We start from the raw sequence: 481,461 nt of genomic DNA, 5'->3' as shown, positions 1-481,461 counted from the left end.
CATAACTTTCATATGACTATAATCCACCAGTGGTCACCCAGTTTCACTAATAATTTTTTTGTTTAACTTAACTTACACAAAAAATGGGATCAGAATGTAAGTCTTCTTAGCCCTCAGGCTGGTCATGTTTGAGGAAATGATGCACAGAAGTGGATGTGAACACAGCCCCCAGTAGAGCATTGCTTTGTCATAATGACATTTATTCACCCATGAAGAGTCTCCTACCATAAAATTATGAAAATGGTGAATTTTTAGCTGATTATTTATCAATAATATTTGATATTATTTCTCAGATGGTAAGTCTGTAAAGGGGGGAAATTTTAAGTCTTACGTAAAGCATAAAAGAAAGTATGGTGCCCAGTGGGGACATGCAAAAGAGAAATTAAATGAAAATTCAGCCTAAATTCTAAGCATGAATTGTGTCCAAATTAGTCATTTTGAGGTCTCTGCTACATTCCCATCTTGCTTCGGGCAATCAGAAATTGTGTCATCCTCCTCCCACACTGTGAAAGCTCTTGAGGTCTCTCTGTTTCATGATTCTGTGGTTTCAAATGAAGTTTCTGGTTATTCTACAAACAAGTTGCATTAGCTAAGTCTATGTAGACAGAAAACTTTCCTTGTGGAAGCTCTCAGAGTTACACTGAGCTAAATCTGTATTACCTACATATATTGAAGATTCAAGCTTTACTGACTGGGATTAAGTAAAGTACCTTTCAAAACCTGTCCTTCCAATTCTATTTTCCTCCTCCTGAAAAAGGAATCATGTTCTGCAGCCCTTATTCTTTCTTGCTCAAGAAAAAAATTAATTTTGCCATTTTTTCCTCCGTGAAGTTTTGAAGGACAAAATAAACAGGAACGTAGCTTTGCTGTCTTAACTGAAGAGAAATGCTTGGAAAAGATAAAATGTAGATTAATAAACAGTTCTTCATTACATAGTTCTGCTTCTGTAATGACTTGCACACTAGTAGCTTTACTCAAAAGAATTGCATGGTGTGCATATTGGTGTGTCCATGTTTTCAGGGCATAGTCCTGAGGATGTGAGCCATGGAGGTAGCATGACTCACCATTGTAGAAATCATACGAAGGTCAATTCTCCCAAGACCCATTTCACCAGGCACAAATTCTTCCCTCACAGCAGCAACAGAGGTCCCTCTCCTGTGCCCTTTGGTGTGGGACAAATGGAACAGACGAAGTGGTGGAGCATGAAAGACTGGGCATAAAACAGAATCTTTTAAATAAACTGTTCTACATAATGTCTAAAATACACATATATTTAAATTATTTCTTACATAACACAATGGTCAGGTCATGTCATGAAACCAACTTCCATATCTGATACTAGTGTTCACATATGTCATTTCAATGTATTGTAGAAGGCTAGGCTGCTATACTTTCTAGTTTAAGAATATTTTCTGCTAGCTTCAGACATAATTCCTAGTTTTCACATTTGGCTGGCCTGAAGTTTCAGTGAAATTCTATGCCAATGATTTGTTGACTTTTAGCCATCCCTAAAATCAGCCAATAGATGGTAGGAAGCCAGGCGGGAGCCAGTAAGCTCAGAGACAATTATTGTGCAGTTCAGTTTACACCTGTGTATGACAGATAATTTTCATCAGACCAATCCCACTCCTGGTAAATAGCAATACTTCTTTTCACTTCAGCAGATGCCTAGTAAATAAAGTGTACTTACACTTCTGATAAACACATTTGCCTGTGAATTGCAATATTTAGTAAGAATTTAGGCTATGTTTAGGACCCCAGGATCACAACTCACACCCTAATGAGGGTGCATTCTGGACAACTTTAAGCTGTATATGAAATCCTAGTAAATACAGGAGCTGTAGTAATCACCACTTAGAATTTACGCTATAAAAAACTAGCAACACATTTACTTAATTCAGCTGTCAGCAACAACACCACATTATGAAACCATCTCTGCAAGATCAGGTTGTTTTTTAAGAGACAGAAGTTCAACACCTTATTGCATACCAACATTTTTGTATTTTACATCTCCAATAAATATACTTTGGTTTAACAAATGGGTGTAGCCAAGGTTCTGAAATGAATTCTGCATTATCATGATGAAAACAGAGACAGGGGCTGGGAAAAGAGAAACTAGAGCTAATGCATGAAAAATAAACAGCTGGAAAATAGTAGTTGGAGCCCAGGATTTGCAAAACAGAAGTTTCCACGATCCCTGTCATTTAAGCCGTTGCTTAAAAAAAACTTGATGTTTGGAAAGTTGTATTTTCACAGTTAAAGTGATAGCTCTTCACAGTTCAAGGATGATAATGTAGGAACTTTGGGCGATAGATATAAACACCTAAGTTGGGTGTCCACTTTAGGAGCACTGTCTCTTTACATAAATAGTGAAGAGAAAGAGGCTTCTTCAACATACAGTTAGGAGCTTTTAGACTAGGTCTTCATTCTTCATTAATAATACAAATCTGGAATGAAATTAAATAATGCAAACAGCCCTCATGGATGAAATGGGTTTTTCAAAAATGGGTTAGTACATTTGGTTTTCAGTAACTGTAGTTGTTAACATGGTAGACTTTTGAAATTGGAAAAAAAATAACTCCTTGGACTTGAAAGATTTTACACAAATCTCACAGATTTCTGTTCACACACACACAAAAAAAAGTAAATAAGAGCTAGGGTCCCCTCTTTTCATTGTGTAGTGTTATATTAATTCAATAGGTTCACCTAACCCATTAGACCTTCTCAGAGTCCCACACTCAGCATGCCTCTGGGTAGAGTATCTGGTTCTATATCTAAAATTTTCATGTAGTCAGCTTGTACAGAAAGTTCCCCCAGATAAAATCATTCGGATTTTCCATGAGAAAAAAGAAGAAAAGAACAAAACTAGGATTTATAACAGATAGAAGGCTGCATGTAATGAACTCCATTTCTCTAGTGTATGGGTTAGGGAACTTCCAGATTCAATAGCTGTCCTGTAACTCAGGCACCTTGTAAACTGCTCAATGAGCTATTTTCTTCTCTCGTCTGAATTAATGTAATCCATACTGATCAGAAGAAGCTCAGAACTGAATTTAGATGTGCTGTGGGCAAAAATTGTTTCTAATATATTTGCACTGGCTAACACTCAAGATTTTTTCTGTGATGTGATCATTATCTTACAGCAGCTTAATAACACGTATGTCCCAAAAGCTGACTTTGACCTTCTAAGTTATGTAAGAATCATCCTAGGAAACATCTCTGTGGAGAAGTGCTTCATTTTACCAGTGGTTTCCCTGTTTGCTGCTTTGGATACAAGGGGAGCAAGAAGAAAGTAGTCCTGCTTCAAAATGCTGCCCTGCCATTCACAACAGTTAAAGCTGGTGACTTCTGCACAAAAAAAGGAGCAAACATGTAAATCAGGTCAGCTAAGACTTTTCTGATCTAGCATATTCAAGAAGAACTAAATAAGCATTTAGAAAGTACTGTATATAAAGAGTATGTTTAAATATTAGTCCTTTTTAATCTTAATTTATAGACAATCCTCAATATGGAAAGGTTGTAACTCTGATAATTGCCTAGCTTGCCATTGTTACTGCAAGTAGAAGACAGGATGAACAGGAAGGCAACTGATCGATTGAGCAATTTGTGTAACAGTCTGCAGTTCCTGTATCAGTAACTGATGGACTCTGAAGCCTCAGTGAAAATGGCTCCTGGTGAAGAAAGAAAACACAGCGCATAAAACTATAATCCGGAGTTGCAAGCAATGAGCAGAAATTGTCATTGAAACTTCAGGGAAAGAGGTAAAACACGAGTGTTGGTCAGTTTAACTGGAAAATACTGAAGGACTTCAAGGTGCAGAACAAAAACCCACTAGCCGGATAAATGGGAAAATTTGTTTATCTGGCTCCAAGCCAAGGTGCAGCAGACTTCAGATGACAGAGCAGCCTATGCTGAGGAGCGCCACTTTACAGAAGAAGAAAATCTGGTGTTACTGGAGGGCTGGCAGCAGTTTTTGAAAGGACCTGGGCAACCCCAGAGCCTCTCGCTTTCCTGTAGTGCTTCTCTACAGACACTCATGGTATGGAAGTGGCAGAACTGTTGGACTGGTTGCTGACCTGCAAAAAAGAAGCAGTGCTCAGGTGGCTGAGCTGAAGAAATTGTGTTTAATACTAATCCTTTGCCACTACAGACAGAAAGTGTGGCTTATATTGTGTGCTTTCTTTCACAGTAAATTTTTTTATGCTGTTATAGTATTAACATTTCTAATCAGGGTGCTTTGGTGAGGGATTTGATACAAGTCATCCTCAAGTCACCAATAAAATAAGATCGTTTCTGCGTAATGTTTGCAACAGCCTTGCATGCAGGGTGGCAAGGAGGACCTTGCCACCTCTCATTCTGAGCAAGGGCTCATAACAGAGTTAGGACGATGAGAAATCATCATAAAGTACATCTGAAAGGTTAAGAAGTGCTCTTTGAAACTCAGACTGCTGTTTTGCAGAAATTTGATTGACGCTAGATGAACGGTTAAGCTCTGGAGGAAAGGGATGATTAGGGGAAAGCGCAGCTAAATGAAAAAGCCAGGCACATGCTGGTGGTTCAGAGCTTTTTAGAAAGACAGAACTCAAAAGCAGTGGAGAAACACAAGAATCCAAAATTCTAGAGATTTTTCAATAAATTTATAGATCCAACAGAAATGTTCATGGAAAACAGCGAAAATAAGTGAATAGAGTAATTATTTTGTACCTTGTGTTCTCCAAATGTAATGAAGAGCTGGGCATATACGATGAAGAGTGACAGTGAAGTATAATGCATGGAATTTTTCTGGGATACGGAGGCCCTTCTCCCGTTGGATTTCCTAGCATATCACACAGTAGTTAAAAAGAAATTGGATTTCATGCTAGATGATGGCTTGAAGTGCAATCACCATGATCTTTCACACTTGTAATTGCGTCAAACATCTGATGGAGGAATGAGGGGACATAAAGCTTTGTGTTTACAAGAGCCTTCATTCACAGAAACGCCAAGACCATCCACCTTATTATGCAAGAGACGCTTGAGAAAAAAGGTAAGGAGCAGAATATATTAACAGTTTTAATTAATCCAATACATGATATCCTTCAAGTTGAATTATCATTCAGAACTGGAGGGGGGAATAAAAACAGCTGCTGTGATAACCTATGGATTGCTTCAGTGATGCAGAATTCCTTTTAGACTCTTGAATGCACCAGGGACATTTCAGATGTTTGTGAAGAGTACAACCCAAGTTCTGAGGATCAAAAAACACCCTCACATCCTTAAATGACTTCATCTGTTCCCATAAAACATGGGTGGAACATCTGGTAGAAGTGGAAAGTACTCCAAAGCTTTTTAAGAGCCAGGGTTTAAATTTGTAAGAAATAATGCTCATTTACAAAGGATCACACAATTTTCCTGGGACAAAAAGTCAGTGATGGTCGGCTGGAACCTTGTGTCCAAAAACATGGAGATTAAAATAATGGAAAGTTCCTACATATGTGAGGAGAGCACAGTGACTTCTGCAGCAGCTTTGTACAAAAATTTTACAAAGCAGAAAATACAAGCTACTCTTCTGGACTGAGAAATGGTCAAAAGATTAATCCTGAAGAAGGGAAGGACTTCTAAATTACACTGTGCCTGAATCATCCCAAGTACTTGCCATAGACCTGTGATAAGTCAAAGTTTTCTCTTATGCCTGTACTTTGAAAAAAAAAAAAAAAAAAAAAAAGTCAAATTCAACAGACCCAGAACAAAAATTGCCAATGGCCAAAAATCAGAGACCCACAAAAGTTCATTTAGTCAATTGCTATGGAGAACCCCCTTTATTATCACAAATTTACATAATGTAGAACTCACAGGTACATAGACCACAGACTCTGGAGTGATTCCAAGGATGTTTGTGAATTCACAAGCTGCCTAAACATGCATTCAAATAACACCACAATGCTGAAAAGCGAAAGACATTTATTTAGATTCAGCTACAGACCTAGTGAGAGTAAATTCATACCTAGATTTGGATGACTTCTAAGAATGGCAGTCGCTTTGTAAAGTGGTTTTCAGCAGCACTGGAGAAGGCTTTCAGCTGACCAAGTCAGACATGCTACCCAAGCAGCTGTACTCTGTACCCTCTAGAGAAAAGTCTGCAAATCAAAAGGAAACATTCAAAGAATTTCAAGCTAGATCACATCAGTCTGAGTCCAGATACAGGCTAAACCTATAATCAAATGCTAAACCTGACTGCGCAAATGACCGTGGGTGCATGTGCCAGTTGGCAAACTATGTAGATTCCTAAGGGTTTAAAAGAAAGATCAGTTTGAAAAATGAATTTCTGTTAATCACTAAAATGGTCAGTGAAAGTCAATTAACAATTCATCCATTACTGTTTATTCTTAAAAAATGATAGCTTAAGGCAAGCTGCTGGCATTGAAGCCAATGAATCATAAAGAGGGGAAAGAAAAAAAAGAAAAAACAGACTGTCAGAAGCATCAAGAAATCACAGTCCCCGTCCTACATCGTTACCATAAATTCTTTGCCTAATTTAATCTTAAAGATGTCCAGCAATAAAGAATTCCCACTTTACCCAAGTGATGTCTTATCAACTTTATTTACTGGTGTTGTTAAAATCTTTTCTTCCTTCAAATATCTGTAAGTTGTGAGTGAGAAAATAATGTTAAGCATCATGACATTGCTACCTAAGTAAACTTCCTAGTTCATGTCCTAGCCTTCCATATAAAACTTTTATAATTACTAGAGTATAAGTTTGTGAAAAATACTCCCATCATATTGCAAAATCCATCAGATTAAGATATTATATATTTACTTTTTACTGAAAAATCATATATATCATTAAGTTTATATCAAATAGAGTACAATTCATTATTTTCAGTACAATAGATAATAGTGCTTGGAATTATTCAAGGTTTTCATTGTTTTCCAGTAGAAGATTTTATAACTGATGTACAGGCTTTTTGTTCTTATTCCATTATTCTAATACTACATATTTAAGCACCCAGTTTTTATCAGGATTCTCTTGACAGCTCCAAGAATCAGCCACTGTAAGTTAATTTTATGCAGAACACTTCTATTCCTAACAGTTTGTTAACCATTCACTTAATGTAATTTAATGATCTTAAAGATATCTGTCAAAAGGCATTAAACAGGGGAATAACTATATTGCAGAAATTAGATAATGGAGATTTTTGTCAAAGGATGTTATAAATTTAAGTTAATTAGCAACACTCAAGGGAAGTCTAAGATTCAATGGGTATTTTTAACACAGATAACTGGAATAATTCCATGACATCAGACGACAGCACCTCCAAAATGACAATTTTTCCCTCTCAGCCTGCCTAGCACACAGATTCCCACTAAGTAAGTGGATTATTCTCCCTTCTCCTTCAAGAGCTGAAATGTGAATACAGAGCCAGGAAAATATGGAAAGCAAGAGGGAGAAAGTAGGGGAGGAAAAATCAGGAAAGAATACATAAAATTGAATTGCATTTGAGGAAATACAGACTCCTGAAATTACATGTTGACTTGGTGCTGCAGGGCGTGCTTGGCTCCCCAATGGCTCACTGCAATGTCACAACGATTTTTCTGACTCCTTTTCAAGTCTGCTGGGCCCCAGGTAGTCCAGAGAGCAGGAACAAATTTTCTTTCCAGTTCTGTAATTTCGAGTGCTACTGCTCAAAGTATAATCAAGTCCATCCTGTTATTACACAAGGTTCAGCAATAAAATAGTGCAATAAAATTGTGACTCTAGCAGTGTCTTTGGGAACTTGATTTCTGGAAACTTAGGAAGTGAAGCAACAATAATACTTTCCTTGAACAGATATTAAAATTCTTGTCATCATCACTGGTTACTGCCCTTTGGTGTATGAGAAAAAGATGACAGATTATATTTTATGTGACACTGAGATGTTTTTCCTTGGTAGTAACATGCATCATGGTAAACTGGCATCAAATAATTAAAAGGATGTTAGTTGAGAAGTCAGAACTCAGTTAAAAAACTTCAAAAAAATGAACCTTTGAGAAAAAGTTTTGAGAATGAGCTTCTTTCTTGGTGCAATTTCGGGGGAAAACACTCATTCTAATTAACGCAAGGAAAGGGAAAGGATGATTTTGCATAGGAGCTGAAAAAAAACCAAAAAAATACCCAAACACTAAAATGCTGCCATGGATGAGCCAAGTGAAGGTGACTGCCATTGCAACCTCTCAGCAGTCCCAAAGGGAGAGAGGGCAGATACCATGCCAAGGTGGGACTGCAGGCTGAGTCATCCCTGAGTTTATTTACTGAAAGGTCAGTGGGGAACAGGACAGGGACCAACCAGCATTACTCAATTGCTCTGTGAGTTAACATTTCCCACACCGTGGCTTTTTTCTCTGATTCCAGCATGCCCTTCCACTCAACATTTTTTATCTGGAAAATCTGGACTATTTCCTTGGAAAATGTATATGCTCAAATTACTAGAAGTTTTGTAAACCACTGCATGTCCAAAGCCCATGTCAACGTGTCAGCATCATACAATGTCATTTAGACCATAAACTCTCCTCAGCATTAGCATTAGCTCATGAGTACTCTGTACAATTTCTGTATAAGGCAATGACATTCGAATTTGGCTAATTTGTGTCTTAAGTTTCTGCTGTTTCTTTAAATAGTGAAATGAACAAAAGGAGGATAATAAAGATAATTCTGTGTGTTCCATGAATAAAAAACATTTCCATTTCAGTAACTGAGTGTGGTCTGTCTCGTATTATAATTTTCCTTACTACAGAAGGCAAAGGTAAAAAATAATCATATCTGACCATGTGGCATTTAAATACAGTAGGGCACTTTGAGTACCCCAGCTATATGTTAAGAATTAAAAAAAAAAAACAAATAAAGCAAAACAACAAACCAAACTACAATACCAATGCCCTCTTCTTATATAATATCTTCAAGGGTCTTTAGTATGTTTTTAAGCCTGAAAATTGGCATGCTCCTTTTACTTCCAGCAAGTTTTGTGATGAGTATTTTACATCATCAAAATTAAATATTGCCAAGATGTGCTTATTAATATTCCAATTTCCATTCAGATTTTAAACTGGGCATTATCTAAGTGATATCCAAGAAATATGGTGACCTGATAAATGAACCTAGCATTTATGTATGGAGGGAATAGATTAAAGTTACATCTAAAGCTATTTAATACATCTAGTAAGATACATATTAATATTTTAATACATACATGGACAGTGGGATTGGATGTGCCGTCAGCAAGTTTGCTGATGACACCAAGCTGTGTGGTTCGGTTGATACGCTGGAGGGAAGGAATGCCATCCAGAGGGACCTTGACACGCTTGTGAGATGGGGTGATGCCAACCTTATGAAGTTTAACCATGCCAAGTGCAAGGTCCTACACCTGGGTCGGAGCAATCCCAGGCACAACTACAGGTTGGGCAGAGAAGAGATTCAGAGCAGCCCTGCAGAGAAGCACTTGGGGGTTTTGGTTGATGAGAAAATGAACATGAGCCAGCTTCAGAGTGTGCTCGCAGTCCAGAAAGCCAACCGTATCCTGGGCTGCGTCAGAAGGAGCGTGACCAGCAGGTAGAAGGAGGTGATCCTGCCCCTCTACTCTGCTCTCGGGAGACCTCACTTGGAGTATTGTGTGCAGTTCTGGTATCCTCAACATAAAAAGGACATGGAACTGTTGGAACAAGTCCAGAGGAGGGCCACGAGGATGATCAGGGGACTGGAGCACTTTGCATATGAAGACAGGCTGAGAAAGTTGGGGCTGTTCAGCCTGGAGAAGAGAAGGCTGCGTGGAGACCTCATAGCAGCCTTCCAGTATCTGAAGGGGAGCTATAGGGATGATGGGGAGGGACTCTTCATTAGGGACTGCAGTGATAGGACAAGGGGTAATGGGTTAAAACTTAATCAGGGGAAGTTTAGATTGGATATAAGGAAGAAGTTCTTTACTGTGAGGTTGGTGAGGCACTGGAATGGGTTGCCCAGGGAGGTTGTGAATGCTCCACCCCTGGCGGTGTTCAAGCCTGGGTTGGACAGAGCCTTGGGTGGCATGGTTTAGTGTGAGGTGTCCCTGCCCATTGGGGGGGGGGGGTGGTGGAACTGGATGACTGGATGATCTCAAGGTCCTTTCCAATCCTAACTATTCTATAGTTCTATGATTTTCAGGTTATGTTACCTTTGAACAATTGTGGTCTCGCCAGCCATGCCACATCTCCCAGAACTGAGACTGGCTGGGAGAACTTACTCCTATAGGTAAATTTGGACCTGACTAATGTGCAAGGCTTCAATGAGTGTGTTCAGCAGACTTCTTTTCTTATTTTACATCTAGCATATAAATATACAGACAATTGGAAAACATCATCGTTTCCCCAACTACACTTTCCTGTTTGTACCAGGGTTATTACTATTCAGTAAGAAAACCTCAACATAAGAAACATGTTATTTGCACATATCACATCTGTTTGCAGAGTGCTTACTTTTATTTAGAAACTTTACCAATCTTCAAACACAGATAAAGCAAGTTATATATAAGATTTGTTTATGATACAGAATTTTGTGTATTTCACCATGCGTGTTCTGTGGTATCATAACTTCATATTTTAACTCAAATGTAGCTATAAGCAGTTTTGTTTAAAAATCTATACCACGTGGGTCAGAAAAACCATGTAAACTTCCATAGTGCTGTGTACATCTAGCCGTGGCATTCAAAGTGAAATGAAACTGCCACAATTAGTTGTTTTAAAAAGGATGTAAGAGTCATGCCAGAACAAGATTCAGCAGTTCGTTTCTTTCATCCAATTTATTGCAGAGATTTCAAAGTGTGCTGTCAAATAGCTTGGGCCTGATACAGCTGACCTCATTTTAGTCGTTACAACTTGGCATTCATTGTCCTCTAAAGAAAGAATGCCAGATATATGCTATTGGAAGCTACCCTTGTAAATTAAAAGCATTCCAGATCAATCGCCCTCCACACAGTTGGAAGTAATCGTCCAAATGCTGAGCTTAACTCATCCCACCACATGCTCTGTCCACCTGCTAGGCAGTACATCTTTCAAAGAGCCACAGTTCTCACAGCCTCAGAATAGTAAAACACATAATAGACGTTCTTGGACATTGAGTTTAATAGGACAGAAATATCCCTGTCGACTAACCATACTGGTTACTGCATCTTTCCCCTGATCAAGCAGTGGAAGAAACCAGGAGTGCCAGAAAGAGTAGAGAAGGGTGAACAGAGGGAGTTTTGAAGCAGAACTGTTGAGAGGGCAGAGAAACTAGTGGATGTAAAGGACAAATTTTGGTAAAAAGGACAAATCCCCTATAAAAAATCCTAAGCAGTGCCAGCATTAGTTACATTCCTTTCTCTCACATTTGCAGAGAAGTAATTTTAAAAAAAAGCAAAAATAACTCCCAACAAAATAGGAAGTGAACCACAATAGCACACTCTTATAAACAGGATCTCTTAGGTCAGCCTTAGGATTTGGGAGCTTTACAGTAGGCAAATTATTTATACCAAATTATTTTGCAAAGAGGAATAATATTCAGTTATTGTAACAGGATGTGCACACACATAGAAATCGTACTGGATCACAATCTTAACTTAGGCAGATCTGCTTCTGACAGAATTACATATACAAAAGGAAACATATAGACTGTGGTTTAGATTTATTTTTATCATGAAAAATTTCAAGGACAAAACTTACCTATTGATTCTCAGCTGCCTTCAAAGCCAACTAATACATAACCTCAGGCCCCTTCACCTCCATTTTCATCAGGCTTACCTAAAACTGGTGCAGTATTAACTGTACTGGGGTAAATGTGCTAATCATCATTAATTTATCAGCTTCTCTCTAAGTCTCTTTACTAGTCACCTACTATTTTACAGCTCTTTCAACTCCTCCCTTAAGTTGGCAAATCTGGCTTGAGTTACAAACGCAGGCAAGACAAAGGGACAGCTACTGGCAAAAGCGATCAGCTCAAGGACCTGTATCACCATAGAAGCATGTACCTTGGGAAAGGATCTTCATAGCTTCAATACTAACAATTTCTTTTAGCTATGGTAACACTGGCATAGGTGAAGGCTTACAACATCTCCTCTTACCATTTTTCCAAAGCAGAAAGTTCTGCTCAAGGAGGGAGCAAATAAACCCTAAGGGAAGTTCTCATATGAGCAGCAGCATCCTCCAAGAAAAGGGGAGGGAAGAAAAAGATGAGAAGGCAGGACAGCCCAGGCCTCTTCCCCTCTAAAAATGCTGTCCTGCAGGTGGTAAGGAAAAAAACAAAAATGAGATGAGAATGCAAGCATTCAGTAGTCCACTTCTGTATACATACAGAAAGGGGAAAAGAATTTAAAAAGCCTTTCCAGTAAATTATTTCATTAGATACATTATTTTCAAATATGTCCAGCTTAGGTGGAAGATTCATATACTGCTGTTAGGAAATAGTTTAAATGGTGGCTAGATTTCTGTCCCTCTTGCGTTCTTTCATTTTTTTCTGATCTTCTTCTGCCACCCAGTGGATCGCTCATATGAAAACTTCCCTTAGGGTTTATTTAAAAGGCATCCTAGAAAACATGTCCTTGTCTGTGCGATTCTAACTCTTCTATGATTCTGAGCAGGTAGCTAATACTAGGGTCTCAGTGAACAGCCACGAAGTGTGAGCTTCCTAGTGTGAGTATAAGATGAGATATCTGATCAGCAGAACAAGGAGAATGGGTTGTATAAAGGTTAAGTTCTCTGGAACATAAATTTCAGGGGTGTTGGTGTGTTTTTATTACCATAGCAGTTGCTTTTTTTTTCCTCACCACAGTCTTTTTATTCCTCAAATTCACATTTTTGAAGATGAAAATACTCCTCTTCCATTCAATGTATTGTCAAATAAAACTAACTCACCTTTGTAAAACTGAGAAGACACTCCAGTAACAGCTGCCTGATAAAAGCCCTTCAGAAACCAAACAATTTTCTTTTCTAACAGCAGCTCAAATGTCATGAAGTGAGAACAACTACAGCCACATACTGAAGTCAACAAACGATCTAAAATCTGTTCCTAAGGCAGCATTACCTATTCCGTGCTTTGAATGATTAACTGAAGCAAAGCTGTGTTATAATAAATACAATTAGGCTTGAACTGAGCTTTTTCTAACACTGGTAAATTTCACTTTCCAACATAGAAAATATTGTTATGAAGGACATTTTGCATTTAAATAGAAATTAAATCAATCTTCCATCAAAAAGGCTCTTTATAAAACTCAAATAAATCAATGGAACAATCCTAGCTGTTACTCTATCTTCCACCACACTTACCAGATGTAAAAAGGGAAGGCATTACAAAAGACTTTGAACAAGTTCAGGTTCTGAAATCACCACTTAGCTCAGCAAATCTTTATGTGTGACTAGCCATAACAGTTGTGTGAACAATTTAGTGTTTACAGGACAGAGGCCAGTCTATGGGCTGAACTTCACTAAGATTGGGAAAATGAAGATGTTAACACTGCTGTCAAATTGAAACTTAAATGAATAGCGCTCTCACTCCCATTCTCCAAAATGAGTAATAAAGTACAGCCTTTATAGGAGAAATCACTGATAAAGCTCTGATCAAATTGTATATCCTTCATTTTGTTTATATATTTATATATTCATACAAAAGCTGAATCACTTAATGCAGCTTTATTTTCACTAGCTGTTTATCATCATTCAGTTGAACAGGTTGCAATAGTTTTGTAGAAGCTCATGGTTATACTTCAAGGTGTGTGGTGCATCCACACTGACAAATAATTTTTCATCTTATTTTCTTCAGCCTACCATCACATCAGTCAGTTTGATTCAGCTGTAACTTTTGCCTCCAAAATGGAAGAAATTACTCCTGCAACATTGCTGAAGTGAGGTTAAGATAATGAAATACATTATTTCTGGTATAAGTGGCATTCAGTTCTAGGCAGTGCTAGCACACACACACTGGTTCTGAGCACACTATGCCTTTCTTACTTCCTGCTCCGACTTCTGCTTCACCCAGAAATACAGATCTTCAAAACAGATAACTTCAAGAAACATTGAAATATGCTCATCTGCCTCATTAAAGCAATTTTTAAACCCCTGTGCTCACCAATAGTTCATCCCCTCCTGTACCTTCCTGAACCAGCTAAGCCTTCCTGTTCATTTGCTCTCATAACTCAGTCTCATGTCATTTAACAGACATGTGTCTCCAGTTTGCCTTGCATCTCCAAGGGGAAAGTCTGGGGAATGGTTGTTATTCTCAGCTTTCCCTCTCCCTTGATAGTCTTGCTGAGGAGAGGGATGTTGAGAAGACCAGAACAGAAGAATGTCTGCTAGCAGCTAAAAGGATTAAACTCCTATTTCTCTTTGTCCAGTAGCTTCAAGTTTATGGTTCATCAGGGAAAACCTTAACTCAAGTTGGAAGATAGATCTAAAAGATGCAGTATCACAGCCATCATTTCCATAGCAATAGGTCTGGCAGGCAAAGCAGCAAACAAAGTAGCCTCTTGGCTGTATGAACTTAACCCTTCCTGACCCCTGTGGCCTTGTTTTTCCAGATCTTGTATGCCGTGTTACGCTAACAATCATGAACTGTGACTTGTTCTGCTGTTACGTAGCAGGAGATCCTGGGGGGAGTGCAGGAAGTTTGGTGAACTTTGCAGCCAAGGAATGGCCTTTTCTTTTGTGTTTTCTGGTTTGTTCTACACCAGGATCAAGACAATTGGGCTGTGTGTGGTTTCAAAGACAACAGAGCAGCTTTGATATACTATACGTGATAAACAGCAAGGAAAAGAATGAGAGTCAGAAATAGATAATTCAAATAAGAAAGAACTACAACTGAGGAATACAAAGTGGAGACAGAAGTAGATTGGTCCTTCCGGAGATACAAGAATATTACATTGCATATGTACATATTCGCTTGTATATAACTACTTTCCTCACAGCTGTAACTGAGAGTAAAAAGATTACTTTATAGAAGAGCTGGAGGAAAGTAATCATTCTGCACTTTTGTGTTCTACCACCTGTGAAGAGAGGTAGGTATCATATAAACTTCATCTTACAAGGTAAGTAAAGGGAGGCCGAGAATTGAGAACAACCTAAAGCCGCAATTGACTGGACTGTACGTGGTGCACGATAAACAGGAATGTTAACAGATTTTCTGCTTTGCAATCCCATGTTCTAGACTATACGGCTTCCCAGAATATCTCCCTCCCTACCCCAATACATATTGTGTTCCCCTTGCAGCCACCCAGCCCCATGAGGGGCTGCTGGGGTCAGGGTCCTGTGAACAGCTTGGCAACTGTGATCTTTCCAAGGGCTTGCAGGAGGAGTTAGCAGCCCACAGCTGCTATGGAGAACTGAAAAATGAACAGAGCTGTAATCAAACACCTTCTTTGAGGATGCAGGGGTACAAAAACTAACAATTCATGTAGGCATATTCATTTAAAATGCTCCAACCCAGTGCAAAAACTGCTTATTTTGCTGTTACTGGAATACACTAGAGAGAAAATATGTTCTTATAGGAAATATGTCACCAGGCAGACAAATGGAACCAGCCTTGTGAGGTGACAATGCAGTAAATGTTAGGGTATGCCTGTTGTAGACCTGTCTCCTGGTATGCCCTCTGGCATACTTAGAGCATGGCAAGCAGCCTAAGTGATATAGTCCCATGGAATAAACACTACAAGCAACACAAAACATTTCTGTCCTAGGGTTTCAGAAAGCAAAATTTGCAAACGGTCATCCAAACAGTCAATTTTGCAGTTGATTTCTCCACAGTATCCCAGAAAAAGAAATACGAAGGATAATGCGGGAAGCTCAGAACAAACAATGACAAGGTAAACACATTTAGCACATTTAGACTTTCTCCCTGTACTGGTAAGACTGCACCCAGACCTTGTGTTCATTTTTGTGCCCCTCACTACAAGAAAGACATGGAGTTGCTGGAGTCTGTCTAAAGAAGGGGAAAGAAGCTGGTGGAGGGCCTGGAGCACAAGTCTGATGAGGAATGGCTGAGGGAACCGGGATTATTCAGTCTGGAGAAGAGAAGCCTCAGGGGGTACATGGTTTAGTGGTAGATTGGGCAGTGCTAGGTTAATGTTTGGACTCTAGGTCTTTATCAACCTAAATGATTCTATGTTTTCAGTTTTGCACTGTGGTCTGTAAATACTGAAATATGTGCAAGAGAATAGAAGGGTTAAAGGTATATGGTGACTTTCAGTCTGATTAAATTACATGTAGTACAGTTAGTTTATTAACATGTTAGGTCTCTATGAGGTGATAACCTAAAATCTGAGAAGTGAAATAAGGTTATTTTTGCCTATTTTCCAGCTTGGCACACAATCTATCACCATTTCATTCCACTCTCAAAATAGTATTTTGCCTGCCTTTGGAAAGCATCACTAAAAATAACTTATTACCAGAGTACTTAACTCTAGATTTGGAAAATAAACCTTACTTGTTTATAGTTAATGAAGCTGTAAGCAATGATCAGCAACAAAGACACATGAAGAACATATATGAAGATATACGAAGCCAAAAAGAAATAGCCCAAATATTTTTGCTGATATCTTTTTAAACCCTCCTACTTCTTTTAGATCATGAGGTTTTGGCTGCAGAACATTAATGAACATAAAAACTCCAATAAAATATTTTCTTTGGAATTTACTCTTGTGCTGTATTCTTTGCTGTAGGTACTAGACAATGCTAATCAACTATATATGAAATCATGATCCCTCAAAGGTCCCTCAAGAAAGGGACAGGTAAATCATGGTCCCTCGAGGCCTTTTAGATCAGTTGCAGATGTATACTCTGGTTATGAGCCACAGGTTTCTTTTAGAGTTTTTGAAAACAGGGATACTTTTTAAAACATACATTTTTAAAACTGTCGTGCATCATTTGGGTGCAGTTTTTTAGAGGTTATCCCATAGGCACTACCACCATCTCTGATGGGCTTGGCATTGGCCAGTGGCAGATCCATCCTGGCTAGCTGGCACTGGCTCTATCAGACATTGGGGAAGCTTCTCACAGTTTCTCACAGAAGCCACCTCTGTAGCCCCAAGCTACCATGCTTGCCATGCAAATCCAAAATGTCTGCATTTGTTTTCCGCACAGGAAAACAAAATCTCCTGGCTCCTATTGAAGGAAATGGAATACTCACTCCGGCTTTAGTTCAGTGAGAGCAAAGTCAAGAATAACTACACCAAAGAAAGTCTTTCCCCATTCCGTGTCACTCAGTGTTTCAGCTACATTTAGATTTGAGAAATGACACTAATTTTCTCTCACACTCCACTTACCTTTTGCCCTGCAAATCCAAGAATATCCTTAAGTCCTGAAGAACCCATTGGCACATTTCTGCAGAGGGGGCAGTGGCTTGCACATTTCTTCCTCATGCTGTCTTCAAAAGTTGAAGTTTGCACTAAAAGCATTCTTTCACAAACTTCTAATTACATGAGTTTTTGAAAAAGGTAGTCCCTGTAGTTAAAGAGCTTCAGAAACATTAATAAAATAAAGTAGAAACAGTTCCATCAGAAAATCCCACCAAAATGCCTCCTAAATTTCCTGTAATTATCTGCTTTAATATATTTGGCTGTACTGCCCTCTTCTAATATCCAGCTAAGGCTAAAATGATGTTTATAGCCCAAATACTCAAGTGAGATTATTTTTAAATGTGGCTTTTACAAAAATAAGGAAAACTTTTACAAGAAAATGCCTGAGATCTTATCATTTTGGATTAATTTCCTTGTAAAGTTAAATTCAGATTCATTGAGCCAGAAGTCTTCTCTAATGATTTTCACTTTCTGCCAGTTTTATTCCCATTCTGAGCCTTTTGACATGTTTGTTATAATGATTTCCTGCTGTGTCAGCTCCATTTCATATATCTTCTCCTCACCCTAACTATTTGGTACTTTTTATGATATTTTAGCTCAGAAAAAGCAGTGAGTCCCACAAGTGGTCCCATGGATGGAGCAGTGCCAGGCAGACCACTGGCTCCAAGAGCTCAACACCTTTTTCTCCCTTTAAAATAAAAAGTAAATGTTGATATTGCATCTAATTTCAAACCCCAACTATTTCCCACTAGTTTACATACCAGCTTTCAGTCTGTGCAATTGCTATTTTACAGTTTATTAGCATCTTCACTGAGATTCAGCAACCTAAAAATACCGATCATGATGATGAAGGTAGTGGAAGATCGCTGATGTTTTATTCAGAATTCTTGGCTGTACAAGATGAAAAATAGAATAAATATATACAATTGACAAAAACAAAAAAACACAGGAGAAAGACAAGAGTAAAAAGCTGGTAAAAAATCTAAACACATGCATCGAAAACTATTCCTCTCTTTTAGCATATATACCTGGAAGACCAAATTCTCCCTAAAGGTGGAAGAGAACTTCTTCTATAGAAAATATTTAGAAGTCTCCGTAAGTGCTCATTTCTTATTTTTTAAAAAAATCTTTATTATTCCAATAATTTCCACTTCAAATGATGTGTACTTCTCTCTGGTATTTATTACTATAACTATCCTGATGGCTTTTATTCACTAAGATTTTCGAAAACAGTACATTTTTCTTAACATCTTAATAAACAAAGTATCTAGCTCTTAATTGCCAAGTTTAATTTGGAGATGTCATAGAATATTATCATGTGCTATATTTATTTATATATTTATTCCTATTATTCAATATATCTTTTTACATTTGTTTTAAAGTTTGCATAACCCAGCAGCTGGGCACCACTCTGTGACTATCTGCACAGGTCAAGGGCACCCATCCTACCTGACCCTCACAGCAGAATGGTGGGCACCCATCTGAGAGCAAAGGCTGCAGCTCTGACTAGGGGGTCTGCACCATCTAACCCAGTGGTGGCCAATCCCTCTGCCCAGACAGAGCTACTGAAAGGAGAGGCTGCAGTGCAGTGCAGTGAAGACCCCTGGCCACAGGAAGTGCAGGAAGCATGGCACAAGTGTCCAGTGCCAACAGCACGCTACTCGCACAATTACAAAGTTTTATGGAGGAATAAAAAATAGGCATTTTTGAACTGCACAGAACTGAAGCTCTCTGACCTCTGTTCGTATCTCTTCGTGTAAGGCAAATAAGTTTTTCAGTGACTTCCAGCCAGGTTCTGCTTGATTCCTATATATATATATATCTGTCCAGCAGTGAGAGGAGTCAAAATGTTTCACTTTGACAGGAGGAGAATTAAACAGCCAGGAAGAGCCCTGGTGTATGTGTACCATTTCTGCTACACAGAAACATTTAACACCCAAACAGAGGTGAGAATGACTAATGGTGGGTGTAGGAGCTCTGTAGGAGCTCAGACCCAGCCAGCAGTGCTGCCCTGCTCTTTGCCAGACACCATTATAAACAGTAGCAGTGAGCACACCCAGCTTTTCCATGCTTCAGGGAATACCATGTTTGCAGTGAATATATGCCACAGCACATGCATTGTGGTACGGGTTATTCATCAACAGTACAAAATAATCATGGCAGCACTGAAAGATTTCTCTTTAAGAAGGGAGAATTCAAAGGAAAAAATCTTCAGTAATATTTTCTGTATTTTGTGTTGTGTTTCTTTCCTACAGTCACACGCAATTGGACATGTGTCCAACTACCTGCTCATTTGCTTTCCGCATCTGTTTAACCTCTGAAACATTTTTCCTCTCCACTTTCACCTTAATTGCCCTGTGCTCACTATACTATCTCTCTCAGTACCTCCTGTCCACGGCGTCCTGGTAGCTCTGCATAACTCGCAGAAAGCAGGAAATGAAAATTATGCTAGCTATATTACTTAGCTGCTTAATGGCTATCGGTGTCCAACGAAATCCCAAATCTCACATCCATTCATGTTGATCCAAAACTGACTGACTTGATTCCATGTAATAGGTAACAATTTAAACTCACAGCTGCCCCAAGGAGACTTGTAATTCGAGAAATTCCTGGAATCTCAGGAATTGCTGCTGTTCCTTTTAAACCAGCTGCTCCCTGTTCAGGTTCATATTTGGGGATTTTCTGCAACCACCAGAAGAAAATGAGAAAGTTTCAGTGAAGTACCTTTTCTTGTGCATTTTTTTAGTGGCTTTGGTGGTCCAGCTCATGTTGCCAGCCAGCATGCAAACAGTTAGCATTTGCTTCTCTCCATTTGTCTCTCCATTTGTCCTAGAGCATATACAGCTCTAAGAAGAGCTGTCCCCAAGAGCTCTTTCAGGTCCACAAATATCCCAGCCAGACAATTAGTTCTTCTGTATCTGTTAATATGCATACACATATGCTAAGATCCACTGAAAATCCAAACCTAGATTAAAAGAAGAAGTATACACCAATGCATGCCTTCTGTGACAATAAACCAGACTATTTCAGAAGGGACAATCCCAAACAGATAACAGAATGAACCATCTTGAAGTTACGTCTGCCACTTTTGTTATGTTTAAAAACACTAAGGAAATGTGACCATCTGTTCAAGAAAAATGAGCAACAAAGAGATGACAAGTGAAAATTAGCTCTTCCTCAAGCTGCCACAGGAGCTGAATCTATCCAAAGGATTTGCAGATCTGCAGCCCTCTGCGTGAGCAACAAGAAAGGGCTCCCTGGTGTGGTGTACAGTGGCAAATTTCAGCTTGTAAAGACAAGGGTAATAGCAACCAGAACTTACTGGCTAATGAGAAGGATGCATAGCTTGCTTATGATCCTGTTTATGATCTTGAAAAGTAAGGTGGAAGCAAAGATACAGTTACTCCTGGATTTTTCATCACTATGAATGAGAGTTTCAGTGGGAAGAACTGTTGGTCTTCTGTCATGGAGTTTGTAGACTCAGTTAAAATGATAGACATGTTCTGAATTGCTTTACAATTTACATTAGTGACAGAGAATTCTTTGGCTTCTTTTCCTGCTCTTCCACAATCTTTCAAAATAATTTTTCTTTAACAGTTTTTTAAAGACAACAGTCTTTAAGTATTTAATCCATAATCAAATATGGAAAAGTTTCCTCTCAGAAAAAAGCCTCAAAGACTGTGCAAAGCTATGGTTAGTCATTGAAAGAAGCTGTTTCCAGGCATCCTTAGCATTTTCACATCCTTAGCATGGATATGCACCCTAACCTAGTCACCCAGAGCTCTGTGAGTGCATACCAATTTCTATTTCCACTATTTCATAAGTAATTTTCAGCCATCCACAAGAGAAGATGCTGCCAGTAGGCCAGTGAAACCTTCTTTTGTGTGCTTCTGACAGGCAAGAAATCCTCTTTCCACAGGCACGGTTCCTGAGTTGCAGGTGCCAAAAAGTCCCAGAAAAATATTTTTTAAAAGTCCTAATTCTGACTACAGGAAATGTGGTGTTGAAAAAGGAGGAAATGTCTCGATACACTTGGATATTATTTGCTCTAATAAGGAATTATTCTTTGTGTATGGACTTAACAATACCTACTTTAGGTATTAAAATACTTAAGAGTATTGCTGGAAGGATGCAATCAAATTTTAGCATACAAATTGCTTTGTAGTGAACATTATACACTTTGCTATAAATTTTCAGACATTATAGCTTGGGATCCTCAAACTCCTATAAATTCAACTTCTCCTTGATCTCCCTAACACATTGAATAACAGCTATCAGTATTAGACACTGATGTGTTACTTTCTGCCAGGAGCCTACGCCAGTAATGTAGCAAGCTGCTGCAGAGACTTCAATGCAATTCACGTATCTTTACCTTCCTACCTTACTTCTCTGGAGTTTTCAAATTCACACACACACACACAAAAAAAAAATACAGACATGGTTGGAGTGACCAGCAATACACTACAGCAGTTTCGGGGAAGGAATGAGATGCTTCCATATCCAAAGAAAGTTTTTGTCTCTTTTTTTCTGGCAGAGAAGAGCAGAAGATAATTAAAAAAAAAAGTGAGTAACCAGAAACAGGTTTCTAGAGGTCATCAGGAAAAGAGCATTGCTAGAAAGGCTTCATTCTATAAAATCCTACACTACCACCAATTCAGTATTAACTCAGTGATAAGAAAGCAGCCTTTGGAGTCATTGGTACGACTGCTTGCGTACCAAGGCTTTTCCTACCATGGGACTAGTGCTTTCAAATTTATTTCTCATTTTTGAAACTATAATTAGTGATCCCTACAGTGGCAGGGCAATGCTGCAAAACAAATGAAGGGTGTTTTATTATATTTTGTGACCTCTGATCCTTGCATGTCCCCACCATAATAAACCATTCAGCCCTTACTTCGTTCCGTATCTTCTACCAACGTTCACATAGTTTGGCATGTGAGAAAAAGTGACATAAGCTGCAGCTGGTCCAGATCTCTGATGGGCCATTTGCTGCCTGACCAGCCTGCTGCTGCCAAGAAGAGAGGCTGAGTTCTGTTTGTCTTGAATAAAACAGGGAGCACTTAGCATCAGCCCTTCTTAGTACTTTGTCATCCCATCTCACAAAGCTTTTTAAGACCTTGTTTATTCTGAGTCACATTTTTTTGCAATTAGCCAATTAGACATGGAAAGACATGAGTAAGAGTGATACAAATATTCATGTAGGAGAGAAGCCGTAAGATCAACCTTCTCTCCTTTCGCTTTGGGTTGTCCTGTTTGCAAGTCTACTAGATACTCCCTAAAGGAGGGAAAGTAATTCTTACTAACAGCTGCTTTCAGTGATAACAGTTTCATGGCTCTGTTGTAGCTGAAGATGTTGACATTGTGTTACATGCATTTCAACTCTAGACTCTAATAATACACTTAAACTACAGGAGACACACAAAGGTATTGCTGGGAGCATTTATACCAGTCAAAGAGCTGTCCCCCACCTTGGAAGATTCATAATATAGAAAATAATGCAGCATTAATCAGCCTGTCAACCAAATTATTACTTTTTATTTTACTGATTTAATCTAATTTTCCAAGCAGTTATATAACTTCAAGTCATAAGGAAATTGTACAGTCTGAGTTTCTTAGCCTAAGGTATATTGGATAGTTCTGTGGCTTTTAACAGAGTTATACAAAGGAAGCACCTAAGGATGTAGCTTTATTTTATTGGTTAAAGAAGTCCATTCTCCTCCCACATGCTTTTTTATATTTACCATTTACAGATAAGGTACAGAAAAGATTTTGATGAAAAAGTGACATAGCTCCTTGTTAATGTATTCATTTTCTCTTTGAAAGTTAATGTAAAAAAAGTACAAAACCAACATTTAGCTTGCTTGGTTTTCCCATATGTCAAAAGTACACAGAACAGAAAACAAATACTATTCCATCTAACATGTAACCTTCTCAGACCTTCCTCATCTTAAACAACAACTATTTCCTGAAGAAAAATAATGTTGTCTTTATTAAGAAAATGGAAAGAAAAATTAATCTGAGACCTATGAAAACAAAAATCTACTAAAATCATACAATTGTGCCAGAACGCTGAGAATTCCACTCTTCCCTTCGTCACCTAACAAGAGATAACTGCGTTGTTTCATGTTTCATGAATTTATTGTTGTTGAATATTTTTAAATGCCCGGAAATGCAGCATTTTCCATTCACCTCCTAGTATCACGCTGAGGCAGAAGATGCTTCAATTTTACCCTGTTGATCAGCACAATCCTAGAGGACATGGAGGTATGTATAAGGAGAAGATGCTGCTGTTACCAACCTCAGTAGTGATCCCCACAACAGCCTATATCCAAAGTAACACTCAGGGCTGAGAAACCAGCATTCCTAGTTCAGGCATTTGGAAAGAGTGACAGATAAGCATGAGAAACCTTCCCATCTCACATGTGCAAAATGCAATGGCGCAGCACATATGAGGTTATGTAACAAGACTGCAGTGATTAGAACCTCTCAGCTTCCTCCATGTACTTCAGCTTCAGCTTGGGGCTTTGTTTTCTCTCTTTCCCCAGAGAATCTTTAGTGCATGTTGTCTTAATGAATGGTTAAAACCTCAAATGCCACAGCGGCAGTCCTCAACAGGCCACGGCCCGTGCTTGTTCCCCATGGAGAGATGCTAAACAAGTCCTACAGAAGACCAAGTTTCTAGAGTCTGGGTGCTTTTCCACAATCAGAGGGGAGAGGTGTGAGATGCTGTCTGTAGTTTGTTGTGGGATCACAGAGTGCAGGCAACCCAGAAATCGTGCTGACCACCAGATTTTCACTCTTAAAGGATGCAGAAAAACTGTACTGTTACAGGAGCACAGCAAAAATGAAGGAAAGTGCCCGCACCCTTGCGTTGCTGCTCTGCTTCCCACCCTACTCACTTCAAAGCAGTCTTGATAACAGAAGGATGATACTAAAACAGAGCTTTTAGTATCAAAACTGAAGTATAAGGATACTGCATTTATAACTCTTTCAGACTGTCCTTTTTGCCCTTGATAGTTGTTAAAAGAAAATAGGGTACAGAGGGGAATCAGCAGCACTTCTATGTGGTCATGAAAAGCTCCTCAGGGACAGCAAGTTGTGTCAAAAGGTTAGCTGGTGGCCTTGTGCTCCATGTCTTCACACAGCACCCTGGCATGATGGTTTCCAGTGACACTGAGTTCAACAATTCCTCCATGCTGGCAATGAAGACGTGTGATGTATTATCTGAGTCCTGATTTCTGTCCAAAGACAAATTTGCTGGCAAATGAGTTTCAGGCACTCTGCAGGCGGGGGAGGAACAAGCAGTGGAGAGCTGGCAGGACTTTCCTTTCCTTGCCTCTGGGAAGAAGATTTCCAGGACAAAGCCTGGGCAGGCAGGGAGGAGACAGAGGGAGGTGAAGAGAAAAGCAGTCCCAGCTGTGCCAAGTGTAGGCAGCCAGCTGGGATTTCAACTAGCAGCTCTTGAGAATGGGACTTTGTCCTGGCTTTGGTTATGATTTCAATGTGTGAGGAACTGCAATGTTTCTTCTCAGAGTGGGTTAGAAAGGCTGTAAAGTCCTATGGCAGAGCTGCCTTTTGGCAGACACTGCAAGTGCAACCACATAAATGTTATGGGGCTCCTGTAGTTTCCACATCAAGCAGGACCTCCTCCATGACTGCTGGCTGGGCACCATGCACATCCCCTAGGAGGGGATCTATGCAGCACCAGGCTAGCTCAGAGGCAGAGCAGCTCTGATCTGTCCCTTACTAATGATCCCCTTCCGAACCCCCTCCACAGGCAGCACGCACTATGAACATCAGCCTCTTCATTTTGACAAAAACCATCTCAGTTTCCAAATGCTGTTGCTTCATATGCTGGGTGGAGCCTGAAGTTTGCTCTTTGTGCCTATAATCTCATTTCAGCTGTATGGTCAATAAAGAAGCTGCATGTTCTTAACACAGAGAATTAGGGGAACCAGAAAGCTAATATTAAGTAATCATCAGTGAAAGCAATTATGAGAGGAAGCTCACAGTGCCGGGAAGAAGGCACAGCCTGGCTGTATCAGGAAGCCCCTGGCAGTCTTCCAAGCAGGATTTATAGCATTACAGTATATTTAAAGTTACTGTAAGACTACCTAAGAGACACAGAAAATAATTGCTTTTAACTGCACACAGTACGACACTAATTAGTAAACAAATACACCAATCAAGCAAACCACCATGTCCTGTGAAGAAGCTGCAGAGTCTTCTAAGCAGATAGTGACTTGGAGGCAATTACATCTCTGCCAATTGCCTTTTTTTCATCAATAAATTCATTTTCTTTTACAGTTGAAAGTTTTAGGTCAAATATTCACCATCTGCAGCTTTATCAGCAGTAACACTCTCTGCATTACAAGTACAGCACAGCACCTATCATTTCATCTGTTTTCTCTCTTATTTTCTTCCATTTAGGATCTACAAAAAATATGGATACAGTTAACTCTCACAAATGCTAGGCTTGGTTAGTAACCACACTTGGTTAGTAACAACACTGCACTCACGTACAGAAAGCATGCCACTACTACACAGGGTAGTGCGGCCGGTCACGCAAGCAGGAAAACTTCCCTCCTTAGCCCCATGGTCACCACTAGAGGGAGGTGTTGGTTAAATAATACTGTTCAATTCCATTTGAGAGAAAAAATACCGGCTAGTAAATGGCTCTTAAGGGAGATAATGACATAATAAGAAAGAAGAAAAACAAGTTAGCCACAGTTAAAAGCTCAATTCTTCTGCCTTTAAAAAGCAGGGTTTCGTGTGGTTTTTTTATTTCTGTAAGATGCATAAGGGAGAATTAAAAAAAAAAAAAAGAAATCTGCCTGAAGAGTGTTTAAAGTCCCCAGTAAAAGAGAAAAACATAAATGTAAAGAATGCTTTTGGCAGACTTAAAAACAACACACCTCCCTATCCCCCCAGAAGTATACTGACTGTAATGGGAAGACATTCCTTAAGCGATTACACAATGAGCAGTTCACATCAGGATGAGAGAAAAACATGCATTTGTAAAAAGCTTATTTAGCAAAAAAAAGGTGAAAAAACTCTCAGAAAAAATAACTCACTAATGTGTCCCATCAGTGAGGATCACTGGTCAAGCCAACATCGTGCTCAACACTGCGTACCAGGAGGCAACAAAGAGAGACCCATCTGACTGAGACACTGGCCAAACCAGAAGACTCATGAGCTGATGGTTTCAGTGGCAAAATATTCATTTCTGAAACTGTTGTCCTCCTCACTGGGATAGAATGACCCTTCTAACAAGCAATGATTTTGCATTTTCTTTCTTGCTCAGCACTATCTTGTGCCAAGAACAATCAAAAGCTTTCCCTGTGTTCTTGACTATCCTGAGCATAAACATTTAATCTGGTGCGGTATAGGAAAGACCCAGAGATTGCCTGTCTGTCAGGACATGAATGCTGACATGATCTTCTCTGTAAGAATTGCTGACTGGCCATATATCCCACCCAAGCTGTGGATTGCCTTTCACAACCTCAAAGGCTGCATTGACAGAGTACTCAGATAGGAAGCCATTTGGGTAAGCCACACTGTAAGAGAAATACACTGCCTGTTAGAGTCTGCCTGCTGCAAATACAGAAAAGAACCATTCAATAAATCACATTTCTAATGGTTTTCACATAGCTATTTTAATGGCCCTGTAATGCAGCAGAGATACCACATCAAGAGATACTGAGGAATACTTTTTAAGATCAGTATTTAGAGGATTTGGCTGCATGAGGCTTCCTGTATTAGCATGAGGCTAATACTAATTAACCATGCGTCTGGGGACTTCAAAGAAAAAAAGGTCACTATCTACATTTTTATCTCAGGCAAACTTCTGCTGAAGACATCAGGGCTGCTCTTCCTGTGGGTTTGATAGCACCCAGCAGCGCTCCACCAGCCGTGCAGCAGGGCAGGCTGGGACTACCAAGAGCAGGTTGTCCGTTTACCTGATCTTTTAAGATAGGTTGCCTTCCAGCACACCCAAAGCAAGTGATTTCAAGGTGCTTTTATGCATGTTGATTGCAATTAACATAATGATTTGATTGTCTTTTGAGACAAGCAGTGCCTTGTCTCAAAAAAACCCGAACCTCAGAGAGCTTAATTTATTGCTTTCATAGAGCTTTTCCTGTGCCATGTGGTAGGATTTTTATAATGGCCTGGATTTTTCAGCAATCCTTCTCTCACTTTCTTCAAACAATCTGAACCCCTGAAGAAGCTCAAACACCGCAATTTGGAAATATTTTTACCTCCATTTCTTTGACACGGATCCACACAAAGTCACACTTGGTAGAATTTTCTGATCATCTGTTTTAATCATGAAATCATAGAATAGTTAGGGTTGGAAAGGACCTTAAGATCATTTAGTTCCAACCCCCCTGCCATGGGCAAGGACACCTCACGCTAAACCACGTCACCCAAGGCTTCGTCCAACCCAGGCTTGAACACTGCCAGGGATGGAGCATTCACAGCTTCCCAGGCAACCCATTCCAGTGCCTCACCACCCTAACAGGAAAGAACTTCTTCCTTATATCCAATCTAAACTTCCCCTGTTTAAGTTTGAACCCATTAACCCTTGTCCTATCACTACTGTCCCCAGTGAAGAGTCCCTCTCCAGCAACCTTAGAGGCCCCCTTCAGATACTGGAAGGCTGCTATGAGGTCTCCACGCAGCCTTCTCTTCTCCAGGCTGAACAGCCCCAACTTTCTCAGCCTGTCTTCATACGGGAAGTGCTCCAGTCCCCTGATCATCCTCGTGGCCCTCCTCTGGACTTGTTCCAACAGTTCCATGTCCTTTTTATGTTGAGGACACCAGAACTGCACACAATACTCCAGGTGAGGTCTCCCGAGAGCAGAGTAGAGGGGCAGGATCACCTCCTTGTACCTGCTGGTCACGCTCCTTTTGATGCAGCCCAGGATACGGTTGGCTTTCTGGACTGCGAGCACACACTGAAGCCGGCTCATGTTCATTTTCTCATCAACCAAAACCCCCAAGTGCTTCTCTGCAGGGCTGCTCTGAATCTCTTCTCTGCCCAACCTGTAGCTGTGCCTGGGATTGCTCTGACCCAGGTGTAGGACCTTGCACTTGTCATGGTTAAATTTCATGAGACTGGCATCACCCCACCTCACAAACATGTCAAGGTCCCTCTGAATGGCATCCCTTCCCTCCAGCGTATCAATCAAACCACACAGCTTGGTGGAATTGCTGTTCAGAGGTAGTTGCTTATCTAGAAACCCTGGCCTTGTGAATGCTGCCAATAGCAAGTGTAATCATTGTGGCTATTTCCCAGCCTAAACTTTAAAATTGTCAGGTTTGGCAACACAAAGGAGCAAGAAGATACTGCCCTTCTTTCAAAGAAGGTCTGTATGCCAAGGGCATGCACAGCCTGGGAGATGGCAATTCCCAAAGGAGTTTGCTGCCCTGGAGGAAGTCAAAACCAAAGACAAAATTATGAACCTGCTTCCTCATCATCTATTAAAACTGGAAGTTTACTATGGTTTGGACTGGAGAACACACAATCCGAGCTCTGCACAACTTCTAAATCTTCACCTAAATTGATCCCTTGATTTCTCCTTTAAAAAGCTCAATGAAGTTTTTATTTATAACCTTGTTTTGACTACCTAGTGCATTCTACAGTAAATGCACTTTCAAACCATCAGGCTAGTTGGAAGGTATGAGACATTTCCTTCCCCAGCTCTAACAATGACTTCTTGCCTGGGAAAAAATATCTGCTCTTCACAATTGCTTATTTCATAGGTAATTAGAAATAAAAAGGGAGTATTTGTCAGGAAATGTGTTTCTTATCCAGCTGCATGAAACAATTTCATCCGCTTGATTAATTTACATGTGCGCTTCAGTTTTGTAAGCTTAGCTCCAGTGCCTCAGACTTGCAGACTATGGGCTGCGTAGCAGTAGTATTAGCTAATTCTGATCACTGTTAATGATAGTTCACTGCTAAAATATATATATATGAACATTAAAAAATTAGTCAATAACCTTATAGGTGCTCTTATTTCATGTGTTCTGAGTCTCTCTCCAAAGATTCTCTACCTCTACACTAAACAAAAAAATGCGTATGTGCTGGGAATATAAGTATCCCTTCACTATGTAAATTCATGGTCTAGAAATATGCACTGCTATTCTTCTGAAAACTAGACTGAAGAATCATCCACAAGAAGAAAGCAGAAAGCAGCATCTTCCAAAGCTAGATTATTAATATAGCAACCCCTCACATTTGTTGGGAAACTAATAGAATTTTAACTAATGTGTATTAACAACATTCCAGACATAGCACACAGAAGTAGTACAGTTGGACCCTCTTTTGCCAAGAAGCAAAATTAAATATTGAATGTGCCACTTAGAGTTTACCAGGACTTACTCTAAGAATTCCGTTTTCTGCACTTCCACAGACTCTCACTAGATGATTAAGGCAGCTTTTTTTTTTTTTCCACATGGTTTTTGTTTTTCTCTTTCCTGTTTCCTGAAGTTAATTAGCCAGACATGGATTGTGTTTTCCACATAGGAAAGGTATGATATTAACAACAGACTCACAGTGTTGTGTTTGCAAGGACGAGATCCTCACCACAGAGGGCTAGTGAACATATATATAGGTACATAACATATATGTACATACATACATAACATGTAAGTATCATAGAATGGTTTAGGGTTGGAAAGGACCTTAAAGATCATGTAGTTCAACACTCCTGCCATGGGCAGGGACACATTGCACTAGATCAGGTTTCTCAAAGCCCCATCCAACCTGGTCTTGAACACTCCCAGGGAGGAAGTATCCACAACTTCTCAGGGCAGCCTGTTCAAGTGCCTCACCACCTTCACAGTAAAGAATTTCTTTCTAATATCTAATCTAAATCTGTCTGTTGGAAAGGATATGAATGGCTGATCCATGAGTTCCAGGAATATCCTCCAAGTCTCCCTGGAGACAACACAGAGACAAGAACCTTCTCCTGATACTGAGGCATTTTGGAGGGCTTCCAGCTGGTAACTCAAACTGGCTGGGCATTTAAGCCCAGCCATACCCTGCTCAGCATCAAGCCTGCAATTGCTGGGCTTTGTAGCAGCCAGCCTACGCTGTCACCTTCTCCATCAGCCTGTCTCTGGCTATAAACAGAAAAGAGGCAGAGGAGTAAAGAGATATGTGCATACTGACACACACAGATGTTTATCAAAACAAGTTTAACAGCATTAATATGCCATTAAGAAGTTGCAGCAACAATAACAACATGTGTTTGGAGCACAGTGCTTTAAATACTGATATTTGGATAAATAACAACACATAGAGATCACTTCCTGAAATAAAGATCAAAGGACATTGCAAATGCCATCTTGCTTAAAAAGTTCTATTAGTATGCCCAGTTACTTTTATATGTCTGTATATTTAACATCAGGAAATGTTTATTATATCACTTCACAGCTATTAAAAAGATTTATTTGTTAAAGTGTGTGTGTATATTTACCTTAAAAGACAGCCTGCACATTTTGTACTTGATTGGCAAAAAAATGCTTTTAACATCCCTGCAATACAGCATTAAAACATTCTTCTATGAGCTGCAGTTTAACCGTTTGATCCTTTTTTGTATTCCAATTACTGTGGATAAAATCATGCATTGTTATAAAGAAAAGGGAGAGAAATCAAATGTGGAAATTCCTCTAACACAGTTAACCGTATGCTGCCTTTGCACAGCAGAAAGGAAGAACAGTAAAGCAACTTTATAAAAACAAGCAAGAAAAAGCAGACATTTGAGAGGGGAGAAGCAAAGCTGTTGTGGGAAGTCTATGAGCACATGTGGCACACACAGGAAAGCAGAAGGAAATATGTAAAAGCTACAGATGAAAACAGACTCACAAGGATGCCTCTCACTTTTTTCAGACCCCTGTTAACCTCTGGTCACCTTTATGCTTCCCATCGCAGTGCCTATAAATTCTGCTTTCTTGTAGAAGAGTGGAACTCCTAGGTGTTTATTGCTCTTGGAAGGTCCCCTCCCCAGTGGAGTTGCCTGGGAAGTCTTGCCAAGGGTGAAAGATATTTCTGGATTGCTTTTCTCCCATCTGCCCAAGAGCTTTCACATATCTGACACCTTATTAGCAGGGCAACTTTTGTTAGCTACTCAACTGTCCTTGAGGCTCCAGATTTCTCAGTTACTAAGCCTTCCTTAGATTTTTTCTTTTCTTTGATTTATCTGAGGGTGGGTTTGTAATATTTCAGCACAATACTTACAGTTCAGCAGTAAGGAATATCTGTTGAACTAAAAATATATTAAAACTTTCCTAGCTGCTACTCATATCTACTATAGAATTTTTGGCTGCCTGTTTATTACAGAACACAAGAGTTAAGAAACATTGTAATTCGCTAGTGCAAAACAGATTTTTGTTGATAATTGGAAGTCATAGGGAAACACTTCTTAATGATTCTCCCTCTTTGAGTTAATTCTATTCATACATGCTGGAGCTTGTATAGTAATAAGATGCTGTATTTTACAAGGACCTGGTAGATCCAAAAGAAATATGTCAGCTGCAGTTAGAATGGATTTTGGAGGTTATCTCCAAATGATACTACTTGACTCTTAGAGACACCACACGCAAAAGGAAACAATCAGTGTTATAGCTGAGCAGTCCATCAGTAGCCATTTATTTATTTCTCCCTCTCACACCAAGTTAAGGAGACTCCAGGGTGATGTTCACCTTAGGCTATCCTGAAGCATCAGGGCAAAGGAATGGGAGACTCCATGGCTGACACTGGAATGAACCAAAAATAAGCCATTTGTGCCCTTTTGTTGCGTCCCAGCCACACCACCAAATTATCCTTGAAAAAATATGTGAAAACCAAACAATTGCCAGTAATCCAAAACATCAGTTTTGAGTGTTTCTGGAGTTTATTGTGTCCAGCTGCGTAACTGGCAGCAGCACCAGAGAACCAGGTAACTCATTGGTACTTGGGTATATCTCCTCACCCAGCACTATAAGTTCCGAGGAATACATGTGGTAGCAATTTCTGTCATCACCCACTGAGACCTAAAATGCTGAAAAACTCCTTTTAGTCCATACTTTCTCTTACTGGTAGACTAGGTACTTAAGCATATGATGACCAAGCCTGTGCCTTCTGTGCTGGCTGCTCCTTCCAAACAAAGCAATAGCATTTGACCATGTAATTCAGAAGAAGCAGCTCCTCACATTCAGAGCAGAAATTTCCCTCCTACCCTAAGCAAATCTAGTGCTAATGAACTTGTATTATACACCACTTATATCAAAAACAAAATCTTTAGAGAAAACAGAGAATTATTATGTTTAAAAACATTAATGCCACATTGAGAGTCCTGATTTACAAGTTTGAATGGAGTGCTTGCCTGCATATTGTAAACTTTGCCTTTGCACAACCACAATGTAACTTCCAGTAATTTCTTGACTTAAAACACTACAACGTTTTTTTTTCCAGAGTAGTGTATTTGTCCATAGGTTTGAGGACTGTAATTTCATCTCCTATCATTCTTTCAAGAAAAAAAAATAGAGATTTCTTCTATTCCTCTTAAAATGATCAGAAAATACTCACCTTTGGTCTGCATATCTAAGCTTGCTTTAGATTTTATGAAACCTTTGTTGCAGAAGTGAGTACAGGACATTTTCAATATCATTCTTGGTATCTCAAGGAAAATTCCTTGCAAAAACTTACCATTTGGAGAATAGTGAAGTACAGCTTGAATCAAGAGAGCAGATCAACTGGCCTAAAATAAATCCAGCATGGTAGCCATTAAGTAGCTTTCAAACAAAGACTTCAGCTGAAACCTGTTCTGTAGTAACCCTTCCAGCTATAATGCTGAGATGGTAACTGCAAATTACATGAATATTTGAAAAAAACACAGCCCATCCTCATACAAATATCTGCCACCAATTTTCAGGCTCTTCAGGCTTTGATTATCATGTGGTTCACTTTTGTCATCTGATAAGGATCACGCCTAGTTTCTTGGACTGAAAACAAACAGATTAATGTTTCTTATTCTTGCTTCCACTTCCTCTGTTTCATACTGAAATGTCAGAACAAAATCAGTGAAAAATACTCAGAGCCAAACCCAGCAACTGTCCCTTGCAGCGGTGGCTTATCAGTGTCTGTGCTCTGCATTACAAGGATGGAAAACTAATGAGTTCCACAGGAAGTCCTCTGCATCATCATGAACCAACTCTATGGTCATCAAAATGCTCCTTTACATGGGAAAATTCCCAGCCATAGGTGCACAGTGAATATCTCTTCCAGCCATCTTAGCAACCCTCACAAATTCTGATCCCAGTGTTCATGCTAGCCCGCTACTTCTTTCATTTCTTTGCAAATACCCACCCCTTCAATAGCTGTCCTTTCTCCACTTTCACATGAAATCTTTCCTCTTTAGCTCCAGTGACTGCTTCTGTCTCCTGTTTTCATAAAGTGATTCTTCAAGGCTAGTAACTGAAATATGATTCAACCTAGAAAATGTTTTAATTGTAAATGCTTCTAGATAAAATGCTGATATTAGTCGTCTGCCAAAGACTACAACTGGTACAAAGTTGCTAATGAATAAATTGCAAGGTCATCATGTTCCCATTGGTATAAAAGATGGAATTACATACAATAGTTAAGCACAAAATCCGCAAGTGTAGCTTCTGGAAGATTTCTCATATTCATAGATCATAATATTAAAGGAATATGGAAAGAAGAAAATGTTTCTTATTTTCAAGTATCTATTTATAAAACCCCACTTGTGTATTGTTCTTCTGTTTGTGTTAGAAATTGCAAATCCTTCTATAGATGAGCACATAACTTTAGGTGCACACCTTCCTGGGTAGTAGACAGGTCACTAGTCTACCAGGCAGAGCTTTAACATTTTGCAGTGTAAAATCAAAACTATCTAATTTTCACTTCAGGTACGACAGACACAGTGCCTCAATTACTTCTGAAGGAAAAGGTCTTGGTGGCACGTGTTAGCAAAGGATTTTCTCCTGCTGGTCCAGTGGAGGGCAGCAAAATATTTGCTAAAGAGATTCCTCTTGAAATATCTCTGAGCGGTCTCTACTGTTGACTTCGTAAAAACCTTGCAAGAGTTCAGTACTTCTTTGTTTGGTTTACAATAGCTTACGTATTTGTTTATTTTTGTTAGAAATAAGTTTTTAGAATATATGAGACAATTTTTCACTTCAGAGATCATGCCTTAAAACAAACGCTTCCTGTATAAATAACTCTGTGGTGTTCCCATTCTTTCCAGAGCTAATGACATCCGTATCAAGAGGAGGAGGGTTACTAATGCTCTGCCTTGAAGCCAGCTAGTCCGTTCTCTGGAAAGCTTGTGTAAATTTACCAGTAGTTTAAATCCAACTGCATATCTCCAGCACAGCTGTACTGGCATACCAATCATCTTGCATCATTCATTTGCTATGAGCACACATTATCTTAGCTTTTAGTTTAATATAAAGGGGAGTCAGCAGTACTAATGGAATAGTTTGGAGACTGTCCTAAGCTGGAAGCCAAATTAAACAGTAAAATATTTTAATGCATCTGTTAATGGATTTTGTATGATTCTCTTTAGTAGAATCTGAATATCAAATACATTAATTTTATATTAATTTTTCATGAAAAGCTCCTTGATAACAACCTTCCATGTAAGGACAGACTGACTGCAGAAAGACTGCAGAGAATAAAACAAGCATGTCTAAAAGTCTTCAGTCTCAGTCACAGCAGCTGTAAAAGGCCTTTAACTAAGGAGTGTGCCTTTATCTTATAGCCTGAAAAAAACCTCAGTCTCTTCATTAAATATTTGGGTCATCCACGTGGAAATGAGCTTTCCTACTGATTTTTGTAATGACAACAAGGCAGAAGGCAGAACAAAGAGGCACCACAGAATGGTTTGGAGTCAGGAAGGGGCCGCATTAGGCCTCCGGCATCTGCTCACACTTCACACCAAGCTGGCAATACCTGTGCTGCAGAGCAGCTCCAGCACTGGACTTCACCCTGCAGGAGTGGGGAACAGATGTGTCATCCCAAGGGTGACAGCTGTTGTGCTTCTGGTGTTGGCTTTAAGCAGTCAGTTCAGGAGCTCAGGCTAAAATATTGAGGAGCACACACTGGGAATGATGCACACACTATGAACAGAAATTTTATTCCTGCAGGTGATTTTTCCTGCTGAATACTGGCAAAATCCAGTATTTAAAATTGTAACTGAAGCAAAGAGCTATTAGGTAGCTGGATGCAGGTACATAAATGCTTAGATAACACACTGGGCAATCTTTCTGACCCTGCAAAATGGGTTGTGGTGGAAAACACAATTAAATTATTCCCAATTATACACCTGGAAATTCAGGACAGAGTAGCCAGTGAAAATGTAACAATCTTCAGAAACAGAAAGGGGTTTGCTATGTTTCTCACAAAGATGTTGGCAGCTGCTGATACTGCAGATACTTGACTACAGACAATGAAAGCAAAGAAAATCGTAATGCAATGGAACTGCTGAACTGCAAAGAGCAAGGACTACAGCTGGAGGATGCAACAAATGTCTGGAGCTTTCCTGTAGCATTGCCATACAGCTGGCAGCTGATTCTTTGGAGAAGGTAAAATTCTTGATAGCTCAGTGAAGATACGAAAGAGACAGGAGATCTCTCAGTGAGAAGTGGGATTTAAACCAGGAAAGGGGAAAACACTGACTTGGAGAAGACAGAATTTTATGCAGCATTTTTCCTAATTTAATAAACTCCTCGAGTAGGATATTTCCACATAAAAAAATTGCCAACTTCCTCTTGGAGCTGGATGAACTATCTGTAAGAAATTTTCACACAGATAGGATGTAACTATATGTAATACATCTTGACTAGTTACAATGCACAAAGTACTTGTACATACATATAAATTCTGCTTCATGCTCACGCTTGGCTCTGGCAAATTATTTTCACTGGCACATGCCGTAGTAAATGTAATTACAGAATACACAGTGCTCATAGAGCAAGTGCTGGCACCAGAATGGAAATCTTGCAAAACAGAACTGCTCTGCTTTACAGTATGCAAGGATTGACTGGATAACTGTCCTGGATTGTTTGTAGGCCCACCAGGGTCTGCTGAAGAGCAGGAGGACAATCCATGCAAGTTTCATCCAACGCAGTTGTTCTCAACTGGAAAACATTGATATTATTTCCAAAGCGTATGGAGCTGTCTTAAGTGGTTGTTTACAGTGGTATTAATTGCTATGAAACCTGATCAGACAGAGATGTTGAAAGGAACAAAGCCGGAAAAGTGAAACAATAGGAAAGAGAAGGAGTGGCCTAGTGCACACAATAACCAGGTTCACAGATGCTAAAAACATATCTCATGGACCCAGCTCTCTGGGGCTGTGCTGCCTGGCCAAGGTTGTCCAAGAGACACCCATGCAAACACTTGAGCTGCTCTTTCCTTTCCAGGTTTGCTGCTTTCCTGTCAGGTCTAGCGGAAACGCCCTGTCCTGCTCACTATTCCCTCTGGCTTTTGCTGTGAGTCTCCTCTGAGTTCCCACTGGCCCATCTCTGCCTACTTAACTCCAGCCCTTTTATAGCACCAGGTGCCACTAAAGATCCAGGAGCTCCTTCTCAACCTTGACAAAACACACAGCATTTATACCACCAGGATGAATGGTATACACACTTTCTGCACAGTCAGAAGCCTGGCTATTGCTTATTGAGGTGTCCCTTGTCTTGGCTGTTGCCTAACCATAATATCTTCCCTGCCTTAAACTGCTAGAGTATCTCCACTATATGAAAAAACACAGGCAAAAGAGATAACGCCTTTTTCTCTTCTCCCAGCTCCTTGCCCCATCTCTGCAACTGACTCATTGCTTTCCTCTCATATTTCTCAGTTTTAGTTTAATATTTTTGCCAGGGCAGCATGCGGCTCGCTTGGAGCAACAGCTCTGACCTGGCATATACCAAATTGACTGCGTACCTGAATTAAAGTTCATCTGGGAGCACGCAGCAAGTCTGTAGGCCCAGAACACACAAAGCAAAGTCTAAATGCACTAGCTATTACATATAATAGCTCTGACATCACAGACTTACCTATATTCCTACCTGGGATTTTCCAGGTACAAGTGTAGAATTATTCGCCAGGTCTGTCAGTTGTAATTATCCCTGTAACTGTGTTGTAGAAAACCAAACCAGAAGTATTATCAAAGGTAGCACAAGGATGGTTTATACTTTTTTCATGCAGTGAGAGATTAAGCCCACTGGAAAAAACCAACCAAGCAAAAATCCCTAAAACCCCTAGGTACAACTCTATCTTCATAAACAGCTCATGCAGAGCTCAGAAACAAGCAATAAATAAGGCAGAAATAAGACACAACTTGCATTTGCTGGATGCTTGGGCAGCATAGCATGGTTCTGTTCAGAAAAAAAGGAGTTTGTCTGTACAGCAAGGGGAGGGGTCCAGCAGGCAAGGACAGGCAGGGAGGCAGCCAGGGCTCCTGCCTGGTACAGCCAGGGTCTTCCTGCCCTGGGCTCCATTTCCTGAGTTACACACAGCAGTGGCAAAAGCTGCAGCTGCGAACAGAAAAGCAGCTTGCCAAGCAAGGGAGTGAGCAATGGCTGGGAGAGAAGCACCTTGCAGCTGGGACAAATAATGCAGGAGATCAAGAAGGCAGAGGGCCCACAGAATGCCTCGGAGTGGCGAGAGGAGAGACAGGACACAATGCCAGCTCCATAGGGGGCTCCTGTGCTAAACGATGGCCCAGGTCTCCAGGAGGGAGGGAGATGAAGATGCCTATCTAGCTGCTTTTGTGTGGGCTCCGAGTCTGAACTGCAAAATGGTTCCTTTGTCTCGGCCCCTTGCTGGGGCTAAAAGCCATGAGGCATGCAGCCAGATGGCCAGGGCGGGCTCTGAGGGCCGGGAGGGAGGAAAAGAAGGAAAGCTTCATTCCTCAAGTTCGTACTGATCCCTGAGGCTTAGGGAACAAAACTCCAGGGAGCACACACAGCCTCAGGGGGGGATTTAGAGACTGAGGTTCTCAGACAGCTAGAAGGCACTTGCGAGGAAGGAGTGGAGCTGTGGATGCACCCACCGTATGTGTCATATTCTTAACTGCTGTGTGTGAATGGGATGTCCATTCACTTACCATGCGATGGGCATGCCAGGAACAAACCTAGGTTTAAAAGAAAACCCTTATGGTCCCCCAAGAGCCATCACTCAGGGAGCTTCCTGAAATAGAAACTGTGTAGTGGGTGCCAGAGGCAGTGAGGCAGCATAACTAAGAAAATGGATGCAAAACAAGTGCTGAGAAACAGAAAGGTATTTTTATATTAACCCTGCCAAATGGATTATTTATACCGTAATCTCTGCTGAGCTTTTTGAAGGAAAGTTGCAGCCAGCTTCTCCTGGCTATTTAATGAGGCAGATAAGTCCACACTTTAAAGTCTCACCAACCTCTGGCTGCCATCCCATGCACATGGATTTCAGGATAGTTCTTAAGCAAGGCAGAAAGTGGCAGTTTACAGGGAGATATTCTGGGGACAATGGAACATCAGGCCGTAAACCGACCTTAGCCAACAAAACTACACCAAGCACGGAAAGTGTTTAGATTCAAGAAAAAACATCCGTGGCATGAAATGTGATTAGAGGACCTGGAGTCTGGAAAGAGGTGGAGATGGCATGAGAGGTCTTTGCTGCCCAAGGGATGTCAGTGGAAGCTGAAAGAGAGGCAGGCAAATACAAATAAGCAGGAGAGGGTTCTCCAGTTTGCAGGAGCCAGGTGCCTTGGTGTGAGCACACACAAGCACCTAGAAAACAGAGGAAAAGAGAAAGAAGCTGGACTCCAGCAACCACCTGGAAAGCTTCAAGGCAAGGTCATTTCTGTCTTGAACATCAGTATCTGAGGAGCAGCACCCACAGAGCTGACACCTACCTGTGGCCCCAGGCCTGCCTTCAGGTGCCTGCTGTGCAAAACCCAAGAGCTTCTCTTCTGCATTACCAAAATCCAGGTGTCACTCCCTGAGTGACTGAAATCACCTACGTTGGAACAAGCAGCAGCTTCTACATTTTCCACAGCTCTGTTTACATCATGTTGAAAGAATGGTCATCCTCAAGTGTCCATAAGGGACTATAAAGCTCACCACTGAACTAAATCCTTCCAATCAAACTTTGGATTTGTATATATTCACAGGCACAGTATGTATGTATGTATGTATGTATAGACATTTATTTTACAGAATTCTAATAATGGGCTTCTACTACCTCACACTTCTTTCAAGAACCTCCAGTGCTTGGCTATCTTTACCATTAGAACAGTTTACTTTTCCTTGAAATTTAACAGAAATCTCCCCTACTGCTACTTAAGACCATCGCTCCTTGCACTTTCCCCACTGGAACAAGTCATTTATTCCCTTTCTCCTTGGAGCATCCCTTAAAATATTTTAACAAACACTGTTATCACATCTCCCCTCAGTCTTCTTTTCTCTAGACTAAACAACCCCAGTGCCTCCAACTCATAGGGCATGATATTTTTAAACCTGTCATTCTTTTAGTTTTCTTCTGGACTCTGCCCAGCTGGTCCACATCTTTCTTCAGAGTGGAGTGTCCACAGAACCACATCTGAAACTTCACTAATTCATTAAATACTAAAACAGTTCCTTCAGAGCTCTCATTACACAGGGATCTCAGTCCTGGACTTGTAGTTCTTTTGGTTTTTTTTTCCTTCAGGCTTGCACCAATGAAAAATACAACTTGGGATGTTACAAGACAATTGGGGAGTGTAGCACAGACTCCCAAGGCAGGAATCTAATGGCTCTGTGTAGGAAACAAAGCCAGATGCCAGGTTAGACTTGAGAGAAGAAGTGTTACCTCTTATTACTTGATAAAAACTTTTGTCAGGGCAGTATCTGACTTGTACAATCTGGCATCATCATTCCCCCAGGACCGTGTGTTTTTCTCAACCAGCCCAGTTCTGTAATAAATGATTTTAAGGTTTTTCCCTTTCTTGGTTCTTCTTCTCCTGACCCATCTCCAAATTTTCCTTCCTTCTGGGGATGTAAGCACATGCACAATCTGCAGAGCAATACTGAATAACCAGTTTGCTCTTCCTCACAATGTGTAGGCCATTAAAGATATTACTTGCTACTAATTCTGCAACACTCAGAAAAATACTTACATTTCACATCCTAAAGTATCTTCATTTGCCTTTATAAAGAGGCAGATCTCTCCCTTGACCTGCTTCCACCTGTCAGCCGCATTTTTTGACACTTTGCATAAAACCATCGGCTTCTCCATTTTCTCACTCACCATATGTCTCTTTTCCTCTTGGTTCCTTCAGTATCTCTGCTATTTTCTTTGTGGTCTGGTCCCCATTTATGGTCACTTTTCTAAGTAGGGATTAATGAGGAGCCTGAGTGAGTGTTTAGAATTAGCAAACAGGTGGGTTAACGGATGCTGAGGAAAGATCCTTGTGGGAGGGAGAAGCACGTGCCTGCATTGGTCACACCATTAACATCAACACTCTTTAACAACTGGTTTGTACCAGACTACTCCAGGAGTGGGTTAGATTTCTGATTTTAAATGGTTGCGTACCTTCACACTCCAGACTTAAAAACTGGCTCATTTACAAGCCAGTAACTTTTCTTCTAATATTAGCTGTTTCTTCCATGTTCTAGAGGAATAATGTGAAGTTTGTGCAAAACATGCAAAGATCTTCCAAAATCATCAGCAGCAGGGAAGCACTGCAGTAAGGAACCTAGCCAGGTCTTGCACCTAACTCAGGAGACTTGCAGTCATCTGGAGGTTGACACAAAGATAGTGTTTTAAATTCTCATCTGAACCCAACCTATTTTAATCTAGTAAGCAACAAGATCAATGAAAGAAAATAAAACCAAGCAAGCAGAACAAAAAGAGAAGACCCTTTTCCTTCAAATTTAATTTGCATTGCTTACCATGCATAGAGGAAGGTATCTATGTTGAATAGGCTGCAGATCAAGCTTCCTGTTGTCAGCACATAGCACGAAGTCACCTCTGAGATTTCATGTAATTTAGATAAATTTCATCAAAGGAAATGAGCGACTGCTTAGATGAATTAAAAGCCTAGATAGTGTATGTCTGGATAGAAGGAAGAGGGAAAAGGAATGTGTTGCGTAAAGACCAAAACGTCTTGTGGAGCTGGCAGGGCTCAGCACGACAGTGCTGAGCTAGAGCAGACTCCTCCAGCAGCATGTATGTGTGTGTGTGGCCAGCCTAAGTCTGGCATTGCCCCCAGAATAATATGCCCAGAGTGCTAAAAATGTGTTACTGGAAAAATCTCTGCCTCTGTAGGCAGCAGCTGAAGTGTGGACAGGGTGATCCACCTGCAGAGAAGAGGGTTTGGTGCACACCTCAGCAGATTTGCAGCCAGGGATGGGAAGCAGTGCCCAGGAAGCTCTGGCACATAGCCTGTTCAGGGGTTGTTATCTTGTGTGGGCATAACACACAGATAACTGATCCCCTTCTGGGCCAAAAGAGATCCTGACTGCTGATGGTGGTGGCACTCTACCTGTGCTAGCAAGCTTCTTCAAAGGCAGTAAGTGTATCAATAGCAAAAATGGAAACCACTCAAACACAGAACTACCTAGATAACCAAGGATGCCAACAGCACCTTAGGATACACAGCCAGGCCATTCCCCAGCCTGTAATTTAACATTGCTATCCAGCTCCTAGGCAGCAGGGCAGCCAGCACAACCCAGGAGCATTCAGTGGTTTATCACCAAACAGCACTGCACTTCATCCTGTCATCCACATTCTTCGTTGTTCTTGGAAAACACACCAGCATACCATGGGAGCAGCTGGTCTAATTGCTTCCTTTCATTACCATCTATGGATGCTTCTGTCAAGCTAACCTACTTTACTGACTAGGCTTCTTTTCTCTCTTGACCTTCAGCCTCGTGCGAGGGTTTGAGACACCAGCTACATTGTCCGCTTCCCCCATACCCTATTTTTTAACCATTCTCTGCCCTTCATAGTCATCTATAGCAGTTACTTTTTTCCACAACTCACCCTCTTGCGCAGCCTAAATTACAGTTGTTCTGAAGAACAGTCTGGACAATGTATTTTTTGTGCTTCAAACAGGCTACTGGCCTTAGTTTTTGTATTTATTTTTAAGCTTGCCAGATACTTTTTTGCTTCGTGACTTAGTTTCATTCTGCTTACTTTTAGGTAAAGGGAATAATTCTTCTTTGGTGTGAGGTAAAAAAGGCAGAGAAATCTCCAAAGTCCTTTGAGCATCCCACCTCCTTCCTCATTGCCAGTACTTTGCATTGTTTTTACAAGTAATCAGCATCTAAATAACAGCAGAATATCTGTTATACCTGTGGTAGAAAATCACTTCCCATGAATTATCATTAGAAACAGCAGCAGAATTACTGCAGAAATAGCACAGTGTTAGGTTATTTACTGAGCACAGAGCAGAGTTAAACAGGTACTGTTGTTCTAGAGAATAATTAACAATCAGTCATTGAAATTTATATGGTACAAATTTTGTTTCCTCTGAGCTCTATTTTTCTTTTTTAACCCCAAGAGTAGATTTGTTTCAGATCCTCAGACCACAACACCGTGATCTGATTCCAGCAAAGAGGATGTAGCAGTCCCTTCAGCCACTGATGGTGCCCCTTTGCCATCACAAGTCTGTTTTCTTGTTGCAGTATCCCTTAGTCTTGGCAAGTTTATCTCTGCCACTTTTCTCTTGACATCCGAAAGACTAAGTCTGTCAAGGGTGCAGATTCCTCAGCTTTGTCTGAATGAACAGCACATTTGTGCTTAGAAGATGCTTCTGACAGGAAGGTTGGATTGCCCTCCAGCTGTGACATCTACATATACAAACCAGCATTTCATTGGAAACTCTGTGGAACAATTGCAGTGTATCCAGGCAGGACATAAAGGATTCCCTTTAGCATCTTTGAATGAAGACAATATAAATAACAGAAGAGAACTGAAGCCATTCTAGACTGCTTGAGGACTAGTTAGAGGACTTGCATCTGCACTTACCACATAAAAGCTATAGCAATTAATTTTTGTAATATTGGAGCTTTTTAGCTGTTCCTTTAGACAGGAGCTGCACCAGAACAAGGCAAGTTGGTACAGAGTGAAGGCGTGAACTTGAAAAAAATAATCACAGGTGTGAAGAAAATTCCCAGTTTTCCCCCCAAAAGTCCCACAGTGGGTTATAGATCCCATGAAACTCTCCAGCATCACATTTTTCAGCTAGAAAGCAGATTGCAAACGAAAGCAGAATTCCTCTCATGAGGCAAACCAGAAAAGTGAACCATAGGGTAGAAGTTGCATTTGAATCAAAAGGCAATAACCCCCAAAAGCAAAAGCGTAAGTTTCCTTCAGACAAGTATTTTCATTGCTTAGCTTGTGGAAAATTGCGCTATACTTTGAAAAAGAATGAATTGGGGTTTTAATATTTATGTAGTAATGGGTTTTTTTTTTGTTTGTTTTTTTTTTTCTGGTAAGAAAATTTGAGAGCCCTGGAAGTGTTTTTGTCTATATTTATCATAATTTTACTTCCAGAGTAAGGTAGCCTGACCAGCAAAAAAGTATTACAACACTAGGGGATTTTGAAACAGTAAAAATATGCCCAAAGCTGCAAAACCAGTCCTTCTTTAGAGTTTACACACTACCTGACAGCTTGAGGTGAGAGGTGAATTGAGAGATCCATGCAGAGGACTCTAAGGGCACGATGCAGACAATCCTTGAGGGCAAAAGAAATTAAATAATTTGCAATAAATGTCAGCTTGAAATAATTTGTGTTATAGCAGTACCCAGAAGTTTCTTACACTCTCTTTTGTGTAATATATAGTGGGTTTTTTTTCCATGGATCTTAATTTTAAGGTCATATATGTACTGCAAAGTGGATTATCATTTTAGCAATATCAAGGGTGACTCTCAGCAAGATGGTCTGGGTATAAACATCATTAGCCAAAGCATCTGCTGTTGGCCAATGTCAGAGACAGGATATGAAAACAGAACAGCTTTTGATTTCATATTGCAAGGCCAGTGGGCTGCACAGAGATATTAGTTTGGGTCTTAGCGGCAGCTTAATGCTGCCAGCTCAAGTAAATTAATCTTCCTTTTGGGCTGTACAAGCTGGCAAGGCACAGCCAGAGCCCCAGCGCTGCTCTGCTGGGACATCACCCTGGATTTTAAATCTCAGTCACTTTAGGCAAGTAGGCTGGGAGGAAAGGACCAGCTGCAGAGGCCTATAAAGGTGGCTGTTGCTTTCTCTTTTATAAATGTTGCTACAGACCCCGTTGTAGGAAGGAGTAGGAGTTCACTTGCTGGGTGACTGTGCAGAGGGCACTGCAAGGAAGACAGTGTGTGAAGAGCATGAGTCAGTGTATCTCCAAAGACTTTTTTCTACTTTAAATACATGAAAATCTTGTGAAAATAAGGATTCTTACTATGAAATACATGCTCTTTAAAGCATTACTAGAAATTTAAATCCATTGGTGTAATGAAATAGTAACACCATGAATGTGAGTAGCACTTACTGTCAGAAAAATGAACAATATCCAAAAGATGGGATGGGGAGAACCCCATCTGTGATGGCTGTGCGCAGGTACTGCGTGAGAATGGGAGCAATCAGGGCAGTGCAGCAGGGCAGAACCAAGAGCTTTGTGCTGAGACTGAACAAAGTGAAAGAGACCAATTTGCAAATCCAAACCACATGTGAACCCTGGCTAAGAAGGGCACACATGCAGCCAGTGCTGCCAGAGGAACACAGGGCACCTTATATGGGATAGGAGAAGCTGTGCCAGTGAGCCATGGGAGCCACTACACGTGCAGATGAGCACTGCCCCACAGCAGGTTTTCAGGAGAAACCAGCGCACAGAGATGGAAAAAAGCCACCGCAGGTCTCCAGATGGAATGTAAGTAAGGCTGTGCTCACTTAGCTCCTCACAGGAGCTCTGTTGGGATCTTCTGAGATGTTCATCTGAAGGAAAATTAACAAGTAAATAAAACACTTCACTTGAGAGCAGTTGTACTGCTGGTACCTAGCAGAGCCCCTGGCATGGCACGCTGAGCACCACGGTAACAGCTCACATCCCTACCACTCTCCAAAACGGGGCTGCATCCAAAACAGCCATTAGCATGGGATAAGAACTTCTCCCAGCTCTCAAACTGTGACCAGGAATTGCCTGAGAGAGTGAACGTTGGTTCAGGCCAAAACCATGCCAGAGGCCTTTCCAACAGCTTAACGCTATGGGTATGACTGGGTGTCAGTGCTCAGGCACTGTGTAATTCACTGCCATAAACACAGCTCATGACTCTCAGAAGAAGTCTAATTCACGCTGTGCACTGTATATGCTACAGTCCATCTATATACTCAGCTATATGCAAAGACTGTGTAAATCTTTACTGAGAGATGCTCTATACCCAAACTGTTCCTTGGTAGTAACACCCAACTCCAGCTGATGTTACAAATTAGAGACAGCAGCAGAAAAATGTGAAAAGGCAAATTCAGGGTTAATTTCTTTTAAGAAGTCTGTGTGACTTGAAGAGTTACTAACAAACACATTTGACCTCTGGGCTTCAGAAATTGTTAGAAACAGTAGCAAGATACAGAAGCAGCAGGCACTGCCCGACAGGATAGCCTGAGGAGGAGTGTTCCTAGGAAACAGGGAGGTCGCATCTCACCAAACTAGTGGAGTTACTGCAAGGGTAAATGAAGTCCTGAAGTATATTTCTTGGAATTCCAAAAATCTTTGAATAAGATCCTTCCCAAAGACCCCTAATAAAGTAAGGCTAGTCATAAGGAAAAGGGAAGATCCGTTATAAAATAATGTTTTTAAGGGTTGGAGGAGAAAAAAAAAAAACAGCTTTCACAGTGGAGGTTATATTCCTGCAGGGAACTGTGCCTTTTAAGGTACTCATAAATGGTATAGGAAAAGAGGCAGTTTACTACAAATGAAAGGAGAGTAGTGAGGATATCACGTAACTCGGTGATGGGGCAGTACAAGGAAAGATGAGGTTCAAGGATGAGCTACAGGAGGATGCCAGGAAGACAGTTTCCCAGGAGGCAAAAAGCTTACAATCAGCAAGTAATGTTAAGCAGTATAATGAGGCTGGTAAAAGGCCCAGATAAGTGCTCTTCTTATTTCTACCATTCCTGAGAGTGCAGCAGAAGAAGGCAACAGCGGAGACCAGACCTCAAATCAACAACACTTTTCTGGGTAACTCTAAGAATACAGCTGGAAAAAATAAAACAGAAGTCTGGCAACGTAGCTAATTTTATTTTTAGACTGTTGTCAAAATACACTGCTTAAAAACATCAGTGGTAATGGAAATTTCTTTATGAGACCCACCTCTGGCCTTATTCATTAGCTGTGTCAATGGCTAGAATAAAATCGTTTTTAATGGTTTTAGTCCATTAAATTGACCTAGGATAGCATGATTTTAATCTCTACTCTTCCCTGGTAACATCTACAACACATCACATGGTCTTATCTTCTTATCTCCAATTATGCTTTTGATCCTACTTTTCCAAACTTTTCCAAGAGAGTGTTTCCCCACTCCGCTTCCTGCAGCAACCAACATTGCTGTTCTTTCTGTATCATCTCTATGGGAAGGGAAGGATTTCATATGCACAGAAGACATGGCTTCCTAATGGAATATGGTTTTCCCAGCCATGCTTAGGTAACTGATGTGCAGCACCCTGTCAGGCAAAATACGTTCTCTTCCATCTTCAGGCTATGTGGATATACAAAAGTGCTAAACATAGGATCTAAACACAGAACTTCAGTTCCTGTATTATTTCTGAACTCTGTTGGAATTCAGAACTTCATTGCCAGAAAACACCATTGCTCACATCTTAACAGCAGAACTGGAGCAGCCCAAGTCTTGAATGATTTGCAGCTGGATCACCTTGTTTTTATGAACAGCTGGATCCTTGTACCCCTTGAACTTTGGAGACTTAAATTGCACCTAAGAAACATGCTTAATATAAAGCCCACAGAACCTGGCAGGGATATAAAATGCCACCTGCAGCATTTACCCAATTTATTTGCTTTAATCCCATATTACTCAGTGCAAGGAGAGATGTGTTAGTTATCCAAGATTCCCTCTGGTATCAGAAAACAGGAGTGTACACAAGTCACATTAAAGTGTGAAAAAACATTTTCCGTTAGTAAATCTGAAAACAAGAGCATCTTTTGTTTTCTGGTGGAACAGCATCCAGATAGGCTAGTTTATGTTCCATTTCTTCAGGGAGCACGCTGTTGCAGCATGTCATGTATCAGATCTAGGCTTGAACCCCTGAAAACTAACACTTGCCACAGGTGTTGTGAGTTCTCTGTGTTCCAAGGGATTTTCTTCTAGTTTGCTGATAAATTTTATGGCAGTGCCTGAAATCTGAAGTCCTCCACCTGTAGAGGAATGACATCAACAGTGGCTACATGAGCCTCAGCAATGTGGAGACATCTCCCCTCCAGAATCTGGTGCTGTGTCCGGTGGGTTCCTGTTCTGGTGGCTAACCAGGCTGCTGAACAACACTAATTGGCATTTAGGGTTTTGCCCTGCAAGAGCTCTGAACTGAGAGCATTCAGCAAGGAAGCACTGTCCCAGTAACCACCTCACCTAGTCTGCATTGAAACCACTCCACACAAGCTGAGGGACAATTTAATCAGGACTCACTTCCAGAGCAATCCAGTTAGCCCAATTAAGTCTTCAGCATCCCAAGGAAAACAAACTGTCAGAAGGAGAGCAATTCTGCAACCTGGGGAAAGAACCATCTTACCTCAGCCTGGCCCTCCAAAAGAACAGATCAAAGATTACAAAATGCCTCTGCATGCAGCAGCAAGACATGAGGTGTGTGTCAAGCACAAGAAAAATCATCATCAAAATATGACATGACAGATAAACATAGGAGGCATTAACAATAGCCAGTTTTTTTTCATAGCCTGCTCAGATCCCTTGGATAAGAGCAGGCACACGATTAACCAAAAATTCCAGCCAATAGCTGATGTTATTTCAGCATTTTTCAAATGCTTTAACTAGAACCTTGTCAAAATAAATGGTGGATTTGTGCTGTATGTGCTTATATGGCAAGGTTGATCCACGCTGATACTATTACAGTGTTGTAAAGCATAAAATCTAGTTAATGGTTTCTGCCAAACCATGAATCAGTTGCAAAATAATGACCTGAGCTATGTTCTTTTTTCCATTCTCTAATATTTCTTCACAGCACAACCCAAACAATTGCTCATAATTAAACTGATTGGAGGAGCAGACACTGGCAGGAAATACACTGCTGGCACTGGTCCGATAGCACTTCATTGTCCTGAATTTAGAACAATTACATCAGTTCCTTTCATTTTGCAGAAAAAGAGGAGGGGGGCTGCTTTTTTATCTTTTGCTCTCTACGAGCAAAATCAATGTTTATCAAATCTCCCGAAGCAGATCTGCGTATTCTTAATGAATGGCGTAAGTGCATCCCTGGGTACCCATCTTGTTTCTGCTTCTTTATGGATGTTTTGTGTTATTAGTTGTGATCCATCAGGGTTTTTTCTAGGAAAGCATGAGTAGATTAGCTTTTCATAATGGAAAGACAGAAAATAAAACATGTTATACAGCAAGCAAGCAAAGGTACCAAGTGAAATTGCAGTCCACAGTCACAATACATGACATGTGCCTTCTTCCACAACTATGGAGCAAGAGTCATGTATATGTATTATAGAGTCAAAGAACATCACACAGCACTGTAGGGAAGCTAAAGCCAAAATTTGCTCTTGAGTGGAAATGTCCAGTTCAGACAAAATTCAAGCAGAGAGAAGGTATGCTGGTACCTATAGAGACAAATAGTCAAAAGAATGCTACATAAACCCATGAAACTCTCCCTTCCCTTTCACAGTAGTTTTGTACCCCAGACTAGCCTTTATTTCCAGCACTCCAGAAACACAAATATAAAAAACTTTCAACTCTATCTGAGTACAGCTCACAACTCTGTACATAGACAGAAGCCATGTTTAGGGTGTCCCTTATCTAAATTAATGCTCTATATTGCATAGAGCCTTGTTTTCAGCTATCATGTGGCTACTTTAACAGAGCAGGCAAGATTTGTCTTCATTCTGCGGTGCCTGGTCATAGAGCAAGAGGATGGGGTTAGCAGTGGTTTCTTGCTCCCGGCAGCATATGTTCAACTTTGGGCTTGTACAGAGGCCAGTCACAATCTGGCAGTCAGTTAGACACTCCTGCGTTCAATTAAAGTGCTTTTTCTCTCACACATGCCCAGAGATGTAGCACTTGCCATGAGTGGCTGTGAATAGATCTTTGAAGAGGTTCTCACAGAATGAATGTACCTCTGTTTCCCCAAAGTGCTGAATAGAGGGCAAACTTGGTTCAGAAATATAATCCAAATTAGTATATTTATAACAAGTGAGATCTGTGCATTCAGATCTCATTCGTTGCCCAGGCAGAATTTGAAACAAAATCCAGAGTATTTTGGGGGAAAGGAAAAAAATAAAAAAGGACTTGTGAATAGAGCACTGTGCAAGGAATGAGGAAGGAGGCTTGAAGCTTGCCTTCAGCAAGTCACTTTCTTTCTTTGACCTTCTCTTTCATGGTCCTAATTCTTGTCGACCTGTATTGGCAGTTCCTTGAGAGCCATTAGCTGTGGCTGATGCTCCTAGATTTAGTAGTACTATACATACAAATATCATTAAGGAAATGATTTTGTATGATCTAAAGATGAGGGTGTAAGTCACAGATTTAGAGAGTTGTTGAGGTTGGAAGGGATCATTTAGTCTAACCCCCTACTCAGAGGGTAGCCAGCTAAAGAGAGGCACTATGCCCAGTCAGGTTATTAACGTCTCAAAGGATGGCAACTCCACAGCTTGTCTAGTCAACATGCTCTAGCACCAATCACCTTCACAACAAAAAATCTCTTCTAAGTATTCTTCCTGTATTTCAACTTGTGCCCACTGCCTTTTGTCCTTTCACAGTATAGCACTGAGAAGAGTCTACCTCCATCTTCTATACTCCCATCTCTCCCCCAGTCTGATAAACAGCTCCTTTCCTCTCAGTCTCTCTTTTAATGTGAAATGCGCCAATCCCTTCATCACTGTGACTCTGCTGGGCTCCCTCCAGTATGTCCATGTCTTATACTGGGGAGCCTGGAACTGGACACGGCACCCCAGGTTCTGTGCACCAGCAGTGCACAAAATCCTAATGCTGTTCTGACACAGCACAAGGGCTAAGCAGAGCAGAAATGTCCCCTCCTGTGACCTGCTGGCAATTCTCTGGCTAACACAGCTCAGGACATGCTTGCCACAAGGCCATACTGCTGGCTCATGATCAGCTTTGTATCCACCAGGAGCCCCAGGGCCTTTTCCACAAAGCTGCTTCCCAAGCAGGTCAGCCCCCAGCCTGTCCTGCGCTCGGGGTTATTCCTCCCCAGGTCAGAACTTCATACTTCCTTTTGGTGAACATCATGAGGTTCCTGCCTGCCACTTCTCCAGCCTGTTGAGATCACTCCAAATGGCACCACAACACTCTGGTGACTCCCCTCAGTTTTTTATCATCTCTAGAGCAAGTTCCATATCCAAATAAACATGATGTGGATTATAACAGAAGCAGAAGTATATTTCGACCTATCTTCCTACTGGATTCTGGTTGCATGGTCTGCACAGATCCCAGGCTGCTGAGGCCACCTAGATTTTAAACTCCCCATCAGCTCACCCATCAGAGGCACTGCGCAGAAAGGCCATTTGTCTTGTTCTTGCTGCATCATGCCATTCTCAGTCATGAGAATGAATCAATTACACGGGAAAATGAGGGAGAAATAACAGCTGCTTATTACAGCAGTGCAGCAGCTCTGAAATACAAGCAAAATGTCAGCATTTTTAATTGGACTTTTTCCATTTTGTGAACAATATCCTTTTGCAGTTTCTCTCTCTGTATAAGAAGGAGGGTGCCTACTTCCTATTTATAGCTTTGCTGGGAAAGAGTCAATGTTTTGATTTTATTAGAACACTATTAAAACAGAAACATTCCAGAGCCCCAAACTGAAAGATAAATTCATATTCGTGTTTGTGTTTCCCTTGAGCCTGTGTTCCCTAGCAGAAACACTCGATAGGCACAGTGTAGTGTAACTGCTTGACTTGTACATTTGTACCTAGCACATCCGATGCCTTCTCTACCAGATAATCCTCTTTGAGCAAACATTTAACTGACATTTAACTATTTTTAAAATGAATCATAATTTAGATTTCCAGATAACCCAGGATGTCTTTTCAGACAAGGAGGATTAAATTTAGGTTTCTAAACAGTCACAATTAAATAATGACGTGATTGAAAAAGAGGGATGTGCATTTCAGGTTGAGGACTTGCTGAAGATTAGTGTGTGCCAAAACAGTTTCCTGATTTGCCAGCAAATTTCCTGACTATTCCCAGACAAATTGCTTAATCTGCTTCTCTGCTTCCTATCTGGAAAGGCAGCATATTCCTGCTTGCCTTCTTTCTGCTTGTTAACTGCCTTAGTCATAAATGGTAAGAGCAGAGAAGTATTCTGCAGAGGTCACAGATACTACAATAAGGGACCAGCAGTGCCACAGTAATCGTAAGTTTGGGTTTAGGACAGCTTCTACAAGGACTGAACACTTCTATCCTATAGACAGTTTTGGTACATCTTGCCTTTAGAAACAAGATGCATTTGAGCATTTGCTGTTTGGGCCATGTTGTTCAGAGCAGTTCTAACTTTACTTCACAAAGAGGTGTTTTTCCGCTCTCTCATCTCATCTGTTTCTTAATGTTAAACTTCTCTTTGGAGCGAAATTTAGATAGCACGTTATCTTTAACATAAGAGAAAGTTTGAAAGTACGTAGAAATACTTATCCCATTCTAAATCAAGCACCTATTGGCCTCAGAAAAAAAAGAAAAAGGAAAAAAAAGTAGAAATAAAATAAAAAAGAGAAATGTTTCAGTACATTTTGAATTCCATTCTCTAGGTGAACTTTGTGATATGTTAGGAAGATATATGTATGAACAAGAAAAAATATCCTAAGGCAAACCATCGAAGATTAAAGCTAGGCCTGCATTTATTTGGGATTTTTCAAAGTACTTGCAAATATTGACTTTTGCATTCTCACATTGCACTTTACTTCTTGGTTTCATTCACCATAGGGAACAAAAGTACCAAACAGTCATTGTAATTTTTCCATTCAGAACCATGAAATCCAAGAACAAGAAAACCAATCCCTTAAGAGCAAGACATGCCACCTCTGCTTTGCCAACTCTGCTAGTCATCACTGTCGATACAGCCTTCAGTTTAGCGAGGGAGGAAAAGTCCTGGCACGGTGCCGTAACCACTTCACCAGACCAGGCAACAAAGACTTTGAGATTTGAGAGGAGAGTCACCGTCAGAAGTGCTGAAAAGAGAATGTGTTTTGCTATATTAATGCTCAGTGGAAGCACAGCATCAGCGAAGCATTTCTGAGACAAACCAAGACTAGCCAGGAAACAATCACATATGGTATTTTTTTTTCATATTTCCAGTAATTTGATCACACAAGTGCTTTATTCTGGTGTCTTACAGAACTGCATCAAGAAATACCAGCTCAAGAAATGCCCAATATCACCCAGCCTGAAGCTAGCTTTCTTCTTTACAACACTTTGCAATGTCTTTGTGTAAAGAGTCTCCTGATGTTGTATCAGCTTGAAGAAGCATTGCTGATCTTCTGCTTTACTGCCAGAACAGAGCCCTGCCAAAGAATAGCTGTTACAAGATATGCCACTAAATCTGAGACTCCCTGTTTTCTCTTGGACTGCCTCCCTTCCTGAAAGACCGATTGAAGAAAAATGTTGACAGAAAACAAAAGTAAATACTGACTTAAGAAATATAACTGGAACTTGGGTTTTAGCCATCTTTCTCCAGGCTTGATCAAGTCAATCCCAAACTCATCCCCCACCCACCCCAATGCTCAGAGCCAGGAAAACAGCTTTGTGCTACAAGACACTCTGCTCGTGCTCTAATTGACAAGTCTGTCAGTTATTTCTACTTGAATTGCACAATTATTTCAAACTTTAATTAGCAACTATGCTTTAATTTGCTTTTTCCTTTGTAGTCCATCACAATGGCATTTTATCACTGTGATATAGCATCCTTGGGCAGAGTAGGAACTAGGACAAAACCTTTTGTCTTCAGGCACATGGATTTCAGCCTTATTACTGCAATTCTAAGAGGTATAAATAAATTATGCCTAATTTTCTCTGGCGTACATTGCTAACTAGATCTCTCCAGTGATAGACACAGCTTGTGTTCCAGTCTTGAGATTACACATGAGTGTACACACTACAATTTACAGAAAATACTTCCTTGCAAGTTAATATCACAACAAAAAAATGATGTCTTCTCCTCTTGGGTTTTAATCCAACTGATTTTTGTCTCTACCTCTACCTTCCAAGCCACTCATACATCCTTGTGTTGGACTGCAAATGGCCTCATGCTGCTAAGCTCATGCACAGGCACTTAACCCACAGAAAACCACCGCAAACCCCCAAACCAGAACTCTCTAAATCATCACTTGATGTTATCACAGCTGCCTAAAATATTGCCCATCCAATGGGCGCTTCTGAACATTTTTGGTAAATCAACAATCCTGCAAAATCATTGCACAATTGGGTATTTATTCAGTTGGGGGGGGGAGGGGGGGTGTTAATGCTCACATGACATCACCATGCCTGAACTCAAGCTCCCTCAACATCCAACACCATTTGAATACTCAGTCAAAAATATTTCCCTTTATTTATGAGAACAAACCATAACTTGTAAGTCTGAGTTGCACTACTCAGTTACTCCTATGAGGCATTCACACACAAGTAGCATAAATCCTGGTCCACCTCTGTTGACTAGCAGGACATGCAAGGTGATGTAGAGTTGGAGACCACATCTTGTACCTTAGAGTTTAATAACACAGCATTCAGGGCCAAAGTCTGGCTACTAATATATAAAGACATAACATGAAAAGACGTTCCTGTATACAGCATGCTATATAGCTAAGCCTATCAAGGTCCCACTTTCACCTTGCATGCATGTACTTGGAGCTACATACTCAATACACATTAACATGTGTGCACCTTCAGGAAAGGCGATCAGGTTTCCCAAATTCCCACCTGCCATGCTTGCAGATTAACCCTGTGGAGGACACAGAGAGAAGATTCTCAGATTTCTGCCAAAGAAGAAACACAAGAGCAGCTAAGAGGCAATGCTGTTATCAATAATTATTCCTGACCAAGTAAAGAGCTATTCAGTTGCAGACTTTGGAAGTCACTGAGGTAATTCTTGCTCTGTACATAGCCATCACTTTGTGATACAGCAACTAACTGAAAGAAGCAGCCAGCGCTGAGCCCAGTGAAGCCACCTGAAGTAGAAAGAGGATGGGTCCAGCTTGTGAAGAACCTTCCCAGCACCAGCATGGTCTGGCTGGGGGAAACAAGGTGTCTGGCTGCTGGGGGTGAGCATGCCCAGCTATCATAGAAGTCTTGTTCTGTTGAAACTGGACCACCAAGCAGCTGCCTGCCACCCGCCCCAGCCACCAGCTCTGCCCATAGACAGACCACTGACCTCAAGGCATTGCTCCTGCAATGGGGAGAGAGGTTTGTGGCCCTGTAACCACCACAGCCGGAAGGATGATTTGGGCTAGTACTGACTGGGGTTGTTTTATTGGATGAGATCATGGCAACATTTTTGGAGAGTCATAGACACATCACTGGAAACAGAGTGGGAGCTTGGAGGGGAGGAGGAGTTGTCTCACACAGAAAGCTTTAAAGACCAAATACAAAACGCTCACTCAGGGGCTGAAGTTTCCATCAGTAATTAACAAGAGCTTTTCCATTAGCAAGAGCTATATTAAAATTCTTTTGCATCATTAAGAACAAAACCCTCCTCAAAAATCTGGAAACATTTAATAAGTCCTCATAAGCTGGGAGTAGAAAAAGAGAGAGGGAGGAAATAAACCCCTGAGTTGTGCTGGGGTAAGAGATTACCAAACACTATTTCTTTGTTATTTAATCTCCCAAGTAAACGCAGCATGTGTATAAAAAAAGAAATCACATGGAGAAGTCTGCGCTGGCTGAGCGACCACAGCATTGGGTTTACGAAGGCTTTCCAGTGCCTGAGCGAGCTGCGGTCAGACAAACTATCTTCCCGAGCATCGGCAGGAATAATGAGGCATGGCCTCCCGACAGGCTGCTACCCTCCAGCCGCTGCCAGGTCTCCCGGGCGAGGAGGCAGCTGTGCGGGCAGGGACCTCAGGCGGGAGGTTCAGCCCGAGTTCAGGAGCTGCGGCTCACACTCCCACACCCTCCTCGCCATCTGGCCGCCCAAAGCATCGCTTCGGCCTTTGTTACAGAGCCACGCACTGGCTGGGAAATGCAGCTCGCTCGGCTTAATAGGAAGTGCTGCAGAGCTGCTCTCATTTCAGAACAACTGCACCGAGTACTTGCAAACACACTGCAAGGGAAAACCAACAATGTGTGGAAAGAGTATTCACTGCTAGTGATTTGCCTTCCTTTTGGAAAAGTGACAGGCTTGCCTGATTTATTTGTGGCTTGTTTACCACTTCTCATTGTATTTCTATAGAACAAATTAAACTTGTTTTAAAATGAATGGCTATGTTTTGTCCTTGAGTTCCACTGTAGTAAACTGTGCTCTGGATTCATTTTTGACTGAATGGAGAGCTATTCAAAGAAACAGTCTTCAGTAAGCATTCATTGAACCCAGAACTTAAAACTTACATTTTTTAATTCCAGAAAGATCTATTTATCCACAGCCACACTCAATTATGATTATTTAGAATGCAAATAGAGGAAAAAAAAAACAAAAACAAAAACCAAAGACGCAGCCAAACACAGCAACCCCACCAAAGTAATGAATATTTCATGTCTTTTAGGAAACCCCCTTTCTGGTATCTTCCTCTTATCCATAGGACACTTGAAAGGAATAGAAACATGTCAGTGTGGTATCTTTTCAATTACTTAAGTTTTTAAATGCTTTGGGTCTTAAGGATGTGCAAGGCCTGCCAGAGCACCCCATGGAAGATGTGTTCATTTACACGGATGCCACTGTGTCCCAGTAGGGTGAATGACCAGAGAACCCAAAGGAAACAGGATTTGCAGGTGCCTTGCAAGGTGTATGTGACTGGAAGCAGCACAGGGGGGAACACATTTGTATCTGGGTTTGCTGCTGAAGGATCCAGGAATGCTCAAGAGGTCCTAAAGTCTTTTGAGAACAGTAATGTGACTGGACTCTCCACCCATCTTATATGGTTTACATCTCCTGAATGGGACTAGAAATCATGCTAAATTCTATGATGGTCCATGCTTTGCATATCCCTAAAATACTCTTAGTGCACCAAAAGGGTGTGTAAGTGATAAAATCCAGCAGCAGCAGAACTTCCAAACCATTCACGATAATCCCATCCCATGGCACCCTTAGCTAGAAATAGACTCATTAATTTGGGGTGAGATTTGTTCCACTTGAATGGGCCATCTAAAGGTTAGTTGGCTGGGGCTGAGCTAGTCACTGAGGGATCCTCAGTGTCAGCCCAAAGCAATGCACACTTCCCAGGAGGCAGCATGAATCAACACAGCAATGCTTTTTTCCAGAGCACCCTTCCAACAGCGTGCACTTCAGTCACTTCTGAGCCAGTGTCTGCATCTTTGTGTTAAGACCTGCCAAGAGCTCCACTGCAGACCTCTTTCTGTTAAAAATGACCACCTTCTCCTATGCTGTCTTTCCTAGCTTTCAGTGTGCTATTTACCCTCATGAAGACCTTTCTTCTGATCCCGTAAGTGCTTACTTCTTTGAGAACCTGTTGAATGTTTTGGCAAAGCCATGTGGTCTATCTCAACCTTTGCCCACACTGAGACCTTCGAGGGTTTCCAGCAGCTTGTAAGGCGTGAGTTCCCTCCAGAAGCTAAGCCAACTTTTCTGTAGCGTACTTACTGTTTTCCACTAACGCATCATTGTTACAGTGTTACAATGCTTTTGTCACTTTTTCAAGTCCAAACTGGTCAGCAGTTTTCCGGAGTTTGTCAGCTTAAGAAAAAGCTTGCATTATGTGTTAGACACTTTTCAGCCATCTCACATTCAATGAGAGGACTCCAGTTAGCAGCTCAGCTACTTTCCTGTAGCAGACACTTTCAGTTCCTGCAGCAGCCACTACAGACTCCTCATGACACTGATTTGTTGATTTGGTCTGTAAAGCTTCAAATCAGTGTTGCTAGAAGTGAAGCTGTCCCCCTCTTCTGCAAATGTGGAGTTGATCAGTATTTGCAGCATCTACAAGCCTTTTCTTTTCATCTTTAGCTTGAACTGACTTGTTTCCTGTCTCTACACTTTGATTGTAGACTTTTAGAGAGATATTTCTTTATCATATGAACTCATTGCCTGTAAAAACTGCCCACACAGTGCAGTCTTCCATAGGTCCCCAGGTCCCCCTTATTCTGACAATAAAAGAGGATTTGGAAGAGCCATGATCAAGACACAGAAGGACAAAATAAATACTAATGATGTTGGATATTTTTCTGAATGTTGGAAAGACCATCGTGATTCCCACAAAAAGCTTCAAGTCAGCCTTTCCTGTCAGGACAGAGCTATCATCACTCTGGCTGCCTCCTCCTGGAGGAACAAAAAACACTGTAGATGCTGACAGGGCTTGATTTATGGCTTGGGGCTCTTATATTCAATCATCCAAGTTCTAAGAACACATCTATTAACTTTCTCCTACTGACTCATCCAAGATGCCAGATAAGTTACACAATTCACCTTCATCACTCTTTCCTTTAGCCTTCAAATACAGAAATGCAGTTAGAGCACCTCAAGCTGCAATTCACACTATTTAAACAATTTCAGTTCAGAAGAATTACTTAATTATGAAAAGACAACCCCAAAGACTCTTTTAGCTTCAGGCCAGATACCACTTCATTTGCAACAGCCAAACTCTGAGCAAGTCTTAACAGAAGGACTTCAATCTGCATAAAATCCCCCTCAATAGTATCAGCCACTAAGCATTTTCATGCAAGTTACATGCTGTTTCATCCATTATTTCTGAAGATCTCCCTTTTCCTCTGCAACATTCCCCTTTTTAACAAGTACATCTTTCTTCTACAGAGATGAGTAACCTACCTGCATTTAATCTGCCAACGTTATTGAAAAAGGAGCAAGCAACCAAGCCAACCATCTCTCCCACCTCCACATCTGCAAACAGGTTATTCAAATTCAGCAGAGAGAACAATTTTAATTAGGAAAGCACCTTTTCTTTGTTCTGCAAAATTCCACTCACCCTGCGTGAAGGTAACATCACCACTCCCGACTATGGTCAGCGTTTAGAGCAGCCATCAAGCTCAATACCACTAGCCTAGGATGAACTCAAATACTGCCATACAGCCCAGGAACTGGAAACACCTGGAAGCTCTTAGGGCAGCTGTACTGGGATGCAGCAAACCAGGGAACGATTATTTTCCATCCCTATGGTTATTTACAGAATATTACAGCAAGTGCTCAGCAATGTGTTCTCTGGTCACATATCACGACCAATGTCGTAAGTCCTACGGCCCCTCTCTCATGCGCAAGCTGTGGGGTGTAGACAGTCTCACTGGTCCCATCTCAAGACATCAGCAGAGGCAGCTACAGTTTCAAACATTGCTGCTGACTATAGCATGGCATAGCTGCTTGCATCAGAGTTTATTTTCATGAAATGCATTAATTTTTAAATAAGGATTGCACATAACCTCATCCTTATGCTTTTGTGAAGAGATGTGCTGTAGGCAAAGCCTGAATTACCATCATTTATTATATTAGCATGTAATTAATGGTCTCCCGATATACCTCAACTGAAGAAGCTGAGGATGCCTGGGCCACAAGACATCACTAGCTCTTCTAATGGTGTATTTTTTACAGATTTCAGTTTTCAGAATATTCCATGAACACTTTCCCATTTTGAAGGCAGCAAAACAGAAATGCAGAAAGCTGAAAATGACTGAAAAAGGAATCTAGAACTGAGCCAGTTCTTCCACGTGCTAAACATACACTGAAAGATACGGGTTTCATTACCATCAGCTTTCCAAGCCTTCTTCCCTTGCCATCACCTCTGCTCCTGCCGTGCACAGGCGAATCACGGTGTATTTTCCATCCAAAGAGTATCGACCATACAGAAAGGTTGTCTCTACTCAGTCATCCAGCAGACTGGGTGAATTCATGATCATCTCCTGTTGTTAGAAGGAAGATAACAGAAGGGAGAAAATGCATCTCTGATAATGAGGTTAGGTAAAAACTCACATGACTAAACAAGGTGGAGACGTGGCCATGGGGCTGATCCTTCCTCTCTCATTTATGCTTGCACCAAAGAGGAAGTATTTTTGAATAACAGGGAGATGGAAATTGAACACCACCTCTCTCTTTAAAAAAAACATTCACTAAAACTGAGCTACCCATCAGTTACTGGCAAAGCCACAAGATGCCTTGTTCATCAAATTCTGCAGTTTGGTCCTTGGGTCACAGACGTGCAGAAGATCTGATGTTCATTTTCAGATTTTTGCCATTATTATTTTTGTAACGCAGGGAACAGAGTTTTGGAAAGCCTCAGTTTTGGGAGTTCTTAGCATCTATCTAAAGCAGTTAGATAGTTTTTGGAAGAAGGAAAATGAGGTAAGGAGACAGATTTGGGTTTTCAAACAGAATTCATAGTCCTATTTAATTTACTATTAATTGGGTTTCCAATACTGGATGATTCTCTCCAGTTGATAACTGAACTTCCCTCCTTTGCCAGTCCCAGCCTCTTCTGTTCTGCAGTAGCCAATGAGCCACAGAAATCCACTTAGTCCCTGGGCTCTTTCAGCTGACATCAAGTTTCTCAGAGGCTGGTCACAGCTCTAATATTTCTGTGAAGTTACAATACAAAATCCAGCAAGTTGCATAATTAATGAAGCATTACACATATTTAAGCTAAGAGTAACATTTACATAGAAGGTGCTTCAGGGTAAGTTACAACACTGCCTCATGTGGAGTGAGCTGCTTCGTCCATTTGGAACACAAGGAACTGAACTACAGAATTGTTCTTGCAAAGGAGTTGTTCAGATCTGCCATCCCTACGTTCTTCACCTTCAGCCCTGTGGCTATAAAATGCACCAGGAATGCCATGTTGAGCACCACCTCCTCCTACAGCCAAGTTACCAGGACAAGTGCCCAAATTCTACCCTTTTGCTTTCTCCTGCTGCCAAGTAGAGATGCTCCCGTGACCATCTGTACATGTAGAGCACTTCTTTATCCAAGGGTGGTTCCAAAAAGCACTGCGTCATCCTGATGTATGTTAGTGTTCGAGGAAAGCAATCACTGGACAAATAGCAGCAATGAGAGAGGGGAAACACAGAAAGACAAAGCATTGCAGCAGAGGCTGATACTTTAGTACTCAGTAAATACATGTGCTGATTCCCAAACCAGCTGCAGTAGGACTGGTCACTGCCTGCTTCCCACAAACACACAAAGCTCTGTGTTGGAGGAAATCCTGACACAAGTGGATTTGCATTGATTCAATTATCTTTTGGGGTATTGTTTTGTTTTCCTGGTTTTTATAAACAGATTGTGTGAGTCAACTTGTGTGTCTGCAGGAAGCTCTTGTGAAAACATCGCCTACAGTAATACCGCCAAGACGTGCTAGTAACAAATGCAGATATCACCAGTATCTGAATGTAATCAACTGAGCTTCTGCTTCATTTTCAGCATGCTAAGGGACCAACCAAAACCCAGCCTTCCCCTAAAATTGCTGTAATAAAGCTACAGCAGTTTCTGGTATACAAATGGTCAGGTTTTGACTATTTGGTCTGTCATGCTGGCTAAATTCTACCCAAATCGTCCTGATACTATCAAAGATAAATTTGAATTTCTAGGGATTCTGTCACTACAGCATCTATCCAGCTGTTCTACAGCACTCCCATTTCAAGCTGCATCCTTCTTCCACTGAGAATTAACTATTACTAATACTTTCAAAGAATAAATCATAGAATCATAGAATCATTAGGGTTGGAAAGGACCTTAAGATCATCAAGTTCCAACCCCCCTGCCGTGGGCAGAGACACCTTACACTAAATCATATCACCCAAGGCCTCGTCCAATCTGGTCTTGAACACTGCCAGGGATGGAGCATTCACAAGCTCCCTGGGCAACCTATTCCAGTGCCTCACCATCCTAACAGGAAAGAATTTCCTTCTTATATCCAACCTAAACTTCCCCTGTTTAAGTTTTAACCCTTTACAGTCTCTAAAGAAGAGTCCCTCCCCAGCACCCCTGTAGGCCCCCTTCAGATACTTGAAGGCTGCTATGAGGTCTCCACGCAGCCTTCTCTTCTCCAGGCTGAACAGCCCCAACTTCCTCAGCCTCTCTTCATACAGGAGGTGCTCCAGTCCCCTGATCATCCTCATGGCCCTCCTCTGGGCTTGTTCCAACAGTTCCATGTCCTTTTTATGTTGAGAACACCAGAACTGCACACAACACTCCAGGTGAGGTCTCCCGAGAGCAGAGTAGAGGGGCAGGATCACCTCCTTCGACCTGCTGGTCACGCTCCTTTTGATGCAGCCCAGGATACAGTTGGCTTTCTGGGCTGCGAGTGCACACTGAAGCTGGCTCATGTTCATTTTCTCATCAACCAACACCCCCAAGTCCTTCTCCGCAGGGCTGCTCTGAATCTCTTCTCTGCCCAACCTGTAGCTGTGCCTGGGATTGCTCCAACCCAGGTGTAGGACCTTGCACTTGGCATGGTTAAACTTCATGAGGTTGGCATCAGCCCACCTCACAAGCGTGTCAAGGTCCCTCTGGATGGCATTCCTTCCCTCCAGTGTATCAACCGAACCACACAGCTTGGTGTCATCGGCAAACTTGCTGAGGGCGCACTCAATCCCACTGTCCATGTCACGGACAAAGATGTTAAACGAGACCGGTCCCAACACCGATCCCTGAGGGACACCACTCGTTACTGGTCTCCAGCTGGACATTGAGCCATGGACGACAACTCTGCGTGCGGCCATCCAGCCAAATCAACAGCAAAAATATATCTCTGACATAAAGAGCAACTGAACTGGTCTTCAGGCCTTTCATACATGGTATAGAAATGTCACAGTTTAATATGGACAAAATAACTTTCAACACACAATAATTACATATAATGTCATATGATCTGGTATGTGCAATTTAGTGTTTTATTAAACAAATACAGTAGCTAACCAAAATCTGATTGCTGACAATGGGAAATTACATTAAAGCGTATGTTCCTATGGCAATTACTGGTCATCTGAAATTATATATGCCCTAAAACATAATGCAGAAAATTATCTTCCTGTGAAATAAGAAATACAATAGAAATAAAGTTAAGGGACATGTTTATTTTGGAGCTTTCTGCAAGCAAAATTGCTTTGATACAAAATGAGTTCAATGATACAGTGCTACCATCCACTCAAGCAAAAGAAAACCTCACATTTACATGAATGCACTTTATATTGATATTCTTACAGAATAATAGTTCAGATATCCAGAATGTGTCTGGCCTCATTGAAAGCAATGGCACAGAAATGCTGCAAGGTATTGGAGTATCATATTACTGGCAAGTGCTTAATTAACTCTGTGAGTTCTCTGAGAGATGCTGTATAAATAAGGGTACTGTGAAAGTGGGTTTGTATTCCTTAGTATCTTTGCCGTACATCCTTTAGTGTTTGTTTAGTTAGCTCAAAATGTGTAATTGTGTCTTTTGGCTTTTTAGTATTCTCTTTTTCTTTTTTAAAGAAAAATCATGAGGTATCCTTTACTGTTAACTAATGACATAGTGATAGGCCTATTTTATTGAGGTTGCAGAAACTTACTGTACATTCGGTACACTGTACATTCGGCAATTATTTTTAGTGTACTTTCTACACATTACTGTGTACAACTGTTAGTTTACATTAAAACTCTTCCCCCTTCTCACAGGATATGGCAAAACCAAAACCAAAATCTGACAAAAATTATACACATAAAATAAGAAGACAAATACACAAATAAGGCCATCTGCAGAATTAAAAATCCACCTCTTGCGATATTTCACAATATTTTCTACATAATATTTTACATCTTATGAACTTAAATACTTAATGCAAAAAGAAAAGACCTTTATGGAACCAATCATATTATCTCTTCAAGGACTTGTCTAGTTTGCTGGCTAGTGGCCTTCTCTGGGGAGTTGGAATTTTGGAAGGCTTGGCTGATCCTGGCCGAGAACCTGCTCGGGGTGTCGGTCTGCTTGTGGCAGGAACAGTCTCTGACATATCTGAGCACACAGACTGGATTTCTGAAATGTCAAAGTCAGATGCGTCACTGCCGCGGCGGCTGCTTGACCTGCTGCCAGCCTTGCTTCCTGCTCGGCTTCCAGGTCTGCTTGGAGTTCTTCTGGTTTCTAGAGAGAGAGAATATATCCATCAGTATTGAAGGTAAGGATGGAAAGGGTGTGCAGGTCTTTGCTGGGTCTCTGGCAACCCTGAACGTTCCTCATTGCATAAACTAAACTTCTCTGCCAGGCAAGCTAGATGATGCCATACCTCCCACTAAAGAGAAGGAAATGTGAGATCAAATGCGGAGCCATAGTTAATTTGTCACTAGCACATCTCATTAAAAATGTATTATCCTGGCAACTTTTCTTTGCTCACTAAAAACACATTGTATATTCACTCAACAGCCAGAGCCTTTCTTTCCACTGCCATTTTCTCAGCTATGAATTGAAAGAATTCAGTATCTGGCCTCTTCATGCATTCAGGATTTCTTAACGTATGTACCCTTTTTAAAAAAGGTCAAACCCGTACAGTTGAGAGCTGTAAGTAAACAAAGGCAGAGTTTACATTCTCCCAAAGAAAGGGCTGAGTAAATGAGCTCTCAGCAATCCTGCTAAAGTGAATGCCTGCCCAGACAATGTGCCATGAAGAAAAAACCACAACAAAAAATCTGTAACAGAAGATCATTAATGTGTTTTTTCATAGTTTTCCCACTACTTATTGAATATTTCTGATCTTAACAAATCTTGTTCCCTGTATGTGTGAGCAACATAAAAGTTGAAACTGGAATCTTAGGTGGCTCTTGTTTCAGATCACATATAGAAGACATGTACTCTTTGAACAGGATTTTCCAGTACTGCTCAGTATGGTTTACAGAGCTTAAGATGTGAGGGAAAGCCAGTAAAGCTATCTTCTGTTCTAACCATCTAGCCCTTTCCCTTATACAGAGCTGCTCTGAGGATCCTGAAAGAGCACAGCTTCATTGCTTTCTATTTTCATATACTCTTTCTAAAATCTCTATGGGATAGATAGGCTGAGAAAGTTGGGGCTGTTCAGCCTGGAGAAGAGAAGGCTGCGTGAAGACCTCATAGAAGCCTTCCAGTATATGAAGGGGGCCTATAGGGATGCTGGGGAGGGACTCTTTATTAGGAACTGTAGTGACAGGACAAGGGGTAACGGGTTAAAACTTAAACAAGGGAAGTTTAGACTGGATATAAGAAGGAAATTCTTTCCTGTTAGGGTGGTGAGGCACTGGAATGGGTTGCCCAGGGAGGTTGTGAATGCTCCATCCCTGGCAGTGTTCAAGGCCAGGTTGGACGAGGCCTTGGGTGATATGATTTAGCATAAGGTGTCCCTGCCCATGGCAGGGGGGTTGGAACTTGATGATCTTAAGGTCCTTTCCAACCCTAACGATTCTATGATTCCATTAATAAGGTCATCTACAGCTGCTCCCCACAGTTCTTCTTTCACAAGGAATGGACAAGTCATGATTAAGGGACCACCTTATTCCATCATAGTGAACACTGTGAAGAACCGAACCTTTTAAGCAAATGCTTCTTCCCTAGCTCCTTAGGCAGATACACTGGAGATACCATTGTCAAGAAGGCTGCAGTCATGAATTTACATAACCAGAGCTGAATGTACTGGCTGTGCAACCATGTAAACAGAGGACCATTACCCTGATTATGTGCACCCTTAGCCAAACTAAGGTAGGACTTTCACTCCTTCCCACTCACCGGACATCTCTCTCACAAGCTAACATGACCCTAAGCATTCAGGTGGAAAACAAAGCAAGTGGCACATCAAGCTCTGAAGTAAAGACACTCACCTGCAAACTGAGCTCTAACTCTGGTAGCTGCTGTTGACAGGATGCCACTGTCTTCTCCAGAGTGGAAACCCTTCCCTGATAGATATCCTGGCAGTCTGAGCTTACTTCCTTGAATTGGTGTTCCCTATGCAAAATGAAAAAAAAGGAAAAAAAAAAAAAGAAAAAGGTTTTTTTTTGGTTGCCACTACTGAAGACAAGGTCTGGCTGGTATCAGGTAGCTCACAGTGTAGAAGATGATCATCATAACAACATTCACTGCAAATCTGAAATACTGATTTGAGTCACTACAACATTTTTCATGATGTGAAATTTTAGCAGTTAATATTTGATGTAGTCCAAATGTCAAACAACAAAATCACTTTAACAGTCTGCTTGATATTAACCCTTTAGCATTCTTTATGCATATTTCAATGCATATGAAGAAAGAAAAATACTACCTTCTTGTAATTAGTAAAGCATTTAAGATTAGTTGATGGTACATGACTTAAACAGAGATAAGTAGTGGAGGTTTTATGTCTGCATAGCTTCACTTTCCACCATTCTGACACTGGTTATAGGTCATGAAAATATTTGTTTCAATTTCACAAATATTTTGAAGGCAAAATAAAACTACTGAATTTCAAAGCCTCTTGCAGAAAAAAAAGACATAAGACTAATTTAGAAAGTTTTCTTGTTCTCAATATATTGTCTGAAATGTCTCTACTCCACAAGCTGACCCCTGCCTGCTTTCGCAGTTTTGAAATAAAATGAGTCTCGACTTACAATCTATCTGTCCCAAATGGGACAATTTCTTTCAAAGCCACAAGAATTAAATCCTCAAATCTCAAAACGCACGCAGAATGTAAGATAGGAGGTGCATTCATATAAAACCACAGTATCCACATATTAATGAACACAAAAATACTAAGTAAGTATCCAAAACAATGAATAAACATTGCAGTGATGAATGCGGCATGGTGAGTGGCCTGTATACTGGCATTGTGTGTTCTGTGCCTTTGATCTCCGTAAAATGTGGGGTAGAATTAATTACTGAAGGAAGGATCCCAATTACTTCCACTTCTGCACTTTGGGCAAGGCACTGGTATAGAATCTGGTGCAATCTTGCACCAGTGCAAGAAGAGATTAAGTTTATTCTTAACATTTGCCCTAAACTTAAATGCAGTCTACATGTAAAATGAATAACCATTCTCTTCAGCAGAAAATGCTGCAGAACGCCCCAGAAATTCACTGCAACCTACCCTACCCTACTTGTTCCATTTATAATCTTAAACCACGGTGGTTTACATAAAAGAAACTCACTGGCAGCTGTAAGAGCAGGAAATAAATACAGTGCCTCCATTTGAAATCAATACCAACTGCTTTCACCTCATCATAATCTGATGAAAACACCACCTTTTAAGTACCATCAATTAATCTTACAATCAGCTAAGAGATGAAAGAAATAGAGATATTAGAAACTGAAACTGACTCAACTCTGTGCTACTGTTACTTATTCTAAGCAACAGCCCCATGTGCTTGAAGTGCTGTATACATACACAAGCCTGCAGTGTGCACAGTTAAGGCACCCACCGTCACAGAAGGAGGGAGTGAAAAGTTCGTTATGCATCTTTGAGCAAAGCCACACCGAGGTCATGTAAACCCAGCACCAGAAGGTGTCACATGAATAGCAACAGGCATCAAAGTGCAGATTGGTGAAAAGCAGATACAAGAGAGGTGATGGTGGCACAAGCTTCCCCTTGCCGAGCCCTACGTCTAACCCAAGGCAAGAGTAATTCCTACAAGTGACAAGTCAGTCTGCAGCCTCATCCAGCTGCAATCTTTTCACTGACTAATGACATGAGAGGAGACACTCTGGCTTCAGGCCCATTCAAATTTTTGTCATAGAACTTAAATGCTGGCACAATCCTAATTGTTACAGCAGCAATTTCTAAGCAAGTCCTGGGCTGGAAATAAGACCAAAGCTCATTTCCTGTTAAGTCATCAAATAGTTATCTTATTAGAGCAACGATTGGTCACTACCCCCCTAAACAAAACTTCCAGTTGTTGGAAACATTTATGTATCACAGTCAGTCTTTTGTACCATCTTCTTCACAGTGACTGGGTATTTCTTTATTTACTGGTTTTGCACTGGAGATCGTGATTTTTCCTACTTTTCCACATTTGCTCAATCAATTCATTGCACACTGATTTATTAACCATTTGCACTTTAAACATGAATGCACTGAGGCTGAGTTTTCCTGAAAGTCAAAAACCATAAGAAACAGAATATAAAAAAAAACCAAACAAAAAACCCAAACAAAAACCAAACAAAAAACTTGCGAAGAAAAAAATAAGGAAAGAAATAATTTGACAAAGCTCTAAAACAAACACAATGCATTAATATGCCAAAGATGTTGCAGCTCTGAAGCACTGAAATTCTAGTGGCTGTTAGTGAGGTGACAGTTTTAGTGAAGGAAGGTCATTAGACTAGAATCTCTGTCCTTACTGTACCTCTGCAGATGACCCTTGATAGTCTGAGGATTCTGGTGGCTTAGAAGGAGTTGACGTTTTGCTGTTTGTCAACCATGGTTTACCATAGTTGCGTGTTAAATGATGGGGTGTCTGTATGAAACAATGGTAAATCAAAATATGAAGAACAGTAGATGGAAAACAATGTCATGGAGAAGGATACCCAGGTTGTCACAGGGAGATCAAATCTTATAGTAGTAGTAAAAACTAAGCAGAAAGAAAAGCTGATGACAAACCTTCTGAAACAAAGCGATGGAAGAACTTATTTCTAAATTAAATGGAGAGCTTCACTGGTCTTTCAGAGCAACTCCCAAATTGCCAGTTAGCTCATGTGGTGCCTTATATGTAAAGAATTCTTCTATTCCTGTGCCATAAATAAGCAGTAGAGGAAATACACTGAAAAGACTTCTCAGATCCTCCCCAGACTATGAAATAAAATGGAGATAGTTCTTCCTATGGAAACACCATGGAGAAGCACCAGTATTGTTGGAGCAAGTGAGAAAAAAAAATAACCAATCTGTTAACCCAGATCTGTTTCTGTTTGTTTCTCCTTACCTTCGGTGTACTTGTAGCAACTGCTTGTGGAGCAGCTGCCTGGCCAGCCTGACTTGACAGAGAAGTAGATCTGTTGGGAGAGGCACCCCTTGAAGAAGGTCGTGACCTACGGCCCCTTGGTCGGAAAGCTGCCATGCTCTGACTGGCACCATCTGCCAAAATGAACTTTTCACGCAGTTCCACGTTTGTCCTCCCTTTAGCTGCAGCAAAGAGAGGTGTTCATTTAGTCAGACAGGAAAATTGTCACAAGGCAGTTTAGAGTCATTTTCGCCATGCCAACTCCAACACATTTTAACAATAAATAAAATGCATTACTGTGTAATGCATTTATTTTGGACACAGAAGAGTTATGTGCAGAACTCGCTTATTCTAATACTTTATGCCAGCAGGAATGAACCACTGTCAAAGGAAGTCAGCATGATAATGGAATGCTCAACGTGCTATATCATTGTTAATCAATCAACTATTAATACATAGACACAGCCTGATGAGCAGTTTTGCTAACTCTACAGCTACTCATAATAAATAATACTTGCTTGGATGTTCCAGAAGAAATTGCTAAGTACAAATTACAGGAAAGCAGCAAATATATTTATCCAAAACTATGTAGTTACGTAGTTTGGCAACATGCAATGAGGAACATAAAATCCAAACTATGATGAGGTAATTGGTGGCTAAGCACTCACACATACAAACACACATATGAGAGAATGTTCTGCAAGAATAGATGCAAGACATGTTAGGATTTAACTGTGTCAGTGTGAATGACAATCGTTTTTGAAACACTCTTAAAGCGTGTCAAAAAAATTCAGCTTGCAAAGCACCAGCCCATGTAGGAACACATTAAGCTAAATGTGATGGGTGAAGCATATTGTTAAAAGTATCTATATTTAAAAAGTGGGAAGGAAATGAAGAGAGAGGAGAAGAGGAGAAGAGGGAGACAAAGAGAGGGGTTTGCCAACCTATAGTAGGCTGAGTGGTAATTGAAGAGTTTGATTCCGAACGTAACATTTTACTCCCGTGATGATGAACTAGAAAAAATGACACAGGACATGGGTCACATTAAAGAAAACCGTTAGCAAGAGAAGAAATCAAGTACAGCAGCTGCATATGCAAGAGACTCGGAGCACCAGGCCAAAGACAGGACTCAGAGCAAAAGCTGCCCCTAAGTGCTCTGAGGTGAGTTCTCAAAGGTCTCCTAGGCAAAGAGGAAATAGCTCTTGGACAGACTTGGCTGCAGTCCCAAGTATATGTCTGTAACAATGGTATTTATCTGCTGACATAAAGAAGTAATAAAAGCTTTCTATTGATATTGTATATAACTAGGTCAAACAATTTTAAAGCTGTTTACGACAACACTCCTTTGAAATGTGATTTAACTGAATAGACAAGAAGCCCTTAGTGCAAATGCAGATTTTCTAGGTGAAGCACTTAAGGAAAAGTCTGAAACTGCACCACTGACATTAATGACTACTTTGCACCACTAACTTCAACAAGACCAGGATTAGGTACCAATGCACAATGTCCAGTGTCCAGATGTTTTTGCAGAGATTAGCATTCCTTTAGACCCACTGTGGTGACTTTCTCATCTGCTCAGGTATTTCCATGAAAAAGGGATAAAGTACTATAGAAAATACTATACAGATACATAGAATACAAGGTTTATTTAAAAAAGAGTTCCAAACAATAAAGTTCCACAGAACTCTTAATCTGAGGACAGTAATACGGAATTATAATTAGTGAGACGGTTAAGGACTGTATCTCTCGGTGTCAACCCAAATGGGAATTACACCAGTCTACCTGTCAATAGGCCTGACAAAATGTTTAGGATACATCAAAACTAATGAATGAAGTCAGATATTCTGGGGCACATTTCATTTCCCACTACCCTCCACTTTTGAGAAACAAGAGTAGAAAGCTCGAAAGGATGCAGGCATAAATCACTTTCCTGTAGCAGTAGGTGCAGAATCAGGTGCTAAACTTCAGTTATATACGTGGCCCGTTGCCAATGAATGTAGTATTACCATTATATTTCTTTAATAAACAATGTATATAGTATGTTGGTAAGCAAAAGGACTATTTCTATTACTGCTTAAGAACTCAGATGTCATCATAAGGCTATGCCAGCTCTTTTATGATACTATGATAATAAATTTTATGGTTACCTTTTAAGCCTGTAGATAAAGGTTTCTAGGCCTTAGGGGCATACTGTCAGCCCTTAAGAGGTTTTCTGGTTGCTTCTTTTTGGATTTAATGAGAGAATGCAGTAGCTTCTTTTTGGATGTAACATCCTTGGACTTAGTATAACAATTGCTACAAATACAAGTTCTCACCCTCTCAAGGTTTCTATCATACTGTTTGGAAACCTTGGTCCCAGATCAGAAGCTCTGTGGGATAGCTTCACAAATGGCTTCTTTCATATCTCAAACTGCTTCTCAAAGAACAGTGTCAGACAGAGTCTACTTTCCCACTACAGAAGTAGGCTTTCTTAAACTAAGATGTCATTACATTGCTGTGTACTGATAAAACAATGCACTGGATACAATACCCTGGAAGGCATGGTGACAGAGCGCTCCCTGCTTCTCCAGAGCCCAAAGTCATCCTGACCAGAGAATTTTCCACTTGCTATATACAAGGCTCAGGGCTCTGCAAAGTGGTTCTGGGGAGGATGCCAATGAAAAGACAGGGCCACAGAGGCAGAGCCTGAAAGCCTGGGTGCAACCACTGGCCAGAGAAGATTTTATTGTTATTGATGTTACTCTTTGATTCAACTGCCTTATTTTGAATTACTGCCTTAAAATTTCTCTCTTGTGGAGGAGGTTTTATTGGACATTTCTCTGTGCTATTTCTGCCAAAGTCATACAAGCAGCTTATGTGCCATAAACTTTATCTGGGTCAAGATCAGTTCTTATTTACAATACTCTAATGCTCGAGGAACTGTGCACAAGACACCACAATTGTTCTAGACATACATCAGTGTAACTGAACAGGATCTAAATCATGAGATTTAAAGTTTACAAAAAACAGATCATTATGTGACATCTGGTGAGATGATGTTTACAGAACTGCCATTTTATACAATTCAATCTTCACCTCGAGACAATGAATGGTGATTGCATCCAAATAATTGCCTGCAGGTCCATTTTAACAGTTGTGTTACATACCCCTGCAAGGATCGTTTTTCACTAAGAACTCATCGAGTGCCATCCAGCCACCTCCAACACGAACCATGACTGTACTTCTTAGGATACGAACAAGGCGCAATTGTTGAGAGTCTCCAAACTGCAACAAAAATCAAACAATAATCTGAGGTTCTCAGTCATTCAGATGTAGTTCAGCACTGACAGGTTAAGAATTAAACACTTTAAAAAGTTTATTTTGATATTTAATGATTAGTAAATGCTAAATATTAGATTTATTTATGCAGGTTATTAAAGCTGTTAAGATTTCAAATCAGATGCTGCTGCATTAATCCAAAGAAGATGGCAGGATGGTAAGAAAGAATCTCAGGTTTAATTTTATGCTTGATTCTCAAATGTCTGAGCTCATAAAGGAAGTGAAATTAGTAACACATTATTTAATTGGTTATGATTGGTGTTTGTGTAAATTAATGAAGACTTATTTTCATTATCTCACTGTTAAGATCATAAGCAAACTCTCTTCTGCAACAGTCTAGAATTTAACGTCAGCTCAAAGGAAAGCAGCTTTACTTTAAACAATCAATATGTAGGCTGGAAATTCAATGCATTACAAGTGTTGCACAGTTCTATCAATTGATTCACTTATAGGAATATTTTCATGTATAGCATTGATGCTGGTCACCTATAGTGAGGTGCACAGAGAGAAGGGAACTTCAAAGAAGCAATGAATGATCGATAGCTATCACTACTGTTCTTTGTTATTATTATTATCCTTTGTTATAAACCGTTTGTCACTCTTCTACCCATCAAGGTTCTTCACAGTTCAGAGATGCACAAAAACCTGTTTCATAGTAGCTCTAGTACTAGCCCATTCCTCTTTAGGGCTGATAGCCAGGCCTAACATATGTTTTGCTCTTGAAACCTGCATAACAAAACCTATGCAGTACCTGTGTCCAAATCCAGATCAAATAAAACATGACCAAAATGATGACCCCATAATTTCATGAAAACTAACCAGAAGAATTCAGTACTTTTTAGCCAATGCCACTAACACATTCATTTTTGTATCGGATCATTGGGCCAACTCTCACACCATCATACAGAGCGCTTACTGAAACCAAAAGAAGTCAAATACAACTCCTTGGGATAATCTTTGACCTCTGGAGAAGGCTGGCTATAGTTCAACTGTACCTACTTGCTCCCATGAGGGGACTGAAATGCTTTAAATGCAAACCACACAAACATGCTCCCTGCTTGTAAAATAGCTTTAGTTGTTTGGTACTACTTAAACCAAGAAGAGAGAGTAAGTTTAAAGGAATATTACTTTTAGGAACCAAACAAAAGCAAAGCTGGCACTTAATAATGAATTTTGTGCTATAAGAACATTCACATGAGCATTATTCATAAGGGCTTTTTAATAATGCATTCAATATGTGCTGAAGAAAGAACCGTTTTATATATGTAGATCAAAGTCTAAAAAAAACATATCTAAACTGACGTTGTTTATTTTCATTGCCTTGTTTCTAGAGCATTTTTTCTAGAGGTTCTAAAGATACTTTTTTCTTGCCTGTATTTTACCCCATCCTAGCTTAATTCTGCAGTTAGACCCCATCAGACAACTATATAAAGGATCAGATACAGTGGGGCTCCTGGAAAGTAACACAGGTATCTATCAAAAGCATTTTTCCTAATGGTAACTCAGTCCATTTTCTTCTTAAAATAGCCTGGATACCAACTTCCCTTGAACGGGAAAAATTATTGTTTCAAATAATCAGAGGTAAAAACATAAAAGAAGTCCAGTTTAATCTACAAAAACGCCTGTTCTTCACAACAGCCATAAAACTTTACTCTCACTAGAGAAGCCTCAGCTAACTTGCTATAGGTTCTTTTTGCCCATTTCAAAAATATGTATTTAATGATTCACCATGTTAGTGCATAAAATGCCAACAATCAGCTAGGCTCCTGATCAATCTGCTTAATTCGCATGCTGATGAAAACGAAAGGACCTTTTGCCTAATGGGCAATAAATAAGTGATATGACACTGGGATCTGATTACTGTTATTAACCTTTAAAAAATACAACGGAGTTTTGAAGCATTGTACTATAAACCTGAAAACTGATAAAATAATAGTCATTCTAAAATTGCAGTTTAATGCAATTGCTCAAGATTTTTTACTATTTGAGTTGCTGCTGACCATTATCTGGTTCCTTTAAAAGTAATTTCCTTAATGAGGAAAATGGCCAAAGAAAGTGTATGAGAAATTAAAGAGAAAGGATCCTGAGACAAGGAATTCTCCATAGCATATAAAGAAATACCACAGCTGACCAGCAGTGAATTAGCTGAAGATGAAAGGATGGCAAGACAACTGATCACTGCAAGCTTAAACCACTATGCGTTAGGAAACATAAAAAGAAAGAAAGAAAAAAAAGAAACTTCATAACACATTCCACTGGTTTATACCTGATTTCCCAGGAAGAACTGATAAGAAATGAAAAATGGAAGAAAGACACGATTAGTTTACAGGAAATTCTCTATGTGATTCTAGAACACATGCAAACTAACACATTAGACATTCTAAATAAAGAATCTGCTTCAGAGATGAGCAGGTAGCTAGCCATCCAGAGACTGAATACTAGAAAATATTCAAGGCCTTTGTTGCCTTCCCATTGCTGTTTCTGTGGTCTTTCAAATTAATCTACAAGTATTTAGTAATCTCTCTTAGCCAAATATTGAATATTTCATCTGAAATTGTTCTGGTTATTGAATCTAGGGGCGGCAGATCTTCTTCTACAATGTGATATTTATTTTCCCATGATCTAATTTTTTTTCTGCAGATTTCTAATGCATTTCTTACACTTCAGAAGGAACAGTGTGCTCCAATAAAACAAGGAAGGATAAAAGTGATTAAATGTGCTTTGGTAAAAGATCTTTGAAGTATAACAGAGTACCACAGGAAAATATCAGTCACTGTTTTTATAGAAATAATAGAAAATCAGCTATGGTTTAAACACTTTGGGTATCCAGGCAGAAAGATTGGTTTTTAAGGAGCTGCTGTATGTATGTATGCAAGTGTGTGTGCGGCTAGCTTTAAAAAAATTCCTGTACGCTGAAAGCAAGCATCAGTAATTTCAGCGAAAATAAATACAAGCAGCAGTATTTTCCCATATTTTTCACCTATGTTCTCTAACAAAAAAAAACCCATAATATTTAGAAAAGCTTAAAGAAATCTGTAATTATCATACAAAAATCCTGTAAATTAATATAGTATCATTTGTTGCATAAAACATGTCTTATGAAGAATCTTTAAGCTTAAAGAACTAAGAAGGTCCTTAGAAGACTTACCCTGTACTTGTTATCCCCAATCTGCTCCACTTGAAACCGTTTTGCACATTTACATTTAGCTACCTGTCTCGTAACCTGCAAAAAAAACAGAACTGGAGAATTACTTTACTGCAAATATCACATTTCTAAAGATCTGTGTAGATGGTAAACTTCAAATTATATAGGAGTGAAAATAAAATTAATTATTAGAAAACAGGACCCCCATAGATCAGAGTATGATCTAAGAAAGCAGAGAATATACCTCATCTTCAATTTTGTCAGCATCTGTGAGAGGTTTGTATGCATCCTTGTTTGGATGAAGAGCTGCTACAAATTCATAATAGTCAATATATCCATCACCATCTCTATCAAAAATATCTGCAACAGCACTCATTTCAAGTCGGCTTGTTGGGAATTCTGTAAGGGAAAGACAGCAACAAAAGCTAAGGTTTTTGGCTTTCCAATCCCACTACAATGAAAGGCTTTAACACACATATTATAAGGCTTTTAGACACTAGGTGACAAATAATGCTTATAAAAAACCAAGGACATTCAAGAAAGTGAAGCAATCTTTCTGGAAAAAAAATTGTATTAACAGTGTTATCTAGATATTGGATTAAAATAAGTATCACAGAGTGGCTTGAAGAGAGACACAGCAAGGGCACATATTAAACTGTAAGATGTATATGTATTTTTTTCTTTAACATTTTGACCTTCAAAGTGCATAAAATGCTACAAATTAACAAGACAAATTATTAGCAAGGAAAGGTCAAGTAAGACTTTCACTGTAAATTTGGAATGCAAGGCATTTCCACTGCAGAAACATGCACGGTGTTTTGTGAAATTCTTCTTTAGATGGAGCTCACAGCAGCAGAATGTTAACCCACACAGAGATTCTCTACAAAATGGTTAAAGAAAATTTCAACATGGTGAACAGGGATTATATCCTGAGTATTCAGCAGTTATAAACTGATACCGAGTTAAATGAGTAACTTGGTGGTATCAGGGGTTTTTTACCAAATTCTGTCAATTCATGCTAAACAGTAGTGACTATGTACAGTGACAATATTATTGTATTTCCTAAAGCAGGGGGAAAATAAACACACTACAATATTCTCAAACAGAATAACATGAGATGCTAAAGCAGCCTAATTCTGAATCTTCACTGCTCAAAGCAGAAGTCTCCATGATCTGAAGATAAAGGACTATTTTAAGTAATAGGCTCTTATCTGTCACTTGCTAAAGGGTAATACGATCACACAAAGACATGATGTGGAAGGACTACATTAAACCAACTGTGCATACCTAAGGAATATCAATCCACCAGAAAAACTATGAAAAGTCCCTTCCCAGTTTGATTGCTTGACATTTTGATCCTCATTATGCAGGCATATGAATACGGTCATGGTACATGGAAACACTAGTTTCAGAAATTACATGATTTCCTTCTATTATCAAAACTACTCCATGTAAGTTCTTTAATCAAAATCATATGAACATACAAACTGACTTTGAAAATTACAGGTTTTATATAAGGTACATTTTACAATTTGGTTAGTCAATGAAAAGTAATTGCTGAAGTGGCTAGTATACTGTAGGAATGATAGTCTAAGCCCAGCAAACTATTAATTAGCCAATAATATAAATATGACATTTGTAATCTGATTCAGAATGTAAAAGAACAAGAAAGAGGTTCTAGAATGTAGAAATATTTAGAACAACCATAATTAATGACTTTAAAATGGTAATCTGTGACTAACACACGAAACTGCATAGGGTCCACTATATACAGTAAGACTTCATGAGAGGTTTGTTCCAAATTCAACATTAATTTTAAAACTTACTTGAAGAAAGAATTCCATCAATAAATTCTTGCCTTGTTATCTTTCCATCCTGATCTTTATCAATCCTTCTAAAGAAGTCCATCACACGAGACTTCTTATGGTTCATCCACCGCATGTATTTTTTCCTCCAAATATCAAAATCAAAGTTGGCAAATTCTCTCAGCTTAATAAAAAAGAGAAAGAACTTCTTTCAGTTGAAATTAATCAGTCTAGAAAAAAATCATTGACGCAGCTATCAATTGCATTCTTTTGAATAACTGGTTCTTTGGGGGCCTATATAAACATTGTAAACATCTTCACTTCTCACATGTAAAATGAGAATGACAGCTTTTAAAGCATGTTAAATCACGTGTATCAGTGTTTTCAGTTAAGTGTATTGTACAGTATAAAACAACAAATATGGAGGTAGTTTACAATATTCACAGTACTGATAATCTAATTAGAGTAATGATTTTGTTTACACTAAACCAGGGTAAACAAAATTAGGCAAAAATATTATGTATATTCTGTACAGTCCTTTTCTGACCTCTTCAAGTCTGTCCAAGGCATCATTAAGTTTTCTTCTTCTTTCCAAGGCCAGAAGCCAGACTTGCTGCCATTTGCTGACTAGAAGGTTTACCCGTGGATTCTTGGTTTCGATTTGTGCCTGGGCTGCCGATGGATATATGCCTGGTGTTGGGGAACGCTTTCCTATTAAAACATGACAAAATGTGTATTTTCACCCAGTTCAAACAAAACAAACATTCACACAAAAGGTACTTGACCTTCCTAAAACTACTCCTTCCTGTCCCAAATCATGCGTCCACATCCTGATGATTCCATCTAATGGGACTTTTTTTTAACCATTGCTGGGGAAGGACCGCATTGCAGTTAAAGTACCTTTTGTCTAGCCAGAAGCAGCTAGTAGTGGTTGTACGAGTGAAACTGAAGGTTAAATTAAATATCTGCAAACCTCTCAGAGAGTTGTGAAGTAAATAACCTGATTTTAGAAGCAGGTTCAATGTATGGGTAAGTACAAAACATAACGGATAAGCATATGTAAAAACACAAAAAGCAATTTCCTTACTTGATTCACTTTCCATTCAATTTCACTGAACACACTTTCTAATTGAATACATAAAATTTCCATAGACAGTAAGAGCAAAAATTTTGTCTCTGCATCTTTATGTAAAAGAGTTGTTTGCAGTTTCAGATAATGGTATATTTGCAAAGACTTAGCAAGTGCACACTCTTGGAAGCTTAAGAACACATGAAAGCTGCATGCATTAAAAATAGGTACTCAAGAGGTATAGCACAAAATTTAAAAATACAAGTCTGCTATGAGAAATTTCCTCACAATTAAAAATGAGAATTAGAAAAGTCAGTCAGAAGAATTTCACCCTGTTTCACTAAAAGCCAATCAAACCTATCAGATTATTAGCAATCTGCTATCTTTATAGACAGAGCTATGTCCCAGAATACTTCATTACTTACTTCCTGCTCTCCCCTTATCAAGGACAGGAATATGAGATTGTACTGGAGTGGGTTCAAGTGCCTTTCTTTTGTAGGTCTTTGTAACTTTATCCACATCAGGTTGCTTTCTGGTCATTTCTTCCATGAATGTCTGCAATAGACAGAGGTGGTTTTAATTAATAATACACAAAAGTGACCACAGGAATGAAAACCACATACAACAGCAAAACACCAAAGTTACAAGAATGGCACAAAAAGTCTCTTAAAATGTCAGCTTCACAAAAAATACAGATAGCCTTTGCAGGCAAGAAAAATTGTCAGTATAAGCTTTTAAGACCACTATAGGCTGGCTGTTGAAAGAAGGCTAAATCTGAAAGAAGTCTGTCATACTCCTTTATTAACTGTGTACGGTGAGGTGATGTATAAAGGATTTCTAACTCTGAATACTCAGGTGTTCCCTGCTGTCCATACTGCAGTTCATACAAGTGAGACAGCTCTAATGGGGTAAGTCTATGAGTATTCACTGCACCAGCAGCTCCCTCTGGCACTTCATAAACCTATTTTGGAAATCCAACCACTCAAGCCCCATTGCAACACCAGTTCTTAAGGCAGCAGCATTATCATATATTTCACGTGGGTTTTTTTATTACTACGCTTGTTTTTATGGAGAGTTGTAGGTTTGCTTTTAGAATAATATGGCACTGAATTTTTGTTTGGTTGTTTTTTTACCTCTGTTGAATAAACTACATACAAACCACACAACTGAGTATCTGAAAAGGGATTTGATTACTAGGAGAGAAAATAGCTAAGGAGAGATTCAAACTTAATCAGGAAGCCTAGCTGAAATGTGAGCAGCATTTGTGGAATGTGTAAGACAAGTGTCATTTACTATGCCTTACCTGATGTTCAGCTATAAGTGCTTTAACTTCCTCAATCTCCTGGGGGATAACCTCTTTATCTTTTTCGGTAAGGGTAGTCTCTGCCCACTGCAACCAGGACAGCAAGGCTTCCAGCAATTCCTGGTTAGCAATAAGCCCAGCCAGAGCTCCTGCCAGTCTCTGTTGATGCTGTTTTGCCCATGCTAAGACCTTGATAAAAGAACCAATGTATGAGTATGTGCACATCTGAAATTTTTTCAAATGTATTCAAAATTGCTTTGTTAACTGTAAATCCAGAGCTTCCCCCCAGGCCTACTGATTATCAAAGGTGCTAGATGTAGTGGCTCATCTAGGCAACAAGAATTCCCAGTTCAATCATTTCTTCCCCCAGATATTCAGTATTAGGTGCTGTTAAATGCAATAAATAGCATGTTCGGGCAACATATTGAGAAAGTTATTAAACAATATGAGTAAGTTAGTGAATCATAGAGGATTTGCTGTTGCTCCTGGGCACTCCTGAAGCCATACCTTGCTTACAACAGTATTTTGGTTTTCTTCAAACATAATATACACAGAAAATACCACCTTAGCAGCTGAGAGTATGGTACACCCTCTGAGACCTACTTGTAGCCACTCATGTAATTTGGAAATCATCTAGATTAGGTTGGACTGAAATCCTCTCTAATACAATTAGAAAATGCTTCAGATTTGCCTGTATTATCTTTCCTTTGCAATTTCCACATTTCTCGTGCCGAAACTATTGGCTTTCTTCACATGGGAAGTGTCAGGCAGTATTTCCTTTAATACATACAAAGAAGATTGACCATCTGCTTTAGTTCTTAAAGCCCTGTAAGTTTTGAAATAAAACCTAAGGAAGCATGGTATTCACATCCATCATTGTGGGTATTTTAAATGTTTAGCTCTCAACAGCTGGATCATTTCCTCCCAGTGCAACTACCATGTCAGTTGTCAGCTATGTTCCAAAACCAGACTGTTGCAATAAAGATTGCTTGATATATACTGACCTCTTCAAACCTGGCTCTGATGATTGTTATCCAGTGCTTAATGGTGGTGATGGAGTCTGGGTGGCAGATAGCTAGGATAGCTTCTCCCATACCTGTTGCTCTATTCAGTTCTGTCTTTTTCTCTTCCAGGTTCTTCATGAATTCCTAAACCAGAGGTAACAATTTCAATTAGATTTTGACAAAATTTGCAAAAGAAAAGTTAAAAATGTTTAAAAAGCCTATTCCACATAAAGTATAAATGAAGCCCTAAAATGTTTACCCCAGCTTGCCACTCCTTAGAAGTCCACCATACTGTAAGTACTGAAAAGACACATGTTGTTATTAAAAGCAGAAGGAAAAGCACAGCATTTCAGAAGTGCTGTAAATCGACTGTATGAATGTTAGAATCATTATTGGCAGCATTTCAGATTACTTGCTCTGTCAATTACCATAATTCTTCATAATAAACTATCAAGCTCCTAGCAGAGGCTGGAAATGACCAACTGTAATTACATGCTCAGACAAGAAAATAGAGGACTTCAGGAACAGCTATATTAAACTAAACACAAGTAACTCAGCAGCTGAGAGGGAGAGACACAGCAAGAACAGGGACAGAGGCTATTTTCAGGGCCTCTACTATGTGGGAAAAATCTTGTAGAAGCAAAAGGATGTTTACAGCTTTAGACGTCCAAGCTCATAGGCATTGATGTTCTTAGGGAGTCCAGCAGAGGAAAGGGTGGCAGGACCAGAAATGGATGTGGAGGGGTAGGAAACAGCAAAAAAACCTGAAGGACTTTTCTCATCCTTTCTGTAGCTTGCATTTCCTGTTTGGTTTCTTTTAATTTATTTAATTATTACTACTATAATGACTTTACTAGTCTGCCCATTTTGTTCTGCCTAAATGTTGTTTAAGTGCTTAGTGGAATTTTGTGTTATATTTTAACAACAATAATTGGGCTACAAAATGGGACCATGTCTCTGAAAACGTAACTCTACTTCTCTGCATCCATGAAGGACTATTTTGGATTCCACAAACTGAAGATCAGCCAAGTCAGAGCCTAGAAAATTCACAGTCACCTAAGCATTGTAAAACCAGATTCTACAACTCATAATGACACTACCCTGGGCCTTTACAAAATAAATATAAAGTTATTATGAAAGAAAAGTGTAAAAGAAATAACCTCTTCTACCTTGTTCTAAAAGCCTGGAATAGATAGGCTGTATATTTAAAGAGATTTTTTACTAACTGACTTAAGCTTAAATTAATGTCAGAGTTTAAGACCCAATCATAATAGCAGTCCCTCTCTCAAAAACATAGGAGTTCTTACAGTATTTCCATTCAAAATGGTTTTGAAAAGTCAAGATGGGTTTTAGTGAGATTTTCAAAATGAGTTGGGGCAAGAAAAAAAAAAAGCCGCAACGACAACATTGTTTTCCCTGAACAACTGTACTATAACAACTCAAACTGTAAATCTATGACACACTCCATACAGTCTATTAAGATTTCTTTCAGTAAAGGATATTAACTGTATTGAACTCTGGCAGTCCAGTGATACAGATGCATTTACGAGACAGGTGATGCGACGCTTCTCATTAACTAATGCAGTGCATTAACCTACTATACCTCTCAGTCCATAGAGAATTTGGCAAGTGATAGAAATTTTTCTGCCCGAGATAGAATTCATTAAATCATGTGCAGTATTCAAGAAAAGAAAATCAGTAATGGGCATAAAGATGGACTATTTGGATAAAATACCATCCCAAAGAAACCTTTCAAAATGTAGCTGGATACAAATGCATTAAAACTATTTTACAAGAATCACAGTGATAAAAGGAAAATACATTTCATATTTACTTAAATAATGTCAGTCATAGCTTTCTGGTATTAGTACTGCGGCATAATAATACAGACGTTATATTTAAAGCTCATATATTACATTTTCCTTTATTTTCCTTCTATTTTTTTTCTTTTTTCTTGAAAGCTGATGGTATAAGCTTAAGAGGAGAGACCACTTACTCAAGGGAGATTTTGCTGTATGTGCTTATTGAGTGGTAAAGCAGAAGTGCCACAATCTTTCTTAGCTTGAAAATTTCCGTATCACTATTATTTGGCCTTTAAGAACAAAATGTGGTTGGGAACATCAAAAGTCTCCTAAGAAACTTTGAGTACAGTATGGCCACATCTAACACTGAGTCTGGTTGTGTTGTGCTAGCAATTACTCTCTCCACCTGGACAGGGTTTCTCAGAGACAAACTTTGCTTTAGTTTGAAGTTCCAAGTTATGCTTTAGCTTTGGCAGCACAATTCTGAGCTTGTGTGCAGAAATATTTTGTTAGTCAACCTACATGGCAGAAGGAGAATTTAAAAATGGTTTTTTTTTCTAATTTTTTTCAGTGGACCTAAGATTTAATTTAGACAATTCTTTCTTCTGTATTCCCAAGACAAAAAAATTAAATAAAAGGGAACTAATGCACATGTGGAGGAAAGGCAGCTGAAAGACAAATTTCACTGCATCAGAGACAGCAGGTTGCTACTGCCAACATTACTCAGCAGACACTGATGCATACATACATTTGCCAGCTAAAGAACAGCACCCAGTTTCCAGGGCCCCAAATTAAATCTGAAAACTTCTTCAAAACATTGCAGTCTGCAGTCCTTAGTTATGAACCATTATAGTCGTACCTTGCACACACTCCTCTGCATAATAATATTCCCAAACTCAATCTAAACAGGATGCTTTTCCACTCTCCGTAAGTTTTGTTATAACTATCTTCAGAGCAATGATGAAAAAATCCATTATTCTTATAACTTATTATAGAATATTGTGGGCACTACATCCTTGGTACTATTACTACTGCATTTACAAAAAGAGTTTTGTAGGGGCTCAAAAATGTGTATGTTTGTATCCTCCTGTTTGAAGAGTAAATGACCTCCATGTTCCTTACTTAGCCATTTTTCATTACTGCAAAGCTAGTTTGATGTCCTATAATCTAGTATCTGCAGTACCTATGGCACTGTAGTATTTCAGTACCTGAGGAACATGAAGTATGACAGCGTGCTGTTTCATTATGACAGCAGGTTAATGGATGGTAACATCATTCTGCTGACATTTACAGATGACCTTGAGAGAAAAGTATATGCTGTTTTGCTCAGTGGTGCTAAGGTGACAGACAAACTTTTGCTATGCTAGAAGACTGTGTTATAACTGACAGGCACAATATATTCCAGAGAGGTTTGTATATGTCTCTAAATGCTTACAGCAACTTTCTAAAGGCCCATGATTTTCTTAGTAAGCCAAGATGACTCAAACAACAGCTGACCAGTACAGGCACCATACTCTCAACTCCATTTTATTTCTAGCTTCTCTATAGAGACAGTTGCAAAAATGAACCCTGGATGCTGTATAGGACTGTATAGAACAGACTTTGCCTCCTTTCCTTTATTCTACCCTCTACAGACCTATTAAAATTAAGAGCACCCTCTTCATTTTCTTGCTTACCCTGTGCTGGTCTATCAGTGTACGCAAGGCCTCTTCATCATCTGGAAGGTTCCCATGGAAACGAAGAGCCTGCTCTGCCTCTGCCAACCACTCCAAAAGGACATGGACAACAGAGTGGAATTCTTCTGCCTGTTAAAATGCAAGAAGTCATGGTCACTCAGAAGGGGATCTGACAGGCATCCTGAAGCTTATACAAGGAGACTAATCCCACATTTGGAGTCATTAATCAAGCAGCAGTACTGGCACATTAACTTTCCATTAAAAAGTCAGTGATATACAGTACTCATTTTCATAACTGTAAAAATATCTCATGCTTCCCAAAAAATTATAGGAAGCCTAAAAGCCTGTTCATGCTTTTAGCCATCTGATGTATAGTATATTTGCGGCTCAGCTGAGAATGTCATGCCTTCATGCTGACAAATTGCACGGGAGGTGCTTTCATGGACCAGCTGGAGAGATGAGAACAGTATTTTTTCCATAGCCTAAATCACCAGTTAAGCAAAATAAATTGACATCCGCTGGTGACTAACCCTTTTACATCTGGGAAAAACAAGAGAGTTCCACCTTCAGGTGCAGCCATATTCAGACACTAGTGTTTGAGGTAGCTTAAGATTGTGCCTGCTGAGACTGGATAGCTGGGGAAACACACTACCCTAGAAAAAGTAGGGCAGGAATTTTGTGCACAATGGATACATCACTATGGCAGGAGTCCAAACCCAGCATCAGCCCAACCTAATGTATCTTTGCAGAGCTGTACATCCATATTGTCTCAGGTTTGGAAATATAGACAGACCTATCTGTTTGGGACTGGTACCAGCCAGTAGTGACACACACAGACTGTTCTAGCTCCTGAGTGCACAACTCCTTTTTACTACAATGTACTTCACTGTGCACTGTAATTGTGCCAATGTAAACAAGTTTTCAGCACACAAACTTACTTCTTTCCAATAAGGCACAAAGGGCGTAAATACGATTGCAATCTCCAGCTTCCTGTGAAGGGGACATAGTTCTTAATCACCCTTCGTGCCTGACTGTATCTTTGGTGACTTCCTTAGATGGTAAGGTTTTTGAAACATTTGCTTTGCATTTGTGGTACAGACTATTAATAACAGTAATAAATGCTAATAGGCATTACTTATGTGCTGTGGTAAGGGGATAGAGACAAGGTAAGCAATAGATGAGCAAGAAAATGCATATTTTCAAATAAATGAAATTAAATTGAATGACATTGAGTGAAAATGAAATTAAATTTTTGGCAAGTAGACTGCAAGGTATTTTCACTACTTCTCATAAAGTATATGTAGCATCATTAGTAGTTCTCTACCTGCCGAAGAGCCTGCTCCAGTCGTGTTTGCTTAGATACTGACAGAGCACAAACTGTCTCCCATCTAGTGCTCAGCTCCTGCATTTGGACTTTGACCCAGGAAGAGTCATCACGACTGCCTTCTATCAGCTCCCTTGCAGAGCGCTTCAGAGCCTGGACACTGCTTGTTCTTTTCCCCAGCTCCTTCTGGAAAACCTAGGCATCACCAAATATATTTGAAATGTTTAACTCATTAAGGCATAATTATGTAAAGAATAAGAAAAAACTACTGGTTATAAAAATAAATTGAAATACAGATTTAGTTTAGTTAAGAGCAATTCCATCTAAGTGACGCAAACCACACAAGTTCATCTTATCAGATTCCGTATATTTACACTCTACCCTATCCTAATACAACAGGAATATGGTAGGGAAATGTCAGGCAGATCATGAGAATCCACCCTGACACAATGCATGGGTAATCTAGCCTCCTTACCACGCTGTCTTTATCCTCTTCACCAAAGCAACTGATCTGACACGCTGACTAATGCACAAGATTGCCATGTCAGGAAAACATCAGATAAAACACTAATAATCAAGAAGGTTTAAAATCAGAAAATCAGAAATAGATCCCCATTTGGGATTTGACTGTAAGGCTGCAGATCTCACCACATAGTCATATATTTATGTGAGAGTATGCTCACAGTTGAAGATTGAACAAGCTCCAGGTACATAAAGGAAGCTCTTAAAAGATACGACAATTGCGGTATACCATACTACTGACTATGACTTACTTGTGATATACAATGGCATTTCAGAAGCAATTCCAGATATTCCAGGTTAGCTATTATAAACAACCCGTGTTTCAAAACACTTGTTTTCATAAGGGACAAAACCTCCTCCCCACTAAACAGTGTTTGGATACTGCAAGTCACTGGTAGATGAACAGAGGGACCATCAGCTAATAATCCTCCCAGGTTCCAGAGCTCCAACTGTGTTTAGCTTTTGCAATACCAGTAACATCAACAGCTTTTTCTTTGAACATATTGAACTGCAGAACTGGGATTCAGAAGCACAATTCTGCACCTCCTACTTGCTCCCATCTTCAAAACCACTTGAGAACCAAAATACTGCGGCTTGCCAATGTAGGCTTCCTGGGCCATAGTATAATTGTATACTTCCATGCATAACTCAAGCATTGCAACCGCTTTTCTCAATGAATATACAGCAGCCCCAGAGGTCTGTTGCCTTGACGAGTTTACTGGACATTTGTTTAGCAGATGTACTAAATAAAAAGCCCGGCCTCCCCAAAGATTTCCAGTAAAATAATTTTGCTAACTGGTGTCAGTGTCACTAACAGTTGTCTTCTTCCATGTATGTTTTACAATATCTTCCATTGTTGATGATGTTTGTGTTCCAAAACTGTTTCTAAAAATCACTGAATAGCCAAATAAAAATAGTATTAAAATGGTATGCTTATGCCCAATCTAGTTAAATGTATTCTTTAAAAAAAGAATATGTTTGAAATTACCTTGTGATTGTCAATCAGGTTCATCACTAAATCAATGTCTCCATGTACTGGTTGATCTTCCGCTAGCTGAGGTTCAATTTTGTATAACCAGTCAATGAGAGCTTGCAGAGCATCAGTAAATTGTCCAGAAAATAACAGGGCTTCCTCCAGTTTATTTTGTCTGAGGAAAAAAGAAATAATTAAAATTAAAATGAACACACACTAACCATTCACCTTAAGAAAACATTTTCACCGTAAAATAATGACAACTGACAGCTTTAAAGCAGTGTTTCCTTTTTTAAATAGTGGGCCCACCCCATCCTTCACCCAGTCCGCTTCTATACCATCAAGAAAGTATGCGTTTCTAGTATTTTATTGCTTTGGCACTCCTAATTATCAAAGAAGCTAGCCACTCTGGTTTTATTTTATACAACAAAAGCCGAAACAGGAGCCAAAAGAATTCTCTTAAGCCATTTTCTTATCTGCTGAATAATTAAACTGGTTTTCAATTACCTTTCCACTGATTTTCCACAAATTGTATCCCACTTATCCCTTAGTTCACTCAACATATCATCAAGTTTCAAGTTGTCATCAGCCAAGGTGCTTTTCTCTTTCAAGGAGCGTCCAGTCCTATTTGTGGTATCATACACAGAATGTTTGGCACCGAGAGATTTCTGGAATTCCTATACACATAAAGGAAAAAGAAAACACCCATATAGCATTAACTGCTTACAGGCCATAGTTAACTAATCGATCTTTGACATATTATTTGCAATGGAAATTGTAGATGTTGCTGCAAGAAAATTTTAAACTGATTGCAATATTTCTAGTCTGCTAGTCCTGCAGCGCACCTGAAATTATACGGGGCTTGACACTAACAGAGTCCCTGCCTTTTGTCCCTCTCTGGGAATGCAGTTCTACAGCCACTGGAACAACTTCTGGAAAATCCCTCCTCCAGTGACAGCAGTGATTCTCATCCTGCCATAATATTCCTAAATTTCAGCAAGGAGCTGCCTGTTAGTCAGAAGAATGTGGAAGAACTGCTACTTTAGAAGCCATTAATGAGTAGTCATCACACTATATTTTTATATACTAAGATGTTAAGCCAGTGTAGAGCACCCCAATGCTCACAAAACTCATAATGGTCAAGCTGGGAAACCTCCAACCACAAGCATTCAACCCTCCTAAAACTGAAACATATTATAACTGGGAAGAACTGCATGCCAAACGTGTGCAGATCCAGGCACAAGAAGCAGGCAGGTGACATCCAGTAACTCAATTTGGGCTGGAAGTCATGATCAGAAGCAGGTTCCTGTGATCCAGGGACTTTGGAATATGACAGTGACACAGCGGTTGCATCTGCCAACTCTGACAGCTCCTTCTGCAAAAAGCCTCTGAAGGCTTTCCACAGGCACAGAGAAACACATAGAAACCATAGCTCATCTGGTACTGCAGAGGAGTTCACTGACTGACAGAGTAAATAATTAAATAAAGGATCACTACCAAGAGATAAAACCAGCCCAACACAGCACCTTTTAAATGGTAGCAATACTTGAAGTATTTTATTTCACCCCCTTGTGAACTGCTAGCAGAGTTTAAAAGAAAAGAAAAATCACAAACACACTTTAGGAAAGTCATATCTACGGAATCAAATACATAATCCTGTTCTTTTGGGGTTTTTTTCCCTCCACAAAAAGCAGAAAGAATTTTTTCTCAATGTTTGCTGAAGCAGATTTTCACCTAATTCAGAGCAACATTCAGTATCACCACATCCAGCAAGGAAACAGTTACCACTTATATCTCACAGTAATTCCTCAGGCATGTAAAGACTGCAAGGATGCCTCATCATCACTGCCAGCATGTGCACAGCTGCTCACCTCGGACTGGCAAGCTGTTCCCAGCTGGTCTGCACCAACCTGTATGTACAACAGCAATTTCCAATTCTTCCACCAACTTTCCCATGCATCCACACAGCCATCTTCTCTTTTTAGATGTGAATGTGTGTCAGGAACAGCATAGGTGGAATGTAGGTGTCTTAAGTAGGAGGCAGAGACTGGGTCATGCCATGCGGACAGTGTAACCACTTTACATAGGGGGATCCAAGATTCCTTTTCTAAAACTTGCTTGGTATTTTGCACTGTACTGTCCTTACTTTAAGGTTATTTCAGGATCCTGAGGATCAGAATTCATCAGGGGGAAAAAAAAAAAAGGCAACATTTGTTTTGTAATTTAGTATTTCCTTACCGTCCTTTTATTTTCCTCATATAAAACAAGGAAACACACTTTGAAAGAATATAAACACCACTGTCAAGCTTAAACTACAGTAAAAATAAAAACAATTTTCAAAATTAAAATAACCCTCTTTTTATAAAGTTCCTTCAATACTAACAGTATGTCTGTACTCCTTTTATTCGATCGGGTATGTTAACTGCTTAACAATACCTGCACAGTGTGACTTGGTTTGCATGAGGAAACACAAATTGCTGTCAGAGAAGGATCATACAGAAAAAACAGATGTAAAGGTGAAAAAAAGGGTTGTAGTCAATTCATTCTTTGAGAGACTACACACACTATACCACATCTACTTCCATTTTCATAGAATCATAGAATAGTTAGGGCTGGAAAGGACCTTAAGATCATCTAGTTCCAACCCCCCTGCTGTGGGCAGGGACACCTTATGCTAAATCATATCACCCAAGGCCTCGTCCAACCTGGTCTTGAACACTGCCAGGGATGGAGCATTCACAAGCTCCCTGGGCAACCTATTCCAGTGCCTCACCACCCTAACAGGAAAGAATTTCCTCCTTATATCCAACCTAAACTTCCCCTGTTTAAGTTTGAACCCATTACCCCTTGTCCTACCACTACAGTCCCTAATGAAGAGTCCCTCTCCAGCATCCCTATAGGCCCCCTTCAGATACTGGAAGGCTGCTAGGAAATCTCCACGCAGCCTTCTCTTCTCCAGGCTGAACAGCCCCAACTTCCTCAGCCTGTCTTCATAAGGGAGGTGCTCCAGTTCCCTGATCATCCTCATGGCCCTCCTCTGGACTTGTTCCAACAGTTCCATGTCCTTTTTATGTTGAGGACACCAGAACTGCACACAATACTCCAGGTGAGGTCTCACAAGAGCAGAGTAGAGGGGCAGGATCACCTCCTTCGACCTGCTGGTCACGCTCCTTTTGATGCAGCCCAGGATACGGTTGGCTTTCTGGGCTGCGAGCGCACACTGAAACTGGCTCATGTTCATTTTCTCATCAAGCAACATCCCCAAGTCCTTCTCCACAGGGCTGCTCTGAATCTCTTCTCTGCCCAACCTGTAGCTGTGCCTGGGATTGCTCCAACCCAGGTGTAGGACCTTGCACTTGTCATGGTTAAACGTCATGAGGTCGGCATCAGCCCACCTCACAAGTGTGCTGAGGTCCCTCTGGATGGCATTCCTTCCCTCCAGCGTATCAACCAAACCACACAGCTTGGTGTCATCAGCAAACTTGCTGAGGGTGCACTCAATCCCACTGTCCATGTCAGCGACAAAGATGTTGAACAAGACCAGTCCCAACACCGATCCCTGAAGGACAACAATCGTTACTGGTCTCCAGCTGGACATTGAGCCATTGACCACAAATCTTTGCGTGCGGCCATCCAGCCAGTTCTTTATCCACCGAGTGGTCCATCCATCAAATTGATGTTGCTCCAATTTAGAGACAAGGATGTCATGTGGGACAGTGCTGAACGCTTTGCACAAGTCCAGGTAGATGACATCAACTGCTCTATCCCTGTCCATCAGTTCTGTAGCCCCATCACAGAAGGCCACCAAATTGGTCAGGCAGGATTTCCCCTTAGTGAAGCCATGCTGGCTGTCACCAAGCACCTTGTTGATTTTCATGCGCCTTAGCATGCCATCCAGGGGAATCTGCTCCAAGATTTTGCCAGGCACAGAGGTGAGACTGACTGGTCTGTAATTCCCAGGGTCATCCATTTTCCCCTTCTTGAAAATGGGGGTTATATTTCCCTTTTTCCAGTCATCGGGAACTTCACCTGACTGCCATGATTTCTCAAATATGATGGACAGCAGCTTCACAACTTCATTTGCCAGCTCCTTCAGGACCCATGGATGGATTTCATCAGGACCCATGGACTTGCGCACGTTCAGATTTTTAAGATGGTCTCGAACCAGTTCCTCCCCTACAGTGGGCACAAGGTCTTCATTCTCACAGTCCCTGCGTCTGCCTTCTAAGGCTTGGGTGGTGCAGTCAGAGCCTTTGCCAGTGAAGACCAAGGCAAAGAAGTCATTCAGAACCTCAGCCTTCTCCAAATCCTGTGTAGCCAGTTCTCCCGAGAGCTTCCTGAGGGGGCCTACATTCTCCCTAGTCTGTTTTTTATTTGCTATGTACTTGTAGAATCCCTTCCTGTTATCTTTAATACCTCTAGCCATGTTTAATTCTAACTGGGCCTTATCTTTCCTAACCTGGTCCCTAGCTTCCCGGACAACATCCCTGTACTCTTCCCAGGCTGCCTGTCCTTGCTTCCACTTATTATAAGCCTCTTTTTTCAATTGCATTTTCCTCAGGAGCTCCTTATCCATCCAAGGAGGTCTCCTGGCCCTCCTGCTGCACTTCCTTCTGTTTGGGATGCAACACTCCTGAGCTTGTAGCAGGTCATCCTTGAATATCAACCCACAGTCTTGGGCCCCTCTGCCTTCAAGGGCTGTATCCCATGGAACCTTACTAAGCAGGCTCCTGAAGAGGCCAAAGTCTGCTCTTTTGAAGTCCAGGGCAGTGAGCTTGCTGCACGCTCTTCTCACTGTCCTGAGCATCTCAAATTCGAGCATCTCGTGATCGCTGCATCCAAGGCTGCCCTGGAGAGTCACATTTCCAGCGAGCCCTTCCCTGTTGGTGAGCACGAGGTCAAGCATGGCACCTCTCCTTGTCGGCTCCTCTATTACTTGCAGAAGGAAGTTGTCTTCCACACAATCGAGGAACCTCTTGGATTGCTTGTGCCAGGCTGTACCGTCCTTCCAACAGATGTCAGGGTGGTTGAAGTCCCCCATGAGAACAAGGGCCTGCGAGCATGAGGCTTTACCTATCTGTCTATAGAGTGCTTCATCCGCAGGTTCTCCTTGATCAGGCGGTCTGTAACAGATCCCCACAGTAATGTCTCCCATCACCGTTTTCCCTTTAACCCTGACCCACAAACTCTCTGTGGACTGCTCACCTGTCCCCAGACAGAGTTCCATACTCTCCAGCCTATCCCTAACATAAAGGGCAACTCCCCCTCCCCGCCTGCCAGGCCTGTCTTTCCTAAAGAGCCCGTAACCTTCCATTCCAACACTCCAGTCATAGGAGCCATCCCACCATGTTTCTGTGATGCCTATTATATCATACCCATGTAGACATGCACACATCTCTAATTCCCCTTGTTTGTTTCCGAGAGATGAAACTCTGTAACTGGGAGTAGATTTTGATTTAAGCTGCCCAGAGCAGATAGGTAAGCTAATTACTGAGACTGTTCATCTATCTTCCTTTCCTTTAAGGAAGATAGAACATACAGATAAAATTAGCCAGGTTCCTATAAATGTACTGTAAGAAACACTGAGCATTAGCACAGGAAAGGATTGGATGACCTAGTATGGGTTTTTCCATTCCTGATTTCTAAAAATGAGAAAAAATTGCTGATAAACAGACTATGAATAACCCCCGAAAGTCCCTGGGAAGACACTAGATATAAGCAAGAGAGAAAATATATTATCTTGGCTTTTCTCTTTCAGGGACTTTTTTTGTTGCTTTGGCAGTAACAACTGGCAAAGAGTGAGTCCAAATTATTGCTTACAGCACACATTGAGTTCAGATAGCAAAATCGTTCACTAAATGAAGCAAGGAAACCGTCAAGGCTGGACAGAAAGACAAAGACAGATACAGAGGGTGTATGCGGGAGTAGAAGGAAAAGACTCAAAATACAAGGAAGGACATTACAGTGTTTAGAGTTTTGCCAGCTCATTAAAAAACAATCGAGTTGATTCCTTGAGGGGGTGAACTGTTTGAAGTTTAAAGACACAAAGTTCACAGTATTCTTTCTCTCACACACATTCATCTTTCTCCTCCAAACTGCCAGTTTCAATCCTACTGTCCCATCCCAATCCCTAATGAGATTCAAGCAACTCAAGTAGCTATTCTTTGCAGCATTTTATAGGAAAAGAAGCTGGAGAAAAGATATCACTGAGAGAAGCAATGAGTCTGCCAATCCATGTGAGGAAGGGGGAGTTCACAAAACATACTGCTGTAGGTATAAAGAACAAGTGGGATCATCACATTTAATGTTTCAGAAGGGGGAAGAAGAATGCAGGCAAAGTCCTAAAAAGACCTCAAAGCAAAGTCACAGTGTGTTGACTGTACTTATGAGGAGTTTGAGCTTAAAAGACAGGAGTGAAATGATTAAAAGACTAATATAGTCAGAGAAGACAAGAAAGACTATCTTAACAGCAAGGTTTTTTCCTCAATTCTCACTGCTGACTTCAAATTCCGGCAACAACAGCAACCCCATAACAAACTGAAATTGAAGCATTTGCATAACAGAATGTTAATGTAGGTTTGCTCTAGAAGCTTTAACAGCAAACATAGGTAAAACTATTTTTTGCTTGACCCACAGCCAACTTTAGCCATTTTAAAGGAGAATGCTTTCCCGGTTCATAAATAATACTTATGTCATAATGTAAACTGAGTGATGATAAAAATATAAAGCAGTCTGATGCAGTAACCAATTGTTAATGAACATGGCAAAACTTGTTGGAGGTAAAAGCAATCATCAGAAGCTACACTGAGAAGGAGAAAATTAGATATGCAAACCATTGGGAATATTGTGCATAATGAAAAAATATTAAATGGAGAACAGTAAAACTCACAAGAAAAGTAGAAGAAAATACATTCCAAAATGCAGAAAAATTAATGATCTCTCAGTATTCTGTCTCTAATGAAACTACTCCAAGATAAATCTTGAGACAGTCTGTCTCTGAGGAGTCTACCACTTACCTACTTGATCCTCAGTAATATATTATCCTAGGCTCTTTTCAAAAGTAAAAATGAAGTAAAGACTTCTCAGGTCTTTCCTTTTGCTCTGTTTCTGATGAAACTAAAGAGCAGTTACATTATTTGTTTGCACAGCCAAGTCAATCAGGGGGATTTTTACATTTTCATCTACAGTAGCTGGGTTTGTGGAAAGCTGTTCCTGGAATTTTGAATCCCATGAAGAAAAACTAGCTTTGCTACTAATGGTGTCACTGTATTTTCTAGATGAAAACCAGTAAATTTCTGGTTTAAGGACTGAAAAAAAAACCCTGCAATAAAACCTCTTCAGAGATTCCAAAATTTCCATGGTCCTTTATTATTATTCTGCCGCAGACCAAGTACTGTGAAAAGTTTTTTTTCACTCCCCACCAGTAACACACCACCACTTAATTTGATGCGAATAAGCACTCCACTGTAATGAGGTCACAAATCTACTTCGTTTGCTGACTGAACAACACAAGGCTGACAGGCTTACCTCCACCTCACTGCGCACTTTGCATGTCATCACTCACAACTCACCTTATGCTGTGCGAGCTGCATCTTTATTTTGTCAGGGTCATTTGCAATTTCAAGATCCGAGTCCAAAGATTTCTCTGACTCTTCCAGCCACTCCATAAGTTTGTGCCAGGCTTCATGGAACTGCAGGGAAGTGAGATTTGCATGGAATTTAAAATTCACTGGTTCATAAAATAGCCTGAAAACATTAAATCCCAACCAGTTCTCTACAGGCCAACCAAGTATTTGGCAGACTTTGGAAAGATTTGGTGTACTTTTTCTCCCTGGTCTCTCAAACAGGACTAGCCCAACCACATGCCCACTGGACTTAGCCTCCCTTCTCCCAGGTGAATTAGCAACCTTTAAAGTACATGACCTACATACACAGTATGTATCTTTCAGAAACATAGTGGTAACTTCTGTTGATGCTTTGCTTATTTAGCTTCCTATATTCTTAGTAATGAATTGTAAATACAACAAGAATGGGGATTAGCTATTGCCTACATGGGACAACATATCGGCATGTCCCATAATAGTAGTAAAACACTAGGGAAAACTCCTGTCTGGATGAATGCCCAAGATTTTCCCTGGGACACACATAAATGCTCTCATTATATCAAATGCTATCTTGACGGGCAAGGAACATATTCTTGATCTTCCTTCCTGTCTAAAGAAAAAGAGTGCTTCAGGGAAGGAAACAGGGAAAGACTAAAGATTCAGCCAGCTTTCACAAAGTGGCATCCCTCTGGGATTCAATTTTTCTAAGCTGGTTGTTTCTCTCTCTCTGTCTCTTTTGAAGATTCTTCTTGCCTAGGATGCCTACAGATGAAAGCACAGAAACTAGTTCAGAAATCTTTCAAGGCTCCTGGACCCTGTTGTTTAAGGACTGTGGCTCAGGCCTTGACATCTGTATCCTTCAGTACTCCTTCCCTGCTCTGCAGAGATAGGTGTCATCCTAAATTAGCAACTTATTGTATTCAGCTCTGTAAATGAATATAGAGATGAAATCCATCTCATTGCAGAACTGCTGTGTGTGCGAATCCACAAGAGAAACTGCTGGAAAACAAATATCATTTGATTGGTTTACGGGCTAATTTATTGCTCAGAGTAGTTCTTACCCTATGAGCTGAGTGGTGGTAGCAGTAAACATGGCTATGTGGTTTGGCTGTGAACACTACCAAATCTTGAATAGTCATGTTCACTTGAACAAAAAGAAGCTAGAACTTCCTATTGATAGTTAAACAAATTATACTCCTCTCACACATCCTGCATCTTAAAATTTTCGTTCCTCAGTGAGGGGAACTTGAATCTAGCAAAAAAAATGGATGTTCCCTGGTGAGGAAAACAGTATGAAAATGAAAAACAAAAAAGAAACCCGCCCAAACCCCAACAACTTTCTAGATTTTTAAGAAAATAAATGGAGATATCTTACCACACAGAAAATATTGGTCTAGTAACTAACATAGGAGATTGAGGAAGTGATGAGCATCAATTGGAGCACAGGACAAACCCAAAAAGAAAACATTAAGGGATACTCCCACAGATTACTTAAAAGGGGTTCACCACAGTCTTTAAAATATAAGGGGTTGATTGTGAAACTTCTTTTTGAGAATAGATGGCATTAATATACATCTGGAAGCCATAATGTAACTTTCTTCTTTCAGACTATACTGTACTGCAGACAGAAGTCACCGCCTGGGTTGAAAATGTCACTTTCGCCTCCCAAATGAAGTGCTCTATGATTGAATCACAGAAATTGCTCCACTAACTCAACACTGTCTGTTACACTAAACTCAAGACTTACTTGAAAGTGCTTTAACGCACCATATTCTTCAAGTCTGGATGTAATTACAGCTAAGTTCAAAGAAGTGTACAACAGCTGTTGTCCAATTACCTGTTTGGCTCTTTTCCTTGCATCATCCAAAGCTCTTCCCCTTTCAACTAAGCGTTGAACTACTTTTTCCCATCGACTCTGTACACTAATCAGCAGATTCTTAATAAGGACAACATCCTGTTTCTGGCTGAAATATTTCAAGTGGGTTCCAGTTTTGTCCAGCTCTATGATCTGATCTCGATGAGAATTCACTTCTGTGGCAAAAACCTTGGAAAAAAGGGAGGAAATTACTCTCAATATTATGTTGCTCAAGCACTGGGTAAACAGTGAAAAAAAACAGTCTGATAAAAGTATGACATAGCAACAAAGACTACAAAATCCAATTCTAAACAAATGTTTCTTCGAGTGCCGGTATTACAGGGTTCATTTGGACATTGCTGAAGTATCTACACAAAGTGGGAGAAAAATATTACAAATCTGTTTCTTTACATACCTTGTGCTCATCAATTTGAAACAGGACAGTGTCCAAGATAAGACTTGGCCGAGAAGCTGCAGTTAGAGTTTGCTCAGCCTGAGTAAGCCAATTGATGAAATCTTGAAGTGAGTTGTGGAACTCCATTGCTAAACTGAGGGCTTCTTCCAGTTTGGTCTGTAAAGATAGATCATACTTTAATAGCAGTTGATATTGTGCAGAGCTTCAGCAAAGTAAACCATTTTAGTTCCGCATTTTGGAGTAAACCATTTTAGTTTAGCATTTTAAAACATTTTTCCAACTCAAAGTTTCCGAGTTCTAAACTAACAGCCTACATTTGAGCATATTAAAGGAGAGAGATAAAAGAATAACAGCAAAATTATGCATGATAGATGAACAGAAAATACAGCACCTAGTATCAAGATAAAATTTTCCACATTAGAATATTACATCTTCTACTACTTAATCTTAACAGGACATACAGATTTACCAATTTCAAACCAAAACCAGTAGAACAAAGAACAAGTTTGCCTACACCACTTCTTTCTAATGAAGTCCAACTGCCATTTAGGTTGCCTGAATTTTGAATACAGAATTTCTATTGATCATGAGACAGCAGTCAGTGATTTTCAAACAACTGCACTGCTGGCATAGCTGAGCGCTATAACCTTACAGCTTCCTGCAAGAAGGTGCTCATATTGGGTGTTAATTAGTTTGATGTTCTTACATTATACAGTTACCTTAAGAGACACCGGCATTCTTACATTAAAATAAGACTGTATTAAAATCAGGACTGTACAGAGAGTAACCCTGTTTGTAATTATTGATATTCTTCATTGTTTGATTGAGGTAGAACAAATGGACTATAGTTCGTGAAGGAATGAAAGCAAAATGAAATGAATAATAAAAAAACGTGTGTTGCATATCGGTGAAATCATACCATTGATCTATGTTAGAACAGAAGGCAGTCACTCGAAGTACATGGCAAAAGGCCAAGCATTTGGGGAATTTAAGAAAAAACAAATGGATAAAAGCTAGGTAAATTAATGCGGCAATTCTGTACTGAGAAGGAGAGAAATCTGAATGATCAAATAATTTTATTCACTTTCTCCTGTCTACGATTACTGTAATAAAAACCAGAAAAGCCCTGAGCATTATCAGTACCGTTTAACATATTTCTACAGAACATATGGAACAGACTTGTGCCATTCTCAAACATCCTCCCCTCAAATTATAGATAATCATCTTCCTCAGTCCCATTTTTCCCCAGCACTCTCTAAATATACCACTGCATTTTGCATAACAGTCTCTACAACTGAATTTAAGCTTAAAGATCAAGCAAGTATGTATGCATAACACACTGAACATAACATTCTTACATACATGATTTACACTTCAATTTTTTTTGTAAAAACACATACTTTTCTTTCACTGAGCTTTGTTTGTACTGATTCCCATTTTTCTTTTAAGTTATTTATGTCCTGCTCAACGTTTGTTTCAGCAGACTCTGGGCATCTTGCGAGCATCTGCTGGCCTTTCTGCATTAGACACTTATATGTCTCTTCTTTGGCTTCAAAGGCAGCACAAAGTTCCTAAATAAAGCAAGCACCAAAAGGTAAGTCAGGTAGAAACTCAATACTCTTTACAAATGCTAGTATAACATTTATTCCTCCCTCAACATTTCGGGCATATTATTAAGACTAATAAAGGAAATATATGTAATTCATAAAAAGCCAAATGAGCAAAGAAAGGGCTCGTTTCTTCAGGAAATGAGAACTTGTATTTTCTGTCAGATGTTTTCTCTGAGATCCAAAGCTTGGCAAAGAAAGTACTATGCGCTTATTGCACAAGATTTACTACAACTTGGTTGGTTTAAAGTCCATCTGAAACACAAAAAGCATCTCCATTATATAGTGCACTGAAAGCCCAGACCTATTCAATACACCTTCAAAAGTGGGTGGGACAACCTGGGGGGGCTGCTTTATTGTACATTGTCTCTTTTGTTTCCTACCTTCATTCACCAGGGAGGGGCACTGAAGACATTTTACACATACAAAGAATAATGGTAACAACTGTTTTACTTGCTAACTATTCTACTAATGACTCTTTTTTAACCATGTAAAAAATGAGGTGTACTGCATTCCTATGATTCAGAAGGCTATGTTCAATATTTGTAACAGACCATACTAAATGTGGTAATGAAGCTGCTGCAGACTCCAAAATGAGGAACACCTTCCAGAGGATGAGCAGTAAGTGGCTTGCAAATAGGAGGAAAAAGCTTTTTCCTCTGATTCCCAGGACAAGAGCCCAAACCCAACATTTTCTTTAGGTTAAGAGAGAGCTGTACATAGGGTTGTACCTGATCACAGAGAAGGGCAAAACAAAGCAGGAAGCAGGTTCAGCTATGAGCTGAGATTTTAACAGCCTTTTGCTTTCTTTCTGAGGACTATGAACAGTGGTGTCATCTAGCCTGCTTCCTCCCAAACTCCCTACAGAATTTCTGGTTTCCATAACTCCCCAGAGCATCTTATTTTACTGCAGCACAAGAACCCCTCAAAAGTAAACATAAGGAGCACAGCACAGGTCAGACATAGCAAGGAGTGTGCGGCAGGACTGGCCCCAAACACTGTGTCTGGACTCAGCCTAAGACAGGGGCTCATCACAGTGATTATATCTGCAGTACAGTCACACTCTTAACAGGGCAGAAACAAAGTTCTTTTTAAAGGAGGAACTAAAAAAAATTGTTATAAGAGCTTAGAACATCAGCACTAAGAGCCAAAGTACTCTCTTTTTAAGCCCCTTTCCTGCTGGTGTCCTGTAATGTCTCCTCATATCTTTTGTTTTCCTGGAGTTGCCTTAGCTAGAAATGCTGCTCAATCCCAACTCCATTTGTGAACTGATTATGGTTGAGTGCTCTTTTATTCTTATCTGAAGAAACAGACTTTATAACTCAAGAAGATGGCTCATAACATTATTTCCAGTGAGAATCAAATCTCACTCAAAATAAACATATTTCAAATTACAGTGCAAAACTTTCTTCTTCAGTTTCATGTCACAAATTAACATGGTTTATATCACTTAGGAGCAAGTTTAAATGTGGAACTCATGGTAAGTAGCACTCAAGATGACAAGTGGCTTCAACATTTCAGTTGCCACAAAACAAAAAACAGAGAGGGAAAGGGAGAGGGGGAGAGAGAATTTGCACAGATGCACTGGGCTTTAAGTAACTGAAATACTGAAATCAAGCCGTATTTTTTAAGGGTTATATATATTAAAGGATAGGAATTTCATGCCTGCAGTTATATAATAGTAACAATCTTTGAAATGTACATGTACAGTTAGGAAATGATTGTACACATGAAGTACATATTACTGGCACACATTTTATATTTGTTCCAACTATAACACTACATTCAGTTTAAAGATTCCTTAACTAATCTATCTGTAAGAATAAGTATAGAAAATCTATGTATTAGAAGAATGTACCAAAGAAAACCCTGACATTTTCCAGGCAATTTTTTTTGCCTTAATCTGACTTTTAGTCCAGGATAAAAAAGACAAAATGAGAAGGACTGGAGGGGTTCAAAAGTTCAAGGTTATTTCTGTGGTGTCATTTCCTATCATAACTGATTTTAAAACTTTAAATTAATTTCCTTCTCAAAAATAGTTATTGGTAAATTTTGGAGGAAAAAAAAAAAACAAAACAGAAGAGAAAACGAGTGCCCTACATTAGTGGGCAAGGATTTTCAGCATCGTTCCAAAATAAATCTGATTTTTAAAGCTTTGACAATGCAGCATTCTAATGGAAATGGTGTCAGGCGTATTCGAGTTCAAGGACAGTTCAGTAAATATCACTTGTTATATCTGAGCCAGGAGGTCAGGAGTTTAGATCACTTGGTTTGAGTTTACATCCTGGCCTAACAGCACAGCATGATCTTACATGAATGGAACACTATAAAACACCTTCCTCTGAGGTAAGATATCAAGTTTAAGTGTCTTTTTTTAAGCCCTATGGTTCTGTATGGCAGAGAACTCCATAGAATGTTTCTTAAAGAGAAAGGAAGGGCAGGAAGGGAATAACACAGGCATCTTGATCAACTTGCCATTTCTAAAGCCGAGTGTTTATATGAGTCCTTATTACATTTTGCTAATGATGACTTTAATGTCAGCTTTGGTTAGACTGAGAATAAAGGATCGAGTCTCTTAATTCAAAGCCCAATGAATGTGAACCACTTTTAGATTCATCTTCATACCTTAGAAAAGTATAAATGTAGTTATGAGGACAGAAGGAAAAGAATAAGAATTACTGAAAAATTTATAAACATTTCTGTTTTTCTTTCTAAGAATAAAGATGGAAAAATTCTTTTTTTTCTGTCTCCACACTATTAATGGCTCAGCTTTGGGCATCTCCCAAGCAGCTACTTTTCCTACACTGAAAATAACAGTGTTGTTTTGAAGGCTATTAAAATTTTTAGGTTATTGTACAGACATTGTGATATATAGAACATGCTCTGTATTTATCATAAACACTCTTGAAAGATAGTTAGTCCTGAAATGCAATTTGCAAAACATTCTAATACTGATACTTACCATATGGGTATTAAGCTGCTCTCTTGCTGTTTCTGGTAAACCTCCAACAGGTTTTGATGCCAACAGCTGACGTTCTGTGTCTGTCAGCCATTGCTGCATATCTTCAACTTCACCATGGAAACCTTGGGCCTAAATTACACCACACCATTTTAGACCTTACTTATCATTTTAGACCTTACTTAAATGTTCTCCATTCTAATACCAGCTCAGGTGCAGAAGTATACTGGCAACAGATTTAACCAGATATTTGCAATAATCAAAGGAAATTAAATAAACCAAAGAAAACAAAAAAAAAAACAAAACCCACCAAACAAAAAGAAACAAAATAAACCAAAACCTAAAGAAAAAGACAACCCAAAATTTAAACTAACTCAATCCAATCTAATAGATAAAAACAAAAACAAACCCCATGGAAATCTTGAAAGCAGGCGAAATGAACAACTCTGAGATCAATCTTTTCCCTGAATAACATACCTATACAGGAATTTCACCCTTTAAAAATATGTAGGCCAAAAGCTGAAATCTTGATTCAGCAATATAAGCTGTGGGGAAGATACAGCTGCATTGAAACTTTCTCCAAATTCAGGAGGGTCTGCATTATGGTTTTGATTTAGGCCAACTTCTAATACATTTATCTCTGTATTTCATGTAAAAAGACACTTTTCCTGACTTATCTCTTTATTTGATCATTTCCTTTTCACCTGGATCAAGGCACTGTCCAGCTGCTGTTTCCTTTGTTCTGTTTTTTCCAACAAGTTTTGCCAGCGCTGATTCAGAAGTTCCAGCTTTCTCCGTAAATTACTTGCTTCTTCAACAGCACTTGATTCTATCAAGTCATTTCCTGCTTTCTTAACTGCTTCCACTGTAGACTGATGAGCTAAAACATCATTTTGTAGTACCTACGATTGTAACAGAGCATGTAAGACTGGCCATGTTGATAAATTATTGAATGAAAGCAACCACAGTGACTGAGCTAGTCTTTATCCAGTGACAAGACAACAGTTTAACATCAGCACAGGTTATTAGGAAATTAAAGCTAATAACTAAGGTCTCTTCAATCAAAAGCCGCAACAGACCTTTCTGCAATACTACATTTTATTTTTAGATCTTGGCAAAAACTATATATTATAAAAGAATATATTCTAATAATATATATTTCTGAAATAATGAAAAGTTTTTAGTACTGCTAGTGAAGAATTATTTCTTCACTTTCCTTAATTTGCTATATACTTTTATTGAATAGGATTTTTCTTTGGTTTTGAGGGTAAGGTGTAAAAAAGTTACATATAGCAGTGCCAACTACTTGTTTGAAAAGAGAAAATTAGAGAAAGAGGGACAAGAATACTATGTGCCTACCATGCCATACTGTGACAAAAAAAAAAAAAAGAGAATATGCAAAATGTTTGGGAAGAGAATGGTAAACTCCATCCAAGAAACTCAAGTTTATGACTGTTGTCTTCCATGGGACAGGTTCAAACTTACCTCCCACAAAATGCTGGCATAGAGAATAAAATACAAAGCTAAACACAAAGGAACTTTAGAATAAACTATACAGAGAAATTGATGAAACATGAAGTCACAAATAGCCTATGTATACAAAATTCACATCATATTTGCTTTAATTCTTCTACGTAAGGCACTGGAAGATACTTGTTATTTTCTGAACAGGTAAAAAAAAAAGGGATATTCAGAGAAACAGATTCATTTTACCCCTTCCTTCCTGCTGAGGTGCACTAAGAACAAGGTCTATTCTTTCCCAAGTTATTCAAGAAATGGATGTTTTTACAGCCTACCATAGCAGGATGCACTTCTGTGTGAACTTTTTAACCTATAAACTCTGTTTTATGAAAAGGAAGCAGATTAGTTCACGTGTTTGCTGAACTCCTTCAGCACAGACATAAATGACACTTGGATGCTTCTTCAGTAGTAAGACACTTCCATTGAATAAGAATATAAAAGGTTCATAGAGCAGAATCTAGGCCTGTAACTTTTTTTTTTTTTTAGGGTCCTGTTTCTAACATTAGTCATATAGAGCACGTAGGTATCACACTGGGCTCAAATTCCAGCTGATCACACAAAGGGCTTCAGAAGCTGCCATTAAAATGCACAATGAAAATACCTTAATTATCTGTGTATTATCAATTTTAATCATTCTCTCTAAATCCACAATGGATTCTGAATACTCTTCACATCATATACAGGCCAAATATCACATGGCAGATTTAAAAGAAAGGAGAGTATTAATGAGATGACATTGAAACCTTCAGTCCTAGAAAGAATACATTGTCATGAACAGCACAGAGTCACATAGAGGTAGTGAAATTCTCTTGCTCTCGGGAGATATTCTTCAAAATAAAGGCACAATAGAAGCATTCTTCTGTGGGCTCCAAAGTCACAATAAAGTTTGCCAGGACTTTGGAAGTACTGTTCGTCATGTTAAGTTGGATTCAATTGAGATACAATTTTCCAAAATTGAGAACAACAGATCTCTATTTTCTTAGAAAGAACAAAGAAAAAAGGATGTGAAACAGTCACGTGCATTTTGTGAGACCTGGCTTTAACAGAACTTGATTAAGTTGTTTATTGATTCAGCGAGAGTAGTAGCTTCAATAACTTTTGAGTTCTCTGGGTCAGATGAAGATGAATTAATTAATGCAGAGACTAGGGTGAGCTGCTCTTTCTTTGGCTAAAACCTATGTCACTTGCATGGCATATGCAAGGAATGAAAGAATACGGAGGAGTAAGAGGAAAGATTTCAGTTATTCCAAGCCTGCGCTTTAGCTATAATCTGCATCTTGAAAATCTCTATTAGAGAATTGTTTATCAAGTGTTAAATTTTACTACAAGACTCACCATTAAGATAAATATCAAAAGAACATTTCAGTTAATATTCATTATAATTACATACATGATGTTTGGCAAGTTCAATTTCAATGGCCTTGGGGTCTCCACCCACAGGTTTCTGTTCATTCAGCAAGTCTTCTGTATGTGTCAGCCATGTCAGTAACTCATCCAGGGCATGCTGGAACTGCCCCAAGGCTAACAAGGCACCTTCCAGCTTGTGCTACAGTAAAAATAAAATTAACAATAAAATGGTTTCACAATGCTATTGAATTGGCTTATATTACCATTAGTCACTGTAATCCAGAGCAGAGTACATGCATATGATAGCATAAAACCTGGGAGAAACAGTTACCCAAACCAAGCAACTGCTTTACAGTTAGAGCTGAGTTAGCAATTCCCCTGTAAAGCTTACATTCCAGGCTTAAATTCCTGACGTTCATAGAACCCATGTAACCAGAGCCAAGTTAAGTTTGAAGGTTCTCTTGTCAGAGATATGACAGTAGTTTTTCATTGCTGAAAACATAATTCCAATATAAATGCAATCTGGTGCATAATCTTTTAAAAACCTTTTCTTTGTTGTGAAATGATTCTGTTTATTAAAAATCATACACTTCAAAGCACTGCATCTTTAAATCTCTCTTTCGTTTCTGTAATTTAAGGAAAGAGCACTGAAACAGTTTAATACTAAGTTGTTGGTTTGTTATTTTTTTTCCAAAGTGCTCAGTTCAGCTGCTAATATTACTTCTACACATATAAGCATGTTTTCAACTGCTACTTAAGATGTCACCAAATAACCAAAATAGAATAATAATGATTTGACATGGCATTGCTGACAGAGGAAGTAACAAAATTACTGCTAAGGGTTTAAAAACCATAAAACCAACTCAATAAATTGCAAAATTCAAATTCTATTACATATAGTTCTGTAATTTCCAAGCAAAAAGTAATAATTGTGTAAATTGATAAAAACATCATCTATAATAAAAAGCTTTTCTCAAAAATCTAAGTCACGAATAAAGCGCCCATGTTCAAGTTTATTTACCTGTCTGCTTATAATTTTTTCTTCTAGGCTGTCCCACAATAGTTTAAGCTCTGAGAGAGGGTCTTGAACAGTGTGCTTGTCACTCTCCTCTGTTACCTTCTTCAGCAATAGTTCTGCCTGATGGTTCAGCCTTTCCATTTCAATCTGCTGCTGATAAGCTTCTGTCTTAAATTGCTATGGCAATAGAAAAAGAATACAAATAGATATATCACAAGTAATGATCTTTTTAAATACAGCATAGTACAGCAATATTTGCACTATTTATGCATCACTGCCAACTTTCATAAATCTGGGGGGTTGTTTTCCAGGGTCAGAATGCGTCTGGTAAACCAGACAGTCCCAGATAACGGAAAATATGCAACAATGTCTTACTATTCTAGCACTTACTGCTAACTATGACCTGAGCATGACATTTTTTCCCAACAGGAAAGTATTCTCTAGTGATCTCCCTGGTCTTTAAACAGAACATATCTTCAGTAAGTTCTAGCTCTTGTGCTTGTGATAATATACTTTAAACAGAATTATTTTTCAGAAGAGCTGAAAGCAATTTTTCTTTAGTAGGACACCCTCTTGTATGTGCAATTTGGGCAGCAGTCTGAATACAACTAGCAAATGTGTGCTCTTCTGAACTATGTGAGATTGTGGTTCACTTGAAGTTACATCATAATACAGACAGATTAAACAACCTGCCCATAGCCAAAAAAAAAAGAAGTACCAGTGAGCAACAAAACCAAGGACATTCCTGATCATTATCTACCCTTTTATTTTTTTTTTTTTTTATATACAGCATAATAGCCTACCAATGTCAGGAGCACACTCGGTCACAGATCCATACAGACAGGTTTCTAATATAGACTGAAACTTCTATTTTTGCCTTACTCATGTATTGGGAATGTTGTGATCTCTGTAAGCATTTAGACAGAAGCCTATAATGGCAGAAATGAAGCTTTGGAGACTTACTCTCAGAGCCTCAAGAAAGCTGTTCATGGCAGAAATCAGAAAACATAAAGGTCATGGCAAAACAACCCTGCACACAATAACCTTAGAGCCTTTAAAAGAGAATGAATGCTGTTACTAGTATTTCTGGGCTATCAGAACATATTCATAAAGTAAAAAGTGGTCTCAACAAAATTTGGAAGAGATTTTAAAATTAAACACATTTGTAAAGGAATAGTTTGCAAATACATGTTATTTGAAATTTTCATACAGATTCTTTTCACTAGATATTGAAAATTACTTTGGACTCTTGAAAAATACAGAAGAATACTGAATAACACAGGAAAATGCAGACAGATAAAAATATATGTGAAATAAGTTACTCGTTCATACCTTAAGCTCCTCAGTTTGTTGCTTCACTGTCTCTAGATCTGTTCCAACTGGGGACATGGATGCTAACTTGCTGCCAGCAATGTCTACCCAGTCAAATATTGCCTGAAAATCACAGTATGAAATTCAAGTGTGAGCAGAGAAATAGCCATGTTTAAAAGTTTTATTAAGTAAAATATCAGGGTTTTTTTTACTCCAGAGAAAAATACTTCTGTACTCTTTGAAAGAAAACAGCTCTCTTCAGAAAACCTAGGTTTCTTCATAATACAATGGATCAAATATTAACAAAAGTATTTCATGTAGTGGTTACAAGAACGTACATGCTGCAAGACTGAGTTTCTATTAGCAGAAATATTCTGCCAGTACTATTCATGCTGTGTGGCAATCTACTTCTTGAGTAAACCCAGCAATTTTTACGAATAGCCTGAAAGGTAAATACAAGACAAACGCTATTGTGTATTCCTTTGAGGAGAAAACAGAAGACAGTAGCTGAGTGGTAACACACTTCAAATGACGATTACAAACTTCTTTTGAAAGACAGTGCTTCGAGCAACCTGATCTAGTGTAAGGTGTCCCTGCGCATGGCAGAGGTGTTGGAATTGTGTGATCATGAAGATCCCTTCCAACCCAAACCATTCTGTGGTTTTGTGATGATGTGCAAGCAACATGGAACACAACCCCCATTCATTACATACTATATAGTAAAGGTCCGTGGTGAATCTCCATAGGATAAAAGGGCTTGACTGAATCTCCATAGGATAATGCAGTTATAACTTTAAAAAACACACGAAGCCTCCGCAGTTCTGAGGCTTTGTAGATACTTCTTTTGCTCCTGATATAATGCAAAACCACCTCAAGAATACTCGCAGAATAAGAACAGCTTATCAACCTGGGTAATTGCATAAGTGAAGAAACACCTCTGCTAGCCCCTTTTCCTCCTGCTTGTTATCTGTAATTCATTACAGAGGAAAGCTTAGGACAGCTTGCCAGAGCTGCCTACTGCTTCACAGCTCCCCGAAAAAAGCAGAACTACCCTAAACATGCTCAACAGGAGGAGGCAGCTGCAGCTAACAATCTGCCCATGATACTCTTCATGTCTACTGAAATAAGCATAAGAAGGCACTCAAATACAGTTCTTTCACAAACTTTGTAGAATGAATGATGTACAGCCACAGGAACTACAAAGCACTTAAACCAATGTCAGTGCTCCTAATGTAACCCTACAAGTCAACCTCCATGCAGTCTGAACATAGAAGAACTTGGAGAAAAATACATAGTGAGGGTGCACTGTAAAGTAGGCACGCTGTCTTACTATTAAGGAGTATTCTGCTGCTTGAGCTGCACTGAACAGAAAAGCAACTGCCCTCAGTGTCATGTGAAACTGATTTTGAAGATTTAATGAAGCAAGAAAGCCAATCATTCCACCAAGCAAAAAACAGGTTTTGCAAAATCTGACCATGTTTGGAAACTTTTCAAACATTTCAATCTTCTAGCCACTCAGTGACAAAAGATAAGAGGCTTGCCACTCAGCCAAAATGTACAAAGAACATGCAAAAAAAACCCCACCCAGCACACAGAGGGAAAAGATCACATAATTTTAGAATAGTTTGGGTTGGAGCGGAACTTTGAAGGTCATCAAGTCCCATCCCTTTGCTTTTTTTTTTCTTGGTGGTGGTGTTTTTTGTTTGGGGTTTTTTTGAAACTTTGTCAATTGTAGGATGTACAATGTACAAGGTATCTTAAAAAATTGCTGGAAAACTCACCTACAGATTTAAAAAGCAAATAATCTTTTAAAGGATCATGACAGGATAAATTATACTGAGAATTGGTATAATAGAAGAATTAGTATAATGGTCCAGCAACATTATGTTAATAATATTTTTTGCTTAAAATATTAAAACTTAAATATTTGATTTATTTAAAAGGTGGAATAAAACTGAAGTCCTCTGACTGTCCTCCACAGAAATAAAATAGCAGCAAGGGAGTCTACGGACTATTCTGTTTCTTTCAGATCATGTAAATGTGCCACAACTTCAACTCACCTACCATATGAAGTACTATCACAAGAAAATATGAGCAGGATTACCATGAATGTGTATTCTCAAAAAACCTCTGCTCTTATCAATAAACAAGAGGACATTAATCTTGAATTTAAATACAGTGCAATGTATGAACTACATGAAGAAAACAATGCAATGGATTTATTCTTTAATGCAAAAAAAAAAACCAACCCAAAACAAAAAAAAAAACACACCAACCCTGAGAAAAATTTGCTTATGAAGAAAACGGTCACTATAATCAGAGTGATGTATCACTTGTCACTTACCAAATCACATGGCATTTTTTATTACAACCATGTTATCCTGTTGACTCAGGAATGGGTTAGGTACACAACATCATCTTACCTGCAGTCCATCTTGGTACTGAACAGCTGCCTGCATAGCTTCAGCAAGCTTATCCACCCTTTCTTTCCATGTTTTGTTTAAGGCATCCCAAGCAGAATTCAGCTGCAAGTAAGCACAATATACTCCAACGAACAAAAGAATTTTACTGCTGTATAATGTGCATTCACTAATTATTCACTGATTGATAACATAAATAAACTAAACATGACTAGTCCATATTCATTCCATATTAACACACTTGTTCTCCCCATCACTGCATAGTTTCCCTCAGAATACACTAGAGGTTCTGGATTAACTTCAGTAACTTCTGTAAACTTCCAATACTGCTTACTGAATATTTTTATAAATATAGGGATTATAGTTAACATGGGAAATAGTATTATTAAATAATTTGGAGTTACATCGTTATAATAAAGGTAACTTCAAATAAATGTACAATGTTGAGTCTTAGAGAAATTCAAGTATTTTGTAATCATCCCAAACAGGATTGTCTCAGTAAAGATGTCTCGCTTGGCATAAACCAGATCAGCTGAAATTTATTCTAGCATTACTTATGCAAAGAAATAGCCATCTACTTTAAGTCAGTGAGGATTTAAAAAAAATAAAATCTTTCTTTTACAAAAATTTTAACTCATAAATCAATAAAATAAAATTGTCTGTACATTCTAATCTGAGTCAAGATTCATGTACCCAAAAGGCAAATCTTACTTTGCATCAAAGGCTTCAGGGGTGTCTCACTTTTGCCACAAAATTTTTATTTTCAGACTTTGTTGGGGGCAGGTGGGATATATCAATTTCAGCTGAAGAAGCACCTAACATAACAGATTTAAGCACCAGTATTTCCCATACCTCATCTATACTCTTGTTGACAATAGGTTTGTCAGGCTCTCCACAAGCAGCTCTAAGTTCAGAGCCAAGGTTCACAACTGTTTCTAGCTCTTCCTGCAGTCCGTCGATTTCTTCTTTAACAGCCTACAAAGCGAAGAACATACAACACTAAATTTAATAATCTACGTACAGTTTGCTTTCAAGATAGAACACAGCAGGATTACACCTTTGTTTTCTTTAAGGTCACCTGGACTTACAATTGGATGCTGAAAATATAAGCATCCCTTTGCAGTGTGAGAGAGAAACCAACTGACATCAGTCTAAATTATAACATGAGATGGAAAAAATAAACAAGAAGTTTAATCAGAGTGTTTTCTTTTCCAGAGGTTATCATTTAACTTTCAAATCTTTAACTATAAATAATTACAGGCTTAGAGCATAATACATCTGCACACCTTTCATTTATATGTTACGTATTACTCAGGGAATCTAAAGCATGTGTAACTTTCAAAAGTCTTAGTGACATGCTTATTATATACATGTTTATAAGCAGGTATGTAAATATAATGACAGGCACATGTTGCATGCTCACTGCAATTAAGCACTCATACATGTTATTTACCATAAACTCTTGAGATATCATTATAGTAAATTTCTATACAATTATCCTTCTTGGTCCCTAAGCCAAATTAAATATTCTCCTGTAATTCTGTATATTCTGTATACATAAATTTTCTCCACAGTAATTCTGTCTTTTCTCTGCATGCTGCAAATAAATAGTTCACGTCAACAAAATACCTTCTACTAACCTCAGCAGCTTCTTGCTGTTGCTTGACTACAGATGGGTCAACTCCAGGTCCCTCCAGTTCTCGAATAAAGTCCTGAGTATCTTTAATAGTAGCTACAACAGCCATGTGATCGCACCAAAACTTTTCAGCTAGTTCCATTACATCCAACAATTTGGCTTCCCTTTCCTCAGTCAGGGTCTGGATGTCTTCCCAAATGAGGACCATTTGGTCTAGTTTATCTTGAACAGCTAAACAACAAAGGAACTAGATTACTACCTTGGCAAACAATTCTGGGCCATAAATCTCTCTACAGTTCTACAGCAGAAACATATGTGTACATTTGAAAATTTAGACTCTAAAATTGTTCCTTTACGTGGCTCCTTATAATGTTACGTGGGAACAATCAAAATGGCCTTTAAAAATAAAGGTCAAATCCATGATGAATTATTTTAAACAAATGCTTTGCTTTTATAAATTAGCAGCTTCTCCAGCAGAACACAATCCACAGATCAGTGGTCATCAGAAATTAAGATTTTTTATATAATGCAGCTTGCTGCATTTCCACTATATGAAACTTTCCTCAGTCTATTACCTTTAGCAGATATATCCTTATCAGCTCCTTCTGAGCGAGCAATCATTTCCTCCCCTCTCTGTTTAAGCGTCTCATACACTGGCTGAAGTTTTTCCAGATCCACGGACACATTCTTATTTTCACTGATTTGCTCTTTAATCTTCTCAACCTCTGCTGATATCGAAGGTGGCTGCCTCAGACGTTCAACTATGCGTTTCAGACTCTCAAGAGTTGGATCTATCTTGTCATGAAACTGGGAGAGTGGCAAAGGACAGAAAGAAGTGGCAGAGAAATTAGAGAGAAAAAAAAATCCAACAAATGAAAAATGGCATGTGAAATTTTCTTGGAAAAAGGAACAGCAAAATTATCATATTTAACATCTCTATTCAACATATATATGTGTAACTTGCAACAAATACCCTCCTCATGGTTCTTCCTCTCTTTTTATATTTAAATTACAAAAATGACCTTACAAATGGTACTTCCTCTCCAATTTAAGAATTTTACTATTAAGTCCTGAGACACTCCATCTGAAGGTACTATAAATATGTCAGAATCCACTTGGATTTAGTCCTGTGTAATTCATACAGTAGTTTGTATCCTATTTTGAAGAGCCACAGCTTTCTGATTTCATTCTTTTAGAAAGATATTTACTTTAATATCAAATACATACATTTTCATATCAGGACCAACATACTGGCATATAACCACGATTAGATCTGATATGTAAGGTCATTCAAAAAGACATTTGTTACTGTCCAGGTGGTGCTTGTTAGTGCAGTAAAGGTACATTATTTCTGCACCTAAAAGGGCACACCAGTGTGTATTTTATGTTCACCCATGTTTGACTGAGCCCAGAAGCTCAATGACAGCTATGTTAACATGGTACATGGTCTTTGGTACAGGTCCAACATTAGTCTTTACAACATGGTTTGGATTCAGCAAGATTCCTAAAAATATCTCACCATCATGCCCCTTTCAAATTAAAGAGATTAATAAACTGTGGGTGCATCTGATGATCCTCCAAGATCTACAAAACCCACTCCTGGCTACACCTGGGAAAGGTGCTAGAAAAAGCACAAGATTACCTTATGCGAACAAATAGCTACACATCCTTTCTATTCAAAGGAATATAGGCAATACAAGTGTAATTACTTTTACCACCATACAACCCACTTCAATCAGACTCTGTGACTAATGTTATAGACTCACTGTTTTTGTTAGAAGTGTGAATATCATACAAGCCAGGAAAATGCAAAGTGTGCTATGAAAGATAAGTAGATGTCCCACATTCAAGACTTCTGAAAAACTGATTGTGGCAACAAAACCTTACATAAGTGATAACAACTGACATATAAATTACATTTTAAAGTTGTCAGTACACTCAGTAGGCCTCCCTGTACTCGCACTTCAATGAATGAGACAAGGTGTTTGAGAACTTAAAAGGAAGAAATGCAAGTTGTTACAGCCTCTCATTCTGGCTCCATATGTTGTGTCCTGCCTTTGATATATAATGCAATTTAATATAATTTAAAACCTGAAGAGTTAAATAATTATTCTTCCAGGACTGTCTAGACAAACACTGACATAGTCATCACAGTATAGAGCTCTGAAAATATATATCTATGTATCTTAATAAAAAAAGATGATATAAAATTACATTCTGGGCATTACAATGTTTTGCTTTGGCATCTGCATATACATTTAGGTAAATAAAATTAACATCAAAGTATTGCATAACTCATTAAGTATTTTCTCAACATCTGATTATACTCTAGTTGTTACTAAAGAATGCATTTTTATTCTTGCTTTCTGTACTTAGCCAGTATAACACATTAATGTCTATCACATACAAAGCAGGGACTTGAATACTAAATAAATACCTTCAATTTTCTGATGTGCAGCTGCAAATAGGGGGAGGCCTGAGCATTTATGATAAACACTGAATCTAAATAATCAGGCATCTTTCCGAGGTGTGAATAAGGAAGGTGTTATATAATGTCTGTAACCAGTTCAAAAGCAGGATGTTATCTGATGTCATTTTTTGCCTCAGGTTCTTAAACTCAGTCTGCAGGGGCTACAAATATGACATCAAGTGCAATGACCTATGAGACTTGATGAGAACTTTAAGGTCTATGTCTTTATTATTTTAGATCTAAGCAGAATATAGCACTTAATTGCCAGTGAATAGAAAAAATTTGGAATTTCCTATAAAACCCAGCAGTATAGAACAAACTATTCAGGGTTTTGAGTGGGCTCATGTACACAGTTATACTGGGTTCTTTTCTGAATTTGGGGTTGAGTAAAAGAATTTCAGTTTGGGTTTCATGACAATTAACTCAATATTTAAAAGTCTTTAGAATGTGACACTTAATACGCTATCAAAGTTCGTTGCATAGGGTGATGAACCTAAGATATGCAGCTTTTGTGGATTTGATCTGAATTTTATGCTTATGATGACATTTTGTGAGGTCTAACTTCACTCACAATACTTTTACATAACAGTTCATGCATGTGTTGCATTAAGTTCTTGTGCGTGTGCAAAGAAGAAAATCACTATTACTACTGCTAAACCACCCACTGGTTCCACTGGTAAGAGATCATAAGCAAAGCTGCCAAGCTCCAGATATAACCACACTTAAGTTAACTGATCAACAGTGACATCCATATGTAAACAAAGCATCAGCTAGCAACAGACCAGCAAGAGAAAATGGAAGTAAAGACAAAATCCCATGTTTCTAGACCAAATGTGGTGGGGTTTTCTTGCTTCAAAATTTTTCAGCTGCAGCAGAGTTGCAATACTGACCAATATATAACATCCTAAGCCCTCGAGAAATAGACAAATCAGTGCCATAGGCAGTGATATGAACATTCACAGGCCATTAGGTTGAAAAATCCAGATAAAATGGTGGTTTAGTCTTGATGTATACATGTAGGATGACAATGTCTGTGTGTTTTTCCATCTGAATGAATCCAATTATACTTTAAACTTAAACTGATACCTGGGTACACTGAGAGATGGCTTCATCCAGTGCCAGTGCTCGCTTTTTAACATCTTCCTTAATTTTACTGTAAAGGGTGTCAGCTGCCACATACTTCTCTTGGATAGAAAAACCTTCTCCTGGGCTCAGCTCCAGCAACTGAGGGCCAGTTTTGTTCATCTTATCTATATGAGGCTTGTGCTCAGCAATTAGCTCACGCAGTTGCTGTAACAAACGAAACAACTTATCAGTTTCTTATGCTTACACCACCACATTACAGCTGTCCACACTTCTAACACATCCAGCTGGCAAGAAATTCCAAACAAATACACTTCATCCTAATGTAAAGCACAAATAACATCAAATAAAGGTAATGACTGTTTTGCCAGTGATCGCTCCCATTCCAACACAGAGCTATCCAGGCATGAAACGGCACAATTAGAGATGCACTGGAAAGGTCTGTACAACATTCTTATAGGACATACGATTACAGGTAAAATATAAGATGTTAACTACGCATATGAAGCTGGCAACAGACATTCTCCATGATATTTAGTACACATAATGACAGAAATGGTGACAATATTAAAGATGGGTGTAACACCACCACTTTTCATGTTGATATCTGTCACTTGCTGCAAAGCCTTTAATTGTAGAACATCACAGAAAGAGGCACTGGCACTGCAAGATTAGTAATTCAAATTATCCTTGATTTAAGAAGAGGAAACTAGCACAAAGAAGGGTCAAAGAAATCAGTGAAAATGACAAAAGGACAAGGAAGACTGATCAGTAGAGACCTCTCAACTTAGTTCAGCAGTCTCCCCTCTGCCCACCGGACCTCTCTGTCTTCACAGCAGAACTATTACTTAACCTAAGTTTAACAAGTAATTAGTAGGGAAATTAAATCTCATCTCAGCTGTCTACTCCCTCTCATCATTCCCCCGCAAAGTAAGTCAAAACTGTGAAAAAGACTGTGCAGAAGCTTATGGAAGTAGCCAGGTCACAAAGTGTCTTCCAACTTGCCTAAGGATTTTGCTTTTGTTTACTTGTACCCATAGATCTGATAAAGGGAAAGGGGCTTTTTCTTTTTTTCAGGAGTAGCCCCATCCTTCCCTCCACTTTTATTTATTTTCTCTGCTCATCCCTCCCTTTTCAGAATAATACCACTGTCTTGTGAGGCACTGTCCTTCTTGGTGCTGTGAACTCTTGTGAAGCCCTTGTGCAGGAATATGAAAGGCACATGCTCTGCTCCTCCCAGCTAAGAGTTTGTTTAAATTAATGAAGACTCACAAAAGGGACTACACCAGTCTCAGTGTAAATAAACCCTCTTCTCTTCAACTAAGGTCCTTCCCTTAAAAAGAAATCCTGATACTGCTTTGCTTACTCACTCCTTCCCAGAAGAGGAGATGCTGAGAGGATTAAAATGACAGTGACCATGATTCTCCACAGTCCCCTGACGACAAACAGCAATGAAAATACAAACCCCCCTGACTCTAGCTACTTACTGAGAATCTATTTGTATGCCTTGCAACAGGAAAAATTATGTTGACTAGCAGACATGAGGAAAAGGGAAAGCTAAAAGCAGGTTGAAAGCTTTTAGAAAATAATTTTGTGTGATCTATTTTTGTGCGCAAAAAGTTACACAAGGCCACAACAGTGCACATTTCTGGGTCCAAACCTTATGTTACACATAACCACAACTCAGTTCAAACCAAAGTGACTGCATGCTACTCTCACAGAATCAAATCTATGAATTCCATGACTTGGAACAAAGACAGTCACCAGTAAACACATCAGAACAGAAATGTAAGTGAATACAAAAAACTGTTTTCAATTCACATTCAGAACTTTTTTTTTTAGCTTTCCTTTTCTTTTACTAGAACAATAAATGGTTTGGTCTTCTCCATGATCTACTATTGGGTAAACGATTCCAGTATTTCAGATCAGATCATGTGTTAAAATTGCCTGACATTAATCTTCTACTTAAACAAATCTCAGCTAATGGCATAGCCCAGGGAAAATGCAAAAATAGAAGCTTATCTGAAGGGCCTCTCATGCAAGCAGAATGATTAAAGTAGATGAGGAACAATCCTGTAAGTAAAGCAAGCATGATTTGGTTTACGGTGACTAATGAAGATAGTTTGTAAAGCACATGTTATATAGCCAGCCTTAATAGAACATGGTTGTTCATTCCAGAAATAATAGGAAGACAAATGAGTGAACCCAGTATTTACCAGTACATAAGAGTGGCACATCTTCATTAAGTGGTCTCACAGTAAACAAGATATTGAAGACAGGGTTCATCCTATCTAACCTCAGTCACTTAACTGAGGCAGCTAAAATAAAAAAATCCTGGTTATTCTGTGCTTAGTATGGAGAGACAGGTACCTCCAATAGCCATATGGGCTTTGCATGTGCCAGCTATGCAGGTTTTTAACCTCAGTGAGATACACCTCATTCCAGGTAATACTAGTAGCCACAGATGAAACATACTAATTTTTACCCCAGCTGATTATTCCTCCATGTAAGAAAGTCCATATGGTGGCCAGTCTACAAAACTGATGCCTCTATTTTGTGATGTTACGGTAAACATTTATTTCTTTTAATTGTTATATAACATATATACTTGACATGAGAAATTACTACGGAATTGGCTGGAACCCAAGCAATCAATTCTTGGCCCTTTAATTATGCATCTTCCTGGCTCAGCTAAATTTAGCTCCAATGTTACCAACAAAACAAAAGCCAAGGTTTTTACATGTATGCAAGATCCGCATATTTGTACACAGGCTGTAGACAAACATACATTTCACTTTCAGCAGGCTGACAGCAGGTACTCTAGTTCTTTAGATAGTCATGTTTTACCCTCTTTTGTTTCTTGGTAAACCATCCCATATCTGTTCTTTCTATTTATAGGTCTGGATTGTTCTAATACTGACATTAATTTGTACTTTCATGTTTACTTAACTATCAACTTGTGTGTGCTCAGTTCTCACTTCAATGGCAATTTTTCCCCCTTTCACCCTCTTTTATGCTTATACATTGTTTGCTGCCTTCCACAGAGAATCTTGTTTGCATGCACAGTTTGGGAAGTGGTAAATGCACAATTGAAAATGCATTTATTTTCTATTACTGATTTAAAGATTTATTTTTCAACAGAAGTATAACTGTCTGGGTTATAAACATTTAGCAGAGTACTCCACAGCTCTAAGCAGAATACTACTTGGCTTTTGACCCTTTGTTTTTCAAAATTGGCAAAATGCTTACCCTATGCTCTTCTTGTTGTTGCTTTAAAGTTTCGTATTCAAGGGCTGGTGCAGGAAGCTGAGAGATGATCATTTCTGTTTCAGTTAACCATGGCCAAAGCTCTTCATAAGTCTCCCAGAACTGGTTAACCAGGGACTGAGCCCGTTCCAGCTGGAGGTTTCTCTCAGAGTTCATTTGACAGACTCTATCATATTTCTTTAAGAGGCTTTCCATTTTTTTCTGTAAAATAATAATATTAACAAAAAATAGCAATGTGTGTTTTTCCATGTCTATTAACCTTCATTTCTAAACAGTCTTTGATAATTATAGAGCCAAACCACAGTGAACCACATTTTACTTTTGATAATGTTTCTATCAGCATCAGTGTTCAAGATGGACAGAATCAGTACTGTGGGAGATCATACTTTGGCTGAGTATTTTCAAAGTAATTAGAACATATTTAATAATATTGATATTTACAAATAACACTTTATCCATAGGGCTTCCAGTCAAGCTGCAAATTATTTGACTGCAGATCTTAGCCCCACTTCCTTACTGAAGAGGCTTATCTTCAGTGACACTTGGCAGAAGCTTAGCATTTCTGAATCAAGGCATCATGAACAATACACAAAAAAACTGTTGTTTGGGTTTGTTTTGTTTTTAAATCTGGCAAGAAAATAGGGTGCAATGTTGTGCTTGTAGCTTACAAACTCGCAACACAAACCACAAAGCATTATTTTCCAGGTTAGCATACTTTAAGTGATGAGGATACATTATCATTAATAATATGATAAAATTATAAAGCCTAAACATTGTAAGTCTACTGCATTTGGGCATATGATAATAAAATAAAGTATCAACTAGCTATGCATTTTTCCGGTGGAAGACTGCCCATGTTATCATCTTTGTGAAATATTATATGTGACAAAGCACATAAATACTTAGCCTTGGAAAAACTAGACATATAAGCAAGCCATTGAATACGTGAAGAATCTTTTTTTGCCAGAACAAGCTATCCTTTCATTTGTTATGTCTTGCATGTAAATTAAGTATAAAGATATTATCCAAAGGACAAAACATAGCCTAACACACATATATACAGTATTTTTGACAAATACAAATATTTAATAGAGTCTCACATAATACTGTGGTCTCTTATGACAACATTTTCATAGACAGAACTTCTCATCTATTTGAAATTCACTCAAGAGCAAATCAGATTTCTTCAGAGATCCTCCAGCAGAGCACGATTAGTGCTGTGGTTCAAGGAGGGCAGTGATTGGAAAGACTAAATTTACACTATATATCCAGCCTTACCATAACTCAGCAAAAAAAAAAAACAACAAACCCAACCCCATAACTAACCCATTCTTAAATGCTAACATGAAAATTCTGTCTGTATATATATGCAGCCCCAACATTAGGCTTTCTCTGTGTGTGTAATAAATAAAGGCATAAAAATGTCTTTCATGGACTGTGTTAGTCAACAGTATGGAACAATTTTGGCAAGTAAAGTCCACGCTGAAATCACCAGAAATGAAAGATTCACACTGAGGTGCATAGCCATTGAATCCAACACAGAAATACACACAGAGTGTCACTGACCCAAGAGAACTTAGGAAGATGAACCACCAGATTCCATACAGGCTACCCCAGATGACTAACACCTATTCACTCAATTGTCCATTGGCTAAAATACTATTTACCATGGATGAAGATGATAAATGTGGCTACACATTAGTGTCTGGCAATGAAGCAAGTACACAGTGCTTGATCTCTGACCATCCTGAAGGAACAAGAGCGATACACAACAGCATTTCTTCCAGTACTACAATCCTTAGACTAGAAGTGGCTGTAATTAATGGTTTTTCATTAGTATTTCAAGACATACACTATAGGAATCCTTCTATTTATATGTTGTCTGCATATCTACTGCTGTAGCTGCAATTTAAGAAACTTTACCTTCATGGCCTGTTTTTCTTCTTCAGTGCATGTGTTCATAATCTTATCCCCAGATTTAACAAGTTCATCTATAGTATCTTTGTGCCTCAAAATCTCCATGGTAAAAGCCTTGGAACAGAATAAAAATTGGGAAAAAAAAAAAAGAGTACATTGAGCAAAAACTATTTTTGAAGTGCATTATGATGGACTGAAAATTAAATCATGCCAGTACATTTTCTAGATGGAGAGTGTGCCGGCCAATAATTAATGTGACATTTGGAAATGCATTTCTTTTACCTTTTGAACTTGTAGCTGAGCCATGGTCTGGTCTTGCTCAAGCCTAATATCACCCAGAGACATCAGTTTCTTTTCTGTTTCTGCAATCCAGGCAAATTCAGCATCAGCTGCTTGATCAAACTAAATGAGGGAGACATGAATTAGTTCAGCAGTTCTATAGATGTGAAATTAGAATGACTGTTTCAAAAAATTTAGAGAAGATTAAAAAGCATACTCTGGAATTGTTAGAAAGATAGCAGCTCACTTTCCATATGAGATTTTTATATAAATGAAATATGAAGCACAAAATGATTCTGAAGGATTGTAACACAGCAGCTTAATTCATAAGCATGACAAAGCAAATAGATTTTTTCCAAAGCCTACAGCTCTCCAACAGACATAAGAAAATAAAAAGGGTTATAATTTCAGAATTTTAACTCGAGTCATTGTTTTCATTTCAGTCTACTTCCACAAGTCTTTTCCATCTCTATGTTTATTATTACTGCTAGTGCTGCAATTATCCTAAGAAAGAGTTGTTTGATGTTATCCTTTTAATCTTAAGAGATGCTTTGGTATTAAATGATAAAGGCAAAAAAATCACAATTTGACTAAATCAGTGGAAAAACCTCACTGAACTCAGACAAGGCAGGATTTCATCCAAAACTAGACCTTGGATTAAATGCAAAAACTTTTTGGGGCATTTGGGTACAGCCAGTCCTTTTCCTAAAAGATTAACTTTTGACCACCATTAATCAACATATCAGTGTTTCAGGAATTAACTCAAAGCACTAAAGTAATGTGAGGATTTAAAGGATCTGTTTCTTACTAATTTGTGATGGAGATCCTGAAGTTTGTGGGGATCCAATTCCCCTGGAAAGTAAGATCAAATTAAAGAAAAAAAAATAAATCATATATTCTCTCTTCAGCTCAAGTTTATGGGCATGTATCTTAGTACCCGCATGGTGCAGTTCTCTGCAGAGGCAGCTTTGAGCTTAAGCCATAGAGACATATTAATGGGATGATGAGGTGTACAAAACAGTAACTATAGAAACTACTAAGAACTAATTTATTCCTTTACTTATTTTAAACTCTGACCTCCACTGCAATTAGCTGAATATTATTATGGCTCCGAGTTATTGTGACAGTCTATCAGGATGCTTTAGGTCAGAACCTGATCCTTGTGTTGTTGATAACCATGCTTTCCTCAGAAGTATCTTTCTGTCCACAAGAGTCTGTCCCTCTTGTCCCTCAAATATGTTGGTCTGTGCCTGCAGACCATGACAACCCTGCTCCTGTAACATAGCTGGAGCTCACTTTAGGCACTAAACAGGCCTATCTTAGTGATTAATCATGAGTCACACAAAACCAAAAGATGCAGTTCTGAGATTTCATTCTTTACAAGTCAGTCTTTTTCAGCCCTTATAATCCATGTTACATGAAAGAGCACATTCTTTTTCACAGTATGTCACTTCTCATTTAAAGTAACAGAAAGTTTTGTCCTAAATATTGTGACTTCCTAATAGAAAGGTACTTTCTGAAACAAGCAGGACTGTAAATATCAGCACAAAGCACATACACCAGTGATAGTTAATTCCTGGCTTTAGAAACTGACAAGCTTTTCAGAAGCCCACCTATTTATGATCCAGATGAAGGAAATTAAGAAAGTGATTCCCAATGTGTTAGATGTACAAATTAACTGCCAAATTAACTGCACTGTGGCTTCCTGATACCAAATAACCATGGATATGTAAGTAATAATGAGCAAATATTTAATGGAAATAACAAAATCAAGGCATGGTAGTGGAATTTCTAGGTTACATAGCACTGAGGAAGGACAGGATTCTAAATTCCATTTGCTGAGAGTATAGGACTTCCAATTTCAAATTCAAATTTCAAATACAACACAAAAAAAAAAAAAAGCACAAAACTGGTACTCTCTGCATCCAAATTTTGAAGTGTTTTCTTCCCATTATGCAGGACACTTATTTATGAGCACTGAACTTCACCTGAGTCACTATAAAATCATTTATTTTATCCCCACCCAGTTTAACCAAGCATAGTTCATTGTGGCACTTTTACTTCTAACCAGGAATGATTGACTTCCAAATACAATGACATTGTGATTTGCTTCATGAATGCTTTCTAAAGTACTCTTTATGGCTGCTTTATAGTGAAGAACAACAAGTAAGCCAGAAGTAGAATATGACCTATTCTATGTAGCATGCCTTTACTAGGGTAAGACACCATCCAATGCTTTCAGTATTGAGAAATGAAAATTACAACATGCAGCCAAATTTATCCCTAAGATAATTCTATGCATCTGGGAGCATTTTGCTCAGGTAGTTAAAAACCAGGACATTGCATTAGTCTATTAAGCCTCCCAGTTTCCACTGAATAAACAGCTTCCATATGAAACAATATGCTTACATGTTCATATAGCTTGCTGCATTTCTCACCTTGCCCTGGTGATGTCTAGTCTGAATCCTACACTACTCCCATTGAGCCTTTGTCTTCGTAGTGGCTTTGCCCTCCACCTAAAACTTCTTAATAGCACAGGCACTTGGAACAAGTTGCCACAGGATAAGCTTACAGAGCACTAACTTTTCCAAAAGCATTTTTTATTTTGCATTGTCTTTCTCTGAGCTAAATGGAAAGTACCTTATCCTTTACTGGAAGTGTGTTAAGCCTCTTGATATTTATCATAGGATATAGTGTATAGGAGTACACTGTGGTGATATGAGTTGGGCTGAAGTGGAGGTTAGGGATATGCAGGTCTGGGCTGCAAATGTGCCTTTGCCACATTAGCTAGTGGAGCTAGCTCTGGACTTTTTATGTCTGGACCTGAATTTGCTGAACTCGTGCTAGGAGATGCAACACACTCACAGAATTCAGAAAAGTTTAAGGAGAGCCAACATACACTCTCCTATCTTACATTATCACTCACTGAAAAAAATTACCCTTCATTTCTAGGGATTTGATTAATGAGACAAGATAATATTCATAGCAAACCTCTTAAAAAGAAATATGAAGTTACTTTAACCTCAGTTACAAGACCTGAGTTATTGCCAGCCTCCTTCAGTCAACTTTCAGCAAACTGAAAGTATCACACATGCCTTCTCCTTGTTCTCTTACAACTGTTTACAGGAACTATTAGCAGAAACAGAAATCTGCACCAATATTTCTATGCCTGAACCGTAGCCAGACATTGCCAAATTGTGTTTCCACAATGCATTATAAGCAAACTTAAATATGGGACCATTTAGTGATGACATTAAGAGTGCCAGTTCTCAAAGTGTACTCATATATACAGCTCTGTGAATGTATAGAAACTTCCACATATTAAAGAACTCAAATTTTTGAGCACCAAGAAGAAAAGCATTGTGGATATGAATAATAGTAATTGTTATTTAAATCCTCTACTACAGCCTGAACAAGATGATCCACCTTTTAATTGTGAAAAGTACAGAGCAGCAGGACAACCAGCTGATGCTAAAAGGTGTGGCAACCCTTGCGATTCCAGCGTGGCATCCAGTGAAACTGGCTGGGGATCTGAAGCATATTTTACTTAACATAATAAACATGACCTACAGAAGACATGGTCCATTCAGTTCTTACTTAAGCAAACTCTCATTTGAAGAGCCACAGAATAGTTACAGCAATTGCAGCTACAAGCCTGATGTTTGTGTCAACAAAAGGCAGAAAACTGTAACAGTGTACAGATTAGCCAAGTTCCAGCATTCGTATCTTAACAGTAGAGTCCCATTTCATTCAAATAGGCCTTTTGCTAATCAAGCACAACAAAGATTTGGCAACATTATTAAATGACATCTTTTATTCAGGTACACATGGCCAGAAACTGTTATTGCAAAAAGAACAGTTTTCAGTACCTGCTGGGATCTCAGGATGGCAGCATCAATCTCATCCACCTTCTGAGAGATCATGTCACTCACTAATCTGTAACGTTCGTTGTCCTCTGTTATCATCCTGTCAAGCCCCTCTCTGGCCCTCCATGGCACCAGCTCCAGGAAGGCACTGCCAACTTCATTGAGAGTGTCCAGTAAGCCTTTGTTGTTCTTTGCTTCTTTTTTCAGCTCCTATAAAAGGTCATTTAAAGTAAACATGTCAGCATATGAGCTGAACACACACAGCCTGCACATGCTTTTTTTATTCTTTCAACCACTCCATAAGTCAAGAACTGAAATGTCCGCACAGACCAAAGGGATAAATTAGCACACTTCATTTTCATCTCTGTTGTATTAGGATTTTGACATTGTAAGCTGTTTGACAGGAAGGTGGGTGATTCTTGAAGAGAATTTTCTACAGAATGTATCTTACATATATTTCTCCAGTCAGTATGGCAGTCTGAACTCTTTGTAATTTTATGAGTTGTATACAATTAATTCAGGTGATTTCCTAAATGTGCAATGACTAGATTAAATTTCACAGCATCACACAATGTTTCAGGAATGAGTTTTTACCCATTTAGAAACTCCCACTGCTGTTTCACTTCTTTTTAGGTAAGAAATTTAGTGGAAAGATTATTTTTTTAATTTCCTCTCTCCACATCATCTGCACCATCCAGATTTTACTACAAATTTTCTTTTGAAATAAATTTTGTTAAACAAGATTAGTAATACATATATTTAAATGCCAACTCTTTTTACACTTTACAGAATTTTATCCATGTCGCAACTAAAGGACCAAAACAACTTTGTTTGATAATTTAAGAGTTTTCCCAGGATTAGGTAGCTGCTTGAATAAAAAGGAAATGTTGTGCTTCTCTTGTGCTAAAAATAAACCTCAGTCTGATTTCATAAGTGATTATAACAGATGACTCTGGAAAGTGAGTTGGATTCTTAACTACTGTTACATTTAGTCAAATGATGCGATGCCAAAATTTCTTATTCACAAACCACTTCATGCCAAACATAAGTTAACACAAAGCCTACTGCATCATACAGCAATAAGTAATTCACAGGTTCTAAAACCTACTTTTTGTCTTTCTTGTACTTGGCTTAATTCTTCACCCTTTGGTATTTGACTTTCATATGAGAGTAACTCCATCTCCACTTCATCAAGCCATTTGCAGAGTTCCTCGTGAGTTGAGTGCAGTTGACCTGCAAGCTGCAGAGCCTGCTCTAAGGTCTTGTATACATCAGAACTCAATTTTGTAATGTCTTTATATCTTGCTTTAATGCCTTCCAGTTTATCTTGAATTATTACAACTTCATCACCTAAAATAGAGGGATGTTATTTCCTATGATCGCAAATATTTAAAACAAAACGAAACCTAACCCAAATCACAACCTTCACCTATAACAGAGATCTCAGTATTTAACTTGTAGAAAACAAGATGACAAGGTCAATCTTCAACTATTGTAAAGTATCCTACCATCACTAAAGTTAACACAGCTATTAAGTTTACCTCAGCTCAGGATCTGTCCTTCTGTCTTTTTTCTGCTTTACTAAACTATTAGAAAGGAAAAACTTAAGATAAAATATTTAATTCAAATGTTCTTTTTAAAAAAAATATCCAACCTTAAATTCAAAATACTTCTTACAATGGCAAAAAAAAAAAGTAAAAAAAGTGTTATTGAAAATGTGAAGGAAAAATATCAACAAAATACTAATTAGATTTTCAATTACAGCAATATTTAACATTGCTGTGCACCCTCATTACTATTCATTTGAAACACAACTCAAAAGGCTAAACCAAAACCAACGTACTGAAGTTTATCAGTGCATATTCAGATTTCATTATATAATGTTTGAAACAGAAAAGGACATCCCTCCACCCCCAACCATGTCTGTGCCTTAAAGAGTTCAAGAATGCTAGAAGTACTGGGAAGCCTGGACAGATATTGATCTACAGACCAGACACGTGTGCAACTGGAATGTAATTTTTCCCACAGTATTAGCTCCAATGGACAAAGCTTTCCTCTTGCAGTAAAAGGTAGTCTAAAATCTTGTTCATCTGTGGATGCCTGCAGGGAACTGACTGCATCCACTGCCAAACAGCCCTCCATTATGAGTAATGTCCATAACTTGCTATTAGGAATGGAATGCAGGTTCGCTAAAATAATTTTCCACTGAAAATAATAAAAGATTCAAGGGCTAAACTCTCTACAGTCAAAAAAGGACTTTTGCTTACTTACATTAACAGCAAAACTGATGCCAAAACATATCTTGACCTCAAACCTTTATTAAAATAAGCAACTACAACTGCTTTAACTAGCAAATATGGACTAATATTTAAAAATTCTACTTAATTTCTCATGAGCACTTGCAAGTACAAGATAAAAAGCCTGATGAATCATAGTTTTCTATAAGCTCTCACCTGTTGTTTGCTTGAGAAGCTCTAAGCCATTTTGTATAGCTAAATCAACATTCTGTTTTCTAAGAAGAATCTCTTCCTGAAGATCCTAAGAGAAAAGGCCATTTCAGACACAACAAATTATAATATTTTTATTTGGAATTAGCATATTAACACTTCAAAGGAAATATAATAATGAAAAATAAATGAAGTATGGAAATACAAATAAAATTTTTAAAATGAACTAAATAATAAATGAACAGAAATAAAAATACCAGTAGTTCAGAGTGCTGTTTCTCAAGCAATTCTCTGTTGCAATCTTGGACTGACAATTTGCTCAGTTTATCATGGATTTCATTCAGCCAGTTCATCAATTCAACTTCGTCCTCCCCAAAAATCTGAGCATTGCTGTAAGCTTGCTGGAGAAGTTCAGACCTGCTGTTCATCTTCTCTTGAATCTCAATGTATCGGGCCTGAGAAGAATCTAGCTTTTCCTGCACCATATCTTTATCTTCCCTGGAGCTCATAGTCTTTAGAGACTGACCAGTGCTAATGGCCTGATGTAAACTCTTATTGTGAGCTAGGACATCATCTTCTAGGGCCTATATTTTTTTAAATAATGAAGAATAATGGAAAAGAAAAGCAGAAAAACATAAAAGAAACATAAGTTGAACTCAATGAAAACTGAATGAAAAAGGACATATTGCCAACATAAATATAAAAATCAAATTACAGGGAAAAAAAGAAAAAAGAACAAAAAACCGAGCCTGGTAGAACAGACATTCACCGCAACACCTTTGCCAATTGAGTTGCACTTTACAGAAGCATCTGAAAAGAATGAAACAAGCAAGCATGTGGTTTGTATCTTACTTTATGCTGAGAAATTTGCTGCTGCAGTTTGGAGGCCTGCGTTCCAATGGGTTCTGCATTTGCAAGCCTCTTCTCTGTGGCAGTCAGCCACTCCACTAGTGGCTCGAGAGCTTCATGGAACTGTTGTGCTACCACTGAGATGCCTTCCAACTGACGGTTCCTATCAACACGCCAAGAGAAAGGTTATTTTTTGTGATGAAGTAAGTGTGAAATAGCTAAAAAAAAAATATGAAAGGCCCTTGAATCCTTTGCAAAATAAAGGATATAATTGTCTTGTTGTAGGAACCACTCATCAAATGAAATAGAAATATATCTATGATACTCATGAAAACCAAGGTAAAGTTAAAATAAAATAAAATATTGAAAAAACACCTCTGAAGCTGTTTGAAACTCTCTGAGCTAATATGGAACTTTGGCAAATAAACAGAATATCACTTTATTCATATACCTACTGCTAAAAGTAATCTAGCACAAAATTCAGCATAGCATTGTTTTATACCCAACAGGACAATTCTCAAGTTTCTTGCTGTCTTTAAGCATAAAGTTACATTCCCTTCACTAGTAAACATTTTAAAGTTAGACAAAAGATCTACTGAACCAGAACAAAATGTCATGCTTCCTCAGCACTGCAAATATCTTTAAAGATTTGTTCAATGATGTGAACAAAACTATTTGGCTCTACCGCATCTCTTGCTCTTGGTAAAAGCTCTCAACAAAGTTAGTGAGACAATGTTAATACAGCAGAGAGACTTGACCTCCAAACTAAAAAAGCAGTATCTAAAACATTTTTGTTTCAGATTATTACATTTCAGAGAAGGCTCTTGATTGCAAGAACTGCCTTCTCTACAAACCACTGTTGAACAAATCTCATTCAAGCAGACTTTTAAAGAGAGATCTGCCCTACATGAAAAACATCACAGTATTTCAAATGGGGCTCTCATTCCAGATAAAAGCTATGTTTATATGTGCTTCCCAAGGCTAATAAACAATGTAGACTTCACACACTTAGCCACAGAACACTCAGTGAAGTACTCTACATAGTTTTCAAAATCATCCTCAAATCTCCATTTCTAGAGACTGACCTAAGCAAAACAGATACAAGCTTTCAGGTAATAAATAGCTTTAGAAAAGCTGAAATTCAATTTTTAATCAAATATCTTTAGACTAGAAGAATAATATCAAATCAAACATGACATTTACCATGGCTAATGACTCAGATGCCTTCAATTAAAAAAAAAATAAAAAGAAAGAAGGAAATAATGGTCTATTAGTGGTTGACTCTGCTAATTAATCAATCATATTAGTAGCATGAGGTAACAAAAAAGGTTCAGCGTAAATGAACTAAAGAGGCCAGAAGCAGTAGGACACAACAAGCTGAATTCAATGCTATTCTAGCACCCAAATCCTAATACCCATTTGCTCTTCATTGCAAAGCTTCACTGTTCACTTAAATTCATTTTTCTTCAACTTTCCAAGTCATTTCTTGTTCTTAATTATATGCCTATTCAGGTCCCCATGTTATGCATACTCTTCCTCTCTCTACTCTGAACAAGGTTGTCCTTTTTCAGATCCCCACCCAGAAAACACGATTAGCAAACCTTTCAACACAGATTTCTTCAAAGACAATTCACAGTTCACAACGTTCCAGGTATTTTATACACCAACAACAATTCATAAACCTAAGTGTGTGTATACATAGATACCATGAGTATGCTTTTGGCGGTTTTATTTTTTCGGGGGGGTTGGTTGGTTCTTTTGGGTTTTGTGTGTGGTTTTTTGTGTTTCCTCCCCAGCATAAGTACATCAGCAAGCAACAGTATGAGGATCAAGTTGTAGAAACTAACTATATGGACAACACCAAACAGAAACATGGAAGAACTGAGTGCTTCCTCCATAGCAACATGTCAAGATTTTGAAGTTCCAAGAGAGTGTTATTATTTAAATGTAAAATTTGCACTTGATCCAATGCAAAACAGGTTCTTGCATCAAGAAATCTGCATTCTAATCAACTAATGGAGATAAAATATTGAGAAGACACATATGAAATTAATCTTAGCAGACTGTAGCATCTTAGGCTAAAATTTTTAAAAGCTTTCGGTCTGTTCAAGTTACTTTGTGTTTCCTTCAGAGGTTCTATTATATCAACATCGAGAATGGCAGTACTTACAAGATTTCACACCCGGGAGTTCCACATGCTGCTTCTAATCATCTATCACATCCTATGTCTACATTTTTCAAATATATGAAAGAATTTCAAATACCTTGTTTCAGCTTTACTGAGCAGTGCATCCCATCGACTATCCAGGAAACTCAACTGTTTCAAGATTTTCACCTTATCAGCAGGTTCTGCTGACTCTGCAATTTTCTCCCCTTCACGCTTGATTACCTCAACGGTAGGCTTGCGGTCATCCAGCAACCTCTGGAGAAGCTACAAAGAAAGCAATCAGGCACCAGGTTATTAGAAACGTTGTAATAACACAATTGCAAAAACAGAAGGAACTAGACTTCTTGAAACCGTGTTAGAGCGATATATTGCCTATATTGTGATGAAACTGAATAATGCTACAGTGCACAGTGCAATACAATGTGCACTTCACGTCCAACACAGGTTCATTTCAGTTTCTCAATTGTTTTGCTATGAACAGCAGAGTTTCACGAAGCCCAAACAATCTCCTTGGTTTCTATGTGGCAAAGATGTGCGCAGGCCAACGAGTGAACATGTAGAGGAAAAAGTTCCATTTAATACCACTGAGGAAAACAAGATATTCAGAGTATCTGATACATTTTATAGGAACATTTCTGAGAAAGTTACATGCCCTTCTAGATCTGGAAACACAAAGGTAATTCTGACATATAGGCAGGAAAACACAATAAATAATACTAAACAAAAACTATTGTACAATCAACTCTCTACTTATCTGAGATACGATCTAGTCCAGTAAATTCATTTCTCCGCAAAGAATAAAACACACCTTTGTCTACAATCCTCCCTTCCTCCTTTCTCTAGCTGCCTTTGGTAATAGTAACATTTTGCCTTTGTAGATATCCCAACATGACAATCCCCTGGCACTACTCACCATAACTTCATATTAAATCTCTGGGTGGCAGTGGGCCACACAGTACAACTGCATGGAATGTATGTTTCATAAGCTACATTTTAGTTCTTTTTGGTATAATCATTATGAATATTTGCAAGAGTTGACAACACTGATAGTGCTTCTACATTAGCACAGACCATTTCCCAACAGCATTCCAACTAATTGCCAGCAATGATCAGGTCAGAATCAGGATCAAGAGCCAAGTATTTAAGTCTGTAATCTGCAATATTACCTTGGAATTATTACAATGAAACTTACTAGTTTTTATTTCCTACTTTTCAAATGACCAAACACTTGATTTCATGCTTTCTCTTTTTCCAATAGATCTTTAACAATCCTTTCCACATAGTATTAAGAATTCTAACCAAAGCTCAAATTGCAGTGTCATAGAAAATGAGCCCTTCTCCCAACCCTAGACAGATTCTTGAGTATTGAACAGATGGCTGCTTTATACAACTTGGCACCCTTCAATGTCATATAATACTCTTGACCAGATTTTATGTTTTGCCAAAGCCTAAGAATTTATTCTCATTGATCCAGTGGAAGGAGAGATATTCTGAACTTATTTCACTTACTTTCTGTTCTTGTATTTGGGCCTTTACAACTTTGAATTCAGCAGATGGTGGTTTCTGATTAGCCACAAGGTCTTCTGTATCAATGAGCCAGCTAAGAAGAGATTCAAGGGCATCCTGAAATCTCCCACAGTGAAGAAGGGCTTCCTGCAATTGTGCAGCACGCTGGGCAACCTGAAAAAAAAAGTAGAAGATCAGACTCTACTCACCTTTTCTTTTCATGTCTGTGAAATTACTAGCCAAAATCTGTAGAACACCTGGCAATATCACAAACACTCTCGTTTTCATATCTATTCATAAGAGCACTATGGCACAATTTAGCATTCATCTCTCAGAGCTACAGACATCAAATGAAACGAGGTTGACTGCCAGAAAATCAGTAGTAGTTCCTTATTACAAGAGATGTAAGCCTGTTTTGTATAGCTATAGTATTATGAAGTATATTGACAGGATGTTTGTGTACCAGATCATCTTTATTTTCCTTATAAAAAGACTGAGCCAGAACCCAAAGTAGCAACTCTTAATACAGGGCAATAATCCATCCAATGGGAAGAAGACATAAGAGAGGAGAAGGCAAATAGGTGAACCACAGGTATCTGTTGTTCTGCTGCATCACTCCTTCAGGAAAACAGAGTGGAGAAAAATGAGTGCCATTTCTACTTCCCACCCTTTCCATTTTCCAAGAGCATCTACTGCTGGAAGAGGACTCTTCAAAAGCAGAGAAAATAATCTACAGCCACTTTTCCAAAGCAGTGGTACCATCTCATGTCTTAAGCAATATAATCCTATACAGTATAAAACAATTATAAAGGAAATGTGCCACTAGTCAGACAAAGCTGAGCTGTCTCATTGCTCTGTGCACTGCACAGGCACAACAGTGTACATGAACCAATATAATACAGAATGAAAAAACATCTGAACAAAGCCTGAAAAACAACTACTTGAAAGTGGCTGGCGACAAACGACATAGCTACCTTTCCCATTAAAGTGTCACAACTCTAACCTCTTTGATTGGGTTATCAAACTTCCCTGGTCTGCTTAAGCAGGAAGGAACACCTCGTCCTAGAGGAGTCTTTCCTGAATAAAAATCCAGGACAGACCTACAGAAAGTTTGACAAAACCTTATAGATGACAGTAATAGCTCTGGCTACTAGTGATACAAATCTTATCCTCAGAACTACCAACGAGTAATATAATTCCTATTCTTAGAGAGTATTTAATTTCCTGTATTTTGAAAGACGTCAGCAAGCAAATAATCAAAAAGCAGAGCACAACAGAAGCAGAACAGTGTACAAAACAATAACCTTCTTATTAAGAGTCTTCCATCGGGTGTTGACATCTTCAAGGTCATGTTCAAGGTTTTCTGTGGTGGAACTTTTAGCAGCACTTTGAATAAGGCCTTGACCCAACCAATTTACCTCCTGTTGTTTTACTTGTAAGGGTTCAATTTCTTCTTTCTGAAATACCTGCAGTTGAAATACAAAACACACATGAAGTATTGTATCTTCTGACATGGTAGTTACATCATGGTATGCAACAATAACAACATGAAAAGCTGAAAATTGGTGTTTGGAAGAAAGGAAACCATGCCTCATCAGCACCTTCCTAAGAAAAAAATCATTAATGTAAACAGAAAGGACTCAATCTAAACAGAGTAAATGCAATACACCACAGGGAAAATGACACTCATTTCCATGAGTAGTTTTAGAGAGGAAGGAAAGGGATTGAGAGAGAGTAGTGACAAAAAATTAGGACAAAAGCAGAAGTTAAAAAAGCAGCAAAGAAAGAGCTATTTTAAAGTAGCTTTTAGAAGAATATAATGGTAATAAGTGAGGAGGAGGCATTACAGATGCTGCTGAAACAGTATCCCAGCAGACGCCCAGGAGAATGGGTTTTCATTCAGAGGGATTTCTTGCAAATTACCAGGGCTTTGAACCTACCCAAAAGGGCAGTTTGAGCAGTTCTCTGTTTGCTTTATTCTACTCTTGCAGGTATTTAAACTTTTTCAGAGCCAGATTATTACCATTAGCAACAGCAATGTAAATCTCCATTTGTATTCAGCTGCATTAGGCTGCACTGACACCAGTGTCAATGAGATCAGAAAATGGCCTGAAGCCCCTGAATTAATTACACAGGCCAGTGAAAAATAACCAATGAATAAACAATGCTAAAGAATGCTCAACTTTTGACCCTAAATCCTTCTATTTCTATAGCAGCATTCAGTAACAGTTTTAGTGTACACTTAGTGCATTCAAAGCAACCTTTCTCAGCATCCTGAAAAGCAGGAATAGCTTTGAGCGTACCAGTGATTCTCCTCTTTTGCACCAAACACAGCGTGCCAAGAGATTGCTTTTAAACCACCAGACCTCAGGTGGCTGAGCATGCTTCCACCAGCTTGACAAGTCAATCTAGAAGCTAGAGCACTTACACTAAACAGGAGGGGTCAAATAAATGAAGCAGCCCTCAGAACTTTGTTTCTACTGACAAAAAAAAAAAACAAAAACCAACCCTGAAAACTGTAAGACTGCAGTTACATGAAAACAGAGTGCAAGCAGCTGGCTGCTCCCAGAAAAAAGGAAAACACTTGTGTTTTTCTTGACTGTAGGGTAGGGAGGAGGCAGAATAATATTTCCACACAGAATCAAAAACAAATTCTTTTTTTATGTGCCATAAAGCCTCATCTTTCTGAGAGCAATGTCCTACCACAGAGAGGACTGATCTCCATAATCTGTCCTTTAAAGACACATGCATTCCTTGCAGAGAGAAGCTTAAAATAAATTACAATTATTGCTGAGGCCAAAGTTTACTAGAACAACTTAGCAACAAAGCCTGAAGTATCTCAGATTTCAACCAGAGTGGGAAGAAAAAAATTACAGACCCGACAAACACCCTTTCCTTATTACAAAGCTTCACTTCTTACTCTCTTACTTCATCCACCACTTTCAAAGCACTGCAAGATCCTGTGCTTGTAAAATACTACCGTAATGTCAGAGCTGCTCTCTGGCAAAAGGCAGCCTTCAGAAGAGGCGGTGAGCCTTTAATCTGCCTGCTTTGGAAACCACAACCACTCTTGCTTATACCTTGATGAGTAAGGCTGTTCAGGCTGAACACATGGCCTGTAGCTGCCCTTGAATGGCATTGCCCGTAACAAAGCTCTGTACAAACAGCCAGCGCCAACACGGGTGCAGAGGATGCACACTGCATCGGGACTAACAGCACCAGCTGGTGATAAATAAGCCTGCCCCACAGAGCTGGGAGTAAACACCCCCTTCAGAATTTGTCCCCAGTTCATGTGCTGTACTGACCATCTCACTATTGTGGACATGCCACGTGTGCTACGCAAATGACACTGATTACTGCCTCTGCCAAGTTAATAAAAAAACCCCACATTTTTGCAACAACAAAATCTGAAGAAAGCTTTAAACAAATATCTTTAAGGCTGCATTACAACTATTCAAAATCTATGGGGATTTTGGTTTTCGATTTGTTTTTTAATTACCTTGTTAGACAATAGGCCATTGCAGACTGTATCCAAGGTTTCTTGGATGTCAGTGGTCCAGATACTTCTCCCTGGGAAAGCTTTTGGACAGTTTACAGTACTACCTAATTCAAGCTGTTGAACAGAAAATGCCATTTCATTTGAGCCTGCATGTCCAGTACTGGATTCCTCTGCATCAGGTAAAATCTCATATTTTGCTAAATCCAAGTCACTAGTATTTACAGCAACATTCATGTAATAAACATCTACGTGAGGAAGTGCCTCATCCGTGTGATCCTCCTCTACTGTTGTGTCTTGTGTTTTAATTTTTTCATGAACTTCATATCCATTTTCCACTTCTTTTTTGTCAAGGGAAATACTTCCATTACCTTGAAGAGGATCTTCATGTGACAGAGTTTTCTCTTTGAAACCTTGTAAGTGAGAGTATTCCCCCTCCAACTCTTCCTGATCACTTTCACATGTCTGAGCATTGCTTTGTTTTACTTTTCCAGCAGGTAAAACATCATGCAAAGCCAATCTGCAGCTTTCTTTGACAGGGAGGCTAGTAGTTGCAAGCAGTGGGGTGTGCTGCTCTCTGCAAATTGCTGGAAAATATGGTCTGAACTGACCTACTGCATGGATATCTTCTGCAGAAGATAAACTTCGGGTCTGAGCTTGCTCCCCTGCTAACAGTGTATCTTGTTTTTCTTCCCTTTCTGTTGGAGGGCTGCATAAACCAGAATCATCCTCTTCTGAGGTAAGAGAATTAGTACCCCATTTGCATTTGCCCAATCTAGCTGTATCTGACATATCAGCAGTTTCATTAAAGGAGCTTTCACTTTTATTTGTGTAATCTGAAAAGTTGGGCGGAACAAGCATTCTCCATGATCTCCTATGCTCCTTCTTTTCTGTGTGAGACTTTGCTTTAGGTAATGCAGCTGTCCGAATTATATCACTGTTCAGTTTGAGTGCATCAAAGATCATTTTTTCATCTAACTTGTTAGCTTCACGGCTTCGGAGCTCAAAAACACTGGAAGAAGTAAGGGCACCATTGGAGCACAAAGTGCTGATGTCCAGTGTTCTATGACTGTAGGGTAAAGTCCGGTCAGTGAAATGCCTCGAGGTGAGGCTGCCCTTGGAGCCCGAATCAATCTGTTCATTCAGCCGCACAGTGTCATAGATGGACCTCTGGGGAACGTAGCAGTCCTCGATATTTAGATCTTCATCTTCTTCCCCTTTGCCAACACATGGGGGATTCTGACGTAGACAGTCTGGCCTGCTAAGTGGCTTCCCCATCCTGAGAGTACACCACTATACCTCTGTTTTCATGGATACACGGGAAACATTCAAAAGACACTAGCACTCTACAGAATTACAGTAAACTTGTCCTTAGCATAAGATGCATAGATACTAAATATACACTGTAACTTATGAGGTGGCTGAGGTCGTTCATAATCACTGCATCAGTTTAAATGCAACTTTACCTGGATGTGAGGTTCCTCCACCCCCCCACCGCCCCCCCCCTAAAATATAAAGTGCTTCAGTAAGAAAGTAACATAAATCTTCCAATGTCACAGAAAAACAAGGTATAGAAAAACTCAGCAGTGGCTCAAATATTGCAAACACTCCATGGAAGGCTTCATTTATTTTTCCGGGTCAGAATCCATATCTGAAATCTCCCGAATAAGCCTTCTAAATGAACAAGCGTTACAGAAGGCAACGCGTTATCTTCTGTAGGTGACGGCTTAACTGTAATCCATTTAACTGGTTTGCAGAGTCCCATCTCCTTTATAAATAAAACATGGTGCGGCAGCTTAACAGGACAGAATCCACAGTAGCTGTGTACGGTCCAGAAAAAGGCATGGAGAAAATCTTTGGGGGGATGGGGGGAGAAATAAGTTAAATCCAGAACAGTAAGAATAATAGACCAGCCCTTTACTTTTTTGGCAGTAGCTATAAATAACCTTGATCCGAAAGGCAGCTTATCCTCCTCTTGTACCAGGCTTGTCCGTGGTGCCCCAGTAATGTGCTGCCCCACAGGAAAACATCACTTTCTAGCAGCCAAGCCAACGCGTCCGTCGAGTAGGCAGTCGGAAATCAAACGTTTTACACCGATTCTCCCAATGCCCTCCCGGTGAGCCGTTTAAGGCAGCTGCAGAGCAGAGCAAGCGTGGCGGGTGTTTCCCGAAGGCACGGCAGGTTTGCGTTCGGCAGGTCCCGACTACAAGCCGCAGCCAGCGGTCTGTCCGCGCTCCTTCCCCCTCATTTCTGAAGCGCGGCTGCCAAGGAGGAGAGGCTGGAGGTTCGCCCCGTCCTCCCCCAGCGAGCCGCCCAGCTCTGCGGTTCGCCCGCTCCCTGCGGGCCGGCAGCGCCCGCCCAGCGCCGCGCTGCGAGAAACGCCCCGTTTCGCTCTTGAGGCAACATCTGCTCCCGGCCCGCCCGCTCCCGCAGCGCCGCTCCGGGGGCTGCCCCCGGCCGCCAGCCCGTCCTCCTCCTCCTTTGCCTCAGCCCCCCGCGCCCTCGCTGCTCACACCTCCACTTCAGGCGGCTCTGCCGGCGCCGTGCCGCGGGGCCGGGCGGGGCACAGGCGGCCGGCCAGCCTCAGTCCACTGCTGAGCGCCGCCGCGGCCCGCAGCTCCCAGCCCGCACAGCACCGCACCGTTCAGGCCGGCACGCGTCCCTGAGACAAAGTCTGGTAACAACACAAAGCGCTGCTCTGGGCCACGCTTTGCACCCCATTTCCCCACCTCATAAAGCTGTCATCTAAAAGAGATGCTTCCACTCGGAAATTAAAAGTTTATCTGTGCATCATTTTAAAAACATCCCTCAAACTCATCTTTAGTGATCAGAATGGCTACATATTACTCCACTCGACATGCAAAGAGAGTCATTCAGCCCAGTTGTGATTCTCTCCAATGTGGTTCCTGGCCCCTTGGCAACAGCTTAGGGTGGCGTTGTCTGACGGGCCAGCCAACATCTCAGTGCCAAGCCAACCCCTAGATCCCACCGAAAGAAACATTAAAATGTTGGAAACAAGTATTTACATTTGGAAAGCATCTTTTTCATGGAACCTGGAGCAGCACAAAATCAGCCTAACAGCACAAAGGTTCGGGTTTTGGACATTCGCATCTTTTAAATACAGTTCAACACTTTGCACCTACAACTCTTGCTCATAATCCTGCAGGTGAAAGGCTGGGTAACTCACAGGTAACTCACCAACAGTACAGAAGGTGTCATGACCAAGCTGCTCTGCTCCAGCAGAAACCATACCCCTAACCACCAAAGACCTGCACTACCTGTGTGACAGTGGCTATCAGTTGTAGTGGCAATTCAGACCTCAGCCTAAGGACAGCATATGGCACTTAGAGCTAAAACTTAACATGGCATTAACTACAATCAGCTGAAGCTTTCCCCATTAAGCAACCAGCAGGATACACTGTATGCAAGAAATACAAACATACCACACTTCATGTTTATTGATTTATGTGATACACAGCCACCTACATATCCAAATACTTAAGCCTAAATACTGAAAGTGCAGGAGACAAATTATCTTTTCCTCTTCTCTGGTAAGCAGATATTACATAAAAATTATGCCCAAATGATACTCACCTCTGGATTCTGTAGTTCAGAATATATACTATAATGGTAAAGGTGAAAAAACACATTTTTTGAGGTGCTGTCACCTGTGGTTCTTCTCACCCAAAACACCCACAAACAGATCCTTACTGAATTCAAGGAATGCTGCACCACGTACAGGGCAAGTACATAACCAAAAGTGGTCTGTATTTGTTCAACAGCAAAATTATTTTATTAACATTTAAAAAGTATTTTACCATTTTCACCGTATCTACTGAAGGCTTCCGTATGGCGCATCAGGGACTTTCAGATACAACACTTCAAAAAAAGGTTGAAACAGTTGCTTATTTCACTTTTGCTTTTCAACACAGACTCTTAACTGCATTAAATCCCAAGGCAGGTTAGTATCTTATTCCAGGATTTGTAAATCAGTGCATGGGAAATGCAACACTTTTCGTTTCTGATTGATCATAAAGATTATTCTTTCAATATTATCTGCCTTCAAAGTTAAAATCAGAGGACAGACACACTCTACATAACTAACATAAGACATTTAGATGTGGTACTTAGGAACACGGGTTACTGCTGGACTTGGCAGTGCCAGGTTAACGGTTGGACTTGATGATATTAAAGGTCTTTTCCAACTTGAACAATTCTATGATTCCATAACATAAGCCAATTAAAATCTTTGCTCAAGCTCATTGGCAGGAATACTCAGGCTAGCTAAAAATTCCCATAAAGTCCAATTAGAAGGCAAACTCTAATGACTACATCTCCTTTTGTTCCAAAAATAAAAGCAAAATCAAATGAACCATACCCTGATGTAAGCTGTAACAGTGCCATCCTGGTTTTACTAAGAATGCCTTGTAATAGCAGTACAAAGAATTGTGCAAAGTTTGAAGCAACATAATTCAACTTCTGGGGGTTTTCTTTCTCCATTTCAGACAGAAACTAGCTGTAGATACTACTCCTACTGCAAACATCCCAAGCACCGTGTGGCTACCCATACCCAAGGCATTTGGTTCAGCCCATCTGCACAATCCTTGTGTTTTGCTTTTGAAGAATGGTGGCAAACTCAGTGTACCTTAATACTAATTTACCTAATTTACTGAAGCTTCCTTTTAGTACCAATCTATGCCTTGCATACAGACTTGGGGGGGGGGAGGGGAGTCAAAACATCTGAGTTAATTAGTGATTAATTTATATTAATTGAGACAAATTCTCAAGTTGATTATTCTCTTCCTGGAGTACTTTGTGAAGTAAGAGTCATGGTTGTACCTTTTCAAATGGATTCTGCTGCAGATTTTCATCTACAGAAAGCACCTTTTATATCTGCATTGTAAATAAGTATAGTTTAACACTGACAGTACTTTCAATTTAACACTCTATACAGAGCAGAGTAAGTAGATTACAAAGAAGGAATATAAATAAAACAAGTATATATATGTATATATATTTTGATAAATATATATAAAATACAACTCAAAGCCTGTTTTGGGTTTGTTTTGTGTTTTTTTTTTAAATAACTATACATTTTTATGTCATGCCAAGAAGACTCACAAAGCTCTAACTCTTTGTACATAAAAATTGGTCAAACCACAAAACCCACCTTTGGCCCATTACACAAGATTCTTTCCTGAAGAGAATGAAGATTTCATGTGAATAAATCTATCTACCAAGGAACAATTCTTTTGCTTTACTCGTGAGGAACAGAAGTTGATTGTACTTGACCGCAGAGCCTAAAGCTGTAAGGAGCCAGACTGTGGTTTTGTGGCCACAGCCACATTTTCAGGTTGTGTTTGCGTACGTGCACAAACATGCGAGCAAATACACCGCGAGTGGAGCAGGATTTGTGGGAGCCAGACTCCCTACAGTTTGCTGCCTCAGGTGAAATTGCTCTCTGGGAGGGTAAGGAATATGAAGAGGTACATTACCAACTGTAATTTTCCTGTGCCCCAGCAGCACTCACACTGAATATTAGGAGAGTAATCATTGACCCTTATCCTCCTGCTCTAAGTATCCCTTTGCTACCTAATCACCTTCACATAGTAAAATTTTCCATTCTTGGTCTTCCTATTTCATTTCTTCAAAGGCTCGCCTTTTGCTTCTTTATTCCTCCATTTGCTCATCGCTTATTCAAACAACCCCTTCACCTTTTCATCATTTTTCACCTCCTGTTTAATGGTATTGTGTTTTCACTCATAAGCAAAAGCATGGCCTAAAATAGTCGCTTCAAGCAAAACATATTTCTAAGCTCATAAATATCTAATATAAATAAAATCCTGGAGTAGCCTTCTGGATATAAACATGCCAGTACCACTGTTCTCCTTTACATTTCTTCAGATTTTGGGGGTTTAACATACAAGCTCTTTGGTTCTATGTTTTGGACACTGTCTCCCCACAGGTCTGCACAGACCAGAGAAGGCTCTCACTCCTGAACTGTGGAATTACTGCATCTTTTCCAATGCCCCAATGAAGTACAACACTCAGACAATGCACAGGGAACTGGTTGGTGCTTTGGATTGCTTCCCCCTAAAAGCATTGTTCTTTGTAGCCAAAAAAAAAGATAGCTATATATATACAAACACACTCATAGACACTCAAAGACCTGAGGCTGCAACTAATGTTTGAAAATGCAGTGAATGTGGTAAGAGATCACAAACTGGTGACAACTGAAATCCTGTATGGTCAGTGTAAGCAAGAGCAACCACAGAAGGAGCTTTTGCTCTTTTCCAATATCCAAAGTATTTTACTAACCATGCGTATATATATATATATATATATATATAAAAGCCATTTGTTTCTCTTTTAAATTGAGATAGACTTGTTAGGACAGACTGGCACACAATTTTAATCCTCCCAGTCTAATGGAATCTTCTCATAGTGTAACTATTTGTTCAAGATTTTTTGGTCTCCATTTATGCATTCTGAAAGATCACAGCAACCCACAGTAACTTGCACTGGAAATTCACAGATTAAACTTTCTTCTTTCTAATGTGGTTTAATTTACCCAAGCAAAATGCACCCTCTGTTGGGCGAAGCATGTAATGACATTTGTCAAGGATCATCTTTTAAACAGCACGGTTTATCAAATCCTGTTATGAATGTTTGCTTTTATGATTAATTGTGAACTAACGTACAAGTCTTACAAACATTTAAATCAATATTAGACTGAAACAAAACTAAAGCAGTGCAAAATATTCAGTGCTACTATATAGCCATTAGAAGATTTATGATCTTTTTTAAACACTGCTTACAACTGCAGGATTTATAAATCTTTCCAGTGAGCACTGGAAATTCATTTATTGCAACCTAAACTAAACAAGTATCTATTTCATTACAGTACCAAAACACAATTAACACACTATCACTGCAATGGATTTTTCTGATCTGGACAAAGACTGCTAACTGGCATATTAAAAAAGCTACAAACAGAAGCTCCAAAGTGTATTTTGGGTAAGCTACGGTAAACTCCCAATATAAAAGGGGGCTTATTTTACCTGATTTCTTATTAAGGTATTTCTAGGTAAGGGTGGGATTCAGGGAGGTAAGACTGGCCAGTCTATTAGAACAGAAAAGGACAAAAGGTCTTAAACTTACAAATGCTGAAGCCTATACCCATGGGGGGAAAAAAAAAATATACTACTCAGATGAGAAAAGTGAATACAGGCTGGTATGTGAACACTGGAGTCTAGAACTCACACCACGGTGAAGAAGAAAGTTTGTGTAATACATGGACTTCAAAACAGACACAATATGCAGTTCTCAAAAACAATAATGGCAGATGGATTGCATAAGGAAACAAGATAGTGAGGGGAGATTAAGAGGGAACTGGAGGCAGGACCTGTGAGCTGGGATGCAAGGTTTCCAATGTCTGCTAAGCCATAGTGAAGGAAGGCTTTGGAGCACAAGAAGATACCCCATTTAAAACAGATTAAAAACATACGGGTAGAACTGACTGCTGTGAAACAAGACTCCTTCAAGGTCTGCACTTAACCAATTCCTTTCACAATGATATTTAATAAAATTGCATTGTGGTAGAATACTTTGTAGCAGTGAGAAAGAAATTTTCCTACCTTGAATGTATTCAATTGCTGATTGATAGTCTCTGTTTCCATTCCAACAGGACCTTGTGACTCTTCATGCTCTTCAGCTCTCCGAAGCAGACTGGAAAATTCTTTTAGCTTACTGTAAAACTCCTCCACACGGCCAATAGTACCCTCCACTTGATTTTCCCTGGCTTTTGCTCTGTCTAGTAACTTGTTGCACTGTTTATTTAAAGCTTCCAAGTCTCTTTTTATACCAACAAGATCAGGAGAAGCTTCAGCTTCTGTGGCTAGCATAATTTTACAGTTTTTATTAGCATTTTCAGTACTCAAGATAAGATCTTCCAGCTTTTTCAGGAAACATTTTATGTCCTCTCTCTGTGATTGCAGTACCTTGAGATCTCTCCCCACTGCAGCCATGCTATCAAGTTCATCATCAAACTCTGCAAACTGAGAGAACATCTCTCGGATGCTGTTTTGAAAATGGCCAATTCCCTGAAGTTTTGTCTCTAAGAACGAGCACCTATCTTCAACCTGCTGGTTCACAGCTGTGTATTCTCGTTCCAAAGATTCAGCCTGGAGCAAAAGGTCAGTAACACCAGCTGAATCAGATGCTTCGACCACCAGGTCCTGGGCAAGCTTTTTTGCTAAATCAACATGAGGCTTTAAAGCCTGCAGGGCTTTCTGCTGGGCCTGCATCATTGTCAGGTGTTTGTTACTGAATGACTGAGGTCCAAGTGAGTCGTGAGCTTCCAGATGTTCTTTGGCACTTTTAAGCTGTTTTTCAGTTTCCCTGGATGATTCCTGAAATTCTTTCAGCCTTTGTGCCATGTTTTCCAAGCACTCTCTCTTCTTATGCAACTGTTCTGTGACCACATTCACTTTCTGATTCAGCACCTTAGTTTCCTCCTGAACAATTTCTTTATCTGTTTCACTTGCACTGAGCAAATTTTCAGCAGTATTATTTAATAGCTCCACTGTCCCATGGTGTTTATCCAGGTCTTTCTGCCAGGCCCTCACCTGAACAACAGAATTCTCTATTTCAACAAGGTTTATGCCAACTTTTAATTCACACAGGTTGCTTTGACACTTCTCTATCCATGGCTGCAGAGTTTCTACATGGTGCTTGTATTTCAGGGCTTTCTCCAAACAATCTGTTAATTTATCTTGTCTTTCTTTTACCTGCTTATTAATTTCATCCCAGTTACTTCTGAGTGTAGCAATTTGGGATTGTAATGCTGCTTTGTCAGCTCCTTGAGTCTTCTGTAAGATACGTTCTCCTTCTGCAACAATTCTTTCATATGAACTAATCTGATTGGTCATGGTCTTCTTAAAATCTTTCTGCTCTTCAATTAGTGATTGCAAGGTATCAAATTTGGCAGACACAGGACGAGCCTGGGTCAGCTCTTCTTTCTTTTTGCCTAACCAAGCCTGAAAGTCCTTAGACATTTGCTGGAACTGATGAGAAGTCGCATATGCCGACTGAAGCTGCTGAACATGGTTATCTACAAAAAAGAAGACAGCACAGAGGTTCATTCTCAGAACCTGCTAATATTCAGTGAAGAAAGAATAATGAATATTGATTCTATCATGAATGATCATTAATGTAAGGAAAGCTGGTCCTTAGTATGTGGTGTTCAACTGGAAGACAACCAAGTCAACCAAGTTTCTTGCAAGGGACAGACTTGTGCCTGTACTACAGCAGAGCAGTGAAGGCATTTGGACATGCATCCAATGAGATGAGTTTAGCTAGTCTGTGCCTAAACAAATTGTGCCCAGGCAGACTTTAGGGGTAAAAAGCAGAGTCACGTTTCATGGTCTTATGAAGTGCAAGCACAGGGAATATGATGTCATCTAGCCTAACAGTGTCTAATTCATGGCCTGCAGGCAATACATGTTCTTAGGGAGATCCTTTGAAGTTCCTTGTGACCAGAGGAAATTGAAAAGCTAAAACTGAGGCTGTTAGGGAGAACAAAGTACAATACTGCTTGCAGTGTATTGCTTGCTCAGTTCTTCTCTTCACAGGGAAGGGTTTCTATTACTAGTCGTCTTCTGTCACAGGCAGTTTTATACAATCACCACTGCATTTCACTAAGCCTTTAACTGGTCCTTGCCCCAAAATTGTGATTTTGGCTTACACTCTGCACCTACGCAGCTAGGTAGTTCAATGAACAGAATCCTCGTTTGGTATTCTAATTCAGTGAAGAATGAAGGAAGAGATGAGAAAAGCAGCACTGCTACTGTGCTTCAGATTCTCTTCCAAACTGTTCACTAGAGATCCCAAGTATTGCTTTTACCTTTTTAAGATAACGGCACTCTCCTAAATTCTAACATACAACTGCTTGGGGGTTGACAAAGAACTGACATTAGACACAGCTCACTCAGCATCTGTGTAAAGTGATGCTCTAGTTTATGCCTTAGATACTATTTCTATTTAAATAAATACTAACCTGCTTTTTGCTCAATATCCTTAAATGATTTTAAGAGGCCATCTAGCTGTCTTGTAAGTTCCGCTTTCAAATACTCTTCTCCAACCAGTGTTGACAGCTCTTCACAAAGAGCTTGAGCTGCATTTATATTCTTCATTTCCTGCTCTATTTCCTCCTTCATTTCTCTAGCAACTTCCAGCTGTTGTTTCACAGCATCAGGTTGTGTACTCACAGCCAGGCTGCTGCTTAGTTTGCTATCCAAGGCCCTTAGTTTATCAGATAGACTTCTGAGTAGACTTTGATACTCTGTACTTTTCACAATGGCTTGGTCAATTAGGTCACATCTGCTCCTCAGTTGGCCAGTCAGGCTGTCCCATTTTTGTGCCACAGCTGTCAGTTGCTCTTTTACAATTTCATGGGAGGGTGGATGTTCACCAGGTCTCTTCAGAATCCCTTCACCAGCCATAGTTAATTGCTCGTATTGTGGCTTTCTGGTGTCAAACTCTTTGAGCAGAATCTGGTAAAAAAGAAAAATTTAAAAAAGCATTTAACTTCATGAAAAAAAGAAGCCAAGTGCTCCTGACAAAAATCTTCTGGAATCTGAAGAAGCTAGGCTGTCTTATTGAGTAATCGATCCCCAAGTTTAAAAGCCAGTGAAATAATTGCATCTCCTACACATAAACTTTTGTTTCCAAGCATTCACATCAAAGAATCAGGTTCATTTACATATTATCTAATGGAAATTCAATCAGTAGATACAGGTAAACAATTCTGTTAAGACTACAGTAATTAAGTTACCGTACCAAGTAAAATATTGCTGTTTAGTTTCAAGCACTGCCTTCCTTCCCAGACAGTTTCAATATTTGTCTTCAGATAGAACTTCAAAGAAAGCATATTCTAACGTTATGTTGCAATATATTATTATAGCACAGAGGATATTTGAATAATTCACAAAATGAGTGAATGTGCACTGTAAGAACTTTAAAGTTGATGTCACTGCTTCCCAGTATTTTTTATTTTTAGTCAGTAAGTCACAGTGCTTGAAGAAGGAGGGACAAGTATCATGCCTTTATTTTACACAACATTCCAAACCCTTTATTTCTAAGTCAGTTAGATTTAACTGTCAAGGACTGTTACGTGATACACAAAAGTTTTATGCCAGCTGTCTAGATTTTTGAAGCACTCAGAAACCAATATTAAGTCATTTTCACACAGTATTAGTTCATTTCACATGCACAGTTCATGTTTTAAACACTTCATTTTAATCAATATTGATATGCCAGCTTTAATAATATTTTTGCAAAATACAGATGTTATTTCTTATCACAGTTTAAAATAATTGACAGCAATATAAATGTTTGAAATTAACATTTCTAGTTTCTGCAACTTTGTCCACCTTTCTTTTGTCTGCAGTTGGCTGTATTTCTGTAAGTAAACTATTCCACTTTTTCATTATACTTTTAGTCTTTCGTGTTCTTGGCTCCATATCTACTCACAGTACTGCATTTCACTCACCTTCATTGTTTTGTTAGCTACTGCTGCAATCAAGTGAGTAAAGTCTCAAGAAGCTAGTTCTACAATGTCAACTGTATATGAAGACTGACCATAAAACGTAGCATACACAATCAAATTAATAAAACTTCAAAGGAACATTTACATCTGACTACAGAGAAACTACAGTATGGGCAAAACAAAAAAATTTTATCAGAAGATCAGTATCTCCTTTAGCTGTTCTGATCTCTACTCTTACGATAATTTTTTCATGTCATTACTGTAGTCAAGTAGGACTTAAGCTGGTTATTTGCTGATAAAAAAAAAGTAATGTCTCACACTAACTTCACTGTACTCTATCCAGATGCAAATCAGTACTTTGCTAGGAGCAAAAAAGCAGAAGAAACTTAAATCAAAAATGAATGCTGGGACTACTCACCTGAACCTGTTGCTTTTGTGTATTGAGCATATTAGGATCAATTGATAGCGGTCCCAGCACACTGACCATTAGCTCCTTTTCCACAAGCCAGTGTTTTAGCTGAGTTTCTGCTGTCTGGAACTGGGTCAGGTAATTTGAAGACTCCTCCAGTTTTTGTTGTCTTTCAGATGCAACTTGATTGAGTTCTTTCCATTTGGAATCTAACAACAATAATGTTAACATATTGCATGCACATTCTAGCAGATGGGTTGTCAGACAGCAGACTAGATATGAAACATAAACGGAGCTCTCTAATAAGGCTTCTTGATGATTAACTCCAGATGGCTTATTGCAGTGACTCGGCAAATACATCTTTTAACAGTCAGATCCATATACACTTGGATGAAGGTCTGCAGTTTAGCACAGCCACATATGGAACTTTTAGAGCAATGAATATACAATGTGTAATAAATGGGGATTAGAATATTACAAAATGAAATACCACCAAATTCAGGTGTTGGTATCAAATGATGTAAAAGCCAAAGGCTGTACTCAGTTAAAACTTAGCTGCCTGATTTAGATAGACAAATCTTTCTGCTTATTCAGTAAAAAGAAGCAGACACCTTTACAAGGGTGAGCAGAAGCCCAAATTTAAGCTTCTACTCTGAGCAGCCCTCTGAAAGCACACACCTCTTTTAAATGTCTGTATTAGGAGCCGGTAGAGATTAACTGCCTCATTTAGACATCTAAACCAGGTACCTAGTGACAGGCCATGAGAATACTTCTGTGCACACCTATTTCAAAAGTGCTGTGTCAGTTTAGGTTCACACCTAGGCCAATCTATGGTCTTGTAACCTCCCCATTGCCTCTGCGATACTGTCAGTGCTTGCTCATTCAGCTTTGATCTTTTGGGAAGTCTCACTGTCCCTGAATTTCACCCCTGTTTTTTCAGGGCTTTTTTTTGCCACTTCACTGTCTTTGAACTCTGCTCATTCCATAATAATTCTCTTTCAACACTACTCAAGTTCTGTTTGAGACCTTACCTGCTACTTAAACTTTTCAGAGTTTCACTTACAAACAGGAGAGGTCGGAAAAATTCTCAGCTTTAAAATTATTCTTCTTGCAGCTATAGAAATGCTTTTCAGTATGAAACAAGACTGACCTATGATTTATTTAAAATATTACAAACCTAAGAAGAATTTTTAGAAGATCATGATGATTATGCACAGCAGTATCTCAAAATCTATTGTCCAAAAATGGTAATTTCCATTTTTTAGGGCAAAATTTATGGAATCAATTTTAGAAAATGGCAAGAAGCCACCAAAATCACAAAATGACAAAAGCCACCAGTGCATGGGAAAAAAAGCATGAAAAAGAGCATTACCAAGAACTCAAACTGTTCTTTACATGAAACATGTATCTCGAGCAGAAACTGACCAGTTGAGTTTTAGCTGCACACTATTCAAAAAAGATAAAGCTCTCTCAAACAGGGCGTCAACCTATAGCTTTTCACAATTGCAGTATAAATTCAAAATCATGGACACATGTGTAATTACTCCAGATCTACACTCTTGTAAAGGGAGTTATTTCCCAAAAAATTAAGGAGAGAGTAAGACATTAAAAATAGTAGTGATTGCTAATACATTAAAAAACTCAGAATAAACCAACTTCTAAATCAGTCTGAGCTATAATACAGCTTTACTGAAGTACCTATTTTATCCAATGTTTGTCTCCACTTGGGCGCCTCAGGAGAGTCAGGGTTCTTCTCCAACAGCTCTGTCACTTTGTCCTTCAGTTCCTGCACTTTATTCACACTTTGCTTTAATTCAGTTTCAAAAAGCTGAAAATTCAAGTGATAAAATATGCAAATAAATAAAAGACTAAAGAAGAGTAAAGCCTAAAGTTTGAAGTCCATAATACTGAGATGCTAAGCATGAAGATAATAACTATCTAACACTTCCACATTTTCCACTTTTCTGCTATGACTCTCAAAACACTTTATAATAGCATATGTTGCTGGTCAGGGTTTTCTGGGGAGAGAAAATCTGACAGATTTAAACTACAGTAATAATAACAATTATTGTTTAATTTGAACAAATAACAGAACTAGAAGAATTCAAATAAATAAGATCTACTAGGTCTCATCATATTCACATATACTTGGATTCCCTTCTTGTACAAAAGACAAACTGACAAACACACAGTACAGTTCACAGCAGAAATAACTCAGCTAGCACCAGCAGAGAGGAGCATGGTGTGGCCTCATTTACCTCAGTGGAAATCCTGCTACCACAGACATACTGCTTCTTGTAGCTCACCTAGAACCATAGTTAATGACCACCACAGCTTAAAGTGACTGAGATGCCCCAGCAATTCCTAATTCATGCTGTTCTTGAAGAAAGAAATGAACAGTCCTTACATGCCTTGCAAAGGGCTCTTACATGAATATTTTCAAGTAACAAAGCTTGCCCTATGGAGCTGCATTTTAATTATCTAAAAACTACTAAAAGAAACATTGAACAAACTGTGCTTGATTTAGAAATTAGTAAAAGGTCCAGCTGCTTCAGAAAGATGACCTTTGCCTGAGCACTCACTCAGTTTTCCAACTGTGAACACTTCTCTACTACTACACCAGGGGTAAGATGGTTATGTTAGCCTTGCGCATTCTCTGTTGAAAAATTAGGAGCTAGCTTTCTTCCACATCTAGTCTGAGTTTTAGGCCTGAAAGTAATCTAAGTCTGAGGAAAGTTGGTAGCTGTTCAGCTTACTTTTTAAGGGTGACCCCCCCCCCAAATATAAAAGAAGAACCTCAGCTGAAGCAAATTCTGTCCTTGTCTATGCACAATCACAGGCAAGGAAAAATTTTCTCTATGCCTCACATTACCCTTTACAGACCAGTCTTTATATGTGTAAACATTGCCCTTCGTTGCTAGAAAAGCAAGTCTCCAATGCTGAAACAGGACAGAAGCTTACTGCTGATTCAGTGCTTTTCTTCTATCAATTAAAAAACAGGGAGGAGACTATTGTGCAGCTATATAACTTAACAAGCATAACATGGCTGCTGAAGAGAAACACTGCCTTGGAACAGACATAAGCCACTACAGCTGCAGCGACTGGGAGGTCTGTGGAGTGTCAGTGAACCAGCAGCAGCTGCAGAAATAGCTTTCGGATAGATACAGCTCTTCAGATCTTACAAGCAACCTGGTATATATCTCTAAACCAGTAAGGAGACCAAAGAAGTTTATTGCATAATCAATACAGCCTCACCTATTTAAATTGGCCTCCAAAATTATTATTTTCTGACCTGCATGACTCCTCTCTGACACAGTGCTCCTTTTACTCCACTGACAGTTTGCCAGATTTGCTCTAAGCATGACTGGCATGCTTACTAGGATCATTTAAATACCCTCTGCAACATTAAGCTAGGCTGAGATGCAAGTTATTCAAATACAATTTGCCCATTAACTGCAAGAAAGAGTATTTTTTAAAGGCACAAAGCACCTTATGTTGCTCAACTTGGGCTTTAACCGTTTCACTATCAGTTGGAGCAGCTTCCCAATCTGATGCAGTTTTGTCCATTTTTTGCAACCATTGCATCATTGACGTGGACTCTTCCTGAATATTCTGCATTTTTGAAAGCATACTTTCTAGTTCTGAAATCTTCTCCTTCAATAAAACTCCCAAATCTTCATAACTGTGATTTACATCAGACATGGCTTGTTGAACAGTTGTCAGTTCTGTAAAAGGAAAGATGCACAAAGACTGTGTTAGAGGTTACAAGCCCTTCAAACAAAACTTAGACTTCAAGAACTTTTAAACAGTGCTCTAAGTTACAATAGCTAATAGTCCCCAAGTAAGAAGTTACTGAACATTTTAAAAGTTATTTCCAATTCACTCTAAAAGTGGTAACACTACATCTGAATGACCTAATATAAGTTCCTAGTTGTAAGAGCTTCAGGTAAATTAATACTTTTCAATCTTTCTATCCATTATTATTTTAGTATTTTAAGCAACAATTCCATGACAAAAAGTTGAACATACCAGACTGCAGTTTAGTTAGTTACACAACAGCCTAACACTGCTGCAATTATTTTTTGCTCACCATTCATATATCATTAGAAATGTGTTTTATCACTGAGAGAGCACAACAGGCAGATGGTGTATTAAGTAGACTATAGTTTAGGAGAGCAGACACTGCAGACTTGGGACGTGGCATGCATAAGCACATATAAAGTGCCTGTGTCAGTTCCTTTGTTTCTGTAAAAGGGTTGGTCACACACAGTGATAAAAATGTAAGTAAAATGGGTGTCTTTGTATGTCTGTGTATGTGAGTGTTGTGAACACTGGTGGGTGTTAAGAAGTTTCAAGCCACATACACACATACTAGAATTTTCTCCAAAGCCATGTGCTACATTAAAACAACTATCCCTGTATACATTTACAGAAGTGCATATTGATTCAGAAAACACAGCCAAATTTGATCTGTCTTCAAAGAAAATACTGAAGGTATTTATACAATTCATTTTAGTATCATGCCCTAGTCAATATAGTTGCCTTACATTATGATAATGTGAATTTTCAGTCTGCTAGTGACTGCTACAAGCAGACTGATGTACAATATTAAAAAAATATATTTAAACGTTTAAAAGTAATTGGCAAGTACATTTTTTTATCACATCCTGAAATTTTTACTGACCTTTATTTTTCAGGAAATCCTGAGCTCCTGGAGCTCCTGCATCACCGTTTAACATTGTGCCACCTGTGGATTAAGAGATGAAATCCCATGCTTACTTGGACCTTTTCCCACCAAAACCCCAGCACTGCATTTCCTCTTCAAAACAGTGTGACACATAGCTGTCATTATAATTTTAAAGAAATATCTGAATGCTAACCTTGTAATAACCTTTTTTTTTTTTAGTCTTTAAATATTTTAAGGTTGTTCTATGTTTAAAGCTGCTCCAGTCATCTAGTAATGTAAGTGGGACCACATATGCACAGCATATGCATAGCAGATGGGTGTGCACATGGATGCACATGCAAGTATGCACATATGCATGATATATTAGCAGTCTTAGCTCTCACAATACTCTGCTGAATAAATTACTGTAGTAGACAAAGGTCTATGCCCTAACTATGATGCCTAATCACATCCATATGGATAACATCACTTCCTTCTTCTCTCCAAAAGGAACCTCTTCCCTACTGCCTATTGAGAATAAGATTTTATCCAGAATCTTTGGATATGGCCTTTGGTATGGGTATGGCCTGTGAAAGGGCTAGCTGGCAAACACTGAGACTCTGAGGAGAACACTAAACATTACACAGCAAAGCAGCATAAAAATGGTCATTGCATACACCACATCCAAAGGCACTGCTTACTCAGGATACCTGTACCCACCAGGGAAGTGGCTGAGTCACCACCCCGGAAGTATTTTGAAGACATGTAGATGTGGCGTGCAGGGACATGAGGTGGACAAATATCTCCCTATTTTGTCATAAGCACTTGACAGGCATTGTAATGTGGCATCATTACTATCACTTGGAGGCAGCTACTCACCCAGGTAAGCCCTACTAGTTAAACATAGTTTCAAAGCCTCTAGACCCAAGGCTACATGGGCTTTGTAAAACGCTATCAGACCACAGAGCTGGGCAAATGGTCAAGCTACAGAGAACTGCAAGGAGAATCACTTCCTGCTCCCCTGCATATATGTATTCCCCGATGAGCAACTGACAGAGAAAGATTAATGTTTGCCTTGGAAAAGGCATCCACCCCACAGTACCAGCTGGACAGTGAGGACCACATTAGTGGCAGCTGGAGGATGGCAAGAGAAAACAAACCAGATAAGAGAAGTCACAGGCCCCAGCCAGAGCCTTGTAAATCTTCATGCTCTCTTAGCTGGAGTCCAATATTTATAACTGTGATTAAGTGATACACAGTACAACTCTTGTCCAGGAGGGCAAATACTCTCTTATCTGGAGGATTACAGCTCCTCTCATATGCTAGTTATTCCATTATTTTTCTATCTGGATATGAAGGAGTAGAGAAAGGGGCCAAGGAAGGAGGCCAAATATCCCATGTAAGATTCCAAAATGTTCTTCAAATGTTTTTTACTTAAAATTCAAACAAGAATGAAACCAGAGACAGTTACCACAAAGAGATCTGAGAAAGCATTCTACTCTTGCCAAATAGGTATCCTCCAGCAGTCCCTACCGTCCCAATCTTTTGCAGATGACCAGTGAAGGCCAACATACTTGAATTTGTTTCCAGACCTGACTGAAAATGTGCTTATGGCCATTAAAACACCTTAGGTAGCACATGCCTTGAACTATGGCTTGAATGATACTTGGCAGAATTACTGGATTATGTAAAATAAATTAACATTTAAACAGTAGAGTACAGAAAATCATGGAAATGGATTTGCTGCCTATAAAATCAGATTACCAGTAAAAAGCTCCAGACTGGAAATACATTTTGGCCCAGAAAAGTCACGCTGAGATACGGAGCTGATTCCCTTTCATGCTTTTGTTTCCACTAAATCATTAACTGGCATTAATTATGCTATTGTATCAGGATGAGTAGGCTCACTTTTTGGATAAAACATGTCCTCATCACCCTTCTAACAAAAAGTCCATGACTCTGTAAACCTTTATATGCTTCTTTGGTGTCACACGAATAGCCTTGTGGCCATTAAGGAGGTACCTCTGTGGCAGCAATGGTGTGCAGTGTTTACAAAAGGAGGGTTTGTATTTCTTCTACTTGTGGGTAAGTGAAGCACTGAACACTACTCACAGTAAGTCCATTTCTCACCATCAGAAGTTTTCTGGAATGAGGTGAAGGTGCATACCTGACTTTGCAACTGCTCTCAGTTTGGCAGGAGAAGTCACAGCAGTAATTAGATTACACAGCAATGTTCCTCTGCTGTTCATTTTCTGCAGTTCAGGGGCTTTTGATGTCCATTCATCTTTTAAATTCTGGTTAAGAAAGACAGTAATTTGCTCATTACAAAACTGATTTCAGACTTAGAAGATTTACTATAGAGAAAGAAACAACCTTGCTACTAGGGAATCCCCTGAAGTATATCCAAACATGCGAAGGAAATGGGAATGTAAATGCAGACAGCAAGCTCCCTTGTCCCAGTCACTGTGACTGCTTACAACTGAAGTCTGTACTTTTCTGTTAGTAATAGATGCCCTATTTCCTTCAGCTGTATCTCACTTTCCCTCTACAATGTCTTACCAATGTATCTTCCAAAGGTTTCTTTAATTCCTCTGTATTCAGAGAGGGTTGTGCTGCTGGAATTCGTTCTGTCGTCTCTTTTATCCATTTCTTTAATGATTCTACAAGGAGCTCAAAAGCATCCATTTGCTTCTGACAAGATGATACATCCTCTTCTCTAGACAATTAAAGACAATTAAAGGAATGACAGTGTTCCTTCTGATAATCAACCCAACAGATATTATCAATTTGCTATTGCTATTCCCAAATTCAAAGAGTCACAAAAGCCAATTTTATGGATATGAGCAGAATGTGGAAAATCTAGTCTTGCTGTACAAGAAGTTTGTAAGGAAGCTCTAATAATTTATCCAGCAGCCTGATTCCAAACAGTACTCTAAAGCACTTTGCACAAGCAGCAATTTATTTTCTATCAGAGAAGAGGGGAAGTAGAGTTTTCTTGGAACTGACAGGACTCCAGTCAATATCACAAAATTTAAACAGCACTTGTCTTTACAGCCCACATTAGAGCTCTTGAACCAGAGAGACTAACTACAGAGGCATTTCCGAATAGAATCTTGTTTTGTTTTTAAATTAGAAAGCTCTCTTACTACATGGTTAACTGCAATCTCTTGAGATTGCATGTGAGAAGACAGCAGTCATCACAACATGCACCGTATTATTAGCCAAAGTGGAAACACTTTCATTGTTCAACTTACTTTTCCTTTACAGTCTCCTCTACCTCCCTGAACTTCTTTGACAAAGCATTTACTTTTTCTAATACCAATGCTTTATCTCCAGGAAGAGCACGTAATGAAAGTTCTTCAAGAAGCTGTTGCAAAACTTCTAGATCCTTCTTATGTTGTGCCAATTCTACACTAGCTTCCTGCAAAATAGAATTACATTCTTCATATTAGACTTTACAATCACTTGTTCAAAACTGAATTCTTGATTTTAGCTAACCAACCGAAGCTGGGATACAAGCATGCCTTATTTGTTATTCAATCACTTAGATGAGTTAAACTAGAAATGCACAACATATTCAAATGGAATGTTATAGTACCTGCATATATTGAGACACTTCACTAACATCCTTTCTTGGTGCCTCTGTCTCACTGAGTGCCTGGTTTTTCTCATCTATAAATGACTGAAGTTTCTCTGACAGACCTTCAAATAACTCCACTTTAGTCTTCAACTCCTCCATTTTTATAAGCTTCTCTTTATGCCTGCTACTTGCTTCAGAAAATCGTCCTGAAAGTTCACTCATTTTAGCTTGCAGTGTGGATGCAGTGGATGGATCTGATGTTTCTGTGAACTTCTTAACTTTTTCATTCATGGTGTTTATACTGCTTTGGCGGCCCGCAATGTCTTGTTCTAGCATCTGAAACAAACAAGAACTACTTTGTATTGCTTATAACTAAATTTTAAGATTTGAAACTGGTCCACCATAGGAAGCAACAAATCAGTACGCTAGATAATCAGTGTAGATCTATTTCAGGTACAAAAAACCTTATGTGCAGTTTCGCTTCACAAAACAGTCCTCTTTATTAAGTATTTGGAATCTGCTATAGGTGTTAAACTAGGATTTTAATTATCTCTTGAATTCTGATTTATCAAATGTTTCTTTTTTCAAAGAATGCTACTTACAATGCTTTTACTAATAATATCCTGAATAGCAGCAGAATTCAAAGGCACTTGGTCTTGTTCTTCAAGACTCTTTTCAACTCCTTCCATCCAGTCCAGCATTTCATCCAAGCCATCCTGCACACTTAGAGATCGTGTCAGTGTTATTTGGAGCTTCTCATTCCTTTCATTCACTGATTTGGATAAATTGTCATACCTCTCCACAATATCATCTGATAAAGAGAAAATATATTCAAATGTTTTCCTTTAGTAAAACTAAGCTTTTAATTCATTTTACAAGTTCTTATGAGGTGCGAGTCAAATATTGCCAATATCAGGATGAAGCAAAAGCACCAGCTTTATTCAGAAAAAAAACACACAAGCAAAGATCAAAATCTTCAAATAGAGCCAAGAAGCCCACAGGAGAAGGGAAATGAAGAAGCAGCTTACAGCTGTACTTCCCAGCTTTTAGAAACTGGTTCCCATGCAGATCTAGGTTTTGACAGCTATTGACTGTTCCCAAGAAATACAATAGTATAAGACAGCTCTTTTACGATTATGTCTCTTATGTTATTGTTAGAGCTGCAAGGTTCTTCCAGATGGTTCTTCATTAGACCTTCAACACTTTGGGATAAACCTCTGAAAGTTACAAATTCCATGTATCTCCCATGGAATTTCATCACCAGCCCCAAAGAGGCAAGCCCATGCTTGTTTTATTTTGTTGCTTTGCAATTTACTTACGGGATTCCAGTAAGAGACAAGTTGTGTGACACACATAAAGTCTTCAAACTTCAGACAGTGGTGAATGTCATGCTGTGCTACTTCTCACAACTGACAGGAAAGAGTATTGGGTGTAGGTGGCAAGGTTTTGGGCCAGAAGAGGCATGGGGCTGCCCTATGATAGACACAAGTGGTTCCAGACAGCTCCAAATGACCCACCACAGAGCAGGGCGGAGCTCCTCAGCCAAGCTGGTGGTGTCTCTGAGAAAATGTATTCAAGAAAGAGGAAAGTGCTGCCTGGGACTGAGAATTAAGGGAAAAGAAAGTGTGAAAAGCAGCCCTGCAGACATCAAGGTTAGACAAGAAAATGAGGGAAAATGTGTTCCAGGAGCAGAGATTCCCCTGAAGCCTGCGGATGACCATGCTGAAGCATATAACCCCACTGCAGCACATGGAGGACCCTGTGCTGGAGAAGGTGGATATTCCCTGAAGAAACTGCAGCACATAGAGAGCCCAAACTGGGGCATGATTATCCTGAAAGATTTCAGCCCATAGAGAAGACCTACGGTAGAGCAGGTGAAAAGTGTGAGGAGCTGTTACTGGGCTGACCACAATGACCCATTCCTCACTCACCTTGCACTGTTTGGCAGGGAGGAGATATGAGTAGCTGGGAAAAAACGAGTGATGGTGAGCGTGGAAAAAAAGGTGTTGCTTCAATGGGTCATTGCTTCTCACTATTGAAATATATCTTATTTGGCAATAAATGAAATTTAATTTTCCTCAAGTCAAGTCTGTTTTGCCCATGACTTGTAATTGGTAAGTGATCCCCCTGCCTTCATCTCAACCTATGGGCTTTTCCATCTTATTTTCTACCCCCATCCTGTTGGGCAACAGGAGTGAGAGAGCAGCTGGCTGGGCATCTGACAGCCAGCCAAGGTCAACCCCATCGCAGACAGCTTCTTGAAGTCAGAAGGAAATAGTTCCTTGGCTAAGCAAACTTCAAATAATTACTTGGAAACATAAAATTGGAGTCAGTTCCTTGAACCTTACCATGCTCCTTCCCACAGGAGAATTTACGATCCTCAGCAAATAACTACCTCTGTTTGGCATGCCCATCAGTAACATGAGAATTAAACATAATCCCAATTTTGGAGGTGGTGGGTGGAGGTGGGAGGGTGTAAGAATAAAATGACAGCTTTTAAGTGGAAATCACATGGATCAATGTAGCAGACAGACCAACAATGAAGTTACTGTGTTGAAATAGCTTATGACTCAGCAAAACATGGACTTGAACAATGACACAAGAATGTTAAAATGCTGTATTTTGTCACTTCCAGTACCTGCATGCAGACACAAGTGATAAAAAGAGGTATTAAGAAAAGTAAACATTTTACCCAGTGTTTTCTGAATCTCATCTTTGTCTGGCATCAACTCTCCCCTTGTATCCAATAACACTTCAGCAGCTTTTTTCAGTTTTTCTACAGCAATTTGGTGGTTTGAAACTTGTCCCTGAAGAACCTGTAAAATTCCACAATTATCAGTTATACTTTTCAGTACAGCCAGTAGTTACGTTTGCAAGGCTTAAGTTACAGCATACAATTTACACTTAGCGCTGGGAATAAACTAACTCAACTTATGAGCTCTTCTAAGAAGAATCTTCACCAGTGGCTATGATTGCTGTTGACTATCTGGCCTTTGTTTTAGTTTATTCACCATCTTTTTCATCTTCTGTTGTACAGTACTTCTCTGACTCAACTGATTTCTTGCACGTAACTTTGAAATGTGTTTTTTGATTAATTGTTTTTAAAGATCACTTGTATAGACTCATGTACTATCCAGAAGAAAAATAAATGTATTTTTCAACTCAGCATTAGACTACAGCTGGTGGGGGAGGTGGAACACACAGTCATCTGCAGTAGTCGCATGTTCAATGTCACTTGCATTGAAAAAGGATCAGGCTGGTATCGCAGCGTAAACAGCAACATACTGAAACAAAACGATTGACTTCACAGTTTATGAGTCTCCTGAGGCCAGTGCCATTGGATTATGCCTAGGTTTGTCCATCTAACCAAGGAACACAGGTTTAGAGACTAGGCCAACAGTCACTTGCTCCAGAGTCAACAGAGAAAGACAGGAAGGCTGAAACAACTTCTGAAAGTGTCTTTCTCTCCCCAGTGTATAAAAGTACTTTAGGATCAATAGTCTTTATTTCAGGCATCTGTGCTAGTGTATATGATGTATTTTTGTTTTGATTTCTTACTTTATACAAGTCCAAAATGAAGGGACTTCTCATTTATCTTTTGATACATACTAATTCAATGAACATATGACTCAGAAGGTAAACCTATTTGCCCTGCCAGGACAAAGAAGTCATGTCAGTGCATTCAGCACTGTTATCCAGAGCACAGCAGTGTGCCAGAACATAGCATAGTGGGTCTTATTGACCCACTTGACACAATAAAACTCAGACAGACCTGAGAATATTTTTTCCTTATACTAGACAAATACAGTGTACTTGCGGAGGTAGAAAACAAAAAGTACCAGAAAACCTTGTATGCTGTTAGAAAGCAAGCAAGCTGATGCTAGGAGCACTGAAGAACAGTTAATCCCTATAAAAAGATTAGACCCCACCATGGTGCCAAGGTCTGTGTCTAGCTGGATTATCAGCTGCATGTGCTGCCTATCAGCGACAGCTCTTAGTTGCAACACCTGACTTCGTCAAAAATACTCTTTGTTCTGCTTTCATTAACTGGCTTGCTTTCTTCCGCCTCCTGTTTTTTCTGATGCTTTGGATCTTTTGACACATTGTACCCTCTCCCTTCTTCCAAGCTCATATTCATTAAGTATTCTTTTGTGTGGCAAGTAATCCATGTAGGTGTCTCATAAAGATCCCCAGTACTCACTCCTTTTGTATTACTTGCATGAAAATTGGCATTATATAGGATATAATTCTCTTTGGCATAAGAAACAAAGCTTCAAATCGTAATTGGTGTTATTACTACTTTTCTAGCCCTTGGAAGCACAAATGTGTCCCACTGTCAGGAGTTCAAAATTTACACTTTCAATTTTGACATCTTAAAACATCACTAGGATTTGTCTCCTTTGATGTGTCATGCACCAAAGTGTTTGGCAATACCAATGGCAGGTTTGAAAGATACTGTGTGGTAAAGGTAACTACTTCTCAGGCAGATGCATGGGAAATTGGTTAAAGCATGTACCTTCCAAGAGCCACTGACTATCATTTGTCAATAGTAAACATATCAGACCTTCACTGATACTCCACATATCATAGACAAAACCAGTGAGGAAATGCTCAACTAACAGCCTTGCCCACTGAAAAATAATCTTGCATTTTTTTATAGTATAGATGAATGAATGTGTTCATGACCATGATCAAGATTCAGTCCAAAGATGACAGACTGTATGAAACTTTATGTAGCTCACCTTATACCTGGGTTCCTAAAGCCTTCTGTAAACCTACATTTTACGCAGCTAGCTGGAGTTTTACCTTAAGTCTCCATCATCAACCTGTCTTGCCTCCACTAGGATATACATAAAGTTGTGAGGATGAGGGTTAGTGCAGAAAAAAAAAACCAAAATACTGTTTTTTTGTGCAGTTCAAATTATGTTACAGTCACTCTCTGCAAGGCATATAGCCCTGGATACAACGGGGGCAGGCAAACAGGCTGGTCACAGCACACTGCTTATTCAGTAAGATCCCTTGCATAATGCAGTAATGCACAAATGTGAACATAGAAAAGCAGGTCACAGACAACAAACATCAAATAGTTTTTCCTATCAGGAAGTCTGTCCCAAGCCCTACTCTATTGCAAACTATAATCATTAAATCCTTTTTTAGTTCAAAAACTTCCCAGGTTTCACCCTATCTTTTGCTAAGTGATATGAAAAACATCTTGCTTTCATCACTCCTAATGGCACCTTGGGCCCACATTTTTTTTCACCCTAGTGCTTTTCAGGTAACACTCTGAACAGCTGAATTTCAGAACTATGATAGCTGCATGCCCATGTGCAAGGCAAGAATTTGGCCTGCAGCCACTTGGATTACATTAGATTAGCCTACTTTTCAGACAAAAAGCAGTTCCTTATAAGACAGAAGTACTTCTGGTTTTTAAAGCTTTTCACCTTGGTTTCTTCTAGTTGTCTCTGGAGATTTTTGGGATCCGCTGCAATTGGCTCTGAGAGTTGTTTGTTCACAGTGATTTCAGAGGCTTGGAGAGCAGATGAAAGTCCAGATGATGCATCTTCATAATGCTGGTATTTATCCACCAGGTCTTTAAGGTTATTTCCAAGGATGCTACACTAAAAGAGTAGAAAACAAACAAGCTAATACCCAAGCGTTAAAATGTGTGCTGCATTTCATAGCAATCTCAAGGTCATACTTTCCTTCCTGAAATACTACATGATTTTTTTTCCTATCATCATTCCACTGTCTAAGTGATTTCTGAACTTAAGCATGACAGCTGGACAGGCTATGCAGGTCATCCCAGTTTGTGCTCCTCAAGTGTGAGTTAGGCTGAATTCACTGATGCAGGTGGGAAACTGGAATCTAACCCATTATACTGGAATAAAAAAAGCATTAGCAATACTTTTTGATCCATCAATGTAAAAGATTCTTTATCAGCGCTCTGACACCAAAAATGCAGCCAGTGGAAACTAGAATTTTTCTTCAAAAACAGAAGATACATGTATGTTCACTGAACTACAGGCAGCAGAATATTGCTCTCGTAAATACTTTACCTGCATAACAAATCCAAAGTGATATGGCTCAGTATTGCAGATACACTTTGTTCTGGTCACTTAAGAATGTCATCTGACCAAGATCCTACTAGTCCTATATGTTATCATGCCCCAAAATATAAACAGTGAATAATCACATAAAAAGGTCAGTGGAACTCTTTCAGACTTTTCTGGAGATATTTAACAAGCAAATCTGATTGTATCAAATCATAATATTTATAAACAGTTACTTTCAAAATTTATAGTCTGAACTTTCCATACACTGTATTTTCATACTTATATATGGCACTTGTTCTCCATCTGCTGGGCAAACATAGAATGCACTCATTTTCATAACCAGTTAACTGACTTTAAGATTCCTTCAACATATAAGCCTATAAAGTCATACGCCTGTGTGTGAATACAGATCTATAAAAATGAAATCAACATAAATATTTACTGAAAGCAAGAAGCTTTTACAAAAGGCAAAACAATTACTACAAACCCATTTTCAACTTGGAAGATCTCACAAATTGCAGATCTCACTTTTTAGAAAGTCTTTCAAGACTCAATTTAATAAGAAAAGTCTACTTGCTGTCCTTATTTATGGTGAAATGTTTAAAGTATGTCTATTATGTCTGTGCTAGATGTATGTACGGAAGGGATAGAATTTGGTGAGTTGACAAATCTGAGACCACAAATCAAGCTGTTGGCATAGGATTGTTATGCACATCAAAATAAGCTCTCTGAAAAGTTTGTGATGAAATCTTCAGATTCACACTCAAAACTAATCCAGTAAATCATCTGAAGGAGATCTAACATGTTAATACAAGCTTTTAGCTTCCCTGTTCGTCTAAGTGAAAAGTGAAAATGAGTTTCTGTAAATGGAGATCCTGCTTCACAGACTGTTTGAGAGAACAGCGTTTACATAGTTTTTGTAATCAAGTGATCAAATCCATGTCTTTATAGAATTTACATTTCTCAGAATAACGTTGAAGTGATGAAAATTCCCATACAAAGATGGCAACTGCTGTGGACCAGCACTGTATCAGTGAACACTGAAGCCCTACTAAGGAGTCTGAACCTATGATCTTAGAAAATTACGAAATGGCATAGTCAAAGGATATTGACAGCAACTCCCTCTTAAATGGTTTAATTCATCATTATCTCAAAAGTTTAAAATTGCAAAATATTATCAGTATCAAACAACACTTTGTTTCCCTTAAAACAGCAGGAAATTTGGCACGTGAGACCAGTTGGTGATGTTTGTCTAGTTCTATCAGATAGATTCCATATGTGCACCTGGCACAAACAGCTGGATTATCTTCCTTCGCTAAGGTACATAAAGGATTTTGCACTGCTAGTTTCCCATTAGTTAGAGACTAAGCTCAGACTGTTAAGGATAAAATGCTTATCTGACAGAAGAGTGGAAAAGAATCGCTATCCTCAAATCACTATGCTCTTGCAAGCCAAATGCTGACAACAAAGGTCACATTGGGACAAACTATTTCAGGATAAAAAACTGAAATTCTGAATGTTAATCTTGGCATAGTCTAGCTCTCTACTGATTTTATTAGGAAGAAGCCAAGTAAATAAACAGTTGTGGGAAATTTCACAAGGAAGTTGTTAAAGAAATATTATCCATCTAGAAGTATCACAATTTATTTCCACAGGAAAATGCTACTCGGGTCTCCTGTCATAAACTCAAAGAGTTTGTTTAAGGCTGAAAAGTACAATGGAGAAATCTAATCTCATTTCTCCCTTGCAATACATTTTAGAAAATTTCATCCATTCAGACCTTAGACAGTTCAGCACTTGACTAAAGCAACCTTCTAGAAAAGTATCTTGTCCTGTCACCTAACTTTACAAATCAAAGAATTTACAAATTCTCACAGTACTTGTTCCATCAGCTAAACCCTTTCAACACAAAATTCCAAATTATAGTACTCTTTCCGACTCAGTATAAATAAATCTTACCTTAGTATAGAGAGATTTGAAACGATCTGAAGCACTATCCAATTTATTTTGCACTTCAGTATATGTAGCCGAAGTATCAATACCATCTTTGTCAACCTTCACGCCATCTCTTTTGCTACATGACCTTGCAGCATCTAAAACTCTTTGTCCAGAAATTGTAATATACCGTAAATCACCTTTGTGAGATATAACATCTTCTGAGAAACTCTTTTGCCGTTTCAATTTGACCATAATACCACTGAAGTCAGAAGCACCTGCCTCCAAATTGTCAAGTTCTTGTTCTGCCTGCTGCAGCCATGTTTCAAATTCACTATAGTCTGCATCAAATTTCTCAAGTTCTTCTCTTAAAGAACGAGTCAATTTCATTTTCCGTTCTGATTCAGCCAAAGCAGTCTCATACTGAGCCTTCAGCTCTTTCATGTTCCTTTGCATCTTGTCTTTTTCTTCAGGGGAAAGGTAATGCCCTTGTTTTTCAAGCAGTGCCTGAGCAGACTGAGTTGCTATTATGATAGCCTGCTGCTGGGAAATAATTTTCTCATGTTGAGCCTACAAGAAAAGAAAGAATAAATAATGACCAGCACCTTCCGGATAGTTCTTTGGAAACAATGAGTAAAATAAAGTCCATCAAAATGACAAAAAAGCTTTCTTTATTTTCCTCTTATTTATTTATAAAAGCATTTTGAAATTTAAATGAAAGAGTGACTCCTGGTCACCATATTGCTGTGCAGTTTCAAAATGTCATGAAACATTCAATGGCGATTTTAGTCAGGTACACAGCCTATGACTTAGTGGGAATCTTCAAATATCACTGGAACTCAAAAATACTAGGACATATATACACCACACAAACACTTTCCCCTATACTCTGTCTAGTACAGTTAAAGTAGGTGTTATCAATCTTTCCCATTTTTTCCTAGTAAAAATTGTGTATTACTGAACACTTACTGTGCTTATTGTGATCAGACTTTCCCTAATTCCCTGTCTCAAAATAGGATTTATCAAAGAAAGCAGTCAAAGGTAGGCAACTTCCAAATCAAAACTGTTCTGTTTCGTGTTACACACATTGTAGCTATCATTTCAGGCAAACAGATCAAAAGGAATGAAAGCACTAAACAGTAAAGAAAATACAGACACTTTCTTCTTATACTGAGTGAACAAACATTATTATTTAATTATTTTAACTTGATCTTTCAGTTTCAAGAGCAGTGATTCTTATCAAATATATTCAATCCTTCTGACATCGGAAACCAAGACACATTCTGTGCATGGAAATGGTTTCAATCTCATAAAAAAATAAAGTCATAGGAACTAGAACTGTCTGCCACATAAAAACCCTATTTCAAATACATTAAAACAAACAAACAAACAAAACAAAAAAACCTAAAAAGCAAAACAAAACAAAAAAATTAAAACTCCATTCTTGAAGGTCTTCTACTTCCATGTAAAATAGCTATGTAAAATAGATTGGTATGCTTTTCATCTATGAGTACAGTGAGCAAGTATCCCATAGGCATCAGGTGCAGAAAAGAACTATTTGAAAAAGTGGAAGTAAAAGCCTAATGTACACAAAAACAAATGCTGTTATTTTCTTAGGTTTCTGTACCCCCCCCCCCTTTTTTTTCATAAGAAAGAAAATCCAAGTATCAGCTACCAGCATAACTGTTTTCATCAACATAGCCATCAAACCACACCTAAAAGTTCTTGGCTGCTCAACTGTAAGTCAACAAAACCCATAAAACTGAGCTTTTATTATTTTAAATGCTTCCAATTACCTTACCTGGAAAACCCGTTTTTAAAATGCTGCACTGTGGTTTTATATAATTCATCCTTCTGAGGCCTGCAAATAGTGCTCTGCTCATATGTTAAAGTTACAGGGAATGTAATTTCAGCAAACCTTTATTTGCAGCTACTGGCAACCAGTGTTCCCAGGGTTTGAATCTGTGGCTATTACAAAGATTTTTTAAGAAGTCACATAAAGGTTATGAATTTATGTTGCTGCTTTTCTCATTTCATTTACCTGCATTCATTTCTCACTATAAAAATTAAAAATGGACTCACCATTACAATTCTAAACATTTACCTTGCAGAATATGTCCTTTTTGTTATTTTGCAGGAAACAACATAGTTAACAGCAAAAAAAAGTGACAAATTCCAATACATTCTAACTACTGAAATTCCTACCACTGTATGTCACAAACTTCCTAGTGCCTGTCCCAAAGTCTATGACAGAAAGGATGAGACTGAATTCACTCATGTTAAATGGAGACTGAAACGCTTAGCACCTAAGCATTGCATAAACCCAGTAACAGTACCTTGACTTTCTGATACTGCTGGTTCAGATTATCTTCTGTGCTTTTTAGTAGTCCATCCACCTGAGTTTCAATGTCTTGCTGAATTTCCAGCAGATTACCATTGACGTCATCCTCCTCTCCTTCCAAAGCCCTCACATCTCCCTCTTCATAGTGTGTTCCATTCTGTTCTATTGCCTGCTTGAACTTCTGGCCATACTCTGCTTCTTTATCCACATTTGATAACCAATCCAAGAGATTTTCTATTGTATTTTTACTTTCTTCCAGCTGTTCTATGGCTGCAACCTACATTGAAATTTCACACTTTCAGTTTAGAAATCTTCTTTATGCACTACAAACTATCATATGCAAATACACCATTTAAAATACATTAATATTAAATAAAAATTTTGATTGTCATATATGTTGCTGTTTATTTTATAAAGAAAATAAACCAGCAAACAGTTTATAAAGTCATAATTCGTTTGGGTGACTAAATCTCTCCAGAGTATATCAATATGTATTGGGTTTGCAAAGCAAGGTTTCGGTAGCAGGAGGGCTACAGGTTTGGCTTCTGTGAGAAGCTTCCCCCATGCCCAATAGAGCCAATGACAGCCAGTTCCAAGATGGACCCACCACCATCTATGGCTGAGCCCATTAGTAATGGTGGTAGTGCCTCTGTGTTTAAGAAGAGAGGACAAAAAAATGAGCAACTGCAGCTGGAGAGAGAAGTGAGAACATGAGAGGAACAGCTCTGCAGACACCAAGGTCAGTGCAGAAGGAGGACAGGAGGTGCTCCATGCACCAGAGCAGATATTCCCCTGCAGCCCATGGTGCAGCCCATAGTGAGGCAGCTGTGCCCCTGCAGCCCATGGAAGCCCATGGTGGAGCAGATCTCCACCTGCAGCCCATGGAGGACCCCACACCAGAGCAGAGAGATGCCCAAAGGAGGCTGTGACCCCATGGGAAGCCTGTGCTGGAACAGGCTCCTGGCAGGACCTGTGGCCCCATGGAGAGAGGAGCCCACACTGGAGCAGGTTTGCAGGCAGCACTTGCGACCCCACGGGGGACTGACACTGGAGCAAGTGAAGAGCATGAGGGGTCCTCTCCTGAGGAGGAAAGAGCCATAGAGTCAGTGTATGATGAACTGACCACAACCCCCATTTCTATTTTGCCTGTGCTACTGGGAGGGAGGAGGTAGAGAATCTGGAAGTAAAGTTAAGCCCAGGAAGATGAGAGGGATGGGGTGAAGGTGGTTTTTATTTCTCATTATCCTCCTCTGATTTTATTGGTAATTAATTAATTTCCCCAAGTCAAGTCTATTTTGCCCATAACAGTAATTGCTCAGTGAACTCTCCTTGTCCTTATCTCGACCCATAAGCCTTTTGTTATATTCTCTCTCCAGCTGAGAAGGGGAGTGATAGAGCAGCTTTGGTGGGTACCTGGTGACCAGCCAGGGTGAACCCACCACACGATAGTAAGTTGCAAGACGAATTCTGTAAGAAACATAGAAAGCTTGAATAAAGGTATAAAATGGTTGCCTAAAAACCTTTTCTGTTTCCTGCTTAATTGCTGTTGTCATCGCTTTATCCAGTTCTTTTTTGGACTCTTCTGCTTTCTGGCTAAGGAGCAAACACTTTGTCTTAGCTTCATTTAGTTTCTGTTCCAGAATAGTCTTGTCTTCTTGTGACAACCTTTCTCCGTTCTCTTTCAAGAAGGATTCAGTATTTTTCACGATCTCTGCCAATGTCTGGGCACTCATTCTCATGTCTTTTTGTATCTCCTTTTGAGAAAAAAAGAAAGAAAATAAGAGTAAATAAATTATTGACTAGACCTTTCCAATTACCTTTATTTGAACTATCTCTGTTCTAGGGATAAGCACCACAATGGTCTTTTCTTACCTGGGAGAGCACATGATACATTACACATGATACAAAATTGCAGATAAGATTATTACAAAAATAAAATCAATTCAACATCTGACAATGTTGCTGCAGCTCAATCTTTTTCTTAAATTTCAAACCTGCTGGCTTACACTCCTATTCAGAATGAGGCCACATTTTTCCTTTGTTTAGCAGCTCAAATATTGTATATCCATGTATACAGAAGAAAATATATACTACTTTTTAGGTATCAAGAGATAAAGTAAATCTGTTATACTGTATTTAGTGAGTCTGCTGACAAATTCCATCCCATTACCATCTCAACAGAAGGCTGAAGACAATAAGGGGACTGAACAGAAGTCAGAAACTTGTGGTCATCTTTCCCAGGTGGAATTTTTCAGGTTTTGTTCAGGCCAGAAATGCTGTCAGAATATTTTTCTTTACTTTTAAAATCATAATATTTCAATTTCTAAAGAATGCTTAATTCAATTAAATTCCACAGAGGACAGATGTTTAGTTTTAGTTTATCCAAAGCAGTTTGCCTAGTCCTATAAGAGTCAGATGAAAAACCCCTGCCTCTCAGTTATCTGAGGAGAGCTTTAATTTTAACAGTAATTATGCTACTGAATACAGTCACTCAGTTACTGAAATAATGAAGGGTTTTTCTTTATATGCTGTGTAACACTCTTGAAGCTGCAAGACCAAACATTTGATTCCCATCCTACACTACATATTTTGTAGCAATTATAGAATATAGCTTGGCAGCTAAATCTGCAGCTTATTTTAGCACTTCAGAAAGTATGTTAGATTTTTTCCTGAGGACACTATACCAAGACATGATTCTTCTTCTCTGACAAAGATCTCTGCGCTCCCTTTCAAACAGCTCACTGAAGATGCAAGCTCTGTAAAATCTATAAAATACCTTTTTTAAGCCCTCATTTCATTCCCGAGACACTCTTCTACAATGGTGCCTCCACAAAATCAGTCAGCAAATAACAACTGGTCTGCTAGGCTGTCACAAACAGCTGATGGAAAAAGATTTAACCAAATCCTATACCAGGTCTTCACTCCCATGGGTACCCCACTGTCCTGGGTTCAGCAGTAGCAGTCATTTTTCCCCTTCTTGGTAGCTGGTGCAGTGCAGTGTTTTGACTTTCAGCTTGGGAACAGAGCTGATAGGTGATGTTTTGGTTTGGCCAAGGACTTTGTGAGCCTCATGCTCTGCCAGGGAGGAAGGGGAGCCAGGAGGAAGCAGAGACAGGACACCTGACCCAAACTGACCAAAGAGGTATTCCATACCACAGCACGTCATGCCCAGGATGTAACTGGGAGTTAGCTGGAAGGGCTGGGAGACGGCAGGGTTGGAGGAGGTATCGGTCAGAGCTTGGTTGGGCCTGGGGGGCGAGTTATCGGTCGGCTGGTGGTGAGATGATGTATTCTCTTCCCTTGTTATTTCCTTTATCATTATTATCATTGGTGGTAGCAGTAGTGATTTGTGTTATACCTTAGTTACTAAACTGTTCTTATCTCAACCTGTGGGAGTTGCATTCTTTTCGATTCTCCTCTCCGTCCCTCCGAGAGCAGGGGGAGGGCAAGAAAGGGGGGGGGGAAGTGAGTGAACGAGTTACCTGACTGGGTTTAAACCTCGACAGTTCATTTTTGGCGCCCAACGTGGGGCACGAAGGGTTGAGATAACGACAGATCTGACCAGATTAATAGTCGCTCGTCACAATGCTGATTTATTGGCTCTCAGAGTTGTTCTTGTTGATCTCACAGCTTCAGAATGTTGTAACTTACGTAGAGCCAGTATTTGCTGTGATAGTGTTTATCAAGTATGGGGCTTGGGCTAAGGTTCTTGTCTCACTGTGCTTTACGGCAATGGCTTGTAATACGGGCGGGCTCCAGCAGCAGGGCGGGACGGACGTGGCCGTGGACTTGTGCCTGGCCGTCCGGCTGCTCTTCACCGTCCTGGCCCTCACCCTACTCTCCATCTTCGTGAGGCTGCGGGGAGCCGAGGGGGAGCGGCCCCGGGAGCCGGCGGCAGCTGAAGCGGCCCGGGAGAGCGGCCCCGGGGACCAAGCGGCGGCGGGAGCGGGGCCGGAGGCCGCGAGGGGACGGCTGCCGGTGGGGGAGGCCGGAGCGCTCGAGGAGCGGAAGGAGAGCCGGCAAGCACAGCAGCTGCACCGGCCCCAGTGACAAGTACAGCAGCATCAACTGAGAGTTCTGAAGGTTTTGAATGGCCTTTGGGTATCCCTGGGACCTGCCTGCTGATTGTGGTGGGGATCAGCATGTTGGCACACACACAGGCTGTGTTCTACCCACAACCATTTTGTCTGATCTCAAAAGTTAAGCAGAGTCAGGTTTGGGTCTTGTCTGGGGTTAGACGAGGATATGGGGGGACCAAGAGGTTTTCCCCAAGGCTGGACAGCCAGGAGTGGCAGGGTGTGTGGGACAGTATGGGCAAGTATCTAGTCCACTGGGCCCCTCCAGTGCTTTGGAAGCATTGGAGATGGAAGGCAGCTGTATGGAGTCCCCAGCAACAAGCTGCAGAAACTGCTTAAGGGGACAGTGAATTATTTTGAGCCTGGTGGGCCCATGGCACTTCAGGCCATCAGAGCAGAGGTGCAACATAGAGATGGACTCATGATCGAGGGGTGGACTTAGCAATGGACACTGTTGCCCAGGTTATTCACGAGTGTGAACACTGCACACAGTCTCTCCTGCTCTGGAAGACTGTTACAAGAGATGGAGCCTGACGTCATGGACCAGATGGACTCAGCAGCTTTATAGGGACTGGTCCATGCACTAAGATAAGAGTATATTGAAAATGTGGGATCTGAGCATGACGTGAATGGTATGGAATAAGGGGTGGATAATGTCCTGGGTTCAGCAGTAGCAGTCATTTTTCCCCTTCTTGGTAGCTGGTGCAGTGCAGTGTTTTGACTTTCAGCTTGGGAACAGAGCTGATAGGTGATGTTTTGGTTTGGCCAAGGACTTTGTGAGCCTCATGCTCTGCCAGGGAGGAAGGGGAGCCAGGAGGAAGCAGAGACAGGACACCTGACCCAAACTGACCAAAGAGGTATTCCATACCACAGCACGTCATGCCCAGGATGTAACTGGGAGTTAGCTGGAAGGGCTGGGAGACGGCAGGGTTGGAGGAGGTATCGGTCAGAGCTTGGTTGGGCCTGGGGGGCGAGTTATCGGTCGGCTGGTGGTGAGATGATGTATTCTCTTCCCTTGTTATTTCCTTTATCATTATTATCATTGGTGGTAGCAGTAGTGATCTGTGTTATACCTTAGTTACTAAACTGTTCTTATCTCAACCTGTGGGAGTTGCATTCTTTTCGATTCTCCTCTCCGTCCCTCCGAGAGCAGGGGGAGGGCAAGAAAGGGGGGGGAAGTGAGTGAACGAGTTACCTGACTGGGTTTAAACCTCGACACCCACATAGGCCATAAATTCTTAAGACAGGTAAGTGGTATTAAAAGTTACCTCAGGGGCGTCTGTATCTTTCTACTGACTATAAGAACTTCAACAAATTAGATTTGTTACGCTGGAGATAAGTAAAGTGAGGCAAAATGAATAAGGAGATTTCTGCCTTTATAGATTACTAAACCTGACCTGGAGCTCTAGGGTACAGTAAACTACTATTAGGAGAAGGAAGAAGAGTACCAGGTCCTTCAGTCCTTTGACTATCATAAACTCAATTCATACTAATCAAGACAGAGTAAAAGCTGAGAGGCAAGGTCTTAACAGGAAAACAAGCAAACTGAGAGGGCTCTCTTACACCAAGGAGACTGCAAGCAACACTAGAAAAAAAAAATCAAACCAAAATAAGAATGTGGCAAAGGAAAGCCTCAGGCAAGAGACAGCGTCCAGCAAATTTCTTCAAAATACTGCGAACAGGAATAAGCACCGCCTGATAACCAGTTAAAAAGCTGGTTACATTATTTTAGCATAATAAATGACTGTGATTTTATCACATCTGACAGGAACAATCTTGGGTAATGCATTACAAATTTCATGCCTGCACCAAGAGTACTTCTGGAAATGCCTAGTACATACTCCCTATTCTAGGGTCTCCTAGGTTGAAAATTTCTTTTTTCCCACTGGCACATACTAGAGTGTATTCATGGAGAGCAGGCTAAATGCATGCCATTAAGCCTTTACTTTTGGTAGGTCAAACAAATCTATTTTACTCTCCCATGACAAGTCTTGTTATTCAACAAAAGAGTGTAGTCACTCTCCTCTGCACTCAGGTTTCCTTAACTTATCTAACTAGAATTGCACATACCTCCTGTTTGGTCTGGTACTGTTCCAGCTCAGCCTTGCTGTCTCCAATAACAAGAGACACTCGCTGTCCAATGAGTCGATTTTCAGTCTGTGTAAGCAAATCACAGATTTCCTGCAGTTTCTCTTTGCATTCCTGCTGCCGTTCAGCCACATCCTATATTAGAGCCAAGTACAATTGAACAATAAAACAAAAACATCCTCACTTCAGGAACCAAAAGACACTCTAATTGGAATTACCTTTGAACATCAATATTGCAAAGCAATCATTTTAAAAGTATGCTGTAAACATGATAGCAGTGGTACAAAGAGCAAGATGAACATACAGAAGTTATGAATAATAAACCTCAAGTATGTTGTAAGTAAAAGAGACCATGTTTGATGGAATTGCCCAGTAGAAGTCTGGCCATGCACATATGTGAAAGATGAAATCTCCAAACGACAGGAGTGAAAATCCAGTCTCTTAACTGCTTGAAGCCTGTGACAAATACTATTAATTCTGAAAAAAGGATACCAAAACAGAGGTTAGTTGTGATTGTGAGTTAGTGTTTGTTGGTATGTATAATATGTTACCTGAATAGAAACATTGACTTTTTAAGCAGCAGAAAAGATCAAAACATGCAAGCTCATTATTGCTACTATGTCCTAGAAGTTATCTGTGCTTTTTCTTTACTCAGTTTCACATTTCTTTCACAAAGTATGGTGGAAACAAATGTTCTTAGAATGGCAAACTAATACAAAGTCTTCAGAATGCTAAAACACCTTTCACTATGCATAAACTGGAGGCTGAGGTGGTTATTCTGAGTCTTAAGAAGGCTTTTATGAGAGGAGATGCAGCATCTTATCAGCATCCTTGACTCTACAAAAGCTGCTTATGCTTGCCAACTGCAGCCATGCCAGCTGAAGACGTAACTGTCCTAACTGGACTCCTAGCTTTCCCAGTGCCCATGCCTAGAACTGCAAAGATCAGAGCTGGTTTACTCATATGTTTGTCCCTCTAACCTGTCTCAGTCAAAATAAGCCATGGTAGCAAATCTGGTTCTTTGACTACAAAGACCTAGAAAAAAGGTCAAGACCTGGCAAATTAAAGGAAAATAACATCAGCAGGACAGAAGTGATGAGCAACGGTGCGATAGTAAATTCACTGCTCAATACAGCTGCAGCTGGAAGAGTTCACTGCTTTAACTACTGATACAGCTGCTAAACAAACAACACCTGTGAGAAACCTCAAGTAAATTTCTCCACCTGCTAGGAAGAGCAGACCTGGTCACCTCAGGCTCTACAGATGCTTGTGTCCAAAACTGTGTCTGTCCATAATCTAACATGCTGTTTCTGTGACTGTACCAAGGAAAGACTAAAATGAAAATTCACCAAGTTAATCAATATCATCTCTATAGAATCATCAATAGTAAAACTTAAGATAGGAACACAATACTACATGCTGGTATTAAAATTCCTCATCCATAGACAGAAACACTCAGCACACATTCACACACAAAGGCAAACCTTCTGATCACCCAGCTCTTGTGCTGCCTGTAACCGAGTCTCTAAACTTTCCACTTGAGATGTTATTGCCTCCTGTACTTCCTGAAAAGATTTCTGGGTGGTATTTAAGAGCCTCAGCAGTTGTTTGCTCTGATTAGGAGAAAGATCTTGAGCATGTTCAGAAATGAAGAACTGAACATCAAATGCAGTGGAGTCCAGTTGAGTTTTTTTACAGCCAAGCTCTGCAGCACTGCCCTGTGAATGAACAGAAGGAAATGACTAGCAATGAAGACAAATTCAGCACAAATAAAACACAAGTATCAGTACCCTCTTTTCTTAGCCCCTGTCCCAAGATACTTTTGAAAGACAGTTTGGCCACAGTAAATCGAAACTCCATGTCAGAATCATTCTAACACATTCAGAGACAGCATGTGAATTTATGCATGGTTTGCCTCTGGGACAGTCCATGTCCAAGTAACAAATAAGATGACCTTGAACATCTCTATTTGCTTTCTCATGGATGCCTGAAAACTGGCTGACCTTCAACTCTGGAAGATTTATGGCATGCTAGGTTTAACAATTCTAGGTTCTAGGTCTGAAGATCCAGTAATGTTAAAATATTTCCTTGAAAGCATTCTTATTCTTGACTCCACAACGAGAAGCCCCATTTCCAACAGTATGGCAAATTCTGCCCACGGTTACGCACAAGACATTACCATGCATACTGGAATCCTATTAAAGCACCATAAAATAATGTAATTTGTATCATTCATACATACAGAGGTGTATGAACATTATTAAAAGTTTATCTGATTTGGTTTTTGTGGCTCATTTCGTAGTGTGTAATGAAGATATATTCCCTCATCTTCCATTCTCACATATAATTGATTTGAAAGCTAACTGAAATTCAGTAGAGTTCCTGGACCTCAGATATAAAGACCCAATTTTAACCACTAAAGTACCTGTATTATAAATTAGATTTCCAAAAAAGGGTCAGATTTATTGCCACAAATGTAAGCAGAACCTGTAGCTTTCTCAGTAAGCCAAACTATACCAAAAGTTTCTTCAAGACATAAAGCAAATCAGCAAGATTTTATTACTGGATTAGAAAGTAGTTGTCATCTTAATGAATTATTTCTAGCTATCTGTTTCAGTAAGAGAGATTAATAACCAGGTATAAAAAACCTAGGTAACAATTCATAGTAAGTAGCAACATTTAATAAGCGCCAACACCTGTTATAAAGAATACCTACTTTAAATAGCTGTAAACTTTGCTTCATCTCTTCCATATCATTAGTATTCACTGTGAAGTCATTCATGGTTTTCCTGTTTTCTGTGATCCAGTCTGAAAATCTCTGCAGTTTGTTTAAAAGTTCCTGGTGTGATACTGCAATCTTAGACTAGAAAGGGAAGTTGTACGTTTATTTATGTTTCTGGAGTCTAGTCACATTTTCTATCATATGAAATAGAATCATAGATGTATTTTTATATTAAGATAAAACAAAACAAAGAAAAACAAACTCATTCTTAGCCAAATTATCTTTAAGAAGGTAAAGATACCTTCTTCAAAAAGGTTAAAATGTACACTGATAGAAACATACCATTTCCAAGTCAACTGCAGAGACTATTTGTTTTGCTTGTTTTGAAGATGTATCACAGACCACCAAAAATGCTTCCTGCACATAGTTGTAACTTATCTTCAGCTCTTTAAGTTTCTCTTCAGGAATATCCCTGTTACAAAGCTTCAAAAAGTCCTCTGTCAACTTCATGTCCTTTTTTAAGATAATTGCAAAAGTAGCCAGTCCTGACTCAAATGACTACAAAGAGAATATATGTAAGATGCATTAAGTTACTAAGGAAGAAAGGCATTTAAATCTGAATAACTGTAATGGTATTTGAAATCTCTTTTTTTAATCCAAGGGCTTTTCCTAGCACCCAACACTGAAGTACAAGCACAAAGAACATTTTATTTACCTCTAGTTGTTGCAGTTCGCCTTTCAATATTTCCAGGTTGTTACTAATAGGCTGCTGGATATCCAGGTGGCTTTTCATATCTTGAAGCACTGCCAAATGTCCTCTCATTTTCTCTATTAACTGCTGTATTCCATTGATCTGAAAATGAGTTTTAACAGTAAGAAAAGGTTCTCCAAATGGACAAATTTTAAAATAAGCCATAAAAGTCCTTGTTATAATCATAATTTATTTCAAATTTATAATTCATTTTTTCAACTATTTTTCCAATTTAATTATTCTCTCCAGCACTTGGAAGGATTCATGCAGTTACTTTCACACAGGACACAAACCATGTTATCAGTTACGGTTACTTACTGTGCAAGTGGAAGTGTCTTCCTGGACCACTCCTTTTGCTTTGAAAACAGGCTCAGTAAAGCCTTTGGACAGGCTGCCCATATTCCCATGCTCCTGGTCATTTTTCCAAGCAACAGCTGGGTCATCTGCCAAAGCTTTCTCCTTAGCAAATTCTGATCCAAACCCCGATTGTTCTGTTGAGAAAAGAGTACAAAGCCCAGCTACTTTGCCTTTACCCTCACGTTCTGTGGTGATACCAGCAACCTGTGAGCTTGTAAGCAAACCACTTATCAGCTCCTCTAACTTGCTTGTACTTTCATCTCCTGGTGAAATTGGAAAAATCTCCAGAAGTTCAGAAGCAGTAAGTTTTGAAACAGGAGCTTTAATGTCTGTTTCACTCTTCCTTTTGTTTGGATCAGCCATCTTTTGCTTGCAGGATTCCTGCTTGAGTATATCATGAAGAAGATCAGGACTTCTGCAGTCAGGCCAAGGCAATGAAAGAGCATCACTGTCCTTTGGCTCTGTACGTGGTGTGCTAACCATAAATGCAGTTCTGATAGTATTGCTTATTTGCTTGAGATTTGACTCACTAGATGTGTCATGCCGAAGGTGGGTGCTTCTAACCATTGCAAGTAAATTCTGCATTAAAATTTTGGTATCAGAGTAACTTAGGGGTTCACCCTCCTGCTTGCAGTAAACATGTCCCATTTTCAATTTCTTCTGTAACATATTCTTTAAGTCTTCCATTAGTTCATCACACATTTCTGGTGATTGTGAAATACCATCCTTTACTTGAAAATCTTTGTGGGGTCCTGTTTCCTTTTGCAATGACTCCACGGACATTTGTTTTTTGAAACCATTTTCAAGGGAAGAAGTCTCACTGATCATGCAACTTTCTCCCTTTGTGTTTTGCAATGTCTCATGTTCATTCTGAACACCATAATTCAATTCAACCCCTGCGCTGCTCAGAATTGCAGAATAAACATCACCAGTATAGGTATAACTCCCAGAAGGTAGCAATTCACTCCCACCCCTTGATCCTTTGGCATCCTCAATACTTCTTGGAGCACCTGCTATTCCACCTATTGTGGAAAATTCACTACCACTGTTTTCTGAAAAGTCCATAAGAACACTGTCAGTATTTTGACAGATAACTCTCCCAGTTTCTTTGGTTATGCTAATTTCCTTTGATTTCACTGTATCAGTTGGGGGAAAAGAGCAAGTGGTAAATTCACTTGAATACTTTTCCTCCACATTTAGCAGAAAATCCTTTTCATTCTCTAAACCCTTTTTCCTTTCTTCCTCATCCTCAAAGCAACAGGATTCAGTTTTATCCAATTCTGAATGGCCACCTTCTCTTATGTCTGTTGTGTGTTGTATTAAAGAAGCAGAAATATTAAAATCTCTCTTAAATTCATCTGATTTCAGGCCATCTCCAACATCAAGCAAAACTTGATCAGCATTTATTTTTCGTTTACTTGAAACAGGAGTTTCTCTATCAGCTCTAATTACTGATGCATCAAATATTTCCCCAAGGCTTTCCATCTGAATGGGACTTTTACTTGGCCCCATGATATCACATTCCTCCATAACATTTACTCTATTTTCTGTAAGAATTTCAAAACCTCTTCCCATCTGGCCATGCTTCCAACCAGTGACTGGATGTACTTGGTCACTAACTGAACTATCACCATCGCTTACGTAAGGCACTTCCGTAAGAAATTTAATGTCCATTCGGGATGAAATTTCCTTTAGTTGTTCCATCCCGGTCATATCATTTAATATTTTTTCCTCTGCAAATACTGCTTTGCTCTGTCTTCGCCCATTATCTGAATGTAACGTTGGCACGGTATTACTGTTTTCATTCATGCCATCAATAAAGGATTCTGAGAGAATCAAATCTGTCTGAGTACTTTCATCACCATCAGTAGCATGCTTTGCAATTAGGAAGGCTGTTACACTAACATCAGGTGTCACAGTATCATCAGACTCAGGACTTGGAGCCTTAAGCTGTCTTTTATCATTTGCTTCACTCTTACTGAATAGCAACTTAGTGTCAAAGGTATTTTCAGACTGTATAGGCTCAGTAGTGTCTTGTGACATGTGTTTATTTTTAACATAAGTCCCATATTCATCTTCTGTTTCTTGCTGTCTGTCTTCTTCACTTGTACATGTAAGACCAACACATCTTTCCTCAGAAACATCTGATGCAGGTTCACATTTTCCTGAGGACAGTCTTCCATTTTCATGGCTAGACTGGAATTGAAAAGTATATCCTGCCTTGTGGCCTGAAGAATAGCAAGTGTCATCAACATTCTGATTATTTTCATCAGTATTTTCTATGTCACCTAAGGAAATTAACAGCTGGTCACCTTTGCTTATGTATTGATGATGTGAATGAAAAATATCTTTTTCATCACTGTCAGAATCAGTGTCAGAGTCATCATAACCGTCATCATCTTCCTCATAGCCTTCCTCATCCTGTGAACCTTCAGATTCATCCTCGTAAGAGTCACTTTCCGCTTTCAGTTCATCTTCCTCATTTCTGTCTTGTATTTCTGATTCATACATCTTCCGTAAAGAACTAAGGCCTCCCTCATTGCTTCCTTCACTTTGCAGAATAACTGGTAATTTTTGTTCCTTCCCTCCAAAGCTCCCTGTTAGCATTCTTTCCTCCTCAGGAATTCTTTCCATAGTGTCAGCACTTGCAGAAGCTGTATTTACATTCTCAGGTAGCCCCATAAGATTTACATAGACACTCTCTCCAGCATCAGCTGCAAGTTCTTGAAAAGAGTTAGTCTCTCCCTTAAGGGTTATCAGACCACCCCTCTCCTCTAGCATACCTAATGGAACTGATGTTCCAGACAATTCTGGCTCTTGTGTTTTATCATCCCTCAACCTCAATGTATCAAAACCATCATCACCTTGGGGACTTTCATAGGAATCATCATCATCAATTTGTGGAGTATCATAGACATCACTGTCATCATCATCAACCTGAGGTGTTTCATAGGCATCATCATCATCATCATCAAGCTGAGAGCTGTCATCTGCAGCAGCTACCTCACCACATTCATGCTCAAAGCAGTTACTTTCAAACTGTGTGAGGCCATCACTCTCTTCTATGGATGAATCAGAACTACTGTCACATAGCAGTAACTTTTCAAATTTAAGATTGCTTTCTTCTACTGTTAGCCTTAGTGCTGTGCTGTTACTGTCCTCCACAGGTGGTCCATCATGTGTAACAGTGTCACGAGCCAATGAAGTCCTGCCGTGCATTTCTCCACTGTCTTCTAGAAACAGCTTACTCTGCAAATCAGTACAATTCTCCAAGGACGGCCTGTCATGTGCACAAAGACAGTCTGCTAGGGATAGTCTGTTATGTACATCAGCATAGTCTTGTAGAGGTTGCTTACTGTATCCATTATCTCCAAACTGTAGTATGTCACCACACTGCATAACCAATTCCTCTGGAAGTCTGTATTCAGTATTTGCACTGATGGATGGACCAAAACTTCTCTGAAAATCATCTTTATTGCTGTTATCCAGTACCATTCTGGTATCGTCAGCTTGCAGTATGCAAGGCTTGTATTTGGTGCATCTTCGCAGTTCTACCCAGGTTTCATTATCTGACAAATCATTCACACTCAAGGAATCCCGTGAGGTTTTATCATTCTTGTTTTCATTATGCAAACTGTATGCCATAGAATTATCTCCTTTCTCTGTTTGTGAAATGAGATTTGGATTTGAGTTATTTGAAAGATATTCTTCAATATTTCCTGAATCTGCATTCTGACTACTATGCTTGCACTCAGAAACCTCCGGAAGACCTCTGAGTACATTCCTGTTAATGGAGTTTTGAGTGCTACTTACTACATTTCTAAGTCCTGCAGAGTTAGTTAACAGTGTCTCCTGCGTATATTCTGATTGCTCGGTACCAACAGCATCACAAACATCTGGTCCACACACATGAAGATCTCCTTGTGAAGATGCATAATCCCTACAGCCTTCAAACTGAATTAACTTCCCATTACTAGAAGTATTCTCAGCACCCAAAAGATCACCCTGAACACTGCCTGCAACATTATTAAAGTGGGCACTACCAGCTAAATTCAGTTTAATTCCTTTCTGGCTTATGTATTTATTATGAAACTCCACTTCTGACACACCATCATTGTACGCAACACCATCACCACCTTCCAGCAACATATTTATGGCTTCTTGCAGTTGTCCATCATATAACAAAAGTCTTTCGCCAGTGTTTGCATCCATATAACTATTCACCATTAGATAAGACATGAATAGTTTCTTAGCCTGATCTAAATTATGACATATAGGGCCTTCTGCGCCAGAACGTTCATGTTCCTCCTCACAGTCATGCAAAACAGACGGCAGGAATTCATATGTTGATAACCATTTTGCAGCATTTTTACAAGGGGACTCTAATTCTTCTACATTAGGCATTTTATCTGGTAAAGTCACATTGGTCAAAACAGATACAGTATTCATGTCTATTATCCCTGACTGTGCAGCCTTATCTAGACTGATTATTTCACAAGTTTCTGGAATGTAAAGTGCAGCTATTTTCTGTCTATTATTTAGTATTTTGATTGCCAGCTCATTTGTTATCATCTCTTGATGCAAAGAAGTTGATACAGGGAATATTTCACCCGTGTGAGGCCAAATTAGGCCAACAAAGCCTCTCTGTGCTTCTAATACCAGCAGTGCACTGGTAGATGATATTAAGTTGCACTGTACAGCTTCATCAACAGTCAAGCGTTGTCCTGAATTTTGAAAAAGGATTCCACCACTCTGAACCTGATGTGTGAGGATCCCACAAGCAGTGTCCTGATCTATCATCCCTTGTTTCATGGCCTCTTCCACAGTCATTCGCTTCCCTGAGTCAGGGTCAATTATACCTCCAGACACTAGCTGAGCACCCAGCAGCCTGAACATTGTTTCCCGATCAATGATTCCTTCATGGGCTGCCCTCAAAACAGCTATCCTCCTTCCACATTTGAACATGATTCTACCTTTTTCTTGTGGTTTCACAGGTAGAAGTCTTAGCCCTGTTTCTTTGTGTATTATGCTTCTATGAAACATCTGTTGAAGGGAAATCTTCTCAGCACAGTTGGGGTCTATGAGATCTTTACAAGTGTCTTGTCTTTCCAGAAGTTCTGCATATAATGTTGGATACACCAGGTTTCTCTGAAAAGCATTCTGCAAAGTTAGGTTTTCTCCCGTAGATGGCAAAATCAAGTGCCCACTTGAAAGCTCATGCTCTAGAATTTTAATAGCCAAAGGTTCTGAAATTAGACCTTGTTCTAAAGCTGAAACAACTGGAAGATTTGGTAATGATGACTCTGATATAAGCTTCTTTGCATAACTTAATTCCTGCAAATGCAACAGAGTCTGCTCATCAATTAAGGCATGAGCTTTAGCTTCTTCCAAATCATAACATACTCCTAATTCTGGAGAAACTATTCCACAAAGGATCAGCTGATTCTCAAGCAATCTAATCCCAGTGTCATAGTCAATAAAACCTTTTAAAATAGACTGAAAGACTGACAGGACTTCTCCAGTCGTTTGGTCAATGACACCAGCAATGACTTTATTCACCTAAAAAGGAATACAAAAGAAAAACTATCACTATTTTCAGACTGCATGTTTTAAATTTTTTGATTTTGAATTCATGATAAGCATAAAAACATGTACTTACCAGGCCTGGAGGAATGCTGTGAATGTTAGCAGCTCAAATGTGCAAGTGATCTATGTCAGTCATTCAACAGCACACGATGTGATAAAAGATTTAAACACAACATGCATCTGTGAATTGAAAACCTATGCTTTGCGTACATAAACAGGGTTAGTGAAAGACAATAGAAGAAATGATTGCGGAGTGAGCAAAGAGAATATATACCTGAAAGGCAAATGTTCATGCTTTAAACGTCTGTGAAAGGTTAGAATATTCAGCAACAGTATGTGATTCAAAACCATCATGCTATTCATGTTTACAGCATACAGCATTTCTGTATATACACTCAACAATATGGAATCAGATACCCTGGCACCAAATATCGCATTTAGTTTGCATGGAAAGCATGAAGTCAGTCTAGCCACATTATTTGGACTCATTACACAGACACTGCCTCTACATTTGTATGAGAATACTTGTTTGTAACATAATTTTTGAGAATTCCATATTTAAGATCCATTAAAAGACGTATTTGTAGTGTCTCAGAGCTAATCACATGAGGTGCTCTCATTAACATATCCAGATAAATTTCAAGAAAAACTGAAAGTAGATGTCTTCTAAGACATTTCGAGTGATATATGGGAGAGATTAACAGGTTATTTTATGATGTCATTTTTGCAGCAGAAACAGACTTATCTAGCAGTCAAAGAATGGCTTTTAAGAGAAGAGTTAAGAGATGAATGATTTGTTTATCTTTCTTCATGCAAGGCACACATTATTAAGACTCTTCACAAAAAATCTGATGAGCAGAATGTTCATATGCACAGGTAAGACCACACACAGTATGCCATAGCAAATACATAAAATCTTCAGTGAATTAAATCTCAAGTTCCTTCACACACTGTTAACTGCAGAGCTTCTTTTGCTGACCATGTGTAGCTTCAAAACCATGCAGTAAACCTCAAAGAAGACTGAAATGTAAGTTTCAGTCTTATTACCTTTTCTTCCATCTTTTCATCACCCAAACACTGTGCTTCCGGCAGCTGCTTCAAAGCTTCATTGGATAACAAGCTGTAGCTCTCCTGGAGGGATCTGACTTGCTTTTCCATTTCACTTCTCTCTTCATCTGTCATTCTATTAAGAAAAAAAAAAAAAAAAAAGAAGAAGATGATCTCCGAGTAATTTGTAACCTTGCTGGAGTGATCTGCATGTGGAATTGGTAAAAGTAGTCTGAACAAAATATAGCCTAATTTCAAAGATGCTTAGGAAAGCTACAATGTGCTTGTAGTTACTGAGGAAAAGGAACTACATCAATCTAGAATTTATGTTGAATTATCACTAAAGCATCTAACCTTTGCATGTCCCTTTGTCTACTGATTACTAGTCAAGATAGGGAACAGCTAGCAAGGAGTCATGAGGTACCTCAGCAATTTAGTATCTTAAACACTCTGATTTCAGACACGGATGAAACAAACTTGTGACATACAGTTCAAGTACTAATTTACTATTAATCTGTTAATAGACTCCAGATGAAAATTTTTGTTTAATGTTTTGGGGTTTTTTTAAGAGGACAGGAGGCATATAAACCTAGCCAAAGTCTGGAAATAAACAGAACTGCATGAAGTTTTCCCAAATGGGAAGACAAAATTATAAAACTATGGAAAAAAACTAGCTTATTTGTACATGAAAAGTAATTGGAACTGTAAGATAAGGATATAATTTCTTTCTAAGCAAACTGATTCAATTAGTTTACGTTATTTGAACAATAAAAAAATGGCATACTTGTCACTGTGCTTAGCTAAAAATGACTGTGTAGTCTGCAAAGCTTCAGCTATTTGTTCTTTCTTGGTTGACACTTCATGCAGGGAAATCTGAAAAATAAACAATCCGTGTTCAAGACTTAATTTCGCACAAATATAACAAGAAAACCAAACAAACAACATAGTATTTCTACCCAGGACTAAACTCAATTTATTAAGAACTTGATTTTTTTTAAATACCAGCTATTCTTAGAGCAATATTATTAAGTAATTGCACCATTTACATACAGATAAGTCATTGTGTTAATGTCTTGTGGTTAAATAAGCTGTTTGTATTAGAAAACTATTGAGTGAAACAGATTTTAACATGTTATTTGCTTGAAATTAGCAAATCATTTAAATCCACTTATTATAGTCTGCACAGCTTAAAGCAGCTTTATATATATGTCCTCAAGATGTTGCTCACCAAAATGAGAGATAATAACCTGAAAATAAAAATCATACCAGCCAGCTATAAACCTTCACGAAATCCAATGACAAACACAGTATCAAACACTTGGAAAAAATGAATTATTTATTAATATTCTCTCTGCTATTATTTCTGTGTCATCCCCACTAAAGCACTTGTTCTGGCAGTGGAACTTGCAAGAATTTAATCTTCTGATTTTTCTGAGAAACTGTCTAGAGTCTTTTCAAAGAAAAGCATTAATTTCAGCTGAACAGGGACAAATTATTAAAGGGGAGTCTACAACTTCTACACTTATTAGCAAGCCCAAGATATATTCACCATTGGTGCTAAGAAAATTCTAGCAAGGTTCTTGGGCCCTATGCTCATGTGGGTCTGGACACAACCAATTTTGTCTCCATGTGCATTGCGTCAAAGGTCCTGAACACGGTCTTGAACAGTCTCCCTCTGCAATCACCACTAGAAAGACACAATCTCACCACTTGTGCTGCTTGGACAGAAACCAAGAGAGCAAGCACAGTGTGCACTACACTAGAAGACAATGTGAGCAGATGAGGTAGCACATGGAGCCATGTGTCACTTGAGGAACTGTTGTCACTGCTGCTGCTTGCTGTGTGAACGAACCCTGCTGTTACTGGCACCAGCTTCACCCAGTCTGTGATTACAACCTACAGCAACCCCAGTCCTCCATGTGAAATGTATTTCAGCTATCATTAGCTACAAAACGTACATGCTTCTACAAAACATGTCACAGCACCTGTGCTAGCCACTGGAGACACAAAACTAAGACACCTCTAGAAGGTACTGCTATCTTGCAGGGCTGTTTCACAAAGGAATGGAACACCCTCAGCAAACACCCATTTCCTGTAGGCCAGAGGAAGCCAAGACAGATTAACTCCCAGGTTACTCACTGAGGGCTCAGGCTGGGCAGGGAAGATGCCACCCATAGCTCCTGTGGTAAACTGAGATGCTCTAAGGAGTTGAGCACTGGCCCAACACTGACAAAGACTTGCAATGTTGTCATTAACAAGGACAGAAAATGACCAGTGTCAAATGTTTTTGCAAATCCTACCCTAACTATTAGCGATTTACCAATCAACATGTTCAACCACAGGCTTACTTCCTCCTACAGATACAGGAACAAACTAAGTAACAGAACTAGCACTGGTCCCCTATGAATGATGTGATGGGACCAGTGGCCATTAAGACTGCAGGACCTGCCCGACAACAAGCTTTATTTATGCGCATGCTGCTCCAGTGGCTCTAATCAGTACCAGCATGCGTGACCAGAATAAAACAACAAAACAGGCTTCCAGGAGGGCCAAAGTCATGTCTGCATGACCACACATTTGGCCCTATAGTGAGGGATGTGGACAAGCCGCTGCTCCATCCCTCTGCTGCTCAGTGTACGGGTAGACTTTCACCTACTGAATTCCTTTTATGTGTCACAAATCTGTTTTGTGGGACAAGCCTAGCAGGGGAGCTGTTAGAAATTATATAAAACTTCACAGACGGAAATCTATGGTCAGAGTTGCAACTGCACACAACAATGTATGTGTTAAACACAAAGGTGTCAAGATGAGCCACAGCAGCAGCCTGTCGACAACTGTGATAGTAGACAGAGGGCTCTCAGTCAACACCTGCTGAATTCCTTAAACCAGCAGTTTTAACAATCCTGTAAGAGACTCCCCAGAATAACTTTTTAAATGCAAATAGAGAAACCTGGCCCTCAGACCGTTCCTGCCCACTTTCTCCTTCCTGGTGCCAGGGTACAAGTTACCAGACTTATTCACTGAACTATTTCAGGACAAGTGGGAAGACATACAAAGCACCATGCTACCAGGATGCACTGTCCCTCTAACAAAGGTGGAATTATGGGGTGCAGCATCAAGTTTTGAACTGACATTGTGTGGTGTCACACACGAGGCCTGTAAAAAGCAGCTTGTGCTTCTTCCTGAGTACCATGTTTGCGCTCCTAAACACTGATGTTCATTGAGAAGTTCAGGTTAGATATAAGGAGGAAGTTATTTACTGTGAGGGTGGTGAGGCACTGAACAGGTTGCCTAAAGTGGTAAATGCTCCATCCCTGGCAGTGTTCAAGGCCAGGCTGAACAGTCTTGGTTTAGTGTGAGGTGTCCCTGCCCATGGCAGGGGCGTTGGAACTAGATGATCTTAAGCTCCTTTCCAACCCTAACTCTTCTATGATGCACCCAACCCCCACTCACAGCTATGTGAAATTACATCTTTAGTAAGATGTGGAGAGTGATTTGGTATTTATGGAGTATTTTGTTATTTTAATCAACACAAAAAACCTAAAAAGAGGAAGTGGTATTTTACTAGAAGACATGTGTGTACCTGCTGCTTAGGCAAATCTGTCTTTTCAGCCTTTTCTCCTTCTTCCTTGCTGAGTTTCTTGCTGAGGTTTGACACCCATTTCAGTAAATCCCCAGCTTTCTCAACATGTTCCTTCTTTTCTTCTTCCATTGATTTCTGATGAGCATCATGAATTGTAAAAAACATGTAAATGTAAATTGTTGGAATATTTAACAGTAATGTCCATAGAAACACAATTCTACCACAATGGCAATATTATAACATAAGCATCAAGTGATTTCTTTTTATTTATCACTACATGCATCACTATGACACTTTGATGTATGAACAAAACTGCCACATAATAATAGACATGAACAAAATAATTCCTTAAATGATTTGTAATTATGATTATGGTGCTTATTCATACACACATACATTCATTTAAAAATGATGATATTAAGAAAAAGTATAGCTTCCCAGCCATTACACAGCAGATAAAATCTAAACATCTGCATATAAAGCATATTTGAATTGCTGCCTTTGCATTACCCTCAGGTGTGAATATGTACAGAGAGCACAGGATATCAGAATTTTGCAGTTTATGCACATGTATTACTAAATTACAATTAAGAGGAATACATCGCTTTTATGTCTACAGAAAAAAAGAACAATAAAAGTAAAATACTGAGACATTTACTCTCTTTCTGCATAGGAAAGTACATTTCTTTTTACAGTAGTACAATCTGTTAGTAGTTTGAAATTCATCAATACCTAGAAAACATGCTTAAGCCCTTCCACGTATCGGAAGGAAAAATGAAGTTATTTTAATGGATTTTTTTTTACTTTGATAAGTAATTGTAATTCATTTGCCTGCTAGAACATGAAAACAACCTAAATAAAAAAGTTACCTGAAGTGAGAAAAAATTAGGATATTTAACTTTATGATGTAAGTAGCCCACTAAAATTAATAGAATATCAACGTGAGAAAATTTACTTCTGTGTACATATTTACTGCACTGCAGATTTAACCCTTATATGCTTTACTGTCACTTTTGCAAAATAAATGATGCCAACAAACTGATCTGTAATATTAAATTAAGTATCAGGTCACATGAAATACTGCACTGTGATCATTCGCAAAGTGAGAAATCCCATTCCATTTTTAACATAAAGATCTGATTTCTTGTCTCACCTAAATCTACCCATTTTGCAATAACTTTAACTTCACCAGCCTCAGTATAACTTCTCATTTACGCTACCTACATGTCAGACAAGGCCTCGGGTAAAGACTGAACACATAATCTGCATTTTGAAATTATGAATCTCCCTAAGTTTATCTATATATCTCAACTTTCTAACAAGTAATAGCCAATTCCAGTTTTAGCGGTTTATACTAATTAGTGGTTTGTATTAATTAGTTTTACAGTAACTTATGATTGCTTTAGAAAACACCATTTATGGTTTTCCATAAAGGCCACCATAGATCTTTTTTACGACTTGAATGGTTTAAAAGCAGGCTCCAAAATGAGTACTAATATCTTTATTCCATTATGAATTATAATAGAGACTGGAAATTCCTGTCTTCATGGGCTGAGCTGCTTCTAACAATCGCAGCCCAGTGTGGCAATCAAAAACAGCTCTCTCTAAAGCTTCTTTGTAGGTTACCTTCTTCTTGGTTTTGGGGCATGTTAAAGCTTTAACATGCAATTTTTCATCTTTCATCTTTGTAGCTGTGACAGCATCAATAACACCATTCTTGATTGCATTTTCCATTGTTAATCTGGAGTGAGACTTTGGATCTATCAACCCACCAGTCAAGTACTGATACTCCAGGCAGCGCATGCCCAATTCTTTGTCTACGGCATTTAAGTTCATAGCTTCAACAGCTGACATAACTGTGTTCTTTACAGGGTGAATGATCCCAGTGAAGATCAGTTCACACTGCTGCATGTGCTTGGCACATCCATCATCAATTAACTCCCTTTGCAAAGCTTCTGAAACGCTGTACTTTTTCCCAGTGAACGGATCAATTATGCCCCCAGTACTAACCTGAGCTTCAAGACATCGGAGGGCAGTAACTCTATCTACCAAGTTTTTGCGTGAGGCTTTTAAGACTGGAATTCTTTCATTGGTTTCAGAAAGCCAGAATCCTGCAACAGGACTGTTTAAGTCTTTATTTGGCTGTGAACTGCTAGCTAAAATATCACCAAACTCATTAGCTGTGATTAAACCCTCCTTATATTTATTGACTAATGCTCTGCCAATTCTACCCTGATTTAAGGTCTCCTCGATATTAAACTGTACACCAGTTTTAAGATCTGTAAGCAAAAGAAAAGAATTCCCATCAGAGTCAAAACATGTGGACTCCTTCCAATCAAATTCCTGTTTTGAAAGCTCAATATAAGTAGCTTTATCAACACAATTTTTTTTATAAGCCTCATATGAAGTCATTTCAGCTCCTGTTTCAACATCTACTACAGAAATTTTGTGACTTTTCTCTGCTGACAAGCTGCTTATTTTCCTTTCACCAACTGGAAGCAGAAAACATTTACTGCTTACACTGAACACACACATTTTCAGGAGATCACAGTAGTACATCGCTTTCCTGTTGTTTGGATTGTGAAAACATTTTGCATTACTAGAAGGTTCATGCAGAAATTTTAAAGTTGTGTTATTTAGCAAGCCGAGCTGCACTGCGGTTTCTGGCAGCACACGGACACTTCTGACAGGATCAATGACCCCCCCACTTGCAATCTGAGTCTCAAGGATATTTTTGCCTTTTTGTCTTTCTAAGAGTCTAGCTTCCATAGCCTGATACACAGACATTACTTTCCCAGAACAGCAATAGCCCAAAACAGCTTTCTCTGCCTCATGCAGTCTACTCTTGAACTCAGTATCTGCAAGCCCTCTAACAATCGAATCATCAACAGAGAATTTCTGACCTGTTGTAGGCTCAATGATAAAACCAGTAGCTGCTTGGGCCTCTAATAATGCTAATGCCAATGCTTTTCCTACGATTCTTCTTTTTGCTGCTGCAGCAAAAGAAAGTATCTCTTTGCTGGATTCAAGGTACAGCCCAGCTATAGCTGTAGGTTTAGTTAAAAATTTTTCAAGACTTTTCTGAACCTCATCAATAGTTTTCTGCCCTGAAAGAAGCTGCTCAACTGTGACCCTGTCTAAAAGTTTAACTTCTGCCAACTGTCTGGCAGTGACATCACGCCGGAGACCTTGAAATTTAATATTATCATATTCCTCTGTGAAATACTCCAACTGAGTAGCATCATCATCAGTTTTCAAACTCTCTCCCCCTAAGAAAGAGCTCATCTTTGCAAAGTCTTCTTTCCTAAACCCTTCGGATGTTTTGTATCCCTCAAGCATTCTCTCTTCAGTACCAAAAGTCTTGTCATTTTCTTGGTTTAATGTTGTGACTTCAACATGCATGTCATACTGCTTGTTCTTCGCTATCTGTAAATAGGAATTTTTTGACACAGTGAGAATCTGCAGAACTATGCAGTACATAATATACTCCTAAACCCACCACCAAAGAAACAAAAAGGAGAATCTGAATGTAAATCATGAAGGAGAATTGCTAATATCATTGGAGAGCAGAGAAATATAGACAGCTAGATTTTTAAAGTGCATTTGCCATTTCAAACACTTATTCAATAACAGGAATATGATTAGACTAAGCAACAACTGTTGTTACTACATGAACTTCACGCTGTTAATCAAAGCTTATTTAGACAAAAAAGGATACATGGTGTATGTGAATTCCTATTTCCAACACAAACTTTTAAAATAATGTGTATCTTAGATATTAACAAACCTGCCATAAATGTAAAATAAAAAGGTTTTTATGTCATGTAAGAATGAAGGGGTTCCCTTCACCAAGGGAAGAACATAAGAAACATTAGAGAGAATACAGAATAGTAATAAAGTATAACTAAAACAAAGAAACAGACTAGTAAAAACCAGCACCACTGAAAGGCAAACCCTCACAAAATGTAGTGTGTACCTCCAAGGGATGCAGTTTTACCACTCCTAATTCATGTTTCATGTCTTCTCCATGTCTAATAGTTTGTCTGGAACTGTGTAGGTTCCTGCTCCTCAATGTATCCCATTCAGATGTCCCAGAGATTTGGCTTCCCTTATCAAAAGTTATCTCAAACTGTGTACTCGTTTGAGAAATGAACTCTGTAAATTGTGGGCTTGAATTTTCTTCTCCCGATTGGTTAATCCTTGACACATGGAACTGCACCTCTCCGGGTGTCATATCATCAGCACTCACGTACAATGTATTTTCTTCCACCTGATCAGATTTAAAACCTGCTCTCTCCTGCTTCTGATTTAAAACCTGATCTCTCCGTCTTAACAAAGGTGAGCTAGGTTTTGAATGTGGAGGAAGCTGCTCAAATTCTCGAGCCGTGGTGCCACTCAGGTAATCGAAATCATTTCCTCTTCTCTCACAGCTAAATTTAAATCCACAGTCTTGGAGTTTATTATTTTGCTGAACTTCATTCTGAAACAAAAGAAACCTCTGTTCGCTCTCCCTGAGCTGCAGATCCATTTTGTGTTTCAAGCTCTCAACTGTGCGCTTCTGTGCTTCCAATTCTTCCTCAAGTCTCCTGCATTTCTGGTGATAGTCCATTTCAGCCTGCTTCCCTTGCTGCAGCTGTTCCTGACATCTTTTAAGCCTTTCTTGCAGATCTTCCATCTGTACCTTGTACAGCATGATGTTTTCCTCAGCCATATGCTTTTCCTGCTGAAGAGCAACACATTCTAGCTTTATGTCAGAAATGTCCTTTTCTGTGATGCTATGGGATTCCAGTAATTTTTCAACTTTCTTCCTAAATTCCTCTGCAGAGTGTTTAAATTTAATGGATTCTTCCTGAAACAGAATCATCTTCTTGCGTGCCATTTGTTCATCCAGAGTCTTTTGATGGAGTTCATCCTGTAGTTTTTTTAATTTACTACTTAGCTCTTGTATATGAGCTTGTTGTAGTTGTATCTTCTGCTCACTCATTCTCTTTTCCATAGTTAGAGCATTTATTTGCACATTTAGATTTTTAACTTCCCGGTCAGTGGTTAGGGTGGAAGCACTTTGTTTATCACATTTTTGTTTATATTCATTAGCCAAATCTTTTGCTTTTGCTAGATCAACTTCTAGGCTTTTTATTTTACATATGAATTCTTGTTCAATTATTGTTTGCTTGTGCAATTGTTCATTTGTTGTATGCAGTTGTTCTTTGAAACCATCTGCTAGGGATTTTAATGCATCATTTTTCCTCTGAATACTTTGTTTTTCCAAAGTCATCCTCTCCGATTCAGACTGAATTTGCTTCATTAGTAGTTTTGTGTCAGTATTCCATTTATTAAGGTCTTCTATCTTTCGTTTCAATGTTTCTGACACATGATTACTTTCGGCTAATTCATTCTTCAGCATCTGAATTTCCTGCTGGTTTTCTTTCTCTACTTTTATTTTTTGAATCAATTGTTCTTGAATTTTCTCATATTGGTCTTGAAGATTATTTGCTTCTCCTCTGCATGACTGTGTTTTCTGTTCAGCTGCCAGCTTCTCTTTTTGAAGAGAACTGATTTGTGAATTTAAATGTTTGATAGTGATTTCACTTTTTGCCTTTGATCTAGTTAGTTCCTCTACTTCTCTTTTTAATTGTGCCTTTTCTTGCTGAACAGATTTCAACTCCTCCTCATAGTTCATCTTAACTTTCTTGAGATCTACAGCTTCTTGCATCACCTCTTCAGCTTTATCTGTGGTTCTGTGTAGCTGCCTGTCCAGTTCTTTCAGTCGCTGCAAATATCCCTGCTCTACTTGGTCTTTTTCCTCTAACTTAATTTTTAGGCATTTAAGTTCACTATTGACTTTGTCTAGTTTTTCTTTTAATAACCGAGACTTTTCTTCTGTTGATGATTTCTGAAGCTCAATTTCATTCAGATCATATTTCAGGTCTTTAATAGTTTTATCAGCTTTTCTGTTAGCAAGAATTAGTTCATCTATCTTTTGTCTAAGCTCTTCTACCTTTCTGGCTTCTTGCTTCTTCTGGAAACTTGCAATTTCGGAGTTAGTTCTACACTGGCTGCCTTGCCCAGCTGCCGAAGTTGGCAGAGAAGTTTCTCTAGTTACAGAGTACCTGCCTTCAACAACTTTCCCTCTGGCTTCAGTTTTCTCTCTCTCTTGCAGCTTTATTTCTAATAGGCTCCCTTTAAATTCAAGGTCTTGTTCCATTTGCTTTATCAGTTTCATAAGTTTCTCCTCGCCTTCTGTTTTTTTCTTCAGCTCCTCCATTAAGTTTCTTTTTTGTTGCTCTAAATCATGAAGATTAGTATCTTTTCTTCTTAGATGCTCTTCAAGGTTTCTTCTGGTAAAGGTGCTTTCTTCTATTTGATTTTGAAAAGCACGAAGGTTTTCTTCCAACATACTTCTTTGAGTCTCTGCCTGCAAAATGAGCTGCCTTACACGCTCCAACTCCTCCTCTGCATCTGCTTTCTCTTTCTCAATGTTCTCTAGATCCCTACGACACTGCTTTGCCTCTTGCTCAGCCTTGGTCTTCTGAAGACAGATCTCTTCCATGTCCTGTTGTTGCTTCTTCCGCTCTTTTTCTGCGGCTGCCTTAACTTTAGGGAGCTCCTGTTCCACTTGGAATTTTTGTTTCTTCACATCCTCCAACATCTCCTCAAGGTTTTTTACCTTTCCCATGAGTCTTCTGTTCTCATCAATTGTGCTATTTTGCTGTGCCTTTAGATCTGAGTATGCCTCACGCACCGATGCTTCTTTATTCTTTAAAATCTGTGGAAGAATGAGATACATTGATATACACTTTTTGTAATACAGCATATGAAATGTTAGGCTCTTTGAAGAGCAGAATGGAAAATACTTACTCGTGTATATACGGTATGTCCAGAAAGTAGGATGAGCAGTTCCCACCACCATCAGCCTTCAGGAAGTTACCACTAGCCAAATATGAAACCCTTCATAAAGATCCACAAAGCGAGGAAGTCCTGAAGCCTTTCACTGCAGTCAGGTGCCTCCTAGCGGTAAGCAGCACCAAACAACAGCTTGCATATGCTTTGTCTCCAAACAAGTAGGTAGAGCAAACACTGAGCCAAACACTATGCACAAGAATTCCCAAAGCAAAAGTGGCCTACCATTTCTGCATCAGTTCAGCAGGAATTAGGAGGATTTTATGCTTGTAAGCAAAAATCACACAAGAGAAGTTTGGAAATCCCATCCAAGAAGCAAAGCAATATAGAGAGATACAGCCAAGATGCACCAGCTCCAGAAACAGAAGTATTTAAACTGCAGTACACCTATGCTTTGTAGCGTGCTCCACAGTCCCACTGCGTCAGCTGGGGGACTGGTAGGAGCACAGTTACTCTGCAGTGTAGACACAGTTAGAAGTATAAACATGGTATTTTGGAAAATCCTAGTGAAAACCAGTCAGCCAGTATTCTCCATATGCTGGCAGATCAAGGGAAACTCATACAAGTATTCACCAGTAATAATACAGTTGACATTATACATACCTTGTCTTCATTAGCACTGTTACAGTGTTGGTTACCAAATGTGAGCTAACATGAGCTAAGAACACACATTCCTATGATCATACAAACATGGCATGAAGGGTAAATATAGCAACATTTCCATATAAACAAAATGTTGGGTTAGGTCAAATTTTACCATATTTACTTATTTTTCATACAATACACAAAATATTTCCTAAAAGGCTAATGCAAAGGCAGCTTCTTCAGTTCCTCTCCATATTTCCATGTCAGAATTTTGAATAGACCCAACAGATAAAAACATTTAAATTGGTTTCTTATAAATCTTCTTTATGCTCCCATACATACAAAATTTAAGGTATTATGCTTGAAAATCAAGAACTAAAATAAAGATACAGTCAAAACCTGTATCTTGTTAGCTTTCATTATCTCTAATGAACATGGCTGAGAATCAGCTGGGTGGAGAAAAGATGGTAATTAAATAGTAATACAAAATAAACAAAAACAATTTCTAAGAACTTAAAAAATTTAAGGATCACAAAATGCATAGTAATTAATATATCATTTGTATATTCATTGTTTAAATTCTGTCCAATCAATTTTAAATCACTCGACCTTGACATATTATCAGATTAAGATGTTGATTTGTGTTGGTTTAGAATCATTGTTAAATTAACTGTTTCATTTGCATTGCATAAAAACTGTGATACCTTAATATAAGTTGTACTCCTTTTTTCTTCATTGCCACCGTCTCTTTTTTTTTGCTTTTCTTTTTTTTCAAGTGAGGCTTTTTGCCCTGCTTTTTCACAGGATGTTTTCTGGACTTCAGGGTTTTTCCCAAGTCCCTCTGTGCTATGACCCTTATCTCTATTGTGCCTTTCTGCAACCAGCAATAAATCTTTGTATTTCCGACTCTGTTCTAACCTGTGTTCTCCACTCAGCTTATTCCCACTCATACTGATGTTGTCCAAACCATAAATGTTACCCTGTGATATCTTCTTCTCACTTCCTTTCTCATTGCGACTCAAAAGCTTTTTTGCTAATCCATGTTCTGATAATGGAAAATAATCCTCTCCTTTAGAAATTATTTTTGAGAAGGCTATATTTGTATTTAAATCACCAGCGCTTCCTAACAATTCTGTCCCTAAACTTGGACCATCCTGCACCGGTGATACTTCAAAATCTAACTGATACAACTCAGAGACTTCTGCTGCATACTGATTCTCCACAGTATTTCCTGAAGAAACAAGCAAAATTTCTTGCATTGCACTCTTGGCTTCATTTGGATTTAAATTTGATTTTTGCAGGATTTTGTTTTCTGCTATGAAGTAACTTTTATCCAGAGATGCTCTGTGCAGTTTGTTTGTATCCCTTTCAACATCACCAGAAATGCCTGCATTGATCATCAATTGCAAATTTAACTTTGTTTTTTCACTCCTCTTGCATGCTGCCAGCTCTCTGAAAGAGGATGTAACTTTTTCTAAAGGTATTGCATCCCTTACACCTGAGTCACCTCTTTCACCACGTACTTGAAACCCTCTGTCTTCAGAGTTTAAAGTGTTACAACTATTAGTTTCTGTAAAGCAATGTTCTTTATGTTGACTTTCAAAATTAATTCTTGGTGAAAGATCTTGCTGCTTGTCCAGAACATGCTTTCCAGTTTCTGGAGTAACTTCACCTCTCTTCACTGTTAGCTCAAAGTTAGTTTCTGACTGCATCTCACACTCTGCCTTTGTCAAAACGCCACTCCCTGCCTTTCCTGAAAATTTTTTTCCTGTGGTTTTGTGCATCATGACCACTTCAGGCAACTTTGATACTCCCTCTGTTTTGTGTCTCTCTCCACTGAGAATTTTCTCATTTAACATTTCACCAGGATTGCTACTCGCACAAATCGCAGCTGAAACAAAACAACCTTTTCTATAATTTTCTTCTTTGATTTGATTACTAAAAGCCATTAAATTCTCTTGCTCTATATGCAACTTGTATTCACTATTGCCACTAATGCTACTTTCTTGACCACTGGAAGTTAAAACTTGCTTTGATGTTCTATCAGTTTTGATTTCATCATATCCATTTACATCTAATTTTCTTCTGTCCACTTCCCATTTATTTTCTGTGCGTTCAGGTATACTGGAAGAGTTATCTTTTTGCAAATATTCCCCATCCATCATGCTTTCATTAGATGCATTTTCCTCTCCGAATTCAACAGCTTCACTACATCCAAAACGTTGAAAGACTTCAGCTGACTTCACAGATGTCTGGAGTTCACTCCTCTGGTAAGCTCCGAGCATGACAGCACATGGAATAAACTGAGAGATCACGGAAACCATCTTATTTTTTCCTTATTCTGTGCATTGTTAATGCTATTACTGAGAGTTAGGAAGAAAGACTGGTGTGGAAGAAAAATCTTGGAACAATCACAGACTTCAGAGGTCATCCCAGAAGAAAAAAAGTATCATTCCTCCTTTGAAAAGGACTAATCATTTTCTGATTTGCTTAAAGAATGGCTATATAACCGCTTTTGGAGAGAAACATTTCAAGAGAAAGTGAAGATTTTAAAAGTGTTTTCTTCTCAACTATTTGGAAGGTTGACTCTGCAGCAAGCGTGCATTCTGAATAATTTTTCTGCTCTATTTCAGAAACCTATTCTTGTTACAAAGATTCTACCTTAAGCTTAAATAAGGGATTCCTAGGGGTCAGCTGTCTGACCCCAGGGAATCAATACAGTAGAAAGCTAGAAGGAAGAAAATATATAAACATGTCAAAGAAACTTCAGAAAATAGTTCAGATGGCATCACACCTCCCTGTTTAAAAACTTTCTTACATGTTGTTAAGTGGACCAGAATGCATACTATGGAGTATTAAAGCCTGCGTAGGATATAAACAGTACATGCACGCTAAGGCTGCCCTCATCTTAATGTCAGCTTTTATCCAAAAGATCAAGCACTAAAATATTTAAGTATTAAAATGTACTATATGCAACTACATCTCCATCAGAATTTAGTGAATCATATGACCCTTCTAGCTGGAAGAACTGGTAAAATGCATGGATGGTATAGGATTTGCTAATCTGAATGTTAATGGTGTAATTTAACACTCCTATCCTCCTGTATAAAGAATTCTAGTCTTTCATATCTGCTGCTAACTTTGTGAGTAATTCCAACAGGTATATTTCTCTTCATATGCCTGGCTGTTATTTTTGCTTAGTTAGCTGCCAGGGGATGACCTACCTCTTCCTCTTCCAGTCTTTTCAAAGAGTCACCTGCAAACTTAATGTACTGTGTCATCAAGGTCACTAAGGCAGTGTAACGAGTCCTTAAATCCATGAACTGTAGAGAAACAAAGAGGTGGGGAGAAAAGAGGGAAACACATTATCCTTCAAAGTGATAAACACTACTCTAGAACCCATCCCGATTTTGGTTCCAAAATCATGACTGTACAATCCGAAGTTCTACTCTTGATTCCAAAGTTGAATGCAATCAACAGGGTGCACTTGCATAAGTAAATCCTAAGAATCTATGAGGATAGCCATAAGGAGAAGAAACAGAAAACAGTGTTTTGACTTCACAGACACTTGATTTTTAGCTTCTTGTAAGAACAGGGTATAAGGAGACTAAACAGTGCTGGTCACTATTCTTTTCTCTAACAACAGGGAGACAGATTCACCTTTGTCAAGATCCAGCTCAGATATAGTTCTAAACACTTACTGAGGTACATTTCTCATATAGCTTTTTTGTAATTCAACAGCAATACACTGTCTCATTATCCAGGTACTCCATAATGACCATTAGAATATTTATTGCATCACATACCTATAGAGAAAAAAAATAATCTGCTTGGGCTACCCTACTTAATCACTCATAAATCCTAAATCTCATTCTTGTGTTTATTTTGTTTTAAACAAAAAAACTCAAAATCCCCACACATTTTCCTGTAATAAGAAACCCATTTACCTCTTGAATAATGACATCTGATGAGCTTTGCATTCTTCTGCGTTTTACTGGAGATTTTTGCTGAGAGTCAACCATAGCTCTGTAGGTCATAGTCTGCAACTCATAGTCCTGCAAAAAGAGAAAACAAGCACAGTGACTGGCATTCCACATGCTACTGACACGTAAAAGAAAAGGACTCTAAGTATGACTTTATTTATTACCTTCACAGCAGCTGAGTATTGCTCTGAATACTTCTGACATTCATCTATTTTGCTTTGTTTCATTTCAATCTCAGAAACCAGCATCTGTAAAATATGAATCCACATCATCTGAAATTACTATTATTATTAGCATTTCTATTTTATCTGACATAAAATTTACATAATACGCTCATTTCCATGTGTGTACATATGGTGAAACCTATGTCCTGGGCTTTGTCAGGCTTACAGTACAGAAGCAGTGAAAAAAAACTGCCAGGTTTAATAGCTGGTGAGAGAATTTAAAATTAAATCAGGAATATATACATTAAATGCATATAATTTGTTATTCTGTCTCTTATTTAAGCTGCATTTCCTTCTTGCAGGAGACAGCCACTGAGTCTAGCTCTGCTTCCATGAAAATATTTCTACAACCATAAATACCAAGAGCAATATTGAATAAAAAATTATGTGATAAGTAGAGTCCAGAATTTTAGTTACTCTGCAAGGTTTTAACTCTTTTCACAGATCACAGGACCAAAACAATCTCATCTATAAAAAGGCAATAGTCAGTGAGTGACATATACATGACACTATCTACGTTATAAATACGAAAACATAAAAGCTGGCAATGACTTAGAATTTTTACAGTTTAAGGGCTGAGGGATATAAAGATCCCATATCAAGAAATATGACTGACAGCACTGTGTTAAACTGATGTTTTAATTATCCGGTCATCCTTTGTTGCTTTTCTACAATGAAATCTCTTTCATACCTTATGCTGGTTCAACTGTTTAGCCAATGCTTTGCTATTTTCAGGATGGATTTCTTGAATCTTTCGCTGAGTATCTTCCACTTGTTGAATCCAAGTGTCCAAAGAATTGTAAGTATCTTTGTAATACTTCAGAGATTTATTAATACCTTCTAAGTCACGCAACCTGATTTTATTTTAGAAAATAAGACAAAGGGGGGAAGATGAGTATTAAAGACAAAAAGTGCAACACTAAACCAAACAGAGCTTTAAAGGCTTTGGATGCTTTAGGTCTGCTATAGATCACAGTATAAGGATACTAAAATAATGCTAACTAAACAGTAATTTAACTTCTCACACACCAAGATTCTCAGCAGAGATCCTACTACAGAAGAAACTCTGCATATATCCCTTATTAGTGAGCTGAACTGCTTGAAACTCCATGAGCACAGGAAACCCCAAGCAAGAGAGAAAGCTCTGCAAAAGCCATTAATTCTGTTCTAAGAAGTAAGAGTATTTCAAATGTGACCTATGTGAATCAGAGAAGAGTGCGCTGTGCTGAAGTTAAGTAGTTGTTCACCATACTCTGTGCCTCCCACAAAACCAAAGGAGTTACTCCAAAACTAAAGCCTTTCAATATTCTAAAACGTAAAAGCAACTGATCCTGCAAGTCCATTTTAAAATCTATTTTTGACCTGAGAGTGGTGTGGTTTTTTTGAAAGTTGCTTCCATACTGATGAGAAGACTGACAGTTTTTCTTTCCTTACACCATACTTCAAAGATCATATAAACATGACCACTTCAAAACGCTGCAGGGTAAACATACTTATTAAACAATTTCTTATAGCTTAACTTGGAATCAATACTTGTCATCGCTCTAGCACTGTTCTAAAGAAGCCACAAAGAGACTGAAAAAGAGCAGAGGAAACTCAGATTTCGTACTTCAGCACGTTTTAAAGCTAATAACCATGGAAAAGAGAAAGGATCATGGTAACTGCAGCCAATATTTGTACACATGTTTTATATAATGATCATCAGTGTCAAACTGTTAGGAAGCAGCAGAGCAAACACTTGCAGAAAGCAGCTTGTTTACAGCTCCATGATGCAACTACTGCAATCTGTCCTATTGACACTAGAAGCCACTATGTATTAACAGTAATTTTTTGTCATGTTCTATTCAGTATATAGTCCTGTGAGGAAAGCATGTGGTTCACATTTGGACTGTGAGGAAATAAGGACATTTCAGTACCTTATAGATGATAAAACTACTGTTTTATCATTTAAATTATGTCATGCTATCAAACAATGAAAAATCTGAGGTGTATTTAAAGCTAGCCATTCTGCAGTCAGCTTTAAATGAGTCAGCTTTTACCCATCTTCTTTTCAACTTCCAGCACTGTTAAACTGACGCAATTAAATTAGTTAATTACAAGTGAACAACTTCAGTATTGCACCTGAGTGGCCATTCATGTCTTAGAAAACAAGGGCAAAAATGCAAAACTTTGTATGAACTTTTTAATCAACAGCACTATCTTTAATTCTCTTGTCAGCAACATCTCAACTGGATATTGAAGCTGCATGGAAACAGTTGCACACCAGAAGAAAATACTGGCACTTCACCAAAAGTTATTGTGACAAAATGATCACAGAAGTCAATGGAAGCTAAGGACTTAGAGACGTAGAACTTGAGTTATTAAAAGCAAGTTAACATGAATCCCATCATAACCGATGAGTAAGCTCATCAGTTTAGCCTATCAGAACTGGGGAAAACAGATGGTATTTCCACAGAACAGCACACCATTTCTGAGGGCTTTTTTTTGGAAAGAAGAAAAAAAAGGCAGCTTCTCTCTACTGTGTCTCATTAAGTTGTAAGTAAATAAAGTTTCTATATCTTGCTGTCCTGGGTTCAGCAGTAGCAGTCATTTTTCCCCTTCTTGGTAGCTGGTGCAGTGCAGTGTTTTGACTTTCAGCTTGGGAACAGAGCTGATAACAATGATGTTTTGGTTTGGCCAAGGACTTTGTGAGCCTCATGCTCTGCCACAGAGGAGGGGAAGCCAGGAGGAAGCAGAGACAGGACACCTGACCCAAACTGACCAAAGAGGTATTCCATACCACAGCACGTCATGCCCAGGAGGTAACTGGGAGTTAGCCGGAAGGGCTGGGAGACGGCAGGGTTGGAGGAGGTATCGGTCGGAGCTTGGTCGGGGGGCGAGTTATCGGTCAGCTGGTGCTGAGGTGTTGTATTCTCTTCCCTTGTTATTTCCTTTATCATTGTTATTACTGGTAGTAGCAGTAGTGATTTGTGTTATACCTTAGTTACTAAACTGTTCTTATCTCAACCCGTGGGAGTTGCATTCTTTTGATTCTCCTCTCCATCCCTCCGAGAGCAGGGGGAGGGCAAGAAAGGGGGGGGAAGTCTTACCTGACTGGGTTTAAACTACAACACTTGCCAATCTTTTGGTGCTCAAGAGTCACAGACATTTCCTGTGGAAATGTAAGACAGCAGGGGCAACAGCACAGAAAAGGTAAGAATCCTTTACCTTAGTACATTTCACAAGCAGTTCAGAAAACTCTTCTGACCTATTTCAACATCCAATTCAGATCATTCTTCCTCAGAAACAACAAAACCAGCATAAAACATGAACAGATTATAACAGAAAGTTATACAAACCTATTTTCAATTTGAGAATGAATGTTTTGCCACCTCTCGGCTAACTGATCAACTTTTTCCTTATGCCAGTCAAAGTCAAGATCACGTTCCTTGTGCATTTTAAACATCTGATCACTGATCATCTTTGCCTTCTGCAGTTCATCCTCTAAGGAATGGAACACTTGTCTTTTCTCATCTACTTCAGATCTCCATTGCTAGTATGTGATAAATGATAAACTGTAAATATCTCCTAAATTAGGACACTACTTCATAAATTAGTATTTTGCATGAGTAAAATGTACAAATGAATAAACAAAAAAATGCTTCAATGAGTATTTTACTTCTGGTTGCTCATACAGTGGTCTGAAGCAATCAATTAGCAATTACGAACTGACATAATAATTCTAAGTAGCAGCATCCCCCACAGCACATAGATCAAAACACAGACAGCAAATCACCATGCTTATCTTCTACTCTACAGCTTTCACAAAATCAATAGCTAGATGCCAATCATTCTATGTAACAAAAAAGCATTACTCATTATTTGCAATATTAAAATGAGGCATATGCAGCACACAAAAAATGATGAATTTCAATCTCATCCTTTCTGAAAGATGTCTGCCAAACCTCCTAGGAAACCCTGATCAGCATACCATAGCAGCAGCAGGAATGTTATTGTGGCACATTTACATAACAATATATTTATGTTACCTTAAGCATACTTCTGAAGAGTCAAAAAATAAGCCTTGCGGCAGCATTAAGTACCATAAGTGAACTCCCGTTAAGTGAACTCATGGGAGTTCAGATACTCCAAAGCATTTCCAAATAGCAGGAATGCACATGCAAACTACTCAATTCCTACTGTTCCAAAGCTCTCATTTTTTTCTGAAGTGTCAATCCTAATACAGACTTTTCCCCAAATACATAAGCCAAGTTTTGATAAAAGTACAGCTTAACTAAAACAGGTGTTATAAGACATATCATTTTCCTATCTTTTTTTAATTTGCCCATGAAAAGGTACCAGCCAACTCTTACCTTCAATGTACCCATCAGATTTTCAATATTTTTCTTGTCAGCTGTTACAGCCTCTTCTTCACACAACTTAGTTTCGTAGCGTTTTACTAACAATTCTGCTTCTTGGGTGTTCTTCAGCACCAATTTTATAGTTTTTAATCTAAAAAACAGTAATCTCCTGTTAACTGAACCATAAATAACAACATTCAATGCACTTGTTTTTCAGCCCTTCCATATCACTTTATACAATATTAAAACGTTAACTCCCTTTTCCTTGATCAGTAGTATCATACCAATAACTTTAATTGATTTTGAAGACTAAACTAAACTAAAACATACGTGAAGATGGCCTACTACATACTTATCTATGTAAATGGAAGACATGGAATAAACTTGGTTCATGTTCTGAATAACAACACTGAGCTCAGAGCGCAGAGCAGGGACTGAAGGTGAACCAGCAGCTTGACTGAAAAACTCTTCACATTTATCTGTGATGACTCCCAAGTCATCCTTCAGTCGATCCAGTTCTTTCTTCAGTTCCTGTAAAACGAAAGGTGATTGACAGTGCTTTTATCCTACATCAACCCGATGGATACTCTATCTATCATAATCAGTACAGGTCTGGTCTCCTTTACTTGTTTTATGTGGACACCATTAATTTTTTTAAAAAGGGAACATATGCATAAGAGAGAAACTAACAGCTGCCATTTACTGGCATCTCTTTTCTCACAAACACAAGCTTAATCTTTGACTCTTATCTTTCCAAGGCATAGCCAGGAATGTCTGTGGCACACTCAAAACATCTGGATACATCTCTCCTAAAATAAAACTCTTTTCCTAGGTAAAACAGCCTTTCTCAGGAGCTCACCTCTTGCTCTGAAATCCTAACCAAGTTTTCATGTACATCATCCCTTTCCACTGGGGTTCGGATCTGCTGTATTAACCGCTCCTCACAACTCTCCAGCCGTAGTCTGATATTTCTGACTTCAGAGATGTACAGATTGTAAATAGATTCTTCCTGCTCCTCTGATGAAAGAAACACACACATTAGCAAACAAAGACATTATGTCATTTTCACCATGTTTTCTAATGAAATGCTTTATAAAGTCACTGTTCTACAGGTGTTTTCATAATTGGCTGAAATCCCATCAGTTTCAATTGGAATTCTGTCTATAAGGCAAACTTTAAGGAACCCTTAAATATTAACTATTATTAGATCACCTCCTCAGACATGAAAAATTAGCATACATCTTTGACCATTCATCCCAGGCACAGGCACCACCCCTACGCAGACAACTGCTGAACTCAGTGACTGATTCTTTCAGTCAGATGGTATCAGGCACAATACTACAATAAACCTCCAGGGCTTTTTCCTTTATTTTTAAATCCTCTCTCTCAGATGAACATCTTTCCTTAAGTGTAGTGAATTATGTTGATGCATTAATCAGCTTTGCACTACTGTTATTTCTTTAAGTCATAAGCTACTTGACAGTAAATCAGAACACATATTTGAGGCTTTCTGTTGTTACTGTACTTAAGAGTCAAGACAGTAGTAACTACAGGTATTCTGTGGAGCAACAAAAATATCTTGGACATTTTCCTTGCCATAATAGTGTGAAAAAGGTTTCAATTCCATTATGAACTCAACAAAGTAAGCAAGGTGCATTTCCAGCATTCAAAAACAAGGAAGGCATGACTAAACAGTGAGCTGTAATGCACAGAATAGATTCTTTGATATAATTTTTTTTGTAGCATTCTGTATATTAAGTAACACATCAGTATTTTCACATAGCTCTATATACAAAGTTAAGAAAACTTAAGAGATTCTGTACTATGTAATTGTGCATACTGTTAAAATTGTGCACAGGCTCTCTAGTTGTTCAGAAGAACTAGGGCATTAACGATACAAATGTAAAACAAGTGATTCACTAGAGCTTGTATGCAGAGAGAAGTTGTATCAAGAACTACAATCTCTTTTCTGAGGACATTTTTCTACTGTTCTCAGCTAAGTTTTACCTCTTTCTGCAGACTTCAAAAGCTCTTGATAGTATTGCTTGCAAACATTAACTTCCCTTTCCAGCTGTGCTGTATCGGAGCTTGTAAAGATCTTTGACTCCTGGCTATCTTCCATAAAATCATTAAAGCGGGACTGCAAATTGCTTAGAACCTGCTGATGTTCACCTGGCAGCATCGTCTTTATCTGCAACAAATTATAAAACCCAAGGCAGGATTAGCAGACTCACACAGTTCCCTGTAACGCTTTTTATCGAAAACCAACATTGCCCAATTACTAAGATGGTAAAGTCAAAGAATCAAGGTTCTGAAAGTTTGCTTGTGCCTAAGTTGGAGTCCACTTGACAACTAATAGTTTACAACCACCACAAAATCCTTTTTCATCTTTAATGCCAGCAAATGGCTGCGTTAAGCCAACCCTACATCAGACACCATTTCTCCATCTACTGCCACATAGCAACAAGCAACCAGCAGAAGTCATACAAGTAGGGACACACAAGAATTATTTCAGATTCCTTCTTTCAAACAGCAACAGTGGGTAATTCAGTGAAAATGTCATTTTGGGTATTGCAAATATTATTTCAACAGTTTGTGGACAGATAACACCAATGTTGTATAATAAACTACTGTATAAAGTAGTGTTATGCTATAAATCTAACATCGTGTAATTCAGTGATCTCACACACTGTTTTAGCCAGAAAGAACAGATCTGTATCAGTACTTCATTTCTGACAAACTGATCCTAGCCAGTTATTTAACATTTGAAGTTACAGATATGTGTCAGAATAAAAAAATGCATTATGAAGGAATAGGTGTTCAGCTGAAAGACTGTCACTTTACAGCTGTTCAATCATTAGTAAGAAACTGTAGCACAAGGAAATAATGGGGGTTTTCATGAAGATTAACCTTAGCCTCATAAAGCTAACTGATCTCCCCAGATACTTCCAACATAAATTCAGAAAGCTAGACTCTTGCAGAACAAATTTCACCGATCATTCCTTTCGAGAGATCCTGTTCCTCTGATGAAAACAGGTGACTAGAGAGATCAGCACAATAAGGGTACAGGTAGCTCTCGTGACACCACCTCTCTTCTCCTTCCCCTAATGTATCTGTGGTTGCTTAAATAAATAATAATGTTGCACAGTGGTAACCAGCATTCCCACACAGAAGATGAAGATGGCAGCAAATTATTGACCATACATTTCTGGGAACTGTAGTGAATGGCTACAAGGCCTTTCCCAGACATAGTACATACCGAGGCTACATTGCCAGCTCGAACTGCTTTAATTTCATTTGTCAGGTAATGCCAGGACACCACACTCTTCATATTTACATGTGACTCGTGCCAAAGGGCCAGAACGTTCTGAAATTGCTGTTCAATCCTGAAACATAAAAAGGCTCCAACTTTAGATCACAGCAACACATGAAACGGGGAAAAGAAAGTTAAGTTGTTACTTTAACCCAAGCTTCATATAAATGTATTATTTTAAAGTGTTTTGTTTTCTTCCTACCTGTTAGCTGTATCTATCGCTTCCTTGTTTGGTGGAGGAACTGTAAAGCATACAGATGGAACCATGGCCTCATTACCACTTGGGCTAATGACTTTCCATTTAGCACGATGGGAGTTGTTTGCTAATATACACTCATCATCTTTGTAAATAGTTATCTAGTATTAACAGAAAAGCAGAATCATTTAATTACAAAATACTTCTACAAAGCCCCTCTGTATATGGTGTCAACAAATAAGCAACAGAACAAGAAAACCAATGTTCAACACAAGTATTTGCTCTTGTTTAGTAGGGTGGAAGAAATTAAGAGCCCAGCATTCACCAGGAACATGGTAATGAATGAAACTTTAGCTTAATTCTCACATCTCTAATTTATTTGAGGAAATTCAAGTTTCTAACCTCAATTTGTCTGTAGTCACAGATGGCTTTAATTGGGATGGATGTTTTGAGAATACAGTCAGGGTTCCTTGGCTTCAGCTGAATTATTGCCTTTGCTCTTCCCACAAGGCCTGCTACTGTGCTTTTATACTGCAAGAGTTGTTCTTTCTCTTCCTAAGACAGTTAAGAGAAGAATACGTCAGAAGAGATGGCTAGAGTACAGTGCTGCTTCTTTGATCCTTTTAAGCTTTTCTTTTCATGACTTCTTTTACTGTGTTTCTTAAAAGTAACACATTTTACAAGTGTCCTTCTGAAGCCACTGTTTTCCCACATCTAGGACTTTAAAGATAAATAAATGAAGCTGTATTTCAAAGTTGTGAAAAAGTCATTTCACATGGAGAGATACACTTATTTAACTGTAAGTTCTAAAAACCAATTTTTTCCCCTTCACTTTTAAGGAATAATTTTAACACACCTTTTACATTCAATTATAATCTACACATTTCCTGTTTAATTCTAACTCACATTAATAGAATTCTTGAATTCTTACCATAGACTCCTGGACAAGGTCTTCCAGCCTATGAAGGCTGCTTGATCTATCACAACTATATTTTCTGTATATGGTATCTTTCAAATTTTTTAAATATTCCATGGCTTCTTTGGCATCACTGAAAAACTAGGATGAGATACATATCTGGGTTATTTTTAAACAACCTAAAAAGTATACAAACAGCTACATGATGAAGCTTTTCTCTTCATCGCTTCATCTATGACGTGATGCCTCTTTAAAAATAATCTTTGCTAGTAGCTTGATGTGACCGCTTCACCACACAACATTACTCATGATCTCATGTCTAAAGTACTCTTCAAGAAGGCACACACTGTAAGACCAGTTATTCTCAGTACTACCTACATGCAAAATTAATTCAGCAGTTATTGAACCTTAGTTAATTACTGTTCCTGCAATGGAAATTTTTTTCTGAAGTGATTCTTACTTCCCTTAGAATTACAATTGCTTTCATACGTAAAGAACAGATGAAGCCTACAAACTGCAGCAAACTAGCTGCAAAATTCAGCAGGCACCCTGGAGCAACCATTTCATGCAGGAGGGGAAATGCGCTGCCACGCTTGGCAGTTCTGCGTGGGCACCTGCACCTCTGTACTAGGGTCCTGGGTAAGCACAACTGGGAAGGGAAATGTCCTGTGATAATCTTCGCCCCTTCTGTCCCTGAAACCTCATTTCTTAAATTCAGAATTCTCATTTCTTCCCCCCTACATTCTGCTTCTATTTGGGTAGTCCTGTAACAACCACCCACAATATGTTCTCCCTTGGGCATCACCAACCACTCTCCGCTCTACATCATCTGCAGAAGCTGTACTGATGGCAGTTGTACATGACAGGGAGAGAACATGCCTTTGTTCTCAGAGTCTCTACTTGCAGCTGTGGCACTCTGAAAAAATGCCAGGACATATTTTCATCTGCTGTGAACTGATACAACTGCAGTGAAGACAATAAAGATCTGGTAACACTGCAGGAGCACAGCTTATCATCTAGTGATTGCATTTGACAATCGTCAATTCTACAACTGCTGTGAGACAGCAACTAGCACATTTGGTAGAACTTTTTGACTATGGAAAAATCTTAAAAACATTTCACATTTTTATTTATTTACTTTCTTACCTCGAAATATGCAGTATTTTCTCTCAAATGCTGTTCAACACAGTGACAGAGCTGAAGAATCCAGCTCCACTGTGTCTGCATTGCAGCCCTATAGGCCTTTAAGGAAGAGAGATATCTTTTACAAAAGGAAATTAAAATTAAAACACGTATATAATTACAGAATTTTGGAAACACAAAAGTAATGTAGCAAACACAAACATCAATACCTGACCTTCTCACCCAGGAAAAACAAGCTGCAGCAAAGAAAATTCCAATTACAAGTGAGAAAAAAAACTGTCCCTACAGCATAGTCAAACATAACAAATCTTGCCCAGAGTGGCTGTGAAATCACCGTCCTTACACGTGTTCAGAATTCAGCCATTAAAAGCCCTGACACTGTTTTAAGCATGGGCTGGACAACATCTCCTTAGGCTGCCCCAGTCTAAGCTCATCTGCAATTCTGTCTCTACTCAGTCACAATAGCTGGAATCCTGCCTAGAGAAAAATCATATTATTATAGTAACACTGAATACACAACAAAAATAACTGATGAGGACTCGCTGCAATGTATGATTTTGTGTAGCAGCTGCACAGCAACTTAACCCCTACTCGATTGATGCCTCCTATATTGTCTGCAGGGCGCTGCCACTAGAGATGCACTGCACGAGCGCTCACCAGCAGAGGGTACTGTTGACTTTCTGAAATCAGCCAAGTATCTCAATTTTTCAGTTCCGTATGCTTCTCACGGAGTTCGAGTTTTTCCATTGGTTTCAATGAATTTCAAAATGATGCATTAATACCTAGATTCTTTTGCAGAAAAGGCATCAATTTCCTATAAATCCCAACCCCCCCCAAAAAAAAAAGTCCCAATATAGCATTATTGCAGACATCATAACCTTCATAATCATTTTCACTGTGATGGTCTGGTTTCATAATATGCATATTTAATATACTCATATATTAAGTATATCCCACTGATAAGAGGCCATTAGAACGGCATCTACTTTTAAGCACCAAACTCTCAATGTTACATAAAAAGTAATTTATTATTCAAAATAAATGTCATGAGAAGGAAGGAAAGGAGGAGTTTTCTTCATGTTTCCAATTTATGCAGATATAAACTCACTGAGCTAGAGAACCATAAAAATCCATCCTCTGGTTTTTAATTCTTATACAATAAGACAACTTTTTATTGTTTCTATTTTTACCATCCACTGTCTGTATTTACTCTTTTCTTGAAGATCTACAGGGAAAAGCATTTTACATTCCCCTTTGGAAACTTGCTATGACCCTACAACAGCTACAATAAATTTTCTAATTTTCTGTATATGGTATACCTATAATATAGAGCTTGATTCAATCCTGAAGTAAATCACATCACCTGGTCAGATTTTTAACATCCAAACACTTTTCATTATGAAACCAACCCTAAACAGTAATTGGAACCTGTACATAAGTGACAAAAAAATTCTACTGAAACTTCTTTCAGTACAATAGGGAGAAACCACATAAGGACTGTTCTGTGCCTCCAGTCTGCCAATGCAATTTCTACCAACAACTCTAAAAGCTGCGTGCATGACCAGAAATATCTGCACAGACCAACTCTGGAAAATTTCGATTTTAAATCTCATGAGGGTTTTATCTAAGCAACCTAAGATGTTTTTCCTTTTTTTGGAAACAAAGACAGACACAGCAGCGACACAGAAGAGGTAATTAAAAAGGCCCCATTATTTAGAGTTTTGTTGTTTAATTCCTTGTGAGTTAGAACTTCCCTTCTTTTCCCCAAAAATCTAAAGTCTATTAAATCACAAACCTGTTCTCTTGTTCGTAGTTTTTACTAACTTACCTCAATGGTCAGCCTGGCTGGGTGATTCTCAAGAAGCAATTGCTCAGCTATTTCTTGAACTGATTTAATAACTTCTTCTTTTTGATCAAGTTCTCTCATTAACTCCTTTTTTTCCAGAAAAAAAAAAAAAAAAAGAAAAAAAAGAAAATTAAACCAGAAACGTTTTAGGAATCTCTTGAATTCTAAAAGAGGATTTAAGTATTCTCTCTGTGTTACGCTAGCAATACATACTGCATGGTATTCCTTTTTTCTTGTTATATTGGTGTTTCTTTCACTCCAGTCATATGCAACCTCTTCCTCTTCTTTTTCATTGAGCCATATCAGCTCTCTGGTAGCACGAGATACAAAACTGTGAAGAGTATCTAGATGTCTTTCCTGATTTCTTGATGTGTTCTTAATTAAAAAGAAAACAGATTTACAAATAGCAGAATTTAAAGCTCTTCCCTTATCAAAGATGACGTACACTGAAAAGCTGAGCACCAGAGACGTATCACAAACTTACCAAGAGTTTTGAATACTGACTCTCCAGTTTGTGCAATTTTTCTGCATAACTGAGTTTAAGAGGGGCAGTCATTTGGATCTGTATTTGGTATATGAGGTTAAAAGACAACAAATAGGTTAGATATGTTAAACTATTAGATCTACTGATTTCATGATGCGTCATCTAGTGATCAGAAGTAAAACTAAGACAGTTCAAAAATTCAGCATTAGTTTATGGGTAACCCAGTAAGAAAGTAACTAAAAAAATAGAGAATATGGTGCTGTACCTCACTCATTTTAGCTTCTTTAAGGCTTGATTCAAATTCCTCAATAGCTTTGTGGACATTTTTGTGATTTTCCAAATGGCTTTCAACACTTGGTAAATCTGAACCCCATTCTGCTCGATCAAGTTGAACCTTACAAACAAGAAGGAAAAATTATCCATGACCTACAAGGAATAAATGTAATCATGAGAAGCAGACTGTTTCTATAAAGATTGCTACCTGCATTTCTTCCACCCAGCTCAATAGGTCCTGGACAAATTTCATGTTCACCTCTTCTTCTGGTAAATTCTGATCCACAAAAGCTGATTTCATAAGAGGTTTCCTGATTTGCATCAGTTTGAGTGTTTGCAGAGTCCCACTGTCTACTCCTGTCACATAGCTTTGAATTAACCGTGGTGGGACGCCTGGTGCATAAGCGGGAGTGATGGTTGGTGTCAGTCTGGAAGTAAGACCTGATGAAAGGCCGGATGTCAAGCTGGAAGAAGTCAAAGTAGGTGTTAAACCTTGGGTCATTGCAGCATTTGATTCAGGGGTTAGATTTGTTGTAAATCCTGAGTTTAAGCTTTCAGTTATTCCTGATATCATCAGCTTTGTCTGCTCTGTTGTCAGTGCACGCCCTTTGTTGTACACAGAAGAACATTCGGTCCGTATGGCCATCAGTTCATCATGAAGCTTTGCAACTCTGTTAAAATGAAATAAATAAAAATCATTTTGATGAATGCTTATGATTAAGGTTTATCATGTTGAACTAAATAGCAATATGAATTCACATGATCTCTTACACTTTAGTTGTACTTAAATACTTATAAAAAAGCATTTCTATCAGAGGGTATAGAGTATGTCAGCTTATACTTATAAAAATACCAATAACATGGAGAAATCAGGCGATGACTAGAAAATCAGCAGGGTATGGGCACTGGCATGCACCATACACGATTCCAGTGAACAATTAGCACAGCAGAAATCTTACAAGATACTACATGTTGCGGCAGATCAAATGCTTGCAGTTAGTTCACTGCCAAGGAGTTGTTCTGGGCTTGATCCCACCCAGCCCAGGATGAATTCTGAAAAACTTCAGAGCCACTTCTTCATAAAATTGCTTTATGCTGTTTAAACGCATCTTTCTGCCAAGACTGTACACACTCTGCCACATATAAGCTAATGTTACCCCACTTATTACCTGTTAAGACACCTACAGCTACCACCAGATATCCTGCCTCCATTTTTAAAATCAAAGTTAGCAAATTCTAAAAGCATTTTAGGTGCAGAAATACAAGCTAACATCTTTATACTCAGGTATCACTATACATTAAAGTCATGTTCTGATGAATGTCTTCATTTTACCAAATGTGTACTAACAGCTCTTCTTGTCTTCATTTATGGGCAATGTACCCACCAGAATACCTGATAACCTTTATTTGGGTGATCAGTGACAGATTGTTAAAGTTTATCCACAAACATAATGATTTGAATCTGTTGTCCCTAACGGGTATCCATTTACTTATTTATTCATATAAATACACTGTAAAGTACCTTTGCACAAGCTGGTCTGCCTGATAGTATTTTCCATCAGTAAGAATTTGGGTGTTAATCAATTGCTGGCGGAGAAGGTTCTCAGATTCAAGAAGATAACCAGCTATCTCTGCTTCATGTTGGAACTGGAGCCCTGACTCCAATCGCTTGGTGTCCTGAATAAATAACAGAAAGCCATTAAGCCCTGTAGCTAAACCAAACAGAAATTAACTATTAAGAATTCCTAATACTTCTGTAAAAACTTCTGATCTTGAAACAACTGCAAAGCTTTTTATCTAACTACTGACAAAAAAAAAAGTAACAGAATTCACTCAAGGCAATTTTTGGTATTTTCTCAAAGAAATGCCAAATTAACAGTACATCGCAAGTAAAAGTAGCAGCTATTAACTATGCACTCAAAAAACCTAACAGGGTTTTTTTTGTTTGTTTGCTTGCTTTTTAAGAAGCCATTCCACTGCATTAAGTTCATGAACACAGACAAGTAAAATCACCAAGTGACTTACAGACTGCAGAGCATTTCGAGCAAGTATTAGTTTTTCTTCACAGCTCCGGCTGTCCCGCTGAATTCTGTTTGCAATCTGCTGCAGCATTTCCAACCTAGGTAATGCCAGAACATTTCAGAAAAATAAATAAGCATAAATACTATTTATATTTTCTATATATGTTACATGACTTTAAAAACAAACAAACAGCATCTAACACAAAGCACAAATACATATGCCAAGTTACCTGTTTCCTTCTAAGGTGCCATTACCAAAGCTTATACAAGATTTAATCAGTGTGGGACCACAATTAACAGAAAGGAAATTCTCGTTAGAGTCAACGCTGGTTCGAGCACTAGTACTGTTGCTAAACACCGAATCACTGCTGTGATAACTATAACTACTGCTATTCATTTTTACGTCCAGAGCACGGTCCTTCTGGCTGTTTACATCTGCTGAAAAATTAAAAGATAAATCTCCTACAAAATGTACAGCTTCTAGGGATGAAATTTCACTACTGGCCTTTGAAACACCCAGCACTCCTCCTTTAAATAGGCTTCAGTACACATATTCAAAACCCAGCAATTAATATTCTGCCAGCTCTTCAAAAGATTTTACCTGGGGCTATGTACGCTACCTTGCTTTTGGCTTCCCTACCTTGCGCATTAAAGCTTTGCAAGTACAGACTAGGCAGCAACATTAGGGCGTTTCTAGGGGATAGACAAGCCAAATACTTTACTTAAGTGTCACTAAGTATCTGTAAGCCAAATAAGACCTTAAAAAGAAGTCCGTGCAGTGTTGCTCAGACTCTTCAATGAAAAGTTTCAAAAAGGAGTGAAGTGAGAACTCCACGCTCCACAGTATGCTACAAAACACTTCCAGGTTGGGCTGACTCCTTTAAGTGGAACTGCACAATAAAACTGGGGGGAGTATCATGGTTAATCAGCACATACCAATATAATCTAAGACACCTGTACAACATCCAACCCACCAGCATTATTCCACTGCCCAAATATGCATGTTTACTAACTGCCCTGTCCCACTAATCTGTCCTCCTGCAAATTTCCCTTCAGCTTGTTCCATATTCCGAGCTAAGTGCTTCTTGCTGTTTTGACCACAAAACAAGTAAGAAAAATCTGATGACTGTCCTTGAGTTTACGTTTTAACACAGATTTTGGAATAGGGATGCTTTTTTCAGTATTTTATGCCCTGATTTTCAGACCTCCTGAAAAACCACACCCACACCATGACTCTGTTTACACAGAAGAGCACAGCAAAGGCATAGACACACCCCTGCAGTAATGCCAAACTCTGCTGGCTGTGCAAACCAGAGCTCAGTTTGGCACTCTCCTCACTGACATCATACTAATTTCGATCTCATAGAGCAATCCAGCCACATTGTCAATCTGTGTTGATACATTCAGATGTATTCACAAGACTTGCAATATTTAGGATTTGCCAAATTTCAATATTAGCCAAGGTCACATTTTTGCCACAACCAAATCCCAGCCCAGGAACTGTATCAAAACCTCATTATTATTGAGATGAACTAGCAACCAATACAACAAACATGGACCAAGTTCTTCTGTCCAGATCAGCCAACAATTTTAACTGGGTCACTAAGCCAGAATCACTTAATCAGCTTTTCTCTCTCATTTTACAGTGACCACCACATGAAGTGATCCATCACCATATGACCTGTCACTTTAAGTGTTTACCAATCCTGAAATACGGGAAGGAGTTTATGTTTATGTTTGGTTTATCCTGTGCTCGGTCTATCTGAATAAAAAAGTAAAAACAAACTAATGTCATTTCTACACGTTCTCAACAAAGATAATCCAGCTTTCAGCAAGTATGAACAGGATTCCTTTTGGCAAAGGCAGGCACTAACTTTGCTTTTGGCAGGTCAGGACAGACTAACCTATGAAGTCTAGTAAGCTGTATTTCTTTTGCTCCTTTCCAGTGTTCTGCTCTGCACAAGGTGGGACAACCTTGTATTCCTCCATAGGGACTTCTTCTGCAGCAGGGAGCTGTGAATCAACACCTCGCATTGAACCTGACATTGCTCTTGCCTTTGTAAGCATGACACATACTTAACTCTGACTGTAGTTAGGATCTTCTCTGGCTAAAATCTGTCTTTCTGATGACTTCCTACACAATGACCTGGATTCTTCACAATTTCAGTCACCTAAACCAGAGAGAATAATCACCCTGTTGTCACCAGAGAGTCAGTGCCAGGATACTCTATAAGTGGTTCCATTCTTACAAGTTTCTTTTGGGTGCTTAAAGTTAAGCAGAATGAATCCAGACCCAGGTCTATACCCCTACCTGCAGGTAGAAGCCCTATGATTCATTTAACTTAGATAAAAGTTTGGGGTTTTGTTTTTAATTAATGAATGGATAGCACCTGTGTCTGCCACAGAACTCAAAAGAGGTATCATTAAAAAGAAAAAATGCTCTAAGACTGCATCAAGGTTTTAAACTCGCTCAACATGTTATTAGTGATGTTCCAAACAGTATCACCCATTCTACTACCATGGAAGACTCCTATGCACTTTGCACGTCTGAAGACTGTGCTCTTGAGTACAGCCAAGTTTTAAATAACCTCAGAACAGACTGTAGCCCACAGTGCTGTGTACCAAGTGAAATATACATTTCATGTAAAGAATGAGGGTGTTGCTTATATGAAATCAAGTCCAAATGAGACAGCAAAGTGGTATGAACCTAGCTCTGACTAACTGTACAAAGAAGGTGCTTATATTTATGTTTAAGTGTGTTGATGATCTGAGGCACAGATACTATTCATCATGACCTTCTGAAACCACCCAAGTTATTTCCATCTGGATCTGCTTCTGTGAAGTAGATAAAGAAATTCAAGCCTTGAACAAAGGCAAAATTAGTTGATCTAAAAAAGTAATGTGGATGTTACCAGGGAAGATGACATCTACAATTTTCAATACAAATTAATCCAACTGAAAAGGTATTAACCAAGCCTGACAAACATTCACTAGCATACCTCTCCACTTCAGGCCGAAGGGTCTTGTCTCTTTCCAGCATGGCAATAATAAGCTTTCCCCATTCTTTTTCTGTGTCATTTGGGTGGTAGCCTTGAGGAAGCTTGATGCGTCCAAATTCTATCCAGACCTTAGCAATCATACATATTTGTTATTTTAAGCCACAGAAAATGAACTTTATACATTTTAATGCTTGTTAAAACTTACCTCTAGCAGTTTATATAGCTGTTGAATTTTTACTATATCTGCCTCCTTTGGTGGAATTTCTGTTTCTTTAAACTGTAAATATTGTTTATAAAGTGCCTACAGAAACACAAAAACCATCATCAACTTTTTTTTACAGTGAATGTAACCCTACTTCCCAAATTCTCTCTTAATATTCTTCATAAGCTTCTGTTCTTACACTGTTCTACTTGAGTTCTACAAAAAATGATCAGTGACAAGCTAAAGATTAGCTTTTGATTGTTCATAATGTACTCTGAAAAGGTTAAGGAGTAGTACTGTTTTATACTTGATTACATACATCAACAGGCACTTCATTTGTTCAAGCATGCTTTGAGTCAGTGAGATAAAGTGTCATTCCAACAAAGAGTTTAAGACATGACGCCTCACCTTCAATTCCACGGGATTGTTGGGAAACGTTCTGTCAGACATTATCGTGACATGATGTCTGATCCACTGCATGAGGTAGTTCACCATATTCTGATATTCAACCCATTTGACTTCAACATCCTACCAAAAAGCACAACCCAAATCACAGGTCAGAAGAAAATAATCTGAGGGCTCATTTTTGCTTTATCTTTGACTCTGAAGTGTTCACACACATAGAAAATAGATTTCTAAACCCTGCAACTCTGAACCAATATTTACTTACTCATTACAGTTCACTTAAAGCTTCCAAATACATGATTTTATTCTCTAGTTTTGGTCCTAAATAATTCCACTGGAAACAAAACATTTTCTACTTTAATAAACCTCAAACTGATCAGAATTAGAGAGGCACAATTTGTAGGTCCACGACTGAAAAGTAAGAGCTTTCACTCTTATCTTTCTCCAACTTCAGGTATTTTGGTTTAAGCTTTTTGCTTTTGTCCAGAACTTGAAATGCCTGCTAAGCCTCTAAAATCTCAACCTGAAAAACCATGTGACAGAGGAGTGTGACAGATGATCCAGCTAACATTCTGAAATCAAAAACTGAAGCTCACACACTGCACAAGTATTTTTCTCCTACTTACATTTGCACTAATGCCTTCACCACCTTCTGGTACTTTGGGAAATGCATCATAAAGTGATGACACGTAAGTTATTACTGACTTCTCATCAGGTGAAGAAACATCAACATCTAAAAGAGCAAGACAGAACAGTGCTGTATCATGTAGTTGTAAGAATGCCCACAAATATGCTACAACCTGCAGGCAGATTGGATTTTATTTTAACGTTAGGGTTTTTGCAACAAAGCCCTTTGCAGTTATCTTACCTTCAGGATCCAGAAGTCTGGCAACACCAAGTTTTTCTGCTACAAAAAAAGCATGTTCTAAATTTGCAAGGTTGCTTTGAACAGCAACGGTATTCATGTCTATCAGGTCCGGCCTGTCAAATAAAAAAAGTAATACTTGATTACAACTCTTTCCCATGTTTAAATTACTGCTGTATTAGTAAATCAAACCAAGACCATGGATAGATACAGCAACAGACCTTTCATTAAAATCAGGTGAAGCAACTGAGGTCAGTGCTAAGTGACAAACACAAGCAGCAGGCAACTACAACACTTTCCGTTCCTTATCTACAAGGTAAATGTTTTAGCCATCCCTTTTATATATACATATATATATGTATGTACGTATGTATTTTCTTATGCATGTTTCTTAATGTGCACTGCCATTCTACTGTAGCACCTTCTCCTTTCCACTGCCCTTAAGGAGGTTAAAGTCACTTTTCCCTTAGGACCCATTTCCATGAGGAAGTTCATTTCTACTGCCTTTACAACTTTTAGTCATCCTGCATCAAACTCTCCAGCACATGTTAGAACCCACACAGAAACAAGTTCTGTCACAAAAACATCAGTTCAGCCTGGAAGACAATTATTCTCACTGGGCTTTAAGGAAGTTGTTCAAACTGCACTGAAGCCCTGCTTTTGGTTAAACATTGCTGCTGGTTCTCTTGCACACAACCCTCAGCCCATGCACTTACACCTTCACACCCTCTTCCTGCTAAATTCCACTGCCAGCCACAACACTCTTGTTTTAATGGAATACTTCTCTTAAGCCAGTCTCATCTATAAACATTTTTAAGGCCCATAAGTATCATCCTGTACCAGCAACACTACTTTTATGTTTAAAATTACTGTAAAACTTCAAATTAATAGTGTCCTTTAGGTTTGCTACGTGGCACTTGGCTTTTAGATCTTGCAGTTCTCAGGGCAGTGTGTTACTGTCTGTCTCTTTCAGCACAGGGTATCCTCTCAGCCATAACAACTAAAAGGAAGAAGGGATTTTCAAAGATGCTAAGCAAAAACTCAGCTCACTGAAGCTAACTAGAGTCACAAGGGTCTGAAACTGTTGATACTGAAATCCTACACTACTGAAAACCAGTCCCACACTGAAGAAAGAAACCCTAAAACAAAACCCTGTAAGAAAAAAACATGACATCTAAACTTTAGTGAACAACTCAGTCCTTAAATTTTCTCATTTTCTAGAAAAACTATTTTCTTAGTTTTACCTACCAGAAGCTTTGAATTATTGCAACAGAGGGAAATAAAACTGTTAAATATTCACATTGCTCAAAACGAATGGTACCACTTCATTTGACAACACCCCAGAATTCCCTTGATCACAAAAAGGTGAAACTCAACACAAGCTTGTCTTTTAACTAACGACAGGTGCACTGTAAATAAAAATGTTTTTCTTTTCAGCCATTTAGAATCCCTGGTTTCTTTGTGTTCTTTAGAAGACAAGTCTACAAGACCGGTAACAATACTGCACCTATTATTTCTTGAAAGAACATTTAATTAATAATAAAACTTAGGTGGTGTAAACAGAAACATAATCCTCCTAAACCAGCAGGACTTTCCACTTCCAATATGCTTAGTGGGAGCATGACCAAGCTCATGCTATTCTGCTTTGAATCTGAGTGCAATGGAAACAATGCAACAAAACCAGTATCATCTGTTGCTCTCCGCAGCACAGAAAATCCATGAAAAATAAAAGGCAATACTAGAAAAGGAAACAGAGAACTCCAGTCTCTTATTTCAGCCACAATAATGGAGATAGTATGAGTAATAAAAATCACTTTCACAGCACAGTTTTGACAAGAGAAGCAGATTTCTGTAAGTGTATACTGGTGGTTTGGTTATTTTTTTTCTCCTGCCTTCTTTACATTTGTTTCACACTTGATAAAAATGGCTCAAGAATCACTTACAATGCCTGTTTGATTGCCAGCTCTCAGAACAAGAAATTACAAGTTACTGTAAAAGCCTTGACTATTTCCAGAAAATGCGCTGCAAGCTGTAGAGACACTGACGTGATAATCTCAGAATATGAAGAGGAGGTAAGGTTCTCATCTGTATCTCACAGCGATACAGGTAAAAAAACTGATGAAAACAACTGCTCTCGAGTAATATACCTTAAATGATATATTACTCAAAAATCACAGATATCTGTGAGATGCCTCCCCGCCTTTTAAACATACCTTTCTATCACTGCAACTCCTACCAGCAAAGGGTTATTTCAGTTCCCCTTTAAGAACAAGAGAGAATTGCAATGAACACTGCTGTTTTCAGTTAATTATACACTCAACACACAGCATACCGACTTAGGTTAACCAGTCTGTATCTAAAGTTTTGATCTACCAGAAAATACTACAGAAGACAGCATTCACCTCTGTCTTCAGCTGCCTAAAGCAGAGGCTTAACAGCTGACGGAGAACAAGCCCACTGATAGTTTATAAAAGGGAAAAGGCAGGTATTATGTCTTGAATACAAAAGCACCTGGTACTGATCATGGGAAGCGCACGCTGCCAGGGGCTTGGGACCTCCACTCTCTGCAGGTCACCTTTTTTTCTTCACAAATAGTAGAGGGATACATTGCAAAGCCACAGGAAAAGGAGCTTACCTCCCAGAGCTCACTAAAAGCCTTTTTTTAGTCCCAGAATAATACATCCAAAAAACATGCCACAGGAAATCAGATTGCAACACTGTTCCCTTTGTTTAAGAGTGTTTTCTCGTAATTTTAAATAAAAGTAATTTTTATCTGCTGTAAGCTGGCAGAGATACCTGTACACTAACTAGGTACATGTGAATTTGCATTTGAGCATTCACATGTAGTTTTCAGTGCTGCAATCACTGAACACCATCCTTCTCTGAAGAATCAAGGGAATCTGGTATTATCAAGCATAGATTGTACACAGTGAGTGTTGTGGGACTGTATAATAAAGGCTGGCAATTATTTTCCAGTATCTTTAGCATTCCATTTCTCCTTTGAACTCTGAAATGCTACTAACTGCTTAAACTGCAATTGTGATGAGTATCGTTCTAATACATATTTATCTAATTGTCTTAATTGAAGTAAACATTAGATTTTCCATTAGCACCATCCATCATGGCAAACATTTCCACTTTTAAGGCTAAAAAGAAAGTACATGAGTTTTGTAGAAGCTATTTGTCATGTAGTATAAATATTTTACATCAATTTGCATAAACTATTAAGTGGTTTTATACACAATCGAGAACTAAATTAAATGCACTTTAAGTAAAAGACGATGACTCTACCTTCTGTCATAATACCATGAGTCATCTTATGGCAGATTTTTCAGTGGGCTGGGCCCTTGCCATCAAAACACACACATAAACATCCCGAACACCAGCCGGGTTGGAACATTCCATGCAAAGGAGATGCTTCTGCTGCAGGCACACCTAAGTCAAGGAGTTTGGCTTCTACATCGCAAATCATTAATCATTTCATTTATAAAAGATTGGTGGCTGCCATTTGAGATCTTAGTGTAGGTGTTAGAAATTAGACACAATTTGTATCAGAAGCGAGGGGGGAAAAAAGGTGTGATTAATTTCAATTAGGAAGCTGACAAAATTATGATCAACAAGAAAACAAATAGCACCACATAGGGAAGCAAGTGAAATGGATCAAATGCAAGCTTTCTACTTTGGAAAGACTCCTTGAAATCAAAGACTTGTGCATAATAAACAAAGTTAGGCATGTGTAGATTTTCTCATAGGCAGAATCTAACACCTAGTAAACCAGTAATATTCCAGAGTAATATTAGCGAGTAAGATTACAGAGTAATAGTCCACATGAAAATACTGTTAAACATGTTCACAAGGCTAACTAACAAGCCTGAAGCTATTTACATGAACCATCTAAGGTGTTCAATTTACACAGTTCTGTTTTGGTCAAAACCCTGGATGCTGCCTGAGTAATACCTAATATGAAAATGTATTTCTTTCTTGGCTTATATTGAGCAGAAGTATTAATATAGTGAGTTTCAAGCAGAACTCTCAGAGAAAATATGACTGAAGATGCAGAGTGAAACCTACATGTCACTACAGTCCATTTAGCTTTTCCACTGCTGTCTTTAGAAAATGCCTATAAAAATTAAATAAATTCCTTGCTTCATTGTTCACAGACAATTGAAAAGGACAGGTGCCAGACAGACTCATGCATTTTTTAGGGATGGGAAGACTCCTGAAACAAAGACAATGCCAGAATACAGAGTCATAAAATAAATTTATAAAAAAGAATAGAGACTTCTCAAGCAGAAAGGGTTCAACATACATTTCAGAAGAGACAAGAGATATATAATAATCTACTCTAGAGATTTCGCTTAATAGCAGAAAAATTACCAAGAAAGGAATCAGAAAATAGGAAATGTCCATGTAAAACAGACACGTTAGCTCTATCCCTTCTAACACATACCTCCTGTTATTCCCCAGGAAATCTATAAACAAGATGATGAAGCAAAATCAATTTATTATTCAACCTACTATATAGTAACAGCTACCATTTAACCTATCCCTTAACAGAGCCTCAAAAACACTAGAAAATATTTATGCCAGCTTGTACATAGAGTCAATGTCTGGGAGGCTACTGAAGAATGTGTCTCCATGTCAGGTACAAGCCCAAGTCTTTTTCAAAACAAGCTTGCCAAAGAGCCTGTTTTGGAAAGGCTGAGGCATCAACACCATGAGAATAACTCCCAGCATTCAACTAACACATACTACTATCCTTGTGACCTATGTATTTCTATTGATGCTCAATGTTTGCAGACGCAGTGCTCTGTACATTGTCAATGACCATGAGATCTACTTACAGAGTTGGAGGTATGCTTTGGTAATATATATGCCTACCACAGTTATTTTCCTGATTTTTTTTTTCCATCATTGCATGGGAGCTTCAATATAAAGGGAATAATATTCTATCTTCTTAGGGAATAAAAGGCCATAAAGGACTAGCTGTGTTCAGTAACCCTGTTTCAGAGAACTTGGAAACCTGAGTTTCAGGGAGCAGACTAAAGTCAGATTTCTTTCCACACAGTCGGATCACTTACAGAGGAGGAAGAGGAGAGCTCCTCTTCAAAAAAATGTTAAGCGTGACTTTGTGGCATGAAGGAGGAACAGATGTCCTCCATCATCAGAATCAAGGACCACAATGCAGACACACAGCACAAGGTTCCGCAGCATGTTCCTTGGTGTCAAAAACCCCATGCTGAGGAATTGAGGTACAAAATTGACTCCCAAGTCAACACTATCTTCCACTATACCCTAGGCCACCTCCCTTTCAGAAGGTCTGGATTCTGTACCAAATTGTGGATTTTTCTCAGATAACAATATACATAGCTAATTCAGATAATTAATTTTATCATGCATGTCCTTGATTTGATAAGCAGAGTTTAGATAAGCCTCCTGACCCACCTTTGTTAGCACAGCAAAACTTCACCTGACACTTGCCATACCGATTTAGATAAAGACACAACTGAGGCATTGTAACATCAAAGACCTATTAGTTAAACGTGGGGTTCAGCTTCAGCCATTCCTAAGGAGCCCTTATCACAACTTGGCAGTAGGTCTGCAATGTAGATTTTAAGCTCAGTACACACATCAATGAAACTAGAAAGAATCTCAGCCAGTCCCTGCACCAACTTTAAAACCAGATTTTACATTCTCTTTGTAATATGAGATGGTTTTGTCATGACAAAACCAGAAATGGTACAGTAACTGTGAAAACTTTTTGCCTACGGTAAAATTTGAATAGGATCAGGCTCGTAGCTGTTAACCTCGACCCACACTGCAATCCACAGAAATAATCATAAACAACACACCCTTCCTTAGAGTGTTTGAATACCAAAGAGACCATGAAGAAACCCAACCAAATGATCTGTCTGTTCTGCTCCCCCAGACCCTAGCAGTGATGGCCTGACACACTGGCTTCCTGGTGGTATTAATACAGTTACCAAGAGGGAAGAAGGGTGAGGTATTGCAATGAGTTCAGAAGATTTCCCAAAGGCTTCTTGAGCCATCCTGCCCGAGAGGCAACCATTTCTACATGTGCCACAAATTTGCCAAAAGCACTGCTAGAAGACCAAGACCTCTTGGTCATGGGCACATACTGCCACCACTGCTCAGACACCATACTCTTTTGGATAAAAACAACTGACACCCTTAAGAAAAACCTGGCCTTTCAATCCAAAGTTTTACTTTTCACTTTATCTCCATTTGACCTAAGCAAGAGAATAGCTTTGATTTCATCACAGTATTTATTTTTTTTTCCTCAGTTATTACAAAAAGAATCACAGAATGGTTTGGGTTGGAGGGTACCTTAAAGATCACCTAGGTCCAACCCCCCAGCTGCATGGGCAGCAACACCTTCCACTAGGTCAGGTTGCTCAAAGCCCATCCAGCCTGGCCTTGAACACTTCCAGAGACAGGGCAGCCGCAACTTCTCAGGGAAACCTGTGCCAGTGCCTCACCATCTTCACAGTAAGGAATTTCTTCCTAATGTCTAATCTGTATCTACCCTCTTCCAGTTTAAAGCCATTACCCCTTGTCTTATCCCTACATGCCCTTGTAAGAAGTCTCTCTCCAGCCTTTTTGCAGGTCTTCCCCTTAGGTACTGGAAGCTGCTCTAAGGTCCCCCTGGAGCCTTTTTGCTCCAGGCTGAACAAGCCCAACTCTCTCAGCCTGTCTTCACAGCAGAGGTGCTCCAGCCCCCGATCACCTTCATGGTCCTTCTCTGGACTAATTCCAATAGGTCCATGTCCCTCTTGTGTTGGGACCCCAGAGCTGGATGCAGTACTGCAGGTGGGGTCTCACAAGAACAGAGTAGAGGGGCAGGATCTCCTCCTTCGACCTGCTGGTCACGCTCCTCTTGATGCAGCCCAGCATACAGTTGGCTTTCTGGGCTGCAAGTACACACTGCTGGCTCATGTTCATTTTCCCATCAACAAACACCCCCAAGTCCTTCTCTGCAGGTCTGCTCTGAATTTCTTCCCCTCCCAACCTGTAGTTGTGCTTGGGATTGCCCCAACCCAGGAGCAGGACCTTGCACTTGGCCTTCCTGAACTTGACAAGGTTTGCATGGGCCCATTTCTCAAGCCTGTCAAGGTCTCTCTGTATGGGACTGTTGGCTTTCATTCAGCTGCTGCTTTGCAGTACGATCCAGCAAAATATACACAAGGATCATTTTAAGTCCAGATCTGAAATTCATCAACCCAACTGCCTGGAAGTCTTCCATCTAATACCTACTAAGGCTAACTACCACACAAGGTGTTAATATTGCAGGCCTGCTTCCACTTCCATTTTGATGGAAGTGGAAGTCTTCACTAAGATACATCAAAGAATTTTTCGGAGTGCATTCGATTAAACTGCAGCTGAGGTTATGTGCTATTTCTAAACCCATTAGTTACATGTATATGCATACTCAGGCAAATTACATTAAAGACATGTCTGCTTATCAATATTTTTAATCACCCTAAATGCTGTTTATCTTTTCCCAAATTGTCAATTCTCAATGTCAAGTTTGTTTCTTCTACATAACAAATACTGTTGGAAATAGTAACAACCATGCTTCTGAACAATGAGGCAGGTGGGAAGGTGGGGGTAATGCAACCCAACTCACATTTTCTTTTTGTTAAAGCTCGGTAACAATAAATTATGAGTCACAAAACAGCAAGCTGAAACTAGCAAACCCAGCTAATCTCTTTACTTAAACCATATCCCCTAGCATTTTAAGGCTTGACACTGTGTAATATTTAGTTTCTTTCTCATTCATTCCCCCAGGGTGTTCCAACATGTTACTGCAAATTGAGGCATCGCTATCCCTCCCCTTAAGGAATGTGTTCATGTCAGTACCTGATCAGGTGCAACACGTTTTAATATTGGAGGGATGCCACATGCACTGCAGCCAGGAGCTTAGTGTTCAATTAACTATATATATACAGCAAATCGTTCTGAGTAAGGTTGAAACAGCTTGTTCTAAACCAGAACAGTTATTTAGCAGGCAGGAATCTAGCTTGTTGCACTCCAAAAAACATCCACTTATTAATCCTGACAGTGCACGGAGTTATGAAAGTAATAGTTTAAAAGAAAAGCACTGTAACCCTGCAAAATTTGTCTCTCTCACTTTGTCTAGCATTTATGGAGCTGTCATGCTGCTGTTGCCTTGGGGACATGTTCTTTGCTGCAGCTTCTATTCCTCTTCCTCCCACATGAAGCACCCAGTGTACCTACACTCTTTGTGTCCTTCGTTCACTGTTAGCCTCTGTTCCTCTTTTGTTTGGGAATAGTAAAACCATTTTCTCCTCACTCTCTCTGTAAACCATACACAACTTAAAAACTGCAGGCATCATTAAGGTCTTGCACAAAGTTTACCAGTAGAAAAGGCTGCTTTGGATCAGATCCCCACATTTCTTTAACAGTATAGTAAAAAAACTTTTTCTTCAAACTTGTGCTCAAAAATGCATCCCTTTGAAGACTCACACCACTGCCCCTCTCTGCAGCACTTCTAACACTTACCATTCTTGTTAAGTAGTGCCAAAATTTTAGACAACCGTCTGCATGTGGTCTTGGCAAGCCTTGGTATAGCATTACACAAAATAACCTTGTTTGTTTTCTTGTCTCAAACACTTCATGCGTAAACTACAGTCCTCCTTGCTTGTCGGACTGCTGCCTGACCTAAACACAGTTTATCCACTTTTTTCCTAACCATTCTGAATGGTTGCTGAAATTCACCAGAAGTCCAGATATAACTGGACATGTCTATGGTGAAAGTTGACAAAAGGTCAGACCACGTGCCCATGACTTTCTAATTGCTAGTCCTTCCCGTTGCAGGGCCATGGCCCATTGCAACCCACACCCTCCCAGGCAACACATAAGCCCAGTTCAGGGGGCATCATTGACCCAGGACAGCTTTCAAGGCTTCATTTACTAGAACAGACCTAACACTTGAGACTAGACCTTAAAAAACAGCTTTATCTGGAAACTGAGCCTGCAGTGCTTCCTGAACAGACACTGTTTTTCACCACACAAGCACCACTGGGGCTACTCATTAAATGCTATTATCTAGTTACACAGAAACATACTGCTCTTGCTGGAATTCCTTTTGTAAATGCTAAAAGCAAAATTACCTATTACTAAAAATTGTAAGAATACAAAAATAAAATGTAGAAAGGTGTGCACACATTTTTTACCAAAAGCATCTGTTTGACTTTTATTTTATATCTTCCATACTTCACCTTTTTTCTTTAGAAGGTAAGATGAGCTGGTCAGAAAAGGTCTGTTTTCTGAGTATCAGTAGCCACTGTCCTTAAAAAGTGTCTATAGATGCCATTTAACTGTAAATCTTCCAGCTATTATTTTTGCTATGTCTTAAATTTTATTTGCAGACACTTTTTCACTGAAATTGCCTGCAGTCCTTATGTACCAACTGCTCAGGGCAGTCTGAGGTCAAAAATATAAGCAATTTGTTACTTTGAGATAACTTTTTATTTGAATTTGTTTAGTTTTAAAATAAATGTATCTGCAAAGTATAACATAGATCTATAATTCTGAATACTAGCTCCAATCTGACATACGAATCCTGATGAAAGAGGAGTGGCCTTCATTCTCTAGAGATATCAACTGTTTGTATATATTTTAATAATGGGATGCAGTCTTTTTCTTGGGCAAAAGGCACATACATAAGAAAATGAGAACACAAATGAAGAGCATTTACCTAAAACACAGTCCAGTGACTAGAAATACATAAAGTGGTAAGAGCTGCAAGATGAAGACCCCAGTGCGCAGGCAGCAGTATCTCCTGGAAAATCTGGGCATTACACGCTGCTTAAAGTCAGCATCCAACTCTGAAGTCTGTCTTACAGGGTTTTGTTACATATATGATATGATGGTATGAAAGAAACATCACGTACTTTTGAAACTGCCTGAAGTCAGATCCCTTCCAACACAACATATTGAAGCAAATAACACACGTCTTCAATGAAAAATTAAATTATAAAAGGCAAATTACATAATAGATGACATACAGCATGTTCTAGAATATCCTGGGCACACCTGTAGCTTTTGCTAATGGCCTGATCACAGATCTGAAGAAACATGTAGAGGTTCAAAAAACAGTCTGAAAGTTGATACACTTAAATAAAATCGTACAATTAACAAACCTTGTAATGTTTAGTATTAAAACTGACTTTTAAATTTATAATTTTATTTGGTCTTTCTATGTAAGAACAAATATTTGCACAGAATAACAGCAAAATCCAGGGCCTGCAATGGAGCCCCCTGAGGCAATTTTTGAGACCAGTGTGGAGACTCATTTGTTTCCCAGGAATTTAACCATGTATAGGATGTTTTAAAATAGAAGCTTTATATACTTTTCAAAAGTTCATCCAAGTAATCCCTAATCTTACCCTATAAACACAGACCACTGGAAACCATTGAAAACATAAGCAACCTTCTCACATAACACCAAATTACCTTCGCCTAAATTTGGAGGGTGAAAAAAAAAAGAAGAAATTCTATATGGAGCTAAGTACCTCAAATAGAGTAATTTTTTCCTCTCATTTCTATCATTAATAAAATTACTTTCCTTGATCTAAAAAACACTGCAGTATTACTGGAAACTCATTCATATTCTTAAGAGAAGTAATAAAGAAAGTGACTGCAGGCCCTTGCAAAATGCCCTGACAACCTAACCCTTGTTGCTCAAGAGGAAAGTAAACAAATCATAGAATCATAGAATGGTTAGAGTTGGAAAGGACCTTTAGATCATCTAGTTCCAACCCCCCTGCCATGGGCAGGGACACTTCACGCTAAATCATATCACCCAAGGCCTTGTCCCTGCATCTGCTCAGGAGACTGACTTGAGTGCATGTGATCCTGCATCCCAAGGCTTGGCGCTGGCAGCAGAGGGCTGCCAGTCCAGCTGTGGGTGCACACAGGGCTGGGAGTTGGGGAGGAACCTGGCTCACCCACACCACACACCAGCTCGCTGATCTCCACAGAGATGCTGCAGATGATGCTCCTACTGTTAGTCATGCCAGGGAAATGTTGGCCTTGTCCTGCTTCTCCCACACACTTTTGGGGGAGCAGGGAGCGTGGTAAATCCGTGCCCTCTTCCTGCAGTTCTGCATCATAATCTTAGCTGGCTTGCACCAAAACGTGCTGGCATCCGCTGCCTGGACAAGGAGAAAATAAATGGAGACCACTACCATCAGCCCGGATGAAACAATTTTGACCTGCCATTAAGAGCAGGTGAGGTCTCAGCCCTGCTGACGGGAGAGGCTCCCTGCCAGCTGTCAACTGATTCACTGGTGTGTACTTAAAATTTAGAAAGATTGCTTATGCCTGGAAAGGAAGTAATTATAACCTGCCACTCCAGCCCTGTCACCTAGAACTGGACACTGACATCTCCCTGCCTCACAGATGACCAGTTGTAGGGATCATGCTGGACACATGTGGATTGTGTTCTCAGCGGCACATCCCAGAAAAGGCCTCTCAGCCATGGTATCAGGGCTACAAGCACCAGGTTTGCCTGTCTGTGCTCAGGTTCACCTCAGAGACAGCGTAGCTCCTGTGCTCCAAGAGCTGCTGAGACTCTTGCCTCTGCCCCCCAGCTGAGCTATTGCCCCTGCAGCAGTGCAGCCTACCTGTGACCCGCCTGTCAGGCCCATCACCCAGAGAAGTGCCGATGCCTGGGGCAGGGACTGAGGCTGGGGCTGCCTCAGTGCCCCCCGTTGCCCTGCTCCTGGCTGGGGTGGTTTGATGGTCCTGGCTGCCAGGCCCTGCCCTGACAGACCCTCCATGGGGAGCCCCCACTGCTGTGCCCTGACACGGGTACACGTGTACCCTCTATCCAGCATACAGTTTACTGCCGCTCACTACAACTGCAATTCTAGATACCATGAACACTCCTGGGTACTTCTGAGCCTTATGATTATTACTGTCATAGCACTAAATGTCATCGCCCTAAAATTAGGTCTGGGCACACTTAAATCCCTTCCAGGCCTGGAAGTCACATCCTCACTCGCAGAGAGAGGATATTCCTCCTGGCTCAGGGTGCATCATGGTTCTGTAAAGAGACATATCTCCAGGGAGCGTGGCATAACTGGTGCGAGACAGGCTGCCACACTGCACCACAACGGATGGATGTGTACCCACAGACATGCTTCATGTTCACAGCACCACAGTCCAATCCCACCACCCATGTAGACACATCTGGTCATCCACCCCGGTGAAGTGCATCAGCCTGCAGCACCCACAGGACCCCCAGCCTAGCTCCTGAAACCACCTGTGTTCCACGCACTGGGAGCTACTAAAATGGACAAACAGAGCATACGGAGAATGACTGCCAGAAATAAGCACATTCTGTTAGTGTTCATCCTACTTACTGCTCAGTACACAAACCAAACTTTAAAAAAGCTCTCTGGAGTAAAACACTGTAGTTAAAAATATCAGATGACTGTTTGGGAAGACCATTCCTATCTTGTGAGCAATAGCTGGAAATTATCATTTCCGTTTTAGTGCTACAAAATGGCAAAAGAAACATAGAAGCTCACTGAAATCAGCGGAAGAGTCTCACTGATTTAACAAGCAAGATGGAGTCCAGAAATCTGTTACCTCTCCCAGCAAAAAGACACCAGATAATGATGGCAAACATTCCTGGGAATGGGATCCTTAGGTGGAGAAGCTATGCACAGGAAGAGGATAAGCTAAAGCTAAACTGGCACAGAAGCACACAAAATGGGTACTCTGCTCCTCAGCTGTTGAATCATTTGCTTTGTGCAATGCACTCCTGTCAAAGGTGCCTGTGCTACCCCACTGAAACACTGTGAATGAAGCTCACAGAGCACTGCCAGAAACACTGCTCCAGCAAAGCAGCTGCAGGTACTTAGTCATATCCCAAGGCATTAACATTCACACAGCCAGGGGACAGAACTCAAGTTTTGCATTATTTATTAACTGAGCTGTACCACAGCTACTAGCTGCTGAGCTGAAAATCGTACACTGCTGTATGGAAGTAGCATACAGTCTGAAGATGCTCTGGAAACTGTTTTCCATTATTCCATCTCATTAAGCTCCTTCCTTTTTTTTCCTCCCATCTCTCTGTATCTTTCACACTGTTTATTTTTTCAGATACTTGCCTGTGCTGTGTTCATTCTTTTGGCTGCTCTGTCCTGAAGTAAAACAGCCGAGCCTTCTGCCAGCTATTTCCCTTTGTCTTGCCAATGTTACTAAAAGAAGACTGTCTTGCTGGTATGCACCTCCTCCCTTACTGACTACCCAGAACAGAAGCACAGCCAGAAAAAAGACCTCATTGATTCAGATGCAGCTCCATTTTACCATGCACTGCCACAGCTAACTTCTCTGGGACTCAGAACACTGTATATTATACTTGCAGCCTCTCTACACAGTGTGTGAGGAAAAGGCTGCAGCTGCATCTGCTTGACTCATCTCCCACTCTACTTTTATGCCGTACTCCCCATACCACATGTATGTTGGCTCTGTCTAGTCTTCTTTCTACAGTGAGCCAAGTGGTCCCACAAGAGGAGATCCAAGAATAGAATAATCCATTTCAGGGCCTATTCCCTGGAGCTGCATGAAAACACCAAATCTGCCTTACTTGGAACTTCAGTACGTGGCATACTTCAGTATTTTACAAAGAAGTCATAAACTCTCAAACTTCTTTATGATAAGCCCCAGGGCATACAGCACAAACTAAATGTGCTGTAATAAGACCCAGAAAGTTGAAAGCCTTGCACAAGACACAGGACAAATCAGCACACACTGATTAGCCCAGCGGCCAGAATGCACCCCTATGTGGTCCTCTAAGATACAAACCCCTTACTCAATTCAGGAACCAAAACTGTACAAAACAAGAGAGATGTCACCAACCGAGAGGAAACACTGAGCACAGTGATGATCTTAAATCTTCCTCCTCTGATGGTGCTTTGATGCCAGTCAGCTTTGTCAAGAGAGACCTGTTCCCACTTAGAATCCAGAACTAGAAAACCTTTCCCATCAGCAGACATTTTTAACTGTATTTCAACTGAACATACTGTATCCTTTAGCTTCTAGCCATAGCCACCAGTGGTTCTACCAATGCCTGTTCAACTTCGTAAGAGTTTGGTCACAAAAGCATATAGTAACACAATTCCCTTCTCAAACAGAACATTCAAGCCAGCTGGTACCATTTCCATAAGAATACCCTGGAGATGCAGGAGATGCATCTCAGAGCAGGCCTGTGCTCCCAGCAGAAACACTGAAGAAGCTCTAGGTTCCAGGGAGCCATAAAAGCCATGGGAGCCATGTAAAGCCATACAGAGAAGAATACAGAGAGCTTAAGCATATCTCAGATCATGCTGTAGTTGACAGCTTTTGCCAGCAGTGCAGTTTTGGACTTTACCCTGCCTATTGTTAAAGGTAACCATGACAAAAAGGGACTGTGGAGAAGACTGAACCCTAGGGACATTCTTCTCAGCAGCTTGGAGATGTCCTATGGGAGATGTGCAGGATTCATGGAGATGCTTCTTTGAGGAAGGAAGGACACACAAGCGCTAACAGGCATCCTTTGGCTGCAAAGAGCAGTGGTAGTCCAGGAAGAGCCAGTGCCATCTCCACAACTGCAGTGCTATTACAGGGATAAAAATACAGAGCCCTCTTTCTATGTACATTAAAATTCTGTAATGAACATTTTCCAAGAGAACAGATTACTCACCTGTATTTATGAATGATGGCATTAAACAATCTTCCATCGCGCCAGCAGGTAGTGAAATTTTCACAATGTATTCCAGCATAACCCTCAGTTGTTTGCTGCGACCACAGGAGCAGTCTCTCTTTAGCAGACATGTCCTCTGACTCTCCAGTAACATGGATATCAGATATCTAAAATACAGTTAATGCAAACATTACAGTTACACCTAACCCATAATAATATTTAAAACATTGCAGAAAACCACTCCATGTTACTGAAAAATTTCCTGATACCTGCAAACATGAATATGATGATTATTTATCATCATACATAAATAATGTACTGTATTAATATTCTTTCATGTCCTATCCTTATGCACTCTTAGTGTCTCCAATGAAATACAAAAATCTTAGCTTCTTCACAGTTTTCTTCAGTTAGCCAGTTTTCAGCCTCCTAATTTCTGGCAACAATATACCACTACTACATCATGAAAAATATGTGACTATCTTATGTTGGTAATGCCTATAATAATCTCTTTCATCTATGACACCTATTATACATAAATTGTATATAATCATATATAAAATACAATGGGTTATATGTATATAGTTTTATATGTATATATTATGCTTATGTAATACCCATATTTATATTATGTATACTTTATATAGCTACAATGCTCATCTCAGATTAATTTCTAATATTTGTTAGTCTGGAATTCAGTAGCACAACAGTCATTTACAGTGAAAACCGATAACGGTTTTAGGACAAAATTTTCTGAGAAGCATTTACGAGTGACTGAAAGATTAGAAATAAAAATTTTGCCTTAAAGAAGGTTTGGTTTTGTATTATCTAAATATTCTCAACTTTATGATAGGGAAAGCAGGATAGTACTGGGAACTTTACATACAAATACTACTTTCTAGTACCTTAAATTCTCCCCTAAGGAAATTTAGTCAAATTGCTTAGAAAACTACCACTGCATAAATATGAAGTAGATATTTCCCTAATTTTCACATGTATTCTTTGCACTTCATGTTATAGACACTGTACTCAATGTAAATGTGAACTGCAAGGCAGACCTAAAAGAAAACATGCCTTGATAAAGTGCTATTGCATGCTGTCTTTCCTGTAAGTGACCACCTTTTACCACTTACTCAAACAACAATAGATAATATAATGTTATTACAAAGAACACTAAGAACCCAGGTACCATGAGGCACACACACTGTATAAGGACCATAGCTCAGACACTATAAAAATCAGACAGAGGTGCTTAGACAGAGGCACTTGGGCAGAGGCAAGAGGACTTGAGACAACGCCAAGGTTTGTGGGTGGGTAACAAACACCCCCATAAGCCCACCTGGAAGAGGCTTCATCACACAAGCCTACACCTAGCACTGCAGGGAGACACAGGCTTCCTCCAGCTCTGGAGTCATGCTGAGGCCAGGGATCAGTGGAGGTTTGCCCACAAATAACTTTGGGCATGAGGTAGGTGCTCCAGTTAGCTGCAGAAGAGGCTTAACTTGAGCTGTGCCAATTTCAGCAATCCTGCTCTACTGTAAACCAGGGAGCTTCATTCATGAGATCAAGTGGGACAGTCATAATGATGCCTCCTGACCTGGAAATCTCTGCACACAAGGTATCTTCTGTCTGGGCTATTGCTGGGGGACTTCAGACAGGCTAGGATGGAAATTACGGGATCTTCTCACATTAGAAACACACAAAACACAGTGCCAGGAACAGAAATTTAACTTTTCTACCAATACTGCTATGTCAATGCCTGACAGGAGGTGGTGTGAAGCACTAAGAAGCAGGGACTAAAGAAAGTCCTTTACAAAAGCCTTTAGTTATGCTTTAGTAAAGCAATGTAGCTACCTCTGTGCTTGCTGCAATTTCTGTTTAACCAGCTGTCATACTTTCAGGGGAGATAAGCATTTATAGCTATACAGTAAATTGTAAGTAAATTTAATACAGGAAACAAATTAAATTATTTTTTTATGCAAGTATCCACAAAATCACAAGTTGTGAAAGCAGTTCTTCACATCACAGACATCGTATCTGCTGGCTTTTCCTTTCCCTTTAGGTAAGGGAAAAATACATGCACCAGAGCTAGAAAGCAAAATCTTTTTAACTGTTCAACTAGCCCATAAACAACCTCTGAAGATCTGACAGCATTTTTTTGCATCCTTTTTGTCTCTAGCTTCAACACTAAACAGTTTTAGGAAAGATCAAAGAGAAAAAGGAAAGAAAGAAAAAGAAAGACAAAAAGAAAAAACCCTCCATTTTTGTTTAAAATACTGAAGGGAACACATGAACATCCTTGTCTCTAAATTGGAGAGACATCAATTTGATAGGTGGACCACTTGGTGGATAAAGAACTGGCTGGATGACTGCATGCAAAGAGCTGTGGTCAACGGCTCAATGTCCGGCTGGAGACCAGTAATGAGTGGTGTCCCTCAGGGATCGGTGCTGGGACCGGTCTTGTTCAACATCTTTGTCACTGACATGGACAGTGGGATTGAGTGCGCACTCAGCAAGTTTGCTGATGACACCAAGCTGTGTGGTTCGGTTGATACGCTGGAGGGAAGGAATGCCATCCAGAGGGACCTTGACACGCTTGTGAGGTGGGCTGATGCCAACCTTATGAAGTTTAACCATGCCAAGTTCAAGGTCCTACACCTGGGTCGGAGCAATCCCAGGCACAGCTACAGGTTGGGCAGAGAAGAGATTCAGAGCAGCCTTGCAGAGAAGGACTTGGGGGTGTTGGTTGATGAGAAAATGAACATGAGCCAGCTTCAGTGTGTGCTCACAGCCCAGAAAGCCAACCGTATCCTGGGCTGCATCAAAAGGAGCGTGACCAGCAGGTCGAAGGAGGTGATCCTGCCCCTCTACTCTGCTCTCGTGAGACCTTACCTGGAGTATTGTGTGCAGTTCTGGTGTCCTCAACATAAAAAGGACATGGAAGTGTTGGAACAAGTCCAGAGGAGGGCCACGAGGATGATCAGGGGGCTGGAGTACCTCCCGTATGAAGACAGGCTGAGAAAGATGGGGCTGTTCAGCCTGGAGAAGAGAAGGCTGCATGGAGACCCCATAGCAGCCTTCCAATATCGGAAGGGGGCCTATAGGGATGCTGGGGAGGGACTCTTCATTAGGGACTGCAGTGATAGGACAAGGGGTAACAGGTTAAAACTTAAACAGGGGAAGTTTAGACTGGATATAAGGAAGAAGTTCTGTACTGTAAGGGTGGTAAGGCACTGTAATGGGTTGCCCAAGGAAGTTGTGAATGCTCCATCCCTGGCGGTGTTCACATCCGGTGGCATGGTTTAATGTGAGGTGTTCCTGCCCATGGCAGGGGGGCTGGAACTAGATGATCTTAAGGTCCTTTCCAACCCTAACTATTCTATGATTCTATAAATCACACAAAATACGGATGGTATGAGTCCTGCATGTGAAGACAACAGGGAATCCAATGTTGTGAAAGACCAAATCAAAATCACTGTGAAAATTTTCTCGTAAAGTTCCAGGGAACTCATCCATAGTATAAGACTTCCTTTGTGTGGGTTACCTTTATTCTTTGGTATTTCAAAGCAAGAAAGGAAACTAAATATTTTTTCAGTAGCTTTAGTTTTTAGTCATCACAGAACAACCAAACCACAATATAAATGAAGTCAACCATCTACCACTTATCCGGACAGCGCTTCTGAAAGAGATGATGTCATCTGGAAGTGACAGATGTCTTAACAGAAAAAAAACAAAACCCTTGTATTCTTTCCCCCATCCCTTTCAGAAAATCCTGTGTGTGTAATCCTTAAATATCACATTTTTTCATGTATTTCAGCACAAGTGAGCTAACACTGTAATTTGCTAATAGCCATTCCTTACTGCTAAGTTCAAACCTCCAGCCTCCTTTACAGCTGACTGGCGAGCTGCGTACATTTCAGACTGCAGAGAGTGCAAACACAGCATACTTGAGGGCACATTAGGTTCCACATGAGGTTCCTCTGGAAACAACTGGTTTCAGACATCAAGGCAACTTCTGAAGGTCATACTTTTATCTGTCGTTACATATAAACAACATTTGTAGCTATGGAGACAAATACAAGGAGAAGGCTTCTCACTCTGAAAGTGACCACTAGGCTCACAGTCCACATTTTGGGTAGCTAAACCATGAATTTAGCTCACTACAACACGTTTTCAATCCAAAATCTTCCAAGTACCAGTTGGCATCCCAACTAGCCATCTGAATGACTAGGAATAGGTTAGGCTGAGTTCAAAAACTAAAAGTGCTTTTCACTTATGGAGGTAGCCCATTTCAATACTGGTTAATGAACTCTAACATTAGCCTGAGACCTGAAACAGCCTGAGCTGTTCTCTAAATAAAGTGTTTCAGATTCCAAAGCTAAGATTTCAGACTTCTTCATAAACACTGTATTAATATTTTTAAAGTATAAAAATACACCAAGGGAAATGGTGAGTCAAAGAGCTATATTTTATTACACTTACAAGCTCTGCTTTGCAAGATGCCCTATTAACTTGGAACTAGCCCCACAAAGTAAGGTGTCAGAGAAAAAAAGAACACATCTTGCCTTTGACAGACACATAAGGAGAGTATAGATACTCATCTACCAGCTACACGTTATCGTTAATATTTGTAACACCATTTGCCACAGTAAAGGAAAAGAACTACTAAATCAGGAATACCAGAACAGAAAATAAGTGGCCATCAAATCTACTCTTCAAATTTTGCCTTTCAAAGCAAGTTTGTGTGAACCTTTCATTCTTACATCCCCCAAGCCTACCATTTACCCACTAGAAGCTGTTACTAAAAGGATATTTGTTCCTTTAAGCATGCAAAAAAATACTGAGTTTGCATGAATTTGAACAGTTGTTTGCTAGACATCCTGTGCAAATTATCTCAAAGCCTGTGAATTCCAAGTTATGCAAGAAAAAGTGACAAAGGTTATTCTTTGCACAGCCCTTGTATTTCAGGATCAAAGTCTTAACTGGCACTAAATACTCTTTCTTCTTTCTAACTTGGAGAACTAGTTCATCCCTACAACTTCAAGTGTTTTTTCTCTGCTTGTAAGTTCTCTCTGCTTCACACAGCACAGAAAATCCATACACCCCAAAGCCTCATGCTCTTTGCTTGCACTGATTTCAGTGATGCAGTTTTGAGTACCGGCTGACAGGGTTGAACTTGCTCAGCCTGGAGAAGAGGAATCTCTGTCGAGAACTTAGGGCAGCTTCCAGTACCTAAAGGGGGCCTACAAGACAGCTGGAGAAGGACTTTTCAGAAGGGCATGTAGTGACAGGACAGTGGGTAATGTCTTTAAGCTGACAGAAGGTAGATTTAGATTAGATATTAGGAAGAAGTTCTTTACTGAGAGGGTGGCAAGGTACTGGCACAGGTTGCCCAGAGAAGCTGTGGCTGCCCCATCCCTGGCAGTGTTCAAGGCCAGGTTGGACAGGACTTTGAGAATCTGGTCTAGCGGAAGGTGTCCCTGCCCATGGCAGGTGTTTGGAAATAGATGATCTTTAAGGTCCCTTCCAACCCAAACTATTCCATGATTCTGTGATTCTATGAACACAAAGAATAGTTCAGCTTTGGACAACACCCTTCAAAAAATACTGGATCAGTTGAAGCAGACAGAAAGAGAAAAACAAAAATGACAAAGATCTAAAAACTTATGACCTCTTAGGAGAGACTTAAAAATTGGGCTTTTTTTTTTTTAAGTCTGAAGTAGGGAAAACTAAGGGGGAGATGTGCCAACAGTCTTCAAATATGTAAAACGCTTTTGCAAAACAAGTTATTAAATCAGCTCTCCTCGGAATAGAAAAGAACTAATGAGTTTAAAATGAGCATATGTGTTTTCAGCTCAACTCACTTTTTAATACAAAAGACAAAAAAACACCAGAATAATTACTCAGGAAGTATGTGAAATCACCAATAAGGCAGACCAAGAAGAACAAGTATTAGTCAAGAATGGTTTTCTTTAAGTTCTCTTGCCTTCAGGTGCAGAGGTGACCTAGATGACATGTCCAGAACCCTTCCAGCCCAGTTTTGTAGTTCCATTAATGATTATAGATCTCCTTCATTCACCAGCATTTAAGGTGGATTGCACCTGCTTCTTTTGAGTATTACAAGGAAGCAAACAATGCAAATAAAGCATAATTCCAGACTCCTGCACCTTTGCCCAGCAAATCACATTCCAGAAGACCAGCTGTACTACATAAACAGGTAAGATACACGAGTATATGATGGAAGGCATAGTTGGAATGTGTCTTGCTATCTTACAACTATTTACAATTATAACTGCAGTAATAAACAGATGATTACCTAGCCATAAGTATTCTACTGAATATGCTGATCATAAATAATTTACATCTTTTTATTTAAAAGCAACTATATTGCCTTTAACCTTACTCAAATACATGCGTTTTCTTCTTTCACATTATCAGTAATACTGTAGATGAGAAGAAATCCACTGTGTCAAACACTATGTAGATGGATAGCAAAAAAATACCTGAGGAACTTGAAGCCAAGACAACAGTTGAGTACTGGAAGTAGATGAGTGATGCTGTTTAGATACCAGGCATTTTTTTCTAAAATACGTTTACATCCATAAACCAGACTGGAAACTACCACAAATTAGACTGGAAGAATAATGACAATGATTGATAATGTGATACACATAAGCCATTGGTTTTGACACAAGCTGACAATCACCAAAAACTGGTGGTAATGCCAGATGGTAGCTATTGTTTGCTTGCATTGAATGGAAAACCTGGGTTGTTTCAACACATCAATATCACAGTGGCACTATTCTCTGCAGGGAAACCAAGATTACAGCCTTGACTTTACCTGCATTGTGCTAAAACATCACTCAGAAGGGGAGTTGCTTCAGGAAGCCTGTTTCAGTCCTGATTCACTTCTTGACCTTAATGCAAACTGCCATCTGCTCTAGAACTGAACTGAAAACTAGATATTTCAGCAACTTGGTTTTCATATCATTAAGCCGTGCTTTATTGATGATAGCAGCACAAGTCTCAGTGCTGATGTAAGAGCTCAGTAGAAGTCTCTTTTTCTTCCCTCTTCTGCCTGTGGTAACAAGAGGTATATGCCTTGCTGGAGTAATAACCGCAGCAATATTAGATGATGATTATGCAGGCAAAAGCAGCCACACTTGGCTAAACAAACAAGCCTCATACTCTCTTACTTGGTAATGACGTTTTGTTCAATTCAAAGAACATCCCTAAGCTGTTCCTGAATTCCAGTTAAGATTAAGAGGGCAAAGATCTCCATGTGTATTAGGAGGTTATTTGTACTAGTATGTATCTGTATTTAAAAACTAAGCTCAGGAATAGTGTAATTTTGATTCCTGTTACTACAGTAAATTATATAAACAACAGAAGTGTAGTTAGCTCTTTCCTGGAAAGAGTACCTTTGGCATACGCCTGTTGCCTCTGATCACTCCCCTCAAAGCTCAGATGTCCCTGTTGAACAAGGGGGAATCAGCTTTTGACAGGATACTCATATCAGCAGCATTTGACCCGCGCTTACAGACCTCGGTTGCGGTGAAGATAAGTGAGGCAGAACTGCTAATGTGGATTGAATTGGTATGCATGCATTAACGACAGACAAAAATTTGCTTTCCTTCAGATAGTCTGCAAGTAAGCTTGTACTCTGGTTTCTTTTGTTGTAAAAGGAAAGTAAGTGTACCCTCAGAGGAAGATGGAATTTCAATAATTAATATTAATAGGTCACCCAGACAGTTTAGGAGGAAATATCTTTTTTAAAAAATCTAGAGCATTATTAACATGATTTATGCTCACTTCTGTTTTAAGCTGCCTACATATTTCTATCATTCTTCAGTTCCTATTGGCCATAACTGAAACGAATTACAAAAATTCCTTCCCTTGATACAAAGCCCAAAGGAATTACAAGACCATCAAGAGTTGATAATAAAATTTACTGCAGACACTGAACATGAACTTAAACAACTCCCTAAAATTCACTCCACCTTCTAGAACCATTTTAACATGACAACCTCTTAAATACTCTTAAATAACTTAGGAACCAAATAAAACTACAGACAACAAACCAGCACAAGGATGCAGCAATAATACTGAAGTACAGAGGTATTACACAACCTGTGAAAACAACCAAGTAATATATTCTGTCCTTCAACTACCTGTTAGTATCACAGATGGGTAAAAGGCTTATAAAGCAAAGGGAAGACACTTTTGTGACAGAAAATATATTATTCCAATACTTATTCTGACCTAACTTTTAAAGATAATGTACTGTGCCAAAATATTTACCTTGCTCCTGTTTGGAGGAGTGCTAAATAATGTCTTTTCTTTTGGCAACTGGGAAAGCAGAGCATCAGCAGAATAAAACCTCTTTTGTTCAAGCAGTGGATCACTTTTGCTTTCAGAAAGAAAGTGATGAAACTTTGCAGATTTATCACTTTCTGGGACATCTTCAATTATTTTGCAAGAAGTTATGTTTAATCCAGTTTCTTCATGGTTTTTGCCTAAAAAGTGGATAGCAGAATCCAAGCTGGCTGCTTTTCCATAACAAAGACCACTAGATTTCTTTAGGAATGCTAATTCTCTCCTGTTGCCATCCTCCAAATACTTCTTTTTCCTTGTACAGCTTTTCTCTGAATTCCTCTTGTCTTGCTCCTTTAACCATGTCTCTGTTTCATCAGTCTTGGCGAGCCTCTGATTATCACCATGAAAACTGTCCCCACAAAGAGAATCACTCTTTGTTGCACCCAGTAAAACTTTTGCTTTTACAAAAGCCGAAGGGTCTCTACTCACGGGCAGAGTATTACCAGCCACTGTTACTCTCCCAGGGAAGGAATCAGCCAATCCCACACCCTTGGGATGAATCTCGATGTTTTCTGAAAACCCCACTTCATATTGGCTTTTTTCTTCTTTTTCATTAACCTGGACTGAATCTGGTCCCTCCTCGGCTGATTTCTTTCTCTTTTTCCTTCTGAAATATTTTCTTCCAGGGGAATGTTTAGCTGGACTTAAGGGAGCTTTGGCAGGATCTAAACACTGCTCTTCCTTTTCAGCCCTCACACATCCACAGACATTCCCCATTTGGCTTTCAGTAACTTACAGTTGCACAGTCTCATTCGTTCCAGTATATTTACATACACTTAAATCCTCCTCAGAAAGTTAAGAACCACCGTTCGCGCTGTAATTTCTTCCAGGCTGCCCGTCCATCCTCCTCAGTTCGTAGCCATTTTGCTTATGAGAAATGCACACGCAATAAACTTTGTGGCATACTGCCCAGGCAGGGCCTGTGTCTGATTAGACACTGTGGCTTATTTCTGGCCACCAATCCTCTTAAATAAACATCACTGCTCCAGCGTTGGGCTGTAATGCTGATGGCCTTTCACAGAGATGACATAGCACTTATGAGCAATAGAAAATTCTCGCATGCATTTTAACTTCCTGTTTCATATAGTAACTTGAACGAGATAAAGTAGAAAAATATACAGGAACCTTTGAAACTATTAGCTACACTCCAAATCCAAAAGCAAGCAGCACAGCAAATAGCAGGGATTTACTCAGGAGATTTGGTTTGCGCTTCAGATGTTTTTATTACGTATCCAATCATCCACAGAAAGGAAGACTAAAGAGAAGGATCAGAGATTGCTCTGACAGCTTGTTGGGAGTCAAATTTTTGTATGTGGAGTTTTCATAGCAGCTGATGTGATTTTTCACCAATTTGTCAGCTATAAATAACCTGCTGCTTTACTACTGTCGTACAAGCCTAAGAGCTTGCTCAGGGCAGTGGCGCTGTGTACTGGGGGCTGGATCTGACACGGCCCCTTCTTAATGAGCAGAAAAGCACATTAAAAATAAAACAGTCTCTGTAAATGACATCGCTGTGTTTGTATAAACAAACGGTTTTTATGCCTGAAAATGCACCTCTCTTTCCTCTCTCATCAGAAAAGATGATTCAGGATTTTGCAGTGCAACGGACCAAGACTGATATAATTTCACACAGATATAGCTTCTGTTTTAACAACACTTCTAATAACAATAACATATGGTTACATAGATCACAGGTTAATATTAAAATATTAAATTATGTACTCCTATAAAAAAAACCTATCTTGATAAAGCAGAAATTATGTAAAATACTAAAAAGTATCCAACATTCCAATGAACAATTGCAAGTTTTCATGCTACATTAACTGACCAATGGAAAAACGTATTAAAGACCATTGGTAAATATTAGCTAGGAATAAATGTATTCCAAATATATCTCTGCAGATTATTAGCAGTATTTGTGCTTTTCTATCTTCCTAGAAATAGGTATTTTGGGTACTTAATAACCAATTTAACAATACTAACCAGCTGCTCCTGAGTGAAAAGGCTATCTCCTCTCTATCAAGAATTCTTTCTGCTGTTCCTTGTTTTTCCATGAAGCAAAAAGTAACTTTACAGTCACTTTAACTTTCTAAGTCACTTATGCTCTTGAACCAAAGAAAAGATCAAGGACAAAAGAACTGACAGATGGTACTTGTATGAGTTGTGAGTGCTTTTTATATAAAGAATCCTATGCAAAATCATATTCCATGTTAAGGGAAGATGACAAATGAAAGTGTGCATAACTAAAGACAAAATGACCACTAACTGAAAATCTGTAACATCGCAACTTTGTTCTTTGCAAGGGAAGAGACGGACATAACAGGATTAAACAGGATATTCAGAAAGGGGAAATTGAACTTTTGTCTAAAACCTGTCTACTAAACCAAAGAAATACGATGTTCTAAAGCATCAGAAGAGACTACCGCTGAAGTCTATGAGAACCACCACAACATAGCAAAGACCTGAGCACATCAGTGACTGTCTCGGACATCTAACTAGACCAGAATGGAAGCTCAGTGCTGGCGGAAGCCAAAGATCCAGATGATCAAAGCTATTAAAAATACACTATCATTGGTTGTTGTGGGGTTTTTGGTTGGTTTGTTTGGTTTTGTTTTTTTAAATGAAAAACCCAAATGTACAAACTTCTACCCACCAATGCTTTAAAGCTTTAAAAGGACATTAGTGAAAAAAGCCTTTTTCTGGTCGCATAAACCCTTAGGAAGTATAACATGAATAAAGGATTAGATCAACACTTGTCTGCAATTTGATCTGCTTTAGAGGCTACTTAATCACAAATAAGAGGTTAACATTCAGACACAGCAAACAAAAATTAACATTGAGCCATGAAGTAGCTCATACAGACTTGTACAGGTCTGCATTCAACCACAGATTTCTGCAATTTATCAATCATATCTGTGAAATGCATTATGTTCTTAACATGGGACAGCTGTATTACACATTATACTGGCAATGTTGTCAAATATCTGCGTACCTTTGAGTCTGGAAACCACTGAGACCATTCATCCTTTGTACACTGAACACTGCTAACTTACGCTCTATCATTTGTTTCCTATAGTTAGCAAATGTTGTAAGGGAAAGGTTAATCCACTTTGCCAATGAAACCATGCCTGGTATCTTTTATCAGAAGCCTACCAGGAATGCATTTCAGGTCATTTTGGATCTAAGATCCCTTCCCCCTCTTCTTTAGTTTATGCAACACAGCAAAAGCAATGGAGCATTTAGTATAAATGGGACGTGTCATTTCATGGTACTAAAAGAGCATACCAGATAACCAGCAAGCATTTTGTTGTACAGCCCATAAGTCACATGCAAAATGACAGAGATAAACATAAGCCAAAGAGAAAGTGAAAATTTAAGCAGCTCAAGATAGAGAACAAGTTAAAAAATAAATCCTTTCCAGCACAAACAAAGGGTTATATTCAGAGCTGTTTGAGCTGTGGACTGGCAACCACTCCTCAAAATCTGAAAGTACTGGTCAGCTTTCAGGTACCACTGAGCTACCAGAAACCATAACCTTGAATGGGAGAGGCTTTATACCCAGTGACATGGCTTACAAAACCAGGAATTTGCTCCTTGTTAGTGGGCTTAAGGACAAAAAGAATCGAGCGGATGAGCAAAGTGCTCATAAAGCTTATCCTGCTACAGATATCCCACTATTTGTAGAGATAAAATCTAAATATAACTCCACAATGAGCCTTAATGCCTCTGATCCTTGATGTGGTTCAGAAGAGACCCAGAAATTCCAAGAACTCCATACTCATTTTCTTACCTGAGAGACAGCATTTTTTTCTTAAATTGCTGAAGAATTCTAGAAGACATAACTAGGAGTTCAGCTAAGGGATAAAATACAGGAAGAGTATACCCCACTAAATGCTGAACGATAGGTCTGCTGCCATGGCTACTGAAATTGCAGCTCCCAGGTGCAATACAGTTTATCCTATGACCACTTATAGCCAGAGATTAATCAGACAACTGGCAACATAGCTCCATCTTTATATCTCTGAGATCAGACCTTGAACTGTTCTAGCTATTTTAAAGCAGAGGCACATTAAACTTCAACCCTTGGGCTCCAAGGCTACAGTCTTCACAACCAACACATCTAATTACTACCCTTGTTCCAGGTTTGGAGACCTAACTGCAGTAAGGGTTATCAGGAACTTGAGAAATGGCTGGGTAGCTGCCCTTTACCTCAGACAAGTCATCTACAAACAAATCCACCCTTCCTACTTTTTTGCCCAACACAGGTAAAAGGTTAACTACTGATCTGCTGAACCAAATGAACAGTCTATAGACTGCTTTGGGGCAGACTGACAAAGAATGAATTTTGTTCACTGGTTTATGGGAAGTCAGCAGCAAAAAAAAAAAAAAAAAATGTTTGCTGGTTGACAGGAGAAACGTGAAGAGGTTACATGTGTCCCAAGGAAGCCTGAGAGACAGCACCCATCTGGCCAGAGAGATATAAGTGTACTGTAACATCCAGACAAAAACGTTACTGACTGGAGCCTCAGAAAGCAGCACCTTGAAAAGAGGCTTGACAGCAGGGAGCTTGGGAGAGTGGAAGGAAAAGCTGGCAGTTCCTGAGTTGCAAAATGATGATGAAACTGAAATGGAAAAAGTCACTGAGTCATGACTTAGAAGCTCCAAACATTTCTGCAGGTCTAAGTTCACAAAGGCCTAATTTTGGAGGCCTGAAAATTTAAAGTTGCAGTTTTTGCTTTGTTTTGTCATGCTTTTTTTTAACCAACTGCAAATTATTCTGAATATTTGACACTTGTTAAATTAAAGAATGATTGCAGTGGGTAGAAAAGAAGCAATCACCAATTTTCACACAAATTATCCTCCTAAAATTGTGGTTACTATTCTGCTTTCATTTATAGCTGCTTATCTCCAGTTTCATCAGTGGAAATATACTGGGTGTTGAAGAAGGAGTCCATTCAAGTATTAATTTGGATATTTATACATACAGCCTATAATTATACAGAATACTGTCATCTGATTTAGCATGTTCTACAGGTGCCAGGAAAATAACTGACATTAGTTATTGCATTAAGAAAATTAATTTTTAAAAGCTGCATGTTATTAAAAGCATGTGAAATGTACACACTGAAAGCCTGCCTAAATCCTAATAACATACATGTCTAGGAGATTTTCAGTACCCACAGGACAGATTATTTTCTAATAACTCAACAAACTACTGGATTTCCCATTCCACCTTTCTGTGTCTTAAATGTAATTACTTTGAACACAGAAGAATTTCTGGACTTGTGCAAATGCAAAAGTCAGTGGTATAATTCAGAACAATATTTATATTTATTTACTCATGGGTAAAAAAGTCACAAAGCCTTTACCATCTCTAGGCATAATTCAGATGCAAGAGAAACATAATCCTCAAAGGTATATCATCTTTCATTTTTGTTCATCATGTCTTTTCCCTAAAATATTCCTAAATTCCTTCTAGTACTCAGAAGGTTTTTCTGTTTTGAGGAAATATTATCATTCAGATAAGTGTTATGATTCAGAGAAGCAAGCAGCCATAAGCAACAGCCAAAAAAAAAACACCTGGCATCTTGACTACCTCCAAGGTTGCCCTGTTATTAGAATAGACATAAATGATGGAGCAGAGGCAGTAGCATCACCCAGGAAACTGCTCCTTATACTCACTATGAAATTAACTACTTCTGCAAATGCTGGGAAAATTTAAAGAATAGTTCAGATTAAGACACCCTAACATATGTGTCTACATGTTTAAATGCTGGCTAGGTCTTGAAGAGACCATCTTTTCCAGTGGAGGCAGGATTTAGTTTCATATATATGGGTTTCTAGAGCTCTTTGAAATATTCAGCTATGTATCAACTGGCCTCCAGCTGCAGGTCTGGAAGAGCATAGGTCTCTCATACATCTGGTGTCTCATCAAAGAACTCCACATGCATGTGCTGGATAGTCTAGCACACCTCAGATGTTACTCAAGATGCCATCTGTCTTTATGACACTAAATCAAACACCCTGGAGAGATAGTTAGTAAAATCGACACATCAACAGCAATGTTTCACACCCTGAAGTAGAGACACAAGAAGAAAGTCAAGGGACTAGAATTCAAAACTGAGATATCTACATGCAGATAGCATATACCCCACAGGACCTAAGGAAGCTTCCTTCTCACTGCATATGCTACTGGATATGATGTGTAATCTCAGATCACACTAAGTACTTATGCTAGACAGCTGAACAATTCAGCAGTGCTTGCTCTATGGTTCTACTGCAAGTGATGTGATTTGCTCCACCAGCCTCACCCACTGTATTGGCTAGGCCTCAAATCTGTTGCTAAATATCTTTACCAACATTTAAATTGCAGTTTATCCTGCCTGATCTGTGTCTTCCCAGATAATAGTGGGCTTCCCATAAGACCTATGTCATATTTCTCATACTTACATGGATGTCTCATAAATTTCCAACAACAGAGATGTTTATGTTTAGTAAAATGAATGAGTCTCTAGTAGCTGGTTTGTTGACTCACCCTCTAGGCTACACTGGCTCTGTAGACTAAACCTTTATCATTCAGATTATCAGATTATAGGGACAATTTAAACACAGTGCATATAAACACGGCTCCCCATAAGCATCTGGATTTAGGTGTCTTAATTTCAAACTGAATCTCATCATAACTTTACCAATATCTACAGGATTACTCCATGCATAAACACAGTTGTTATCATGAAGCGTCATCCCTTTGTGAAGACTGCTGTTAGTTTTTTCTGTTCAGATTTTTCCCTCATTCATAATCTAAGTGAAGCAAAAAAAAATGTGTGAAGTGTATGCACAGTCTTTGGAAGTGCATTAAACAGTCTGAATCCAAATTGGCCATATACAGGTGTCAGTGAGACCAAGTTGCCATATACTTCAAAAGAAGTGGCATACAAGCAAATGCCAGGCTAGCACAGATTAGCACAGAGGGTGTCTCTTAGATCACTTTACAAATCCCTTTTGCATTCAGTGTAGGTACTGCAGACATTAATAGCAAAAAAGACAATTTTTTTTTTTAAATCCTGTTCTTCAGTTATTTCATGTTTATTAATAAGGCTTATTATTTAGTACAAGAACCACTACTTGTGGAAACATTTCTTTACTGAGAGGGTGCTCAAACACTGGAATGGACTGCCTAGAGAGGCGGTCTATGTCCCAAACCTGTCAGTGTTTAAGAGGCATTTGAACAATGCACTTAACAACATGCTTTAGCTTTTGGTCAGTCCTGAATTGCTCAGGCAGTTGCAAAGATGACTGTTGTAGGTCCCTTCCACCTGAAATATTCTGTTCTGTTCTGGCAGATCTGCACTGTACTGGTAGATATTTAGTTACTAGAGGTCAGGACAGAGTTAAGTAAGTTTGCTTCAGCTACAATTTAAATGCTTCAAAAGATTTCATAAGGAGCTGGCTACCTGAGAGTGGAAAATCCTTGTTGCACCATATCACCTAATTAGTTACGGTTATATAAATGTTTTTCCTTCTTTTACAACTACAACTAGTAACGCTAGTTTATAGTTGTAATGCTAACTTTCAGCATTTTTTATAAGCAGCCAAAATTGTGTCAGATGTCCTCTGCTTCAGCTAGAAAGAAAAACTAACAACTTCATCCTACAAAAAAATATTAATGAGATGTAGAAAGAAAGCATACATCAAGTAAAGATTTCACTTCCACTAATAGCTTCTATTAATAAGTTGTTAATAATCTTTATTTCTTAAAACGCAGCAACATTCAATCACTGCCTAATTCGGTGGGTCATGCTTAAATATATTTAAGCCTCGCCTTCTTTCTCCATGTGAGAGCAAAGACTGGCATGACAAGGGAGATGTGAGGGAATTTCAGGTCCTTACTAGTGGTGAGCAGTTAGTGATTTCTCCTTCACCCTGTGCACTGGCCTGGGCTAAGTTGTGCTCCCTGTTTAGACCAGGGCCATGCTGGCCCTATTCATGTCTGCTCCTCATTAGGATTTGCAGAAAGGCAAATTAGATTCTAGCTGCCTTTCTGGAGGCTTTTTTAAGAAAAGTTTTCCCAGTCATAAATCTAGTGTGGGATATTCCTAAGTAAACCATGTTTTCTTCTGTATGATCATGTAATTTGCTGATCATTTAAAATGCTTCCGCAGCAGGGAGTTCATCGCTAACAATGCTGCAGTCACTAAATGGGAATTATCTGCCATCTGAATTACATCATCTACAGCCACAGCCATTATGAAAGCCTCATTTTGAGGAGCAATTTAACACCACACACTGTAAGGTTGCATTATACTGTACACAATAACACCAGTGTACAACCACCAGAGTGCCACCTAGTGCGACCCGCATTACCATCGCTAGTCTAAAAACAAGTGCTGAAGTGTTATGAACTGCTTAAAACGGCTGAGTTGTACTTGCTAAAATACTCCTATCAGCAGAGAAATTCAGATCCGGAATGAAAAAAAGTTTTAAAACTTTTTAATGTAGCTTAATACTCATCAAAAGAAGTCTGTAGAATAAAACAAGACAGTTTGTCCAAATGCTGGAATACATCAGCTATTGTCCCTAACGACATTCAAAACTGATTTTCCTTTTTTCTCCACAGACATGACATTAGCAAACAAACAACACCTTCAGACTCAGTTTACATGATGAAATAAGTTATATCATCAAAACCTTCAAATACACGTTACAGAAGAGACATAATCTATATTTCTGCACAGTCTATATGAAGCCCTGTCTAAGTTGACACATTCATCATACTCTGCACAAGAATCTGACCAAGAACATACTGTCAAGCAAAACTAGGCTTACCTGAAAGTGCAAAATTATGGTCCATATCAACCCCAAAGTCAATTTGGGATTCCCATCTGTTATGTCATCATTTCTGATGTTAACCAGTTTCACCTGCCATTGTGGAAAGAAAATACATAGAAAGTTGAAATAAATACCACAGATACATAGTGCGTTACACAGGTGTGACTATAAAAGGTACATTAGTCACTGTCTGAGCCTACTCTGTTGGGTTTTTAAATTCTCAAAAGCAGAAAGGAATTGCACACTGGCTGCCAGCAGCCTTCCAGAAACTGCTCTCTCCCACCAACCCGAGAAAATGTCTCAGCTGTCACCACACCAGCAGATCCACTCACCCCCTGTGACAACTACCCTTCACCTCAGTCCTTGACAGAAGGAGAAAGGACAACAAGAATACGATGATCTGTAACTGGTGCATCAGTCTCAAGGCAGTGCTCTGACCTGGGAAGCTATCACTGCCTTTATTCCCCCCACACTTTGCAGCACCAGAGCAGGGATTCAGCCGCAGGAGAACTGGTCTGCTAAAACACAACAGTCTGGCTTTACAAGACCAAGGATTTAGTATCCCATTTAAATAACCAATGGTTTACAATTATTACCATTTCTGCTGCTGTACTCATTCATGGTACTACAAGCATGCAATGGTTAACAGGATTAAAACAAAGGCTGAGATTACTGTCACTCCAATAAACTCACATCCAGACTGAGATCAATAATTCTCTTTGTCTTCTTTTATTAAGTTTAATTTCTCTATATGTTATTATGTATCCATATAGCCTAGCAAATAAAGATGACTCAGATAAAAGGCATTTTTTGCTTATGTCAGCAAAGTTACATGCATAGGCTTTTTAACATATATCCTGCTATCAACCGAACAAGCAAAGGCATGTCCTGCTTTTGATCTGCACACATAATCTTAATTATTACCGGGGGCAGGGAGAGGACACCACCAAACCAAAAACACTCTTTGGAAGAAAGACAGAATATTCCACGGTTCAAAAAAAAGAAATTAAAATCAAATCCAAATGTCCTCCTCCCACTGCATTATAAAAGCTGTTTATGTTTGGCAAAACTACCTTGACATATCTGTCAAAACTGTCTTATTTGACATACTTGTCAAATGTTTTATTTGACAGTCAAACATGGCTTGCCTTTTGGGTTCTTTCTTTCCAAGTCAGGCTTCAAAATTATCAACATATAGGATCTCTCTGCCTTACAATCACAATAAAGCATTGTGTTTGGAGGTTATACAGCCAGCCTGAGCAAGTTACTTCCTAAATACAGTTTAGAAACACCTAACAGGAGGATGAAACCTTTATCAAATGCAAGTCCCAGTGGCAACTTGCCAAGACAACCAAAGCCCTACAAGCATTCTGTACAGTGGAGTACAGCCATGTTCACAAAACTGTGAGCTTAAAGAGAATACAAAAAAACTCGGATCACAACCAATGGCAGATGATGGAGACCTGCAGTTCCCAGTAACACGTGCACATTCATAAACATGAAGATGACCTGATCCTACATCTCCTGCGTCTTAATACACACCATCTATTGTGCATAAATAAGGCATGGGGCAGCCTGTCCAGAGGTCTCGCTGCATAAAAATGGTGCCGTGACTGGTATTTCAAGTAGCTGTCCTTTCACTTCATTTTGCATTTGTTCTACGGCTCACTTAGGTTAACATGAAAGGTTCACTTTGAAACCAGCAAAGCAGGATTGAATTCTCAGTGCACACATATCCCATCACTGACCCAAAAGGCAACTTTACTCAAAATATGAAAGGACATCTGGTTTTATAACCAAATTAAGTATCTGTTGTTGGTTTGCCACCTCATAGATTTTCAGACCTTTTAAGTAGCAAGTAAAATTTAAAAATAAATTAAAATCAACTGATCAGGGAGCAGGTTTCCAGCATGGGTTCATTTGGGTGGGACGGATAGCAAGGCACAGTTTTTCCTTCCATGTTTTAGACCTTTTTTACTACTGCTGTTCGCAAAGGAGAGAGCAAGGACCCTGTAAATGCTTAAAAGAAATTTAAGAGCAGAAAGACACTCACAGAAACAGAAAACCACCCAGCAGTGTGTGTTTCAAGTGTTTGGCTTAAAGCAAATGCAAGTGAAATTAAGCCTCAATCTTCCACAGGTGACTCTGCTGCCTCTCTAGGACACCAGTTTTTCCTTCATTCAGGATCAAGGCTTGAAAAAGTCTTCCCAAAATAAATATAATCAAAACAAGGAACTCCCACACAAGGTTCTAATTGCTTTGAATCTGCATTTTGCACTCAAAATTAGGTTGTGAACAAAACCGCATACCAGCTACTGCCTGGGAGCATGGAATATAGTTAACTTTACTACAAGCAACTCGCAAAGATCTGAACCCAGAATTTTCTACTCTTTAGCATCATATAACACATGGAGTGTGTTGATATTATTGCTCAGAGAAGGGTGGTGTAAAGTTACCTTTGCCAAGCATGAGATCAAGCTGAGCCTACACCAGCACCTGATTACAGCAAGCATAAAGGACCAAGCAGGAGGCATTTATTTATTAGCCACAGGTAACAAAATTTTCATTACCATTTATTAAACTTTCCACCATACCTGGCGTTTTTTCAAATAGTCAAGTGCAATTTGGACGTTCTGGAGTCTGTGAAAACGCATCCGACCTTTTTCTCGGGGCTAAAATTGGAAAACAATAGTTGTGAGACTTTCTTGTCAGACAAAAGAACAAACAGTCTGATTTAAAAGATACCATGTAACACATGTGAAGCTCTGCAGTTTTAATGAAGCCAACACCTTTGGTGGAAAAACGTGCTTTAACTATTTACTTTTTTTTAAAACTGTAGTTGACAATTTTTAGCACAGTGAATGGCAGGAGGGATCAGTGGTCCCAAACTGCAACTTTGATCCATGCAGGCTGATAGCTGTTTCCCTGGCACATTTAAGTACTATTAAGGCTAAGAGGGCTAAAAAAGTCCCTACATAAATCTACCTACAGATGCTAAACTGCCATTTATTATTATAAAAGATTCACAGTGTACTAAGCAAAGCAAAATATAAGTAATGTCATGAACCTTCATTTTGCTCTGGTAAACTCTGTGATGGAAAAGCTTTACCTCTGTATGCAACTTCACGATTTAATGTTGCTTATTTACGGTACGACTGCATAATCATTATGCTAGTGATACATCTTTTGTTTAAAGCCTCTAATAAAGATAATACCTTCCTCAAAACAGAATAATAAAATATATACAGCCCTAGAGTGTAAGTTTAAACTCTTGACTTGGGTAGTGCATCAGAGCATGAAAAAAAAAGTAGCAAGTCATTCTTTTCAAAGCAAAGTCAAAACCAGCAAGAAGAAACTGCAAAATAAGCACGAGTGGTACGTTAATGGAAACATGGCAAAACTGCATGCAGTTAGTGTAAAATCACCAAGAAGAAGAATCACACAGAAAAACCATACTTTACTTAGCTGTCACAGATCAGCAATGGGAAAGCAGTTAAATTTATGTCATCGCATCCAAATCCTTCTATTATTCTTCCTTATTTCAGATTTTTCACAAACTTTGACAGCAATAAACTGAAGCAGACTATAATTGCTAGGGATCAGCCATGAATATGAGTATTTTCTCAATCACTACGAAACACACAGACAAGCCCATGCCTTCCTCAACTGCCATTTTTCCCCCCTGTAGAGTATCAGATACTTGCCAAAAAGAAACATGAGAAATGGAGCTGAATAAGAAGCATAAACTAAGACACAAATGATTTTAATTTCCATTACAGAACCTTCTATTTAGCCCCTTGTTTTTCACACCGATAGCCCAGGATTCAAAGTTCTTCAGTCCTTGCTACCAAGTAGCCTCCCTGGATGGAACAAGGGACTGCAGACCTGGAACTTAGTTTTCCACAACAAAAAGGGTATAATAAATCCCAATCTATGTATTCAGGTATAGCATCTCAGAGGGGAAATATATTTTTTTCTAATATACAGCATTTTGAGTTATGTTATGCCCCAGAAAAAAAAACACACAAATTCCACTGAAATCACAACTGCAACACAACACACAGGGAGGTAAAGAAGGCACTTGGACCCTATGACAGCAAGTTGCTTTAGCAAATGCTGGTAACACGAGGTCTACAGAGGCATGAAACAGCTCACTTGGACTAACATGCACTCAGCATTTTTCACTTTATAAGTAGGTATTTCCCTTCTGGATGGTTAGAATACAGTGAAAGGATAATTTGTTGCGAGAACGACAAACCCGGCAAACAATCCATATACTTAGCAGCTGCTACACAGTGCTGTCACGTAACTTTGACTATCAACAAAAATAGGTATTACACTTGATAAATTCTAAATATATTTGCATATCTGAATTAAAATATAATAAAATATTATCCAGTATAATGTCAAATACACCTTGGGTGGAGTAGACTGGTGCTTCGAATAAAGAAAAATCAATTTTCTGCCACTGACTTCACAAAGAAGAGCCTTCAAGCCTTTGTGCAAATTACTTTTATATGGGCAATACTGTTTGCAAGTGAAAAAAATAATCTTGGTTTAACGGAATTATGGTATTTCCCTATTTGTTATTAAAAATCTTATTTTGTCATATCTTGATAATGTTGTTCAGTACGCATTTGTGCCATGGTTTTGTACAGTTTAATTAAATAAAAGAAATCGTGAACATTTGCGTTTTAGCTGTTCACAAAAAGGTTGAATATAAATTTGTCATTACCATTCCTCCATCATAAACACAGGTATCCTGGTCTACCAATGTGAGTTCTTTTGTCCTTTCTACAGCACACTACTGCAGCACACCAAACTAAGAATTCACATTAGCAGACACCACACTCCAAACACTACGTTAGTACAGTTATGGGGGTCGGCACCTACCCCCTTATCCTCATCCTCCACATCCTCATGCTGTTCAATTGCGCATGCTTCTGTTGAACTCACCAACCGTAAGGTCTTCAAAAAATCTCGCTCTCTTGGCTAATGAATATAACAAACAGGAGACAGGACAGCAAAAAACACAAGACAGACCACAAATGAAAAGAAGAGCATGAAAAGAAGAACATAATGAAGAGAACAAATACCAAGCAAGGGAAGTAATGCTCACAAAGAAAGGAAATGACACCTGAGGAGTGTGTTAGACAATTTCAGGGACATTTTATCCTTGTTATTTGTAAGTTACTCCCTTTAATGTGAAGGGATATTAAGCATCAAGTACTTGTTAAAAGAAAACTGTAAAGAAAAGGAAGAACAGAAAAAATAGCGCATTACCCTATTGAGAAAGGAAGTCTCACTGACCATAGGAAATGAAGAGAACATTCCCCCACAGAATTCACAGTGGAATGTTTTACCAACAGAAATACAACTTGTGTTTTTGGTATCAAGTCACATATTATGGAAAATACCAAAGAAACTGCCTGCAGTCGATACGCAGAGTTAACAGAGCAAATGTATACGTAACAAACTGGAATCACTGCATTCTGATCAAAAATCTTACCAAGGTGTCTCCAGAAAGGACTTCTAAAAGCGAGATCAAGTTATGTCCATCTCTTAGGTCTTCATACAAGTCATTCACATGTTTTCGAACCTGCACAGATAAATACAAAAATTAAAGATCCTCATATATACTTGAGAATTCACACTCATATTAACATGTACCTTTTAATATACAGATAAACCTCAGATATGCCTCAGAATGGCTTTTTAAATTTATTCTCTTTCATGACAAATTTACAAACCCGAATTAATTGTAACAGGCAAAATTCACATCTATGTCTACACTCACACATTTCCATCACATCTTATTTCATTTTACTGAAAAGGAAAAGAAAAATAGCATGAAGTTATAGGTAATGAATGCATATAGCAATGAAAAAAAATCAGTATCTGACAATTTAAATGATACCAGATACCCACCTATTTCAGCTTAAATAACGATCCCATCCTATGAATTATGAAAATATACACTAAATGTACATATTATCTATCAACAGTACGCATGTTCACTGCAGTCAGGCCAGAAGTTAATGCACTTTCTGGCCTTAAACTTATTGCTAATCAAAGCATACCATCTACCAGTTAACATGTTTGGTCACCTCACATTTCCCAGTATTTTGTGTGTTTTCCCAATAGCTCACACATCCCCTTTCATTGAGATACACCATACCAAAGAAATATGACATGAGATTGATTTAGTGAAGCCAAGGACACACACGGCCCTTCCCACAAGCTGTTGAGATGGGTTGGTAACCAGCAGGCCCTTGTGAGGCCAACCATGAGGAAAGGAACAGATGTAATGAGAAGCAAGAGAGATGAAAGTTCTAGCTTTTCTGACAGGCTCAGCAAAGCTGGGAGATTTCTGTCCACAGGGCAACTACTTGTTTCTTAGCATTAGCTCAAATGCAACTTTATCTGAATTTTCTTCCACAATTTCAGCCAGCTGCTCTTTAAACATGAAACAAAGGACCTCATTTCTTGGAAGCAAAAAAGTTCCATCCAGGGCAGGGGTTGAGGGTTTTCCAGTTACAATTTAATGTAGTTGAGAGCTTTCCAGCTACAATTTAATGTCAGTTCCCTGGCACCAGATCAGAAATCTCTTAAACTTACAGAGCATAAAACATAACATCAGAAATTTCTTCTGACATCACTACCTCTGACAGAGATGAACTGTACTTCCAATACAAGATCTATGGGACCCTTATCTGACTGCCAACATTTCTGCGTGTATGACAAGGGCAGTAGGAATCAACCCAGATCATCAGGTTCATACAATAGCTCTGTTTACCTGACTTTCGGGGGAATTTCTAGATCCATCCTGTTGAATAAATAACGGTCTCCATACCAGTGAGTAGCTTCATAAATGCTTTTTGGTTCAAGTTTTCTTACTTAAACTTTTAAACAGGAAATTACCCTGCAATCTGTTTTCACAAAGACCATAGCCTTAATTGAGAATAACATCAGAGCATATTTATGCTTGTGCTGAAGACTAGCCAGAACAAGTCATCTACAAGACTGTTCCATAAGGAATTACAACTGATATTTTCCAAAAAGTTTATGCAGACTCTGCATATACACAGTCAAGTTACATACCAGTACTCTTATACACAGCTTTACATGCTCACACATATATGCAAATAATATAATCTTAACTTAAACTGTGATTAAAAGAAATATTATAAGCCTGTAAAAAACTCATTTAAAAAAAGAAAGAACCAAAAGAAAAATTCTCTGGTATACTGAAGTACTGTTCAGCTGAGCAAAGAAACAGAACAGATGTTTTCTTACTACATCAGTGGTGGAAAGAAGGAAAAGGGAAGCCATGTAGATATAATTAAAATCCCTGATACGAGATTTGATTACGCTAAACACTTAAAAGATGAAAAACACAAGGGTCTTTAATTTTAACCCAAAACAACTGTGACTTTTTATTTTGCTATTTAAAGAACTATGTCAAACTGAGTGCCAAACTCGTTCCAACAAAAGCAGGCAAGTTTTCTTTACAATAAAGCCCTACAGAGGGTTCCCCACTCCTCCCTGCCCCATCAGCCACAATGTGACATTCTCTACCTCCCTTCGGAGAGTAGAATCCCAAGCCAGAGCAGAGCAAGAGCACAGGCTGGTGACCACAGGCATGGAAGGATATTGGGTTAAAGGACAGAGGAAGGGGGTGTACATATAAAAGTCACTGCACCAGCACAGCAGAACTATCTGTGCAGCACCAAGCCAATGCCTACACTCTTTTCAACATCGAAGTCACAGGAGTTGCCCAATGTGCAGGTGTCTGAATAGTAGGATGAAAAAATACTACCATTTCTAATCTGTCTACTTTTATTTTCCATTAGATGAAGGATAATTTTGTTATCCTCCTGATCCATCTCTCACAACACACATTTATTGACCTTCTGTTTGTTTCTCATTCTCTGAGGTTTCCAAAGTATTACAGAGACAACCATCTTCCCCAGCTTATCTTTCTAGAAATCACAGATGCTTCAGAGATGAACTCATACTGTGCATGAAGAAGGTGGCATAGAGCTGTCAAAACAAGAAAACCAGCAGTACTCCTTAGATGTCTGTCTTAGATCTTCCATTGTCTGACAAATACCGCGAGGATTAATTACATAGGTCATACTATGTTGGTATGCTGGTACAAGACAATATAATGAGGAATTTCCTCCAATACTTTGAGCAGCAGATGTGCACCTAAAAAGAAGTATTTGGGCAACTGATGTGCAGCAAGCATGTTCACTAAAAACAGCAGATCACTTATTTTAAAAGGAGTATCTTGTGCTTCCCAAGAGACCCTACACTTCTCTACACTTGAGAAAAAGCTTGCAAAAATCATTCCTCTCTAGCTAACACCTGGCCAGGTCTTGCCTCTCAACATATATAATGAATTCTTTGACCTTTAAACTCACAAGAAACTAGTATTACTATTTCATCCCAGTTCTGCTGTCACATTCAGGCTCCTTCGGAACACAGTACCACAAGTACTAGATGCACATGGGAGTCACTGGATGGATCTGTGGGATCTGCAGAGCCCCATGGCATTTTGCAACAGTTCTTGTGACTTTATAATAAAAGTGCAGATTTGTCAGCCCTACATTTTGCAAGGTCCACGTGCAAAGTAGGTTACATGCTGCCTCAGGCAACTTTTTGCAATATGCCCATGTGAGTATGGTAGCTTTGATAATTTGGGCATGAGAAGAGATTCTTTAAGGAAGACGTGGGAGATACTGCATGGCTGAAGGGCATCTGACAAATAACAAGGGAAGCAAGGTGGCTCCATCTGTCAAAAGGAGACAGGAAGAATTTAAAGCACTGTTTCAGAAGTGATTCATCTTCTAATCATCATCCTCTGGCAGGTATACTATAATGTTTGTGGCAAGGAAAACTCCCATCTCCCTTGACATAAGCATTTGATATTTTGATATCATGCTTCTCCCATAAAATTAAGCTTTGCAATCTATTGTCTTAGTGAACCTGCACTATCACAAGTAAAACCAGCTTTTAAAACAGTAGCAGCCACAGGGCTGCAGTCTTGCCCCCACACAGCAGCATATGAGGCACTCGAGAAACAAAGTGCGAAGATGGCAGCTGCCTCCCAAAGCTAGCAACCTAACACTCTGCATAACTCGCATAGTTTTATCATACAGTTCAGCTGACATATCTGGCTGTCCTTACAATCAAGTTGCTATCGGTTCCAACCTCATGTACCCATTCCATTCTGCTTCTGCAGTTAAAGCCTGGCTTGCCGGGCTTGGCTTCCTCCTCTGCAGGCTGGCATCACAGCAAATCTGTCATCACTACCTTCAGTCTGCCTGGGACTCCTTTCCACCAACAAAGAACAAAGACATGATTCAGCTGCCTGGGCATACACCTTTAGGGCCACTTTATGTTTAGGGAGTATGCCATTTGGCCTCCACTTGCTTCTCCAGAAGCCTGAAGGCTTGCTTAAGTCCTGCTGGCCAGTTCCCCACCCATGTCTGTCCTGAATACCCTTACACATCAAAACCAGCCCTAGATGTCCATATTTAGGGAACTGAACCTGCACAGTGATCTCTATTTTTGCCATGGGTCACAGCAAATAGCAAGCCATCTTCCACAGCAAGCTTGTTTCTTATAATTTTTTCTTGCTATTATTAGTTGTCTTGTGCTGATACTGGAACAAAATCTAGAGTTTTACACAAAAAAAACCCCACAGGCTGCTTATTGTTGTATGGGTAAAAGGAGACGGATGGTCCCTTCTGTTTCTGCAAACAAAACTAGCTTGGTATTGAAAATGATAGAGAGAAGACACATAGGCTGGAGTAAAGTAGGAAGGTTGCTCTCTCTAACACTGCCATACATCGACTAGGGCCTGTTTAAATTAAAAGAGAACAAATTTAGATTAGATAGAAGGAAGAAATATTTTTTTACAATGAGGGTGGTGGGACACTGTAGTAGGTTGCCCAGAGAGGTGGTAGATGCCCCATCCCTGGAAACAATTTGGGCTGGGCTCTGAGCAACCCTAGTTGAAGATGTCTGCTCATTTCAGGGGTGTTAAATGGGATGACCTTTAAATGCCTCCTCCAGCCCAAACTAGTTTATGATTCTATGATAACACAGAAGAATCAAAAACTTTTCTTATTCAGCAGTAAATGTGGCAGGAAAATAGGGTTGTGGCCCTTTCTGTGTATACAGTAGTGCACATCCAGCATACATGTAGAAAGACCTCACTGAGATTCAAGTTAGGGTACAGCATATTCCAGACCGTTACCTAAAATGCAAGGGACCACCTTCTGGATTGAAATAGTGGAGGAAGGAGCAGAAACAAACATTAATGTGCTGCAGAATCTGAAGTCAGCTAAAAGGGCAGGAGAGAATATATAATTAGATCAAGCAGGAATAACTAGAAGTAACTCCCATGTACCAGAGGCCACCAGGAACTCCCTGAGGGAGGTGAGGCAACCACTGTGGCAGGCTGCAGGGCTCAGAAACAAGGCAGAGTTTTGTGCTCACACACTTGTAAAATTATCCATATTTACAGGGTAAAGAAAGCAGACTATTGTAATCAAGAACCTTTCTTAAAACACCAGGAGTTTCCTTACCTATATTACAATTAAGCTGATCATTATGAGAACATGCCAAATTAGACTTTTCCATACAGTTTCCAGAACAGGAAAAAGAAGAAAGAAATCTGATTCACATTTATTTTGAATAACTGATATTCAGCTGACAAGCCTTTATAAAATCAGTGGCATCCCCAGGCATTAACAAGAATTACAATATTATGGATCCAACAGAGGCTTTTTCAGACCACATAGCCTGGGAAAGCCTTTTCAAGTACTGCTCTCCTCTCTTCTGGAAGCAAAGTTAATTAAATGCCTAGCACACACATAAAGCATTACTGCTTTTCCAGAGGAAAACGGGCCAGGGCTCAAAAGTTAGAACTGTAAGGGGTGTGTTTGGGAAAAAAGAGTCAGGCCTTAATTACCACTGAGGTCACTGATAAGTCCAAGCGACAGCTGGCACAAGGCCACCATGAGCTGCACAATAAACTTCAAGTTTATTCTTCAAGAACCTGATTCAATGCCTATGGAAAAAAGATCCCTTAAGACTCCCATTCACTTCAGATGCAGTAAAAAGCTTTTCTTCAAGATAATAGACACAGATAGTTAAGAACTCCTATAATTACACTGTTCCACAGAAAATGCCATTAGCATTAAGACTGCTGAAAAACTCCTGTGGCTACTGCATGAGGTCCTGACATCCTGATGAGTTTCCCTAATGTTTCAGCTTCCTAAAAATGTACTTAAGCTTGTTTTTAAAGGACAAATTTGTATTAAAAGCTTATTCGTGAGGAAACAGTTTTCTTTCAGTTTTGAAAATCTGTATGGTTTAGTCCTTTCACCTTTGAAAACTAAGGAATCACAGCAGGAGTTCAACTGCATGAAAACAAATAATACTATGCCACAAGAACAAAAAAAAAAAACAAAACATCTCATATGAGAGGCTGTGTTTATGTACAAAAACGCTAACATATACAGCATGATTTATGAGAAACACTCCAAAATTCTGAGCAGGCTGTAACAAGATCCATGCAGCATGTAATTGTCAAAATATCACGTTTGTCAAAACATTCCCACATGACTGATCCACCAAGCACTGCTGCTTCTTCAGACATCTTCAAGATTACTTATTTTGCTCTTCACATTTCTTAGATTCCCCCATGTAAAGTACACAAGCATTGCTTGATAATGCGGCAGGGCCACTCCACCTTTGGCAACTTCCATCCCGACAGGCTGTGAGGCACAGAAAGGCACTGGGCTGCAGTGCATGGCCAACCAAAAGATCAGGGAGCCAAAGCGGTTACATGCAGATTGACATCCTCCCCCTAAATCTCTCACGTTCTTTAATCTCCTTACTTTAAACCCAAATTTCATTTGGAGGGGTGAGGAGGGGAACAAACTCCAAAGACACATACCCTGGTTACGATTACTGTTTTGCATTGAATCCTATGATAAACTTCACCCATTCTGTTAAAAACAAACAAGCACATAAGCTCTGGCAGGATCTGACCGCTGGGTAACCCGGTGGCAGCGCCCCCCCGGCACAGCTTTCCCTAAGGACAGGGTAGAGCACGGACAGGCTGAGTGCTGGGCTGCAGATGGCGCTGCTTCCCAGCTCCGTGCTAGCACACTCCAGCACTGGACATCCACTGCCCAGGACTCACAGACTTCCTTCCCCCAGCCCAACAGCACGGGCCCGCCGCCAGGGCTGGAAGAGAGATGGCACAAGGGGAAAAACTTGTGCCAAGTCTCTTCTGTGGGCCTGTTCACTTTCAAGCAAAGTCTGGCAAATCTAGTTTTAGGTCCAGTGATCCAAAACTCACTTTCACTCTTTTCTTTTGCTTGCCACTCTAATAATCCACTCCGCAGGAAACATTTCTTGTGGTTCTCTGAAAATAAATAGTTCTTTATTTCATACTCAGGAGTCATTTTCCAGCTGTTTAATTTTGTTCCTGAGTATTAATTCTCCTAAACAGCAGACACAGCTAATGCTACTCATTTAATTTCATAACATAACTGTACGATATCAAGTACTTTCACTAACTCACATTTAAACAAGTCTCCTGTACAAAGTGAGTCCAATGCCCTGATCTTGCTTTAAAACAGTGTTTTCTAACTGAAGATTCATCCTTTATTGCATCCTTGGAGTCATCCTTCACTTTCTGATCTGGCCAATGCTCAACACTTGATTAGCACAAGAACTTTATGGTTTTAACACCCTTCGTGTTTTCCACCCCTCTACAGCCCTGTCCTTGTACCTGAAAGCTTGGATGAGTCGTATTTTTATCTTTACATTAATCTTCATGTTCCTTGCAAACAACTTCATCATCCGATTAATCCATTGCTTTTGCATACTCCATTTTGCATTTTGTCCCAGCTTTCAATTATTTCACATATCTCTAGACAACTTTTAATAAACACAAGAAAAGATACTTGTATGGCTTTGAGGTAAATATACTGTTGCTCAAATAAATAAAAAAGATCATTTCTAAATCTTGTCCTACCATTTTTTTCTTATTATCTTCCTTTATTTGGTTACAGGAAATATTCCAATATTCTCCTAATCCCCAAATCAACAAGTATGCAAGCTGGTACATAATCTTACATTTATAGCAAACAGTAGGACATAAACATGTGTATCCCTGAATCCTATTTTGGATATTGGTAGCTGTGCAATATCTGAAACACCACTATTGTACAGAACAAGCTTAACCAAGTGTCCCAAATGTCAAAAAATCCTTCTTTCCATCTTCTATGGAAAAATAAGTCTTGTTTTTATTCCAGCTCACACATCTCCAATCTTTTTGAAGAATGGGCTGAAAGGTTCTCTCCAACCAACACTGGTCCAGCCACTCAGAATTTCTCCACAGGTCCCATTCTGCTTATCATCATCACAGCAGTACCTTCACTGGTTTTAATACTTGTACAGTCTTGGTCAGCTGCCTGTAAACTTTCCATATTGGGATCAGCAAATCCATCTGAGTGCAGCCCATGACGCATAAATTCACAAGCTCCACAGAAATGGGTACCTACTAACATAAAATGGACATCTACTCCATTACTGCCACAATTTAAAGTCTTAAAATATTAAAGTTACAGAGATGTCCAGCCAGCTTTAATATCTACTTCACCAAATCAACCAAATCATCATCATTATGTGGACAACTCTCAGTGAGCATGAAGGAGAGATGCTATATGTGACATATGTCATGGGAGGCCCCATGCGACTCCACACATTGCTCCCAGCCCATTAACACTTCTTGCGACAGTTGTGATTTTGATGCCCAGCATATGCATCTCTCTTCCCTGTTTTGTACCTCAGAAACCCTTTATGATTTCTCCTCAGTGCAGTAATCTCTGTTCAGATGCATTTGTGCAGAAGACTAAAAGATATTTTTAAGTATCATACAAAAGCTAAAAAAAAAACAAACCAAAAACCAACCAAAGGTCATTATAAAACCCTCTCAACATCTCTATCATATTTTTTAGTTCACAACCTGCTTAAAGCCTCACTTGTGACATTTATTCTGTGCTATTTTAAAAATATTATACTTAGAAAGGCTTAAATGTTGGCTATGTAGCCTTCATTAATCTGTATTTATGCCTTCCTAAGATTCACATTACATGGCAGCCCACTGAAAGAGAGCATTCTCACTGGAATTGTAGGACTGATGCAGATGGAAATCATTAATTTAATGAAAATAAAAGCTTTAGTAAAAAACTTGGCAGTGACCAGTGCTAAGTTAAATATTATTTTGCCAGAGAATGGCTGGGTCTTATGAGGCTGTCTCAGAGTAATACAACTGTAAGGTTAAAAAGGACTGAAAAGATCACCTCACCTGACCCAGTGCAGTGGAGAAATGGAGTTTGCCTAGAACATGCCAGAGATGCTTTTTTTAAATTATTCTTGCCAATTCAAATGAAGGAAATGTCATATATCGTACATACACTTCATTGCTTTGCCACACTTACTTGCTGTTCATAGAGGGGGATTTTTCCCTGCTAATCTTCAACCTAATCTTCTTCTGTAAACTAAATTGAATTTTTTGTTGCCTCTCCCCTTAGAGTCTGACCTCAGACAGTACTTGTTCACCAGAATCTGCACACCACTTTTTACATCCTGAGGACACATTATCACACCAACCCTCAGTCTTCTCTGTTTCAGACTAAACAAACTTAAAATATCGCAACCTGTCCTTGATCTCCGAGAAAACTTACTTCTAAGTGCTTTAGTACAGATGGCTATAAACCTCTTGTCATCACAAAGATCTGGAGTGGCGCAGCCAGGTGGAGTTTCACAATCATGTGCCCACAAGCACACTCGTGAGTCCAGGGCAAGGCAGAATTACAAGATGTCTCCTTGTCCCCTAAGCACCATGCTGGCCCACAGGCAGAGTACAGAGCTCATCTGTAGTTTCTGGAGCTCCCTGGGCACAAGCAAACGCAGCCCAGTGCAGGCGATGGACCCTCTAAAATTGGTGGTAGGGCAACTGTGACACTTGTTGCTGATGACATGACAAAAGGCCTGAGCCAGAGAAAAGTACAGCCACAGTGTTAGAGAAGCAGGGGTATCACTACAAGGATGAAGTGACAGAGCTCAAATCCACACTTGAAAGTGCAGCACAGGAAGGGCAGCAGGTGCTTGGATGCCATCTCTGCGTGGAAGAGAGATGGGTCATTGTTTACAGCATTAGCCTCCCAGAGCCAGATGCTGCCACTGCAGCACCTGATTGATGGCAGCCACAACAGCAGCCACAGCCAACAGCACTGGCTCTTCCTAGTGCCAGTCTAGCTGCAGCTATTACCAATGGCAATATACAAGCAAACTGTATCCGGGATCACTTCGTTCAGATTTTGTGAAAGTAATGAGTAATGCTAGTAAGGGTACATGTGGCAGCATGTCAAAAAATGTAGATACACCATGTAGACAGCTTCCCCTTCATCTGCCTGATTTAAAAGACCAGCTGTTCCACAACCTTCCCAGGAAGATAAATTACCCTGTGAAGTCTGTAACTCCCCGTTCTTTTCTTCTGCTTGGGAGAGAAGTATTATTCTTACCGTAACTGCAGACTCCTATGAGTCCCTTGCCCTCTCTGAATTCTTAAACAGAATGGAAAGTGTTATAAATCACTTCAATTAGTTCCCAAGTACTGGATGAATAAAGCTGTGCAACCAGAAAGCACATAACTTATCTGAATATTCTTCCAGCTGCTTTTTCTTTATCTGAATTACACCCTTGTCCTATTAAAAACTGTTCCATCAGGTCAGTATTTTGTAGACTGAAGAGGCTGGAATAATTCAAACTTTTCTACAGCATTCAAAACTTCTTTTTTTTTCCATTGGTAACACATCCATACTTCTCCTTTCTTCTTCATATTCTGACATAATTACAGAACCTTTCTCCTGTAAACTCTTATGTCACACTGTAACTCCTTCTAGACCTTTTTCTTGTCTGATTTAAAGTTATTATGCTTTACTAACTCCTTTATATGAATCTTTAGTCCTGATGCCCTTATTTCCACTTCTTGTATTGCTCCTTTGTAATTTCACATATCTCTGAAAAGCAGCAGTATATTCTATATGATACCTCCTATCTGTCCTGCTGGTCTGCAGCCTGCCTTTGTACCTCCAACACAAATGCTTTCAATGACTGCCAGATCTTTTGCATTCCCCCCTCTCCTCGATAATTTCCGAAGAAGACCCTACCTATTGCTTTCCCCAACTCTGCTGTTTAGAAGTTCACTGACCTCTTTTTACTTCTCCTTTCTCTGTGTTGAGAGGTGAGCCAGGGATTTTGCAATCACTTGCTGTTAAGTTACCTTCTTTTTCTAAATTTTGAAGCAGTCCCTCCCAGTCAGTCCAGACCTAACTAAACAGGAGGTTTGCTAGTGCCTTGCTGAAGGTCTCTTTGGGCTGGCACTCCTCTCTCAAGACACATGTCCACACCAGAGGCAGCCACCCCAACTGCTGCAGCTGGCAGGGAACAGAATGGCAAGTGTGCCCTGAGCTGGTTTGCACACCTGCTTGGGGATGAGCTGAGCTGTGCCACACAAATGCTTTTCTTGCATAGGCTACTGAGAACACCTTTGCAGGTGTTCAGATGCAGACCTCCACATCTACTCATTTTGTCAGTTATGATGATGAATGGTTTTTCCCACTGCTATAATGTCCTGTCCTTCCTTTGTTTAATGACCAAAAATACATGCTGTCAAGTATAACTTAAAAGGGATGAAGTTTAAAGTTGTTCAAAGTATGCAAATATAATGCTCACAACATCAAACTGGCCTAATAAATGAGCTTTCGCAGTTTAAAGCTAAAAGCTAAAGGAATACACTAACTCTGACCAAAGCCAATATACTCTACACATGCCTAAAGCAGGTAGAGTATGAGGCTGGCAGGTTCTGGTTAATGTCAAGGTACTCTAGGTAGAGGAGAATTTTAAATGTTATGTTACTATCTTTAAATGTCCCTGTTCACAAGTGCCTTAAAAGACTTTAAGAGATAACACACACTTCTTTGTAGAAAAAGCATGTTTATTCTGATGCCTTCTTAGGTCCTCATGCAGTCACATATACATGTCACTTCCAGGCAAGCCTACCTTCCCAAATTATAGGAAATGTTGCCATAGATCAAAATATTTAGGTAATGTTCATATGTTTGAAGTTGCTCACTGTGTGGAGTCCACACACTGGGAACAAATACTACTCCCACTGGAACCAATGGCACAGTTACACTGGCCCCATGAGAGCTAGATCAAGCCATAGGATTTCTAAACTGATATATAAATGATTATTACATAAAGATACATCAAAAGTATATAGATAAAAAATAATTCCATGCATAATTTAACGATTCATTAAAAAGTCCACACTTAATTGCCAATGGTAAAATTTTCTCACTTCTCATCTCTTAGGAATAAATAACATTAAATAAAATGTATGCTGAGAGTTAATTTTAAACAATGAACCCACAAAAAGAGAATGAATTAATATATTAATATATTAGTCTGTCATAGGAAACATACTGATCCTAGAAGTTCTATTTCATCATACAGTAATCTCATTACTTAATTCTCCTTATAATCACTCTTTCATATATGAGCACCTATACAAAACAGTTTAAAAAACAACTGACAATGAAAGGGATCATAAAAGCATGCACTCAACTGGTTCTGTAGTGCTGTGTGCTATAAAAATATCAATGCACTCAAGCTATCATATATTTCATACATATTTAATTTACTGTTTTCAATTATTTTCTTTCCTGCCCTCAATTAGACATGAAGTCTGAATGCATTAAAGGGGATCAAATAAACTTGAAATCTGTGGCACACTTTTTATTGACTTGGATTTATTTGCTTGCAAAGAGATTTTTGTGATGCAGTTTTTCACTAGCCTGGAAAGCTTTGTAGTATATACTCCTCTTTTTCAGCCTTAACTTCCAGTATTCTGTCACTACTTTTCCTCCTCATCCCCTGGTTACCTTCTTCCCTCATCTAAACTCTGATTAAACACTAAAAAAGTCCTGAGTTTGCTTGCTGACCTGCTTTGCAAACTGCTTTTGCTATAGATTACACTAAGCACATGAAAGATTCTGTGTGGTTTACCTCCAGATGGAAGATCTTTGAAAACTCTGTACACAGTGAAGAGTGAATGAGCTACAACGGTGCATATTTCCAGGGATAACAACAAAACCAGTTACTTCTGTTACAAGTTTCTTCAAACATTATTTTTCTTTTATTTTTTTGGAAAAGGCAAGTATCTAAGAAAAAAACCTTCAGGACCTTTCAAAATAGCCCTGAACATACAACAGGAAAATCATTCAGGAGAAAAACTGAAATATTTGTCTGTCTACCAAGCAGAAAATAGGCCTTGCTGAACAATTGAAAAACAAAAGAGAGGAGGAAATACTGCTACTTCAGCACCACCCAATGCCTAAAGCAAGCTGCCTGCCATGTTGGAAGAGGGATTTTTTACAGGACTCACTCCCAGCAGCTGTCACAATTAACTAGGAGGAATACATAGAAGACTCATTTAGATGCAAGAGCACAGCAAGCAATCTTCCTTTTATTTACCTAAACATGGGGGGAAAAAAACCAACCCAAAGCCCAACCCAAAACATGCTTTTTCCAAGTATGTTTCAAAAATGAAAGGTGTTAGATTGAGATTCTTTTTAAAAGTCACTACCACTGACTAACACCAAGTGCCTCAGCCCTCAAAATAAGCATGGAGCTAAAAAGTGTTCTTTTCTAAAAGACAAGGAGGTGAGGAATTTTGAATAACAAATTAACTGTGTGGCTAAAAAGAAGATACTGCAGAGTAGTGCTGTCTAGAACGATAACCATTAGTGTCAGTAAAGTGCCAGCTTTCAGCAAGGGAGTGACTGTGCTGTATCAGGAACATCCCTCTGCCGTTAGGGGCATACCTGAACATTTCACAAAGCAGTAGACCTAAGCAGCCATTTGCAAACCATGTGCTGCCTGAAGGATGCACAGGAATCAATAACTTCAGGTTTCTACTCTGAATTATTCATTCAGCCTTTGCACAACAAAAAGCTGCACTCTCTCACTCTCTCTAATGGACAATCACTGCAACACACTACGTGATTTTGAACACAGCTTTAAAACAATACCTTTAAAACCATTTTGTCCTGCTACTTATAAAAGCCTTCTTGCTGATAAAACCTTTAAAAGTGACTTCTGGAATAACTAATGACTGTGCAGGGATGCTGCCCATTGCTCCTCTCTCCAGGGTGTTTCTTCTAAGGTCCATCTAGTCGAGGGTCTCAAGCCAATCTGCACTATGCTGGGCACTTGGTGATGGGGCTTCCTGCCAGTCAGTGCCAGTGGGGAGGACAGCCCTTCCTCTTCAGAGCTGCTCAGACATTCCAAGGGCCCATATAGCTGCTCAAAGGTCAGTTAAGAGGCTCTCTAAAATCTTTTCTTCCATGAAAAAAGAAGAAATGCTTTCCCTTGGAGATAAGATACCTGGTTGTTCACAATATTTTCCCAACAGAGCGCTAATCTAGCCAGTCCCTGTTTGCCTTGCCTTTAGCCCTACTTTCTATACATCATAACTTCTGATAAATTTTAAGTATTTAAAAATATCCCATTTAATCTGTCAAGCTTAAAACCTGGCACTACAAAAGTCTTTTCAAACTGGTTTGAGAAAGGAACTGAACAACAAAGAATTCACTTTTACTCCGTTTTCATCTTCGACTTTTTATTTTCCAATTTTTATCTCATCTTTTCTCCACATTTCATGCTTCTCTTATTCTTTCCCTAGGTTTGGGGGTTGATATTCAAAGGACTGTCAGAAGAATTTCTGGGCTTTCATGAAAGTTGGATTTTTTTCTTTGGGTGCTTTAGGACCATGTGAACACTACACTAGAACAAAACCCCTGTCTTACACAAATGTCTCATAACATCAAATGTCTTGTAACAAGGGTTACTTACTGCTACAGCAAGTACTAGAATTTAACATCCTGTTTTGACAGCAGCAAAGTGAAACACTTGCTGGAAGCACAGGCAGGTTTAGAGAAGTTAAGAGAGATCTCTACCCCACTGCCACTCTACACCGGCATGCGAGTTTCTCCTTGGAAGCTCATACCACAGCAGCAGGCGAGTCTGAAGTCCAATATCACACCTCTCCAGCCCATATGTCAACAAGTGAAAGATAACGTTTAAACTGGAGCCTCGCCTTCAGACATTAAACAGTAACCTTAGCAAGTGCAATGTTCTAATCAATGCTCTTATCAGTTATGAAGAAAAACTTCAGCATTTAAAAAAATGTAGTGACAGTCCACTTGATCTTAAACTGGAATTCAAAGATAACTTAAACAGCTGAATTTTGCAAATAACAGATTACATACCTGTCTCTCAAACTATGTATATCTCAAGTCATTTGCAGGAAATATTTCTGAAATGACTATGTTTCTAGTTTGAGTCAACTGAACTGCCAAATGACTAATCTTATACACTAAATTTTATATACTATGCCCTTACATGCTTTGAATCCAGTGCAACTAAAGATGGGGAACAGAGGGCAGAAGGGTAAATATTTCTCAGCCATCTTGTTTCACAGAATTACACAATGCTTTGGGTTGGAAAGGACCTTAAGAGCATCTAGTTCCAACCCCCCTGCCATGGGCAGGGATGCCTCACCCAAGACCATGCCTCCCAAGGCTCTGTCCACCCTGGACTTGAAAACCAACAGGGACAGAGCATTCACAACTTCCCTGAGCAGCCCATTCCAGTGTCTCACCACCCTTACAGTAAAGAACTTCCTCTTTATATCCAATCTAACCTTCCCCTGTTTAAGTTTGAACCCATTGCCCCTTGTCCTATCACTACAGTCCCTAATGAAGAGTCCCTCTCCAGCATCCCTATAGGCCCCCTTCAGATACTGGAAGGCTGCTATGAGGTCTCCACGCAGCCTTCTCTTCCCCAAGCTGAACAGGCTCAATTTTCTCAGCCCATCTTCATCCGAGAGGTGCTCCAGCCCCCTGATCATCCTCGTGGCCCTCCTATGGACTTGCTGCAGTGTTTGTTTTACTCAGAAAATCCCATAAACACAGAATTTAATTAGAAGAATGACAGTAGGCTTCCACACCTTCCCCCAGTGAATGATGGTAACCAATAAAAGCATCATGCTGCTGACCTGGAAAAAACTATTTTGAATATAGTGCTATAATGGAATACAAGTCCAGTACTTTCCCAACGACTGCAGAACAGGAGATTAATTGAAATGAGCAAGGAAAGAACTAAACAGGCAGGGAAAGAGTAAAAAGAGATGAGAAAACAAAATAGAAAAGATGGAGAAGAGAAAACCAAAATAGAAACCAGGCACAGAGAAAAGAAACAGGAGAAAGAGCAAGTAAATAACATAAATAGGATGGGAAAAGAAAAAAGAAAAAAAGCACTCCATCCCCATGCTGATAGCCAGGTCCCAGCCACACAAATAATCTGATGTTTTCCATGACCTCTCATAATTACCACAACCACCTTCATCCTTTCCGCTTCTTGTTGAACCCTATGCAGTGGCAAATAAAGCACACTGACCTCTTTTGCAGCCAGTGGAGTGAAAGGACTTCCAGGACACAATTCCTCTAGAAAGACCTGTTCTCAGCCACCTACAAGAGAAGTCTGGGTAACTAGCTCAAATAAAGCTATTGAGATGCCTGAAACAAACTAATTCCCACCTTTTTGTCTGCAACACTGGCAATGAATGGGCAAGTAAGAGTTTAATGAATTTCTGATTAATTTCAAGGTAGCTGAAAACTAGACTCAAATTCAACTTAATGCAGAGACCAGGAGAGGTCTAATGACTCTCTAAAAATGCGCACTCATTTACTGTGCTACTTTTTCTATATTTCCTCCACTATACTGTATTTTCTAAATGTGCCCTTGTGTCCTGAGAGCACATTTGAAGGATGTATTTTAATTTCCATGCAAGTCACTGTTCTAAAAACAATGCTCTAAGAACAGCAACTTGACACCTGTATCACCAAATGCTTTCAAACTGAGTATTTCCAAATGATAAAGCTGTTTTGCTACATAAATTCCACGTTAATGGAAGACCTATAGTCAAAACTACAGTTGAGAAAGTTACTGCTCTGTACTGAATTCTAAAGTGAGGAATGTGAGACGAAAATCAAGGCCAGCAGTACACACACATATATCTGTACATCTATCTGTATCTACCTGTACAGTCACTCACACTGAAGGTGTGAAGATGAAGGCCTAAGGCCACTGACCTTGGCAAGCAAGTCAAAAGGATTTTGTGTGAACTCTTCACCCCGATTTCCTTGCAGGTTTAGAGCCTAAATCTTTTTTAAGCTACTCCAAAGAGGTTAACAGTATGGCAACGATGACTGTGCATGTTTCAGAAGCATGTAAAATGATGGTGTATGTAAATATGATTTTACAATATGCTGCTCTTCTGTAAAAACTGACATCATTTTTAACTTCTATTAAAAGATTGCTCTCCAAAAAAGCTTCAGATAGGCTTTTCCATATCCCACAGAAAATTAAAACTGCATCTTTAAACTGCATCTTTAATACATAAAAAGATTAGTAGCCTCTACAAACATGGTAACAATTGCCCTCAATTAGAAGAAGAAATGCCTGATGGTTAACTTGAAGATTGCATTTTGCTGCCAGAGCACTGGCAATCTTCCTGTATTTTTTTTTTCTTTAAATCTAATTTGTCTGAAGTACTGGACAACGGATTCATTTCTTACATTGTGAGGTAAAATTCAGAAAGCAATGATTGCAGGTCTGCAGCCTCTTGTCTTCTCTCATTAGCAAGTAGAAGACTTCTGCAAGGCCATGCGGCCACTGAGGCATTTCAAGATTATGGTGAGGAGATGTCTGTACAGAAGGGGTCCTTGGAGCAGCTGTTTCTACACAGCATGATTCCTTTGCGTCTAACAAATCCAAGATGGAAAACTTATTGGATGAGCAGTATTAAAAGCCATTCTTTGACTCCAGACTCACCCTGCCCAGAGAAAGGTTGCATGCTGCACGGAGGCTGATGTCAGGACCACCGCTTATGGCTCAGTTGTGGTGGGAAGGACCAAAAGACCACTCTGGAGAGAGGTCTCTTGCTAAAGACTAAACTGGACCAATCTCACATCTGGGCCTTGTTAGAACCCTATGTCCCACTATTTCCAAGAGCTACACAGATTTCAATTTCTTAAAATATGTGAAACCAGAATTCTGCATCTTCTACAGGTCTGAGGAGCCAGAAAGAAACAAAACAAAAAAAAACAAACCCAAACAGTTCATTTTAAACAACCCTGAAGAAATTCAGTTTTTTGGTGTCCAATATTTCTCAAATATCAATAAGAACAGCTACAAGTAGCAAAGAGATAAGCTGTCCCTCCCCAACCCCCGTATTTTTCTCTAAATAAGAATACAAGCAGATCTTTCCAACAGTGTATAAACATTATACTCATCAACTAAATCTCAACTCTGACAGACACAGATGCATTTTTATTTAATGTGACTCTTACTCCCCCCCTTTCCCCACACTACTCCCAGGGGGGCAGGGGAAATCAAAGCAAGTTATGTTAAGTAATTATACAGTCTGCTTCTCCAGAGAAATATCTGGGCTAGACAGTTGGCGCTGAAACAGCAGATTAAATTTTGAACTGAAGGGTCATGCAGTGAAGGTGAACTCACAGCCTTTAGCTGTCTGTAGACTAAAAGCTGTACATGCTGTCAAAATTATGTTATCTGTCCCTGAGGCAAGGTTCACTACTATTCAAAAGAAAGATATTGAAAAGTGACTTTTGTCCCTAGAAAACCTCTATTTCTAATTCACGAGCAGCATACTGATGCCACAGGATGATCCAGAACTCCTCAAGGTCATTTCCCTGTCCTCAACATGGTACCTTAAACGAAATTCACTCTCTTTTATTATTATTTGCCTTAGCTGTGGTGCTACAGCCATGACACACTAATGCCAGATAAGATTCAAGCTTTGTAGAAAGACATCATATCCCTTAAATTTTGACTCATTTTAATTTCAAATGCAAGTATTCAAATAAATCCCCTTGGGATATCAGACAGCAGCATTTCAACTCCCCCATGACTCCTCAAAGACGAAGTACATGCACAAATGTCAAAATTTAAGATCATCCTTATTATATGTAACACGCATGCATCCTGAAATCAAACAGTTAGTAAAAGACACAATCACTGCTACAGTAATCAGTCATCCAGATATGGAAATATCAACTGACCTTCATGAGATGTTGATTTATCCATTTTGTGAAGGTTTTCTTTTGTACTTTGTCCCGCTCATCTAGAGGCAAAAAAAGAAAAACAAAAAGGTTTAACGGATCTACAAATGATGCAGGTTTTTGTTTGTTTTGGTTTGGCTTCAATTATGGAGAGTTTATAAAATTAGGCATTCAAATAAGGTTTAAAAACAGAATAACCTGTGAAGATTCCAAAATGTCTAATCAAAATAATAGCATGCAAATGTTTTTGCAGTACATCACAGCACGTCATGGAAAAGTTTCTGAGGAAAAGCACCGTGTGAGTTTTTCCAGGACACCAGCCCTGTTGGTACAGTAGCAGCACTACTAACAAAACTACAGCTTCCTAGAAGTTAAGCATCCCCTAAAATGCACTGAAAAGATCAAGCAAACTTTTTAAGAGCTATGAACACTACTTCCAGCCTCTAAAACTCAATCAGTTATTAAAGTATTTAGCAATAGAAAATCTCTCACTATACACAAGCTGGCTCTTTTAATCCCTATGCTTTGCAACTGGAATATCGTCCTTGTTCCAACATGCAAGGATGACCTACAGCTTCAGTCAGAGAAAGGACTCTCTTTCTTCTAATCCTCTATAAAATAAGTAAGGATGTCCCATATGGGACCCAGCCCCTGCAAACAGTTTGCTCCCTGGTGTTGCAGTTTGCATCCATGACTGCCCACAAAATATTAAAAAGAAGCAATGAAAGCAACAGGCACAGGGTAAGAAAGCATCCCACTTATGGATAGGAAGAATGCACATGTGTTCTACCAAGCCATGTTGGAGAAACCACCACTCCAGCACAAGAGCTATCTCCACAAACCTACATATGGTCATTAGCCAGTACAACTGCGACAGAGCCTATTCACAGTCCCAGAGCTCCCTGGAGTAGGAGTTGTGGTGCATTAGGACCAGGACCATCTGTGCAAGCCTAAAATAGCGAGATCCCTTAAGACCCCATACAACAAAACTGCAGCTGTTTCACTGACTCAGGCTATTTGTAGTGTGACTGAGAATGAGCAATGAGCTCAGGTAGCAAAACAAGACCCCTTCTGCAGCTACTGCCACCACCAGAAGGTTGAATGAGATTATGTATTTTATATTTTAAAAAATAAATACTCTTTTCAGACTGGTCAAAGGTAACATAAGTAATAAGATAAAAATTAAGGGAAGGTCCATATTCATGGACTTTCAAGTCTCTGGTGTGATACTGAGGTCATTCAAAAAGGCATGATATCATACAAGAGTCCACTCTGAGCCAAACTGAGCACTGTGTGCTGTTCCTACCAGTAGCCAGAAATGAGTACGAGAATTCAGGAACAAATGCAAAAACAAGACAAGCAAAAGCCTTGTGAAGCCTTTGTATACTCCCCACATGTGACTCACAGACTTTCTACATGCTTATACATATCTTTGCACTTAAGAGTCATAGATGTATTTTTTCTGTTGTTTTTTGTAATCCTTTTTTAACACATCTGTAACTTCTGCTGATACAGTTCACTGTGGCAATGAGTTCTTCAGGTAATATGTGAAGGGTATGTGTACATTCAGCTCTGTACAGAACAGCTGCTGTGCCCTAAATGCCTTTTCCACACCACCCAAGATCTTATCTTCCAAGCTTCTGGCATACACTTTTTCCCTGCTTCACAGCTCCACGCTCTCTTATTCTAGCTGAAGACCCCAAAAAGAGGAGTAAGAGACAAATTAAAGAGCAAAGCTGCACTATAGGAGAAAAAAAAACATAGTGGATTAAGAAAACCTTTTGGTATACATACATTTCCTTATAGCCTTGATCTAGCAAGACAGCATTTCTGACATCAGTTACTTATCCTAATAAGGTAGAAGCCCTTGTTTGGTAGATGTAGGGAACAGAAAAATCTCCAAAATCAAAGAAACCTAGAAATACTTGTAACTGTTCCATTATGGGTACCTGTTTTAAAAGAAACACAAGTTTTCTCAATGTTTTAATATCCCAGCCCACAGTGTGTCTTTTTTCCTAAGGTAACTCCAGCTAGTTCTGACTAACCACTACAAAAGTTTATACTTTGTGAAGTGTTACTGTGACAACAGTAAAAAAAAAAAAAAAAAAAAAAAGAGTTAAAAAAATATATATATATCTCCCCTTCCTTTTATCGTTAGAACACGTAGTCACCATTAATTTAAACTCTACTTTCAACTGAAATGCCAACATATGTTAAATGACACTTACTACCCCTATTGCATTTATACATGCATATATTACACAAACACTCACAGAAAAACTCTGTACCTGACACACAGAAATGTGTGACAAGGAGGAAAGCTGCCACCTGTCGTGCTATGCAAAACACCAGGACTGAAGAAAAAAAGGAGAAAAAAGAAAAACAAAACAACACGACAACTGGGATGTTTAATCAAAACCGCAAATGCACACTGTGAGGAAAACACGGTGCAACAGTATTCAGTTTGCCCAAGCTCTGAGAAGCACATAATAAATCAGCCCCCCCCCAGATGAAACAGAAAACAGGGAGCTAACTACAGAAGAACTGCCAAACTAAGGAAGGAAACCCATTGAAAGCCTCTGGAGTGAAGCTTCCCCCCCCTGCCCTGCCAACCCAGCACCGGGCTGCGTTACTGACCCATGCAGCACATCACTTCCACCAGCTTCGCACTCCAGTCCTTTTCATCTTCAGCAAATTCTCTCATTCTTCCCTTCAAAACTGCAGGGCTGCTTTCCTCCTCAGGGAAAGGAGAGCCAAGGTGTGACCAGGGCTTCTCCTAGCTTACACAAAGTAGCAACTCCCCTTTTTAAAAAGGCAGAGGCAAACAGCCCATCTGCTGTCACTGCTGCAAAACTGCCAGTCCTCTGGATTTAAGTCACAAGAAGGAGCAAACTAAGCATCACTGTTTGTTTGTTTTGATTTTTTACATGCACTAATACATATTTGGGTACAAATGTTGACCTTTTTAAACCAGGAAGTCTATTTTTCTTCCCTCTACCAAGAGTAAGTATTAAGGAAAGAGCGTCACCATGAAAACAGCAGGACCAGTATCATTTAAGCCAAGGTAATTTAAGAATGCAGGTGAGGCAGTAGCTGCAGAAAGAAAATACATCTTCCCAGATCACCTGATCTGCAGATCATCACAATAAACCCTCAAGGGTTAATTTATCAACCTGAGTTTCTCTGCTTTTACCTGTTACTGCAGACACATTCATTGCAGACATTATTCTCACATATCAGACACACCTAATGAAAAGCATCTTAAGTTTTAAGTGCTTGGAAAATACCTCAAAAGAATGGCTCCAGCCTTAACAGACCACCTACTTTATGAACCTACACTGTAACACAGCAGTATCTAAAGAGGCTCCAGATTAGAAAATTGGGACTTAAAAACCAGTTGCTGCAACTAAGGTATCTCATTACATATTCTTGTCATTCCTAAATCCCAAAGACAAATTCAGAGGCCAGATCTGTCTAACACCGATACCCCCTTCCATGAATCCCTATCATTTGCATGGATCACAGTGTCTGCAAATTAGAACAGTTTCTCTGGAAGACAGGTTTACTGCCAGGATTACACCAAAGGCTACACATGGCACTGATGCCTCTTCAATACTCTCCTGGGGAGAGCCACAGAATCATTAAGGTTGGAAAAGACCTTTAAGATCATTTGAGTCTGACAGTAAACCTAGCACTGCCAAGTTCACCATGTTCCCAAACACCACATCTATGGATCTTTTAAACACCTCCAGGGACAGTGACTCAACCACTTCCCTTGGGCAGCCAGGGAAGTCCCTGGGCAGTCCCAATGCTTGACAGCCCTTCCCATGAAGATTTCCTCTAATATTCACCTAAACCTCCCCTGGCACAACTTGAGGCCATTTCCTCTTGTCCTATCACTTGTTAACTGGGAGAAGAGACTGACTCACACCTCACTGGAACCTCCTTTCAGGTAGCTGTAGAGAGCAATAAGGTTCCCCCTGGACCTCCTTTTTCCCAGCCTAAACAACCCCAGGTCCCTCATCCATTCCTCATCAGACTTGTTCTCCAGACCCTTCACCAGCTTTGTTGCCCTTCTCTGGACCTGCTCCAGCACCTCAATGTCTTTCCTCTAGTGAGGGGCCCAGAACTGAACACAGGATTCGAGGTGCAGCCTCACCAGCGCTGAGTACAGGGGGATGATCACTGCCCTGGCCCTGCTTGGCCACACCATTTCTGATACAGGTCAGGATACCGTTGACCTTCTTGGCTGCCTGGGCACAAGCTGGTTCATGTTCAGCAGTTTTCAGGATGGGAAAAATAGCACTTCATCTTCCTCCTGCTTCTGTCAATGCATCCACTACCAGCTGCGGTCAGAAGAGGACACTGGTGAGGCAAAACCCGTGTGTCTCACAACCAGCTGCTGCCCTCACAAACTGAAAGGCAATTGGCATCATCTGACCTGTATTTTCACAGAAAATGTATCCCACCCAATTATTGTCTCCTCTTATGACATCTGCATTGATATGGCAAGGTTCTTTCAACTGAGTGGCTCCTGTTCTGTATATTCTTATCAGGCAAGCCATCAACTCTTACAAAGCTGCATTTTACGTTATATTAGATCATACATGCACATAGTTATGGAAGTAATTGAAATTTACTCCTATTCAAGCTCTGCATTGTTAATTTCAATAGCAATGAAACGTAAACCTCAGTTTAGGTCTTCCCTTATTTTTTCTCATTTCTCCAATTATTCTGTGAAGAATTTAAGCCTGTCTCCAGCTTCCTTTCCTCTGAAAACCAATTGGATTTCTTACATGGTGGGGTGAAAGGTCACATATACAGCTAGTCTGATTACAAAGATCAATCAGAATAAAAGTTTTGCTCATTTATTCTAAGATCTGATGCCCCTTCATACTCTACTTTTATTAAACTGCAGACTACATGCATCAAGAGCTAAGGATGAACTAGAAATTATGTGGTTTTCCTGGAATTACAGCCAAGTAAGACCAAACTTGGACCTCACTGAAGTTAACAGATAAGTATTTCCAAGTAATGCCCCCATTGGCTTCTATGTCATTAGCATTCAGTCTTCATGACAAAAAAAAAAAAAAAAAATAAAAAAATTAATGTTTAGGATCTGTAATACATTTTTCAAACACAGTATTTTTATTTCTCTTTCACTAAATAGTATCACAGATTTTGCTTGTCAAATAATCTCTGTGGGTATGCATTTAGCTATTAAAATGCAAATATTTCCTGAAAAATATGTGCTTTAAAGAAATGAGCAACTGAATTCATAGGCAGAATGTGAATTACACTGACTACAGATGTAAGTGCAATGAAGACTGGGAAGTGTTCAATTTTATAGAAGTTGCAGGAAAACACATACTAAAAATGAGCAATACTGAAAATAAACTGGGAAACTTCAGCATTTCATTTTGCATTACATTCAGTCGTCCCTTAAGTGGGCTTCCCAATGAAGTTGTCTTGACTGCAACAGCTGCAAGCAGAATCCAAAGACATCACCCTTTCATCTATGATATACTTAATGCATATTTGGTCACCCATCTCCAGTGACCCGCTTCAGCAGCTTCCCAGCCTTACAAGTGAAGCAATAAAACAATACTGCAGATTAGTTCACGGAGAGAAGACTTCAAATGTTACTGAAGTTTAAATGTGATCAGAAACTACACTTATCCTGGAAATGCTGCAATTCTTCGTAACTAAATACCAGGATAATGTTTGATTACCATGTAGTTTGTTAAAATGAACAGAACAGACCACAAAACCTAAAATTAATTGCTTTGTTATGTTAGCAGTATACTTGCAATGGATTGAAAATGCTTGCAAAATAAAAAAAGTCTTTAGTCACACATAAACTGTTCTATTTGCTCTGCTATCAGCTCCTGTGAGAGGCTTCCCAAAACACACTGTCTGGAAAATAAATTGCTACCCTGCTGTAAAATGAAATGCAACATTTAGACTCATATCCCCAAAATAATCTGTTGATTAGATGGGCTTATCAGGGCTCAAACACAGAGTCAACAAAATCATACCACTAGCTGCACCATCCCCTCCATTTGCATAGACACACCAGTTGTTCACATATTGTTTCTCGTACAAAAGACCCAATTTCATATGCAAACAATTAAGCACAGTTTCCCTGAGTCAACTGAAGGCAAAGATCTCACAGAACTCCATGGTTCAATGAGGAGAAGACTTCCCTGGAGTACAGGAAGCTCAAACTGCCCATATGGCTAGGGTACGTTTCCCTCCTGGCCCCAAGGGAGACCTCAGGCGCCCGCTGATGAACTCTGGACACTCTGTAAGAATCTACTTTGGATAACTGTAGCAAAGCAGCAGTACTTGGGAGCATGAACTCACCATCTAAGCCACAGACAGATTTTTCATCTTATGAAGATGTGGACTGCTGTGGCTAAACTCTTCACAGTTTCCAAACTAGCCACTTCCCAGCTATATCAGATCATGCATGACAGCATGAATGTCAGGTATGTGTGACTGTAACTTCAACATCCATCATGAAGACTGATACTGACTGATATTAAGATATTTGCTGAAATAGAAAAAAGGCATAACACAGAATATTGTTCTCTGTTAGCACCATAGTTTGCTAGAAACAAAATAAGGCTCTTTGATACTTTCAGAGGTCAGAGTTTAATCCTAATTGCAGATGAAGAAGCAATCATAAAACTCCCAATGACTCTGACAGAGCTATGACCACCTCAATGAAAATAAAGACCACACAAAAACTGAACTGTAAGAATGACTGGCTCACCATTCAATTTGTGATGATCTGTAATACACCACACCTCAACTCTAGAGATGCAAGCAAACATGAAACCACAATATGTAGGAAGCAAACACTTTGTGTCCTGAAAACATTCAAAAATTTGCTAATTGCACACCCATCTGGCTCAGTGAGAAACTGCACTCATCAGATCCTCACTTGGACCTTCTTTCTGCCAATACTTCTTTATATCTATGCCGGAAGCAAGATGAAGAATTCAGCTGGCCTCCTCCTGAAATGTGGGGATTAACTCCGCTGTGTAAAACCTCTGCTGCATAAAATCTGCCGTCCTGTGCAGAAGATGCTATGTAAATCTCCAACTACTTTAACAAGAACTGTACTTCTGGTTTGATTTGCAGAAATTTAAACATTCCCACACATGTATGGAAGAAATATTGTTATTTGACTGTGTGCACATAGATGAAAATCAAGAAGAAGCCCAAAGGATTATTTTGTACTCACAGGACCTTGGTCAGCCATCATTTTGCGGTGTTAGCGTACTTAAATATCTAATGTGGGGTATGAGACACGAAATGAGCTCAAAAAATCATTTTTCTAGTGTCTGCCAGTCCCATAGTGCTCCAAAAGGTTTACAAACATAAACCAAACATGGGTCCCAGCCCCTGAAAGTTTACAGCTAAAGTATTAAATGAGAAATCAATAACAGACTACAGGAGAAATACAAGGAAATAATGAAATAACACTGGTTCCCTTTAAGCCTGTTCCATTTATTTGATTTCTGCCTTTATGAGAGAGAGAAGACCCACGTGAAAACACCACATCCAGCAATCAAGACATCTAAAACATGCACACAGTAAAAAAAAAAAAAAAAAAAAAAAGAGAAAAAAGAGAAACATCTCAGTAGACATTAACCTGTCCTGTGAGGTGTATCACAGCACCTCCTCACTTGTGGCTGTATCACCCATTTTGAGATTATCATCCCAACAAAAGGCCTCGGTTGCTGGTTGTGGGAGTTTTTTGTTTGTCTGTGGGTTTGGATCACTACAGCAATACACAGAATCACAGAACAACAGGTTGGAAGAGACATCAAGAATTATCTGGTCCAACCTTTCTCTGCAAAAGCATGACCTAGACTAGATATCCCAGCACCTTTGCCCAGTCGAATGTCAAAAGTGTCCAGTGCTGGGGAACCCACCACTTCCCTGGGGAGGTTATTTCAGTGGATGATTGCTTTCATTGTGAAAAATTTTCTCTTGTGTCCAACCAGAATCTCCCTAGGAGTAACTGTGCCCATTATCCTTCCTCTTTTCCATGTATCTCCTTGTAAAAAGGGAGTGGCTTTGTAGCCTTTTGTAGCTATATCTTTGTAACCACCCTTTAAATACTGAAACACAGTGACAATGTCTCCTCTGAACCTTTTTTTCCAAAGGCTGAACAAACTCAATCTCTCATCCTTCCCTCACACAACAGGCTTCCCAGTCCTTTAATCAGCTTTGCGGCCCTTCTCTGGACCCTCTCCAGCCTGGTCCACATCCGACCAAAACTGAACACAGTATTCCAAGTGTGGCCTGACAAGCACTGAGTAGAGCAGGATAATGACTATCTCTGCAAGTGATACCATTGTTGACGCAAACCAGCATCCTGTTAGCTTGCTTTGCTGCCTGCTGCACACAGTTCACTCATATTGAGCTTGCTGTCCACCAGGACCCCCAGGGCTCTTTCCACAAAGCTGCTCCCCAGCAAAGCAGATCCCAGCCTGTGCTGCATTCTGGGATTGTTTTCCTAGGTGAAAGACCTTATACTTATCTTTGCTGACCTTCATAGGGTTCTTGTTAAACCCACTCTTCCAGCCTATCCAGGTCAACCTGCAGGGTGTCCCTCCCTTCCAAAGCATCCCCTTTCCCACTCAATTGGGTACTGTCATCAAAGTTTGCCAGGGTGCACTTGATCCCATCTTCCAGATTATCTATGAAGATATTAAGCAGCATTAGGCCCAATATTGATCCCTGGTGGACCATAAGTGACAAGAAGTTTTGGTACAAATTAAAAATGGGTTTCTGTAACACCAGACAACAGCTTGTATATTTTAAAATGTTGATGCAAGTTTTAGCAGAAATCCCATACTGTAAAAATGTGCCTAACCAAACAGCAAAAGGCTTATGAGACTAAAGCCTATTTCACCAATCTAGTGCAAAATCAGGTCACTGCAGTAAGCAGCACTACAGTAAGGAAACTGCAGTTATTTTCCCTAAGCCCCCAGAAGCCAGTGGAGATCTACACTGACTTTATGTATGTCTGTTCTTTGATCAAGTCCTGCTGCTCCACGTTTTACACTCATTAGAGAAAAAGCAGAGGGATACATTCAAGAAATCCATGGAAAGGTCCTCAAACAAGAAAAGGCCCAGAACAGCACTGCTTTTTCAAGCTGTTCAGCCAGACTTTGAAGTCCTGTGCTTGCAGTGACTGTGCTATAACTCCAGGCTGCCACAGAGCGTGAAGAACTGGAGGGAGAGCAGTAATGTTTCCATGTGACACACATAGCCTCTGAATAGCACAGTTTATCCCACCACTTCCTCAGTGCAAGCTATGAAACTTTAATGCAGCACACGAAGTGCACGAATATACTCACTGGTAGAGCCGAGAGAGAGCTTGAAAAGAGGGGATACAGAGAGAGATCTGTGATGCTGGGTAGATGCCAAATCAGGAAGTCTTGCTCTCCCTCTGATCTTCACACTGTTATACTTACATTAAAAGAGATTAATTTGGTTTGCATACAGTGTCGAGATAACCAGAACAAGAATCAAGATCCCTGGGCATTTAAAGAATAAAATAAACCAGCTGATGTTTACAGCAGAGCCATATATGAAAGTGCTCCTCATTCATCTCCACCAGCACACTCACCCGTTGTTCTCCCTTCAGTTTCATGAACAATAACAGATTCTCCTCCACAACAAAGAAACATAAAAGAACTACTAGGCTGTTTTCTGTGTTGCAGGAAGACAAAGAACACACACACTCTGAAACTACTCTCAGACTTCCAGAGATTTAATGCCAGCTCACATAAATAACACAGTAAAATATTGAAACAAAAGTATCCCAGCCAATTTCATTTGAAGACCTGGCCCAAAGAACAGACTTCACTTTTAAAAGAAGCCTACAAAAAAAAAAAAAAAACAAAACAAAAAAAAAAAAAAAAAAAAAAAACAAAAAAACAAAAACAAACAAAAACACAAAACAAAACCTACACAAACAAACAGAAAAAACACAAACAACAAAACACTGACCACTTTTGTTGATTACCATACAAAACCAAAGTGAAAGTTTTCACTGAGATGAACTGTTTCACATACATTCTTTCACCAGGAATATCTACAGTCTTAATCCACTTCAGAAAGACTTACTAGCAAGGCAATATTTTCATCCATGTAAAAAAGAAGCCAGTCGGTTGAGCTGTCATGCTGAGATGCGCAAAATGATGTTTAGTAGGAAAATAGGAAAACTGTTTAAGACTGAGGTGTGCCTGCTTTTCAAATACAGTGCTGCTATACAGAATATACAGCTGTACAAACATCTGGAAAAGCAGAGGAAAGCAGCTGGAAACAAATGGGGGGTGAAGTAGAGAATTACCTGGGCAGGCAGGCAGCCCCAATCATCAAATTATCTTTCCTATCTTAAATTCTCATTCTGCAATTCAGAGTCTGAAACATGCAAACTTTGCAGAGCATTTATCCAGCTTATGCATTTCCCCATTTAATGCAGACTTACCACACATATTCACAGTCTGTATCAAAATGTGTCTCTAACTTGTTCTGTATGAGCTTTGGTAGGATTAGAAAACTCCTGCTCTTTATGAAACAAGTACCCTCCCTATGCAAGTTAAAAAAACATAAACCACAATTTCTCTATGTGGCTGTGCTGGTGCTCTGAAGTTAAATGCAAAAGCTGTGAACTCAGGATACAGAGAAAGGAATAATAGTGCTAATTTAGTCCCATAAAAATTATCTTGAAATAATTGCCACTCTTTCTGAAAGTGAATTTCCACACATAAACGACCAATTAAAATGACATCTTTCAGTCAATGATCCATTTCCTTCCCATACCCATGGCAGCATGTTTTGATTTAGAAAATTTACAGTATCATTTGATTCATCCATGATAATGATGCAAAAATGATTTATCAAGTCCTGCAACAGTACTAACTCTTGTTGAATAAGGGGTCAGTGGGGGTAGAGGATGATGATAGGGCAGACACCTATTTCTTCATTAAACTTACTAACCACCTAAATGCCCCTTCCCATTTGCTCTAACTGCACCACCAGAACCAACCTGTTTTGGATTTTACTCAGTGGTAGAAGCACCAAGGCAGTCCTGAAGGAGACGAAACACCTTTGCTCTTCTGATCCCCTGGAGTTTGGGATGCCTAAACCCACCTCAATAAGTGCCCTGCCCTCCTTTACACATACTCAAAGGTCAATGGACTGCTGAGGACTTCACATTAATAGCAGCCCCATGCCATCCCATAGATAAGAGAGGTGCCACCATGGATGGAGATTTTAAGGTTTCAAGGACATGAAAAGATCACTTCTGAGAAAGCACTACACACAGAATGGCCGATAAAGAGCAATGTAAGAACAATGCACAAATTAAGTTTTGAAAATGGCACTGACTGAAGAACAGGAAAATTTAAGGAATGAGAAATGATAAGGCAGAGAGAGCTGTGAGTGGTACTGATGATAAAAATAAGAAGCCCGTACATTTTATAGATGAAAGAGGACTGAAGGACAACAATACAGCAAAACGATGATTTTAGTGAAAACTTATGTTGAAATAACTGCTTAAGCTTGGCATCTGGAGCAGCAACATAGAACCTATGGCAGTCACTACAAGTGTCAGACCTCTCTGGAGGACAGCTTATGCTGCACACATAGAAAGGCAAGGTTTCAGAAGCACTCTGTAGTCTGAAACTAGAGAATAAGAACCCGAGAGGAGTCACATGTTTCAGCTTTAGCAACTGGTAAGTGCTCTCAACAGTGACAAAAAAATAGAAGAAGTGATTGAACTTGAGGAAATTTGTGAAACAATACGACAGGAAGTTTAATTTTGGCTGTATTTCACCCAAAGGGATGGCAGGGCAAACAGAAGATACAAATGATAGGACAAAACATAACTCAAACAGCTTTGGATGTCACAAGGATGGATCAAACTGCTCAAAAATACTGAATGTATTTAAAGGTTAAAAGACTGCAAGCTCTAAAAATTATAGCCAAACTATCATACGAGTAGTAACCAAAAGAATACAGCTACCACAAGACCTTTGGTGTGTTGGAGCTCTAAAGATTTGGATCAAACACCTACACCTGCTTGGCTTGCAATACGCTTTGTCTATATAGTTTTCAGAAATTCCTTCTCCCATCTGATTTACCTACACTTTTTACAGAATAACCACTTTCTGAGCTGCATAATGAACAAGATCTTTATCACAAATATAGACAAAAAAAGTCAATCAAATTTTGCTTCCAGACACAGATACTACCTTTTACTCAACAGCAAAGAAGCTTCAACTATCTGAAATGCTTGTGCCCACAAGATGGGTACAAATGAAGCCAGAGTCTGAAGGGGCTTCCAGCATCCTTCAGATCCTTCACATCTGGAGAACTGGAAATATATACGAGATCTGTGTATCTTGTCATACCTTTACATCATACTTGGACAAATTTCAGTGTAAGCTGTACTGACGCACCAGCTAACGCAAGCTTGCTTTACAAAAACCATTGTGCCAAAGAACCCCAAAAGGTCCTTCTTTAGCTACCTAGCCAGAAGCGTAAAGTTACTCAGATTTCACACTAACTATAACACCAAATAAGTGCACTTGTACAATACCTCTCTTCTGTAAGTCACTACTCACTCATGAGCTCTATCTCCCCTTACTCTGAAATAATTAAACCTTTTAAGCCTTTCATCCCCAAAAGCTTTGAAAGATTTCTGTAGCCAAATTTTCAGTTACAGCCTTTCTCCCATGTCTTAAAAGCCATACTCTGTATTCTCAACTCAGCAAAACATAAATTATTCACTAAAACCTTGACAGCCAATTTCTGTTCTGAGAAGACGAAAAATGTGCATACGATGACTTCAGTGGTAGCTGATTTTCTTCACTCCTGTAATTCAAATCTCTGTTATATTTCATCTCATGGGATGATGGAGAACAATATGGTAGAATGGAGAGAATCAAGTTTTTCTCTTGGAACTCTGAAACACATAATAATGTACTTCAAGCTTAGTTTGTAGGTAGAGAGAAATGATGAAAAATGTAACTAGAATGCAAGTATTTCAGAAGACCCCAAGTCCTGGGAAGAACGCTAGATCAGAATACAGACATGTAACTGGACTGCAAAAATCACCACCAACCTAGCCACTGCAATGACTTTATTCTATGTTAGCCCAGCTCCCTCTAAATCCTTAAAGACTTATATTCAATAGGAGATTTGTGCTATATGAGGAGATGAAATACAACCTTAAGAAGTCTAATGTACTCTGAGACAGAGAGCACAAGCACGATAGAGCCAGGATGGCAGGCTGAGTGACACACCACCTGCCTGTCCCAGGCAGAGGGATTGATTACCACCACCAGGGTTGCCAGACCAAAACTTGCCTCTCCGGCCAAGCTAGGATGTATTTTTAGTCTTTGCAAATATTACTGGACTATAAATGGATTTTGTTCTAATAGCTTTTTATTATTATTGCAATATAGAATTAACAGTGCTTTTATACACAGATATTTGACATCTCAAAAGCAGAAATGATCATGAAGCCTCAGGAACCTTGGTTAGCCCATGACCTGAAGAACTTGCACACTGACACACTCCAGCCAACCGCCAAGTCAAGGAGGAGGGTCCCTGGCACATGAGGACACGTGGCAGAGCTGATGAAAGGAAACCAGGTGACAGGAATGACTGCAGAGGAGGAAAGTAGCTCCAAGAAGAACCCATGGCAGGAATCAGGCAAACCTGAAAGCGAACCAGTGTTCAGCCATGGAGAAGATTTGCCTTCTCACTTACGCTGTTGTTATTCAAATAGGAAGGAAACACATACAGACAGCTGGACAGATAAAGCCTATAGACAGCTGATAAAGCCAGACCCACTCCCTGAAACCAAGAGCAAACTTCTGTGAAGGTTAACAGCACGAGGACTGGGTTGAACAGGCCTTGTCTCTCTCTCCTCTATGTAGCTCTGTTCTCCCACGTCATCACAGTACTGAGGGACAAACTGAAGTCTTGTCTTACTTGTGCAGCAATACATACAAGAACCACCACAAACAGAGTTTGTTAGGCCAAAATGGATGGTTTTGCAGCTTGCAGACATGGCCAGGGCCAATCCAGCCAAAGGGAAAATGGAGGGGTGTAAAGAAAGTCACCTTATGGCACCCAGTCACATAGGTCAACCACTGAGCACCAAGCTCCCTAGCTGAACTGTTGTATTATCCAAATTACATTACTAAAAGCAAGTTCAGGTGCCATCTAAGAGTCCCTACAGGTCTCATGGTTCTTTAAAGGGAGGAGCTTTTTTTATTAAAATGTTAAGAGCATATGTAAGCCTCAAATAGTTACTGCCCAAGATAAAAGGATCAAATGAGTTACTGTCCGAAATTACTGTAACAAAATAAGATAGAGTCTACCAGTCACAAGACACTGGCAAGATGTGAAGTACTTGATTTTACAGTACTGCAGTAGCAGAGTGACTACAGCTTGGGGGGAGGGAAATTTATTTGCAACTGAGTGGGATTTTGTTAACAACTGGCTTGTTCTACACGTTAAAATTGTTCTACACCCACTGCAGCTAATTGAATTTCATGAAATTTGTATTCTTTCATATAAGGTGCAGCTACAGAGAAATAACAGACCTGATTGAATTCTCTCCTACAAAACCGGCAACATTTTTTGCTAATAAAAATGAAGGTATGCATGGAATTTATCATTGGCAAAGATGCTCCACGAAACACAAACAGATGTGATCCAGGAAAGCCCCAACACAGAGGTCTTCTGGAACTGTCCCCATGCTAGAAGGGGACTGTGTATTTCTTACACCTGTGTATTACCACAAGCAGTATCAATTTCTGTGAGTCACATTAAAGAATACTAGATCCACAATTATACAGACTGTACACCTGAAACAAGGCATAACTGGGGCAGAGCTGCAGCAGAGATCCATGACTTACAAACCAGGGAGCTGGACAAGATCTTTCAAGCAAAAGTCCATGATGCTTGTACTGGAAGACATTTCTGAAACACTACAATTCTATAACTGCAGAAGTAGATTACTGAGCATTAACAATCAAAAGGTAAGGAATGAAAAAGCTGTCTAACAGGCACCATTATCTTTGCAAAGGCAAACGTTTTACAGGCTAATGGCTTACTGAGGATGTATACCATCACAAAAAGGCAAAAATATTAATTAACATTACAAAGCTTAAAGATGGATCAGAGGCCAGTCTCCCAGACAGATCAGTATTTTGTTGGACTAATTATGCAGTGCTGAGGATTGCCTCCAAAATCCCTGAGGGATACATGACACTGAGAGGAAGCTCATTCAGAAACCCTGGATTTTGAATTGTTTAGAATGGCAGTCGCAACAAAAATTCTAGTTTCTGTGAAAATATTCTTTATAAAGGAACAATTTTCTTAAGATTGGCTCTGACAATGTCACTAGGGAGGTTAAAAAAAAGTGAACCCATGTCTGTCGTTAATTCTTTGCTTTGGGTGTACTGACTGAACCACATCAACAGGATTCCAGATGTATTTACAAGCATGATTCTGTTGGGGATATGCCTTTTTGTTGGGTTTAACATTTTTTTCTCCTTCTTTATCACACAGACCACAGCAGAAACATTCCTCAGTTTTCAGGGACCCATAGACACTTTAGGTGTGATAGATCTTGTCTCCCCAAATGCCACCCAGAACAGCTGCACAAAGCTGACTGACTAATAAAGGGCAAGAATGTCACCCTATGTTAACAGCTCCAGTTACAACACAACGTTAGCAATTTCTGAAATACTCAACTCTAGGCAGCTTTGCTGGGTTACAGATGTATAAGCTAGGCTTCCAGATTGATGGCAAATAAAGTGAAAAACACAACCATAGGAAAAAAAAAAAAAAAAAGAGAGAACAGAATCATTTGGGGGAAAAAAAATACACTCATGCTTGCAGTGTTAAAAATAACACAGATGAGTCATGGCTACCAACAGCAAACAGAAGCTCATGCCCTGTTCAAAAAGGCTGGCTCAGACATCTTCAGAAAGAAGAATTATAAATATATAAACACACCCACATTCAAAATAAATCTCCTTGAAAATAAAAAACCCTAAAACTTATATCAGAAATAAAGTGATGATAAATGAAAGGCAGTAACATAGCCATTGGTCCTTAGCTGTACATATTTCGAAACTGACAGTACAAGTACTAGCTAATGGCCACATTAAATGTTTTTACAGCATTTTGTGAACACACTGGAAAATCTGTAACTCACACTGAACACAGCTAAATAAATAGCTAAGTAAACCTGAGTCTTTTATATGAAACTGAGTAACAAACACACCAAAGCTATTCACATATTTTCCCTACAGACAGCATGTCCTCTCCTCATGCCTTTAAGCACTGGATAAGCAGTTTGTTACTGTACTCTGGAACTTGGCTGCATCTGCCCCACTGCTTGACTGGGCCCTGTGTTTGCACCACAGCATGAACTGTATTTCACTTTCCTGTCTTATGCAAGGGAAAGTTAGGAGAGGAAAGACAGGAAAAGGATAATAATATTTTACTGTATTTCTTTGTTAGCTTGTTTATACTGTGGTAGTCACTGCTTGTCTTCCATTGTGCTATGTACTCAAAAAAAACACAGGAACAGACAGCTATTGCAAACATCTTTTTTTGATTTCTTTACTTTTAGGAAACACTTCTGCAAGAACTGTTTTAAATGAAAGCCCTCACAGAGATAAGGTTAAAGGAAATACATGAAAATAATCTTACAGCTCTGTTCGCACTTGTACCACCCAGTTCATCAGCAATGAATACAGAAAGCAAAGCAAGGTGAAGCAACTTGCTCAAGAGCACGTGTATTTAAATCAAAATATACATAACTTTTTAATATATATTTAATATATGCCAAATATTAAATCATAAACATAATTTTAATATAATAAGAATTAAATGCCAGGTTGTTATGCAATGGGGTCAGAGAAGATAAATACAATTCCAGAATAAAACAGAAGACCCTTCTCCAGAAAACTGTCCCAAAGAACTTCTCTCTCCAATACTAATTTTAACATAGTTTCACTACCCTAGCAACTATGGTGAAAGACCCATAAACAACAAAATAACAACTGGTTTGGGAAGGAACTGAGATGGAAAGCTGCAGCTTAGCCATACATACATCCTCATTAATTTGGAGGGCACCTACAAGGCCCATGCTACCTAGAAGTCAGGCACAACTCCTCTGAATCAGCTCCCAGCACATATGTTGATCTCTAGGATATTATTGGCAGCTTTGCTGCAACTTTAAATGTGCAATTTCAGAAATGCTGCTCTTTTTTTGTTTGCTTTAATGATTGTCTCTCACAAGAGAATAAACTGAAAAGAGAAGAAACAAGACAATTTTTTAAAAGTACTTTTAAACTAATCTTGCCTAAATTGATGAATACCACTGCCTTATGTTATGCAGTTTAAAGTGAATGGACAGACAACTAGATTACAGTGGATTAAGACCAATGGAAATAAACCATTCTGGAAGCAGCCCCTCCACCCCAAGGAATCCTGTAACTGCGGGTATAGGCAAACCCTTTAAATCCGGCAGTTAAATTTTAACGAGTGCTATTAACACCTAGTTAGACTGTTTTAAAGGCCCACTCGTGTACTCTTTTGGTCAGATCTAACTGTAAAGATCCGATGAATTTTTTACCTTGGATTTACAGCTTTAATACTATCAATTCCTATTTCAAGTCTGACCACTTGATTTGTAACCATATAGTCTTTTACCAAGGACTTCTACCTTACAACTGAAGAAACAGAATGTTAAACTATTCTGATAAGAGACACGGCCTGCTCTTTCTACCGCTTGCCTGATGAATCAAATTATAACAATAAAAAGGCCTTTCTATCTTCTGCACAGAATAGCCACGGAAGGATGACACAGACTGTCTGCAGTTTCAATGTATTTTTGGACAGAAAAATTGTGTGCAGAAGAATTCTTGCGCTCAGCTTCCAAGGCATATTCTTCAAAGCCCTTTATTCACCCATTACTGCAGCTCGTCTCAGTCCTCTTCTGCAACTATATGGCCTTCTGTGGCTTTCCTTTCCTTACACCCATCTCCTCCTAAATATCCTGTTCTTATTTTCCCGCTTCCCTCCACCACACTGACTATTCTGCCTTTTATTTTTTTGCCATTAACCATCTCTTTGTTGTGTTTTCATTCTTTTGATACCCTTGTCCCTAAGCATTCGCCATCTGAACAGGATGCACCCCTTTTCCTCCATGTTACATGAAAGTCAGCAGAAGGAATGGATACACAAGAGGCAACCTGGATAATGTAATGTAATTGAGATGCATCTAAATGTCACAGCTTCACCTATAAAATACGTTTAATCCCATGTCCTAGAGGTGTGTGAGAACAGCCGTGCTGTGCCAAAACCAACAGAAAAGCTCTTGCAGACAGATGTCACATCTTCAGCCTAAGTTTTATAGCCATTTTGTAGCTGTCTTAAAGTAATCCTTTAATTAATTCTAATTAGTTTAATGGGGGGGGGTGTCCTTATTTTTAAAAAGCCAATGTTCTCCCATTTTTAACAAGTGGTTTTCATGTTTACAGTATGTTAAATTTAATCTGTTGATTTTAGTTCACTGCAACAGAACATCATCTGGTTGCACACATGCTGTTATTAAAGATCATGGCAGCAGAGTTTCCGACTACTAAACAAACAGATTTGTTTATATTCATTCTTTGCCACAAAAGCTTAACTATTTTAACTTATGACCAGTCAAATCAAACTCTCTAAACCCAGCTTTCATCTTTGTAGAACTGGATAACACAATTTTCTTTGCCTTTTTCAGCAGCTTTTGTTCTGTAAGTGCACTTATAAACCCAAGTTACAGTTCTCTTGCACTTTTCTAGACATGAAAATAGCTTTCAGTAGAGGAAAGCATCTGGCATTGTTCCCCCTGTTTCTCACCATCAGGGATTTAATTAGCACCATACTGACATGCGGTGTCTGCAGCATGGCTCATCCAGTAGCCTGCCAAGTCCCCTCTACAGCATAACGCAGAAGAGTAAAAGGTAACAGCCCTGCTTGGGGCCCAGAAGTGATGGGGTGAACAAGCCACCCAAGACAGTGCAAAAAGTTCAAGTGACCTTGTCTCCCTGCAGATAGAAGGCAGATCGCACCTGGCAGATGAAATTAGAACAAATGCAAACCTGTTCTGGTTGAAGTAGTTGAAGGAGAAATGACTTTATCTTGGTGCCAGAAAGGGGCATGAGGAAGGACACGGACCATTTGAACGATCACATCCATCTTGAGCAAAACCAAGAGGGAGTCTAGGTAACTACTGTAGCATTTCTGTGTTTGTCTTTGGCTGTCCTACAACACTACAGCTGAACTGCCTGCCGAAGAAGAGAAACTGGGGAAAGAAGGCCCCTCAGGGGCTGGTTGTTTATCAGGTCCCAGCTGGATGCATTCCAGTAAGCTGCAGGTGAAAGGCTGAGCCATGTACACCTACCATTTCATCTGAACACTTTTATCATGCCATATAACCTCTTGTAACAGACATCTTAAATTACAAATGAAATATGTAATGACATCCCCCATGCTATGTATATGAATTTGCATATTAATGCAAGCTATTTATATTCTGTAGTGATTACTCCCTGTAATAAATAATATCTGTCTACACAGCCTACAGAAAAAAGACTATTCTGATACTGAAATGTACAGAAATAGTAAAGATAGAGTTAAAATTTACAATGCATCTATTTCTGTTTCCATTCAAGAAAGATGTCTTGGTTCAAGACCAGATTTTCAGAAGTGTGATTAAAATGCACAGCCTGCCAAATCTTCCTAATTCTCTTTTTAAATTTTATCCCATCACTCCACACATTCCCACACACTCCATTTTCTTCATATAGGACACAGATGCATCCTCAGCTCCTACCTATCCAATTGGTAATGTAATATAAATATGTAAATAATGATGGGTGTGCCTTGCATCCACACAATTTCTTTGGCAAAGTTAAACCACCACTAAAATTGAGGGACTTGCAGCACTGTTCAATGGTAGTAAAACAACAACTAACCAGGCCAAAAATTATGAAAAGAAATTGACTATCATGTTCCAGACACAAGTGAGTTTTTCCCCATGCTCTCATACAAAAACATTAGGAAGATTCATATATTTTTTAAACTATTTTCTCCTTTGATAAGGTCAGCTCCTGCATCAGCTCTTACGCTCCATGTCATACACTCAGCCCTGCATAAGGAACATATTAAAGTCAGCTGTGTTCTTCCTCTTCCATGGCAGGTTCCAGCAATAATTTTACATGATGCATACAGCACATTTATCATGTACACTAAGATGAAGCCACACTGTCGCTATTACTTTTGAACTGTTCTTCCCCAACTTGTGCAGTAATAACCTCTTTCATTGCTTTCAACTTTTGAATCTTGTTTCAATCTTCAGGATTTGTATTACCAACATTTATCTACTACCATCCAAGCCAAAGTCTTACTGTTCATACTATAAACTGGAATTCTTATGAAATAATATAAAACCAGAAACATAAGCCTTTGTAAGAACAGCCAGTATTGTAAGGCACAAAATAAACTGAACAGTGATAGTACTTTATTTTAGAGGACAACATACAAAGGAAAACCCAGAGAATTCTAATCCCAAGGGTGAAACAAGGAGGCATCACTCAGATTTGTGTGACAAATGCAACAGAAAGGTAAAATATTCATGACTCAATTATATAAAATCATAGAATGGTTGGAACGGACCTTAATATCATCTAGTTCCAACTCCCTGCCATGGGCAGGGACACATTCCACTAGACTAGGTTGCTCCAGGCTCTGTCCAACCTGGCCTGGAACAGTTCCAGGGATGGGACATTCACAGCTTCCTTGGGCAGCCTTTTCCAGTGCCTCATCACCCTCAGAGTAAATATCCTTACATCTAACCTAAATTTTCCCTGTTTAAGCTTGAACCCATTGCCCCTTGTCCTATCACTACAGTCCCTGATGAAGAGTCCCTTTCCAGCATCCTTGTAGGCGTTCATCCATTTTACACTGGAATAACTCCTTAACATTATCCAAACATGCTGTGCCACTGTGAAGCATTAGCGTTTACTCGACTAAATACTGAACAGATCAAATTATCTCAGTTAATATTAACATGAACAATGAAATACTTGTATACTTTTATCTTCTTAAAAACTTAACAGTGAACAAAAATACTACTGCCTGGGAACTGACAGTGATTGCAAAGAGGAAAGTACCACTACCCTTGTAACAACAGCTGTGCAAAAACACAGACTGAACTGCCCAGAGGCTAAACCCATGGCCATGGTATGATGAACATCCTAAAATTTGGTATTTTCAAAAGGACCACCAAACCCAAAGATAAGGACCTGACAAAATACAGGGAGTGAACATGGTGGGTGGGTGGGTAACATGAGAGTCCAAATTCCCAGTATCTGACTTCAGTTGCATAAAACTCCTGGGAAAACAGAAAAGTTTAGTTATGGCTTTCAGTTATAGCCACTGGAAAAAGCAGATTGTGACAAGCAGCAATGCTTCAGAACAAGGGTCATATATAAAGTGAAAACTAATAGCATCAGTTTTTAGTAGTGCCCTTTACAAGCAGCTAAGAAATGGAGTGATGACTAAGGCAATAAAAAGTAGTGACAAGCATAAAACCACCATGGATTTCAATACTATATTTAAATTATATTTTTATGTCAGCAGAATACTACAGATGAAAATCTTTCATATTGACAGCTGTGGAGCAAGAGAAGTTGTATCTCCCTGATAATGAAAGTTAAAGACATAACTTAGAGACTTGAGAGTCTCGAGTCCTTCAGCTCCCACTTCTGTTACGTACACATTTGGTGTATCAGGAGACAAACAGCAAGGAGGTATCCAAAATACTTACTGCCTAAGAGTTTTCCCTCCATTGGTATATGTCTACAGCTTTGCACTTCAAAAACTGAGACCTAGCAGAGAGACATCTTCCATCATGAGTGTTTTTCAGGAGTTCCTCTCCTCTTCTATTACTTTTATGTCTCTGTCCATGGCAGGGGGTTGGAACTAGATGATCTTAAGGTCCTTTCCAACCCTAACTATTCTATGATTCTGTGATTCTATTTTTCAGAGCGTGGTTGCAAAGATGCATTTTTTCCATAAAAGCAGACCATTAGCTTTGTGTACCATTAAAACTGGTATTTGTCTGAATGATCAGCTATACAGTTTTCACAGACATTTATCACAATCAAACAGCAGTGGTGAAAATAAGAGCAATCCATATTACCACTGCTCTTTCTGGGAGCAAATGCTCTCCTCCATTAGAGGAAAAAAAAGGATTCAGAATTACGTAGGGAACTACTGTGACCCCCAGGTCTATCATACATCCAAGCTTAAACAGAGATGATTACAATAAAGACAGGGGAGAATAGGCTTGGGAATACAGTGCTTAACTGTTGCTCAACTGCTTCCAAAATAAATATTCCATTGGGCAAAGCAAAGGCATTGCAGCTCGACAGGAGGGAGAACAGCAGGCATCAGCAAGAGGATGTAAGCTGCAGAGCTGCTCATCCTCCTAAGTGAAGCATACAAACTTTCTACAATAACCTGAAACAACATAAAAAAAGCAACATAATTATATAGTCACCTACTTCAGAAGCAGAACAACTGCTAAGTCACATGAGTCTACCTTTCTGAATTAGCAGACAGGGAGCAGGCAACATCTGATGTGACTGATGCCATGTTATCACAGGATTTGTACTTGTACATTTCTGCACATAAACAGTTAACAGATGTATAGAGTTCACAAATGTAGAGAGGTCATGTTTGGAATCTGCTACAGCAGCCAAGAAGGAAACAGGATTTGAAAGCAATCTTGGAAGATATAATCTTCAATATCTTTAAGCCTCTCATTCTGGGCGCCAAAGCAAGCAAGATGGAGTCAGCAGTTTGATAAAAAAGAGCCAAGCAGCTACACTTCAATGTGTATTTGTGTATTTGGTATAAACTTAATGCTTAATTCTTAAAAAAGGAACCCTAAAATACTTTTGTGAATAAAAACAGAACAAAACAAAACATTCAGTTCAACTGAATAAATTCACCTTCTCTTTTACCAATCTCAACACTGATTATCTATCAAGCATGTCAAACAACCAAACACTGATTAACAAAAAATTCTTACTGAAGTTTTACTATGAGGGCAATTGCCAGTACATAGTGCTATGTCAGTGGGGAATGACTTTGTGAAGAAAATACATTAAATTATTCCAATTTATTTTTTAAAGAATCCCTAAACCCCCTAATCCCATGTACTATTATCATCTATTAACATGTTATTCCACTCATTTTCTAGAAATAAGATCCAAAAACACTGTTCAAGAGCTACATTAAGTAGAACGCTGGGAGGTAGGGTTAATATTATTAGACTCCTCTAAATTTTAATCCAGCGGAAACCTGGCATTGATCTCATACAGGTCAGGATGATGGAAGGGATGCAGAAATAGCTAGAGAATGAGATTAATTCCATGTTCAGGAACCTGATCTGAGCCTCTTGAGCCATATGTGAAGTAGCAGTGCCAGAATGCAAGATGTGTTCCTACTAAGAAAATGGATTCAGCATATAAATAAATCAGAAAGAAGTTAAAATAGCCAACTTTTCCCTTCCAGTGATGAGAAAGTGGAAAGTGCTGAGGGATTCTGTCTTGTTACCTAACTACTTTTAAAAGTCATCCCATTACAAAACAACCAGAATTGGCATTGGGAAGCACAGTTTTTACAGAAGTCACATTGCTAGCAGCAGAAATCCTGCAGCTGTGCAGTATGAATAACAGGGATGTGTTTTCCCAGGCTGGCCACCTTCCTGATTCATATTCCCTCAAACTTCACCCCCATATCTTGAAGAGCACTCTTCCAAACCACAGGACAGATGAAAGTAGGGGCAGTATCTGAAAGTTTAAGCTGCTTCTCTTTTGTTTTTATTAGTATTCAAATTCTATTCAAATTGCTATTAGTATTCTAACACAAATCACCTAAAAGATCACCTTAGGGAAAGGATGCAATTGTTAGCAATCTAATACTTCTCCTTTTCACTTAAGCAGCAATGTATCACAAAGAGCATCTGCAATAGCCCCAGGCAATCTTCCAATGAATCTATTTTTCTAAGGCTAAAATAAAAACACTAACAGATAAAAAAATGCAGACCTCCATGACCACCACTGATGAAGACTTACACTATGAAACAAATTACTTTGGGAAAACAACAGAAAATTAAAGGTTTAATATTTAGTGTAAAAGATGTGATTTTAATTCCGAACTTATCTTCAATACAAGTTGATTCCTCCAGACAAAAATGAAGTGAAAAAATGGACTACCACTGGACGGTCAATCAATGCCAGATTTGTCAAAAGAGGGAGGAAGCCAGCTCCACCATCCTATAACACAAAGACTTGCCAGCAGCCCCCGGACATCTACAGTGAAGAACTGCTACCACACCTTGAGCAGCTAAACTCAACTGTCATGCTGGATCATGGAGAAGAGGTAGCCACTCAAGCAGATATAATCTAAACTACTTGGGGTTTTAATTTCTGCACTCTAAAGCATATACTAAAGAGAATATCACTGATATTAAACTGAAAGGTTTATCCAACCTTTGTAGGGTTAGGACAATGTTCTCCAAGTAGGATAGTTAAGCAGTCAACTTGGCTAAGTAGAGAATTGAATATTTCTCAAGCTGGAAGAGATGGAAAGGGTGGCAAAAGACCATTTCTTCACCATACCTGAACCAGAAGTTAAAACAAACAAGACCCCTATATCCATAAATCCTCTTTGAGGAACTAGACAAGGATTTTCTTCATTAATCAATTATATTTGTGTAGTCAGGAAAAAGTTACATCAGCTGGTTAAAATTATAGCCAATATGAAAAGGAACCTCTGACAACAACTAATACACACGCTCAGTACTACCTTACCAGATTGCTGGTACTGTTTATTCAGAACTGTGCAACCATGTTTAGTATGTGCAGTTAACAGGTAATACACATCAAAACATAAGTACATAAAAGTGCCACAACACTTTTTCCTATTTATTGCACTTTGACACTGGCTCACAGTGCATTACTATTTAGCTTAATAATAAAACAACCATTTTCAAGGTGAGGTGTTTTTTTCCTTTTAAATTCCTGGTTAGAATGACTTAGGCCATAGAATAGAATTGACTTACAGGAGTAATATACCTCTTCTAGCCAGTCCAGTCTTCCTGATGTTGTTTTCCTTCAAATAAACTGGAAAAAATCTGACTGAAATAATAAGAGTTACTTCACCAGCCGTAAGATCACACTGTTCTTGCACTACAGCAACAGATACTAGACTCTGCAAAACAATTTTAAAAAGTAGCAATATCATGAGATTAACAAGAGTAATTATAAGAATAAAATGAAAAAAGACAGGACAAGCCTGTTTTGAACTTCTGCAAAGTATTATTCTACAACTCAGTTTGTCTGGTTGCCACAAAGCCTAACAAAACCTCTTAATGAGGTGCTCATCCACAGTCCAACAGAATGCAAGTAGCCAAGGATGATCTGAGACACACAGGTACCAAGGAAATGGAAAGCAACAACTACAAAAAAGAAAGGCTGAACTATGAAAAGGCAACATTCACTTTAAGCCTATGTAATCATCAGACTTGGAACAGAAAAGGATGACTGACTATCACTATGACTTTCTGTGTCAATCTTATTTATTGTGCCTTGGCTCAGGATGTAAATCAGTTGCAGAGGCAGGAACATTCCAGTCCCCAGAATGATGGTAACAGGCCACAAAATGATTTCCCAGATGCAAGGAGAAAGATTTTTGTAGCACATCTAGTCATGCAGAGTGCTTTTTCCAAAGGTATGAGATAGGTCAGTTCCCCTTGCCAGGAAGCACTGTCTGGCAGTCTCCAGCTTTTCCAGCTCTCCTTTAGCCAACAGTAAGGCCAAAATAAATTTGTCATTTGTCATCTTTACCTGCCAGCTTCTTCCTTCCCATTTTCCTACACTTTTCATTAGTGTATTGAAAATTCATTACTGCAGACAGCAGAATGGGAAATTAGAACGTCAGAGTTCTCTTTACTCAGAAATGCTCAGTCTCAGTGTGCAACAGCAGGACATAATGAACTTTGCCATTCTGCACTGGCATGGCATCTAGTATTTAACTGATCAACTTCCAAAGTTACTCTCTCAACCAAAAGTTATATTGTGTATGTATATGTACATTTCAAATTCCCCCTTTTCCCTTCCCCAAGTACAACTATGGACACAAATGATTTTGGAAACATTTCAATTCCATATTAATTAAACCTTAAAGCATGTTTCTATGAACAGAACTATGAGCCTTCTCACTAAGGAGGAAAGAGAAAACAGCCATGGACAGGAAACATTTCACACAGCAATAGCTGGTTTACTCCAGTGCTCTCAAACTAATGACAAGAAGGAGAGAACTGCTATCTCACCCTGAAATCTAGTGCAAATAAATCAGTTAATTACAACCACCATGTAATTTTAGTATAACCCATATAGGGCAAGGGGGCTATCATGTTTACAACAGACATAGGTGTTTGTTCCAGAAGGAAGGCAGCAGTGGGGTAGGCCTGTAAATCCTGATGTCCCTATCCGGACAACACAACTATTTCACCTCAAAAGTATTTGAGCCATGTTTTTCCAATTTTGGAAAGTCAGCTGTTTTGTCAATTGTTACTGTTCTCAAAGTATGACTACTTTTCAAACTTCAGGCTATCCAGCACCATTAAAATGGTATTACTCTCAAACCATTTAAAAAAGTAAAAAAAGACCACAGCTTCTTGCAAATAGTCTTAGCCGAATTAAGGAGTATCATCCCAGATTATCACCACCAGACAAAATACAGACTAAATAGGTCAGTGTAGTGCATGAGCTCTTTCTGCTTTACTATACACTCTTTACTTTGCACTATGAGGTTATTTTCAAAAAGCCAGCCAACAGAAATAGTTTTTCATAGTTTTCCCATTTCTTTTTCACTAGAAAACAGTAAAATCAATCTTTACTCTGGTGCCAGGTATCTGTCAAACCACTAGAAAAAACCTCAGTCAATGAAGTGTTGAGCAATTCACCTTTTATAATGAAACCCACTTACAATTTCAACTTCAAATAAAGGAAATCATGATAGATCTCTAGCAGGGATTATATTGTGGCCCAGAAGTTGTTTTTCCCCAGTACAAAGCAATTGCACTGTAACAGAAGTACTACAAGAACATCCAGGAGGTGTATTACTTCGCGGGCCTTGGAAAACTCACTACTAGAAGATGACACTCCTAGAGTTTGAATTAGAGATAACGTTTTCTTGTTTCACTAAGGAGGTTTCTCCCTTTTATTATTTATTTTTTTAACCTGGTTTCGTCTCTGCTTCAGATGTGTGGTGTTGTTTTTTTTTTTGAAAGAAAACTTCTTTCAGGAAAATCAGATACAACTTTGCAGCAATACAACTGAGCTACTACTCTCTCACAGAAAAGGATTTTAGTCACCGATTTACGCACCTGAAACATGTTGCCATGGAACCCCATTAGAAGTAGATTTTGTTAGTGAAGAACATTAAAGGTCCTGGTAATTTTTTTCTCTGACAGTTAATGACTGTTTATTATCAGAAGGGGATTTAGCAAGCCTCTTAACTTGCTGAATCACACATCTATGGAAGGTCAGCTGTTGTTCCTGGACCCAGCAATCTTCAGCTGGATCCTCAAATCCCCCAGACTGCAGATGCTCCAGGAAATTACTCTACAACATCACTTAACCTTTACCAACTCTTCACATTTTATTTGTGCCTGCCTATTAGATTTATAGTTTTACCTGAGTTAATTTTACATCCAAGCTAAGTTTAAATGAAAACACCACATAATATGAAAGTTAATTAAAAAAAATCATATGGTAAACATTTTCGTGCAGAAATTGGAAACTCTGTTATAATAGAGATGTCTAAAATAAGAAAGTACAGTTATAAATTATATAAATTTAAGTTGGAAGTTGGAACTTCCCTCAGAACTAGGACACCAGCTCTGAGGAACCTGGGGAAATAATTCCTGCCTACTTAACCCTTGTCTAATGCCTACCTCCACTCAAACCAAACATACTCCTTCCTTTGGAAATAGATTTTCCCAAATTGCAAGAAAATTTCTGGTTGTTAAAATTACTTTTGAGTTTAGCTATTCGCTAACTTCAGAATTACAAGTACTTAAAAACATAAAGGTTTTTAACTCATGAAACGCAAACCTTACAAAGCTCTTTACAAACATACCTCCTCATGCCAAAGGGAATGTGAATATGAAAAAAATGTGCCAGTAAGAATGACTGTCAGCCTACAGAGATGTCATTCATAAGGACTAGTGGCAAAATGAACAATTCCTGGTGTTCAACTGCTTTTGTCTCACATACATGAGCCACAATTATAAAAACTATCCCAGGAAAATTTTCAAAGGGTCAGAATTCACAGTCATAGGCAGATTTGTTTCTCAGGAAGGTGGCAAATGCACATCTGTTTAGGTTAGCAGAGACATATTATCATGTTTCCAGGGCTGGAGTCTTCCATGTTGGAGACTTCTTTCTTCATACTCCATTTCTGTAATAAACACCCTGATGCTCTTTGAACACCAGCTGCTTCCTGTGCTTAAAATTCACCATCACCACCTACTTCTACAGTCCTCTTCTTTAAGTTCATCATGCTAATGAAACAAGCTTAGGAGACATCCGGTTTTGATCATCCTAATTGTAACACAATCATGCTCTTACATTACCTCAAAAATAGCATGTAAGACTTCCTCAAAATAAAAGTTTTGCTCTCCCACACCATTACCAGCAGACTGATATCAAGTGTTTAGCAGTCATTTCAAGGCTGAATCCACATCCTAAAATTTATACACCACATTGCCTGGGAGTGTGTGGCTTTGCAAAAAGTTAAAATAGAAGTTTCTTAGTTTTCCCCTCTGCCAAAGTCACTGTGTTTACCTCCATTGTGTTACAGCAACTTAGTCATAAGGATTCTTCTGTTTTCAGCAGAGGAAGTCTTAACCCATCAAGGTAGATCATCTGCTGATGACGCACTAGCAGACTTCATTGCTCTGTAGGCTACACCCACACTGCAGAGTATCCATGTTCTGCAATGGGCTGCAAGATTATTCAGACTGAGGACCTGATCTGAGCACATTACAGCTTTCTTCCACCTTCATACCTATGTTTCCCTTCCTTGAAAACCAAGATTCAAATTGAAAGGAGAAGTAGGAGAAAAGAAAAAGTATAGTGTGTGCTTGGGGGTCACCCCAAGTCAGGTCCCAGATAGGTTGTGAGGCAGGACCTGGAAAGTGCTCTGTAGTCAACAGACAAAGTGGTTCTGAGTTTAAGGTCCCACACACATAATTTTGACAACTCAGTGATTACTCTTGACCATGACATTTTTGTCTTAGCCCTCTGCATGCCTTAATATCATCATGATTGGCAAGGGAGTGGTTGTTTGCCTTGTCTGGTGTTTTTGTTTGGGGTTGTGGTGGGATTTTGTTTTGCATTTGGATTTGTTGTTGTTTTTTTTTAAATGCAATACTAAGAAGCTCAAATATACCATCTGTTTACATAAGTAAAAGACAAAGCTATGAACACAATGGAGTATTTTAGAGATAACATGACAAAAGTCAAACCCTTGATCACAACAACTGGTGTAAGATATAACAGGGTCTTTAATTCCAGCTACTCATGCTGTTTAAGTGTTACTCCCTAGCACTCTGCCAACAACATGCGGAAGTACTAGTGTAAGTACGAATACCCAAGCAACTTTCAAATACATCAAAAATTAATTGTCATAAGGAAAAACAAAACTGCAATGGACTGATTTACTAACAAGTCTTCTGTAACAAGCATCACACAGGTATTTTTAAAAGTCCATGTCTGAAATAATGCTTATGTACTATTTTTTTATGAGTAAGGGCCTTTAAAAACACCTCTCAGCAGCACTAACTTCACATACCTTCTTCTGAAAATGATTCAGGCTACCAGGCTAGCTACAGTTTTTTACCAAAGAAAAGGAGAATATATTGTGGAGTACTCCTACCATTGACAGCAAAACATTTGTTATTTCATAGAGCAAGAGTAGCTTTAGGCACCTCAGTCTTAAACTATGCATCATAGCAACTCACTGCAAAGACATTTCAAAGGCAAAAAACAGTTTTAACTCAAGCTCAAATACCACCTCTGTACTCTAACTTCAAAACACTTCTCCAGAACAACTCCTACCTACAAGAAAACAGCCAGTGCTCAGTGACTAGGCAAAGGGAATGAAGCGATGTTATCCAAAGTCTTGAAATGCTCCTGAAATTCCTCGTTATATCATCATAAAGCCCTTAGAACATTTAGCAAAAATACATCAGCTTTTAGAGGTATAAATGTATGTTGTTACAGTTTCTTGAGAAGGGAAGAGAGCAACTGTTTGTTTCTTCACTTCCTTTCTGTAACAGTAGTCCATGGGCAGTCTTTATATTTGTAGCCTTCCTAGGAGAGCCAATATAGCCCAGATTTTCAAACCCAGACCAGCTCCATTTTACAGAGAGGCTCCTTTTCCAGACCTAAGAGGTAGGAAGGAGGAGTGAAATACCTCCCTTTCCTCAAACAAAGAAAAGCAAAATCACTAATTCTGCTAACCTTCCACAGTCTCCTCCCTCATCCGTACAGCTGAGCACAGATGTTCTACCTTTGCCTCATGAGGCACTTTGACACTCAGGACAACACAAGTCTGTACATACATGCATACCGATACACACACAACTTCATTCTCCCCATCTTTTAATTCTTGGTTAGTTGTAAACTATTCATGCAAACTTGCAATAACAAGACTTGCAAGAACAGTACTATAACATTTATCAAGGACTTCAAATGATGACTGAATTTAAATACCTCATTACAGCAGCGATCTGTTCAGCCCGTGTGGGAGGCTGCCTTTTTATTTGAGAAACTACCGCACTCCTATTCACAGCTTTACTTCTCACATGAGAAGACTCCTATATTGCATGGTTATTTACTTTCTCTTCAAACAATCTAGACAAATAGAAAGAATTATGGTCAACTAATTTTCTTAACTAATTTTTCCTATTCTCCCAACAAACTTATGTTTGCAGTGACCATGCCAAAAGGAGTTTTCAGCTATGCAATGTAACTGTGACTCCAACGTGGGAAAAAAAGTCAGAAAGAAAAGACTTCTCCCCTTTCCAATGAAAACATCAGCTCTTTTGGAAGTGTCTGCAAGTCACTTTATGTGAGTACCATGTCAGCAATCAACACTGGGTTGCATGAGGTCTTAGTCTTCTACGGCTTTGTGGTCACACAAACGCAAATGCTTTCCAAGCATTCTACTTTAGGAAGAGATTTAATTGATGAATGAAGACATTCCGCATACTTGAAAAGATTAAGATAACCCACAAAATACAGGGGAGTATAAAAGAAATGATTGTGAATTTTGTAAAGTAAGCATTGCCTTTGATCTTATCCGCTGCAGTTCCAGTTACTCCACATCACTTCTAGAGAGCCTGTTTCGCGCTGCTGGGTATGGAGGAACAAAGTATCCATGTGATCTCAGCATTTCAAGCAGGAGGTGATCTCTGCAGGTTGGGTCCCACAAGCATTTTATGCTACTTCAGATTACAGAAAATGACTGAATAAAAGAAGGTAGATTATGATTAAAAAAAATAAAGGAAAGGGTGTACAAACTTAGTATATATATTACTTATAGATATAAGTAATAGGATATATATTACTTAAAATTAAGGTTAGCTCTTCCTAGTCTGGAATATTTCCAGTACAGTTTAAAATGGTTCTATTATTTTAGTGCTCTTGCTACATACAGTTCCATAAGCGTAACAAATAATCCACAGTAAATATTAAGCTTTTCAGGACAGCATCATATTTTGAGCTCAGATCTAGGTATTCATTACAGCTTTCAGATCTTTTTCTGCTCTTCTGGTCTTCTAAACACATTCTATTTTGCTGAAAAAAGCAGTACTTTTTATCTACTGTTTATTTACGTTTTCTGCTGATCTTGCTACATCTTTACATTACTCAGACAGTGCTGGCAATTCCTTTTAATTACGGGGCTCCACTGCCTTGAAGAAGATGAGCATAAAAATTTGCCCAACATCAGTAAATCAACCAGCTCTCTCAAGCTGGAGAATGAGATGTTTCTGCATGTGCTCTGATTTCAGATTATTCAGCCTAAACCCTGGGCACCATTATGTTCCACATTTTTGACATAATGATCTACAGTATGCTCTTTGGTCAGCTTTCTTTTTCCCCTTGCCTCTACCACAGAGTTAACTGAAGCTGAAACTAGTGTTAACTCTTACTGACATTCTATACATTTAAATCATCTTCTAGGAGTCTGATAATGACTATTCACCTTGTCTAATTTGCCAGAGGGTGCAATGCAAACCAGTGCAGCCCATTAGCTGCTAACTCATCATCTTCATATCACAGTGAAAACAGCGACTGAGCAGTACTCCAATTTCACTTTGCATCTCATATATTATTATTTATGGTGGCTGCTCTCCCTTGAGCTAGGCTAACCAGCCAAAAGGTAGTGTGAACAACTGAAGTTTTCAAGAAAGATACAACCTGACCTAAGACAAATTGAATATGGCAAAATGACTGGGTCAGAACCTAAAATTAGGTATCCAGAGCTAAGTTAGTGCAAAGAAAATCTGTATATCCTATGTCCCCCCCAATATTATTAAAATTAGTCTTTTTTTCAACCTACAAATGCCATTTCAAGACTTTATTTTTTTTTTCCTCGGAAGAGAAAAATCCTTTTACCATAAACTTATCAACTGAATAACACGAATGCATGTATGGTCATTCCATTCTAAAAATCACAGTTTAATGCTGCAGATGTGTGGTGCACGTTTATGTGTACACATGCATATAAATATGTGCTCTCTGAAAGACTTCTGAAGCAGCCTGAAATCACAGATCATCTGCTTTAAGGAGATATTTTTAGGGGTAAAAAAGTCAATTTTCCTAAACTTGAGAAAATAAAATTAATTTCTTCCATATGAAAAATGCTGCCAAAATCCTCTTTCCACACAAATCATTGGTATTTATAGAAGTAATAAGCCTTGCCTAAGGGAACTGTATTTTCCACATTTCACTACTTCCTATTTAGGACAAACAAATGAGGAATACAACACTCCATCAACGCAACCAAGCAAAATTACTTTTGCATTTTTCATAGTCAGCTCTGCCAAAGAGCACAGGACAGACCATAACAGCACACAACTTATAACCATTTCAGTCTCCCAGATTTTTACTACACTGCAATTCTGCAGATACTGAGCATAGATAAGGCTTCCACTTTGAACTCTATTGCAAATTATTAATTATTCCTTTTTCTTTGTTTGGTGTAATGATCTTATGCTACCTTTTCAGCCAAGTATCCAACTTCTAAATGCTCATCTATAACCTTCTTGACCATTTAAGCATTGCTTGGCTCATGTAGTAATAGCATCAAACCTTAAATTTACATCAGGTTTTTTGTTTCAGTCCTTCCTGAAACGTCTGAGATTCCTTATCCCATGCACTGGAATACTCCCTTATGAAATACCCATTTTAAACACAAACTGAATTTGTAGTTGCAAGAACTAACTTATAAAAACATCAGGAAAGCCAGCACATGAGAAGCTGCTTCTCCAAGCAGATGAAATACTTTCCCAAACAAATAAAAAACGTAACAAATTAAATAACCCTTTCATTAACCTGGAATCTTTCCCCACAGCTTAGTATTCAGAACAAAATTTCTTGCTTTAAATATGCTCATACAATTCTTCCAGTCTTACCTCATGAATTTGCCTAGAAATAGGACATCAGAATTTAGATTGCTTAACTAATGTGAGCAGAAGCCAACTATGACACTTATTAAAGCCTAGTAATTCTAAAAAACTAAGCTTGTAAAAAAATTCTTGAGACAGTTTTCAGACTACATCTACCTAGCAAATTAAACACCAGCCTGGTGTTCCTGAGCACAGGAATTAAACCCCACAATTCTAGGAAGTTTCTGATGAAGCCATCCCTAGCTTGCTTGCAGCCCATTCTAACTGTCTGTCTCCCAGACAATTCTCAGGCACAGTTCAGGGTGAGCATGGGTCATGCAGGATTCCCAGGAGAGCTTGCCTGCAGCCCTATCTGGAGAAAAAGAGAATTTCAAAGCATGGACGCAGGCTCTTCCATGGGCATGGGCATCAGTATCATGGAATGGTCCCGACTACATTAATTTACTAGCATGGACGTAACCACAAGACAAATAACTTTTACCTCAACTTTTTAATCCAGGTTTCAAAGTACTGCAATGACTGCTCTGAATTCCTTACCTCTAATCCTTGCAAACATCAGTCATGCTGTCTGCTGCGTTCTGGGAAAGGAAATGCCTTCCCAAGACAAGTGGGGTTACTATGAGGCCAGGCAATGAAGGGACATGGAGCGTTATCAGATATATCACAGTTACTCTGAGGCAAATGTCAGATGTGCCTAGAACCACATTGAAAGAGTGAGTTAGTTACATCCCATTTCACCACTGAGCACGAGTAGACACACAAGGCAGCTAATACAGATTAGCTCAAGCATTGTAATCTCTCATTTTATCTCAGTCTAGAGCAACTTCTCCATTTTGCGACACAACACAGCAATTATTACAGTTCTTTCAAACATAGACAGGAGATGCATAAACCCAGGGTGCTTGTGAGGCTGGGTATATCCAAGCAATAGAAATGATCATGTGCTCCATGTCTCACTGAATTACAATGTGCAAAGCTGATTATACTCTATTGCAAGCAAGTCAGTATGAATCCCACTGCACAGGACTGGCCAACACCATCCTCTCCAAGAAAGATATGCGAGAGCCATTTCAGCTGCATTGGTCAAGAAGCAGCTGAAACACTGCTCTCCTGAACTGAACATCTAATTCAGCAGCATATTGCTTCTGCTGCTTCACAGTTTACATCACATTGCTGCTGTGCTAACTCCAGTTCTCACCTACCCTGGAAATGTGTGGAGGATGCAGCAAATGGTCTCCTGGAGTGAGCCCTGGTGTTCAGCTGGAGGAAAAGGTTAGCAGACAGGTGGTATCTTGGCCAGATTAACTAGGTTATGCACTTTAATATTAGCTATGAAGACAGCTGTGCCTTCTTAACTTCTACATACCACAATAAACAGAGGAAGAAATAGTCAGTAAAAGAAAACAACATCTTGGGAACATTAAACCTCTTTCTATTTCTTCTATGCTAAATGTGGTTCTAAGGAGAAGGGAAGCTTTAGATGAAAATCCATCATTCAGAAATGAACCACAGGGAAATTTCACGGTCCTCATGAAATGCTGTTGCTTGGAGATTCAGGTAGAAATTTGTTGCTGAAATAGCAGCTATCAAAAATAGCTCAAGTGATATTTGACTTGGCATAAGGTCATGAAGGCAACATTCACAGACACATGAGGGGAGATTCACAGATTCCAAAATTGCTGGATCCCAAGCTGACCTCGCAGCAACAGACTTTTGACTGCTAAGAAAAGCTTTAGTATTATGAGACAAGCACAAGATGCAGAAAATCTGCACTGGGTGGCAAGATGAAGTGTAATTAAAAAACAAAGCAAACAGAAGATCCACACATTGCTTTAAACCAGCAAATAGTCAAGGGCTGTCAGTAACAAACTCTGCGTAAGACTGTGCAAGGTCCTGCAAGAATCTCTTCCGTCCTTCAACTGTACAACTCTAGTATGCTACAAAGAATCTCATCTAACAGATAGTCCCCTCCTCTAAACTAAACTATCCTAGGCCTACACCCAGCAGCTCTTATCCAGAGTACTTAACCAGCTAACAACCACGTAAACTGCTGCAGCAGCTGCTGCAGATACTCCAGATCTGGCTGGAGCACTCCCCATGTTACAGTGGGACATCAGACCATGACAGGCAAAGCAGCACACCAGAAGCCACAGAGACAGGATGAGTGCATCTTCTACCCACCTGAACAACTACAGACTTTTCTCTTTTGGGCTTCAGAACACTGCAAACCAATCTCTGTCCCATTATTTAAGGAACATGTAACAATATTGAAGTAACCACTCTATGGAGAGGATATTAAAAAATACACTGTATATGTAAGGAGGGGAGCGAATGAGGGATTTAGTCTGTACAATTAAACTCAGCACCAAGGTGTTCTATTAGCCCATGATGAAAGGAAACCAGTGATGGCACTCCTGGAGACTGGTCAGTCTTGGAAGCTCTCTTAAGGCCTCATGGCACAGCCCAACCCACCTGAGGGATCCAAAATGCTGACTGAATATGGCTACTGCTCCCAGGCCTGTCCTGCTCAGAGGCTGCGGGGCTGGGGCCATGGGCAGGGTCTTTGCTAGCCTGGTTATCACACTGGGATCCCAGTCCCTCACAAAGCAGCCAGCACTCACTGCCCCCTAACAAGTTCCTCCGAGCTTCCATCCTCTTATCCAGATAACAGATGAGAAGGTATTATGGAGAAGGGAAATGACGTGTATCTTCCAAATCCTCACTGTTGTTTTCATAAAAACTGCTCCAGCTTCCTGCCACAGCCTAATCCTGATGGAATTTTTATAGTTTCCTATCACAGATCACTGCATGGATCCTCTGCTCTCAACGGAGTGGAGGACATTATCAGTACTTTCGATGAAGACATCTACACCCTCGAATGGCAGTGTCACAACCTCTTTTAGTATTCTTGATGTTGACAGCTCCACATTTTATATGTGTCACCAATGTTGAATACGTTAGTGGAATTTCTTTGGCTGGAAGTAGCAGCGTACCATGCAGTGGAATTCAGCTCAGTGTTTCATCCTGTTCTCCAAATTTTCTATGAATATAAACATCAGCAAACAAAAAGCAAGGCAAAGACCAGAACCTACACTTTTCCGCACACCAATCTACAATTGCCTTCCTCTCAGCCTCCTTACTCCTGCAAGTTCACACAGTAACTCAGCCTTACGAGAAGAACATTCTATTCCTAACTGAACATCCGAAAACTTGTGTCATTCTGGGTTGCAGATAATCAAGACTCTTCAAGCTCAGAGAGGGCTAAAATTATGTCTAATTCTCAGACAAATACTCGAATCACTGTTATTCTCATGCAAATTCATACAGAAGCAACATTCAGTTTTGTATTAGGTTTCCCTGGTTAGTAACCCAAAGAAAACATGCAGGCAGTTTGCTGTCTGACCCTTGGCATACAATGAACCCTAGGCAGAAGACGACAGCAATTCAGTATTTCTGAGAAGACACAAATATCCAAAGACCTTTTAAGCCAAACACTGATACTCCTCATAAATTCAGATGCCTAAAGAAGTTGGCAGTGGTTGAAAGCAACTAACCTGGACTGCTGTATGGAACATCCCAATTTAGGCAAGACTTAAGACTGTATTTTCCCTTTCTCTTCTATGTGGCCTTGTTACATACACCCTTTCTGCTAAACATTACTGAGTTTGCATTAAGGCTTTAGCACCTCTCAGCCTTCATTTCTTGGCTGCACTGGACAAAGGAGTTTTCCACACACTGGGTGGTCTGAATGGTAGGTATCAAATCAGCATAACAACACATTGCAGAGCTTTTCTTCCAAGGATCATAGTATTTTCCAAACATTACCTCATTATTTTTCCAACTAGTTATACATACACATGAAGCATGAGGTCTCCCAGCTCCTAAGACAGCTCTCTTCCCAGCTCCTTACTGTCGTGTTAAAGTTACTTCTTAGTACCTTTTAAGTTGAACAACGAACTTGTTCTACAGCTCTTCCTCCTCCATCACTGGCTGAAGTAATTAAGTCCTGCTAATAATAATAAAAGCCATTACCTTCAAGCACACGTTTGATCTTCCTGTCAAGTCCTCATACTAAGGCAATGTCTTTACCTCAGTTCTTTACCTCTTCTAAGATTTTCTGAACATCTTTCTGAGATCCTCACCTCCTGAACAAAGTCTTTTACAGGTGTCATATTTTAGTCTACTCATAAATGTGCACAGCAAACAACAAAAAAGCACCAACTCCACACTAAGCAGTATTTAGTCCATCACACTTCAAGAACAACTGAAGAGTTTCTTCAGGCATTTCATAACTATTCCCACAGCAACAACGAGTAACAAAAGCTACTTATTGCAGCAATGATTCCCTGAGCAGACATGACAGTTGCCAATTACTATGCCCAACTGTAATAAAATCACTTATCAGCCCTAAAAACTGAACTGTTCCATACCCCTTTCTGATTAAAAGTTCAAAAGTATGCAGGGAAGGGAGAGGCTTGGTTCCTTCCCCTCAAGTAAACAGACATCCATAATTGAGAAAGGGCACTGCAGATACCTGTCAGAAAGCTTCAATCAAGATTTACCAAAGCTGTATAAGCAAATTAATTTTATGCCCACAGAAACTGCATCATTAACACTATCTTAACACACCATTACAATGCATAATTTTCACACAGCAGTTTTTCAGCTACACAGTAATTACTAGAATGGCTGACACCACACAGGACATGATATAACACAGCCAACCAAGAAGGCACAGGAAGCCAAGATGGTGTAAACCACACTCCCGAAAAAATGAAAAGTTGCCATGCACGTATCGTGAGGCCAGGAGAGCGGACAAAATTACAAAGAAAGAAAATAATTAGTAGTAGAAAGGCAATTTAAACAAGAGAAACTATGTGAAGCAAAAGATGGACCTGCAGGGAACTGCCAAAGTGCAACAGAGGCCAGCAGCTTTCTGGGGTCAGCAGGGCCTTCCGTGGAGGGTCCATCCGGGCAGAACCTGTCAGCCAGGGCCCATCCCACTTCCCCAGCCAGGAGCAGGGCAGCTGGAGGCACTGTGGCAGCCCCAGGCACTGAGCACTGCTCTGGCTGAGGTGTCCAGGCTCAGGTGCCTGGGTGAGCTGTCCAGGCTGAGGCTGGGCCAGGACATAGGCTCACGCATGGGCCAAGCTCAGCAGGTCCCATGGCCGGGCAGGGCAGGGCTGTGGGGAGCTGCAGACCAGCCCTGCTGTGGCATTGCTGGGACAGGGGCTGACAGCCACAGCGGCTGGCGTGGGGTCCTGGGCCATGGGCAGCTGAGGGACCAGGCAGGGACAGTGAGGACCATTACTGCCCTCAGGGCCCAGACAAAACCAACACGAACAGCAACTATGATACCAATTAAATCATAGAAATAGCTTTACCCTGACGTCAGAAGTGAAAATGGGCCAATGGGTGAGATAAAAAGCTCTGGTTGCAGATAAAACAGTTGTCATACTAAAAATATCAGCAGTAACTGACACACAAAAATTCCTGTTTACAAACTTTGTAGGAAGAAGCAGTTAGATCATAAAGGATGCCACTCTTCATAAAGCAGTAAACAGTATCCATCAGGAAATGTTCAGCACAGAGAAGACAAACCGGGAAACACAAGTATGTAGTTACCGAAGTTAATAAAAATGCCATTACTGCCTTCCAAATCAGGGAAAGAAAAAAAATTACTGCTAATTTTAAAAGGTTAAGTCTTGAAATCTTCATTCAGTATTTATGCTGATTAACTGCCTCAAGATATAATTTAACAGATACTTATCTGCAGGATTACGGAATACACTGTCAATATGCTGGACAGCATCGGGGATCACTTGTTATTAACGATGAGGAAGGCACCCCTGATGCCATCTTGTTCAAGTTTTAGAAGTATTTTAGAAGATCAGTATGAGGCCATCAAACAGCTGAAAACCTTACTGAAGTTAAGATTTCAAATGTTGTAAGTGATGCTAGATTTCAAAATCACTATTTAAAATAACCAAGATTTATAATTATAAAATAAAGCATAACAGGTAAGTCACACAGAAGAAGGAGAAACTAAAACTAAAGCAACACTACTTAAACATGTAAGAGTATATGTTAAGATTAACAATACACACACGCCCCATTCATGTTTTATTATTTACTTCAGTACCAGAAGGCTACTATTCTAAATGCCCAATGCTAATAAATAGACACATGCTATAGAAGTTTGCTATGCCAGAAATGTTTCCCTTAGTGAGATAGAAGCCCTACCCAAGCAATGGTTGGAAAAATCAGAATAACAAATAATACAAGAGACATAGCACCTATCAAAGAGAATTTTGTTACAAATCAGACAACGCACATGTTCATGGATGGTCAGAATCAGGGAGGCAGCAAGACTAGGCACGCTATTGCAAGAGCTAAGTATCTGAATAAACTCTTTACTGAGCAAGAACCTAGCTTTTAAGACAACAAACTGTTGCTCTTTTCCCCAAAGCCTCGTTTTACAGAGAAATTACCACGTTCCATCGCGTGAAAGACTCTCAAAGAAGAAATTATGTAGGCGCACAGGAAACCTAAATACATCAACAAGCAGATTACATAAACCAGCTACCGTCACCTTGCTATAAATTCAGAAAGACCTTAAGGTATCAGAGAAGAACGCTGCTCACAAAAACCTACACTAAAACACATCACCATTCTCCAGATCATTTGCAAGAAATAAATTAAGAAACTTGAGAAATTACTGATACAGTTCTGGTTAGTTTCACTGGGAGTGGAACTGAAAAGTGCAAATCAAAACAAAACCCCTAAAATGCTGGGAAAGATAATAAGAATATAATGCCAAATCAAACAACAAATCAAATTCCTCCACAACTGTTTGGACTCAGTATACTGAGTTAAAAAAAAAAAAGGGGGGGGGGGAGGAGGGAAGGGGGAGACATACAGGTATGGGTGTTTGTATCTATATATAATGCGTGTGTGTACCTGTATATGTGTGTGTGTATATATATATATAGGTAAATGGACGGAAAATTGACATACATTTCCAAAACCTGACCAAAACCACCTAGGATATACTATGCAACTCTTTTGTATCCTGAAAAACCTCTTACAGAATAATTAAGTAATGAATTTTGGCTGCCTTCCAGTACAAGGAGAAGAATGGTGTGGGTTTACAGAAATCAACAATGCATTCTGCATTTATTAAAGATCGGAGAAGGCAGTAAAAAAAACAAATGTGATCTTGTCTGATCATACAGATGTTTTCAGACTGGGAGAACTCCAAAATTTTAAGATGTAAAACCCAACCTATTAAAGCTGGAAAGATTATTACACAATGAAATACAATAAGAAAAAAATACTGGGAATGAAAAGCAGAAGCTGAGCATCTCTGAACTACCAAGACCATCAGTGGAAAACTGCCTTCTAACAGCACAAAGATCAAGAAACCTTATGTAGCTGGTTTTCTAGAATTATCTAAAAGAACAAAAAATGAAATATGAAAAGGAATTCTTAATTACATATCAGACCTATAACATAAAACAGTAACGCAACAAAGGTACCACATACAATCAGTCTTGTCTCACGAAGTAGTAGGAGCACTGAAGTACATGTACAGTCATTAAATGCTTTAGTACTATGGCACAGATAGACACGTAAAGAGATTGCAGGAGCTGAGATTTTTGATCACAAAATACAGAACTAAGAGCATTTTAACTGAAATTAAAAAAAAAAAAGACAAAAAATGTTAGAACTCTCTTTCACTTATTTGCTACACCCACAAAATCAAATTGCAAGTAGATGTCATTATCTCACATAGCAGCTAAGCCATTTGTCAGCATTAACATCTAGTCATTCAGATAAATACAGTGATGGCCTCTTTATTTACTCAGAAGGGGAAAAAGGCAAATAAATCAACTCAAAATTATTTATCAGCTGAGTCATTAGTTAAACCAATACATGGAAAACAAACCTTGGGGGCTTATGCTGCTAAAATACAGAAGACATCTTAGTGCACTGCATAATTAACCAACTTGGTTGCACCCAGAAGGGAGGGAGCATTTGGCAGCAGAAGTACAAGCACAGGACCATACTGACTCTCATCCTGAGCAGCCATGCTCACAGGCCCAGGTGAGAGTTGAGTGCTGAAACCAAGAGCAAAAAAAGGGCAATCATTTCAAAGTGACCATGTCAGTGTCTGTCCCCTGGGGATTCTTCTTTCTCTCAGTACTTTCACTGAGAGGGATTAAATACTACACTTGAAAAACTCTCACAGTAGGACACCAGCATATGACCTGAGACTCAAGTCCCAGTCAGGCTTTATCCTGAGCCTAGGAACTCGGGTTCACGGCAGGTACCAGAACAAGGGCATGCAGACTGAGAAATCTCATTCCACGCACATACACTTTTTTACATTTGATTATAGTAAGGAAAAGCTCAAAGGTTTCTCTATGGCTTCAATCACAGTTCAGAAAGTAAAACCCATGCTGCTTTCTAGGAACAGAGCTAGTGCTCCGTGGGTGCTCACTGCTCCAGCAGCAGGCAGGCAGAAGTCTTGAATCGAGATCTCCTTCTCCTTTTCCACCTAGAGTGGGAAGAGCCCAGTCTGAGGAGAAATACAATTCACTTCTTTGCAGACTTGGCACAGGGTGTGTGCAAGTGTGTGCCACAAGAAGCCCCTCAAAGCAAGCCAATCTTCCACCTGCATTTTGTAGATTCAGGCCCACAAGGAATCCCATGTACAGCTAAAATTTAACTTGAAAATGATAGAGGAAGGAAGAACAGGGAACCAAGGACAGAGTAACAGGAGTTACACTGGATATTTTAGAAGCTTTTTTAAAACAAAAAAGCTTCCCTGCCCTGCTCTTGAGGTATTTCTTACTAGGAAAACAGAAGAGGGCATGTAACCTTCCATGACTAAGTATGCCCAGAAGGCAAATGACAGAAGATCAGAGGTAGGTAGACTCAAAGTGTATTGGTTGGTGAAATACAAAGAAGAAATAAAAATCCAACAACCAGCACAACTTGTACAAAGACCCATCAACATTTCAGTCATACATCTAAATCTCCAACAGACCATTCACAGTTTTGGTCGCTGAAATGACTACATAAATCTAGGCATCAAATTCAAAATACATTTCATGCTCAGAATAAAGATCATAGAATCACAGAATAGTTAGGTTTGGAAAGGACCTTAAGATCATCTAGTTCCAACCCCCCCTGCCATGGGCAGGGACACCTCACACTAAACCATGTTACCCAAGGCTCTGTCCAGCCTGGCCTTGAAGACCACCAGGGATGGAGCATTCACAACTTCCTTGGGCAACCCATTCCAGTGCCTCACCACCCTCACAGTAAAGAACTTCCTCCTTATACCCAATCTAAACTTCCCTGTTTAAGTTGGAACCCATTACTCCTTGTCCTATCAATACAGTCCCTAATGAACAGTTCATCCCCAGCACCCCTATAGCTCCCCTTCAGATATGGAAGGCTGCTATGAGGTCTCCACACAGCCTTCTCTTCTCCAGGCTGAACAGCCCCAACTTTCTCAGCCTCTCTTCATACGGGAGGTGCTCCAGTCCCCTGATCATCCTCGTGGCCCTCCTCTGGACTTGTTCCAACAGTTCCATGTCCTTTTTATGTTGACACACCAGAACTGCACACAATACTCCAGGTGAGGTCTCACAAGAGCAGAGTAGAGGGGCAGGATCACCTCCTTCGACCTGCTGGTCACGCTCCTTTTGATGCGGCCCAGGATACGGTTGGCTTTCTGGGCTGTGAGCACACACTGAAGCTGGCTCATGTTCATTTTCTCATCAATCAACACCCCAAGTCTTTCTCTGCAGGGCTGCTCTGAATCTCTTCTCTGCCCAACCTGTAGCTGTGCCTGGGATTGCTCCGACCCAGGTGTAGGACCCTGCACTTGGCATGGTTAAACTTCATGAGGTTGGCATCAGCCCACCTTACAAGCGTGTCAAGGTCCCTCTGGATGGCATTCCTTCCCTCCAGTGTATCAACCCAACCACACAGCTTGGTGTCATCGGCAAACTTGCTGAGGGTGCACTCAATCCCACTGTCCATGTCACTGACAAAGGTGTTGAACAAGACCGGTCCCAACACCGAGCCCTGAGGGACACCACTCATTACTGGATTGATGATGATCCTTCACTTTCTAAAATTACTTAATCAAATCCTTTCATTTGGTATTAAACTGCAAATTACAGAGGAGACACACATGCCCTCCAAGTGTAAACTTAATTCTTTAAATTCTCTTGAGTATTATGTGGTTCCCAAAGCCAAAAACTGCCTCAGTATGACTATTAAAATATTGAGGCATAAACATGTATTGTTTTTAGGGCACTAATATCATCTTTATAAATTAGACTCTAACTTAGATTATGACTGTTTGATGCTTGCAAACTACAGATTAGCTGCTCAGTGCTACCGTAAACCCACTATCAACAGTATGCTGGATGGCTGGATTCAGTGCAACACAAGATATGAAGAAAATGTATATCCATGAGAAAGCAGTAATAAATGTACAATTTAGGTAGAAACACACTGCTTACATGAATCAACTTGATTTTATTTAATACAATTCGCAACAGCAACAAGCAGAAAATCAGAGTTTATGCTTATATTCTCAGAGGTAGGCTAGATCTGGCCTCATAAGGAGCGTATGGACTTGATTAACATGAGCTCTATTTTAAAAAATTGAAACACAACAATGCAAAAGTATCCTGTTGAGCACAGTCAAATTGTAAGGTAATTTCATCAAGGGACCTAATCAACTTTGGCTTTCTTCCTGTAGCTCCTCTGTGTCTGTTCTTGAGATATTTTCTCAAGATTTCCTGAGCCAAATGTCACTTTAGCTTTAGTGTTAACTGGGCATCAGAAAAACTTCTGCAAAGAAGAAAACCAAAAAGCCCTCCCAGAACCATTACAAATGTTTCTCAGCAATTGTTTTGTTAAAAATTGAATGACGAGGGTAGAAGCCATAAGCCTGAAAAAAAAACATTTCCTTTACAATACAAGAAAATGTCAGTATGTTCGAGATACGTCCTTTTCAAATTCTGATACCAGGTTTCTAAAATCATGATGAATTTTCCCCTGGTAAGATTTCATATTTAGAATCTTTCAAAAACCAAGTTTTATATGCAGAACTGATCTGTAATTCATGGTATTATAATATGTTTTCCAGGATCAGGTTAGGATCTGGACAATGTACAGTCACTGTGAGAGAATTTCCGAAGCACAAACAGCAGTGAAATACCTAATTTCTATTGAAAGCCATGGGGGCTAGCAATCAAACTGCTCTGTGTGTTTCTGCAAATATCTTACTCTAAACCAGGACTATCTTAGCAACATTACCTTACTCCCAGAAATCATGTACGCCTACACAGCAGTGGCTTCTCCAGACAAATGCTGGAGTCATTTCCCAAATTCTAGGATGTAATGTAAACCCTTTATTTCTACATTAAAAATTTATCTAAAGGCAAAGTAATTAAAGGCATTAAATATTTATAAATGTCAATAACTAAGTTCCTGACTCCTACCAAAATTAACAGAAGTTTTGTTTGAGTAAAAACCACAGCATCTTTTGAAAAAGCCCTTTTGCTAGCATTGCTCAGGATGCTTTATTACCATTGTTAGTGTAAATCGTCTGTCAGAATGACCACACAGGCTTTCTAATGCTGTTTCTATCCTGCCTAAGAGACCTAGTCACATGAGGAACACCCAGACTGTAACCTGACCAGGCAGAAGAAAAGTCTGCAAGCAGGATGACAAGATACCCATTTCAGTATCCAGCAAAAGACTTGAGGGGGCTTCTCTGTTCGCCTATGTCCTCATCAGCCCATTGCCTGAAACATGCCTCTGAAAGATGTATAAAGAGCTAGACTTTTACCCATGTTATGAACTAAAACATATGCACATCTCTAATGCCAGTATACAAGAGCTCTACTAATTTTAGATCCAAGTGGTGCAAAGTGTCATAGCTGTCAGATAGCTGGATACCTGAATCTCAGGCCAAACTAATTTAGTTTTACAGCACAGTTAGGATATGAACCCCACTTAATTGCTGATCTGTAGTTATATGCATTGGAGAACATGTTATTAAGTACTGTAATTTCACATATTAACTATGAAACTGAACAGTGAAAATACATTTAAGAGAAAACCAAGTTCAAAAGGGCCATGTGGCTATAATCAAGAGCAGATTTTGGTCTATGCTACTGAAAAGCCCATCAGAGGCATAATCCTCCTTGTCTTACAGAAATAGTTACACTAATTGTGTAATTGCAATGTGCAGAATTTAACCCTGGATGTATTTGCCTAGAATCTTCGTCCTTTCACAGATTTATCTGCTTTAAAATGTACAAATCCAAAAAGTTGATAGGTTAAACTCCACACCAAAATTAAGTATTCACCAGGTATAATGAAATTAAGTCCATAAACACACTAACTTGGTTTTAATGCAGCTAAGACCAAATCAGAATACCCTAAAGGATGACTGATTTCAGCAGCACTATGCCTTATTAAAGGCTGAGATATTACTCAGGCCCCAGCCTTGGGAAGAGGCTTGTGTGGGTGAATTTCTGGAGCCAGTGTATTCCCACAAAAGCACAGGAGTCTGCCTACACAGATCAACTTGTAAGATCTGGCTATTAACATGCCCTTCAGGATTTGACCCACAGACTGAAGTGTCTTTGTAAGCATTGTTTCACCTGTTTGAAAGCTGGGCTGACTGAAAGCATTCAGTGCATGAATATTTGCACCCACTACAGAAAATCAAGGCTTTGTTAAATTAAACTGCATTAATGATGTTTTATGGGAAACATTTCAGGCATGCAGCAATAAGCTGCATTCATATTTGACATTTACAGAACTTTATTCTTTTAAGCCTGAACTGATAAATACTTGCACTTAACTTCAAGCATGTGAATAAGCCTATTTTTATTTTACAGAATGCTTAAGTCCAAATACATGCTGAAGTTCCCCAGATCAGGCATGTTTTGAGCAGTGCAGAGGAAAAAAAAATAAATAAATACAATAAAAAGAATTTATAATCTGGTTTCAAGCAAAATATCACAAGAGATCAGCAAACCAGATCACAGCAAACAATTAGAAACACCTCAACTGAAGACAAACTAAGCCAAAACAAGCCTTTTAAACACATTGATGACTGAAGTTTATTCCTCCCACCTCCCATACTTCATAACCTTGTGGTTTTGGCTATAAAAAAGGAATTATGGAATATTCCTGTGAGCTCTATTTAAAAGATGTTGCTGACTCAATGGGAATTGGGAAGTACCAGAAAAGCAGTGAAACAGACCTTTGATGTCTGCCCTAATTCACATACCAAAGATACTGGAATCAATGGCCAAATTCTGCCTGCCTTAGTCATTCAAATAAGTACCTTTTAAAGCCATGGAGACAGAACTGCAGTTTATGTATACCATCAAACTCAGCTTCAAAAACTGCTGTCCAAATCTTGAGGCCTTTACCCAGACAAAACCTTGCTGAACTGGTTAACATTCAGGTTCTCATTATTTTATTCCAACAAAATTGAGACCTCTTCAACTTAGCTCAAGTGAAGTGCTCACACAAGTCAAATCAGCATGATCTGGTTCATATTTAGGATGAAATGCACGCCCCCAAAAATAAAAAAAATAAAAAAAATCCCATCTCCAAGTAACTGGAAAGTGAGAACTTACTGCTTAAAGGAGAAGGGAACATTGAAACAGAGTAAAACTGCAGGTTTTACATTTTTAAATGGCTCAAGGAGTCCATTAATTTTGTCTGACTTCATGCAGCACAAATGCCATTACGTTTCTACGCCTAACTGAAGGTACTTCTTGTTGGCTAAAATCCTCTGCTCCCAGGAGGCTAACCTGCTGTAGGAAACATGCTAGGAAGAGGGGAAATGACAGCATCACCGTGCTGCAGACTTGCATTGTGGCAAAGAAAGGATTAGGTGACATTGCAGCTGGATAATCCACACGTACCCTCCATCAGTCAGAGAGAAAAAAAAACAACTGTCCTACATGAGCAAGCAAGTGATCAATTCTAAGGCTAGAAACTACCAACAACTGAAAAGATGTTGTAAGTTCAGGCTCCTCAGTTCAGACCATAAATAAGGAAATTGAGAAATTCACAAATTCCAGAGCCAGAAGCGTCTGCCATGCTCCTTCCTATCTTTGCTCTATGAAGGCATCTCTGAAGAAGAGTATCCCTGGACTAAGTCTGATACCAAACACATTCAGGAGCCTCCAAATTCCTAAAATGCAGCAGCAGCTTCATTTTCAGATGTACAAAAACCTTTCTGAGCAAATGGCTCCTTCCTGAAGTCAGCTCCAAAGAGCTGGGTGATAGGCATCTATTTTTTATCTTAATTCCAAAACTGTACCCAAACAATGTCAGAACAGGTTTTCTTGATACTACCCTCAATCAATCATTAAAACAAATTACAGTACCTCTGAACCCTAACAAAATACATCACATGACCTGCTAGCTCTTGTCCATCTGCAGCATCTTTGTTCTCAGAATAAGGAAACAGAACTGTTTGCCATGCTCCAGCTGAATGTGTAGTACTACAGGTGTTTTTAAAGCAAGAGAGAAATGCCAGTAGTGAAACAGAATGTACGAAAGTTTAAATAACCCAATCTGAGTTTCATTATCCCCAATCCCAGACCTGCCCCTCCTTCTCACATAGACACAGGCTATAATCATGCATCAATCCAAATAAAACTTTTACGTGATAGCTTTCCTATCATTGACACCAATTTAGTCAAGTCCCTGAACTGCAAGGCTGTATTTTTTGTGGACAGTCATCTCAAACTGAATTTTCTAATATATCTGTTTCCTACAGAGCCAAAATCATCACTAAAGGGTCTTACATGGCCCAGCTAACCCTATGTATTTTAAACTTTGATAGCTTGCATGACTGTAAGAATGTTCTTGAATAGCTGTGATTTATTCAATACTAACTCTGAGAATTAGCTCTTTTCCAGAAACAGCCATACTGCAGCTATTAGCAGACATGCCCATTGCAATAATGATGCCAAAGGGAGGCAGCTTTATTATGTAATTGCTCAAAATCTTGCAGGAAAAGAAGGTTGTTGCAATTGATATTATATAAAGGTTTCTCACCTGAACTGAAAATACAAACGGGTTTTACCTGGAATGAGCTATACAATTTCAGAGGGCTCATATATGCAACTCGTGAATCTTGGTGCATTACTTCAGATTTATACCTGAGTAAACGTTATGAATGCACTGTAGTTAATGCTTAAAATTGTGAGCTTCAAATATTTAATACTCAAATGACATCTGTATGGAACAATGCATACCTATGCCATCTGAGAGGTGGAATTTAATATTTGAAAAATTAAATGTATATTAAATACCACTGGACATTTTCTTACTTATCAAGAAGACTGCCACTAACAACTTTATTCATTTTTGTCCCCAGGCAATGGTGAGATAAATAACAAAGTAGCAAGACTAATGTTTATAGATCTTTTTAACCCCCTAGAGAAATCAAGCAGAATTTTTGAACTGTTACTCTTATTAACAAATATTTGCACAATTTCTCATCTTCCTATTCAGTTGCAAACAAGATGTGAAACACATCAAACATTTCAGATAAAATATAGTAGACATTTTACCACCACTATCACAATAAAGGCTTTGCCTTTGAATTCTTCAAGGTGCTATGAACAAAGAACCATTTTTTTCCCCTGTGAATAAGTAGCTTGATTCAACATGATTTTTCAATCATCCGAGATAACATGACTTTTTCTTCCTCCACCAAACTGCTTTAGAAGTACTGCCAACAAATTACTATATGAATCAAGAAAAAACACCATGACAGCCAGCAACTGAGCTGACCAGGAATCAGAAACCACCACTCTCCTCCCATAGCAAACAGCTCTTTTGTGCCATCTCAGATTTAGCAAACAGTTGCCTAATTATGTACTGTCACAGCCACAGACACAGTCAGCAGACAGAATTTGGAGACATACAAATACCCTGGTTTCAGCTGTTAAAGCAACAAGGTACTTGGAATTGCACGGTCGTCAAGATTCACAGCCTACTTTGGCTGCGGAAATGGGCAAGAAATACATTTTCATTTTTCTACATTTTAAAAGGGCTGATTTTTTTCTCTTCTTAAATCAATCGGCCAAAACGTCTTACTGGTGCGGTATCATACGATCCCCAGCCCTTCAAGACAGGCAGTGTATTCTGTACAGCTGACTCTGCTAGTTACAGTACTTAACAGCTGTGGTATAGATAATTTGGCACCCTGATAATGCCCTAAATGAATACAAGAGCATTCTACAAATTGTAAAAAAGGGGGGGGGGGGGGGGATATTGAATTAAAATTATGGACTGGAGCTTATCTTAAAAATGTATAAAATCAGGGTGGTTTCCATTTGATTTAAAGCAGTGTTTACAAAACAGGCAAATCCAGAGAAAAGGCACTCCCTCTTCAAAGCCTATATTGTAGCAATTCTTTTCTGATTAGATCAGCTCCCATAGCAAGTCATCAGAACAACAATTGCTGTAGTGAAGTCATTCTACTGGGACTCGGATGGGAAATCATGACTGTCTTAGAAACACATTTTAAAAAATGTGTTTTCCAGGTTTCCAGTATATCTTAATTAAAACAACTCCAAATCTTTACCTTTGCTCCCAATGTCTGAATACAGTATACACTGAGCAGCAAAACAAAGCATACTAAATATGACACTAAGACCTATGACAACAGAAACTGGATCCTTCCAAATCATTTCAGGATTTGGCTGTCACTGAAAATAGCATGTGAATGGACCAATGTTACCACCACAATATCATATACTCACACAGTCTACTTCCATTAAAATTTTGCAAAAATTAGTTCAGCTACATATAAATCGACTTAACAGGAGAGAATGGAATAAAGATGTGCTTCTGAAACGGATCTATTACAAACCATATTTTTTTTCTCAACTGAAATGAACTAATGCATTTCAGTCCAAAAATAGTGCACATGCTCCATAGCTGCATTGACACAATGGGCAGCAGACACAAAGGAGTCATTAGTCAACACTATTAATGACACATGAAATCACAAGTGACACAGGTATAAAGTAGACTCCGACCTAACAAGTTCTCATGTCAAAATAACCATCTGTAGAGGGTTTAATTTTCAAACTAGTACCACTAACAACCTGGATTAAATACAATCGGCTATTGGTACCTTCAAATCAAGCTGTCTTCAACTATGCCACTCCCATTCCCATCAGGGGAAACCATTTAACCAAATTCTTTAGAACTGACTGGAAACAAACAGCTGAAAAATTCCAGATATAAAAATCTAACCTCTTTCCCAAACATTACAAAAGGACTCGGCACTGCAAATGTCAGCATATGCTGTGACATGCCGTAAAAACTATTTCTGGGATGAAGACTCCATCGGAATAGTTAACTCCATCCCTTTCACACTTGAATTAAAATCAGACCCACAACACTTCTGATGAGCATTTTCAGATTTAATATTAGCAAATGTACTGCGAACAGTAACGAATCATATCTCCCGAACCATCTCTTGGTACATTTCTAGCCATGTCATTTACATTTCCAGCAAGATAAATTTAGCTGTATGCATCTTTGCTGTGACAAACGCCTTTTTCCTCATTTTCTGATGAAAAGCCACACGATCTATGCTCATGCTCTGCCCGCCCACAAAGAAAAAACAAAATAAAAAGGTCAAAATACGCAAAGGCTTTAAACGCAAATGCACACCGAGACTTGTATCACCGTGTCCGCATTTCACTGGGGAAAAAAAACGACTTCTAAGCACAGGGTTGCGCGTCTCGCCCTCCGGAGCCCCAGGGACGGTGCTTTCGCTTATGACAGAAGAGCCACCGCCCGCTGACGTCCGTTTCGCCCGCCGGGACCTGGGGCCATCCCCGTCCCCTCATGGCGGGGACACCGCACCTGTCCCCGCCGCGCTGTAGCCTGCGGGGCTACCAGCAGCCTGGCCGGGTGCGGCAGCCGCGCTGTGGAGAGGGTTGCCCTACCTTTGTATCTCTCCAAGACATCTTCGTAGGCTTGCAGGTACTCCTGCTCCTCAGCGTAGAAATACGCGCCGGGTGAGAGATAGCCAGCCATGGCCGGGGCTCACCCTACCCGCTGCCCAGCGTGGCTCCAGGCAACCCGGAGCCTGGGGGACAGCACAAGAGAACACTCAGGGCTAGCGGGAGGCGGGCGGGGAGGAGGGCGCTATCAGCCGCCGAGGAAACGCCCCCGCTGGACGCTCGGGTTTCGGTAGCCGCCCCTCGGAGAGCGCAGCGGGGCGGCCCCAGCCCAGCGGCGACTGCCGCCTCCCCGCCGCAGCGGACCAGCTCCGTCTTCGTCCCCGTCCCCGTCCCCGTCCCCATCCCCATCGCCGATGCACCTCCTGCGGCACCGCCCAGCCCAGTGTTTCTGGCCCGGCCTCCCCCACGATGAGAAGGGTGGCGGCAGCCGGGGCGGGGACGCGACTACCGCGGCACAGACGGGGCCGGCGGGGGGCACCGGAGCCCTGCGGCACGGGGGGTCGAGGGCAGGGACCCTGTGGGCAGGGACCCTGTGGGCAGCCCCAGCACTGCCCGGTGCGGGAGCTGCCGCTATCCCGGCGGCGGGGCGGGGGTGCGACCGGGGCGTCCCGGGCGCGGGTCCCGGCCCTGCCGCAGGTGCCACCGCCGCGCACCAGCCCCCGATCGCGCCTGCGCCCCACCGCCGCCTCCCGGCCCTGACCCGGCAGCCGGGTCCGCACCGAGCGGTCCCTCCTGCCCTGGCCGCGGTCCCCCACCCTCGCTCTGCCTCTGGAGGGCGGCGGCGAGCTCCGCGGTGGCCGTGCTGGGCCGAGCCGGCTCCGCATCCTCCCTCCTGTGATTGCGTTCTGCGGCGGGCGAGAACTCGGCTGCGCAGAGCGCCTTCCGCCACCGCGTCCCCCACTGCCCTTAGTAGCGCCCTTACGATGCACTACGCTGGAAATCAGAGTCCCGTGAAGGGACCCACGGAAGCACACACAAAAGAGGGGAAAAGGGAGGAGTAGCGGTGCCCGGGAGGACGGAGGACCGCCGCGTCTTCCTCAGATTCATTAACAGGCCCTTTCCAGCTCTCGCCGGGGAGAAGCAGACCTCCGCCCTATTTTCGACAGCATTTGTCGCTGTGCCACTGTCCCCGGCATGCCGGGCGGCTCCGTCCCGGTGCCCGTGCTCCCCTCCCCATCCGAACGCAGCCACGGCTCCGCACGGACAAAGACCAGCGCCTGGCCCCTGGGGGCGGCAGCGACCGCTCTCCGCACTGCTGGCGGTCCGGCCAGGCGCCAGGGGGCCACCTGGGGCCGCGGGGAGCTCCCTCGGTTCTCCCAGCCGAAGTGCCGGCAGCGGGCGAGATGGCCAAGGCCGCGGCTGCATCCCCGCGCCGCCGATGCCTTTCTCCCCAAAGTTGAACGGGCGCACCTGCACTCTCCCACACGCACCAGTTCCCCCCGCCGGAAAACGCGGCCCAGGGAAGAGCTTAGTCACCGCTCGCAGGGGCCGCGGTCACCCAGGAGAGGGACTGGGGGTCCGTCTGCTTTCCCGCCACCCCACCAGCCCCGGCCGCGCCTTACCGGCGATGCGCAGCACGGCCCGCTCGGCGGGGTCCAGCACGGAGCCGCCCTGGATCTTCCGCTTGGACCGCTCATGTTTGGGCAGGTTCCAGGGCAGCGTGTCTCCTGGCGCCGGCGACACCGTCCCCGACCTTTGGCTGTAGTCCTCCTCGTCAGAGAAATCGGCGGAGGACGACATGGAGCATCGGTAGGACGCGTTGCCGGAGCTCTGCACGGGGAGACAGACAGACAGACGTGGTGCGTGGGGAGCGGCTCGGGACAAGGGGCCTCCGGGTAGCACCGGCGAGTACCCGCCCCGCGTGGCGTGGAAGAGCATCTCACGGGAAAAGGAGGGTAGGAGAGAGGGACGCCGCTCACCATCGCCGTGAATTTGTGTAGGGAGAAGCGGTGCGTGTGCGGAGCGCTGAGGCGGTCCTCCAAAGAACAGCCGGTCTTTAGTGGGAATGCATTTGGAAGGATGTGCGAGCACAGCCGTGGCCCGCGGCCGGGCCACCAGCTCGCGAATGAGCCTCCCAGTGAGCCCCAACAATAAACCCAGAAGCGGCGGCAGCAACCCAGGAAAAAAAAACAACCTTCCGGGCTGCAAATCCATAGTGTTTGGCTCCCCCGCCAGGACACGGGGAAGATCGGTCGTCACCGAGCTGTGGCTGAAAGAGGTCGTGTAAACCCGGCTCTGGGAAAGACCCAGGCCCGCGGGATCCCGTGCCGGGCAGCAGGAGCTGTGCTACCGCCCCGGCAGCCCCGGCGGACCCCCCCCACCCGCGCTCCCAGGCACAGCCAGGGAGGGAGGGAGGGATATGATTGCTCAGGGCAGCCCCTTTGGGTATCGGGGCACACCGGGCGGCTTTCGGTCACACTTTGCCAAGGCAGCTTCGGCAAACAAACGCCCGATCCTGTCTTATAGACTGTATCCATCTCCAGGCTTCCCAGTAATTCCCCTCTCCCTCCCCCCAGAAAGGAGTGCTTCCAGAAACGTAAACAAGCACTGATGCAGTGCAGGGATTAGGCTACAGCCATTTCTAGCTTGCTTGTTTAGAGTAAAGTGGGAAACGGAGACGTCAGAACAGTAACACTTTATGTTGAGGATTTAGGATACGGTGTTATACACGGGCTGACAGGCCGCGATGGGGGGCAAGGTGCCGTTTCCCTGCATTTTCTAGAGAGAGTCCAGAGGGGGGCCATGAAGATGCTCAGAGAACTGGAGCATCTCTGGAGACAGGCTGAGAGACTTGGGTTGTTCAGCCTGGTAAAGAGAAGGCTCAGAGGAGACCTTACAGCATCTTCCAGTGCCTAAAGGGGGCCTACAAGAAAGCTTTTTACAAGGGACTTTTCACAACGGCTTGTAGTGACAGGACAAAGGGGAATGGATTTAAACTGAAAGAGGGGAGATTTAGATTAGCTATAAGGAAGAAATTTCTTACTCTGGGGGTGGTGAGACAGGTTGCTCAGAGAAGTTGTGGATACCCCACCCTGGAAATGTTCAAGGCCAGGTTGGATAGGGCTTTGAGCAGCCTAGTCTAATGGCAGGTTGGAACTAGATGATATTGTAAAGCCCCTTCCAACCCAAACCATTCTATGATTCTGGATTTCTGAGTAGAGAGATTTGTGGTTTCTCCAGGGAACCCATCTAGGAAATGATGGGTTTGATTTGTGGCTTCACGTGGGACCTATCGTGACAGTCTTTTAAATGTGTAACCTGGTGCTGGTCTAGGTATGATGTTAATTTTTAGGGGTATCCTATTCTCAGCCTAGAGAGGTGTAGTATGCTTTGTTAGGCAGAGACAGCCTTCATTCAGCCCATCTAGATTCCAGACTTTTTTATGCTAAAACAGCTACTATCTTAGGCTTTTCTTATAGCCCTTTTGTTTGGTTGGTTTTGAGGGGTTTAAAATGTACCTCTACTTACAGAAGAAATTTGTACTGTGACTGAGATCTGATAAAACTTAAAATTTATTGTTGCTGTCTGAACCTTTTTACATGAGGTGGATAAGTGAATCACTATCATTACGGTGGGGGTATTTTACCCATTTTAAAACTCAAAGCCTGCATACCTTAGTGTAACAACATGATGCACTCTTTGCTATGTGTAAAGCTGCTAATAACATATAGTTAAATAACCCACTAAATTAGAGGGGATGTCTTATTAGTGGTTGTTCCTCCTGACCTTCTTCACTTCTATCCCAATCCTCTTTTCTCCTTCTACAGTACTTCATGCTGAAGTTCGAAAGGGGAGAGGGGGAGGGAATGTATATATCAAACCAATTAAATGAATTCTCATTTGCTGAATTGTGATGTGGAGAGAGCAAGAGCTAAGTGCAGAAAAACAGAAATATGAGATGTCTGATCCCAGCTCTGATTGCCTTCATAATTAGTTCTAGTGCCGGGAATATTTTGCTGCCAGTTTATATAATAAGATAAAACTCTCTGTAAGCTCTCAAAAAGCAGCATGGTCACATACAGGTGTCTTCCCGATGGGAACTGGAAGTGCACAGCTTGCTGCAGGGCACAGAGGGCACTTTGCTGTACGAGGTAGGGCTAACAAGTCCCCTGATGTGCTTAGTAAGGGATTAGGTTTCTTGTGGCCTATCCTTAGCTCCAGATTTTTGCCATGAAAGAGAAAGTGTTCCTTTTAATCCCAGCTCTGAACATCCTCTTCTAGGCCTGTATCTTCTACTGCCTGCTCAGCAACCCTCAATATCTTCAGATCACACCCATGGAGACAGGTTTTACCTTCTAATTTCTTCATCGTCTTCATTTCTAGTCTATAATATGAAAATTAGAAAGAGCCCAGACATGATGTTGTGAGGATGCTATGGCATTAAGTTAGTATTTATGTAGCAGCTTGGAATATGTATGCACAAAGCGCAAGAGCAGTTATTATTGAGGCTTTGAAGAAAGATCTCTCAGCTCTCTGATTAATCTTTGCAAGTACACTACATTTTTTAACCAGGAGGATTTCCTTTTCTCAAAAGAGGCCATAATAGCCCATTCTTATTTTTTATAGTAACAATTTGTATAGTTCCTCCTGCACTTAGAAACTGAAAGCATTGTTTTGTGATGGTTCCATCTGAACATATCCTCCATACTCTCTACTGAGATGTCAATTTTAGGGAAAAGAAGACTGTCCTGTTTAGCTGTGCTACAGTACTGAAGTTAAGCTATGTGAGGAGACCCCACTACCGTATTTTTGAGAAATCAGACTGAACAGGCAATGGTAGAGCAACCTTTGGCATCTGTGTGTATTACAACTCACCATCTTCTTTTAAGTTGATCTTCTGCTTTACTTAATGCATGCAATAATAAATGAATGAACAAACCCACTTTAGCTCACTAACTCTTCAGGAATCACATTATCTCATTTTCAGAACAGGGTAGGAAGTTCAGAAAGGAATTTTTCATAAGAGCAAAGTCTAGCAAACTCTCATCTAAGAAATGTCAACTTTTAACTTAATTGTAGTCTACTTTTTTATTCAGCGTGGAGATGCTTCTGAGTAATGTGTATGCAGAGCTATGAGAAAGTAAGTATTTTTAAGAATCTCAACTTTGCTATTCCAGAGACATTTACAACGTACTGAAAACCACTTCTCTTGAGTAAATTAATAGCTTTGAAAACAAGTCTGTGATTGTTCTCCTTTTGGGCAGCCACTCTTCACATGCTTACCACTCATCCCACTGGATGGTTTGTTTCCAACTGTAAGTCCCCAAAAAGCATTCCATGATTACAGCAGCACATTAATGGGTTCGAAAAATACAAAATAATGCAGAACATGTGTACTATCCTAAAAAGGGCTCCTGTCCAATTAGGGCAGCATGTGAAAAAAAAAGAAATGGTTATGTTCTGTTAAAATCAGAACATGTAAGTAACTTCTGTTCTTGTTCTATAAAGCACACTGCTGTGTGCAAGTGAAAAACATAACTGTTAATAATACCAACGCTTTTTTGGGTTACATGAGTGAAGTGCCTTTTATATCCACTAAAATATTGATCAAATACATCCTTACTTAGCCTGCTCTGGGGCTCGGAAAGGGTGAGGGCTTGACCTTTTTTAGCTTGAAGGCCCATAAGGCCACAGCCCAGATGCTGTAGCTGCTTATTCTATGCCTCTGATTATGCATTCCTTCTGCTCATTAGCCTAAAAACTTATGTGTAACCCTATTGTTGGCCAGTGGGAAGTGTTGTATTTGCAAAGCAGTTATGCATATAGCAGCTTGGGCACTGAAGCCTGTTGGTCATACATAAGCAAATCTAAGCAGAGTTTACTCTGCATTCAAATTACAGGATTAAATTTAATGCATCATTTCACTGGCAGTACCACAGGGGGGTGCAAACTGCACACAGAGTCCTCACTGCTGTATCCGGGGAGGCAAAGTACTCAGGAGAAGCATTTAGGAGAGCAAAACTAATTTCTGCCAGTACTTATAGTTTTCTTTGTAATCAGGTGATTTGCAGGAGCCACCTGAGGGACGGACTTGCTACTGTGCTGTAAAAGCGAGCTGGTTTCCAGTAATGGGGATGATTTCAAAGATGTACTATACTTCTTGTAAGAGATGAATTTGGCCAAGTACCAAGGCACAGTTTCCTTCGAGCAGGGCAAGAAGGACTGTCGTTGGTGCAGCACCACAGAAGATCAGGTGGAAACTAGGTGGAAGACGGTGTAGCTGGAAAAAGATGTAAGGTAACACACAACACCATGTTATCAGATAAGCCACTGCTGTGTAGGATCTGATGCCCTCAAGAACAGCAGTGGGTTTTGCACGGTCATTCCTTGAAGCAAAAGCGTTAGCAGAGGTCAGGTTTTAAACTTGGTCAAGCGGTCCAGCTGGCAAAAGCTGCTGAGAGGCTGATACTGAATTATCATCATATTGCAAAACTTCCCCAACTCTATGGCACATCAGAGATTATGCTGGCCATATCTAATGATATATATAATGAAGTATCTTGCACTTTTACATCTTATCTTTGAGAAGATTTTCCACTGCAGTGAGTCCTTTCACACTTTTTTTTTTTGAAGCTGTTGAGATGTACAAGTCAACATTGCCTGAAACTTAATTTTCAGTTTAGTTATGAGTTATTTATATCTCACTTGAACTAAACTATCTCAGAATTCCTGAAATACATTTTCTTTTCATTATGTTTATTGTAGGCAATGGATAAATATGAACAGAAATGAAGTGTTTGAATTATGGGCTGAGTGTGTTTCAACAAGATTCCTCCTAATTTAGAATATTTTAGAATACCAGTTGACTGTAACAGGCTATTTTTGTCCTTTAACATCCCAGATTGACTGGTATTAAAGTGGATCAACTTCTAAAGTACAATAACTTAATAAATTTCAGATAAAATCTAGGGCAACTGAATGTTCCCATTAGTAAATCTTTACCACTTTACCCTGATTAGATGATAATGCAATGCAGAATACAAAACATCCAACATATGTAATCAGGCTATGCAAGTCCCTTGGGACTGCATGTTGTCAGAAACGGTCAAAATCTGAAGCAGACACACAAATGAAAGTATAAATGAGCACAATGTAAAACCAACAATGCTAAGTTTAAAAAATAAAAAAGAATACCACCAAAAATCCACCCATGGAGAAACAGCCATATTAAATAAATATTTTTTATGCTTCTGTGCCAATCATTTATAAAGTAACAAGCAGAAAGCTGGAAGGCAAATACACAAAATTCAGAACTCCTGAGCATCCGGGGTCTGAGCCTATGTTAAACTACCTTTGTGAACTGGTAGGCTTCTCAAACATCAAGACAAATTATTGCTCTGTAGAGAGATTTTCCATTCTTTATTTTTAAGGGTATGAGAAGATGGAAATAAGCATTCAGTGTTTATTCTGTCACATGCATTTTGAGCCCATAATTGTATTCATACAAGGAAATGCTGATCCTTTCATAGGCTTTCAAAAGGAAATGGGATCTTTTCTGGATGCTAGGTAGGTCAATCTCTACCATTCCTCCACCTCTAAAATAACCAACTTTCATGAAAGAAATAGGTTATTTGAGGACATGAAATTAAAATGGATAGAGGGTAGATCCACATATGTACTTGCTCATTGCAATACAGTTTTATAACATCAAAACTGTGTTTACTGGATAACCATCTACTTGCAAGTCTAAAACTGACATGATGTAAAACTGAGGTTTTGGTAAGAACTAAGTAGTCAAAAAAAACCCTGGTCATCCAGGATGATGCAGCATCTCATTCTTCAGAGACAGAGGCTACCCCTCAAACCTTCTCCTGAAATTGGTCCTCAGTCATCCTTTCATAACAGTTGAAAGCACTGGTTTCTCTTGAATCCTAAAAGAAGTGAAGCAGCTGTTTACCTTGTCCTTATTGTCTTAAGAAGCTTGAAACCTATGCACAAACCTTCATCTCCCATCAGCCAGCCTAGAGACTATTCTGCCAACAACCTCCTAATTGTGGAAGTGGTACAGGTTTAGAAAAATAACAGTTCAAGATTTCTTGGTATGGAATGAGGAAGAGGGAACACACCACTCTGCATCAGAGCACGCAAGGCTCTCTCTGGGGAGAACCATGTGCCTCATTCTGATCCCTGCTCCGATGACTGCTTATAAATTCTGCTTTAAGTAGTAATTGGGTAAAATATTGAAGCAGCCCCTGGATGAGACATGTGCAATGGAGGCAACAGAAACCACCATGTAGCTCATGTATCAATTTCAAGTCAAATTTCATCAAATTTCAAGTACTTATTGGTGGAAGTGATACCATCTTCTAGTAGCTATAAAAAAAATTAGTGAATATTATGCTACAACAAGTAGAGTTTCTGTTTAATTTTGTTCATTTATGGGTGATCTTTTTCAAGAGCAGAAAGTTGAGAGATGCTGCACATTTGTAACTCCCCCTAACTGTGAGATGAGCTGATGGATCAGATACTGTCGAGATAATCTACATGGATCTCAGCAGCTTCCACCAAGGAAGATAGCCATTGTAACAGCAAAATAAGGCATCGAAAGTATGTTGCTCTGCAAGGAAAAGCTGCTCGTTGTTTTTTGTTTTTCAAATGAATACACTGAAAATCAAGGCATACTTCATTCAGTGTAACCAAGAACTGTACGTAAGTGGGGCCAAGTAACATTCAGCTTAAACTAGCTGTGTTGTGCCCAAGCCATCAGTGCTCTTGAAAAGCTGCTCTGAATATCTGGGGAGAAGTTACAGCATGGGTAACAGGTATTTGAGTTTAATGCTAAAACCATCAGCAACATATAAGTGTTACTTCCGTTATAATTATCTTTGTTTCAAAATTAATGCTTCATAAATACTAATACCTAAAATGTCAGGATTTCATGATCTCAAAATTGTGAATAATTTCTGTAAAAGAAATGCATCTACCTTAGATAACTGCTGTATATAACAAACAAACAAACTCCTTCCCATTACCTAAAAATAAGGTTTGTATTAATTTTTAATTGCAGCTATCTTGCATCCATTCAGATCCCCCCAGTCTGCCAGACACAAAGGAGAATAATGTGACAAAACAACTAAGATTTGAGGAAGGCACAGAGGTATCTGTTTACTATGCCTTCAAGGCCAACCATGTAACAGGGGAAGAGTCTGGAATAAGAAATCATATATCTTCAAATACTTCCCTCAGCCTTCTAAACCTCTCATTGTAGATTGCATTATGTTATGTATGTTTTAATAGCAAACCAAATTATTCCTGCCATAAAAGGTGTATCAGAGTATGAAAATATGCTGGACAGCAAGGAACAAACTGAAGTTCTAAGTAGCTTTTGAATCTCAGGTAGGCACAGATTGTTTCCAAGAAAAAAAATAAAAGGAGGACTAAGAACATTTTTTTAAATGACATAATGTACATCTAAACCAGTAGTATTGATATTCTGCTTTTAGTAACAACTGACTGATAGGTTTCCCTCCTTATAAAACGAAACATTAATTTGTTCTTTTCAAACGGTTTCAATCCCATGTTTTAAAACAAAGTTTCAAGACTTGATCCAGCAATCAATCAGCATTTAACTATTTGAAAGCACAGTTATTATAATTACACAACACTAGTAATACTGTTAATAATTATCGCATTCTTTTCTCTTACAAAATCCATTTTAAGTTGTCTTTTATCGTGTTTGGTTGAAAATATTCCCTGCAATTTGTACCAATATCGGTAAGGTTGAATTTTCTTGAAAAATATTAGTCAAAGGCTGACTGAGACGCCTGAGAGCACGATGATGAAAACATCCAGTAGTTATTTGTCAACACTAAAAAAATACCCCAGTGATTTTTTTTGAGAAGACTCTAGCTTTTGGGATGGATACTTCAAATATGAATGTCCTTTAAGCTAGACATGAGCTTTTTGCCATCTGCGTTAAAAATCTGTCTACGTTTGCAGAGTGATAAGTCTTTGAGACATAAATATGGCATCAGGAAGTACAAAGTAAACCTTTTAAAATCTGGGTTTCATCTCACTGCTCTGCCAAGAAAGCTAAAGCTGCTCCAGAACCTACTACTCTCTTGGTTACAAGTATTCCTCCTCTGGTTGCCACCCAAAACTTATTCCTGGTCTTTTGTTTTCTTGCAACCAGCATTATTCATTTTCCTGAATAACTTTTTTGCTTCCCTGGTGTGTTCACAGTCTGCACGGTACCTCCTCTCAGCCTTCTTGGTTTTGCAGAGCAAATCAACTTTTAATCTCTCTTCATCTGCTAGCAATCCTTCTTTGCAAAGGTAAATAGTTTGATCTAACTATTCCTAGGGCCCAGGTGACTAACAACATGATTTTACCAGATTGTTATTTTTTTTTTAAAACAAGTTTGAATTTATCAATTAAAATGTCTTCGGGGTCAACCTCTGCAGATTGGCACCCCCTACAGAAAGCCTTTCAAGACTCTCCAGGGTCTTACAGCTGCTGCACCAATACTCTGCCACCACAGACTGACCAAATGAATTCCACCCTCTCAGCTCTTACCTTTGCTCTCTGGACACCTACCATCCCCAACAAGGAGCTGAGCAGGACCCTTCCAGCTTGGAGATACGGAGGCAAAACTAATCTTTCTGTCTGCTGGTTACCTGCTGTGGTTGCAGGCTAATAGCAGTGCATACGAGAGCATGGAGAGCAGGGGAAGGCAGGCACCAGACCTGACAGGCAGGAGACTTTCTTTTATGCTCTCCGTGACTCGCTCAGCCAGCAAGAGGAAGAAGCTTGAATGTAGAGAGGACAAACACCGGAACCGGTGCACTGGAGGAAAGGGCTGGAGAAATACACCAGGACCAACACCAACAGCCTGAGGGACAAACACAGAGTCTTGCAGAGTATGGGAGCTGCAGCTGGAATGTATTCAAGGAAGCAGCAGACTCTGTGGATAAAGACTAGAGGAGAAACGAATTGTAAGGTAACTGCTGGGGCTAGCAACCATCAGTGCTGGGAGAGCTAAAGATATGACATGCTGGCATGAAACTGGTATTGCCTCAGCAAAAGGCTTTGAATGAAGTACTCTGATGAATAAAGAGAGTAGGAACTGTGTGAGGAAAATGTCTTTAAGAAGAGAGACATGAGCTGAGGAAGGTACTTAGGGAGTATGCAACCAGAAGCCACAGGGGGACAGAGAATTCAAAGAGACTGGTTGAACAAGTGCCTCAGAGCAACAAGATAACTGACCAGGTGAGGCTGGGATGGGTCATGCAAGGCTGTGGCATGGACGATATAAGGACTGACAAAGCAAGAGGAGAAAGGATAAGGCCATCAGAGGAGTGAGGAGTGGGAAGAATAATGGAGCCAGCGGTGGGGCAGAGGCAGGTCAGGAGCAGGCTGGAGGAGACAGCAGACAGAGCCACGCTTGGGATGAATGAGCACACAAAAGCACATCCCCCTCAGGAGCTTGGTAGGAAACGGAAATTTCACTCCAACTCTGGCCATTAGCTGAGAGTTCCTCTAGAATAGAATACCTCTTCCTCTGTGGTACTGAGTCATATGGAGGAATACAGATAGCGTCACTGAAATGTAATAGCAGAATTTTCTGTCTTGTAGTTCTAGTGTCAAAAACTGCTGATAAGCCACACAATGGAGCTTTGTTTTAAAGTTTACTTTTTTTTTTTAACAACACTAGGAAATTAAACACAAAGTTCTTGTTAAAATGCTTTCCTTAAGGTTGCAAAGTAAAGCACTAAAATGTTACCAAAGCCAAGATTCAAGGTTCACTGTGCAACCTTAGTTCAGCCTGTTTGTTTGTACATCATCATGCAGCCATAATGATAATATTGTATACTATTACATCCCCAGTATTTTGCTTTCATTTAGTGCAAATGCTAAGTGATATTCACTCTGTAAACAGTTGTTCAGCATTTTGTTTTGTCATCCTTTGTCATCACTTTGTGTTCAATGGGCAGCTCCAGAACTTAATTTACTTCATGCTATTTAAATGCTGGTGTGAAGAACAAATTACTGTTTCACAGGCTGGTTTGTGGTGCTTATTACTACAGTAGTATCTGACTGTTTCACAAATACTAATGATCTTTCCCATTACACAGGGTGCAAACTGAAACCAGGAAGTCAATTTTGTAACCTAGGTCAAATTGAGATGTCAGGGATCCAATTTTATGAGTTATTGGAATTGCATATCAGTACTTCTCAGACCACAGCACACAAGGAGCTCAGTGGTGAGTAGCAGCTTGAGAACTTTTATAAACCCAACTACATGCTTTGAGTCAGGAACTTAGAAACAGGAATACAAAAATGTTTTAAGCCAGTTGTTCAGCACATTAACAGTGGCCTTGTGCGCATCCTTCAATCTGCAAGGCAGCACTCACTGCTTTTTAAAGAAATGAGAGATCCTCTCCCTGCAATCTTGTTTTATTCATTTACACGCTTTACAACTTCTGCAGCAGAACTCCTACACATCAGAGTCATCCTAAGAGCACTTCCATCCTATGATGAATACAGAGTACATCCTGTGAAAAACCCGCACGCTACCATAAAGTTAAATTCTGTATGACAGCGCATTTGCATAATTGACTGAATTAAAGCCGCACCTGTAACCTCAATTCCAGAGCTTCCTTACATTCGAATACTTGCCTTTGCCAAACTATTCTTTTAACATAACACCCATGTATAGCATTATCTATAAATACAAATGGATAAGGGAGTCCCTTGCTATATAAATATGTACTGTTTATGTGCCACAGTAGGATGTGACACAATACAAATCTGAAGAGTGACTCCTGTGGCAGTGAAGGAAAAGGAAACATCTGCATTTAGATTCTATAATTACTATGCATCTGTGAGACAATTACTGGTCATTTTAAGTTCAGCAAACACCACCACTGTAACAAAATCAGAGCTGATTAATATTTGTTTTTACTCTGCCTTCAACTGCCATACAGAATTACTATTTATGATCACTTGCATAAAATATGTTTTCATGCTAGCACAGTTTGGCTGCTTTGGTTTATGTTATTACTTCCTAAGAAGGGTCACTGGGATTTAAAAAGGAAAAATTCCAAACAGCTAAAAATAATTTCCCAGTGACGCTGCACTGCATACATGTAATATTATTTTACAGTGAACACAAAACCCCAGTTAATGCAAATCATGCCAAAATAACAGTGGGAAAAAAAGCTATTAGACATTTTTCAAGCCAGGGCTTTACAACTCTATTTTTCCGATATAACAGTTGAGGAATATTCAATTCTAATTTAGTAGCAACTTAATTTCAGCTCCAAGGACCAAGGGTGCACTTTGACTCTCTTTCAACACTTTAGATCAAACATAGCCAGGCCGGTTTAAGCTCTCATCCCATTTTCAGTAAATAAGCACTTCCCACAGGAATAAAAACTGATACAGACAAAAATTGTATGGAATCAGCTTACCTATCAAGACAAAACCTATGTTAGAGGGCTTTGCCTGCAAGTGTAGGATGCTTTGAAACTGTGTATAGAAAATGCTATTTTCAACCACACAAGCATAAACCTAAGTAAATATACTCAAAACAAGCATAATCTGCCACAACAGGGCACAATTAATTCAGATTACCTTAATTCTCCAAATAAGAGCTAGCAGTGAAGTCAGTCAAGGTGCTCTGTATGGGGAGTTGCACTGTTACTGCTATGCTTATCTCTATGTATTTTTACATAGATGTGTCATCAGTAATTATTTGCACTACTGCAAATAACTGTTTCTTTTGCGCTATGCTAAATAGCTGTAGTAACTCATCCATAGGAAAAAAAAATCACAAAAAAGACAATTTAAAATTCCATATCTAATTCTTTAAATGTTACCATCATGTTTTAACAAACAGCGGGTTTAAAGTTGTAAATACATCTGTAGTGCAACTCATAGCAATACACCTTTAAGAAATCCCTTCAAAAGTCTAAACTGCCTGGGAGGAGCTGGGCAGGAGGAGTGGAAGAAACTGGCAATTGCTACAGTGCAATAGATGAGCTGCAGGGTGGAGAGGGAAAAGCAGCCCTGAGGAAATGAGGAGCAGGCAGCAAGGGAGGAGGTCACAGAAGCTCACAGAGCAGTGGGAAAATGAAGTCTTTGTGCACAACTGTTTATGAAGAATTTATCAGGGAGGAGTTATTTGCTATCAGAAAAGTAATTAAACACAACAGTCCAAGAAAGAGATGTAAACAGTCTCTTGGTAGGTGTGTGTATGCTTGGAAAGAGAAGAGGTACCTTTGAAGTCCGCCTAATGACCACTGAAGGCTTTCTCTTTATTTCAAAGATGACTAGATTTAACATTTATAGTCATATCTGCAACTAACCTACACACCTAAAATAGGTTCTGTAAGGTATTTTAAATATTTAACATAGCTAGATGTTTAAATCTTGTTAAAAAACTTTACAAATCAATCACCTAATAAACTCTCTTGAGCTACTCAAAATGCCCATTAAATATCCTTTAGGTCTTTGTCCTGGTTTCAGCTGGGATAGAGTTTTCTTCCTAGTAGCTGGTGCAGTGCTGTGTTTTGGATTTAAGATGAGAATAGTGTTGATAACACACTGATGTTTTAGTTGCTGCTGAGCAGGGCTTACACTTGGTGAAGGACTTTCCAGTTTCTCATGCTGCCCTGCCAGTGAGGAGGCTGGGGGTGTACAAGAAGCTGGGAGGGCATATAGCCAGGACAGCTGATCCCAGCTGACCCAGGGAATATTCCAAACTGTATGATGTTATGCTGAACAGTAAAACTGGGGGGAGTAGGCTGGGGGGCTTGCTGCTCAGGGACAGGCTGGGCATCAGTCAGCGGGTGGTGAGCAATTGCAATGTGCATCACTTGTTTTATATATTCTTTTATTATTATTTTCCTTTTCTGTCCTGTTAAGCTGTCTTTATCTCAAACCATGAGTTTTACCCTTTTTCTGATTCTCTAACCCATCCCACTGCTTGGGGGGGGGGAGCTGCCTGCCAGGTTAAACCATAACAGTCTTGAAACAAAAACTGCAGTCCTTTTTTCCCTTTATTGTATTAATTCGTGTGTTCCCTGCATTTCTTCATCATGGCTGTGACCATTCTTCTCTGACAGAGGATGCACACACACCTGTGCGTATGCACATATGCATAGAGTCTGGTAGCTCACAGCTTCATCACACATTTTGAAAATATCAATATTAATAACGTTGTTGAAGGCAAAAAATGATATGATAATATTTCGCCATACTTGCTTCTAAATGTGATTCACAGGAGACTAATCAACACAAGCAGGTGTCTCTAAAGAAAGAAGCTATGAATGCAGTCTATGGATTAAGTAGCTAATAGTTAGAATTAACCAAGTCTTGTGCAGGTTGATAACTAATTTTTTTTATGTCACCTGTATTGGGTCCTTCAAATAGCATGTAAAGTACATCATGGCGTTGGAAAACTAGTAAATAACATCAGACTAAGAAAAAATGGAAATTAACAAAATGAAATTGCAATTATTTAAGGAGACATACCAAAAACTCCAGAAAAGCCCCCTAGAACAACTTCATCTGTATGAACAATTTTATCTCTAGTAAGCTAAGTGTCAGCTAATATCCGGACTTCTATAAATGATTTGGTATCAGGTGTTTAAAGAAAACCTAAGTGGTTTTTCTTGCGCAATTGCTTTTCTCATTAATTTTCAGGCTTAAACGCATACAAGCAAAAAACTAGGATAGCTGAACAAGACCATGGATAGGACAACTTAGGTTTCACATGCATTAGAAACTGATAAACTCTGCTTCAAGCTTGCATTGCAAGCTTCACTTCGCCCATGGCAGTGGTCTCAGTGGAACCAAACAAATCAGCTCACATCAGTAGATTTTTTACATGTGTCCTCCCAGACACCTGACCTTCCTTTCTGTTCCCTTGTAGTGACTTGTAGCAATGCTGCACCCACCCCGAAGGAGCTACATTGCTTCAGCAAAGGGCAGTCTTTAAATAATTATGAACAGGTTCATTAGGAGACATGGAGGGATACCTACAGAAGCAGTGCTTCTGAAATCACTATTTGTCAGTTTATTCTTTGTAGATTACTTCAGAGATGCATTTTTTGTTTTTTACACTACTCAGTACATAATCATCTCAAAATATGCTGTCACTGCAGTGCTGGGGCAAAATAGACCAGTAAGTTTGGATGTGCGAAGTACAAGGCTTTTGAGTAGAAACAGGGATTCCACATTGCAAAGTGAAGGAACAAGGTATATTTATGCCCCAATCTCTGTAATCTCATCTGCTGCATGTCTTACAGTGATCCTGTTAAGACAAACCAAGTGCAAATTTTGGTACTGCAACTCATGATTTGAAATAATTCTCTGTGGCTGCATAATTCAGGCAATCTAGGAGCCCTTCAAACTGGTTAACAATTGAGATGTCAAAAGACACTGCTCTGACAGCATCTCTTTTCATCTCTGTATTTAGACATACAGGTGAAATTTATAGTCTGGTAGAACTGTATGTCTGACTGACCCCACAGCTCAGGAGACAGATATGTTTACATAAACTCAAGGCCATCTCTTGGTTCCAGGACAGCACAGGAAAGAAACCTGTTAATAACATGCAGAGTTTTATAGTTTTGCTTCAGAGCAGACCACTATTTAAAATACAGATAATATCTGCAAAATGCTTGTAAACAAAACCACCAGTTTAAAATTTGCCCTGGAGAAGTACTGCTAGGCAGCAGCAAGCTCACACTAAGAGACTTTTGCACATCCTTTCACACCTTTGGGAAATTTAACTACCCATACAGAATCAGCTACCTGACTGTTGAAAGGAGTGGTACATAACACTCCTTTGACTTGCATGAAGTCATGCTAAGTTAAAGAACACAGTTCTGTTTCTCCTCAAGAGCTCTCCACTGTGTTCAAAAATTCAAAGCACACTTCTATACTCTCTTTGGAGTGAAGCTGATGTAAAGCTGTCAACCTTTAGAGAACGTCAGCACAAATAATACAGCCACCAATAACAGGGTGACCTACAGGGTGCAAGATATAACAATATGCCATAAAAGGGGTAAGTTACACACCATTATGTTGGATGTTGCACTGCAGTATGGTGAATAAAATAAGGTGAAAATAGCTATGTACCTGTTACCTGTCTGGTAAGGACCAGTATTAGGACAAAATGTATCTAATGTCCTCATTTATGACCTAGAAGGTGTAAAGCAATAATAAAATTTTCAGAGAAAACTGATGTTCTATTTCCGCAAACATCTGCTCATGTAGATTTTCAAGTAGAGCAATTATTGTGTTCAGAAGGATTACTCCAATACACACAATTGCACTTAATTTAAATCTGACAAGATCAGGGACAATACTGGAAAGTTCTCAGGTTGCTATGCAGGAAGTGAGAAATAATCCAAGCAGATCAGATAATTATAGCCATGGCTAGGAAACTGCAAAACAAGATTTAGACACAACAAAATCAGCCAAATACAAATAAACTAAATTAGCAGGAATAAGAAAGTCTAGACATCCATTAAGACTTTTAATGAGATATCTGAAATGTCTTTGAGTATGTAGCTTGTACAGCAACAAAACAGGCTAACATATTTTCAGAGTGATTTCTCAATTTCCTGGAGCAAAGAAAACCCTTTCCATAAGGCTGGTTTATAGTTACTTTGGAAATACTGTTCCCTCTTGTCAGAAAATAGGGACAAAGAAGCACAAGTAGGAAAAAAGCAACAAGAATGATCAGAGGAGGACTGTTTTATGAGGAGAAATTAAGTCTCCTAGTTAGCAGATATGATACATATTTTTTTCATGTGATGACTAAGCAGGACATGGCCATAGCTGCCTACAGATATTTCCATAGTGTAAACATCAAGACAACAGATGATTTATTTGAAGTGGTTCAAATGGGCAGAGTTAGGAATAACAGGGAAAAATAATGGAAAGAAATTATGCAGCTTAACGAACATTTCTAGCACTGAATCATAAAACTGAACAAAGATAGAGGCCAGAAGCCTCTCATCTTTGAGACATTGGGACTACATGGAATGAAGTTGCAACAAGCTGCAGGATGGATGACACTGTGACTGTGTGGAGCTTCACAAAGCTGCAGTCATTTGTCATGGCATAAGTCTTATTCACCCTGTCACCACGGCATTAATAATATATTCAGAATAACTTACAATGTCCATGAGAAATGAATTGGTGACTTATGTTTTCTGTAATCTAAGACAGATAATGATTTATTCTTTTTTTGTGGAAATGTGAGCTCATTGAGGCTGTAGAATAAAAAGCTATCAAAAGAACCTTATCTGGTTGCATAAAAGATATACTGCCAAAAGATAATGACATAATGGCAACAGCACTTGGACAAGTTTTCTCTGAATCAGGGATTTATTGTTGTTTTAGTGTTAGGTCTTGTCAGACACAGCATAGACCCATGAAATTATAGGAAAGTGAAGTTATGTAGTAACACTGCACATGTTCTATTCTTATACTTTTTTTTCTTTGCTGGTCCTGAAGTCCCTGACATGTTACTGACTTCTGGGAAAAGCAGGGTTTTCTTAGCTTCACTAATCCATTCTTCAACGCCTGTTTTGCTGTTTACACCATTTCCACAGGTTTAGCTCTTCAGCTCAGCACCACTGATGCTCTTTTGCCCATGTTAGTAAAAAGTGGCAGTTGGTAATAGCCTCAGCAATTACAGACAGGCTTACGTTCAGCATAGGCTTACCATGGAAAAAAGTTAAGAACGATCAAACAAAAAAGGGAATCCAAAAAACAAGAATGGGATAGAAAGGCATAGAGGAAATGATGGAAGAGATGAAGGAAGGACAACAAAGGGGGAAAAGAACCAGAAGCAAGTGATGAATAGTGGACAGCCTGGTGAAAGGAGACCTAGTAAGAATAACAGAGTTAGACAAAGTAGTCTAAGAGAGCAAGATAGGATGGGAGTGAAAGAGAGATGGTTGATAAGAAAGGAAGAACAGATCCTTTAAAAATAGCAGAAGAGAAATCCACCAGAGGAAATTAAACCGTAAACAGCATAAACATAAGCAGAGTAAAATAAAAACTAAGTAGAAGCACGAGAGACCAGAGGAAATTGCAGCATGGTGAAGTGAAAGCAGAGAAACAAAATGTGTCTGCTAAAAGGTAAAAATTCTGGCAGTTGTTGGCAGCTCTTTCTTTGCACAAGTGTTTTGCTCTCTCAGGCACATATTTCCATTAAGGAATGCTCTTTCTCAAACCAGCTCCAGCGCTCACTGATAATTCTTGGTGTTAACTGATACAAATCTAGGAAGGTTCAGTCAGGTTGGAGCAACCTCAAGATAGTCTTTTTTAGGGTATGCTCAGTCGTTACATTTTTATTAATACTGGCTTCATAGAAGTAGTTCAAGCCCCTCAACATTGGCACAGATAAGTTAGTCAGCAAATATATCAAAGCAATGAGCTTTCTAAAAGGAGCAATGAGCTCTCTAAAAGGAGAAACGCAGTGTACCTGCAGGAAGGATCCTTACACACATTTACGTTATGAACTGTTTCAATGAATTGTCATATTTCCTCACTAAAAGTAGGTTATCAATATTAAAAGAACAGACCAAGCTGTGTGGTTCGGTTGATATACTGAAGGGAAGGAATGGCATCCAGAGGGACCTTGACACGCTTGTGAGGTGGGCTGATGCCAACCTCATGAAGTTTAACCATGCCAAGTGCAAGGTCCTACACCTGGGTCGGAGCAATCCCAGGCACAGCTACAGGTTGGGCAGAGAAGAGATTCAGAGCAGCCCTGCAGAGAAGGACTTGGGGTGTTGGTTGATGAGAAAATGAACATGGGCTGGCAGTGTGCGCTTGCAGCCCAGAAAGCCAACCGTATCCTGGGCTGCATCAAAAGGAGCGTGACCAGCAGGTTGAAGGAGGTGATCCTGCCCCTCTACTCTGCTCTCGTGAGACCTCACCTGGAGTACTGTGTGCAGTTCTGGTGTCAACATAAAAAGGACATGGAACTGTTGGAACAAGTCCAGAGGAGGGCCACGAGGATGATCAGGGGACTGGAGCACCTCTCGGATGAAGATAGGCTGAGGAAGTTGGGGCTGTTCAGCCTGGAGAAGAGAAGGCTGCGTGGAGACCTCATAGCAGCCTTCCAGTATCTGAAGGGGGCCTACAGGGATGCTGGGGAGGAACTCTTCATTAGAGACTGTAGTGATAGGACAAGGGGTAATGGGTTAAAACTTAAACAGGGGAAGTTTAGGTTGGATATAAGAAGGAAATTCTTCCCTGTTAGGATGGTGAGGCACTGGAATAGGTTGTCCAGGGAGGTTGTGATGCTCCATCCCTGGCAGTGTTGACAAGGCTGGACGAGGCCTTGGGTGATATGATTTAGTGTAAGGTGTCTCTGCCCACGGCAGGGGGGTTGGAACTAGATGATCTTAAGGTCCTTTCCAACCCTAACTATTCTATGATTCTATGTGTCGATCAAGCTGAGGAGCAAAGAATGATGAGACTTGATACAAGCTTTGTTAAGCAGAAAGATCATAAATACTGTATAAAGTAGAAGAGACCTCAAAATTGTATCTAGTAATGAGTTTTAATATCAATTTGGTTCAGTACATAGAATATCTGATAAATCTGAGTGAGGAATTTCAGTAACGTGCACATGTACTATAAAAACCTGTTAAGTCACGTCCCTATAAGACTATCAGGTTAAGTATCTTATAGGAATATTGAATAAAGACTGAATATTAGACAAAAACCAAAATTCAAAAACCCTTCTTCAGAAGTAGATTATTTTTACAGTTATGCGTCAGCATTAAATACAGACTAACAAATTTATATATAGATTCACTGAACATGAGAACTGAAAAGTTTTATAAATTGAGGAAGAGAATATGGATGGCCAAAAAGTTAGAATTATATTACATGCCTCTATTATACTCTTTGAGTGCTGTTTATCCCTCAGGGTAGAATACTTACAGGTTTTCGAGTCGGGGTAACTTGAACAGAATGATAAAATTCTGGCTGAACTCGGCTGCTTTTCTTGATTTTTCTTTTTCTTACAGAAGTTTCCTGCTCACTTAGGTGATGAGCTTCCACTATGGGTTGTGTTTCCTCAAGGCGAGGTGCTACACGTCTTCTAGCATGACGAGGACTTGACCTAAAGCCCTGTAACAGAAAAAGCAATCATTGTGTTTAACATCTCCCAGAATGAAGCTGTGTAACAACAGAAAAATCACATAGGATGGTAATAACAACTTAAGTTACAAGCATGCTCATCCTAAATTAATATACTATCTATACAAACTGCACGTAACAATAAAGAGATGTTGCCAAGTGCCATTAATATCACATTTGTTTTCTGTTTCTCAATTATATGTGTTATTGACACAGATAGTAGGAGTAACTCGTTTGCTTTTCTTTATAAACTCATGCTTTTAGTTATTTATTACTAAACAGTTCTAATTAAAAATTTATAATTAAAATTTTCCAGGTTAATTCTTGGCCTCAAGAGAAATTGTTTTAGGGAGCATGAGCTGGAAAAGGTGCATTTTTTCCTGAGAATGAAACCAGAGAAAAATTGGTAGCTGGCAACACTTAATGATGACTAATGGTTCTTGTTAAGAGTTCTAATGCTGCTAGATATGAAGGGAGACTTTACCATTTGGAATAAATAATTAAGACAGAATGCTGCCCTTCTCTGCCATCTGAGATATACATGTATATTTGGCCAAATTAATAAACTCAGGAAAAGCTGCCCTTCACAAATGCTTTTTAGAGGCTTGCAGTGAAAATCTCATAATCCAGAATGTCTCATAGCCCTACAGAATTTAATTCCTTTAATGGCAACATGTATAATGCTAGCCCGCTATTGCTACCTGCAGAGCATTTACAAGGAGCATTCTCTCATTTCACTGAGTCCCCCTCATGAGCATGCACCAGCCTGCCATGCGTCATTTGTACTGGATAAAATGTTAGCTGATATCAAATTTGGCCAGGTTGTAAATAAGAACTTCATTCACTTAGTCACATTAGCCTTCAGAATAAGTGAGCCAAATCTATGTCCTTCATGACAGTCTGCAGTTTAAGGACTCTACTCCCTTTCAAAAGCAAGAATAGATGCAACAATTCCTAATTTTCTACCTTCTTTTATTTTTCTAATAAAATCATAGAATCATAGAATAGTTAGGGTTGGAAAGGACTTTAAGATCATCTAGTTCCAACCCCCCTGCCATGGGCAGGGACACCACACATTAAACCCTCTCACCCAAGTCTCCATCCAACCTGGCTTTGAACACTGCCATATGTCTGCTGAAGTCCTTATGCCACAAACCCAGCACCCAGAAATGGCTCATCCATATAAAGAAGCAAGCTTCTACCAGGGGAGATTTTAGCTAAAACTGCAGAAATGTATGCTATGAATCTAAATACCCTGAGTTCTTGCCAGCTCAAAACTAGTGGGAGCAATACATTTCCATATAAACCTGCTGTTCTTTTTTCACCCTACTCTTAGCTTTTGGGTTTTTTTGTGTTTTCTTTTGGCTTTTTTTTATGTTTTGTTTTAATTGGGAAATCAGCACAAAAAGGTTATGCTAAAATGTTGTTACATTGGTAAATTGAAGCAATCAAAATTCAGATGTATGGCTCTGACTAAACTGGATTTACTCCTGTAACGTTCATGAAACTGCAAGGGGAGAGAATGCAGTCTGTTCTGGACACTCTGAGAGACATGCAGCTATTTTCATTATTTAAAGGTGTGCTCCATTAAGTAAAGAGACTCCTAAATAGCCAAAACACACAAACATGTATTTACATACACATGCTAATAATTACTACAGATAGACATTTGCATGCAACAGATGATGTGAAAAGGTTGAAGTGCAAAGGTGAAGTAACTTTCAGGTAACAACCTTCTACTCCTGAACACTGGATAGGAGGGACAGTAATAGAGCCCAACTCTGCTTAGTCCACCTGGGGAGTTCATGTACGTGGCGCATCACGGCTACAAAATACATAGGATGAAAAGATATGGCCAAAGGTTCCTGAACCCTTTTTTCTCATGCCTCCTATTCTACTGAAGCAATAGTCATTCAGACTACAGGTATGGCCAGACTTCAACTCCCTGTATCTTAATTGAAGCAGGACCTTGTCCGTATCAGCTGACACAAGTAGCATAATGGAAGCCACTGAAGCCAGCAGACCTGCGCGGGTTTAGGAAGACCTCTAAACATTCAGAGATGTAACTCTGTGAGACAGATACTCTGCCACACTATTGCAATGGGAAAACTTATTGCCACATTTTCTTTCTACACTGTGAAATCCTAACACATGCTTAAAACGTATCATTCAACATGATACTAGGCCTATTCAGGATGACGGGAAAAATTCAACACGGACAGCCTGCTATTACAGAGCTTACTTCTTGTGGGAATTTTCTTTCACAAAAAATATTAGCGTGCATCTGGGATTATTCCATAGTAAAAGAAGATATTCTTTAGGAGACCAAAATACCCAGCAAATCTATTCCGAGTTCAGAATTCAGAAGTGATTTCTACACATCAAATGCATTATGATTCATTTACAGATGATGGCTACTGGCTGAAGCCTGGATATACATCCTGTGGTGCAGCTGCTCCCTCACCATACTCCCATCCCCATTAGCTGGATAAAACTTTTTGGGAAAGCATGTTTATGTAACAGAAGAATTTGGTAGAAGCTAAGCAGCTCTAAAAGTGCTTAGAAATGCATGCCAAATAGGGATTCAAGTATGTGGGTCTGTCTCACTGAGTAACTGCACCTCAAAATACTTGAAGGTTTACTGATTATTACGTTTCAATATGAAAAAGTCACAACTTCCAGAAAAAGTCTCTTTATAGACAGTGCTTCTCCTTTGTAGTTTATATATTTTTTCACTTTTGTTGTTTATTAATAGCAAGAAAATGGGATCTTTATCTCTTTAAGAGCTCATCTGCTTCTGTTTGCTGAAGCTTATTCTTCACTTGAAGTCATAATCTGCCCACAGTATCACAAATGGTTGCTCTTGGGAGGATTATAATGCAATAAAGGCAGAGGATCATGATTTCAGGTGGAAAATTAATTCCATATCAACAAAGATGTTACAAGGGCAGAGTCCTGAGACCAAAACCCAAAATGCTTACTCATCCCTGCAGTAAGACTTTGCCAGAGCAAAAACCTAAATCTGGAAAATGTCACAATTTGGTAATCAAACATTTGGTAGTCAAAAGCTGCTGCTTCTGCCCTCAGTGCAAAACTAGAATGACCAGCAGTGCCTTCTCAACAATGGAATGAATAGATGCTTCTTGTGTCAGCTGTGTTATTTATCCTGCATTTGAACCCAAAATTGAAAACTTACCAGATTAATACAGCAATCAAAAATTTTTAAAAGGCAAAAATTGCACAAATATCTGCTTTAGAGGTTAAATCAATGCACAAAGAGCAGAAAACTATTACAAAATACTCAGGGAGGCACAGTACACCACCTGAGACCAAATCACTGAGAAAACACTAGAGATTTTTGAATCACACAAGCAACTCAGTGAGGTTGCTCTAACACTGTTAAGCAATCTGTAGTTTCCAGTACCATGTGAATGCTGTGTCACTGGACAGTGACAGATCTTTTCTTGTTCTTGGCACTGAGAAGGAGTTGCTCATTCCTAGACCGTACTTTCTGACTCATTTTTATGCCTGTAAAATTCTGAAACAAGGCAAACCAAACAAGACTTCAAATACATATTTTTAGACAATCTGTCTTTGAAATACTAAAATAACTGCATAAATATTTACACTACAAAGTATTTTTCCTTAAAGAAACAACTCGGATGACCACCAGAAGCAGTTTTAGGTATCACAGAGGAAGATGAGGCAAACTGAAACTGGGATTATCTTCTCTCCCAAAGCATTCATGTGCATCCTTCCAGTTTAGAGTCTGTTTGAATCCACAAATACTGATCTTCCTAGTTATACTCTACAGTCAGCAGGAATAGAGAGGTGTCTCTGGAGGCTAGATCAGGGCCAAAGCCTAGTTCACCTCTCTCAAGGGAGGCTTTCTGCCTGTGGAAGGAGGCTGGGGAGATCACCCTCTTTTAGATTAAATTCATCCTTTTAAGTCTTCTCTGAAAGGTTTTCTTGGGTTTTTTCTCAGGAATTGTGGTAATAAGGAAAGGACCTGTTATGTTTACCCTTAAAGACAAACCAACAGTGAATTTTGCAAAGCCTGGATGCTGCATGCCAGAGCACACAACCAACTGGCTGTGTAAAATGACTTCCACAGTAAGGGGTCTTGTAAAAAAAAATACCTTCTTATCCAGCCAAGTTTGAACTTCACACCTCTGATTCAGTGACTGATTTCTTGTGTCTAGAAACACAGCATGGGATTGCTCTGACTGAAGCTCAGCAGACCTCCACTCTCTGGGTTCCTTTTCAAGCCACTGCAGTCAGATGAATCATTCCCTAATGGCATCTATTACTCTCCACTGGCCATAAAGGGGACCCAAGCCAATTACTTCACTTGTAGACATCTATACTGTAAGTATTCAAAATACGACAGGATGTATCAGACCCATGACGACTAGGTTTTGATCTGCCTTCAGTACAATAGTCATCATTCCATGTATATTTATCATCAGATTTCCTCTTATTTTCCTCCTACATGAAATAAATCCAGTCTTTTCCAGTATCTCTTTTTTTTTTTTTTTGTCCTTATTCAGACATCACTCTTACTGGACCCCTGTAATTCACCACAGTACTCTTCTAAATGTGTGCTGCTCATTTATATAATAGCAGAACATTTTTTTCTTTCTATTTAAATATTGTCCATCCCAGGTTTTCACTGAATTGCCAAAAGCAATTCAAAAGGCCCTTTCTGGAGACCATATACTTAAATATTAATAAAATGGAGAAACAACTTTTCTCTATAACATACCCAGCCTTGCACTTATGAACATCATGTGTGTTCATCTGCCCCATTCTTCAGAATTTCTTTAGTATGGTTTGGTATTTGATAACCAAGTATGTCATGATCTGCAGTCCTTGTTATATTTTTGCCTATTCCCATTCCTAGCCCGTTCATTAATACAATAAACAGAATTTTGAAACTTCCTAAAACCTTGTCTGTCATTTACAAACAAGAAAATTTTGGATAATCTGTTGAACCTTTTTCTTTCACGGTCTTAGTTTTTATGTATTTCTTCCTAATTTTTTGACTGATACTTTAGTAGCACCATATGAATACATCTTTGCTATCCCATGTGTGCATTATTGCTTTAGTGACATGAGTCTTTGACTCCTCCATTCTTTCAGTGTATGATTGTATTATTTCACCAGATCCTTTCCTTCGCCATTCTAGTTTCTACTACCCCTACTGCCTTCATCATACATTATTATTTTTATGCTTTGTAAGAAACCATATACATTCTTAATTTTTTCCAGTGTGTTATTTTATGTAGACTATATTGAGTGTCAGAATTCTAATCTTGGAATTCAGCCCTTCCAGCCAGTATGTGTTTTCAGAACCACTAAACACTAACTTCAAGAGAAGTAAGAGTGCATTATCTGATGTCCAGCTGAAGTCAACAGAAATCTTTGCATTAACTTCAGTGGACTGGACTGCAACCCAGTTTGCACTCTGGCAGAACTTCAGCAAACCACAGAAGAAGTGCTAGCTAGCAGTAAGACACAATTCAACACAACTGGAGGAATGACAGCAGAACTCAACTGTGTTTGCAGAATCTTTACAGATACTTGAGTGAGTCCCACAGATTAAATGCGCTTTTGCGGGTGCACTAATGAATATTGAAGCCAAAGGGAGCTCAGATAGAATATCCAACTTTGTGTGCTTGGTTTTAAGGTTTTTGGCAGTGGTTGTGTATGCATGAAAGTATATGCAACCTACAACACCTTAGGGCCTGGAAGCATAAGTATGTGTAGTATCAAAACCATTCTCAGAATGCTGGATTCTCAGCTGTTTTGCAGACAGGCTGAAATAGTATTAAACCCTATAGTTGAGGTACCTACTTGAACTAGAAAGGCAGGTTCAATTAAGCAACTTTATTGTATCAAATTCCCCTGGCATGCTGAAGGAGAGAAATTTAAGAGCCTTCCTGCTGCACATATAAACATATATATGTGCATCTGTATTGTACAAACAGTTCGAAATTGAAAAGTGACCAAGACTGAATTATTTCCCTTCTTCTCCCATAGTGACTTCCATCCCAAATATCCTTAGCTTACAAAGAAGCAAATAAAACCCCAGAACATTTATTTAATTGCCAGTTCTGCAAGTTCAACCCAAAATCCAGGATTCAACTTCAGTCCTCCAGCTACTTATACATCCTCTTTAATAGTAAAGATTGCTAATTAAAGCTAGGTCTTAGCAGGAAGATTACCTATACTCATACAGCATATTACTTCACAAATGTACAAGGAGGATGCAACAACATCTGCTCTTTCCTGATTCTATCAAGTCTCAAAACACAGACTGCAACTTTTCCTTTTTTTTTTTTTTTTCTTCTCTTGTTTGTATGGTTCTCTTGGCTTTTTGATTTTGGTGGGTTTTTTTAATCTTACCTAAGGGTTACTCCTAAAAAGATCTGAATCAAGGTTTAAAACATCATATGTAAGATTTTTACATGCAATTTCTCATTCCACTCCCTCATTAACAAGCTTTCACTGATGCTGCTTTGCATGCTGTATGTTTATTTTAGGAGATATTATTCTTATCTTTTAAAACCTAAACTCTAAGCAGTGCTGGAACCGTTTCTCAGATACTGAAGCCTGTGACTTGGCACGTGTCGTATTCCAAGATAAGTCCACATGTTCAAAGGGATTAACAGCAGTTGGTTTTTATATAACCTGCACAAGATTACTTTTCCAACTGAGTTCAGGAAATACGTCATCAATAACCTGCTTTCCACTTCCTAAGTGAGCCCCCAAGTGTATACATATGATCCCTCATGTGAACCTAGGGTTTACATGTGAATTTAGAATACAGTTTTTAAGAACCCATGCTGCATTACACTGCTGGTTTACACAACGTTTGGATTTTCCTATCAAAGCAGGTAGGCTGTAACACTGGAAAAATCTGAGGATGTGTAAGCAAATAGCCGAATAGCGTGTCCAGTCATGCTTCAAGATACCCTTTAAATACTCTTTCCTGTCTAAATCTATAAATCACAGAAGCTGGCCTGTTCTCCAAGCAGTTCTATCATTCTCTGACAAGAAGGCTTGCAGCCTTCCACAGTTGCCTTGCCTTTGCAATGGCTTGTCCCAGTTCCTTCCACCATTACCTCAGGGCACTGCAAGCCTTCTGTAGAAACTAAACAATTATTTAAGAACAAAAATAAATCCGAGTACTGCTTAATCAGTGGTCTGCAAGGGAAAGTTTAATTTAGAATGCACTAGCACACTCTCCAAGCATGTCCCTATTAAACCCCTGCTTCCTCTTTTCTCCATCTCATCACTTTTCCTCAGCTAGGGCAGTGTACAGTATACATCAAAAATCTGCCATAAGGAATTAACTTTCAATATTAAAAAAACAATAAGGAGGAGAATAAGAAATAAGTGCGCAGATTGCTAAACCATGCAAGTGTTGCCTGATATCTGGTACAAATAAATTACTCTCTTCTGCCCAGGGTGTTTGTTTGAAGCACAAACTGGTAATACAATTTATGCCACCACAGCGCGTGAAGATCAGTCTGCACTTTGTCAAGCATAAAACAGATACAAAACTGATGAGAGACTTAACAGGCATATATTTAAAAAAAAAGATACCTAGGGTAGAATTCAGATATCTATTAAGATGCCTAGATTCAGATACCAACAATAGATCTGAATGGGTCTCTCCAGAAGCAACTATTCTGAGCTCCTGTTGTAGCCAATGACAGATTTAGTGGATATATTCAGTGAGGCCTGAAGACCCCTTTCAGCTCATCCTGAAGCAGACACCTACACCAGGTCAGCTGAGTAGCTCTACAGACTAAAACTGTAAATGCCTACAGAGAGTTTATAATGCTGTATAAGAGGATGCTGTTTCTGCAAAGTCACTTTCCAGCTCCTGCTGTACTTTACATGCAGGAAGGTAGCGGCACCAGATTAGGTGCCTCGACCTAGTTGTATCATTTTGTTCTCTCTAGAACAAAGGAAGAAAATAAATACAATACCTCAGTTTGCTGTGATTATGTATTTCAGTATAGTTAGCTATCAATTTAGACAAACATAAATTAAGCCTTGTAAGAACTGTGTTTCACTTCCAGTCTGCACTGTTCACACTGCCATCCTGAAGACAAGTGCTAGATTTAAGCAGCTGAGTGGACAGGGGCAATAAGGACATTGGCACAACTTGCAAGAAACGTGTCTTTGCCCAAATGTCAACCACAGTTAGTTTCCATAGCTGATGTAGTGTTTTCACACTTGAGCTGTAACTCATGTTTCATTTCCACTCATGAGTCAGGAACAGGAAACCTCTGACTGTCCTTGATGCAAGACAGTAGGGCACAAGGGAGCACAGCAGGGGCTCAGACACTTTTGATGGCAGAAGTACCCAGATAACAGGTACCCAGACTTGCAGGGAGGGGAGCTAGAAGCACAAGCCATCAGACCAAAACCAAGCCAGCTTTGCTAGCACTAGGTCAAGATCAGCTGTATCAGCTGTGGGCCTGATGACCTGCTTAAGGATCTCTGCCACACAGTCCTGAGTCCTTGCCTGGAAGAGCTGGAGGGCCCCAAACACACCTTCCTTAGAGCCCAAGACCTCCCCAGGCTGCTGAGTACAGGGGGCAGCTGGAGAGGTCACAGCTTTGGATGGCAGCTGCTCACATTTTACATGGCCAGGCCCAATGGGCCCAGCTCAGCTGAAGATTACTTCCCTTTGTGCTCTGTGTGGTTCTTCCATAGCACATCAAAACATGCCTCCTTAAAAAAGCCTGGGAGTGGAAGAGAGTGTAGTGTTTCCATGCCCTGGGCAAATGAATGTAACAGCCCAGGAGCAAAAACAGCCCCCAGGGTCATACTACCCTCTTCTTTCATTTAATACCCTCAGCCTAAAGAGCTGAGCAGTTTCTGATGGGGCATCCACAACCTGATCTGTCACCCTAATAATCTAACCACAGCAACTAGAAATCAATGTAGATGGTGACGTTTTCCTGAGTTGTATGTGATTTATGGACCCCTGCATGATCCTTTGTCTGTATAAAAACAGTTTCTACAGCAGATGTGGTAATACATGTGCTCACCACAAGTATGACCTAAGCTGTTTTAATTCAGTTTCAACCTGAGGTTAGTGTCATCTAAAACCAGTAGCTAGACATTCTCATTCTGTACATGTGTATAACGTGGCTGCTAACAAATGGATGGCAACAAGGCACACTCCACCTGCATCCCCCCTGAAGTCAGAGCTCTGCTTGCTGGCAAGCAGCTGCTGGCATGCATAAGGAACATGCACTATAACCAGCATACAACCACCAGAGCTGAAACCTCATCTAAACCACACATTTCGAGAGATAACAGTACATACTGAGAATCCTGCATGTGTAAATCCTTAGATGATAGCTAGGAGGTTGTTGACATTAACTGCATTAATGGGAAACTAAATAGGAAGAATAACTTTTATTATGTACTAGATCTATATGCAGTGGTTGTCCCTATCCTGCTAGAGAACTCTGAGGATATGTTCACTTATAATGCAGGTCTCACCATGCAGTGTATCAAGACCTTACTACTGATGTGGACCATGACAGGATGCCAGTACTTTCTCAGTTGACTGATGGAGCCAAGAAGATCCCCTCAGCATTTAAATGCTCTGCAGACTGTGGGAAGCTAGAATACAGATGCAGGCAACCAGCTGGCTATAGAAATATATCAGGCATTTCTACACTACACCATAGTAGAGAGTAAAGGTACCCAAATTAACTCCTCCGGAGTTAGCTCAAATGGTCTTGCTGCAGCAACTGGAGAATTGCCATATATTTTGTGATACAACTGCCAAACAGGCTGTTTCTTAGTATAGAGTGATGCTTGCTAAACTATCTAAAGGCAGCACTGCAGTGAATAAAGCTGACTGACAGTGATGGGCAGACAACATAGAGTAAGCAGAATTTCAGTACCTAGTCTGCCATCTAACAGCTCAGTGTGGTGAACTGTCTAGGCCACGTTACTGGACATGTTAAGAAAAATAGATAGGAGTTGTCCTTCTACAGTGTAAACTGGATTTATAGCTCTGCATTAATTCATAATTGTTTTCATACATTTAAGAAAACAATTTATTTTTGTCTCTTATTTATTCTCCCTTGAACCTGTTCCTTAACTCTTAGACAGTTAATGGAAAAACAGTTTAAACATCCTGGGGGAAAAGCATGTTGAACACAAAGGTAAAATATTTTCAGGCTGATTCATCTCCACAAAGACAATGAGACAGCCTTTCAATAGGTGAATTAATGTATTTTTCTGGCTAGTCCTGTACATTTCTGTAGCTCCTTGAATGCACTCCCTCCAATCAAACAAGAGACTAGAATTCAGCTTGGAGGGTCTGCAAATTTCTCTTTTCACTGGATCTCTACATATCTGGAGCAGTTTATAAATAACTGCAATGCTCAGGATGAATTATGTTGCAATTCTTCAAAGATTTTTCATTATTTTTTGTAAGATGTCTAGAACTATTTTTAGGTAACTGTCTCACAATCAGCCTCAGAAGGGGGATGATTATGGTAAAGGTATGCTTAGGGATAAATTTATGAACACTTTTTCTGGGCATCAGTTGTTGGCAAAGTCGACATATACATTTACCAGATATTGCTGTATGATAGCTTCACATCCATTGTATCATAATGGATGATTTAGCAAATTCATTGGCTCTTAAAAATTGTCATCAGTCTTGGCTGACCTATTTCACTACCAGCCTTGTCAAAACAATAGACTGAGTATATATATAACTCAGTTAGTGAGTGACTGTTTGGTATACTTAGAGTAAAATATGGAGTCTGCAAAACTGAAATTACCAAATGTTATTCCTTTGCTACAGCTGTGGTTAATACAGCTGCCAGCCCTCCCAGAGAGTCTTTCCACAAAGTGTGAACTCCTGTTTGCCTTACTGGTGTGCCTAGTCCCACCGGACATGCACCTGGGTTACATGAAGTCAGGATTTACAGCGGACTGTAAAACTTCTGTGGATTTGCTTCCTAGTAGGTTTATACCTGTAGGTCTCAGTGGAAACATTAACAGGAAACTTGCCCAAAATATATGAGTCAAAAATAAATAAATACAAAAAGATACCATACAAGTCATGGCCACCCACTGACACCAATACCTTCAGTTCCTGAGATCACAGTACTTCTAATTCAGAAGGTAAGATAAAGGAAAACTGAAGGAAAGAATCAGAGGAAAGAATCAGGCTAAAGATGTATAAATCCAGTGATTTTTCCAAATAGTATAAAACCCATCAAGTGTCCCTTCACAATCTCATAAAACCATTTCAAGATCCTAAATGAGAAACTTCCTTTTCACAAGTTCTTATCTCAAATCCAAAGATTTTGAGAATTATACTATTTGGTTTAATTCCTTCCAGCCTAAGGGCTAAAAGCTTACTTCCTTTTTAATTGAAAGTTAAAAAAAAATCTCACATAATCTGAAGCTTCAATGATAAGGAAAGCTGAAGTTTCGACAATAAGGAAAACTAATTCAGAGAGAAGTGGCAACACAAACTAAGCAATGCCTTTCAATTGTAAGGTACAGAAGACATTGACCTCTTTGTAAAGTGTAAGACGCTAAACACTGAAATACATCAAACCCCAAAGTACTCAGAGAAAATTCCTATACTTGAAAAAAAACCCACAACTCTGCAGAAAGCATGAGAAGTCAGTGAATCACTGATAACATTCACATTTTTGAATATACAAGGAAAAATAATTAACAATAATAATAATACCACCAACAATGGATCATAGTCCCTATTTTGATAAAACTCTTATGAAGTTATGCACTGTTTTCATCAAGCCCAGACATTTCATTCAACAACTGACTCTCAAAATAAAGAGAGACTAGTGCAAACAGCTACATCAAAGTCTGATTTGTCATGTAAGCAATGAATATTGCCGTTGGAAATTTACTTGTTTTCTTTTTACAGCCATGACATATCTAGGTCTCCCTTGGATTAGAAACATTAACTATTCTGGGTGTGATTCCTATATGACTTCATGAAGTACCTACAGTACCTGGAGGATGGAGAAATCTTAAGAGTAGTTATAGTCCTAATGAACTTAAACGATTGCAACAAAAAGAATGTATTAAAGAATAGGCCTAACAAACTTCAGATGGTAGTAAATAAATATTAGTGGGGAGATGAAGAGGCTGCTGTACTATTGCAGTAAACTCTCACATCTTCTTGCTGGTACATTTTTCTGTTATGAAGCACCTCTAATAAAGATAGAATTTAACCTACTTTATATTCCTAATGATTCACACAAACTTACCTCTTTTTGAGGCAGGGGGTCAAGCATTTAAGTTCAATCTAAAATACGGAATATCTGCATAGACTTTTGCTATATAATAACGAGGCATGTTTTAGAATCACAGAATAGTTAGGGTTGGAAGGGATCTTAAGATCATCCAATTCCAACCCCCCTGCCATGGGCAGGGACACCTCACAATAAACGATGTCACTCAAGGCCCTGTCCAACCTGGCCTTGAACACCGACAGCGATGGAGCATTCACAACTTCCTTGGGCAACCCATTCCAATGCCTCACCACCCTCACAGCAGAGAACTTCCTCCTTATATCCAACCTAAACTTCCCTGTTTAAGTTTGAACCCGTTACCCCTTGTCCTATCACTACAGTCCCTAATGAAGAGTCCCTGTCCAGCAGCCTTATAGGCCCCCTTCAGATACTGGAAAGCTGCTATGAGGTCTCCACGCAGCCTTCTCTTCTCCAGGCTGAAAAGCCCCAACTTCCTCAGCCTGTCTTCATACGGGAGGTGCTCCAGCCCCCTGATCATCCTCGTGGCCCTCCTCTGGACTTGTTCCAACAGTTCCATGTCCTTTTTATGTTGAGAACACCAGAACTGTACACAGTACTCCAAGTGAGGTCTCCATACTCCAAGTGAGGTCTCTTTTGCACAGACATTCAAAATCAAGACCTTCAAAAATGGACTATTTGTGGATTCAATTCACTGGTGGGATATATATTTCAGAACAGAAGAGTTGAAAAGGATCATAAATACATCCTCAAATCTATTTAGTATTTACTCTCCCATAGTATGGGGTCTAATTTTTTTAATGTGGGATTCAGTTCTAAAGGAAAGGAATTAAATAGTCCTCACTGCATATAGACAAAGACAATGTAGGCATGCACCATGAGAGCTGCCACTCTGGCAAAGAATCTCAACATAAATTTGCTACACATCTATTTTCCCAAATATAAGGCTTTCCTGGCAGACAGCCAATCATGCAGGAATTGCCAACCGCTCTGTAGATAGGGCAATTATAATTCTCTGTGCACTGCCTCTAGACCACCTGCATGTTCACGTGTGATCTAAGTCAGATTTGAACCCAGCTCTCAGGAGATGAATGCCAACCCACTCCTATTTACTATCAACCTATTTTCATTATCTTTTATTATCACTAAGAAATGCCACTTATCACTGCACCTGACAAACAACTGAGCATAGTAGAAGCTAGCAGATGGACCTTGTGTATAAAACTTGAAGTTGAGATGCTATGCTGTTTGGGAGGGTGGGGAGGGGAGAGAGATGGGGATTATGCAAAGCCTATATGCTTTGCTTTCATGAACGCGTTATTGGAATTGGAAGCGCATAATGTTTTGTGCTGATATAGAATGTCTAACTCTGTTTCAGATAATGCTGCCAATATTTTCATGGGCGTATGCCTGCAATTTGTTATTGATCAATTCAGTTAGGTTGATTAAAATAAGGTTTTGCTTGAAAAAGAACTGGAAACTGAGTCATCATTTTCTCTTATAAATTGAAAGTCTATTATCAGATAGTGAAGAGGAAATCAGCTCCACACCACTTACTTAAAAGGGCAGTTTAGACTATTAGCACTGGTGTTAACCTGTCTAAACGAAATGTAGAAAACTATGAGAGAATATAACAGTTCTTACAGGTTTATTCCAGCACATTGCAGTAAATGGAAACTTCTATGAAATATTTTAAATTAGTCTATTTATAGCTGGGTGATATGCAAATAACCACATGCTGGAGTAATAAACTAGTGAATTTGCAAATTTCCCTTTTAAGATTCACCATACAGGACAACATAAATTTTAAAAGGGCACTACAAATCAAACTTCACCTCTGCCTAGTCTCAAGAGTAACATAACTTTATGTGGAAACCAAGTATTTCATATTGGAGGAACTACATAATGAAAAAAATCTTCTGACTTATGAAGGGACATGTTTGTTTCTTGGTTTTAGTGCAGCCCTGTTCAGTCAGTAACAAAATCAGACTTTGCATGGGTTAAAGATAGGATGCTCCCTAGATCGTCTTCTTTTGGTGACAGTGCATACAAATTTCAAAATAGTAAGGAGTTTAAAGCAAATTGCGAATGTGAACCATGTTACAAAGATGTATTACATGCACGCTCCTTCTACTTCTGAAAACGTAGGGAAAATTGGGTAATTTTCTCACCCACAAGCGGGTAAAGAAGAATGCTAATAATCTAATCCAAAAGGTCATTTTTGTGCACAACTCTCTCAAGGCTTCCAGAATAACAGGCAATACCATGACGATACGTCTTAAATCAACAGCAGGAAGCCAGGCAAGAGAAATATCTAGACAGGAGCTGTACAAGGCAGCATGGAAACAAAGTAGATACTAGATCAAGTATTATTTTCCATATCTTCCCAGCAATTATCTTCTAATTCAGAATCCCTAGAAAGTGACTGGGTTTCACATTATACTTTTAGCACTGGCGTCTAAGAGTTCTGATTCCCCTGAGCTATGAATACAGTCATGAAATGAGCCTCCTGAGCAGGCTTGTAATCTGGATCCTTCCTGGATCTCCCGCGGCAGCGTCCAAGCCAGGCAGGCAACTTCCCTGACAAAGAGCGAGGCGCAGGTGAGGGCTGGAGGCAAAGCGAGCAAGGGGAAGCTCTGCAGGCAAAACCCACTAGCGCTGTATGTATTGACAATGCAGGCTGTAACTGGGCTAGGGGATACTTTTTGGACAGAGGGAGGTCTGGCACGTACAGCAGGCACAGCTCTTCCTGAAGGAGCCAATTGCTTTGGAAATGATAGGAATCAGCAGGCTGGTTAAGGTAATGTGAAGGAAGAGCTCACACTTTGTGTGGGGAAAAATAAACAAGAAATGAAGGAAGACATTATAGATTTCATGCAAAATGAAAAGTTTGCTACATGATTTTATTGACAAAAGAACATGACAACATGTACTCAGGTAAAGAGAACAACTTCTGACCTTGAAATTGCGTGCTAAATAAATTACCTCAGAGCGAAAGTGATGCGTTCTCATGACAGCATCTGGAAGAGAAGCAGAAAGACACACAGGCTCCACCAGCTCCACCTCGGATTTCGCTCTGGCTAATGATTCTGTTTACTCGCTCGCCCTTTGGCGCATATCCTTGGACGGGGTCTGGCTCTCCCGGAGCAGCCGGCAGCTCCGCTCGGCATTTATATTTAATTAATCGGGAAGAAGTTGAGCATAAAGTTCTGCTGCACTTGAGAGCCCAGGGAGGCCTGGGGGGCTTCCCAGCCCCTCGCTTCTCTCTCCGGCCCAGGTTTCGCCAAGGGATGGGTGGAGACAAGGCTGCCGCAGTCCTGGGCTCGGCATGGATATTCTTTACAGCCTTTGCCCGGCTAACCTGAGGCAGAGAGGCCCTCCGCCGGCAGAAACCGCGGGATGGGATGGGATGGGATAAGATGGGCCGGGAGCACAGACACAGCACCACCCTACCCCCCACTCTCGGGTACCAGCAGGGTCTCTTACCTCGGCTCCTTGAGCGACCCGAAAAGACGGATTTGATGGGATGCCTTCCTTTCTGCAGCCTGCGATGCCAGCAGCAGAAGAATAAAATCGTGGCGATGGTCCCCAGCAGCAGCAGGAGCAAGAAGAGGGCGCACTGGATGCTGTAGGGTCTCAGCAGGACCAGGAAAGCCGCGGCAATCATGGCTCAAGCGCCCGGCTGCCCCTGTCCGTGCGTGGGTCTGCGACGAGCGGCGAGGGGCCAGGCAGCGCCGGGCAGCCTCTCCCCCCAGCAGCGGGGCGGGCATCGCCGCCGGCACCGCGCTGCTGGAGCTGGCAGCCAGGCGGGGGGCGGCGGCGCGGGGGATGAAGAGGAGATGAAGAAGGGTGAGGTAAAGGAGCGGGATGAAACCCAGGCCGTGACTCAGCAGCAGCCGCCGCCACCGCGGTGACTGTTGCGGTGGGATTTCCCCTCCGCGCCCGCGCGGCAGCGAGCAGCGCGGCGGGATGAGCGCCCGCGGCACCGGCCGGGCGGGCGGAGCGGGGCGGGGGCCGCATGGCGGCGGGGCGGGGCGGCGGGAGGAGGAGGAGGAGCGGGGGGTGCCACCACCGGCGGGAGGGAGGGAGGATCGCGGCGCGGCGCAAAGCAACCCGCAGCCGCGGGGACTGGGCCGGGGCGGCAGCTGACATCACGCACCGGAGCTGCTACAGAGGGAGGCGGAAAATGGCCGCTGCCAGGTACGAAGGCAGCTTCCCGCGCTGCCGGGCTCACCTGAGGGGAGAGGGCCGGGCGGCCGGGGCGCGGCAGAGGTCGCCCGTGCCGGCTTGTGCCCGTTGGCAGGGGGGCTCTGCGGCGGCGCCGATCGCGGTGTGGTGTCCGCGCTGTCGCGGGGGCAGGGGCTGGGGAGCGCTGGCAGGACACGTCCGAGAGGGCCCGCGCGTTTGGCCGACCCCAGGTCCTGGGACTGTGATTTGGCCAGAGCCCCCGCCGGCTGCCCCGGATGCGAGGTGCAGGGCAGACACCGGTCTCTGGGCGGTGTGCGGTGCGAGCGCTCGCCAAGGGGATTCCTGCGTGGAAGTTGGGTGGTGCAGGGGGTGCTGCAGCGGAGGCTGTGGCGGGACCATACCCTGTGTGTACCCTCGTACTGCAGTAAACTGCAGCGAACTGCGGGCCGAGCTGAGGCGTCAAGCGTGGCACAAACCTTCTGGCGCGTGCGGGTTGCTAATGCGGATAGTAACAGGGTTCACCCATGTCACTGCCTCTGCCTCTGTAGCTGTTACTTTGGTGGCGCTCCGTACTTCAGGCCATTTCAGAGGCCTTTGAAGTTGCAGTTCTAATCTCCCTCGTACCACTGAAAGCCAAAAAAAAACTCAGGTGCTGAAAATACATCCAGGTACCGGTTTGTGGTAGTGTGCTTGCCTGTGTTACTGAGGGAAAAGTTAGGTTAATTCGAGACAAAATCCGTGCTCTTTTCATGCATCTTAATGTGAGCAAATAAATCTGAGAAACATTTTCGAAATTTCAAGGTCAGGTTGGACAGGGCTCTGAGCAGCCTGGTGTAGTTGAAGATATCCCTGCTCATTGCAGGGGGATTGGACTAGATGGCCATTAAATGTCCCTTCTAACCCAAACCATTGTATGACTCTGTGACTCTATAACTTCATAGAAATATTGAAAATCTCTATATGTAAACATTGGAAGAACATTGAAATGCTACTGCTTTATGACTGCTATAAAACTATATAGAAAAGCATATGTGAAGATTTGAATTAACTACAAAATATATACAAGCTGGAAGGCGAGAGTGGGAAACATATCCGTGGTAGCTTAAGTAGAAGAGGGAAAAATGGCCTCTGGAATACTAATAACATTGTAACACTTCACTGTACCCTTAATATGAGGGAAATACATTTTCATTGAAATATTCTCTTGATACCAGGTTGGGGGACTAAGTAAAGAGAGCAAAAAGAGAGTTGGCTTTTAGGTCTGTAATATTTTATTCCAGGAATTTTGTATCATTTCACACTGTACGCCAGCGTAGTGAGCCAGAATAGCCTGTCGTGTTGCTCTGTAACATGGAAAGTTGCTACGTTGCAGCCTCTGATTTAAAGCTTTCCCTTGCTGCCTGGGATCCGACAAATGCTATAAGGTTGTCTTGGATCACGTGGTGGGATATTGAAATCTTTCCTAATACCGCAGTACACTGCAGTAAAATGGTTTTAATGCAGATTACCTGGAGATCATTCAAATGGTTCATGTTCCCTCAGTGTAACATGAAGCAAATCAGAGTGATCCTCCTGGCAGCATGCTGCCCTGCTGCAGTGTTGATTCGCTGCAGTGCGTTGTAGGAACGGGAAACTTTTCACTACCTTTGGCTCTGCACTGATCTATTGTTTCAGAAGGGATGGTAGAAGAAAGGTACCACGGCAGTGACTGCACGGTAAATTGCAGAGAAGTGAGAGGGAACGGTTATTTTCACATTGTTCTCGGGTAACAGTGCGCAGAAAACGTCTGACAGACAAATCTCTAGTGTTAGCTTGTTGGTTTAAGGTTTATAGCTTTTCCCTTCTAAAACTGAGGGCTCACTGGTGTCTTCATGACAACTGCTTAGTAGTTGTTTTTCAAATGCAAAAGAGAGTACCATTTAGTACAAGAAATGCTGATGTGTGTGATTTTTTCAGAGAGCTACTGCTCCAGGCTTCTGAGTCAACTGTCTCACGTGTACACCAAACTGCTGCTATGGCTTGCTTTATATTCATTGCTGCTCTGTTTGTTAAATACTGCAGGGTGTGGTAGTGTGGTTAAAACATTACTTCTATGGTGAATAAAGTTTAAGTTTGGTGAAGTTATTTCACATTAATATAAGCAAACTACTTGTGGGTAGATGTTGGGTTGTTGTTTGTTTTTCTTTCTCAAATAGTAATAAAGAGAAATTACAAGAGGCTCTACATATACAGCTTTTTTAATCTAAGCTTCTTTACAGCATGTTTTCTAGGGAACTTTTCATAAATCTTAAGGATGATAAACAGAAAAGAGAAAAGGAATGAAGAGAGAAGGTTAAAAGAAAACCTCTCAGCTGAGATTTGACCTCCGAGAATCCCAGAGGTGAAGCTATTTCAGAGAAGAGGAAGTAAAAGAAGGTAACAGAGGGTTGCGACTGACTGTGACAAGAGTGTGTGGAATGGCATAGGAGGTCAGAAGAGGCTGAATTAAGTAAATCCAAGAGGGTTTTGTAATCTTAGAAGGCAGCCATCAACCCTGAAATAAATAAGGGGTACTGTTGCCATTTCAGAGTACGCATGACGTGGAGGTGCGAGGAGGTGGGAGGTAGCATCCTGCAGATGTTTGTTTTGATGAGGATCCGAGGGAAACAGGGCAGCAACAGAGTCACAGGCATAACTGAAGTTTTTGGCATGGAAGCAGCCTTTTACATGAGCAATGCTGAGGGAGGAGGTGGTGATAACTACTTTGGCAGAGGGATGAAGAAAAAAGTTCTGCTTCAGAGACTCCACAGCAAACAGGCGAGCAGCAAATGTTTGCAGTGGAAAAGGACAGGACAGGAGGGTGTTTCTCTGGTTGTAGTCACTCTAGAATGCAGTTATTTACTAGTTTTCCCAAGTTGCGTGACGGAGAGGAACAGCACAGAAATTATGTCAAACTTCTGCAGTTTAATGGAAGAGTTGAGCTGGAAATGTGTTGTAGCAGCAGCAGCAGCCTTCCTGCAGGGATACAAGGCAGAGTTGACCTGAAATATTCTTTCAGCTAGCCTTTCATGATAACCTGTTCTGACTTAGCAGTCTTGCCCAGCAAAGCAGAGGTACTTTCATCCCTTACCCTTACCATTGCCACATATGCAGAAGTACAGTACAATCTATGGAATAGTGTATTCCGTGTAAATTTAAGTGAGGTTCGGCAGTGGTTTTTAAAAGAAACTCTGAGTACTGTGGGTTAGGCTGGAAGGAGGAAAAAACAATCGTAAAAAGAAAATATGATGGTATTTTGAGTGGAGAAACCATGTCTGCAGACATCTGCTGACCTCCCTCGGTGTGAGCCATGGGATTCAAGGGCACTCCACAATTCCTTGCAGGCAACTCTCTGCTCCTGCAGATTCAGGCTCTGTGGACCTCATTCTGCAATTATAAGGGCCCCTGTATCAGTGAGCCAAAAGAAAGAGGTCACATGCTAGATCTGGTGATGTGGACATGAGAATAGGAGATGATACATGATATGATTTCAGAAGAGTTGCTGAGGAAGTGAAAAGATAACTTCCTTTCATTGCTATGTAGCTATGCTTTAAGAACTGTGTTTCTACTACTTAATTATAATTAAGTAAAATGTTCTGCTTAAGTGACTCCTTAACTGGTTAGAAGGGTTCTTTAATCATCTAAGACTTCTTAACAAAATATTTGCTTTTTTTTCTAACCAAACAGGAACCTAATCTACTTTTTGATTTACTAATAAAAAGGTAAATACAGTAGAAACCAAAGAAGCAAGCAAACTAAATACAGAAAATATCATTGTATATGAGTATTATGAAGTTTATGCTATGAAATAATTGACCGTCCCCCTCAATATTCTACTTCACAGGTTACATGCTGTCCTAGCACTTTAAGCATGATATATGAGAAGATGTGGGAGTTTGTGGTAGATGATTAAAGCTTATAAAATACATTCTTCAGCTGAGAGAAAAAGAATTTCTAGCTTGATACAAGCATCACATTTCAAAAAAAATCTGTTACATGAAATGGTATGTTCTAAATTCCCTGGCATTATTGAAGATCTTTGTTCTGCCAAGCATGTAAAATTGTTAGCGCCATACAGTGCTTTGTATGTTTGGAAGGCATGCTAGCATTAGTTAATCCTTACAATATCACTAAAATTAGGAAAATATGTATTATTTCAGATCCTTTGAAAAAGAAGATAAATTGTAAAGGTTGTATGATTTACCCAAGACCAAACTGTGTGATTCAGTGCTGCAGCCTAGGTCCCTCCACGACTGCAACATCCTGCTGTCTGCAAGTGTCTTAGGTGATCATGTAAAACCAAATTCCTGCCTGCTTAGTATATGTAGAGGTAATTGTCCTTATTCTGCAGGTCCATCAACTCACACAACTTGCATGTTCTGATTCCCTCTGTTTATTGGACTGAATGTAAATCGAAGGGACTGTGAGCCATGCAACTGTACATTCATGGCTTACAGTATTGATGGAAAAACGCTGGCAGTGATTCTGTGGGCATAAATTGACTTTGCAGACAGAGAAGCTGATCTTGAGCCCAGATGGAAATATACTGCTAAAACTCCTATGGCTTTTTTTTTTTTTTTTATTACAGCAGTGGTATGCCCCTTTGTCCTTGGTTAAAATTTGTTCTGTATTCATTTTTGGCAGTGTTTAGTGTAGCAGTTGTCAGTCTGAATGTGGCCTTGCATTCCAGAGGGAATTGCACTTCATTAGTATTTTATGTGTATAATTGGAAGTTGTTTAAGGATTGTTTCAGACCGATATACAACACTGGTTGTTCAGCTCTTATTAAAGTTAGGTTGAACTACATACACTAAAAAGACAATTTTACAGGAGGGGAAAAAGTAGTTCTAATCATGTTTGAGGTTGTCTTTGCAGAGAAATGCCTTTCTGCCAATTCTTTAAGCGTACACAGAGCTCCTCTTAGTTGTAGTAATAGTCCCTGAAGTAAGGTGACAATGTATGTGTCTCTTGTTCTAGCTCATGACCTTTAACAGTAATGCAGATCTTTTTTCTTTAACCAGAGATCATGCAGTTCATTCCCTCCTACCAACATGCTGCAAAAACAGAGCAATTGAGGAGGAGCTTTGGAGTAAAAGCACAGGCATGACTCCTAATCTATCTTCACTCACCTGTGACAGCCAGTTAAGACATATGAGTAAAGAGAGTTAAAATGCCACTAGATTATTAAATACCGACTAGACCTCAAGCCTGGGATTTCCTACCTGCTATTTCACCTCTGTGCTCTTAGAGCTGAAGGCAGAATGTCACCAATAGCAATGCTTTGGAGCAGCACAGTTTATTGAAAGATAGCAGATAACTTATGCCATCTTATAAAAAGAGTAAAATTCATCCTCTTATACACTCTTATATCAAGTTATCAGTGGGTTTCTTTGAACTAGTCCAATCTGAAAGCACATTAGTTGCATGTGGAAAGTATGTCTAATTATTTTTCAGCCTTTAGATGTTTGACTGCATGAGCAAGTGCGCAGGTTTTGCCCCTCAGCGCAGATTTGCATGTGGTCAGACTTTCCCTAATGATGTTGCCTTTCCATAAACATCTTTAGACAAAGTAAGTGAATGCATCACTGGTCTTTAACCTTTGTAATTTGGGAGCTGTTAAGAGGTATTATGTTGAATTGCCCAAGCCAGGTCAGAATGAGTATAGCCAAGTGTTGGACTCTACAGAGCCATGCTGACTTGTTTCTCCTCCCAGGCTACTTACTGCTTCTAAGAGTTTGGATATATTAACCTGCATGGAAAGAGCTTCCATGTGACTATTCAAATTCCTGTAGCTTGGGTGTCTCATCCAGCTCAATAAATAAACTGATTTTGGTTGGTTTGTATGTTAGTACATTTTGTTGAGCATGTCATTTGTGAACAAGCCAATTGAAATGGTATTGGTTTTCCATCTGTTGGCTCTGAAATAGCTATGTAATAAAGATACTAATCTGTGATGTAGAATTAAGATAGCTTCATGTGTCTTGTAATTTGGCATCTTCATGGGGCTCTTTCACTGAGTATGGGATTAAGATTAACAAATGTAGGTGGTTTATAAGCATGTGAGGTATCTAAGCTATTTAAACTCAGTTCAATCACTGGGGGCAAAGAACAATTCACTTTCATGAACTGATGTGTTTAGTACTATTTGAGGTGCCTGGAGTTATTAACCACCTTCATGAGCCTGGGGGAGGGTTTAGTCCCTGTGTGGGACATGTGCCCATCAGAAGAAGTGGTTGGAGGTCAGGTATAATAATTTATGGTATCTAACATTGCACCACACATTTATTTTTAGGCAACTGAATTGAGCCCTAGAGCTTTTGAAATAAGCTGAATTGTTCTCCAGGGAGTTTTAATTGTGTTCATTAAGGGCTTGACTCTTATGACTGTTGAGTTGCTGAAGGCTGAGGCATCTCCAAAGGGATGGCAGTTGAGATAAAAGACCTGTGGGAGATTTGGATTTCTGGACTAGCAGCTGAAGGCCAAGCAGAATACCAGAGGACACTGGCACTAGATACTTGCATATCAGAAGCCAAACTGATCCCTAGCTCTCCAGTGACTGCAGTAGTAAATTAGACACCTCGTGCAACAGTGACACCTAAATGTAGGCATCTTAATCTAGAACTAAATCCTGCATTGAAAGCAGTGCTAGGTTACAGTCTTGTAATTTACTAAAATGAACACTGTTTCACTGTTAGTTGAATGAATTGTTAGTTAGAACAAAAGTTTAGTACTTCTAAGGCTTACTAAATATAATTGCTTAATAATGAATTATTCATCCTTTCCTATCATTCAGTATGACAAATAAAATTACTGTTTTGATACAAAAATCAGAGCTTTTCCAACAAACTTCAAGCTTTTTGATTTATGCCACAGTCCTGCAAAGGGCTTTGGCGTATTTAGATACTAATGTTATTTTATAGAACTTCTAGGTTGCTAAAACTCATGGAGGGCACTACTGTGAAAAATAATAATGGCTTCATGAATACCCTGGGTCACTCAAACAGATTCTGGTTTGTGGGACAAGGTATGGGCCAGATTCTGCATATAATCCTGTGGATTGTAAATGCTGCTGAGGCTTTGAAGTCAGCAAGACTATCTGCATAAATAAGGCCAGAAGATGTTCCTTTACCATGAATAGGATCGCTGTTTAGATAAGTATCTCAGATTATTTCATAGCTAGTCACACCAGGAGAGTGCTTTATCGTCAAGAAATGACGTGTTGGATAGCACTTGCAAAAATCATGTCATTTTATCCTTCCTGTGGAAGACAAGTGGGATCATTTCTGTGCGTTTATAATCTTGAAAGTTGCAGTAATGTTCTCATAGATGCTCCCCCAGGTTTCCAGATGAATTTGGAACACAGCGATACTGATGATTTTGGAAAATCTGTACTCTGTATTTCTCAGCTGAGAGGAGCAGATTTGTGCTTTTAAGTCATATTTTCCCATGAAATGACTAAGATATCACATTGTAAATCTTTTGAGTGGTAACAACACTTCTGCTTCCAACAGTGCCTAATTCTGCTGAAATCATTAGTAAACCTTACACTGGGTATCAGGGAAATAAGATTAGAACCCACAAGAAAGTATGTAACATTCTTCAATATGGTTATGTTTTCCATCATATACTTGCCACAGAGTGCTGGGGATTTTGAGGCTTCAGCTCAGCTCAAGAGTTTTACACCAGCATTGTATTTAGTGTCCTGACAAGTTCAATGTAAAATGCCACAGTCTAAGTAACACAAACCAAATCTGTGACTACAATTTATTATGCTGAATTGGAAATAAATAGTTTTGAGTGATGTAGATTAATGTTTTTTTTTTCCTCAAAGAAAACTGGGATTATCAAGGGCTGGACTGGGTAGATAATATAAAGTGTTACACTGGGTAGATAATATAAAGTGTTAGTACCTTGTTAGGGATCTGTGTTACACAGCTGTGGTACAGTTTCTTGTTTTGCTGAAATCAGTGGCATGGCCCTATTTTAAGACAGCAGAATCAGACCCATTGAGTGGTCATACAATCTCATGTTGTACATTTGTAATACTTTACACTGCGTTTACTGAAAGGAAAGAGAATTAATGATCTCAGCAAGCCATCTGCCAACTCTGGCTGAATGAAACAGACTATGTCAGTCAAAGGGTGAGATATGTCTTTAAAGGACTTTTGTGGTTTTGGTGAGGGTTTTTTTGTTCTAGCTTTTGGGGTTGCTTAGTAACAATATTCTGTGTGCAAATGTGTAGCATCTGTGCAGAATGTGAGGTGTTAACATGTTTGTAAAAATTAAGAGTCCAATTAATGTTTTCTCTGCAGAGCTTTAAAATTAAATGGCTCCTTCTTTTCTTTTTTTTCACCCCTTCTACAAATAACCTGCTTTAAGAAAAAGTAAAGACAGATTTCTTAGAAGAGTGAAAAATCATGGATTTTCAGTACTTCTCAAATAAGTAGCAAGTGTTTTCAAATGGGGAATAGAGCAGAATTAAGTAACTCGCAAAGCATAAGTGGCTTTCAAAGGTCATTTAATTCTCTCTGTGGTTAGTAGCTGCATGCAGGGTAATGTTTGTGAACCACTATATATCTTCCAATTAAACTACTGAACAAAGCATTCAGTGTCAGAAATCTCATATGATGGCTTGCAGAACTGTATTAGAAAGATTTAAAATGGAACCAGATGCACATTAAAAGACCTCATCCTTTTGGCTTCCTATAGCAGAAGGTCTGCTGGAATCTATCCTACTATTCAAAATCAGAAAAACCTAATACAGGATGAGGACCGTGGCAGCTTCTGTAAGGAGACATACCTCTGGATAGTCAGCGGAGAAAAGCAGGCTCTCCAGAGAGTAAGTCATCTGCTGTCTTTTAGATACATGTCTTGGGGTGAGATGAATCACCTCTCTTTCTGTGGTGACTGAGGCAAGCATGGCTAGACAACCTCTCACTATTAAGGCAGTAAAAGTTTAGTAAGGTCAATACCAGTTCCCAGGGTTTGTTTGGTTTTGGTTTGCTGCGGGTTTTTTTTTCCTAATGGTACAGTATATTTTGCCTTTGGTCTGTTTTGGCAAATGAGACATTTTAGAGGGAGGCATCTCCAGCAGTCCTGACTCAGACAAAGTTCACATTGACTCCAGAGGGAGAACAGGGTAAGAAAACATGGCAGGACTTAACTTCCAGTAAGTGAAGTGTTTTACTGTTCCTTTTCCTCATTAGAGACATTTTGTTCTACCTTTCCATTCCCTTTAATCACTGGCTGGAGATGATGCCAGCAGACAGTTAAGTATTATCCCCAGGGCTCATGGATTGTCACAGTAAATTCTGTGAAAAGACATAGCTTGATTAATGTCTATTGCAGAAGCTGAAGAAATAGCTCCATGACAGAAAAATACTATCAACTATTGCACTCTGTTCCTTTTATTTCGCAATGTAATAATTTTATCATTTCATCTGTAATGCAAACAGTTTTTGCTGGTGCCCAGCAGAGCTGCAGCAGAGGAGACGGGGTGTAGCCAGTTACTGTTGCTGCCTCACAACTGCTTTCCTGCCTTGGTCCCTTCAAAAGCAGCAGGAGCAACAGGACTGAGCACAAGCCTCAGGAAGCTGCTGAGTGGCTTTCAGATTCATACCAGGAGCTAAAGGAGTGCTTCAACCCCACCCCTCCTCCTTGACTGTCTGTGAAATACATTCCTCATTTCTCTCAGCATCCCGTGTAGCTTGTACTTTAACTTGGCAGCTCTTGAGGCTCTTGGTGAAGTCAGTTTAACTGTTTACTAGCATGTCCTCCCACTGCAGGCAAGAATCTTGACAGCTTAAAAGAGTTTTACAGATAACTTAGACAAACTGCTGAGCTCCAAATCCTGATATGACCATGGTGAAAACTGTCCCTGGCTTTGAGTGATGGGATGGATTTTTGTGGATCCAGGTGCTTGTCTGTTGTAAAGACTATAGGGAATTTTGGTTGCCGTGTGCTTCACAGCATCTACCAGTAGCCCTACACTGTTGTCATGGGCTCCAAACATCCAGAAGTCCACATGTGCATCTATTTCAGTAAGCTGTATTGCATGTACACAAGTCTGATACCTTCCAAAAGCTGTTGAACTTACTGTCAATGTGCACAGTGTTGGCGCAGTGTGTATGTGAATATCCCCAGTGCCGTGGGGAGTCATCACTTGCCCTCCATAATGTGAACAGCCTGTGTATTCAATCTGTCCCTGGAAATCGGGGGCTTGCTTGCTAACCCTGTGAGTGCAGACCAAAAGAATGTCCATAGCTCAGAGAAGATTTGTCTCAATACAAAATGAGAGACAACATACAAACTGCTAGAGGAGTACAGGGAACCATTAAAAGAATACAGAAGTCAGTCCATCAGCTGTTAGCTGTAGCACACTGGCAGCTCGAACTTTGCTGCAATCCTGTTCATCTTATATGGGCTTTTAGGAGGGTAATGAAGTAGCTCACAAGTGCCAAGGGCCAAGGACAGGAAAGCTGAAAGTACTTCATTTGAGAATTGAAGAACTGTGTGATGGGAATTGCTGTTCTGGGTTGATCAGAGGTGGAAGTTAACATCTTCATGTTAACTGACTGGGGTACATACTCAAAAGCATTTTGAAAAAGAACAAAGAATATTGATGCCCACTGTGATTGCATACACCAAATGTTTTAAATCCTGTATACTGTTGCTAGGGCAAATATTCTGTTTCATTTTGGCCATCGCCTATCCCTAGTGAGGTCAATGCTGAAACTTTTCTTTCTTTGGGTTCTGTTTTGTCTGTACGTTTGTTCATTTGAATGATCCTTGTCTGAGGTATGAGACTTGGCGTGGATCAGTGGCAGAATGAGGCCTATGGTGATTCATGCTACGCATAGATACTCAGACTGCTTCCTCTCCATAGATACTCAGACTCCATCCCTCTCTATTTACATGGGAGGAATGTTCCCAGTCTTTCTAACTGTCTTTAAAAAGATTAACATGAATTCTTGCAAACATAGTCTTCTTTCTTTATCAGGGCAGTACTTAGAAATCCTGCTACTAGCACACTCAACACATTCTGCATAAAAGCATGATTTAATACTCTCTTTAATGGTGGATTTCTTACACCACTTGCCTCATTGTATCAGTAAACATGTTGACAAGAACGCAGCTGTCTTTAGCAAATTAACAAGTTCACCCCTGTGTGAAAAGCCAGCTTTGTTGAGGCGTAGCACAGACGTGGTGAATAGTGGTGAGCTGGGCTTCCAAACAAATTGACGTTGCCTCTTGAAGCACTGCAGCCAGATTTTCTCACTTCGACATAATAGCCCTGCGTAATTCTCCCTTCCTAGCTCTGAGTTTCCTTTTTGGCAGCTGCTACATGAGGCACTAGATTTGTTTCTGACTGATTGAGGCCAAGTAAATCACAAGTCATACTATCACATCTGGGAATTTATGAAATTTCAGCCCCTTAGAAGTATTTTACCTCTATGAACTGACAGGCTAAAGCATATGTTTGCTGGAGAAAATATCAAGGTTTGACAAAATCAGATTTTCTATTTATTGGTTTATCTGATTTAATAATTTTAAAGTATAAAATGTCTTCAAGTATAATGGAAACAAATAAACTGGTTACATTTCCAGTAGAGTTTAATAGTGTGTGTTACATTTCACACTTTTGTATATGGCATATCAGCTTAATTAGAAAAATGAAGCACAAAGTACAACTTGTTCCTTTCTCCCAGTGCAGAACTTCAGTTCTTTAAAAAGCTCAGAAATGACCCTTTGCTTTAAAAGTATTGTTTTATTTAAGCAAAGGATTTAGTTTATCCCAAAGGATATTTGGCAATGGTTCTCCTTGTTGCTATTACACTTCATGTAGCAGCTCAGCTCTCTTCCAGTCCTGTCATTTCTTTTGTATGTCAAATTTTCCACTGCCAGAATGTGTCATACCTCTCCCAGTCAGTTGTCCTGCGTTATTCTGAGTTGGGTGTCTGTGGCTGCAATTGAACATCTTGTCTCCTGTGACATGATTAATACAGCTCTGGAAGTCATACATCCCTCTTAGTAGCATGTATAGCTAGTACTTTCCTTCATTCTAGGGATTTTTAGCACACCTGTATCTTTCAGTCAGAGGCTGGACTGAAAACTTTTGTTAGGGCAAATGTCACAGTAACAGAGATCTCAGACAGGAGATAGATTAGGTGTCATAGTAACATGGAAGCAAGGGCTCTGTGAGTGCAGGCTGTTCTCTGTGCATAGTCTTGGAGGCAACTGCCTGATGTACGTGTAATAAGGAACCCATCTCCCATCTTTCAGGGGAGATATGCTGCTTGACTAGTTTTCATTTCCTTGTCCAGTATATTTTCATATAAGATAATTACCAATATCCAGGAATAGGAAGGTTGTTTGGGGCTTTTCCTGTGACATGACACGATAACAGCTATTTTTCCAATGACATCCTGCAGGCAGTGTCTGTGTGACGAAAAAAACACTTAACAATGAAAAAATTCACACTGTTTGATTTTGTAAATGATAATTCACTGCAAATTGGAGAGACTTCATGGATACAGGACCTTCCCAGTGATGACAACAATCTAGAAAGACTTCTGAAACCAAATGAGCACGTGCTAGTAAACTGGCCTGTGGGAGAAAGAAAGACAGAAAGGCACCTGGTGAAAGTTGTGTACATGAGTGGTGAGTGCAGTTCCGAAGCATTTGCCTGATAGGAAATTTTAATCTGGTTGTTTTGCTCCCTGATTTTCTGTGCTTTGGCCTTTTTTTTTTTTATCCCATCACTTCAGATGACCCCCAAGAGCTGGTGGAAATGATGCAGAAGATATTACGAGCAGATGAAATTACAAAAATACAAGTCCTTGGAAAAGGCAAGAGGAAGAGGATCGAAATGATATTTTCAGAAAGTGAGGACAGTGACCTGGATAAAGAAGAGGTGAGTTTCTGTCTTTCTGTGCCTGATATTGGTAGGTCTGTAATGGAATGAAATAGACTGTAATTATTGGTAATTATTGGTTATTCACAATATAATACAAAAATATGTATCATAAATGTAGGCATCTTCATGTAGTACCTCAGCACAATAACCTGTCACATTAATTAGGCCAGCAGATTTTGTCCTTTGCTATTTAAAGAGAAAAGTCTTGTTCAAGACTTGGCTGCTCTGTAGCTCTACTACATTTCCTCCCATAAGACAGAAATCTGACCATTGCCTAAGAAAGGAAAGGGATCAGGTTTTCTGAGCTTTGCACTGTGCTGAGATCGGCACTGACAAAATAAAGGAAAAGAAAACATAAAAGTTACAAACATATTTTTCAGAAATGCTGAGAATGTCAAGTGCACGGTGAATAAAAGTTAATGGTATACTAGGAGATACTGTAGTGAAAGGCTCTATAGGAATGCAAAGGCACTATTATGCTCCTGTTTTCAGGGGAAGGTGATGAAGCCTATAAAGAGAAAGAAATCATTGCAGGCATCTGCTCCTGCCAACATCCTGAGTCAACTTGAAACATCTTTAATTAACAAACAGGTAAACATCTCATCTTCAGCAATTTCAATGTATTAAGCAAAAAGCAAACTGGAATGTATTTATTTAGGGGGGGTGTAAGCTTTCTGTTTTAGTGAAATTGACAGTTCTAAAAGACACTACCTTGGAAAATTAGTGAATGGAAAACAGAGAGAGACCTAACAGTTATGTATTACGCTGACATTTCATTTTTACTGTTAAGAGGAATGGTAATAACTATGTTCAGAAACAGCTATTACTAAAATGCATTCAGTTTGTTTATACATTCTGTGTACAAAGAGAATATTCTCTTTAGCCATATATTTTAATGTTAGTTTTAATGCATTAATTTCATGTTGTTATTGCTCTAGATAGCAGTTTGCATGGGTTTGTTTTTCAGAGAGAGCCTTATGCAGGAAGCAACTTCTTGTACAGTGAAAGTAGCAGTGAGGATGAAGAGCCTTTATTTCAACTGTCCAAGGTAGAACTGTGTGCCAAAATAAAAGGTCTCAAACGGAAGCTGACAGACACCATGAAAGAAAACTGCCGCCTGAGGCAGTCGCTGGTTATGCTTCAAGGTAAAGTCAGGGGAAGTATTTTGATGAAGAGGAAAGCCTGAAGGTCATGGAAAAGCTTGATTTATAAGAGGCCATTTGGATGGGAATTATGATGCTCAAGCACCTGACATGATCAAGGCCTACTGTTAGCATCAAAGTGTTTGATATATGGCAACATTTAATTCCAGCAGAACTTGGAAAAAATGTCTTACGCAGGGGCTATGCAATCGTAGAAGTGGAAAAATCTGTCTAAATCCTGTCAGTTGCTCCCAAGAGAACCTTTCTGTATGCTGTATATAACCATTGGCTTAGCTCAAACACTCCACTGACCAGTCCAAGTGACTATTTACTAGCAGTCTTTCTTCATCTACTGAAATTTTATTTATTCTGGAAGGATTTAATTTCTAATTACTTTGGTAATTCCTCATTATCGGTAATCTTGATTCCAGGTGCAACAAATGTAGTCCTTTCCCAGAGGTTCTTTTATAAATGAATCCTTCATCAGTTAGTGATCATCTCTGAAGCTCTTCTTACTTGTCCCTCTCCCTTACACTGGGGCAGCCAAGACTGAACCCAAAATTGCAAAACATTAGTGAATGAATAAGGTTTAAAGAGCTTTTGCTCCTTCCCTTGCCAGCTACATCATACCATCCCTAGACAGCCTAGTATCTCCTTTTCTATTCTTGTCTGATTTTTCAAGTGCCTATCAGTTTCACTGCCCACCTGATCCCATTCCATATGCTATTCATCTTGGTTTGAATCATTCATCTCCACCTTTTTGAATATTATTTTTAAACATTCTATTAGCATCTGACATCTTCTCTGGCACATTTAGGTCCATTGCCTTGCAGTGTAAGCACTTGTATTAGTCTTTTACAGTATTTTCTGTACTTTAGTGATCCTGTATCTTGCTGATTCTTTATCCCTTGCATCCTTTTTGCTCTGAATTGATTTTTCTTAATGGACTCAATAAAAGTTTGCATTTGAAATTAAATATTACTTGAAGAAAAGGGTATTTAAAATATATTCTTTATAGATTAAAAAATAAAAACAAAATCTATGCAGTCTATGCAACTTCTTTGAAGAAAAAAAAAAATCAGGCATAACATTATTTACCCCATATTTGATACCTTTACAGACTTGTAGAGATTTTGAGATAGCAAAAAGAGAAATATCATGCTTAGTACCATGATGGGTGTAAACTACTGGTTCCTCTTGGCCTTGCAGAGGACTGACCTATACTATTCTAGAAACAGAGGCTGGGGATGGGGAGAACAGAATAGCAGGTAAACATTTGACAGAACAGGAAAAAAGTATATTAAAGCCTCTTTGCTGACTAGTTTGACTCTCTTGCATTGTAATAGGAACCTAACTGCAAAAATACACATGCTTATTTAATTAGAGTCTGAAAACTTCAATTACTATTTTACTCCTCACTTTCCATTTGATTTCAGTGTTGCCACAAGCAGTCACCCATTTTGAGGAACTGGTAGGGATGGCTGAAGCACTGCTCAAAGGGGGAGTGACATCATCTGCATCCACTCTGCATTCACATGCTGTCTGGAAAGCATCTAACAATCCATTAGCAGATTCATATGCAGCTATGCACAGTAATTCCAGCTCACCAATAACATTGAATGTGGAAGACGAGGAACAACAGACAGAAAAACAGGTCAGTTAAAAGGTAATTTCAGGCATAAAAATTAACCTCATACAGTACAAATTTTACTGCTATAGTATAACCAATATAAAAAATAAGCATCAGTAAAAATCATTTTATCATTGTTCTGTTGATGATATGACTAATGAGCTCCTCGTGCAGAAGGCTCTTTCCATGGGAAATACCAGACTTAATTCAGTGTGGTGCTCCACTTTAAAACTGGTTTTGATTGCAGTGACTTTGCACATCTGTGACTGGGGATGCATGAAGAAAATACTGAGATCCAAGGATAACTTCCAGGCTAATGTTTTAGATGCCAAAGGGGAACAATAGTGTTTCAGAGATAATCTAAGAAAAATACCAGCAGTCTCTTTAAATGGTTAGTAAGTAAATGGAGAATGGTATGTTCCTGCTGTAGTGTTAGACACCAGTAGAAATACATGTATGCATGTATACTGAGTGAAGAAGATCCCCTGTTCTCTGTAATTATAACAGAGCATCATTGAGAAATCAGAGGCACAAAGGCTGTACATGAAAAATAGAAAGACGCAACAAAAAGAATAATTCTAGCTTCTGCATTCAAAATTTACATTCTTATGCACTGAGTCATGCCAGTTGGTGGAAATCATTCTTGTATGTTGTGGGGTTCTAAACCCCAAAGAAACTATTAAAAATTATCAAGGTGTGATTTGACTGACTATGGCAATACACCAAATTTGACCTACCATCTCCAAAGAAATTAAAAGTCCTAATTTTCTAAGCAACCTAACCTGACTTAAAGGTATCTCAAAACTGCCCGTTAGAAGAGTTCAAATGCTTAGGCTGTACAAGTGCTGCATGTAGAAGTCACTGTTAAAGCCTAGGACCAGATGTCACAGTTCTTAGGGCATGTCTGCTCAGAGGCAGGAATATTAGCTTGGGCATAGTGCCATGCTCCCAAGGCTGCACAAAATCTGTGCCAGAACTGGAGCACAGCCAGCCCACATGGAGCACAAGCAGAAGGAGTTAGATATGCATGAACATGTCCTGACTCCACTAGTGAGTAATAAGGATTGCTTGGAGAAGTGTTTGCTAGGATGAATGGGGTCCTTACCCTCTCCAACATTTGATTCTGATAAAAAAAATCAACCTACGTGTATAGTTCCAAACACAGTGTGCTGTGAAAGTTTAGTGTTGATATCAAGCACACAGTTTACAGAGATTCCATTCAGAATTGTGATTTAAAAAAAGGAAGTTAAAAAGATATTTCAGAGGTATACTACATAATATTTCTTGAGTACTGCAATAGTTATGCCTATGACCAATTTTGTCTTCCAGTTCAAGATCGAAAAATGGCAGATTGCACTTTGTAACAAGAGCAAACCTCAAAAGTTTATAAATGACTTGATGCAAGCACTTTATACACATGAATACATGGCTACACACAGCCTGACAGGTGCAAAGTCCTCCTCTTCAAAGGATAAAGCGGCAAAACCAGCTATGAATCAGAATGAAGTTCAGGAGATCATAGGTGATGGCTTGTTAACATTACTCAATGTGGCACTGACTTGACAGAGGGCTTTCTCTGAGGGAGGGGCTGTAATGCTTAACAGCTGGTCTGCTCAGGTGATGTGCTGTTTCATATTTCCTTCTGCAGCTACATACATTTAAACCATCTGTTACAAATGCTGGCAGTGAAATGCTAAGCAGCAGTATTTCTATTATGTGAATTTTGTGGGGTTTATTTAAGTGGCTACTCAGGCACAGTGGTATTGTAAATTTTTTTAGCCTTTGAAAGGTTATCTACAACAGTCAAACTCAGATTATGATGCTAACAGATATGGAAGGCAAAGAGAGGACACACTGAGGTCGAATTTAAAATGATGTCTGCTGTATTCTGAAGTTAGTGAATGTTATGAATTCTGACATTTTAAATAGCGCTGGAGGCAAAATGAGAGAGTAAGTACAGAAGACAGGAACAGTGATCAGAGAAGCAAACAAAATTTGTTTTGTGCTGAGGTTTAAGGCAGAAGAAGTTTGGTGCATAGGAAAGATGCAGATGGAAGTAATAGCTTTAAGGAAAACTATTTTGTGAGCCTATGAAGTCTGGTTTTTATTTGGTTTACACCTACAGCTTTATACTTGAGCAACATAGCCTAAATTCTGTGCTAGAATCCTTCTCCCATTGCCTTTCCAGGACTGCCTGTTCTCCTCCCAGCTTATCTCCAGCGCTTCTACCCTGGTCCATTTTTATTGAAGTTGACCAGCAAATTCAAAAGTTACCAGTTATGGAAGCATCTTGTCTTGAAGAACCTAGCTAGAGAACAAGGACCAAAGTCCAAAGAGAAAAGGAAGGGGTGAAAATATCTTTAGAGGCAGTAAGATGAGACAATTTTAGCATGATATATAAGAAACCTTTAAAAGATTTCATGGGATGAGAAGAACTGTTGGACTCAATGGTCTTAATAGTCTTTTCCAACCTAAATAATTTTATGATGCTAAGAGCTATAAATGACTTCTAAAGGTGGATTCTGGGGAAGGGTCTAGGCAAAGCTGAGAAGGGAAGCAGAGAAGATAATCAGGATACTGAATACAGCATGCTGCAGAGAATTCAGTGACAGAGGGGAGCCTATAGAGAATTCAAAGAAGTCTGTTAAGAGAAATGAGAACACTCTTGAATTCAAATAGAGAAGTGTCAGCATTATACAGGAGAAAAAGAAAAATAAGAAGGAAGCCTGGGAGTTTTAGACTGGAGAAAGTGAGTTAGTAGATCAGATTATTTAAAGAAGATAGAAACTGTAAGACTTAAAAATGAAATGAAAGGGGATAAAAAAATCAAGGGAAAGGGTGCAGGAAATCGCATTCCTGATGTTGAGTCCTGTTAGTACTGCATTCAAAAGAAGTTAGCCAGGCAAAACAGAAGGGAATTTTTAAGGGAAAACGACATCACCTGCAAATGAAAATTAATTAAAAAGTTCTGTACGATTCAGAGGCATGAGGACTGATAAGGATAGGAAAAGGACTCTGATCAAGAACAGAACAAAGGGAGGGAGGATGAGCAAACACAAGTCACTGACTACAGGAAGCCCTTGTGGCCCTGGAGCTCCCTTTGAGTTTGCCAAGAGCAGGCACAGCAGTATGGAAAGTGCAGAGCTGGCACATGCAAAACCTATGAAGTAGTGTGTGAAGACAGCAAAGTAACTGGAGCTAAAGCTGAAGTAGCTGGAAATATCAAAGATGCAAGAAATGCATTTTAGGTCACATATTGATTGTTTCCCTGATTTGCATTCGTCATATATATTGTCTGTCTATTTTGCAGGAATCACAAAACAGTTGTTTCCAAACACAGATGATGCTTTAATTAGACGAATGATGGGACAAAAACTGAACAATTGCACCAAGAAGCCGATTTTAAGCAAAGATCTTAACTCAGGTGCTTTTCAGAAGCATAGCTTTTGGTAAGTCTGAAAAAAAACCCAAAACAATGTAGTTTGCAATGTGTAATTTGTTTTATTATCCTGTGGTAACAAAATCTAAAATTACCATGAAGATACGTGTTCATACAGGCATGGCCAAGTAGGTAAATACTTTTTGTACAAGGTTATGAAAATGTGTAATACAAAAAGCAGTCCAGCTTAACATTATGGTACAGAAAAAGTTGTACATTCTAGATAAAGCAGCATAAGACCATTAAATTATAGGAATGGAATACAGAAGTAAACACATGGAGTTACTTTGATCAATATGTCTAGTTTAGCTTTGGCATTATTCTCTGTAGGATCTCCAAAGACCAGTCAGTTCCATTTTCATGTCACCTCTTACACCTCAATTAACCCACAAGTAAAGATAAGGAAAATCACACCTCTTTTATACCTACTGATAAAAGTACTGCTGGAAAGCTACATTAGCAATCTTTTACTGCCAGATGAATCTAAATTATTGGGACAGCGGAACTATTAAATAACCTTTTCTTATTATGGGTATTCTTATCTTTCAGTCTGAAATTGCTGAACCCATCCCTATCATCAGTAAAGTCAGATATTTGCATAGTACTGTTCTCCCACACACACCAAATGTATGCATCACAGAATAGTTGAGGTTGAGAGGGACCTCGGTAGATTGGCTAGTCCAACTCTTGCTGCTCAGAACAGGGTCACCTAGACCAGGTTGTTCAGAGCTGTGTACAGTTCTCCAAAGATGGAGACCCCACCACCTCTCTGAGCAACCCATGCCAGTGCCTGGTCACCCTCACTGTGAAAAGATGTTTTGTGATGTCAGATGTCATTTCCTGTGTTTCAATTTGTGCCTATTGCTTCTGGTCCTGCCACTGGGCATCACTGAGAAGAGGCACCATCTTCTTTACACCTTCCCATCAGATATTAATACACACAGGTAGATCTGCTTGACCCTTTTTGAGGTGAAACAGTGCCAGCACTCTCAGCCTCTCCTCAGGAATAGGATAAGAGATTAACAAGGAACGGATAAGAGATTAAAATCGGTGAGACAGGGAGAACATATTTTTCCTTACTTACACTTTCCATATTGCAGTAGTATTTTACTTCTTCCTAGTTCAGTTATCTTGTGCATGCTTTAAAATCTGTATTTGCAACTGTAAGACACTTCATAACAACAACAAACCAAAAACCAACCAACCAATCAAAAAACCCACCCCAAGGTATTTGACTATGTTACGACACAATTGTTTGAAAAATAGCAGTGCTTTGTTACTAAAATTCCTCTCTAATGCACCTGGTAATACTCCATGGACCACAAGTGGTCTATGAATTACTACTTGAGAAATACTCACATAATATCTACTGGAAGAATCCACATACACAGGCTTTCCCATCTGGAAACAATAGACAAATGCACCAACCTGGCTAAAATACAGTTTACTATCTTGGTGCTTTTCACCTAGAGATGAGAAAGCTTCGTAAACAAAGATCTTCTGTATTTGCAACATGCAGTGTGCATTGACTCACCGTTGTATTTTATCTTGTCCTTGACACATGTGGGAAAATAATAGCACAGAAACCCAGAGTGTATTCTTTGAAAGCACTAATCTTAAATATTTTATATTTTAAATCTTTATCTCATCAGATACATCCATAAATTTTGCTAATTCCTAATCTTCTCATGTACAGACACAGTATTCCTGAAGCCTTACAGAAGGATCTTGAGCTAGCAATATAACAGTTCTGTTTGGTTTTTTTAAATACTGCCCATAGACCTTTTAATTTAAACTTGATATTTTAAACATGTCTTTATGTCTGTTATTGCTAAGTACTTATGTAATATCTAGTCCAGCATCCACTGAAACCAGTGCAGATATTGCCTGCATAGTCTCTCTTGAATAAGATGCTTATTTGAATGCCTTTGTAATGGATTAATTTTACATCTGTTCATTTCCTCATTGTAAAAGCATTTAAGCACCCTGTAAGTAATTAAGATAACAGTGGTGATTCCTTTAACTCAGATGACACAAGTTTTCTCTGTAAGAAAATGAGAATTTAAAAGTGCTCATAATCTCACTGTTAATGCCTTCAGTTCACCTTCCAGCAATGAAGTACAGAGGGGTCAAGAGAAAATCCTGTTATGCAGTACCTTTAGTAACAGTTTACACACAAGCTACTAACTGGTGATACTGCAGTTTTGACCTTCTTCTTTGCTGCTCCTCCTTCCTTGCCCACCTCCTCTGCCTTTCTCCAGAATACAATTGCAATTTAAGAGAAGTGATTTGGAGTCAAATCTAAAGAGACAAGTCACCATCTCAGAATCATAAGGCTGAGGTGAAACAAGGAAAAGGGGAATGTGCCAATGCAGTTAGTTAACTAGTTAACTCACTCTGCTGCTCAGAAACTAAGAGCAATAGTAAGTGCACATTTAATGTTAGCATTTCAAGATTAGTTATAAATTGTCTCAACAGTGGTTCAACAGCTGTTCCTCAGGGCATCATCTCTTCCGCTGTTCCTCCCAGTACACAAGACCAGCAGGATGATGATTCACCAGCTACTAATGCACAAGTGCAGCAAAGTGACAGCCACCTGACTTCTCCACCTCCCACCCCACAAGGTCGGGAGGAGTGTTGCAAGCCCACTTCTAAGGTGGAGTCCTATCTCGCCAGCAGCTCACCAGCGCCCTCTCCCAACCAAGGTTGCGGACAGGATCTCAAGAATTCAGACAAGGAATAACCGAAGATACTTCATACCAGTTCAAATTCTCAGCGGAGATTATGGAGTAGTATAAAATAAAAAGGAAATAAAATCTAAACGGGCCTAGCAACGGTGGACAGAGATACTGTAAGCAGAAGAGAAGCCTGAGAACTATTTTCTCAAACAAATGAAAATCCCACAACTTAGAAAGAAAATAAAGGCATATTAATATCTTTGGCTTTAAGATATTATTAAATATATGCATGTTATGCAGTAATTCAGAAAACGTAAACTTGCTCTGAAGAATATAAGTAGAATTCCCCTTAGTTAGAAAAAAATATTATTTAAAATAATGCCAAAAGAATGTATAAGAGGAACCGTAATCCCCTTGCCCTCACCTTGAGAGCTGATGGAAAACTGCTTTTCCGACAAGAGAAAACTCTTGCATATTAATATTAAAAAGATACAGAGGTATAAAAAGAGAATAGAAAAATTTCCAAGTGAAATGAACCCTATGAATGGCTAGCATAGGGTTAGAAAGCACAGGGCCACGTGAGCAGAGAAATAAAATAGGTATTTAAGGATGCTGTTAAACATTCTTAGGGCGATGAAACTGCAGCTCTCAAGATGCTTGCAGGAAAGAAGCAACTCATTTTTAACCTCTGAAAGCTGGAAAGGCATGTTCCCTCTTATCTTGGAGAAGAGTCCTCCAGGATAACCTGTTTTGTTGTGGAGGCTGTGGCTTCTCTCACAGGCCTGCTGCTGCTGGAACTTTACTGGTTTGGCAGCTCTCACTCTCCCTTCTTCCCTGAACATCAGGTCCATAGGGTAAGGTTGCCTGATCCCCCTGGTCAGGAAATGGAGGACAATTTCTTGAAGGTGACTAGTAAAGGGCTGAGTTACCAGCTTCTACTCCCTGTCTTTCAATGTTGGTATGCTACCTCTTGCTTAGAGAGAGGGTGGAGCATTCCCGCTTGGACTGGGACCAGAAAAATCCCAGGAACTGCCCAGTTCCTCTTGAGATCTGACACCACTTGTCCCAGGGAGCAGTTGGCAGTTACACACCCTGTAATTGCCTGAGAAGGAAGAGCGGGGGGGGGGGGGGTACATTTTTTTTGTCTCTGACTGATTTCAGGTTTACAGTGGTTGGTAGAATGGGAAGGAGAGAACACTTGGATTATAGCTTTTATGCTTGAGTGTACTTTCCCCAGAACAAAGAGTACTAATAGTTGAATTGATTTTAAACATGACAAGGAGGCAACTAAGCAATCTAGATGAAAAACATTCAAAACTAAAACCGACAAACACCCCCACAATACCAAGCTGGAGAAATCTATCTTGATATGAGGAAGATTTCTGTAACTCTGAAGATCTGAGTTACAGAAATAAATTAGGAATAGTATTAGGCTGAATGCCAGAAAAAAAATGGGTAAGGTTAGCAGCCAAATCTCGCTAAAGGGAAGTGCTGCAAACCTAACTGTACTAGAACAATGCACTCATGAAATGCACTGTGGAGAAGACTGTAGTGGGGGCTGGGGTATGAATTAAGTGATCTGCTAGCCTTTTTCATGTCTCATCTCTATCGATTTCTTCTAGATAGGATCAGGATGAAAGCAAGTATGAAATACATCTCATGTTATTAACTACCATCTATAAAATGTAACAGAAGGATGTTTGCTATTATGTACATTTTGTATATGTAGCTGTATGTACAGCATATAAGAATGTATATAGTTAATCATATTTTTGAAGCAACTTTCTATCAAATAAAATGAAACATTACTATGTCTTAGTTCTGTTTTACTGTCCTTACTGTCTTCTGGGTCTTTTCTCACATCAGCCTCTTGTTGTACACTCTGACACATAAGCTTGGGTTGTCTCTTTGTTTGCTTTTTATTTTCTCTTTAATAAGTGTTCTGAAGCCAGCTTCTGTAAAGCTGGTAAGTTTTAGCTGTGGAAGAGGTTGACCCATCTTACCAGGGCTCGCTAACCTTAAAATTGTCACAGCTGATATAGCACAGTTGCAGCTGTTCTGCTGCTCAGGAGGTGCAGAAGTGCTTGGGCAGGCATACAGAGCCACACATGACTGGCTGTTCTCCCTGTTGCTAGTGCAGCAGTGCAGGTCATGATGTTCTGTGTTTTTCTGTTCTGCTGAATGGGTAAGTTGTCAGAGTGCTGTGGTTTAAACCCAGTCAGGTAACTTGTTCACTCACTCCCAGTGAGTGGTGCCGAGCTGACAACAATCGAGGTGTCGTGTCCCCCCCCCACCCCACACCGGGGCTCTCCCCTTCCCCGCTCCCGGAGGAACAGAGAGGAGGATCGAAAGAGTGCAACTCCTACGGGTTGAGACAAGAACAGTCCAGCAGCCAATGTACAACACAAATCACCACCGCTACTACCAACAACAACAATGATAAGGGAAAATAACAAGGGAAGAGAATACGATACCACCGGCCAAGAAAACGAGTTCCACCCGGAAGCCCTCTCCTTCCGGGTAACTCCCAGTTACCCCTCACCCCGGCCATGACGTGCTGTGGTATGGAATACCTCCCTGGCTAGCCCGGGTCAGGCGCCCTGTCTCTGCTTCCTCACAGCTTCCCCTCCTCCCTGGCAGAGCATGAGCCTCACAAAGTCCTTGGTCAGGGTAAACATCACTTAGCAACAACCAAAAACATCGGCTTCACCAACACTGTTCCCAGGCTGGAAGTCAAAACACAGCACTGCACCAGCTAACACAAAGGAAAAACATGACTGCTACTGCTGAACCCAGGACATTATCCACCCCTTATTCCATACCATTCACGTCGTGCTCAGATCCCACATTTTCAATACACCATCGCTCTCCCACATATATACATCCATATACATACAGACCAAGAGGAAAAGATAATTTTCTTAGTGCATGGACCAATCCCTATAACGCTGCCGAGTCCATTCGGTCCATGATGTTCAAAGTTCATTCTCTGTTGGGATGATGGCTGGAGGGAAGTCAGGGCCAGTCGCTGGTGACCTGGAGACATCTAGTTGATGGGCTATAAAAGCATTACACAGCAGGCAACAGCATACAATTAAGTTCACTGGCTGTTTTCCCCTAAAATCAAATCCCCTTGAGGTATACATCGGATTTCCCCATCTTCCCGCATTACCCACCAAGTATATCCAGGTCCCTGAGCAAAAGCAATCCCACAAATGGGTTTGCCTTTACCTGAAGCAGGAATAACCCAGACTGTCTTCCCCAGCAAATTCTTCATATGCACCACGGGAACTTTGTCCCCCTCTACAATATGTAAATGTTCTGACTGGGCTGGGCCAGCCCTGTTGGCAGAACCTCTGGTGTTGACCAACCAGGTGTCCTTTGGTAAGTGTGTATCCCAATGCTTGAAAGTTCCCCCACCCATTGCTCTCAGTGTAGTTTTTAACAGCCCATTGTACCGTTCGATTTTCCCAGAGGCTGGTGCATGGTAGGGGATGTGATATACCCACTCAATGCCACGCTCTTTGGCCCAAATATCTATAAGGTTATTCTGGAAATGAGTCCCATTGTCTGACTCAATTCTCTCTGGGGTGCCGTGTCACCACAAAATCTGTTTCTCAAGGCCCAGGATAGTGTTCCGGGCAGTGGCATGGGGCACAGCGTATGTTTCCAGCCACCAGGTGGTTGCTTCCACCATGGTAAGCACATGGCGCTTGCCTTGGCTGGTTGGTGGCAGTGTGATATAGTCAATCTGCCAGGCCTCCCCATATTTATACTTCAACCATTGTCCTCCATACCAAAGAGGCTTTAACCGTTTGGCTTGTTTAATTGCAGCACATGTTTCACACTCATGAATAACCTGGGCAATAGTGTCCATTGTTAAGTCCACCCCTCGGTCACGGGCCCATCTATATGTTGCATCTCTGCCCTGATGGCCTGAAGTGTCATGGGCCCACCGGGCCAAAAATAATTCACCTTTATGTTGCCAATCTAAGTCCATCTGAGCCACTTCAATCTTAGCCGCTTTATCCACTTGTTGGTTGTTCTGGTGTTCCTCAGTGGCCCGACTCTTGGGTACATGGGTATCTACATGACATACCTTCACCACCAGGTTCTGCACCCTGGCAGCAATATCTTTCCACAGTGCAGCAGCCCAGATGGGTTTACCTCTGCGTTGCCAGTTGCTCTGCTTCCATTGCTTCAACCACCCCCACAGGGCATTTGCCACCATCCATGAGTCAGTATAGAGGTAAAGTACTGGCCACTTTTCTCGTTCAGCAATGTCCAGGGCCAGCTGGATGGCTTTCACCTCGGTAAACTGACTCGATTCACCCTCTCCGTCAGCAGTTTCTGCAACTTGTCGTCCAGGACTCCATACAGCTGCCTTCCATCTCCGATGCTTTCCCACAATACGGCAGGACCCATCAGTAAACAAGGCATACTGCTTTTCACTTTCTGACAGTTTATTATATGGTGGGGCCTCTTCAGCGCGCATCACCTCCTCCTTTGGTGACATTCCAAAATCTTTGCCCTCTGGCCAGTCCATGATGACTTCTAGAATGCCTGGACGACTGAGATTTCCTATTCGAGTTCGTTGTGTAATTAGTGCAGCCCATTTACTCCATGTAGCATCAGTTGCATGATGTGTAGAGGAGGCCCTGCCTTTGAACATCCAGCCCAGCACGGGCAACTGGGGTGCCAGGAGGAGCTGTGCTTCAGTGCCAATCACTTCCAAAGCAGCTCGAATCCCTTCATAGGCTGCCAGTATCTCTTTCTCAGTTGGGGTATAGCTGGCCTCAGATCCTTTATATCCTCGACTCCAAAAGCCGAGGGGTCGACCTCGAGTCTCCCCTGGAGCTTTCTGCCAGAGGCTCCAGGTAGGACCGTTCTCCCCAGCTGCAGTGTACAGCACATTTTTTACATCTGGTCCGGTCCGGACTGGTCCAAGGGCTACTGCATGAACTATCTCGCGTTTAATTTGCTCAAAGGCTTGTTGCTGCTCAGGGCCCCATTTAAAATCATTCTTCTTCCGGGTCACATGATAGAGAGGGCTTACAATCGAACTGCAATTTGGGATGTGCATTCTCCAGAATCCCACAGCACCCAAGAAAGCTTGCGTTTCTTTCTTATTAGTTGGTGGAGACATTGCTGTTATCTTGTTGATCACATCTATGGGGATCTATCTACGTCCATCTTGCCATTTTATTCCCAAAAATTGAATCTCCGGTGCAGGTCCCTTGACCTTACTCCGTTTTATGGCAAAACCGGCTTTCAGCAGGATTTGGATTATTTTCCTCCCTTTCTCAAAGACTTCTTCCACTGTATCACCCCACACAATAATGTCATCAATGTATTGCAGGTGTGCTGGAGCTTGCCCCTGTTCCAGTGCAGTCTGGATCAGTCCATGGCAGATGGTAGGGCTATGTTTCCACCCCTGGGTCAGTCAGTTCCAAGTGAACTGGACACCCCTCCAAGTAAAAGCAAACTGTGGCCTGCACTCTGCTGCCAAAGGAATTGAGAAAAATGCACTGGCAATATCAATCGTGGCATACCACTTGGCTGCCTTTGACTCTAGTTCATACTGAAGTTCTAGCATGTCCGGTACGGCAGCACTCAATGGTGGTGTGACTTCATTCAGGCCATGATAGTCTACTGTTAGTCTCCATTCTCCATTAGACTTTCGCACTGGCCGTATGGGGCTATTAAAGGGTGAGCGGGTCCTGCTGATCACTCCCTGACTCTCCAGTCTACGGATCAGCTGATGGATGGGAATCAGGGAGTCTCGGTTGGTGCGATATTGCCGCCGGTGCACTGTTGTGGTTGCAATTGGCACTTGTTGTTCTTCAACTTTCAGCAACCCCACAGCAGAGGGATCTTCTGAGAGACCAGGCAAGGTGGACAGCTGCTCAATTTCCTCAGTCTCCAAAGCAGCAATACCAAAAGCCCACCGGTACCCTTTTGGGTCTTTGAAGTACCCTCTCTTGAGGTAGTCTATGCCGAGAATGCATAGACACAGAGGAAAACCAGTGAGGCTGGCAGCTCACCACAAAGAGTAAAGGAGGATTTTCATGGTAGGGTGATGGGGAAGGGAGACCAATGAGTGTTCTGGATAAAAAGAACAAAGAGAAGGGGACATTTTAATGTTTTACCAAAGAGTAAAGAGGGAGCAAGCTATAAAGAGCAGTTCCTTCCTCTTTCCTAAAGTATGACTGATGTTATTCCAATGGATAGAATAGCTTTTACACAACTATACAGTTAACAGAATCACAGAATCCTAAGGGTTGGAAGGGACCTCAAAAGATCATCTAGTCCAACCCTCCTGCAAGAGCAGGGTAACCTACACTACATCACACAGGAACTTGTCCAGGCAGGCCTTGAATATCTCCAATGTAGGAGACTCCACAACCCCCCTGGGCAACCTGTTCCAGTGATCTGTCACTCTCACAGTAAAGAAATTTTTCCTGATGTTCACATGGAACCTCCTATGCTCCAGTTTACACCCATTGCCCCTTGTCCTATCACTGGACATCACTGAAAAAAACCTAGCTCCATCATCCTGACACTCACCCTTTACATATTTGTAAACATTGATGAGATCACCCCTCAGTCTCCTCTTCTCCAAAAAAGAGGAAAAGCCATTCTCCTTGCAGTATGACAAAAAGGAAGAAAATACAAGTTGTTTTCCAAAATGGCCCTGGGAAGTTCTGAGAACACAAAATTGAATCCTAGATAATCACAGATGACACGTCAGAAATTACAGAAAGAGAGAGAAGAACAGAAGAGTCTAATGCTGCTTCTCCCAAAATTTGCACCAAAATCTGTTGTTGATATATAAAGTGTGGTGCCACAAAGGGTAAAATGTTTCTTACACGAGTGACAGAGAACACATTTCTGTTACTCAAATTTGGAGAGGGCTGACGACTAGTGCAGAAAACCTAACAGCTATATGACTGTACAGCTGAAAAGGTAAGTAATGCTAAAACTAATAATTTGAACTATTTGTTTCTACTGTTGCATTTTAGATTAAATTTGAAGATTACCATGGAAAAGAATGTGGTTGTTTATTATGAACTGCTCAGTAAAAATGTTTGCTTTATTAAAAAGGAAAAAAATTAAGATATGTGAAGAACGTGATAAAAAACTTACTGAAAGGGTACCCTCTTGAATAAATTGGGGGGGTTTAATGCATGTCCCCTCTTATTATGGTATATAGATAGGAGTAAAAAACAAAACAAAATACCAGACATCCAAATTTCCTAGATCAAGAGCAGCATGCATTGTTGACACAAGAAGGAAATAAATGTTTAGAAAGACAATGTTTCAATCATTTTTATGAGCAAGGAAAGAAACAAGGTAGTGAAATATGTTTAAATTCTATAAAAAAAATAATCAAGGGCACATAATGAATTTATGGAATTAGTTGCTACAGAGCATTAGAGAGTTCATACAGACAGTTTGCTCAGAAAGAACTTCCATATCTTATGTGATACCCATACCTTGTTTGAAGGTTTGGACTTGGAGATCCTGGCTTATGAAGAGCAAACCCTAAGCACGCCATGCTCTCCTAGGTTTGTCTGCCCCTGCATTTGGCAATCTACTGCCTGTGTTGAAAATGCTTACTGTCTTACTGAATTAGATAGTGAATGTGCTGTGCAGCCAAGAAGTCCAGCAGGGTACATTTTCTCTCCTCTCTATGAAATAAACTCTGTATAAGAACTTTCCTAAGCTAACCCAAACTGGGAAGCCCATGCTTTCCCAGGAATTAGCTGAAATACACAAATTCAGAGATTCATAGTTTTGTTAGCATATTGGAAATGCTGACATGGTTGCATGGCAATTCCCTGACTACTTTTTTTCCTTAACTGTACTGTTTAAATAAAAGGAGGGTTTTTTTGGATGTGTCATTACAAGAGTAAGCATTTACATGATTTACTGCTGAAACATTAATATTGAAATGAGTGCCATTTTCATTTGGTATCAGAGTTTGGAAAAATAATGCCACTTTGCTGCTCTAATAACCTGTTACTATTGCACCTCATACTATCTGTCCTCAAGAATCAAAAGTAATTAAGTGCAAATGCAAGATGCAAACAGAATGGCTGCTATCAATGTACTGTTAGCAAATCCAAGTTGTAATGCAAAATATGAAAGTTCAGGCAGCAACAATGACCTTAGTTTTCCAAGTGGTAGTCAGGTTTCTATTATTTTAATAATGCCATAAATGCCACTGCTCAAATCAGTATTATTATACAGTCCAACAGTAGTGATTAAGTTTTATTTGTTAATGAGTATGTAACCAGTATATAAAGCTAGCATCTCAGTGTGTCTATTTTCTAACATAAAGCTATTTTTTCATTCACCTATGGAAGGAGGCTTAAAACTAACATTAGCAATAGTAACTGTGTTTACAAGAAAAATAAGTGCACTAAATTACTGCTGACATTAAATACCACTCGACATGTCCTGATAGTTGTTTATTCATGAAGTTGCCGTAATATCAATTTAACATGCAACCCTGAGTTCTTTCTCTCCTGTGTATAATGGATTTGATAAGCATGCACCAGTGAAGTGCTTTGTTTGTGTGCAAGCCTCTCTTTTTATATGGACACACAATTCAAAGGTGATGTTTACATTGTTCAGTTTACTCAAGGCCAATGCAGCGAGTAAAGATGATTCATACCAACTTTTACTTTGGGTGGCTCAAAGTAATCATACATTGAAGCAGCAGAGCAGCAGCAGATACATGGCAAAAATCATGGACATGGCAGCCCAAGCGATTTTTCCATCATCCTGGCAGTCAGGGGAGATGAGAAGGGCACTAATAACACAAGTAAATAATCGTTTGCAGAACTGGTGTTGGTGACAAGGTTTTGATTTGTATGACCACTGGACACTGCTTGCAGATCACCATCTGCTTGAGAGAGATGAGATCCACCTCATTATGCAGGGCAAAATTGGTTTTGCCAGTATGATGGCTGCCTGCACAAGGAGTATGAGGAATAACCATGATAAGTTAGTCTGTGTGCAGCTGCAGGAATGTTGGGATCACAGAGATGTGGTGGACGGCATCCCTGACTGGAGTGTTACAATGAAGGACGACCAGCCCCTTAGGGTGGACAGGCCAGGAAAACAAGGAGGGGAAGTTGCCCTTTATGTGAAAGAGCATCTGAAGTGTATAGAGCTCTGCCTGGCAATGGACAAGGAACCAAATGAGGATTTATGGAGAGTGACTGAAAGAGGACAGGTAAAGGTGATCTAGTGTCTGCTGTAGGCTGCCTGACCAGGAAGAACAAGAGAATGAGGTAGGCAGATAGGAGCAGCTTCACATTCACAAAGCCTTGTCCTCATGGGGGACTTCAACCACACAGATAGCTGTTGGAGAGACAACACATAAGCAATACAGTGCCCTGCTAACCTCCTCTTCCAAGACATAAAGGAGTCAACAAGGACCAATGAATAGCAGTGATTTGCTGGACCTCTTACCAACAAGGAGCCTGTTGGGAACGTGAAGCTGAAAGGCAGCCTTCACTGCAGTGACCATGAGATGGTGTAACTCAGGATCCTGAGGGGAGGGAGGAATGTAAAAAGCAGGCTCACAATCCTAGCCTTTGGGAAAGTGAATTTTAGCCTCTTCAAAGACCTGCTTGGAAGAGCCCCATGCGATAAGGCCCTGGACTTAAGATGCGCCTGAAAAAGCTGGTTTGTATATTTAAGGATCACCTCCTCCAAGCTCAGGAGCAGTTCATTCCAGAGACTAGAAAGTCTGGTAAAAATGCCAGGAGGCCTGTGTAGATGAAGAAGCAGCTCTTGGTCAAACTCAGACACATAAAAAAAAGCACACAAAGGGTAGAAGCAAGGATGTGTAACCTAGGAGAAATACAGAAACATTGTTCAAGCATATAGGGATGAAGTTAGGAAAGCTAAAGCCCAACTGGAAGTGGATCTAGCCAGGGATATCAAAGCCATCCTAGCTGGGACAAGAACAATAGTTTCTGTAAATACACAGGTGACAAAAGAGAAAAACTAGGGAAAAATGGGCCCTTTGCTGAATGACAGGTGACCTGGTGACACAGGATGTGGAAAAGGCTGAGTTACTGAATGCCTTCTTGCCTGAGTCTTTGCTATCAAGACCAGCCTTCAGAAACCCCACAGACTGGGGAAAGGCTGAACCAAGGAGGGGTATCCTTGGGGGAAGAGGATCAGGTCAGGGGATACTTAAGCAAACTGGACATACATGGGCCCTGATAGGATGCACCCAGAAGTGCTGAGGGAGCTGGAAGATGTCATTGTAAAGCCACTCTTTATAATCTTTGCTTAGTCATAGCGAGTAGGAAAGGTGCTTGAGTACTGGAGGAAAGCGTCACCTCCATCTTCAAGAAGGAGGATGCACAGAACTACAGGCCTGTCAGTTTCACCCTGAGCCCCAAGAAGGTGATGGAGCTGCTAATCCTGGAAATCATTTTCAGGCACAAGAAAATTATCTGGAGTGACCAGTATGGCTTTATTACGTGGAAGTCATGGATCAGCTTCTCAGACTGGCATAGTAGATGAGGGGAGAGCAAAGAGGCTGTCTGTCTATACTTCACTTGGCACTGTCTCCCACAGGCTCCCCGCAGCCAAGCCATGGATGAGCAGGCCGTGAGGTGACCTGAAACCCGCACAACGCTGCCGCACAGTGAGCACAGGCAGCACCCGCTGCCCGCCCGCGACCTCCGCCTCGGCGAGCCCTCCCCAGCACAGGCGATTTTCCCGCCTTCCCTCCCTGCCCGCTGTCAGCCCAATGGCCGCCACTTTCCGCCTGCCCCGGAAGCGGCGTGTAGCTTCTCCTCCTCCGAGCAGGAACCGTGAGCATCCCAACCGAAGGTGGCACAGGGGAGGCAGGAAATTATTGGAGGAAAGAGCCCCGAAACGCCGCCGCGGGGGAAGGGAGGGCTGCGCATATGGCGTTGTCGAGGTAGCGCTGGCACCTGCCATCGGGGAAGCAGGCGGGCAACTACAAATCCCGGCAAGCCGCGCCGCGCTCCCGCCCCACCCTCCCCTCCCCACCGCCCCCGGGGTGAAGAGGAAGCGGAGGCGCGCCGGGTCGGTGCGTTGGGGTGTCTTCGGGTGCTGGTGGGGCCGTCGCTTAGCAACCCAACCCCCGCGGGGCCGCTGGGCGGGCGGGGAGGCCGCCGCTCCCCCGAGCCGCAGCGGCCGAGCGGCCTTGCGGCGGTCTGACTGACCGGGCACTGTGGCGCCCGTGCGGGTAGAGAAACGTGAGTCAGCAGCGCCGGCCGCTGGGGCTGAGGTGCGGGGGCGGACCCGGGAGGGCCGCCGCTCCTCTGCGAGCCGCTCGCGGAGGTGTTTCCGTTTAGAAGGACGGCGGTTGTTTTGAAGGAAGAAGCTCAGCCGTTGGGCTCTGCGGTGGGTCAGGAGTGGCCGGAAGCATCAAAAGTGCCTGCAGCTGCTAATAATGCCGGAGCTCACTTCGCGGCTGTTACTGAATTGTCCTGTGTTCTACTGGTAACACAGCGCCGTTAAGCGGGAGCTCCGATCTGCCTCTTCAGATTTAAGCGCTGAGCTCTGACCTTAAAGCCACAGTAGGAATGAAACGGAAAATGCCGCATAGTTAAAGAAAACTTACGAAATAAATTGATGAAGCATGTTTTGTTTCTGTTTAGGTAATGGAGTCTCATAACTCCGGCATAGTTTCCAAGAGTCCGTCAGCCTCTGAAAGTGAAGACAATGAGATTGAGTTCGTTGGAGTAAGTAGACCACTTGCTGAAAATGCACTGCCTGTTGTGGTATGTTCTTGGTAGCCCAGTGAAACAGGAGGGGGTCTTTGTGTACTGTGGCTATGGTCTTATTTTCAATGGAAAGCATTACTTTTGAATTTAAAGAGAATTTAATTTGTGAGCCTTTATGGTGGGTAACAAGCTTATCTTAAAGGTTTATGTGCTTGGTTTGGAGATTTGGTTTTTGGTTGGTTTTTGTTTGTTTGTTTTGGAAGAGTGTTAAATGATGTCAGTCCTATATAGAGAATGTAGACTTGAGTGTCCCAGGAGGTGAGTGAGGGATTACAGTGATCAATGACGCATATGAGAAGCCACCATAGCTGGCTTTTTTGGTAATTAGATTGCATAGCATTTTACTTCATGAGTAGCCCCACAGAAATTAATGGAATAAAGCACTGCTCGTTCTGCAAAACTGTATAAACCACTATACTTTGTTAAGAAGAGGAAGGAAATTATGTGTTAGAGGCCTTAAACAGCCTTCAATTGTGAAGCACTGTATAATAGCTACAGTACAACACAGTCTGATGCTGACATGTGGCTTATGTGATGTAACTTTAAGACCCATATCTGTTGAATGTCCAAGCAAAGCAGAGCGGTTTTGGTGCTGCCTGTGTTTTAGCCTCAATATGTCATCATATGGAGGTGCTGGATGGCAGAAAGATGATTTTCCTTAAGGAACAAATTATGTGAATACGATCAAGTGGTTAATTGATGCCAGGACTAATAATTGCTGGTTTCCTATGGATTTGTCTTGTCCTTAATGCTGAACAATAACTAGATTTTTTTATTATTATTATTTTGTATGGTGTTTGATTAGAGTTGATAAATGTACAGACCTTTTCTGCAGGGGTATTAGGTGCTCGAGTATAAGGGATGTGCAATATTTTTGTGAAAATTACAAGCAGTTGATCTGAGACTTCTTGGTCTTTTAATTGATTTGGTCAAAATTGACTAATGAGTTCTAAGTTCATTATATACACACACAGGCATTCACGTGCAGTATGATTGTATAAGCTTCATTTTCCTGAAATACTGGGCAAAGAAGGAGGAAGCTAGTATAGCTTTGAATGTGTAATGATAGAGGGGCTGCTGGAGCACCGAGAGCAATAACTGAGACCTATTAAAATCAATGCTTCTGTTAACTTTTTTTTCTTGTTTTCACCTGTGGATAATACGGAGAATCTGTGGTCACAGAGATGATTGCTTCTGAGCCATGCTGCTCTATATAAGAAGATGACTGTGCTTAGGCTAGTTTGTGTAGGATTGATATCTTGGGATGAAGAGCTTACTGTTGTCACTGATGAAGATGAGGGAAAAGATGTGTGACCCTGACCACCACCTAATATGGGCAGTGTGTCCTTGGATCTCCCATTTGCCCTTCTGAGTGAGGGTGAACTTGGACTTTGCAAAAGGATTTGTAAACTACCTGGTTAGCTTTAGATCATCATTTCCATATAGTAAAGTATGTAGGCTTCATCATAAACATTGTGTATGACTGCTACCTCGTCACTGGTGTGGGGTTTTTGTTTGCTTGTTTTGGAGGGAAGGGGTTTTGGGGTATGTTTTGGGGTTTGTTTGGTTGGGTTTTTGTGTTGTTTTTTTTTGTTTTGTTGTTTGGGTTTTTTTTCCAATTCAATTACTTGCCTTAGAGTTTTGAATTCTTACTGTAGGACTGAGGAAAGTCCTGATTTGATGGAGCAAAAGCTCTGCTGCTGCTAGAGTTTTTTCAGCCTTTGCAGTCAGATTCGCCCTCATTCAGGAAACTTAACTGTTCTTCTGTAATTCCCACCTTTTAATTCTGCAATGAAAAGTATTCTGGCCACTTAAAGTCATTAAAGTTTTGCATACCAACAGAAAAATATATCTACAATGCAAGCCAGTGTTCCTAATAGCTTGATTTCTTAAAATAGGACAGTCCCCCATTCTGTTTCCTTGGTAAGGGTAAGGCAAGAGTGAAGGGATTCACAGGTTTAATGGGGTCTGTAGCACTTAAGTAGACAGATTATGCAAGTTGCCACAGTCTGCTCTGAAAGCATTGGACTCCTGAATTGTTTGGTTTGTTTTTTTTAATGGTATTGATCCACTCATATTTTTTTTCCTGACATTTCTTTAAAGACAAAGCTCTTCATTATGCTGCTTTTTTGAAAGAGTTTTCCGTGATAAAGTTGGTGCCTTTTCTAGGCCTTTGCTGCCCTTACCTTTGTTACTACATGTGGGAGCTCAAGATAATGCATAGTTCTATAAAGTGTTTAAATAACTTCTGGCTCCTCTGCTGTGTTACAATGAATGGCAAACAATGTTAAGGAGGGTATTTGTGTTTAATTTCTGTAAACGTGTTAAATGCATAGGAAGATTATATATCTTCCAATATATAATATATATTGTATACTATATATAGTATATAATAAAACTCAACTGGAAAATTGAAGAGCTATGTATTTAAAAATTACTTGCATTTTCTGATGCAATTTATGCAAAGTTTTCTTCACTGTTGGTGATTTTTATTTCAGAAGTAGAAATTCAAAGAAAAACATGATTCCATAGGCTCTGGCTTGTTCAATAATGATTTCAATTTGAGATCCAGGGAAGACAAATATACTTCATCTACCTTGCAGCCTTGACCTTTTACAGTGTTTTGGCTGCATTTCATAGCAAAAGATGCATACTTTTTCTGTCCTGAAAGAGTTGGAGCAGCCACTTAATTTCTTGCAAATGAATACTTCATTTTATTTCAAACCTAAAGAGGACTTCTGGCCTATTTTGAGAACTGATGATGTTAGAAAAATTGATTCATGAAAAACAGTTGCAGCTCTTTGAGCTCCTACAGAGGTCTTAAGGAGCAGGTCAAGTTTTTAGTTTTCCTTGTAGTTGTAGTTTTTCAATAAAAATATCTGAAGAGCACTTGACCCTGGGATATACCAAAATCAAGTGATTTGCTGAAACATGTTACTATGTAAATATTTTGTTTCCTTTCCCCCTGGGGTGTTAGATATTAGGTGTGCAGACTCAAATATTTGCTTCTCTAGCTTTCAGTTACATTACAGCTGGAACTGGGTAAAATTGTAGAGTTGTTACAGAGCATCTCTGAAACAGGACTTTTATTTTTGCTCCCAACCCAAGTCTGCCAAGGACTTGAATTTTATTACCTGAGAGGTTGCAGAAATCAAAACTTTCTAAATACATGTTGGTTCACAACATTGGTCAGTTACTCAGCAGTCTTAAAGCTGGAAACCTGCAGGAACAGAGATTTAAAGCACAAATAGTACAACTTGTGCCAGGGTTTTTTAGTGCACTTTAATGTGAGCTTTTTCCATTATAATTAGTGTGTTTACACATGTATACACAATTATTCTTATGTAATTATTTTGTCAAAGATACATTAAGTTTGTGGTCACACATATTGAAAGCTAGTTTCATTTTTTCTGTGTGCTAGTGTGTGTATAGTTATGCGGAAATTTAATTGTGCTTTTTAAGCAGCTTGGGTATTTGGTCTGAATGCATGTCAAGCTAAAACCTGAACAAACAAAAAAGCCTTACATGACATGCCTGTGGGCCAGGTGTCTGTTAGCTAGGCCTTGTTACCCAAAGATTGGGTATTGGTGTACATTTGGTGTATGTTGAATTACTCATCCTCTTTCATGTTCATTTCATTTTTTCAGGAAGGACCCTTAAGGCCTGTACTTGAAAGCATTGATCTTGTCAGTAGCGAGGATGAAGAACCTAATAGCAGTTATTATGTTCATGTGAGTATGTTGTAATATATTTTGGGACTTCTCAGCTGGTAAAATAATTAGTCTGTATTTTTTCCCATCAGTTACTTTTCATAAAAATACTTGTTAGAGGTATTTTTAACAAGTAATAAATAAAGCAGTATTGAAGTCTTTTGATTTTTACCTCCTCTTGATTGGAAGGTAAGAATGCCAACACTTCATTTTTTTCCTGAGGTGTTTTTTGCCTTCTTGAAAAGGACTTGGACTTGAGTTGACTTTCAGTGGTTTTAGCAAGTGTGTTGAAGAAAAATTCAAATGACCTCATAAATTGGTGTGTTTGGTTTCTAGCCTGCAAATGTCATATGGGCTATTCCCAGGCATTTTTCTTCTAAAATAATTTGTAAGGAGCAGTTCATAGATTGGAGGATCTTATTCTGATGGCAACCTCACCCTCACTCTTCATAATTCCTCTAAAGAATGTAAGAGTCAGAAGCAGGTCAGTTCAGGTATCCCCCAAGCTTATTGTGCCTACTCTGCAGGGCCTTTGAGGGAGACGGTGACTGAGAATCACTCTGCTAGAGCTGTTTTTGGCAGCAGTGGACATCTCTTGGCTTATGTTTTCCAGTGTTGCAGTATAGGATGTATGAAACAAGCCTAGTTCTTAAGGAAAGGTGGGACTTCTGTACATGCACAGGCTCATTCCTCAGGGATGATTGCTAGTGTTGATTGTGCAGCAGGAGCAAACTACAGTGTATAGCCTTGATGCTAGAAAAAGCTAATCTGCCTTTCTGATGATAGCAGGCAGTGTTGTCTAAGAGCAAGAATTATATCAGTTCTCAGTTTTTCAGGTGGGCTGCATGTTGCCTTTCAAAGCTTTAGTGATTTTTGTTCACCTACTTAGAAGAATTTACTTATTTTTAATTTGAAACTTCTGTGACACCCGGCATAATCATCTATGTGCTTTAGGGAGGCTAATGTTGATGTCGAATTGCCTTGAATATGTAGGGGGTGGGGATTGTTTGTTTGTTAATGGAATTTATAGATGCTGGTAAATAGGAAGAGAAAACTAGCAAGGTAGATACTGGAATTTAGGATTGGAATTATGTACTGAATTGCACCCTGATGCTTGGGCATTGCTTTTCAATGTATTAGTACCTGTTACTTAACAGTAACCAAATAAAAGTTTAAGTTTTCCATTGCAGAGAAATACTAAGCGTAAAGATCACATTGACTATCAGAAAGAACGAGTTGCTTCAACCTTGGATCGTCTGGCACGTCATGTAGAAGTTGAGAAACAGCAAAAAGAAGAGAGAAACAAAGCCTTTAAGGTATTGGATCTATCTTACTGTGGGCTTTTTTTATTATGTAGAATTAAGTAAAATTGCATAATACAGGCCTTGTAGTCATGAGTGCATTTACTTTCACAGTTAAGTAAATAAAATGATGGGTGAGTAAAATAGAGGTTTTTTTTGTTTTGTTTTTTTACTTCTGGAACATCGTTTGAAACACAGTGTGGACTTTGTCTCTTCTGTGTTTAAACCACGACAAGTGGCTTTTACCTGATCAGTTTGCTAGCCTTATTGTAGTTCCGAAGGGGGGTGGGGTGGGGTGGGGGGGGGAGGGGGAGTAACTTCATGTAAGCCAGTGGCAAAAACTTGCTCTCTTGTTTGTACATACAGTGAAGGGACCTCAGCATCAGTTACTCTGGTTAAATAATTGAAAACTAACAGTTATCACAAACCACCATTGTGCTTTTGTCTGAGATTTTGGGGAAGCCATTTGCCACATGAAATCTTTGTATCAGGTATTATTTGATAATGGGGTAAATTTTTTTATGCATAAGGCAGAATTTTAAAGTTGAATTCTAGTAATTGTGCAACTATTTGAAAAGGTTCATGTTATTATGAACTGGGAGACACAGTCAATAGTCTTAAGGGTAAGGCTGCTGTCAGTAGGCCTCAGACTACTTGAAGGAATGAGCTTACAAGAACCTCATGAAATTCAACAGGGACAAATCGAATACTGGTAGAACATGCTGACTTTCCAGGCTAATTTTCTGAACACCCATAATGATTTTTAAGGTCACAGAATTGTACTATAGTTGCAACTTGTTAATAGTCTATGCAACTTTAATGCAACAGAGTAAAAGGCTGTTAGATACAGTCCAAAGTAGCCTTCAAGTCCAGAGAGGCCTTCTCCTGTTTCCTCCGCTTACTGTCTGGCAATCTGTTAATGCTTCCACATACTTTCTCAGCTATGAAATGGAGTCAGAGATAGCTATGTAGTTTTTAAAGCAGTCCAAGAATGAAGGCTAAAAAATCCTTTTGTTAATTTTGTTAATGTATTTTCCTGCTGGGGGGCTCCTCAATCCTCCTCAGGTAAAGTGACCTGCAAAATTCAGATTACATGTTTTCCACTTCAGGAGAAGGTTGACTCCCAATATGCTCATGGGTTGCAAGAACTAGAATTTATTCGGGCAAACAGTGACACAGAAGCCGCAAGATTATGCGTGGACCAATGGTTAAAAATGCCAGGTAAGAATAGGAAACTTAAGGTTCTGTGATACATTTTTTTAAGTCCGGCATCACAGGATAGAATGTGTGATAATTGCATTAAGCAGTACCGACACTGAGCTTGCAGGTGCCTCATGCATTACCGAATTTTACAGTATTAACTGTGCTACAGTGTGGCATTAGTTATTCTAATGTTATTCTTTCAATGTTTTGCTGCTTACAAAATTCAATATACAAAGTCTGAAAGCTGCTAAGGCGATGTTAGCTACTTTTATAAGCAAAGCTGCTAGAAGGAAAAACATCACTGTTGAACTATGCTCAGGAAAATATCTACATAAGTATAACGTCATGATGTTCAATCAGTACAAAATACTGCATGGAAGACCTTGAGGAAGGTGTCAGAAGTGTTTGAAAAGTAATCCTAGTGGGGATTGAAGAGACAGATTCTTCAAATGAAAGAACAGACTTACTGTAGCAGGGTTGAGTTACAGTACATTGTTAGCTTGCTTTTAAGAATTATATAGCTCGATTTTTTTTTTTTTGTTTGTTTGTTTTGTTTTGTTTTTTTTTGTTTTAGGGCTTGTGTTTTATTTTGTTTTCTTAAGCCTCTATAATTCAGATTCTAGTTAAGTGCTTTGTTTGATAACACAGGTCTCAAACCAGAAAGTGTTAACTGTGGAAAAAGGGGTATTTGCAAAAGAGCCCGTCAGATGAAAGTCAACAGCAGTCCCATGGCTTGCCCTGTGATGCACTGCAACAGAGAGTTTGATAATGGACACCTTCTCTTAGGTCACCTTCAAAGGTAAGGACATAGTGAAAGAAATAATGAAAGAATATGCTTCAACTTAGTATATCAACATCAAGTCCATTTTAAGCTACCTATAGTGACAAAATTCTGCTTGGAGAGCAGGTTAATAAGTTAGACGTTTTATGTAAATAATATGATGAACTTCCTGGTTGGTTGTTTTTTCATTTGATGTTTTTCATTCATAATCGATTCTCTCCTCTTGAGCATTTTTTAACTTTTGAGAAACAAGATTTCTATTCTTCAGTTCTGTTACATCTTCATCCAAACTTGAGAAAGAGCAAAATGTATATGACTTGATGGTAAGATTAAAAAATACCCCTATTAAAGGGAAAGAGGAGCAAGAGCTATAGGCCAGACAACTGTTCATAGCTGATTATTGCTAGTCAGCACTTACTGTGTCTGGGGTCAGTTTCAGCAGATACTGCCTTTTAACTACTGAATGTGGGGAAAATGGTAAGGAGAGAAGCTGTGGGAAGTGTTGTGGGTTAACCGTAGTAGTCAGCTTCGCCCCAGAGGGCTGTTCACTCACTCGCCCCAGTGGGGTGGGAAGAGAATCAGAAGGATAAAACTGTGAGAAGACTCTGGGCTCAGATAAAACCAGTTTAGGTAAAGCAAAAGCTGTGCGCACAAGCAAAGCAAAATAACGAATTCTCATTGGCGGACGGGGCTTTATCACACATAGTAGTTACTTGGGAAGGCAAACACCATCATTCCGAACATCCCCCCTTTTCTCCTTCACGCAGCTTTTATGGCTGAGCACAATGTTCATGGTATGGGAGACCCCTTTGGTCAGTTGTTGTTGGCTGTCCCAGCTGTTTTCCCTCCCAGCCTCTTGCCTACCCCCAGCCTTTGTGCTGGTGGGGCAGTCTGAAAAACAAAGGCAGCCTTTACGCTGTGCAAGCACTGCTCAGCAATAGCTAAAACATCCCTGTGCTATCAACACTGTTCATAATTCCAAAACACACCCACTGTATAAGCTGCTACAAAGAAAAATTGACTCCATCCCAGCCACAATTTGTGCAGGGAGGTAAAAATCAATAATTTTTTAAAATTCCTCTGCAGGAAATTGAGGTTTTGTTAGTCCTTTTGCTCTTAAAAATGGTATGATTTGTCTGCGAAGTGGTCATTATAACAGGGAAGCTGCAGGGAGAATCAGCTCTGTACAGGGTACTTCATCTGATATGGTTAATGACAGAGGAAATGAGGAATTTTATAGTTTAGGTCCATTTGATAGGGTTTTGTCTAACATCTTCAAAAGACAGATTTTATCCCCCTCCTTATCCCCCCTCCTTCATTAAAAAGAACAGTTTTGACTATTTAGAGGAGACTACTTTGTTAATTATTTCTTTCTCTCCAGGTTTGATCATTCTCCTTGTGACCCAACAGTCACATTACGTGGGCCCCCAAATAATGCTGTTGCCTGTGTGATATGCTGCCAAATATTTTCAACCTCTCAGCAGTACAGTGATCATCTTTTATATAAGGCAAGATCATGAGGATAAGTAACTCACCTGACTGAAAGTACTAGGGGGGTTTCAAGATGTGTATCTATGAACAGATTTTGATTTTTAATCCTTTTAACCTTCTTTCTTCCCTCCTTTCTTTTAGTCTTCAAGATAATTTTTCTTATTCTGCTGTTTCAAACACTGTATCTTGACAGTACTCCCATTAGGTCTAGACCATTAGACTAGTGTACTTTTGAGAGGACTGTAGTTCTGTCTTGAACCTCTTGTCCCTCTACTGGTGCTGTCATAAGGTATTCCTTTTTTTTGCATCTCCAGAACTGAAAGATAAAGGCAAGAAGTTAGGGTGAAATAAGTCACATAAAAAGAGAAGCAGCAGAAGGAGATTTGGGAAAAGAGAGGCGACAGAATGAGGAAAACAAAACTTGACTGATTCAGATGTAACTGTTTCTTCTGTTTCTATGTATTTGCTGCTACTCACTAGTTAGCTTACAGAAGAGAAAAGGATAGTCTAGCATTTGAGTTTTGATTTTAATATAAGCTAATGGTCTTTGGGGATTTTATTGTTGTTCCTTCCTACCTTCACTCTTTTGTTTTTTTAATAATGCTTTCTTTCCCTTCTGTTCATAAGTTACCCCAGTAAAACCTCAGTTCAATGACAGATGCTCAGGTATTATCTTCTGGGTGCATTGTTTCACTTAAGCAATTGTGTTGAACTGGATAATGGATAGCATTTTCAAAGTGTAGTGTTTTAATAACAAATGTTGTTGGGTATCTGTCGAGTCTGCAGAAGCTGTGTTAAATTTAGGGTAAGTTTTAAATACACTGAGTATCAGACTCCTTTTAGCTAGTAGTAGTAACTCTTAATGCATAGTCATACCTGACAAGCTTGAAATCTTACATCATAGTTTGTACTTGATCTTTTCCCATTGCTTCCAAGTTGTGTGTCTGTGGCATGTCCAAGGGCATTAGCTGCACTTAGAGAGTGGCTCTTGCAGCAGGCAGGAAGATGGGATTATTTTGGTATAGAAGGATGGGGAGATAATCCTAAATGAAACTGTAGAAAAAAGCATAAGTACGTCATGACGATTCTTTCAGTCACATAAGGAAGGAGTAAGCAAAAACGTTGGAAGCAAAATTAAAAGATTTTTTTTTTTTTTTCCCTGAAGGCAGGGATCTGAAGTTGATGTAGAAGGCAAAAGGGGTGGGAGGAGTTAACTTTGCTGAAAGTCACAGACCTGTCAGGCTGCTCAGAGGAGCAGCATTTTGAGAAGCTGGCAGTTAGTAAGTGTAGGGAAAAACTGACATGAGGAAAACCAGCTGCTTTGGTGATAGAAGGAGCTTTTTTTGAGAGACTGGGTAAAGGGACTAGCTAAGAGTTGATGTAGCCCATAGTTCCTGGGAAAGGTGCTTGCTCCCAGTGGTACAAGAAAGGAATGGAAAAGTTGCCAATGATGAGCAGCTGAGTTTGATAGTGGCAGTTTGGCCAGTCCCTTGTGTTTCACTAGCTGAAGTGCATAGGAGTAGGCTGTAGGTAAACATAGATGTGGTAAGTGAAAAACTAGAAGTGACAACATTACTACAGAAGGGATAGAGGAAAGGAAGGACATGAGGAAAACTGGGAGTAGTTTTGTGACTTAGTTTTTCCTAATTAGATAATTTTCTTTTCCAGCTAGGTGAAAATGACGGACACATAAAAGATCTCCCTCCGCAGCTTATTCAGTGTTTTGCTTGCCCAGACTGCTTCCTCCTTTTCACAAGAAAAGAGGAATGCTTGCAGCATATGTCAGGAGAGAACCACTTCCGCCAGGATTCTAAATTGAGTGGTATGTTGCTACTAAGGATGCTGCTTTCATTCCTTCTGATAATTGATCTTTATGCTATGAAATGACTTAATTGTGCTGTGTAAAAAAGCTTAAGGTTTTAAAGTTTGTTTTTAATGGATTCTTATTTTTCTTTTAAGGTCTTAAATGTGATACAGTTTTGTAAGAGAAGATGCTTTGAAATCTGTATTTTTGTGTAGAAATGATTCTTCCATCACAATTGCTGTAATGAGAAGCAGACCTTCCTTTACCTCCATGCTGTCAGGTCTCTCATATATGCTTCTCATCCTCCAGTGACTCTGTACAACTGCTGTCCTAAATAAGTTTACATTTAGCATGTTGATAGGAATTCAGACTGAAACATAAATTTCTTTTTCAATTTCAGTCAGGCTGGTTGTGATGTTCCTTCCCCTTACTGTACTCTCTGAAGTCTGGAGGCTATTTTTCTTGTACTTGTCTTTGGCATTCGTGATGGAAAAGACCTGTGAAAGTTTCTTCTCCATATAATTGCAAATTTTTCCTGCTTAGATGGAACATTGCTGCTTGTCTGATGCTTTGCACTGGCCCCATTGCTGCTGAAAGCTAAAATACATGTTATATTGTGAGCTGGTTAAATCCTGAACTGTAGAATCATAGAATAGTTAGGGTTGGAAAGGACCTTAAGATCATCTAGTTCCAACCCCCCTGCCATGGACAGGGCCACCTCACACTAAACTATGTCACCCAAGGCTCTGAACACTGCCAGGGATGGAGCATTCAAAACTTCCTTGGGCTACCTGTTCCAGTGCCTCACTGCCCTCACAGTAAAGAACTTCGTCCTTATATCTAATCTAAATTTCCCCTGTTCAAGTTTAAACCCATTAACTCTTGTCCTGTCACTACAGTCCCTGATGAAGACTCCCTCTCTGTCATCCTTTTAGGCCCCCTTCAGATACTGGAAGGCTGCTATGAGGTTTCCACACAGCCTTCTCTTCTCCAGGCTGAGAACCATACTTGCTAGATTCCACAGAAGATACCTGTCTGATTGTGGTCTTGGAAACAGCCTTAATGACCATCATAACTATACTGACTTCTTTAGCTGTGACATAAGCAATAGGCATTAAAGAATTTACTTTAAACAAATGAGATACAGATGGTGTTGACTTTTTATTCAAGAAGCTACCACATTGTATGTAGTGTAGCTTTCAGGATAAGCCTACATGGTCAAAAGTATTAGTATAGTTATTTCTCATCTTCATAACTATATATTCTGCTTCTTCCCTCCCACTGAGTGTCTGCATGAAGGGTACAGTAAATAAAGGCTTTGAAGGAACCTTCCTGCAGGTCAAGTCAGTACTGGCATCTTCATGGAAGTGACAATCAGCTGCACAGTACTTTTATTCTCAAATAGATTATTAACTCTGAGTGTGCTGACTGTAGGCGCCTTTAAAACTGGGTCTCTTCCAATAGAAAATTTCTTATACTGCTGATACCTGGAGGTAGACAGGGAGTATGTACTGGGAACATCAAAAAGTCCTGCACCTAAAAATTTGAGGAGAATTAATACTGAGGATGGGAAAGAAAGATTAGCAGAGTATGTGGGAACTTGTTAAATGAATTGCATATTTTTTCTTTTTAAACACACTATGGCTTTAAACAAAAGCATGTGTAGTAGGAGTAGACAGATGGTGATAGAGGGGAAGATGGTCGATAAGAACCTTCTTGAGAGAGAGATCTGACCTGACCTTCTAGAAGGAGGAATAGGTAAGTAATGTCAGTCATTAAGTATGGAAAAAGCAAGATGCAAATTCAGATATGAAATTTACAGAAGAATTTAAAGAAGTATTGCAATTTTTACTTTATGCTTCCATTGCACAATTACTGTCATTCAGTTGACCTGTTTAACTATGTCATCTGAGAGATGAAATGCCATGAAAGAACTCTTTAACATGTGGGTGCACTTCCTGCCATTCCATATTATAGGTGAAATGAAGGCTGGCCTTCCTCTACCTTTCCCATCCTATGCAAAGAACCTTCTGATATCTCTGTGCAAAGAGGTCCCCTTCCAAGTGAAGTGTATATCCTGCCACCAGACACTACGCTCACATATGGAACTAACAGCTCATTTCAGGTTTGTGAGAGACGGCTGTCTTCATAATGTGAATATCCATAGATAGGTAGACATATTTTTAGTGGTGCTAGTGGATTTCAGGGCATCTAGGACCATATGAATTTGATTTCCTGAGTAAGCCATCAAAGAACTGTCCCCTTTCCATGTCTTTTGCCTGCTTCATCCCACACAATTCACTGCAGAATGCTGATTGGTGTCTGTATCCTTTTTGTTTCTTTCTGTAAGAGAGCAACAGAACTTGGTCTCTGTTCCACTAAGTTGGCAGTTTGTAAATTGGCAGTGTTAGATTTCTAAAATATATTGAGTCAACAACATAAGCATCAATCTAAGTGCTAGTTTTGGAAATCAGCACCTAATTCTCTTCAAAGAGAATTCAAAAGATTAGATAGGTATTGCATGTTTTTCTTGGCAGGCTAGTAGGCGAGTTAAAGTATAAAGAGGGCATTATTCCATGCAATAATTGCTGCACCTACTAAGTAATATGTTAGAGTACATCTGAAAGTTTTAAAATGTTTCATTGTAGGTTATATCATAACCTCTTTAACTTTGTTTTTTAACCCATTCTAGAACACGCTGTTATAATTCTGGGCCTGTGGCACTGTCAAAGAGGAACATCTCCCAGGTTGCAGAGATCTTTAAAACAGAAGGTTACTGTGAGAACTGCGATAAACTCTTTGCCAATCAGGATCAGATCATCCAGCATAAGCAAACCACTCGGCATAACATTAAAGCTGTTACTACAATGGCAGAGTCCATCTTGATGTTCTGTCATATCAATGGAAAAAATAAAAATCAGTCTAATTTGTGGCATGCTGTGGATAGGTCACGACCACTGCTTAAAAGACACTTGACTTCTGATGAATCTACTAGCGAGATGGGCTTTACTCCTTCAAAACGGAAGAGCAATTTAAAACATGAAAATGAAGATCATGTAGCAAAGCAAAGTCAAGGTAGTGCCCACAAAGTAAAAGCCTGGTTTTGTGAGTGCCTTCGAAAGTTTTTTACAGAAGAGTCAGTAGAAAATCACATTTTATCAGCAAATAGGATCTGTCACAAGTGTGCTGTGTGTGGAAAGCTTGCTGAAAATTCAAGCATCATCCGCCTGCATATGAGTCGATTCCATGGGGGAGCGCACTTGACTAATTTTCTTCTCTGGTGTAGAGCATGCTCTGTAGATGTCAGAGAAGAGGATATTATGGGACATGTGACTGAATTTCATGGTGGACATAGTTACTATTATGAGCAAGAAGCTCCAGAAGATGAACCTATGCCATCTGCTTCTGACACAGCATGCATTTCTGCAGATGAAAGGAAAGACATTCCTAGTCCTATAGAACTCTCCCCTGAAAAAAGCCCTATTCTGGGAAAATGGCAATGCTGCATTTGTGAGGAGATGTTTGAATCTGAAGAAAGTGTTAAACAACATTGCATGTCCTTAGAAAGCCATTCATTTCACAGATACTGCTGTGGCTTATGTAGAAGTTACTTCCGTAAAGAAGTAACGCTACTGCGACACTTCCAAGAGCATCATAACCAGGAGATACAGACTAAATTCTTCTGTGGCCTTTGTGGTAATATCTTCTTTGACACAGAAGAAGAATTTCTAATCCATTATAGGGAGATTCATAGCATGGACTATACATTTGTGCCTGAGCAGGCAGAAATATCAATAAAAAAAGAGGAGGACTTCCTCCCAGTAGAAAAAGGAGACCTTTTAACCTGTGGTTGCCGAGCAACTTACATCTCCAAAAGAAACAGGAAGAATGATTATGAGAATTGTCAGAAAGCCATGCTGCAGAAAGGCAACTTGTGGTTTCGATGTTGCACTTGTTCTGCAACTGCACAGAATTTTGCTGATTTGAACAGACATCTCAACACTCACACATTAAAGAAACGTAGAGAAGAGATGTTTGTTGTTAGATGTGCTGCATGCAACAAAAACTTTGATGATCTTCAGGGCGCACATCAGCACTATCATGTGAAACACTGCTTCTTGCAGAAACCTGATCTATCAAGTCTTGCGACAGAATTTGATAATGCACTGTTCCAGTTCACAGCAAGTGGGTCTTGTGTGGACAGAAAACCTCACCAACTAAAATTTCAGACATCTCCACCCAAGACTTGGGAAAGACCACAGTTGTCTCCTCAGCAGGGGCAAATCCAGAATGAAGAAAGTGAGAGCTCTACATGCTTTGAAGAGCCTGAGGAAGGTTTGTACATTTGGGTTTTTCTTAATATCGTCTTAAGCATGCTCCATTTCAATGTCAGTATAAGCATATCGCATACCATTTGCCTACATCCAGCCTATAAATCAGTTCAGAATTTAATATTTATTATTTCTCATTTTTGAATTCTCAGTATTTGAGTTTCCAGAACTTGGACTCAACAATTCATTGTTATGTCCTATATGTATGAAGGCTTTAAAAAAAGACAAAAAGTAGGCAGATATGAGCACCCTGGGACCGAAACATTTAATTTTTAAATTAGGTGGGAACATAATTTGGTGTTTAAAGGAAGAGGACAACCCAGGACCCCAAATAGAGATCTAACTCCTAGAAATGTAGAAGTGGTCTGTAATACAACCACATTAAAGAGGAACTTGCCACCTCTGTATGTACAAATCTTTGAGCCTGGTAGTGCTTCCTGCGTGGGCAGTCCTATTATAAGATCATTGTGTGAGTTTCATTAGCTTGCCAAAAAATAATTTCAGCTAAGAATTTATATTCTTAGCACGTATTAGGGTATTTTTTGCCTTAAGCATGCACTTTTTTTTTTGAAGTTCATGTCACTTCTAAGAATGACATCAAGAACGCTGAAGGTGTACCTTGTGTTCAGAAATTGGAAATGGCTTTAATTACTTATGATGTTATAATGCTTTTGATTAAAAGGTTCACATTAATGTAGATATGCAACAAAAAGTATGTCTCAAAACATTTTACATGCATTTATACATGCAAGCAACTTAATGTCAGAGACTTAACCATAGTCAGAGGTGCACAGTTGAATATTAAAGGGACTATCAAAATGTCTCAGTGGAGGACAGCAGCTTTCTGTGCCTGCCAGAAAACTATCCAGCTCTACACCACCAAATAGCTAGATTCTACTTTGTCTGATTTGTGTTTTATTAAGTGCTACTTCAGTTGATTTTAAAACCATGCAATTACCAAATAGGATCATGTTTTGTAACTTTTAGCTTATAGAACAGTTGAATACATGAATTTGCAAAAGCATATCTTAAGTTGATGTATGTTGGTTGACCACAAAGTCATCCTTTTTATCCCACTGAAGATGATGAACTTCCTGATCTTGACTACCTGAGTACCATGACTCACATTGTGTTAGTGGATCTAGACAACTGGGGAAGCTTATTCACGCAGCTGCCAGCTAACCTGAACCAAGGGACATTTATCTGGGGCTTTCAAGGTAAGAAGTGGTTGAAGGAAACAGGAAGATGAGATTAACAAGTCTACACAGAGGAGAAATTCTTTGAGTGAAGAACAGGAGCTAGCAGCCACTAGGGCCCCTTTAGTTACTGTGTCACAGGCACCATGTAATAGAAATATTCTTAAGTTTTCTAACTCAGTCTTAACCTCCTCTGTTCTTACTATTTCTTTTAGCATATTGTTCCACAATTGCTGAATGGGTTAGGAATCTTTCTGTCTTCCCTGTTGAAGGTGACATCATACTAGCTTTTCATCATTATTGGGACAGCCATAATACTCAGAGGCTGTTTTCTTTCAGACTTCCAAGTCATTGTCACAATGTTATTTTTATTTTTAGTTCCAAAAGGCATGATTTTACATTTTTTAATTCTGTTTTGTCTCTGGCTTGCTCCTTAAGGATGTCCCTGGTCATCCTACAGGTATATCTCACATCTGGAAGATACCAGTAATGGTACTGGGTGATGGGTGGAATTCACATTGTTATGGGTTTGGAAGAAAAAATTTTGCCAAGTCTGTCAATAGCATCCCTCTAATTTGGTACTTTTCCTTACCTGACTATTCTTGTCCACCTCATGTTTTTTCTACTGGTTTTCTCTGTGTCTGCCTTCATAATTATTTCACCTGTGGTACATTAAATACTTCAGTAAAGTCTAGGTAAGGGATGGTTTGAATATATATATTGCCTGAGACATAAGCTTCATCTTAACAGACTTGCAGGAGTTGTCAGGTGTGTTTTATGCTTAGTAAACACTATTGCACTGCACCACTTCTTTACTTAATGTTCTCGATTATCTCTTGCTTTCAAAGATAACCAAGACCATCCTGAAAACTGAGAGTTTTCATTCTGCAGAGGCTGGACAGAAAGTCCTGTTGATGCCTGAATCACCCCACAAACACTCCCTCCCACTTAGAAACAGGCATTCCAGATAGCTGATGAGGGCAGAGCAAGTATGTCTGTAAATGCGAAGTTCTTCAATGAGCTGTGCTCCTGGACCTGTAGTCTACTATCTGGTTGTTAGAAGTTCTGGGGACCAGTCCTCTGGTCTTTTGTGTTAAAGTGGGTTATGCTCCTGAGTGTTGTGTTCTGCTCAGACATTACCTGTATTGTCATTACCTAGCTTTTGGCCTGTCTGCACAGTAACAGTATTCTTGTGCATGCACACAAAGCCACTGAAAAGACTGATCTTGAGAGGTTGGATTATACCAAGTAATTCTGGATTCCTACTTCATCCTTGCTGCCTGGCTGCTCCATTTATTTATATTCTCTTTTCTATATGGCTGAAAAACCTTTTGTTTTGTTCTTCTCTCTTGTAAGGCTTTGCCCAGCTTGACTTCTGGTCAAATTTCACTTCACCTCTGCACTCCTTTACTTCTAAGCCTCTTGTGATTCAAGATTTAGGTCAGTTTTTAGTTGCTTTGGTTTTTGTTTCTACAGTTACTGAATCCACTTGGCCTGGGAAAAATATTTTTTTCCTTTTTCTATGGATAAGTGACTATTAGGAATCTGTCTTGAAGAAATGTCAGGCCTATTTGACACCTGAAGTCCAAAGCTACTCTGTCTGGGTTTTATAGAGAATTATTTAGTAAAGGGTAAATTTACACAGTTATGTCAAATTTTCCCCACTTGAATTTAGACACTTGCTTTCAGTCATACTTTGTTATTCTATCTAAGTTACTCAAAACTGGTTTGTCATTAACTGATCTAAGTTTGTTTGTTATGACATGGTCTTCTGTGCTGTTACTATTTTCCAAGGCTAAAATGCTCTGTTTTGATTTAGAAAAAAATTGGTTGAACCCAGGAATGTCTGAACTGTGTTGTTGTCAGAAATGTCTCTTCTCTAACCTATCTGAGAAAGAGAAATAATCCATAGTATGATCTTAGTGTTACTAGTCTGTTGTAGGAACCTCTATTAATACGACAGGCTTACCCTAGTTAAGACAATGCTCAGGGATATCACACAGTATGCTAGAGATTGGAAGGGACCTTGAAAGATCATCTAGTCCAGTCCCCCTGCCGGGGCAGGAACACCTAGATAATGTTACACAGGAATGTGTCCAGGTGGGTTTTGAATGTCTCCAGGGAAGGAGACTCCACAACCTCCCTGGGCAGCCTGTTCCAGTGTTCCGTCACCCTCACTGAGAAGTTTCTTCTCAAGTTTAAGTGGAACCTCTTGTGTTCCAGTTTGTACCCATTACCCCTTGTCCTATCATTGTTTGCCACTGAGTAGAGCCTGGCTCCATCCTCGTGACACTCCCCCTTTATATATTTATAGACACTAATAAGGTCACCCCTCAGTCTCCTCTTCTCTAAACTATAGAGACCCAGCTCCCTCAGTCTTTCCTCATAAGGGAGATGCTCCACTCCCTTAATCATCTTAGTTGCCCTGTGCTGGACTCTCTCCAGCAGGTCCCTGTCCTTCTTGAACTGAGGGGCCCAGAACTGGACACAGTATTCCAGATGCGGTCTCACCAGGGCAGAGGAGAGGGGAAGGAGGACCTCTCTCGACCTACTAACCACCCCCCTTCTAATACACCCCAGGATGCCATTGGCCTCCTTGACCACAAGGGCACAGTGTTGGCTCATGGTCATCCTGTCGTCCACTAGGACCCCCAGGTCCCTCTCCCCTACACTGCTCTCTACCAGGTCGTTCCCCAACCTATACTGGAACCTGGGGTTGTTCCTGCCCAGATGCAGGACTCTACACTTTCCCTTGTTATATTTCATCCAGTTATTCCCTGCCCAACTCTCCAGCCTGTCCAGGTCTCGCTGGATGGCAGCACAGCCTTCTGGCGTGTCAGCCACTCCTCCCAGCTTAGTGTCATCAGCAAACTTGCTGATAGTACACTCAATTCCCTCATCTAAATCATTGATGAATACATTAAATAATACTGGTCCCAGTACTGACCCTTGAGGCACTCCACTAGTTACAGGCCTCCAACTAGACTCTGCAAACTCCAAACACAGGCACCTGCTGGCACAGCACAGCCCATGTCAGTGCCACTCCATTTCTTGCAGGAGTTGAAATTTCTTCAGCAGGGTTGCTGCATGTAGGCTGCTTTGTGGGAATCACCCCTGGAGCACTTGAACTGAGAAACCCACAATGAAGAGTTAAATGGTGATTAAAATGGGCCATATTCATATCGGAGAATACTTGAGCAGTTTATTAGTATCAAGTGTATTGTTACAGAGCCTGGGTAAACTAAGGCTCCCAGACACATCTGGACTTATTGTTGTAGGTGCCCTCTCATAGTAATGGTTTACAGTGTTACTTGATGTATGCTATTCTTGTTATTAGGCTGTGACAATACAGTGACATCCCTGTCTTCTTCTGCTCCTCCCACCCAGCATTTCGTCAAACAACATTTCTGATTGTATTTTTGTATGATGCATTTGCATTATTTCTGTTATTCCTATTGCTAACACAGGCTTAGCTTTGCTTTGAGTTCCTCCATTGTATTCCCCAGGCTCTCTATTGTTTCTGTTCTCAGATATCATGTCCCTAACCCATTTGTGGTATAGTCTGACAGTTCTGTCACTGTTTTCAGCTGTCCTAGTCAAATATCTATGTTGTACTTTTATGCTGCCAAAAGCTAGGTCTGGCGATTACAAGTCTCCCAAATAGCTGTCACAACAGATGAGAATGACTTGTAAAAAGCATTTTTCTCATGGAGGGATACATATAATTTATTACTGTGTAGTCTGTACTAAGTCTTTGAGCTTTGAGATGATTTTTGTTATCCTCTTATAGCCATTAAGCTGAAAAGGTGGGGGAACAAGAGAAATCTAATGAAGATTGCTTCTACATCTTTGTCAGACTGGCAGTGGGCAGGTTGGGAAAGCACAGTGCTCTGCAGCCCCATGAGCCTTAGTTCCACAGGTGCTCACATGAAGTGTGATCAATGATTGCTTTCACCTTCCATTCAAAATCCTTTCTCACATTCAGCCATTCTATCGTCTGGCAGTTACAGCAACATTTTTTCCTCCCCACTGCAGACCCATTATTTCTTAGCAATTGGGAATGTTATGAAATTCTTATTCACTCTCTTCAAATTGTCCTTCCATTTGTTTGTCTCCTGTTTTCTCCTCTTTTCTTGAGAGACTTGCTGCTCCTTTTCTTTCTCTTGCAACCTGTTACAGCCTGGTATTTTTATCTGTAGCAGGCCTTTTACTTGGCTCATCTCTGTTATCCAACTGTTTTCTCAGCCAGTAATTACATGTTTTCAGATGCCATTGAGAAAATTGCCATGCTTATTTTTTTTCCCCAGTTGTAGCTTCATTTTGCTTATCTCTGACTTCACCAAGTGTTTGTCAGGACTCTAGCATTTGTTTCAGCTGTTGCTTCAGTTCTTGGATTCTTAAACAGTTCTGACATGTGATGTGTCAAGCAGTTCAGTCTGTTGAAAAGAATCTTGGGCATTACAGTAGTACAGGATTCCCTTAGAGAAACATTTGTTACTTGTACTGTGTTACCAGAGCTCCTTTGCTTCTGCATATTAACCGTAACTGTGCTTGTAACTGGGGAGAAAAGTGCATCCTGTGTCTAAAAGCACATAATGTCTAGAAGATAAGTTTTTTTGGGATTAGAAATAAAATTCATACAAAATTGAATGAGATGCTAGCTACTTTTTCCCTCTTTGCTTTCTAACCCAAGAATAAGGGTTCTTCGGGGATTTTGGTTATGTGTTTGTCTTTCACGTTGATGAAAATACTGATTTCAAAGCAAGATTTATCTTTGCTTTTCACTTACATTCTTGGTTGATGGGTCATTTCTGTTTGTTTTTTGGGGGGGAGGGGATGTTGGTTGGATTGGGTTTTGCTTTGTGGTTTGGGGTGTTGGTCCGTTGGTTTGATTTTTATTTATTTTTCTTCACCGTTTAGGAGGCTACAGCAACTGGAAACCTCCAGTGCATTGCAAAGTTTACAATTACCTTAAGAGGATTGGGTGTTTCTTCCTTCATCCACGTTGTGGTACCAGAAGGGAAGCAGCAGACTTTGCTATCTGTGTCCATGTAAGTTAGTGCATGCTTGCTTTATTGTTGTACTTCTATACCCAGAGAAGAAGGGCAAGTGATATGTGTTATTGATGTTAAGTACTAATTACTAGATGACTGCACAGGACTCCTATGTCTGCTACACAGAATAATAAACCTGTTACTGAATTGAATGAAGACAGCCTGTTGAGATATGATGTTACGTTTTTTTTCTTTCCCTAGGAATAAAACTTAGCCCAAGCAGGACCTCAGTTTGTTGTGGAGGGGAAGGAGGCTGGGTAGGGAATGAAGAATAAATCCCCCACCGCAGATCTTACAGTTTCAGAGAAATGTACCTCCTTGCCTCTCTCTTCAAGTAGCCCAAATCTAGAGCCATTTTTCAGATGGAGTTGAATGGGTGCCAGTTTCAAAGACCCTGCTGGGCTAACAAAGAGCACTGCCTCTGTTAAGTAGACCTAAGGCTTTGACTGGGTTGGGAGTGGTGCAGGTTGAAGGACAGGAATCTGGGATGCCTTGGAGTTCTTAATATAGTGAATATCAGTTAGATAAAATTACTTGAGAATGTAACTATATGTTTTGCAGCAGTGTTTGTATATTACATTACACTTTTTGCATAGCTCTTAAAATGCACTGCACAGGTGATTTATGTGAAGCTGATTCTGAAATGCTGCTCTCTAGGAATTTGTTCCATATTCCATCTGTACTGTTCTGCTAGCCATTTCCTGTATCTATTGTCATATGTATAGAATAAATGCAATGTCAAGCTATTGAAATAATGCCCTTCACAGTGGTATAATGTGCATTGGACCATAAAAGTGGAGGCAAGTTGCTGTAGAAAGCTTTCCTATGAAGATGTGTCTTACAAAAAGCTCACCAAACCCCACAAGATAAAAACATGATCTCAGTTCAACGTTTGTCATTTGTTTCCATATAGGCTGGTCGTCTGGATGAGCACCTGCCCAAGCAAATTCCTTTCACTATTCTTTCTGGAGACAAAAGCTTCCTGGAACTGGAAACTCAATTTAAAATGACTCAGCGGCCAGCTCGCATCCTAAATCCCCACCATATTGAAGGAGACAAGATGTATGCCTTGCTAAACAGCATTTCTGATACCACAAAAGGTAGAAACTAACATTAAACACAATCTTTCCAGTTGATAGTTCTTTCCAATAAAAGATTTGAACGCTTCGTGCTGTAACACAAGCTGTTGCTTTGATTCTTGTATTGTACTGGTATTTCAATGAAATATATATCAGAAAAACAATTTTCTTGGGGCAAGCTTTGAAATCAGACTTAATTAAGCATTTTTGTTCAACATAATGATTGTTCTTGCTTTATTCTTTATTTATAGCAGGACACAAACGGTTGTTTCAGCCTGAAGACTCCTTTCTAGTTAGATGGAAGCTGTTTAGTGCACTCTTATGTGCGTATTTGTCAATTTGTACTCAAATTTGCTTTGCTTGGTTTGTTCTGGGTCTGAAACAAATGTGAATCCATTTGGAGGTAAAACATCAATGAAAACTTTTACATTTTCTGGAATGCCACATTCTAATTTATGGCATGCTACAATGATCACACTGGTTTTACATAGGATAATCAAAGAGGTTTGAGCTAGCTCATTTTCATGCAAAGGATACTAGAGCTGAGATGAGTTTTAATAATTCTCAGTATTTTAAAACACTTTGAAGTAGAGGTTTCCTAGAAAACAACCTGGCATTTCTCTGTAGACACAATGCTTTTCCTGGTTTCTTGTGGTTTTGAGGGCTTTAAATTGAGTGCATGTTACAGAAGGTTGAATTGACCCTAAGCTGCTTTCACAAAAATACACTGCTAGTCTTGATGCAGGTGTATGAGAGCTATCATATGGTGCTGCTGTCCTACCAGGAAGACTGGAGTGGAGTGTTAGTGCTGAATGGTGAGTTGGCATCAATCAATTAAAGTGAAAAAGAACAGTTAAATGGTTTCCTGAGGTAAAAAAAAAAAAAAAAAAAAGATCTGGGGGGGGCTGGAATTGATTTATCTGCTTCTGATACAGAAAAGGTGCTGATAGTGTTTTCTGGTCACCCCAATCATTTGCTGGTCTAGATTTTTCAGCTGCAGTATGGAGATGTGATTCCCAGCCAGAAGGAGCCATACCAGTAAAATTTGTTGGCATAGTGAATTACAGAACTGTAACTTCCACTAGTGCAATTCATTTTGCTCAAGGGGGAAGATGACTTTTCTCTGCAGTTATCCATAAAGCTACACATGGAATCATTGCATTTCCCACTATGAATGTTTTCTTTGTAGAGCATATTTAAATTCCTAGATTGATAGATTTCTTTGAATGTAATTATAGCTATAATTGTATATTAATGTGGGAGGCTGGTTTTGCTTCAGGACCTTTGCATATTTTCAGAAGGAAGAGTTGGAAGTGAGGTGGAACTTGCAAGCAGTCAGTTTAAGTCAATTTAGCTGCAAGTCAGTTTAGCTATAGGGGCTTCCTTTCTTGTACAGTTTGTTGTGTGATTTGACAATACCAGATGGTGAGGAGAGGGGGATGACCCTTTTGCTATGCAAGGGTACTCCAGCTCCCTACCTGGCTAGTTTGCCAGTATAGCTTTATTTGCCAGGGTACACTGGCTCAGAGGTAATGACTTTGGTCTGTTTTCTGTGTACAATTTACACTCCAGCAATTATTTTTATATTGGTTTTGCTTTCAGAAGATTCCTAATTTAACCCATCTTTTGACGTCCTTTACTATGTTAATATTTAATTTACTGTTAGGGTGATGGGCACTACTGGGAGGCCCCAGAATTTAAGTTACTGTTGTGCATCCCACTTAAGTTATGCATGGGGTTGTTATTAAAAATAATACTTTGAGTTGGAAAGTGATAGAATTGTGCATGAGTCCCTTGGCTGTTGGCATTCCCTGTCAAATTGTAAGGAACGGAACTCTCTTGAGCCATCCTTGTTCCCCTTCTCCAGTCAGGGTCAATAGGGGGAGACCCAACAGTGAGAGCTGCCTTTGTCCTCTTCCTGTATTAAACCAGGATGTTAAAAAATTCAGTTTTGCTAACAGGCCTATGGTTGCTGTATAGTGGGATGATGTTACCAAAAGCCTGTGAAGTTTTCAAGAGATAAAGCTACCACGTAAGACACACTTCATTGTGTGGTTCAGCAGCACCAGCAAGCATTTGCAAGTCTTAGTGTGGCAAGGCCAGTATTGGTGGTCTGAGATGGAAAGTGCAGTGTATCACAGGCTGATTTAGCCTGTTGTCCTGTTACAGAAATGCAGCTGAATATAAGGAAATATAAATAACACTTGCTTGCTTTGTGACTTTCTCAAGCCTATGGCTATTATTCTGGGAGAAGAAGTAAGTGAGAAACAGTTACAGCAGAGAACTGTGTTGAAAAATGTAAGGCAGTTGTTGATTTTTGCATGAGCTGCAAAATGAAAAAGCTATTTCCCTGAATCGCCTTCACCAAGCTGTCATTAGCTTGTGAGCAGCTGGGTTGTGTTTGAATTGTGGCACTATCTGGCACTTACACCTTGTGAGCCATTTTACTGTGTCAGCAGAACTGCTGTGGGAAGAGTGGTACATGCATTCATTTTAGAATAAATAGATACAGTTCCTGCATATGCTGCAATAGGTTATCAACTGTATGTTACCTTAGGAAACTATTGGCTGTAGTGGATGCATGAATTTCCTTTGAGGTATGAAAAGAGTAGGCAAGATATTTATTCTTATTTGCTCTCTTCTGCTGCTAAACCTGAGTTCATAAAGACAAGGTTTTTTATGTTGAAAGCACAACATATGATGGGAGATACATGCATGTTAATCAAGTGGCTTGAGAAGGGTAGAAGAGTTTTCAGTGTGTCCTTTTGTAATTCCTTTGCAAAGAAGAGTTTGTAGCGTGCAGGAAACTCCCATTATTCCCTTTTGTCTTTGCCCTTGATATCTAGTCATGACAGTACTGCTACAGCTTATACTTTAAATGAGTGCTGGATGATGTTGAGGGCAAAGCTGATGGTAGGTTATGGGGCATCAGACTGATCCTGACACAGACAGGAATGCAACAACTTCTTGATTCACAAGAGTGATTTTTTTGTAAGTTGGTGGTTCTAACTTAACTGTATTTCTCACAGTCATGTTCAAATGACATCCTTTAATGGCTGAGCTCTTAAGTAAAACAGACTTTTTTTAATAATAAGAGGACCAAATTTTTTTTTTAGTATTTCTTCTCCTTTCTTTTAGAGCCATGTTGTCTCATGAGACTGACAAAATCAGTGATGTAGTGGTGTACTGTTGTCTGGCAAACAACCAACTACACCTCTTTCACTCACTGTCCTATGAAGTTTGTTTCCACTGTGCTCAAGTGGAATTGTCAGCCTGCATCTTCAATCTGCTACTATTGCCTGAAGTGTTTAAATACTACTGAATGCAGCTTCTATTAGAGTTTATATTTGAAAGAGCAGTATTTTAATTTGTCTCAATGAATGCTGCTAAGCTTCCCAGCTCCCACTTTCCCCAAAAGCTTTTGGTCTACATACAGCCAACAAAAGAATTTAAGAGAAGTTCAAGGATTCATTGACGGAAGACACTGAGAATAATTCCTAGCCTTCTCAGTAGTCAAGTTTTTGTGGGTGTTGAGGTCCAATATTAATACCACATCTGACCATATGGTGACCACAGCCTATTGCAGTAGGGAGAGATAGGAAAGTCACCTTTGAGTTGTAACCTTGTGTTTAGCTACAACAGGAAGCTTTGGTATGTCAGTGGCATCTCTTGTGTGCATCTTTGAACATATGTATATGCCCTACGGAGAAAACAGTGTATTAAGAACCAAGATAATGAGTCTGAACAAGAATTGTAGCCAAGTGGATGAACTCGAAAGACCTCCCCCACCCAGATCACATAAAAAAATCTTCAAGGTTTAGTTTAATTTGGATGTGGATTTGAGAGATGTCTAAGATGAAGGTTAAATGAAAGTCTGAATGACCATCATGATATTCATGGTATTGGCTTGAATGAACAGGTGAATGAGCATCTGTATGGAGAGATGCATACTGCGAAGCTTTAGTTTGCCTGGAGGAAGAGAGGTCTTGTGTATTTGTGACCACTCAGCAGGGAGTAGCTGTACTTGCATTTACAAATGATGTTACCTAAATGAAGAAACAGGAGATTTGAGCAGTAAGTATTGGGGAGAAGTATGTAAGAAGGATCCTGCTGGGACTGTTGAAGAAGGAATAAAATAAAGGATTCTGGAAGCCACAAACAGTATTTTAAAGGCAGTATGATCACACAGACTGAATGTGATTGCTACTGGAGGTAAGGATGCGGTACTTATCTTGAGGTTTTGGCTAAGTAGTTACTAGGATCCTGAATGAGGTAACTTTAATGGTATCCTTAAGGCAAAGTAGATCTAAAACTTCAGGAATCGGCTGTAAAATGAAAAGATCCAGTGGTGGAGAGACAGCAAGTTAAGTGTGATATTAATGTACATTGGGATGGGAAGGAGGCAGATGAGATTCGGAGTTACTGAAAAGGAGAGTTGTAGGAGAGAGAAGTGATGGTGTGAGACTGCACACTGAAGCATGTAGTCAGGTCTTGAGAACTTGCATGGCAGGGAAGAGGACTAAGGCTGGGGAAGGGAAATCCAGTCTAGTGAGGCAGAGGAACTGGTAAACCTGATGGAAATTAAGGGGATGGTGGTGACCTGGGAGGCTGCAAGAACAGTCTCAGATATAGGTGGGTGTCCTGGGTTCAGCAGTAGCAGTCATTTTTCCCCTTCTTGGTAGCTGGTGCAGTGCAGTGTTTTGACTTTCAGCTTGGGAACAGAGCTGATAGGTGATGTTTTGGTTTGGCCAAGGACTCTGCGAGGCTCATGCTCTGCCAGGGAGGAGGGGAAGCCAGGAGGAAGCAGAGACAGGACACCTGACCCAAACTGACCAAAGAGGTATTCCATACCACAGCACGCCATGCCCAGGATATAACTGGGAGTGAGCCGGAAGGGCTGGGAGTCTGCGGGGTTGGAGGAGGTATCGATAGTGATGCCCAAAAAAGAACTGTCGTGGTTTAAACCCAGTCAGGTAATTCGTGGCCCTCCCCCTGCTCTGCATGTGGGGCACGAAGGGTTGAGATGTGACTGGATTAATAGTCACTCGTCACAATGGTGATTTATTGGCTCTCAGAGTTGTTCTTCTTGATCTCACAGCTTCAGAATGTTGTAAGTTACGTAGTGTCCTGGGTTCAGCAGTAGCAGTAGTGATTTGTGTTATACCTTAGTTACTAAACTGTTCTTATCATGGGAAAAGAGCAGGGGGAGGGCAAGAAAGGGGGGGGGGAAGTGAGCGAACGAATTACCTGACTGGGTTTAAACCACGACAGTGGGGAATTACACTGAGCCATTTGGGCAGCTAATCCAAATTCAAGCTGTGGCGCTTTGATGTCAGAACAGCGGGTGGCGCTTGCATGCTGTGAAAGTTTACCAGGCTCTTGCCAGAGCGGGTTTCTATGAGAGACTCATGAAAAGTCAAAAAATCACTATATTTACTCCCATCTACAGGGTTAATCTTTCTGATCTGAGTTGTATGTCCATCCAGAATTTGCTTTCCTATTTTCTTTTTTTTTTGTTCCTCCAGCAGGAATTTGGCAATATGGGAGGACAATAGTGAGCAGGAGGATTTGAGAGAATATATACAGTCAGAGTTTCTTAGCTGTTGTTTATTTAACAAAATGTACCAGAGAAGAGGCCATATCTTAAGATTTCTTGGTGGAGCAACTTGGCAATTGCTTTTTCTCTGACCCCAGAGGAGTTGGGAGCTACAGAATGTGCTAAGTATTTTAACAAGAGAGACAGAAAATGCCCAGTTTCTCAAAATTAAATGTTCTTATTTAGGCTTCATCATCAGAAGGTGTCAGCAGTACCAGCAGTATATGCTGATGAAGTGTGGGCTGGATGAGGAAGCTGTGAGGTGGATTGAAAACTTGCTGGATGGCCAGAACATGGTGGTCAGTGGCATGAAGCCCAGTTGGAGGCCAGTAACCAGCTGTGTACCCCAGGGGTCAGTACTGGGTCTGGTGCTGTTTAATGTCTTCACTGATGGCCTAGATGGTGGAGCAGTGTGTACCCTCAGCAGGTTTGCTGAGGACACAAGCCTGAGTGGCAGCTGATACTCCAAAGGATTGTGCTGCCATCCAGAAGAACTTGGACAGGGGAGAAATTGGATGACAGGAACCTCATGAAGTTCAACAAGGAGAAGTGCGGAGTCCTGCACCCAGAATGGAACAACCCCAGGCACTGGAGGACAACTAGCTGGAAAACAGCTTTGCAGGAAAGGACCTGGGGGTCCTGGTGGACACCAAGTTGACCAGGAGCCAATAATGTGCTCTGCTGGCTGAAAGTTTAAATACCCTGGGCTGCACTAGGAGGACTGCTGCCAGCAGGTGGAGGGATTGGTCTTTTCCCTCTTCTTAGTACTAGTATGGCCACAACTAACAAGTTCTGAGCTCCCCAGTACAGAGTCTGTTTGACAGTATTAAAAAACAATCTGGACATACTCCTAGGCAGCTGGCTGTAGGTGATCCTGCTTGAGCAGGGGGCTGGACAAGAGGCTTCCAGAGGTCACTGCCAACCTCAGCCATTCTGTGGTACTTGCATAGAGTATGTTCTTAAGTGTTACCTATGATCTCCTTGAGAGCAGAGTTCGGTTGCAGGGTAGACACACTGAGTAGCATTAGATCAAGAGCAATGGCCTGTCCCATGTGGAAAACCTGTCCCATGGTTTCAGGTCTTCTGACTTGAAAATGCATCTCTTCCATCAGTTGGCCTTTCCTTCTCTTCGGATGACAAGTGCTGAGTTCCACACTAATACTTCTTGCAGTCTGGCCCCTAAAGAGAGCTGATTCCTTATTTGTTGGAGCATTTCTGCCTAGGAATTTTGCCTGCGGACAGTTTTTCTTCTGACTGTTACGGTCTTACTCCTGATTCCTATACAGCCATATCAGAACATCTTGAAATTCTTGTCTTTACTGCTTTTGTGCCTTTAGTCTTTGCTTTGTGTAGGTTTGGGGAGTAGGGAGGTGAGAGAGGGGGGAAAACACTGAGGACAAGCATGTTTTAGGCTTTGGATAAGGAAAGTCTCAGTGTAATTTAAGATACTGACAAGCCTTAGTGTGAAAAGCTCCTAAATAAGATTTAGTACTTTCTTAGGCACCCAGATTTCAGAGAATTCAGTGACTGCCTTCATGGGAAGTTGAATGTGCATTAGTATAATTGGGTAGAGGGGAGAGAAGTCTTGCAAATAATGACCAGTGAAGGCAGAGTGTAGCTCATGAGACTTTTAACATGCTTTATAAACACATTGACTCCAAGCTGATTTTGTTGGGTTTTTTTTTTACACCTCAAACTAAGAGAAAATCATCAGTATTAATTGTATTCAAGTTTCATAGTTTCTGGCAGTGGAATGGTGGTGTCTTCAGCTATGCTTTAAGCAAACCTGCTCTCTGTGATGCTATAACTCTCAGGCAGTATTTACTTACTGCGTATCAGGTGCAGTGATAAATCATGAGCCAGGCAACTTGGTTTTGAAATGTTTAAATGTTTTGCATGCCAGTTTGCATATATGTCTGTTCCAATATGAATGTGTACCCCATGTTATTACAGGGGTGTAATTAAGGTGGTGTGACTAGCAAAACATTTTGGTAAGATGAGGCCTGCATTAATACATGCGATGAATCCTAAACTTTCTTAAGGAACTTGGATAATAACTCTATACCCTGTTTCAGCATTCATAACTGTTCTATTTGACAGTAAAGTCAGCTTAGCTGCTGATCTGCTGCATTCTGAAAAATGAGCCTCAAGTTAGCCTGTTGCCTGGGTTGGGGAAGCCAGGAGTGAGGAAATGCTGTCTCCTAACAGCGGGTCAGTGGGTTGCCATCATGGCTGCTTCTGTGGTGAACGTTCGCTGACTCTATAACCAGTTCCAGGAATGCTGACTTCCTTAGTTCATATCTGAAAGAAACTCCTGGATTTCTGACTGTTCCTATCCTTTGCTTTTTAACCATCTATGCAAGATGCCAACCAGAATAATATTGCCTTCTGTCAAGTTGCCTTAAAAAACAAGCCTTCAGAAACGTGTGGTTTTATTTGAAATGGTAGCAAACCAGGGACCGTTTTGTATGATTCCTTACTGCGCCTGCTTGCAAGAACTCAATTCTTCCATTATGCTTCTGCCAAGAAATGAGTTAAAGAGAGATTGCCTCAGCTGTTATACCTCTAAACAGGTACAAAACTTTTTAGAGCATTATGGGATGTCTTCCAGGATGGAAGATTAAAAGGAGGGTTAAAAAGGGATAAGCTAGTTGTGCAAAGCCTTTTCTTTGCACTTTCCCTCCTTTTCAGAAGTGATTGTAATGACTTTTTTTTCTGGCATTGTGTGGATTTTTCTTTCTTTTGCTTTGGAAGATGGTATAAAAAATAGTATCTCTTCTGCCAAGAGATAGTAGGCAGCTGCATAAAGAATTCACAGATAATCTTCCAAGTGACCGGAGAAGGACCATTTTAACTGCAGTGTATATCCACCTATTTCTGACATCTTTGTGGGCTCCTGATCTCTATTTGATACAAGCTGTTGGAGTTTGTATTCCTGGAATTGGGAAAGTCAGCAACATTGCTGTTCTAAGAAGATATATGTGTCAGAGATTTTAAAACAAGTTTTAGCAAGTGTACTTGTCGCTCTGAATACCTAACTTGGGTCATTTAAGATGCATAAGTCACACAGTAATTAGATGTCCATATTGAAATGTTCTTTGCTTTGTTCTAAATTTAATCAGAAGCACACTGGTGTACTAATAAATGTGATGACTTTAAGGGAAGCGCTTCTGTTGGTATGACTGTAGGAGACCTAGTTGATTGCAAATACTGGAAGACCTCATTATAGAGGCCATCTCCCAGAATAGCAATAGCCTGTAGCAGGAGAATGAATACATTATGTGACTCATTGACTTGTTTTTATTTTTTAACCTGTAGTTTACTGAGACTGTTTAAAGCAAACAAAAAATCCACCTTAGATACACTGATCCCTACTAGACATTTCCAAATAGAGCTGTCATTCTGGAGCGTTATGAAGAGCATTAAGAAAGGGAAGGGTGGTGGAATTTTGCTTGGGCTTAGCTATGATGCGTTAGCAGGTTAAACTAAATGTATTGACTTTTTTCTTCTGTGAGACTTGAACAGCATCTGCTGAACTACACAGTTGAGTTGCAACAACAAAATACAGCCAAGATCACGTGTAGGCAGAGACACTATAGGACTTCTTCCCATAATTAAATCCTTGATACTTTGTAGAAAGTAATGTCTTTTTTTAAGTATTACAAGAAAGCAAATGCAGCAGACAGTAAAAATAGCTCATACACCTATTATTTCTTGTTACCACTTTAAAATAATATACAATTGTAGCAGTCTGCCTCTAGATTTTAGGTAGAAAAAGAAGGTAGCTGAGAAACTGTCTCTTGAGTTACTGTCTTAAATTACCACTGTAATGTATTTTTATCTTGATTTTTCAGACCATGACAAGTGTACTTCTTCAAATGCAGCCTACAGTGTTGTTACAGTAAGAGAAGTGCAAGAGTGGACTGTTACCTTTTTTTTTTTTTTATTTATTAGAAGCAGTGTGTAACTTATGCTTCATTTGTGCACTTAAGGTTCAGATAGCGAAGAGGATGAAGATCTCAAACTAACAATGAAGAGGAGCTTAGAAGAAGCAAACGAACAGGCAGGTCTGTTAACTTTTACTTTTCTGTGTTCAGGGGTGCTGTTAATTATGGAAGATACAGAAACAAGAATACACTCAGTTTTATGGCAGGGGTCCTCTTAGGAATAATCTCTAAAATACGCTGGGAAATCCTGAGCAGTCAAGAACACTGTGAGTTATAAATATATAAAATAATAATTTCCTAACCTCAGAAGTAGGCCACAAACTCAAAATTGATATTATTGGTGCACCACAGGGTATTGTTCAATTAAAGACTTGTCTGAGCTCACTTTGTACCAGTTTAATGTGACTTGACTCAGAACAGAACCACTGACTAAATAGTTGAATTTCTGAATAAGTAGTTCAGAATTAGGTATTATATCTCGGCAAAGCACTCTGGTCTCCTAAAGAGCTGTAGATTTATGCAGAAGTTTGAATCAGCAGCACAGCTGTCTGCTCACATCATATCTTGCCTTATTTGAAATTGTTTCCATCCTTTTGCTGTTGTGCTTAGTGGTGGTTCATACAACATAGTCATTAATTTTTGGTTACAGACTACAGTGCACTTTGAAAATAATCTATTTTTCAGAGGCTTGACTCTGCTCTTCCACCTGATGGAAATACAATTATCTAAGAAAAAAAAAAAGCAATAAAGAACTCATACAGAGTCAAGATAAAACTGGTATCTGAATCTTACATTCCCAGAATATATTCAGTTATACGTTTACTAGCTGTTATTAAAACATACTCATCTACAGTACTGAAAGTCTGCTGTGCTCAGGTCCCCCTAGCACAGTGTATTGGTATCAGGTAGAGCTGTGGCACTTCGTGCACACAGGACATCCCAGTTCCGATGCAGTGCTGAAGGCATTTGACCTTATGAAGCAGCCTGGCTTCAGCTGTGTTCACTGCGTGGTTAGTGGCAGTTCCCTGTAATATCAGGGTAAGAGGAAATGAGGCGGCAAAATCAACCCCAGAAAGGGGTAAGCAGGAAAAAGCACTAGCAACTTCTGGAGGAGAAGAAAGCGAAAAGCAAGTATAGGAGGTGGAAAAAGCTCCCTCAGTAGCTCCAGGGAGTAGAGAACAATGTGGGTATTGCTGTGGAGGTAACTGCATGCTATTAGCAGCAGAGTCACAGTTTGAACTTTATGCTTGATTCTTGCACATGCTCAGTGGCTAACTGACAAAATATTTTAATGGAGCAGTTGTCTGCAGGTGCCTTTCTGCTTTGTTTTGGTTTTGAAATTTCTTTTTTTGCTTCTGTGACCATGTAATACTTCACTTTCAGAAACCAGTATACCTTTTTATCAGTAGTACTAGATTTACACTAAAGTCCAGGTGAATAAATACGGGTCTGCTGCCATGACAGAGCATTCATTGGTACTCTTTTTTCCAAATCTAGGTCTTGGATAAAATAGCCCAGCAATAATTAAAGCTTTAATATCTCTTATGTTAATATATATAATTACTGTTTCTTCTGTTGTAAAGACAGCTTTTCTAATGGGATGTGCTTGTATCCTCCTAAAGCAGAAGATTAATAATTCAAGAATGACACTGTGTCTGAAAGCTGCCTTAATTTTTCCATTTATACCACTGGTATTAATATTTACTGTACATATAAGCCAAACAATTTAGTGCCCAAAACAACCAAAATGTAATGCAGAAACCAAGTGTCTTTTTTAATATTATGAAAGGTGTTTAACCTAAATCAGATGCGCGCGCACGCACACACACACACTATTAAAAGTGTTACAGCCCTGATCTAGACTATTCCACTGCTTATGTCTGGCCTTCCTAGCAAGAGTGACAACAGTGGTGCCAACTTAGAGTGTAGATACAGGAATATCTATTGATAAGGAGCTGGAATGAAAATACTGAAACTTCTCTGCTTGGCTGGTGGTTTTGTTTTAATACTTTATTTTTCTTGGTGGGTACATACGGGTTCTAATCTTGGTATTACTTTGATAAGTAAATATGTAGTTGCATTATACTCTTAAATTAATCATTGGGCTGCCCCTAATTAATACAGTGGAAGGTTGTAGAGGTTGTTCCTGTATTTTCAAGTGTTGAAAAGATTGCATAAGCCAGGAGGAGGGAAAATACTTTCATTCTGTTTATGTTGTTTTGCAGTCTCCTGACATTGCCGCACAAGTTGACGACTGTTGCTTTATGTAGTAATATTAATGTAGTTGTGTTTAGTACTATTTATTGGCCGTAGTTTGAGGTTATATTTGGGTTTTGTATTTATACAGAGCAAGATGCAGAATTTGAAGAAGCTATCAGGAGGAGCCTTGAGGAAATGTAAATGAAGATACTTCAGTGCACTAACACCATGTCATCAGAGCTGCTTACCGAAATGGAAGCATGTTCATCTATTTCCAAAGGTTCAGAAATACCACTTCAGAACACATCTGTATCTTTCATTGTTACATTTATAATCTGGTGTCACCTGTCATGCTGATGAACAGCTGGAGTATATGGATATCTGCTGCAATATATTGTGTATGATAAAAATATTTTTTTAAGTTTTTGCATATTCTGTTTCTAATGGGAGATAACTAAATCTCTCCAGTCTAGCTGTACAAGTTGTTGCCTAATTAGTAGGCTGGTCTTACTAGGTATTTTGGGGTATTTAGTTGTTCTTTTTTGTTTAAATTGGTTCTTGTATCTAATGTTTCTGTCATTGTCTTTACATTTTCATTTGGTCTTTGCAACGGATAAAAATAGTAAACTCCAATTATCTCAGATTTGCCTAGCTAATCTTGTTATAAAGAGAAGCTTAGATCCCAGGTTTATAAATTGAACACATGGCCTAACTCTTGCCTGTGGCTTGTCTCACCTCGTGGACCATAATTTTGCCTATGTCATGTTTGTTATAAATGTCAGATGCAGGACCACAGGCTGTACAGTTAGCATGATAACTTTATTTTTATAAATGTATCTGTTTTTTCAATAGTAGTGTGGTAGAGAGCTGGATTTGGTGGGTTAAACTTTGAGAAGTTCTGTGCCTCTCCCTGATCTGAGGATGGAACAACTTTTTAATGGAACAGAAGCTAAATAAACTTTCTAGTTTCTGTTTGAAACAGACATGAGAGAATTTAAGGTGATATAAAATGATGTAATATCATTTTAGGTCCCTTCTGTTCATGAAGAGGTGGCCTTGGATAAATGAATGTAAATGTGTTAATTATTTTTGTACTGTCCTTAGTTTAAGGTGCACAATTATTTGTGTTTTAAAACTGTTATCTGTCACCTTTCTCAGTTCCTTTGTTTAAAAATACCTATGCAAGCTGTCCAGCTTTACCAGGCTATTGTACTTCAGTTAGTGATTGCTGTCAATCAGTAAGAAATCTCAGTGTAATAAAATGCAGCTTGATTATTATTGCTTATCAGCCTGTGAGTTTGCTTCTAACTGCTGTAATTCTAAGTATTTATTATACAAACAAGTACTACTTGTGGAGAGTAAGATAAGGGCAAGGATAGATTTTTCTCACTCTTGATTCCAAAGTCAGAATAGCTACAGCTATGTGTCTTCATGGTTGGAAAAGCTGCAAGACTGGCACTGCTTTATTTCCAGTCATGATTCTGATGTAATTGCCATTTCTGAAACAAGTAGAATTAATGAAGAATCTAATGAGTTACGTCAATGTTCTTTAGCAGAAAATAGTTTGAAGGCTTCCAGTGCTTTTAACTCTGACACCCAGGTGGTAGAGTCAACAGGACCTCTTGATGTTTTTCCCTTCTGCCTGCTGCTTACTTTCCCACTGCAAGTTTAGGATTCGTTGCACCCCTGTTTAAATCTGGGTGTGAGCTTCATAATGTTGCTGAGGAAGCACTATTCAGGAAGAGTTTGAGTTGCCTGTAGCTACTGACTCAAGCTAAATCAGTTCCAGATTTTCCAACACCAAGTTCTTCTAATAAGCAGTGGAATGAGACCGAAAAATATTCAATTTCAAAACCCTCTTGGTTCAAGTTATAGAGGCTTTTGGGTAGATGGCTTGTTTGTTGTTTGTCTGTTTTTTTTTTAAGTGCAGACCCTGAAGTTTCAAATTCCTGTCACATGAGATGTTTCTAGCTTAGAAAGCTCTTTGCTTGGCTTAACAAATGCTTAAAACCTGGGTAGACTTCTGTTCTCCAGAGTCTGCGAAGTTAGATTTTGATCATGTGCTTTATTCCTCATAACGCTTTATTCTGTCATATATGTAAAGTTTTCTTGTACCTGATGGGCCATGACTTAATCAGCCTTGTGTGCACACACATTGCCTATACTTGAAGCTCCAGTTATTAAACAGATTGTATCAGCCTCCTCATCTGTTTACCAAAACAAGTATCAATCCCCAGCCACTGCTGCTATGGCTTTTATAAAACAGCTAAACAGAGGTCTAGTCTCTGTATTCTCTTTATGTTAAAAGTAGTCTCCAGAATTATCAACATACTGAAATTTGTCCTCATTTCCTTTGGTCTCTTTTGAGGTTCTCTTATCTCTCTGAAGTTTTTCTTTGCTAAGTTTTCTGCCATCACAGGCTTGTGATACTTCTGCTTCCAGAAGAACAGAAAATTGGGTTCTTAAAACACTGTGTGTACAGGCATGTGACTTGTTGCTCACCAGCATCTTGTGGTGCTGCACCTTGATCCTCAGCTGAAAAAAGTGTCTTGTAAGTCGTTATGTTCCAGGACTTAATGTTTCTGGCTGGGGAGTCTTGTTCAACTGGCTTAAGTTTTTGAGGTTTGCCCTGCATATGCAGGGAGATTTGTCAGCATTTGCAAGCACATCTCATCTGTTAAAAGGAGCCTGCCCAGCATCCTTTACATTTGTACTGGTTGATCTGCGCAGCCCTCCTTAGAGAATTTGCTTTTGTGGTGATGTTTGAGTTCACCCTTCATTAGTCCAAAGTAACCCTGTGGAGCTTTTTCATATTTACCTTTAATGATGAAAAAAGTCTGATCTCCACCTGGCTACCACCAGCTGTTGGCTTTAATGCTCTTAATTTCTGCCCAGTGTATGTGCAAGTCTTACAAAACTGAAATGGTGACAAGTCAAGATTGCTGTAAGGCTCTTAGTCTCTCCGGTGCTTTTTGTGCCATACTCCTTCATACAAACCAAAATCCCTCTTTCTGGTCATTTTCAGAGATGAGATGCCAAACAAGTCAGTGCAGCTGTTAGGAAAGTCGCTGGAGCAGCACAACATTGTGCCTGCCTGATGGCTTCTGAAGCTTAATCATATTTAAAGGAACTAAATAAAAAGTTGAGAAGAGCTTGCTGTAAGCTGCTTGCTTTGTATGGGTTTGTGGGTGGTGGGTTAATTTTCTCAGCTCTTCAGGGTACACAGACACAACCACTGCTGCTCCTATAGTGGTCACAGAATGCAAACCTTTACCCACTCCTTACCAAATATGGTGAAGTTTGTGAAGGTATGAAGTTAGGCTATTTTCTTTCTTAAAAGGAAAGTGTTCTATCATCTGCTTGTGCTGTCCTGGCAATGTTTACAATGACTGCTGCAAACCGGAGGAAGGTGAGGAGGATGGATTGTTTCAAAACTAGTTCAGAAAATTGGCTGACATTAGCACAAAGATACTTTCTGGCAATTCTTTCCAGCTAAGCAGCTTTATTAAGATCTGCATCTGCATGATTTCCTGATGCTTCTGAAGATCAAGTTTCCTGTTGAAATTCTTCATTCAAGTGATTTAGAGCTTGGTTCTAACAATGTTGGTCAAATAACATGGTCTGAGATACAGTAAAGGTGGATGTAAACAAGTCAGTTGTAGCAAGTACATGCAAAGTGTGCACTCAGATGGCAAAGCTCAGTGTACATGGAGCTTTAATGTGAAGCTCCTTTTGCAGATCTGTGCGAGTTCACTTTGACTGCAGTATCCTCATTTCTGGGAGTCCTTCTGTACGTTTTTCTTTTGCGCAGAGCCCCATTGACAATCAGCCCAGCATCTGCAGCTGTACAGAATTCACTGGCTCACTTCCTCTTCCACATTGCTTCTGAGCTAGAAGACTCCAGTCAGACTTCTGACAGGCTTGGGACTCCAGAGCTTGTCTGCGCACTAAAACAGTGATGTGAATAAGCAAAACCAGGGCTAGCTTGGATTAGCATTGATAATGATAGCCTTCAAGACACAGTAGCACAGGTTCCGTGGGTGCTAAGTGAGAGGGCAGCCCACTGTGAGAGTGGGTACATATTTTGAGTGAAAAGGTACCCTAAAAACTCACATTGATCTATCTTCACTGCTGCTGTGACAGCACTGGGGAGACTGCAGGGTGGCTTTGATTGGCTGTCCCAAGCCATGGCTGCATCCTTCTGGGTGTGGGAACTTCTGTGTTTCCAGAAGACTTGGGCATAAAGACGTTTTTTCAGATGAAGTTCCTGTAGATGAAGGGAGGAATTTCTGGCATGGCATTTCTTGGGTGTGGACTTTCTCTTTGATCCTATTCCATGACAACTCATATGTAAGTGTTGGGGTATGTGTCAAGGTATATATCAGGGTCTGGAATAAGGCAAAGCTGGAACTAAGGTACTATTTAGCAATGTGACAATTTGTAGTTTTTTTGCTGTAGATCACAGAGTCATCTCCATGGCTCTGGGACTTCCACAGATCCATCAGATGCCTGAGCCCTGGGAAAGTTGCTCTTTGTGCTACCTCAAGGGACCTTGTGCCTGTGAAAGAGACTCTTCTGTATGTTGCTGTTTTGCAAATGGCACCCATTTTTTTACAATGTTGTATTTTAAAAGAGACATCCAGCAACTTCTCTGCTGAGGTGGCAATGCTGAAACCATGAGACAGGCACCCTCTGCTCACATTATTCTTGCTGGTGCCTGCAGCCAGGGCTGTGGGCACCAACATGCCCTCATGTTCATCATGTTCAGTACATGAACACAGCTGGGGAGAAGATGAGGAGAGTGGGACATGGACATGATAGCACCAGCAGTCATCAGGCCATCACTGCTTTTCACCACAGAGAAGAGGAGAGGAAATCTGTGCTTTGTTTCAGATGTGGGGTCTGTTGCCTCATGGCCTTGAAGGACCTGGTTTCTGCCTTTGGTTTCCCCAGACTTCTCCTAGCTCAAGTGTAAGTCACTTCTTCCAGAGACAGATTCCGATCTTTCCAGTCCAACTGTCTGCCATTTTGGAAAAGTGGTGACAACTATCCCTTTACATACCTCAGCAAGACAGAGGGGACAGGGGACAATCTAGCCCTCCAGAGAACAGAGCAGTGTTCATGGTCCTTCCAAGTTTCTAGATGGCAAAACACCCTGGGCTGCAAGACACTGATGTTGAGGCTTGTCCTGGAAGACTATTTTTGTTTCTGAACCCATGTTTTTGTTCTGTGGTTTGTGCTATTCTCACTTCTAGGGTGAAATGCCATTTTACTGTCAAAGAGGGTAAGTCATACATGATGTGTTTGGAGCAACTACAGCTGTTCTGTGCTGTGTTTCGCTGCAGCTTCTACCTGTGTAGAATTAAGTCCCTGTGCAAGTTCAAAACATGTTCATGGTGGCTTAGCTACTTTGATTTCTGCTTTTTAAACCCAATCTAACTGATACTTAACCAATTGGCATGGGAAGAATAGAAGGATCCCAGGAAAAATAAATGGTTGCAAACTGTTTGTCATGGCTACAAAGGGTTTCAGTTTGGGGTGGAGAGTGGTTTTTAATCATATTCTACAAAGACTGTAGAGAGATGGATGGAACAATTGTTCAAAAGAAGTTATTCCCATGAGCTCACAGGCAACAAGCCTTACCCTTACTAATCCAGCTACACAAAACAAAGGAAACTCAGGCAATTAATTTAACGAGAGCGCTTGGGACATGATATCATTCTGAATGGACGAGCCTGAGAAAACGGCTATTTTGAATCACAGTGGTATAAGCACACAAACAGTATCCCTGTGCAACAAAATCCCTCTCAGCTGGGTGCCAACAATTAGTCTGTTAGAGCCGGGGGTATCTGCCCAAACCTGGACTTTGGGGATAAGCAAATTCCTTTTTAAATACTCACTGTAGTAGCAAGTAAAGCCCAAGTGTGGCTTGAACTGTTGGAACCAATGCTCCCAGCAGGAACCTGAAGTACAGGGGATTCTGTGCAAACTGTTGGCTAAGCTGGTGGGTTAAGCACTTGCCAGAGAGAAGGCACCACTTTGTACAGTCAAGTTTCATATGATCTCGGAATAAATCATTGCTATGAGTAGATCCACTACCCTGGCTACCATGAAATAGAGGGATTTTTCCCTTTCTGGCACAGAGAACATTAAGCACTTTTCTTTCCAATAAGGCTTTTTGTACCACCTTGGATAATAACAGATGGTGGAACAGCTTCTTTTCTGCAGGTAGTCAGGGGCCTGTTATGCTTGACACCTGATAGATGTGCTGTAAATGGCAGTATTTCAAGTACCTTGTTTTTAGGAACACTGTTCAGGTTCTGCCTTCAGCAAGGACTGTCTCTGCTTTACTTTTCTCCAGCGTTCCTCTCCCTTCCAACAGACTTCTGGATTTTTAAAGCACTGTTTTCTTTCACCCATTTCTTGAGTTTTCAGCTTTGTAGCTCACTTTTTGAATAGCTTTACATGTAAGATTTGGGTGGTGGTGGGCTTTGTTTCCTTTAATGACCGATGTTCTGAGAGGCAAATCCTCATACTAACAGCTACCATCTCAAACAAGGTTAATACTGTTACTGAAAATCTCACTGTTCCTCTCTTAGCTTCTGGTTTAGCAAGAGGCAGTTTGTTGCTTTGAGCTGGGCTGGGTTTTGCTGTTGTTGTCACGCTGGGGACTGGGGACATAAGTGGGGCAGTTTTGGGGTCTCTGCACCCCAGGAAGCTGCAGGGTGCTGCCGTGGGTCAGCCTGGGTGCGCGGGGGTGGCCGGGCACCGCTCGGGATGGGATGCGGTGCCACCGGGGTGCGAGCAGCAAACAGGGATCACTTGTCCCTCCCGCGAGTTTAACCCCCGTGTGTGACCCACCGGAGCCCCGCTCCCTGATGATCCCACCGGCCAGCGCCAGCGGCTCTGCGGCCGGCAGCTCCGGCCACGACACCCCGGACCGGGGCTGTCCATGAGGCGCCCCGCCGCGCTAGGTGAGGCGGTGCCCGCGGGGCCACAGCCCGCCGCGGAGGCGGGGTGGCCGCGGGGGCAGGCGGCGGGGCGGGCTCCTTCTTTGGCCATGAGCGAGGTGCCGGCATTCGGCCGCCGCCTGCGGGACGCGGGGAGGGAGCGGCCGCAGCGCGGATCCGCCGGCGGCAGCAGGCGGGTGCTATGGCCCAGGCCAAGATCAGCGCCAAGGCCAACGAGGGGGCGCAGCAGCAGCAGCAGCAGCAGCAGTCCGGCGGGCAGCTCCGAGGCCGCTTCTACCGCTCCACATCCATGGCGGACCGATCCAGCCGCCTGCTGGAGAACCTGGACCAGCTGGAGCTCAGGTGGGGGCCCTGGCGGCGGCAGGGAGCCGGCGGCTCCGCTCCTCACGGCGGGCGCGGGGCCTTCCCCGGTGGGAGGGGGACGGGCTGGGTGAGGCTTCCTGAGGTGACCTAGGAACAGGATCCCCCGCACCGGAGGCAGTGGGGGCAGGCTTAAAATGGCAGCTGCTACGCTGAGGTGAGGTGGCGTGTCCTGGAAACGCGAGAGATAGGGGCATGTGTGGGTGTATGGGAACAGACGTTTACCGGGGGAAGCGCAAAAGGGGGTTTTGATTCGTTACGCTTTAGGGCTCGGGGAGCCCTCAGCACACGGGGGATGGCGGGTTGGGTGCGGTGCGGGGCAGCAGTGAGCCGACGGAAGCCGTGTCCTTCATCGCGCTCCGCAGCCCAGTGGCCCCTGTCCCGCACCTGTCCGGCAGGTGTTTCACAAGGAGATGCAGGAAATACGAGGGTAAAACTCGCTGTCGTTTGGGCTCTCTGAGGCTCTTGCAAGCCTTTCATCTGCAGCGCTGACTGTGGTGGTGATGTGTGAGGCTTCATGTCCCCCCAGCCTCCCTTTGCGCTCGCTGGTGTTCTTGTCACACGTGCTTACGTCCACCTCCTCTCTGAGGTTACAGTAACCCATGTAACTCTAACATGAGTAGCATCGCATCCTGCAGCTTAGGTCCCTGTTTCTGAAGTAGCTGCGAATACAGTGTGTACTCGCTGCGCCAAGGCGCGTCTGGTCTCCTCCTGATACTTGCCAAATAGTCCCATTTGATTTTTCCCCAGCTCGGCAGCGTTGAGAGGCGATTCCTTGTCTTTAATCATCTCCCTCATCCTCTCAGCTCTGCCTAATTACACGGTGTCTGTCCCGAGGTGGCTGGATGCACGGGCGCTGTGGGTGTACCACTGATTCACCTCCTGCCAGGACTGTTTCAACACGCCCTTTCCTTCATTACAGCTGCATATTGATCAGCGGCTCTCGCAGAACCACCCACCGTGTTTCTAAGACTTTTCTGTAATTAAGAGAGCCCTGTGGGACACGGGAGTTGCGTTCTCCCCTTTCTGCCCGCATTGCTTTGCAATAATCGGGAGTGGACTTTATGTGCTATTATATTATCTTTCCTTGGCTCGACTGAATCTTCTTGAAGTCCCTCACAGACTTCTCTGAATTTGACTAAACCAAATCACTGTCTGCAAACAAGTCTTGCTGCTCACATCCAGGTCTGGCGCATGAATATGTAAATGCAAAATAAGTAGCAGGATATGCAAAGATGTGTTTCTCATTTGCTGAGCGTCTTTGAACCAAAGCAGACGGTTTGGTTAACCAGAAATGACACCCCAAATTACACCTCCCAGTTTGCTGTGTGTCTTTCAGACAGGCATAGTTCTAAACAAGGAACAGTTTACAAAGGAAGAGTCAAACTACTTTGATTAAAGTCACTGAATTCTTGTATTTTTTTTCCATGCCCAAGTAGCCAGCATGCCTCGTTTCAAAGTTATTTGAATGGCAGGAGGAAAAGCTTCCACTTCGTTCACCAGCCAGTTTAGTTTAGCTATAGACCCTTGAGATATTGATTGTAAATATAAGTGAAAATTTGTCGAAGTGAATAACAGCCTTTAATTAAACCCCTTGACAATCCTCAGTTCTTGAGTTGTTTAAGGTTGGCTGATCCCCGAGGCAGCCCTCATCCCTTTGGAAATGCACTGATTTGAACAGCCTTCACTTCTCTCCCTTCCCTTCCACCCCAAGAGCTGCTTTTCTGACAGTACCAGAGTATTTTTATACCTCCCTGCCCGCTGTTTACAGAGGGACCTTTTCTCTAAGGAGAGTGAATGGGAAAGGGGGACTAATTTGGCTGCCAGGGAGTGAGCTCATCACCAGAGGGGCAGGTGGCACATTTGTCCCTTGTAAGGGCTTGGATCTTCCTGTTGCCCTGACTGTCCATGAATGCCAAGACATCTCAGGAGCAGCTGGAAGCGGGACGAGTCTGTGTCTATGAGTCACTGTGTTCTGGTGGCTCAGTGAACACGCAGTCCAGGGCGTAATGGTACATGAGATAAGTCAGACTTTTGCTTGTTTTCTTTCCTAAAACCTTATTTTTTTTGTGCTTTCTCTCCTGTTCTCCCTTGGAACAACCACATTCCCCCACCATTCACGTGTATGTCTCCGCTCACCTGAGTGCAGAAGCTCAGTCTAAGAAGCTGAGGATGTCAAGGCAAACCCCCCCGTGTTGTCACTGCGCACAGCTCTGTGTCAGGCAGAAGGCCACACCATCCTCAGATGTTTCTTTCTGCCTTTGAACACTTCTTCGCACCTCCAGCTTAACAGAGAGCTGTTTAAGCCAGGAGTTGTGTAAAGGACAGAGTTATTGCAGCTGTCATAAGAAAGCAGGTGTCCAGTTTCTCATCTGGATACAAAGCACGGCCGGTCCACCTGTTCCTCCGGGGAATGTTCTACTCATGGGAATGGCATGTGGGAAAGAAAGGCACTACGCAGCTCATCACGCTCTGACCACGCGAAACCAGAAGTCAGGAATGTTTTTCTAGTGTTAGGTAATGGGTGGAATATTTAGTTGATGTTCAAAGTGGCAAACATACTCCAAGTAAAAATACAGCTGGATGTTTTCATCTGTTTGTTAGAAAAAGACCATGTTGCTGCATCAAGATAAGTGATAATTGGGCAGGAATATGAGTGTTCTGTGTTCTTTTTGCCTTCTATTCTGTGGCTGGTTGTTTTTTTGAGACTTGGATTGTGTTTCCACTCTGTTCCACAGCAGAGGAATATGGGTGGAAACTGTATTCTCTCTTCCAATCTTTGTTCTTTTTTCCCCACCCCAGGAAAGTAAAGATTCACACAGACCTATGAAGCTAAAGCACATTTTAGGGAAGAAGGTAGGAAAGAGGCTACAAAGTGTGGACCTGGCACTCTTGGCAGGGGCAGAGGAGGGAAAGGTGTGCAGTCCCTGTAGACTGGTGTCTCTCCCAGCTGTGGCCTGAGGAGAGGCCAGTGGGACCCTTGTCCAGAGGCCTTGCTACAAGACAGGGCAGCGAAATAGAGTAGGGATGTGGTGGGCATCTCACCTAGACAGAGCCCCCAGCATCTCTCTGGGGCACTGACCATTTTCCTGAGGCTGGCATGAGTGGTTTCTTTGTTCTTTGTTTTCTTCCCCCTAGAGCGCTGTTCTGAAGTGATCCTATCTGGTTGTTTTGCGACCCAGGTCCCTAGCAGTGCCAGCTGCCCGTTTCCTCTGCTCCCTTGCCTTGTCTTTCTCAAACCATCTCCTCCTATCTTCTGTTCAAGCTGCAGCTCCTGCTGGCTGGCTGTTGAGGTGCTGTGTTTGCTGCCAATACACTATGTTACCATGCTGTGCCTCCACTCTGCCTTCAAGAGCTCTCTGAAACCCAAAGAATTTATTTTTAAGGCTATTTAGTCCCATCATGATGCTAATAATTGGTCAAGATGGAAACTTTTAGAAGGGAGAGCAGAGGGGAGTCCTGTCATGCTGCTTTTCTGTCCCTTTGCCCCCATGGCTGGAGCTGCGGTGCCTCCTCCACTTGCCATTACACAGTGCCGGGTAGGTGCTCATTTTGACTGCTGTTTGTGGAAGCAAATACACCAAGATCAGAATCCCGGTGGACTTTAGTTACATTGCAGTTGAAGAAGTGGTTAAGATAATTCCCAAGTAGCAATTACTGCAAATAAAATAGTTCTCAAGATTACATTACACAACTTTCTGTAAAATAATGTCAGTCAAAGTTCCAGTGGGTAAATTATGGTGGGGCTTTTTCAGTACACAGTCATGAATTCTGATAATTTGGCTTTTCAGTCCTACCTCACATAGCAGTAGCTGGCTTTTGGAAGCAGTGATGATCTTGTAGGCACTCTCTAGAATTGCACCAATTCAGGATGCATCTCTGCAATGCAGTTCTTTTGCATTCTTCATAGTAGCCAGCAAAGCCTGTGGAAATCAGGGATTGATTCATGTGCTGAAGGCAGACCTTTAGTTTTTAAGGCAGTACAATAATATACTGAATCTGCTTTAATAACACTATTGCAATTTTTAAGCTCCCCAGTGGCCACAATGCATTTATAAAACTGAAAACACTAGGTTTTTTTAAAAAGACACAGTGAGGCATTTATGAAAATATTGCTAGACTTGATAAATTACAAAGTGCAGACATCTGAGACATGGAATGACTCCACCTGCCTCATTGCTCTTACTAACTCCAAAGTAATAATTAAAAGCATTTGCTCTCGGCAAGCATTTGCATTGCATTAACTTTTTCCCACTCCTCCTCAGAATGAACATTAAAGGCAAGGCCTGAAGCTTGTGCTTTCACTGACTAAATTAGGCTAAATATTTTGTAAAACAGTACCATTTTGTGAGCAGGCTGCATGTGAAGTGTGACTATTTATATCCTCAGATGCTCCCATTCTTCAGCGTTCTTTCGCCCTCTTTTCTCTTACTGCTGTTCTCTGAAGTTACCTGCCCTCAGCCAGCCTCTGAGGAAGGGAGGGAGGAGCAGCAGCTCTGTACCTGTCGCAGGAGCAGAAGCAGCAATGAGCCACCACCATTTCAGGGCAGGCTCATGTTGAAGAGCACAGAGCATCTAAGAGACTTACCGATGCTTTGTTTCCCTGTTTCTGGACAGGTTTAATAAACATTTCAGGACAGATGGATTCCTGTGCTGCTTACAGCAGCTAGACCTCCCAGGCTGTGTGCTGGAAGCATCTGAAACTCTCAGCCAGGTTCACATGATACGCTGCTTTTCTGCGGGGTCTGGGAGTGCAGAGTTGATGGTTTTGGCACAACTCTTGCAGCCAGTTGCAGCTTGACAAGCCCTCTGTGAGCCCCTGCCCTCAGGCCTCTGGGGCAAAGCCAACGGAGGGAAACGTTTCCATCTTGTCCTTGGCGTCCAAAGTAGATAGTTGCCAAGTGTGCTTTTCCATATTACTTGGCTGAATGCAAAATCCCCTCCTTAAAATCATGGTGGGGAGTAAGGCAAGAACTAAAGACTTGCCCTCACATTTCACGTATAGCATTTTCACACTGCCCATGGCCAGATGGGCCTGTACCTTATGCTATGAGGAGGAGGAGGGCAGACTGGGGGCATTCAACCACATAGCTTCCCAAGACCAAAGTTGTCAGGGAGAGCAGTTCCTGTTGGGCTTTCCCTTCGCCCTCACTGCATCATGTGTGATGGGGACTTGGTCTGTTTCTCTTCTAGTTCAGCAGCTGATAATAGTTGCCAGTTACCTACAAGACTTCTTTTATGGGGCTATAGTACCATCAGGCTCTGGATATCCAGACTAACCATGGAGTAGGACAGAACAGCACTGTCAGTAAAACAGAAGATGTAAGTCTTACCGAATTATTCTTGGTTTGGGTTTTTACAAATTCTATTGAGTCTTGAAAAGTGAAGGTAAGATACAGGCAATGGCCATGAAATCGGAGAGGCTATCTCATGGATAATTAAGAACTGACTGTACTTCTTAAGCTGAAGCTTAAAAAAACTGTTCTTGGCAGCTATAGAGGTGAACAGCTATTTTATTATTTAAACATTTTGTTTGGTTTAACCGTGCTCAGGGTAGAGGCTTTCCGTGACGCAGCATCTGCTATGGAACAAGAGAAAGAAACCCTGCTAGAAATGATCCACAACATACAGAACAGCCAGGACATGAGGCACATCAGCGAAGGTAAGCAGCTGCTTTGCCATACCCTCCCAACTGACTTGAAGTCAGACAGCCCGTGCCTTAGGGAGCAGCTCTGCTTGGTGGGTGCTGCTGGTGAAGGTACAGGCCCTGGAGCCAGCTCATGATTCCCGTATCCTGGGATCCCCTTTTCCTTGACTTTGTAACTTCAGATACTGTTCAGCCAGATGGTCTGCCATGAACGATGCTATGGTGTATATGTGTGTTGTGGTTTAAGCTGAAACCAGGACGACAGCCCATACTCTCTTCAACTGGCTTATTTTCAAAATGAGGGTAATACAGCTTAGCTAAGGGAGGGAAGTTGACGATAATAATGATGCTTAAATACAGATGAAAACCCAGCATTTTAATGGCTTTGAGTTCTGCACAGGAGTGCTACACAGTGTACAGCCTGCAGGAACCTGATGATTAGGATCATTATCATGGTTGTGTGATATATGGCATTAAATACGTTCCCTAAATGTATGTTTTATATCAGGTGCTTCAAATTGCTGGTTCATTGGCTTTTCAGGAGCTTACATATCAAATATGCTGTGTCCATGGTTTGGGGAAAAATTGTTTTCAGATAATAGAAACCCATTTTTTTCCTGGCCCTTAATTGCAGCTGGTAGTCAGAAATCAGTTTTCTCTTTATGGCCTTCTGGGGTACTGCCTAAATCTCTCCCTCACAGTGGCACAGTTAACACAAACTGGCAAACATGCCAGTTTGGTTAATGAATAATGTTTTCTGATAATACTGTATGCTTTGCTTTAACATGACACAGGAAGTGGTGTGTTGGCAGCAGAAAATCATTGCTTACATTCTTAGGAGAGCTTAATGCATCATTTCAAATCAGAAGATGCTTCTGTGAAATAAGCAGGACTCGGGCAAAGGCAGAAAACTCATTTCTGTCCCCTGGAAATCTTGTTGATTGCCACTTAAAAAAACAGCCTTGCTTATTGCCAAGTTGTAGCACTTTGGTTGTCTTGAGGGGAGAAGGCTTAAACAGGAGAGATTTAGGTTAGATATAAGGAAGAAGTTCTTTACTGCGAGGGTGGTAAGGCACTGGAACAGGCTGCCCAAGGAAGTTGTGGGTGCCCCATCCCTGGCGGTGTTCAAGGTCAGGTTGGACAAGAGCCTTGAGCAACCTGGTTTAGGGTGAGGTGTCCCTGACCATGGCAGGGGAGTTGGAATTATATGAGCTTAAGGTCCTTTCCAACCCTAACTGTTCTATGATTCTATGATGTTGTTTGCACAGGAAAGTATTCCCCTGTAATGTAGAATGTATTCTTGGTTTTGATGTAGGTGAGAGGGAAGAGCTTAATTTGACAGCTAATCGCCTGATGGGCCGAACCCTCACAGTGGAGGTTTCTGTGGAAACCATCCGGAACGCCCAGCAGCAGGAATCCCTCCTGCATGCCACCAAGATGATCGATGAAATCGTCAATAAACTTCTAGATGATCTGGAAGATGCCAAAATCCGCTTAATGTCGCTTTACGGTGCATGCACATCTGATGTGCCAGCGGGACCCATTGATCAGAAGTTTCAGTCTGTGGTGATTGGGTGTGCCATTGAGGATCAGAAGAAGATCAAAAGGCGGCTAGAGACTCTGCTTAGAAACTTGGAAAACTCGGAAAAGTCCATCACATTGTTGGAGCATCAGAAATCATCTGTTCGACAGTCTTGCAACAGCAAACAGGATTAAACCGTCCTCTGGGCTAGTTCTGGCAAACCGCAGGATAAGCAAATCTCCATAAAAAGCACAAAGCAGCTAAGGAAAAACAGATCTCTGTGCAAGCATGCACGTATGTACGCATGCACAGCACCAAAGTATCTTTGATTGCAAGTTGCGAGCATTTAATGGGTTTTGGTAGCATCAGCATTTTCTTTTGGCAATAAAGAATGCTCCTCTAGAGTCGATCCTGCTCTGCTGCAAGTTGTAATAGTGCTTCTGCTGAACTGTCAGGAACTGCCAAAATCTGTCCTCCATTCTCCTGGGTTGGTTTTTTTTAAGCTAAAGTTGGTTTGTCCTATCATGAGATTTCAGCTTTTCTCTGCTGTATACATAGTGTGCGAACCAGACTTTTGGGGACAAATTGTGGCAATAAATCCAAAACCATTAATAAACTCTTGATGGTATTTTCATAAACCACACTGTCCTGCTCATTACCACATACAGTTTGAGTGATTGTACACTGTTCATAAGTAGATCAGAGTACTTCCAAGAGACAGACTCATACCTCCCATTTGTAACTGAGGAAGTGAAAAGCAATGCATCCACTCAAATGTCACAACCAAGGCTAGAAATGAGCGCCAGCTCTTGCAATCCACCCTTACACATCCTGCCCAGAGAGGCTGGTGGCCTCCCACCACCTGTAGTTCAAGGTTGCTTTGTAATTTTAACATAAAGGGAATTGTGTTTTATCAGCTACTATTCTGCACATTCATTTTGCATCATCACCTGTGAAGCTGCAGAGCAGAAAAGTTGAATTCTCAGGTGGCAGATACCATATTCATTCCTTGTGTAGGATGGGAGGTGCCAGGGCTGTAAAGCCCTCATATGTGTAGAAGCACGCTGTGGTTCCAGGAACCTGACCCACACTTCTTGGGAACCCCAGGAGCTGTGAGGGCACTGACACTGCGTTCTATTTGCAGAAACGGCACTTCAGATGATGCTTTCAAAGAGCAAGTCACAGCTTTGAGATTGGAAAAAGTCTCCATGAATTCGGTGAGATTAATTTCATAATTCCACTTTAAAGAATCACTGCTTATATTCATGTGGTTTAGCTCCTTGTGAACTTTAACAAGCAAAGTAAATTTTCCAGTTGTTTAACAGCATTAAACGCCTTGAAAATAATACACAGCAGAGACTGTTCTTGGAAACTGCGCTGTGAAGTAGTTATGTCGAACATAGCTTAGTGATGCTTAGAATATTCCTTTGATATCGGAGGGCTTTAAGGCCACTGTAAGATTATTCAGGCCAAAAGCATTAAGGGATTTTTGTTTTCCTTTTTAGATCCTCTTCCTGTTTTTAATAGCTCTTGTACAAGTGTTTTTGTTCTCAAGGACAAAATGATCACAACCTCTATGATCTAGGGGTAAGGTAATACTGCAGGTTAGACTTAACCTAAGTAAGTTACTTCCTTATTTTTACTATTCTTTTTGTCTGTTTGCCTTCCACTTCCCTAAACCCCATATTACCTGACCCCCAGGAAGTCTACAGTACAGCCACTGCTACCCTCTCCTGTGCTTTAGGCCTGCAAGTTGACATGCCGCATCCAGTAAAAGATCCCATAGATTTGAACAGCCTAAGTTTAAAACAAGTGACACTGTCCTTAAAGTTTCTTTCACACAGTTAATGCCTGTAAGACACAGGAAAAGACACTTGTTTTCCTCTTTAGAACTCTAGTGGGGGCTGCCCAGCTTCCCCCAGCTGAACATGGTACAGCTGCGCAGTACATAAAACATACCCAGATAGCATCAAAGCTTCACTTTTCTCAAGGTCTTCACTCAGTTGTAGTTAAGCACTTCCCTGACTTAAAACTACATGACCATGAAAATGTGAGTTTTCTCGTATTTCCAGACTCTTTCTTGCCTAAAACATTCCAATTAATCCTTACTAGGGTGTTAAGCAAGTAACTTGTTCTCCTGTGTGAAAAACCGCATGCAAGAGGAACCAGAAGTATATTGCTTCCCAGATTCCCAAGACACCCAGACGAAGAGGCAGACTCATACTTAGTTCCATTTTACTAAAAAAAGAACACAGAACCACACAAAGCCCCAGGCACCAGTAAGCGTTTACCTGTTTCTTTTCAGAAACCTCATCAGGCACCTTTGATACATGAGTAATATTTTAATGCCACTTACAACGTCTACAACCATTCACTTGTCGCTGCATTAGCCAGACCAAGCGTGGAAAACAAAGTGACCAGAAAGCACAGAACAGAAACCCGTATTTCATATTTGAACTGTGTGGTGAAGGGCTCAAAAATGGCCCTTCTGCTAGGTGGGGGTGCCTAATGTGCTGCTCTGGATCCCAACTGCTCCCAACATATGGACCAGGATTGGGCACACAAGTTTTCTGAGCAGATTCAGGCTGCATAGGTACAGGGTTAGAGCAATTTTATGAAATAGGCTGACAATTGAATGTGACCACAAAAGAAAGACCTGTATCAGACCAAATAGCGATGAAATAAACATGTTTAAGTTAAGTTGCATGATAAAACTAATGTAACTTGTAACAAGAGAATTACCTCTGGGGATTTTACAAGACCAGCACACACAAAATATTCAGGTTTAAACATTTATTTTCCACTTGAGGATGTATGGTAAGTTATGTTATATTTTTAGAAAAAAAAAGTCATTACATATATTTGAGATCATGACAGTGATAAAACCAGTTCTGAACATTGTGTTTTGACCATTCTGATTCATGTGAACTTGCAAACAAGAGTAAGTCATTCATTAGTAACAATGCACCTTCACTCTTGCACTGACAGCAGAATTCTCCTGGTCCAGATTCAGGTTTTTCTGACCAATTTTATTCGGTTCTGCTGAACCACATTTATCTCAGGAAGAGAAGGAAGAACACTCATCCACAAATTATTTATCAGTATTACCCTACTACCAGAAACCTGAGAATGAGTTCAGTAGTGGGACTCACCTGGCCTTGAAATGATTGATACAGCACTTCTGTGACACAGAAGTGTTTGAAAGTTTCTCTTAATTCTATTACAGCACCTTTCACCTTACATCTAAGCATTGCTGCATTTTTTCTTCTCTAATTTTCATTACCTGTTTGAATGCCTTATTTCACACAGAAGTATTTTCTTCTCTCAATACTGTCTGAGCATTAAAAAGAAGATAGGCACAACTGTTGCTTCCTACAGGAAGATGGTAAGGTCGTTTTGATGAAACCAAGCTTGTTGCTCTCTGGTTTATGCACTATTAGTGTGCAGGTATTGCAGCTTCAACCAGAGGTCTATGATTACATTTAGAGAAGCAGCAGGGGTCTAAGTACTGCCACTGGAATCCAAGCAGCATGTTTGTTAGTTTGCTCTATGACCGAATTCCCACAGAGGGTTCTGCAGCGCAAATCATTCATTCAGTTATTAACTGGTAGCTACCAACTTGAAGAAGATGAATTAAGAGGTTCAAAGTGCATGTATGCTCCGTATTGTGCAGGTACCCCTGTGTAACTACAGGGAGCACAACGTGGTCAGCTGCTCAGTTCCCTTTAGTATAACATAGAACTGCAGAAGTGGCGCAAAGGGAAAGCTATGTGTTGGATACATTGTGTAGCCCAGTAATGGAGGGGAAAGAAAAAAAAAAGATGACACAATTTACTGAATCATAAAAAAATTAAACAGGAAATCAACTGACAGTATGGTAATTCAGGCATTCTGACTAAAAAAGGTAAGCATTTCTCCAAAATTGTCTGAAGTGGAATATTTCATTTTCTAAATTAACCACACATGCGCCCATGCACAAAAATCCTAGTGTGATCAGTCTTACAACTCTGAGATTCCTTATTTCCAGTTGGAAACACATCCCTAGCATTACGGCTTTGCATCATCAGGAAGTGATGCTCCACTTCCTGACAGAACAGCCATTCACGGAATAGATACAACACAGAAACAACAGGGGCTTTGGTGTCATGCTTACTTCACCAAGGCTTTAACAGTTACTGAAACATCTGGTATTTTAATGAAATGCTTTGAGCGGAGAAGCCAGTGTTTGCAATAAAAATTGACATGGGTGCTAAATGTCTAGGCGTGCCTTTGCATCCAAAAGGCTAAAGAAAGTCCCTCCCACTGAGGAGTGAGGTGAATACCTAAAGATTCCTGCAATGCAGAAGTCATCTGGTTTCCACCTCCACATTAACCCCAGTAGGATAAAACAATATTTTCAAGCAAAGCACATGCAGAACACGCCCCAGAAAAATGCTAATGGGACAGTCTCCACCTCAGTCATTCTCATTGGAGAACAATCAATGCACAGTCACAACAAAGACTTAAGATGGGAATGGAATGGAAAGAAATGAAAGCTCACTGTTACTCAATGCTGCAAGTCTGTATTCCTATGTTATAATGTGTGTTCTGAATTTCAACATACCCTAAATTTTGCAAGTCGGTCAAGTCTCCACCTATAAACATTTCTACTCGTTTTCAGTCCTTAAAAAAGTGGTTTATAATGACACACCTTAAATACAAATGGCTTATGTAATAATATGATATCTACAGTATAACACGTAATAGTACAAATGGTCATTACGTGTCATACAGACTTATTTTTCAGTCCTCTGTACAAAGTCAAACACGGCAAAAAGGATGTTTCAGACACACTGTGGCTTGTTTCAAGAAAAATGAATTAAAAAAGGTGGAAGTGGCAGACAGACAACAAAATGTGAAAGTTTCCACATTAAAAACAGTTGTCGAAATTCTTCACGCATACACTCTGTGCTACACCCTGAAGTTGTAAGGTGGCCCAATGATGTACAATCGTAAGTCTTATGCTAAGTACCTTGCTTCTGAAATTGAGAAGACCAATAGACTCCACCATGTATACATACATACAGGGATTAAACACACTTGTTAAAAAAACAAAGGCCTTTATCAGGAGAAATTATAGGAAACATTACAGTGAAGTACACACAGTTTGCTGCACTAGCGAAGGGGATCAAGTGCCTTGGAGGCCACCTTAGTGCCAGCAACAGGAGATGCTCTAACAGCTGGTCAAAGAAACAACAGTACTCGGTAGAAAGTCTAACATAAGTAAATGTTAAATACAGATTTCAGAGATCTCTGTTGTTTGTGCATAATCCACCAACCACTTCTCTCCCTGCAGGCAGTGGGAAAAAGCACATTTCAGTTTTCACACTCATTGACTTAGTAACAAAGTAAGTCAAGCTTTCTACATGAATTCACACAGTGAAAAGTCCTTCCTCCAAAAATAGATCACTCAACCCATTTTCACTCTCATACACCACTTACAAAACTATTAAAACTCTGAATTCCTTCAAGCAGCATATTTTGCATTTGTCACTGGCAGGTTTGCTGTAGAAATCCTAGAAAGTTAAAACTATACCATACAAAACCATGTAAACAAAAAGGATACTTTTCACAAGGCATGCGTGCTCTTGGAGAAGATTAGAAAGTGTTTATTTTTGGTCAATAAAAGATACCTTGCTTAGCATTTTTAACAGCACCATGGTGATTTAGGAGCCTAAGCCCGTATTATTTGAATTTAGATTTGGACTCCTAAACATCTAAATCAATTCTGTAGTGTTATTTAAGCACTTTGAACAATTTTTGCCATGTCTCTGATCCTGCAGAATCAGATTTTGTGTAGCCAGCAGCTAACTTTGAACGTGAGATGACATTCAAGAATGTCTCACAAATGTAATTCAGTCACCCAGCTGCAAGGTTTTTGGATCCTCCACGACTTAGTTTATGATATCTATGAAACAATTTTCCAGGCAAGATAACTGGCTTGTGACACAATGTTGCAAGTTCCTTTTTCATAGACAACACAGGATACAACAACCGAATTTGAAGAGAAATATGATTATATGTTTCTTCTGAATATCTATTAGTGTCAAAGACCCTGTTACTTGTTCAACTGGTTAAGACAGAGAAAAACAAAATTATAAAAACATCTGTAGCACTGCATTAAGTAAAAAGGAGCATTTTTGGCACCATACATTTTTAAATCTAAGCTTTTAGGCCCAAAGTAGAGCAAGTTAAATATACACAGTGGTGGCTGGGAAAGCCTCATCTGAAATGCAACATTTTGAAAGGGAACTTTTTTTGGAAGATGCTATTTTATGCTCACTGGCTGATCTCCCAAGTAACAAATACACTGGAATTTAGCCTAAATATTCACACCAGATGTTTACATATACCTCACCAATCATATATAACACAAATATATTGCACCAACAGAACTGCCAGAATCTTTATAATATAGTCAGGCATAAAATATAGCGTCTTCTTTTTGATCTTCATATATCTTCTTAGTGTCCTGTCTAACCAACTCTAATGTTTGTTTGAAATTTAGCTGCAAGGTTGCTACTTTACCTTTGGCCATAGTGTTACGATGTCCTGGTTTCAGCTGGGGTAGAGTTACTTTTCTTCCCAGTAACTGGTGCAGTGCTGTGTTTTGGCTTTAGTCTGAGAACAGTGCTGGTAACACACTGGTATTTTAGTTGTTGCTCAGCAGCGCTTACCCCGGTCAAGGCCTTTTCAGTCTCATGCTCTGCCAGTGAGGAGGGGCACAAGAAGCCAGAAAGGAGCAGAGACAGGACACCTGACCCAAACTAGCCAAAGGGGTATTCCATACCACAGCACATCATGCCCAGTACATAAGCTGGGGGGAGTCAGCCAGAAGGCCAACATCACTGCTCAGGTCAGGCTGGATATCAGTCAGTGGGTGGTGAGTGGTTGTATTGTGCATCACTTGGGTTTTCTGAATCCTCAGTTATCTTTTTTTTTTTTGTTCCCTACTATTATCAGTATTGTTACTGTTGGTGTTATTTCTATTATCTGTAATTTTGTACTTTAGTTATTACACTGTTCTTATCTCAACCCCTGGGGTTTACAGTCTTTTGATTCTCCTCCCCATCCCACCTGGGAAGGAGGGAAGGATGTGGCAGTGAGCAAGTGGCTACGTGGTACTTGGCTGCTGGCTGGCTTTAAACCACGACAAACGGTCTGTACCTATACTTGTAAGTATTATCCTTGTGCTAAATGTGCTTTGCAATTCAGCAATACCTAATTCATAGTTCTGGAAATAATTCCTTGAAAAAGAAGCTTGCCTAATTTATACGAAGTGCACGGGCAGCCGCGGTTCTGTGTTTTGCCACCAGGTGTCTCACTCCGAACACTGAAAACAACTGCATCAGCAAGGTTATATAAATCCACCCTCTCTCAAGGATCCCATAGGCACAAGATTTGCTAAAGCACTGGTAAAAATACCTCTACAGCTGGCTTTATTCTGTATTCAATTGCACAACTTCATCCAATTCACTGGCTTGTTTTTTTTTTCCTCCCAAAGTGGTCTAAAGTATGCTGCAGTTGCTGAAAGGACTTCTGTTTTTCTTGGTCCTCTGTTTGTTTGGTTTCAGGTTGATGACATCTCCTCCATTAAGAGTGCTAGAATTCTGGTTGGAGTCACTTCCACCACCTGTGTTAAAAACACCTACAGAATTTAAAGACAAGAAAAGTATTTGTATTTCTTTACTTCTTGTTGCACAACATATTAACACTTCAGACACAACTCTTTACTACTGCATAGTAAGGCACCTCAAACCCACTCTAGTTTTTTAACGGCTTTTCCTACTTCTGAGTCAATTTTGCAGCTAAACTTGAAGGAGAGCCAGTTGGAATTACTAGCCAGGCAGTATTTAAAGCAGGTTTCCATCTATATAATTGAAGGGCAGCATATGCATTCATCTGCACATGTGTATTCTACTAATAGCATGGTAACAAAGTTATGGTTAGTTGAGTAATGTAATAAAAGAAAAACATGACAATTTTAAAGTTGGAAACTTTGCTGAGATAAAGGTAAGGAAAAAGCTTGAATAAAAAGGGGGGTGTTTTAAAAAGGAACATAAAGGAACTAACTCAGAAATGCTTTAAAGAAGGACTATGGAAGTTTGGTATTCCCTTAGAAAAGGCAGTTTACACACCTTCTGATTACATGCCAGATTCTTTCACCGTGTAAATCCACACGAAGATGAGTAACACTGATACTAATTAAATTAAAAAATCCAGCAAGCACCCCTTCTCAAGTCCTTACACAATCTTTGTTTAAAAAAAATTAATAAAAGGGCGCTTGCCAAATGTTTGCTAAAGACTTTAGAGTATCAGTTTAACAGTTGCGTAACTTTAGAGTCATAAAGTTATTTTACAGAAGGAAAGAAGACAGTATCCTAAGATAGGAAAATAACAGACTCTGATTCACCTTGTATTAACTCCATAAGGAAACAGGTAAAACCATAAGCTGTGATGGCACAAAATAATGATTCTGGTTTTTTTTGTAACAGTATACATACCAATCTTGTTACTGCTTGTATGTACTAGTTCCGTATCTTCGGCTGTCTGTTGCTTGAGCCTTTGAAGATATTTATCAGCTAAGTACTTAAAAACTGGAATGTAATAATAAAAAAAAAGGTATGCTTAAATATAATCATATCAATACTAATGTCTCTGTATCAAAATTCTGTGTGGTGACAGGTTTAGCATGATCTGTTAAGTGATGGTCTCTCAGCATGCCTGAGTACCTAAGCAGAATCCAGGTTAATCCAAGAGTCTACCCAGGTCTTACACCCTGCAGTACTGCTCTGGCACAGCACATAGAAACATCTCAATACTTCTATAATGAAGCTGGCAAATAACATTTTGCCAAATGTGCAAATTCATACCACCTGGAACTTTTTAAAGTTATACAGGAATTTAACATACTTATTTTTTGTAAGAAGTCTTAGAATAATAGCGGTCATGTAAGGTTAAGTCTATTAATAAAACTTGGCAGCAATATTGCTCTAATTAAGTAATGCTACCCTAGTTTGTATTGGGGTATAAAAAGTCTACCTAGGATTCTGGGAAAAAAAATCTCCATCCAACCAAACCAAAGGCTGTAGGAGAATTTTCAGAACCTATATGCGTTATGATTATTTATATTTGTAATTAATAACTCATGCAAAGATACAGAAACATTTTATATTTTCTCTTCCAGATTCATCTCCCAAGGTAAATAATGTTAACAGAGAAGAAACAATTAGTTTACTATTAAGTCTGCCTGATTAAGCAAACAAAGTTATCAGAGACTCATATTTATTCAAACCTACCCCACAAAGATAACGACCAGAGTCTGTAACAGTAGTAGTATGAAATTAAATATATACACTTAAAAGTGATACTTAAGAACTAGTCAAATATCACTTGCAAGAGAGCCAATCTTGTAATGTACTTTATTTAACTAAACTATTAAGTGTTTCTATCAGTTAATAACAATTACAGAATAGTCTGTTCAACAATATGTATATTGTAGTAACTGAACTTACACTTTTTTTTTTGAAGCTCAGTGCTTTTATGACAGTCATTAGGGACAAAGCAGCCTTAACACACTGGCACTTCTAAATATTAAAGCTGTGCACTGGTTGCAGAAGAGAAAAGAAAGATATATACAAGGAAACAGGCCTAATAACACTGATACCAAGTAATTCCAGCTATGTTTAAAGTGTGCCGCTAAGGGAAATCAAAAGGCCAACAGCATGCAACAACCTGCAAAGTAACAAAGCAGGTCCAAACTAAAGAACTGTTCCCCGCTGCAGAGCAGAAGGCGGGACAAACATTGCTGCACTTCATACCTTCAGTTACGTTTAGGTCTTCCTTCACAGATGCTCGGTAGAACCTTAACTTCAGCTTTTTTGCCAGTGCTTCCGCCTCTTCACTGCACAACACAAGAAGATTGTGTAAATACTAATTTGTATTATTTGTCAGCATTTATTCTTACAGACAAAATGCTTCTTGGCAAGTTAAGCATGGCAAGGTGGGTTGAGAAACTCAGTCAAAAAGTAGGTGTCCCTTAATTTGTTTACAGTATTTCCACTATAAAAAGATGGTATTTTACATGCAGTTTCTCTATGACCAGAAATAATTGCTTTTCAATACTTATTGACTTCATTAACTAAAATTTCCCAAGGATTCAAAGACAGGTGTCAGTGAAACCAAAAGGAAAAAAGGCTGTAATTAACAGCACTAGAATCAGAAAAATTACTACTGCAAAGTCAAAACAACCAAAAGAGTAATCCTTAAGTATATTTTAATGAAGCAGTAGATTCATCAGATGAGTGCAGAGGTGAAATGAAGGATTACTTTGTGAGGTGAAAGAAAAGTGCTAAATTTTAAGGAAAAGTTGAGGAAACTTATGAAAATTTCACCAAGGGAAATCACGTCATCAGACAGATGGTGATACTGAGGCAGACGGAGTATTCTGAGAATGAAACCTAAGTGACATACCATGAATAAAGAAGGAGTTCAAATGCAATTTTGCTTTTCCTTTGCAAAATCCTCAGAATTCTTTGCAGAGGGAGTAGAAGCTGATTTATGTCATCAATGATAGCAAACAGAGAATAAAGAAAGCCAGTGCGGGAAACAACAAAAAGAAGAAATAATTTAAATCTCTTAGGAAGATGGCAGAAACAAAGAAGTGGAGAACGATCGACTTCATTGTGCAATATTTTCTACATGATATGCTGTGGTAAATGAAAGTTAGCACTTGTTAGGCTGATTTGATGGCACGAATGAAATTGGTCATATATACAAAGGCAGAATGAATCAACAGTAACATCTGTAAAGAAAAATACAGTGAAGAAGGGACAGCACCATGCAGTTGGAGAATAATACCAGGTATGGATTTCTACAGAGTTATAATGTTTTAATTAAAAATGAGCAATAAAAACAAATTAAAGTGAAGCAAAGAACATTGTTACTTTTCTAAACATCCTGTTTAATACTTCATCATCATTTTAGCAAGCATTCACTAGGCAAATTAGACAATGTAACTTCACTGGTGCATAACAGAGTTTAACAGTATCTGTAAATTTTAACAGGAGAGAAAATTTACAGGTTTAGAATTTCTGATTAAAAAAAGAGAAAAATGACAGAAAGAATCTTATCATGGCATAACCAAACTCGTCGTGTTATTCCTCTGTTTTTCTGGCTGACACTTCAGAGGAAGGCATGAAGCAAACAAAAAGCTCCTAGTTTTGCAAGCACATCTGCCCAAGCAACTACACTCATGCAGCATTACCTGTCACCTGTGCTCCTAGGGCACGTTTCAATGCAGGGTATAGATTTGACAACCGTAAGTCTCCATCACAAACTCCCATAAATATATATATATATATATATATTTTAAATGTATGCATGTAAGGGGCATATATTGTGCTTTAAAAACAGTAAGATAAAACTCCTACTTCTTTATGCAAGAGTCATCAAGAAGATCAATCTTATTCTGCACAAGAACTGTGGGAATGTCTCCAACTTCAGTCACAACTTTTTCCTTCCAGGCAGGGATTGCTTTGAAGGACTCTCTGTCAGTCGTAGAAAACACAAGAACACAAGCCTGGGCTCCTAAAAATATACAAATCAAGTACAAATACAAATAAATACACATCAACCAACCAAAAAATGAACAAAATTATCTATGAAGTATTTCTAATATGAGGGGTTTTCAAGTTTCTCCCATAAAAGTACACTTTTACCACCACAAGTGGTGGCTTGTGTCAAAGCAACGGTCATATACTACCCAAATGAAAACAGATCGCCATATTATTTTGATCATTATACCCATCCTTCATGATGGCTACAGGCCTGTTACCTTTCAAGCTATTTCCAGCATGCTGCATGTATGCAGGGGAAGGAGTAGGATGGGTGTGGAAAGGCTGGAAAAAAGGGAAAGAGATGTTTGCTTATTGTTCACTGTTTTCCAGACAACTTAACGGCGGCCAGGTATTTTTCTGCATGCAGGATCGGTAAAGCACACTGCAAGTTATTCTTTGTGCTACAGTAATTTTGATGTTGAAAAGCAGAATTTTTTTTTCTCAGAGGGAGTTGTGATTACTTCAAGTAAACTTTTTCGTAACTTTTTGGAGAAAATAAGTGTATTTCTAATTCATACTCGTTCAATCACAGCACTATGATAAATTAAAGAAAGTGTTTTATACCATTTTTGTTATGATTTTGTATCAGCCTTAACAAACAACAGTTTAAACCCATCAATACTGAGAAGTTACTTTCACAGCTGATTAGTAAGTGGATTTTGACTCTCAGTAGCCCTTTGTTATCCTCATGAAACTACTTTTCTTTGCATATGAACACACAAACACACTATTGTTTATATGCCTTCAGCATATTTGCTCTTTAGTAACAGAATGTAAAGGAAATGGATAGCTGACGTCTTTGAGACCAGTGTCATCTTGTGGTGAGTATCACAAACTAATTACACATAGAATGAAAAATTATTTCATCAGCATGAATTTTTTTGTATCTCTTGAATTTCACCAAGTATCCCCCATTCCTGTATTCTGTTTGTCTTTGTATTTCTGTGACAGAAAGCACTCAAGTTCTTTTATTAGGTTTCCTTTTATTTAGCTTTTAAAAACCAAGTTCAGTCTATCTTTACAAAAGTCTCCCTAAGCTCTTTCAGATTCCTTCACATGCTACTAGGATCCTTCTAGTACGATTTTATACAGAATAAGAACTACCCTCAATTTCAAATCAAGTTCTACCAATAAAATTGTAGTAATGTAGTCTTCCATAATTTTCATTATTATTTGTGTTCTAAAATTCTATGTGTTTTCCCTAATGTCCACACCACATTCTAATGTATGCAATTATTCTAATTCTGTGAGATAGGTATAAAATTAATTATTCTTTCCAAACCAGGTTAGTTTGTATTTGTTGATGCTGAATTTAATTTAACTTGGCATCTGGCAGACCAGCTTAATAAAGCTTCCCAAGTTCTTTGCTCTACTAGAAATGAGAATATTTATTAAGACTCTCACCATCAGTAAACGTCACCTTGTTCAGTTTTTTAAGACTAAGAAACCTATTGTGAAGTTTCCACTCTAAGAGACTTTGACTTCACCTCTCTCCTTCCACCCATTCTTTCTGAACTCTAAAACATGGAGATAACTGGGCAATAATAAGTTCAGAGGGCAAAGTTCTACCATATGGTAGTTAATAAGGGGGTGACTTACATCATCAGCCTTCCTTATTCAATCTATATATAGTATACATAGAATGCAATGGACAGGGACAGTAAAAATAACTCAGTCTTTTTCCTAGCCATTGGGTAATTGTCAAGAACTGAATCATGGGATCTTCGCCAAGTTGTTCATATTTCCCATGTTAAAAACCAAAAAGGCAAGATTTTCACAACCACTGTTATATGCAAAGAAAGCCTAGCATGTGATTTGTAAACTGGCTAAATAGATGAACTGCCTTTATAAGACTGAGTAATACCATTTCTATTTCATGAAGTAAAGACTTTCCTTATCACTCTGTTGTGTTAACATGTTCAAGGCAGCCTGTACTAACAAGAGAACTATCCTGCCTAGTAAACTATCTTTCTAAGATGACTGGTGGTTTTTTTTCCCCTTAGATTAATTTCTAAGTGCCTCAGCCACAACTTTTGGAATATTTACAAATATTTCTTACAGAAGTAATAAAACACTTCCAGAGGGAAAACATAACTTTGTGTTTGTCTGTTTGAAAGGCTATGTTCTGTGCAGTTTCTGCAGAGGCATTTGTCTCATTTTGGTCTATGATTTTTAAAGGGCACTGCTGATCATCCTGCATAAAGTGGCATTTAATTAAGACAAGGATTTTGCATGAAGGGGAAAAACATTTAAGAATTGAAAAAAGGCAAACTAAACATGCTGTGCACAGACATGGAATAACTAACACAACACAAAGATAGGAAAGTATTTCAGAGATGTTCAAACAAACTGTCAAATGACAAACATGGTATTTTCACCTCTGTAGTAGGCTTTAGTTATTGCATCAAATTCTTCTTGACCTGCAGTGTCCCATAACATCAGCCTGACATCTTCATCATTAACTCTGAAATAAACAGCACATTTTTTTAATCCATACAGTGAACAAAACTTATTCAAAACAACATGGAAATATTTCAATTTCTACAACGGCAGAATAATCCAAGTCAAACTGAACTTGATTTAAATATAATTTAATTTAACATTAATGATGGTTCACCTCTGTAACATACTACAGCAGCAGTCCCTCAAGTACATTATAAGCTCTTTACTGACAATCCGTATTACATATTCCTCTTCCTTTCCTAGACATCAAAACAAAACTTAGGTACTTGAATAATGGCCCTTTTGTCTTTTTAATCATCTTATAGGCTTTATAGAATTTTCTTACTTCTCATTTTCCATTTTATCAAACACAACTGGGAATGGCCTGCTTATATTGCATACAGACTAAATCTATAGCATATTTCTTTTTCCACAGTAACTTTTATCTATATTGACTAATATAGATAATTTGTATTATCCTTTTATCAAAAGCACCTCTATTTCTTCCACAATTAAAAAAACCAAAAAAATTAACAGGCAGTAGAATACAAAGGAAACTTGTCAAAACTCTTAGTACAACAGAGGTTCTGAATTTTAGTTATAATTCTAAATCTTGGACAGAAAACAGAGTGATATAATTTTAGCCCACATGCAAGGAGAAAACAACTCCCTTTACTGTGTTTCAAAAGCAGCAGGCCTTTTTGTCTTCCAAGCCCTCATATATCTCAGGATGGCAACAGAACAAAGAAAGAAAGGGAAAGGTAAAAATCAATAGCACAGCAGCTGTTTAATACATACTGGATTTGTCTTTCCAGGAAATCTACACCAATAGTTTTCTTGTAGTCTTTTGTAAAAATCCCTTTGCAGTATCGCTGAATCATGCTGGACTTCCCAACAGCTCCATTTCCTACTACTACCACCTTGATAGCCACCTCCATATCTTCTTCCAACATCTTTGTGTCTCAGGTGACTCTGGCTTATTCAGGAAACAGCTGATTCTGTAAACAAAGTAAACAGCTATGTGCAGGAAAGCAATGTGAAACGAAAGCAAGAGGAAAGACGATCACACACATCAGGAATCGCACAGTACAATTTATCTCCATCTCTGTCATGGGCTGCTTAAGTGACCTTGAGCAACATCCTTTCAGGTAGTTGTAGACAGCATTAAGGTCCCCCCGAGCCTTCTCTTCTCCAGACTAAATCACCCCAGGTCCCTCAGCTGTTCCTCATCTGCTCCAGACCCTTCACCAGCTCCGTTGCCCTTCTCTGGACCTGCTCCAGCACCTCAATGTCTTTCTTGTACTGAGGGGACCAAAACTGAACACAGGATTCGAGGTGCAGCCTCACCAGTGCTGAGTACAGGGGGATGATCACTGCTCTGGGCCTGCTGGCCATGCTGTTGCTGATACAAAACAGGATGCCATTGGCCTTCTTGGCTGCCTGGGCACAAGCTGGTTCATGTTCAGCCGCTTATCAGCACCCCCAGGTCCTTTTCCACCAAGCAGCTTTGCAGCCACTCTCCCTAAGCATGTAGCACTGCATGGGGTTGTGGCCCAAATGCAGGACCTGGCACTTTGCCTTGTTGAACCTCATACTACTGGCCACAGCCCATCAATCCAGCCTGTGTAGATCCCTCTGCAGAGCCTTCCTACCCTCCAGCAGATCAACACTCCCACCCACCTTGGTGTTGTCTACAAACTGACTGACAGTGCACTCAATCCCCTCATCCAGAACATTGATAAAGATACTAAACAGAACTGGCCCAAGTACAGAACACCATTTGTGACCAGCCACCAACTGGGTTTAACTCCATTCACCACCACTGTTTCAGCTTGACCATCCAGACAGTTTTCTAGCCAGCAAACTGTACACCCAACCAAGCTACAGCCAGTTTCTACAGGAGAATGCTGACCAGCTCTGCTGACCCCCTCATCATTTTTTCACGAATCAAAAACTCTACCATTTCATGATCAATATGCCCAAGGTGGCATCCAGCCATCACATCACCCGCAGGTCCTTCTCTGTGCAAAAATAACAGGTCTGGCCTTCCCTAGATGGCTCTCTCACCAGCGGTGTCAGGAAGTTATCTTCCACACATGCCAGAAATCTCAAGGACTCTTTCCCTTGCCCTGTAGACCAATCCACGACCAAAGAACCGCAGATTCTGCTGGTGACACCAGGCTCGGAGCCAGGTGTTGATCCTGTTTCTTCCCTCTTCATTCCCTGCAACTGGCAGGATAGAGGAGGCCACTTCTTGTGCTCCTGATCCCTTACCAGTCATCCCAAGGCCCTGAAGTCTCTCTTTGTTGCCCTTCTTGTTACAACTGCATCGCCGTCTACCTGGTCAAAGCTGGGCTTCCCCTGCCTTTTGCTGTGCCAGGATATCATCACAGTAACACTTTGCATCTGCAGAGTGGCAGATTTCCCCCCAGGAGGTAAGTAACCCCCTTTCAAAGGGGAAAATACACCTTTTTTAAAGACTTTGCCCTCACACAAGCGCCCCGTGCCGGAAGAGCTGGACTACCCGATACCCTCGCTCCCGCTCGCTATGCAGATAACGTGTCCGGTTGCACTGAACACCAGTACACGAACATTTTTATCGGGTATTCGGCAAACGCCGCTAACCCCGCGCCAGCTCTGCACCAACGGCTCCGCATTGCCGGGACCTGCCCGCGGCCACCTCCCAGCCCCGGCCGGGGGGAGCCGCCGCCACAGCCACACCGAGAGCGGGGGCTCTGCCCCTCTCCCGCAGCCCCGGCCCCTCCACCGCCCGACCCGCCGCCTCCCCAGCCCCGCACCGCTCCAGCGCCCTCCCGCCCCGGAGCTCCCCCAGCCGCCGGCCAGCGCCTCGATTCCCTCCCTCCAGCCTGCGGCCCCGCACACCAACCCGTTCCCTTGCAGGAGCAGGGCGGGCGGCGTTCCCTCAGAGGGCTCGGCGGCAGCTCCACCTCAGCGACGGCGAGGTAGGGAGAGAGGCAGGGAATGGGGGAAGGAGGGAAGGCGAGAGGAAACCGCTCGCTGGGGCCGACCCAACCCGGACGCACATCCCGGCTCCCCCGCCCGGAAGCGCCGTCAGGACCGGGGGAGCCGCTCAGGGAGGTGCCTGCCCGCTGCCCCCGCCCCCGCCGCGGACCCCGGCTGGGAACGGGTGGAGGTGGAGGCGGCGGCGGTGCAGACTGGTCTGCCCTTCCTTGGGGTTTGGCTTGGGGCCGTTACCGCCCGAGAGAGCAGTGGCGGATGCGATGTGCCCGCCTGGCTGTGAGGGGTCTCGGCTGGGTTCCTAAGGGGAAATCATCTTCCCGCGCCCCACGTGCCTTCATCTCTGCTTCGCTCCCTGTCCGGCGGCCTTTCTTCCTCTCCGCATCTTCCGCGGGTAACGAAACTGTGTGAACAACCGTGGCCATTCCTTAGGCTGTTACTGAAGGCAGCTACTCTTCATGTGGGCAGTACCCGTGGGGTTTTGACCAAGGTGTGGCCGTGCCCGTTCTCAGCCCATTACCGTGGCACATGGTCTGCAGCTCCCACACTTACCTAAAACAGAATATGCTAGGTTTTAGTGTAATTGTAGGCTGATAGTCTATAAAGATCTGAAGATCTTCCATTGTTAGGTTTGTGGCTGGGTTTTGTGGGGTGTTTTTTTTTTTTTTGGGGGGGGGGGGTGGTTTGGTTTGGGCTTGGGTTTTTTTATTTGTTTGGTTTGGGTTTCTTTTTGTGGTTTTCTTTCGTGGTGTTTTTGTTTGTTTTTTTTGTTTGTTTTGGGGTTGTTTTTTTGGGGGGTTAGGCTGATAAAAGGTGCCTCCCTGCCTAAAAATCCCTTTGCAAAGTGCATCTTGCTACAGGGAGTGGCAGCTCTCAGTGCCCCCACAGCACTCCAGATACTCAAGTATGACCAAGTAACAGTTGGATATTGCCATGTTAAGTTGCTGAAAACTGCCTTGCACACCAGCAGTCTCTTTGCTCCTATCCCGTGCTTCCCAGCAGGGGAGGTTTAGATTGGAGAGTAGGGGAAATTTCTTCACCGAAATGGTTGTGAGGCACTGGAACAGGCTGCCCAGAGAAGTGGTTGAGTCACCATCCCTAGAGGTATTTAGTAGATGTCTAAATGTGGTGCTCGGGGACATGGTTTAGTGTTGTACTTGTCAGTGCATGGTTAACAGTTAGACTTGATGATTCAAGATCATCATTGGTCTTTTCCAAGCTAAAGGATTTTGTGATTCACTGGAGTCAGTTGGTGCTGCTTGTGCCTAGATAAACATCTTTTGGAGGAGCGCATTCGCAGCTACACCTCAAAAGAACAGTTAAATGTTAGGCATGCAAATTAATGCTTTCATTTTGTTAATGCTGATCCCCCTGCTAGTCTCAGTCTATCTGATGCCAGGGCTTGTGTGTGCCAAAAGGCCTTGAATTAGAGAGCCCTCCTATTAACTCCAAGACAAATTTGTTATCAGCCTAATGCCCAAGTAATTATGTCAGAAATACTACTTTGTGTACTTCACAGGTTTCATCGTTGAGGCACGTGGCTAGATTAATCTCACCTAATCCTATACTGCAAGCGTTCATGGTGTGTGGTTTACCTTTAGATGGCTGTCAGGTAGCCCAGGTGAACCACTCCCTCAGTTCTTCCTGTTCACTGGAAAGGGAGCCTGTGGCCACAGCTGTACAGGATTAGAGAGACATATCCCATTTTAAGTGCCCTAATTTAGGCAGCAAGTTAGTGACTGCTGTAAATAATTATAGTTTCTAATTTTCTGTTCTTTGAATTCTATATATCATGTAATGCTTTCACAGAGTGTAAGGCTGGGACATGTACTGTGACCTGTCTGCCATGCTGGCAATGTGCATGTATTTCTTTGTGAAACCCCAACAATCCAGTGAGTCTAGACCGTTCCAGCACGTCTTACATGGGTATATTGACAGCAATTCAGGAAACTCTTCTTATGATGTCCCACCAAGGAACAAGAAGAATGGAGGAACTGATACATTCAGAGATATCAAAGCTTTAGCATATATGTGATTTGGTGACTCGTGGTGAGATCAAACAGCAGTGTGACTTGTTTGCAACTAAAACAATTTTATCTCTTTTTCTGTGTGTCTAAATTAAAATTCCAGTCACTGGATCTTACTAATCTTTTCACAGAGATTGACTAGCACCTATTCTTGGATATGTTTTCCATTTGCAGGTTCCAGGATGCACTAATGAAATCAGCTGTGAAACTTCTCTTCACGAAATGGGATATCCCAAGCCCTGCAAGACACCTATCATAATGTGATAGCATTATGATATAATGCTATAAGCATTATGATACGATTTTCAGCATCAAGACCACTTTCTGTGACATTCCTTTGCACGCTTTCCGGTATTTGGATGTTGCAAGCAGATACACCAAATTAGGAAGCATTGTGTTATAGTAGTATACATACAAAGGTCAGGCAACTTAGAATCATGTCATAAAATCACAGAATGGTTTGGGTTGGAAGGGACCTTAAAGATCATCTAGTTCCACCCCCCCGCCATAGGCAGGGACACCTTCCACTAGACCAGGTTGCTCCAAGCCCATCCAACCTGGCCTTGAACAGTGCCAGGGATGGGGTAGCCACAGCTTCTTGGGGCAACCTGTTCCAGCACTTCACCATCCTCGCAGGGAAGACTTTCTTCCTAATGTCTAGCCTAAATCCACTCTCAGTTTAAAGCCATTCCCCTTTGTCCTATCTCTATATGCCCTTGTAAAAAGTCCCTCTTCAGTATTCTTGTACTTTCTACCTTCTACTTTGTATTCCCCTTTACAGACCCCTGTAAGGTCATTCTAATCCCTTTTGCTGTACTGTTTCAGCAAGGTCTCCTGTTCAGACAGTTCTCTGTATGTCCTCCTGTGATTACTGCTTTCCAAGGCACTTTTTAAAATATGAGCATATAACCCATATATTTTTTCCAGATGTATTATGGTGCTATCTACAATGAAATTATTTTGTTTGACTGCAAGGCAAATCAAATTGATCCATAACAAGAAAGTAACGTCATCCTTTATTAAAATCATCTGTTTGTTAATGGCAAGCTTGACATAAATTGTATGATTAATCAATAAAAATGTTAAGTAGCCTTTCACCAAGAGTCCTTGGGAGTCCCATTAGAATCACTGTAGTTGCTGATATCTCCACAATCAAAATTATGTTTTGAAATCTCTGTGAGCCAGTTTAATGCATCTGCTGCATGCCCTGTTTTTTTTTCTACATAGTGTATGCATTTCAGGCAATACAATCCAAAGAGGAACTTCTTGACATGTTTTCTGTGCAGATATGCTGCCCATGGTAGGGGGGTTGGAACTCAATGATCTTGAGGTCCTTTCCAACCCTAACTATTCTATGATTCTATGATGGACTTTCAGTCACTATTTCTGTTAATGTGATAAAAATTCTTCCATTTATAAAATTTATATTTTACTATATTAAATCCTTTTAAAGTTGGATTTTAGATTCATTGCTTATATAGAATACCTAGGAATTGAGTGGATGGATGACTATGTCATCAGTTCCCACCAGCTCCTAAACTTACAGGGGTGACAGTGGACCTTGCTATAGCAAGTTATGCAGTGAGCTGCAGTGATGCCCTGTGTCAGGCTTTCTCTCCTCTGTACTCCCCTTCTTGCCAAAGAGATCAGGCTAGTACTTGCCAAGAGAGACACTTCCCCACAATTCAGTAACCTGGACTTGTCAAAACATCCAGACGTTTGAAAAGTTTGAGTTGGAAGCCAAAGTTTGCCTCTCAAATCTGCTGCCACTGACAGTTTTCATTATTTTTTCTTCTCCCATAATAAAAGCCTTGCAAATTTGCAATTCTGACCTACCATTTTCTTCTGACCTACTATTTCTGTTGTTATCACTTATTTTTGTAGATTTTTATGTATTGTCCTTTCTGTCTTCAGACTTTCCAGGGGGGCAAGATGAGGAGCTGTAGAAGTAGAACTTAGTTGGGGATAAGAAAACAAACCATTCTGATTAAAATTTGCTGCTGAAGGTGGCTGAGGAGAACTTTCTTAATGGTGATTGGAAAGCTTAGTCATATTTGTTTTATTAGTAATGCATTCCTTTACTTAAATCTGGCACGATATACAGACCCTTCTGAGGTATTTTGGAGAACACAGTGCTTACTGTAGTCAAGCAAACTATTGGCTTATTTTTACTTTATTTTCAGGGAGTGTTGTTGGTTGGAGCATTACATCTGAATTTCCAGAGTTTAGAATTGGTCGAAAAAAGTTTCAAGCTCAGTGTTTAGGCACCTGAGTTCATCTAAAAGCATGTAACAGAGGCTATGTGAGTTTTGCGTATATTGAGGAATTACAGCTTGCCTGGGAATCAGTGGAGCTGAAAAATCTGAGTAACCTGGAAAACTGTTACCTGTATATGTACTTACATGCATGCATACATACATGTGTATCTTACAGTACACATGCATATGTTGGTAGAAATATCCTGTGAGAATGCTTTTGTTGTTTTTTTTTTACTTCTGTGTATTTGGTGAATAACCGTTTTGACAGCATTTCTGGGAAGAATTAGGTAGAATAGAAACTAGGTGTAAGGAAGGTGACAATAATCCAGTGAAATTAAAAAGATTTCAAGTAACTGGAAATGTCCAATAGAAAGAGAAAGGAAGTATGAGCAGCAGTCATTACTTTGGGGAAATGAGCTTGCCGTTCAACAGGAGAAAGTCAAAAGGACTAAGAAGGTCAGAGGAAAGCAGACACTTCCATTAGAGTACTTGCTATGAAAATACATGCAAATAATTAAACCAAAGCTACGTAGAGACCTAAGCTGTGAAGAGTTTTTCTTGCTACCCACTGTCATTTGTAAATGCTGTTCAGACTTTGTGCAGAGCTGTATTTTAATCCTCTTTGTATTAGAGGAAAATATTCCAATGAAGTGGAAAACTTTCCTAATAAACTAATGCCATTCAGGAACTGGAATCACAAGAGTGCGGTAAGTTATAGTTAAGTGAGGTCGTTCTCAGAGGCAATTATTGGTTTTACAAAGATAGTAATTTGCTTTTTTTCTTCATAAATACATTGTCATTCGTCAGCATTTAGTTTCCCCCGCATTTTTCAAATTCTCTTTTGAGTCACTGAAGGTTTTGTAGGAAACAGATTATTTGAGAAATACCTCGTGTGACCCTACCTATTTTGTGGCACAATCATAGCAGTGAGTAAGATGTACTTAACAGTGTAATAGCATGTGAAACTTGCAGTGGCTCAAATTAGAGAAAAGAACTCATACACATGTCGATCCTGTAGCTAGGCGTGTAATTTGCCTGGTTGCCAGATTTTTATTATTTGAGAATTTTTCAGGGACTAGAGCCATTCATAATTGTCACATTGGTAGAAGTGGAAAAAGTCATTTCTGTGTACAATGACTCATATGCATTCAGTCTGTTTTTGAAGTAAGTTAACGTCTTATGTGAGACTCATGTGACCTGATTTTAAACCTGTTCTGTTAGATAGATGTTAATATACTGTATTGAGTAGTCAGGATCTTTGCATCCTTGTTTTTGGAAGCATTAGTTCTCTACACCACAAATTCTGCATGCTTCTGGGTGTCTTTGCAGACATTTGTTGCTAGAAAGCAGTTTAAATATGGACTGCCACATTATGTGCTGTTTTTCCAGTTAAGTCTGGGAAGTTTAGCCCATTTCAGGCAAGCAATACCATGAAACAAGCTAAATGCTTGAGATTATCATAAACCAATTTTATTTCATGAGATACATTTCTGAAATTGAGATACTGATAATCACCATCAGAATAAAGCTTTGGAATATTGTAATACCACAAAATAACACAACCATTTGGCAAAAAATGTTGCTATGGTCTACCACAGTCATGAAGAGACTTGTATTTACTGTATATTACAAATTCATTATGTGATATGTCAGTTGAGTGCTGCTGTGCAATGCCATGTGTCTTGTACTCAAAATCTATGGAAAAGGAACTGCTGAACTCTGTAACAGAGATTGTGGATAAATGTTTTGAGATTAGTGCAGATCTGCAGGTATTCTATATTAACTTGATATATTTACATAGACCTACAGTTATCTTTTAGCAGAACTTATAACAAAATGAAAGTATACAATTATTAAGATGTTACCCTTTTCATATTTGCAGCTAAAGGAGACCTGCAAGGTATTTATAATGTTGTGACCAGCCGTGGTGGATTGTATGTTAGATGGTATCTAAGAAAGTGTTGCATCTGCAGTCTTTTAGTGCTTTTGGAAATATCTGTCCAAGAAATCAGAAATCACAGTGGAGGGGAAAAAAACCTGAAACCCATGAAACAGTAAGTCACTCCTGAATAAGCTCCAAGACTTACATAGCCTGTTTCATCTTTCACATTTATACATTGCTTATTTATATTTTATAGCTGGTTACAGCTGAGACGGGGTTAGAGGTCTTGCCTCAGGTATTCATATCAGATGTCCACGTGCATTGCCAGATTGTCACAAATCTCAGGAAAGCTCACGAGTTATTTTCCAAAAATACCTGTTGGAGTCAGCTATATAACTTAACCTTTCAGTGGAAAAGACACATTGATAAAATGGATGTCAACTAAAATGTCACTGAAAAGAGGAGGAAATTACTGCATAGCTTTTCCCTGTGGGGCATGGTAACCTGGTATAGCAGTGCAGCTTGCCTTACACAAGTACATTGTCTATAGCTTCTGTCAACAAAGGGATTGGCTTTCTCTGCCCGTGGCTCTGTTGAAGTGAATGCAGCTCATGCTTAACTTGCTAGTGGCACAGCGAGTCATTGAACTACAGCTAAACAAGCGGACCATGGCTTCAAGAGGAAGCTGTAAGTAACTAATATGTGAAAATCCACCACTGACTGACATGTCAAAATAATTTGGGCTGAAAACAAATAATCCCTCCTCTGATATCAGTTGGGTTGGGAATTATATTTAGCCAAGCATAACTATATGGTTATTTTGCTAGATTAGAGATGAGATTTCTTTATCTTGAAAATGTGAATGTTTGTACATGAGGGTATCACCAGATCCAAATTCCAGGGCTACCTCTTAGCAGTACTCTTCATTTGGGGAAACACTGGATTTCTAACATTTCCTGAGTCCACAGGAACACAGCACCCCGCTATTAACAAATTCACCTTTCTAAATTGTACTGTCAGAAAGCTGAAGGAGCCTGTTCTTCAAGCCCAGGTTGTATTTGAGATCCCACTATTAGCTAAACCCCTTCTGTGATGGCACCTGAGGTTTCTGTCAGGCTCAGTAATGAAATAAAAGCTCTGTTTTTTCCCCCACTCTGTTCCATACACTCTTGCTCCCAGAGGGTACTGAGGATTTTGGTTTTATAACTGGATTACTTTTCAAGCCTTCCTCCCCCTAGAAAAGCTAATGAAACTCAGTAAGTGCCAGTGTGGGTCTGGAAAGTCTGAACAGTTGGAATAACTAGTGTACTTTAGGTTTGTCTGTTAGACCTTTGCTGCAGTACAGCCTTCAGTAATAAAAGCGAAGACATATTAAGCTCTATAAATAAAGTCTTCTCAAAAATCAGTATAATGTTCTTCAGGAAAAGACTTTTAAAGGGGCAACTCTGACAATGTTCTACTGAATATCTCCATTCCCACAAAGGAAGAATAAAAGTTTACTAGCCAAATGGCAAGGATCAAAAGACCAATATATCTCTTTCTCGTTATAGGAGCTTTTTAAAAGGTGACTGGGAGACTAGGGAGTGCATTTTTATTGTAGAGTGGCAGGAGACAATTAAAAAATGGCTCTATTAAATGTTCTTGCTAGCTTAATTAAAGACATATAACGAAGCACTTCATCTGGCTGGCTTTTATAGCCAGGGACAATATTACTATTGTCTTTTAAGTAAGTCTTTTAAGTAATTAAGTCTTACTTAAGTCTTTTAAAGAGAGAATGAAATAAAAGTATTGCATCTACATGTTGTATGGGGAGAAACTGTGGCATAAAGAGGATTGATTATCTTGAAATTTTGTGTGTAGAAAATTGAAAGGATTATTTTTGATGGCTACTTTAGACTTAGAACTTTGTTATTTTATCTTGCAATCAAAATAATTTTTGTGCTGCTTATTGTCGTGCATGCTTACTGATATTTGATACCTTCAGGTAAATATCAGTCTTTCCCAGTACCCTCCTGGTGCTTCCAGAATGCATATTCTTGCTCATCATTTAGACACCACCCACTAAACATACTCAGTAACAGTATTGATTGTCTTTTCACTATGCTTATACATAAAGAAGAATCTTTGACAGTGGAAACAAAATATTTACATCACTTTAAAGACCAGTAAATGCATTAGAAATAGTTTAAGGAAGTTAGGGCAGGTTGTGGCATGCCTATAAAGAAAGAAACCAATGAGTTGCATTTTCATGATGGACTAAAAGAAGGCATTATTGTGCAGGAGGTGGGATCTGAAGATTGTGTAGCTAAGCTTAACTTGGATGGGAAGGTTCAAATAAGTTAGGAAAGTTTGGGTTTCAGTATCATAAGGCACAAGGGAATCTGAAATCTCTTTTTAGCATTGACTCATGCTCCTGGCAAAATGTTTTAGCATGCAGTCTATGTATTTAGGTGAAGTAGATTCAGATTTTCAAATCTAATTATCAATTGGAAAAAGGCCAAATAAAAAAAAAAAACAACAACAAAAACAACAAAACAAAACCACCAAAAAAAACAGAAATGCAAGAAGGTATTTCCAGTGTGCCAATAAAGTTACTTCATTGGCAAACCTCTTTCTGTTATTTTTCATAGTGTCAATGAATGAAGATTTTGTTATGTTCTAATGTTTTAGTAAACTGAGGGCTGGTAAAAGTGAAGCATATGTGAGACAGAGAGTCCTTGGTTTGCTTAAACATTATGCAGATTATAACAAAGTCTTCAGTCATTTACTTCAGGATTTTCTTCTCTGGTGTCCTCTAAAGAAAAAAGGAGCATAATTTTGACAATGTGTCAGACTCTGTTTTAGCCCCCTTTATGCAGAAGCTTAAATTCTGATGGGGAGGGTAGTCGGGAGGAAAGAAAAGTAACCTTTATTTAGTGTGCTGATATACACCATTAGCTCCTACAGACATCACTGGAAGCTAAGCAGGGACTCTGCTTCTGAGGAGCTGTCTGCTATTCATCCCCTCTCACACTTAAAACAGGAACTGTTTGTACAAGTGTAAGGAAAAGACACACATGTAGGGAAAGAGCAGTTCCAGGAACATTCAAAATTGTTCTGTGGGTCTGCTTTCTTCCCACATTGATTACAGAATCACAGAGTGGTTGAGGTTGGAAGGGACCTCCAGAAGTCATCTGGTCCAATCCCTCTGCTCAAGCAGAGCCACCTACAGCAGGCTGCCCAGGACTGTGTCTAGGTGGGTTTTGAATCTTGAAGAATGGAGACTCCACAACCTCCCTAGGCAACCTCGGAGTTGTTTCAGTTTGTGCCCATGTTAACTCTGGTCCTGTCACTGGTCACCACTGAAAAGAGCCTGGCTCTGTCTTCTTCGCAGCTTCCCTTCAGGTATTTTTATATGCATTGGTAAGATCCTCCCTGAGCATTCTCTTGTCCAGCAGGAACAGTCCCAGTTACCTCAGCCTTTCCTCATAGGAGAGATGCTCCAGTCCCTTAATCATTTTTGTGGCCCTATGCTGGTCTCTCTCTTGTACCGGGGAGCCCAGAACTGGAGGCGGTACTCCAGGCATGGCCCACATGTGCTGAGTTAGAGGGGAAGGATCACCTCCTTTTATCTACTGACAGCAGCCCTTCTCATAAAGCCCAGGATAACATTAGCTGCCTTTGTAGCGAGGGCACATTGCTGGCTCATGATCAGTGTTGTGTCCACTGGGACACCCAGGTCCTTTTCTCCAGAGCTGCTTCCCAGCTGAGTGGACCCAGCATGTACTGGCACAGGTGCAGGACTTTGCACTTCCCATTTTTGAACTTAATGAAATTCCTGTCAGCTCATTTGTAAGAAATACATAAGAAACAGAGAAAGAAGAAATGAATTAATTATAGATGAGAAATTATTTAGATAATGAAAGATTAATAGAGGAAGGATATATTTGTTGTGTTTCCCTTTTCTAGGGCAGAGCATCTATGCCTATGTCAGTCCTGACAGACATTGTCTTGTTTAGTTTTAACAAGCTCCAGTAATGAAAACTTGACAAATCCCGCCAGGCACTTCTTTACCATGAGGAGGTTTTTCCTGATGTTTCCTTCCTGAAATTTTCCTTGCTGTGATCATTTCTTTTCCTCCATGGTGGTTTTTGAAAATCATCAGGTTCCTACTCTTCCCTATCAGTTTTCTCTTTATTAAGCTAAGCAACCCCATTTTATTATATCTGTGTGGTTTTACATCTTTGATTGTACTCATCGTTGGACACTCCAATTTTTGTGTATGTTCTTGAAATATGCTGATCAGCTGCAAAACCATATTCATGGCCTTACTGGTGGACTTGTGGCCTGGGCTATTGGTGATGCTGCCACTGAAATTCCACCCAAAACCTCAAAAAAAAAAAAAACAACAAACAAAACCCCACCCTAAAAATCACAAAAGAAGCTGAACTACCTTGAGCTGAACAGCTGTGCAAAAGACCCACTGTGCTCACCAAATTGAGTGAAGCTTCATCCAGCTTTCATCATAACAATGCGAAAGATATAACAATGCAAAAGACATAACAAGGCAAAACACAGAGTCCTGGAGGTTTGGTTTGGAGTAGAAAATCTCAAGCTTGCTTCCTATATCTCTAAAATACTATGTATCAGCTAACTGTGATTTCAAGCTGTGTCATTTCTTTTGCAGTCCACCTGCAGAGGACTTCATAGGTACACTGCATAAAAGCAAGGGTAGGCACCTATTTTAGATTTATCTTTTTTACCACCTCTCTACTCAGTAGAAGGAGAGAGGACTCCTGGAGGGTGATTAATCTTGGGATAAAGTATCAAAAATACACCAGAGAGCTTTTGCTCTCTAAGACCTCTCTCCCTCTCCAGTAACCACTGAGGCAGCCAAGTCAATTAGCTTAAATGAGACAGTTAACCTTTATATGGTTAAATTATGGGAGTGAAAGTAATTAGCAACAATATTCCGTTTCAGAAATTCTTATTAAGACTGCAAAAAAATCACTAGTGCAAAAGATGACCTCATGAAATATTACACTGCTGACTGCTTTGTCCAGCGTAACTGAACAAAAATGCTTGTAAAAACAAAATGGGCACAGCTGTGGGCTATCTTCTCAATAAACTGTAAACACCTATTGCAACTAATGACCTGTGGTGAATCTGCTAAAAATGCCAAGGTTGAATCACCACAATCTGAGCAAATTGGGAGGTAGGAATTGCTTGGTTTTGCAGAGATTAAAAATGAATACAAGACATCATGTTGAAAAGATTTGCTTCAGTCAGGCATCTGCAGGATGGACTCAGAAATGCGTGATTTATCTCAGTTTACACAATCATCACCATTGTTTTATACAACACGTAATCCATGGATATGATTGTTCAATAAATTACTGAGATTAAGAGTCCAGTAGATTTCAGAAATAAGTGCACATCAGTTGTAGTCCCTATTTTGAATCAGTTTCTTTTGGCATGTGTAGCCATACCCTGTGATCTTCATATGCACAACTTACAAGTAATAAGCAAGTGCTCACTGACTCACACATACAAAAAATTACCTTGGATTTAATAACCTCTTAGGGTAAAGATTAATACATTCACTGCTCCACGTACAGCATGCAGTGTCTTTGCTGCCCAGGCAAGCATCAGTCACAGCTCCCTGCAGTGGATGCACAGGGCTGCTGAGCTGCTGCCAGCTCCACCAACACGCATGGCACTGGTGACCTGACCCAGAAGCTCCTGACAAGCTTTGCTCACTTTTTTAATTTAGAATTAAGCACCTTTCCCCTCTTCAATCCTTGAGCTGCTAGCAATCCTCGAATTTTCCTTTTTCTTGTTTCTGTACAGGTTCACAGCTCATTTTCAGCAGTCTGAGCAGAGGTGCAGCTGTGGTGTCAGAGCTATCTCGTGTATTCTTGGTGCACAGACTGCTGAAGTCCTTGCTGATGGGGGAAGCTTACAGCAGGGTACAGACAAAAAGAGAGGGGGTGCACTAAAAACGATATATGTTATTAAGGTGATGGGAGAGAGTCAATTTGGAAATGACATAGATGTTATTATTCAGGGATGAAACATGGTGGGATGGCTCCTATGACTGGAGTGTTGGAATGGAAGGTTACAGGCTCTTTAGAAAAGACAGGCCTGGCAGGCGGGGAGGGGGACTTGCCCTTTATGTTAAGGATAGGCTGGAGAGTATGGAACTCTGTCTGGGGACAGGTGAGCAGTCCACAGAGAGTTTGTGGGTCAGGGTTAAAGGGAATATAGCTATGGGAGACATTACTGTGGGCATCTGTTACAGACCGCCTGATCAAGGAGAACCTGCAGATGAAGCACTCCATAGACAGATAGGAAAAGCCTCATGCTCACAGGCCCTTGTTCTCATGGGGGACTTCAACCACCCTGATACCTGTTGGAAGGACGGTACGGCCCGGCACAAGCAATCCAGGAGGTTCCTCAATTGTGTGGAAGACAACTTCCTCCTGCAAGTAATAGAGGAGCCGACAAGGAGAGGTGCCATGCTTGACCTCGTGCTCACCAAGAGGGAAGGGCTCGTTGGAAATGTGACTCTCCAGGGCAGCCTTGGATGCAGCAATCACGAGATGCTTGAATTTGAGATGCTCAGGACAGTGAGAAGAGCGTGCAGCAAGCTCACTGCCCTGGACTTCAAAAGAGCAGACTTTGGCCTCTTCAGGAACCTGCTTAGTAAGGTTTCATGGGATATAGCCCTAGAGGGCAGGGGGGCCCAAGACTGTTGGTTGATATTCAAGGATCACCTGCTACAAGCTCAGGAGTGTGGCATCCCAACCAGAAGGAGGTGCAGCAGGAGGGCCAGGAGACCTCCTTGGATGGATAAGGAGCTCCTGAGGAAAATTCAATTGAAAAAAGAGGCTTATAATAAGTGGAAGCAAGGACAGGCGGCCTGGGAAGAGTACAGAGATGTTGTCCGGGAAGCTAGGGACCAGGTTAGGAAAGATAAGGCCCAGTTAGAATTAAACTTGGCTAGGGATGCTAAGGATAACAGGAAGGGATTCTACAGGTACATAGCAAATAAAAAACAGACTAGGGACAACATAGACCCCCTCAGGAAGCTCTCAGGAGAACTGGCAACACAGGATTTGGAGAAGGCTGAGATTCTGAATGACTTCTTTGCCTCGGTCTTCACTGGCAAAGGCTCTGACTGCACCACCCAAGTCTTGGAAGGCAGATGCAGGGACTGTGAGAATGAAGACCTTGCGCTCACTGTAGGAGAGGAACTGGTTTGAGACCATCTTAAAAACCTGAACGTGCACAAGTCCATGGGTCCTGATGAGATCCATCCACGGGTCCTGAAGGAGCTGGCAAGTGAAGTTGCTAAGCCACTGGCCATCATATTTGAGAAATCATGGCAGTCAGGTGAAGTTCCCGATGACTGGAAAAAGGGAAATATAACCCCCATTTTCAAGAAGGGGAAAATGGATGACCCTGGGAATTACAGACCAGTCAGTCTCACCTCTGTGCCTGGCAAAATCTTGGAGCAGATTCTCCTGGATGGCATGCTAAGGCACATGAGAAACAACAAGGTGCTTGGTGACAGCCAGCATGGCTTCACTAAGGGGAAATCCTGCCTGACCAATTTGGTGGCCTTCTATGATGGGGCTACAGAACTGATGGACAGGGGTAGAGCAGTTGATGTCATCTACCTGGGTTTGGGCAAAGCATTCGACACTGTCCCACATGAATATCCTTGTCTCTAAATTGGAGAGGCATCAATTTGATGGATGGACCACTCGGTGGATAAAGAACTGGCTGCATGGCCGCACACAGAGTTGTGGTCAATGGCTCAATGTCCAGCTGGAGACCAGTAACAAGTGGTGTCCCTCAGGGATTGGTGTTGGGACCGGTCTTGTTCAACATCTTTGTCGCTGACATGGACAGTGGGATTGAGTGCGCCCTCAGCAAGTTTGCCGATGACACCAAGCTGTGTGGTTCAGTTGATACGCTGGAGGGAAGGAATGCCATCCAGAGGGACCTCGACACGCTTGTGAGTGGGCTGATGCCAACCTCATGAAGTTTAACCATGCCAAGTGCAAGGTCCTACCTCTGGGTTGGAGCAATCCCAGGCACAGCTACAGGTTGGGCAGAGAAGAGATTCAGAGCAGCCCTGTGGAGAAGGACTTGGGGGTGCTGGTTAACGAGAAAAAGAACATGAGCCGGCTTCAGTGTGCGCTTGCAGCCCAGAAAGCCAACCATATCCTGGGCTGCATCAAAAGGAGTGTGACCAGCAGGTCGAAGGAGGTGATCCTGCCCCTCTACTCTGCTCTCGTGAGACCTCACCTGGAGTATTGTGTGCAGTTCTGGTGTCCTCAACATAAAAAGGACATGGAACTGTTGGAACAAGTCCAGAGAAGGGCCATGAGGATGATCAGGGGACTGGAGCACCTCCCGTATGAAGACAGGCTGAGAAAGTTGGGGCTGTTCAGCCTGGAGAAGAGAAGGCTGCATGGAGACCTCATAGCAGCCTTCCAGTATCTGAATGGGGCCTATAGGGATGCTGGGGAGAGACTCGTCATTAGGGACTGTAGTGACAGGACAAGGGGTAACAGGTTAAAACTTAAACAGGGGAAGTTTAGGTTGGATATAAGGAGGAAATTCTTTCCTGTTAGGGTGGTGAGGCACTGGAACAGGTTGCCCAGGGAGGTTGTGAATGCTCCATCCCTGACAGTGTTCAAGACCAGGTTGGACGAGGCCTTGGGTAATGTGGTTTAATGGGAGATGTCCCTGCCCATGGCAGGGGGGTTGGAACTTGATGATCTTAAGGTCCTTTCCAACCCTAACAATTCTATGATTCTATGATTCAGGGCATGCACCAGCTACACAGTGAAGTTAGGAGGAAGCTGTCCTTGCACATCAGTTCTTCCATGACTACTTAACTCCTGGATTCTGTGGAAATTTCCTTTCCAGCATCTGGTACTGATCACTGTCATAAACACATTGCAAGAGATTGCATTAAGTAGATACTTGGGCTGCTCCTGTATTTGCAGCTCCTGCACTTTGTATAGATGCATATGTATGTGTAAAAAGACCAACAACCTATGTTCTGCATTGCCCTGGTGTTAGTGAGTAGAAAAGTGTAGAAAGTGATTGCAAAAGACATCTCAAAGGCTGCTGATGTTTTTCACTAATTAGTTCAACCTTTCATTTATCAACATTACAGATGGAAAACAACCCACTTTTACTTCATTTGTAGAAGGATATCTATCTGTTCCCATCTTTATATCCTATTTTTATATAACTGATGTCCTTGGTGATGATTGCTATGAAACACTATTGTCACTTTAATCTAATGTCCCACTTACGGGGATAGTGCACATCAGTCCTCTTCCTGTAGATTTATTTTTTCTGTGTTAGTAGCTTTTCCTGGTTGTCAGTCACCTTAGCATTGGTAAGAGTTTTTATCCTCCCTATTTATTATGTTGACTTTTCCTTTAGAGCTTGTCTGTCTTGCATTTGAAAAATATACAAGACTGATTTCCATCCTAAAACATCACAAAGCTCAAACCTTTTGAAAGAAAAATGTCAAAAAGACAAGTTTCTGTCACTTCAAAAAAGGACCCAATTATTAAATGTTTTCATTCACATGTGATTTGTAATAGTTGAAGCAGTGCTACCTTCAGTGTAGAATAATTATGGTGATGCAAAAATGATGGTTATGTGAAGCCTGCTAACTGGATTGAGTTAACTCTGCCTCTCATCCATGGAACTTTCTTGCTTCTTGCTAAGAGGTCTTCAGAAGAACCATCTGATCCTCTTTATTCATGTGTGACTTTTCACCTTCCTTTTTGCCTCCCTACAAACAGGAAATACTATTTATTATTTTAGCTCAGTATTACAGTAATGAAGGGAATACCTTCATGCAAATCAGGGTAGACTCTTGCTGTGAACCTTGGAAAATTCCAGGCTAGGACAAGCTTCACATGACATTTCTGAGTGTGATTAGGAAGGTGCACGGGCATTTCAACAAAATGAAAAGGATAAGCTGATTGGAAGTTAGGACAAATGGGTATGATCTGGTAACTAGAACTGAAGATTGTTTGAAGGTGGTGTTTTAGGGCAAGGACTATGAGCAAGCATGGAGGTTCAGGTTGCTAAGGCTCCTTGTGTGAACTGAAAGTTCACGGGGGAGTAGGGTTCAGTCATAGAAGTCTGAGACTTCAAGCTTACATTGCTGCTCTGCCTTTTCTTCTTATAATTTCATGGCAGGGATCCAGCATGGATGAAAGGAGACAGAAAGTGTTTGTTCATAACAGCTCCACGTACCCTAAAAACTGGTAAGTATATATAGGAGCTTAACATTTGAAGGAAATACTCAAGATACTGCTTATCCACCTCCCTGTGCTGCACCTGTCACTCAGTTGCACTGGAAGAACAGTCTGTGTGCTCACAATGGAAACTGGAGTACAAACTGGTGTTCAAAAATACTTAAGTTTTTTTCTCAAAGTCAAATCAGTTCCTCGATGTGCTTCACAGCATGGCACATCATCATGCAGGGATAAGAGAAAATGCCTATGCTAGCATCATTGCTTAATTTATCATAACGTGAAGCTATGGTGTGAGAAAATATGTGAGATATGGAATATTATATAGAACTGAATTCTGATAGTCGTAATTCTTAAGGACCTTACACTATAATACTTTCTTCTGTAAGACATACAAGAGAACTGAGAAAGCAATATTGTGACAGAAAGTGTTTCCCCATTAGACAAAATGTACTGTAAGTATGCAAGATGGGCACTGTATCACCTACCCCATTCCATGAGACATTTTGTGGTGAAGACAGGGACTCACTATTTGAGAAGCAAATACTGTCCACACAGCTGATCTCTGCTGAGTGCCTTTGCAGACAGTTGCTAATCCAACTATAGAAGAAGAATTCTCTATCTGAGTTGGCAGCAGGAAATGGTGGTGAATGATTTCCTAATAAAAGTAGATTCCAAACACTATAATAGAAACCAAGTAATATAGATAGCTAAAAATCTCAAAGATGGTAAACATTCAATGTTTTGTCCCCAAATTGGCAACTGAGTAAACAAAAGCAACTGAGGTAAATGAGTGTGCTCACCAGAGGCAAGACAGCAGAAATCATGTCACTTTTGATAGCCTCAGCTTGGGTAATCAGTGTCCAGGCTACACTCAGTGCATGTACTATCCTTCTTGAGGCAGTAAGTAAGGAAAGATAGACCAAGGAAACAAGAATGGGGAAAAAGGGTGAAGTTCTTATGCATGAAATGGAGGGCTGTAGGCGTGCTAAGGGAAAGAAAAGACAGTAATCCATAAAAAAGCCAAATTTTATGTGTTCTCCTAATCATAGAATAAGTGCTATATTTCTAATGCCATGGAGAGTTTTGGAATTACACCAAGTCCCAGATGTGACAGGGAAATCTTCTTTAGCTCTCTACACCACAGCAGATAAAATACTGGTTTTGTAAGACCTTAGTTTTATAAGATTTGCTTCAAATTCAGTAGTTAACTTGACAATATTCTCTAAAGACACTTAAATACCCTTTTCCTCAAAATAATGTATTGTTCAAAGGTTAGAAGTTCAATTTTTTGGGATGTCGGGGCAGCAATCCTCATAATTCAACTTGCTAGTCAGAACACTACCAACCAGGAGTTGATGCTATGCCTCCTAGGCTTCAACCACTGTAAATGCCTGCAATAAGAAATAGCAATACTTTGCCTCACAGGGTCAGGATGTAGGTGTTTTTACAACATTAGTCACAGAACTTACTGCATATCAAACTATACTGGTGTATTTTGAGATGCAGGACATCTTTCAGACATGTTGGTTTATGCATGTATAATAAATTGCTTCCCCAAGAGCATGGCTCCTACACTCCACTGCAATGCTAACAGTAAGAAGGGAGAAAGCTAATTTGCTGCATTTATACAAATGTTTTCAGCTAAAAATGTATCCAGTATATATCAGGTCTATTTTTTTTTTTTTCTTGAAAATAATCCAGTTTCAGATAGCTGAAGAAATCTGAGTGACTCGGCTCTAGTCAGGCTTGTGTAGCAAGCACAGCTGGACTCCAGACACTGACTCACTCCGCAATTACCACTACCCAGCTTGTTTTTCGACAGGCTTTCTTCTGCCAATAAATCTTCCAGTTTCCTATAATGTACTGTCAGGCTGAGATGATGTCAATGTAGACATAAAACCAAAATCTATGTCCACGCCCATAAGGAGGAAAATAAGGCAAGGACTTTGAAACTAACTAGCACCAATAAAAGGAAAAAACACAACTGGGAAACAGACAACTTTAGAACATCTTTGTATAGATCACAGTGGAAATATTCTGCATCTGTGTTTACCAGGCCACTCTCTTTATGTCTCTGTATTTCTGTTGCAAGCAGAGAGGAAAGAATTTGTACTTCTGTAAGGCTATCCTTAGTTAAAAGCAACAAACCAACAAAATTTGACTTCATAAGATGTTACAGCCAAACTACAGGGAAAAATCCCTACTTTGGGTAAATATAAGAAAATAAACAGTATTCTCTACCAGCCCCAGTCTTGCTGTCATATGTGAATAAATAATTATTGATCTGAAGGACTGTTTGCAACGTCGTGCTGCAAATTTTTAGCTATGTGATAGGTTCCATGTTCTTGTGACCACAGTGTGTGGGCTTTACTAAGTTTTGGTACCACCAGATCTCCCTTTTACTTCAAGTTTGCTCCAGAAAATTTGTATTTGAGTTTAACTGAAGGATTCTAAGATCCACTCTTTCCTAAACCATTTTAGTTGTATAGGTGGATACAATGGATATAATTCTATGGCCTGTCATATTTAGGCAGTTTAAATATATTTCCTCTGGCTCTAAAATCCATTTTAAACAAAGGAGAAAAAGTAAATCGTAGAGCATATTTTTTCTAATTGTGTGACAAGTCTCTTTCTGTAGGCTGTCAGCAAGCACCTTACAGTCTACCCATCACGAGTAGACCACATTCTAAAATAGACAGTTGTGACTGATGGAAAATGATCTGTCAATCACAAAAACAATAGAGAAATTGTACTGCTGAATTTCCAGAGCTATCTCATTTTTTAAGGAGTTTTTACAGATATCTGAAGATTCTAGACAACTGACTTCTTAGTTCTATGCAGCATGGGAAAGGCAATATTCCAAATTAAAACTGTGGCTGACAAACCAGCTATAAGAGTGCCTGAACAACAAAACCAAAACAATATAAAAATCTGATTTGTTTGGCAAAATCTCAGCCAGGCATTTCTTTTCAGTCTTTTCAAAGTTCAAAAATGGCTGGAAGAATGACTTCCTGACATTTCCTTTGGCTGCTCCTGAAAACTCGTTTATATTCAGGCTATTACACTTGAACTTCGAAGAGTCTGTCATAGCAACCTTAAAAAAAGAAAGTTAATGAGTCCAATTTTAGCTTACTGGGGAGACAGGAACCTTATAAGTGAATGGAAGTATTATTATACCAGGCTCTGCGGAAAACAAATGCTCAATGAAAATCACAGAAGTAAAACACTGTGCAGAAGGATAAATGAAGTGGGGAGTTATGCTAGTCTTTTGCCTCTGAAGCCAACAATCTATATTTGTAATTATCTAAAATGTCATTACCTCCCCCCTCTTCTTTTTATACATCACTTCACTAAATTTTCAGTAAAGTTCTTTGTATAATGTTTTCCTTTGAATTTCAGTCCTGTCAGGAGACCTATGCCTACATCTGGAAGGGCAGAGGGCTGGAGATGGGAACTCTGCTCCTCTTCCCTAGTCAGTCTGAACTCTTTGGATAGTAAGGTTGAGATGAAGCCAGAATGAAGAATGGGGTCTAAATTGCTTCAGCTGCAGCTGCTGAACGGGGAGTGCCTGAACACATAGAATAAGCAGGTTAGTAAGTCTGGTGCTGGTGAAGATACGTCTGGGAAAAAATAGGGCTGGCTAGAGGGCTTGAGTGAGGGAAAGTGAACTATGGTAGTGTCATCCAGGACACCTGGGTAGCTGGGGATGGGGTTACTACTATTCCTCCAGTTCCTGAATTACTGCTGCCTGCAAGTGTCCACTTACTTTGAGCTGGGTGATCTGTGCAGGCGGTAACATAGGTGCTGCCTATGCAGCAGACAGAGCAGAGAAAGGAAATGCTACAGGGGCAGGGAAGAAGAGCATCATGACTTCCTGGGGCCCAGAAACTGCCAGAGTGGCTTGAGGTATTGTGGGAGAAGTGGGATGGGAAATGAGGAGACTTAGAAGGTAAGGAGGGCAGTCTAACCAGCATATTTCTGAGAAGACCTGGGGCTGTCCTTCCTTTTTTGAGACTGCCTGCTGTGTACTCTCCTCCTCCAGTTTTGGCTTTCTCAGTGCCCTGTGCAGAATTTGGAGGCTGCCATAGGCATACAAAGCAAAACCAAGATGTTCCCAGGCCTGTAAATGCTCTTGGCTCTGGGACTAAAACCTGCTCCCTCCTGCCAGGCAATGAGATCAGTCGGTGTTAGATGAGGAGGTGTAACATGGAGGTTGTACTGCCTTCTCACCACTTGCCACCAAAGGGCTACTGGCAGTGTTGCTGCTGCTGTAAAACTGTGTTTTGTGGTAGGAAATCTTCACCTCTGTGCAAGAGGTCCCTGAAAGATGACAAAAGTGGATTTTTAAACCCATGAGTTACTGTTACATAAAAGCACATTTCCAGTCATATGATTTTCTTATTGTCCTTCTGATTCCACTAAATATCCAACTAATTGAACTTTTAAATCAAAACCAAGTGTAGTTTTTCTTTCGTTACTTGTCTAATAGTTTTTTTCTACTAACAAATATATTATTGTTATGTATTACCTATTCGTACACCATATAGAGTTTTGACCTGTGGGTGCCCATCACTTGGCAGCTTTCCTTGCAAGGTAAATGTGGACAAGTGTGTGTACTTTCTACTATGCAATCAAGAGAGGGTGAAACTGGGAGAGTACGCAGGCTGCCAGAAAACAGGAAGAACAAGGAGAAATGCTAGCAGTGATTTTCTGTCATGATGACTGCCATTGTAACCATTGTACCTGCTTGACTGACCCTTGCTTTGTTGTACTTTCAAAGCCTACTTTTGCCTAAAGTCTGGTCTACAAAAGCTTGGAAGAACTTTCTCCCACTAGCATGGAATATTAAATTATTGCAGAGATTATCATATTCATCAGGAATAGGGGAAGCACTCAACACCTCCACATGTACTCAACACTCAATATATAATTACATATCTGCCATCATTTGTGCCCATATTTAACTGTATACACTTCACTGAGAAGACAAAACTGCAGGAACTGAAGTGTGTAATACCGTGCAGATACCCATATAAGTAATGGGTCTATAAAAACTAAATATGTATAAAGAGAATACAGTCACTTTTGAAAGCATCTGGGACACTATATGCTAGAAAAAATAATGGTGCTACTTTTTTTTTTACAATGTATCAACAGCACCTAAAATATGACAGTAAGCTGTACCAGCTGCATTCATTTAGATTCATTGTGATCCAGCCTTGCCATTTAACTGCTACCAGATTTGTTAGAAAAATGTTATGTCCTCAATATATCTAATAGTCTTGGTGTTTTGAAAGCAGTAAATTGTCAGTGGCTGTGCAATTGATAATCTTGGTTTCCTAATTGTAAGTATAAGCATAGGGATTTCTTCTACTTAGTATGGATATATTGTAA

The 481,461-nt window shown here is 40.0% G+C and overlaps 5 protein-coding genes across 14 annotated transcripts; 3 read left to right on the top strand and 2 right to left on the bottom strand.

The window, feature by feature from the left end:
• Positions 1-62,485: 62,485 nt before the first annotated feature.
• Positions 62,486-360,560, bottom strand: DST (dystonin). 7 transcript variants are annotated; one of them, XM_062626135.1, is made up of 105 exons: positions 360,040-360,560; positions 359,539-359,573; positions 344,051-344,239; positions 324,691-324,898; positions 271,184-271,245; positions 252,388-252,477; positions 251,772-251,870; positions 249,473-249,550; positions 246,876-246,968; positions 229,674-229,840; positions 214,937-215,049; positions 214,695-214,801; positions 214,072-214,191; positions 213,667-213,762; positions 213,462-213,589; positions 210,467-210,560; positions 209,964-210,118; positions 208,650-209,112; positions 208,434-208,562; positions 208,169-208,246; positions 207,898-208,059; positions 207,667-207,771; positions 205,842-205,937; positions 204,711-204,836; positions 204,182-204,334; positions 203,786-203,940; positions 203,530-203,656; positions 202,278-202,461; positions 201,130-201,287; positions 200,623-200,801; positions 200,283-200,421; positions 199,269-199,462; positions 196,622-196,784; positions 195,871-195,954; positions 195,671-195,778; positions 194,948-195,046; positions 192,428-194,026; positions 184,239-184,373; positions 181,440-181,528; positions 180,656-180,791; positions 173,984-179,581; positions 173,630-173,767; positions 173,257-173,472; positions 172,909-173,055; positions 171,677-171,910; positions 170,175-170,327; positions 165,549-165,782; positions 164,024-164,305; positions 161,712-162,257; positions 159,141-159,317; positions 156,392-156,515; positions 154,302-154,510; positions 153,718-154,035; positions 153,374-153,540; positions 152,679-152,835; positions 152,287-152,413; positions 150,138-150,200; positions 148,943-149,178; positions 147,152-147,281; positions 145,463-145,662; positions 143,554-144,049; positions 141,134-142,608; positions 131,305-131,466; positions 130,004-130,174; positions 128,592-128,758; positions 126,331-126,490; positions 125,736-126,062; positions 125,485-125,569; positions 124,140-124,381; positions 123,035-123,241; positions 119,169-119,288; positions 118,893-119,000; positions 116,952-117,170; positions 113,706-113,909; positions 110,725-110,956; positions 110,154-110,380; positions 109,366-109,488; positions 108,517-108,618; positions 106,115-106,216; positions 104,786-104,959; positions 103,808-103,963; positions 101,601-101,798; positions 100,900-101,028; positions 97,731-97,901; positions 96,331-96,486; positions 95,898-96,104; positions 94,028-94,147; positions 86,964-87,133; positions 86,472-86,631; positions 84,962-85,156; positions 83,638-83,766; positions 80,160-80,303; positions 79,156-79,344; positions 78,278-78,407; positions 77,331-77,494; positions 76,805-76,967; positions 75,223-75,377; positions 74,982-75,056; positions 74,100-74,117; positions 71,662-71,779; positions 69,460-69,528; positions 68,498-68,697; positions 67,925-68,035; positions 65,435-65,558; positions 62,486-63,734 (listed from the first exon to the last, which is right to left on the bottom strand). In XM_062626135.1, the coding sequence occupies exons 1-105, from the start codon at positions 360,218-360,220 to the stop codon at positions 63,469-63,471; spliced, it is 25,152 nt and encodes an 8,383-aa protein (XP_062482119.1). In that variant the 5' UTR covers positions 360,221-360,560; the 3' UTR covers positions 62,486-63,468. The 7 variants fall into 7 exon arrangements, with proteins under 7 accessions (XP_062482119.1, XP_062482120.1, XP_062482121.1 ...); XM_062626136.1 differs by lacking the exons at positions 171,677-171,910; positions 172,909-173,055; positions 173,257-173,472; ... (1 more) ...; positions 173,984-179,581; positions 192,428-194,026 and having other exon boundaries at positions 359,512-359,573; positions 360,040-360,553; XM_062626137.1 differs by lacking the exons at positions 69,460-69,528; positions 171,677-171,910; positions 172,909-173,055; ... (2 more) ...; positions 173,984-179,581; positions 192,428-194,026 and having other exon boundaries at positions 359,512-359,573; positions 360,040-360,553.
• A 90-nt stretch (positions 360,561-360,650) lies between these two features.
• On the top strand, positions 360,651-384,379 carry BEND6 (BEN domain containing 6). 4 transcript variants are annotated; one of them, XM_062626133.1, is made up of 10 exons: positions 360,651-360,753; positions 363,034-363,156; positions 373,191-373,419; positions 373,527-373,672; positions 374,168-374,266; positions 374,643-374,820; positions 376,254-376,471; positions 377,777-377,969; positions 379,758-379,896; positions 382,365-384,379. In XM_062626133.1, the coding sequence occupies exons 3-10, from the start codon at positions 373,224-373,226 to the stop codon at positions 382,627-382,629; spliced, it is 1,434 nt and encodes a 477-aa protein (XP_062482117.1). In that variant the 5' UTR covers positions 360,651-360,753; positions 363,034-363,156; positions 373,191-373,223; the 3' UTR covers positions 382,630-384,379. The 4 variants fall into 4 exon arrangements, with proteins under 4 accessions (XP_062482117.1, XP_062482116.1, XP_062482115.1 ...); XM_062626132.1 differs by having other exon boundaries at positions 363,000-363,156; XM_062626131.1 differs by having other exon boundaries at positions 362,989-363,156.
• Positions 384,380-393,668: 9,289 nt separating this feature from the next.
• LOC134167457 (E3 SUMO-protein ligase ZNF451-like) lies at positions 393,669-429,329 on the top strand. Its single transcript, XM_062626129.1, has 15 exons — positions 393,669-393,819; positions 394,225-394,308; positions 397,998-398,081; positions 399,251-399,376; positions 400,471-400,582; positions 401,213-401,363; positions 402,727-402,853; positions 404,505-404,658; positions 406,618-406,765; positions 407,333-408,975; positions 410,054-410,188; positions 415,088-415,218; positions 416,135-416,321; positions 425,889-425,963; positions 428,191-429,329. Exons 2-15 carry the CDS (start codon positions 394,228-394,230, stop codon positions 428,241-428,243), a joined length of 3,207 nt encoding a protein of 1,068 aa, XP_062482113.1. The 5' UTR covers positions 393,669-393,819; positions 394,225-394,227; the 3' UTR covers positions 428,244-429,329.
• Positions 429,330-435,057: 5,728 nt separating this feature from the next.
• Positions 435,058-443,472, top strand: BAG2 (BAG cochaperone 2). The gene is made up of 3 exons (XM_062626128.1): positions 435,058-435,355; positions 440,926-441,035; positions 442,336-443,472. Exons 1-3 carry the CDS (start codon positions 435,195-435,197, stop codon positions 442,734-442,736), a joined length of 672 nt encoding a protein of 223 aa, XP_062482112.1. The 5' UTR covers positions 435,058-435,194; the 3' UTR covers positions 442,737-443,472.
• A 1,848-nt stretch (positions 443,473-445,320) lies between these two features.
• RAB23 (RAB23, member RAS oncogene family) lies at positions 445,321-457,639 on the bottom strand. Its single transcript, XM_062626127.1, has 6 exons — positions 457,440-457,639; positions 456,578-456,663; positions 454,014-454,170; positions 452,403-452,485; positions 451,086-451,178; positions 445,321-450,229 (listed from the first exon to the last, which is right to left on the bottom strand). Exons 1-6 carry the CDS (start codon positions 457,592-457,594, stop codon positions 450,090-450,092), a joined length of 714 nt encoding a protein of 237 aa, XP_062482111.1. The 5' UTR covers positions 457,595-457,639; the 3' UTR covers positions 445,321-450,089.
• Positions 457,640-481,461: the final 23,822 nt, after the last annotated feature.

The sequence above is a fragment of the Pezoporus occidentalis genome, unplaced genomic scaffold (genome assembly GCF_034315485.1).
Source record: "Pezoporus occidentalis ecotype Australia unplaced genomic scaffold, CSIRO_AGI_Poc_V1 ctg29, whole genome shotgun sequence".
Classification (NCBI taxonomy): domain Eukaryota; kingdom Metazoa; phylum Chordata; class Aves; order Psittaciformes; family Psittacidae; genus Pezoporus; species Pezoporus occidentalis.
This window is presented reverse-complemented; position numbering and strand designations above follow the sequence as displayed.

What these genes read in the sequence shown, in the direction of transcription:
- BEND6 (XM_062626133.1), top strand. Translation starts at nt 373,224, where the DNA reads ATGAAAAAATTCACACTGTTTGATTTTGTAAATGATAATTCACTGCAA. An exon ending in GTGACCTGGATAAAGAAGAG is followed by an intron (nt 373,673 to 374,167) that starts GTGAGTTTCTGT and finishes TCCTGTTTTCAG; the next exon opens with GGGAAGGTGATGAAGCCTAT. An exon ending in TTTCAGAAGCATAGCTTTTG is followed by an intron (nt 379,897 to 382,364) that starts GTAAGTCTGAAA and finishes TTGTCTCAACAG; the next exon opens with TGGTTCAACAGCTGTTCCTC.
- DST (XM_062626135.1), bottom strand. Translation starts at nt 360,220, where the DNA reads ATGATTGCCGCGGCTTTCCTGGTCCTGCTGAGACCCTACAGCATCCAG. An exon ending in CGCATCACTTTCGCTCTGAG is followed by an intron (nt 344,240 to 359,538) that starts GTAATTTATTTA and finishes TTTCTGTTACAG; the next exon opens with GGCTTTAGGTCAAGTCCTCG. An exon ending in CCCAAATACAAGAACAGAAA is followed by an intron (nt 128,759 to 130,003) that starts GTAAGTGAAATA and finishes CTTTCTTTGTAG; the next exon opens with CTTCTCCAGAGGTTGCTGGA.
- RAB23 (XM_062626127.1), bottom strand. Translation starts at nt 457,594, where the DNA reads ATGTTGGAAGAAGATATGGAGGTGGCTATCAAGGTGGTAGTAGTAGGA. An exon ending in AACTAAAGCCTACTACAGAG is followed by an intron (nt 454,171 to 456,577) that starts GTGAAAATACCA and finishes GTATATTTTTAG; the next exon opens with GAGCCCAGGCTTGTGTTCTT. An exon ending in GATGACTCTTGCATAAAGAA is followed by an intron (nt 452,486 to 454,013) that starts GTAGGAGTTTTA and finishes TGTGTTGTGCAG; the next exon opens with TGAAGAGGCGGAAGCACTGG.
- BAG2 (XM_062626128.1), top strand. Translation starts at nt 435,195, where the DNA reads ATGGCCCAGGCCAAGATCAGCGCCAAGGCCAACGAGGGGGCGCAGCAG. An exon ending in CTGGACCAGCTGGAGCTCAG is followed by an intron (nt 435,356 to 440,925) that starts GTGGGGGCCCTG and finishes AACCGTGCTCAG; the next exon opens with GGTAGAGGCTTTCCGTGACG. An exon ending in CATGAGGCACATCAGCGAAG is followed by an intron (nt 441,036 to 442,335) that starts GTAAGCAGCTGC and finishes GTTTTGATGTAG; the next exon opens with GTGAGAGGGAAGAGCTTAAT.
- LOC134167457 (XM_062626129.1), top strand. Translation starts at nt 394,228, where the DNA reads ATGGAGTCTCATAACTCCGGCATAGTTTCCAAGAGTCCGTCAGCCTCT. An exon ending in CTCTTAGGTCACCTTCAAAG is followed by an intron (nt 401,364 to 402,726) that starts GTAAGGACATAG and finishes CTTTCTCTCCAG; the next exon opens with GTTTGATCATTCTCCTTGTG. An exon ending in ACTTTGCTATCTGTGTCCAT is followed by an intron (nt 415,219 to 416,134) that starts GTAAGTTAGTGC and finishes GTTTCCATATAG; the next exon opens with GCTGGTCGTCTGGATGAGCA.